Source organism: Amblyomma americanum, chromosome 1 (genome assembly GCF_052857255.1).
Source record: "Amblyomma americanum isolate KBUSLIRL-KWMA chromosome 1, ASM5285725v1, whole genome shotgun sequence".
NCBI lineage: Eukaryota > Metazoa > Arthropoda > Arachnida > Ixodida > Ixodidae > Amblyomma > Amblyomma americanum.
Window position 1 is genome coordinate 558,014,013 of NC_135497.1, and position 576,716 is coordinate 558,590,728.

At 46.7% G+C, this 576,716-nt stretch overlaps 8 protein-coding genes, 3 long non-coding RNA genes and 3 pseudogenes across 16 annotated transcripts; 7 read left to right on the plus strand and 7 right to left on the minus strand.

The window, feature by feature from the left end:
- Window positions 1-28,330: 28,330 nt before the first annotated feature.
- On the plus strand, window positions 28,331-32,934 carry LOC144108442 (uncharacterized). The gene is made up of 2 exons (XR_013309485.1): window positions 28,331-29,784; window positions 32,765-32,934. It is a non-coding gene; the product is annotated as an uncharacterized LOC144108442 (long non-coding RNA).
- Window positions 32,935-39,196: 6,262 nt separating this feature from the next.
- On the plus strand, window positions 39,197-40,609 carry LOC144108450 (uncharacterized). 5 transcript variants are annotated; one of them, XM_077641695.1, is made up of 4 exons: window positions 39,197-39,443; window positions 39,506-39,576; window positions 39,648-39,818; window positions 39,902-40,609. In XM_077641695.1, the coding sequence occupies exons 3-4, from the start codon at window positions 39,780-39,782 to the stop codon at window positions 40,118-40,120; spliced, it is 258 nt and encodes an 85-aa protein (XP_077497821.1). In that variant the 5' UTR covers window positions 39,197-39,443; window positions 39,506-39,576; window positions 39,648-39,779; the 3' UTR covers window positions 40,121-40,609. The 5 variants fall into 5 exon arrangements, with proteins under 5 accessions (XP_077497821.1, XP_077497827.1, XP_077497818.1 ...); XM_077641701.1 differs by having other exon boundaries at window positions 39,669-39,818; XM_077641692.1 differs by having other exon boundaries at window positions 39,197-39,576.
- A 39,070-nt stretch (window positions 40,610-79,679) lies between these two features.
- LOC144108487 (uncharacterized) lies at window positions 79,680-80,660 on the plus strand. Its single transcript, XR_013309486.1, has 2 exons — window positions 79,680-80,371; window positions 80,463-80,660. It is a non-coding gene; the product is annotated as an uncharacterized LOC144108487 (long non-coding RNA).
- A 14,525-nt stretch (window positions 80,661-95,185) lies between these two features.
- LOC144116364 (uncharacterized) lies at window positions 95,186-96,133 on the minus strand. The gene is made up of 3 exons (XM_077651141.1): window positions 95,934-96,133; window positions 95,683-95,862; window positions 95,186-95,599 (listed from the first exon to the last, which is right to left on the minus strand). The coding sequence occupies exons 1-3, from the start codon at window positions 96,000-96,002 to the stop codon at window positions 95,321-95,323; spliced, it is 528 nt and encodes a 175-aa protein (XP_077507267.1). The 5' UTR covers window positions 96,003-96,133; the 3' UTR covers window positions 95,186-95,320.
- A 2,698-nt stretch (window positions 96,134-98,831) lies between these two features.
- On the plus strand, window positions 98,832-458,684 carry ValRS (Valyl-tRNA synthetase). The gene is made up of 26 exons (XM_077651139.1): window positions 98,832-99,216; window positions 99,584-99,656; window positions 100,865-100,965; window positions 104,436-104,563; window positions 108,384-108,548; window positions 109,049-109,130; window positions 110,012-110,131; window positions 110,864-110,972; window positions 161,059-161,238; window positions 196,098-196,222; window positions 224,748-224,851; window positions 229,482-229,563; window positions 229,805-229,881; window positions 230,364-230,454; window positions 233,743-233,848; window positions 235,678-235,748; window positions 243,205-243,330; window positions 312,122-312,226; window positions 321,120-321,267; window positions 353,246-353,373; window positions 353,495-353,650; window positions 366,386-366,595; window positions 370,903-371,014; window positions 423,669-423,844; window positions 456,304-456,453; window positions 458,483-458,684. Exons 1-26 carry the CDS (start codon window positions 99,052-99,054, stop codon window positions 458,549-458,551), a joined length of 3,159 nt encoding a protein of 1,052 aa, XP_077507265.1. The 5' UTR covers window positions 98,832-99,051; the 3' UTR covers window positions 458,552-458,684.
- LOC144116363 (uncharacterized) lies at window positions 113,192-115,313 on the minus strand. Its single transcript, XM_077651140.1, has one exon. It carries the CDS (start codon window positions 115,169-115,171, stop codon window positions 113,330-113,332), a length of 1,842 nt encoding a protein of 613 aa, XP_077507266.1. The 5' UTR covers window positions 115,172-115,313; the 3' UTR covers window positions 113,192-113,329.
- LOC144113316 (uncharacterized) lies at window positions 128,458-145,473 on the minus strand. Its single transcript, XM_077646351.1, has 3 exons — window positions 145,367-145,473; window positions 145,136-145,250; window positions 128,458-129,766 (listed from the first exon to the last, which is right to left on the minus strand). The coding sequence occupies exons 1-3, from the start codon at window positions 145,471-145,473 to the stop codon at window positions 128,591-128,593; spliced, it is 1,398 nt and encodes a 465-aa protein (XP_077502477.1). The 3' UTR covers window positions 128,458-128,590.
- On the minus strand, window positions 150,788-152,429 carry LOC144116365 (uncharacterized). 2 transcript variants are annotated; one of them, XM_077651142.1, is made up of 2 exons: window positions 152,150-152,429; window positions 150,788-151,166 (listed from the first exon to the last, which is right to left on the minus strand). In XM_077651142.1, exons 1-2 carry the CDS (start codon window positions 152,336-152,338, stop codon window positions 150,900-150,902), a joined length of 456 nt encoding a protein of 151 aa, XP_077507268.1. In that variant the 5' UTR covers window positions 152,339-152,429; the 3' UTR covers window positions 150,788-150,899. The 2 variants fall into 2 exon arrangements, 1 of the variants encoding a protein (XP_077507268.1); XR_013311850.1 differs by lacking the exon at window positions 150,788-151,166 and adding an exon at window positions 151,938-152,076 and having other exon boundaries at window positions 152,150-152,232.
- On the plus strand, window positions 342,846-350,829 carry LOC144113372 (uncharacterized). The gene is made up of 3 exons (XM_077646443.1): window positions 342,846-342,886; window positions 350,094-350,266; window positions 350,380-350,829. The coding sequence occupies exons 1-3, from the start codon at window positions 342,846-342,848 to the stop codon at window positions 350,718-350,720; spliced, it is 555 nt and encodes a 184-aa protein (XP_077502569.1). The 3' UTR covers window positions 350,721-350,829.
- LOC144113441 (uncharacterized) lies at window positions 446,275-446,942 on the plus strand (annotated as a pseudogene).
- Window positions 458,685-477,562: 18,878 nt separating the features above from the next.
- On the plus strand, window positions 477,563-492,062 carry LOC144108492 (uncharacterized). Its single transcript, XR_013309487.1, has 3 exons — window positions 477,563-478,457; window positions 488,657-488,860; window positions 491,957-492,062. It is a non-coding gene; the product is annotated as an uncharacterized LOC144108492 (long non-coding RNA).
- Window positions 492,063-530,299: 38,237 nt separating this feature from the next.
- LOC144108502 (uncharacterized) lies at window positions 530,300-531,812 on the minus strand (annotated as a pseudogene).
- A 24,223-nt stretch (window positions 531,813-556,035) lies between these two features.
- LOC144108513 (uncharacterized) lies at window positions 556,036-557,544 on the minus strand. The gene has a single exon (XM_077641732.1). The coding sequence runs from the start codon at window positions 557,527-557,529 to the stop codon at window positions 556,036-556,038; it is 1,494 nt and encodes a 497-aa protein (XP_077497858.1). The 5' UTR covers window positions 557,530-557,544.
- A 15,582-nt stretch (window positions 557,545-573,126) lies between these two features.
- On the minus strand, window positions 573,127-574,636 carry LOC144108524 (uncharacterized; annotated as a pseudogene).
- Between the last annotated feature and the right edge of the window lie 2,080 nt (window positions 574,637-576,716).

The following is a 576,716-nucleotide window of genomic DNA, read 5'->3' on the forward strand; positions in this document are numbered from 1 at the left end:
CTCCGGTACCTCCTCAACTTCCTGGAGGCCTCCGGCCTCTCTGGCCGCCTATAGGCCACAGGGGACTGCGTATGTCATTCGACATTATCATTGCGGCTGCGCGCCTACCCTTTCCTTTCCTTTCAATCTTTTTCCCCTCCCCTCCTCTTTCTACGACACGCCGGCAGTGGGCGTGGAGGCTAGTCCTCCAGTAGACAAGCCCGTGTCTCCCTCCTTTTTATCCTTCCCAACAATCACTGAAGAAGAAGAAGAAGAAGAAGAAGAAGCCTTATACCCCTGTCACACGGGCATTTCGAGGGCCCTCGAACCGATAGTCTATCGACTCAGAGGCGATCGAGCGCTGCTACACGGGCAGTTTCAATGGCGATCGAGTCAATAGCCTATCGAGTCAACGGAGCAGCACGGAACTCCATCGAGATATGCAACGCATTCTTGGCTTAACCAAGCTAAGCCTGGCCATTTTTTTAAATAGATTTTAAGATAAGTTTAGTGGGCATTGCAAACCAGACGCTCCAAACGCACTCATGACCAAGGCACAAATAATGCCGTGTTTGAGATCGACAGCACGATACTGCTACTCCTATTGCTGATAGCATTTTACCGCTGCAGGCGTCATTGCGCTGAGCCTCCAAAGATGCGCAAAGCATTTGTGCTAAGGATGTAAAATTACCATCTGGATTTTGTTCCGCAACCTTTCTCTGCAAGTCGTTAGCTATTTCTTGACATCCCACATAATACTGATATTCAAAAAAAGGCATTCAATACAGACAAGGCCGGATAAAAGAACCGACTGAGATGAAATCAGCACGTTGCCAGCCTGCTAGTCATAGCAGGAGAATTTCGGAAATAACCGAAAGGCGGGGTTACTCTCTCTTATTTATCTAGCAAACTCAACTTCAGCGGGCGCTGCGAAGTCTGGCAACCAACATGGTACGAGCAGTGCGAGCATAGCGTTGGTAAAGTGTACTAGAAGAGGGCAGTGGGCTCACTGCCCGTCGTATCATGTCAAGCACGAAAGGTGGCGCCACCAGCAACTTCACTGCAGCTTCGTGCTGGTCGGCGCTGCTCGGTCGCTCACATATATGTACGCGCTGCTTTAATTCCTGAACCTACTTTTATGGGGGAAACGGCTGACGGACGCTCCGTACATGATCTGCAAAGGAATTCATTAGTTAGCGTTTTTATGCCGAAAGGCCGCGGCGCGGCGCTGATGTCAACTTCACTGTAGTTTTTCCAGTGACTCTACTTCACTGTATAGCGGGCCGTGTCGACCGTGTTGGAGCACGTGCGTGAAGCAAAAATCGTAAACATTTTGACATTTCCGGCGCGCCCGCCAGTGGGAGCTTGGCTGGAGAGTAAGCCCACTGCCCCCTTCTAGTACACTTTAGCGTTGGGGTAAAGTGCCTAGAATATTCTCTAGGCACTGTAGGTGTTGCGTTGGCTGCGTTGACCTGTCAACCACTGTCAATCGCTGTCAACCGCGCTTGGGCTTAGGACGCAGAGCGAGGCAGTCGCAGCGGTTGACGTGACGAAGAAGCGGCTTAAGTATGCCCTGCGTGGGTATGTGTCATGCTTACTAAGGAGAAGAAGAAGATTTATGATTGATAGCAGCAATGCGCAGTGGATGCTGATGGATTCCCTATTTACTGCTCGAAAGTTCTGACGCGATTTTTTTCCTTTGGTCCGCCGCAAGATCTACGCAGCATGAATGAATCGGTGTTCCTTGCTTGTGACTAAATTAGCGCAGTTGTGGGGGCTAATTACGCCTAGAATATCACATGGAATTTGGGGCGACGGCATGGCTGTGGATCCTCGCAAAATCGCATTGACTGACGAACGTCTTGAGGGAATGTACTGTGAAGGAGGCGAAGTGTTGTTGTGTCGGCGCCATGTGTGAAAAACCGAACCGTACTGGTACCGTGCTTATTCATTACTATAGGTAAAGACCTTGGTGACTCCATTATGTAGAGGGAAAGCAGGGCCGCGCTCGCCGGAGGTGACACCGGTTCATTCGCTCGCGCATCGAGCGCCTCGCGCAGAGAGGCTGTGCCGTGCGTGCACAGTGGGTGCCCGGTCACTGCGGCATCGCCGGCAACGAAGAAGCTGACGACCTCGCGACCGCTGCACACCAACTACCTGCCAGCGATCTGCCCCTTGCGCTGGAGGACGTGCGTGCGGTAATTCACGACCATCTCCGAAAGCAGCACCCCGACCCACGCATCGCGGGAGGTGAGCGCATCGACAGTGTCACCGGCTGTCGCGCACTTACACGGTCGCAACGTGCAATGATCCTCCGCGCGCGCATCGGCTGCGTGTGGCCCGGGGAACGACGGGTGCGTCACGGAATCGCGACGAGTGATGTGTGTGACGGATGCGGTGCAGTGGAAACACTAGAACATCTGCTCCTTCGCTGCTCCGCGTTCGCCGATGCTCGTCGCGATATGCTCGCGGCCTATAGGGCGCAGGGCATACTACCAGACTCCATCAAGACGCTATTGTGGCCGCAGGGCAGTGCGCGCACTCGTGAGCGAACTTTGGTGAGCCTCTGTGCATTCTTCGAACACACGGGCTTGACGTCCCGTCTGTTCTCCGTCAGGTAGTTACACGCAGTGACCGAACGCTCCGCGAGTTCTACCTTGAACGATTAATAACTGGACGCCCCACTCCAGTTGTAACCTACACAGTGCTGTGCGCGTGTGTGATTTAATTTCTCTAAACTGAACTAATCACGCGCACAACCTGGACACATTACTTATTGCGTAAATAGTTTGTACATATTACTTCTCCCCCTGTCCTCTACTCCTCTCCCCTCACCTCTTTCATTTCATTTCTCCACTCTGCCTGCTGTCCTTTATTTCCGCTGCCCCAGCTCAGGTGCCTCAGTATCGATGGCAGATGCCGGGGCTAGCAAAAATCTTTTCCTTCCTTTTTACTATTATTTTTAATAAAACCACTACCACCACCTCGCTTTTTATGTGCAGCGTTTGTGGAAGATAACTCCTTGGTAGCAATCAGCAATGAACACGTCTAGCCGACGGCATGTTGTGTTCTCAGTTGAGAATATGCAGCTATCTGTGGCGAGAATTAAGTGGCAGCAAAATAAGCCGAGATGTGAATCTGTGCAACGCGATCGCGCAAAGCTTTCGAAAAAATTCGCCCCTGTGGCTGAAGTAGTCCGACAAAATTTTGTATGATTGATCGTGTAGGTTGCCTCCCTCGATCGTTGTCGTGAGTTTGCCCGTGCTAACGCTACTACCTAGATGGCAGCACTCCAGAGAACGTTGAGAAAGCGGACGTGGCGGAGGGCAGTCCAGATCGCGCATGTATGTACATCAGCGCGTACCGTGATAACGAGAACGTCATAGGTAATAGTCGCCAAACGCCCGCGTGCTGCGTAGCCTTTTTTTGTTTGGGTATCATTCACAGCTTTCGGACGCCATAAAGTTGTGACATTCCGTGTGTGATACGAGGATCCACGTTCGACGGCGCGGCGTAGACGGGGAACCGTGACAGCGGCATCATCAATTGCCCAGCCATGCTCTTTGAGTGACGACCGGAAAAACCGGTCCCGCCGCCGCCCCGGGGAAACAGGCTTTGTCCTCCCCAATTTCCGGTTGCATTCCAGGACAGGGGAGCTGTCAGCGGGCCAGAGCGCGCCGTACCACAGCCGACGCTATGCGAAACCGCGAAGACGACATTCTTTCCCTCCCCCCCCTTTGTCGTGGGCTATCGCCGGGAAGGCACCCACAGCTTCCCAGAAGGGCCGCGACGGACACCTGTCATGGCGGACAGGCAGTACTCGCCAAGAATGTGGAAAGACAGGCGCTAGTGAATTAGCTCCGAAGAGAGAGCCTGTGTATACTCTCACTTGAGAGAGAGTGGTGGCGTTTTTGTTGTTTATTTAGTTTGTATTGTTAACAGACTCTGGGGTCGAGGCTAAGCCCAGCCCAAGGGGTGGTCCCCATCTCGCATGTTATTTTGGATTGGAGAATTGATGCTTTGGGCGGGCCACTGGAAATGACCGCCCTTAGTCCTTTGTTAATCAAGTGCTTAAAAGCGCATGTAAACGGATGCAGTTCAGTCTGAGCTGGGGCTCCATGCTTGGCATGTGATGTGATGCTGCTTAGGCACTGGCCTGCCCGGTCGATGAGTGAAGTGGTGCAAAGTTTGTTCTTTTGTAGATTCAGTTCTGCTTTTTTCCAGTTTGGCTCTCTGTATATGTATGGTGTAAAATTGTGCTCTGCTGTCATCATCTACAAGCTCGCCTCCTGTTCATCTTCCGGGCCGGGCGACACTGGAGGAAGGGTTTGTGAACCATCCTCGAAGAAACGGACGACTATTGAAATTCTACTGCAAGCACGCTCAGGACGACATCGTTCGCCAAGAGGGCCTTCAGCGCCGAAGCCCGTCGGCGTGCAGCTTCTGCCAGCAACCGCTCGAGCCCAACTCCGGAGCCACTCCATCGCCCCCATGAAGTCGTCGGCACGTAAGCTCGGACGCCCCAGCCTCTGATGTATAATCTTCATCATGTGTAATTATTGAATATACCTGTTTGTTTAAACTGAGCCATACGGTGTCTCTTTGCCTCTCCGTCCCGTGTGGACCTGCGCATTATGGGGGTCATCACACTGGTGTCAGAAGTGGGGTCTCAAAAGCAAATGTCCTCTGAATGCTGTGACATTCATGACTTCAAAATTGTAATCAAAAGGGAATCACGGGACTGATTGTGGGACTTTTACCCCCATTTGAGAGGCTTGAGGCACTGGAGGGCTTGAAAAAAAAAAAAAATGACTGTATCTGAGGGAGCTCCCACTCCACAGCCGTCGCTCGGAGAAAGCATGCTGGCATTAGGAAGCGTCATTCCGACGTTTACGGGAGATAAGACAGGGGTTCCAATCTGCGATTTCTTTTCCATGCTAGAAGAGATTGGGAAAATGGGGGGATGGTCCGATGCTCAAATGCTGGGAATGGCGAGGTGTAAGATGGCAGGAGCTGCTCATGATTTTGCATGGCGAGACGAAAAAGTAAAATCCACAAAATCATTTGCGGAATTTAAGAAGCTCGCGTTTGAGCATTTTGACACTGAACCACGTCACGTGCGAGTACAAAGGTTCCGTGACGCCGGACAGATGGTAGGGGAGGACGTGCGAACGTTTGCGTCGCGGCTTCAGCGATTAGCGCGCGATACGTTAAGCAGGGAGGAGGAAGGAGACCAGCTTAAGAAGAAATACGCGGAGGATATACTTAAAGAGGAAATGACCGCTTTGTTCGTGGCTGGTCTGCAAGACCCCGTGCGCCGGTTCGTGCTCTCGCGCAAGCCGAGCAATTTCGACCAAGCCGTGGAGGCCGCATTGGATGAGGAACAAAATGAGGCGTTAACGACAGCCGCAGCGAGAGTACGCGTCATAGAGAGAGCGGTGCTCAACCCTGAGGTTGCTCTCTTGACAGAGCGGTTAGATCGCTTAGAACAGCTGCTATCTCAGCAGGTAGAATGCCAGGTTGAAGCGCGCGCTCAACAGCGCCCATTCGCTGGAAACCGGAGACCGCCACAAAGCTACAGGCGCGGTATGCGAGATTTTGAAGAAATCGTATGCTTCGCTTGCCAGGGTCGCGGACACATCGCCAGGTTCTGCCAAAACGTGCGCCGTGGGGAGCCACAAAGAGAAGCAGGCGAGACACGCCCTAAGCAAGCCTACATCGGGGCTCCAGATACCGAGTCAAAAAACTAGTTAGTCCTCCCCAGCCTGAGGAGCGTGGGGAGGGAGCAGTAGATGATGAGGTGGTGGTAGTTTGTGTGGCCGACGAGGCATGCCCTGTTGTGCGTTGCAAGTTAAATGGTTGTTGTATGGAATTGTTGATAGATACGGGGTCAAAGGTGACATTGCTTAAGGAGAGCAGTTTTAACACGCTTCGAAGGAAGGGGGACCGCGAGGTGTTGGAAGCGTCTGGTGGTATGGCAACCAAATTTGTAGGCATAACGGGGGATCCTCTTGGCATAAGTGGACTCTACCGGTTACACTTTTCTCTCGGCGGAATTGCATTGGAGCACCCCTGCTACGTATGCCCGGACACGGTGTCTCTGCCAAACGGAGTGTCAGGTATATTAGGGCAGGATTTTTTGAGAAAAGGGAAGGTAGTAGTCTCATTCTCTGAGGAAGAGGTTAATGCGGGCGGCTCAAAAGTTCCGTTTTTGAACAGGAGAGGGGCTGAGATTCGCATTACCGATATTGACACCCGTCAAACAGTGGGATCATTGGAGAAGGTATATTCGCGGGTTGGCGTCCGGCTGGTCGAGGAGGCGGTCGTCCTTCCTTGGTCGGAGCACATTTTGTACGCGTTTGTGCCTTCAGATGTAGAGAGCGGCGCCGTGGGAGTGCTTGAGCCGGTCGACTCTCTCAGCAATGGCCTGAAGGCAGCCGCGTGCCTCGTGACAGTTAATGACGCCCACAGAGTGCCCCTACGGGTGGTTAACTGTAGCCAGCAGCCACTGAGCCTTCCCAAGAACAAAACATTGGCTTTCTTCACCTCTGCGATAGAGCACCGTGAGCCCACCGATACGGTACTCGCAACTGTAGAGCATGCTAGTCCTTCGGCTGCTCCAAAGGTGTCGTTCGATCTTTCTCACGTAAAATCCAGGGAGAGGGAGGCTCTGGCTGGTTTGCTGAACGACTACTCGGAGGTATTCGCCGCGTCCAACCTGGATTTGGGCTGCTGTGGCGTTATAAAGCACAGGATAGAAACCGGCACTTCATCGCCCGTTTACCAGCGTGCGTACAGGATTCCTTACTCCCAACGTGAGGAGATGGAGCGGCAGGTGCAGGACCTGATTGATCGCGGCATTGTCGAACACTCAAAGTCACCCTGGGGAGCACCAGCACTATTGGTGGAAAAGCCAGATGGCTCGTATCGATTGGTAGTGGACTACCGCAAACTAAATGCCGTAACTCGCATCGATCCATACCCCATCCCCAATATACAGGAGACGCTTTCTCAGCTGGGCTCTGCCAGGTACTTCACGGTAGTGGACATGGCGGCGGGATTCTGGCAGATAGCAATGGATCCGGCAGATGCCGAGAAAACGGCATTCAACACGCCCTCAGGGCACTATGAATGGAAAAGAATGCCGATGGGTCTGGCCAACAGCCCTGCTGTCTGGCAGAGAACCGCTGATGTTATCTTGGCAGGTCTTCTGGGGAGGCTGTGCTTCGTGTATATGGATGACATTATCATATACAGTGACAGTTTTGATAACCATTTGCGCGATATTGAGCAGGTTTTGGTGCGACTAAGAGCAGCGGGTCTCAAGCTGAAGCCCTCTAAGTGCCAATTCCTCAAAAACGAGGTGAAATACCTCGGGCACGTTGTTTCAGCTGACGGCGTGCGACCGGACCCTGAGAAACTAAGGTGTGTCTCGGATTTTCCATCCCCGACTAGCGTCCGCCAGGTCCGGCAGTTTCTCGGCCTGATCGGTAACTACCGAAGGCACATAGAGGAGTTCGCCAAGCTCGCTAAGCCGCTCACCGCCTTAACAGCCAAAAATGTCGCCTTTCGCTGGGACGAAAACGCGGAGAATGCTTTTGGGGCCCTGAAAAGGAAGCTAATGAGTGCACCGCTGTTGCGCCACCCGGATTTTAGTTTGCCCTTCGTTATGGCCACAGATGCGTCAAAGTTCGCAGTTGGTGCCGTGCTATCTCAGGTTATCGAGGGCAAAGAACATCCCGTTGCTTTTGCTAGCCGACAGTTGAGCCCCACAGAGCAAAAGTACGGAGCTACGGAAAGGGAGTGCCTCGCCGTTGTCTGGGCAGTAAAGCACTTCAGATGCTACCTTTACGGCCGCAAATTCAAGCTAGTCACAGACTGCCATCCTCTGAAATGGGTGATGAGTGTCAGGGACCCTAGCTCGCGACTCGCTAGATGGAATCTACACCTGCAGGAATACTGCTTTGAAGTTGAGCACAAGTCAGGAAAGACACATCTGAACGCTGATGCACTCAGCCGCACAGCTGCCGTGGCAGCTATAGAAGAGTTTGTCCCCGTAGTCGACCCCGCCGAATTACGCACAGAGCAGTGCAAAGATCCTGACCTGAAGCGAATAATCGAAAGCTTAGAGGGCGCACCGTCTCATCCCGAACAGCTAGGTTATTTCATTGACAAAGACGGCACCCTGTGTCGGCGCACGAGGCCAACCAGGAAAGGGAGACCAGAGAAAACCGCTTGGGAGAGAGTCGTCATACCTCGGTCGTGGACAGAAAGGGTTCTTCGCGCGTTTCACGATGCGCCATGCGCCGGTCATTTTGGCGTAGCGAAGACACGCAGGCGTGTGGAGCGTTTGTACTTTTGGAGTGGCATGCGACAGGATGTTAGAGACTACTGTGCGAAGTGTCATTCCTGTCTCGAAAGAAAAACACCCAAGGGACGAAGACCAGCTCCAATTCAGCCGTTCCCTGAGGTTTCGGCTCCCTTCGAGCGGACAGGTATGGACATAATGGGCCCATTGCCCACGACCACTTCCGGAAACAAGTACATTTTAGTATTTGTCGACCACCTTTCAAAATACGCGGAAGCGGTAGCACTCCCAGATCAGAAGGCAGACACGGTTGCAAGAGCATTTGTCGAACAGATCGTGCTCCGACATGGACCCCCGAGGCAACTCTTGACAGATCGGGGAACGAACTTCGTGTCGCAGCTAATGAGGAGAGTTTGCGAGCTGCTTAAGATCGCTAAGAAGCAGACAACACCGTACCATCCGGCTTGCAACGGCGCGGTGGAGCGACTGAACCAAACCGTGGCCGGGTTCCTGTCGCATTTTGTTTCGCGCGACCAGCGGGACTGGGACTTGTGGCTCCCGTATGCAATGTTTGCCTACAATTCCGCAGCACACGAGAGCACGGGCGAATCGCCATTCTTTCTTCTCTACGGCCGAGACCCGGACCAGCCTAGTGAAGTGCCAGAGGGCCCCCGTCGTGTCCCATACGCTTCACTGGACGACTATAAGGTTGAGCTAGAATCGCGCTTGCAAGTGGCGAGGGACATCGCAAAGGAGTCCTTAAAGAAAGCGGCGAAGCGCAGGAAGGAGGTGCACGATCGCAGTGCTAGAGACGCGCCGTTTGATGTGGGGGACAGCGTGTACATTGAAAACTGCCAAAGGCAGATTGGGCTAGCTCGTAAGTTCCAGACGAAGTGGAGAGGACCGTGCGAGGTTGTCGAGAAGCTTTCTCCGGTAAACTTCAGAGTCCGAGACGTGAACCGGCGCTTGATAAGGATACACGCAAATCGCCTCAAGTCGGCACCGGTTCAGTATTCACGAAATGAGGAAAGGGAAAGCGCGGATTTTGATGGGGACAGAAGTGAAGCGGAGCGCGCAGATAGTTCGCAAGAAACGCCCTCTCCTGCATTTGTTCGGCAGGCGCCAGAGGTGACGGCCGGAATGCCACCGGATTTACTTCATGCATTGCTAGAAGAAGAAGCGCGCGAGGTTGCCGCGCAGATAACGCCAGGAGAGGCTCCTGCCACGAGCCCTCGCAAGTCCCAAAGCAGACAAAGGGGCACAGACTTATTTAGTATGACTCATGAAGGCCGATATCCGCTGCGAAATCGGAAAGCTATGTCGGACTAATGGCGTAAACAGAGCGGAGTTGTGAACTGGTTAGAATTGTGTAATGCCGCAGCTCATAACATTGCTATGTGCTTATGTGTTAAGTTATCGGAGTTGGTAGTTAAACCTTTCTGTCATTAAGTAACACCGGCACAGGAGAGCATGCGGAGCGCATGCAGAACCTGCCCTACTTCCTTTCGTTATCTATATTTTTGTCTGTGCCGTGATCGTGCTAGAAGTGGGAGCTCCTTTGTAACTGTGGTAAATTTATTTTCGTCCAGTTTGGACTAGAAAGGAGAGGCTTGGGTGCTGAGTTTCATGTTTATCTGTAAAAGAAGATCAGTGCTGCCCCTGGAGACGCCAGTATTGACAGCGGAGGCATATGGTGTTGTGCAGTGGTGTTGAGTGCAGCGAAAAGTGTTTTGTCGGACGCACTGTGCGAGGCGATTCAGAAAGACAAGGGGAGCTGCGTGGACTCAAATGTTCGGAGAACATTCTTCTGGAGGGTGAGCGAGTGTGACATTCCGTGTGTGATACGAGGATCCACGTTCGACGGCGCGGCGTAGACGGGGAACCGTGACAGCGGCATCATCAATTGCCCAGCCATGCTCTTTGAGTGACGACCGGAAAAACCGGTCCCGCCGCCGCCCCGGGGAAACAGGCTTTGTCCTCCCCAATTTCCGGTTGCATTCCAGGACAGGGGAGCTGTCAGCGGGCCAGAGCGCGCCGTACCACAGCCGACGCTATGCGAAACCGCGAAGACGACATTCTTTCCCTCCCCCCCTTTGTCGTGGGCTATCGCCGGGAAGGCACCCACAGCTTCCCAGAAGGGCCGCGACGGACACCTGTCATGGCGGACAGGCAGTACTCGCCAAGAATGTGGAAAGACAGGCGCTAGTGAATTAGCTCCGAAGAGAGAGCCTGTGTATACTCTCACTTGAGAGAGAGTGGTGGCGTTTTTGTTGTTTATTTAGTTTGTATTGTTAACAGACTCTGGGGTCGAGGCTAAGCCCAGCCCAAGGGGTGGTCCCCATCTCGCATGTTATTTTGGATTGGAGAATTGATGCTTTGGGCGGGCCACTGGAAATGACCGCCCTTAGTCCTTTGTTAATCAAGTGCTTAAAAGCGCATGTAAACGGATGCAGTTCAGTCTGAGCTGGGGCTCCATGCTTGGCATGTGATGTGATGCTGCTTAGGCACTGGCCTGCCCGGTCGATGAGTGAAGTGGTGCAAAGTTTGTTCTTTTGTAGATTCAGTTCTGCTTTTTTCCAGTTTGGCTCTCTGTATATGTATGGTGTAAAATTGTGCTCTGCTGTCATCATCTACAAGCTCGCCTCCTGTTCATCTTCCGGGCCGGGCGACACTGGAGGAAGGGTTTGTGAACCATCCTCGAAGAAACGGACGACTATTGAAATTCTACTGCAAGCACGCTCAGGACGACATCGTTCGCCAAGAGGGCCTTCAGCGCCGAAGCCCGTCGGCGTGCAGCTTCTGCCAGCAACCGCTCGAGCCCAACTCCGGAGCCACTCCATCGCCCCCATGAAGTCGTCGGCACGTAAGCTCGGACGCCCCAGCCTCTGATGTATAATCTTCATCATGTGTAATTATTGAATATACCTGTTTGTTTAAACTGAGCCATACGGTGTCTCTTTGCCTCTCCGTCCCGTGTGGACCTGCGCATTATGGGGGTCATCACAAAGTCGTTCCCGTGCGAGGTCCTCGGGAGCTCTCGCTTACGCGGGCATTCTGCTCAGAAGCCCGGAAACAGGCCATCACATGCGACTCCAACGACATACGTTCAAACACAAGTACATGCCGACAGAGGCTTAGAGAAGCAGAAGTAGACTGTCTTGATCGTGGGCCTGCGGGTATAGTCTGTTGTTTTAGTTTCTTGAAAATTCACATATTTTTGCTAATGAAAGTAAAGAAGTAATTTTTCGCCGATTTCTTTTGCCAACCTTCTTGTGCAGTAATTGGATTTGTATGCACTTGATTTTTGCTGACAATGAAAGCAGACAGTTTACGCACCTTAATTGTCTGCCAAAAGTTTCTTCACCTATAATCTTATTTTTTGTGCAGTTTCTACAAACCCTTGTTCTCGTTCATATACACAGCTAACAATTTTTCTGTAGTGACCGTGATTTTTTCTTTCAAGAGTGTAGTTGAAGAGGCCTGTCATTCATGCCCATCTGATTCGCTGGAGGTGCCCAGGAACCAAGCTGAAGAGCTCGTGCAGCAAGCTGGAAGGCCTCCTCAATCATGCGTGTTGAAATATATAACGCACAAAGCGTGGTAAGGGACAAATTTAGCCTGTGACACGCAACATTCTCTAAAGTGGATCAGGTATCAAAAGGGCCCCTTCACTGCAAGTGCTCATACATGTGTAGTCTGTGAAAATACTCTTCGTGCAAAATTCACACCACGTATTTATCCATTCCTTACAAAAATCCCGAGAAGCAAACCTATCGGTACCCTTGCCATGGTTGCTTGAACCACTAAAGATAACAATGTGTCTGTGTCGTAGAATAATGGCAAATGGCAAGAAATAAGAGCCAACGGCTTGAGAAATGCAAGACACTCATCAATTCACACCAGTTCCCTTTCATAGGGTGCCCTCCTAATGGCATTTCCGTTTCTGATGTAAGTGCTATACGGGGCGTGCCCAACGAAGCCACAAAATGTCTTTAAAAATTATGAAGCACGACTTGAACAGCAGGCATGTAACGTAGCTCGCCTTAACACCAGACAAAAGAGGCCACTTCCCCTTTTCAGTTACGATTATTTTTGTTTTATCATTCTGCATTATGAGGCCACTGCATTCCGGGTATTGAAAGACTGGACTTAGGAAATGCGCATGGCTAAATCATGTCACAGTTCTTTGAGAAATATGTTGCTGGGAATTCCTAGCAGACAGTTTTTCACACAGGTAGTTCATAAACTATTAAATCGTCACAGCATCCTGCGGCTTAGTATAATGGCGAAAATAACGAAGCGCCGACCAAAAGGTGTTGTCAAGATGGAAGGACGTTTCGACTTCCACACGGAAGTCTTGTTCACTGATGGAAAAAATTTCGCACACAAAGCTTAAGTACGTTGTGCTAATCGTCGCAGGCATCTAGCGTACGAGGGCGGTAGATTGCCGATGTTACGGTTGAGCGTCTGATCTGTTGTCTGGATAAACAAAGACTCCAGATATTGGCGTGACATCCAGTTTTTCTCACGGCCGATAATTGCCGCTTCTTCCCAAGCGATATCATGCTTCGTGTTTTCAACGTGTTCAGCCAGTGCGTTGGAACAAGCCTTCTTTTTCTTGACATCATTCTTGTGCTCATTCAGCCGTCTTTCAAAGTTTCCGCTTTCATCTATGTAAATATTACATAAATTCGTAAATATTACATAAATTTCTCCTAATTTACACACATCGTAAATTGGGCCAGACTCTACATAAGAGCTGAATCTGAACAGCATGCAGTGGAATGCCTCCAGAATGATTCCTATTATCCGTTAAATATTTTCTGGAACCTCATGTAGACCACCCATTGTATCTAGTAGGCCTCGGTTTATTTTCATAACTTCAGAATGACTCGATCCAGAAAGGATAACAGTAGCGCCGAAAAAACACAGACACAGTAGAACGACGTAGTACAAGCGCTAACTTCATCTGACTTCATTCCTTGAAAAGCGAGCAAATACACAGAAAATCTTGGCAGGCGCAGACAGAAATCTCACGTGCGATCAACAAAACCGTTAAAGATATGAAATCTCAGCTTTAACAAGTCTCACAGATGAATCACCGACACACCCTTTCATCTTTTTCTGATGTAGTACTCCTCTAAAACCTCTCGTGCCTTACTATCACCGCTCCTGCCCAGAATCTTTATCTCATCAAGTCGTGGTTCACACTTTTTGCATTGTTTGAAATTTTCCCCCGCCGAATGTTCAGCCGCCCGGTGACACACCCTGCACTCTGCCCAGGGGCAGTGTTTGGGTAGATGTTCCCCTCCTACTTCTTTGAGCGAGCGCGCATGCTCTGCTGCACGGTCATTGATGCACCTGCCTGTTTGGCCCACATAGGCCTTCCCGCAGGTCAGTGGTATCTCATAGATTACACCGGTGCAGCACTTAACAGTGTTTTCTGTGTTTTTTTTACTGCAACCGCTCCTCTTTCCATCGCTCGATACGCGTGCGAAGAGCTGAGCAAACTTCCGTGGAGCCGAAACGACTGACACGCCATGCCTATTTGCCACCTTTTTTTACGTTGTGGGCGACCCTGTGCACATAACGGAACAACTTCAGGTTTCGCAGCTTGCTTCTTTCGGACCTTGCTTCTTTCGGAGCGAAGCAAGCTGGGAAACCGGATGAAATTAGCGCTCGTCCTACGTCGTTCTTCTGCTGTGTGTGTGTTTTTTCGGAGCTACTGTTTGTCTTTCTGGATCGAAATGAACCATCTAGCCCAAATAGAAGTTCTTCTAAACCATACGTCAGAATGACTAATCCTGTAAAGACGGCTTCATGCGGCATTATGAAAGCTCATATCACTTTACTGCGACCCATACTTCATATCTAATTTAGATATTTAGCTTATTGCTTTCAAACCAGTTGTTGTTTGTACTCTATACCTCTGCAAGGATTCACATTGACAATGTTTTTGTGGAGGTGATCTGTAATTCACTCGCTTGAGGTTTCACAGCGCGTGGATGGTCAGCAGTGTTGTGTAGATGCCAGAGGTGGGCAGATTCCCTCATTTTTACTTTTCCTCCGTCACTACCACTTTTGAATTCAAGGCCCATCACCCTAGCTCTCATTTTGAAAAATTATCCTGTCCTCTCTCACCCTCACTTCTTGAAACAGGCTCCTCACCCTCACTAATAGCTGTTATAAAGTTGAGTTATTCTTTCTATTGTGGCGATACACTTGGTAATAAGCATATGAGGCAACCCTTCAAGGCACTGCTCGGCGAGAAACTATATGCTTATTATACTGGTGTGTGTGTGTGTGTGTGTGTGTGTGTGTGTGTGTGTGTGTGTGTGTGTGTGTGTGTGTGTGTGTGTGTGTGTGTGTGTGTGTGCGTGTGTGTGTGCTTGTGTGCGTGTGTGTGTGCTTGTGTGTGTGTGTGTGTGTGTGTGTGTGTGTGTGTGTGTGTGTGTGTGTGTGTGTGTGTGTGTGTGTGTGTGTGTGTGTGTGTGTGTGTGTGTGTGTGTGTGTGTGTGTGTGTGTGTGTGTGTGTGTGTGTGTGTGTGAGAGAGAGAGAGACATTCGTGGCAGTGAAGGGGAACGTGATGACAGCTCTCCTTAAACAACGCTCTAAACTTTTCCGGTTAGCATCCAGAGCACTTGATTGGCACACCGAACGCTCCGCGAGTTCTACCTTGAACGATTAATAACTGGTCGCCCCACTCCAGTTGTAACCTACACAGTGCTGTGCGCGTGTGTGATTTAATTCCTCTAAACTGAACTAATCACGCGCACAACCTGGACACATTACTTGAAGGAGTGTACGATGGGGGGCTAGTTGGTAATCCATGAACTAAGAACGAAAACCACGCAAAGGACGATACACAGGGAAGAAGTAGACGTAGAAGAAGAAGTAGAAGTAGTAGGGTTTCCCTCGTCGCTTCTGCAGGCCGCTGCCGGGTCGCTGTTGAGAACCGTCATCCCAATTTCTAGTGCTCGAGAATCTGGCATTCGTGAGAGGCGGAAATTTGAAGTACTGCCCTATATACATAAGACCTCGCATGGCCTGAAGAGGGTAGCAGGAAAATTCGGTGTGGAAATCTTCTTTTCGGCGCCTTGTAAGCTGTCCCGTTTGTGTGCGCTAACTAACAATGAAACGAGAACAATAGCAGGCTGTGGTGTAAACCACAAAATCAAGTTTGTGTCCTGTCGAATGGGAGTAGTGTATGAAATCCCGCTTAGTTGCGGCTCAGTTTACGTGGGACAAACGGGACGCTGCATTAATAAGCGCCTACAAGAACACAAAAATTCGTTGGGCTCTCACAGCGGCATGCATTTGCCCAAACACTGTCTTTCTTGTGACAATAAATGCACGCCACTCTTTGAGCGTACAAAGATAATCGGAAGGGCCAAAGACCAGAAAACGCGTGAGGTCATCGAAGCCTGGCAGATTGATAGATATGGGCCCGAGAAGTGTGTAAGCGAGGCTTCGGTCTATCTGTACAAGAAGGAGCTGAAGTTCTTGAACTCGATAAGATAGAGTTTGCTCGTTGCGCATGCGTAGGGTTGGTGATGGAAGGAAGATGTGTTTCAATAAACAGTTGCAAGTCCGCGCTCGTCCTGTCTACTTCTTCCCTGTGTATCGTCCTTTGCGTGGTTTTCGTTCTTAGTTCACACATTACTTATTGTGTAAATAGTTTGTACATATTACTTCTCCCCCTGTCCTCTATTCCTGTCCCCTCACCTCTTTCATTTCATTTCTCCATTCTGCCTGCTGTCCTTTATTTCCGCTGCCCCAGCTCAGGTGCTTCAGTATCGATGGCAGATGCCGGGGCTAGCAAAAATCTTTTTCTTCCTTTTTACTATTATTTTTAATAAAACCACTACCACCACCACCACATCGCACCTGCTTCAGCCTACAGAGCCATATCAGAGGACTACCGGCGACGGTGTTGAAAGTGGAACAGAATTGCTTTATGAAAGCCGATGTGGTGACGCCGGCCTAAAGTCACGCCCGTGCAAGAATGCATGTAAGGGAGACCCAGAACGAAGCTGCGGACGTTCGTGGCAGTGATAGGGTACGCATTTTCATCTCTGCTTAAACGATGCTGTAAATTTTTGCAGGTCAGACTCTTTTTTTCCCTTTCGGCGCATTTTTTTTGCATTCCCTGTTGCTGGGAAAAGTCTGTGCTGTAAGCATGGGTGATGAATTAATAGGCTTGATATGTACAACAGAAGTAGATGAGGAGGATTCCTACCTGACGTGCAGTGAATTCAATTATGCATATCACTTAGGGAAGTGCCCTGGTGCCGCTGAAGCCCAGTTTGATACCATGAGGGAAACAAAAAATAAAACATGGCGATGCCAGACGTGTTGAGTAGGGTAATCTCAAGGTACAGCGAGAAAAACTAACGCGCCAGAGCCTCCTGCAATTGTGCCTCAAATTAGCCTTGCCCTTTCAGGTACACAGGGAAAACTTGCAAAGCTTCTGAGCCTGAAGGAGGCCGTTGAAAACATTGAACAAGCTTTGCAGCTGATTTCTGACAAGTGCGTTCAAAAGCCTGAAGGAGGCCGTTGAAAACATTGAACAAGCTTTGCAGCTGATTTCTGACAAGTGCGATCAAATTCTTGCTGACACTGCACGCCTGAAGGAGGCCGTTGAAAACATTGAACAAGCTTTGCAGCTGATTTCTGACAAGTGCGATCAAATTCTTGCTGACACTGCACGTCATGAGACGAAGATCAAAGAAATTAAGACTAATATACAAAAACATGAATGGCAGGACACAGTGGCAGTGCAAAGTATGAAAGAGCCGTTAAACGACCTTGAATGGAGGAACCGTAAGTAGAGGCTAGAGTTCCACTGAATCGCACAGACTGACAAGAAAAACTTGCTTGATAAAATCAATGCTCTAGAGAGAATAGACGTTCCTGAATTAGCCAAACATAAAGTTGTCTCCATTCATCACCTTCCGTCCAAGCCCGGCAAAATTCATGGCATTATACTCCGGTTTGCCAGCCAACTTACAGGAGAAGAATGGTTTGAGAAGAGGCGTGACCTAGGAACCCACTCTTCGCAGGTATATATTGAAGAAAACATGACGGAGCACTCTACTTTTTGAAGTAAAGAAATGGGCAAAGCTCACGATTTTCAATATGTGTACCACAGGAATGCTAGGATTTTTGTTCGACGCAGGGACGGAGAACGTGCATGGCGCGCATTCAAGCCTTTATGCATTCAAGCCAATACTATGCAGCTTAACAATTTTTTTCTTCAATAAATCACCCACCACACAATGCTGGGATTAGTATTTTAAATTATGAATGGTCATTTCAATGTCGCGGCATTTCTTCTTTTTTTTTTTTGGTGACATGCACTCACAATGTAGTAATACATTCCTTTTGAGGACACAGTGCTAACATAGAAAATGTACTACAATCTCAAATCCACTTGATTTGTATAGTTTTTTGCAGTTTACTGTGATTGTGAAGGTTTCAATTTCTTGTTTCTACCACAGGGCTTCATATTTTTGCTTGTATGTATACGCACAGCATGCATTGTACCATGACAACAATTTTGTGTTTCTGATGTATCCCTTTAATAACTTTCCGTCGTTACACATGCCGTCATTATGTAGGTGGCGAGGACCAGTCAGGTGGCAGCTTTTAGCCTTGTCTCCTTCCATCCTTAATGGAAAATAAAACCCTATCTTACTACCTAATACATCAGACAAAACCGGGCTGTTATGACTTGAGCCCCAAAATATCATTCTGCAGTTACTTTTTGTATTCGAGATGCTTGTTATTAGGCATAATAAGAAAGGGAGAGAAAGTTAGAGGGAGTGTAAACAAGCCTCGGTTAAAAAATGGCAAAGGTTCTTGATGAAGTGATTATCAAGACTACACTAGCGATAGGCCGTTACTTCTGGCACACGCTTCATGCATACCTTGCCCTGCACATATAACATTTCATTATTGTCTATATGCACTGCTAATATGAGCCAGCGCTTTGTTCTGTATGTGTAAATAAATTGATGCATGGCAAGAATATTTAGAAAACAAAGCGGTAGCATTTACGAAGACAATTACAGTAAGTGCTAAGCACGGAATAGACTAAGAACAGGGAAAGGTTATAGGTCGCTTAATTACCATTCCCTGATGATATTGCCATATAGCATTCTGTCTTCTAAGTGAAGTTCACTGCTTCTGATCTCCCATCATTTTGTGCGGCTTGCTGCATGCTAGTTGCTTGGTACTTCCACACGCACGTATGGAAGATGATGAGGACCACGTTGTCAGTGCTCTGCGCGAGAGACTGGCAGTTTAACACGTGTGAACACAGGTAGGTGCCGAAGACGACGGCATTGCAAGCACAGCTCGAGAGCCTGGCAGTTAGAACAGTACGAGTGCTTGTGGAGAGTACGAGTGCTGGTTGAAACGAAAATGAAGTGACAACTCGTGCGAGTGCAGCGCGTGTGTTTCGAAGAGCGGACAGCCGTTGGCTACCGAGAGACGTTCGTTCGTGTCAACGTTCGTGGGGTTTTTGCCAGGGTTCAGGGTAGCTGTGCTGACTCGGGTGATGTATGGTTGCCGGCGCGCTGTGTGTAGGCATGTCTTTCACCTCTCCGGGAGGAGGCTCGGCAGCCTGGCTCGCCATCCTGCCGGCCGAAAGCTTGCCTTTGAATTCATGTCTAAAAATGGTGTCGATTTAATTCCCGTGGTGCTTTTACCGATTGGAGATGGAATTCTCAAAATGAAGAATTCGAAACCAATACAGCAACAACTAAAACGTATATCCATCACTAAATTGACATCTTTGAAGGGCGAAGTTTTGGAAGGCGTGGCATTGTTTGTAAGTCGGCAAACATTGAGTGTGTGCCGTAACTTCTCCGGTGTAATACCTTGACTTCTTTGCCGGTTAAAGCCTTCATTCCTGAGCAGCTTGCGTGCACTAAGGGCATCGTCCGTGGAGTGTACCCGTCATCTTCAATTCAAGAAATTTTGGAGGAGTTCCAGGAAGCCGGGGCGGGAATAATTTCTGTATACCGCTGCTCTCGCGAGATGGCTGGAGTGCGTGTTGCAACGGAGTCAGTCGTAACAACTTTTGCTGGTCGCACATGCCCCTCGGAGTTGAAAATTTGGCCAATTGTCTACCGCGTGGACCCGCTGCATCCTCGACCCCTGCAATGTGCCAACTGTTGGAGATTTGGACATAGTGGTAGAGCCTATAAGTCGGCGACCAGATGCCGGGTGTGTGGCGAAGGTCACTCTTCCGACAGCTGCACCGCTGAACAACCAAGCTGTTGCCTGTGCAGTTACAGTCACAGCGCCGATGATGCCACTTGTGAAAGTCGGTCACAAGAGCAAAGTTTATTGGAACTAATTGAGCAGAATTGCTGCACACGGGCAGACGCTTATGCACTCCTTAACCACAAAAAACATTCATATGCCAGCCTTGTGCGTTCCTCTACTCCTGACCTCGAGACCCCATTGTCTGCCTCAATAGTGCCAAACGTCGAAAAAGCACTCTCAGTTGTGGTCGAGCGCATGCTCAGTAGCTTCACGCAGGCGTTGTCTGATATTGTTGCAAATCAGGCTATTTCTCAACCTCGGCATGTAGTTCCACCAGCATCAGCATAACAGCAAGCCTGTGCTCAAAGTTTCGTTGCCACGTCATCAACAGCAGCACCACAAGACAATGGCACAGAATCAGCACAGCCCCCTAGTTCTTCTGTCAATATCTTTTGGTGCTTCTTCTACCACAGATTGAATATTCTATATTCAGTACTTCTCATGAAAACTTGGTATCTTGCAAATACTTTAAAATAATCTATATTTAGAATGAACTTAAACACTTCTACCCATTCTTGAATTACTCTTAACATGCTTCATTTTTTTTTTTTCTGGGAAGAGGTGGGGGGGGGGGGGGGGGGTGAGGCGAGATGCTGGCAGAAAACTTCAAACATGTTTGCTATGTCCTTTTGCATACATTCCTCCCAGATATTTTTGGGGACACTGTGTTATCTGTTCTTATAAGTAAACAGGTTTTTTGTAATGCTCCTTTTATTATTCTCAATTTGCTGTTACCTATTGTTACAACCCTCCTAGGGACACGTTGGTTGACCCCTGGTTGACCTTACGAAAAAGAAAAAAAGATGTATAGGGGAAACTACCCGTGGAATCTCCCACGCACGCTCCCCTTGTGTCAGACCGTGAGACGCGACCGACGATGGACAAGATGACGAAAGGAAGCGGGCAGAAGCGCATTCCCGAGGACGAAGTAGCAGCGGACCTCCGTATCCTCCTCGCCCATTCCCGCAGGGCTCAGCGTGCTATGTGCAGCGACTCTTCCGATCTGTGAATCGTGTGGTGAAAGCGGCGGAGCCTCAGTGTATTTAACGAGTGTCCCGAGTACGAACGATCGCTCTGGGCCCTGACGACAAGGCTCATCCAGTTGCTCGACGCTATGAACTTTTAATTCTTGACTGTTTGCTCTTTCTCTTTCCTTTTAAATTATGTAATCAAGTTTCATGAAAAGTGCCAGTAAACCCGTTTGTTTTTCGTTTTCCCAAGCTTGAAGTTCCATATTTCTTCAACCCGAAGGCGCGGACACGTTACCCAACGGAGCCCGGGTTCGAGTGAACCCCTGCGCCACGACACTATGAATGATTTACTGTTCACTGTTCAGACATTTTTTACAGTTGAACATAGTCTCAGCAGATACTTTCTTGTTACACAGTACTCAGCACCATAAGTAACTGTTTTCATGAAAAGTATTTTCAACACATCTGTTTTGCGCTCATGTGCCCAAACTTTGGCCTACAGCAGGCAGATCTGAGAAAAACGCAAGACATAACGGCCACTCAATGTTATTTCACAATATCAGCATACGGTCATGCCAAGTTCAGCAATACATAGTACCACAACTTGTTTGGCAGACTTCGCTACAAATGTATTAGACTGTCTTGCCATGCTGTTGCCAAATACAAGGCATGTTAACCAGTTGTAGCATTTGTCATTATGAGCAGGCAGTGGTAGTGAAAAACACTCACAGTAAAAAAAGAGAGAGAGAAGAGGCTATCAAATACAGATGCTTTGATGAAGCATGTTGATGACCTCTGTTAACACTAGTTATGTCAATCTGAACTGGTAGCCGCGTTCACACTCATCTGAGGTGCTGAATCGAGCTGGACTGGTCAGAAACGTGCCTATGGAGTGTCTTTATACGGTTATGAAGGCATCAACTGTACAGCAATTGTAAACACTGTCATTTTGGCTCAGGAGGGCTAATATTTTAGTGTGAAAGTACTACTTCACGAGGTCTAACTGGCTCACAGAGTTAGTGTGAAGCTTGACCTTGAGGATGACCTTGGCAAACATAATAAAATAAATATTGCCGCAACTGGGATTCGAACCCGCGGTGGCGCGAGCAGACCAATTTCGCTGGCCTGTGCACGAGAGCACTATGCTGCTGCCGCAGACGACCTCGGCTCGCGTTAAACTGAAACACACGCTCGCGCTGTGCATTGCATGTCGTCGTCTTCCATCAACTAAAACTACTCTAGAACTAATCACGTCGCCAGAAGTGCCGACGACCTAGCAAAGCAAAACCATGAGACAACCAGGCTAAACACGTGCTTTCACACATACACTCGGTTTAACTACGTTAAAACCCTACCATTCCTCCTCCCCCCCACCCTCCCCCCCCCCCCCCCCTTGTGCGGTACCCGTTTACTATACAGGGTCACAGTGGCTGAGCTCGCGCACTGCGCTCAGTATTTCTAAAAAGATTAACTGTGTGAACTCGCTTAATTGAACAGGTCAGGCCTGAAGTGATCAATTTCGAATCACGTCACACGGAGGTACTATCGGCAGGCAACATTTACGAGGTGGGAGTGTACGGGGAAGAAGATTGGTTTTTGGGGAAAAGAAATGGCGCAGTATCTGTCTCGCATCTTGGCGGACAACTGAACCGTGCCGTAAGGGAAGGGGTAAAGGAGGGACTGAGAGAAGAAAGGAAGAAAGATGTGCCGTAATGTACGGCTTTGGAATAATTTCGACCACCTAGGGATGTATAACGTGCGCACTCACATCGCACAGCACACGGGCGTCTTTGCGTTTGGCCTCCATCGATAACGCGGCCGCCGCAGTCGGATTCAAACCCGGGAACTCCGGCACAGTAGCCAAGCGCCACCTAAGCCAATCGCTCGAAGTGTCTGAACGAGGGGACTTGCATTCGCCACACGCTGGTAGCATTTTTAAAGCACTAGGTCGCGAGGAAGCCCCACAATAACTTTTCTTCCCCGAGAACACGCACCCCAATAACTTTTGCTGCTGGTGGTACATACAGTGTTGTGCGTTTTTATCGTTGACATTTTCAAAAATTTCCCCGCCTCAACCGCTGGCTCGTTTGCGGTGAAACTGCACACAGAGCTTGCGTATTATGGTAACTTTTGTATCGTAGCAAGTTTGACAATGGTACTTACTTAGTTCAGGCGCACATGATGCGAAAACGTAAGCGTCTACGAGAGATCGGCGAGCCGAAACCCGTACACGCTTTTTCGCTGAGAACCGGCAGTGGCGCCATCTCTTTTCGGCAGCGGAAAGCGTCACGACTAGGCTTTCCGCCATGGAAGATATGGCGAAGCTATTATAATTATGCAGTCTCAACCCCTTTTCTCGAGGCGTCATATCTCGTTTCACAATTGGACGGGTAAAGATTGCAGGCTGAGATAAGCCGCCTTTACAAGAATACAGCAGTGCCGCACCCCATATTTCGCGGACGCGACACGCCACTATTCACATATGTACTATCGGACACAAAAGTTTGCGGGATGAGAGTTCTTGGAAAAACGTTTATTGCAGCTCCACCTCGCTAGTCAGTCGCCAAATAATGTATGAAGTATACTAAAGAGTGCTTGGCTAAGGTGGCCTAGCTTGGCCATTGTCTGAGGCCTTGGCAAGTTTCGACTTTATCATAATGGCCGTCCTTTTGACGTGGTCACCAACCACCACGCCCTATGCAGGCTTTCTTCGCTAAAAGATCCCTCCGGTCGCTTGCCATGGCTCGATGGACTCTCCATCTACAAGAATATAACATACGTGTCATATATCGGTCGGGCCGCAAGCACCATGATGCTGACGCCCTGTCGCGCTCGCCGCTACTGGCCGAGCTTGCCAGCCTCTCTGCCCTCGAATCCGCTGCGCCTTTGTTCAACACCTGCGACATGACTTCTGAGCAGCGTAAAGATCACTGGATTGCCTCTCTTCTTGACTTTCTCTCTGCCCCATCTACGGCACCAGCGTACCGCACGTGGAAAATTTGTAAATTGTAGGGTTTAACATCCAAAAACAACCCTCCGGCTACAAGGATCGCCTTAGTGGAGGGCTCCGGATTAATTTCAAGCATGTAAAGAAGACTGAAGAGACATACACTTAATGCAATGTGACCATGCTGCCTCGAGAACGTTTGCATAGGCTGTCAGAAGCAAAAGGCCAAGGGCTATCCCGAACTATTTCCTGCGTAGTGTCTCATGGTGTCAGAAGCTTCAAACCATTTAGGTAAAAAGAGCTAATTGATCAACAGCTCAGAGCGAGACTAACACCGTTCTTGCTTCAGGTTGTTGATCAATTTGACCTCACCATGACATCTGCTAGGCATCCTGGTTAGCTTAAATGTAGAGTGACTGCCCAGGCAAGCAGTGGTCTCTGGTTTTATCCCCAGACTAAGACGAATTTTCCTTCAGCTGCAAAGCTTCTGAGAAAGCTGTCTAGCTTTGCTCTGCAACCGTATAACTGTGATCGAGTAGAAACTCATGAGTAATTACAGCCTAATTTAAATGCATTTCACCTCTAGTGTTTCCCTTAAACACTTTGGACTACATTCTGAATGTGCATTCCAAGAGCATCTTCCATTCCCCAATATTATCCTTGCCCTAAAACAGTTAGCAATCTGAAACTCAAAACAAAACAAGAGGCTCCGTGCTGACACTGTCAACAGGAATTTTCTATTCAGTATTTAAGAATATATGCATCCTATTGTAACGATATTTCTGATACAGCATTGTGTACGCAGAATTGGGACAAAAATCAATCGCACTCTCACTTTACAGTTCCATTCAGTGCTTCTCACGATGAACCTTCATGTCTACTCTTTGGTTATAAGAGGGTTTTTGCTGCAGTGCTGCCTGCATTACCTACCCCTTTCCAATTTCCTATTCTTCTTTTGCCAAGGCTGTGGAGTCTGATTGCACCTGTTTCAGTTAATAGGTATATTTAGCAGGCTAGTAACTGCAGTCCACAGAGTGTTTGAAGTAACTTTCCTTGCAATGGTATAAAATGTAGCAGGAAGCTTTTAGACAACTGGATTCTTATGCTGCAAACCTGTTGGACCTAACATGTGCTTTCTAGCAGTTTCTCAGGGTCATCTTTCTGCATTTTTGGAGTACACTGAAACTTAGGATTAGAGACAATGTTAGATAATGCTTTGTGCAACATGCATGGAAGCAACTTCACATTTTTTTGCCGTGGCTGCAATCCTAGCAGGATGACCTAGAGCATGATTTAACACATGCTGACGTTTGAGTTTAGGTTCCCTGTTGGGCTTTCTAGAAACTATATGCTTGCTGCATGAAGTCGAGGGTTGGACGGAAACCTGTCTGGTCGGGGCTGTACGCAAAATTAAATGAACTCCTAAATGATGTTTCAGCTCCCACACGGGAGCCTTGTTCACAAACAGGTGCAGACGTGTAAGGCTGGCTATTTAAGCTTGAAAATGTGCCCTAGGCAGCGGGCGTATGCACTAGGAAGTGCCCCGTCAGTGCGATTAAGAGTGTGTTTGGTTGTCTGAATCATTAAGGATTCTAGATATAGACAGCTCTGGAGATTCTTTTCTGTTTTCAAAATGCACGCGTTGCTCAATCTATATGATGCTGCTTGCTTTCAGAATTTTCGACGAGTGCATTTGACGAAGCTTTCTTGTTTGCAACATCATTCTGGTGTTGTTTCAACCTTTGAACGAAGTTTCCACTTTCACCCACATGCACATGGTTTTACAGTCTCTGCACGGTATACTGTACACTACGCCCGGAAATTTTTTTTTTGGTGCGGACAACAGCTCTATACCTGGCTTGAAAAGTGATGATATTCTAGAGTTTCGTTTTTATTCATTGTTCTCAGCAATCACTGTCTGCAACTCTACCACATCATCTAGTACAGAAGCATCATTTCATAAAAGGTTGAAAAAGTGTATACTTTTTAATTACCTTCATTTGCCATGCCAATGAACCCTGTATTTATTGTGTATGGCTTTTATAGCTTGAGTGCTTTTGTATAGTATTGTGTTCTCTTTTTGCCATGTTCCTTAATGAGTTTGTAAAATTGAGCATGCTTAATCTAATTTTTTGTTGTGATTGTTAATTCCTGCTGCACCTGTTTTCCGATATGTAATTTCTATCTGCCATATGTTTAATATGTGTCATATATACAATTAATAACAGGAGGTCCCCCTGACAGTTTCTACTCAGGGCCTCCTCCTCTACTAATTTATTTACCTCATGCCTGCACTAGTTTTTGAATAAACAATAATGTATGTCAAACAAAACTTTGCAGTGGTTAATCGTCATCTGCATGCCGCCTTGCTCACATATTGTTAGATTCACACCGCCTGCTAAGCTAGATCGCATGCTGAAGGTCAGATTTTGAGTTAACGGGATTGGTATATTATTCCAAGCTGTTAATTAGGCCAAGGTATTTGGCCCTGATGATATTCCTCCAGTGTAATTCACAAATTGTGTATGATTCACCTACTTTGCTAAAAGCTTTGCAAACTGTTCACATCACCTTTACAAGAAAGTGTTGTAACCACTTCGATAGGTACAGAGTTAGTCTTATTACTTTAAGAACAAGCAAGAAATTTATGTTTAGGAGTGCTTTTTATCTCAGGCCTTGGATTAAGCATGTGAATTACATTTGGAACGAGGCAGCCATCAGCTCCGGGTTTATTACAGTAGAGATTCAGTCATTTTCAAAGTGATTTCAGAATACAGCTGATAGTCAAGTCTGACCTATACTTGAGTATGGATGTGTTTGTTGGGACTTGCATACATGGTCACTTATAAGTAAATTGAAAAAAATTCACAACAGTGCTGCTTGATTTCCACCGGGAAATTAAAGACAGCAACTCAGAATGACAGAGCAAATGCAAACTGAAATAGAAACAGCAGCACAACGACCACGGGGAAAATCTTTGATTAAAATCTTTCTACAACATTTACTTGCTAAAACCGCTGTAAACTGTGAGAAATATACTCAACCAACAACTTAATTACATATTCAAAAATTTCAAGGTAAAAGAGCTTTCCTTAAAGGGTGATGTTTTCCATTCTTCTGTTTTTTAGCTATCCTAGAGTAGAACAGCTTAGTGTCAAGTACTGTTCATATATTATCCAATGGTACTTTCTTCCATGATTTCAATGAGTAGACTGCTTTCTTTTTCAACATTTTTAACTCCTTGGATGCTGTAGGGTGGTGCAAGTAACTCTTAAAAAAATATATTGATGTTCAGAGAAGTAGCCACCTTTTTTTTTATTCTGAGGACACTAGAGAAGCTCCAAGCCATCAAAGGGGGGCTCACTACACAACATCAAAAGAGTCATTATGCATTGGATAAAAGGAGCAAGCACATAAACCACGCATGGAAAGCAGGTCTCTACGTGAGAGAAGCTTGCACTTTCAGAAGCAATGTCACTTATGTTTAGGACCTACCAGATCATAGATTGCAGAAGATATGTGGATGCCACATCGAGCTCAGATTAGACACAGAGCAGTGGATGCAATATTAATAATGACTACTGTTTGCACAGTTTATTTAGGGGAGGTTGTGCTTAGTGGGATTTTTCCCTTCCTGTGCCCAATGTTAAGATAAGACAAGTATATGCCATCATGAAACTGTTTCCAACAATGTCTAAATTAAGGAAATGATCTTACAGCCCAATACACTGTTCTAGGTTACCTGACACAATTGACACAAGCTCCTTTATTTCAGTTTCGCCTAATCAATCATGCGACAACGTCACCCGTAACCGCGCGCAGCTTTCATGAGAGGTGTGAGATAGATATGAACGTTTGACGATTCAGCAATTTGAAAAAAATGTGCCACAACCCAAGACGAAGAATGGGCAAAATGAGTATGGACCGTAGTGACAATTTTTGCAGTAAACCACGAAAATATACGCTGAAAACCTACACCATAACAAAAACCACTCCGGCAGGGACATTACAGCAGCCCCGCTACGAGAAAAGACTCAACAAAGCGACGGTTACGCAGAAAAATCACCGGCAATGAAACATAAGTGCCAGAAGGAATGTTGGCTTTCTTATTGTGAAAGGCCTGGAATTTTACACACTCCCTGTGACACTCACCTATTCGCACAAATGCAGGTCAGGCTAGCGTTACTACAATAGTATAGTGCCTAGAATATCCTATAGTGCCTAGAATATCCTATCAATAGTATATTCTAGGCACTATAACAATAACTTGCATTTGTCGGGAACGGACGTGGGCAACAGCTCTCTGCTGGCTTTTCCGTGTTGACAGGTAGGTGCACAGCCAGAAATATCGCTTAGCCCGTGAGTGAAGGCCGAAATGAAACTATGCGTTGGAGCCGTGTGAGCACTATTTACTTGGCATCTGCGGAAACGCACAATCAAGTTCTGAGGTGGATTACATTTATTTTTTATTCTTTGTATTATCGCCTGTCGGGACCATGGAGTGCTGTTCATTGAGAGGTGTGCATTAATTGCTTGTTTGTTGTACCCGCTCACTCGGTGCGCGTCGTGGGCAGCGACGTTTCACCAAATATGTTTTGTAACGCTATCGACTAGAGCTGGAGGCGTTTGTCAAAGTTTTAGTGAAGCGGCGGTGGAGGAATGCTAATAGAGTGACGGTTGAAAAAAAAAAGTTGTTGCCGGCGCAAATGGCGAGCGTGTACAAACACCGCGAAGAACCTACGGGCTGCATCCCGTCTCCCCTTTCGTTGCACACGTATGGATTCGTCCATCCCTGTTATCCGAGCCGTTGGACGCCGCTGCTGGCCTGCGGGCAATTGATTTCGAAAGCTGAGTAAAGGTCGCCTCGACAAGAGATGGCTTACATTTCGTTAGGCTCGTTCATGAACCCCGCTTACGCGTGCACAAATTTCTCCAGTACCAGTTGTGCGAGAGGCAGAGTATGCGTTTCTGATCTCAGACTGCTACATTACAAAAACGCCAATGTAACTTGGCGCTTATTTGCGCCGCGAATGCAATTCTGCTCGCGCTGTTATATTATGGCTGCGCCTTTTGATGAACACGTTAATTGTTTCAATGAAATAATTCTTACTTTGAGCGTGTTCTTTGCTCTCGTTGATTTTTCTATCTGCGTTAGGTTAGGGTACCTGCATGCAAGTGTCTCCTTTTTACTGCTCTGTCCGGGCTGCACTTGAAGTAAAAACTTAACTGAATTTGAGATGGTATTTCATACTTGCAATAATGAGCTTGTTGTCTGAAGCTCACGTATGGTTCTGAAATGGCGCTACTGCAGCCACTATGTGCTGTTTGAGTTTTTCTGGATAATAAGCACAGCATGGAAGTGCTGTAACCCGCTTGTTCCAAAGAGCGCACGCTGGTGTATGAGTATGCTGTTTCGTCTTAGTGTTTCAAGTTGTGGGCGCAAAACCGTGGTGAACTGGTTCGCAGTCTGCCTGGTAGGTTTTGCATGGCTTGTGCCCGTTTGAGTATCGGCATACGTACCAGGCTTCATGTAGGGTACTTTGAAGCGCTTGTTCAATAGCGGGTATAAGAATAAATGCTTGAATATTCTCCAGTTGGGATCCTTTTGCAAGAAGCACTGAATGTACATTTCATGGGGTAGCATTCTCAACAGCTCGTAGAGAGTCAATGATGATAAGTGGCACAAATTTTCTAAGTATTCTATTCAAATTAATGTAAAGGGAATGCATACAGAGGTCAGTATTTGCAGTAGGTATTTAGTGTAGAGGTTGAGTGCTGCACAGAATGTGGGTATTAGTTACAATGTTTTATGACAGCCACTTGGAATTTGTCATGCATATTTACTGAAATGATGAATCCGGCGTGATGGCTCAGTGGTTATTGTGTTCTTCAGGTGCTCATGTTATGCCAAGTCGTCAGTTATGTTATGTAAAGCTACGTCAAGTTATCGTCACCACTGCAAAGTAGCGACGATAACTGCAAGCATCACATAACCGTCTCTGCCTCTGTGCAGATTACCCACTGTGCAGCCGTACATCTCACTGGTCATCGCACGTGCCCTGAAGACGGATGGTAGTCTCGAGCAGCGGACCAGGAAGGCGTGGTGGTCGGTGTCACCCGGAAATCCAGCACAGCATCAACGGTTCACTGTGGGCTATAAAAGAAGATTCCTTCCACTGGGACCTCACCTGGCAGTGGTGACCGTAACTGCGAGCATCATTTAACTGTCTCTGCCTTTGTGCAGGTTTGTGCATAATTATGCATCACTCAATGTGACTTTGTTTTCCTTTTATGTCGTCGCTGCTGCTAAGTGGATGGGTTTTTTGTAAAAGTTCTGAGCGTACTATAGCTCGTTGTGCTTGCCGTCTTCCACTCACTGATAGCATCTTTGCAACAAGCTCAGAGTGCAAATTTAATTTTCATCGTGGTGCATGTGCGGGAATAACAGAAGAATCTTTCAATGCTAAGCGCGAAGCCAAAAAGAAAGCATGGAAATGTGACTCTTGTCGAGGCAACCACAAGGGCACAAGTACCACAAAAAATCCGCAGCATGATTCCAACGTGATACTCAGATTACTGCAGACTGAAACGAAGCTCTCTTTTGCCTTTGTCAAAAAAGTCTGATTCATTTGAGTCGCAAATGCAGTTGCTCTCTGATAAGTTTGACGACTTTCAGAACCACCTGACTGTTCAAGAAAAAACTACGAAACAACTAACGAAGCGAGTTGAAGGGCTGAAATCTAACAATGTAGGTAGTGATATAACTCAGCTGAAGCAGGACATAGATGATTTGTAGTGGACGTAGTCCTTTCTAACCCTAGAGCTTCATATATTGACTGAAACCCAGGATGAGGACTTGCTAAGCAAAGTAAATGAGATTGAAGAAAAGCTGCAAGTTAAGGCTATTACACAAGACGACATTACCGCTGTGCATTACCTACACAGAGTTGAACTTAAAAAACATTGCAAACCTTTTCAACATGCACTTTGTAGAAGTTGGTGCCTCAAATGATATTCATGGTACATTATCGTGTGAACAATACATGAATATTCAATGTCCTCAAGCTGTATTTCTCAATCCAACTTGCGCCGAAGAAGTCCTCAGCATAATCATGACGCTGAAGGACAACTGTGCATCAGCCTACGATGATGTGAAAGTTTCCCCCGTGAAAGCTGTAGCCGCACTGATAACTCCTTTCCTTACGCGTATATGCAACTGCATACTTCAAGTAGGTATATTTCCAAACCAAATGAAGCTTGCGCGTGTTCTAGCTATTCATAAAGGTGGTGCTTTTGAAGACTTGAACAGCTATAGACCAATGTCAGTGCTTTCAGCCTTTTCAAAAGTTGCTGAACACATAATGAACAAAAGAATTGTCGATTTCCTCACTCTGCATAACTTGATAGTAAACAAGCAGTTTGTATTCGGAAAGAATAAGGCAACTGAAACTGGTTTAGTTTATATTAAACAGAAAATTCTTGACAACATTAAGAAATGAAAGCTTACTTTGGGTTTATTTCTTGATTTCAGAAAAGCCTTTGATTCTGTCCATCATGATATATTATTAATAAAGCTACCGTTCTATGGAATCCAAGGTACAGCACATGCCCTGATGAAAAACTGTTTAATTTGTAGGGAGCAATACATTACAATAAAGAGCACCGAATCCGATCAAAGCACTATTAAATACGGAGTTCCATAGGGATCCATTCTAGGCCCCATATTATTCTTGATATATATGAGTGATATTATAAACACCCCAGGCTGCTTTGAAACGGTATTACATACAGATGACACTAATGTATTTTTTTCAGGTTGCAATGAAAGCTTCGTTTACAGGGAAGCAAATGAATGGCTTCACTATTTAGACTTTTGGTTAGCCTTTAATAAACTAGACCTAAAGATAAACAAGACGGAATACCTAATTTTCAAGCCTAAAGGTAGCAAAAAAGATAGTTCAAATTGAAGTTCCGGAATAACATTATCAACCAGTCTAAGAAGATTTGCTTTCTAGGTGTTATCTTTCATGAAATGTTTCTCTAGAATTCGCACACAGAAGCTCTCCAAATTGAACTTTCACGTGTTTTTGGCATATTAAACAGGTTGCCAGTGAAGCAACAAACTTACTATGCTCTCTTTCATTCACGTTTAACATATTGCTCCCTGGTATCATCAGACACAACACAAAGAAACCTTGATTAGCTTCACCTCTGCAAATGCACTCAATATGTGGTATTCGAAAATTCCAAAAATAGAACATTGCTTGCCATACTTTAAGGTCTATGACATACTAGAGATCAGTAAGCTGTTCAAATATGTTATTTCTGGAAATCGTGCACCAGTATATGTTACACCGTTCAAATTAGAAAGGTTCAATACAAAAAGAAACACGCTCCACATCTCCTTAGGGAAGATAAAATACAGGTGCCCCGACCTCGCACAAACTATGGTGGTGTGAGATTATGTATGCAAATAGCAAATTTATTGAATCAATATCCAGCCATCTTTGAATTATTACCAATCTACCCATCACTACCTAAAGAAAACACTAGGACATATGTACCTAATGGAATAATAAGTCAAAGAATTTCTTTTGTGTCATGGATGATATTTCGGTGTGTTGTCCGTGTAAATAGTATTCGGGAATCTGTAAACCTTTTTTTCATATGCAGAAGCATGCACACAGTCCTCAGGGTTGTCCATTTGTTTTGTTTTGTGTGCTTGCATACATACTGGTTGTTGTACAATGTACTGTACTGCAAATGTGTTCGAATATGCCTATAGTGGTTGCTACTGCTGTCAGGGGTGGGATGGCCTCATCAGGCAAAAATGCCTTTAGCCTTCTCACCCAGGACAAATTTTGTACATTTTTGTCCCAAATAAACTGTATTACTACTACAACCTGAATGATGCAGGTTCGATCCTGGTCTAGCCAGTCGCGTTTCGATAGAGGCAAAATGCTAGAGGCCTGTATTCTATGCAATGTCAGTGCACGGTAAGAAACCGCAGGTGGCCGAAATTACTACGCAACCTTTCACTACGGCACCTCTCATAGCCTGAGTCACCTTGGGTTTTTGGACCACATAAAACCAAACCAAAACATTGACTAGCTTTCTTGAATGGGATAGCCAGGATATATATGCCTTGTGTTGTAAGCACATTTGTAGAGATGGTGTGGGAATTTTTTTTCAGTTCCTCTTATTTTTTTCCTTCCACTGTACAGGTCAACATGCCCGGATGACTGACTGCAGACAACAGGTCACAAGATTGCTTCTGAGGAAACTATAGTCGGACCACTACTTTCAACATTTATTTTTATGTGGTGCATTCTTATGGTGCATGTATTGCATATTCCTTGCCTGCATAGCTTGGAAATAAACTAAATTGTAAGTATATTGAGCGTCATGTCATTTGTGAAGACCGTGTGGTGACCTTTTTCAACAGTTGCAGACGACTGTCTATAGGCAGTCTACAGACAATGGTCTATTAAGGTTTTTTAGACAGAGCTCTATAGACTGTCTATAGACAAATGTCTACAGCATTGCCAGGCCACATAACTGGAATGTCTATAGAGAGTCTATAGACATATGTCTACTGGACCAGTAGAATTTTGTCTATAGACAGAACTTGGAAGTGTATGGCCTAAGTCTATAGATCATCTATAGACTGCCTATAGACCTGTGTCTATTATCAGTAGACATTTGTCTATAGACGGTCTATGGACAGAAGTCTATAGGAATTTTATGGTCATAAATCTATAAATCTTCTATAGACTGTCTATGAACCTGTGTCTATAGACTGTCTATGGACCTATCTACTTTCAGTAGACGTGTCTATGGACTGTCTATAGACAACAGTCTACTAAAAGTGTAAGGCCATAAATCTATAGACTGTCTATAGACAGGTCTAAAGGATTTGTCAATAGACAGTCTATAGACTTCTTAGACTAAAGTCAATAGACAGTCTATGGACTGTCTAAATTTTTGTAAGGGAATAGAGAAACGTCCTATGGAAAAGTGGGATTATAATAAGTTCGAACTACTCATTAGTACAAAAATAAAGGAGAAGAAAGAGAAAACAACGAAGTAGATGGAATAAGGAAATTGGGGAGGCCATCGAACAACGATGGTTGGCATCACAGGAACACAGAGAAGCAAAGAGGGCGCAGTTATCTGAAAAGGAAATAGACCAAAAATGGGAATCTTATCGATAGAAAGAACGCAAGTGCAGGTCCTCGTTCAGGCTAAAATATAGCAGTCCTCTGATCGCTGCCTGGCTGAAGTTTGCGATGCAACTAAAGGGGGGTCAAGAAAATTCTGGAACCATAAAAACTGGCTGTTTAAAGCAGGAACAGATTCGCAATGCCGAGGGAAAATATTTAGAGGGAGGTGACGCTGTGAACTACGTTGCATTAGTTACAGTTTGAGTCATTTAGGAATGACGATCCGGTAATCGCCCCAAATGAGGGAGCAACACAGGACAGCACAATAGAAAACAGCTTAGAACTGAGCAATCTTAACTGGAAAAAGGCGGAAGCATATATATTCCAAAACGCATGTCCGCCGGGATAGACGAAATTCCAATCAGCTAAATAGTGGACTTCGCCCAAGAGGCAGGGAAACGCTGATATAGGCATTGAAGGCAGTCATTGCAAATTAGCAAATTAAGCGCAGCTGGTAGCAGAGTAAAATGAATTTGATTTATAAATGAAAAGGCGATAAGACGAAAATAATATCCTTCCGACCGATTACGATAGCATGTTATATGCATACTGGCGATGCAGGCGGTGAAATTATAAATGCAGTCATGTGTAGAATGTAATAGAATACTTGGAGAATTTCAGAACCGGTTCAGAAGTGGTAGACGCTAAGATGATAGCCTCTCCGGGCTTACCGAGCGCATAGAAATAGCTAAAGCGGAAAACAGACCTCTGTATTTAGGCTTCCTGGACATAAGCGGTGCATACAACAACGCGAACAGGGAACTCCTGTGGAACATATTAAGGTATCGCTCATGAGGTAATTGATTTTCTACTGAAAATATACCGAGAGAATAAAGTTCAAATAACATGGGAAGGAATTAAGAGTACGACAAGTGTCGAGATAAACAAAGGATTAAGAAAAAGTTGTCCTCTATCACCGCTGATGTTCATACTTTATATGATAAGTATGGGAAGAAGGCTACGAGGAAGTAATCTAGAATATAATCTTTCGTAGAGATTAGGCAGAAATGTCGTTGCGCAACGACTACCGGGTTTAATGAATGCGGACGATATTGTACTGTTAGTAGATAGACAGGAAGATTTGCAAACCTTGGTTAATTGCTGTGGAGAAAAAGGAGACAGTCTAGGTTTCAGTTTTAGCGCAACTAAGTCAGGTGTGATGATTTCAAATGGTGCAACTGATCAGGAGCTTACAATACCCGTCAGAAGTTCTACTTACAATACAAGGCCATGAAATACACTCAGTGGCCAATTACAAATATCTCGAGGTAAGGCTAAACGAAGGGCAGATGTACACGGAAAGCAAAAAGAGTCTCTCATAGGAAAAGAGCGAAGAGATTCTGGGATAATGAAACATAGGGCATTGCTGGGGTACAACAGGTATGAGGTACTGAAAGGTATTTGGAAAGGAATAATGATGCCGGGTCTTATACTTTCGGGAATGAGCTTTTGTGCTTAAAGGCAGAAGGTCAGTCGAGATTAGAAGTAAATCAGAGACTTGTTGGAAGATTAGCACTAGGTGCCCACGGGAAAACCAGAAACGAGGCAACACAGGGGGACGGGGGGCATCGCTCGCAGCACGGGAAGCTCAGATTAAAATAGTGTGGGAATCCGGGTTTCCCGCCGTTGCCTTTGCGCGGCTGTCGCCGGCATCGCGCGTTGCTCTCCTCTTTCCCTTTCTCCCGCCTCAGGCGGCGGAGGGGCGGCTTGCTGACTAATCACCGTCATTCGGCCGCAGCTCCGCCCCGGCTTCCCAAGAGCCTTTGCCATTTGTGCCTTTTGGCGGGAATTCGGGACCCGTTTGGGCAGCCGCGCGACCGTCCGAGCGGGGTCTGGAGAGAGGCTCTTCCGAGACAGCGTAAGGTGCGTACGCTACTGTTCGTCCGGGCCGGCCTTTGCCGTTCGGACCAGTGCATATATATTCGTGCTCGCCAGCGCGGGTGTCGTCGTGTTTGTTCCGTCCTCGTGTTTTTTCCGCGCTGTTTTACCATGGATAACAGTAACCAACTTGCTCAGCTTTCCGTTCTTCTAAATGTCCTCGACCCCTCGCGTCTCGATCCTGTCCAGGGGTCCAGCGACCTCCGACAGGCGCCCCTTGCGTTGACTGCCCACTCTCTCTCGCAGGCGGCCGACACGGAGAGATCACAGCACTGCCGCGGGGACAACCTCCTGCAGCGGCATGCTAGCGGCGCCCATTGGTCGCTGCGAGCTCGTAGCGGAGCCTTGCTCCTGAAGCTCCCCCGGGACGGGGTGACTGTTGAGTCTGTGTATCGCTGGAGGACGGCGTGAATGCACGTGTACTTCGGGAAATTGGAGGCCTATGTCTTTGCGGCGATTCGCTCTGCCCTCTACACAGGTTGAGTGCGCCGCAGCGGTGCCCCAGGATGCGTTTGGTGACGGCTGATTGGGGCCCTTGGCTCGCGCGAAGCCCGAACCTGCGGTGGTTAGTGGCCTGTGCCCACTGAGAAACCCACAAATGACTTCCAACGTGCTAAGTCACTGGCTTTTAAGCATTTGATGGTACATTAGCCGAGCAGATCACCTTGATGATCACGCTTGCGCACCATGTCTGCCACCCCCAGCGGGGCACTCGGCAGCTACGTGTCGGCTCCCTACGGAGTCGTAGCTTCCTTTGATCCTTTTGGTGCGGTTCGTTTGAATAGCCAAACACCGTGGTTGGGCGCGGCCCCCATTGGGGAATATAGCTGCTGTGTCAGTCAGTGCTGCAGGGATGATGTGTGCACGCACAAGCTAATCAGTCAGACCCATAGCTCTATGGTAATAGGCGAGGGACTCAAGGAAATGCCGGGCACTGAGGAGGTCATCATACCCGCTGTATGGCGGCATGGGCAACTTGACCGCGGGGTGAGACACCTTCTGCTTGGCCAAAAGCGCCTCAACAGGCTCTGACCGGGACTGAATCATCTGGGCAGCATTTTTTAGCATCAACTGCGCCCCGGCCTCAGAGGAGGCTTGGGCGGGCCGCACGAACGCCGGAGGCAAGGCTCCGAGTTCGATGAGCGGCGCGTTTCCACAGGAAGCCGGGCCAGCGCCTCATCGTTCCCAGAGCAGAACTGACTGCTAACGGGGCATGGCTGCTGTTGTGCGGGGCTGCCGGTTGTGGCAGTGTCGCACGCACCGCTTTCTCACTGGGCACAAAGCTCGCACAGCGGAGGCATGTGATTGACGGGTGCACCGCAGGGTGCTCCCGATAAAGCTCCAATGGGAGCTGCGTGATCGACGTTGGGGGTTGTATCGCCGTACGCCGTTGGAGAAGAGTGCTTTGTGTTGTAGTCTTCGATGGCATCCGATCATTGTGGAGTGCTACTTCACAAGCTCTGTATAATGGCGATATAACAACACCATACCAGTTTTGTATTTTTAGGTCTTCATTATACACACGCAAATATGATTCATAGGCAATACTGATTGTTGCTTCCCGGGCTGTTATAGGTGCTCAAAATGTGATTCCCTAGAGAACATTTGCTTCTTCGATGCTCAGCAAAAATTCCTGTAGTCGCCATATGTATCAACTGTCACGGATAAAGCAAGAGTGGTAGATTTCGTGTGCAGCTGTACCTTTCGAATACGCGCTTTGTATCACGCTCTCTTATGAGCAGTGGCTCACAATTGTTTTTTTTAGCCTTGGTTCGATTACAGTTAGGCTGTTGCTGCACTGGTTGGAATTAAATGAGATTGAGTAGCTCAGTTGTCTTATAGCTAGAATATGGTTTTCAAATCTTTGGCAGGGAGGCCATATTGCAGCATTTTGTTTAACTTTTGCATAGTTGTGGTGGCCCACTAATTGTGATCATGGCTCTAATTGACAAGTCATATGTACAGTCGCGCCTCAGTTATATGGACACTTTGGTTTCCGAGCAAAATTCTCGCAAAGTGATTCATCCATACTAACGAATCATGAATGAAAAAGTTTTGATACAAAACTTGTCGCCAAGGTCTCCTGCACATAGTGGTGGGCAATGAAGTGGAAGCTAGACAGTGTTGATAGCTCCAAGTACATTAGCCTGGTTACCATTATCTTTAAAAATCGGTCAGTGACATGCTTGAACCTTGCATTTCTTTGACTTTATGCTTGAAAAAATTGGGTTGAGCATGGTTTTTCTATGTAAAATTTCTCACTTTGAGGAGGGGAGACCACCCCCTCATGAATTCATCCCTAGGATACTGTAGTCATAATGTGCATTATACTGAAATCCTACAGTATTTTTTGCACTTCTAGAAGTGTTAGAAATGTCAGTGATATTTCGTTTTTAATTTTGCAGCACCAAGCACTTACAGCATGCCTCCTCACCTATCAAGGCGCAGTTTTCCTGTTCATTGGCCATCACCCTGCAGTGAAAACCTCATCACTTCCGTGGGGATTCTTCTGTTTGCAGCCTTCTGGGTGTTCCGTTTGGAAAATCTAAAGAAGGCACTCTGTCTGCAGCTGACCTTTATTGAGAGTGCTTTTAGATACTTGGCTTAAAATAAATCACGCTTCGATGGTTTTGAGCTCATCAGTTTTTAAAAAGCACTTTGTCTTTCCTTCACAGCTGTCTCTTCTATCTGCCTGTACATGTTTTACTGAAACTGGGGAGCGCTATAATCAAGACAAGGGGACAACACCACATAAGAACACCACAAGAACGCGCGTAAACTTTCAACTGAGTTTATTTTCGAGATGGCGCATATTTATACGCATCTAATCATGGGACACACCAACATAAAAGCGTTAGAGCCAGCCAAGATATCAAAACAATCACCTACACCATGCGAGATATAAGCTATCCTCGCAATTAAGTCATGCATTTCACAAATGACCGGCTAAAACAATTTTTGTTTTTTTGTTAAAACCACAGACGGGTCGCTAACGAACCCAACACCTTCCTTTTCCGAAGCCATGCAGAATGCTTCCCACAATTCTCTTGTGGTCTTGACCAAACGCATCCTGGGGCACCGCTGCGGCGCACTCAACCTGTGCAGAGGGCAGAGCGAATCGCCGCAAAGACATAGGCCTCCAATTTCCCGAAGTACACGTGCATTCACGCCGTCCTCCAGCGATACACAGACTCAACAGTCACCCCGTCCCGGGGGAGCTTCAGGAGCAAGGCTCCGCTACGAGCTCGCAGCGACCAATGGGCGCCGCTAGCATGCCGCTGCAGGAGGTTGTCCCCGCGGCAGTGCTGTGATCTCTCCGTGTCGGCCGCCTGCGAGAGAGAGTGGGCAGTCAACGCAAGGGGCGCCTGTCGGAGGTCGCTGGACCCCTGGACAGGATCGAGACGCGAGGGGTCGAGGACATTTAGAAGAACGGAAAGCTGAGCAAGTTGGTTACTGTTATCCATGGTAAAACAGCGCGGAAAAAACACGAGGACGGAACAAACACGACGACACCCGCGCTGGCGAGCACGAATATATATGCACTGGTCCGAACGCCAGAGAAGCGTTTCGGTGCAGGTGGGCTGGAAACGCTGATTGGTCGATGGGATGCGCTTCTCCGTGACGTTTTTCTGCTTCTCCCTCGTTCTCAACCGGACGTGGGTTCGCCGCGCCTCTCTCGGCCTGTCCCTAGAGTGCCTAGGGAATCGCTAGGGCCGGCTGGCCGGCCGCCGGGCGTGCGTGGTCTGCGGGCATTCTCTTCGTGAGCGTAGGCGGCGGCGCGCGCGTTTCGGAAGCTGTCCAGGTATGGCTTTTTTTTTTTGCGTGGTGCGCTCGTCGGCGCAGCCAGCTGAAATTTCTGTACAGTTCTTGCTTCCACGACATTGCGATGACCCCCAAAAGGCGCTGACCCGCGAGAAATCGCCAGCGACATAAAGGTACGCATTTTATCTCAAATTTCGCTTCATGAAGTGCTGTACCGCTTACCTACATGCCTTGCGCATTCCAGGACCTCGTTTTCTTGCTGCAGGAGCACGTCGTGCTGGTGTTCAAAATTTTGCAACTCCATTACGACGACCCACATAAGGTGCGGTTTGAGGACCGCCGGCGTCGCCATCTGAACCGCCGTCTGACAGCCACGATGAAGCGCTTGTCTGGCGTGCACGTTCTCAATCACGAGGTAAGGGTTGAACAACGTTTTCGCAAGTTTTCTCGTGCAGAACTCGCCAAATTGCGGCGCTTGTAACGTAACTTTTTTTGCAGCATCGTTTCCTGGACCGGGGCATCGACCAGATGTCAAAGATTATCGTCGCGGCCCTCGTCAAGATCTACGGACCAGGGATAGCGTCGGCTTCAAGGGCAAGACCAGGAGAGGTGTACGTCGTGCACCGGTGTCGTCGGTGCGGAGCCAAAGGGCACAAGACGGACCACTGCTGGGCCTACTGCTCACCGCGCCGCCACGCCGCTGCAGGTCGCGGTTGAAGTGCTCCTGCAAACGGCCCTTTTTAGGGCCACCCCATTGTTTCCTGGCAGATCGCGAGCGTCCCGTTTCGTGCCCGTATTCCCTCTCTGTCGAAATCGACGCCAGACATCAAAATCGCGCGGTGTGAGCTAGTAAATCGCTGGTAGAGACAAAAACTCGTGCTTGTATAGACTTACCCATCTCCAGTGCGCCTTTGTTTATTTCCGTAGGCACTACTCGCGCTTTGTAGAAATCGACGCCAGCCGCGAAATTTTACATGTTAGACCTCGCTACAGCATTAGCGCAGCGTGCCTTCGTTTCTTTACGTTCTAACTTTTATGCAGCGCACCTTTGTTTGCTCGTTACTTTTGTTCTTTTCAGTCGTTTCCTGAATCCGTCCAAAGAGCCGGGCTAAATGGATGATTATGGAACCACATGGCGATTGCACTGCATACAGCACGACTTTGGTCCCTGTGTTTTTAAATAAAAACATCAGATGTCGAAGGTCATGGTCGTGTCCGAGGATGGCTTCCACAGCTGGGGCCTAACCATAGGGAGCGCACACGCTTTGTCGTCGTTGCCGAGTGGAGAGGCCCAAGATGGCTGGCATCCTTAATAAAGATCCCTTCTCGGGGCCGCTTTAGTGTTTCCTGGCAGATCACGCGCTTTCCACCCTGTGCACATGCTCTCATTTCCAATTAAAAAGGTCCTTTAATAACAAGATGTTGCATGGTACTTGAACAATAGCGGCTACAATGACAAAGGTGAAGAAGTGCTGGAGTTACACGGAAATAAAAAAGGTTGGGGGTGCCCACATAACAACCTGAAATGGTTTTGGACAGGACTCCTAGTTAATTGCATTTGGAAGAGAAAGACAAGGTTTAATTTTGCAGTGTAAGCTTGCTTCTCTAGAATGAACAGAGAACGTTGCCTCGCACTGTTTGGGCCACCTTCCTTGACCCCATGAAAAAAAAAAGGATGCCTCTGGGAAACTATTTGCGGAATTTCCGCCCCCCCCCCCCCCGCCCCTCGATTCAGAAGGGGAAGGGGGGGGGGGGGGGTGACGGCCTTTTCTTTGTCGGGCTCGGCGCGACGCACGATGGACAAGACGGCGAAAGGAAGGGGGCTGTCAGTGACGCATGTTCCGCGCTCTTCGCTTAGCCAGCGTACAAGTCCCTTCGACAGCCTGAAATGCCTTCGGTGGGCATCGTCACGCATGTCGAAAGGATTGTCATGCACGTGCGACCGCCGATAACATTCCTTGCAAGCTTATTCATTGCCGTGAAAATCGGGCGGTGAGCATTTCTGGTGCGAAGTGAAGGAACTTAGTAAGGTCTGCAAGGAAAGACCTTACGCAACTTTACTGGGGCATAGCCGCCTTTCCGAAATTAACCGTGACAAGTGCCTAGCTGTCTTTGGATTCCAGCGAAGTTGCAGCTGTACCTCCGAATCCTCCTCGCCCGTTCCCACGCGGCTTCGCATGCCATGTGCGGTAAAAAGAACAGTTTGCAGAGTTTAAATGGTTCAAGTATGAAGCTATGCAATGAAGCCAATTACAGACTTCTGTACAACAGCTAGAGGAATTTCAAGAGCATGCTGTGTGATGGTAGTCAAAACTAATGCCGTCAACTATTATTTCGTATTTTTTTGACCAAACAGACATGAAATGTCTGAAGATGAATGTGTACCAAACACATCGGTGCATCAGTTAATTGTGATGCGTGAAAAAAATTGTACTAACATATAAATGCCCATATGTCGTCATAATCAGGAATACTGAAGAATTAAGGAAAATAAAAGGTTTTTTTTTTGTTCAGGCTCACACACCTGCTACAAACATCTTTATACGCGTACGTAACAATTTATGACTCTGTAAGAAGCATTTTGGGTAAAAAGTACAGTATGGCAGAAAGGAGTCTTTAGGAAATGCACTGTGTAGAAATAGCCATACCAATTTCATGTGATCGTTCGATAAATGTAACAAATACCGTGCAAACAAGCTCGCTGCATAGTATAGTTTTTTTGCAAGTTACTGGTTGCAGACCGCTCTGCAGTCACTGGACTGTGATTGTGTAAGTACTGCATGACAGTGCATGGATTGCACAGCAGTTGCTTGTTCATTTCGTTTACCACCATCATTTGTAAGAAGGGGCCATTTCTCATATACATGTGTTTCTCTGCGAGTGTCGTTCTGCGCAGCGAGCGTTCTTTTGTGCCCGCATGTGTGCTTTCGGTGCGGGAGTGCGTCCTTGGCGGCACCCTCCGTTCTGCGAACGGACCGATGGGCGCCCGCTTCGTTAGCTTATTGGTGTGGTCGTTAGGGCCGCGGGAAATGCCGCCGCTGCCAGAAGTACGAACCGGAGAGCCGTGCGGCGTCTCCTTTCAAGTGGACCCATGCACGTGTGCGCGTGAGAGTGTGTGTGTTTGTGTGTGTGCGCGCTTCCGGTGCACTGCAGGTGCGCGGTAGCCTGCAGCGCTTGGAGGCGACTCAGTCAAGTGACAGACGACAAGGAACCCGTGAGAGTGTGTGTGCGATGCTATTTTAGCTTGTAAATAAGTTTTCGTAAATATACCCTTTTGTATTTCCTTCACATGAGAGTTTAATCGTTTCATTTCTTCAGCGCGTATTTGTAACATTAATTTAATCTTAAGCCTCATTTCAAACACAATGAAACAGGACGTGTAACTTTTTGACATGTTCCTTTTTGGCAGCCTCTAAAAATATTTCCGCATGAATGGAATGGGCTAGCTTAATTGTTTTGCAGCAATATAACCACGGGACTGCTGTAACTTGCAACATTTTCAAATTGTGTGAGTATCACTGCATGTGAGGGGTCACAACCATATCCTAGCTGTTTCTTGAAGGTCCCGTTGCTTTGATGGCAATGCTTGGACAACCATGACCATCTTCCGCATTCATGCGCACAGGGTATGCCCATTACGTGCATGCCTTTCTACCTATTAATGCCTTACAATGCAAACAGACAACAAATAAAAGGAAGAGCACAAGTACAGACAGTGTTTGTAGCCCACACTCTTCTTCTTCACGTCAGTAAATATATATGGCACATACCCACGCGGGGGGATTTGCCAAGGTACAGTGGAGATTGCCAATGAAATATTTGCACGGGGGAAAAAAAAAGACGTGAGGCGGCGGCGTAGAAGACTGAATCAGAATAAAAATTGGAAAATTCAATAAAATTTAAGAAATATGAATTACCGAGAATAGAATCAAGCATTTTAGACATGCAACAGAATTTTGTATGCAGCTAACAAGGTTACCGATCAGTCGCACTTATGCGATCATGAAGGTAGCCACAAACACTGCTTAACGGGAATTCCTTGGCGCTCGCACCGAACGAGAGAAGAACTGGAAGAGATAGAGGGAGGCCTAACCTCGAAAGAGGGACCTCCAAATACTGCTTTCCTTGAACTGCGAACCGCCGGCAAGAGACGAGAAAATGACCTATTGTTTCAACTTGCCCACATGAGACACAAAGGTTTGTCGCAGCGAACCCGCATCGGCGCAAGTATAAATTTAAGTGAGGGATTTTGCATCGCAGAAGCGTCACTGACACCTCGCAACGCCTTGATTTACACCACTGGACATTCCATGGGTAATTTAAGTGGTGAAAATCCACGGTATTGAGCAACGGATCACTCAAGCTGGCTGAAATATGTTGGAACCGCTGGAAACGTGAAGTTTCCAACATAATGAGGTGAAGGACAGGAAAGATTACAGGAGCGCTGAGAGCTGACCTTGCCAATAAATCAGCCACCTCGTTAAAATAAACACCCGAATAGGCAGGTACTCACACCAAGTGGATCTCACGCACTGTGCACGGAACATAAAACCTAAGCGACCAATTCAATAACGATTTTCCGGAATTTTGGAGACTAGAACTGAAAGGCAGTCTGCAAGAATGAGAACTCAAGCTACATGCCTGGGAATTAAGAGAAGAGCCAAAATAACCAAAAAATCTACGAAGAATATAGGAGTATAATCAGGGATACAAACAGAATAGCTCCAAGCCAGATCCTGCGAATATATCCCAATTGTAATGTTTAGTAGCTTCTTCTGAATTTAAAAGTAATGCTACTACTTTGAACTTTAAACTTTGGGGGTTCGAATAATAGCTGATAAATCACAGGGGGACAAAAACTGAATAACGGTAACAGAAACTTTGGCTATATTCAAGAAACATTACAAATGTCTTCCTTCGACGACTCTTCTTCCCGCACTGCCCCGTCCACCCGTTTTCTTCAGCAACTCGTTGCAAGGAGATCAGATCAACTTGAAGCGGAGCTAACAAATTCTGCGTGAACCTAACTTGCGGAAGCTGATAGCGTGGCCAATGCCTCCCATGCCTACTACGGATGGAATCAATACAAAGTCGAAGAAAAAGTATACCGCAGCACACATGATTGGAAGTGAAAGACGAATTTTGTTGATGTTGTTAGCCTATCAAAAGATGGCACATACCTACACTGGGCGATCAGCCAAGAATCCGGTGGCTATTCACCTGTACTCAGTTAAAAAAAAGAAAGCCGCGCGGGAACGCAATACTGGTGGATGTGCTGAATTTCAGGAACAAACGTATCGTGCAACAAGTAACAAAAATATTCGTGAATCAGATTTTACATTGCATAATGAACCATGACTGCACCAAAGCAATGAGATATAAGTGAAGCATTTCGTTGCTTTCGTGACAGAAATGAGTTATGAGGTTTGTTGAATAAAAAAAAGTGATTTTTGATGGCAGCCAGCATGAGCCATTTAAAGTTATAGCTCAACATTAGTCACATCTGATATAGATGACACGCATGCTTTGAAAACAAGATAATGTTTTTCTTTTTTTTTTATGAGAAATGCACAGGCAGTTTCAAGGCTTGCTTCACAATTTCATTTCTGGCGTATACACAAAGGCATGCCTATAAATTTTTCGTGTGTTACACCAGAACCAACACTACTTAAGTTGGTAAATCATGTTCATTACCTGGGTGTCATTAATAGCAAACATATACTAATGCTGCTAATCCTATAGAAGAACAAACAGCGGTTTTATGAAGACGTTAAATAATACGTGACACTGCATGTGTCCATCAGGCAATGAACTGTGAGGCAGTTTCAGTTTCTCTTCTCTTATTTTCAGTTTCGGTTGTCTTACTTTCAGTTTCGCTTCTTCAGAGTTTCAGTCACATGCATGTCTCTTGACACCACGTATACGTGACGCAAGAAAAGTAGAGGGGGGGGGGGGGTTCGGCGGAAACTTGGCGTCATCATGACATCGGTCGCTCCGGTGTGTCGTTCGATCTTGCATCTACAATACAACAACGTGTCGACGAGGTAAACAGTTACTATGAGTTGCACGGGATCTTACGCCCCCTCGTACATTCCTGGAAACACCGGGCCAGTCACCAGTACCATGGAACCAGTGGAAGGCACTGTTTCTACCTACTTAGAGGCGTCTGGCCTGAGTTTGCTGCAACCCGGCGCAAAGCCATGCCTTTGCAGTCGCGCGGCGTCGAAGGTCAGCGTCGTTCCGCAATTAACGCCTCCTGCCACGAGCGCAAAATGAAGGAGCAGGGACCTAAATTAATGGCGATTTCCACTGGTCGTGCTGGAGCAGCTTTTCTTGCTCCGCGACGACGAATTCGAGTTCAACTGGTCGACCTGGACCGACCGCGCGAATTCCGCTGGTCGATTGGAGCAACTCCGTTCCAACGGAGCTCACAAGGTTGATACGCCGACCAGTGGCGGATCTGCTCCGAGGCGGTTTGGGGCGCTCTTTTGCGATTCGAGCGCCTCACTTCAGATCCACCAGTGGAATTCGCCATAAGTGAAGTTACGAAAGGCGAAGATACGTTTCAAACCGCGCTCAGCACTTGCAACCGTCTGTCCTCAGCCACGACGGAACGCTACCGCGGTTCAAGATATGTTTACAGAACCCTGGCGAGCCTGTCAGCTGCAGGTTTACATTGCTCAGTTACGCGAACCTGCGTAGAACTGCGACTTCGACAATTCCGTGAACACTGTTGTTCGTGATCAGCTCGTTTCTGGCGTTGCGTCGGACAACTTCATAGGATGAAATTGTTGCTCGAAGGTGCAGGGCGAACCGGGAAAAGGCGATTAATCGCTTGTACGAAGAGGCACTTTTTTTATTAAATTCAGTGGTCACTTTGGCGATGTAAAGTGCGCGAGGCGAAAGCCTTTCTGCGCCCACTGTGGCTGCTTCTTTTAATTTTTATTTAATTATTTTTAATTTTTCGCTTCTGAAACTGCATTGTCACATAAGTTAATTTTTCCTTTTTATTTTTGTTTCTTTAAAATTGTTATTTATTTTTATTTTTAACGTTTCGTTTTGAGCTATTAATTTACTTCACAAATTAATGTGTAATTACAAACTAATGCGCAATTTCTAATCACCAATTACTTCTTAATTGCTAAGACTATATGGGTTATATCAATTATTATACCATTGATGACGTCATAGTGTGACAGATTTCGCGGACGGATGGATAACGAGAGCCATTAAAGGCTTTCGCTTTAAATGTTTGCATGAAGTCGCCTATAGGCAGCTATTGGCTCTAGATTGCAGTTATTCGTTTCGGGCCCCTGATTATACACCTATATTCGCTGTTCATTTTCTAGGGGTTCAGTTGGCCCTATAGATAAGGTCTCTTGCATCGTTACTGATGTCATTATACTTGCTGACAGCCTTTCTGTCCTGACTCACTCGAAGGCTCGAAGGACGCTCTTCTGGGCCATTCTCTAAGATTTTTCATTCCACTACATGTTAAAGAAATGCGCTTTCACTGGATACCTGGACACAGCGGCATTGATGCTAACAAGACGGCCGATTTTTTAAACAAAATCTGCGCTTTGTGGGCCTGTGGTACCATTTACTCTAAACACTGTGCATTGACAACAGCCATGGGTACAAGGATGGCCCACACCTACGTCAACATCTTCATGCATAGTAATAAGTCTAAATTTTTGAAAGATTGTCCCATTAAGCCCACCCTATACAAACGCTACTTGGATGACATCTTTTTAATTTGGACTGACACACCTCGTCCACCCCAACATATCTTTCACTTACACGTGCGCCCACACCACAATTAACTTCCTAGATGTTGAGATTTTGGTAAACGAAAGCTCACTCACCACCAGTGTATATAGAAAACCGACGGACCGTCAACAATACGTACACTTCCAAAGCTGCCATCCTCGTCACTCTAAAACAAGCATCCCATACTCTCAGGCACATCGATCTAAAGGAATATGTTCCCAAGATGAAGACTTCGTAAAAAATTCCAAACGCATGCAAGAAGTCCTCATTAAGCAGCGATACCCGTCGCCATTGCCGACGATGCCATTCAAAGGACATCTAAACCCAACCGAGAGCAAATACTGGAGTGACGTTGATACAGCGAGCAAACAGACCATCAGGCAAATCTCGTACTTCCCTTCACCAGTAACCCAGCCGCCTAACGTACGTAAACAAAATCTTCAAAAAAACATTTCAACATTCTCAAACAAAGCGAGCTAGCGCCTCGCCAAAATTTTCACTGCTCTCCCTCATGCAGTCTACAGACGACCGAAAAACATTCGAAACATCCTAATACACTCAGTCACATAAAGAGCCGGTTTTGGGGTGTCGACCTTGTGGAAAAAGTAGATTCCAGGTCTGCAAACACATTACAAACATCAAGCTGTGAAATAAGCACAGCTTCAGGATTCAAATGGAAAGTTAATGACAACTCTGATTGGGATTTCTGCAACGTAATATACCTCCTAGGATGCAGTGTGTGCAGTACGCAGTACATTGGGCAGGCCGTTAACTTTATACGAATTCGCTTTAATAACCACCGCGCGCATATTTTATCCCTACCTCCCCTTGTTAAAACACATATATTAATGAGAAAAACGACCCATTTGATGCAATTAAGTTAACAGTCCTACAGGGTGGGTTCCACAACAAAGAGATCTCGAGCAACGCGAGTCGTACTTTATTTACAAATTTGTAACAATTGCTCACGGCATTAATGAAAGTCCGGGTTTATTGACCTCCATCGCCCCTTTCAGAGCCAGTGCTGACCTTAGGAGTGCCGGCGCGTCAAACCTCGGTCGTTTGCCGCCAGCGGCATCTTTTTCAAGCTTCGCTGCCCGTCCGCTTACACAAAGCTCATAATTCATCCCCCACCCCTGTCTTCCCAGTTCGACGTACCGCCTTGTCGAGCGGGGTGCAATTGAAGGACCAAGAACCCTTGATGGGCACAAAAGAAAAATACTAGAAAAAGGAGAAAGAAATAAAGAGAAAAAGAAAAACGCTTTGTCCCCTGCCGCCCAGCGAGCTTGCGCGGGAGGCCAGCTCGGGGGAAAAAAGGAATAACGAGGGGAGGGAGGGCATCCGGGCCCTCAAAGCAACAATGACAGACTTTGGCGGAGTCCCGGAGCAGATAAGAATCATAGATGCATGTGCTGCCCGTGCCGCCGGCCAAAACGAGCAAACAAATAAACAATAAATTCAGACAGGGCAGGAGACGTTCCAGGAGCGTCTTCGGTACGAATAGTGAAGGCGGAATCAGCGGCGCAGTTAGCTTAACTACACACACGTGCACTGTACATGAAACACACACACAAAAGAAAAAGAAAAAGAAAAAGGCGGCAAAACATACGAGTTCGCGAAAGTGTCCTGTGGGGGGGGGGGTAAAGGTGAATGGCAGGAGCATTTAATCAAGGGTTCTTGGTTCTTCAATTGCACCCCGCTCGACAAGGTGGTACGTCGAACTGGGAAGACAGGGGTGGGGATGAATTAAGAGCTTTGTGTAAGCGGACGGGCAGCGAAGCTTGAAAAAGATGCCGGCAAACGACCGAGGTTTGACGCGCCGGCACTCCTAAGGTCAGCACTGGCTCTGAAAGGGGCGATGGAGGTCAATAAACCCGGACTTTCATTAATGCCGTGAGCAATTGTTACAAATTTGTAAATAAAGTACGACTCCCGTTGCTCTCTTTGTTGTGGAACCCACCCTGTAGGACTGTGAACTTAATTGCATCAAATGGGTCGTTTTTCTCATTAATATATGTGTTCTGACAAAGGGATGATGGGTAGGAATAAGATATTTACTTATGCAAGAGTGACTAGCTATGCGCAAAAATTTCCGTGTTTCAATTTTCAAAACTGCGAACTTTGACCGCAGCGTCCCGGACAAATAATTCCAACTCCCGACCGCTTTTTTAAATTCATTCTAAACGGGGTACGTGTTTACTGGTACCTGCAGTGGTCGGCTGCGCAACTATATATATAAGCTATCGCGTGCAGCTGTCATATTATAAAAGAAAATCCGCACAAAACAAAAATTACGCAGCAACGGGCTGTGGCGAATGATTGCGCGCAATATTTTTTCGCGGGTTAGTGAAACGAACAGTTTTGTTTTAAATCACGAGAGTTGTATCAAAAGCCTTTATATGTCGTCATTAATTACGATAGGTACGACGACACAGTGAATAGGAGTTTATATAGACTGTCGTCCTTCAAAGACCCAATGCTTTTCTCCTCCAAAACGTCGTGTAGAACAAAACCGGACCGCCAAATTTTGACACGGTTGTACGAAATTTCTGCACTAACGAAAGCTATGAGTGTAGTCTCCTGCATGTAGAGAATGTAGAATACAAGGAAAAATTATAATATGTATGCTCTAGGTCAGGTGCATAGTCTTACAGCACTCGATTGTAAATGCAGGCACTCGACGGAACGCTGATAGACGGGCGTGGTCACCTGTAGGCGCATTTGCGTGGCTTTGCATGGATAGTACGTGTTTAACCTCTCAGGTCTGCAAAAGCTGTATCGGGTCCGCCAGGCAGTGGCGATTATAATAAATGCACAACGAAGCGCGCCGTTCGAGCGCACTAAAATAATACACCAGCAGTTCAAGGATATCATATATAATAAAAATATAGAAACGCGCATGCAGTGTGTGAAAGCGCGGCGCATCAGGTGCGCTTTTTGAACCCGCGCGCGCTGTCAAAAACGTGGGGAATTCCGAGAAAAACCTAGGGAAAATATGTCTCTTCCCAACCGGACACGACGTCATTAAAAGTCACGTGGCCATGACGTCACGTGACGTTTTAGACGTGACGTCACATTTTGTTTGACCAATCAGCGTTTCCAGCCCGCCTGCACCGAAACGCTTGTCGCGCGGCTGCCCAAACGGGTCCCGAATTCCCGCCAAAAGGCACAAATGGCAAAGGCTCTTGGGAAGCCGGGGCGGAGCTGCGGCCGAATGACGGTGATTAGTCAGCAAGCCGCCCCTCCGCCGCCTGAGGCGGGAGAAAGGGAAAGAGGAGAGCAACGCGCGATGCCGGCGACAGCCGCGCAAAGGCAACGGCGGGAAACCCGGATTCCCACACTATTTTACTCTGAGCTTCCCGTGCTGCGAGCGATGCCCCCCGTCCCCCTGTGTTGCCTCGTTTCTGGTTTTCCCGTGGGCACGTAGTGCTAATCTTCCAACAAGTCTCTGATTTACTTCTAATCTCGACTGACCTTCTGCCTTTAAGCACAAAAGCTCATTCCCGAAAGTATAAGACCCGACATCATTATTCCTTTCCAAATACCTTTCAGTACCTCATACCTGTTGTACCCCAGCTATGCCCTATGTTTCATTATCCCGGAATCTTTTCACTTTCACTTTCACTTTGTTTATTTCGCTTTTTGTCATTACAGAAAGCGTGGGTGACGAAATAAAAGCGGTTCACAATAACCGCTTGACGGGCTTCGTCACCCGAAAAAGTCGACGATGACAGCAGCGGCAGTTCTTGCGGCATACAAATAACAATTCACATCTCAAACAAAACAGATTGTGCTATAATGCAGGTAGGCGGTTAGATATATTAAACAATGACAAGGAAAGAAAAAACGGTCGACATATGTATTTCAGTACTAATACAACCTAATCAATAAAAGTTTCACGAAGTGGACGAAAAGACATTGTGTTTATATTGTTATAACGAGAAGATTGAAGAAGGAAACCAGCGCAAAAGACGAAGAGACAGGAACAAGGAATATTACTTGAGGAGAAGAAGAAGAAGAACACAGGACACCGCTGGACTAACGACTGTATTTATTCGAGAAACGATCACATTTATACCCTTCAGTTATCAAGCAAGCTTGCGCACACATGACAGATTAACAAGACAAGGTAAATAGCAGCATCACATACAACCGCGTGAGTTCATAAATCTAATTTCTTTATCAAATAGGCTAACCGTCGTGTCACTTACACATAGATGTCTTTGATTAACGATATGGTATGCATCTAGAATTTCACGTTGGCTCTTAGTTTTACCGCGTCCAAAAATCGTAGTCTTCTTGAAGAGCGGAATGCATTTGTGCTTTCTGCAATGTTTTGGCAAATTCGCCCCGTCATCTGTGGAAAGCAATCTTTCATGTTCTCTGAGCCGGGTGTTAAGACAGTGGCCAGTCTGCCCGATGTACACATTCCCGCAGGATAAAGGTAAGCAGTACACTACCTGGGTGGCACAGGTGACATATTTGAATTCATGCTTGATCGTGCACTGTGAAGTTGTACTTTTCCTTTCGTCAATCCTTCTGCACAAACTGGCCAGTTTTCGCGGGGCTGAGAAGACTACATCAACACCGTGCCTACTTGCGACCTTCTTTATATTGTGTGAAAGTGCGTGCAAGTAAGGCATCACTTCACACTTGCTTTTGTCCTTCCTTCCTTCTGTCAATTTAGGTTTGGCTTTCATTTTTTTGAGAAGCTTTTCAGAGACACCTTTCCTAACATGCGTAGGAAAGCCTGCTTCTATTAGTCTCTTCTGTTGTTGCAGAAAGCTTTCTTGTACTGTATGGAAGCAGCTTTTCTCCAGCGCGTTACTGAGGCATAGGGTTGCAATAGCCCTCTTGGTAAGTTTGGAGTGGCAGGAGCTGTAAGGGAGTAAGATTTTCTTAGTTCGTGGGGCATAGGTCCAGCAAAGGTGGTTATTGCACTTAAAAGTTAAAACAAGGTCTAAAAATCTAATACGATTGTCGTCCGGTAACTCATGGGTAAACGTCAATGAACTAGAGCACGAAATAAAGCGATCTAAAACACTAGCCACCACATCCTGCAGATTGTCATTAGGTAAAACTTTCAAAAGTACTAAAAAATCATCAACATAGCGGAACACCTTTGCCACATGGTTCATGTCCAGTTTTTCTTTCAGTAAGGAGTCAAACTTAGACAGGTAGATGTGGGTTAAGATTGGCGCCACACAACACCCAATACAAACTCCTTTTTTCTGGACGTACACTTCACCATTAAAATCAATCATTGTAGAGGACAGGTAGGTCGTGAGAAGTTCTAAAAAACCTTCAACTGAGCAACCACAGCAGTTCCGGAACTGAACCGTGCCGGATTCTTCTATTAGGTCGCGCACTGCCTGCAGCATCTGTTCATGGGGCACTGAGTAGTACAGCTCCTGGATGTCTATGGACACACCTGTATTGGCTCCGTGATCACCTCCCTTGAGCGCCGCTGTCAAATCCTGGGAACTCCCGACAGAGAATGGGTCAAGGGGCTCCAGAGTGGAAAGCTTGGATTTAAGGAACTGTCCGATCACTTTTTGCCAAGATCCTCGTTCCGTGATTACAGTCCTCAGTGGGCAATCAATTTTGTGGGTTTTAGCAGTGAAAAAGACGTGCAGTCTATCACCTTTTCACGAATTCACGGCTTTTTCAAGCCTGTCAAAGTTGAGATCGTGGAGAAGCTTCAGGACATCAGATTTGGCTCTTGTCGGTCTTTTCTTGGACTTCATGAAATTTTTGTTGATCGCATCCAAAGCTTTTTCATTGAAGGCATCTTTTGATAAAACAACGAAGCTTCCTTCCTTGTCGGACTGAAGTAAAGTCAAACCTTCAGCCCGAAAGTGGTCCACAATAGGCTGCAAGATGTTTCTTTTTGGTCCTTCTTTCTTGTTATTGTGCGTGGCCCTCAGAAGGCAATCAACTCCTTCGGAGATGCATCTTGTCCTCTCCTGCGATGGTGCTCTGTCAGCGATGTGGCGTATGGTGTCTAAGAGCTCATGACCAGCCACACGTGGTTCTATGCAGTACTTCGGTCCTTTACGGAGAATTTCGTCATAGGCACGTGGAATTGTCTTTCCTTGTAAGTATGTGACAGCGCTGTTATGCATCGGAGGCTTGTTCCTTCTCGGTAGATGCGGCCGTACTTGATTCCACCACCATTCTGTGACTTGGGCGGCTAATAGTTGGTGTTCCTGCAGACGTTTGAGGTTCATCTGCCCACTATTTCTGCATGTGCAGCATAACACCATCCAGTCTTGTAAAAGACGAACCTGTCTCCAATACTCCGATTTTAAAATCCTGCAAATACGTTTCCAATGTCCGATTGACGGCTCTACCAAACCAAATAGGCCTGCTACCTCTGGAGGGGCCACCACTTGCGTAAGTGCCATCGCCTTCGTTACGTGCAAAGCACGTGAAATGACCTACCGTTTGAAAAATGACTGCCCCCCTCCAGAGGTAGCAGGCCTATTTGGTTTGGCAGAGCCGTCAATCGGACATTGGAAACGTATTTGCAGGATTTTAAAATCGGAGTATTGGAGACAGGTTCGTCTTTTACAAGACTGGATGGTGTTATGCTGCACATGCAGAAATAGTGGGCAGATGAACCTCAAACGTCTGCAGGAACACCAACTATTAGCCGCCCAAGTCACAGAATGGTGGTGGAATCAAGTACGGCCGCATCTACCGAGAAGGAACAAGCCTCCGATGCATAACAGCGCTGTCACATACTTACAAGGAAAGACAATTCCACGTGCCTATGACGAAATTCTCCGTAAAGGACCGAAGTACTGCATAGAACCACGTGTGGCTGGTCATGAGCTCTTAGACACCATACGCCACATCGCTTACAGAGCACCATCGCAGGAGAGGACAAGATGCATCTCCGAAGGAGTTGATTGCCTTCTGAGGGCCACGCACAATAACAAGAAAGAAGGACCAAAAAGAAACATCTTGCAGCCTATTGTGGACCACTTTCGGGCTGAAGGTTTGACTTTACTTCAGTCCGACAAGGAAGGAAGCTTCGTTGTTTTATCAAAAGATGCCTTCAATGAAAAAGCTTTGGATGCGATCAACAAAAATTTCATGAAGTCCAAGAAAAGACCGACAAGAGCCAAATCTGATGTCCTGAAGCTTCTCCACGATCTCAACTTTGACAGGCTTGAAAAAGCCGTGAATTCGTGAAAAGGTGATAGACTGCACGTCTTTTTCACTGCTAAAACCCACAAAATTGATTGCCCACTGAGGACTGTAATCACGGAACGAGGATCTTGGCAAAAAGTGATCGGACAGTTCCTTAAATCCAAGCTTTCCACTCTGGAGCCCCTTGACCCATTCTCTGTCGGGAGTTCCCAGGATTTGACAGCGGCGCTCAAGGGAGGTGATCACGGAGCCAATACAGGTGTGTCCATAGACATCCAGGAGCTGTACTACTCAGTGCCCCATGAACAGATGCTGCAGGCAGTGCGCGACCTAATAGAAGAATCCGGCACGGTTCAGTTCCGGAACTGCTGTGGTTGCTCAGTTGAAGGTTTTTTAGAACTTCTCACGACCTACCTGTCCTCTACAATGATTGATTTTAATGGTGAAGTGTACGTCCAGAAAAAAGGAGTTTGTATTGGGTGTTGTGTGGCGCCAATCTTAACCCACATCTACCTGTCTAAGTTTGACTCCTTACTGAAAGAAAAACTGGACATGAACCATGTGGCAAAGGTGTTCCGCTATGTTGATGATTTTTTAGTACTTTTGAAAGTTTTACCTAATGACAATCTGCAGGATGTGGTGGCTAGTGTTTTAGATCGCTTTATTTCGTGCTCTAGTTCATTGACGTTTACCCATGAGTTACCGGACGACAATCGTATTAGATTTTTAGACCTTGTTTTAACTTTTAAGTGCAATAACCACCTTTGCTGGACCTAGGCCCCACGAACTAAGAAAATATTACTCCCTTACAGCTCCTGCCACTCCAAACTTACCAAGAGGGCTATTGCAACCTTATGCCTCAGTAACGCGCTGGAGAAAAGCTGCTTCCATACAGTACAAGAAAGCTTTCTGCAACAACAGAAGAGACTAATAGAAGCAGGCTTTCCTACGCATGTTATGAAAGGTGTCTCTGAAAAGCTTCTCAAAAAATGAAAGCCAAACCTAAATTGACAGAAGGAAGGAAGGACAAAAGCAAGTGTGAAGTGATGCCTTACTTGCACGCACTTTCACACAATATAAAGAAGGTCGCAAGTAGGCACGGTGTTGATGTAGTCTTCTCAGCCCCGCGAAAACTGGCCAGTTTGTGCAGAAGGATTGACGAAAGGAAAAGTACAACTTCACAGTGCACGATCAAGCATGAATTCAAATATGTCACCTGTGCCACCCAGGTAGTGTACTGCTTACCTTTATCCTGCGGGAATGTGTACATCGGGCAGACTGGCCGCTGTCTTAACACCCGGCTCAGAGAACATGAAAGATTGCTTTCCACAGATGACGGGGCGAATTTGCCAAAACATTGCAGAAAGCACAAATGCATTCCGCTCTTCAAGAAGACTACGATTTTTGGACGCGGTAAAACTAAGAGCCAACGTGAAATTCTAGAGGCATACCATATCGTTAATCAAAGACATCTATGTGTAGGTGACACGACGGTTAGCCTATTTGATAAAGAAATTAGATTTATGAACTCACGCGGTTGTATGTGATGCTGCTATTTACCTTGTCTTGTTAATCTGTCATGTGTGCGCAAGCTTGCTTGATAACTGAAGGGTATAAATGTGATCGTTTCTCGAATAAATACAGTCGTTAGTCCAGCGGTGTCCTGTGTTCCTTGTTCCTGTCTCTTCGTCTTTTGCGCTGGTTTCCTTCTTCAATCATGTACCGACTCGCCCAGCTCTCCACTCTACTAAATAAAGAGAAGAGTTCAAACATCTTGGTAGTATATATTTCAGCATAGCAAAAGCATAGCAAAGCATAGCTCTTTTCCTATGCGAGACTCTTTGTTTTCCGTGTACATCTGCCCTTCGTTTAGCCTTACCTTGAGATATTTGTAATTGGCCACTGAGTGTATTTCATGGCCTTGTATTGTAAGTAGAACTTCTGACGGGTATTGTAAGCTCCTGATCAGTTGCACCGTTTGAAATCATCACACCTGACTTAGCTGCGCTAAAACTGAAGCCTAGACTGTCTCCTTCTTCTCCACAGCAATTAACCAAGGTTCGCAAATCTTCCTGTCTATCTACTAATTCCTTTCACCTCTGTAGGGGAATTTGTTCGGATAGTTCTATGTACAAACGTTAGCGCGAAATAAGAGACAATCACAAGAAAGGTGGACAAGACAAGCGCGTTGTCTTGTCCACTTTTCTTGTGAATGTCTCTTATTTTGCGCTAACGTTTGTACATAGAACTATGTATTTTTTCATTGAGTTATGACTTTTGTTATGTTGTGTATGATATGTCATAGAGCATCGGAGTTATTGCATTGCTAGAGCGGAGGGCCGTAAGTAAACTGAGGAAGTCTGTGTAAATATTACTGTTTCTGAGGTTCCGATTTAGTATTTTTCTTATGGCTAGGCATACAGCGTAACACTCGGCTGTGAAAATAGATGCACACTGTGGAAGTCTTATTCCCCTTTCATGCCCTCGTACTACTGCACTTCCTACATAGCCATCCGTTTTGAAGCGGAAAGCCTCACTAGGCTCGTCAACACCGGGCTTTGCGTGAGCCACACTACAGATTTGCCACAGCTGCCCATGCGCGAAACCGAGTGACGTCACGCGGAGCGCAGGTGGTCGCTGCTGCCGCAGCCGTCGTCGCCGCAGCGCGCTGCCTCCACCGTCTGACCTTTCGCTATGGAAGGAATAGAAGACCCAGAAGTGGTAGCGTGGGAGTTGCCTCAAAAGAAGCGAAGATATGAAAAGTGCAAGGCTAGACAAGGGGCTAAAACGCCAGAATCCCGAGAGGCACGCCTTGCTAAGCAACGGCAAAAGGATCAAATACCAAACAAAACAAGTAAGCCGACGGCGTTCATAGAGTTCATTGGCGTTGACAACTTTGCAAACTCCGTTCATTTTCACGAAATGAAAGGCGCAAAACCGGCTCCGTGGCTCAGTGGAGATCCCACTCTCGCTTTTCGCTTTGTATATCATGGATTAGCTGGGCTAATCCATATTAATTTTTTTAACCATCAGTATAAATGTCCGTGAAAGCACTGTATATTTCCTCGAGTACTAGAAATTATTGCAGTATATGTTGTTGCAGAGTTGCTTTTTGCAAAACTGTGTAAGAGTGAAATCGCATATCACCGGAAAATTGTACCATGGAGGCAGTGGCTTTCGTCAGCGCAATGTTGGATAATGCACTGAGTACACCGAAATTCTGGAAAATGTCTTCAAAACGCAGGAGGAGTGCCTTGGTAGTTTGCGGTTTGTTATTAAAGAGTGCTTTAGGATGGCACTTTGTAACTATTTCATAACAGATATGTTTCAGTAGGGAACGTATTTTTCGAATGTATGAGCATGTGAAGCTTGCTTCTCATGTCTGTGAGTGATGGTGTGTTAGTTTCAACATAAAGACTGCTTATGGGCGACGTCCTGTAGGCACCAGTTTGAAAGACGCAAACCTAAATTATGCACCGGGTCGAGTCGTTTCAAGTAGGATGGCCTTGCTCATCTTTGCAACCATAGTCTAAAATGGAACGTACTGCAGAGCTATAAATTTACAGAAGGCATACCCAATCAGTACCATACTGTTTGCATGAAAGGACTTTCAGTAAGTTCAAAGACTGCGACGCTTTCTTTTTCAGTGCATTTATGTGAGGTAGGAAAGTAAATTTCTTGTCGAAAGTTATGCCTAGGAATTTGTCTTCATTTTCTAAAGGTAGTTTGGTTTGGTTTATGAGGTTTTAACGTCCCAAAGCGACTCAGGTCTAAAGGTAGTTCAGTTTCGTTTAGGTCTAATGTGGGATTTGCTTGTAAGCCCCGTTTTAGTGAGAAAAATAAGGCCACTGAATCCTGCGGGGAAAAACGGAACCATTTGTGTCTGCCCATGTTGCCAGATTTTTTTTATGTTAACTGTATTTGTCTTTCGCATGTAGAAATATTGGATGATGCCCATGATATCTGAAGATCGTCAACACAGACAGAATACATAATGGTCCTTGGAACTACTTTCCTAATAGAACTCATTTCTACAACGAACAATATTGTACTTAAAATACATCATTGAGGTACTCCATTCGCCTGAATAACATTCTTAGAAACAGCACAGCCTAGGCGTACCTGACACGAGCGGTTACACAAGAAGTCCTTTACGCAGTTCAACATCCTGCCGCAGATGCCAAGCTCGGCAAAGTCTTGAAGAATCCCGATCCTCCAGGTTGTGTCATATATCTTGTAAATCAAAAAAGACTGCAATGACAACGTTGTTTGTGTACAAAAGCTTGTCTAACAGTATTTTCTAGATGAACGAAGTGATCTGTATTGGAGCATTCCTTTTTAAAACCACACTGATTGATATCAAAAAGTTCACAATATTGAAGGACAAAAGTTAATCTTATATTGAGGACACTTTCAAAAGTGTTGTGGCAACTGGTAAGAGCTATGGGTCTATATATAACTGCTGGGAGAGGTTGGTTCTTTCCTGGGCTTAAGAAAAGGTACATTATGAGCTTTTTTCCTGGTAGTGGGATTTTCTTTGATACCCAAATTTTGATAAAGAATCTTAGAAGTGCCTCTACGGCAGACTGGAAAAGATGGGCCAGCATTTAATAGTGTATTTGGTCGGGTCCTGGAACTGTTATTTTGCCGGCAGAAAGTACCCTATTGTTTTCCTGGAGGGTAATTAATCCATCGTATTGTTCATTACTACCTCCATTTGTTGGGATTTTTTTCTTCTTCGGCCTGTTTTTGTATTTTAGAAATCACTGTGTGTACTGTGACAAGCTAGAAACTGCAGCGAAGCACTCCTTCCATATAGCTGACTGTTCCCTTATATTTGTTTGTGTAGCAGGTGTTGTCAACAGCCGAACTGTCATTTGATTTTCTTACCTGTTCCCACATTTTTGTTATGTGATTTGAATGTTTATGGATGATACGTAACTCTGCCATGACGCTTTCTCGGCACTACGACGGACATACCGAGATTTAGCTGTACTCTTTTTTAAATTTACTAGGTTCTCGTGTGTGGGGTACCGCCAAAAAATACCCCAAGCTCTATTCTGTCATATTATTGCATCCTTGCAATATTGTGTCCTCAACACTTTGTGATTTTGCCGTACCATTCCCGAAGACTTAGGAATAGCCAAGTGTGCGGCAGCAGAGATAGAATCAGTGAAGTGTTCATTTATTTCATTGATGTCAATATTTTGTAAAAATATTTTTTCTAACTTACCTTTGATCTAAAAAGTTGCTAGTCAGCTATATGGAGCTTCCAGCGTCACCGTTTTGTCGGGATGATTTTCGATGCAGACGTCAGACCGATTATTACGGGGAGGTGATCGCTACCATATGGGTTGTCTATAACATCCCATTTAGAATAGTTAAAATCAGACGGCGAACTTAAAGACATCTGTCAACAGCTCATTTTCCCTGAGGCTGGAGAGCAGTGTGTTGTTTTATCAGAATTCAGCAAAGAAATATTACTGCTGAGAATAAAATCCTCTATAATTTAACCTGTTATGTGTTTTTTTACTTCCCCAGAGGGAGGAATGTCCGTTAAAATCTATAACAACCAGATAAGGCTCAATGTGAGTAACTGAAAGTGGGTAACTTTCAGGTGCGGCTCTAGGTATACAGAACGCACTATAAGAGTTTTATGTGTAAGCAGAGTGGCAGCTACAGCCTGTAATTTAGTTGTAGTTATGCTTCACGGACTGCTATACCGTTCTGCACGATGATAGCTACCCCTCCCAATAGCCTGTTTGCATGGTCTCTGTCATGGCTGAATACCTTATATATATTTAGTACAGGTGTGTGGTGGGGACCTACGTTGGTTTCCTGCAAGCACAAATCCACAGGGTAGAATGAAGCTAAGATTTCCTTTATGTGACTGAAATTATTTAAGAGTCGCCTGCAATTCCAGTGTATTATAAGCACCATCTTGTTTTATGTACGCGCGTCTAGAAACTAGGTTTAGGTTGACCCCTTAATTGGGGGTTCTCTCTTTTTTTTTTGATCCAGGGAGTTCTGCCGTACCTTTGACGTCGACTGCCCGGAGCAATCATGTGCAACGCCTCCTCAGAGGCACTGGACGGTCGTTCAGACTGCACGTGGGTCTTTGTGTGAGACCTCAACTCGTGGGCAGAGGTCTTGAGGCCCGCTGCCTCCAGAGGCAGCATGACCTGCTTTGGAGGTTGTGGAATAGTGTTAGCTACTTCCACCTGGGCCGAGAATAGCCGTGCTGCAGCTTCACTACGTGAGGTCTGGGCAGGTGCCAGAGGCCGGTGTGATGGATCGCCCTGTCGCACCACATCGGCAAAGCTTGCGTGTAGATTTAAAGAAAAATTGTTTGGCATTCTAATACGTGTTCTCGCCTCTTAGAAGGAAATTATTTCTTTAGTTTTCAATATAACGACTTCTTTTTCCGTCTTCCACGATAATTAAGACCTGGAGAAGGCAGGGTGCTCGCCTTTACAATTAGCGCAGCAGAATGCTGCTTCGCAGTTTTCAGAGGCGTGTTTTTTTTAACCGTGTTTTGCGCACGTTTTGGAGCCTCGGCAACTCAGGGAACCATAGCTAAATCTTTGGCAAGTGAAACAGTGTCTCGGCTTGGGAATGTATGGTCTCACTGCAGTCTTTGTGTACCCCACTTCAATGGAGTAAGGCAGCTCCTATAAACTGTATGCAAAGTGTTCATGCCAAGTACTGCATGCTAAGTGCATGCCAGGTATTCGGATAGTCGGCTTTCGTGTGGTGGGTTGGTTGCCAATAGAAAGTTTAAAAGACCGCTTCTCCTCATGTTTGGTTATGGTGGACCGGCCACCGTGAATGACGACGAACTCAGTTTTATCTGGGGCAGTGTGTAAACCAGTCTCCGTGGCGTAGTTGTTAATGTTGTCAAGGGCTCTTTGTAAGGCATCCTCCTGCTCGCCGATGGGCCCTTGAAGGGTCCACGTGGTGACGTCATCAGCATAAACCGCGTGCTTCCTTCCCAGTATGTTCACAAGGCGTCTCGGTAGCTGGTGCATAGCTATATTAAACAGTGTTGGAGATATCACTAAATCCTGAGGGACGCCTACTAAGTTGGGGTAGATATAACTGGTGTCCTGACCAACTGGGACCCAGTAGCTTCATCGCTTTTGGAAACCAGCTATGAAGTTGTGTATATTTCCTCTCAGTCAAAGGCCAGGAGCTTTTGTCGTGATGGTGCGGTGTGGGACGCCACCAAAGGTCTTGCTTATGTCGACTCCAACAGCCCGTGGGTGCACCAAGTTAGGATTGAGGACGTCCTCCTTGAGGCGGACCAGTACATTTTGGGCAGGTAGTCCAGGGCAGAATCCATGCAATGTAGGGAACAAAAGGTCGTGATCTTCAAGGTGCTCATTAATCGTGTGATGACCATGCTCTCCATTACTTTGTAGATGTTGGTTTATAGTTTATGGGGGTTTAACGTACGTCCCAAAGCGACTCAGGCTATGAGGGACGCCATAGTGAAGGGCTCCGGAAATTTCGACCACCTGGGGTTCTTTTACGTGCACTGACATCGCACAGCACACGGGCATCTAGAACTTCGCCTCCATCGAAATTCGACCGCCGCGGCCGGGATCGAACCCGCATCTTTCGGGCCGGCAGCCGAGCGCCATAACCATTCAGCCACCGCGGCGGCTTACTTTGCAGATGCAAGAGATTAAAGAGATAGGAAAGAGGTTGGATAAGGTATGTGGTGGCTTGCGAGGCTTCGAAATGGGTTTGATTACCAACAACTAGTACTACTGGCTTTTCGCATTTATCTTCAAAGCGCAGTATTAGTGGCCTGATAAAATGTGTTTTTATAGTCTTTTAGATGGGCGCTTGGGGACAATGGGATGCTAGAAATGTTTAGGAAGAGAACGGGTTTTTAGGACGTATGTGCATGTCAGTGCGACTATTCTATCCTGCATTGCGGGCTCATTAGGTGCAACGTAAAGACTGTTTACCAGGGATGTTCAATATGCTCCACTTGATAGGCGCAGACCAAGATTACGAACATGGTTCAATCATTTAAAGTAGGATGCTCTCGCTGAGCCATATACTATCACCAGTAGTCCAGCTTGGAGCGCACCAGAGAGCGATAGATTTGTAATAGGCATGCTCTATCGGATCCCCACCGTTTTCGCGCGAGCACCTTTATTACATTGAGGGCTTGGGATTCTTTCGTTTTAAGGTTGTTAATGTGTAGTATAAAGTTGAGTTTCTTGCCAAATGTGACGCCTACAATTTTTTGTTCTTGTTTAATTGGTAGTGTGCTTTTGTTCGAGTATAGATTGAGATCGACCTGTAGGCCTCTTCGCAATGAGAGCAGCTACTCTTTTTTTGAGGAGAAAACTTGAATCCATTTCTCTCTGCCCAAACAGCAAGATTATTTAGAGTGATTTGTATTTGTCTCTCACATGTCGACATACTAGAGGAAGTGCATGCTATCTGTAGGTCATCTACATGAACCACAGACTTGGGTATTACTTTAGCTTAGGAATTCATTCTTACAAAAGAGAGTGTCGTGCTTAGAATACACCCCTGGGGTACGCCATTCACTTGGGTGAAAGTCATGGGCCGAGTTGTTCCTAGGTGGACTCGGAATACGCGGTTTGCCAGGAAGTCATTCAGGCAGTTCAGCATTCTGCCGCGGATACCTAGCTGTGCTAGGTCACGGAGGATGCCGGGCTTCACGTGGTATCATAGGCCTTCTCCAGGTTGAAGAAAATCCTGATACAGTGCTCCATGTTGACGAACTCCTCCCGGATAGTGTTTTCTAGCCCGACAAGGTGATCAGTGGTCGAACATGCTTTTTAAATCTACATCTATCTAACAGTTTCCGAGGTTCAAGTACGAAGGTCAGTCTAATGTTTATTACTCTTTCGAAATATTTAGCAATGCAGCTAGTGAGGGCTACCGCGCTGTAATTGCTAAGACTTGTTGGTGGTTTTCCAGGTTTCAAAAATGCTACTACCAGCAGTTTTTTTCCACTCCTCAGGTATTTGCCAACTTGTCCATATATTGTTAAAGAATTTCAACAATGCCTCGATGGCAGCCGCCGAGAGATGGGCAAGCATAATGTAGTGCACAATGTCTGGGCCTGTCACAGTTTCTTTTACAAGAAGATATTACGCTGTTTAATTCCTGCAGTGTGATGGGCTGTTTGTAGTCCTCACGCATGCCTCCTCCAAATGGAAGTTTTTCTTTTTCACCTATTGTTTCGTGTATCTGAAACGTGTTCGTGTATTTGGATGAGCTTGAAACTGCAGGAAAAAGCTAGCCCAATATTTGTCCTGCTCTTGTAATGATGTTTGTGTACCGGCTGTTGCCAACAGCGGAAGTTTGAAAGGGGTATGGCCGCCAGTGAATTTACTTTTTCGAACATTTTCTTTGACGGTATTGCACTGTTTGTTGAGGACACATGTTTCTGCAGGAGTTGTCCTCTGCATTCCTACGCACAAACCGTGCTCTGGCCTTGGCCCTCTTGAAGGTAAGTAAGAAGTCTCTGCAGTGGGGTACCAGAAGAGCAGGCCCCATGCTTTGTTTTGCTTTTTTTGCCAATGTGCATTCTTGTGTCCTCCATGCTTTGTGTTTCTTCTGTACGAGTCTTGTTGTATGCGGTATAGTGAGTGTTGCGGCCGATATTAAGCATGGAGTGAACCTTTCATTAATTTATTTCACGCTGAGAACTTCACAAAATTCTTTTTCCAGAGTGGAACTTGTAAAATCTGACCAGTCGGCGAGGTGGATTTTTGAGTGTTTTGGTCATGTGGGGATGAGTGTAGTAGACGGTGAGAGCCTGATTACATTAAGTAAGTGATCGCTTTCCAGGGTGTTATTCAAAACATACCATTTCAAATTTTAAAAAATAGAAGATGTGAAAGCTAGAGCAACGAAAATCATTTTTGCTGAGCTTGGGCAGCAATATGTGGATTTTCCTGCATTTAAACGACAGACATTACATGTGAGGATAAAATCTTCGATTGTTTCGCCCCTAGAGTCACAGTGTTCGCTACCCCAAAACGGGGAGTGAGCGTTAAAATCGCCGCCTACAAGATATGGCTCCAACAGTTCATCGGTCAGGCCTTCTAAATCTTGGATTGTTAATGTGAACTGTGGGAGAAGATATACAGGGCAAAATGTTATGGTTTTGGAGCTGACGACGCTAACCGCAACCGCTTCAAGTTTTGTGTTAAGTTTGATTTCGTGAGCAGAGACGGCGCTTTAAATGACAACTGCGACGCCTCCCGAGAGTGTTTGCCTGCCTGCTCGCGATTGTGTCGAAAAGTTTTACAATGCTTTAAAGTATCTACATGTTGCGGACCAAGATTGGTCTCCTGAAGACATAAAGCTAAAGACAAAGTTGACCCCAGATTATGTGTTATGTCACTGTAATTCTTCAACAATCCACAAAAGTGAAATTTTCATTTTTGAGTGGGAGTGAAATGGAAGGAATTTTCTTTTCTGGTCCAGTTATCAGGGCTCTGTCTTTTTCTTAGCACGATAGAGCTGTTCCGCCGCTTCGAAGTAGGCGGACTGGGAGTTACATCTATCACTTCACCAGAGGAGCTGGGCGACCATGAAGCCATGGATGTCCGAGTTCAAGGTCTCCCCTAGTGGGGGGAAGTACTGTGGGAGGCCGACCCATCGGCCGGCACTCCCTGCTTCGAAGATGGCAGAGAAGCCTTCACTGCCACTGCCTGGGGCGTAGATGACCCTGTCATAGACTAGGTGAACGTGGCCTTGGCAGATGCCGGAGAGCTGTCTGGTGCACCGCCCCTGCGCACAACATCAGCAAAGTTTATTTTCACGGAGAAGGTGAAAGTATTCTTCGCGTCGTACAGTCGTCTCGCTTCCTTGAAAATGTATTTAGTTTTGTCTTTATTGTAATTACCTCTTTCTCATTCTTCCATGAGGGATATGACCTTGAATATGCAGGGTGATCTCCTTCGCAGTTTTCTCAGTTAGATGCTGCTCCTTCACAGTAATCGGAAGCAAGGTCATTTGAGGTGCACTTAGCGCAAGTTTTGTGACCGCGGTAGCTCTGTAACCCACGTCCACATCTTCCAGAATTGAAAACCTTCGTAGATTTCGGATGTAACGACGGACATTTATTTTCAAGCAGCCTGCTTCTGTGGACTCTGGGAGTGTGCTGGAGTTGAGTGTCCGAACCAGATGTTTCGAAGAGATTTTTTTCATCTGTCCTGATCTTTATACGGCGTAAAATTATGACATTTTGATCCTTTAGCCCTTCTTCCATCTCTTCCTCAGTGAGGTCAATGAAATTTGTTTTAGAAATCACACCACGGACAGTGTTCAAAGATCGTTGCGCAATCATAGACACAATGCTGTCCCCAATGGGCAGTTGACTAAAAATTTTGAAGTATTGCAGGATGTCTTTTAGCAGTAGTAACAGATCACCATTGGGCATTTTTGACAGTTTGCATTCTGAACCGAAGGCGTGGGTTAGACATTTTGAGACTAGGCACAGGGACAGAGTTCTTGCAGATTTTCTGTTTCCTCTCTATCAAGGACACGAGATTTTGAAACTTATTCGTTCACTTTCCTTAAAACAGTGTGCAGTGATATCCTCGGTTCGCACCCTTTTCAAAGGAGGAGGAGGAAAGGCGGGAAGGTTAACCAGACGAATAGCCGGTTTGCTACCCTACACGGGGAAAGGGGTGAGGGGAGATAAAGATGAAGGAGAAAAGACAGTTGCAGGAAATTAAAGTCACCGTGTAAAGTCACAGCGTTCAGTAAAGTCACAGCCTCTCGTGCAGGCCACAAGTCTTCAAAAAGCGGAGCAGTGCCTTGGAGGCCTTCATCGCCGACAACCGCCGCAGCCAGTGGCCGAGAATCTTAGTTTCCGTCAGTGGGCGCAGGTCGAGATGCTGTAGGCAGGGCATTCACAAAGAATGTGAGCTATTTTCTTATCACACCCGCAGATGGCACATGCAGGGCTCTCAGCCATACCTATTAAGAAGGAGTAGTGCTTGGTGAAAGCTACACCGAGCCACAGGCGACACAACAAAGTTGCTTCACGTCGTGGTAGGCCGGATGGAAGCCGAAGCTTCAGATCTGGGTCTAAGGTTTTTAAACGCGAATGCGAGAATTGGCCTGAATTCCATGCGGCAAGCGTGATGTCCCGCGACAGTGGTCTAGGCCTCCCCGCTGCGTCGGCTATCGAGATGGGTATGGACACACAATCACCCTCATGGTGAGCAGTTCGCGCGGCCTCCTCCGCGCGGCGGTTGCCTGCGATGCCGCGGTGCCCTGGAAGCCATTGGTAATCAATATCGTGCCCTTTGTTGATGGATGTGTGGTGTAGCTCCCGGATTTCGGCGACAAGATGTTCATGGGACCCATGACGAAGAGCAGATTTTAACGCTTGGAGGTCTGCCTTTGAATCAGTGAAAACAGACCGTTGCTGGGGTGTTTCTTCACTGATATTCTCAATAGCGACACGAATAGCGGTAAGTTCTGCACCAGTCGATGAAGTCCGGTGTGATGTTTTCACTTTCTTAACTATGCTCCTTACGGGGATGACTACGGAGCCCGAGGAACTGGAAGGGGTCACTGAGCCATCGGTGTATACGTGCAGTCGGTCTCCGTGTTTCTCATGCAAATATTCTAGACTGGTCTGATTTAGTGCTGCCGTCGATAAATCAAGCTTCTTTCTGATGCCCGGTATGGAAAGAAACTCACGAGGTTGGTGCAGACTCCATAATGAAGAAGACGGTCTAGAGGCTGGCGTAAATTGGGTTGGTAGGAAGTCGCGATGGGCATCAATAATTTTCGCAAACGATGTACTCGGCCGGTTAGCAGGAAGACTGGCAAGATGGTGCGAAGGAATCCGAGAGAGGTGACGAATATGCGCTCTCAAGGCTTCGATTGTGACACAGGCAGTCACTGGATTCTCCTGAGCGATGAGTACTGTTGCGGCTGTAGACGCGCATTTTGGCAGTCCTAGGCACGTCTGCAGAGCTTGAGCCTGAACAGAATTTGCAGACACCGTATGTTCGTTTTCCTCAAGTTTCCTAGTGCAGGGATACTGCACCGAAGGAATCCCATGAATAATGCGGTGTACAGCTGGAGCATCCACTGCACTGATGCTCCCCACGACTTCCCTCCGAGAAAGGAGAGAACGTGAACGATCGATGTCAGTCGCCTTTTCATGTACGAGACATGTGGGCTCCATGTTAGATTACGATCGTTGATTACTCCGAGGAAGCCAAGGCTTCTTTCATAGAGTATTGTTGACCCATTTATGCGTACGGGGTAATGGGACATGCTCCTGCGTGTAAAGGCAACAACGGAACATTTTTCAGTAGAAATCTTCAGGCCTTGCAAGTGGAGGTAGGCCGCAAGAATGCTTGCCGCCTTTTGAAGTCTTGCTCGAACTTGTGGTCGCGTAACTCCTGATGCCAAGATAAAAATATCGTCTGCATAGACTGAGACTCTCGCCGACTGTGGTAATACATCGACAAGGCCGACAAGCGCAAGATTGAAAAGCGTTGGGCTGAGTACTCCACACTGTGGGACCCCTCAGGAAGTGTAATGTGAAGATGTTGGTCCGTCCTCAGTCTGCATAAATAGTGATCGGTTGGATAGATAACTGCGTATCCAGCAGAACATGCGACCACCAAGTTCTGTAGCTTCCAGAGAGTCCAAAATAGCTTGATGAGTGACGTTATCATACGCCCCTTTAACATCCAGAAACAACGCCCCGCGGTCAAGCGCTTCAGATGCTTCTGATGTTGAACTGATGAAGCCAGGTCAATCGCGCGCTATCAATAGAAGAACGTCCCCGCCGAAACCCGGACATTACATCTGGGTACATTTGATAGCGCTCCAAATACCACTCAATTCGCGTTAGTACTATCCTTTCCATGAGTTTGCCCACGCAACTAGCAAATGCGATTGGGCGGTACGATGCAAGGCCAAGCGGCGATTTTCTAGGTTTAAGGACTGAAACCAGACGACTTCATTTCCACACGTCCAGAACACTACCCGCGCACCATGATGAGTTGAAGTGGCTCAAGAATGCGAATCACCAGCATTTATAATGATTCCTTTGATTTGATTATGACCAGCGGTTTTGTATGTTTGAAACGGAACGTCCTTTCTATTGATTGGCAGCGACTCCATAGCGAGAGGTATATTTCGCACCTCGGTTTTCACCGCGTTAACAGCGAGCTGGTTGCTCTGTCTTAAGTTGCTGAACAAAATCTCTGGTATCGCATCTTCCTCAAAGAGACGGACAGGAGCCGCAATATGGCGCGTAATGAGTCTCTATCCGTGTAAAGTGCTCATCTAGGATTTGGCACGGTTCCTTACGACGAAGAATGATGGTGTATTATAGTATTTGCGTGGGGCCCTGTGGATCGATGTCAGCGCCTCTTTCGTAGAGTGGTTTCTTCGTTGATAAGTAACTTCTTTCCAGATGTCCGCTACACCCTAAGAAGTAACAGGAGTAGACAGTATTTGATTTGGGCCTGTTGCCTGCGGGTATTCCTCTATCATATTGCGGGTAGTGTACTGCCGGTATTTCGTCAACCAGAACGAGGATCGTGTTCGTTTCTGTCCGTTTGGCGTCGTAGAAATGAAGCGATCTTCATGCAAAGTCGGGCAACGACACGGTAAGGGCCGCGGTATCGGGGCAAGAGCTTTGCGGCACGGCCAGTCGCACGGATGGTGCGGCGAACGAGGACCAAGTCACCGGGCCGGAAGGGGGGATGTGGTGGTGCTGCCGCGTTGGCCGCTTGCACACGCGCGTGAGCCGTGAGGAGGTTGCGCTGGGCGTCGAGGCGGGCGGAATGAAGTCGTTGAGCAGATTCAGTTGGTGACGCAGTAGGATGGGGAAGGCCCAACTGCGCGTCGAGAGGGATGGAGGGCGTTCTGCCATAGACGACTGAGAACGGCGTCACATGCGTTGTTTCTTGCGCTGCAGTGTTGACTGCAAAAGCTGCAGCAGAAACAAAACGATCCCAGTTTGTGTGGGACGGAGCGACGTAGGATGCGAGTATATCCGTGAGGGTACGTTTAACACGCTCCACGAGGCCATTGCACTGCGGATGATTGACGGATGTAGTGGAATGCGCAATGCCGAAGGAGCGGAGGGCTCGCTCGAATTCATGGGACATAAAGCAGCTCCCACGGTCCGTGATGAGGCGCCGGGGAACACCGTGCCGAAGAACGAGATGCTGTTCCACAAACGCGACGGCATGAGCGGACGACGTGTCTGGAACGGGCAGTGCTTCGACCCACTTGGAGAAGTAGTCGATCGCAACCAGAACATACCGGTTGCCGGCACGCGTCTTCGGAAACGGGCCCAAATGATCCAGTCCAACCAGCTCGAAAGGTGAACTTGGTGGCGAAAAAGCCTGCGGGGGTGGCTTGGTTACACCTGTGGACGGTTTTCTGTACTGGCATGTCTGGCAGGACGCCACGTGTTCCTTGACATCTCTGGACATATTAGGCCACCAAAACCGCTCCGACACTCGTGCGTAGGTCTTGCCGCGACCAAGGTGACCAGCCGTGGGAGCGTCGTGTAAGCCGCGCAAGATTTGCGACCGCAGTGTTGCCGGCACAACTGGCAACCAGACGGGTGGTCGACCACGGAGCCGCTTCACATGACACAAGAGGTCGTCCTTCATTCGATAGACCCGGCGTAGTTGGCGGAGGCCTGCGCCGGCGGCGGTGCCAAGGGAGTGGATTATGGCAGCAATGGCGGGATCTTGCGTTTGTGCAGTCCTCAGGTCCGTCAAAGCCGTCACGGAACAAGGGTGGCGAGAAAGGAAATCGGCATCTTGATGGGCAGAGCCGCGCCGATGCACTATTGTGAAATTGTACTCTTGAAGTTGCAGGGACCAGCGTGCAATCTTGGCATTCAAATGTTTGGCGGACTGCAGCCAAGTGAGAGCGCTATTGTCCGTGACTATGGTGAAGTGACGGCCGTACAGGTAGGGACGGAACTTCTCGACGGCCCAGACAACGGCGAGGCACTCGAGTTCTGAAGAGTGGCGGCGGCGTTCAACGTCGGAAAGCTGGCGGCTGGCATAAGCTAGGACTTTGTGGTCACCAGACTCGTCTTCTTGCAGGAGGACAGCGCCGAGCCCATCTTGGCTGGCATCCGTGTGGAGGACGATGGGGGCCGATTCGTCGTAATGGGCCAATGTAGGAGGCTCGAGGAGGGCGTGCTTGACGTCAAGAAACGCGAGCTGTTGGGCCTGCGTCCAACTCCACGGTGCATTATTCTTCAGCAGGGCGGTCAATGGAGCGCTGCGCTTGGCAAAGTCCGGAATGAAACGACGGAAATACGAAGCAAATCCAAGGAAACTTTTGAGCTCCTTGGCGGTGGTGGGAGCTTCGTAAGCTGTAAGCGCTTTTAGCTTTTCAGGGTCGGGACGGATGCCATGCCGGCTCACAACGTGACCCAAGTACGTCACCTCCGCGAAACCGAAGAAACATTTTTTTGGTTTTAAGCGAAGCCCAGCAGAGGTAAGGGCTTCGAGGACGAGTTTGAGGCGTCTCTGGTGTTCTTCAAATGTAGCCGCGTAGACAATTACGTCATCCAGGTAGACCAACGCCATAGTCCACTTCAAATGGCCTAAGACTCGGTCCATGAGACGCTGGAAGGTGGCTGGAGCGTTCGAGAGACCGAAGGGCATACGGTTGAACTGGTAAAGGCCGTCGGGAGTCACGAAAGCCGTCTTTTCCGCATCATCGGGGTGAACAGGCACCTGCCAGTAGCCCGAGAGCAGATCTAGCGTGGAAAAATAACGGGCCCCCTTCAGGCGGTCAAGCGCATCGTCGAGGCGAGGCAGCGGGTACACGTCGCAATTAGTAATAGCATTTAGCTTCCGATAGTCAACGCAGAAGCGGAGTGTTCCATCCTTCTTGCGCACAAGGACGACAGGGGAGGACCAAGGGCTACAAGAAGGGGCAATGATTCCCTGGTCAAGCATGTCGCACACGTGCTGCTGGATGACTCTCCGTTCGGCTGGCGCTACACGGCGAGGTTGGTGATGAACGGGCCCGCGGTTTTCGGTGTTGATCCGGTGTTGAGCCCAGGAAGTGCACCCGAGTTCACCGGCGCTGAGAGCAAGGCAACTGCGATGCTCGAGCAGCAAGGTCTTCAGAGAGGCGAGCTCCGCGCAGGTCAGGCTGGGTCCAAAGTTAAATTCTTCCCATGATAGGATCGCCGGCGCTGGAGGGTGGCGAGGCGGGGCTTCAGGTTGCAGAGACGCCACTGGTGACCTGGGGTCCAAAACTGAGGCTGTACCCAATTGCGTGCCGGGAGTCAGCGCGAGAGGTACGCTGCTGATGTTGAGTATAAATACGTGGGCCTCTCCTTTGAGCACAGGCAGAAGGCTTCGAGGGGAGGTCATCTGACGGGCTGGAGCTGAACACCGGATGGGTTCGAACAGCACGTCTGCTGTGACCGGACTGTCAAGCTTGGCATACACCCACGTTGCCGCACCCGGTGGCAGGGTCACGGCGGACGCCACAGTCACGGTAGTGACGTCGAACGGCTTGACTCGACACGGCCACTTCGTCGCGAGGTCACGCAGAGATGCTGAGGCACGCTTGGTCGCCGACACCAGGGACTGCCACAGGGCGACACCGAGGCTGGACACCCGGCTAAGCCAGCCCGGCCCACAGAGAGTTCGGCTCGCCCGTGGTTTGGTTCTAGTAAAATTAAGGACGACTCCGGCTTGCTGGCACCACCCGCACCCGAGGACCACTGGCCAAATAGGGCTGTCTGCGACAACAAACTCGGTGGAGATGGTATTTCCGAGTGCTGTCAGGTTGACGACGACACGTCCGACTTGCTCCACAGGGGTGTCGTTAAAAGCTAAGAGCCGGGTTTTGGCGGCTGGCAGAAGCAGGTGGGGCGCGTTAGCAACAAGCGATTTGTGCAGTACATTGACAGCCGCTCCAGTGTCAACCAAGGCCTTTACGTGCCGGTCAAGCAGGGCGACGTCGACGAGCACGTAAGGAGCATCAGTGGTAATCGGAGCCGACGAAAGGAGGGGACGCGGAGAACGAAGGAGTGTGGGGACGGACTGGTTTGAGGCGGAACGGTGACAAGCGTTTCCGGGCAGGTGGGCTGGAAACGCTGATTGGTCAAACAAAATGTGACGTCACGCCTAAAACGTTACGTGACGTCATGGTCACGTGACTTTGAATGACGTCGTGTCCGGTTGGGAAGAGACATATTTTCCCTAGGTTTTTCTCGGAATTCCCCACGTTTTTGACAGCGCGCGCGGGTTCAAAAAGCGCACCTGATGCGCCGCGCTTTCACACACTGCATGCGCGTTTCTGTCCAGAATGGCGTCAGTGTTTCCAAACCAGAGTGAACGTCAACCTGAGCACGGTGATCATGATCGACGTTGCGGCGTCTGCGACAAAGTCTTCACTCAGCGGAAAAACATGCTGCAGCATATGAGGATGGTGCACAAGTTGGAGACGAAAGGAGCCTTTCTCCACTGCGACCAGTGCAGCAGCCTGCTATCAACACTCGAAAATTTGGTTCATCACTACAACGTGGCGCACAAATTCCCAGCCGAAAATCTGCAACTGTCCTTTGGGAACGACAAAGGTAAGGAGACATGTTTGCAACGCGACGTGCATGAATTTTCCTGCGCTGCCTCTTTTGCTTTTTTTTGTTTGTTTTGCTTTAACGTTCTTAGCAAGTCTGTGCGAATGCATCTATATATGTGCGCAGCGGGCGAATTTACAGCTTTTTGCAGCGAGCTAAATCCCGCATTTTATTTTTATTATATATGATATCCTTGAACTGCTGGTGTATTATTTTAGTGCGCTCGAACGGCGCGCTTCGTTGTGCATTTATTATAATCGCCACTGCCTGGCGGACCCGATACAGCTTTTGCAGACCTGAGAGGCTAAACACGTACTATCCATGCAAAGCCACGCAAATGCGCCTACGGGTGACCACGCCCGTCTATCAGCGCTCCGTCGAGTGCCTGCATTTACAATCGAGTGCTGTAGGACTATGAACCTGACCTAGAGCATACATATTATAATTTTTCCTTGTATTCTACATTCTCTACATGCAGGAGACTACACTCATAGCTTTCGTTAGTGCAGAAATTTCGTACAACCGTGTCAAAATTTGGCGGTCCGGTTTTGTTCTACACGACGTTTTGGAGGAGAAAAGCATTGGGTCTTTGAAGGACGACAGTCTATATAAACTCCTATTCACTGTGTCGTCGTACCTATCGTAATTAATGACGACATATAAAGGCTTTTGATACAACTCTCGTGATTTGAAACAAAACTGTTCGTTTCACTAACCCGCGAAAAAATATTGCGCGCAATCATTCGCCACAGCCCGTTGCTGCGTAATTTTTGTTTTGTGCGGATTTTCTTTTATAATATGACAGCTGCACGCGATAGCTTATATATATAGTTGCGCAGCCGACCACTGCAGGTACCAGTAAACACGTACCCCGTTTAGAATGAATTTAAAAACGCGGTCGGGAGTTGGAATTATTTGTCCGGGACGCTGCGGTCAAAGTTCGCAGTTTTGAAAATTGAAACACGGAAATTTTTGCGCATAGCTAGTCACTCTTGCATAAGTAAATATCTTATTCCTACCCATCATCCCCTTGTCAGAACACATATATTAATGAGAAAAACGACCCATTTGATGCAATTAAGTTCACAGTCCTACAGGGTGGGTTCCACAACAAAGAGAGCAACGGGAGTCGTACTTTATTTACAAATTTGTAACAATTCCTCACGGCATTAATGAAAGTCCGGGTTTATTGACCTCCATCGCCCCTTTCAGAGCCAGTGCTGACCTTAGGAGTGCCGGCGCGTCAAACCTCGGTCGTTTGTCGCCAGCGGCATCTTTTTCAAGCTTCGCTGCCCGTCCGCTTACACAAAGCTCTTAATTCATCCCCCACCCCTGTCTTCCCAGTTCGACGTACCACCTTGTCGAGCGGGGTGCAATTGAAGAACCAAGAACCCTTGATTAAATGCTCCTGCCATTCACCTTTACCCCCCCACAGGACACTTTCGCGAACTCGTATGTTTTGCCGCCTTTTTTCTTTTTCTTTTGTGTGTGTATTTCATGCACAGTGCACGTGTGTGTAGTTAAGCTAACTGCGCCGCTGATTCCGCCTTCACTATTCGTACCGAAGACGCTCCTGGAACGTCTCCTGCCCTGTCTGAATTTATTGTTTCTTTGTTTCCTCGTTTTGGCCGGCGGCACGGGCAGTACATGCATCTATGATTCTTATCTGCTCCGGGACTCCGCCAAAGTCTGTTATTGTTGCTTTGAGGGCCCGGATGCCCTCCCTCCCCTCGTTATTCCTTTTTTCCCCCGGGCTGGCCTCCCGCGCAAGCTCGCTGGGCGGCAGGGGACAAAGCGTTTTTCTTTTTCTCTTTATTTCTTTCTCCTTTTTCTAGTATTTTTCTTTTGTGTCCATCAAGGGTTCTTGGTTCTTCAATTGCACCCCGCTCGGCAAGGTGGTGCGTCGAACTGGCAAGACAGGGGTGGGGGATGAATTCAGAGCTTTGTGTAAGCGGGCAGCGAAGCTTGAAAAAGATGCCGCTGGCGACAAACGACCGAGGTTTGTCGCGCCAGCACTCCTAAGGTCAGCACTGGCTCTGCAAGGGGCGATGGAGGTCAATACACCCGGACTTTCATTAATGCCGTGAGGAATTGTTATTAAATTTGTAAATAAAGTACGACTCGCGTTGCTCGAGATCTCTTTGTTGTGGAACCCACCCTGTAGGACTGTTAACTTAATTGCATCAAATGGGTCGTTTTTCTCATTAATATATGTGTTTTAACAAGGGGAGGTAGGGATAAAATATGCGCGCGGTGGTTATTAAAGCGAATTCGTATAAAGTTAACGGTCTGCCCAATGTACTGCGTACTGCACACACTGCATCCTAGGAGGTATATTACGTTGCAGAAATCCCAATCAGAGTTGTCATTAATTTTCCATTTGAATCCTGAAGCTGTGCTTATTTCACAGCTTGATGTTTGTAATGTGTTTGCAGACCTGGAATCTACTTTTTCCACAAGGTCGACACCCCAAAACCGGCTCTTTATGTGACTGAGTGTATTAGAATGTTTCGAATGTTTTTCGGTCGTCTGTAGACTGCATGAGGGAGAGCAGTGAAAATTTTGCCGAGGCGCTAGCTCGCTTTGTTTGAGAATGTTGAAATGTTTTTTTGAAGATTTTGTTTACGTACGTTAGGCGGCTGGGTTACTGGTGAAGGGAAGTACGAGATTTGCCTGATGGTCTGTTTGCTCGCTGTATCGACGTCACTCCAGTATTTGCTCTCGGTTGGGTTTAGATGTCCTTTGAATGGCATCGTCGGCAATGGCGACGGGTATCGCTGCTTAATGAGGACTTCTTGCATGCGTTTGGAATTCTATACGAAGTCTTCATCTTGGGAACATATTCCTTTAGATCGATGTGCCTGAGAGTATGGGATGCTTGTTTTAGAGTGACGAGGATGGCAGCTTTGGAAGTGTACGTATTGTTGACGGTCCGTCGGTTTTCTATATACACTGGTGGTGAGTGAGCTTTCGTTTACCAAAATCTCAACATCTAGGAAGTTAATTGTGGTGTGGGCGCACGTGTAAGTGAAAGATATGTTGGGGTGGACGAGGTGTGTCAGTCCAAATTAAAAAGATGTCATCCAAGTAGCGTTTGTATAGGGTGGGCTTAATGGGACAATCTTTCAAAAATTTAGACTTATTACTATGCATGAAGATGTTGACGTAGGTGTGGGCCATCCTTGTACCCATGGCTGTGCCGTTAATTTGTGAATAGTGTTGATTGATGAATTCGAAGTTGTTATATTCGAGTACGATTTTCGACAGTATTTATAAAACACGTGGAGCAGGGGAGCATCAAATCACTGATCGAAGCGTATGAACAAAACAGAAAGGAGGAATCCCCTGCTGCACGTGTATTAGATATGTTGTTCACAGCAACATCTTGCATGAAGCTGCAGGGAAGAGAAAAGTCGATGAGACGTAGCCAGTTGTATTTGAGCCGTCTACATCGATGGAATCACCACCGATCCTCTCACCAGGTTTCGTGAAGCTTGCGCTTTATCGTGCCGGTTTACCACTGTCCTTCTTGCTAGTGAAGCGATTATTTTTTTAATGTTCTCTTTTTGCCCCATTTGCCATCTGCCATTTTTGATCGTGCCATCTTCTGGGCAAGTACTACGTTTGAGGTTCGAAAAAGGTGCATAAGCGATCACGACCTATGCAAACAATAACAAAGACGAAACACGCTACAAGAGCACCACTAGCTGCATATCTGCTATAAAAGTAAATATTTCCAACAATACATTATCTTTTAGTATGCACCGTTTACTTGCCATACATACACACACACAAGCAAAAAAAAACACGCCATAATGAAGAAAACCGCGAAAAACAACGATAAACAAACCGGCCTCCGAACTCCACTTGCCACTTTTACACGCCAGGGCGCGTGGCACATTTCGGCGCGACATCTGAACCGCGCTGTGTGTGTCTTGTATGTCCCTCCTGTGTCCGTGTCTTTTGCGCTGTTTAAAACAAGTATGCAGCACCAACTAGCCCGCACGTCTACCCTTGTAGCCTTCATTTAAACCGCTTTGAGCGGGCGCTCGAGGCCGCGCTTCCGCAGGACTGTTCCGCATAGTGTAGTCGATTTTTCTGTGCCAAAATTCCAAATTTGATTTTTGGTGGAGGGTTACCCTACCATACTCCCTTAAAAACGCACTGATATCATTGCCTTCAATACCTTTGATATTACTTTATTCATCGGGCGCACACCTCCACAAGACAATAACGATAACACGAGGGGATCGCATTCCAGGATTCCACCACGCAATTGCATGCTTCAGCGTTAAAGTGGGTATTACGAGATAGTAACTAGGGCCACATAGCAAACACGCGTGCAGATATTAAGCCAGGTGATGGCAACAGAAGCATATAGCGCAAGTATCGCAAACTTTCGTGATATTGTTGAATTGGGCATTTGAATGCTGTATTTTCTGCAAGGTACAAAGTTCCGCTTTTTGGTATGTACAGTGTATACATGAAATTATGGTGCACATAATCCTCCATGTTTTTCGAATATTTTTCAAGCATTGTTCATTCGTCACTGACATTGACAGTGCCTTCAGTTTTAACACCTTTCTACACAATATTTTCTAAAGTATTTTTTATGCATTTTACAGAGTTCCATGATTGGAAAGGACAGGAGGAAGCGACCCAGGTGTGCAAGTTCGTAATATCCACAGGTGAAAAAAGGCTCACCAACGGATGTACGAGGACCTACTACGCTTGCAACAGGTCAGGAGTGGCACGACCAGGTCGAGGCAACAAGACTCGTGCGATGAAAAGTCAGGGAAGCTGCAGGAGCGGCAGGACATGCCTTTCTTTTCTGATCGTTACTAGAGACGAGGGTACTGTCAAGGTATCGTACCAAAGGACGCATTATGGGCATGATGCAGATGTTGAACACCTGAGTATGACTGACCAGGAAAGGGCAAGCATTGCGGATGACCTTTCGAAAGGAGTGCCCATGAGGACAATATTGAAGAAAATAAGGGAATCGTTGACAAGCAAGCTAACTCCTCTGCATTTGACAAATCGCATGGACTTGCACAACATCAAGCGGCAATATAACCTCACAGTTCCTGAAAGATGTCATGATAATGATGCTGTGAGTGTAAGCATATGGGTGCAAAGCATGAGGAACAAGGGGCAACCTGTTGTTCGCTTGTACAAAGAGCAGGCAGTTGTTGACCCAACGAATACCTTTAGTACAAAAGACTTTGCTCTTGCCTTAATGACGGAGCCACAGGAAGAGCTGCTGAAAGTTCTAGGTACAGGAACAGTCTGTGTTGATTCCACACATGGAACAACGGGGTACCAATTTGAACTGGTGACTGTTCTGGTGCTGGATGAATATGGAGCAGGATTGCCTATGGCTTACTTCATCTGCAGCACGATTAATGAGAAAACCCTATCAGCATTCTTTGAATCCCTGAAGTCCTCCACAGGAGCCCTGTCAGCTAGAACTTTCATGACAGATGATGCATCCGAATACTTCAAGGCCTGGTCAACAGTCATGGGCCCACCTCAACATCGACTACTCTGCACATGGCATGTGGACAAAAACTGGAAGCGAAGGATTTCTGAGAAGATAAAAGGAAAAGAACTCGCAGTAGATGTTTACCATGCTGTTCGTACACTGCTAGAGTGCCCAAAAAAGGACGAAGTGGCTGAGCTTCTCGAGTCATTTCTTGCCAACAAAGATCCCAGGCTTCAGGAGTTTATTCAGTACTTCAGAGGAAATTATGCTCGCCGCCTGGAGATGTGGGCATACAGTTTTCGAACTGGACTTGGCATCAACACAAACATGTATCTTGAAAGGATGCACAGGACTTTAAAGCATAGTTTCCTGGAAGGTAAGAAGAATCATCGTTTTGACAGGCTCATCACTGCACTGATGGACATGACATACGAGTCTTTGATGAAGAGGGTACAACACATTGTGAAAGCAAAGAGAACGAGCAAGATGAGCCGGATCGAGAAGAACCACAGATCTGCTGTGGCAATTACTACGCCTGCCAAGAGGAATGAAGATGGAACATGGACTGTGCAATCCCAGTCCACAAGAGGCCTCACATACAGGATTTCAAAAGAGAAAGGTAGTGCCTGCTGCCCTCTGAAGTGCAGCGAGTGCATGGTGTGTGTGCATAGCTATTCATGTGATTGTGAGGAGCACCGAATGAGCTTGACGATCTGCAAACACATTCACTGTGTGGTCATCGCTGGCGCACCTGAAGGAAGAGATCACAAGATCCTGAAAGCTACTGAAGCAGTGTCATCCAATTCAAAGAAAAGCGAGGCTTTCCACATTTTGGAAAGTGTTCAAACAGCAGAAGCCTCTACAAGCATGACAAAATCTGACTTGGTCTTGGCCAAGATGGAATTGCTCAAAGAGTATGTCGCAGAGCAAGAAATTCCTCAAGAAGTGCACAACAAGGCCAGCAAGCTTTTGGACCCTGTACTGAAGATTTATGAAGGCACTAAGAAGCAAGAAATGCCCCACACATTAAGGGAGCCTGCAAACAAGAAAATCGAACACCAAGTCAGGTTTCATTCCACTAAGAAGCAGAGGCTGTCCAGCTCAGGTACAAGTTTTTCAAAGCCAACTGAGCTTCAGAAGGAGAACATAAAAAAACAAATCCTTAAGAGCAATGCTGAGGCAACTGTTATAATAACATCTCCAGGACACAACTACATATGAAAGATGATATCGACTCTATGGCACTCTCTTCTGGTTTACAACCCGTCTACAAGTTCATCTGTGTACTTATAGACCTCACCTATGAGGTGTGCAGCTGTCTCGAACCAGATGGATGGTGTGTGCGTTAGAGCGCGAGAGGCACCTCCATACTGGCCATATATGCTGCAGGTAAGTATATTTTCCTTTCAGCAGCAGCTTTGTGGTACCAGTAGGATGGTGTGTGCGTTAGAGCGCGAGAGGCACCTCCATACTGGCCATATATGCTGCAGGTAAGTATATTTTCCTTTCAGCTCAGTGTGTTGCACACTTAAACAACTGAAGCGAAACCTACAGCACAATGGTTTCTCTGCATCTGGCTTAGCCAGACCATTTTTTTCTCTCGGCAGAACCTGACTGCTAGAGAGCGCGTCTCCCAGGTGGCGGATAGGGAGGCTCTTACCAAGCACCTGAAGTGTGCAGCTTGCAAAAGGCACAATAAGTTTGATTAAATGAGGGAACCTTCTGGCATGGTGTGTCTTATAAGTACAGAGTGCTCGGTAAGAGTGGTGCGTGCACCCGCGGACCAACAGGGGTTTCACTGCCTTGACACATTCCCCACCTGTACATGCTTCCTTTTTCCTCAGGTCCATGGCTACACATTGCTGGCAATTCACAAAGTTGCTGTTAGGGTGCAACTTGATGCAGACATTTTCTGAACAACTCTGCTAAGTGGCACATGGTACTATTATGCGCTGTCAAATAAGAGTTCAGTGTGTGCAGAGCTAAAAGCGACGACTGTTCTAATTTGCGCTGTTGTGATTGTCTTTCAGGTGACAAACAACCAAAGAGACGTGAAGACAACATTGATGGCCTTTCATGATTGTACTGAAGATGTCATTAGCATCAGTTATTGAAATACTTGGAAGATCGCAACTTATACTATGCCTTACCTTTCCTTCAGATTCTAGTATATTGCAATCTGCCTGTCATAGCACAGAAATAAACCTATATTTATTTTGTTCCTGCAACTGCGTTGTCGTCCAATCTCTTTGCAGGTACATGCATCCAGAGATTTGAATTCATTACCAGCATTGTCTGGCGTGCAGTGCAGAAATAAACAAAGCTGCAACACTTTTTAAAGATGCATTGTCACCACAAGCAATCGTAAATTATTTTTCCAATAAAAACAATCTATACATTGTAGATTGTTTACATATTTTCTTAAGCACCCACATAAATTAAAGTAGATAAACTGAGGTGTGACAACTGAATAGATGTGTGAATTGAGATATGGTTAAGTGAGTGCACAAAATAGACTAAGGGACCACAATAACACTGTTCATAACACTGCTCAAAATGCTATACTGTTGCAGTACTGTAGAATCTGCAGAAAGGGCCACACAGCATTTCACTGAGTTAATAGGTAAGATAGATTAGCCTGCATTCATAGTGACAGTCATTAGAACAGCTGCATGGCAAACTCTTTAAGAATGCATCCAAGTCATCAGAGCCTTTTTTTATTAAATAATTATTGCATTAGCACTGCACAAATATTTACTGTTTACATTACAATAGACTACATTGGTAACAATAGCTTGGATTATCATCTCCTGATATGCGTATACAGTTGAGCTTAAAGTGGTATAGACACAAAATTTTTGCTTACATCTTCTTTGAAATGATGCATCAAACATTAGTATAGACGGGTCATCACTTGACATTTGCCTACGGCCGCTAAATAATTTGTAACAATGTCACTAATTAGGTTACATTGTTCACGATACAAAATGTGTGATGCATGTCCTAGGTTTGGGCTAGGATTAGTGTAATGTATGCAAGTCATTTTTCATTTACAGGAGCTTATTCTAGATGTTCAATAAAGCCCAGGAAGGTGTTAGCAGAACACACAGTTATTCTTTTGATTCCATGACAGGTATGACTTAAGATGAACACCAAGATATTTATATCTTGTGATAAGCACGCTAATAGGTGTTATCTGGAAACTATCTGGAGGATATTCGGGTACTCTGTGAATGATGAATTCAGCATTAGAGACATTAAGGAGCAAGAAATTGTTTCATCGAGATGTGACCTTTAATATTAGCAGTCCATATGAGCAATCACACTGAGGTAAATCAAAGCATCATCAGTGAATAATCTAGTCATGCAGACAATCTTATATTACGTGTCGATCAACGACTGGTTCCATGTGATGAGTATAGGGTAAACTGTGCTTGATGACCTGCTTCAATTCGAACTTCCTCCCCCATAAAAAGTAATGCTGATATTCATATGCCCATACACACGCCCATGCCAATATTCATATGCCCATACACAGAGTGTTTAGCGTGGGAGAGTTGAGATGCAAATATGCAGCAGTACGCAGGCCTCCATTACCTTTCTGCTAAAAAACAGCTGGAATGAGTTCTGCACCAATTGCGTGAATTAATTATCAACTCTTGCAGGAGAAAATATACAATTTAGATTTCAACAACATATATCATACAAATGCTCACACTGAATTCGAAAATTTTGCTGAGGCTCTTGAGTCTGTCATATCGAAATGCACATTATGCACTACCCGTAGGTACGAACAATTCTTTGTGCCTGTGGATGAATCAGAACATACTTGAGGCTATACAAGAGAAGGATCAATGGTATCGTAAGTGGAAACGTCAAAAAGAAAACATTTGTTATTCAAACAAGTTCAGATCCTCCAGAAATTATGGAGTGGCATTAATACAGATGAGAAAGATAGAATACAACTGTATGCTAATACAGAAACCAGAAGGAAACTCCTGAAAAATGTGGGATGTGGGAAATAGCGTAATCGGTAGACAGTTAAAACAGCGCGTAGTTCCTGAACACATTGATGAAAACACAGTTGATAGGTTTGATAATTCCTTCACAAACATTGGCCCTGAGTTTGTAGCTCATATCCCTAATCTACCATGCTCTGTTAATGACCCTTGTGTTCATGACACCTTCTTACCGCAAGCTGTTGCCGATTGTGACATCACAGCAATCAAGAAAACTCGTTGCAAACAAGGCAACCAGACATGACGGGATTACTTTGAGAGCATTAAAGAGAACATCCACCAACTTGCTCCACTCCTATCAATAATAATGGATCATGCAGTTTACGAAGGTATTTATGCAAATATTTTGAGGATCGCTGCAGCTATACCAGTTCACAAACAAGGATAGTAATGATTCAGGCAGTTACCGTCCAATCTCAGTTTTGAGTATCATTAACACTGTGTTCGAAAAACTTGTCGGAAAGCAACTAAATGACTACTTGGAGAGAACTAGAATCATATCTCACTGTCAATAAGGCTTCAGAAATAACAGGTCTACATCTACAGCAGTAATGGCATTGTCTCAAGAGTTATGTTCATCTTTGCATAATTATGAAATGTCTGCAGCCTTGTTCCTAGACTTAAAGAAAGCATTTGATACTGTTAATCATAACATTTTAATTCACAAGCTAATGAAATATCTGCAGCCTTGTTCCTAGGCTTAAAGAAAGCATTTGATACTGTTAATCATAACATTTTAATTCACAAGCTAGAGCACTATGGTTTTAGGGATTCCACTCTTGATTTTTTACAAGCTACATTACTAACAGAAAACAATTTTTCCACATAAAACACTTAAAATCATCTCGACAGCCTGTGTGTGCTGGAGTGCCTCCAGGGGTCAGTCTTAGGCCCTGTGCTGTTGAGTGTTGCTTGCTAATACTTTGTTCACTGATCATTTATAACCAAGTTTCATGTTGGCATCTTCTGTTGCTGTAATAACAAATGTGTACATTGGGCCTATACTAGCTTCGGCTATTGACCCAGCAGTTTTTGCAAACGTTTTGTAGTATCTGAAGTTAAAAGAAAGTACATGCTCTGAATTAAGCATCTGTGATCATGACCACTGGTAGAGCCGGATCAAACAAGTGCATTACGTCACAAGTTGAAAGTAGTTGATTCACTTCATGAAAGCTTTGAACTGCCTCAGAGTCCCAAGCGAAAGCAACGTAGTGTCACAAGAGCCTGCGCAGAGGCTCAACAACACCTGCATAGTGAGACCACAATTGGGACCACTTGTTAAAACCACTTGTTTTGAGGTGGCACCACTTGAAAACAAGTGGGACCGTTTGGAATCCCACTTCATATTTGGAATCATTGTCTATAAAGTGGTGACATTTGGAATCCCACTTCATAGACACCTCGAATTGCCATGAACTACTTAAGCGCACACTCCAAGGGAATGTTGAAAATCCACTGCAGCACGAAGAGGCTCATGACTGAAAAAATGCAGATGCAGGAACCATTGGAAGCAAGCTGTTGTCGATGCACAGTGGTTAGAGTAAATGGTACCACAGGCCCACAAAGCGCAGATTTTGTTGAAAAAATCGGCCGTTTTGTTAGCATCAATGCCGCAGTGTCCAGGTATCCAGTAAAAGCGCATTTCTTTAACATGTAGTGGAATGAAAAATCTTAGAGAATGGCCCAGAAGACCGTCCTTCGAGCCTTCGAGTGAGTCAGGACAGAAAGGCTGTCAGCAAGTATAATGACATCAGTAACGATGCAAGAGACCTTATCTATAGGGCCAACTGAACCCCTAGAAAATGAACAGCGAATATAGGTGTATAATCAGGGGCCCGAAACGAATAACTGCAATCTAGAGCCAATAGCTGCCTATAGGCGACTTCATGCAAACATTTAAAGCGAAAGCCTTTAATGGCTCTCGTTATCCATCCGTCCGCGAAATCTGTCACACTATAACGTCATCAATGGTATAATAATTGATATAACCCATATAGTCTTAGCAATTAAGAAGTAATTGGTGATTAGAAATTGCGCATTAGTTTGTAATTACACATTAATTTGTGAAGTAAATTAATAGCTCAAAACGAAACGTTAAAAATAAAAATAAATAACAATTTTAAAGAAACAAAAATAAAAAGGAAAAATTAACTTATGTGACAATGCAGTTTCAGAAGCGAAAAATTAAAAATAATTAAATAAAAATTAAAAGAAGCAGCCACAGTGGGCGCAGAAAGGCTTTCGCCTCGCGCACTTTAAATCGCCAAAGTGGCCACTGAATTTTAAAAAAAAGTGCCTCTTCGTACAAGCGATTAATCGCCTTTTCCCGGTTCGCCCTGCACCTTCGAGCAACAATTTCATCCTATGAAGTTGTCCGACGCAACGCCAGAAACGAGCTGATCACGAACAACAGTGTTCACGGAATTGTCGAAGTCGCAGTTCTACGCAGGTTCGCGTAACTGAGCAATGTAAACCTGCAGCTGACAGGCTCGCCAGGGTTCTGTAAACATATCTTGAACCGCGGTAGCGTTCCGTCGTGGCTGAGGACAGACGGTTGCAAGTGCTGAGCGCGGTTTGAAACGTATCTTCGCCTTTCGTAACTTCACTTATGGCGAATTCCACTGGTGGATCTGAAGTGAGGCGCTCGAATCGCAAAAGAGCGCCCCAAACCGCCTCGGAGCAGATCCGCCACTGGTCGGCGTATCAACCTTGTGAGCTCCGTTGGAACGGAGTTGCTCCAATCGACCAGCGGAATTCGCGCGGTCGGTCCAGGTCGACCAGTTGAACTCGAATTCGTCGTCGCGGAGCAAGAAAAGCTGCTCCAGCACGACCAGTGGAAATCGCCATTAATTTAGGTCCCTGCTCCTTCATTTTGCGCTCGTGGCAGGAGGCGTTAATTGCAGAACGACGCTGACCTTCGACGCCGCGCGACTGCAAAGGCATGGCTTTGCGCCGGGTTGCAGCAAACTCAGGCCAGACGCCTCTAAGTAGGTAGAAACAGTGCCTTCCACTGGTTCCATGGTACTGGTGACTGGCCCGGTGTTTCCAGGAATGTACGAGGGGGCGTAAGATCCGTGCAACTCATAGTAACTGTTTACCTCGTCGACACGTTGTTGTATTGTAGATGCAAGATCGAACGACACACCGGAGCGAGCGATGTCATGATGACGCCAAGTTTCCGCCGAACCCCCCCCCCCTCTACTTTCTTGCGTCACGTATACGTGGTGTCAAGAGACATGCATGTGACTGAAACTCTGAAGAAGCGAAACTGAAAGTAAGACAACCGAAACTGAAAATAAGAGAAGAGAAACTGAAACTGCCGCACAGTTCATTACCTGATGGACACAACACTATCACGTATTACTTAACGTCTTCATAAAACCGCGGTTTGTTCTTCTATAGGATTAGCAGCATTAGTATATGTTTGCTATTAATGACACCCAGGTAATGAACATGATTTACCAACTTAAGTAGTGTTGGTTCTGGTGTAACACACGAAAAATTTATAGGCATGCCTTTGTGTATACGCCAGAAATGAAATTGTGAAGCAAGCCTTGAAACTGCCTGTGCATTTCTCATAAAAAAAAGAAAAACATTATCTTGTTTTCAAAGCATGCGTGTCATCTATATCAGATGTGACTAATGTTGAGCTATAACTTTAAATGGCTCATGCTGGCTGCCATCAAAAATCACTTTTTTTTATTCAACAAACCTCATAACTCATTTCTGTCACGAAAGCAACGAAATGCTTCACTTATATCTCATTGCTTTGGTGCAGTCATGGTTCATTATGCAATGTAAAATCTGATTAACGAATATTTTTGTTACTTGTTGCACGATACGTTTGTTCCTGAAATTCAGCACATCCACCAGTATTGCGTTCCCGCGCGGCTTTCTTTTTTTTAACTGAGTACAGGTGAATAGCCACCGGATTCTTGGCTGATCGCCCAGTGTAGGTATGTGCCATCTTTTGATAGGCTAACAACATCAACAAAATTCGTCTTTCACTTCCAATCATGTGTGCTGCGGTATACTTTTTCTTCGACTTTGTATTGATTCCATCCGTAGTAGGCATGGGAGGCATTGGCCACGCTATCAGCTTCCGCACGTTAGGTTCACGCAGAATTTGTTAGCTCCCGCTTCAAGTTGATCTGATCTCCTTGCAACGAGTTGCTGAAGAAAACGGGTGGACGGGGCAGTGCGGGAAGAAGAGTCGTCGAAGGAAGACATTTGTAATGTTTCTTGAATATAGCCAAAGTTTCTGTTACCGTTATTCAATTTTTGTCCCCCTGTGATTTATCAGCTATTATTCGAACCCCCAAAGTTTAAAGTTCAAAGTAGTAGCATTACTTTTAAATTCAGAAGAAGCTACTAAACATTACAATTGGGATATATTCGCAAAATCTGGCTTGGAGCTATTCTGTTTGTATCCCTGATTATACTCCTATATTCTTCGTAGAGTTTTTGGTTATTTTGGCTCTTCTCTTAATTCCCAGGCATGTAGCTTGAGTTCTCATTCTTGCAGACTGCCTTTCAGTTCTAGTCTCCAAAATTCCGGAAAATCGTTATTGAATTGGTCGCTTAGGTTTTATGTTCCGTGCACAGTGCGTGAGATCCACTTGGTCTGAGTACCTGCCTATTCGGGTGTTTATTTTAACGAGGTGGCTGATTTATTGGCAAGGTCAGCTCTCAGCGCTCCTGTAATCTTTCCTGTCCTTCACCTCATTATGTTGGAAACTTCACGTTTCCAGCGGTTCCAACATATTTCAGCCAGCTTGAGTGATCCGTTGCTCAATACCGTGGATTTTCACCACTTAAATTACCCATGGAATGTCCAGTGGTGTAAATCAAGGTGTTGCGAGGTGTCAGTGACGCTTCTGCGATGCAAAATCCCTCACTTAAATTTATACTTGCGCCGATGCGGGTTCGCTGCGACAAACCTTTGTGTCTCATGTGGGCAAGTTGAAACAATAGGTCATTTTCTCCTCTCTCGCCGGCGGTTCGCAGTTCAAGGAAAGCAGTATTTGGAGGTCCCTCTTTCGAGGTTAGGACTCCCTCTGTCTCTTCCAGTTCTTCTCTCGTTCGGTGCGAGCGCCAAGGAATTTCCGTTAAGCAGTGTTTGTGGCTACCTTCATGATTACATAAGTGCGACTGATCGGTCACCTTGTTAGCTGCATACAAAATTCTGTTGCATGTCTAAAATGCTTGATTCTATTCTCGGTAATTCATATTTCTTAAATTTTATTGAATTTTCCAATTTTTATCCTGATTCAGTCTTCTACGCCGCCGCCTCACGTCTTTTTTTTCCCCCGTGCAAATATTTCATTGGCAATCTCCACTGTACCTTGGCAAATCCCCCCGCGTGGGTATGTGCCATATACGTTTACTGACGTGAAGAAGAGTGTGGGCTACAAACACTGTCTGTACTTGTGCTCTTCCTTTTATTTGTTGTCTGTTTGCATTGTAAGGCATTAATAGGTAGAAAGGCATGCACGTAATGGACATACCCTGTACGCATGAATGCGGAAGATGGTCATGGTTGTCCAAGCATTGCCATCAAAGCAACGGGACCTTCAAGAAACAGCTAGGATATGGTTGTGACCCCTCACATGCAGTGATACTCACACAATTTGAAAATGTTGCAAGTTACAGCAGTGCCGTGGTTATATTGCTGCAAAACAATTAAGCTAGCCTATTCATGCGGAAATATTTTTAGAGGCTGCCAAAAAGGAACATGTCAAAAAGTTACACGTCCTGTTTCATTGTGTTTGAAATGAGGCTTAAGATTAAATTAATGTTACAAATACGCGCTGAAGAAATGAAACGATTAAACTCTCATGTGAAGGAAATACAAAAGGGTATATTTACGAAAACTTATTTACAAGCTAAAATAGCATCGCACACACACTCTCACGGGTTCCTTGTCGTCTGTCACTTGACTGAGTCGCCTCCAAGCGCTGCAGGCTACCGCGCGCCTGCAGTGCACCGGAAGCGCACACACACACAAACACACACACTCTCACGCGCACACGTGCATGGGTCCACTTGAATGGAGACGCCGCACGGCTCTCCGGTTCGTACTTCGGGCAGCGGCGGCATTTCCCGCGGCCCTAACGACCACACCAATAAGCTAACGAAGCGGGCGCCCATCGGTCCGTTCGCAGAACGGAGGGTGCCGCCAAGGACGCCCTCTCGCACCGAAAGCACACATGCGGGCACAAAAGAACGCTCGCTGCGCAGAACGACACTCGCAGAGAAACACATGTATATGAGAAATGGCCCCTTCTTACAAATGATGGTGGTAAACGAAATGAACAAGCAACTGCTGTGCAATCCATGCACTGTCATGCAGTACTTACACAATCACAGTCCAGTGACTGCAGAGCGGTCTGCAACCAGTAACTTGCAAAAAAACTATACTATGCAGCGAGCTTGTTTGCACGGTATTTGTTACATTTATCGAACGATCACATGAAATTGGTATGGCTATTTCTACACAGTGCATTTCCTAAAGACTCCTTTCTGCCATACTGTACTTTTTACCCAAAATGCTTCTTACAGAGTCATAAATTGTTACGTACGCGTATAAAGATGTTTGTAGCAGGTGTGTGAGCCTGAACAAAAAAAAACTTTTTATTTTCCTTAATTCTTCAGTATTCCTGATTACGACGACATATGGGCATTTATATGTTAGAACAATTTTTTTCACGCATCACAATTAACTGATGCACCGATGTGTTTGGTGAACATTCATCTTCAGACGTTTCATGTCTGTTTGGTCAAAAAAATACGAAATAATAGTTGACTGCATTAGTTTTGACTAGCATCACACAGCATGCTCTTGAAATTCCTCTAGCTGTTGTACAGAAGTCTGTAATTGGCTTCATTGCATAGCTTCATACTTGAACCATTTAAACTCTGCAAACTGTTCTTTTTACCGCACATGGCGACATGGCATGCGAAGCCGCGTGGGAACGGGCGAGGAGGATTCGGAGGTACAGCTGCAACTTCGCTGGAATCCAAAGACAGCTAGGCACTTGTCACGGTTAATTTCGGAAAGGCGGCTATGCCCCAGTAAAGTTGCGTAAGGTCTTTCCTTGCAGACCTTACTAAGTTCCTTCACTTCGCACCAGAAATGCTCACCGCCCGATTTTCACGGCAATGAATAAGCTTGCAAGGAATGTTATCGGCGGTCGCACGTGCATGACAATCCTTTCGACATGCGTGACGATGCCCACCGAAGGCATTTCAGGCTGTCGAAGGGACTTGTACGCTGGCTAAGCGAAGAGCGCGGAACATGCGTCACTGACAGCCCCCTTCCTTTCGCCGTCTTGTCCATCGTGCGTCGCGCCGAGCCCGACAAAGAGGAGGCCGTCCCCCCCCCCCCCCACCCTTCCCTCCTGAATGGGGGGGGGGGGGGAGGGGGGCGGAGATTCCGCAAATAGTTTCCCAGAGGCATCCTGTTTTTTTTTTTTTTCATGGGGTCAAGGAAGGTTTTCCCAAGCAGTGTGAGGCAACGTTCTCTGTTCATTCTAGAGAAGCAAGCTTACACTGCAAAATTAAACCTTGTCTTTCTCTTCCAAATGCAATTAACTAGGAGTCCTGTCCAAAACCATTTCAGGTTGTTATGTGGGCACCCCCAACCTTTTTTTTTTCGTGTAACTCCAGCACTTCACCTTTGTCATTGTAGACGCTATTGTTCAAGTACCATGCAACATCCTGTTATTAGCACTTGCTAATTCATGCCTTCTGCAGGGTTTAAAGGACTTTAATTGGAAATGAGAGCATGTGCACAGGGTGGAAAGCGCGTGATCTGCCAGGAAACACTAAAGCGGCCCCGAGAAGGGATCTTTATTAAGGATGCCAGCCATCTTGGGCCTCTTCACTTGGCAACGACGACAAAGCGTTTGCGGTCCCTATGGTTAGGCCCCGCTGTGGAAGCCATCCTCGGACACGACCATGACCTTCGACATCTGATGTTTTTATTTAAAAACACAGGGACCGAAGTCGTGCTGTATGCAGTGCAATCGCCATGTGGTTCCATAATCATCCATTTAGCCCGGCTCTTTGGACGGATTCAGGAAACGACTGAAAAGAACAAAAGTAACGAGCAAACAAAGGTGCGCTGCATAAAAGTTAGAACGTAAAGAGACGCTGGCACGCTGATCATAACAGCGAGCGATCCAGGAGCGAGCGCATCGAGCAAGGCATAACTGCTTCTGCCCTTCTTTGCAGCTGTTGAAACTGCACGGACGCTGCTGCACAATCACCGGAGGACTACACGTGCTGCTGAGGGGAGCAATCGCTGCTGCTTCCGGGGGAGCCTGCCTTACCTGCGACCAAATCTCCAGCGGCAGATCCTGACTAAGCGCCGGCGCATTGCATCGACATCCCGTCCTTCAGCTATAAATTGGCGCACCAGCGCCAGACAAGCATCATAACAGCGAGCGATCCAGGAGCGAGCGCATCGAGCAAGGCATAACTGCTTCTGCCCTTCTTTGCAGCTGTTGAAACTGCACGGACGCTGCTGCACAATCACCGGAGGACTACACGTGCTGCTGAGGGGAGCAATCGCTGCTGCTTCCGGGGGAGCCTGCCTTACCTGCGACCAAATCTCCAGCGGCAGATCCTGACTAAGCGCCGGCGCATTGCATCGACATCCCGTCCTTCAGCTATAAATTGGCGCACCAGCGCCAGACAAGCATCATAACAGCGAGCGATCCAGGAGCGAGCGCATCGAGCAAGGCATAACTGCTTCTGCCCTTCTTTGCAGGTGTGTAGCATTGAATTATTCTTATTTAGAAAATTTGCTACCCGCTCGGCGCCTTGATCGCTCGCTGTTGAAAAATGGGTGACAAACCACCTGGTACAATCAAAGATCTGCTGAAGTATGTAAATGATCAGAATGCCGACCTTAGAAAGGAAGTAGAAGAACTGAAGCAAAGCATGACTTTCATGAACGATTCCTTCGAAGCCTTTCGCACGACAGGTGAAGAACTCGAGGCCTTGAAGAAAGAGCACGCAGCCCTAAAACTAGAGAAAGATGAACTAGCACAAACCTTAGCAAAAACGCAGAAGGAACTGATTGAACTAAAGCAATACTCCAGGCTTTCTAACGTGGAAATTAAGGGCATCCCGGAGACCGAGGACGAGTCACTGGTAGAAGTGGTCCAGAAAATAGGTGAAAAAATTGGAATGGACGTAGAAACAACCGACATAGACGTAGTACATCGTGTTCCCACAAAAGAAAAAACGAAAAAGAACGTCATTGTCAAGTTTGCTTCACGCGCAGCTCGGGACAAATTTTTGCAGTCTGCAAGGAAAAAGAGGCTATCCGCAAATGACATCGGTTTTTCCGAGACCACACCCGTGTACCTGAACGAGCACCTGTGCCCCGAATACAAAGCATTGCTTGGAATGGCAATTGCCCGAAAGAAAGCCAACAACTGGAAGTTCGTCTGGGTCTCTAACTCTAAAATACTGGCAAGGAAAGCAGAAAATTCCACTGTCATACACATAGCCACTCGCGACGACCTGTCTAAGATAGTATAGCCGTTTCCTTTTTTCTAAAGCATTGCGCTTACATAGCGACAAGCATAAAAATGCTGAACAACACAGCCAGAATACGTGGAAAAAACATATCTTTACTACACTGCAACATTAGAAGTCTGCATAAAAACTATGACTCACTCGCTGCCTTTCTTTCTCACCAGAAAATGCGATATGACGTCATAGCAATTTCAGAAACGTGGCTCAAAGGAGACGAATATCTGAATCTACCTGGTTATAAATTTGTGTCCTTGCCAAGAGCGGCTGGTTCTAGAGGCGGTGGTGTAGCTTTTTACCTGTCATCGGAAATCACTTACAAAAAATTACTGGACATTACAGAGACCAGTATGGGTAACTACGAAATGCTCTTTATAGAACTAGGGAACAACATGGTTATTGGTGTCATGTACCGTCCACCCATGTCTAGAACTCAGCCATTTTTGGACAAACTAGAAGAGGCACTGTACAGCCTCACAAATAAGGAAAAAAAGGCGGTTATTTGTGGCGACGTTAACATCAACACAGCTGTTTCATCTAGTAGTGAATACGTAAATCTTTTGTCATCCTACGGCTTTCAAAACCATATAGCAAGTCCAACCAGAATAACGCCAACATCATCATCTACAATAGATCACATATTATCAAATTTGGATGTCAGCCCCTTGAAATTTGGTGTGATAAAATATAACATTACAGACCATTTCCCGACCTTTCTTATCGCTCCTACAATAGCTGTACATCATTCCAAGGACAACACTCATATGTCACCTAGATGGGACTATGAGGCAACAAAAATTTCTATCCAAGAAAAAGACTTTTCAAGCATCGATTTTGATGACGCCAACAAAGCATATAATGCATTCAGCACGCTGCTTTCATCATGTTGCGTCCAAAAGCAATACAACTCTCGCAGAGCATGGCGCCTTCATTCACCTATTTGTCCTTGGATGAATGAAGAAATACTCTCCATAATCAGACTAAAAGAGCATTGGCATACTAAGTTGATGAAAAATCCAAACAACAATTATTACAAGGAAAAGTACAGAAGCATACGGAATATGTCACTTTCTATGATGCGAAGGCGAAAAAAACAGTATTATAGCAACCTGGTTAAGAAAGCCCAAGGTAACTCAAAAGAAATATGGCGGATAATCGCTTCCATTACTAGATCCCTCGAGAAATGTAGTATTTTGCCAGAGCTCAGTGCCTTCAACTCTGACCTAGCATGTCTTGCTTCAACGTTCAACCATTTTTTTCTTAACATAGGTAATAGTATAGCTGCCACCTTGCAAATCAACTCTTGTACTGTTTTGCCAACTCCGTGCTCTAATACTTTTGCTTACACAGAGATAACAGCTGCCGAAATTGTTGCTGTCGTCCGCCAGATGTCGCTTAATAAAGCTATGGGTCATGACGAAATATCAGTGAACATCATTAAGGACAACATTCATATTTTGTGCCTTCCACTGGAAAAAATATTTAATCAGGCTTTTTTATCGGGTATCTATCCTGAAACGCTCAAGATTGGGAGAGTTGTACCGATCTACAAAAACGGCAATCCCAATGATGTAGAAAATTACCGCCCAATCACCATACTGAGTTGCATTAATACGCTCTTCGAAAAACTAATAGCTAAGAGAATACAGGATTTTGTTGAAAAATATGGCATCTTAGCCAGAGAACAGCATGGTTTCCGCAGAGGTCATTCTACAGGCACAGCAGTACACTCAGCAACAGAAATAATTAACAGGGCTTTAAATTCAAACAAGATTATTGTAGGCATATTCCTTGACATTAGAAAAGCATTCGACACTGTTAAACATGACATTTTGTTACAGAAACTTGAAAGTTATGGATTTCGAGGACCAGCCAGCAATTTTTTCCGTAGCTACCTAACTAACCGCATGCAATTCGTGCAAATCTCAGATCAAAGATCTTCAATGGGGGAAGTTAGGACAGGAGTTCCGCAAGGGTCAGTACTTGGCCCCCTGCTTTTTTCCCTTTTTATAAATGATTTTCCTCGTTTCATTGAGCATGGACAAGCAGTCATGTACGCAGATGACACAGCTCTACTAATACCTCATCAGTCGGCAGAAAAGGCTGAATCACTTGCAAATGATAGCCTCCAAAAAGCAGCAAATTGGTTTAGCACTAACAAACTAGCGCTAAATGTTAAAAAAACAAAGTTCATTGCTTTCACCTCCCGTCGTAAATCTACCCCCGTAGAATGTAGTCTGCATCTCGATGGATTACCAATTGAACGGGTTCAAAGCTACAAATATTTAGGAGTAACTCTTGATGAGAATCTACACTGGGCACCTCATATAGAAAACTTATGCAAAAAGTTAACCTCTGGGTGCTATGCACTAATTAAAGCACAAAAACATTTTGACAAGAACACACTACGAATGATATATTTCAGCGTTTTCCATAACCATTTAATATACTGCATTGAATCCTGGGGTTTCACCTTCGCATCTTACTTAGCAAAAGTTAGCACTCTCCAGAAAAGGGCTGTCAGAATAATATCATATGCACCGAGAGCAATACCATCCAAACCTCTTTTTGATGAATTAAACATAATGCCCTTCACCAATGTACGTGAGTACAAAACGGCCATTTTAGTCCGCCAGATAATTAGCACGAACTCTCCACATCCTTCTTCCATATTCATCTCTCCCAAACGTGACACTAGGCAGGCACAGCACAATAATTTTAATTTACCCATAGCTCACAACATATACGGGCGGCGCTCAATTTCTTTTATCGGGGCTAAAATATGGAATACCGTGCCGTGTTACATGAAATACACGTCCAACTTTGTTTCTAAACTAAAACGCCACTACCTTAACAAGCAATCTGATGCACCAAGCTAAACACGTGTTGTTGCTCATAGCAATGCTCCATATAGTGATTGTTTAACTCTGACAATGTTTGTAATGGATCCATCACTAGCCATAGCGGCTAAGGATCCAGATGACTACACAGCATTTTGTGTATCAATTTCTGCGTGAATAAACGTTCTGATTCTGATTCTGAATGCTGTAGCGAGGTCTAACATGTAAAATTTCGCGGCTGGCGTCGATTTCTACAAAGCGCGAGTAGTGCCTACGGAAATAAACAAAGGCGCACTGGAGATGGGTAAGTCTGTATACAAGCACGAGTTTTTGTCTCTACCAGCGATTTACTAGCTCACACCGCGCTATTTAGATGTCTGGCGTCGATTTCGACAGAGAGGGAATACGGGCACGAAACGGGACGCTCGCGATCTGCCAGGAAACAATGAGGTGGCCCTAAAAAGGGCCGTTTGCAGGAGCACTTCAACCGCGACCTGCAGCGGCGTGGCGGCGCGGTGAGCAGTAGGCCCAGCAGTGGTCCGTCTTGTGCCCTTTGGCTCCGCACCGACGACACCGGTGCACGACGTACACCTCTCCTGGTCTTGCCCTTGAAGCCGGCGCTATCCCTGGTCCGTAGATCTTGACGAGGGCCGCGACGATAATCTTTGACATCTGGTCGATGCCCCGGTCTCTCGCCACGTGATATCGGTCTGAGGCAAACAAGGACAGCATCGGTTTGCCAGAAGCATCCAGGAAACGATGCTGCAAAAAAAGTTACGTTACAAGCGCCGCAATTTGGTGAGTTCTGCTCGAGAAAACTTGCGAAAATGTTGTTCAACCCTTACCTCGGGGTTGAGAATGTGCACGCCCGACAAGCGCTTCAGCGTGGCTGACAGACGGCGGTTCAGCTGGCGACGCCGGCGGTCCTCAAATTGCGCCTTACGTGGCTCATCGAAATGGCGTGGCAAGACTTTGAAGACCAGCACGACACTGGCCACGTTCTCCTGCAGCAGCAAAACGAGGTCCTGGAATGCGCAAGACATGTAGGTAAGCGGTACAGCACTTCATGAAGCGAAATTTGAGATAAAATGCGTACCTTTATGTGGCTGGCGATTTCTCGCGGGTCATCTCCTCTGTCGAGACAAAATCGGCGCGCCGAAAGCATGTCTCGGGAATTATTTCAGCTAGGCTGATTGCGTCGTGGCCGCTAAAGCTGAAAGTGCATGTTCTCACTACCGGCGAAAGCCGCAAGCGAGAACTGCACAAAAATTTCAGCTGCCTGTCGCCGACGAGCACACCACGCAAAACAGCCATAGCTGGACAGCTCCCGAAACAAGCGCTGCTGCCGAGCCCCACGAACCGAATGTCATGCTGCGCGGCGGCAGCGGCGGGGGCGCCTAGCGATTCCCTAGGTGCTCTAGGGACGCACGTCCGGTTGAGAACGAGGGAGAAGCAGAAAAACGTCACGGAGAAGCGCATTCCATCGACCAATCAGCGTTTCCAGCCCACCTGCACCGAAACGCTTCTTTCTGCGGTGCGTTTGGCCGGCCGCACCGCCGCCGTAACTTACATTTTAACTGTGAACAGCCGCACCCGCGAGGAGCGCATCGCGCTCTGAGGCATATGCGCGCAGTGGTGTTTTCCGTTTCTTTGTTCTTTTCTTGCTGTTTTCTTGTTGAAGCTTCCCCCCATAATAATTCTTGTCGGCGCCCCCCCCCCTATTTTCCATGCGGACAATTCACCCCTCTCGCGCTCGCTGTCTCTAACCTCTGCTTTCTATCCCCCCCCCCCCCCCCCCCCTTTTCTCGTCTGTTCCTTTGACCACCCTCCTCCTTTCCCTCAGTCGAAGAGAGGAGTCTGGTCGCTCGCTGTTTGTCTCTTGTGTGATCTGTTTGTTTGCTCGAAGGAGAGCGTTTTTCAAAGGAGAAAGAGAAATAATAATAATAATAATAATAATTGGTTTTTGGGGGAAAGGAAATGGCGCAGTATCTGTCTCATATATCGCTGGACACCTGAACCGCGCCGTAAGGGAAGGGATAAAGGAGGGAGTGAAAGAAGAAAGGAAGAAGAGGTGCCGTAGTGGAGGGCTCCGGAATAATTTCGACCGCCTGGGGATCTTTAACGTGCACTGACATCGCACAGCACACGGGCGCCTTAGCGTTTTTCCTCCATAAAAACGCAGCCGCCGCGGTCGGGTTCGAACCCGGGAACTCCGGATCAGTAGTCGAGCCCCCTAACCACTGAGCCACCGCGGCGGGGCAAAGAGAAATAAAGAGAAAAAGAAAAACGCGCTGTCGCCCCCTGTCCACCGAGCAGCCCCAGGGAGCGGGCAGAAAAAAAGATAAACAAAAAAGTAAAAAATAAACAGAATCAAACGCAGACAGGGCAGACTTCCCTGGAGCCTCTTCGGCAGGAATATTCAATGCGGAATCAGCGGCGCAGTTAGCTTAACTAGAGACACGTGCACACGTACAAGATGCGCTTTTTATCCCGCGCGCGTTGGAAAAACGTGGGGAATTCCGAGAAAAACCTAGGGGAAACGTGTCTGTCTCCAACCGGACATGACGTCATTAAAAGGTTCGTGACCATAACGTTACAAGCGTGACGTCACATTTTTTTGACCAATCAGCGTTTCCAGCCTACCGACCCGCAAACGCTTGTCTTAATAATAATAATTGGTTTTTGGGGGAAAGGAAATGGCGCAGTATCTGTCTCATATATCTTTGGACACCTGAACCGCGCCGTAAGGGAAGGGATAAAGGAAGGAGTGAAAGAAAGGAAGAATAGGTGCCGTAGTGGAGGGCTCCGGAATAATTTCGACCACCTGGGGATCTTTAACGTGCACTGACATCGCACAGCACTTGGGCCCCTTAGCGTTTTTCCTCCATAAAAACGCAGCCGGCGCGGTCGGGTTCGAACCCGGGACAAACGCTTGTCTTGGAAGTTCGTTTTGGGATGGTTCGGCAATTATAAATAAATAAATAAATATAATGTTACCATGTCCGAAACGCCTATGTCGAAATGGGTTGAGACAGAAAGAGAACGGGCTTAATAAAACAAAAAATTAAGCTCTAATGCGTGCACACGATATGTTCGCAGCATATGCGTGTCGACACATGCTATAACAGTTTTGAGGGAAGTGGTGTTATTCGCCAGGAGAGCGCCTACAATGTGCTGTGCGATGTCAGTGCACGTTAAAGATCCCAGGTGGTCGAAATTATTCCGGAGCCCTCCACTAAGGCACCTATTCTTCCTTTCTTCTTTCACTCCCTCCTTTATCCCTTCCCTTACGGCGCGGTTCAGGTGTCCAAAGATATATGAGACAGATACTGCGCCATTTCCTTTCCCCAAAAAACCAATTATATTTTCACATGCAGTGCACACAGTGCAATCGGAACGATGTTCGCCGATAAGCCAGCTTCCATCTAATTTCGCATTACGTTCATTTCTGCGCCTAATGACTGTGCAATGTGCTGAGCCGCAGCAGCATTTATTTCCTTCTCTACGTCCCTCCAAGCAGTAAAAAAACTTACCATTTGGTTTTAACCCACGACCAGTTCTGGCCAGTTGCTTGGCTCTCAACTAGGAATTTTGACATCCATTGGGCACCCTCTTTTCTAATTTTCTCATTAATCAAATAGGATGCTTCCTTTCTACACTTTATGAAGGTACCTCATTTTCTGTCTTCTTCAACTTCTGGTTCCCCCCCCCCCTGGACGCTTCCTGCGATGGGTGGATGGATGGGTAAGGCTGAACCCTTTAAATCGGGCGTTGGCTCAAGCCACCTAGCCATGACTTATGAAATTTTACTCTTGTCTAGATTTTAGCCACCAATCAGATAACCTTCGCTTGGTTACTTCTACCCGCTTAAAATCTACTTTCTCGTCACTGTCTTTAAATCCCAATACCTTGGATAAATCTGCCCCGCTGCGCCTGTGGAAGCGTAGCGCCCTCATGCGGTGGGGTTGGCACCTTCTCGCAGAACAGGACAACTGTACTTCGCACGTTGCTTCGAGTCACGTTGCGGGCAGCCATCGGGCGGCATCGTACGGTCTTGCATCAGCAAGGCTTCGTGGACGAGGATCATCTTTTGCTAGGCTTGAGCTTTGCGCATAGTTACGTGGTGGCCAACTGGACACTTATCACGCCTCGCACAAGCTCACGTTTGCGTTTAAACCGTAGCATAGCCGGCTAAAGGCCGCATATCGCGAACCATGCCGCAAGACGTGAACTCTGCTGCAAACGATAACGACGGCGTCGGTCAGGGCGGTGAACCAGGGCAGAAGAGCGCCGTCCAGCTTAAGAAAGAGGCCAAGAAGAAGGAGAAGTTGGAGAAGTTCAAGCAAAAGCAGGAGAAGCTGCAGCAGCCCAACACCGGCGTGAGTGGGTTCCCATATGCGAGCCGGTTTCATTCATTCTGTTGCCGCCGTGGAAGTGGAACGCGTGGCGACCTTAAAATCAAGGCTGCTCGTTTGCGTTGTGTCCGTATGGGTGCCTCAACTGAACGTGGAGGAAGCAGCTTGCACATTTTTGACTGTCTTGCTAAGTTCACCCGAATAGATCAGACATTGGCATGTTTGTATGATGCCATTTTTGCAACTGCAGAAAAATTCACTGTCTCGGATACGGCAGAGGTCTTTGCTGCCCTCTTAAGACCGTCCTGCGAAACCAAGACGCGCTGCGTCCAATTTTTTGGTTATTGGTGGTTGAGTACGCGACACAGTGATGTGTTGTTTCTCTTGGCAGAAAAAGCCCAAGGAGAAGAAAGAAAAACAAGTGATCACCTATGACAAGTCAACTGCACCGGGCGAAAAGAAAGGCAAGTAGTATTTTCCCGTGAGATTTTTACACGAAAGAAGGCAGAGCGTGTGTATCACTGCTTGGGGTGGTGATGCCAGCCAGGCACCCTGAGGAGGGAGATGCAGCTTCATACGCAGACACGCGTTGGAATGTTCAGCTGTGCTCTGTTACTTGTTGGTGCTTCTCTCAGTGTCTGGAAGTGTAAGCAGTAAAGCGTCACTGCTGTTGTCAGGTGCTGCTGCCAGCAGGAGTGACGACTGTGCGAAACTGCCACGTGCCCAGTGCAATATTCTTACGAGGGGTTAGCACTCTTCATTCGTATGGTGTTTTTGACCAGTGAAAAGTTTTACTTTGTGTGGTGCAACCAAAATAAGTTGTGCGCTTGGGAAGCAAAAGGGCTGTGTACCACGTGTGGCTTACTGCACTGCAAAACACATGCACCACGGATGCAAACGAGTGAACTGGCCTGCCCCGGAATAAAAATGGTCACCTCCTTGGCTCTGTTGATAGCAGGAAAGGGGTGTGGCAATAACTGTATGGTATGCACCACTTTTGCTTCCAATGGTGCACAGGAAAGAGCGGTCATCCATGATTGCGAGGGTGAGCTGTCTATCAGGAGAAGAAATGAGGACTGTGGTAGTCTTTTCGCCTTCCCGTTAATGAATGACAATCTGCTTATTGGGCTGTAAACGTTGCCATGGCAGTAGGAGGTAGGGAATTTTCTGACTGGAAAAATGCAATTTTATATTGCTAGGTTTACTTACGAAATTGCCCGCCTGTCTCTGTTTCATGAAATTTTATTTTTGCCCACATATCTTGATTTGACCTCTGGTTTAAGGTCACCATTTTCTGTTGCTGTACCAATGTTTCCGACATAACTGCACCAGCGAAAGTACGAACACAGCATTGTCCTGTGTTCTTCTCCTAGTGTTTTCGTACTTTCACTGGTGAAGTTGTGTCTGAAACACGCCAACTGGCCCACATGGTTACCTGGTTGTACCAGTGTTCTCTTTAACCCATTCATTCACAGTCTTTCAAGTCTGCACTTACTGGCTACTTTTGTAATAGCACTGTTATATTTGTTAACAAATGTTCGCTTTGTATGTGTTTTTCTTTTTGCTTTGCACCCACCCCTTGAGGGAATAAACATGGGCAGAGCAGAATATACTTCTCTCAAGATGTTCTTTTGGGGCTCTTTTCTGATGCTATGCAACCTGGCTTGCACAGACATATCAGGTCCAATGCCAGATGCTTACAGCCCACGGTATGTAGAGGCGGCCTGGTATGCCTGGTGGGAGAAAAGCCAGTTCTTCAAACCTGAATATGGGGTGAGCATTATTGCATGTACCTTTTGTTTTTAAGAAATGACGCATGTTGAGGCACTTGACCGTAACTCCTTGAGCAAGGTGTGGTGGTTTACCTGCTAGTGACAACTTTTGGTGCAGGCAACTGCAGCTTGTATCACAAATGCATTTAAGGGAGTTTGATTGAATGCATCTTTATTGACAGAATTTATGGAGCATGTGGGTGGGCAGCCCACTTGGCACCCCAACCAGCCAGTGCTGGTATCATTATGATCAGGCTCACTGCAGGGCAAAGACCTCTCCGATTAACCCTGTCTTGCACCAGCTACGGCCACCCTGTTCTCGCAAACTTCTTAATTGCATCCGTCCACCTAACTTTCTGCCACCCGCTGCTACGCTTGCGGTCTCCTGGAATCCAATCCGTTACCCGCAAGGACCATAGGCTATCTTGCCTTCGCTTGCTGTCTCCTGGAATCCAATCTGTTACCCGTAAGGACGATAGGTTATCGTGCCTTTGCTTGCGGTCTCCTGGAATCCAATCCGTTACCCATAAGGACCATAGGTTATCTTGCCTTCGCTTGCCGTCTCCTGGAATCCGTTACCCGTAAGGACCATAGGTTATCTTGCCTTCGCTTACATGTCCTGCCCAAGCCCATTTCTTCCTCTTGATTTGGACTGGGATACCGTTAACCAGCGTTTGTTCGCTGATCCACACTGCCCTCTTCCTGTCCCTTAATGTTGCTGCGTCGTCCTCAACTTAAGCTTAACCCTTTTCGTTAGCCTCCACGTTTCTTCCCCATAGGTGAGTACTAATGCGGTACAGCTGTTGTATACTTTTCTATTGAGGGATATTGGTACACTGCCATTCATAATCTGAGAGAACCAGCTGTTCCAGCTGGGCACAATTTCCGGTTCAGTAATCCACTTGGAAAACTGTTGTCATTCCAGCTGGAATTGAAGGTTTCCAGTAGGAAAGCTACGATTTCCATTACAGTATTCCAGCTGGAAATGTGAGCATTTTATCGGCGAACAGGTACATTTAATAATTCATTAATTTATTTGCAACCCACCTGTGGCTTAGAGACCAAGCAGAAGGGCCAAAACTTTTGTACTCTTAATTCTGTTTCTTGCATCGATTCAAAAATGCTTGAAAAATTATAGACCAATCAGCCTACTGTCCATTGCCTGTAAGGTATTTACTAAGGTAATCACTAATATAATCTGGACAACCTTTAGACTTTAATCAACCAAATGATCAGGCAGGCTTTCGTAAAGGATACTCCGCAATGGACCATATTCACACTATCAATCAGGTGATTGAGAAATGCGGAGAATATAACCAACCTCTATATATAGGTTTCATTGATTACAAGAAAGCATCGTTTCTTTTGTTTATGACGGATGTATCACTTGGTGGCATAATTCACACACGATGTAATGGCACTTCAATCAAGTGATAGAGCAATCCAGTCACTGAAGTGATAGAGAAATGCGCAGAGTATGACCAACCCCTATATATAGTCTTCATAGATTATGAGAAAACATTTGACTCAGTGGAAACATCAGCAGTCATGGAGGCATTGCGGAATCAGGGTGTAGAAGTCACGTGAAAATACTGGAAGACATCTATAGCAACTGCACAGCTACCATAGTCCTCCATAAAGCCTGCTATAAAATTCTAGTAAGGAATGGTGTCACACAGGGAGGCACGATCTCGCCAATGCTGTTCACCGCATGTTTACAGGAGGTATTCAGGTGCCTAGATTGGGGACAGTTGGGGATAAGAGTTATAGAGAATATGTTAGTAATCTGCCATTCGCTGATGACATTGTTTTGCCAAATCACTCGAGATGAACTGCAAGGCATGATCAATGAGCTAGACAGGTTGAGCGAAACAGTGGGCCTAAAAATTAATATGCAGAAAACTAATGCTCATTAGACTCTGAAGGGAACAGCAGTTTAGAATTAATAGCGAGGTGCTGGAAGTGGTAAAGGGATACTTAGGGCAGGTAGTGACTACAGATCTGAATCACGAGGGCGAAATAACGAATAAAAATGGGGTGGAGTGCATATGGCAGGTTCTTTCGGGTCATGAATGGCAGTTTACCAATATCCGTCAAAAGAAAAATACGTAACAGCTGTATGTTACCGGTACTCACCTTTGGGGCAGAAATGTGGAGGCTAACGAAAATGGTTCAGGTTAAGTTAAGGATAATGCAATGAGCTATGGGAAGAAAAATGATAGGTGCAATGTTAAGAGTTAATGCTATCCCGGTCACTCAAGAGGAAGAAATGAGCTTCACCAGGGCATGTAATGTGAATGCAAGATAACCGCTGGTCCTTAAGGGTAATGGAGTGCATTCCAAGAGAAGCCAAGCGTAGCAGGCGGTGGCAGAAGGTTAGGTGGGCAGATGAGATTAAGGATTTTGCAGACGTACGTTGGCCGCAGCTGGCACAAGACAGGGTTAATTGGAGACCCATGGGAGAGGCCTTTGCCCTGCAGTGGGCGTAGTCAGGCTGATGAGGATGGTGATGATGGTCCTGTATATCTGATTTCAGCCTTGTCGTGTCTATTTGCCTGCCCCATCTGGATGTGATTTTGCTACCACCTGTTTTATTGCATTATTACAGTGTGTGATACGCTACACACTTGAACGTGGCAGATGAGTAAACTTTACTGGCATAATAGGAGAGACTTGTTTAGCTTATGATGATATTGAAGAGGCTGCTTGTGTCAAACACTTGCTGCTTTGCTGGCTTAGCTTTTCTTTAGGTAGCTAGCATTTTGATACTGTTATTCATTAAAAGCAGGGTGGTTAGTAAATGCTGTTATGCAGTGGTAATTGTGTCAGCAGTGATCAGCTGGTGTTGTATTATGTGAGTATCGCAGTTTGTGTGTGGCTCTCGTGTTACCTGAAGTGTAGCTGCACAAATAGGTGATATCTTAGATAATTTTCTTGATACTTTCGAGTTGGCATGTTTTTTTGGATGGAACCCTGTGAATCGGAAAACTGACACCTGCAGAAGAATCTTGTGTTATAGTTTTGAAACTGTTTTGTCTCCTTTATTTAAGAAACGAGAGAGTTTTATATCATTTGTAAAAAAGAATGCATTGTTTCTAGCTACAGTTGACGCATGATTATTTGAACTCGAGATTAGTTTGAGACATGCATAGTAAGAGGAGCTTTTTTTAATGATGTGAATGAGGCCAAAGCATCAGTTTGAATAAACTCTGCTACACTCTTCAATAAAGTATGCCTGGGATTCGCTTCACTGATATCAACAATTTTTTGAATGCATCTTATAGAAGCTGAGTGTGCCCCTCAAAGGCTGCCGCACTGGGAATTCCCCAGTGGTAGGAGCTTCCTGATGTCTGGCTTATGCTCAAAGGGTGATACTGTTGGCTGCTGTATCAGCACACGATCATTTGGCGCTGGGTGGAGAAAATTGAGAGGCAGCTCTGCCTGTGTAGCTGATGTGTGGTGCCTCTGCAGGGAAGGGATCCCCTGGTGGAGAACCCCAAAGGGCGCTTTGTGATGGTGATCCCGCCACCCAATGTCACTGGCAGCCTGCATTTGGGGCATGCCCTCACCTCAGCTGTTGAAGATGCCATTACCCGCTGGTGAGTGCACTGCTGCACCTGTTTTCCTATATTGGGCTGCTGTGTGTGGCAACTGTATGTGTGTATGAGTCATATTGTTGCGGACTAGGCAGACGAAGCGGCCAGTGCCGTGGGCGGAGGAGCACTCATGCCAGGCCAACCTCTGTAAGTTGGTCCCCGTTGATTCTGATAAATCGGACTGCCTCTGGAGTTCCGCCAAACACCCATGCAAGTCTATGGCGCTGGAAGCTCGTTTATTCGGACACCGCGGGGCTCGCGTCGGTTAATTTGGATGGGTCCCTGAAGGGGCGCCGTGTCGAAGTATGGCGTGCTCGACAGGTGATTATCCATATGTGGTGCGCCGGCCTGAATTGCATATTACATCGCCTCCCACACTCCTCTGATGTGTGCGCAAAGGCAGATGTGTTGACGGTTAGCAGATTCCTGTCCGGCTGTATAGCTTCATTATGGAGCTTCGCCGCCAGCCCGCGGAGACGGCGGTTATCTGCTGCGCGTATCAGTGAGCCAGCCAAGCCGCACATAGTTTGGTATGATCATCTATTGTCTTGTTGCAGATCATTTTTTTTTTTTTTCGTAGGCATCTTGTTGCTCTGGTGCCAGTGCACGCTTCCCTTGCTTCCATCCGCATGGTATTTCTGTTCTTCCAGTGTGCTGAAACTTCGTGCTCGTCATGTGTTGTTCACCGTTTGTGTGGTTAAGCCTCCTCACATGCGATGTCACATGTGAATAAGCTCCAATGCTACTGTTTCGGACACTGAAAGAAGCCGCGGAGACACCTACCATTGTGTAGTAGTTTGCTTCTGCCACTCCCTATACCGTGCATGAATTGAAACATGGCGGAACTACAAGAAGTCGCTGTTGTCATGGAGTTTTCATCTTAAAAGTATATAACTGTTGCCTAGGCCTCCACCAAATAAATTTCGCTTTCATGCGAATGGTTTTGGGTAGTTATGGCAGGGGCCATTTCAACATTAGGATAACTTGGACGTTTTTTTCTGCTTCCTTCAAGTCTGACTTAACGAGATTTTACTGCAAATCATCTCATAGCCATCTGTCATCATACTCGTTCTTCTGCTTGCTGCTACATAACAATATTTGTATATTTTTGTATTTTGTGTTTATTTTCGTAAAATCTGTATACATCGTGAACAATAAAGATTAAAAGAGGAACATTCTACCAAGCTGGATGAGGCAAGAGGCGTTTCAAATACGCCTGACAAGGCCTCGCCTCCTGTTGAGAAACATTGCACTCCCAATGCTCTTTAAAAAAGCCATTGAAGAAATGAGTATGGAAATTACATTGTATCTTTCATCACATGCAGAAAACAAAGCAGTCAAGTAAACTGATCAGGGCATTATATAACTAAAATCAGAATGCTACGAATACAAGAGAATTTCTCTCTAAACAAAGATTACATCACACTGTCAGTTAAATTATTATGATGTCAAAAGGCAAGAAGAAGCAACAGTTGCATATATATATATATATATATATATATATATATATATATATATATATATATATATATATATATATATATATATATATATATATATATATATATATATATAAACACGGTAGTACGAACTTGTCATTACATTCAAAGCTCGTTATTTGAATTGCACTTTGAATTAACTGAAGTTCGAAATGACGAAAAGCAGTCGGGTAGTGAGATTACCCTATTTTATTATTTTAAAATATTCAGAATATTCAGTGATCACCTTTTGCTTTTTTTTTTCTAGAAGGCAACGGCCACCACGTTAATTTTGTTCAGCCACATCTATTCGAGGACTTGCCAATGTAGCATTGGCATCAGCTGAGGCTAAGGTCTTGATCATTCTTCCCTGCGCGAGCCCATCGCTTCTTCTTTACACGAATACGTTGCAGCCCAAACTTATTGGAAGGCCTCTTCTTCGCCTTCAAAACTGAAGAGGAGGGCCGCACTGGAGTCGCGAAGGGCATGCGGCTGGCCCATGACTGCCGCTTTTTGGCCAAAACAGCACAACCTCCGTGACTGGCAAGTGTGAATTCTTGAGTTGCGGAGGTCGAAACCAAAAGTTGCCAGGATGGCTGCATGCACGTTGTCTGATTTTCCAACCTTTTGGCCCCGAGCCAAACTGCTAAGTGAGCTTTTTGGCGATATTCTGTTTCGATAATACACTGCCGTCGACTTCACGCATGGTTTCAGTCTTCTCTTGAGGCATTTTCGCGCAAAAATTACTGCAGACGGACGACATTTCAAAATGTCACACCGCCTAGTTTGACCACAATGGCTGCAACCAATCACACAGAACGGAACACATTGCAGTTCCATGCACGACCGTGTGACATGGGATTTGGAGTGCCGGAGTGACCGGAGTTGCTGTGACATGCATTATTTTCTCCATCTTACCACTGGTCGCGTCATCCATGGCTCAACAACTGAAGCAATGTCACACCATGCAGCCTTTGAGATCGGTGAAACATAGTACAGGCATGTACAAATCTCAGAGGTACTTTCGTATTTGGAGTGCTGGAGACCCTGCGAGTCGCCTGCTTTTCTGTATTTCGATACTGACCGCGTCATCCATCGTGCAACAGCAAAAGCTAACACAGCAAGCTACTGACGTCTTCGAGATCAGCATTTACAAGGAACAACTGGCTACAAATCGCTGAGGTCATGCATAGGTATAACCATGCTGCCGCTAACACAGCCCCCATTTTCGTGGCCTTGCACCAATTTTACCCTCTCCACATCTGCCCCAAGAAGTTGCTCGGGTGAGCGTTGCCGCATACTCAGGCCAGCCCGGGCACGGCGGTCCTTAGTTTGAATTATTCACTCAAGGAAGGAAAACAGTAGCGCTGAAAAACAAACACACAGCAGAAGAACGACGTAGGACAAGCGCTTGTGCTATGTTGTTCTTCTGCTGTGTGTGTTTTTCGGTGCTACTGATTTCCTTCCTCGAGTGCAATGAACCATCTGTAGAGCCCAAATAGAAGTTCTTCCAAACTGCCCAGTCACGTTCAAATTAATGGGCTATATTTTACATAGACTCCAAAGGCGCGCGGATGGACCAAGTCGTAGAGTTGGAATTATCCTGGAATTTAAATTAATGAGGTTTTCATTGTACTCTTGCCATAGACTGGATGCAACGCCACCGGGCTGGAAGTGACAACTAAGCCATAAGTTCGCTGTGCTCAGGCGCCAAGTGGCGCTATGCTATCATATCAATCAACTTTAATCAATCAACTTTATTCAGCATTTTTTGTCCTGAAGAGCAGAAAAAAATGCTAGGGTAGGAGCAAAAAGCCACAAACTCAGTAAGTGTCTATTGTCATCTTACTGAAGACCAGTGATGCAGTGGCAAAGCGTGGCCAACTTAATGAATTATGCAGGGCCTTGTTGGGTAATCCTTGTAATGAACAGCAGCTGGCCCTTTTGAGTTTTAAGCTGCTCAAGTGTTGCGCTATTGGTGTAACACGACCATGCGTCAAGATCTTGGTATATATGGAAGCAGTAGCTGCCTAATTTAGCTTAATGGCTGTTCTTGCTCAAAGCATCATTTTAGAATGTCTGTTAATGATGACCCGGGAATGTGCTGGTAAAAGGAAGCCGTGCATGGCTGGAAGCTTGTTTGTAGCGTAACCAATGTCGAACCAGCGAGCGAGTGTTGTATGTAGTTGGTGATTTTGGGTGCCACTTCTCAGCAGGAAGGAACCAGTGGCCTGAGGCAAAAATACTTGCGTCTTTCTGGGGCCAGGAGACAAGCTGCTGCTCTCTGCATGCGTTGCGCAGCAGCTGTTGTCACCTGGGCATTGGATGCTTCTGCTCCCCCACAGGCACCGGATGAAGGGGCGCACAACACTGTGGAACCCTGGCTGCGACCACGCTGGCATAGCCACCCAGGTGGTGGTTGAAAAAAAGCTGTGGCGTGAAACGTCCAAGACTCGTCATGACATTGGCCGTGAGGCATTTGTGCAACAAGTCTGGAAGTGGAAGGAGGAGTATGTTTGTGTGTTTCTACTTCTGATGTGTGCGGTGGGGAAAGTGCTGGCAGTGGGGGGGTGACGCTTCAGATTGGTGATAAAGTTGGGGTTTTGTGACAGCTCTCTCTTTTGCCACTTGTGTAGCTTGTACAAACATTGGCTCCTGCTCTATTGGGGGTTGCTGTCGCATACCATGTGGAATGGACAAGTGCCCACACGGACAAGCGCTTACTGACAACTCATCTCGTATTGAGGGGAATATGCACAGTATATATGGGAGTGCAGTGGTGGTGCTAGGCAGAGGGCCATAAAAGCGATAAAAGACATGATTATGTGAATCTGCTAAAAAGGTGATGTACAGGGCCAAAGGAAAGTAAAACTAGCCTTACAAAAAGTTCTACTAGAATGCGAGGATGTTTCTAACTAATGCTTTTGGTTTTTCGAGAATCAGAAGAAGGAAATGTACCATGTCACCCCCGCCTCTTTTAGCGGGCAGTTGCACTGCATTTTTTTTTCAGAAAAGGGGATCGAATCTACCAGCAGCTGCGCATGATGGGATGCTCTGTGGACTTTGACCGTGCCACCTTCACCATGGAGCCTGTGAGTGGCAATAGTTGCATTCATTTTGTGTCGTGTACATACTGTAAAACCTCTTCAGAGGACCAGGTCCCTAATTTTTCCAAGGTTGAATTACTGAATGGCCCCAGGCTTTGAGATGGAAACAACTACACTTTGCAGTTCCAAGGAGGGCTGCGAAAGGTGGGCCTCCTCCTCACCACATGTGAGGAATCATCACTTCAGTGAAAGTCGTTTGTGCCAGCTATCTGTTGTTCTTCCAAGTGAAGCATCAGGAATCCTTCCATTTTTTTCTGTTGGCCACGACAGGAAGGGGCGTGTGAATGTCGAAATACGAGGAAGAAATGCCTTTGAACATCTGTTCAGAATGAAAAGCTTGGAAAAGATCAAATGTTGTTTCCTTTATATATTTTTCATTTCATCTATTTCTCCTCAAGGGCCTGAGGGCATTACGGGAGGGGAATTAACATGATGTATTTTTCTTGAACATGGGAAGAGAAAGATACAAAATACAACGGAAGCAAGCAAGAACAAGAAAAAACAAAAAATGCAATAAAAAATGCAGAAATACATCGAAGTGAAACAACAGCAAACAAACAAGAGCAAGAGAAACAAAGATTACACTAAGGCACAGAAATGCAACTAAGCGAGGTAACAAAAGAATACAAAGGGTGCAGTCTATTCAGGATGGCTCAAGTTTTAGCTTATTACGAAATTGAGTTCTATCTGTATTTTTTCACAATAGTATTGAAATAAACAAGCCTAGACTGACTCAGCAGCATACAAATGATAAGACAGTAGGCAACTTGTAATGTGGTTGTGCAGGATCAATGACATAATTGAATCCATGAATTCACACAACATGATGCGTAGTGATTCCTAATGGCTGCATTCCTTGTGCGCAGAAAATGAGCAAGGCGGTGACTGAGGCCTTTGTGCGCCTGCACGACCAAGGGCTCATCTATCGCTGCAACCGGCTAATCAACTGGTCCTGCACCCTGCGTTCGGCCATCTCCGACATTGAGGTTACTGCTGCTCCTCCTATGGTCGCTAGTGCAGTTTAACAGCCAAGGCACCTTTTCTGGAAGTCAGGGAATTGGGAAGAACAGCGCAATGTAAACAGTGTGTCGTGCCTTCTGAAGCAGTGGGGAAGATATGTTTACAGCATCAGAATAAATGCTTCTTAGCTGTGCTGCCATTGTAGGGGAGGCAATGAACTTAGTCCAAAGTTCAACAAACAATTGTCTGGCGAGGAGAGACCATTTTTCTTCCTTTTGGTGAGCACTAGCTTTAACAGGCATGCTAGGATTGTGGTGCAGTCACCACGTTGAACCTATTGTGAGTGAGATGAAGGAAGTGGTAAAGAAGCAGTAGCAGCACATATGCTTCAAAAGCTGTAGAAACGCGGGGACGTGTTTGAGGCCAAATTTCAAAGTACCCAAATCTTGTCGCAAAACCATTTTGGGATAAGCATTGCCAAATGCATGGTACCTATTGGAGTTAAATGTGCGGCATTGATGAAGGTTTGGCATAAAGGGTAAGCTCATTACAGAATTAAACTTTGGGCTACTGATCAGTGAACAAACTCGGCACTTGGCAAGTAATAAGAGTTGCAAGATGCATATGGCATAATGTGTGCTGCACAAATTCTGAATAATTGCTTGAGTCGCATGGTGCACTTATTGTAGACAGTGCTTGTTGCGGTAGTGCTTATTTTGGTGGCTGGAAAATGAGTTTTTTTTTTTTAAAACCATTAGGTTGACAAAAGAGAGCTTCCTGGCCGCACGCTGCTCCCCGTGCCAGGCTATAAGGACAAGGTGGAGTTTGGTGTACTCATCTCGTTCGCCTACAAGGTGGAAGGTTCAGGTCAGTGTGCCTTTTTTTTTTTTAAAGATGCTTTGCGCATTCTTGCTTGCAGTGCTGCAAATGTTTGGTAATGGATGGATGCACTGCATAGGGAGTGTGTCAACAGGACAAGAGTGCGGGACAAGAGTGCCGCAGAGGAATCAAATGAGGATGAAACTTCGGAGCCAGCACCCATAAGCGCGCCTGTAGCAGTGGTCTCAGAAGAACCAGTGCATAAAGACTACGGACAAGAAACAAAGAGGCCGACACAGACAGAAGCGCTGAACTTTCAACTTTATTTCGGAGGAATTATTACAACGTATTTATACAGTAACCTGTCGGAGGCAATGACACACAAGCAGAGCAAAACAATATTTTGATCTGACAATGACTCAGGAATTAAAAGAAGTGGCACTGGCAACTAGGAAGCAATAACCAACATAGCTCTCTACTGTAAAATATCAAGGAAAGAAATAAAGAAAGCAATAAAAGGAAATTTGAAGATGAATGGCCAACAAGGAACACGCCATAAACAAGCAGTGATTAAAACATGGTCATGAAGCTAAAAACGATAAAAGGTATGAAAGGTATAACGAGTTAAAAGGCCAAAAAGAAACACGGCAAAAAGATAAAGCTAAGCTATACATGGAGATAAACTATAAGATGTGGTCAAATGTGAAGAAAGTGCTAAAGAAACAGTAGACATGGTGGGAGGGTTGCACAACTAATGCCTTGAATTTTGTGTCAGATAGGCAAGTTCTTTTTCTGATAAACAGAAGGCTTGCTAATGCTGTTGTCATTTAATGATACTATGTTGACTGCTGCAATGATCTCACGGGGCATCTTGTTTCTGCTCCTTGCTATTAGTACTATAGTTTTTTCAAATTGGGGCAAGCAGCCTGTTTCCACAGCTTCACAATCGCGACAATGAATACCAATGTGGCGGCACTTTTGAACGCTTACATTGTAGTCATGCTCCTTTAGTCTTTCATTTAGGCATCGTCCAGCCTGACCAATATATTGCTTACCTCAATACAGTGGAATAGAATAAACATCCGAATCTGTGCACTGCACGAAACTCTGTTGGTGCTGAATACCGAACTTACTTGTCTTTTTCCGTGGTTCATTGACCCGTTTGCAAAGCCGGGAAAGTTTCTGAGGAGCACTAAAGATGACCTCAACACCAACTCGTTTTCCATTTTTTTTTTCATATTGTGCGAAATGCGATGCAAGTAGGGCATAACGACTACCTTCTTATTGGTGGTCTATGTGGGAGTAGGCTGTTTTGATTTTCTGAGCATTGCTTCTGCAACTGAGGCCAAAAGCTTGGTTGGGTAACCTGTTTATTGTTTGCATTAAAAAGCTCGTTTCCATTTCGTGATCATGAGATTTTATTAGCGCGTTTCTAAAAATTCCTTGGATCACATTTCTTTTTGCTAACTTGGAGTGAGCTGAGTCAAACTGAAGAATTGGTTTTTTGCCCCTTGGCTCATAAGACCAGCAAAGGTGATCCATCCTGCAATGAATGCTCAATTCCAAAAATCTTAAAAACCCATTTTCTGGCAGTTCATGCGTCAAAGTTAAAGGTGATAAACATTCTGAGAAAATGGCCAAAGCCTTTGCGAATTCAACTTGAAAGGTACCTTGATTGCAGTCAAGAAGCACAAGATAGTCAACAAAACGAAAACTTTTTTCACATTTGTGCCTTCAAAATGACTGTTCACTATTTTGTCTAGTTTAGCCAAATACAAGTCACTTAAGGGGGGATGCTACTCGGAAAACCTTTTCTTTAATTTGTCACATCTCAATGAAACTTGCACCATTTAAAGAGTTTGAGCTGCTCTTTTCGAATATGCTCTTAGTTTTTTGATAGCTCATTTGGTTCATTTCTTGCAAACCATACAATGCTAGAAACAATGCATGTTTGTGCACACTTGGGTGATTGCAGGAAGCACAGCAGAACACTAAAATTTAGCTCATATTGCCCCCAGTGAACAGTAGAATTCAATAAAGCATAAAAATACAGTCTTCCCTCGCTGTTCTCTTCTAGAAAAAATTTCAAATGTGAAGTTTCAGTTTTACCATTCCCAACAAGGAAACTTTTGAAATTATCTTACTGAATATGTTTGGTAAAAGCTCTGAAAGTAGTTTCTTTGAATTCAGGACATGCTAAAGCATAACCATGCCAATTTTTATTGTGATTGGACTACAAAAAGTGCTCAAAGTTTGGTGCACAAACTCTAAAAATGGGACAAAATGAGGAACAGAGAAAAACGCGTTTGAAAGTTAAAAAACATGTTTACTAGTGTACTATTCATTCAGTGTTGATGAAATTTGCACAGAGCATTAGCAAGACTGTCTCAGAAGAGGGCACAAAGCTAGAAGGCACCAGCCCCATACGTTGGCCCCTCACAGTCTCTGCGGGCTGGCTCCTCCAGACGGGCCTTCTTCGTTACGTTGCGGCGATGGGCCCTAGCCTCTGCAGTTGCCTTTGTGGACATGCTTGATATGCGCCTCTTGTCCACCTCCTTGCTTAGAGAAAGCAGTGCTTTTGATGGTAGAATGCCAAGCTCCTGTAGCACTTCCTCGAAGCCTGTGTGCCCTTTATTGAACCAAAGGACGGCAATTGCCGTCGCTGTCTCAACCACAGTTCGTGTTGCGAATTTCGTCTTGGGGCACAGCAGCCAAATTTTGCTATTGAGCGACTCGGCTGCATTTTGTGTTTGTCCTTTCACACAGCGCTGCAGCAGCTTCTCATCAGTCAACCTCTTATAGATTGGCAGCACAGCCTTCCCTTGGGAAACACTCAGGATGGGAGTGTGGACTGGTGCTGGCTGACCCAAAGCTAGTGCCTGCTTGTGCTTGCACCAAGACATCTCTCCATCTGGGCAAAATTTGTGGCTGCTGGCACCATCCCTTGAACAGGAATGGAAGTAGGACGCCCAGGCAGCACAGTACATATCCCTTACGTTTCCTCTGTTGCTGGTGATAGCAACTTGGAAATAGCCTTGCAGTTTGGCAATTGTTTTATCTTTGAGCTTCTCTCCTCCTGGGAACTTTGCCTTCCGGAGTGCAGTGCCAAGTTTCTTTGCGACGTGGTTTGTGCAGTCTTCTTTTTGCACAGGAACACTCCCGTAGATGTCCAGCTCTGCCACGGCAGCATAGGCTTTGCGGTCCCCGTCCGACAGGAACGTTGTATACTTGAGAGGTGTGGCATACAGGTCTGTCCTCTTCCAGATTCTTAGGGCAGCCTCAGTCTCCATCGCGTGTGCCGAGCAGGTTGCGTTTTTCTCACACACAGGTGTGTGAAAGGCCTGCCAGATTTGTTCTTCATCCTCTAGTGCCTTGTGCCTGCTACAGCTAAGGCAGTAGTTGGAAAGAACTTCAAAGTCTAGGCACAGCCCTGTCAGAAGAGAGATGGCTGTGCCCACACCATTGTGGCTTTTGTGGCCTCTTTTCTGCCACGTTCCGTCGAACATGACTGCGACGTTCGTGGATCCTGCCTCGGCTGCAGTCAGCTGTCTGGCTTGTTCAAGGTTTTCGGCGGCAGCTTTCGTGGCGGCAGCATGCAATTTTTTGCCAATAGCAGCAAAAGCCCTGTGGTGCACCGGTTTCGCAAAACCCATAATCGCACAAAACCGCAAAAGCTGTTCATGTCCGACGCCGATCGCGTGCGCAGCGACCACGGACTTCACGTTCACGGCGAAGGCATCCCGTGCACTGCCGCTGGCGGACGCCTCGTCACTGCCTTTGCACGATTGAGATATGCGGCTCGACGAATATGTTGATGAAAGAACAGCTGTCCGACACGCGTCATTTTGGCAGTAGAGTTCTAAGAATGCTGCGAGTCCTTTCCGTTTTGCGGCCGATTCTCTGACAGAGAGATCGCATCGTCCGCAGGCGGAGCACGCCGCGCCGCTGACGAGGTCATGCAACATGCCAATCTCACAGATAAATGTGCTTCCGCGCTCGTTTTCACCCTTGTTATGGTCGTCGAACATCTTTAACTTTCGCTCAGATGCACTCACAAAGTCATCGATGCTCCGCAAGAAGAGTGAATGATCCAAATCGGGTGCATCGCCGTTGCCGCGGTTAGGCCTAACAGCAGACGAACCTCCCGCCACCGGAGCTCTACGCTTGCGCTTGGGGCGTCTTCCTTTATATTGATGCCTCGTCAGGAACTTGCGTGAACGAAAATTTCGTTTTTCGACCACATCCATGGCGTATGAAGGAAAAAAACCCGGGCAGAAGCGTTGGTTCACGTCTTGGTGGCGGCAGAAAGAAGAGCTTCTGCGTCCGACTGCCGTGCGTTGAAATCTTCGCAGCCAATGGTAGGGCTCCGATCATGCCACGTGATTTAAAGGGCCAGTCGCGACGCTCGACTCGGGCGAGAAACGATCTTTTTTTTTCGTATTTCTATCAAGAATGTGCCGCTACCGAAGTGGCTTCTGGTAGAATAGGGTTGGGCCTACTTTCCCGCAAAAATTCAAGAGCGGGCGACGCTGTGGCGCGAAATGCCGCGTTCCCGAAATTCAGTCAAATTCGCACTTTCACGAGCCACCGCGAGTGCTTTAATTGCATTTTTTATTAACTTCCAATTGATTATCGGCGTTGATTTTTTTATACATAAAAGAAGAGGCTTGGAGGAATACAAAACACAAGAAAACACAAAATCGGCTTTTTCCAAAAAAGTCGCGGTTTTTTCAGTCGCATCTCCCCTTAATAACGGGGCGGTGACAGAGCCAATGCAGATACCTTGCTTTTGGAGGAAAATATTATCATCCCATGCTGCAAAAGTTGATTTTAGATAAGCTGTTAAAAGTTCCAGGAAACCTTCTACTGGTATGCTGCTGTCATTTTGAAAAGATACTGGACCAAACTTGTCGATGCATTTGTTGATACACTTCAGTATGTCGCCACGAGGAATGGAATAAAATAAGTCTTTTACGTCGACTGAAAATCCTAAAATCTGTTTATTGTGTTGAAGCTTTAAAAATTCAACTACTTGTCCAGCATGCTTGACTAAAAAAGGATCATCCAGAACTAATTTCATTAGCTGATGCTGCAAAAAGGTGCCAGCACATTTTTGTTTTGCCAAGTACCGGTTTCAGAAACTATGACCCTAACAAGGACCACCAGGCTTGTGCGTCTTGGCCATGAAAAACATGTTTAGAGAAAGCTTTTCGCTGTTTTTTATAGCATTGTCGAGTTTTAACAAATTCATGCTATTGCACAGTTTCTTCACTGGCTTTTTGGCTTTGGAAATCGAAGCTAAACGATGCCTGTCAAAAGAAGCGTTGATTGCCTCAGATTCTTTACAGTGGTAAACATGTCTAGGTAGAACACAGCATCCTCCTCCTTTTTTGGCAGCCAGTAACACTAAGTTCTTTTCTTTCAAAAAGTCTACAGTTCTTTGTAAAGGAAGCTTTGTGCCTTTACCTTCACACCATGCCAGCATGTCCGCTCCTTCAGATATGCGGGAAACACTCCTGACAGTAGGCAGCAGTTCCGGAGCGGATAGTCTTGGTTCGATGGCAAACTTCGGTCCTCGGCTAAGTAAGCGACGAACATCCTCAGGTAGAGAAACACCTTCAGCGAGATGAACTGGATTCTTTGCGGCCGGTTTTTTCTTGGGAACTTGTGCTCGAAGTTGGGGCAGAACCTCTTGCCACAGAAATTCCATACTCCTGCCGATGATGCCGGAGAACTGAAGCCAGCTGTCCCCTGAGCCTGACACTGGCGAGGACGGTTTCAACAGTAGTTGCAGGAAATCCTTGTGAAGACGTGCTTGGTGCTGCCACTCAGACCGGAGCATCTTACAAAGACGGATGCCATGGTTGGTACTAGAGGGAGCAATGCCTCCTAACAGGCGCAAAATTTCAGGTGGTAGGAACTTGTGCCTTATGCAAAAACAAAAGGGTCTTGCTTTGCAGGTGGCAACTGCTCACAGGGCTACTGCTTGAGAAGGATGAACAGCAAACGATGAAAAAGAGCCCATTGTAATAGAAATGTATTTCAGCAAAACTTGTTGGGCTAGTTTGCAGGCTATAATTTCAGAAGAACCAGTGCAAAAAGACAACAGACAAGAAACAAGGAGGCCGACACACAGAAGCACTGAACTTTCAACTTTATTTCGGAGGAATTATTACAACGTATTTATACAGTAACCTGTCAGAGGCAATGACGCACAAGCAGAGCAAAACAATATTTTGATCGGACAATGACTCGGGAATTAAAAGAAGAGGCTGTGGCAACAAGCAAGCAATAACCAACATAGCTCTTTTCTATAAAATATCAAGGAAAGAAATAAAGAAAGCAATAAAAGAAATTTGAAGATGAATGGCCAACATGGAACATTCCATAAACAAGCAGTGATAAAAACATGGTCATGAAGCTAAAAATGATAAAAGGTATAAAAGTATAACGAGTTAAAAGGCCAAAAAGAAACATGGCAAAAAGATAAAGCTAAGCTATACATGCAGGTCAACTATAAGATGTGGTCAAATGTGAAGAAAGTGCTAAAAACCAGTAGACATGGTGGGAGGGTTGCAGAGCTAATGCCTCGAATTTCATGTCAGATAGGCAAGTTCTTTTTCTGATAGAGAAACAGAAGGCTTGCTAATGCAGTTGTCATTGCAGTTGTCATTTAATGATACTATGTTGACTGCTTCAGTGATCTCACGGGGCGTCTTGTTTCTGTTCCTCGCTATTACTATAGTTTTTTCAAATTGGGGCAAACAGCCTGTTTCCACTGCTTCACAATCCCGACACCTTAGATCCTTGACAAAGAGTGCAGTGACGAAGCTACTGTTGCGCATGTGTGCGCAGAACGTACAGTTTGCATCCCCTTATGTAAACTGCTTGAGCAGAACATTTGGCTTCAAATCACCTTGCAGCAGCTGGTTGCTTTTTGATGCAACCTTTGCACGGAAGTACAGGTGCATAACCCTAGGAGCTAGGCGGGAACTAGCACTTTAACTGAAAACTATTGCTTACTGTCTGATTTAAGTTTCAACGCTCAGTGCGCACTGCTAGGCCGCTCTACGCAAACGTGATGGATACTGGACTCGGCTGTCTGAGCGCTGCCTGCATGCGGCCAAAGTGCAGAAGGCGGAGATACAATAGGGCAGGCGACGGCACACCTCGTGACTACTATTAAAACTTTTCAAATTGCTATCATTTGTTGATCGCCGGCCGTGTAGAGTAGTTTCAAGCAGCCTCTTTTTCGTGCTCACCACGCTTTGCTTCTACTTGTGATGCTTTGCCCTGCCGGCAGACACACCCGCACTGATTGAACTTGTAGCCTCTCAGGGCGCTTGGCTGGTGGTTAAGTGCCATTTCAGTGCCACTGTTGTTTTTTGGGGGTCGACACTATTTTTGAAGGGCTGGGACACGGTCAGTGCCCTAGGGGGTAAGCGCACGTTTTTAGTCTTCGGAGGTTAGTTTAAGGTGCCTATCCATGGTAAAACAGCACGGAAAAACACGAGGACGGAACAAACACGACGACACGAGCGCTGACTTTCAACTGGTGATTTATTACGCACGTTTGTACATATATTAATCCCGCCGAACACTAAACAGAACAATGTCTAACGTATCGTTTGTCTAACGTAACGTTTAACAGAAGGAAACACGCAATACCAAAATGAGGTGTCTATAGTAGTTCTTTAAAGGGCACTTATGTCTTTACCCAACCAGCAGTCTCCAACTTGTTGCAGCGTGGTGAAGCATACCATCTCGTGCGTCCTTCCCTGGAATAGGCATCAGTAATTTGGAATTTCTACCAAATCACCCTAACCAATCTACTTGAAGCTGTTCAGAATAAAGCAGCTCGGTTCATCTTCTTTTCCTACTCTCGATTCCAAAGTGTTTCTTCTCTGAAAGTAACGCTCAACATGGCGTCACTGGCAGTGCACAGGAAATTCGCTAGATTATCTTTTTATTCACACACACCATCACAGCAACACATCATTTGCCTGATCGCATATTTTGCCACCACCTAATCCCCCACAGCGCATCGATCATGCCTACAAAGTTCTGAACACTGAAATGCTGGCAGACGGCGGACAAAGGGAGGACGAGGATACCCGCCGGATACCCGCCGTCTCGGTGGCTGAAAAAAATGTAAAAAAAATGCAGTGTACACCCCCCCCCCCCCCCCCTCGTCGCATGCAAGGGAACGCAATAAGAAACCTGCCATTATTCCCTACGTACACCAGGTTTCTCACAACCTAAAAAGGATTGGACGAAAAGTAGGAGTGAACGTTGTTTTTTTCAGCCCCTCACCACCTCTCTAGACTCTGCAGGAGAGTGAACGGTACCGGCGAAAAAGTTTGCAAATGCACAGTTCGGCATCGTAATCCTTTCGTAAGTTGCAGCACAGGAGTTGTGTACTCGATCCTTTTGTCTTGTGGCAGGGAATACATTAGCCGGACTGGTTGATGTATTAATAACAGATTTCTCAGACACACCTCTAATTCTAGCAACTTAGCCGTCCACGTTCGTGACTGTAGTCCTTGTCGCAGGCACCCTCCGATGTATAAGGCAACAAAAATTCTGGCAAAGAGCAGCAACCAACTCACTCGAGAGATAATTGAGGCAGGTTTCATCAACAAGCAACAAGACGTCTGCGTCAGTACACCCTCAGTAGCCCTGTTGGAAAAAGATTCACTTTAAATTCTTGGCGCCGTGGTTTCATACGCGGCTCCTTTTCACAACCCATTCTTTTCGCCACTGCTGTCTTTAAATATTTTTGGGACGCTACGTCCATTCCTTTCTTCTAGTTTTCATCCCCCTCCTAGCTTTGGCCATCATTGCTCTTTTAGTTAGATTTTATGGTTAGCCCTCATCCCCCTTTTAGGCCGTGTTCATTGTTGGCTAGCATCGCATCATTTTAGCTGTGTTCTTCGTTGGCTTTTATCGCTTGCTTTTAGGTGGTCAATTGTTTTCCCATTCCAACCACCCTTTCACTTCTTTCTCATTATGCATGTCTTCACGCCGCTTTCCGACATTTTAATGTCCATTTTGCGTCATTGCCTTTTGCATTTTATTGTTTTTATCCTTTTATCCCTGTCATCGCCGGCCATACAGGACTGCCGGTGTGTGTAGATAGTCCTTTTTTGCCAAGAGTTGTGTTGCGTTCCTTCCTCTGCCCCTCTCCCCTTCACTGCCACGTCTTGATTTCGGTGTGATTGGGGGTGTGCCTGATGTTTGGCCAACTGGAGTGGATCGGACACCCTTGTGTCTTTTGTTTCTGCATGGTGTGGGTTCAAAATGCGCGCGCTTCCCTTGCTTTTTCTCTTTTTTTTTGCCTTGAATTGCGCATGTGCCCTGTAATCACTGGCTAATCTTGGGTTACTCTATAAAAACGTGCGGATTGCCCTCCTTTGATATTAAAGTTGTTATTTCAGCGCACTTGTGTCTCGTCCTCCCGTGTCCGTCGTCTGCCAGCGCTTCAGTGTTCAGAATGTCAAACCAACTCGCCCAGCAACACACCCTGCTACAAAGTTCCTATCTTCGCCCGGATGGAAATGTACAAGAATTCACCTTTAGTCTTATTAGTAAAAGAATGGAATGAATTACCCTCCAGGATTGGCATGATAACACAGTCTTCGTTATTTCATTCAGTTTTGCTAGCTTATTTGGAATCCTAGTTTTTCCAGCGGCATAATTACTGTGTTACACGACGCATCCACAATCGCTGTTCTTTGTCTTTTGTTTTCTGTTTGTGCATTTTGAAGAATATTTCTTTGTAACCATGTCTCTTGAGTTGTACTTGAGTGCTGCATTAACTACTTGCAGTGCTTTTTTTTTTGTGCATGTGTGAAAGATTCATGTTCTGCTTAATGCCCCCAGAGGGCCCTTAGGGTATTGGAATGAATATAAATAATGCACTGGTTCCCCAGTAGACTAAAGCCACATTAATTGGGACCTCAACGCACTGGAAAAAAGGTCCGAGTTATCTGAAGTTCTAATAGCGAAATGGTTACAACCTCACAGAAAAGTTTTGCACCACAGCAAATTTAACTGGTGAAAAAATAGGCAATGGTCGTCTGTTTTTACTGAAAAATGCGGGGCAGTGACGATTTTTTGCAATTCCGTCATGGCATGCCCAATGTTGGGAATACTAAAGCAGGGGTGCTCCAAAATAGTAAGGTGATCAGTAATCGGTATGGTAATCAGCAACATGGCAAAGTCTTGTTTTCCACTCCTAATAAACTTATCAAAATGGTCGAGCTTGTAAATTCGGCAAGATCACCGGAGGGTCATAGAAATGCTTGCCACGCCAGTCATCAAAACCCCTTTTTTTTTGTCCCATGTTCAAAACACGTAATCTGTTCTTTGCCCCTCACATGTGATGGCTTTTATGTTGGCCAGACGGGTAGGTGCTTGAATATACGTCTACTAGAACACAAAAACAAGGTAGATAGTACTTCCGCAGCCTCCTTCACAAGTGCGACGCAACAGCGGTGGAGCCTCCACACAACAAGCAGTTCATGATGACCGCAGATTGTCGGCACACACGACCTCGCAGAAGGCAGCATGCGGAATGCACATTTGCTCTGGAACAGCGCCATGTGCCAATCAGTCTCCGAAATGGCGCGCAGCTGGCCTTGGTGCGCGGCCGATAGCTGATATCGTCATGGGTTAGTAGCAAAGCTTGGAAAACGAAACTATGCAGTGACGGGCGACTCCAATCAACCCCCTTTGGACCACATCCGAGTTAACCATCTGGAGGGGCCGAATTTTCAGCTCACGTGATGCCGCAAAACTGACTTATCCGACCTCGGCTGCTGCTTTTTCGCGCGCTGGGAGTGCTGGAGCAAACCAAAAAGTTAGAATTAAGTGAATTTACGAGAATCCACGGTACAAACTAAACAGCTTTAAAATGCATTGAAAATATAGCTAGCCAACCAAAATTTTGAAATTTGTCTCAGTTAACCGAAAGTTCGAGTTATCAGAGTTTGAATTATTGCGAGTCTATTGTAGATGGTGCGGCTTGTCCAGGAGTGCCGACTTTGATTTTTGGCAGCCCGTTCAAAACATCGGTCATATATGGCTAATGACGTGGAAAAGGGGGCGTGGCCTTTCATCATAATCAAAATGGTACTGGTGCATTTGGTAAAATGTTTTGGTAATAGGTTGCAAACACCATAAAGCACCAAATAAAACTACTCTCTTCAATGCGCACTACATAGAATACAACATGAACTGTAAAACGAAACACGTGCAAGCATGCACTGTCCCTAGCCTCTTGAGACAGTCTCGCGATCGAAACAAATCTGACCATTTTCAAAAATTATATAAAGCGCACTTAGGACAACAGACAAGGGAGACGAAACATCACAAGCGCTTACTCGCAACTGCGCGTTTATTCGAGAAACACACAAAAGGAAGAACAATCACAAACAAAACAAAAGCCATCGCGCAGGCGTGACAGGAAAAGTGCTCATACAGGTGCGTCAAGATGCGTCTGTTGTCCTAAAAAATGAAAAACCAACTAGCTCAGATGTCAATTCTGCTTCAAATCTGACCATTCCATGTGACCATTCCTGGCACACTAGCAAATTTAATGTCATTCGAATCTAACTGCATTTGATGCATCATATGTCATTCGGTCTCTTTCGTTGCTGCACAGTAAAAATGTCATTTGCCAATGATAGCAGTGACGATCAGTAAAAAAAAATTAGGGCAATTGAGGGAGATCAGCACGCATAACAGGTGTTTGAAAATATTGTGTAGTATTTGAAATTATTGGGGGTGAGAACATTTTCGTGCAATATTATAGGCTCCAAGTCTTATATTCTGCATCACTGTAACCATCACAACCCCGCAGGGGGGCGCCTGCAGCTTGCAGGCGTCGCGACGGGGAGTGGCGACACCGCGGGTTCCCGAGCATCCGCAGGGACATCCCCGCAAGGGGATGATGGTGAACTGTGCATCACCACGGACTCGAGCACCCGCGCCTCGCCGTGCGTGGCATCGCCGTGTCCGGGGAAAAGGGGATCCTGGTGGTTGAGCCGATGCCGAGCGTTTGGACCCTTAAGGCCCCTTGGCGGAGGCAACACACCACTTTGGCCCCAGCTTCCTGCAGACGGCACCTCCGGCCTGACCCGACCCGGGGGAATCGGCAGTCGCCTTTTCCAATCCTCCTCTCCATCTTTCTCTTTCCTATCTCTGTCTCACAACTCTCCTATATCCTACTCACTTCTTGGTTTTTCCTGTTTTCCTGGCGGCGAGGGTTAACCTTGTGTGACCAACTACCCTTAGTTGAGTCATATTTGGTTATAGTTGAGGTGTACAGCTGGCGTGGGCAGGACTTGCTTTCAAGTTCCTGTCCCGTCCCCTTGTTGGACTCCGTGGTGGGTGGCTGGCACCATGACTGAAAAACTAAATTTTTTCATGGCTCCATCCTTATCCAAACCTGATCGCTCTATAAAAAGAGGGCGGAACGAAGCAGCTGATTTTTTTTAAAAAAGAGACAAACATTTTCAAAGTTCCACGTAATCCACAGTGAAAGTGACGGAATACAGGCAAGAATAATGTCCCCATTCCTTGTGTCAAAATGCTTAACCGATACCTTGGGCCCTGGCTACACGGTCTCAAAAATGTCCAGTGGCGACTTACTTCTTGAGCTGCGCGACAGCATCCAGTGTTCCAAACTCTCCAACATTGCGTCTATAGGGGACATCGCTGTCTCTGTAACCCCCACCGATCTCTAAACACAGTCCGAGGTGTAATCTCTGAATCAGACTTTTCATCACAGAAGCTGAAATGCTTGAAGGGCTTACCGACCAGAATGTAATCGACGTTCACCGAATCAAGATCCGCAGGGATAACAAAGAAATAGATACCAAACACATGGTCCTCACATTAGAAGACTAATATCAATACTAACTTCTATCAATATCAACACTAACTTTGGGTTGTTTGAATAAATTTTATACCTTGTTCCCCATTCTTGCACTGTGCAGAATGCACAACAGATTTTGGTGTGCCTTCTTCAATGTTGAAGTAGCTTGAGGCATCGTTATGAACATGAATATCGCACATGAATATCGAATTCCTTGGCATCTGGAGTAGTGGGTTGTACTTTTGAGGTGGAACATTCGAATTCACAGGTGTGTGAAGGCTTTTAAGCTAATATCCCAGACAGGTGACTTGGCAGTAGCGGCGCAGCTGCGAAGAACTGCTGCTGAAGACTTTTTACTTCTACTGCAGTTGCAGTACCGGCTGAGACAGACAAGCGCTCGTGTGAAGCCTGCAAGATAACCGGCTGTATCATCAACGGCTGCGCCTCAACCTGGCACCAGAGCTGCGCCTACGTCGCAATACGTCAGGGCCTGGACGCTACAAAAGGAGCCCCGCAACCTTGGCCAGTTTCACTTGGCAGTAGCGGCGAAGTTGCGAAGAACTGCTACTAAAGGCTTTTTGCTTCTGCTGCAGTTGCGGTACCGGCTGTGACAGACAAGCGCATGTGTGAAGCCTGCAAAGTAACCGGCTGTATCATCAACGGCTCCGCCTCAACCTGGCACCAGAGCTGCGCCTACGTCGCAATACGTCAGGGCCTGGACGCTACAAAAGGAGCCCCGCAACCTTGGCCAGTTTCACTTGGCAGTAGCGGCGAAGTTGCGAAGAACTGCTACTAAAGGCTTTTTGCTTCTGCTGCAGTTGCGGTACCGGCTGTGACAGACAAGCGCATGTGTGAAGCCTGCAAAGTAACCGGCTGTATCATCAACGGCTCCGCCTCAACCTGGCACCAGAGCTGCGCCTACGTCACAATACGTCAGGGCCTGGACGCTACAAAAGGAGCCCCGCAACCTTGGCCAGTTTCACTTGGCAGTAGCGGCGAAGTTGCGAAGAACTGCTACTAAAGGCTTTTTGCTTCTGCTGCAGTTGCGGTACCGGCTGTGACAGACAAGCGCATGTGTGAAGCCTGCAAAGTAACCGGCTGTATCATCAACGGCTCCGCCTCAACCTGGCACCAGAGCTGCGCCTACGTCGCAATACGTCAGGGCCTGGACGCTACAAAAGGAGCCCCGCAACCTCGGCCAGTTTCACTTGGCAGTAGCAGCGAAGTTGCGAAGAACTGCTGCTAAAGGCTTTTTGCTTCTACTGCAGGTTAGTTATGAATGAGGCGTACTCACATTTTGAAATTTTAATTTTACGCTTCGTCGCTGCTGCCACTTTTGACTTTGACTACTTACATATGTTCTCTGCATGAGATGCTCCTGAAGTGCTTTAGATTTTTCTTGTGATGCTGACTGTGCATTTTGCAAACTACCTTATAGCTTGCTATCTTTTGTCATCTAACAATGAGTAAGGAAGTGAAAGATTTAGCAAAAGCCTTTGATGATTTCAAGCGCAAAATTTTCTTTTATTTATTTATTGATACTGCAATCCCGTAGTTGGGATTTTAGCAGGGTGGGGATACAAACTAGGCAGTTTAACAAAACAGGCAAAGGTAAACAAAAATAACAGTGCAAGTTGAAGCTCTTCTGCACCATTGCAAATACAACAATTAAACATATACAACAGAACAGTGAAATAGCAAATGCAATAAAACTAGGTGATATGTTGCGAGAACAATGTCAGTGACGGCTGCAGCACTTCATTGTTAGTGAGGTTATTCCAATTGGAAATAGTTCGAGGAAGGAATGAGTATTTAAAGCAGTTATTTCGAACACGAAAAGGAGTTAAAGTGAGCTGAGCTGGTGTCGTTGCGTCGCATATCCGGACGAAAAAACAAGCAGATCGGTGAGTTCTGTTCTGTAGTGTCTTTTGATTAATTGATACATAAATTTGTTATCTAATGTTCAAGTCGGAACTATAAAAAGAATGCTGAAAATTCTAATGTTATGATAATAACATTAGAATTTTCAGCATTCTTTTTATAGTTCCGACTTGAACATTAGATAACATTTACAACACACTATTGATATAATGTTTAGATTGAAGGGTGGTAAACATTAAGTCGTGCACAACGATTTCGCTCTGTTATTGTCGGAAGGCCAGCTTGGATTAAAAGATGTTACTGATGTACGTCGGTAATTGTTATATATGTAGCGTGCCGCCCTCTTTTGAACCTTCTCTAATTTATTCATGTTAGTTTGGGTGAACGGGTCCCAAATGATAGCAGCATAATCTAAGGTAGGCAGAACAATACATTTGTAAGCAAGAAGGCGAACAGATGGGGTAGACAACCGCAATGCCCGTCTCAAAAAAAACAATTTACGAAAAGCGTTACACGTTATGAAGTCGATATGTTTATTTCAGCTAAGAGTGTTAGTGACCCAGAGCCCTAGATATTTATATTCTGTTACTTCTGGCAGTGTCATGCCGTTAATACAATAATCAAAGGGTAAGACTTTCTTTTTGTGAGTGATTCTCATTAGTACAGTTTTTTCAAAGTTAATGGACATTTGCCATGCTTCACACCACGCGAAAACTGTTTGCAACGCATTATTAAGTAATAGCTGATTGGAGACATTTCTTATTTCTGTGCAAATAACACAATCATCAGCGTAAAGTCTAATTTTCACAGGAATGTTAGTGACAATATCATTAATATATATTAAAAACAACAGAGGCCCAAGAAGGACGCCAGAGTGAACTGTAAGCCTGTCAGAAGAATGATCATTAAAAATAACGAATTGTTCTCTGTTTGAGAGGTAGGCTGAAATCCATTTATAACGAATTGTTCTCTGTTTGAGAGGTAGGCTGAAATCCATTTTACTAGTTGTTCGTTATGAAGTACTGTGTTTAATTTATAAAGTAACTTTTCGTGAGTAACCTTATCAAAAGCTTTCGAGAAGTCCATAAATACGGCATCAATCTGCGTTCCAGTGTTAATTGACGAGGCAAAATCATGTATAGTTTCGACTAGCTGTGTACAAGTTGAGTAACCCCTCCTGAATCCATGCTGACACTTAGTAAAAAAATTATTAGCTTCGAGGAAGTTTGATATGTGATTGTGAATTATGTGTTCAAGTAGTTTACAAGCAGTCGATGTGCGTGAAATAGGGCGGTAGTTCTTGATCCATCGCTTGTTTCCACTTTTATGAAGCGGTTTCACTCTAGCAGTCCCCCAGTCTCTCGGAATTTGACCTTCATTTAAGGACCTTGTAAATAAAACAAACAAATATTTAGATGTCCATTGTGCATATCTTTTCAAAAAGGCATTAGGTATGTTCTCTGGTCCAGGTGATTTCTTTATATCAAGGCTAAGTAACATGTTTAAAATTCCATGTTCACTAATTACAAGGTCATCCAGAGGCGGCAGTGAAGCTTCAAATTTTGGAAAGATATTATTGTCATCAGTAAATACGGACATAAAATGTTCATTGAATACATTAGATACTGTTTGTGCATCACTGACCAGAACACCATTGATTTCAAACTCATTATTGATCCTCGAGGTTGGAGAGACCAAACGCCAGAATTTCTTGGGATACTCTGATATAAAGTTGGGTAAAGATTCATTAAAGTAATGCTGTTTGTCAGTGACAGTGCTCTGTTTTAGTTGATAACTAAGCAAAAGGATTTTTTGTTCTAATTCTGGAGAGTAACTATTTGCTTCTTTTTTTTCATTCGTTTCAGTTTTCTTTTTAGCTGCAGTGTTGCCCGAGAAATCCATGGGTTTTTTGTTTTTTTTAACAATAACCGGCAGGTGGCATTCAATACATTCATGTATCATAGCTCTAAACCAGTCCCAAAGTTTGTGAACACTGTGAGTGTTGTTACAAAACATATCAAAATTGAAGGAAAGAATATCAGCAATGGAAACATCATCAGCTCGAGAGAAGTTTCTAAAATGGATTTCAGAGCAATTTTTATCAACAGTCGGGCCGGAAAGGGTTAGTAGAACAGCCTTGTGATCAGAGATACCGGGTATCACTACACATTTAGCTGTATCTATAATTGTGCCAGAAACAAAGAAAAGGTCTAGCATGGATTTTGAATTCCCTTGTATTCGGGTCGGGTGCTCTACAGTTTGTGTCAAGTCATATGAGAACGCTATATCAAGCATGGCCTCACTTGATTCATCGCTATGGGTTTTGATTGCGAAAGTTGGCCAGTCAATATCCGGTAAATTGAAATCGCCGGCTAAAATAATCCTATCATTTGGCTTAACAAAAGTTCTCATATAATCTCCTAGGTTATTTAAAACACTGACCGGTGATCCAGGCGGTCTATACAAAGCCCCTAAAATATACCGGAGATTGTTGTGGTATGCCTTACAGAAAATGCATTCAATATTAGGCACATCAGGCATGCTCAATATATTTAAATAATTTTTAAAGATTATGGCAACTCCTCCTCCTTTGCTACCACGGTCTTTCCTAAGTGCACTGTAGTCAGCTGGCGCAAATTCGCTATCGTAAACGGTTTCATTTAACCACGTCTCTGTTAAAACCGTGATATCTGGATCTTCGCAAAGTAAAATTCCTTCTAACTCACTAATTTTTTTTATTATGCTTCTGCAGTTTACATTTAATATTTTTAGTGATTTAGGAACATGCTTGTACTGTCAGTTATTTTTACTGTTTAACTTGAAACGGGCACCTTTCACTTCATCCCAGCCGTACATTACACTGTCAACAGACAATTTATTGTGCACCAATTTCACTTTGGCCCCATTATCTTTTTCCTGTGTGGCACTCTTCCACAGGTGCTTTCGTATTTCCCGCATTCTGGTAGAAGTCTTCAGAGATTGAAGTTGCGGAACCCTTTAGCTTGTAGGCTGATTTTAATGCCGAAACCTTTTCTCGGTAATCTATAAATTTCACTATCACGGGGCGTTTCTTATCTCCAATTTTGCGACCAAGTCTATGACACCTCTCAGTGCCAGTGACAGTTAACTCTAATTTGTCTTGAAAGACCTCAGTAATAAGTTTTCTTTCAAGATCAGCCACTGTCTCTTCATCCTCCTCAGCTAATCCGTATATAACTAAATTGTTTCTGCGACTCCTATTTTCCAAGTCATCGACTTTGGAGATGAGTGCTGATAACTGCTTGTCAACCTTCGCGACAGTGTCCTCTATTACATTCACACGGTTGTTCAAAGCGTGCAAACCTACCAGCTGTTTTTCAAGACCTTCTATGCGGTCGGTCAGAGCTGAAATGTTCCGCTCAATATCGGTTTGAGAGTAATGTAAAGCTTCCACAGCTGCGGTCAATTTTCCCTGGCCGTCCAGTAATTCTGAAAGCATTTCTTTTTCTGTAGGGCCCGGATTTGCCTCTACATCGCCACATACCAACAGGTCTCTTGGTATAGAAATGACATAGTCGAAAACATTCATCAAAGGTAGTGGGCTGGGCAGCAGCACTAAGAAGCGGTTATCACTTCGATAGCATTTAGTAGGTAAGTACCGACTAACCTGCAGCACAAAACAGAAAGGGTTCCTTAGCATGTTGCCGCTGAGGCTGCTGCCATGCCCACTGATGAGGCTCAGTGCTGTCTCTCCTTTTATAGCTGGGAATCGGGTCATGTGGTCCGACGTAACCGCTGTTGGCATAGGCGTGGCGATGATAACTGGCGCTGTTGGATCATCCACAAGGCAGATGTCACCGACACATGTAGACGATACTGGATACGCCCCAAGGCTTTCATTGTGGCGTAATGCAGCGCGGAAACTGCATGACAATAGCTCAGTTCGCAGCAGAAGCGCCACAACCTGCAGCACAAAACAGAAAGGGTTCCTTAGCATGTTGCCGCTGAGGCTGCTGCCATGCCAGGGCTGACCTGCGAAATTTGAAAGACAGCGTGAAGCAGCAGCAAGGGCAGCCCGACAAGACCATCTAAATCTTGTCCGCTATCATTGCAGCATCAAGAGCGTGGCCAGTATTTCATCGGTGTTGGAAGCAAGCGTCGGCAAGGAAGGCAGCCAGCGTGACGACAACAATACGCCGGTGACGTCACGTCCACCAGGGAAGCGCCTGCTACAAAAAGGGTCGCGTTTCCACCGAGGAATCACTTGGCAGCAGCAAGGGCAGCCCGACAAGACCATCTAAATCTTGTCCGCTATCATTGCAGCATCAAGAGCGTGGCCAGTATTTCATCGGTGTTGGAAGCAAGCGTCGGCAAGGAAGGCAGCCAGCGTGACGACAACAATACGCCGGTGACGTCACGTCCACCAGGGAAGCGCCTGCTACAAAAAGGGTCGCGTTTCCACCGAGGAATCACTTGGCAGCAGCAAGGGCAGCCCGACAAGACCATCTAAATCTTGTCCGCTATCATTGCAGGTTAGAACGTTTTGCATACAGTGAAATTCCATTTCTGTCCTTTCTGCCCAAACTGCTGCCAACGCCGTTGCTTGTGTGCACTGTTTTGTTGCATTTGAGATGGGTGAATGTACTGAACTTAGGAAGGAAATGCGCGAATTTCAAGCAAAACTTGAACGGGATCTAAGAAAAGAGCTAAGGGAAGTAAAAGCAAGTCTCGAATTTTTCAACAAAGAATTCGAGGACAGCAAGAAAGAACGTGATGAGCTCACAAAAGTAAACAAAGAGCTCCAAGCGGCTAATGAAAAGCTATTAAAAGACTGCGAAGCGCTCAAAACGCAAGTTTTACAGCTCGAGGATCGAGTGACTTTCTCGGAGCAGTATTCAAGGAATCGGAACCTTGAGATTAAAGGGATACCTTTCTCTGAAGATGAAAACCTTCCTGATGCTCTTGATAAAATAGGGGAGGTTTTAAAGGAGCCTATTGCGAAAGGCGACATTGAAATTTGTCATCGCGTTCCTACAAAAAACCCCCACACTGTACCGAATATCGTTGTGCAGTTCAAAAGCCGTCCCAAGCGAGACGCTGTGCTCCAAAAAGCACGTAAAATGCGCTTGTCAACTAAGGACCTGGGTTTTTCACCGAGCTCGCCCCTTTTCATCAACGAGCATCTTTGTCCAGCGCTAAAGCGAGTACTTGGCATGGCTATTGAACAAAAGAAAGTTAACGGGTGGAAATTTGTCTGGACAAGCAATGGTAGGGTTCTTGCTAGGAAGGAAGAGTCGTCATCGATTCTGTACCTTCGCAATGCTCAGGACGTGGAAAAAATGGTTTAAGCGTCTTCACTTGTTTACATTTGGCATCTCGCCTGTAAAATGGCAGAGTCTCCATTCGACATAAACACCACGTTTAATACATCGAGAAAAATTGGCTTGAGTTCCTTTCATCTGAACATAAGATCAGCAAGGCATAAAGAAGATGAGCTTACTATCCTTCTAAATGAATTTGTTTTTGACTTCGACGTAATAATGTTGACAGAAACATGGTATTCAACAGCTACAGAGGTTTACAGGCGTGATGGATATAATAGTTTCTTCCTAAACAGACCTAATAAACAAGGTGGGGGGATTGAAATCCTTAGCAAAAATAATCTAGAATGTGAAATAATTCCTGAACTGTCTCTGTTGACTGAAGATTTTGAATGCCTATGCTTGAAATCGAGAAACTACATTTACTGCGTGATCTACCGACCACCAAACGGTCATTTCAATAATTTCATTTCCCACATTGAATTGCTATTCAACTACGTGAATGTAAATGATTTGGAATTATTACTTGCGGGTGATTTCAACGTTGATGTGCTAAAATCTTGCCCTGCGCAGGAGACCTTTCTTTTGACAGTAGAAGCAAATGGTCATGCTATCTTTACTAAAACTGCAACACGTGTTACAATGTACACAGAAACTTTGATAGACCTTTTTATCACTAACATTGATGCAAAAAAAGTAATATCAGGAGTTGTATGTAACGACATGAGCGACCACTTTCCCATATACCTTTTTGTTGAATGTGAAGATAAAAGAACGCATGCGCAAACTTCGACGACAGTAATTGTCCAGAACATCACCCCTGTAACCTTGGAATCTTTCTACTCGAGTCTTGTGAATGAAAACTGGGATGTTGTATTCCACTGTGACACTGCAGATGAGGCGTATGAAACATTCATATGCATTTTTAAGCGAATTTACTGTGAACATTTTAGAGAAATTATTTTAAAGCCACATCATAACAACCGAAAGCCCTGGATCAGCCGTGAATGTTTAAGACGAATAAAAAAGAAGGCTAGATTATATAAAAAGTTTGTCAAAACGAGGTCACTTTTAGATTTAAAAATATTTAAGCAATATAGAAATAAGCTGAATTCCTTCCTGAGAAATGAAAAGAGGCGTTTCTTGCAGCATCAGTTCCAACAGGAATCCTGTAAAGATAGTGCAGACGTATGGAAAAAACTAAACAAGTTGCTAAACAGAACACCATCGTCGCCAGTTATCAAAGATCTCGTTTTTCAGGGCCGCCGCATACATGGTAGAGAACTTGCCGAAGAATTTAACAAATTTTTTAAAGATGTTGTCAGCAGTTCTCAAAACCCTCAATCTCTGAGCAGCACAATTCCTAGGAATAGCCGCAGCATTTATTTTGATCCGACAGATGAATGCGAGGTATGTAATATATACAACTCGTTGCAAAATAGCAAATCACGTGATATTGATGGCATACAAATTATTCCAGTTAAATATGTGCTGAACGTAATTGCCCCCCTAATGACTTATATATATAATCTGGCGTTATCAACAGGTTGCTTTCCCAAATTAATGCAGATCTCCAGAGTGATTGTACTTTTCAAGAGTGGCGATAAAAACGATATGTCCAACTATCGACCGATTTCTATTCTGCCGATTTTTTCTAAGGGCCTAGAAAGAGTAATTCATAAAAGACTCATGAACTTTTGCAATAAACTTAACCTCATTAATCCGTCACAGCATGGTTTCCGCCCAAACAGGTCTACTGAAACAGCCTTACTAATGCAAAAAGAGATAATCCTGGAGGCACTTGAAAATAGGGAGATGTGCATAGGTGTTTTTGTGGATTTCTCGAAGGCTTTTGATCGTCTAAACCATCAAATACTACTCAACAAGCTAGAAAAATATGGAATCCGTGGTACTGCAGCTTGTCTACTAAAGTCCTACCTACAGCATCGATATCAATGTGTAACAATAGATCAGCATGTTTCAACTCTTCAACCTATAACCACTGGAGTTCCACAAGGAAGCATTTTAGGACCGCTACTGTTTATTGTATACATAAACGACATAACAAATATCAGTAACCTTCCAAAATATGTTCTGTATGCAGACGATACCAGTCTCTTATTTAGTGGCAATAATATTCCATTGCTCATTTCAAACACAAACAGTGTGTTAGAAAAGTTGAAATCGTGGAGCACAGCAAATTCCTTGATAATAAATAGTAAAAAAACAAAAGCGGTACTTTTTCATTACCGGCAGAGTGCCGTTACATCAGATCTTAGGCTAAAAATAGACAACTCTATTATAGAGGTGGTTGACACAGTAAAAACACTAGGAATTTTCTTTAACAAGAACATGAGCTGGGACCCTCACATTAGCTTCTCTTTAACCAATTTATCAAAGTGCGTCGGAATTCTCGCGAAATTTCGCTCCTATCTACCCGTATCGATTAAATTAATAATATACAACACATTATTCATGTCGTATGTTAACTACTGTTTCCTTGTCTGGGGCTCTACTACTCAAACTAACCTGCACAAGATATACATGCTGCAAAAGAAAGCAGTACGTTATATAGCAAATGTTGACTACCTCGCACATACCGAAGAACTGTTTAAGAGATTCAAAATCATACCCGCTCATAAGCTATACGAATTTTTCTTAGCCATAAGATATAAAAAATCCATTTCTCACGGTGACAATTTCTTGACAGCATTGTCATCCCTCGAAACAAACTCAACACCATACTCGTTTCGAAAACACGAACGTTGGACCATTCCCTTTTGCCGTACAGAACATGGTCGACAGATGATGCGTCATGCAGTTCCAAGGTTACTAAACAAATTCATCTTTGAACGTTTTTCTCTTGAAACATCTAGTACACAAACTCTAAGAAATCATTTTTTGTAAGCCACTGTATTCCCTTTGTGTGAAAAGTGTGACACGAATGACTTTTGCATCTATGTTAACACCAATGTATTGCGTATTAATGAACATGTACCAAGAGTTTATATCGATTGTTCTGAATTTTTTGTATTATATTCTGTTAGGTAGCGTGTGTGGATTTTGTACTTAAAAAAAAAAAAAAAAATTTTGCCCTTGCTGTACGCCATGTAGGGGGGCTCGGGCTCCCTCAAGCGAAAATCGTTCGCTTTTTGCCTGAGCCTGCCCACATCATAATGATGTAAATAAAACTGACTTGACTTGACTTGACTCTAGTGACATATGTGACGGTGCCAACGAAATCAAATCTGAGGTGAAAGAGCTACGGAAAGAAGTTCAAAGACTGACTGAACAAAATGAAGAACTAACTGCTGAAAACCGAAAGCTGACCGAAAAGAATGAAGAACTCGAGCAGTATATGAGAGCGAGCAATTTGGAAATAAAAGGTGTACCTCATGAAGGCAATGCAGTAGACATAGTGAAAAGGATTGGAAGCCTGGTAGACGAGCCAATTGTTGATTCTGATATCGATGTGTGCCACCGCGTCAGTACCTTGAAATACGACGAGAAGAACATTGTCGCCCGTTTTGTGCAGTGCATAAAGCGCGACAAACTCTTGTTGAAATGTAAGAAGCAGAAAATTGACACCAAAGACCTTGACTATGGCGGCGAAGGCATTCCTGTGTACGTGAGCGAACACCTGACTGGCACAAGCAAAAAACTCGGTGCAGCCATTGAGGTCCAGATGGAAGTTTGTGTGGTTTGCTCACGGCCGAATTCTGGCTAGGAAGGACGAGGAGGCAGACATTGTGAGGATAGCAAATATGGCAGATATTGCGAAGATTTCAAGCTAAATGCCATTACCCGCATTTCTATGTGCTACAGAAACCCCTAAAATGGACAGGCAGGGAAATTGTTGTTCCTATTATGATAGCCCTACATTCAACAAAACGTACACAAATAGGAATGGACTGCTTGCTACGATGCATTGAATATGAGAAGTGTTAAAAACAAGATAGATGATTTCGAAATGTGGCTCGACTCACATATGGTAAAATTTGATGTAATTGTCCTTACTGAGACATGGTTGACGAATGCCGGTGTGCCGGCACACAATCAGGGTTATAAGAGCGTAACCATTAGTAGAGAAAATAGGAGAGGCGGCGGCATAGCCATATACTTCAGAAATTGTTACCCATATGTAATTTTTGATCATCTAACTAAGTTGAACGAAAATATCAAAAGCCTTTTTGTTAAAATATCTAATGTGGTGATCGGTGCACTGTACAGGCCGCCATCTGCCATTGTAGCGGAATTTATAATTTTTTTCGAAAACGCCCTGGAATCACTTGGGAATCTATCTGCCTCTTTTGTTCTCAGTGAAGTGAACATTGATACACTATCTGATGGTCCATGCGCAAAGGAGTTTCTAGATATTGTTCATGAGCATGCTTGCAAAAATATGATAATGCTACCAACCAGGATATTGTCGAACTTCAAATACAGCCACGTGTATTGATGTCTGCGTCACGAACATTGAAGTCGAGAATCTGTCTGGTGGTGTGATAACAAGCAATATCAGTGACCACATGCCAATCTTTTGCCTGGTCTCTGTCGCAGAGAAAAACTGTGGCAAAGGGAAGCGTAACAGGTTACTGGTTCGTACAATGAACGAAAACACGTTGGAAGACTTCCGTTCTCTTCTAGAGCAAGCAGACTGGGATCCCATATTTAAAGACACCATCCCAAAATCAGCCTATAAAAAGTTTCTTCTTCAGTATCTTTCGTGCTATAATGCAGCTTTTCCTCTGCGAGGAAGTAAGACAATAAACAGAAAAATAAGAAAACCTTGGGTAACAAAAGATCTATATAAAAGAATAAAAGAAGGGTATAAAATGTACCATGCTTTCATAAAGAATCGTGATCCTACTCTGCTTGCTGAGTATAAAAAGTTCAGGAATAGACTGAATTTGGACTTGGAAAAAGCAAAATCCGGTTTTTATCAGAAAAAGTTTACTCAGATTAATCGAGACCAGAGAAAAATGTGGGACGTGGTTAACCACCTTATGAGCAGAAAGCAGACACGAGATGGTGTGCAAGAGATACTGAGCGGCAACGAGCACGTCGATGCACAGGAACTGGCAGATAAAATGAATCGTCACTTTGTTAATATTGGCCACTATGATGGGCAAAATACGTGCACAGATAACCACCCGCAAGGACATAACCTGCCAGAATCGATCATGCTTTTGCCATCTACTCCTGCTGAAATTGAGAGAAAAATCGCGCAACTAATGAATGGTGCCGCAGCTGGTGACGACGAAATAAAAGCCCTGCCGCTGAAATACACCGCATCTATTATTAGTCCAATACTGGCACATATTATTAACACAATGCTTGAGTCTGGAGAGTATCCTGAAGAACTAAAAATTGCCAAAGTCACACCCGGATATAAAGGTGGTGGAGTACTAGACATTAATAACTATCGCCCGATTTCTGTCCTGCCAGTTTTTTCAAAAATATTTGAAGGTGTTATAAGTTACCGACTCGTGTCTTTTTTTGAAAAGCATCAGATTATAACCTCTGCTCAGTATGGGTTTCAAAGGAAAAAATGAAACGGAAATGGCCCTGATTCATATTAAAGAAAAGATTGTGGAAAATATTGAAAACAAACTTTTGACCCTAGGATTATTTTTAGACTTAAGAAAAGCTTTCGATACTGTACAGCACGACATTTTGTTTAAAAAGCTTCATGTGTACGGCGTACGAGGCGTAGCATTGAATTTATTAAAAAATTATCTAAGTGAACGCTGCCAGTATGTTGACATGAATGGCGTATCATCCAGTAAAATGAGAATTCTATACGGTGTGCCCCAGGGATTCATCTTAGATCCACTTATATTCTTAGTATACATAAATGATACGGTGTGCCCCAGGGATCCATCTTAGATCCACTTATATTCTTAGTATACATAAATGATATTACTTCAATAAATGGCTTTTCTGATATAGTTTTATATGCGGATGATACGAATGTTTTTTTCACAGGAGCAAGCAAAGAAAGCTTGGAAAAGGCTGCTAATGAATACCTAGGTAAATTATCACGGTGACTTTCAAACAACAAATTGAGGTTAAACACAGGCAAAACAAAGTACATAGTTTTCAAGCCGATAAGTAGGCGAGACTACACAACAATAAATATAACCTATGACGGAAATTTTATAGAGCAGGTAAAAGAACAAATTTTTGGGCATATGGTTCAGTGAAAAGCTTTCATGGACCACGCACGTTAATAAATTAACAGCTGAACTGGCGCAAATAACTGGCAGCATCTCCAAAATCCGGAACCTTATACCTACACCCTTAAAACAGATCCTATATTATTCCCTTTTTTACTCCAGATTGAGTTATGGAATATTAGTTTGGGGCACCACCACAATCTATAACTATAAGTTAATTGTTGCTCAAAAAAAGATACTACGCTTGTGTGAGAATTACAAAGGCGATAGACGAAACCTGCGAACCGGGCCTCTTTTCATTAAAAACAGTACGCTAAAAGCAAACCAACCCGCCGCGGTGGCTCAGTGGTTAGGGCGCTCGACTACTGATCCGGAGTTCCCGGGTTCGAACCCGACCTGTGTGCGATGTCAGTGCACGTTAAAGATCCCCAGGTGGTCGAAATTATTCCGGAGCCCTCCACTACGGCACCTAATTCTTCCTTTCTTCTTTCACTCCCTCTCTTATCCCTTCCCTTACGGCGCGGTTCAGGTGTCCAACGATATATGAGACAGATACTGATATGAGACAGATACTGCGCCATTTCCTTTCCCAAAAAAACCAATTATAATTATATAAAGCAAACCAGATCTATTATTTCAAACTACTGCAATGGATCTACCGAAATAAACTGCATGTCCCTCCGATAGAACATGTGAGCACATACCCGATCCGCGATCTTAAAAGGAGAGCGCCAAAGATACGAACCAATTACGGTAGGCAAACGATAATTTTTCAGTTCAGTAAATTGTTGAACCGCTCTGAAATAGACGTTAACTTCAACAAATCCTTTGCTATTATTAAAAGTGTATGTAGAAGCATCTTGGTTAACTCCGGAATTTCATACACGGCTCATTGACTTGCTTTAATGGTTGAATAACCATATTCTAGATTTTTTCGGGATGTGTACATGAAAATTGTATTGCCACTGTACATGTATTGCGGTTTACATTGTTCCAAAACCACATTATTTTGAGATTGCGGTTTACATTGTTCCAAAACCACATTATTTTGAGATTGTTTTTTCTCCTTTCGTGGTGTATATGGTTCTGACGTCTTATTGCGGGTTTCGCATTTGATGCATAATGTTGCCTTTGCTTTTTGTGTCGACTTGCAAGCGTAACCAGAAGTCTTGTTTTGTACTGCATGATTGAATTGTTTCGGACTGATATACAGGGTGGTACATTTTTTTTTTTTGCCTTTTGAAAACTTGTATTTTTTTTATTGCAATCATACTGACCCAAGTGTATCTGCGAGATTTGTTCATCGATGCAACCGCATGTACAAGGGGCCAAGGCTTCGTCAGGCTCTTAGCCTTTAGCCTTGGCCTCCTCTTAGGCATTTACTGAGAAAAAAAATAAAGGAAAAAAAAATTCAGCGTCACTTTCAGTGAGTGACACTACTTCAATATCATTCGTGAAGTACAACACGATGATCTTTATTGACTCGCGCTCTTCCCTGTTGTGTTAAGAGCTGTGGAGCATACGCGTGAATCAAGTTGAACGTGGCATTTCTCAAAGGTAGGCACTATTGCACCCTTTTGACAACTGCCCTTTACACTCAATCTTGAAAGCTGGTGGCAACCGTCGAGGCTTCAGGTTCACGCAAATTACGGGGTATTTTTCCTGTTTGTCACCTGTCTCGAAATTTAACGAGCGGCCTTTTTGTGACTACTAAATTTCGGGAAGCAGTTGTGATAGGTCCCTTACAGCTACTTTTTCTGAGGTTATTTGCAGGAAAAATATTTCGCAAGGTGTTTGTGATTCGTAAAAAACGTGAAAATTAGGTCCTCGTAGAAAGTAATCATTTACAGTACAGTCAAACCTCGATATATAACGAACACAGATATTTCGAGTTATTGGCTATATCGAACTCTCTGTAAATATTTTTGACAAACTCATGCAATTTCTATCATTATATATCAAATGCAGCTGGCCATGAAGCTGATATATATTGAACTCCTGAGTAGAGCACTGCATGTTCTCGGGCCGGCCCCGAAAGCCCGGGCCGGCCCCGAAAGCCCGGGCCGGGTCGAAAAATGTGCTCTTTGGCCAGGCCTGAGCCGGCCTCAGTCCCGTACATAGAGGGCTGCGTACGGCTTTCGATTGATTATTGTAGGGCGAAGTACAGGTGGGGTGTTCTAGTAGCGACACAGATGATATACGGCCGTGGTGTTCATGATGTCCATTGGCACTTATTTACTTATGTTTGGTGTCTGCTATAGGGGCATGTTCTTACTAGAGAAAAAGTACAAGTAATGCTAATTTTTGTTTTCGACTGCTCCCCGAAACATCTAGGAACTGAGAGAATCCCAGGGCTAAAATCTTTCTAGTGGTTTATTAATAAACCACTGCTATTACTTTATTTTACTCATTGCACAGTGAGTGATGATGAATAAAGCCAGTTTACAAATAAGCTTCTCTCACTCCGTGCGAGTAAAATAAACTGGCTTTATTCATCATCACTCACTGTGCAATGACCTTGTTCAAGGAAAAAGCAAATTACTTGGGAAGTAATTTCGGACGCGCATGCCTCGCCGCGTTGAATGACACAAGAGAAATTAAAAAGAAATTGCGCAAAGGGCTCCACTACAGCGGCTTTCTTAATGGAGCTTTGAAACATCTGACACAGCTCGTTTGCACGAGTGCGCTCGCCTACTAAGTACACCACACCACTGACTTGGCTGTTTCAGCTGTCAGCAGCACACGCCATCAGATCTGCCAGAATGCGCTCCGCATATGCTCATTTTTGTGGTATCGCTCGCGACTGGACATTTGGAGTTTCATAATAAGCGCTGGAGAAGGGCCTTTGTTTGAATTTTGATGGGCAGTGTTCTAATGTAGCATTTGACAGTGTGTCCTCGTCTCCCAATACGCATCTCGACGCTACGAGAAAGGCCATTGGAGAAGAGCATATTTGTTTCGGCCACATAGGGTCTTCGAAGACGTACTGCGCAACAAAGAGGCGCTTCTATTACTTTTCGCACCACAGGCACGCACCCCATGAGGCCGTAATTCAACCTGTGAAATAGTGCTCAATAAAAAATGAAATTCCATTGCCACGGCTTCAAGTACGTTTTAATATTTCGACATCACGCGTAGTTAAAAAATGACTGATTAAAGCGCAAAGTTTATTGCGTGTTCATGCAACTCTTTTCGTTTTGCTCTCGGAGAGGCTAGTCCCAGTCAAGATCACTACCCAAAACGCCAAGCCTTGTGTTCTCTTCCTTGTGTATTTATCGAGCCAGTTTTTTCCATTGTGATTTTAGCGCCTTTGCCGGCCACTTCTTTACTTGTGCAGCATGAGACTATTTGCACTCTGAACCATTTACCACTTGAGCTGTTACGGAAACGGGCCTGGTCCCGGGCTGGGCCTCACATCAAGCCTGGCGGGCCGGGCCCGGGCTCAGTAAAGTGATAATGTAGCGGGCCTGGGCTGGGCTCAGGCTTGAAACCGCGGCCCTGGGCCGGGCTCTGCTCTCGAGTATCAAATGGTGTCCACTCGGATGGCAGTTGGCAGGCTTCGCCGCACTTTTCCTTTCTGGAATCGCTGTGAATCGATTGTTGCCACCTGGCAGGACCAGGGAAGCTGTGTTTCTGTTCTTGCCGGTAGGATTTAGCAGCAGAATTTTTGTCTCGCAACTGGTTTTGTTTCATCTATAATGCCACCTCTTGAGAATTGGCACATTTTGCAGTGCTAGAATCGGCATGTTTTGCAGTGCTTATCATCACCATGAAAAGTAGTCTTTTATTTTTATAGAGTTTGATGTTTAATTTCTTTGTAGAGTTGATTTTTGTAACACCACATTACTAAATTAAGCCTCCACTGGTGGCAACAAAGAGCAGAATGCATTGCCATCATGTTTTGAAGTTTACATTCTTTAACCCCCAGAAAAAGTACTTACCCTCTTTGGGTTCGTTTCTGTGGATTGGGCTCAAGAGTGTTGCAGCATTATTCACACCAGCCTAGCAAAAAGGGAGACTAGACAAAGCAAGCTCTTGATAGCATGAACGTCCAGCGTTATCTCTTCCTCTGGCCAGAGGGTTTCTTTTGTATTGTACACGTGTGCATTTAATTTGCGCCTTGTATGATGGTTCCGTTTTTGTAAAATTCGTGATGTATATATTCTTCCCTTCCCGTAATAAATTTCAGTTGAAGTCGGCGCCTGCTTTGTCTCGTCTCCCTCTTGTCTGTGTTTGCTGTGCTGTAGGGAATCATCATGAACTCGCCCTTCACTCATCAGCACTCCTCGCAGTGCTGTCAGTTTGCTTTGCGCAAGCACGCTGAGGGGACTTTGCTCACACAAGGATGCTTCAGCTACCTTTGCAGTGGTGTGCTTTCCATGTTAAGTGGGCCTAGCGTCGTGTGCATATCATCCTCTGCAGATACCTTTGCGTCTGCACTCTTGTTTCTTCTCTGTGAAGGTTAGCCTGCTTGCATGGCACTTATCTGTAGAGCAGCTCCTCTGGTGGTGAGGCTTGTTTTGAGAGCACCAGGCACTACGAGCAGTGTTTTTCTCAAGGAAGCACCTTTTTGGTGCTTGTGGGGAGAAGACCCAGTATTTGGCAGGCCACTTTGGAGGTACTGGCGTTTGGTCACAGTGATAGCTGTTATATTCCTTGGAATTAATTGACGCGACATGGTCCATTGGGATGTTTTCAAAGGATGTGCAGGGAAGTGTCCTGGAATGAATGCACCAGCTTGCAGTCTTGTATTTGAGTTCGCAATCCATACGTGCAGTTCTGGACATTAGAAACATTGCAACTTCAGGCTACGTTGGACCCAGTAGCAAAACAAACTAATGGCAGACAATACGTGTTCAGTTCGTGCTCAAGGCTCATGCATTCCCGGAGACAGTCAAACTGTGATACAGCGAATTATTGGCTATATCGAACTCTTCTTAAATATTATAAACACATGCAATTTCTGCTCGCCCTGCTCGTATGCCCGGAGGCGCTACACAAGTGACTGATAGTGATGTGGCAAATGTTCGGTCCAAGGTTTGCACTTTTATCGCATTATTTCGCACTCTGCAACAGTGCCATGGAAAACACAGCGGCATGGAGGGTTGGTAGCCTGTTCATGTCTCTCGCACCTGTCGGCAGATCCCCGGAAGCATCTGCATGGACGTCTGTGGTGTTGCAGCTTTCGCTCTGACCTACCACTTTCCACACGACACGGCTGTAATGCGGGGAAGCCACCCTAGCTGGTGCTTAGTTTGCGATCGTTTTGTGCTGACAGTGCTGTATGTGGAAGTTGACTTTTTTTGTGGCCTCTGAAATGAAGCGAAAACTTGAGAAAAGGTTTCTCTAGTAAGGATTGCCTAAAACTGTGCTGCTCTTGTGACATTTGACTGTAGTATCAATGCATCGTTGAGTCCTTTTTTGTGCTATCACCATGGCCATTATTGTTGCAGTAGTTGCAGATGAGATTTTGTGGCTTGATGGCCTTTATTGCTCCCCTGTCCTGGAACGATGGATGAGGCAGTCATTTTTGGTGATTGAAGTATTCTTTGCATGACTGGTGGATCATTCTTGTGTGCATGACTCATAAATATTTCATCCCAAGCATCAACAATGAATGACAGCTTCTTTGGTGCTTCTAGCTATATGCGTTCTTGAATGTGTGTACACACAAAAGATGACTGCTCTTATGCATTTGCATACATTCAATGGAGGGAGACTTGAACCCACAGGAAGAATTTTCCATCTTGCCGTATGTTGGTTTTATCGAGGCATCATACTGTACTGTTGTGCGATGCACGAGCGGTGCTGTGACTAGTGGTAATAAATGTGTAGGCTGAGCTCGGTACTTTTTTATGCGACGGTCGGCCTTTTGATGGTGTTGCCATCTCGTGTTGCCGTGGGGTGTTAAATAAAAGAAAACAGAAGGGAACAGATGAGCTTCGCTGGCGGTCATTGCATTATACGCATCTGTGTGCAAGTCAGTCCAAAAGGAAGAGCAAAAAATAGGGGGGCTTGGAAGCTGCATCATGCAAGCATGCAGAAAATCGCACTGTGCTATTGCATTGTCACACATGATCAGGGATTAAGTTTGGTTTGGTTTGCTTTATGGGGTTTAAGGTCCCAAAGCGACTCAGGCTGTGAGGAACGCCGTAGTGGAGGGCGTCGGAAATTTTGACCACCTGGGGTTCTTTAACGTGCACTGACGTCACATAGTACACGGGCCTCTAGAATTTCGCCGCCATCGAAATTGGACCGCCGCGGCCGGGATCGAACCATTGTCTTTTGGGACAGCAGCTGAGTACCATAACCGCTGAGCCACCACAGCGGGTGATCAGGGAATAAGTGCCCGCCTGAATTTTTTTATTACCTTAAAGGTAAAAGTAATGACTACCAAGGCTGTGGTGCTTTGTGGTGTCTTCCCTCTTGTCCATGTTCGTCTTTGTTCTGTGTGAATGAAAGTACCAAGGCTGGTTAGGCATCTGGAAGAACTACATATTGGCGTGGTCCAGTTACGTAATACTTAGAAATACCACCCGAGCGAGCACCACTTCAACAAACTTTTCAAATTAACAAACTTTTGCAAAATATTGCACTGAAACATCAGTTGTGCCCAGTGCAAGTGACATTCAGTGAACTTAGTTCAGCACATTGAAACTCTCAGCGCAGCGAACATTTTAAAAAGAATGCATTGTTTTCATTTCTGAAACTCTGCAAGAGACCATCTGTGGGGTGGCGTACTTTCACTTGTGAAACTACGGGATGCTACATGTGCTTGAGGTTGCCATAATGGCTACACAGCAGACTTCCAGCCTGTGCACTAGTAGTAGAAGTAACTGAAAAGAAAATTCAAGCAAGAGAGCTACCATATTTAGTTGCGTAATTTGTGCAGTCCTAATTTATTACCTGGGTTTATAAAAAAAAAGAATCCTTTACTCACATATTTTACGCTGCCTGCCTGCCGTGCCAGACCACCAGCTTGCACACAGATGCACTCAAGGCAGGCTTGGGAAGATTGGTGCCATTGCATCGCTGTGTGTTGCTGTGAAATTTGAAACTGCCGAACCGTTTGCTGTTAGGTTTGTTGCTAGTCAGCTGGGTTGCACGGGAGGGTGCCGTTTTATTGCCTTTTATCTTTATTTGCCTCCCCTGCAAGGGCACCTTGAGCCTCAAGGTGATGGTGCTTGGTGCCACCACGGACCCTAGCTCCCATACCGAAGCTGTCATCCGCACCGTGACGATAGGTTTTAAGGTGAAGGGTAGAAACCATGAACGGTGGCGGTCGGGGCCCTGGTCAAGCCCCGGCCGACGGGCTCCCCATCTGTATACCAGGTGGGGGGCTCTGGGACCTTCTTGTGTCTATAAGGGTGAAGACAAGTGACAGAATAGGAACCCTTAATCCATACATGCCGCATGGATTCTCAATTTCCCCCCTCAAAAAAACGATCGGAACCGGAAACGGTACCACACCGAAGAAATCGCAGTTCCAACTGCAAAATCTACTGAAAATTTCCCACAGTTCCTGATAGTCCACGCTGTTGAACAAAACGCTCCAGTGGCAGCACTATCAGTGTTTGTAATACAAAAGTGGCTACTGGCTAACATAGGCGAGGAATATGAAGCAAAAAAATATCCTCAGGAGATCTTCTTGTACAAGTGAAATCCAAAAAGCAGAGTGATGCATTATGCAAGCAAGAGAAACTTGCCGATCTTGACATTACTGTAACACCCCACAGAAGCCTGAACAGCGTTCAGGGAGTAATTTCTGAGCGCTTGCTAATGGCAGAGGATGAAAAAGAGCTCCTCGAGAATTTGCGTAACCAAAACGTGACGTCCCTTTGCCGCATCACAATAAGGCGTAACGGAGAAGAAAAAACACCTCACATTGTTCTAACATTCGGCAGCACTCGTTTGCCCGAGTCTGTCCGAGTTGCATTCATCAGGTACCCAGTGCGCCCGTACATTCCTAACCCTAGGAGATGCTTCAAATGCCAAAGGTATGGCCATGGCAGCAAGACATGCAGAGGCAAGGAGACCTGTGGCAAATGTGCCGAAACCGAACATGAAACCGACAACTGCCAAGCAACTGAAACAAAATGTGCGAATTGCAAAGGTCCACACGCAGCCTACTCGCGAACCTGTGAAGTTTTCAAGAAAGAAAAACAAATCATCAATCTGAAAGTACGAGAAAATATATCTTACCCTGAGGCAAGGAAAAAGTTTAAGGAAGAGACAGCCAGGTCATATGTTGACGTCGTGCGCCGGGGGGCCGAGCGGCGTCTGGTGACAGTGGGCACACAGTACACCATCATTGATGTGTGCCTGCCCCGTCGCCCACTCGAACGGCACTCTGGTGTCGGCACCATTGACATTCCAGAGGTGCACCTGACGGCGGCCTCTGGCACAACCAAAGTTGGCGGGAGTGGTGATACACCACCCCAACTTCAGGCCACTGCCCAGGCAGGGCCATCCACATCTTTGACAGGTGCAGCCAAGGCTGCCCTGTCATCTCAAAAGAAAGGCTCGCTGGCCCCTGAGCCGGTAGGCCACACGGCTTCCCCCCGTAGGGAGAAGCCACAAATCCGTACCCCCGCGGGTTCTCCGCGGAAATCGATCGCCTCGCATGAGTCGATGGATATAAGCAGTAGCCCGTCTCCGCAGCAGCGGCGGCGGAACTCCCTTGAACACAAAAGGGGAGCGAAAACTTCAATAACAGGCCCCACAAAACCGGGAGCATAGGTTTTTTAAATATATCAAAAGTTATTAGATATGGCGTTTCTAATTCACTGGAACTGTCGAGCATACTAAAAAACTACAGTGACTTAACAGATTTTCTTGCTTTATATTCCCCGGTTGTTTTGTGTCTCCAGGAGACAAACTTGGGATCAAAGCATAAAAATATTTTAAGTAAGTATAAAGTCTTTTGCCACGACCGAGAGCAACCAAATAGGCTCTCTGGAGGTACCGCCATAGTCGTTCAAAGTAACATGGCCACTCGTGAAGTCAAGCTTCAAACTACATTTGAAGCCGTTGCAGTATCTGTAGTACATTTTAAAACAATTACAGTATGTTCCGTATACCTCCAACCACACCTGACAGTAACACTCCATGACTTAGAGGACCTTTTAAAACAATTACCAGAGCCATATCTGTTAGTCGGCGATTTGAATGCTCACTCCAAATTGTGGGGAAGCGAACAAACAGACACTAGAGGCCGTATTTTAGATGATTTTATTCTGTGCAATAATATAAGCCTGCTCAACAGGGGCAAACACACATATTGTTCTCCAAGCTCCGCAAAATGGAGCTGCATAGATTTGTCTCTTACATCACCGTCTGTTTTTACTGCTCTTAAATGGGATGTCTTGGACAACCCGTATGGTAGCGATCATCTACCCGTTCTTATAAGCCTAATGTCATCTCCGCAAATCATTCCTACAAAACCACGACGTTGGAAACTCCATTTGGCCAACTGGGCACTGTTTCAAGAAAATGCCAGCTTAGAAAAAATAGATCAAAATAACTTAAGTATAGATGAACTTCATGAAATTGTCACAAACTGCATTATCTCCGCTGCGCGCCTGGCTATACCTCAATCTTCCGGAGTGGTGAAACAAAACCACAAAACCTGGTATACAAAAGAATGTAGACTAGAAAAAAGAAACAGAACAAAGCATGGGGAAACTTTCGGAGGTACCCCACGCTTAAAAATCTCATAAACTTTAAAAAGGCAAGGGCAGAAGCCCGATATATCCGCCGTAATGCTGAAAAAACTTCTTGGCAAAGTTACGTGACATAAATAAATAGCTCAACCATATCAAAAGAAATGTGGGAGAAGGTACAAAAGCTAGATGGTAAATACTCCCCATTCACACTTCCACTTCTAACAGCTCCTGGTATACAGACAAACATCGAAGAACAGGCAGACATTTTAGGTGAATATTTTTCGGTATTTACCAGCTCATCACACTACACAGAATCATTTCTAAGGTACAAAAACACAGCCGAGAAACAAAGACTCCCTACAAGTGGATATACAAATGAACCATATAATAATTTATTTACAGTTCAAGAAATCGGCACAGTTTTGTCCGCTGGCAAACAGACAGCACGGGGCCCGGATGGAATACACTATCAAATGCTGTCCCACCTGTCACGAACCTGCCGTAGAGGCACTTTTAAGTTTTTTTAATAAGGTTTGGGTGTCGGGTTAACTACCAGAAACCTGGAAGAAGGCCATCATCGTTCCATTTTTAAAACCTGAAAAACCACCAACCTCTCCCAGTAGTTATAGGCCCATAGCCCTCACTAGCTGCCTTGCAAAATCATTTGAAAGCATCGTGAATATTAGATTAACCTTCGTGCTAGAAGCCCGTGAGCTTCTCGATGTCCATCAGTGCGGTTTCAAAAAGGCATGCTCCACAACAGACCACCTAGTTCGCCTTGAAAATACTGTCCGTGAGGCCTTCATACACAAACAACAATGTCTTGCTGTTTTTTTCGATTTAGAGAAAGCATATGACGCAACCTGGAGGTACGGAATTCTTCACGACTTGGCCGAACTTGGCATTCGTGGCAGGATGTTGAACTGCCTAAAAAATTTCCTGTCAAACCGTTCATTCAATGTACGCCTCGGTTCAACCCTCTCGACAATTTTCATTCAGGAAAATGGAGTGCCTCAAGGAAGTGTCTTAAGCACGACCCTCTTTGTTGTTAAAATGAATTCTATTAGCAAAATAATTCCAAGGTCTGTTATGTATTCGATCTATGTCGATGATCTGCAGATAGCCTGCACGTCCTCAAACATATCAACATGCGAAAGACAAGTCCAGTTAACAATAAATAAACTTTCAACATGGGCTGACCGAAATGGTTTCCGGTTCTCCCCACAGAAAACAGTGGCCATTCTTTTCTCACTCAAACGTGGCCTACAGACAGATCCTAGACTACACCTGAATGAAACCGAATTACCGATAAAAAGTGAACACAAACTTCTGGGCATAATGTTTGACAAAAAACTGTCCTTCTTGCCCCACATAAAGAACCTGAAGAAGAAAACTTCTCGGTCATTAAATATCTTAAAGGTGCTCTCACATAAATGCTGGGGGTCTGATAGAACCTGCCTTTTGCACATCTACCGCAGCATAGTTGGCTCTTGCCTAGATTATGGGTGTATAGTGTACAACTCAGCTCGACCATCCTACCTTAAGCAATTAGATCCAGTACATAATTCAGCTTTGCGCCTGGCAAATGGGGCATACAGGACATCACCAATAAACAGCCTATATGTCGAATGTAACGAACCAGCCCTTGCAGATAGAAGAGCGATGCTCACATGTGCATACGTCCTAAAAACCCGTTCACTACCAAAACATCTCTGCTACTCCATAGTTACGAAGTGCCCGTCTAAGCAGCTTTTTAGTAACAAACCGAATGCGACGAGACCCCTTATCCTCCGTTCTGAAGAAATTTGCCAGGAATTGGGTATTTTAGACACACTACCTGATGTCGCCCAGAGACCCAAACCACTGCCACCTTGGCACACCTTTCCCGCTGTAGGGGACTACACAATGACACAATTTCAGAAAAAGCAAACTCCACGTGAACACATCCTACAAGAATTTTTGGCACTAGAGGAAAAGTACAAAGAATGCACAGCATTTTATACAGACGTTTCTAAAACATCACTTTACGTAGGAAGTGCTGTGGTGCAAGACAAATAGGAAAAGGTAGTTCGGTTACCTCAGTGCGCGTCAATTTTCTCAGCTGAACGTTATGCCATTTCGGTGGCTGTATCAAAAATAGTCGAAAAGAACATTCAAAACAGCATTATCTACACGGACTCGCTGAGTGCAATCACAGCACTGAAAGCCAGAAACGTAAGGGAAACTTTAATAGGAAATATAATACATGACATAACTGCTGAAACACAAGGACATGAAATTAAGCTCTGTTGGATACCAAGCCATCTCGGAATTCGTGGCAACGAGAGTGCTGACATGTGCGCTGCTCAAGCTCGCCATAAGGAAGTCCGGACTGTAAATATACCCTTTGCAGATTGCATGAAGTGAGTAAAAAATAAACTTTCAGAAAAATGGCAGTGTACATGGAATAGTGAAGAAAATAACAAACTACATTTAGTAAAACCTATTCTGGGAGAATGGAGATCATGCAGGCATCAGGAACGTTTTATAGAAGTAATTTTATGCCGCCTGCGCATCGGACACACACACGTAACACACAACTTTCTACCAACAAAACAATACAAACCCTTATCTGAGAAATGTGGAGATGAGCTGACAGTTAATCACATTTTATTCTCGTGCTCACAACTTGAACGGCTAAGAAAAAAATATTTTACTGTATTTTACGATGAACGCATTACCTTCCACCCCAATTTACTTTTAGGAGATAATCCACTTGTAAGAACTTCATCTGTTTTTAATTTTCTGAAAGACGCGGCAAAATATGATATCAAATATCGCAGAACTATTAATTCTAAAATTTTATTACCCTGTGCTTTTGCGAATTTTATGACGCACCTCATCCATTTTCTCAGTCCTGAGAAGAAGGCTGAGGTCTGCATTCGATTTGATGGGCTCCTCGGAGTCCTTGTCCGGACAAGGACTTTCGTTCAGGACACCCAATTTTTGAAATAAATTATACCATGTGTTTGGCGCATGATAGCCTAAGTTGCTTATGCGCCATAAAACCCAATACAATCCAATCCTTTATTTGCCTCAGACTGCTGGCTTCGCGATTATATTGTTGCTCGTTTATTGCTGTGAGCTGCGCACACGCTGCCATGCCATCCATTGGGAAACTGCACAACGTGGGGCGAGGCGGGAGGGGGTTTGTGTCTCATATTTACAGTTGTAATTTTTTTGGGGTTCAACAAGGGGTGTGATTTAGGTGCTTGACATGCAGTATATAATGCGTGTTATGACCTCTGTAGAGTTTTTTTAGGATGTGTTCGCAAAATCCTAGCGTACTTTGTTCACCCCCTTTTTGAAGCCTTAATTTAAAGAGAAGGTCGCAAAATTGGTGAGTAAATGCGGTATTTTAGCAGTTGCTGTACCGGAAAAGGTACAGATGCATAAAGTGGCAGTAAAGTGGAAATTTTGAATACCAAAGCTAAGCTCAAATACTGCATTTTGTAACTGCATTTACTTTGTTTTTTTAAGTGTATTTACTTTGGTTAATTAAAATAAGCCACTGCTTGCTCATTTCAGTTAAGTAAGCTTTCAGCTTAGCGAACGTTTTCTTAATATCCTTTGAAGTTTGCGTAAGTGGTATTTTGCTGTCTTATCTCATCAGTTGCCATTTGGTGCAATTTGCAAATTTGAAAAGGAATTCTTCCAGTCATGGTGGCAGCATCTTGTAATTTGGCTGGGTACATACATTGATAGCCAGCCAGTGGGGTTGTACGAATTTTTGAACGTTTCAAGTATAGAGGCAAATAATGTGGTATTTGATTCTGTCTTCAAAGTGAATAGCAGCATTTGGAAACCTTGTAATATTCTTTAGGAAGGGAAATGCGCAAAAAAAGATAGGGACGAGAAGAGCACAAGGACCTTAACACCAGATCACGCATGTTGGATGTACTCGCCACGGGCCCGAAAAGACCTGCTGCTGATTGAATCTTCACATTCTAAGACGGTAAAATGTGCCATTGGCATGTTGTGTCTGAAGGAAGCTTTGTAAAAGCCGTGTGTTCACCTAGTGAATGACAGCCTCAACAGTCAGGTTGGCAGGTTACAGAGAGCTGATTTCCCTTTGCCAGTAGTGGACACTCTGGTAGAAGCTTCTGCAAAGACTGAAGGCTGGAACATCCCACGAAGGTGGCGGTCGACCAAAGACCAGACCGGCGGTTGTCCCCTATGTTCACAGGGTGTCCCACAACCTGAAGAATGTAGCCAATCGCAACGGTGTGGTGGTGGTTTTTTCTGGACCACGCAAGTTGGCCTCTTTGTGCCCCCGGGTAGTCTCCAGGAAAAGATGCCTGCGAGAATGCACAAAGGTCACGCCACTCAGTTTGGGGGCGGGTTGTGTATGAGATCCCCCTGACACGCGGAAAAGTACACATAGGGCCGTTGTATAACACTTTCCTGCCCGCGGGAAAAGTGGTGGTGTTTGGGTAATGTCATTAATATATATTTTTCTTTAACAAAACTTGCTTGATACAGGAATGTATAGTATCAAATTGTAGAGGAGGAAATTCTCTTCGCAATGGTATAAGTTTCAATCAACAGGTTTATTAAGTACGTGATGAAAAAAAGATTACCAGGAAAAAATTTGTATTCACAGAGAAAACGCACAAAAAGATCACAGTTTCTTCACAGAAACAAAACATAAAAAAATTTCAGAATATACGTTTTTTACAACAGGGACTGATGCAACACTGCAGCAAATTTCAGCTTTCCACATACAGTATTCGCTGAGGTAGGCAAAGACACAGTAGTCTACCGACTATCGTGGCAGCGCGTGAAACAGTTCCTTGTTGCTGTGAAAAAGAGGTTTTCCGCACGTCTCGCAAAGAGCATTTTTCTTTTGTTCGACCTTTATTTCTTCATAGCACAATTTGCAGTTTCGGTATTTTTCCATTTTTGGGGCTTGTGCTGTAGCACTTGAGGTTTGTCATCTCTTCTGGAGTGACCTCTCGCCAAGATCCATCTTTTTCGCTGTAGGACTATTTCTTCAAAATATGCATCCACGCATACTTGTTCGTGTTCCTGCATATCTCACTGATGATTTCACGGTGAAAAATAAGAGGAAGAAATCGACGGCTCTGAAGAAGCTCCGTGCAGCACTCCGGCGCGCAACGCCGAGGTCGACGCCTGGCTGTCTTCTAGCTGAAAACACGACTCTGTGCTTCCGGCGAAGAGCAATCCCGCCCGAAAGACGTTGACACCCTGCAGATAAGAGTTGTGACCTTCAGAACAATCTGATCTCTTCCGATCAGCGCGCAGCAAAAGCGGAACTTACCGAGCATGGCTGTTGACGTTCCGGGTCGGTTCGACGCAATTTCACTGTCCGTGCTAAGTCTGATGAACAGAAGTTGCCTTCTGAGTCATCACTGCTGCTGTTCTCGTGCAAAAACAAGCTCTCAGGTGTATCAATTTCCATGTAAACGCGCAGTTTCCGTGCAGCTGCGGCGCGCGACGTCGACGCCATGATGTAAACAAAGAGCGCCAGTCACGTGACTCCGAAGGGGCTTTAAAAATATACGCGTGACGGAAAAAACAAGACGCAAAGCAAAACTGAAATAAAGGTTCCTTTTTTACTCACTGGATGGCGCTAGCTGTCCAGAAACGCTTCCAAAGAGGGAAAATACTAATTTGAAACCATGGATAGCGGGCTATCGATGGGAATAGGCGCAGGCAGGAAAGTGATGCACCAACTTTCGATGAAGAATGGGAGAGGGTCCAATTTGCCCTTACATAGCGGCACATGCTCTTTCCTGGTACATGATGCCAGCCTAGAACCAAAATCTTGAGGTGCAGTCGGGAGTGACATTCGTGAGTGGCTTGTGAGTTGGCAGAGGCTTTTTTCATGGAGGGTTCAGATGATAACTCCGCAAGCGTTATATCAATCAAATTGTATAAGAAAGAAAAAAGTAGCTGGCATGTCTGCTTTAAGCAGACATAAAATTATGAATATGTGCTATTTCTGAATACAGTTAGTCGCCAGTATGCATCCGTCCTTCTGCTCTTCTCTTTTTTTTTTGCGCATTTCCCTTGCTTGAGTGTGCACTGTAGAAGCGTTTCTGGTGGGCTAGTTGGGGATTGAAGTTGTTTTTCGAACTGCACGAAGAACAACCACAGGGTAAAGGACACACACAACACAAGTGCAGACTTACAAGCGGTCCTTTCATACCATCTGCTAACACCACCAGGCAAAATCATACATTCAAAAACAATGGCAACTTGGCAACTATCTGCGTAGAATCACACCACTCACTGCACGATATCTTGCATGCGCTGGAGCAAGCCCAATGGCAAAGATAAAAAATTAGGCGCCCCATCCGGTGTCAAAAAGCAGGTCGCTACTTGACTCTCAGCCCAGCCACGAAGCTGAATCCCAAGCTGAAACAAAATAGAACGACGATGGAACCAAAAAAACAGTAAAAAGGGGAGGGTGCGACCATAGAACCGAACTTAAAACCAAAGACGTGAAAGAATGAAAACGAAGATGGTACCAACGAGAAACACTGTAAAAAAAGGCCGAGGGTTCAACAATAAAAATCAGGGAGTCCTAATAGCCACTGATTGCTCGTTACATTATTCGCTGGTAAACATTTCAAGCCCTTTGGAAATGGGCTGGCTTTGCTGCGATCAATCTTACCCTCGAGTTCTGATCGGAGTTTGTTATCGGTCTCCTAACCATGGCTCTTTATTTAGTGCTCTGCTTCATGACGCTTTGAACAGATTAACAACCCTCTATCCAAACACTCTGATTTTATTGTTCAGTGACTTCAATTTTCCTTCCATAATTTGGCCTGATCTTGCATCCACTCTCAAAAAATAATCATGATAGCGAATTTGTTCAGACCTGCCTTACTTTTGGGTTAGAACAAGTAATAGATCATCCAACTAGAATAACAAATCATTCTGCTAACATTTTGGACCTTGTGCTGACATCCCAACCTGGTAGTTTTTCACCTATAACTTATCTTGAAGGGCTTAGCGATCACCTGGCTATTCATGCTACTTTCTCATGTCATCTACAGAATAACAAAAAGAAAAAGAAAACGTACCCTATATGATAAAGGTGATTACAAAAGTTTTAACCGTGACCTCGCTGCTTTCCTCGATAACTTTACCCCTGATTTTCAAGTTCGTTCACTGGAATCGAACTTGTTACTTTTCAAGTACTTATCAGTATACGCATTCCTACTATCACAATAACAGAGCGACCTAGTTCCCCATGGTATAATAAAACACTAAAAAGATTAAACAACAAAAAGAAACGATTATTTCGTACAGCTAAAGCTACTAACATGGCGCACGCTTGGAACAAATATTTCACTGCCTCCGCTAACTATGACGCCGAAGTTGCCAAAGCTAAGGGTAACTTCTTTTCTTGCACCTTGCCTAATATGCTGCATAATAACCCAGAGCGCTTCTGGCAAACTATTACCGCTTCTACGTCTAGTGCAATTTCATTAACTGATCATTCTGGACTTAAATATTCTGATATAGATGTTCCAAATATCCTAAATGATCAGATTTGCTCTGTATTTACTGATGAACCTCTCGATAACCTCCCTGAAGTCCACTGTCTTAATAATTCTCCTATGGCAAACATTATCTTTGAGCCGAGTGGAATATTGAAAATCGTAGAATCATTACCAAATTCATCATATGCTGGTGTTGATGGCATCAACCCGAAAATCCTGAAAAAAACAAGTTCTTTGTAGTGTCATATTATCTCTTATTTTTCAGCAGTCGCTTTCTTCGTCCTCACTAGCACGTGATTAGCGGATCGGGAAGGTCATTCCAGTCTACAAAAAAGGTAGCCGATCATGACCACTTAATTACAGACCTATCTCGTTAACAAATGTTTGCTGTAAAATCATGGAACATGTAATATATTCCCATACTGCGAAGTTTCTATCATTGCATAATTTTTTTCATCCTAATCAACATGGCTTCCACAATGGTCGTTCCTGTGATACACAACTTGCTCTCTTCCTTAATGACATACATGCATGTCTAGATCATAATGTTCCTACGGATGTCATATTCATAGATTTTGAAAAAGCGTTTGATAAAGTCCCTCATGCGCGCTTCATTCTTAAACTTTCACGCCTAAACCTTCATCCTTTGGTTCTGGATTGGATCCGTGCTTTCTTAATGGACCGTTATTAATTCGTTCACGCTAATTCTCATTCGTCATCACTTTCCCCTGTTCTGTCTGGCGTTCCGCAGGGATCTGTCTTAGGCCCCCTTCTATTTCTTATCTATATAAATGATTTGCCCTCTAACGTCACTTCTAACATACGGCTATTTGCTGACGATTGTGTCATCTATCGCCCAATAGTCAACCAGTCCAACATTACCATCCTCCAAGAAGACCTGCTACGCGTACAAGAGTGGTGTAAAACCTGGCTAATGTCATTAAATTTTGCTAAAACTTCCCTTCTTTCATTCCACCGCTGGCGCAACCACCAGGATGAAATTTATAGAATTAACAACCTTCCCATTAAATCAGTAGATTCTTATAAATATCTTGGTATTCATTTAAGTAAAAATCTAACCTGGTCGGAGCAAGTTCACCATGTGACAAATTCAGCTAATCAAGTTTTAGGCTACCTGCGCCGTAACCTTGCCTTAGCACCGCGTTCCATAAAATTGCTTGCTCACTTAACATTTGTACGGTCGAAATTGGAGTTTTCATGCGCCGCCTATGATCCTAACTTTACTAACCTGATTGACACGCTCGAATCAGCCCAGAATCGTGCTGCAAGATTCGTTTGTTCTAATCTTTCATACCACACTAGCGTTTCTGCACTAAAGGTTCAGCTTAATCTCCCCACATTGGCTTGTCGTCGCAAGATCGCCCGTCTTTCCTTTTATTATAAATTTTTCCACACCTTTAACCACGAAGCTATTCCTATCACACGCGCTCATCGTATTTCCCGTAATTGTCACCCTAACGCCGTCTACCCTGTGAAAGCCCGCACCGAAACATATCACCAGTTTTTTTTCTGAAAACAGCCCGAGACTGGAATGACCTTCCATCCGAAGTGGCAGCCATCATCGACATAGCAGGTTCAAAACCGCTCTCGAACATCATCTGTATTCATGCTAATTGTCTTCTCAGACAACCCCTCATGTAATGTCCCTCGTGGACCTTTGAGGAACAAATAAATAAATAAAATAAAGACAAATTAAGTACGACTGACTCGCCCAACAACATGCACTCTTAAACCCTGAATATTTTCTAAATATTTCCAAGTTTGAGAGCTCAGGAAAATAAGCTGCTGGAAGAAGCAGTCGGTGATCTTATGCACTTCCGTGCCATCAGTGTTTCGACACGCATTGTGCGCACAGTACAGCGGCAGTGGCACATGATGATGTACAAAGCCTGGATGCAAAAGGGAATAGTGATGCACTCGCTGCACGGAAGGCCTCAAAGACTAAGATGACGAAAAAGATAAGAATGCACAACTACCAACCTGAAACTTTGAAGCTGGCGATACCTTAAATGGCTGAAATTAGTGAAAGGTGAAATGCCAGTTATATGCACCATGATGAGAAAGCGAGAACCATGAAGCGTTTCGTTGCGGGTGCACTGCCATTTTCTTGTTCCTCACGATTGTAGGGGGGCACACCTCCCCTGCGCTGCTGTGCTGCCTTTTCGCGTGTTTGGATGCGAGCACTTGCCTCAGAGGAGTTTTAGTTAAACCTGCTGCCCATGGATAGGTGCAAGAGAGCATGCACTGATGTTGGTCTACGAAAGGACCCATCCCACAAATCATGGGTGCCGCATTCTCTGAATGATGCCACTTCCTGTGCGTGTGTGGTGCTTTCATGGACATTTTGTGACTTGTGCGTAACGGAGGACTCGAGCCATAACTGCTTCCAGCACTGGTGTGAATCGTGCATGGGCAGTGTGGTCTCGTGACCGTACACCGCGCGAGTAGAGTTAGCGAAATTGTGGATTGAGTTTCGATGCGTCCAAAATTTCAGCCTCTGTTATACACTTAATCTGGATTGCGTGACTCGGTGCCATGCAAGTCCGAAATATCAGTGTCTGAAAAATCTGCCAACAACTTTTATATTTAAAATGAGCAGCATATCAAGAAGCACTTGGTAAGGGCTTAAGACTGTGATGCATAGTGCACTTTGGCTTCTGCTGATTGAATGTTGCCCAATGCAAATTTGAAAGCATTTAATGTCGTTTTATTTTTTCAGTTGCCGTGGTGATTTCCACAAACCATGTTTAGGTGTAATCTACTGAGCTATAACGAATAGCCCCTTTTTTTTTTCTCTACTATGTTTCCGGTCGCAAACTATTTTCTCCTATTGAAAAGTATTTCCTTCACTTTGTAACCAATCTAACAGATTAGTTATCGCTTCGAACTGAAAATTCGCTATTCGCACTTGCCTGATAGCCAGCTACCATAGCGAGAAAATGGTTGAATGCAAAGAGGTAATTTGTATTCTGAATTCAAGCTTTACAGAGTAACCTAAAGCTGTTTAGATTCTGCACTTGTAGCAGTGCTTGTCATCTGAATGGGAATGCTTGGTGCAACACTTGTGTACTGAACGGTGTTTTCTCCCAATATACACCAGTGACTTCGGGAGTTCCCCAGGGTTCTGTGTTGGGTCCACTGTTGTTTTTTTTATATATTAATGATACAGTCCAGCCCTCTTATAACAGCCGCAGATATAACGAACGCTCGCTTAGTACGAACGAGGGCGGTGCTACCGTCAAAATATATATTGGGGCAATGGCACAGTGTCTCACATAGAACGAACTGTTGTGGCCTCAACACTTGGTTAGAGCGAACGCGAAGCTGTCGGGCCCCTGTAGTTGACCGAGCCAGCGGTGTTTGGTGCGGTTTCGCTGGACTGCGAACCCGCGGCAGGCGAATTTCGCGCACTTTGTGTTCCCCTGACACGACGCGAACACAGAGCGCACAAAGCGTCCCCCGGCGCTCCTTTACGGGTAAAATAAAGTAAAAAAAGAAAAGGCACGCGTTGAAAAATGAAAACTAAAAAGCGCGCACGCGCGGTGACGAAAGAGAAAGTGCCGCCGCCCGCGTCGCTGTGATGCATCCACGTGATCTGCGTCGGCCAATCCGAAAAGTCGGGCATCTGCTCTACCGGCTCAAACCGGTTCTCCATTTGTTGCTCCGTTGCCACCCCGCGCTGAGGGCATTGCGCCGTCGATTCTTTCTGTGCGATGGCACTGCATTGACATCGTTGCCGCATCCGTGCCTTCCCCAGATCGGGGAGTTGAAGGCTGCCTCAGCGCGCGAGCCCAAGGGCTTGACTTGCGCCTGGTGCGATGGAGGACTGTACACCGACCTCTTCAGGTGCTAAAAGGAAAGCTGTCAACATCGCAATGAAGATGGCCATTTAATGAACTTGCTCAAGGTGCAAAAAACTGCGAACTGGTCAAGAAGTACGGACTGTCGAAATTGACCATTTCAACCATTGCTAAGGGCAAGGAAAAGATTCTTGGTGCTACCGTGAATGCCGACCCGACGACTAGAAAGCGCTTTCGGAAGGTGACCTACGCGGACGTTGAGGACGCACTGCTGAAGTGGTTCGCTGACGCGCGGTCTCGCAACGTTCCGATCAGTGGACCGCTGATGCTCTCCAAGGCTAAAGACTTCGCCTTCCTTTTGGACTTTCCCGATTTCAGCCCAGGCAATGGATGGCTCCACCGGTTTAAGGCTCGCCAAGGAATTGTTTTCAAGGCGGTCGTCGGCGAGGCCGTGTCTGTGAACAACGAGGACGTCGATGCGTGGCTTTCCGACAACCTCCCAACAATCACGAGCTATGCTCCACGGGACATTTACAATGCCGACGAGACTGCGTTGTTTTATCAGATGTTGCCATCTAAAACGCATGCCTTGAAAGGCGACAAGTGCGCAGGAGGGAAGAACAGCAAGTTGCGCATAACCGTTCTTCTGTGTGTCAATATGGACGGCAGTGACCGGCGGCTGCCTTTTGTCATTGGCAAGTCCCGTAAGCCGCGACGCTTTGGAAGCTAGGTGCCCGTACGCTACAGGAACAATACAAAAGCCTGGATGAGTCGTGACTTATTTGCCGAGTGGCTTGTCGAGTTCGACCGCGACATGGCACGAAAAAACAGGAAGGTCCTGCTCGTGCTGGATAACTGTGCGGCGCACCATGTGCAGCCTTCCTTGAGTGCGGTGACAGTGCTCTTCTTGCTTCCCAATGCAACCTGCAAAATTCAGCCGCTGGATATGGGCATCATTCATGCTTTCAAGGTGTGCTACCGGCGGCGCGTCATCCAACGCTTGTTGATCGCGATTGATGCTGCCATGCCAGTTCGCATCAGCTTGCTTGCCGCCGTGGACATGTTGAAAGCGGCGTGGATGGAACTCACCGCGGAGTGCATAGAAAATTGCTCCCGCAAGGCGGGTTTTATGGGCCCAGGCACCGAGGACGCCATAGATCACCCACCGGAAGGCTGGTCGCACGAAGACTTGTGGCAACGCGTCGTTGACACGCAGCTGGCCGGACCTGACGTTGCCTGGGACGATTTCGTTTCTGCTGATGACGACGCCGACATTGCGGAGCCATGCACTGACGAAGCTATTGTGCGTGAAGTGCGAGCCCTTCCTGACTGCCCAGAGACCGACGAGGACGGTGACGAGGATGCTGCTCTACCGCCGGTTGCTGTGAACGCTTCAACCACGATCGGTTACATTGCGTCGCTTAAGGAACTCGTGTGCAGCAGAGGCCTTGGCGATGAACATATTACCGCGCTGGAAAAATTAGAAACGGCAGTGATGCGATCAGCTTTGAAGAAGCAGACATGCATCACGGACTTTTTTCAAAAATAAAGTGAACTTTCGTCTCGCTTGCTCTTTTTTCCCGTATTATAGGTGGTCCACTTAGTACGAACTTTGGATACAACGAACAAATGCCACGTGACGATCAAGTTCGTTATATGTGGGCTGGACTGTATTTCAATTGGTATAAGGTCTTCATTTAGAATGTTTGCTGATGATTGTGTTGTTTAATTATAGAGTAATTAGTGGAAATTCTGATTCACAAGTCTTGCAAGATGATTTAGATACCATAGCAGGTTGGTGTGTGCGTTGGGATATGTAATTAAATATAAATAAAAGAAGTTTTACTGATAAATAAAACTGTTCACGTCACCTTTACAAGGAAACGCGCTTGCCATCCGTACAGGTATAGAATTGGTGACATTACCTTAGGCACAAGTAAGGAATTTAAATATCTGGGAGTGTTTTTTACATCTGGTTTACGGAGGAACAGGCACGTTAACTATATTGGAAATAGGGCGGAATCAGTTTTGGGTTTCTTGAGGAATTTCAGTCATCTTCCAAGTAACTTAAAAACCCAGCTCTACTTCAGTCATGTTCGACCAATACTTGAGTATGCGTGTGTTTGTTGGGATCCTCACACAGCTGAGCTTATAGACAAATTAGAAAAAATCCAGAACAGGGCAGTCAGATTTGTTCTTGGAAATTACATGTGGAAACTTAGCATGACAGAAAGCAAACATGAACTTCAATGGCAAGAGCTAAAGGATCGTAGAAGAAATGCTAGATTAAAATTTTTTCACATCTATTACTTTAAAACAGGCATCAACCGCGAAAAGCATATCCAGCACCAAATTATATATCGAAGCGACTGGACCACGATTTGAAGGTCAGGGAATTTTCTTGTAGGTGTGCGACGTCTTGCGTTACTCTTTTTTTGTTAGAACTGTGCGAGAATGGAACAGTTTGCCATCAAGCACTGTGTGTATTTCGATGAACAATGCTTTTTACCATGTGTTGAAATAATATGTTTAAGTGACAGTTAACGTTTGTAGCCCCCCTACTGTAATGCCCTACGGGCAATGCAGGTATCCAATAAATAAAATACTCACTGCAGTGGTGGACATACTACTACTGGCACAGAAGTAAGCATAGCTAAGCACTTGGCGCACCATGAGCAGTTTTTTGCATCTGTGGGAGTATCTGCTGCGCGTACAGCAACATGTCCTATATTTGGAGGTGCCAACCCCGGAGTAAACTTTATAAACTTTATGTTGTTGTTTTTTTTTGCGCAAAAACCATTCATGGCATTTGAAGTATCAGACTGGCTCGTGCTAATAGCTAAACGCATACCATGCCAAGGGCACCAAATTGGCATTCTCTCCCTTCCTGTCAGATGAGGAAGTGGTGGTGGCCACGACACGTATCGAGACCATGCTGGGTGACACTGCGGTGGCTGTGCATCCGGAGGACCCCCGGTACTTCCACCTGCACAGCAGTTATGTTGTGCACCCTTTCTGCGACCGGCGTCTGCCCATTGTCTGCGATGATTTCGTGGACATGCAGTTTGGCACAGGTTAGTGGGTGCGCTTTTTCTTTCTCGGGTATTGCACACAGTGACAGCTACAGCCAATTGCTGTGTTGGAATGCAAATGTGCATCGTTTGCTAGCCCCAGATGCTTTTTCTCGAGATTCTTGAGTCAGACTCAGTGCAAGCTCATTAATTCTAATTTTTGGATAATTCCAACTGTATGGCTTTGGCCGCTCATGCTCCATTGAAGACCATGTTGCGCGGTAGTAACTTCAACTAAACATATACATTACACATCGATTTTATTATCATTTGTTTCTGTACAGAAATGCAGCTAAACCTGGATATAAAGAAGTTGAAAAAAAGTCCAGGATTTTTCGTTACATCCAGGTTTTCATTACGTGCAGTTTTTGAATAAGACAAGTTGTCGGGCTAGTTGGTGCTGATTCATTGTTGTTGACAGCGTTTAAAAACAGACAGAAGACAAATAACATGGAAGACGACGTCACAGGTGCCCAACTTCAACTTTATTCCAGAACCACCGAAACACTGCATATATGCCCAAAACACAGGCGCCAACAAGCGGCGGAATTTTTATGCACTCGTGGCATCAGAAATGATATGGCCTTTACTGGAAATGGACAGAAATGATTTGTTGCCTTCACTTTTGTTGCTCATGCGTGTTTCTTACCCCGTTTTATTCTTTTAGTTATTCAGCGCACTTCATCTTCTGTGTTTAGCTGTGTTGTTAAATTTTCGTTTGCATACCCGATCACCATTGTGTCTTCATTGCATGTTTTTTTCTTGCCATGACGCCTTTCTCGTTTACACCACGTTTGATCTTTGTTTTTGTGTATGTTTTGGTTCAATGGTATCGAACCAGTTCTTGAAAATTCCTTTGGTCAAACCGTACCACTGTTTCATGTGTTGGATGTTTTTGAGAAATGACTTTGTAAAAATTTTTTTTTTCTCATCTTGTTCTGGTTTTATCCTGCCCTGTTCTATCCTTTGCTTTTTAGCCCTTGTTGTTTTACCACTACTTGTCATATCATTTCTGTTGCCACGAGTGCATCAAATTTTCGCAGCTTGTTGGCGCCTGTGTTTTGGGTATATATGCAGTGCTTCGGTGGTTCTGGAATAAAGTTGAGGTTCAGCGCCTATGACGTCGTCTTCCATGTTTTCTGTTTTCTTTCCATGTGTTAAGCGCTGTCAACAACAATGCAGTTTTTGCTAGAAGACCCGAAAGAACAATACATAACGGAAACCAAAATAAGAAATAAATGTAGGTGAAATTACCTTGAAAATGTTAACAGAAAACCACATTACTCAGTGATAAACATGGATACATGAATCAACGTTCCTCGATCGCGCTGCCGCCACCTCCGCTACGAGTGGGGTAGGGAGAGGTGGGGTCAGCGGCTGAGCTGGAGGAGAGCGCGCCACTGCTGTGTATACCGGCTGCAGAGGTGCACGCTTCTACATGCTTCTTCCCCCATGTTCCCTCACTCGGTCTGCCCACTTCTGTTGCCCCTGGAAACTGAGTCTTCGCCTTGTGTCGCTGGTGCTCTCCGCCGTCCCCTGCTCCAGAGTCCCGATGCGCGAGAGCTAGCGGCACCGGAATCACACAAGGGTCATTCCATGCCAAACGTCCCAGACGTTGCGCTCGACCATCTCAGATTTGTTCCAGAAAATTCAGGAAACTTACCCTAAGGAGCTTATTCAATGCCTGAAATATTTTTGCCGAAAAAAATTTATTCTTGAGGTGAGGGCATTTTTTGAATATTTAGGAAAGGCGAGAAACCAGGCTCTGGTGAATAATTAATCAAAATTAAATTTTTGCACAGATTCTGGCTTTCGATATAATTCGGAGAATGCAGCTCTATATGGCATAAATATTTTTAAAAAATTGAAAAAGGTATGGAAATGTAACATTTTTGTCGTTTTTTGTTTTAAATGTCAACTTGCTCTGTTTTGAGCCAAAAACGCTTGTTAATTTCACCCTCAGGTGGTCCAAGTAAAAATACAAACAAAAGAGGGTGACGTAGTACAGTTTATTTTTCATTTCTGAAATTTTTATCGAGGTAATTTTCGTTTAAAGCGAAAAAATAATTTTTGAAGTTGAGCTCTCACACCGCAAGTTGCGCTGTCTTTTAACCCTCTTCACTGCCGAGCGCGGCACTGCCGACACTGTAGCGACACGAAATGTAGAGCTCTTGTCCTTAAGTGAGGTTTGCACTGCAGCAAGCATGGGAACGTTGAGTTGTCAAACAGGTATTCATGGGAAAAAGATTTTCGTAACGCTGCCGGGACGGCACATTCCCAAGTGAGCTAGTTGTTCGGTGTGGTTCTGTCGCAGTCAGTCAATCTTGTCAGCGCCATGACAGACGTAAGCACCAGCATAAAAGCTTGTGAGACGCCGATCTGGAAATGGCCAGAACGATCCAGTGTTGAAACAATCCGCGACGCTGCAGCGCCACGTGGTACCTGATTGTGGCTGTCAGACGATTATGCCCGGTTGATTCTGATGTGATGTCTTGGCTGTATTTGATTTAATCAGTGAAATTTATGCATTAATACTCCAGCGACAACTGTAGACGAGTCACTATGCTCGCGAAGCAGCTTCATGCAAGCGACGCCCCTGCGTGCGAGCGGCCACATTCACCGCAACGGTGTGCACTTCGCACCCTCACGTGCACTCCGAGGCATGCGCTCTCTGCGATCTTATTCGGATACAAATAAATACCCGCCGCGGTGGCTCAGTGGTTAGGGTGCTCGGCTACTGATCCAGAGTTCCCGAGTTCGGACCCGACCGCAGCGGCCGTGTTTCGATGGAAGCGAAACGCTAAGGTGCCTGTGTGCTGTACGATGTCAGTGCACGTTAAAGATCCCCAGGTGGTCGAAATTATTCCGGAGTCCTCCACTACAGCACCTCTTTCTTCCTTTCTTCTTTCACTCCCTCCTTTATCCCTTAGATTATGGTGTGGTTCAGGTGTCCGCCCATATGTGAGACTATAGATATTGTCCCCATTTCCTTTCCCCAAAAACCAATTTTCAATATAAATAAAGCACTTGTGATACGCCTTCCATGTTAACTAGTTATCCCTCCTCGTGGTCCATGCAAGACAGCACGCTGCTGCATACCCTCGTTTTTCTTCTCTTGGCTGCCCCGCACCAAAGCGGGTCTGTTTGAACTTCGAAAGCGAAAACGATCTCGTTTATTGCATACCATCCGCCGAATGTCACTCGCTATCTTCATTAGCTCCAGCTCTAAAAATGCACGACAGCGAGCGACGGCAAACTGAAGTTATCTGGCCATAAGTGTCGTGCCTGCCAGGTGGAGTGTTCTGCGATGAAGAGGAGTTAAGAGACTACGCAACTTGCGGTGCGAGAACTCAATTTCAAAAATTCTTTTCTGGCTTTAGACAAAAATTACCTTGATAAAAATTTCAGAAATGAAAGGCAATAAACTGTACTACGTAACCCTCTTTTGTTTGTATTTTTACTTGGACCACCTCACTGTGAAATTAACGAGCGTTTTTGGCTCAGAACGTACTTTTTGCAACATTAGTATTTCTTTTTGCTTCCATGTAAGCAGTTTCATCACCTGTAACATTTCTTATAGGTACTAGACAGCTAGAGAAACAAAACGGCCATTTCCGAATTTCCGCAAGTTGACGTTTAAAACAAAAAACGACAAAAATGTTACATTTCCATTCCTTTTTCAACTTTTAAAAAATATTTATGCCATATATAGCTGCATTCTCCGAATTATATCGAAAGCCAGAATCTGTGCAAAAATTTAATTTTTATTAATTATTCACCACAGCCTGGTTTCTCGCCTTTCCTAAATATTCAAAATGCCCTCACCTCAAGAATAAATTTTTTTCGGCAAAAACATTTCAGGCATTGAATAAGCTCATTAGGGTAAGTTTCCATGAATTTTTTGGAACAAATCTGAGATGGTCGAGCGCAACGTCTGGGACGCAACGTCTGGGTGAGTGGCACTCCGTCCCGTCTTTCTACCTTTTGTTCTGTCTGTTTTCGCGCCTGTAACCAAAAAGATGAACGTCTGGGACGTTTGTACATCTTTGGTTAGAGGCGCAAAAACAGACACAAGGCAGAAAGACGGGACGGAGCGCCACTCTCAACTCATTTATTTGAAGGCAACACGGACAAATATATACCATCTTACACACAAGGAATACTATCATCTTCAAAATTGATATTGTCACTGAGAAACGGTTGGCGTAAGCAGGGCTGGTTTACTTGCTTTAATTAGACGCGCAAGACGTTGGAACGCGCAAGGCAGCCGGCAGCACGAGAGATGAAGAAGACGAAGCATTTAGCCCCGAGATGGCTCAAGGCTTGCCAACTGCCAGGAAATGCAGTTTAGCCGCTGTATGGCGCCACTAGAGTAGTTAGTAGCGTAGCATTGCTCCCCCCCTCTCTTGAAGACACCGACTCGGTGTGGTAGCAATTGCAGGCAGGACCACAAGGGTAGTCGCACGTGTCTGGCGTGTGGTGTAGACGCACGAGGGGCTAGCGGGCGTGGTACGGCTTCATCCGAGCGACGTGGACAACTTCGGAGGTCGGCCGTCTAGAAGAGCGAACTGTTCCTTGGGGGAGAACTTCGTAGGTAACTTGACTGAGCTGGCGGAGCACCTCGTAGGGGCCAAAGTATCTGCGTAGAAGCTTCTCAGAGCGTCCCCTCATGCGGATTGGGCTCCACACCCAGACTTGTTCGCCGGTCAGGTAACGCACATTTCGGTGGCGGAGGTTGTATCTCTGAGCGTCGTGAACTTGCTGGTGCCGGATGCGCTGTCGAGCGAGTTGGCAAGCGGCCTCAGCGTAACGAACAAATGGGGCAGCACCCATAACAGAGGGGGTAGCGCTAGCTGGAAGCAGCACTGCATCCACCATGGTTGTGGCTTCGCGACCATGTACTAAACGAAATGGAGTGAAGCGTGTCGTTTCCTGGACCGCAGTATTATAAGCAAAGGTGGCGTAGGGAAGTATGGCGTCCCAGTTCCGGTGGTCCGCGTCGACATACATAGAAATCATGTCGGCGATCGTCTTGTTGAGCCGTTCGGTGAGGCCGTTCGTTTGAGGGTGGTAAGTGGTTGTTTAGCGTGGACTGGTGCCGCTTAGGTGCATAACCTCCTGCGTAAGGGCCGAGGTGAACGCTGTTCCCCTGTCAGTTAAAACGATGGTGGGTGCACCGTGACGAAGCACAATGTTTTGAATGAAAAAGTTCGCAATTTCGTCAGCAGCACCACGGGGAAGAGCTTTAGTCTCACAGTATCGGCTGGGGTAGTCGGTGGCGACCACAATGTAGTGGTTACCCAGAGAGGACTCCGGAAATGGGCCGAGTATGTCCATGCCAACTTGGTGGAAGGGAACCTGAGGTGGATAAATAGGCTGGAGTAGGCCGGCTGGCTTAGTCGGCGGCGTCTTGCGACGCTGGCACTCGCGGCAAGTTCTTACGTAACGTTTCACAACTGCAGCAACCCTTGGCCAGTAGTATTTTTGCCATATTCATGCCAAAGTTCGACAAAAACCCAGGTGACCAGAAGATGGGTCATCATAGCTCGCCTGCAGGACTTCGTCGCGAAGGGCCGTAGGCACGACGAGTAGATAGACAGCTTCTGTTGGGCTGTAGTTTTTCTTATACAGGACGCCGTCACGTAAACAGAACGACGACAGCCCGCGCGAAAAGATTCGCGGGGGAGACTGAGCGCTTCCTTCTAGATACTCAATGAGGGGCCGTAGTTCGCTGTCGTCCCTTTGGTGTTGAATGAGGATGGACGTGGAGATGGCACCAAGAAAAACAGAATCGTCGTCGGGGTCAGCTCGGTTGTTCTCGATAGGAGCACGAGACAAACAGTCGGCATCACTGTGCTTCCTACCAGACTTAGACGATGGTGACATCGAATTCCTGAAGTCGAAGGCTCCAGCGTGCAAGTCGTCCCGAGGGATCTTTGAGGTTCGCCAGCCAACACAGCGAGTGGTGGTCGCAAACGACCCTGAAAGGGCGGCCATATAGGTACGGGCGAAATTTTGTTACTGCCCACACAATGGCCAGGCATTCTTTTTCGGTGGTGGAATAGTTCGCCTCAGATCGTGACAATGTGCGGCTCGCGTATGCGATTACGCATTCGAGACCATCCTGCCTCTGCACAAGGACCGCACCGAGGCCGATGTTGCTGGCGTCTGTGTGTAGTTCAGTGTCGGTTGACTCGTCGAAGTGTCCAAGGATGGGCGTACTTTGGAGACGAGTGCGGAGGTCTTCAAAGGCTTGCTGTTGCTCCAGGCCCCAGAAGAATGGTTCGGAATCTTTCGTGAGTCGCGTGAGCGGCTCAGCGATCTGGGACAAGTTCTGCACAAAACGCCGATAATAGGCACAGAGACCCAGAAAGCAGCACACACTGCGCTTACCGGTGGGCTCAGGAAAAGCAGCCATGGCAGCAGTCTTATCGGGGTCTGGGTACCCCTTTGGCGCTCACGATGTGGCCCAGAAACTTCAGCTCTTCGAAAGCGAAGTGACACTTTTCGGGCTTCAGGGAAAGACCGGCCGACCGAATTGCTTCGAACACAGCGTGCAGGCATCTCGGGTGCTCTTCGAACGTGTCTGAAAAGATGACGTCATCCAAGTACACGAGACAGGACTGCCATTTGAGATCGGCAAGAACGGTGTCCATCATCCTCTGGAAGGTTGCAGGAGCCGAGCACAGGCCGAAAGGGAGTACCCGGAATTCGTACAGTCCGTCCGGTGTAATAAAGGCGGTCTTTTCCCGGTAGCGTTCGTCCACCTCGATTTGCCAATAGCCGCTTCGTAAATCTAGCGATGAGAAGTACTTGGCGTGGTGCAGCCGGTCCAGGGAGTCATCAGTACGCGGGAGAGGATAAACATCCTTTTTAGTGACTTTGTTTAAACGTCTGTAATCAACGCAGAACTATAGGGTTCCATCTTTCTTTGCCACTAGAACAACAGGCGACGCCCACGGGCTCGTCAACGGCTGTATCACGTCGTCCTTGAGCATTTCTTGAACTTGGCGGCGAATGGCATCGCGCTCCTTCGAAGAGATGCGGTAGGGCGGCTGACATAACTGCCGTTGGTTGGCGTCAACTATAATTCGGTGCTTTGTGAGCGGTGTCTGCCTAACCTTGGAGGTCGAGGCAAAGCAGTCGCAGAAAGACTGGATAACACTTTCCAAGCAGCGTTTCTGGTTAGTTGGGAGGTTTGGGTTCACGTCAGTGTTTATGGGAGTGGTCGGTTCCTTCGCTGAGGCCGGGGCTCCGGACAAAGCATGCTGTCCCGCGAATTCGCTGAGTTCCTCGAAATACGCAATAGCTGTTCTGCCAGGCAAACACAGGTTCACAACCAAAATTGGTCACCAAGAGTTCGGTTCGGCCCTTGTCCAGTTCAACAATTCCTCGAGCAACACAGACTTGCCGACCAAGGAGCAGCGACATGTTGGTTTCAGCAATGCCACGAATTTTGGTGCTGTTATCGCACTCTACAGTAACAAACATGCTGGATCTTGATGGGATCAAAACGTGGTCGTCACAGATGCATAACTTAGCCCTGCGTGGCTCGGTATCGTCGTCGACAGGACCTTGGGTGGAAAACGACACGATTAGCTCCTGTAGGTTGATAACGGCACCGTACTCTTGAAGGAAATCCAAACCGAGTATGAGGTCTTTGGAGCACTCGGGTAACACAGCAAAGCAGTCAGGGAAAGTAACACCGCGGATCTGGATTCGCGAAGTGCAGACACCGATCGGAGTTACCACGTGGCCACCAGCTGTCCGGATCTGCGGCCCAGACCAAGGGGTCAGAACCTTCCTCAAGACCGTGGCTAACCGTCTGCTCATTACCGAAAAATCGGCGCCGGTATCCATGAGTGCGGTAACGTCATGGTTGTCGGCGGATACCGGAATTTCGGCGGAGGCCAGTCGGTCGCAGCGCGTCGTCGAGGTCGTCGGGTCAGGTCGTCGTCGGTCGGAGCGTCGCGGCGAATCGTTGGGTGGAGGCTCTTGACTCGGTCCAGTAGCGGCAGCCCTACCCCCGGAGGACGCCGTCTTCAGTTTTCCCGACGTGGAGACGTACCTCTGAACTGGCCAGAGGATGACGGGCGTCCGGGCGAAGAGAACCGCCTTGGGGATGGCGATTGGGACTGGCGTCGCTGCGAGGTCGAAGATTGCACGTTTTCAGCCAAGTACTGTTCGATATCCCGTGGTCTTTCACCGTAGCCTGGTCGAGGTGCGTCAGGTGAAAACCCCCTTAAACCCATCCTGCGGTAGGGGCAGTGGCGGAGGATGTGGCCAGGCTCTCCGCAGTGGTAACAGAGCGGCCGATTGCTTGGCGTACGCCAAACGTGCGCTTTGCTCACGGGGGGCCTGAACTCCTGCGGCACGGAGGGTGCTGTTGCGATTGGCTCCTGCAGGTATAGCACAGGAGCGATGGGAGAAAAGGCTCGCATCGCTGGCCCGGGACTTCGTAGCGCCTCACTGTACGTCATAACGGAGGGTGCCGGGTGTGGAGCGGGGGGTGGCTGCACAACTCGTCGGATTTCTTCGCGGACCATGTCTGTAACGGCAGCGACGCTGACCTGTGGAGCTTCAAAGCGAAGTTTCGCCAGTTCCTCGCGCACCAGGCTTCTTACAAGCTCCCGAAGGTCCTCGGCGGGCAGCGACATAGGCGTGTACTGGGACTGGGAAGCGGCCGTAGTGGGCGCCCCGCTCCTGTAAAGAGCGCTCGATACTCATTGCCTCCTTGGTGAAGTCGGACACTGTTCGTGGCGGGTCACGGACAAGTCCGGCAAACAGCTGCTCTTTTACGCCACGCATTAAGTGGCGTACCTTCTTGGCTTCGGGCATAGCAGGGTCGGCCCGATTGAACAGTCGGGTCATGTCCTCGATGAACATCGCAACGCCCTCGTTCGGCTGCTGTGATCTCGAGCGCAGGGCGATTTCAGCTTTCTCTTTTCTTTCGCTGCTGGTAAATGTCGCTAGCAGCTCTCGACGAAAAGCTTCCCAGGTGGTAAAGGAAGCTTCGTGGTTCTCAAACCACGTTTTGGCCGAGTCCTGCAGCGCAAAGTAGACGTTGCGCACCTTGCGCTAGCCATCCCACTCATTGAAACCCGCCACTCGGTCAAAGCTGGCCAACCAGTCTTCGACGTCCTCGAACCTGTCCCCGTGGAACGGTGGCGGCGATCGAGGTGCGTGAAGGACAAATGGCGGGGCATTCCCGGAGTGCTGACTTGTCTGGCTAGCCGCGGTGGATGTCATGGCCCTTACCGGCGCTGTCAGTTGGCCGAACTCGGGTTGTAGGCCTCGCAGGCGGTGGCTCGCCTTGTGGACTGGTGTTGTAGCCACGCGTTGAGAGCTGACGTCAAAGGTGTCCTCAAGGTCAGCGTACATGGGCCGTTACCCAGCACCTCCACCAAATATGTCACTGAAAAACGGTTGGCGTAAGCAGGGCTGGTTTACTTGCTTTAATTAGACGCGCAAGATGTTGGAACGCGCAAGGCAGCCGGCAGCACGAGAGATGAAGAAGACGAAGCATCTAGCCCTGAGATGGCTCAAGGCTTGCCAACTGCCAGGAAATGCAGTTTAGCCGCTGTATGGCGCCACTAGAGTAGTTAGTAGCGTAGCAATATGATAGCGAACGAGTGAAAAAGTTGTTCTCTGCCTTATACAAAGATATGGACGTGTAGCTGACGCACATGCTTCCTTTCTTTGCAATGTAAAAAGCCTATATTAATTCCCTGGCTCTTGTATCTTTGCTTTTTGATAGAATTCGCGCACCAGAAAAACGTGGCTCACACGTGTGTGACGGGCAGGACCTTATATGCTTAGGCATATTTGGGCCATCTTTATCTTGCTCAACATTTCTTTCGTGTTCCTGTTTGGCGTGGAATGACCCACAAGCAACGTACCGCACAGCGGCAGTGGGTTCGCACTGCCAGTGCCAGTTCGTTTTTGCTATGCCCTATCATTTTTCGCTGCTTTTGAGCATGAACTGGTGTAGTGCCACATGGTGTGGCGTTCCAAAAGCGAAAGCAACGGAGATGCGCCGGTGACACTGGAGCACGTGTCTCAACTGCGGTCGCTTGTTGTGATCGTTGTCATTCCTCTCATGTCAATTCACGCTTTATTGTGGTGAAACTTTTCTCCCAAATTTCATAACTCAGCACAAGCTAACACATGGCCGGCCTATACCTCTGCCACAGGGCAAACTTAATGTCATTCCACCCGAATGTCATTCAGTCTCCTTCGGTGCTACACGGTAAAAAATAATCTCATTCGAAAATGATGGCAGTGACGATCAGTGAAAAAAAAAAAAATTGAAAGACATCAGCGCGCATAAAAGATGTTTGGAATTGTTTTGTTGTATTTCAGAAGCGGTCGAGAACATTTCTGTACAATAATATAAGCTTAAAATATTATTTGCAGTGATTCTACAGCACTTTAGCCATAAAAAGCCAAGCCAAGTACAAAGTCAACCGCTAATCCGATAAATGTAAACAAACAAAATGGCTGACATGGTGGTGCGCGGAGCACGGAAATGACTTCCAAAAGGTGAAGAGCTCAGTTACATCTTTATGTAATTCCGAGCTAAACTAACATGGAACGCCAACTAGCAAGAAACACGCAACCCAAAATGATGGACGGTTGCAGGAAAGACCCTGCTTCACGGTTGGCCGCTGCCGTTAGCTTCTGCTGGGACCGAGAGTAACAGGTATCCACAACAGCTTCTAGTGCCATAAGGTTCGCACAAAAATTAATATTCCTTTAGCGGAACTAAATAAATACAATTTCTAACTTTGGCAGTGCGCATGCTATTTTTTTGCATTGCTTGTTCCTACTGCGTATCTGCTGTCCAGAGTACACATTCGGTTCGAGGTCGAATGCGAATGAGTTCCCCAAACTCATTCGATGGCGAATGTCATTCCAACCTAATGACATTAAATATTCCTGTGTAGCAGCCTATTAATGGCATTAGGTGCTAATGTCTTTCGACGGGAATGGCATTAAATTTGCTGTGTGGCAGGAGTATTAGTGAGTTTGTTATGTCAAGGTCAACCACCGCTGCACGTTTGTTATATGGAGGTCTCAGATACATGCGCTTCAATGGGGGCAACGTTGGGGAATTAAAAAAACTTTGTTACATCGAGGAATTCTCTATATAGAGGTTCGTTACGTCCAGGTTAAAATTGTAAATGCAAGGGTAGGAACAAAAAACTGCTTCGCAAGCAGGTTGACGAAGGTTCTTACCTCATTTTTTGGCAGCGGATAACCGAAGCGTACAATAAAACACAGCTGGGATTGAAGCTGTTACGAAGTCATGTGCATACATTAGACGTGGTAATTATATAGTAAAACAAGACATAGTAAAATGCGAGGCATTGAAAAGCAGTTTTTATACAGATTGCACGGAACAAACAGACATGTATTCATTAAGACCAGCACTATACAGTCGAGCTCACATATAACGGCCCCACTTAAGACGAACTTTCACTTATAACGAACGAGACCTGTGCAACCATCAAAATATACATTGTTTCAGTGGCACAAAATCACACATATAATGAATGTCATTAAGCCCTGCTGATCGGTTACAGTGGACGGCGTAAACCAGGCGCCTGGATGCGAGATAACCTGCCTCCGACCCCTTAGTGCGCTTAGCGCGCTCATCGAAGGTGAACTGCCCGCTCCGTTTCGTGCCGCTCTCAAGCGAGCTACCCTTTCCCCGTCCACACGCCTTTCAAGATTGCCCTCCCGCCCCTCCTCGCACCTCCTCTCTCCTCACTGTCTTGCAAATCTGCGCATGGCCTCCGCATGCCTCCGCGATCAACCACACCACCGCCGGTGCCGATCGCGGAGGCCACGCTCCATGAAGCAGGCCTTCTGTGGGAGCCAAGAGGTGGCTGCACTGATGCTCACAAACACCCCTAATTGGTCTCTCCGCTGGCGCTGTGCCTCTGTATCTTTAGCTTGATTGGCTTGATTGCCGTCTGTGGACGTTGTACGTCTACCCCATCGTGCGCTTTTGCCACTCTTGTTGCGGTGCGGGAGTTTCGTTGGCTTCGTTCAAATCTCGGGTCCTCGTTGTAATTCGGGATGGCGGACAGGAACACCGTGCCCATTTCCATTGCATTCTGCGGTAGAGATGATGAAAGTAGCCTGGGTGGAGGTGACGCCCACTGGGGAGCGGAACTGCTTTTGCAAGTCCGGCTTTGTCGTCAACACAGTGTCTGATGCCGAGCCTGATGCTTTGGAAGATGACCAGACCGGCGGTGATTTGTGGCAGCGCGTCGACTCCGACATTGGGGGGTCATGACATTGTTTGGAATGATTTTATTTCTGTCAGTGATGACGCCGACACCGGGGAACCATGCACGGACGAGGGCTTCGTTTCTGAAGTGCGGGACGAGAGTGACGCGGAGGAATCGGATGAGGATGAAACTTCGGAGCCAGCACCTATAAGCACGCCTGTAGCAATGGGCTACATAGATAGCCACAGACAACTTGTCTATGCCAAAAGCTTTGGCGAAGAGCACGCTTCTGCTTTAAATAAACTCGAAACCTCCCTCCTCGGATCTGCGCTGCAAAAACAGACGTCCATCACGGACTTTTTCGGAAAGAAAAAAATTTTGTGTTTTGACAAGCAACTGTCTTCAAAGCTGCGGTCGACTTACTACGAACTTCGGGATATAACGAACGGCTGCCGCGTGATGCTCATGTTCGTTATAAGCGAGCTCGACTGTACTGTAATCACTAACATCATGCACATTCAAGGAAATCGACAGATAAGTGTACATGTGGGTATGCAGGACTAACAAATTATTTATTTGATTGGTATACATAGAAGCACGGGCTGCATTGTAATACAAGCACACCGGACTGCAATAATGATAACTTAATAACCTTGATGTTGTCTTTATGCTATATGGTACCTTGGTTGCTTTTGATAAATTACATAAACGTAGAAAAGGCCGCATGATTATATTTCATCAGCGAATCATTTGCTGGTGACATTGCCTTGCTGAGTCACTCAGGAGATGAACTGCAAATCATAATCAATGAGTTAGAGAGGCAGAGCAGAACTGTGGGTCTAAAAATTAACATGCAGAAACCCAAAGTAATGTTCAACAGTCAACAGTAGAATCTCGTTACAACGAACTTCACGGGACTGCCGAATTTAAATCGTTATTTTGACATATCGTAGTACTGAAAAACCATTATTTTCATGTCAGTAATGCATCACAAGAACTAAAATTACATACCTTTGCAGCAGATTTACGTGTTGGTAAGTAAATAATAACGATAACGCTGGGCACAGTTTAACTACAATTTATTGCTTGAAGAAGTCTGTTATCTTCTTCTTGCGAGTAGACGACAAGCGCTGCAGGACGAACGCCTCCACATCCTCGACCTTCCTGTGCACGTCATCGGGGACATCTTCGCAGCGCCCGAGGAATGATCGGGTCTTCTCTAGAAAGACTAGGACATCCGAGCCGGAAACAATCTCTTCCTCTTCGTGCGCTGATCCAGTGTCGGCATCGTCTTCGTCGCTACTACATTCTTCTTGCTCACGCACTTGATTCACGATGTCTTCGGTGGTGAGCTCCGCGGATGTAGCCGCCGCGCTGTCGCTATCCACATAATTCGAAAGTCGCTGTCCACATAAGTCGCTGTCCATGGTAGTTGCCCAGCCGCAGACGTTTTCTTGAGGGAGCCAGCTGCGACTCTCGATGTAGTTTTATGATCTTGTCCCGATCTTTGAGCATCGTTGCCATTGTTGACGGTGTAATGTCAAGCTGCCTGCACAAGTCCGCTTGCTTTTTTCCAGCAGCTGCGACAGAATGTCCGCTTTTTCTTTAAGCGAAAACTGGCGTCGCTTCTTTTTAACGCGGGGGCCAGGAGAACTCATTGTCAGCAAAGCTAATGCACAACACAATCGCAGCGCCGATAACTTTGCAGATCCTAACGTTCACTGTCGACGTGGTGACACTGCGCTGAATAGGCTTAAGACTACTGCGCAGTATGTGACCACACGCTGGATGGATGATAATGGCCTTACCCTTTGTATCGGGCGGCAGCTTGCGCCGCCTAGCCTATATTCATTCAACGCGACACTCGCGTGATGGCGATACCGCTGGGGCTGTATCCGTTGCAACGAGTTCCCCAGTGCATAGCTGATGCTTCGGATGATGATGACAGGCGTCAGCTTCAGGGATTTGGTACGGAACTTCGTAATAACGAAGCGTCTTGCGACGAATGCGAGATTAAATTACATACGTTATTCTGAAATATTCGGTAATTTGAAATTCGTAGTACTGAAAGTTTTTTACATTGAAAGTATAGGCATTTTGGCGGGGATTTAAAAAAATTCGTAAATCTGAAAATTTCGGTAATCTGATGTTCGTAGTAACGAGATTTTACTGTAGCATGGGAACAGCAGTTTACAACTGGTAATGAGGTGCTGGAAGTGGTAAAGGAATACTTAGTGCAGGTAGTGACAGCAGATCCGGATAATGAGAGGGAGATAACTAGAAGGATAAGAATGGGGTGGAGCGCATATGGTAGGTTCTCTCAGATTATGAGTGGCAGTTTACCAATTTCCCTCAAGAGAAAAGTGTACAACAGCTGTATCTTACTGGTACTCACTTACGGAGCAGAAACGTGGAGGCTAACGAAAAGAGTTCAGCTTAAGTTAAGGACAACGCAGCGAGCCATGGAAAGAAAAATTATAGGTGTAACGTTAAGAGACCGGAAGCGGGCAGAGTGGGTGAGGGAACAGACATCCTAGTCGAAATCAAGAGGAAGAAGTGGGCTTTGGCAGGGTATGTACTGTAAAGGCAAGATAACTGCTGGTTCTTAAAGGGACTATGCAATGAATAAAAAGTCGCTTGTAAATGTTTTCAATGCTTAGAAATGATGCTAGAAGCATTCACACCAAGTACGAGTCTTCGGAACTGAGCTGGCAATTTATTATGAATTTTTAAAAACTGTGTTTTTTAAAATTCGTGGGCCGATTGGTGTGCTCGTAGTGACCGATTTTGAAACTAAAATCGTGAAAAAAGACGTCACTGTACCATGACGTCGCCAGGCCACCACACTCTCTCATTCGCTGGAGCCACAGCAGCCACGACGTCACGGGCACACTTCCGGTAGCCGTGAAAATCGTCTGCTCGTGCCGGTGCGCGACCCTCTCTGGCAAGCGTCAGCCAGGGCATTGCCTTCGCGCATGTGGTTTCAATTTTCCTCTGCCGCCTCCTTCTGTCGGGAGTTCCGGAGCCACTCGCAGTCGCTCGCCAAGTCACTACTGTAGTCGCTGGCGTTCAGCTGGTATGGCGTGAACGCATAGGGCTTGATGCCCATCGCGGCCGTAACAGCAAGCAGTCGCGCCTCGAGGTCCGGGTTCATTACTGCTAACTACAACAGACGACAAGCAAAGAAACCCAACGTGCGCCGCAATCACGCCACTGACGCTGCTGCTGGGGTGCTAGGAGCGACAACCGGAAGTTGCAAAACGAGCGTCAGCAGATGACGTATTCATGGGCGGGGCCCAGTCCCAGAGCTGTTTTCTTTATTTTTATCTGGTGCCCCGTGTGTACGAGCTCAGGGGGAGAGAGGAGCGTAATTTTTAATCGTCTATATCTTGGGCGTTATTGATGCTAGCTTAAAAATTCTTGCGTTGGGGTGATGAGTGATGAAATGCCTATCTCTCGTCTGCTTTATGTAATCTCAATTAATTTATTGCATAGTCCCTTTAAGGGTAACGGAGTGGTTTCCAAGAGAAGGCCCTGCATAGCAGGGGGCGGCAGACGGTTAGGTGGGCGGGTGAGATTAGGAAGTTTGCAGGCATAGGGTGGGTGCAGCCGACAAAGGACTGGGTTAATTGGAGAGACATGGGAGAGGCCGTTGCCCTGCAGTGGGTGTAGTCAGTCAGGCTGATGATGATGATGATGATGATGAGTATTGTGTGTGACAGGAAGGACACATAGTAAACAGTTCACTGGTGTGAGCGTCGTACGGTACATTTGCTATGTGGCAGAAGACTTCTTTTTTTTGTAAAAGAAAGAGCTTGTTTTATTTATTTATTTATAGAATATGCGGACATGTTACATGTCGAAGCAGGGGAGGAAAAAATACAGTGGGTGCTCCAGCTGTGCCATTTGCGACATTCTGATACATTTACATTTTGCCACACCAGTGTGCTCCAAAAGCGGAAAATTGTTCAGTATTGCGCTTTAGCTGCTCAAAAAAAAAGACACGGTCACGGGAAAACAACTATTTTTGCAACCATTCGGGCTTTTCAGATGGCAACCTACTAAAACGTTCCTGTAGTTGGCAACCTAGGGCGCTGGTGGGCTGGCTCGTGGTAGAATTTAGCAGCCAGTTTATTCGCGTGGATGCAGGAAGGAAATACCTCAGCAGAGGTAGTTACGTCACATTTTTTCAAACCCCCCCCCCCCCCCCCTGTTTCCTTCCTACTTGGCTGCCGTCTCGGCGTGCTTGCGCGTGCGCAGCAGGCATAGTGGCAGATGACAACGCTGCGCCCAGCGCTACTATTGGCTGCGCCATCGGCCAAAGACTCCCAGTAGTTCTTACAAAAGCGCGTGACTTCCGGCACACGTGCAGCTCGGATAGCGAGGGCCTCTCCTGTATTTTCCTCCCTCCATTATCGCGCATCAATAGGTTACATCATGTTGGTCAACTCTGAAGAGGACCGAAGATGTATCTTTGGGTGGAAGAACAAAAGCTTGGAGCAGGTCCAACGAGGTCAAGCTTTGTTGGAACAAGGGAATTTCGCCCTTGCTGATTTGCTTCGCGCGCTTGATGAATTCGTAAAAAAATTTCAAGAAGTGTTGAGATACAGTTAAACCTGAAGATAACAAACCTCCTTATAGCAAATTCCTCGATATTACAAAGTTTCTGAATTCCCCAGTGTCGCTCCCATTGAAGCGCATGTATTTCAGACCTATAGAGTAATAGAGTAAATTGCTGCTCTAGTTGGTTCGTAATGCACCTATGGTGATTAAGAAGCGTAAAGGATTGGGCGAGTTGGTCAGACATGCTTAACGTAATAATGGCGCAGATCAAGTGACAGGACAGCAGGAGAGCACACACACACACACAAGCGGCAACTTACAACTTTATTGTTTGGCTGCCCATATGCAGAATTTATACAAAGCAACACGCCCAAACTGTGAACAATAATCAAACAGTGACGCACATGGACGCGATGTGCGAAGCGAAAAATCATGATATCGCGCCTTGGACCCAAGTCCGCCGTGGAACCAAGAAAGAGTGCTCCGGAACGGGTGGCGGTTGTAAGAGAAGTGTCCAAACGGGCTTCGGACAATGGCGGTGATCTGTGCATTTCGCAAGGTGTAGACGTGTTAGCCCGCTGTCACCGATCACGACAACGTGTTCATTTGTCACGGATTTCCTCAGTTCTGAAGGAAAAGGGTGTTTGTCTTCTCCCAGCAGACAAAGAAGGTGGGTTTGCTGTGTTACCTTCACGTCTTTTCAAACAAAAAGCCTCTCGTGCGTTGGGGTCAGTTTTCAACCGGTGTTCTAATGTATCACTTGCCAAAGTAAAAACTAAAGCAAAAAAGCTTTGCAAGCGCCTTCAGCTCGACCATTTAGTGCAGAGTATTGGGAAAAGCAAATCAGGTTGTTTGGAAGTGTTTTTCTCTGCGAAAACACATAAGGCTGACTGCCCTTTACGTGTGATTGTTTCGGAGGTGGGGACGTGGCAGAAGTGTGTTGCGCAGTACCTACAAAGCAACCTGGGAATGTTAGCAATTGACCCTTTTCTGGCTAGGGATTCCTTGTCAGTCATTGGCACGGTTGCAGAAAGCTCTGGGCTTTATCGGTTGACATCAAAGATTTATATTATTCCTTGCCGCATCATGAAATTTTGTCGTGTGTAGAAGAGTGCATAGACCGCCACTGCCCGGTAAGATTTCAAAACGCCGCCGGTGTGAACATGTCTGCCTTTTTAGAACTTCTGCAATTCTATCTAACATCCACTTTCGTCTGTCACGACAAATCGATCCACTTGCAAAAGCAAGGCATCTGCATCGGTTCGTGTATTGCCCCGGTTCTCAGTGACCTGGTTTTGGCCCGCCAGGACGCGGCTCTGGTGAAGCAACCAACATTGCTCCGGCGTGACGAAAGTGTTTCGCTATGTAGATGATTACTTAGTTATACTGGACGCGCAAAATGAGGGTCTCATCGATAGAACACTGAGCAAGTTCACAACAGGCTTACAGCCTCTGCTACTAACTCATGAGCTTCCAAGTGAAGGTTCTATAAGGTTTTTGGACCTTCGTCTGACCTTCAAGGACAACCACATCTGTTGGTGCTATGAGCCCAGAGCGAAGAAAGGCCTCCTGCCATACCAGTCAGCCCACTCCAAACTAGTAAAGAGGGCCATTGTGCAACACTGTTTCACCGATGCTCTCAGAAAGTCGTGTCATCATGCAATGGACCGTATCTTCAGTATGGAGGTCACGCGCCTAAAGACAGCGGGCTATCCGGATCCCTTGTTGGTATCGGTTGCTGAAGGCCTGCACAGGAAACAAAAAGTAGAGGCCCGTCTGAGTGATGAAGAAAAGGATCGACTCAAGGCCAAGAAAAAGGAGGAGCAAAAGAAAAGCAAGGTTGCTTTGATACCATACCTTCATGCCGTTTCACACAACCTCAAAAAGATCGGAGCTCGTGCGAAAGTCAGAGTGGTATGTTCTGTTCCTGTCAAACTTTCTGCCCTTTTTAAGAAATCCTGTCATGTCAAGAAAGCGAAGCCGGGCTGCATAATCAACCATAAGAACAAATTCGTAGCCTGTTCTGAAGGAGTCGTTTACAAGATCCCTCTAACATGTGATGCCAGTTACATAGGCCAAACAGGAAGGCGCCTCAACGAGCGTCTGAAAGAACATCGCAGGAAGTTACGTCAATTGGCAATTGAAGGCCATTTAGCCGAACACTGCAGGTCCTGCAAGTGCAGGGTGCTACTGAAGAAATGCTCTGTTATTTATAAGCACAAAGATCAGTTTGCCCGCGAAAGTGTAGAAGCGCAAGAAATAGTGCAAGCTGAGAAGACTTTTTTCAGCGCGGCATCAGTCTGCCTAACGAAAAAAGAATTATAGGCTATAGTTGACACAATGTGCCGTGCTGCAGCGCCATCAGTGCATCTCCGGCGCTTTCTCTTTTGGAACATCATACCACGTGGCATTAAAACAGTTCATGCTCAAAAGGAGCGAAAAATAATAGCGCATAGCAAAAAAAGTTTGAAACAACACGAGCAGTGCGCGGCCATCGCTGCCGTGCGGTTGCTCGCGTGATTCCGGCGCCGCTAGCTCTCGTGCGTAGGGATGGCAGCGAGCGCCGGCGACGCAAGGTGAGGAGGTCCATTTCCTGGGGCGACTACGAGGGGAAGACCCCACTTTTAGCGGTGTTGCGTGAGCCACGGCGGAGGTGGCGGCGGCTGCCGCTGCAGATGCGCTATTAGCGCGATGGCGAAACTTTTCTGCTTTGATCACATCGAGCAATGCTGTTTTCTGAAACTGTTTGCAAGGTGATTGCACCTACATTTATTTCTTATTTTAGTTTCCGTTCTGTAGTGTCCTTTGGACTCTTCTTGCATAAACTGCATGTAGTGAAAACCTGAATGTAACGAAAAATCTCAATTTTTAAAATTTCGTTATGACCAAGTTTAACGAGAAAGAAAAAAAAGAATGGTTCCTGTGAACGTGTTCTTCGAACTGTTAGTCAAGCACTCTTGGGTGAACTTGGGTACAAAACAATGTCAGCATTAATAAAATGTTTTTTTTCTTCCTAGCTACGCATGCTGAACCTTATCTCGTTAGGAACAAACTCATCTGGGTGACTTTTTTATTCTATTCGTTCTGCTTCTGGGTTGCTCCAGGATTATCGTTCTGATACAAAAGTGCTCCAAAATGGATATTTTTCTGCTCCAAAAATTGCTCCAGAGCTTGAAATGGGTGGACCACCACTGAAATTACTTGAATGAATACCAGTGACGGCATTATAATAAACAAAACGGCAAGTGCATTTGTACAATCCTTACAGCCATACGGATGACATGAACTGGTGGGTGAGTTGGTCAGACATGGTTCTTGTAAACCAGCGCAAGGTTCGAAGCCAAACAGGGAAGGGACAAAACACAGCGCTGAACTAACAACAGAATGGTTTTATTCTGGACACCAGTGCTTAAATACATGCTGGTATCGCAGAAAAACAGAAAAATACAGACAAAAAACATTAAGTTTCACAGGCTAATCATTCTGAGCGTGCGAAAGCTTTGCTGATGCACGTAACCTATGACATCAAGTATTCGTGCTCTTTTTTCGAGATAGCAACAGAAGGGGTGGTTATGCATTCCGTACCTATCCTCATGATCCCTGATGCCTCAATTACCGTATTTACACGATTGTAAGTCGACCCTTTTTTTGAAATTTAAAATTCCGAAGTGGGGGATCGACTTACAATCGAAACGAAACCTTGAACCGCCAATAAAAGCAAGAAAAACAATCTATCAGGGACGCTACTGCGATGTTAGAAGTTTTTGTTTGCTCTACGGCTCCAAGCGTAGCATTCAGGCATTCCGCGGGCTTTTTGGCCAGGATTTTTCATTTATTTTTACTGCACACACCGTTACCCATTGCGATGGTTCAGTGCTACTGAACAGGATACCCGGGTTAGAACCCGACCGCGGCGGCAGCGTTTCGATGGAAGTGAAATGCAAAGGCGCCCGTCTGCTGTGCGATGTCAGTACAGCACGTTAAAGATCACCAGGTGGTCGAAATTATTCGGGAGCCCTTCACTACGGCACCTCGTTCTTCCTTTCTTCTTTCACTCCCTCCTTTATCTCTTCCCTTACAACTGGGTTTCCGCCGATATTTGACGCCACTTCCTTTCCCCCAAAACCAATTTCATTTCATTTCACTCGCGGGAAGGGCCACTGTCCCGCTGTTCCAATAGCGGAGTCTGCGCCAGCGCCCGGAGTGTCGCTAGCTGATGGAAGAGCTGCTATTTCAGTTGGTTGCGCAATACGTAACAGCGGCGCTTCTGAGGAATGCCGATGTTTGCTGGAAGAGCCGACGCCCCGACACCGATCACTCTTTGTTTGGTGGTGCTTGGAGTTGGTGCTTTTGACTCGACTGCCGGCCGCGTGCTTCACCATGAGCTCTCCAGGTTCGAAAAGCATTTGGCGCTCATTCACTGCAGCGTTGAAGAGGGAGGCGATCATTTATGCCGAAGAAACCAACAACTGTGCGACGGGCCACAAGTTCGACGTTTCTGAACGGTTGGTGCGGGAGTGGCAGAAGCAGACAAAATTTTCGATTGCGACTCCAAGCGAAGAGGTTTCCTCGGGCCGAAGTCGGGACGCATTCTGGAGCTGGAGGTCAAGCCTGCAGCGTATGTCACCTAAATACGTTATTGGTCCCTTCCAGTGACATGCAAAATGATCACGCAACAAGCCCGGGTCTTTGCTGCAGAAGCTGGAATACTCCGAACAGACTTCAAAGCCAGCAGGGCTTGGGCTTCGAAATTCATGAAGAGGGCTGGCTTCTCTCTTCGTCGGCGTACTAGTGTATGCCAGAAGCTGCCTGCTGCTTATGAGGAGAAAGTTCTCGCCTTCCATAGGCACTACCTCAAGCTCCGCGACTCGCGGCGATACCTGCTCGGCCAAATCGGCAATGCGGACCAGACTCCCGTCTACTTCGACATGACGAGCAACACAACAGTGAGCGTGAGGGGAGCTCGCAAGGTTAAGCTTCTCACGACAGGAAACGAGAAACTTCGGTTCACTGTTATGCTATTATGCTTGGCAGATGGCACAAAGCTCCGACCGTACATCGTCTTCAAAAGAAAAACTATGCCAAAGGAAATGTTCCCGAAAGGTGTGATTGTGCGAGTGAACGAAAAAGGCTTTATGACGGACGACTTAGTTACTGATTGGTACCGTCGGGTGTGGCTTTTGAGGTCAGGGGCATCCCTCAAAAATCGCAATCTGAACCTCCTCGGGCTGGACTCATTTCGCGGCCACCTTACCGCGAAAGTGAAGGCAGAGCTTCGAAAAGAAGATACAGATATGCTGGTGATTCCCGGCGGTCTGACGGGGCAGCTGCAGCCGCTAGACGTTGGCATTAACAAGCCATTCAAGAACTTGCTCCGGCGTTAGTACAACGAGTGGCTGGCGGCAGAAGGGCGGGAACTTACGCCAACGTGGTGCGTGAAGAGAGCCTCCCTGGCGGCTGAGTGCGGGTGGGTGATTTCCGCTTGGGCGGCCGTTCCACGTGATGTCGTGGTGCGGTCATTTAGGAAGTGCGGGCTTTCCATGGAGGACGATGTGCTGTGGGATCCCAGCGACGACGATGACGACGACAACAGCAGTACCACTGAAGATGACTCAAGTGAGGATGAATAGCCCATCTATGCAATAAATTTTCGTTTTTGAAGCGCTCCACCGGTGTTTTTTTTTTTTCGGACATGCGATTGGGGGGGTCAACTTACATTCGCATCAACTTTTTTTTTTTTTTTTCGGACATGCGATTTGGGGGGGTCGACTTACATTCGAGTCGACTTACAATCGTGTAAATACAGTATCTCCCTGGTGAGCTGGTTTTTGCTTTTTGCTTCAGTTTGGCTCTTCTCGATTATTGGGCGGCATGAACAATCACGACAATGAAACCCTTAAATGAATGACTTAAGGCGCACAACAATAATATGAAGAATGCCGTCCACCATATCGGGATTCATTGTCGTGAGTGTCCTTGTTTGCGCCGCCGTTCATTTCAACAGTATGTCTTCATCACTCAAAGCCGCTGCGCTGCAGTGGCTCAGTGGTTATGGCGCTCGGCTGCCGACCCGAAAGACGTGGGTTCAATCCCGGCTGCTGCGGTCTTATTTCGATGGGGGCGAAATTCTAAAGGCCCGTGTACTGTGTGATGTCAGTGCACGGTAAAGAATCCCAGGTGGCCGAAATTTCCGGAGTCCTTCACTATGGTGTCGCTCATTGCCTGAGCCGCTTTGGTATGTTAAACCCCCATAAACTAAACTAAGAGCTTGTGCGAGGTCATTTATATAAATATTAAACAGTACTGGGCCTAAAACCCATCCCTGAGGTACACCTAAGTAAACCTCTAAGTGAGAATGTGAATTGGCTCTATCGATGTCGACAAACTGCTTCTGTTTTGATCAATATGAAGTGACTCAATTACAGTCGATCCCGGATATATCGAACCCGGATATATTGAATTATTGCCTATATCGGACAGTTGAAAAATCCCCTTGGGAATCCCATGCAAAAGTATAGCGCTATTGTTCGCGTATATAGAACTCCCATGCACCGGCATACCGATTAACGAACTTCGTGATGAGCTGCGCCCCGGCAAGTGCGCTTCTCCCACCATACCCCACCCTCGCAAGTGCGCTTCTCCCATCGCATCCCACCCCCGCAAGTGCGCTTCTCCTCACGAAGCTCTCGCGATGTTCCCGCGATCTCACACATGCTGCCCCGCACTCTTAGAAAGGGATGTGTGGATAAAAGGCACGTGACGAGGAGCACTTGTTGGAGTGCGATTGGGTGTGAAAGGGAAGCGGGAGGGAGAGAAACCATGCTGACCGCAGGTGCCAGCTTGGGCTTGTGGTAGTGCGGAGACGCAGAGCGGTGCGTCTTTCGATTCGCTTTGTTCCTTTTATTCACGAGGCCAACGCGAAGGCTTGAGACTCGTGTGGTGCAGTTCGTTTTTCTTTCCGCTTTTGGCACGTGTTCCGGAGCCATTGCCACGAAAAAACGCAAGAATTTGGATTTTTCAACACAGGCAGACATCATTCGACGGGTGGAGGCTGGCGAGAAAAAGTCGTCGGTCGCCGCGGCGTTCGGAATTCCTCGCAACACCCTGAGTACGATCCTCAAGAACAAAGCTGATGTTTAGCTGAAGGCAGTGCAGTCCAGTCGCCCTGGAGCTTGTCGTGTGTGCGTCCCAACATTTGACAAGGTCGAGAGGGCATTGTACGTCTGGTTTTTGGAGACACGTGCCAAGAACATACCTGTTGATAGCCCATTGCTGATGGAGAAGGCCAAATGGTTTGCTGTGGCCTTCGGAGAAGAAAGCTTCACTGGTGGCACTGGTTGGCAGCAGCGATTTAAGGGTTGCTACAGCATCGTCGGAAAGACCCTTTCGGGCGAAAGCGAGGCGATTAGCACAAGTCACATAGAGAATTGGTTGTCCGAAGAGTGGCCAAATATTTCCAACAGCTTTTCGCTGTCACAAATATTTAACGCAGGTGAGACGGAACTGTTTTGGCAAATGCTGCCAAACAAGACTCTGCATGTAACGGGCACTGCATGCCATGGTGGAAAGAACAGCAAAGTTCGCATATCGATTTTGCTTGCTGCAAATATGGATGGGTCATGCAAACTACGGCCATTTGTTATCGGAAAGAGCAGGTCCCCACGCTGCTTTAAGAACGCGAAAGGCCTGCCAGTTCGATACGCGTCCAGTAAGAAAGCTTGGATGACACGCGATATTTTCGTTGAGCGGCTACAGGTATGGGATGCCGAACTGGAGAAGTCTGGCCGCAAAGTTTGTCTTCTTCTTGACAGTTGTTCGGCCCATCATGTCGTCTGCCCATTAAAGCAGATCACCCTCAAGTTTCTGCCGCCAAACACAACGGCAAAATTTCAGCCTCTCGACCAAGGCATTGTGAAAGCGTTTAAGGTTGGGCACATACGACGACTGGTGCAGAGGCTCCTAATCAACCTTCAATTAGGAATCAAACTCAAGGTGGACCTCCTCGGAGCCATTCAAATGCTGACTGGTGCTTGGAACGACGTGAAGAAAAGCACAATTGTGAACTGCTTCCGCAAAGCAGGCTTTGTGGTAGCTGCAGACGACGGATGTCTTGACAGTGAAGATGATGACGCTGGATGCCTGGACAGCAAATTTCACTAGGTTTTGGCATTCCCAGGCACCATCCCAGGCGGTGTTACCACACGTGATTTCATCAGCGCTGACGACAGTGTGCAAGCTGTAGCGGATAGCGCTGATGCGGAGATTGTGGCTGACATCATGGGTGACGAGGACGCAGACTCGAGCAGCGGCGAAGGTTCCGACGAAGAGGACCAACCACCATGGACTGCAGCTGAACTTGCATCAGCTTTTATTTCATTTCATTTCATTTCATTTTATTACCTTAAAGACCCCTCGCGGGGTATTACATAAGGGGTGGGATTAGCAGAAAAGGCACAAAACAATGCCATTAGTGATCATGAACAAAAAATGTTGTTTAGATTGCTTGCAAATGATGAAGGACAGGTGATGTCGACGATATGCTGGGAAAGGCCGTTCCAATCTTTAGCTGCACGTGGGAAGAAGGAGGCTGAAAAAGTAACAGTTCGGGCACGTGGGCGAAAAACTTGAAGCGTGTGGCTAGTGCGATGAGAAATGTATGATGCTGGCGTGATGTAAGGGGCACGGTTAAGTGATGAGTAAAAGAACTTGTGGTACAGTGATAGCGTGGCTATGCGACGACGAACGGAAAGAGGCGATAGTGCTGATTTGGTTTTTAAGGCTGAAACACTGACGTCGTAGGAGTAAGAAGAATGAATGAACCTTGAAGCGCGGTTTTGAACGGCTTCTAGATCGTGTACGAGGTTAATATGATGCGGGTCCCATATGGCGGATGCATATTCAAGTTTAGGTCTAATGAGTGACTTGTAGGCGAGCAATTTCACGTGATGTGAGGTGAGGCGAAGGTGACGTTTAAGAAATCCCAGAGTTTTGTTAGCCGATGATATCACGTTAGTAACATGTGCATTCCATGTTAGGTCATTAGATAATGTGACGCCTAAGTATTTGAAAGATGATACAGATTCTACGAACTCGTTAGCGATTTTGTATTGGAAGGCATGAGTCTTTTTGCGACGGGTGATGGAAAGAAGCTTGCATTTGCTAGGGTTGAGGGTCATAAGCCAATCTGCGCACCACTGTTCAATTTGGTTAAGGTCCTGCTGGAGGGCTTCATGATCAGTTATGTTTGTTACTTGGCGGTAAATTACGCAGTCGTCAGCGAACATTCGAATTTGGCAGGATACGTATTGAGGGAGATCATTAATATATATTAAAAACAATAGGGGTGCAAGAACAGAGCCTTGTGGGACGCCGGATGTTACAGGGAGAGGGTTGGAAGACTGGTTATTTACAATGACTGACTGAAAGCGATTTCTTAAGAAGGCCTTGATCCAGTTTAGCACGTTAGGATGAATGTTTAGAATAGAAAGTTTTTGTATTAAACGTTGATGTGGAACTTTATCAAATGCTTTAGCGTAATCCAGAAAGATGGCGTCAACTTGAATGTTAGCGTCCAGGTTAGTATGTAAGTCGTTGAGGAACATGGCTAGTTGTGTTTCGCATGAATACCCCTTGCGGAAACCGTGCTGGGATGGATGGAAGAAATTGTTAGCGTCTAAGAAGTCCATTACCTGAGAGTATATGACATGTTCCATGATCTTGCAAGGGACGCTAGTTAAAGAAATAGGACGGTAGCTCAGAGGGGAATTTTTGTCACCTGATTTGTAGAGTGGAACGACCTTCCCAACTTTCCAGTTTTCCGGAATGAGACCTGTAGAGAGTGATTGCGAAAACAATAATTCAAGATATACTGCACTGATACATTTTGTGTTTTTTAGTAGTTTAGTGTTTATCTCGTCGATGCCGGCTGACGAGGAAAGTTTCATTTTCTCGATTAAAGACGAGATGCCAGTTGAAGAAAAAGTTATTGCGTCCATCGGTGAGGTGGCATTAGTAGGAGGTATTCTTGGAGGCGGGTTGCGCTCCTGGGTGAAAATTGACGAGAACGCTGTATTGAAGATGTTAGCGCATTCTGTGTCGGAGGCTTGAATACCGGATGCATGAGTGAGAGTGACTGAGTGTGATGGTGCGGGATTGATAACGCGCCAAAATTTTTTGGGGTTATCGCATAGCATGCGCGGTAGGTCGCTGTTAAAAAATGAGTGTTTAGCGTTGGTGACGGAAGTCAAGTATTCTTTTTCGGCTGAAAAGTATTTCTCCCACGCTTCAGAATTGCTTTTAAATTTGGCAGCGCGAAAAAGCCGCTTCTTTTTATTCTCCAGTCTTTTTAGTGTCTTAGAAAACCAGGGTTTAGAGCGATTTTCACGAAAAGTTATTCTAGGGATAAATTTTTGTGTTAGTTCATGAAGTTTATTTTTAAATATTAGCCAATTCTCGTTAACAGATCTCTGGTTATAACCGGCTTCGAAGAGTGGGAAAAAAATGCTCAGTTCATGATTAATGGCATTGTAGTTACCCTTGTCATACAGGGTGATTGTTTTCTTTTGTGTTTCATGGCGCTCGGTGCGGAAGGAAAAATCGGCTTGAATGACTTTATGGTCGCTAATGGGCTCTAAGTATGTAATGGATGACAAACTGTCAGGATGAGAGCTTAGTATTAAGTCTAAAATGTTGCTCGAATCGCCTGCGGTGCGTGTTGGGCTGGTTACTAGTTGGTAAAGAATTAAGTTCAAACAAACATCTAGAAAATCCCTTGATTCTGCACTGATTGGCTGTGAATGAGAACGGTTGAGCCAGTTTATTCCTGGATAATTAAAATCACCAAACAGAAGAATATGCGCGTTCGGATAAGATATCATGAGCTGGTTTAGCATATTGTTAAGTTCACGAGAAAAGTTTGGGCTAGAATGCGGAGGCCTATAACACACGCCGATTATGACTGAATGCGGTGAAGTACGGCACAAAAGCCACAGTATCTCTAAGTTAGATGGGAGACGGATGGGTGAACAAGATAATTCTGGTCCAGCAGCGATCAGCACGCCACCCCCTCGAGAATCTGTGCGGTGCTTCCGATAAACAGAAAAATTCGGCAAATCGGACAGCAGAAGATGCATTACTGCTGCTATCCTGACTGCGAGACGCCGAAGATCGACATGTCAAGCATTTCAAGGCTTTTCTTAATTCAGCATTTTTTGCTTTGAAACTCCGCTCCCCAACCCCTGCACACTTCCCTATATGAAACCTTTGACAGCAATCCGCACAAGTCATAAATTCTTGACCATCTATAATGTCTTCATAGCATGCAGAACAAGGGTCAAACTTTTCAGATGACATTGCAAGCAAGACACTAGACCATGGGCAGCAGTGGCAGCAGTGGCGGCAGTATGCACTGGCAGCTTAACAACAGTAAGAAAAGGACACGATATCCGCGTAGGGTGTCTTTGCCGGCGTCTTCGACACACAGAGTGAGCGGATAGTAGCGTATAGTGGAAATTCTTCAAGCGCCAGCCAATCGTTAAAGAAAAAATGACGTTTCGGCCCCGGCTTACGGGGGCCTTGTTCAAGCGTTTGACTCAAGTGTTTCACTACTGCGAAAAAACAGAACACCAAGTTTTTGGAGCATTTATCTCTATCTCTATTGACATATAGTATGGTGGAGCTGCCATAAAAAGAATGTAAACCAATAAGCTCCTGCCTGCACCACTGACGTATAACAGGCTTAATCTCTATTGACAATGAATTCTAACATTTACAACACACGTCACAGAGAAACATGGTACGTTCCTAAAGCGCTCACTAACTACGGTCAACAAATGTTACGCCACACACTGCCATCTTTGTTAAACTCAATAGACACCTATCTCTCCTTTTAATGGGCTCATTGTGGATTTCTTTTTTTGGCTTTGCTGTAGTATACACTGATGCCATGAATGCTTAAGCAATTTTCTTTGCTTGTAAATAACTTATTATTTATACATGTGAATTTCAAGTCTATTTTATTTGTATCATTTTACAATATACGCTTTCTGTAATTAAATTCCTTGCAGCATTCTATCGGCAATTTTTTACCCGTATCTATTTCTGTTATAGAATGTTCAGCAATGGTTTTTTTTTTCGTGTATTCTTTATTGTATCTTTGTGTTGTCTTTATGTATAGGGCCATTTCTGTGAGGGGTACAGACCCCATTAAGCCAAATTCATTTGGCATTTTCCTGTACTCCCATCATCTGTACATGTATGGATGCAAATAAAAGGTCCGTTCGATTCGCCTGCACTACGAGAACTGGTTCTCGCGGTGCTGCACTTCGCCATTCGTTTCAGCGGTGCAAGATGGCGCCGGCTGCACGACGCCATTCGTTTAAAAAAAAAGTGCAGACGTTCTGCAGGTCTAGTTCAGGAAAGTGCAGAAAAACTGTGCACCTCCTCAATGGTCGGTGCCAAAATGGTGCAGCTGCAGCTGCCATGGAAGCAGACGACGGCTTGCGCGACGATGGTCGCGCTTTGCGATAAACGGCGGATATACTCAAATTATTGCGCTCGTTGATGATAACAGTGCCTCACACAGGCCCGCTGACTCTCATATGGAACGTGAGTGGCCACCCGAGAAGTCGGCGACGGAGGTTGGGACGGCGGCCCTCGCCGGCACCTTGCATCTTTCGACAATCGTGCTCTCGACGGACCCGTAACCGGCGTCTTTCCTTTCTGCTAATTAAGTTATGTTAGTACTCGAAGCCGGTTATGTTAACTAAAAAGCAAACACGTGCATGCAGCGCATGATGCACGCTGTTGCAATAACCGCTTAGCATGCAAGTCGGTGCGCGCACACCTCAGTCGTGTTCAATAAAAGAACACACGTGAGTTTCGCTTAGCTGCCGTGAGGTTGCATCGAGGCTGATTCATGGCAACACTTTGCTGCGATGTGCTGTTTGAAAATTCTTCACGCGGTTCGGGATGTTGGCCACGCTGCTGGCTGCAATTTGGTGGCGACGCCAAGGCTAGCAGACGACCATGCCTGCACTCGACCATTCGTTTTGGAAGTAGGCAGCACTTGAACTGCTGGAACTGGCGCTGCATGCTCGCGGCACCGCTGCGGAACTTTACAGAACTGGTGCAGGGAGTGGAGGCGAATCGCACGGACCTAAACTTGGATTGAAATAGAGCAAGAGGGAGCAACTGACGGCTGGGTGGCAGTGCCAAAGGGCGGTGCAGCCATGTTAACGGTGATGGCGATAACTCTAGCCATGGTTGCCCATCTGCCGACGCTACACCTACCGTCGCATTGAAGTTGCCCATCAGTACAGCGTACTGTGATTTTACTCTGCTCATTGCCAATTCCACGTCTTCATAGAAGCTTTGAACGATCTGGTCATCATGGCTGGATGTAGGCATGTAGGCCTGCACCACTTTCAGCTTGTACCTCTTATTAAGGGCACAGGGTAAGGTAAAATTAGAAAAAAATCGTTTTTTTTTCTTTTGGAATTTTAGAAGTTCAATTCTTTCTACACATGTTCCATGATCACACTTTCCTCAGAAAGCCATATTTACGGCTGAAAAACGCTTTTTCTGAAACCAAGTAGTGAGCGGCCACGCCCCTTTTCAGGATTAACGTCAATTTTTTCAACCAAAAAGTCCACCACCTGATTTCAAAACTTGTCTAAAATCAGCTACATATAAAAAATTGTCTGGCAACTATTGTACAGCTCCTCTTTTTTAGCCAAGACAATCCTGAGACGCTTTGCACGTTTTTTCCATGTTTCTGCAACCTTCATGCAGCTGCGTCAGAGTGCTATCCCTTTCGATCAGTATTGTAAATTGTGCCGGTGTTGGTTGCTGCTGATAAGTTGAGATGCCCAGGGCAAAGAAGGCCTTCGTCAGGCGTGAATTTCACGTCAACCGCTACGCTCATCGTGAAAAAGCAAAAGGATGTCCACGACCGAATGAGATCCCGAACGCCGAACGCGCCAGCTCCTCGACATCGAAGCTTTCAAGATTTTCTCTGTGCTTCCAGGAAGAGGATGTGCTACAGAGCAGCAGCCAATATGCCTTAATGGACATGGACGGCATTTGTGCCGATATTACACAGATTTGTGTGTGCAGAGAGTGCGGTGGAAGTGTTGAGCTCATCGAAATTGTGACAAAACGGGTAGGTGTTGCAAGCGTTTACAGTTTGAACTGTGAAGTGTGTAGTGCCGCACAACGATTTGAGACGTCGAAGAAAACTACTTCTGGCCTCTATGAAGCCAACCTCAGGTTAGTGCATGCCTTGAGGTCCATTGGTAAGGGAATGGCTGCAGGAAATATACTCTGTGCTATGCTAAACCTTCCTAAGCCGCCGACAAAGTTTGCGAAATACAATAAAGAGCTTCTAGGTCACATCGAAGCTGCGGCTCAGGAGTCGATGAAAAGGGCAGCTGACAAAGCTGTGCAGCTGAATGAGGGGGATAAAGACATCGCAGTTGCTCTTGATGGAAGCTGGCAGAAGCGAGGCCATACTTCCAATAACGGCATAGTCTCTGCGACCAGTGTAGACTCTGGGAAAGTGCTGGATGTGGAGGTTTTGTCTAAACGTTGTCCAAAGTGCAGCATCAAGGGTACAAACAGTGACCCCCCTTCATAGAGAGGTGTGCCAAAGCAACTACCAAGGCACCAGCGGTGGAATGGAAGTCGCAGGAGCACTGAAAATTTTCGGCAGGAGTGAGGAGCTTCACGGCGTTCGATACGTCAAATACCTTGGGGATGGTGACAGCAAGGCTTTTATGGCTGTGAAGGCACAAATGCCATATGGTGATTCCGTTGAAATATCCAAGGTTGAGTGCATAGGGCATGTGCAAAATAGGATGGGCACAAGGTTACGAAGGCTAAAAAAAAGGAAACAAAGCAGGAAAACTCTCTGATGGAAAGAGCCTCTCGGGCCGAGGCCGACTGACTGATGCAGTAATAGACAAGCTCCAGACGTACTATGGTTTGGCCATCAGAAGAAATGTAGGAAAACTGGATGAAATGCGATAGGCCGTTTGGGCAACCTTCTTCCACTTATCGGCCACAGACGATGACCCATGCCATGGACTTTGCCCAAAGGGACCTGATACGTGGTGTGCCTTCAACAGAAGTCAGTCAGAGGGCAAGCCATTTTTCCACAAGGAGAGTTTGCCTGCATCTGTCTTGGAGGCTATCAAACCCATTTATAAGGAGCTATCGAAGGCTGAGCTCCTAGAGAAGTGCCTGCATGGGCGAACTCAAAATGCAAATGAGTCGTTCAACCATGTTGTTTGGGAACGTGCGCCAAAGAATGTGTTTGTTAGGCTTCGGACCCTACGGATGGCAACACTGGATGCTGTTCCTTCATTTAATGATGGTAGCATCGCACGGGCCAACGTTTTGAAGGCGTGTGGATTGAACCCAGGGAGCAACACCATCAAGTGGCTGAGGGAAGCTGACCATAAGCGCATGTACTTTGCGGACCGAGCAACACGACAGCTTACACAAGAGGCCCGAAAGTCAAAACGACAAGCCGAAAAGCGAAAAAATGACGGCGACAGTGACTACGAAGCAGGGGGCTATTAAACCAATTACTATAGAGGCGTTTCTGCGAATAAAAAATCGTTTTTCACATCTTTTTTCTCTTTACGCTCTATTATCTCAAAACAGTGTTTTTTCTTACAAAGGTACCATTATTTCCAATGCCTTTCTAGACAGACGGCTGATTTTTTTTTTTGCAATCATCTACATAAGTGTTGCCAACTACTGAACTAGAATTAAGCAATTTCACTGAGCAGTTATTCTGTTATGAATTTTGAAATGCGCAAAGAAATGCCAGATTTGTGTACTACCGGAAAAATTTTTATTAAAAATTGAATTTTCAACACATTTCAAATATTCTAGTTCAGTAAAAAGAGCACAAAATTTGGCAAACAATGATATATGTATTATTAGCCTACTGTTAATAGTTAGTGAGAAACATGTACCTCAACATGGCCTAAAATGCATGGGAAGTATAGGGCTTACCCTGTGCCCTTAAGGCTAATTACTATAGCTGTCACCCTCTCATTAATACTATAGGATTCCTCTATGTTGCCAGCTATATCCTGATTAATAAGGAATCCCACACCTAGTTCTTGTCTGTCTGCTAATCCATGATAGCACTACATGCCCGCCCTTTAACAATGTATACTCCTCACCTGTCCTCCTAACTTCACTAAGCCCTATGATATCCCATTTAATTCCCGCTAGTTCCTCGAAAAGCACTGCTAGGCTAGCCTCGGTAGATAAGGTCCTAGTGTTGAGCGTCGCCAGGCTCAGATTCCAATGGCGGCCAGTCCGGAGCCAGAGATTCTTAGCACCCTCCGCTGCGTCACAAGTCTGACCGCCGCCTTAGTCAGTTGCTTCGCAACCGCTAGGGACTGAGGTCCGAGGGTTAATCGGTTTGTTCATGGAAGGTTGCGGCCAGGTACTGCGCCAGGGTGGCCAACTCCCGTTCTGGTAAGAGAGTGCATCGTCAGTTTTGGTCACCGAGATCGGGCCACACACCAGTCCTGCTTATGCAATTTCATCGACACATAAAGTTTTTGTTTCCAAACCCGGTGGAGGATTGCGCGGCACTGGGATTCGAACCCTGGTCCTCTTGCACGCGAGGTGGATGCTTTATCTCTACGCCATCGCTGCATCTCGGCAAAGTCATGCAGTGTTATTTCACAGAATGTTTGAATTTCCCCACTATTGGTCGACCAGAACCTTGCGAACACATTAGAACCACACCGAAGGCCACTCCAATCAAGCAGAAGGCGCATACTTGAGTGCAAATTCTAAAATAAGAAGCAGAAGAGTTATTTATAGCTCATCAGAATGAATGCAAATTTCATTTGAAGCTGTAAGAACATGTCTGCGTATGCTCTTCTGAAGCTCTCAGATCGCATTGGCCTTATTAAAAGTAACTGTGCGACAATTAAGTGTCCAGTAATTTCTACGTTCTTTGGAGTGAAGTGACTCTGAAAACAGGAACATTTCGAGGTTCGTCGTGTGAATAAGCTTCACTTTGTTCATTGTTTCGTCTTACTTTTTGTACTAGCAATAGGGTAGGCTGTATCGACCCGGAAGTTGAAAACAGTAGACGATTAGTTTTGTCCTATATCTAGCGCTCACTGCAGCCACGCTTTTACTTGCTGTCAACTAGGAGCAGAGAAGGAAGCCGATGTAGCGCTCTCCCTGAGAATTCCATCAGATGAACACCTCTCTGGGCATCAACAAAAGGCTGGTTTCTGTTGTCAGAAACTGATGTCAGAACCGAATCCCAATGAAAAGGCAGTGTCTTTAGCCCGCTGCTGCTTATGTTGTTGGTAAGATATATTGCTTCCAAAGCGAAATTTTATTTGTCTAATGACGCAGATGACACAGCGTGTCTCAAAAAACGCGGAAGGCTCCGAAGTCTAGTGGCGAAGTCATCGTTAGTGGGCAAGAAGCGTGGTACCGTGTGTTCAGGCCTATGCAGCACTAGAGGGACTCAATGCAGTGCCGCCTCGCGGGAGAAAGAAAAGGATATCAGAAACAAGACTTGGGTTCTTTGACTATAAATCCAGACGTGCCGCTTGCCCATAAGCAACGCGGAAAGTTCCGAAAATGATGCATGAAGTCATTGTTACCCCGGTAACGATGCTTTATGGCCGCGGTAAGGAAAGGATGTGCTTCCTGATCAGTGTGCTGTCTTTTTTTCGTTTATTTGAGATGTGGTTATTTCAAACTGCATTGACATGCAGTGAGCTTGCACATCACCCTGAAAGCATTGTTAAACTTGTCTACATTTTAGTACCCATCATTGCAACAAAAGAAGCATACCTACGACAGTTGCAGTTAAGGTGTTTATATCTTACAAGGTGTGGCACCTGTTTGTGTTGCAGTGATGACCTTGAATGTCTTAACTATTCATTTTTAGATTTTCCCTAACCTGACACTAACTTTCAGCTAGTGTGTCTGTGAAAATAAGGAAAAATGCTGCCGCGAATTGTGGTTCAACACTAATAACAGAGCTCAACTTGCCTTGCATTTTAGGTGCTGTGAAGATTACCCCAGCTCATGACCACAACGACTATGAGGTGGGCATGCGGCACGACCTTCCTTCCATCACCATAATTGATGACAATGGCAACATCTGCCCTGGCTGTGGAGATTTCTCGGTGAGCTTTGAATGCTTGCTCTACCCTGGGTTATGTTCACTGCCCTGACGTGTGGCCCTCGGGCTGCTTTTGCTCACTTGTTGCGAGTTGTGCATGCACCGAAAAGAAGTGTGCATTCTCCCTGGGTCCCCCTCCAACTAGCCACTTACCCTGTAGATAAAAGATGCCGTAAATTGTCTAGTATTGATGTGATCTTGATAAATGTTCCTTGCTAGCAATGTCTTTCAAGACTTATGTAACTGGCCTTTAGTAATAATTGAAAACCTCCTGTGACTGATTGTATTTCAGCATTTAGTTTAGGTTTATAAAGTATCTATTTGCATAAAATTTAAAGTAGCGATTGTGACGCCACACAAGCTTGATTTAAGCCATGAGAACCATTTCAATGGCCATTGGGATTTGCCGTGTAGCAGCGACACAACTCTTTAGAGCTCGGCAGCGATTGAGAATTTTGAAGGGTCTCGACTCTCGCTGGCTATTGGAAGTGAACGTGTGACGGGTATAAATGACAGTACTGTTCTCAGGTCTGTTTGTTGAAACGGTACCGAAGAGGTGTGATCCGCCTGTCCACTTGAGGCCATGCAGTTGTGCAGGTTGGGCAGTAAGCTTTTACTACTGTATAATGCTTCAACTCAATTCCAGGACATCCATGATGTTTGCATGCGGTTACTAGTGGTACTAGTAGTGCTAGTGTGGCAGTAAATATAGTGGTTTGGTTGAAGCACGGTGAGATCTTTTATTACCAGGTATGAAATAGGAAACAATTTCTCATTTTCAAAAGTGCAGAGGTGATAGGGAAGGACAGTAAGCATTGTAACATGTATACCTGTCCTGCAAGATTCACACCTAACTCGGGCAGCCTCGCAGTGTTTCCGAGATAGGGCTCGTGTGGAGGATTTCGTCCTGCTTTCCATCGCATACGTGTAACATCCATCATTTTCACTTTGTGCATGGAAAACGCTTGTTTACGCTTGAGGTAAACACCATGGCTGCGTGGTGCGTTCCCACGCATGGGCTTCTGGCACCTGAGTCTTTATCGCAGCAAAGCACTGCATCTGGGATGTTCATTCTCTCCGTGACTCACTGGCCTAGCTGTTGATGCCATCTGTCTTTGATGCCAGTGCTCGTTATAAATGGGCGCAACTGGTGTTGACGATTTGCCTTTCCCCATTTGGTGACCCTGGAGCTTTATCGTGCCCCACTAAACAACCCTCGTTAACTTGTACGACTCGAATTATAGACAATTCTTCTGGGGACCATACTTGTTCACCCTGAAGGGGCGTCTGTTAAAGCAGATTTTGTGTGTACAATGTGGACTCCGAGCACCCACACGCGTCAGAAAAGGGGATCCTTGGTGGTTGAGCTGATGCTGAGCATTGGGGCCTTTCGTCATCATCATCATCAGCCTTACTGCACCCACTGCAGGGCAAAGGCCTCTCCCATGTCTCTCCTATTAACCCTGTCCTTTGCCAGCTGCATCCACCCTTTGCCTGCAAACTTCTTAATCTCATCCGCTCACCTAACTTTCTGCCGCCCCCTGCTATGCTTACTTTCTCTTGGAATCCACTCCGTTACCCTTAAGGACCAGCGGTTATCTTGACTTCGCATTACATGCCCAGCCCAAGCCCATTTCTTTCTCTTGATTTCGACTAGGATGTCATTAACCCGCGTTTGTTCCCTCACTCACTTTGCCCGCTTCCGGTTTCTTACCGTTACACCTATCATTTTTCCTTCCATGGCTCGCTGCGTTGTCCTTAACTTAAGCTGAACTCTTTTCGTTAGCCTGCATGTTTCTGTCCCATAGGTGAGTACCGGTAAGATACAGCTGTTGTACACTTTTCTCTTGAGGGAAATTGGTAAACTGCCACTCATGATCTGAGAGAACCTGCCATATGCGCTCAACCCCATTCTTATCCTTCTAGTTATCTCCCTCTCATGATCCGGATCAGCTGTCACTACCTGCCCTAAGTAGACGTATTCCTTTACAACTTCCAGGCTCTCATTGCCAGTTGTCAACTGCTGTTGCCTTGCTAGACTGTTGAACGTTACTTTGGTTTTCTGCATGTTAATTTTTAGACCCAGCGTTCTGCTCTGCCTGTCTAACTCATTGACCATGATTTGCAGTTCACCTCCTAAGTGACTCAGCAAGGCAATGTCATCAGCAAATCGCAAATTATTTAGGTATTCTCCATTTACTCTTATTCCCAACTGCTCCCAATTCATGGCTCGGAATACCTCCTATAAACAGGCGGTGAATAGCATTGGTGAGATCGTGTCTCCTTGCCTGATGCCCTTCCTTATTGGAATTTTATTGCTGACTTTATGGAGGACTATAGTAGCTGTGCAGTTGCTTTATATATCTTCCAGTATTTTGACATAAGGCTCTTCTAAATCCTGATTACGCATGCCTGTATGACTGCTGAGGATTCCACTGAGTCGAATGCTTTCTCGTAATCAATGAAGGCTATATATAGAGGTTGGTTATATTCTGTGCATTTATCTATCACCTGATTGATAGTGTGAATATGATCTATTGGGGAATATCCTTTACGAAAGCCTGCCTGATCATTTGGTTGATTTGGTTGATTAAAGTCTAAGGTTGCCCTGACTCTATTAGCGATTACCTTAGTAAATACTTTGTAGGCAATGGATAGCAAGCTGATCGGTCTGTGATTTTTCAAGTCCTTGACGTCTCCCTTCTTATGAATTAAGATAATGTTTGCATTCTTCCAAGCCTCTGGTACAGTCGAGGTCATAAGGCATTGCGTATACAGGGTGGCTAGTTTTTCTAGCACGATGTCCCCTCCATCCTTCAACAGGTCTGCTGTTACCTGATCCTCCCCAGCTGCTTTTCCCCTTTCCATTGCTCCTAAGGCTTTCTTTACTTCATCTTTTGTTACTGGCGGGATGACGCATTGCTGTGCACTACTGTCTTTCTCATTAATGCTCTGATTACATTGGCTACTGTGGAGGTCTTTGTAGAACTCTTGGCTATGTTAACTATCTTATCCATATTGCTAATGATATTGCCCTACTTGTCTCTTAACGCATACATCTGATTTTTACCTATGCCTAGCTTCCTCTTCACCGCTTTTAGGCTACCTCCGTTCTTTAGAGCATGCTCGATTCTCTCCATATTAAAGTTCCTTATGTCGGCTACCTTGCGCTTATTTATTAACTTCGATAACTCTGTCAGTTCTATTCTGTCGGTAGGGTTAGATGCCCTCATGCTTTGGCGCTTCTTAATCGGATCATTCGTCACCTGAGATAGCTTTCCGGTATCCTGTCGAACTGTCCTACCGCCTACTTCTACTGCGCACTCCGTAATTATTGATGTCAGATTATCATTCATTGTATGAACATCAAGATCGTCTTCCTCAGTTAAAGCCGAATATCTGTTTTGCAGCGCTATCCTAAACTCCTGTGCTTTCCCTCTTACGGCTAACTCGTTAATGGTATTCTTCTTCACTAGCTTCTTCCGTTCCCTCTTCAAGTCTCAGCTAATTCGTGACCTTACCATTCTGTGGTCGCTACAACGCACCTTTCTGAGGACGGCCACTTCCTGAACGATGCCAGGTTTAGCACATAGTATGAAGTCGATTTCATTTTTAGAGTCACCATTGGGGCTCTTCCAGGTCCACTTCCTGTTTTCTCGTTTGCGGAAGAAGGTATTCATGATCCGTAAATTATTTCTATCTGCAAATTTGACTAATAACTCTCCCCTGCCATTCCTAGAACCTATCCCATAGTCACCTACCGCGTGGTCGTCAGCCGGCTTCTTGCGTACCTTCGCATTGAAGTCGCCCATCAGTACAGTGTACTGTGAGTTTACTTTATTCATTGCAGATTCTACGTCCTCATAGTAACTTTCAACGGTCTGGTCATCATGGCTGGATGTGGGCGCGTAGGCCTGCACCGCTTTCAGCTTGTACCTCCTATTCAGCCTAATTACTATAGCTGCTACCCTCTCGTTAATACTATAGAACTCCTATACGTTGCCAGCTATATCCTGATTAATAAGGAATCCCACACCTAGTTCTCGTCTACCCTCTAACCCGCGATAGCACAGTATGTGTCCGTCCTTTAGTACTGTATATGCCTCACCTGTCCTCCTAACTTCGCTAAGCCCTATCACATCCCATTGAATTCCCGCTAGTTCCTCGAACAGCTCTGCTAGGCTAGCCTCACTAGCTAAAGTTCTAGCGTTAAACGTTGCCAGGTTCAGATTCCAATGGCGGCCGGTCCGAAGCCAGAAATTCTTAGCACCCTCCGCTGTGTCACAGGTCTAACTGCCACCTTGGTCAGTTGCTCCGCAGCCGCTGGGGACTGAGGGCCGAGGGTTAATTAGTTTGTTCATAGAAGGTTGTGGCCAAGTATTGCACCAGGGGGCCATGTCCTGTTCTGGTGAGGGAGTGCGTTGTCGGTTCTGGTCACAGAGATTGGGCCGCACCCCAGGCCTGGTTATGCAATTCCATCGACACGCATTTTTTTTTTTAAAACCCGGTGGAGAATTGCGCGGCACGAGGATTTGAACCCCGGTCCTCTTGCACGCGAGGCGGTCTCTCTACTTCTACACCATCGCTGCTTTCTTTCGGGTCTTTAAGGCCCCTTTAAGGCGGAGGCAACACACGTCTTTGGCCCCAGCTTCCTGTAGATGGCACCTCCGGCCTAACCCAAGTGGGGAAATCGGCAGTTGATTGCTCTGTCCTCCCCTCCATCTTTTGCTTTCCGATCTTCTTTCTCACAACTGTCCTGTCTTCTTCTCTCTTAATGACTTTTTCCTTTTTCTAGGCGGCTAGGATTAATCTATTGTGGAGTAACTGCTCTGAGTTGTCCCATATGCGGTTATAGTTAGGGTGTACAGCTGGCATGGGCGTGACTTACTGGCGAGTTCCTGTCCCGTCCCCTAGTTGGTCTCTATGGTGGGCGGCTAGCACCATGACCGAAAAACTTGCGTTTTTTTATGGCTCACTTCTTTTCCAAAAATTATCACTCTCTGAAAAGAGGACAGAACTAAGCAGCAGGCTTTTTTCACAAAAGAAAGGTAACATTCCATAAATTTTATGTCATTCATAGTGGAGTAGATGAAAAAAAGTCAGAATCCTCTTCGCTTTCCTGGTATCAAAGTGCTTGACAGATGCCTTGGGCCCTGGCTACAAGGTATCAAAAATGGCCAGTGGCAACTTTCTGCTCAAACTGTGTCACAATCTTCAAAACTCAAAACTCTCGAACATTGTGTCCATATGGGACACTCCTGTCGCTGTCACTTCCTGTCGATCTCTAAATACTGTCCGAGGCGCCATCTCTGAAATTGATTTTGTCCACCTCGCAGAAAAAGAAATGCTTGAAGGTTTCACCGACCAAGAAGTCATAGATGTTCACTGGATAAAGATCCAAAAAGATCATCATCATCGTTTATTATCCCTTAAACGTCTCTAAGTGGGGTCCCATGAACTCGTTAACATATTTAGACATTTTTATTTTTTGGAAATCTCTGCTTATGAAGTTAAGATCAGTACGCTATATATTAAAAACCCCCTAAAAACAACCAGTGGGATTTCATTAGGTTTAGTGCTCTAGCTCTTACTCATCACGTTTCGCGATTCCGTGAGGTCTGCTACCACCCTGAGATCACACCGCCATCTGTGGCAGCAACTACTCATCACATTTCAAGATTTCGTGGTGTCCGCTATCACCTCGAGATTACAGCGCCATCTGTGGCAGCAACTAGAAAACAGCACATCTTGCATTGAAACTTGTAGTACTAGCTATGATGTATACTTTTGTTCCGCTATATATATTCCGGCAAGGGGCACCCACCCGGGGACAGTTGCGTACCTAATTTGGTAGGCAAATAAAACCCTATGGTGTTGGTATAGAAATAAAACTACAACTAAATAATAGGTAAACATTGTATACATGCAATTACTAATTGAAGCGTAACCATATCGCACCGCAAGCCGAATTCTAGGCCCACCTTGACCTCCCAAATGAAGCAAATTCCGTTTGAGACGTATCCTGAGGGGATGTAACTCGACAATGGGCATCGCATCGTAATTTCTCTGATAGATGGCGCTAGGCATTGATTGCTCCGCTAAGTGGAAAAGTTTTGTTACTTTTCCGAACCGCTCAGGGTTTTCTTCACTGGCCCCACTGGATGCGGAAAGACTTGCGTTTTACGCATGGCCAATAAAACTAACGCTCGTTACTTCGTCTTCCAGATGGCGGCGGCCCTTTTTTTTTTTTAGAACTGCAGATTTTGTTTGCTCAGATATGTTCAGTACAGTTCGAACTGCAGAGGGCGGGCAGCTGCCCTTGGCAGCATAAATACACACGCAAATGAGGCAAGAAAACCAGCTTCATCAGTCTCTGCCATAGTTTCATCACTTCATCAGTTTCTGCCAGCGGTGTGTGTGGAGCTTGAAGCCAGCATAGTCGTAGAAATTGTCTCGCACTCTACTACGTACGGTATGTCTGACGCGCAGTCTATATTGCTCTTATTACTCGTATTGTATACTAACTTCGAAGAAGAATGCTATTTGCAACGTTCGTTGCATGGACATTCCTGCTGCCCTAACAGCCGTGCGCAATTATCATATGTTAATTGGCGCTAAGTCATGTACATGACTAGCTCTGCCTTCACTAATCACCGAAATAAACGATGCCTAAAAATGCATATTGGACTTAGGTTCACTGCGGCGTTCGTTCACATCTACCGACTGTTTGTGTCAAGTACTTGGACATACATGCAAAGATATATTCGGAACACATTGCTGTTAAAAAACCTCTCTAAAACGTTCCCGAGTAAACTTCTCGTCAGAGGATTTTTAAAATGTTGCGTGGAAAACATATATTTAGAGAAGTTTTTAAAACGTTTGTGAGTAAACCTTTTTTGCCAGTATGATTTTAAAACATTTGTGAATAAGCCTCTTGTGCCAGTAGATTTTTAAAACGTTTGTGGATAAACCTCCACTGGTGAGATGTTTTTCAAACGTTTTAATCTAGAGTTAGACGTTGCTAGATGCTTGGAGTTGTTTGAAGACATTTTATAGAAGTTATGTGTTTCCTGGGGTGTTACATAAGGGGGGGAGAAGATCGATAACATATATATCAATGGTCAGTAATAGAAAAATGAGAAAAGGCACTGCAATACAATAATACAATACCAATATCAATGGTCAGTAATTGAAAAACGAGAACAGGCACTACAATACAATAATACAACAACAATACAAGGATACCATAAATTGTAACAAAGCAAAAATCAGAAACTCCTAAAACAGACTATGAACAGGATAAGTGCAATATTGCAACATGGACTACATCCCCGCAGGGGTCCGTCTGCAGCTTGCAGGCTTTGGTGAGTGGCGACACCATGGGTTCCCGAGCATCCGCAGGGACATCCCCGCAAGGGGATGATGGTGGACAGTGCATCACCACAGATCCGAGCACCCGCGCCTAGCCGTGCGTAGCATCGCCGTGCCCGAGGAAAAGGGGATCCTGGTGGTTGAGCCGATGCCGAGCGTTTGGACCCTTAAGGCCCCTCGGCGGAGGCAACACACCACTTTGGCCCTAGCTTCCTGTAGACGGCACCTCCGGCCTGACCCTCCCGGGGGAAATCTGCAGTCGCCTTTTCCTATCCTCCCTTCCATCTTTCACTTTCCTATCTCTTTCTTACAACCCTCCTATATCCTACTCACTTCTTGGTTTTTCCTTTTTTCCTGGTGGCTAGGGTTAACCTTGTGTGACCAACTATCCTGAGTTGCGTCATATTTGGTTATAGTTGAGGTGTACAGCTGGCGTGGGCAGGACTTGCTATCAAGTTCCTGTCCCGTCCTCTTGTTGGACTCCGTGGTGGGTGGCTGGCACCATGACCGAATAACTACATTTTTTTTATGGCTCCCCCCCTTTCAAAACCAGATCGTTCTCTCAAAAGAGGGTGGAACGAAGCAGCAGACTTTTTTGTCAAAAAGAAACTGACATTCACTAAGTTTCATGTAATGCACAGTCAAAGCGATGAAAAACAAGCAAGAATAATTTCTCCATTCCTTTTGTCTAGATGTTTAACTGATACCTTGGGCCCTGGCTACAAGGTCTCAAAAATTGCCAGCGGCGACCTTCTCCTTGACTTGCGCGAATGCATCCAGTGCTCGAAACTCTTAAACATTGCTTCTATAGGGGACATCCCGGTCTCCATAACAGCTCATCGATCACTTAACACTGTCCGTGGCGTCATCTCTGAAATGTATTCATACACCTAACTGAGAAAGAAATGCTGGAAGGCTTGTCCGACCAAACAGGTGTATACAAAATCAAAATCCAGAAAGACAACAAAGAAATAAATACAAAACACTTGGTTTTAACATTAAACTCAAGTACACTACCTGAAACCATAGAAGTAGGATACCTGAAAGTAAATGTGGGGCACTATATTCCAAACCCACGAAGATGCTTCAATTGTCAAAGGTTTGGCCACGGCTCACAGAGCTGCCGTGGCCGCAAAATTTGCGCAAAATGCGCTTCGAAGGATCACGTTTCTGAGGATTGTGACGCAGCCCTACGCTGCGCAAACTGTGAAGGAGACGATGCTGCATACTCCAGGGCGTGTCTGTCCTGGAAAAAGGAAAAGGAGATAATCACCATAAAGACCAAAGAAAACATTTCATTTAGAGAAGCGAGAAGGCGATTTGCCCTCACTAACCAATTGTCCTTCACAGCGAAATCCAGCTTCGCTGATGTGGTGCGCAGGGGCGTAGCACCACACAGCACTCTGGCACCTGCCGAGGCGGCTTCTACCGAGCCGATGGCAGGGCCATCCACGCCCCAGGCAGGGACAGTGAAGGCTGCTCTGTCACCCCGAAAGCAGGGAGCGCCGGACCATGGGTCAGCATCCCACGCGACTTCGCCTCGTTGGGGGAGGTCTGAAACGCAAACACCCGCGGTGACGCCGCGGTCCTCCAGCACCTCTTGTGAGATGATGGACACAACTCCTTCCTCGCCCCCGCTGCAGTGGCGGCAAAGCTCTCTTGAGCGCAAAAAAAGGGATAAAGTCCTTATAACAGGTCCTAAAGACCGACAAACCTAGTTTCTGAAACTTATCCTTAACTAGTCTACAATCATGGCTTTTCTAGTTCAGTGGAACTGTCGTGGACTTTTAAACAACTACACTGACGTAACAGATATTTTAAATTCATTCTCCCCGGTAGCACTATGTCTCCAGGGGACTAACCTAGGACCACAGAAAAAAAACATTCTTAAAAAGTATCAAGTCTTTCGCTGTGACCGAGAGACCTCAAGCAGGCTGTCTGGAGGCACTGCTATAGTTGTCCAGGGTGGTGTTGCTACTCGAAAAATTGACCTAAAAACCTCATATGAGGCAGTTGCTGTCACTGTCCTCGATTTTAAGACAACAACAATATGTTCCATATACATTCAACCTCACCTAACAGTCGCACTTCACGATTTAAGAAGTCTTTTAATACAACTTCCGGAACCGTATCTTTTAGTTGGGGATTTTAATGCTCACTCCACTTTTTGGGGAAGTGAACAAACGGATGTCAGAAGCCGGATTTTAGAAGATTTTATCCTCTGCAAAAATGTCTGCTTCCTGAACACAGGAAAGCAGTGGGAAAATGAGCTGCCTAGATTTATTTTTTTTTCACCACGTGTTTTTACTGATTTTAAATGGGATGTTCTTGACAACCTGTATGGGAGCGATCACCTTCCTGTCATAATAAGCCTGTCATCCTTACCAACAGTCATCCCGACAAAACCACGCCGTTGGAAACTTCATTTAGCTAACTGGGAATTGTTTAGAGAAGACGCCAGTTTAGAGAATATTGCTTTAGAAAATCTGGGCATAGACGAAATAAATGACGCACGCATTCACATCATGCATCCTTACTGCCACACACTTATCAATCCCAAAATCATCAGGAGTGGTCCATCAGAACCACAAAGTGTGGTACACACGTGAATTAATGCACGGAAGCAAAAAAACGGCAAAATAAAGTGTGGGGAGACTTTTGCAGATACCCGACACACGAGAACCTTATCCTTTTCAAAAAGGCCAGAGCACAAGCACGGTATATTCGGCACAGTGCTGAAAAAACATCCTGGAGAGCTCATGTGTCTTCTATAAATAGTTCAACCCCATCGAAGCGAAGAAAATGTGGGAGCAAGTTAGAAAATTAAATGGTAGCTACTCACCCTTCACAGTTCCTTTTTGACAACACCCGGTACACAAACAAATATAGGAGAACAGGCAGACATATTGGGGGAGCACTTTGCTGCAGTTTCAAGTTCATCACACCATAGCCAGTCATTTTCGAAATACAAAAACACAGCCAAAAAACGCAGGCTCCCAAAAAATGGAGGGGTAAGTGAAAAATACAATTGTCTAATTGCCCTCCAAGAAATAAATAAAGTACTGTATGCCGGCAAAAAAACTGCTCCAGGACACGACCAGATACTCTACGAAATGCTTGCCCATCTTTCCCAGCCTCCTGTAGAGGCACTCTTGCATTTTTTAAATAAAATATTCACAGAAGGAAAAATGCTTAAGGTGTGGAAGAATGCCGTCATAGTGCCACTCCTGAAACCTGGGAAACCACCAACTTCCCCAAGTAGCTATAGGCCGATAGCCCTCACAAGCTGTCTCGCGAAATCTTTTGAAAGTGTCCTTAATATAAGATCAACATTTGTCCTTGAATCTCGCGAACTTCTTGATGTCCATCAATGCGGTTATTAAAAGGGATGCTCAATGACAGACCATTTAGTTCGCCTCGAAAACACAATAACAGAACCTTTTATACACAAACAGCATTGTCTTGCCGTTTTCTTCGACATGGTGAAGGCGTACGATACAACCTGGAGGTTTGGGATCCTCCATGACCTAGCGGACCTAGGTATCCGTGGCAGGATGTTGAACTGCCTAAATGACTTCCTTTCCGGCCGCTCATTTCAAGTACGCCTGGGATCAACCCTTTCCAGGAACTTCGTTCAAGAGAACGGGGTTCCTCAGGGGTGTATTTTAAGCACAACACTGTTTATTGTAAAGATGAATTCCATAAGGACAATAATCCCAAAGTCCATGATGTACTCAGTCTCTGTCGAAGATCTCCAAATAGCCTGCAGATCCTCAAACATAACATGCGAGAGACAAATACAACTGACAGTAAACAAACTTAAGACATGGGCAGACAAAAATGGATTCCAGTTTTCCACACAGAAAACTGTGGGCGGGCTGTTCTCACTAATACGAGGTCTACAATCCAACCCCAGCTTACTTTTAAACAAAATCAAACTTCCTATAAAAAATGAAGTAATATTTCTGGGCATTATCTTTGACAAAAAGCTGACATTTCTACCACATATTAGTGCTCTAAAAAAGAAAGCCTCGCAGTCCTTGAACATACTTAAGGTACTTTCCCGGAAACACTGGGGTTCTGATAGGATGTGCCTTTTACAAATTTATATATCTGTTGTTCGTTCTACCTTAGACTACGGATCTGTATAGTTTACGGGTCAGCGAGACCTTTGTACCTAAAACGACTACATCCAATACATAATTTAGGTTTTCGTCTTTCCTCTGGTGCTCACAGGACGTCGGCCATAAATAGTCTTTATATAGAAATCAACGAACCGTCACTTACAGATAGAAGAACCATGCTCACATGCTCATACATTTTAAAAATCCGTTCACTGCCCAAACACCCATGTTACCCAATAGTCACAAAGTGCCCATCTAGAACATTGTTTAACGATAAACCGCTCGCTGTCAGGCCACTCCTCCTGCGTATTGAAGTGATGTGCCAAAACCTCGGTGTACTAGATATATTACCTGACATTGCACGGAGACGATATCCACTACCTCCATGGTACAATTTTCCTTCAATCTGTGATCTCACTCTTACTCAGTTCCATAAAAAACGAACTCCGCAACAACATATACTACGAGAATTCCTTGCACTCGAAGAAAAATTTTTACGCAGTTTTATACAGATGGTTCAAAAACAGACGCTTACGTAGGGAGCGCAGTGGTCCGAGGGAAGTCTGAGAAAACAGTACGACTTACTCAGTGCTCATCCATCTTGACTGCAGAATGTTACGCAGTCTGTGTGGCCGTAGAAAAAATAGAAAACGAGAACCTTACCAACAGTGTTATTTACACAGACTCCTTCAGTATACTTACAGCTTTGCACCCTAGAAATGCAGTTACTCCGATTCTTGGTGACATCATACACAAGATAGTAACAGCCACAGCTCGAGGACAAAACATAAAGCTCTGCTGGGTTCCCAGTCATGTCAGAATAAGAGGCAACGAGAGGGCAGATTTCTGCGCTGCTAGAGCTCGTGGAAACGAAATAAAGAAGTAAATATACCTTTTAAGGATTGCATAAACTTAGTACAGCGTAAATTAAAAGAAAAGTGGCAGTCGGAATGGAACGACGAAGTGAATAATAAACTACACTTGGTAAAGCCAGTTTTAGGTGAATTTAAACCATATGTGCACCAGGAACGTTTTAAGGAAGTGATTTTATGCCGTCTCCAGATAGGTCAGACGCACCTTACGCGCAACTTCTTGCTAACAAAACAAGACAAACCTATTTGCCAAGAATGCGGAGATGATCTTACTGTTAGTCACACTTTATTTTCATGTGTGAAACTTGAAACACTAAATAAAAAGTATTATACTCAATTTTGTAATGAATGCATTCCTTTTCATCCAGCACTGCTCTTAGATGATAATGCCATTGTTAACATACCTTCCATTTTTAGCTTTTTAAAAGAAGCAGCGGTACTTAAAAAACTGTAAATTTTGAACCACTGGTTCGCTTTATTCCATGGTAAACCTCAGCCACTTTTTCATTCCTGAGAAGGCTGAGGTTTTTTTATTTGATTGGTCGGAAGCCTCAGGATTCTTGCCCAGCCAAGGATAGCTGCTGAGGCTACCCGAGTTTCTCTGGGGCATTTACCAGTAGCTATTTCAAGATTTCTTCTTCTCTGTTTTTTACCAGGCAGTTAAATATTTTTAGGCCATCTACACCATCGACGATTTTTCATATTCCTAAACATCCTACAGAAAACCATTTCTATACCTTGAGCTTGGCGCATGATGGCCTTTGCTGCCTATGTGCCATAAAACCCAACACAGCAAAACACTCAATATGGACTACAATCACTTAAACTCGAAAAAAATAAAAATTACGCAAAAAGGAAATTGTTGTAGTTATTTGTTGAGATGGGCAGCTAGTTTAGTCCTAAATTTTAGTACGTCGCGCTCGGAGGCTATTGATTCGGGTAATTCATTCCATGCTGCAATTGTGCTGTGAAAAAAGGACGTGTTGAAAATGTTAGTGTGACCATGTAGACGCTGAACACTCATTGAATTAAAATGGCAGCGAGAAGTTCGTAGTGGCAGCTGTAAGAGAGAGTTTGGTCGATGAGGAAAGTTGTAGTATAGTTTATGAAACAAAGTTGTGCAATTTTTAGATGGATTTCCAGTGTCTGAAGGTCAAGGGAGGCTGAGGCGGGTGTCATACTGGGATGAGACGAAATGGGCCGCACGATTCTGAATGGACTCCAAAGTATTAATTAGATATGCTTAATGCGGGGCTCCAGATTGTCGATGCGTATTCGAGTTTGGTACAGATGAAAGTTTCATAGGCGAGTTTCGAGCGAAAGGAACGGAAGCGGAGAGGGATCTTCTGATGAAACCGAGTGATTTGGAAGCGTCTGCACTAAGTTTTTGAATGTGATCTGACCAGGTTAGTTTGTCGTTAGTAGTGACGCCGAGGTAACGATAGGAAACGGTTTCAGAGAGGGCTAATAAGAAAATAGACACAAAACATCTGGCCCTGATATTTAACACTAGCATGTTACCTGAAACAATCCAATTAGGCTACTAAGGGTAGACAGTTGAGCTAGTTGGTTGTTTGCATTATTATGGAACATGGTACCAGCGCAAGAGACAAGGACGAAGGCAGAAGACAGCACGAACGCCGGACTTCAACTGAAATTTACTGCACGCTTGCGGGACACTGATATACAGAGAAGCACTGCTATCGCCACCAACTGTTCAAAGCTATCAACACACGCCGGGCTACAGATGACGAATGCATCTAGACTAAACAAAATCAAATCATACCAACTGCGTACAGGAGCACATTGCAGACATTTTTTTTTCTTTTTACCTGCCTGAACCTGCAATCACATTTGCCTGTAAATAATCAATTTCCTTTTTTCCGAGCGCGACAGATGGGTCACTGACACACTTGTCTTTTTCATTCAAGGTACATAGGGCTTCTAAAATTTCCCGGCTTCGCTGTGTGCCGAACCTGTGCAGTACACGTGTATCCTTTAAAAACGCTTTGCATGCCGGCTTGTGCAAGCAACGACGAATGTGAGCAGCTAAATGGCCCCGCCACTTACCGAATCGATATTCTGGCAGTGCTCTAGCAAGCGCTCGTTGAGACAGTGCCCAGTTTGGCCGATGTAACTTTTCCCGCAGGCGAGGGGAATTCTATACACCATGCCAGCCTCACATTTAACAAGTGCTTGGTGTGCTTTATTCTGCAGACTGGCCTCTTCTTGTTGTCATTTACACGGCGGCACATCTGCCCCAGTTTTTCCGGGACCGAAAACACCACACGTGCTCCACACTTGTCGCTGACCTTTTTGATGCGATGTGAGAACTGATGTCAGTATGGCACCACGACAGGCCGCTGTTGGCGGAGTGATTTTTCTTCCAGCCTGCGCTGCCCACCAGACTCCTGAATCACCGAGGCTATAATTTCCTTGGGGAACGCGGCCTTCTCCAGACGCCTTGACTGGGCACCAACGCTGTCTTGATGTTCGCAAGACAGAGCGGATGCAGCCCAGAGGACCAAGAAGAGGACCAGGCCCAGAGGAAAAAGAAGGCATTGGCTCTTGCCTCGCACCTCTTTTAAGTGGCATATTGTTATCGACTTTTGACAAGCGCACTGAGGCGTCCCTTTACAACGCCTGCGTGCAGAAAGTTTTTAGGTACGTTGATGACTACCTCGTAGTAATGGATGCCTCTCAGGCTCAGGATAGAGGTATTGGGGTGGGCAGCATCCTGGACGTTTTTGTCAGCAATGCCTTTGGCTTGAGGTTTACGGATGAACTCCCGCAGGATGGTAGCATTTAATACCTTGATGTGTGCCTTATTTTCCATGAAACGCACGTGTGCTGGCAGTATAAGCCACGGTCGAAAAAAAAAAAATTCTTAACTATAATTCGGCTCATTCCAAGCTCGTAAAAAGAACTATTGCAAAAAATTGCATCCGCTCTGCTCTGGACAAGTCTTGCGAACATAAAGTTCGTGACAGCGTTGGTGCCCAGTTAAGGCGTCTGGAGAAGGCCGCTTTCCTGAAAGAAATTGTAGTCTCGGTAGTTGAAAGGCTTATTCATGAGGTAAAGTCTGGTGGGCAGCGCAGGCTGGAAGAAAAATCACACCCCCAACAATGCCCTGTCATGATGCCATACTGGCATCAGTTCTCCCATCGCATCAAAAAGGTCGGCGACAAGTGCGGAGCACGTGTGGTGTTTTCGGTCCCGGAAAAACTGGGGCAGATGTGCCGCCGTGTAAATGACAACAAGAAGAGGCCAGCCTGCAGAATAAAGCACACCAAGCACTTGTTAAATGTGAGGCTGGCGTGGTGTATAGAATTCCCCTCGCCTGCGGGAAAAGTTACATCGGCCAAACTGGGCACTGTCTCAACGAGCGCTTGCTAGAGCACTGCCGGAATATCGATTCGGTAAGTGGCGGGGCCATTTAGCTGCCCACATTCGTCGTTGCTTGCACAAGCTGGCATGCAAAGCGTTTTTGAAGGATACACGTGTACTGCACAGGTTCGGCACACAGCGAAGCCGGGAAATTTTAGAAGCCCTATGTACCTTGAATGAAAAAGACAAGTGTGTCAGTGCCCCATCTGTCGCGCTCGGAAAAAAAGGAAATTGATTATTTACAGGCAAATGTGATTGCAGGTTCAGGCAGGTAAAAAGAAAAAAAAAATGTCTGCAATGTGCTCCTGTACGCAGTTGGTATGATTTGATTTTGTTTAGTCTAGATGCATTCGTCATTTGTAGCCCGGCGTGTGTTGATAACTTTGAACGGTTGGTGGCGATAGCAGTGCTTCTCTGCCCGCAAGCGTGCAGTAAATTTCAGTTGAAGTCCGGCGTTCGTGCTGTCTTCTCCCTTCGTCCTTGTCTCTTGCGCTGGTACCATGCTCCTTAATAATGAAGTAGGCTAGTTTAAACTAAACGTAAGACCATATATACCCAACTCACGCAGATGTTTCAATTGCCAAAGGTTTGGCCATGGCTCACAGAGTTGTTACGGCCGCAAAACTTGTACGAAATGCTCTTCGAAGGACCACCAATCTGATGAATAAGTTGCTGCCCTGTGGTGCTCAAATTGTGAAGGAGACTATGCTGCATACTCCAGGGCGTGTCCGTCCTGGAAGAGAGAAAAAGAAATAATTACTCTGAAAACTACTGAAAACATTTCAATCAAAAAAGCAAGGTGATGCGCTCAAACAAACAGATTCTCCTTCACTGCAAAAGCAAGATCCACACCAGGCCTTGGTACCTGCCCAGGCCAGACGCAGTAAGCCTGTGGCAGGGCCGTCCGCGCCCCTGTGTGGAGTGTAGCAACACTACTCTGCCAACCCCAAAGGAGGCCACGCAGACCCCCAGGTCGAGGTCTAACTCTAAAGTCAGCGTGTCTTCTGCACGGATGTCCAGTGCCTCTGCAGAGGCAATGGACATGACCCAGGGCAGCCCCGTGCCGTGCATGTCGGACGGACGGCGGGGCTCCTTGGATCAATAAATAAATTTGAAGCTCTGTGTCATGGGCCCAATCCAAATTTGCACTTATTACGATGGCTTTCATAGTACAGTGGAACTGCAGAGGACTCACAGGTAACTATAATAACATAAGACATTTTAAATACAATTCCTCCTGTTGCTTTATGTGTACAGGAAACCAGTTTAGGTCCTCGGCACACAAAGGTGTTGGAAGAAATATACTGTCTTCCCCCGTGACCGAGAGGGGCCGAGCAGACTCCCTGAAGGCATAGCCATCATTGTGCAACCTGGAGTAGCAGCTCGCGGGCGTGAACTGAAAACTAGATTCGAAGCCGTAGCAGCCACTGTGCATGCTTGCGAAGCCGTTGCACTTTGTTTCATATATCTTGAACCACACATCGAAGTAACACAGCATGAATTGGAGAACCTTTTAGAACAGCTGCTCGAGCCATACTTGGTAGTTGGAGATTTTAATGCACACTCTTGTTTTTGGGGTTGTGAGAGAACCGATAGCAGAGGTCAGTTCATTGAGGATTTTACATATCCAACAATATTTGTTTATTGAACACCCGTAAACCTACTCATTTTTCCTGAACTAGGAGAGCAATGAGTGTTTTAGATTTGTCTTTTAGCTCCCCTTCGGTTTTTAGCGATTTTAAATGTGATGTTTTAGATAACCCCTGTTGAAATCTGCCTTCCATCCCCACCATCAGTCACCCCGGCAGAACCATGGCTTTGGAAGCTTCATTTAGCAGACTGGCAACTTTTTAGAGCAGAAGCCACTTTAAAAAAAATTATTTTAGAAAATCTTAATGTCAGTGAAATAAATGAAAAGTTCACAAATTTTATTCTAGCTGCCGTACACTTGGCTATCCCTCAGTCTTCAGGAGTAGTACGACAGAATCATAAAGTGTGGTGGACACAAGATTGCAAATAAGCAAAGCAAAAACAACAAAGTAAAGCTTGGGGTATATTTCGCTGATACCCCACGCAGGGGAACCTTATAAACTTCAAAAAAGCAAGAGCTAAAGTTCAGTACGTATGTCGCAATGCCGGAAAAACATCTTGGCAGAGTTTCATTTCGTTGATAAACAGCCAAGTCTGATCGAAAAAAATGTGGGAGGCAGTACACAAACTACGGTCGCTGACTCGCCATTCACAGTTCCTTTTTTGACAGCCCCTGGGGTACAGACAAATATAAAACACCAAGCGGATATATTTGGTGAGCATTTTTCCACTGTATCTAGTTCCTCTCATTATACAGACTAATTTCAAAAATATAAAAACACAGCCGAAAAACAAACTGCCGACAATGGGCAGTGCTCAAGAAGCACATAATAGCCCATTTACACAAGAAATTAACTGCATACTTTTTTCCAGTAAACAGACGGCACCAGGACCAGATGATAGTTGAGAGAAAACTGACGCCAACCAATATTTTTAACCTTACCCAACGTTTCGGGACCAACTCGGCCCCTTCAACAGGGGTGACTAAAGTGTGCCAGCAGCAGCGGGTTGCTGCCTTCGCTCTCCCTTTGTTAGCACGTGGCACAGTCCACTAACGTACGCTGAGGTGAGCGTTTCTGGAGTCCTATTCATCGCCGCCTTTGTGAGCCGGATGTGCCATGACTCCACATGTCACCTCTTGGAACAGGTTTGGCTCCACGGCCAAGACGCTGACCTCCTTGAAGGGTATTCGGTGGTTGGCGCGCTCGCAGTGTTCGGCGAGGGAGTTGTATTCTGAATTCATTATACGGATGTCATTTTTGCGTTGCCGTATTCTTTGGTGGAGGTTTTTTTGTTTCGCCGATGTATGAAGCCGTGCACTTTGAGCATGGGATTTTGTAGATGACACCCAGTTGTTTTTCTCTGGGGACGCGGTCTTTCGATCGTGGTAAGAAGCAGCTTATTGTCGGAACAGGTTTGTGAGCCACGTGGATTCCATGTTTTCCGAGAATGTGTGAGAGTGCCTTGCTGGTTCCCCTCACATATGGAAGCACAACGCACGTGCGTTTCATTGTTTCATTGTTGGCTGGTCCCCCTGTTTGCTGAGCTTGACGGCGACCAGCGCGTTGAATAAAACCATGTGTGTAGCCATTTTTCTGTACATAACGGTGGCTTCTTCTGCTTTTTTCTCCGCTTCGGAGGAGCAGATTGACTTTGCTTTTCTCAGGAGAGAGGAGACGATGGATCCCTTGTGGCTAGTAGGAGGGTTGGAATTAAAATTTAGGTTGCGGCCGGTATGGGTTTGGCTTCCTATAGACACGGAACTTTAGATGTGCCCCTGTTCTTCTGATGAAGACGTCCAGGAATGGAAAAACGTTCACTTCTCGTTCCATTGTGAACTGAATAGAAGTCTCGACTGAGTTTAGGTATGCAAGGAGGTGAGCAAGGAAAAGCAGCAGCAGCAGCAGCAGCAACCCGCTGCTGCTGCTGGCACACTTTAGTCACCCCTGAAGAAGGGACCGAGTTGGTCCCAAAACGTTGGGTAAACTTAGAAATATTTGTTGGCTTCAGTTTTCTCTCGACTATCTCAAGAACCCAACCAGACGGACTTCCGTCGAACATGTTTTCGTTCAGGACCAGATGATATTCACTCTGAAATGCTTGCCCATCTGTCCGAACCCGCTGTATACTCGCTCCTGAAATTTTTTAACAAGATATGGCTATCAGGAGAGATACCGCAGGCTTGCAAAAAAAGCCATTATTGTACCACTTTTGAAGCTGGGAAAGGTACCTACTTCCCCTGACCATTACAGGCCAATAGACCTGACAAGCGTACTTGTCTAATCCTTTGAAAGCGCCCTGGACATTAGGTTAATGTAGGTTAATGTTTGTATGTGAATCTCGTAAGCTTCTTGACATCCATCACTGTCAGTTTAAAAAGGCATGCTCTACAACAGACCATCTTGTCCGAGAAGCATTTATACACAGTCCGAGAAGCATTTATATACAGGCAACACTACCTTGTGGTATTTTTCGATTTAGAGAGAGCCTATGACACCACATGGAGGTTTGGCATTCTGCAGGACCTTGGAGACCTCGGCATCCGCGGTAGGATGCTGAAATGTTTGTGCGACTTATTGTCCAACCATTTATTTCAAGTACGCCTCTGTGCCACTCTTTCTAAAAACTTCATTCAAGAGAACGGTATGCCTCAGGGATGCATTTTAAGCACTACGCTCTTCATAGTAAAAATGAATTCCCTAGCGAAAATAATTTCAAAGTCCATCATGTATTCAATCTATGTCGACTATCTCTAAATCGCTTGCGCATCCTCTTGCGTTACATCATGTGAGAGGCAAATACAGCTGACAGTAAATAAACTAAGAACATGGGCAGATATAAATGGTTTCAAGTTCTCTATGCAAAAGTCAGTAGCCGTTCTGTTCTCGTTCAGAAGAGGACTGTACACCGATCCCAACCTTTATCTGAATGAAGTCACACTACCAGTGAAAGGTGAGCACAAATTTTTAGGAATAACTTTTGACAAAAAACTCACATTCTTGCCACACATAATCACCCTCAAAAAGAATGCTTCTCGATCCCTGAATGTACTAAAAATGCTCTCACGAAAACACTGGGGCTTAGAAAGGACTTGTCTTTTACAAATTTATCGCCCTATAGTATGCTCTACCTTAGATTATGGATGCATAGTTTATGGGTCAGCGAGACTGTAGCAGCAGTAGCGGCCTTAAGCAGCAGGAGCAGCGCGAGCCGCCGAAGATGATGACGCCGAAGTGCAGCCGAATTGAGCTCCTTCTTCCTGCCGGTGTCACGCACCGTTTGGCTTCATGCCATCATACGTTCTAGCACTTCAGCCAGTAAATCAATCATTGCCTTCATTGTGCCGGCCTCATACTGATTGATGTGGCAAACGGGTGGCTTTGGACATTTGCTGGAACACTCGCTCCCGCCATGGCCAATGCCAGCGACAATGCCTCCGCCATGCCCAGTGACGGACCCTCCAGCGCCGTCGCTGCGCTGTCCCTTCGCCTTCCCCAGTTCTCGTCGGCTGATCCTCAGCTCTGGCTGATCCTCAGCTCAGGTCAACAGCCAGTTCACTATTGGCTGCATTACCTGCCAGTTGCAGAAGTTTCATCACGTTGCTGCGTCACTGCCACCTGAGATTGCCACCGAAGTCCGCGGCCTCCGCCCGCCTCGGCCTCGTTTGACATGCTGGCTGCTGAGCTCGTCAAGCGAACAGCAGTCTCGGAAGATCGCCGCCTGCGGCAGCTCATCTCCTCCGAAGGACTGGGGGACTGCCAACCTACACAGTTGCTGTGGCAGCTCCAGCAGCTCCTGGGCGACAAGGCTGCCACCTTCGACCAAGCCTTCCTGCTTGAGTTTTTACTTCAGCGCTTGCCGTCGTCGGTCCGCATGGTGCTCGTGCCCGCCCAGGGGTTGTCTTTGGAGATGCTCACCGAGCTGGCAGACTGTCGTGGACATTTCCTACTCCACAATTTCTCTCAGCGCAGTCTCGCAGCCTCCTACCCCCATCATCTCTTCCCTCCTGCGCGGACCTTCAGAGCCTCTGTGACGACTACCACACCCAGATCACACGTCTCTCCGACCGAATCGTTGCACGGTTGACTTTTGATGCTCTTTCGCCTTTCTGTCACCAGAGCTCACCTCGCCGAAGTAGTGCTACACCACCTCTTCAGCAGCGAGTGCTGGTATCACCGCACCTTTGGTGAAGCAGCTTGTTGGTGTACCCCTCCCTGTCGCTTCCAGGGAAACTTCCCGTGACACCACTAGAAGTGGCGAGTGGTGTCACCCCCGAGACCAGCCGCTTATTCTTCATTCACAGCCACATCTCGGGCCTCTGTTTTCTCGTCGACACCGGAGCAGAGGTGAGTGTCCTCCCCTGCAGCATTACATTATCATCTTCTCACCGCCCTGACTCATCGCTAGAAGCCGCAAACCTCACCCCATCGCTACGTACGGCGAACATGCTCTCACACTCAATTTGGGCCTCCGACGTGTGTTCCGATGGGTTTTCCTCGTCGCAGACGTACGCTACCCAATCCTTGGAGTTGATTTCCTGCGCTACTACAACTGCTGGTCAACGTGCACAGCAAGTGTCTCGTGGACTCCGTGATGAACCTCTCTGTTCAGGGCCTCCGTCTTGAAGAACCGTTTGCCGGTATGCCCAGCTGACACCAGTCGGCCTGCGAGATCTTCCTGGATAATACTGTTCTTTGCTCCGTCCCACCAACTTCTTACTGCCCGTCAAGTGCCAGGTCACGCATCACATTGTGACCACTGGGCCGCCCACACATGCCCGAGCCCATCGCCTTGCTCCAGACTGTTTACAGATCGCCCGCAACTAGTTCGAACACATGCTGGAGCTCGGCATTATCTGACGTTCATCTAGCCCATGGGCACACCCTCTACACATAGTATCGAAGAAATCCCCAGTGGATTGGTGGTCGTGTGGCAATTACAGCGCCCTCAACAATGCTACCGTTCGGGGCTGTTATCCCCTACCTCATATCGTGGATTTTACCGCAGCTCTGAATGTCGCTACAATTTTCTCTAAAATAGATCTCGTCAAGGCCTACTGCCAAATTCTTGTAGAACCATCTGATGTACCCAAAACTGCAATCATTACACCATTCGACCTCTTCGAATACTTCCGCATGCCATTTGGCCTCTGTAACTCTGGCCAGACATTTCAACGCTTCGTGGACACAGTGACACGGGGTCTACATTTTGCATGGCCTACATCGATGACCTCCTCGTATTCTGCTGCAACATGAAGCAGCACTTGCAACACCTCTGGCAGCTTTTCCAACGTCTCTGTGATTACGGCCTGATCATGAACAGAGCAAAATGTGAATTCGGCAAGTTGGAGTTCGACTTCCTTGGTCACCGTGTCAACCGCTCTGGTATCCGGCCCTTCCATCAGAAGTCCAGGCTATTCAAGACTTTCCGCAGCCTGCCTCAATCCTCATGCTCAGTTAATTTCTCGGCCTTATAAATTTTTTTCGCCGTTTCATCCCCCACTGTGCAGATCTCCTTAAAGCATTGACAGACATGCTTCAAGGCAAGAAAACAAACTCCACACAACTGACATGGTCTTCAGCTGCTCTGGATTCTTTCCAGTGAAACTATCCGACCTCGCTCTCCTTGCCCATCTGCGTCCTGATGCACCCCTACGGCTCGTGACCGACGCCTCCTGCTCCGACGTTGGAGCCGTGCTACACCAGCTCATGGGTGGTGCTTGGGGCCCTCTATCTTTTTATCCTGCAAGTTTTCTGCTGTCGAAAGCCACTGCAGTACTTTTGGCCGTGAACTTTTTGCCATGTACATGTTTGTGTGGCATTTCAAGCTCCTCCTAGAAGGTCGGCAGTTCTACATCTTCACCAACCACAAACCATTCACTTTTGCCATCAAATCGGGGAGGTGTAAATTCTCGTCCTGTGAAATTCCTCACCTTTCGTGCATAGCAGAAATCACGACTGACATCAGACATGTGCAAGGTCTTGACAATGCCCCGGCAGATGCACTGTCACGTGTTACTGCTTCCCTCGCCTCTGCTGCTCCATCACTGAACCTCAACTTTGCCGCCCTTGCAAAAGCGCAGCAACATGCTTCAGAAGTTATGGACCTTAGCGAGGACCTTGGCTCGCTGGTTCTCTGTGAAAATCTGCTCCCTTCGTGACCCGTCCCCATCATCTGCGACACTTCGGCCAGCACTCTGCGCCCTTTGGTCCCATCTGACTTTCGTTGTTTTGTCTTCGATACCCTCCATGGCCTGTCCCATCCAGGAATTCGGGCCACGAAAGATGTACGTGCCTGGGCCCGTGCCTGCCTGGCTTGCCAGAAGTGTAAAACTCAATGACACACAACATTTTCCTTCGGCTCGTTCCCTCTGCCATCAGCCCGTTTTGACAATGTCCACATCGATATTTTGGGTCCCTGGCCACCTTGCGCTGGACATTCATATCTTCTTACTTGCATCGATAGGTTTACTCACTGGCCCGAAGTGTCCCCTCTTCCTAACGCCACCAGTGACACCACTGCCAGAATCTTCGTCGCTGGCTGGGTCTCCCGGTACAGGGTTCCCTCGACCATCATCACTGACCGTGGCTCCCAGTTTGAATCTTCACTTTTAACAACCTTATGACTTTACTTGGAACTTCTGAATTAAAAACTAAACATTTTGACAGATTTTCCTGTCTGGTTGGGTTTGAAGACATAATAAACTGCACAACTCCAACCATAAATTTTAACTTTAACCCAACGTTTCGAAGCCGACTCTGCTCCTTCATCAGGGGTGACTGAGGGCAGTAGCTAAGCGTCTTTAAGTATGGAGGGGAGTAGGGTTTAGGCTGTTAGTCACGCTGGCACACTGCAGGTAGGTATTGAATGGCGGCTTTTTTTCGTTGAGTTGAAGAGCGAAGTCCCTGGGCATATACTGGGGGCAGGTTTCCTTTTGTGCGGTTGATATTGTTCGGGGTGGTTTGGATATGCCAGGATTCCAGAAGGAGCCTCTTCTGGCAATTTGTTTCGGTTCCGAGGATGCGGATTTCTTCGAAGTTGATTCTAGGGTCAGAGTCCTCGGAATGTTCGGCTACTGGATTGCGTTCTCTTGTGAATTTGCGGACATCGTTTTTATGTTGCCGAATTCTTTCTTTGAAATTTTTGGTTTCGCCGATGTAGCTTGCATCGCAGTCGGCGCATGGAATTTCGTAGACAATGCCTTGGGCTCTTTCTCTCGGCAGCCGGTCTTTGGGAACAGGTAGGCAAAGCACAACACACACTCAGCGGGGTCCGTGCGCTGAGTGTAAATGATGTGTGCCGCCTCCTGGAGTTGTGCCTGTCAAACACATACTTCTCGTCAAACGGGGAATTTTACCGACAAGTTAAAGGAACACCAATGGGAGCATCTATCTCTGTCGTCATGGCCAATTGGTTTAACCATGGAACACATCGAACAACGAGCCCTCAGCTCATTCCACCCGAAACCAAAGATTTTCCTCAGGTATGTCGACGACTGCTTCGCCGTCATCAAAAGGTCTGAGACTCAAAATTTCCTTCGTCATTTAAACTCCGTAGAACCTGACATACAGTTCACGCTAGAGGTGGAACAAGAAAACTCTCTGCCGTTTTTGGACGTCCTCGTGTCCCGAAACCACAATACCCTTCAATTCTCCGTATACCGCAAACCAACCCACTCAGGCCGGTATCTCCACTTCTTTTCGAACCACCCGACAGTCCATAAAGCATCAGTGGTGAAGACGCTGTTCAGAAGAGTTGAGACACACTGCAACACAGAACTTTACAGAAAAAAAGAACAACGCATGATATTCAAAGAACTCATCAGGAACGGCTACCCAAAAGACTTTATTCATAAAACCATCCGACGTTAAAAACACAACATTCGTCAAGAAATCAACGCACAAAGACCAACGCCACCACCAAAATACGTCACTTTACCTTATGTCCGAGGTGTCAGCGAGACCATCGCCCGAATCCTGAAAAAAAAAAATCGGATCTCCAGGTTGCGCACAAGCCCACAAACACCGTTGCGCTTTGCCTACCTGTTCCCAAAGACCGGCCGCCGAGAGAAAGAGCCCAAGGCATTGTCTACGAAATTCCATGCGCCGACTGCGATGCAAGCTACATCGGCGAAACCAAAAATTTCAAAGAAAGAATTCGGCAACATAAAAACGATGTCCGCAAATTCGCAAGAGAACGCAATCTAGTAGCCGAACATTCCGAGGACTCTGACCATAGAATCAACTTCGAAGAAATCCGCATCCTCGGAACCGAAACAAATTGCCAGAAGAGGCTCCTTCTGGAATCCTGGCATATCCAAACCACCGCGAACAACATCAGCCGCACAAAAGGAAACCTGCCCCCAGTTGCCCAGGGACTTCGCTCTTCAACTCAACGAAAAAAAGCCGCCATTCAATACCTCCGTGCAGTGCGCCAGCGTGACTAACAGCCTAAACCCCCCTCCCCCGCGGCTTTTGCGTCACAGCTGTCGTTCCTTTGAGCCCCCCTCCTCCCCTCCATACTTAAAGACGCTTAGCTACTGCCCTCAGTCACCCCTGATGAAGGAGCCGAGTCGGCTTCGAAACGTTGGGTTAAAGTTAAAATTTTTGGTTGGAGATGTACAGTTTATTATATGCTGTCTCTGTAGCTATAAGCAGAATAATTGACAGTATTGAAAACAGCATAATCTACACGGATTCACTTAGTCTGCTCATAGCACTACATTCTAGAAATTCAATCCAACCCATAATAGGAAGCATAATACACAACATGGAAAAAAAAATCATAACATGGTCATAAAATTCTGCTGGGTGCCCAGCCATGTTGGAATATAGATGGAAATGGAAGTGCCGAGTTCTGTGCTGCCGAAGTCTGCACTCATGAAATCGAGAAAGTCTGTATGCCTCCATAGAGACGGCACGAAATTAATACACAGTAATTTGAAGGATAATGGCAGACATTTTGGGATAATGAGATAAACTGCAAGCTGCATTTTGTAAAGCTGATCCTCGGGGAATGGGAGACCTCTACCCGCGAGGAACGTTTTATAGAAGTAATTTTATTTCGTCTCTGCTTAAGACACACACACATACCTGACACATAACTTCCTGCTGACAAATCAAGACAAACCTCTTTGTGAAAGATGTGGAGACGAGTTCACACTCAACCATGTTTTGCTGTCATGTTGAAACGAGTGCACTCAACTATATTTTACTGTCATGCTCAAAACTAAAAATTTTACTAAGAAAAATGCCCTGCACAATTTTATAATGAACACATCTCTTTTCATCCATCGCTGCTCTTAGGTGATAATGCAATTGTTAACATCCCTTATGTTTTGAAGAGAAGCTGGTTTTCGTGGTAAACTAAGTTCCAACCCAGCACCTCACTTGTCCTTGATACACCTCATCCACTTTCTCATTCCTGATCAGGAGGCCTGAGGTGCCTCTTTCATTGGTTAGGAGCCTCGACATCCTGGCCCAGCCAAGGATGGCCTCTGACGTTACCTGACCTTCTTTAAAACCTTTACCATAAGCCATTTCTGAAATTTTTGCCCCGTATCAACACTAGGTAGTATGAAATAACTTTTTAGACCTTTACACCACCATTCTTTTATAGTTTTTATAACGTCCTACACAAAACAATTTTTTACACCTTGTGTTTGGCACATGATAGCCTTAGATGCTTATGTGCCACTAAACCCAACACAACCCGACCCGACCCAACCTGACCCTTCACAACACAACACAGATGCATTCTCTTTCACTCAGTGCTCCTCTTAATTGATAATACAGTTGTTAACATGTCCTATGTTTTTGGCTTTTTAAAAGAAGCCGGCTTTCTTGAGCAACTATAAATTTTGACCCACTGCTTCGCTTTACTATGCGGTACACCTCAGTCACAGTGTAATTCTTGAGAAAAAGGTTGAGGTCTTTATTTGATTTGTTGGGAACCTCCAGATCCTTCTCCAGCCAAGGATGGTCGCTGAAGTTACCCGACATTGTTTAAAGCTAGTACAGTTAGTCATTTCTAAAAATTTCTTCCCCTTGTAAACTAGTAGGCAGCACAAGTAACTTTTTAAGCCCTGTACATCACCATTCAGTCAAGTAAAGGAAACAGCACAAGGGACAAGGACGTGACACGACAGCACAGGCACCGAACTAACAACAGATTTATTGTCAGAGAAGAAGGGTCACACAGAACAGAAAAAAAGAAGTGTGCCAGTCAGGCTACTATCAGCTGATAAAGAGCATGAGGGGTATGAAAACGAAGTGAGCGAACATAAAGCTAACATTTATGGCCAAAATAGAGAGAGAGAAACAATGTGCATCATGTTGTACAGCAACGGAAAGGAATGAACGGAAGGGAATTCGGGGAACGAATGAACACTTAAATACATTTATGCAACACTGATATGACCTGATTTTTTTTGGTATTGTCTCATCTCTTGGACTGAGAATGAAGTTGTTTTAGATATGTTTTTGTCGATTTCCGTTTTATCGCTGTAAACATTATGTAAAAAACTTTAATCTTAACATCTTCCTACACTCTTTCAAGCTTATGCTACGTTCGAGGTCATAAGGCATTGCGTATACAGGGTGTCTAATTTTTCTAGCACAATCTCCCCTCTGTCCTTCAACAGATTTGCTGTTACCTGATCCTCACCAGCTGCTTTACCCCTTTGCATTACATTTAATTCCTCTTTCGTTACTGGCGGGATGACGCATTGCTGTGCACTACTGTCTCTCTCATTAACGTTCTGATTACATTGGCTACTGTACAGGTCTGTGTAGAACTCTTCAGCTACTTTAACTATCTTTTCCATTGCTAATGATGCTTACATCTGGTTTTTACCTATGCCTAGCTTCCCCTTCACCGCTTTTAGGCTACCTCTATTCTTTAGAGCATGCTTGATTGAACTTCCTTTTGTTGGCTACCTCGCGCCTATTGATTACCTTAGATAGGTCTTCTAGTTGTATTTTGTCTGTTATTTTTAACCCGGTGGGGAATTATGCAGCACCAGGATTCGAACCTCGGTCCTCTTGCACTCGACGTGGATGCGCTATGCCATTGCTATGTCCCCCCTTAAATAGTTGAGCATTCATATCATTAGTGTCTGTAGCATGTGGAAGCCCAGCTAGTTATAGTTGCTATGAGCCACTCTCACTTGGATTGTTTGTTGTAGGGCATGAAACGCTTCGATGCCCGCAGGGCTGTCTTGGAGGCCCTGAAGGAGAAAGGACTCTACCGAGACACCAAGGACAACCCCATGGTTGTGCCGATCTGCAGGTGGCTTCTTTTTTCTTGTTTATTCAAAAGGGATTAAGTGAGGCCTTCTTTGACTATTGAGGTCTTGGCTAATCGCATGCGCATTGCACTGTCTTTCCTGTCGTCATAAGTATGCACAGTTTTAAGTGACACATGCTTACATGCACACAGCGCGACAACGAATAAGGACAGCAGGGCTTCAACTAAGTTCATTGCCGCACGCTGTGCATACAGTCAAACCTTGATATAACAAACACAGATAGTACGAAATATTGGCTATACCGAACTATTCCTAAATATTTTTAACAAACATGAATTTCTTGCTTTATATATCGAATGCGGCTTGACGTAAAACAGATATATCGAACCGCCAAGCGCCAAGCTGTGCCCACACGGATGGCAGGCGGTATGCTTTGCCTCACTACACAGGTGACTGCTAGTGGTGCGGCAAGCGTTTGTGCCTCACTTAATTTCACATTTGCTTACAGTGCCAATCTTGAGTTTCTTGAGTTAGTGTGAGAACGCACACGGCTTCTCCTCCAAACATCCACTCTAATGCTGTCGTGTTAAAGGAGTATAGACACCTAATCTTGGTGGCATGTTTTCTTCTCTACAATGATGCGGAAGACACTACTACGCATGAATCACCATGTGATATTCGCCTACAACCACTAAATAATTTATAATCGAGTTTTTTCTGTCATGTCGTTTCGGTTTCAACAGCCGAACGATGGCTGTGACGTCAAAGAGTGGTTTTTTGTCACGTGAGGCATGGAAAAACATCCATATAATTGCTGCTTCATCATTTTAATTTACTGCAGTGCTGAAGCCAGCCTTCCTCAAGAGCTGGAATGACAATGAATGTGGAAGCAGCGATTATATTGTAGTTTTTTCATGTCTCACGTGACCTGTAAGTACATGTTGACGTCACAGTGCTCATTTGGCTATTGAAACCGAAACTGAAACAGCACGAGAAAGAAATGCGATTATAAATTATTTAGCGGTCGTATTAGAATACCAGGTGGTAATCCATGATAATGTCTTGGGCATCATTACAAACAAGAAAAACACACCTAAAATTTAGGTGTCTATACTCCTTTAAAATGTGGTCTTTTTGATGCCTTTGCCCTGTGGCCAAACCTATGTCAGCAAAAATGGCATATGTAGGAACGAAGGGGAACACAAGAGCAACATCGGCGACACCTGGGCACACACTGCTCTGATTGCAAGCAGTGCAGGGAACCCTTCTTGGGAAGAGATACAGCCTGTGCTGGTGAAATGGCGAAGTACGACTGGTGTCAGCACACCAATGATGCTTTTAAAGTGGCTCTAAAACACCTTCCGAGGAGAGCATGTCAACTCTCTCAATCACGGCATTGTGTTGTCATGAATACTGAGCCAAATAATACACTTCTACACGCAGCAAAGTACCCACAATCACACGCGAAAGTTGGCGAGCTCTTTCCAGTGATTTTTTCATGCTTGCACCCTCCTCCGTCGCTTGCACCTGCGATGGCTATTGGTTAGATTCTTTCAGATGTCAGGCTTTTGCCTTGGCCGCGGCCAGTAATCCGCATAGCTTTAGCGGGTCTGGAAGGTCTGCCTCCCGGAGGGGGAGGGGAGGAATGTCGACCTTCCAGCGTGCGAAAAGTGACGAGAGAAGAGGGAAAAGGCGCGAAGAAGCTGAAATTCAAATTGCGGCTACGGATAACTCAGCTTCTACAAAGCGCATTAAAGAAATTCTTGCTGGACAATATTCGTGAAGTGGCGTCCTTTAACATCCCAGGCATAACTTAACTCTATTACAGCCCCTTTAAGTGAGCAAGAGCGCCTTTTCTTAGAGATTGCAATTTAGCAGATGGATAAGGCAGTTTTTGGTTGGTGTTCACTGCATCCTTCTGCCTCCTTTTAATATTATTTTCCTTGTAGCAATAAAAGCTACCTATGTTCGCATGCAGGTTGTGGGTGCTGCCAGAGATAAATTGTGTGTTTCTTTACATCATGTGTATTTTGTCAGGTCTCCTTGTTGTCCATGTTCGTTGTTGCACTGTGTCAGTGTAAGCATGAGGTACCAACAAGCCCAGCAGTTCAATTTTATTAAGGGGCGCAGTTGGCTGTCTTGCATGATTATCACTCTCACTTGAGTCTGGATATATCGACCTCCCAGATGTACCGACTTATTGTATATATCGCACAGTAAGAACATTACCTTGAAGATCAGGTGTAAAAGTGTGCCACTACTTTTTGCATTTATTGAACTGCATTCATTGAGCAAAACGTTTGATACATTGAATGGCTGGCTGCACTCCTGCTAGTGGAGCTTCTCCTAATGGCACTCTTCGATACTTTTCGCGTGCGGTTGGCTGTGTTGTGAAACTCTGTGGCGAGGGTAACGGGGGGTGTGCTCGAGAGTGGTCTGTTATACTCGTTTTCCATGCCACATCACTGTCATGCAGTGCAGCCAACGTGCCCCAGTTTTAATCAGATATTTCTGTCTGCAATGTACTGGTAACGGGACTGAAAACTAATGAGACAATGGCTAGTTCCAAAGCATGGGTGGTACGTCACTGCAAGAAGCGTATCACTAGTGTAAATGCAATGTATCTGCTTCTAGGTTGCAGATGAGCTTATTTTGTGTATCGAATTACCAACATATCAAAACTATTTCACAATCCCATTTGAGTCCGATATACCGTATTTACTCGAATCTAGGCCGACCACCTAAAGTATGAAGCCGACAAAAAAGAAATTACCTCGAATGTAGGCCGAACAAAAAAAGCGAGGAGAGTGTTCACAAAATGCAAACAGCATTTATTGAATCTGAACGTGCAGAGCTCATTCAACATCGTCGTCGCTGCTAGACTCGTCGCTGTGTTCCTTGTCACCGTCACCTTCAAACAGCGCACTATCTTCGGTACCGTAAAGCGCATTAGATATGCTGCACTTTTTAAAGGCGCGCACGATCAAAGTGCCTGGGATGTCATCCCACGCTGCAGCTACCCAGCCCGCCAGCTGCGATAGCAATGCACGTTTGATGCAGCCCGTTGCCGTTAGCTTGTGTTCTTCGTCAGTCAACCAGTCTATGTAATATTTCCGCAGACGACCCTTGAAAGGTTTGTTGATGCAGACATCAAGTGGCTGCAACTGGCCCATCATGCCGCCCGGTATGATAGCGAGGTTCGTGTTCGCTTGGGCGAGCGCTGCCTTTACGTTGTTGGTCAGGTGCCGACGGTAAGGGCCGACGACAAGGAGCGAGCTCTTTGTCAAAAGGGCTCCTGGACGCTGTCGCCACACAATCTTAACCCACTCTTCCACCATCACACCCGTCATCCACCCGTTCTCATTTGCCCGCACAATGACATTTCTAGGGAAAGTTTCTCGAGCAGGCAGTGTCTTCCTTTTAAATATCATATAAGGAGGGAGTTTATGTCCATCAGCTGTGCAGCACAGCATCACAGTTGCACGCTGCTTCTCGTAGCCTGCAGAGCGCACCGTCACCTCCTTGGCACCGTTTTCATTCACAGTGTACGCCAGTGCATATCAAAATACACAGCCGCCTGATCGACGTTGCCGATTTGCCCAAGGTTGTAGCCTGCTGCTTCTCTCTTTTGCAGCATGTAGCGCTGAAAAGCTATCAGCTTTTCTTCGAAATCGCTTGGCAGCTTCTGGGTGATTGAAGTGCGATGTCGGAGGCTGAAGCCGTAGCGCTTCATGAATTTCTGAAGCCAGCCCCGGCTGGCTTTGAAATCCTTTGGCGTTAGGCCTCGCTCCCTCGAAAGTTCCCTCCTAGCTTTCGCTTGGAGCACTTATGTTGTCACTGGAAGGGCAGCTGCTCTCTGAGTCTGAACAAAGTCTGCCAAAACTGTCTCCACTTCGTAGTGACAGCCTTTCTTTGGTCCGCTAAATGCTATCCTCATTGCAGCGCACTCAAAAAGCTGCTGTCGTTGTCCCCTCCAACGACAGACGTTTTTCTCGTCGACACCGAAGTCCCGCCCGGCTTGAAGGTTCGACGATGCCTCTGCGGCTATCACAACATTTCGCTTGAAAGCGGCACTGTAGTGGCATCTCCTGCTTGGTGCCATCGCGATAAAACCACGCCGCACAATACGACCGACATAACAGAGGTCAAAATGGCGACCTCACTTGTGTACGGTTGGCTACTGGCACGGCTAGTAGCGGCTGCAATACTGACTTTTCTAGATGGCGCTAGCTATGCACCATATTTAACAGTTTCAATGAAAAACTGGCATGTTTTTTAAAATCCTCGAATCTAAGCCGACACTAGGGTTTGGAATATGATTATTTGAAAAGAACTATTGGCCTAGATTCGAATAAATACGGTATCTGAGTTAGCATTTTACTTGAAAAAGTCATATGTTTTCTGAGCCACTCATTATGTAAATTGTTTCAGTTAAAAATTGATATGAGAGTCACAAATGGCAGCAGCTGTGAAATGTACCTGAAATTGAGAGATGTTCTGAAGTTGTCTGGTACCCATGACTAAAGTCCTCTAATATGTACATTGGAGGTTTGTACGTCAAACATTTGGAAAGTACCTTGATTACTTTGAAGGAGTTTTTTAAGGAGGTGGGTAGTAGGGCTGTCATGAGTAACAGAGCCCAGCAGCTTACAAGCCTTCTTTCATACTCAGCCGGTCCAAGGACATTGTGGAGCCCCTGCCCAAGGTCCAGTGGTTCGTCAACCTCACTGACATGGCTGCCCAGGCCGTCAAGGTGGGGTACTCATGTGCCTGCTGCTGTGGCCATTGTTGCTTGCTAGCCTCATTTTGCTGAACTGTGATAGTGCTACGACATGTGAAATCTTTTTGGAGCGGTGCCTGAAAATAAATTGGCAAACAAAAACCTTACCTCAAGCCTTTTGCTGTCATGTCAGGCATAGGAAGTCGTGTGCATGATTTTTGTGCCTGCTCCGATTACGCTCAAAGTAAAGCGGTTGGCTTCTCCTGTGTGATAGGATGTGAAGGAAGGCAGCCTCAAGCTTGTCCCGGAACACCATGTCAAGATTTGGAACTACTTTCTGGAGAACATTCGGTGAGCTTTTGCAACGTTTGTGAACTGCCCTGACACATTGTGCAACCTGTGAGTGCTTCACTTGTACTGGGCTGGGCAGTTTCTTTCATTGCGCTTTGCGTTGCATTTGAGTTTCAGATTGAGAACTGATGAAAAGAAATCAACCAAATTTCAATATATAGATTGAGAAATACAAGTGGATTTTATTAATGCTGCACAGGTTAATTTAATTTTCTTAATTAGGCCATATTCACAGGTTGTGTGTGTGTGTGTTTTTATGAACAGAAAAAAAGCTGTTCAAAAGTTAGAAGTTACACATTCAGTAATTCTAACTTGAGCGAATCATTATTGAGATGATGGATTACAAGCGCTAACTCCTGTGCCTAATACTCTTGACATTGTTGGTTCTGGCCAAACTAAAGCAGGGCAAAGGGGCTTTTCTTTCCCCTCCTCGCATCGTGGCTGCAGGGTCTCTACACTGGTGCGTCTGCGCACATTTGCAGTGACTGGTGCATTTCGAGACAGCTGTGGTGGGGCCATCGAATCCCAGCCTACTTTGTCTCCATTGAAGGCAGACAGACTCCACTTGGAGCTGTGAGTGATTTTCTTCTTTTCCATGAATACAAGCTTTGTTATGCATTGTAAGGAAACCCAGAAAATTTTTTTGGTAGTGTTTTCACTCCAGGAGCGAGAAGGAAAATGAGCCTGCATGAGCAAGTAGATTATAACCTGGTACTAGTATGTCTAATTTTTTTCATGTATGGAATTTCTTTTTGATTATTAATGTTGCACATATTTTTCTCTCAAAATATTTAATTAACTCTCCAGACAATTGCTTTCGGTTGCGTATGGTATTGCTCTCTTTCTTTTAAGCATTGACCAGGCAAATGTGTCATGTTAAAAGAAGCTCATTGAGTCACCTCAAGGGGTTATTACTTGGTTACAGTGCAAATAAGTGTCACGAGAGCTACAGCTGTCATGTTTGTTCAGACACGGGGTTGAACTGCAATTGACATTGCAAGGTTGTGCCTGCAGTTGTGGCCATGCTCCAAAAGACCACTGTGAATTCTGGCAGTGGTGCTTCTTTTGGTTATTTTGCAATGTCTGTGATGGTGACTCGTTTTCATATTCAGGGGAAGCTGGGCCAAAATTAAGGTTTGCTGTCTGCCCTTCTCACAAGGTTCCACGGTGCACAACGAGGAAGGGACGACAAAGCTTGTGTGCTGTGTCCCTTCCTGGCTGTGCGCACCATGGAACCTCAGGTCGATTACCCTGTAGCCCTTCTTGCCCTCATATGAATAGGGGGCATTCTTTTTTGTAGCTGGGCGGATAAATAAGATAAAGTCAAATTTGTAGCTTGCAGACAAATGGCCGTGCTACTGATCAGATGCTGTGAAGTAGCTGTTTTAACGCCAGAATGTTAAGGGGCCTGTGTTGCAGAGAAGCCAGCTTCATTGACCGTGAGCGAAAGATCCATGAAAAACCCCAAGAGAAACAACTTAAGTGGGTCACCTAGGTGGCAGGTGTGCCTTGTAGGTCACATGACCTTGTGGCGTCATCGCAACTTGCCTGTGACGTCAGCCTGCAGATAAAACACGAGCACACTTCTTTGGCTGTCATCCCGCACTTATCACAAAAGTCATGTGACTAGCGCTTCTGTATATATTGCACTTCATCAGAATAAACGGGGAGTTCCCTTTATCACCGCCCTACGATGCGTGTGAGCAAACTGACCACCGTGCCAGGTGGCAGTTAAATAAATTAATGATTGGTCATGAGAGGTTGGTCAGGAAGAGCAGCCTGGTTTGCATAAGCCCCACCGGTGGCAGCACCTGCCATTGCAGGGCAGTGGCATACCGCTTAGCCACTGTGCCAGGAGGGGTACGAGGGCTCCTAGGGATCTTTGTGAATGAGAAGTGTCGCATATATTGGAATTAACCCATTGACGCTATGGCATCATACCCTTAAGGCGGACTGGAAGTGTCGCCTCCAGTTTTGGTATTTTAAAACTATTGTTACAGTTGGCATTGGTAAGGCTGACAGTAAGGAAGTTACTGCTTTGCTTAGGCTTGAACACATATTTCAGCTTGTGTGGAGCACTCGAGCAATGCACTGCCCTGCCAACAAAACAGCTCACAAAGGTGGCAGTCTGGGCTTGTTGGTGATTCATGATGGAAATGTACAGCGCAAATAAAGACGAGGACACAAGGAAGGCACATGGAACACACACGCGGAACACAGAGCCGTGGGGTATCCTACTCATGTTTACTTCAGCGTCGCGGAAACCCTTCTTAAGCGCCTGTGCTCAAAAGATAACTCGTACGTCTCTACCGCCTGCTACAAAACGGATTGCTGTGATCCCGTACATTCATGGCCTGTCTCATCGCCTAAGAAAGATCGGTGGACGGGAGAACGTAAAAGTTCTGTTCTCTGCCCCCGATAAGTTGCAAAAATTGTGCAGACTGTCCAGGCCCAGTGATTCAAAGAATCGGAACTGCAAAAAAGAGCACCGAACAAAGTTCGTAGAATGTACGCATTCGATTGTCTACGCATCCCTTTGAAATGTGGGAAGAGCTACGTAGGACAAACCGGTAGATGGTTTAGAAGAACTTTTTGTTGGGCTAGATGGTGCATACTGTAACAAAAGAACTGTAGCGCGACCAAGACGAACACAAGACAGAGGCACACAAGACTAGCGCTAAACTTCATCTAACTTTATTCACTGGCAGCACAGCAAATATAAGGAAAAAAAACCCGATCACGTGCAGATACCAGGTCACACACACCACTATCAACAGAACCGTTCAAGATATGCCATCTCCGATTTGTAGATTCACAGACGTATGCGGGAAGGTCTATGTGGGCCAAACAGGGCGGTGCATAAATGAAAGGGCAGGTGAGCACGCGCGCTTACTGAAAGACCTAAGTGGTGCGCATCTTCCTCAGCACTGCACTGAGTGTTCTGACTGCCTTCGAGCGGCAGAACATTTGCCGCAGGATAGATGCCAGTCCTGCAAAAAGTGTCAACCTGCAGGAAATGCAGGAAATGTAAGAAAAATGGTAAAGATGAAAATGATAGCGATTCTGATGAAGAGTTTGTGTGTCAGCCTGCTTACCAAGAATGCTCTGTTATCGCCAAAAACCGTTGCCAACTCACTTGAGAGATAATAGAGGCTGAAATGATAGACCTGTGGGGTGGGTCCTGTGTGGCCAAGCCAACTAATGCTCTTACTGGTAAGGAGCTGTTCTACTTGCGTCAACATATGAATGTGTCACCTACTGCGCATGCGGGATGTTTGCCTGGTTTTTTCAGCTTATATACTGGTCCGAGGTTCGAAATAAACTGTTGCAAGTCAGCGCTCGTGTGTTCCATGTGTCTTCCGTGTGTCCTCGTTTTTATTTGCGCTGTACATTTCCATCATAACAAAACAGCACCTGGCTACAGCTTCTAGGCTCTAGATGCAACAATGGTTGTGTGAAAATGGAGCCAAATAGAGTTGCCTGATGTCGTTTTTTACTCCTCCAGTGCTTGAGCACTCTTCACAGGGGCTGTGCTTTGCATGACATCTCACAGTTCACTTCCCTGAGGTTAGCTCGTGCTGTTGGCAGTTCCAATCTGGAGTGTTGCTACGGTTTCCAGGCCTGGGTACCTGTGACTGTAGAGCAGGCAGAGCCGCATCACATCAGCCTCTAGCAAGTACCATCTCGAAGCTTTTTTCTACCCAAGCTGTCACTGGGTTTGGGAAGTGGCAGAGGAGAATAATTTCGCAGCAAGTGTCTTTCCTGTGTTCCTGGTATAACGTAGGTAATGGAAATACCAGTATCTGTTGAGAGCAGCCAACTGAAATGCTTCATCCTTTATATTGATGTGTTTGTGCATAGGAGAGTGACAATGACTACTGGGTCAGTGGGCGCACCCAGGAAGAGGCTGCAGAGAAAGCAGCCAGAAAATATGGAGTGCCGATGGACAAGGTCAGGCTGAAGCAAGGTGGGCACATCTTCATCCTGTCTGCGATCAATGGGGAAAGCCGGGCTAGTTGGTGTGTCATCATTAAGTAAAAGACTAGCTCATAAAACTGGGACACAGACAGAGAAGACAGGATGTCCTGTCTTCTTCTCTGTCTACGTCCTGTCTTATGCGCTAGTCTTTTACTTAATCATCCTGTCTGCAATTGCCCACTTTTTCCCTTAGCCTTCCTGGCCTGTGGCTGGTTGGCAGTGATGATGCACCAAGGGTTCATGTGGAAAAAGCAACTGCATATCACGCGTCCTATTGATGCTAAGGTTGTGCATGTGGGCACTTGGGTGTTTGCGAGGAAGAACACAAGTGCATATTTCACGTGGGTGCACCAGCACTGCCTGAAATATACAGCGTGGAATGTAATCTTACCTTGAGTGGCAACTCTAGGCTTTTCTTTAGCACTGCTCCCCCATGGTGAACTTTGTGCTGGGAGTGTGCCGCATTGGTGCCTTGCATGATGCACCACAGTATGTTTTCAGGAAAGAGAAACAGAGTTGAGGCTTTTTGCTGGTCGAGTAAGGAGGAACCTCCTCAGCGGAAGGTGTGTGGCCGACAGAATCACCCAGATCAAGCCTTGGGAAGGACCAGGGCTCTGATTGGCCAGTGGCTGGTTATTCGCTTTGCAACCAAGCGTGGGAGGAGGACCAGACAGTGGCTTGCATCAGTTGCCAGAGTTAAGGAGAGGGAAGCCCATGAGTGGACAGGGCAGATTGGAAGCAAAACTTTTCATGGAGGCTGCTAGCCACAGCTTGCTGCAACAAGTTGTGCCTGGTGTATGTCCAGATTGGGCACCACTTTCCCTCACTTGATACTTCATTGTGGAGAATATAACACTGAGAGCTGTGAGGCATGCTGTAGTGGAGGACTTCAAATTAATCTCAGAATAAGGGAGAAGGCTTGGCTTTTGGATGCAGAAAGACAAACATACATGTGCATTTTTGTTTGCATTATGATATAAAAGCAAAGATTCATGGGCACAAGCAAGTTACTTCCCAGAAATGAGTGGAGAGGTTAGAAATTCGGCATACTTAATAGTGAGCAGGTACCGTATTCAAATAGACTAAATGAATCCTTCTAACAAGTATTTTTTTGTGTTGGTTTTGAATACCTTTGGGGGGGGGGGGGGGGGTTAAAAATTTGCCAGCTAGTGAAAGTTAACTTGTGTTTCCTGTAGACAGGTGATTTAGCGTGAACTGAAATTGCGAAACACTGGTTTGAATGTGAGAGCATTACTAGTCCCAATACAAGAAAAGCCGGCGGCTCGAGCGTGCATGTACCCTCCAGATGGTACAGAAAATTAGGGTGACGTCATCAAGTGGCTGTATGATGCGCACAGCAAGCGGAGCACTGCCATCCGTCCATATGGTGCCAGTTTTCCCACATATTGGTCATTTTCCCAGTTGGAGGCCACACACATGCACCTTCAATTGTATGCCTTCCCAGGCTTTCATATCTATCGAAATTGTGATGCAGCCGTTGATCGTACAATGTTCTGGCTTCCATTATGGCTGGTTGTGTGTGTGCTTCTGCAGTGAACAGTGAACCATCAGCGCTTTCGCGTTGTCACACATAAGCAGTCTGAACTGTTTCTGTCAAGTTTTTTCGCATTTTATCCCCATGAAAATATGGTCACTGTGGCAAGGGAACCCATGAGAGAAAGAGGTTTTCACATTTGGGCCATGTGAGAATGGTGGGAAAGAAACCGGCGCTGTGTGCGGTCTGAGCAGTGCAGTGCTTACAAATGCATTTGTGTGCGGTACCACGATGGCCCCATATATTGTGAGTTGCTTTTGCAGATGAAGATGTGCTGGACACGTGGTTCTCCTCTGGTCTGTTCCCCTTCTCCATCTTTGGATGGCCAGATCAGGTGAGGGCCTTTGCTCAACCAGCAGTCTCCAACTGGCTGCTATGCACTGGTTTCTCAGCAGAATTTAATTCAGGGGACTGGAAAAAAAGTCCGAGTTATCTGAAGTTCTAACGGGTCACAAGGGTGGAAACTTGGGCAGTCGGTAACGATGATCCATGGTATATGGGGAGCGCAAAAACGGCACAAGCGACAAAGAAAGACGGACAACACAGGCGCTAACTTCCGACTGAAGGAAACCTAAGCGACCAAAACGAACGTGGACCGTGAGGGGAACCAGGCGCATGCGCTCGGAAAGATAAAGAAAACCAGGTGAACGAGGAACAACGGACATGCACGACTCAGTTAATCTTTAAGAAGGCCAGCTCTCTTTTCGACAGGGAGATAGACGGCTTGCTGACACATTTGTCTTGCAAGGCAGCGATGCGAGCTGCTTCTATAATCTCGCGAGTTAACTGATCCCGGTGTCTGGCGACGATCGAGCACTTATCCAGATTCATGTATGAAGAAAAAGGAACGCCGACCAAAAGGTTGTTGTTTAAAACGAAGACGTTTCGGCTTCCATACGGAAGCCTTGATCAGACCAAAAGGTTGTTGTTTAAAACGAAGACGTTTCGGCTTCCATACGGAAGCCTTGATCACTCAGTGATCAAGGCTTCCGCTTTCTAGATATTAAATTTTCTCTCACCGACAACCACGTTTGCTGGAGCTACGAACCTCACGGCAATAAGCCCGTCTTAGCTTTTCGCTCCACCCACTCAAAACTGGTAGAGTGTGGAGTCATTGCGCCTTGTTTTAGAAACGCCTTGACACAATCTTGCCACCACTGCATGCCCCGCAGCTTCCACAAACAAGTCAAGCGGTTATCCGCCGCTGGCTACAGTGTTCCTCTTCAGGCCTCTGTAGCAGAACGCATCCTTAGGAACCTTAGCGCTCGTGAAAACATTGCACAGAAGTCTGGTGATAAGAAAAAGGTTGCAGTGCTCCCTTACGTGCACAGTGTCTCCCACAACTTGAAAAAGATCGCGCAGAAAGCAGATGTGAGAGCTGTGTTTACGGCCCCTCATAAGCTTAACAAGCATTGCAAGCTGACAAAGCCCTCCCTTGGTCAAACGAACACCAAAATGCATATGTGAACTGTATTGCTTGTGTCGTTTACTGCATCTCTCTGTCTTGTGGCAAAAAGTATGTTAGACAAACAGGCTATTGTCTCAACGACCGGCTATGGCAGCACAACAATAATGTTAGAAATTCATCCGGAAGCAACCTAGCCATTCACTGCAGTAAGTGCCGGAACTGTGCTCCATTGTTAAATCATCATCATCATCATCAGCCTGACTACACCCACTGCAGGGCAAAGGCCTCTCCCATGTCTCTCCAATTAACCCTGTCCTTTGCCAGCTGCATCCACCCTTTGCCTGCAAACTTCATAATCTCATCCACCCACCTAACCTTCTGCCTCCCCCTACTACGCTTGCCTTCTCTTGGAATCCACTCCGTTACCCTTAAGGACCAGCGGTTATCTTGCCTTCGCATTACATGCCCCGCCCAAGCCCATTTCTTCCTCTTGATTTCGACTGGGATGTCATTAACCCACATTTGTTCCCTCACCCACCCTGCCCACTTCTGGTCTCAACGTTACACCTATCATTTTTCTTTCCATGGCTTGCTGTGCTGCCCTTTACTTAGGCTGAAGCCTTTTCATTAGCCTCCGTGTTTCTGCCCAGTAGGTGAGTACTTTTCTCTTGAAGGATATTGGTAAACTGCCGTTCATGATCTGAGAGTTGACAATAAACAAACTAGAGACATGGGCAGACAAAAATGGATTCTAGTTTTCCAAATAGAAAACAGTGGGTGTTCTGTTCTCACCAAAATGGCGCCTACAATCTGATCCCACCTTACAACTAAACAAAACCGAACTACCTGTGAAAAAAGAAAGAAAATTTCTAGGAATTACTTTTGACAAAAAACTAATATTCCTACCTCCCATTAATGCTCTCAAAAAGAAAGCCTCTCGATCCTTGAACATACTTAAAGTACTGTCCCGAAATTTAACAAAGTATACTGTAGGGCCAGTTGGTCACACATTCTTAACAAAAACGTAGCGTAAAGACGTGATGAAGAAAGATGAGGACAGGACGGTGCTACACTTACAACTGAATAAAATTGAACAACAGAAAAATGTCCCATCACTCTGCAGCAACGCGTGCGCAAATCTTAAAAGAATGCTCCACACTGATAATCTAAAAAGAGGCAGTAAAAGAAAACTAAAAACATCCGAAAAAAAATATATATATATATATATCAATATTAAAAAAAAGGTTTGTGTAAGGTCTGCACCCAAACTTTCCATGCACACGCCGTGGCCTCCACGTTCTGCTCGTGTTGCGAGCAATGGTGCGCTTGATTGCAAAGGCCACGCACGCGCCTAGCTGGTCTGGAGAGGAGCGTGCGCGCCGCCGCCACTCCCCGAGCCCAGCTGTGCATGCTGCTACATTCGTCGACCGTCCGTCTGTATTAGCGGCGGCGTTTGCAAGGTTCACCTGCTGGAAACCAACACTAAGCTTCTTCGGGATGGTTCCGAGCCACGCGATAAGGATCGCTCCCACCTTCCTGACCAAGTACCCCGAAGAGCGTCGCCCGGGTGGATTCCGGGTGGAGCAGAGAGGCCACCGCAGTAAGCGAGCGGCAGCTAATCCCCAATGGTCGTGACTAAGTTGGGGGAACTAAGGCGGCCTCGGTCCCGGCAGAAGATGATCAGCGTGGGAATACGGCGGCGGGTTGGCCGTCGTTGTCCGATAACTTTGCCAGCCTCGCTAATGGCACAACCTTTTTGGCATTCAAGTAAGCTGACCTGGGGCTCCGGTCTTGCACGTCGGATTCTTCAAATGAAGAAACAGGTGTCAGCACCGTGTGGGAACTTTCGGCTGGCCAGAAAGCATCCCCTCCGCAGTCGACGTGGACCCGACGGCATCCTCCTCTCTGCCTGGCTCGACATGTGACGGGGGCAGGTCCCTATGTGCAGTGGGGCGTGTTTGTGCGCGAAAATTCAAGTTTGAGGCCACTTCCACCCTGGCGAGGGCGTCCTCAACCTGGGGAGTCTAGGGATGAAGAACTGTATAAAACTTGACGGCGAGTGCAGTGAATCATCCTCCTCGATTCTCCATTTGCATCCTCCATTATGATCCTACCTTAAGATCCTCTCTTCGGAGGGCAGCTCACTTCTGAACTCACATGCTTGTAAATATGTAATTAAAACCAAGTCTTCTTTCTCCACTAATGAGCCCCTTCACTCAGCGGCACTCCTGTCCGGCTCGGAATGGGTGTCATCTTGACTGAGGTTGCGTCGAGAAGCGACACCGATTCCCACCATCCAACAATGCGCATAGGAACTTCCAGGTGCTGCTTACGAATGACGCCTGAGGCCGCGAGTCATCATCACCATCGTCAACTTTTTCCCTCCGCTGCGAGCTCCCACTATCCATATCGCCGTCGGTATCACCAGCTCCAGCTTTTTGCCGCTGTCAAAGGCACGGGAGTTGCGGTAGCGTGTTAGTTCACCATAGTTGTGGCTTTCGTGTGCTGCTGTTGAGCGTCACAATTTTAGCACGGTGGGCAAGCACCTTATAGCTACACGGCTGGGAGTTTGCTGTCGAACATGGCAAGAGTGTGGCGGGCAGGCAATCCGACGTGGCCGAGAAGTGCATCCGACGATGGTGCAACCAAAAGGATGCACTGAGGAACACAGGCTGCAAAAAGCGTGCTTTCCAAAAGCAAGCCATGCGAGTTTCCCGAAATGGAAGAAGACCTGCTCCACTATGTGATTTAAGTGTGGAACAACGACTACGCGTTGACAGTGAACATGCAGCGCGACTTCTTGTGGATGAGCATGCAACAGAGCAGAGCACCAGCTTGGTGTCTGAAGGCTCCGCGAGTGACGATTGAGTGTAGAAAAAATGCCGCTCATTCCCTGATTGGTGTGTTTCTACTTTAAAAAATTTTTTTCGAACATTGCATGTATGGTTCTCACCCCAAAAATTGGCCCCCAATCTGGAAAAAAAAGTGCGGCCCTTACATGCGCTTATGCGATAATATAGGTTTGCGTCTTTCCACAGGATGTCACTCATAAACAGTCTTTATGTGGAAACCAATGAACCATGACTTCCAGACAGATGAGCCATGCTCACATGCTTTTCCATTCTAAATATCCACTCGCTGCAGAAACATCCATGTTACCCTATAGCTGCACAGTGCCCATCTAGAACACTCTTTAACAATAAACCCCAAGCTACCAGGCCACTGCTCTTGCGATTTGAAGAGATGTGCCAGACTTACTAAACACATTACCTGCTATTGCAGCAAGATGAGATCCACTACCTCTGTGGTACAATATTCCTGCTATCTGTGATTTTACTTTTACACAGTTCAACAAACTCCACAACAACATATAATACAAGAATTTCTGGCACTCTCAGGAAAGTACAGTACTTTCGCAGCTTTTTATACAGATGGTTCAAAAACAGATATTTATGTGGCACTATCGGGCCAGAATGAACACTGGAACGCGTGGCCTCTGGTTAATTTTGGTACAGCGTGCACCGTCTAGCAGCGTCCGCGATAAGCTGCTGACATGTGCACTGGGTTTGTGGCTCTCTCCCTAGCTGCCCTGTGTGGAGCCATCGCTCGATTTGCTGCCTGACATCTATGATGCACAAAATTAGTAACAGACATCACGCCCAAGCTGCCGTCCCTTGCATGCCGATAGCCGAGTGCATTCGGCAGTCGAAGCTTTGTCATCGCACAGCAAGATAACGCGGTCATTGAAAGGACAGAAACTACAATGCCACCCTGCTCGCCCGGACCGTGGACATGGGGAGCGTCGGTATCAAAGCGAGGCAGCTCACTTTGCGGAAAATCGAGCGATGGCTCCACATAGGGCGGCTAGGCACAGAGCCACAAACCTAGTGTACACGTCAGCAGCTTATCGCGGACGCTGCTAGATGACGCGCACTGTACCAAAATTAAGCAAAGGCCACGCATTCCTGTGTTCACGTTTCATTCCGGCCCGATAGTACAAGGGAATTGGAATGAAACAGTAAGGCTTCCACAGTGTGCATCCATCTTCATGCCATCTCTGTAGCCGTACAGAAAATAGTAAACGAGAACCTCGTAAACAATATTATGTACACAGACACCCTATGTGTGCTTACAGCCCTTCACTCAAGACATGCAATCACTCCGCTGCTTGGCGACATAATACACAACATAACAACAGCAATAGCTCAAGGGCAAAGCATAAGACTGCTGGGTACCAAGTCATATCGGAATTAAAGGCAATGAGAGAGCAGACTTGTGCGCTGCTGAAGCCCGTTGCAAGCAAATAAAGAAAGTAAACATAGCGTTTAAGGATTGTTTGCACTTGGTACACGGTAAATTAAGGAAAAAAAATGGAACTTAGCGTGGAACAATGAAGTAAATAACAAACTACTCTTGTTAAAGCCAGATTTAGATGAATGGAAGTCTTGCACACACCTGGAACGTTTCAAGGAAGTAAATTCTCTGCCAGCTTTGTATAGGCCACACACACCTTATTCATAACTTTATACCGAAAAAACAAGAGAAACCTCTTTGTGAAAACTATAGAGATGAATGAGCAGTTTATTATTGTACCCGAAAGTCTAAAAACTAAGGAAAAAATATTGTACCCAGTTTTGTAATGACCACATTCCTTTACACCCACTCTTGGGTGAAGATGCACATGTCTTGCATGTTTAGTATTTTAAGAGAAGCATGTTTTCTCGACAAACTGCCTGGCTTCATTTTTTGATGCACCTCAGCTGCCTTCTCACTCCCGAGGCTTTTCTTTGAGGCTCAACATGCTTGCCCAGCCAAGGATGGCTGCCTGGCCGTCTGTAAAGCTTTTTTTACTGGACATTTATAAAATTAATTTCCTCTATCATCACTAGGTGATACAAAGCAATTTTATAGGCCCTCTACACTACCGATGGTATTAATATTTCTATGAAACTGCATGAAACAATTTCCCTCTGCCTTGAGTTTGGCCCATGATGGCCTTAGTTGCCTATGTGCCATAAAATACAGCACACAACAACAGAGAGGACACGATAAGGACGAGGAAGGCGGGACAGATGCGCCCCGTCTTCCTCGTCCTTATTGTGTCCACTCTGTGCACAAAAAAAGAATTCTGGTGATGAAGGCGAGTGAGCGGCGTGAACAGTACCTCTTGCTCGGCTAGTTGGTGGAAAATTTTCTAACAAAGGTAAAAACAGCGCTAAATTTGACAGGACGGGCGGGGAAAAAATTCTGAAATTACTTTGTATGTCTGTAAAGAAAAGTCAGTTGCGTGCCATTTACTGGGCTCGTTCAGATTGGCAGTCGCTTTCCTGTACGAGTGGCTGCCAGGTGTTGCTGCTCAGCTGGGCTGCAAGCGAGGGAGCAGCCTTATCAACTTGTATCTGACTGCTGGCTTTGTGACTGCGTCATTCTGTGTTTATTGCTTTGCGGCGCTCATGCCATCACATAGCATGGGTCTGGGGGTGTATGCAGCGATTTATATTTGGAGTCAGCTTCTCTGTGGCCAACAAGGGGTGCAAGTTGAGGGGTCGACTTTACGCAGCAGTATACCGTTTACATTGCGCATTATGACCTTTGTAGAGTTTTTTAGGTTGCGTTCACGAAATCTCTTGTGTAATTTGCGCACCCCTTTCTTGAAGCCTTAATTTTAGGGAACAAAGTGTGGAAAATACTTGAGTAATTATTGTACCATTCTCCACAATACAAGACACGATGAACGCATGTTATGTGCTTTGTCGATGCGCAAATGATGGGTGTCATACATTAGGATATGCATTACCGTCATACTTGAACAGATACACATTCACTAATTTATCCATTTGCTCTGCTTCATATATCACAGCATCAGAAAAATGTTCTTACAAAATGATGGATAAATTCCGACCTTAAGAAATAAAAAAAGGCCCATCAGTGTGATCAAGTATCCTGTTGTGTGAGTAAACTGTCCTGTTGAGTTATTGTGATGATAGTGGCTTGCTTCTTACTTATTATTTTCTTTTACTGCAACCCACCATTGGAGTGTCGAACTGTGAGATTGGTGAAACGAAGCTCAGATTTGTTTCCTATCTCCTCAGCCGTTTATATGACTGGGATAAATGGTTTTTCAGTTCGTTCAAGTGTAGTTTTCTCCAATTTCGTGGGAAGGGTTGCCCTTTTTTGTGAATCACAGCAACATTGACTATAGTGACATCCTCATGGACCAAGCTGGTTCGGTTTAATTAAGTTGACTAGGCATGTGCATGGAGGTTTGGCCCTCTGAGCTTAAGTTTGCTTTAGGGTGGGTGTGAACTTTTTGGATTGGTCTTTCATGTTTCTGGGTGCATTGTGTAAAGCTTGACGGGCAGGATTCCTCTCACTTGTGCAGACTGCGGACCTGAAGGCCTTCTACCCAGGCACGCTCCTGGAGACCGGCCATGACATCCTGTTTTTCTGGGTGGCCAAAATGGTCATGCTGGGCACCAAGCTCATGGGCAAGCTGCCTTTCACCGAGGTGAGCAGTGGGTGCTCCCCACCTTAATTCAGACTATTTTGGTTTTGAAATGGGCTGCCCTGAGAAACTGGCCTGCGAAAGCATGGCTCAGCTCCACTTTGCTGAGAAAAGCTGGCTTGAAAAATGGTGTTTATCCTTTCCTGTGAGCAAAACTATCCTACTGGCATAGCCCGTTATACTTAGTGGCACGGGCAGGGACACTTTATTTTTCGTTGTTTTTATAGTCCCACAATAATTTTTTGTCCTACTAGCGTGAAGCAGTGCATGCTATCTGCTTCCCTGTCATGAAGCAGGGATTTCCCTTGCTGCTCCTCTCCCGTAACATAGGCTCTTGTTTAAAATTTAATAAATTTAGGGGTGTGCAAATATTGGATTCCTCGATTACGAATATGCAGAAAAAATGCCTTCGAATATTGAATATTCGCTTAGTGAGAAAAAAATGGAAAAAAAGCAAACGTTGTTGTTCTTGTTCATTTCAGAATTGCACTTGGCATTTGCAAACAAAATTAAACTAGAATTGCACAGACTAGTAAGCATGTGACCTCGCCCTGCCTAAATTACAGTCGCACTCAAGAAATGAACCAAGTTGATGTAGGATTGCTGCAGAACAACTGAATAAATGATGTGCACAACAACTCTGCACATCTGGCAGCAGGGTTAAACAGATCTGGCAAAAATTTGTTGAACCCTACATGACTTAAAAGGGCACTTTTCGGTGATAAAACTAATGCAAATTGTCGTGCAGAAAGATCAGCTGCTCAACATGTTCGGCAAGTAAGCGTTCCCTACACGCAAACACAACACCCCCTGGAGCTGAAAACGCTCTTTCGCTTGACATACAAGTAGCAGGTATAGCCAGGTACTGCATGCACAGTTTGCTCAAATGGGGGTACTTGGAGCGGCCAGTGGACTGCCACCATCCACAAGGGTCTTTGCTTGCCCCTTTCCAGTAGAACCTCCTCTCTATAAGCTGCTACTTCTTTGTTAGCAGCAGCTTTTGCCTACATCTGTTCCTTGTTCATAACCACAGAATCAAAAGCACTCCACACACAGGATGCCACCGAAGGGCACGACTTTGATGGTGCCTTGACTGTGTCTGCATTGGGTATCACTTCAAGTTCCATTGCCACGAGATCCTTGAGCCACATCAAATGGCCAGATGCATCATGAACTACTATTGCCTTGAATTGTGGATGCAAGAACGTAGCCATACTGGCAGCTTCATCAAAGAGATCCTTGGCAAAGTGAACCTTGACAGACTTGCAAGGTTTTTGGCAAAGCTATGGTTGCCACCAGTGGTTTCAAGGCAGTGCAGTATGCCAAAGATAACTGGAATCTGGCAGGAAAGTGAAGGGTACTTTTCAGTACTTGCAATCACAGTTGCCTCACATAATGGCTTTAGGCCCTCCACAAATTCAGTTGCATTTCTCCACTCTGGAGAGTCCAAACTATCAACAGCAGTGTCAGACGAAGCAAGCTCGAGTGTGATGGCTTCTTTGAGCGCAAGCAGCTGTGAAAGCAAGAGGTACTGACTATTCCACCTTGTTTCTACGTCCTGAACAACATGAAGCACTTCCATGTTCAGCTGCTTCTGCCGGTCCTCAAGTCTTTTCTCTGCTGCAGGGCTATGCTTATAGTGTCCAACAATTGTCCTTGCTTTCTTGCACAGCCTACTCATGGCTGGTGTACACGACCTGGCGTCACTGATGGCCAGCTGAAGCGTGTGAGCAAAGCATGCCCGCTCCAACCATGGCAACATTACATGGTTTACACAAAAAACGTACTGGCACTAAAAGACGAAGACTTGCTTAGTTGGAAGTTGGCGCCAGTCTTGTCTTGTGTGTGTCGTCTCCGTCTTTTAGCACCAGTACGCTTTTTGCGTAAACCATGTCATGCTACAACCAACTGGCTCAAATCAAAGGCTTGATGACAACCTTCTGGCAGCAGCTCGAATGTTACGGCCGTTGTCTGTTACAATGTACTTGACACAGTCGTTGGGTATCCCACTCGGCGCATAGCTGCTCCAATAAAGTCATCATCATCATCAGCCTTACTACACCCACTGCAGGGCAAAGGCCTCTCCCATGTCTCTGCAATTAACCCTGTCCTTTGCCAGCTGCATCCACCCTTTGCCTGCAAACTTCTTAATCTCATCCGCCCACCTAACCTTCTGCTGCCCCCTGCTACGCTTACTTTCTCTTGGAATCCACTCCGTCACCCTTAACACTTTCCTGCCCACGGGAAAAGTGGTGCTGTTTCGGTGGTGTCATTAATATATTTTTCTTTAACAAAACTTGCTTGATACAGGAGTGTATAGTATCAAATTGTAGAGGAGGAAATTCTCTTCGCAATGGTATAAGTTCTCAAGCAACAGGTTTATTGAGTACGTGTTGAAAAAAAAATTATCAGGAAAAAATTTTTCTTCACGAAGAGAAAACGCACAAAAACATGAAAGTTTCTTCACACGAACAAAACAAAAAATTTCAGGATATACGTTTTTTACAACAGGGACTGATGCAGCACTGCAGAAAATTTCAGCTTTTCGTGTACAGTATTCGCTGAGGTAGGCAAGGACACAGTAGTCTACCGACTATCATGCCACCGCGCGAAACAGTTCCTTGTTGCCGTGAAACAGAGGTTTTGCCGCACATGTCTCACATAAAACTTTGTCTTTTGTTCGACCTTTATTCCTTCATAGCACAATTTGCAGTTTCGGTATTTTTCCATTTTTGGGGCTTGTGCTGCAGCCCTTGAGGTTTGTCATCTCTTCCGGAGTGACCTCTCGCCAAGATCCATCTTTTTCGCTGTAGGAGGGTTTCTTCTAAACATGCATCCACGCATACTTGTTCGTGTTCCTGCATATCTCACTGATGATTTCCGCGGTGAAAAATGGGAGGAAGAAATCGACGGCTCTGAAGGAGTGCCTTGTGGCACTCCGGTGCGCAACGCCGAGGTTGACGCCTGGCTGTCTTCTGGCCGAAAACACGACTCTCTGCGCTGCCGGAGGCAAGTAATCCCGCCCAAAAGACGTTGACACCCTGCAGATAAGAGATGTGACCTTCAGAACACTCTGATCTCTTCAGATCAGCGCAGCAAAAGCGGAGCTTTTCGGAAGAGAAAGCGAAACTTACCGGGGCATGGCTGTTGACGTTCCATTCCGGGTCGGTTTGGTGCAGTTTTGCTGTCCGTGCTGAAGTCTGATGAACCAAAGTCGCCTTCTGAGTCGTCACTGCTGCTCTTGTCGTGCAAAAACGAGCTATCGATGGAAATATGTGCGGGCAGGAAAGTGTTGAGGACCAGCGGTTATCTTGCCTTCGCATTACATGCCCTGCTCAAGCCAATTTCTTCTTCTTGATTTCAACTAGGATGTCATTAACCCATGTTTGTTCCCTCACCCACTCTGCCCGCTTCCGGTCTCTTTAACGTTACACCTATCATTTTTCTTTCCATGGCTCGCTGCATTGTGTTTAACTTCAGCTGAACTCTTTTCGTTAGCCTGCATGTTTCTGCCCCGTAGGTGAGTACCGGTAAGATACAGCTGTTGTATACTTTTCTCTTGAGGGAAATTGGTAAACTGCCACTCATGATCTGAGAGAACCTGCCATATGCGCTCCACCCCATTCTTATCCTTCTAGTTATCTCCCTCTCGTGATCCGGATCTGCTGTCACTACCTGCCCTAAGTATTCCTTTACAACTTCCAGGCTCTCGCTGCCAATTGTGAACTGCTGTTCCCTTGCTAGACTGTTGGACATTACTTTGGTTTTCTGCATGTTAATTTCTAGACCCACCGTTCTGCTCTGCCTGTCTAACTCATTGATCATGATTTACAGTTCACCTCCTGAGTGACTCAGCAAGGCAATGTCATCAGCAAATCGCAGATTATTTAGGTATTCTCCATTTACTCTTATTCCCAACTGTTCCCAATTCAGGCCTCGGAATACCTCCTGTAAACATGCGGTGAATAGCATTGGCGAGATCGTGTCTCCTTGCCTGATGCCCTTCCTTATTGGAATTTTATTGCTGACTTTATGGAGCACTATTGTAGCTGTGCAGTTGCTATATATATCTTCCAGTATTTTGACATAAGGTTCTTCTACCCCCTGATTACGCAATGCCTGTATGACTGCTGAGGTTTCCACTGGGTCGAATGCTTTCTCGTAATCAACGAAGGCTCTATATAGAGGTTGGTTATATTCTTAGCATTTCTGTATCACCTGATTGATAGTGTGAATGTGATCTATTGTGGAATATCCTTTACGAAAGGCTGCCTGATCATTTGGTTGATTAAAGTCTCAGGTTGCCCTGACTCTATTAGTGATTGCCTTAGTAAATACCTTGTATGCAATGGATAGTAAGCTGATCGGTTTGTAAATTTTCATGTCCTTGGCGTCTCCTTTCTTATGAATTAAGATAATATTTACGTTCTTGATAATGTTTGCATTAATTGGAGAGACGTGGGAGAGGCCCTGCAGTGGGTGTAGTCAGGCTGATGATGATGATGTCTCCTTAAAAAACCCAAATATCGTACAGGCCCCAATTTTCCTACTGCGTAGTCTTTTCTTTCCTGCTGCATAAATTAAGCTCTGTTCTGGAGAGCTTTCAGTTCTTCCATCTATTTGCCATGTAGGACAGCTTTGGCAGGAAAGCTTGCAGTGCTGGCACAGGGACAAAACTATTTGTGCATTCTGGTGTAGACATGGCTTAAAGTGCTGTGGTTTCCAGCCATCAATCACCAGGTGGGTCCTCTTGTGGGAAGTGGGAAATGGCTGCCGTTCTTTGTACCATATTTTCTGGTGTATAAGTTGCGTTGCTTTTTAAACATTTCTCATCAGTGGGTCTTAAACAATGGTGTGGTTTGTACACTGAGATGACATGCCATGGAGAGCCATCTTTTGCCGTGCCCAGTGCCCAGTAACTAGGTTTGAAAAGGAAATTTATGTGTAAAAGATTTAAAAATTGAGTTATTAGGCTTAGCACAGCGTGATCCGTGTTCCATTACTGCAGAGAGCCAGCTGTGCCCTCCTCGGGGCCATCTGTGCATGTGCAGTGGAAGAAGATCGCTCTGGCAGAATATATTTTTAAACTGCTGTCGCATGGGTCGAATCGCGTAATCTTCCTACAGGCGGACTGAAAGTAGCCGCCACCCCATCAAGTCCAGCCGGGCCATCCATATTCTTGAAATTTCGATTTCGGGGTCGCATATGTATGGCGTTGTGCGCGTTGCGTGTTCTTGCTCAACGTGATGCCACCTGAAAGGCAAAGAAGGTGCGATGCAAAATTCACATTGTGTTTCGTTGAATATGCACTGCAGATCGGGAATGCGACAGCAGGGAGACAGTTCAACGTGAGTGATGAAATGGTCTGAGACTGGCACAAATAAACCCACAAAGGGCACTGGGCTGAACGAGGCAAAAAAAAAAAGGCAGGCTGAGGTGAAGTACTGTGCCAAAGTACTGGGGCCAAGCAGGACCCAATACAAACTCTCTGTTTTTGAATATGAGGAGCGCTTTGCCAATTTATGAAGGCAGAGCGGAGATAAAACAGTGGAGCAGAGATAACCTACCTACTCAGTATTGTTGAAGAATCCGTCCATCATTACAGTGCGGTCGCTTTTAAAAATGAATCTAGCTTGTCTGTCGACAGATTTTTAGAATTGCTCCTGTTTTATCTCCGTTCTACCTTCATAAATTGGCAAGGCACTCCTCATATTCAAAACAGGGAGTGTGTATTGGGTCCTGCTTGGCCCCAGTACTCAGCGACCTATGGACCTCCTTCACCCGGCGACGTCACGAAGATGCGGTGGCGCTCATGTCAGCAGCGACTTTCGCATGGTAGGCAAAACAGCTACGGCCAGCCGGTGCCTACCGCAGCTGCTGCAGCTACCGGCGGCTGCATATCATGCCTGCGCACTGCAGAACCCGCATGTATTGATCAGCTGCGTCACTGTTCGATCCACGTAGTAGCATAAAAGGAAATATAAATTAGCCCCGATAGGCTCCTCGCGATAAATACCGCATTAGTAAACTGGCTAACGGGGAATGGGCCGCGGTACTAAAGCGCGAAGCTGGGAGTTGATCGGCACTGCCACTCAATGTGCTTAATAGCATGTAAGTTACTGCGTTCATTCGCCTGCACATCAGCATAGTACGCTTATAACTGCGCAATGAAAAAAAACACGTATGTAGCTGCGCACGCATTTATCACCTTGAGCCGGTGTGCACGGGGCCCCCGCCGGCAGGTTCACTCGCTCCCAAGGAATGCGTTCTTTTGTTAACAGCACAGCATGTTTTAATGACACGTTTTATGGCATTTGATATTTACTAGAAAGTGTTTCTTAATATGACAGACGTAATTATTTGATTCGAGTAGAAAGAAGTCTGGTAAGTTCATGCGCGGTCACGTTGGCTTGCTTAGAATAGCGTACCTTAAGTGTGCTAAAAGCCATATGCTTTTTCATTGCATCATGCATGTGTCATGTTTCATGATGCAGTCCATGACCGCGAAGCTTGTTTGGAAAGAAGCAGCTGCAGGCGTGCTACTAACAGACGTGTCGAGATTGAGAGGGGGTGCGGCAATGAAAAGTATTTTCGTTATTTATGCACGCGATATGAAACTAAATTTGGTGCAAATATGAAATTGCTACGCTAGTTTCGGTAATGCCTTTTATTTGTAGCTATACCTGGTGCAGTTCTTGGGTAATTATAATTAACACCCTCGTCAAGTCACCTCAAGGTCCTAACTAATGTTTATACAAAGCCTTGTTCTGTATATGACGCTATTACTTCTTTTTTAGATGATCATGTACTTATTCATGCATAGTTATGTGAAAACGTTTCTTACAAAAATAACGGACATAATACTGCACCTGTAGGAAAAAAAATCGAGAGATAAATTACATTCCTCAACGTCTCGGGAATCGTTTGGGACAAATAGAATCATTCTATTTTCATGCGTTACGAGATTACGAAGGTGTGAGTGATACCAATCGCAGAAAATGTGAAAGGTCAGAAAACGAACCTTATAATTAACGTTTATTTCCTCGTTTTTGGCCTCTTTGCTTGCGCTTTGGTCAAAGAAATGCGGCCCTGAACACAATGAAAGCCTCAAAGGAATTACCTCACAATTTTCGACGACACCGCATCTCGAAAGAGTACTTTATAAATTTCTACTGAATATTTTGCTATAATTTTTCGTCACGAAACAGAACACCCCAGGGCTAAGAAAAAAAATAATTCCAGAAATCAAAAATTTTCACCAAATCGACCAATTTAACAAGGGGAGAAGTCGGCCTGGCTGGTGCGTGATCCTGCGGATAAAAACAGCGCTTAAGCGGGACAGCCAGAGGAGAATAAGTACACTACGCTGTCCCCACTTTTCGCACAGCACGACACCTACGTATGTCAGCAGACGGTGAGCGCACGTCTGCTCCGCCGAAAGATCGCCAGCACATCCTCTCACTACTGTCCCGAAGCAAAATCATTCTGGCTAGAGCAGAGTGCCAAAAACTTCCTATTTTATTCAATGCCTAGCGTAGAAATCAACGGCAGAAACACTTTGTTTACTACTAACCATATATACAATACACAATGGCGAACTATTTCTCTGAATACACCGCACGTGGCCAACGCGAGCTCGTGTACTTCAAGAAATTACTAAGCTGTAAACATCAACCATTGCTGTGATTCGCAGAAGCTGAAAGCGCGCCTACAAGCCTTGAAAACCCGCGCTCAACACCTCTCCGCGACAACACTCCCTGGTCTTTTGCCTACCACGAGCTCGCTAGCGACTGCAGCGCCACCTCGTTTGTTTACAAACATGCAGGAGGTCCATACTTTTGCACACTTGGACAGGATTCTTCAGGATCAACTTGCCACCTCTTGCAAAATTTTTAGACATGTTGATGATTTTCTCTTCCTCATTGACTGCACACCTTTGCTCCTTGAGCAAGTTACATTGGACATTTTTTCATTATACAAGGGTGCTTTCTCCCACTAACGTTGGCTAGTGAAATGCCCACTGATTCAGAGATCCAGTTTCTCGATATCTGTCTTATGTTCATGGACAACCACGTTTGTTGGTGCTATTCACATCGCGCTAAGCACAAGCCCCTTCTGCCATACAAGTCAGCTCATTCTAAACTCGTGAAACGAGGCATCATTAAAGGGACACTGAGGAGAACCCTATCAAAATTTTTTTGTTAGCAATATCTGATAGTTCGGCATTTCATGGCTTTGTTAACGCTTGTCCGGGAGCGAAAGATGCATTTATTTCAAGGAAATTTGGATTCGAAGTTGAAAATTTTTTTCCCGCCGCTCCGATTCAAGCTCGAGAACTCTTATGACGACACGGAGAACTCTTATGACGACACAGAACGGAGTGACGTGAAACTTGACGTAAACGGAGACTCCGTGATTTCTGGCCGCTAGCGGTGCGGTCTAGAAGCTGCCGAAATGAAAGCTACCGCCGCCGCACGTTGAAGGCATCTATCGGGGGTCGCCACCGTCACTTCGTTTACGTTTGCACCGGCATCTTGCCAGCGTTACGATGGATCCAGTTCCCGAACCCGACGACATAGTTCTCGCAAAAACTCTGGCCTGCATTTCAGCGACCTCAGCCCCACAGAGCGTGCGATGCTTTTGAGGGAGCACGGTTAGGTTAGGCGCCGGCGGGTGGTTTCCCCCTTCCTCAGAGAGCAGCCGTTGCAAAATAAATATCATAACCCCAGTGCGGGGAGTCGCGAGGGGTGCGTTGCGCCCATCGGAGGCTGGCCGGGGCTTTGGGGCCAACGGATTGTGATTCCTTGAACGGAGTGATTGCACGGCGCAGCAGGCAGCGTCGAGGTCTCCCACGGTTGCAAGGGCCAAGTTATTTATTTATTTTTGCCACAAAAAACAAATGGGTGCTCGAGGGCGGTCGCGTTTAAAGTTGGCGGCTTGAAACCAAAGCTGGCGCACGACGCTTCAACGGCTTCCGCTAGATCCAACGGGTCCACTGCATGTACCTTCAGATATGTACTGTGAATGGATTAAAATAGCTGAGCTCGAAAAGAACAGCTCTGCCGAACTGCCGCAGCTATTGAATATAACGCGCACCTCGCCGCGGAGCCAAATCAGTCTGGCCGGGCCGGCGGCGGCTGGTGCACTCGGCGCGAAATAGATACATGCTCCAATCTCCCCGCCAATGTGGTCAGAGTGCGCCGAAGCCGCCGAACGCGTCGGCGGTCAAGCGCAGTTGGAGTATATATAGAGGGTGTCGCTTTGACCGACGTGACTTCGCCGTGCAGGGCGCGCGCGCTGCGCGCGCCTTGCCGCAGCATAAACGCGCCTTAACAGAGCCTGCGCTTTACCGCTAACCAACGTATTCAGCGGCGGCATCCATGGGAGCCACTAAAACCCCCCGCCCACTCACTAAATAAAAGAAGCCCGGTGCCGAGGTTCGGAATCGAACGAAGGCCTTTGGCGTTTGAGGCGGAAACGCTACCGCTCCGCTACGACGGCTCAAGTTACAGCCGTCAATAAGGGCGCATCTAGTGAATGCACTCTTCAGATGCAGAAATCTCCGCGCTTTCGCTACGTATATCCTGGCCTAACAGAGCTAGGCCATCAGCAATTTTTCTGAACTGCCTTGTACCTTGTCTCCCGTCCCTAATAAACGATTTTCGTTAAGTAGTTTGAAGTTGACTGGCACAGCCGGGAATGTTTCGCCGGGTGAGGGTGCGAATACACAAGTGTTGCCTTGTTCGATCACCGACCATCGTGCCATCATAGCTTTTCATCGACCGTGGCGATCAACTGACAAGCCTTAACAGGCTCCTTCAAAGGTTAACTAGCACTTGAAGCGGCACTTGGAGTTCCTCTGCTGTTCGGCGCTTGTAAATCGAAGCGCGTCAAAAACAAAACCACGGGGCACGCAAAGCTCATAGACGCGAAGCGCCATAACAAATCGAAACTCTCCTGGCCGCCTGTGGCGCCGCCAAGCATCCGTTTTCTTTGCCTCCAACATTCAGGTTGTCTTTTGCCTGCCTTCCTTGTGTGATAAAAGTGCACCATTGGTTTTAAAACAAAACTTACTTCAATATTGATCTGCGCAACCTACCTTTGTCGGCCTCAGAGATTCGCGAACCAAGTAGGATGGAAAATTCCTCCAAGGTGGCGTCTCTTGTCCTATGGCTTGTACTTGCGAGATTGTACCACGCTTGTACTTGCGAGATTGGCCTGTGGTGGCGATACCTGTATTTTGGTTCTTGCTATTTTCTACCTTACAAGAGCTTTGTTTTCAGTAAGAGCGGTGTTTTTGTGATCAGGAGCTGGTATTCTATCGATACGAGCCAACTTCAATTTCTCCTCAGTGTCCCTTTAACCTATATGCTTGCAAAATGCCCTCGAAACATCATGCCCCCACCTTAGCAGCTTCAGCTTTAAAGTACAACTTCGAAGATTCTTCGAAGCAGGATATCCTAAGGATATCAGTGGTTCCGGTGAGCTGAAAGCTTAATCAAAAAGAAAGTTCAGAAAAAAGGAACGGTTACAGATAAAACGCAAGGCAAGACAGTTGTCATCTCTTATATCCATGGTCTGTCACACAATCTAAAGAAAATAGGAAAGAAGGCAACTGTTCAGTAGTTCTTTCGCCTGAGATAAACTAAGTACCGTATACAAAAGAACCGTGATTGAAGCTCATATTTTTTCTGTGCATCGGCACACAGCCAAAGATAGGAGGAATTAAGAGGAGAAGGACGAACGCAGCGCTGACTGACAACTGCTTATTCAGACGCACACACAGCTTAAATACTCTCAGACCAGCGCAGGCGCACACCGTGAAAGAGAAAAAAAGAAAAATAGAAAAAAAAAAGGATCTCATCACATCTATATCGCAAAAACTTCGGAATGCACGCCCCTTCTGCCTTGTACAAAATGACCTAAGTATCGCTGACACATTCTGGCCCAGCTCTTTGAATATAGTATGCCTCTATCGTTTCACAGGTTGTTTTTAACTCACTTCTGCTCAGAATCATCACTCTGGAAAACATCGGTGTGCAATCCTTGCAAGTTGCGCAGTGCTCGACAAGGTTAGCACCCTCTCTATTCCTTAGGTCTCTTGCGTGCTCCCTGAGCCGGTCGTTGACGCAGCGCCCGTTTGCCCGATGTAGAACCTGCCACATGTCAAGGGGATTTCGTGCACAATGCCTGTGGCGCATACCGCAAAGCGGTTCCCGTGCCTCTTTTTACTGCCAGGTTTTTTGGTTTCACCTGTGATGCGTCGGGCCAACTGGCCAAGCTTCCGAGGGGCCGAAAAGACCAACGGCACATTGTGCCAGTTTTCCACCTTTTTGAGGCCATGGGATAATTTGTGCACGTAGGGCATCACTTCAGGCCTCACTTTGGCCTGCGGAGGGGTTATTGCCTCCTTACGAGTTCGGGGCTTCAACTTCTTCAAGAGCGCTTCTGCAACAGCGGGAACAACCGACCCAGGGAAACCGGCGGCCTCAAGCCTAGCCAATTGATTCTCAAAACTATCTTGCATATCATGCACACACGATTTTCAGAGTGCAGACTCTAAGCAGAGTTTAGCGATCCCTCTCTTCACAATTTTTGAATGGCATGAATTATAAGGCAATAGCTTTTTTGGCGCTCTGGGCGAGTAAGACCAGCAAACGTGCTTATTCATGAACCTAAATCTTACATCCAGAACTGCAAGCTGTCTTCAACTGGGAGCTCTTACGTGAAGGTGAGCCCCCTGCCATGCTTTTCGAAGTTATGCAGTATTCTCATTGGGAATGGCACAATGTTTGTTTAAAACAATTAAAAAGTCATCCACGTAACGAAACACTTTTCGAACACAGTCAGATTGCTTAAAATTATCGCTCAAATGGTGACCAGTGGGGCAACACATGACTCAATGCATATCTTCTTTTGCAGATAAAACTCCTTGTCAAAGGCGATAAATGTACTACACAGATAAAATTCTAAAAGCGCTAAAAAGTTTTCTACATTAATCCCCCACGCATTTTGAAACTGAAGGGGTCCCTTATCATCAATACTTTCCTTGACAGCAGTGAACAGTTCTTGATGCCCAACAGAATAAAAAAGGAGGTCAACATGAACCAAAAAGGCATATCTTTTATCCTGGTTGTCATTTAGGAACTGATAACGATAAGGGTTCAGTTTCAAAATGCGTGGGGGATGAATGTAGAAAACTTTTTAGTGCTTTTAGAATTTTATCTGTGTAGTACATTTATCGCCTTTGACAAGGAGTTTTATCTGCAAAAGAAGGGGATATGCATTGGGTCATGTGTTGCCCCATTGATCACCGTTTGAGCGATAATTTTAAGCAATCTGACTGTGTTCGAAAAGTGTTTCGTTACGTGGATGACTTTTTAATTGTTTTAAACAAACATTGTGCCATTCCCAATGAGGATACTGCATAACTTCGAAAAGCATGGCAGGGGGCTCACCTTCACGTAAGAGCTCCCGGTTGAAGACAGCTTGCAGTTCTGGATGTAAGATTTAGGTTCATGAATAAGCACGTTTGCTGGTCTTACTCGCCCAGAGCGCCAAAAAAGCTATTGCCTTATAATTCATGCCATTCAAAAATTGTGAAGAGAGGGATCGCTAAACTCTGCTTAGAGTCTGCACTCTGAAAATCGTGTGTGCATGATATGCAAGATAGTTTTGAGAATCAATTGGCTAGGCTTGAGGCCGCCGGTTTCCCTGGGTCGGTTGTTCCCGCTGTTGCAGAAGCGCTCTTGAAGAAGTTGAAGCCCCGAACTCGTAAGGAGGCAATAACCCCTCCGCAGGCCAAAGTGAGGCCTGAAGTGATGCCCTACGTGCACAAATTATCCCATGGCCTCAAAAAGGTGGAAAACTGGCACAATGTGCCGTTGGTCTTTTCGGCCCCTCGGAAGCTTGGCCAGTTGGCCCGACGCATCACAGGTGAAACCAAAAAACCTGGCAGTAAAAAGAGGCACGGGAACCGCTTTGCGGTATGCGCCACAGGCGTTGTGCACGAAATCCCCTTGACATGTGGCAGGTTCTACATCGGGCAAACGGGCGCTGCGTCAACGACCGGCTCAGGGAGCACGCAAGAGACCTAAGGAATAGAGAGGGTGCTAACCTTGTCGAGCACTGCGCAACTTGCAAGGATTGCACACCGATGTTTTCCAGAGTGATGATTCTGAGCAGAAGTGAGTTAAAAACAACCTGTGAAACGATAGAGGCATACTATATTCAAAGAGCTGGGCCAGAATGTGTCAGCGATACTTAGGTCATTTTGTACAAGGCAGAAGGGGCGTGCATTCCGAAGTTTTTGCGATATAGATGTGATGAGATCCTTTTTTTTCTATTTTTCTTTTTTTCTCTTTCACGGTGTGCGCCTGCGCTGGTCTGATAGTATTTAAGCTGTGTGTGCGTCTCTGAATAAGCAGTTGTCAGTCAGCGCTGCGTTCGTCCTTCTCCTCTTCCTTCCTCCTTTCTTTGGCTGTGTGCCGATGCGCAGAAAAAATATGAGCTTCAATCAAGAATACCAACTGGCCCAAGAACTAACTCTACCAAAAGAACCCTGCCCTCTGAACAGCGACCCCAAAAGCCGCAAACACCCGCCACTGGAAAAGATTTGCTAAATGCACAGAGGGCATCATGTACAGCGTCCCGCTGTCTTGTGATAGTTATTAAAAAACTATCGCAGTCAGTTGGCTTTCACTCAAGATCTCAATCTGAGTTTCCCGCACGCTTAAAACTAGACTAACAATGTATCATGCGTTATGTCACTCTTATTTAATTTACTGCCATCTGGTGTGGTCGGGACACAAACATCATTAGAAGAACAGGCCAACATACTGGGTGAGCATTTTGCTGAAGTTTCCAGTTCGTCCAATTACACAAACACGTTCCAGAAGCACAAAGCAATAGCAGAAAAACAAAAACTTCCATTTGCAGCAGGTATGCACGAGGACTACAATCAACCCATCACACTCCAGGAATTGATCAGGGCATTATCTTGTGGTAAAAAGACAGCACCAGGCCCAGATAATGTACATTACACAATGCTCGCCCATCTCTCTGAGGCTGCCGTGCAGGCATTGTTGAAATTCTGTAACAAAATATGGACAACTGGGAATATACCTGAGGAGTGGAAGAAAGCAACAGTAGTACCTTTCCTGAAACCCAGAAAACCACCAAGTCCTAACAATTACAGACCGATAGCCCTCACCAGCTGCATCGCTAAATCTTTCGAAAGCATAGTAAACATTAGACTGACCTTCACACTTGAATCTCGTCGACTCTTAGATTTACATCAATGTGGATTTAAGAAAGCATGCTCGACCACTGATCACCTTGTCCGCCTAGAAAACACCATCCGAGAGGCGTTCATCCACAAACAGCACTGTATCGGTGTCTTCTTCGATTTGGAGAAGGCATATGATACCGCGTGGAAGTTCGGCATCCTCCATGACCTAGCAGAGCTAGGGATCCGCGGCAGGATGCTGAACTGCTTGAACAGCTTCCTGACTAACCGCACATTCAGAGTCCGTCTGGGAGCAACTCTATCAATGACATTCACCCAAGAGAATGGCGTACCCCAGGGATGCATTTTAAGTACGACACTCTTTATAGTAAAAATGAATTCTTTGGCCAATGTAATACCTAAGTCCGTAATGTATTCAGTTTATGTAGATGACATACAGATAGCATACACTTCTTCCAACATACTGTCCTGCGAGAGACAAATACAAATCACACTAAATAAACTGGCTGCTTGGGCAGAGAAAAATGGATTCAAGTTCTCCCCTCAAAAAACAGTAGCTGTTTTATTCTCATTACGACGAGGCCTACAGGTCGATCCCAATCTGTGCTTGAATCAAACCACACTGCCAGTCAAACAGGAACATAAATTTTTAGGCGTCACTTTTGACAAGAAACTTACATTTCTGTCACACATTAACAACCTGAAAAAGAAAGCATCCCAAGCCCTCAATGTATTAAAGGTACTCTCGCGAAAACGGTGGGGGTCCGATAGAGCATGCCTACTGCAAATATATCGCTCTTTGGTGCGCTCCAAGCTGGACTACGGGTGTGTGGTATATGGTTCGGCAAGAGCATCCTACTTGAAACGACTGGACCCTGTTCATAATCTTGGTTTGCGCCTATCAACTGGAGCTTATAGAACATCCCCGGTAAAGAGTCTTTACGTTGAAGCTAATGAGCCCACACTAGAGGATAGAAGAGTCACACTAACATGCACGTACATCCTAAAAACCCGCTCTCTCCCTAAACATCTCTGCTATCCCATTGTTACCAAGTGCCCATCTAGGAGATTATTCCATAATAAACCACATTTTATCAGGCCACTAATAATGCGCTTTGAAGATAAATGTGAAGACTTAGCAGTGCTGGACGCCCTAACTAATATTGCACAAAGACATGAATATCTACCACCATGGTACAGCCTTCCTTCAGTGTGTGACTTCACATTGACACACGTAAACAAAGAGAAAATACCACACGAGCACATACTGCAAGAGTTCTTTGCACTACAAGAAAAATATGACACTTACACCGAATTTTACACTGATGGCTCAAAAACAGAAAGTCATGTCGGAAGTGCAGTAATTCAAGGAACAAATGAAAAAATGATACGATTGCCACAGTATGCATCGGTATTTACTGCGGAGTGTTATGCCATCTTTGTAGCTGTAGAACAAATAGTAAAACAAAACATAAAAAATAGCATCATTTACACCGATTCACTCAGTATGCTAAAAGCGCTGCATTCTACAAACGCTGCTGAACCCATAATAGGAAAAATCATACATAACATAGTTAAAATTACAAAGCAAAAACATAACATTGTATTCTGCTGGGTCCCTAGCCATGTTGGAATTTTAGGTAATGAGAGAGCAGATGCTTGCGCAGCACAAGCTAGAATTGGCCATATAAAACAAGTTAACATACCACAGAGGGATTTTTCTAAATTACTGCACAGTAAACTCAGGAATAAGTGGCAGATTGCATGGGACGAACAAACAAACAACAAACTACATTCTATAAAACCTGTTTTGGGAGAATGGAGATCATGTACACATCAGGAGCGTTTCATAGAAGTAATTTTGTGTCGACTACGCATTGGACACACACACCTTACTCACAACTTCTTACTGACAAAAAAAGGCAAACCTCTCTGCGAAACGTGTGGCGATGAACTCACGGTAAACCACATTTTAATTGTATGCAAAAAACTGGAACAACTGAGGAAAAAATATTTCACAACATTGTACAATGAATACATCCCACTACACCCCATGTTACTTTTAGGAGATCAAGCACTGGTTGATTTTTCTAGCATTTTTAAATTTCTCAGAGAAGCCAATGTTTTATACAAACTTTAGATATAAAAAGCGTAACCTTTAACAAAAGCTCTAACCGTGTGTTTGGCGCATCATAGCCTAAGTTGCTTTTGCGCCATTAAAATCAATATAACTAACTAACTAACTAACTAACTAACTAACTAACTAACTAGCCATCTGGTGTGGGGAAAAACCTCAAACAAACCTCAATAAATTGTGTTACAAAAAAAGGCAAAATAAGGCATATTGCTGGAATTAATTTCACAGCTCACATCCACCCTTTCTTCCTTGAGTACAGAATTATATCAGTCAGTATTATATACGAATACAGACTAATGAAGCATCTTAGGTTTTCACCCCCTGTCATGACTTCATTTCTGAAATCCCTTGCCGAACCTAGATTGAAGGAAAAAGTTGGGGCCACAAGATCTAGGGAACAATGGGCTGTCACCCATAATAGAATAAACTATGGAAATCTGACACGAAACTTCCTCATGCCGGCCATTTTAAACAAATATAACCTACGCAATACACGTTCACAGCTTGCACCCTAAAGAGTTTAAAATGCATTTTGTTTAGGCGAACATGTAGAAGTTTACATTTCTGGATTTAAACCATTGTTGAGTGCAAGCGCACTCATTTTTTGTCATTTTGTTGAATTGCCTGTAGCTGTTTCTGTCTCGCCCTGTGGCTGTGCTTATGTTGCGTGCCTGACCACGTGGTCTATACCATGTCTATGTGTGGGGCCTCAGACACTCTCAAGCTGCTGCTTTATCTGCTATCCCTTTTCCTTGTATTAGAATGGGAATTAAGACTTTATTATTATTATTATTATTATTATTATTATTAATATTATTATTATTATTATTATTATTATTATTGCGGGAAGCAGTATGTGGGACAGTCTGGTAGGTGCCTCAACGAAACGCTTCGTGAACACAACAGCATGAACTTTTTAATGGGCAGTAATCTAGCTTTGTGTTGTGAGGGGTGTGGGTGCATGTCCTTTCTGGAGAAATGCTCTATCATTGCCAGAAGCAGAGATAAACTGACTCGAGAAATCGTTGAAGCGACACGGATAGCTACTTTGCACGCTTAATTGATGTTATCTTTGTACACCAATGCACCAATGAAAGGCTGAAGGATAACAAAAGTAATGTCGATCAAGCGTGCAGGCATTTCGGAATTCACATTAGAGATTGCCCATCCAAAACTTGTGCCGATGTAAAGTGCTGAAAAAACACAGCGAACAACTGGTCCGTGAGAATATTCAGGCAGCTGAGATAATCAGACTGCAAGTACAATGCATCAGCACATCGTCTCTACTGCTTACAAAAAAGGGAACTTGAGTTGTTAAATGTGCAAGGATTTTCATGAGTATGCAGAAGTGCATGTGCCGCATGGTGTGCTAGTCATGTGTCTGTGGAATATGTGGTGACATTATGCATTTGTATATTAAGTTATGTGTTTCTCAAAATAAATAATGAAAGTCAGTGCTCCGTGAGTCGCCTTCTCGTGTTGTGCTGCCGTCTACATTCTGCGCTGCTATTTGAGGATGTGATAGCATTTAACACCAGGTATATAAAAGTAACTAACCTGCGAAATAATGAAGACATGCTTGCTTAGCATGGTTGCAGTCGCGCTGTCACTTTGACCACTGGAGTTCCAAGCAGTAGCTGTTGAGTATTTAAGCACATTGGTTGATGACGTCACCATGTAGATGGCGTAGAGGTCGATGGAAGGGCTCAGTGGGGTTACTCATTGTCACTCATTGTTCCGTCTTATTGGTATATCACCAGCTGGCAGCGGTGGGAATGCTGCGCTAATTGCGCCAACCTGCGCTATATTATTAAGCCTGATACATGCTGCTATAAATAGATGGTTTTTGATGAAATTGCGCCAATCCTGCTCCAAAATGCCATTTCAGCAACCAAGAACTGCGGCGAATTCGAGGTGGCACAGTTAACCGCTAAAAATGCACAGGCACAAGTTTGGTTTCTTCTCTCAGTGTATAATGAGAGAGGTGAACTACAGAGTCCAAATTTGCCCCTTTTCACTTGTTAGTCCTTTACCGCCTACTGTTAGTACATGGCATGAATGTATTTTGCATATCTGCCTCGACTGCAGAGCCAACATTGTCCAAAATGAACACTGGGCGTGCACGTGCCAAAAAAAAAAAGTGCTTTGAGCCTTACATAGTGCTTGAACAGCACCATCCCCTGTCACATTTGTCCACAAGTAAGGTTTCACACTTGTTACAGCTGATACCTCTATTTTGCAGACCTCATTGAGCAGCTTGCTGTAACCCCGGACCAGGGCGAATTTTTCCAACTGCGAGGTTTCTGTGAAATCTGTTTGGCTTTCCTTTGTAGCTATGTGGCTGTGCTTGGGTGGAGGCTAATGAGCAATTACTTGGGTCTGTTTGCACTGTAGAACGACATAATTAAAACTTTTGGTGTAAAAAGTCTGTTTGCATAAATAGTTCATGCTTACTGTGATGGGGCTGGCATACCCTGACGTATTGAGCTTGTGAATTATAAACCCACCATGATGGCTCAGTGATGTGAAACGCATTCAGTGCACGTTAAAAACCTCAGGCAATCTAAATTATTCTGGAGCCCTGCACTGTGGCATCCCTCATGGCGTATATGTCTTTGGGATGTTAAACCCACAATTAGCCGTTTGAATTATAGTCTCAGTGCAAGGAAACATCCGAACCGAGTCTCTTTGTCAGAAACACTTACATTTTTTTATTGCAGTAAAAAGCTTGAATCTCGTTTTGGGTGTGTTGATGCTCGTCCAACAGCAGAACACATGTTGATTGCCCTGGAAATCGTATTTAAATGTTTTTCTGCCATTCGATTCAGACTTGTCCTGTATACTCCAAAATAACTTACTGTTGAGCCCACATATAATGGCCCCACTTAAGACAAACTTTCGCTTATAACGAACGAGACCAGCGCGACCATCAAAATATACATTATTTCAGTAGCACAAAATCGCATGTATAACAAATGTAATTAAGCCCTGCTGATTGGTTGCAGCTAACGGACGGTGTAAACCCGGCGCCCCGATGCGAGATAACTTGCCTACGGCCCCTTTGCGCGCCCGGCGCGCGGTATGTTTTCCTGAGCCTCATCTCAGGCGAACTGCCCGCCCCATTTCGTGCCTCTCTCAAGCGAGCTACCCTTTCCCTGTCGACGCGCCTTCTAAGATTGCCCTCCCGCCTCTCTTCAGAACTCCGCTCCCCTCTCCTCACTCTCTTGCAAATCCATGCATGGCCTCCGCGCCGAAGCGCTGATCTCGGAGGCCACACTCGGTGACGTAAGCCTTCCGTGGGAGCCAAGAGGTAGCTGCACTGATGCTCACGGACCCCCCTCATTGGCCTCTCAGCTGGCGCTGTGTGTCTGTATACCTTTAGCTTGATTGCCGCTTGCGCACGTTGCAAGTCTGCCCTGTCGCGCGCCTTTGTCACTCTTGTTGCGGTGTGGACGTTGAACTCTCAGGCCCTGGTTGTAATTCGGGATGGTGGGCGGGAACACCATGCCCATTTCCATTGTATTCAGCGGTAGAGATGATGAAAGCGGCCTGGGCGGAGGTGACGGCTATTTGCGTGCTGAACTGCTTCCGCAAGGCCGGCTTCGTCGACACAGTATCTGATGCTGAGCCTGATGCTTCGGAAGGTGACCGGCCCGGCGGCGATTTGTGGCAGTGCGTCGTCGACTCCGACACGAGGGTTCATGACATTGGTTGGAATGATTTTATTTCTGTCGATGACGACGGCGAGAGCGAGGAACCATGCCCGGACGAGGGCATCGTTTCTGAAGTGCGGGATGAGAGTGACGCAGAGGAATCAGATGAGGATGAAACTTTGGAGCCAGCACCCATAAGCGCGCCTGTAGCAATGGGCTACATAGAGAGCCTCAGATAAATTGTCTATGCCAGGGGCCTCGGCGAAGAGCATGCTTCTGCTTTAAACAAACTGCAAACCTCCCTGATAGCATTTGCGCTGCAAAATGAGACGTCCGTCACAAACTTTTTCGCAAGAAAATTTTATGTTTTGACAAGCAACTGTCTTTAAAGCTGTGGTCTACTTACTACGACTTCGGGATTTAACGAACGGATGCCGCGTGATGCTCATGTTCGTTATAAGTGGGCTCGACTGTATCTCTATTTTTAAGGGAATGGCGGTGTAGGCGAACCTCTGGGATCGGCACCCAAAAAAACTGGTGATGCACTGTTTAGTTTCGCAATCTGCTAGTGATGGCTACACATGCCTGTTTTTAATTTTTTTTTGCCTTTTCTAGCTTATTAGAGCTCCTTTCTCAGTGAAAGCCTTTTTTGTGCAAATAAGATAATCTGTTGATACTGGCCAACTTCTCAATCCTCAGTGTCCCTTTAATTAAATATTTTAGGAAAATCGACCATGAGAGGAAGAAAATGACTGTTCTCAGAGGCCATGCTTGTGCAACAAAATGCTTCTTAGCGAGAGAGTGCAGAAACTGGTTGTGCTATACGGCGTGGTATGGGTGGCTTTGGCGGCTACCATAGTGCAAGCACTCCTCTGCAGCATTGTAATGCTACCAAACAAAGCAAAGTGCCCCTGCTCATCCTGGAAGGATCACTGCCACTCATGCATGACTGGTGATGGCCTATTTATTACTGTGGCCTTCCATAACTGATCTCCCTCAGTCAGAGCAGGTTGAAGGTGCCGGTTAAAATTGCGACGCGGGAGTGAACATTGACGTGAAACTTTTCAAATCTCGCAGGCATTATTTTAAGCTTATGTAAAGAAAATCCTAAATTAAAATCGAAGAAAACCGAAATTGGCATTTCTCAACTTTCTCCAGCTTTCGCAAATAAAGTTTTGCGCCAGCGTTAATGATACAAAGGTTAGCTAATTTTTCTTTGTCGAGTAGTTGGCAAGTTTGCATTGAAAAATATGTGGACCTGGTCAAGACAACTGCCTACAACCCTGCACTACTGATACAGATCTGCAGGCAGTACGTTGTCGTTTCTTAAACATTGCCACCAGTTAGGGAAAACAGCGTATATAATTGCATTTCTGCCTTAGTTCTCAGTGTCGGGCTGCTGCTACAAAACACAGTGAAGCTGCCCCAAATCGAATTTCCACGTGTTAGAGTTTGCGGAAAAATGTTCTTGGCAATTCCCGCCACTGAGCTTGAAATGGGGGTCCAAGAACATTGCCAAGTTTGCAGCATGGTCAAGTTTGTAGTTGGGAAATCTTGGAATATGGCACTTAGCCAGATTAGTGGAAAATACAGATGTTTTAAACTGTTGAGTCGCAGCAGTGTTTGGGTGTGTGAGCAAACAGCAAAGAATTAGTATGAGAGCTGAGAGTGTTGGCCAGCTGTCAGCTCCAGCTGTAGTTGTTCCTTGTTCAAGCGGTTTCAGAGCAGCAACATACTCGCTCCATTCCTCCATTCTGTCGCTGAAAAGTTCTACATTTGTTCTTCACATGAAAGATCTATGGTTATTGCCTCTAACTCCACAAGCCTGGAAAACATTGTAACTTCGCTATTCCACCTTGTTTCAACATTTTTTGCAACTCGAAGTGGCGGCTTTAGTTTTTTTTTTTGGCAACAATTCAGTCTGTCATGTCATGGCTGTCATGGCTGTGCTTGTAATGCCCAACAATGGCCTTTGCTTTCTTACAAGGCACAGAAAGGCCTGGAGTCATTTCCTTAGCGTCGTTGATAGCCAGCTGCAAGGTGTGGGCAAAACAAGTTCTTTCAAAACAACAAAGAGCATGTGTGGCTGCCGTGGTATTGCGTGCATTGTCAGTCACACCTCATAAATTGGAAAGCTGTTCTCTGGAATGTCCCATTCAGCAACAAAATCTTCAAGAATTGAAGCAGTTCGAGTTGCCCTGTGCTTTCCCGGGAAGTGATGGGCATCAGCTTGAACAGAGGGTCCAGGAAGTGGCATGTCAGACTGATGTAGCTTTCGTTTGCCCTTGATGTCCAAATGTCAGAGGTGAATGCAAGTGATGCCACTTCATCCTCGAATGCTTCGTGCAGCTTCAAACGAACCTGCTCCCTAGTTTCATCGTACAACTTGGGCACCAGTGTACGAGACAGCGTTGTTCTTGATGGTGGCTGATAACCGGGAACTGCCTTATTCAACAAGTTCTTGAAACTACGATCTTCATAGATTGCATACGGCTGCAAGTAGAGTGCTGTTATACTGGCAATCTTTAGGCCCAAAGTCTGCCGCTTCGATTCCAGCAACATTGTCCTTCTACTCAAAACATCAGTGACGCTTGGTTGACTGGTGTCCACCTTTGCTTCAACAGTAGCTTGAAACTCCACGTACAATTTTTTGTGCCGCGTCAAATGTTTAATGAGAGTGGTAGTCGTTGCCGTTGGCGTTTTCAGCGTTTTTTTGCATGAGGGGCAGACTGCTTCAGATTGGGAAGCTCTTCAGAAAAGTTCTAAATCACGCTTCTTGTGCTTGCGGCCAGGCGCGGACTTGGGCGAGGCTGTTCCTGCATTTATATTGCAACATTGAGGCGAACGCGCGCAACCTAAGGTGTGAAAACGCAAGTACGGCCCATGACAATGCACAGCATTTCACACTGCACTCTGTACACCTAGCGTGCACACAAAAATCACGAGCACGAAAATACGTCACGTGACGGCAAGCACGGGTGCGCTCGTAAAGCTAGCCCGCACAGTCAAAGGCGTGAAAATGAAAGTGCATTCGATTTCCGTGGGACTCGGCCAGCATGCACAGCCAGACACATGAAGACGAAAGTATGCTTCTCATGACAGTATGCACGGGTGCACTCGTGAAGCTAGCCCGCACAGTCAAAGGCGTGAAAACGAAAGTGCGTTCGCTTTCCGTGGGACTCCCAGGGCCAGCATGCACGGCCAGGCACATGAAGACGAAAGTATGCGTCTCATGACGGTACGCACGGGTGCGCTCGTGAAGCTAGCCTGCACAGCCAAAGGCGTGAAAACGAAAGTGCGTTCGCTTCCCGTGGGACTCCCAGGGCCAGCATGCACAGCCAGACACATGAAGACGAAAGTATGCATCTCATGACGGTACGCAAGGGTGCGCTCGTGACGCTAGCCTGCACAGTCAAAGGCGTGAAAACGAAAGTGCGTTCGCTTTCCGTGGGACTCCCAGGGACAGCATGCACAGCCAGACACATGAAGACGAAAGTATGCGTCTCATGACAGTATGCACGGGTGCACTCGTGAAGCTAGCCCGCACAGTCAAAGGCGTGAAAACGAAAGTGCGTTCGCTTTCCGTGGGACTCCCAGGGACAGCATGCACAGCCAGACACATGAAGACGAAAGTATGCGTCTCATGACGGTACGCACGGGTGCGCTCGTGAAGCTAGCCTGCACAGCCAAAGGCGTGAAAACGAAAGTGCGTTCGCTTTCCGTGGGACTCCCAGGGACAGCATGCACAGCCAGACAAATGAAGACGAAAGTATGCATCTCATGACGGTACGCAAGGGTGCGCTCGTGAAGCTAGCCTGCACAGTCAAATGCATGAAAACGAAAGTGCGTTCGCTTTCCGTGGGACTCCCAGGGACAGCATGCACAGCCAGACACATGAAGACGAAAGTATGCGTCTCATGACGGTACGCACGGGTGCGCTCGTGAAGCTAGCCTGCACAGCCAAAGGCGTGAAAACGAAAGTGCGTTCGCTTTCCGTGGGACTCCCAGGGCCAGCATGCACAGCCAGACACATGAAGACGAAAGTATGCATCTCATGACGGTACGCAAGGGTGCGCTCGTGAAGCTAGCCTGCACAGTCAAAGGCGTGAAAACGATAGTGCGTTCGCTTTCCGTGGGACTCCCAGGGACAGCATGCACAGCCAGACACATGAAGACGAAAGTATGCGTCTCATGACAGTATGCACGGGTGCACTCGTGAAGCTAGCCCGCACAGTCAAAGGCGTGAAAACGAAAGTGCGTTCGCTTTCCGTGGGACTCCCAGGGACAGCATGCACAGCCAGACACATGAAGACGAAAGTATGCGTCTCATGACGGTACGCACGGGTGCGCTCGTGAAGCTAGCCTGCACAGCCAAAGGCGTGAAAACGAAAGTGCGTTCGCTTTCCGTGGGACTCCCAGGGACAGCATGCACAGCCAGACAAATGAAGACGAAAGTATGCATCTCATGACGGTACGCAAGGGTGCGCTCGTGAAGCTAGCCTGCACAGTCAAATGCATGAAAACGAAAGTGCGTTCGCTTTCCGTGGGACTCCCAGGGACAGCATGCACAGCCAGACACATGAAGACGAAAGTATGCGTCTCATGACGGTACGCACGGGTGCGCTCGTGAAGCTAGCCTGCACAGCCAAAGGCGTGAAAACGAAAGTGCGTTCGCTTTCCGTGGGACTCCCAGGGCCAGCATGCACAGCCAGACACATGAAGACGAAAGTATGCATCTCATGACGGTACGCAAGGGTGCGCTCGTGAAGCTAGCCTGCACAGTCAAAGGCGTGAAAACGATAGTGCGTTCGCTTTCCGTGGGACTCCCAGGGACAGCATGCACAGCCAGACAAATGAAGACGAAAGTATGCATCTCATGACGGTACGCAAGGGTGCGCTCGTGAAGCTAGCCTGCACAGTCAAATGCATGAAAACGAAAGTGCGTTCGCTTTCCGTGGGACTCCCAGGGACAGCATGCACAGCCAGACACATGAAGACGAAAGTATGCGTCTCATGACGGTACGCACGGGTGCGCTCGTGAAGCTAGCCTGCACAGCCAAAGGCGTGAAAACGAAAGTGCGTTCGCTTTCCGTGGGACTCCCAGGGCCAGCATGCACAGCCAGACACATGAAGACGAAAGTATGCATCTCATGACGGTACGCAAGGGTGCGCTCGTGAAGCTAGCCTGCACAGTCAAAGGCGTGAAAACGATAGTGCGTTCGCTTTCCGTGGGACTCCTAGGGCCAGCATGCACAGCCAGACACATGAAGACGAAAGCATGCGTCTCATGAGGGTACGCACGGGTGCGCTCGTGAAGCTAGCCCGCACAGTCAAAGGCGTGAAAACGAAAGTGCGTTCGCTTTCCGTCGGACTCCCAGGGCCAGCATGCACAGCCCGACACATGAAGATGAGGGTATGCGTCTCATGACGGTACGCACGGGTGCGCTCGTGAAGCTAGCCCGCACAGTCAAAGGCGTGGAAACGAAAGTGCGTTCGCTTTCCGTGGGACTCCCACGGCCAGCATGCACAGCCAGACACATGAAGACGAAAGTATGCGTCTCATGACGGTACGCACGGGTGCGCTCGCGAAGCTAGCCTGCACAGTCAAAGGCGTGAAAACGAAAGTGCGTTCGCTTTCCGTGGGACTCCCAGGGACAGCATGCACAGCCAGACACATGAAGACGAAAGCATGCGTCTCATGAGGGTACGCACGGGTGCGCTCGTGAAGCTAGCCCGCACACTCAAAGGCGTGAAAACGAAAGTGCGTTCGCTTTCCGTCGGACTCCCAGGGCCAGCACGCACAGCCCGACACATGAAGATGAGGGTATGCGTCTCATGACGGTACTCACGGGTGCGCTCGTGAAGCTAGCCCGCACAGTCAAAGGCGTGAAAACGAAATTGCATGCCCTTTCCGTGGAAGTCTCAGGGCAAGCATGCACAGCCAGACACATAAAGACGAAAGTATGCGTCTCATGACGGTACGCACGGGTGCGCTCGTGAAGCTAGCCCGCACAGTCAAAGGTGTGAAAACGAAAGTGCGTTCGCTTTCCGTGGGACTCCCAGGGCAAGCATGCACAGCCAGACTCATGAAGACGAAAGTGTGCGTCTCAAGACGGTACGCACGGGTGCGCTCGTGTAGCTAGCCCCCACAGTCAAAGGTGTGGAAACGAAAGTGCGTTCGCTTTCCGTAGGACTCCCAGGGCCAGCATGCACAGCCAGACACATGAAGACGAAAGCATGCGTCTCATGACGGTACGTACGGGTGCACTCGTGAAGCTAGCCCGCACAGTCAAAGGCATGAAAACGAAAGTGCGTTCGCTTTCCGTGGGACTCCCAGGGCCAGCATGCACAGCCAGACACATGAAAACGAAAGCATGCGTCTCATGACGGTACGCACGGGTGCACTCGTGAAGCTAGCCCGCACAGTCAAAGGCATGAAAACGAAAGTGCGTTCGCTTTCCGTGGGACTCCCAGGGCCAGCATGCACAGCCAGACACATGAAGACGAAAGCATGCGTCTCATGACGGTACGCACGGGTGCACTCGTGAAGCTAGCCCGCACAGTCAAAGGCATGAAAACGAAAGTGCGTTCGCTTTCCGTGGGACTCCCAGGGACAGCATGCACAGCCAGACACATGAAGACGAAAGTATGCGTCTCATGACGGTACGCACGGGTGCGCTCGTGAAGCTAGCCTGCACAGCCAAAGGCGTGAAAACGAAAGTGCGTTCGCTTTCCGTGGGACTCCCAGGGACAGCATGCACAGCCAGACAAATGAAGACGAAAGTATGCATCTCATGACGGTACGCAAGGGTGCGCTCGTGAAGCTAGCCTGCACAGTCAAATGCATGAAAACGAAAGTGCGTTCGCTTTCCGTGGGACTCCCAGGGACAGCATGCACAGCCAGACACATGAAGACGAAAGTATGCGTCTCATGACGGTACGCACGGGTGCGCTCGTGAAGCTAGCCTGCACAGCCAAAGGCGTGAAAACGAAAGTGCGTTCGCTTTCCGTGGGACTCCCAGGGCCAGCATGCACAGCCAGACACATGAAGACGAAAGCATGCGTCTCATGAGGGTACGCACGGGTGCGCTCGTGAAGCTAGCCCGCACAGTCAAAGGCGTGAAAACGAAAGTGCGTTCGCTTTCCGTCGGACTCCCAGGGCCAGCATGCACAGCCCGACACATGAAGATGAGGGTATGCGTCTCATGACGGTACTCACGGGTGCGCTCGTGAAGCTAGCCCGCACAGTCAAAGGCGTGAAAACGAAATTGCATGCCCTTTCCGTGGAAGTCACAGGGCAAGCATGCACAGCCAGACACATAAAGACCAAAGTATGCGTCTCATGACGGTACGCACGGGTGCACTCGTGAAGCTAGCCCGCACAGTCAAAGGTGTGAAAACGAAAGTGCGTTCGCTTTCCGTGGGACTCCCAGGGCAAGCATGCACAGCCAGACTCATGAAGACGAAAGTGTGCGTCTCAAGACGGTACGCACGGGTGCGCTCGTGTAGCTAGCCCCCACAGTCAAAGGTGTGGAAACGAAAGTGCGTTCGCTTTCCGTAGGACTCCCAGGGCCAGCATGCACAGCCAGACACATGAAGACGAAAGCATGCGTCTCATGACGGTACGTACGGGTGCACTCGTGAAGCTAGCCCGCACAGTCAAAGGCATGAAAACGAAAGTGCGTTCGCTTTCCGTGGGACTCCCAGGGCCAGCATGCACAGCCAGACACATGAAGACGAAAGCATGCGTCTCATGACGGTACGCACGGGTGCACTCGTGAAGCTAGCCCGCACAGTCAAAGGCATGAAAACGAAAGTGCGTTCGCTTTCCGTGGGACTCCCAGGGCCAGCATGCACAGCCAGACACATGAAGACGAAAGCATGCGTCTCATGACGGTACGCACGGGTGCACTCGTGAAGCTAGCCCGCACAGTCAAAGGCATGAAAACGAAAGTGCGTTCGCTTTCCGTGGGACTCCCAGGGCCAGCATGCACAGCCAGACACATGAAGACGAAAGCATGCGTCTCATGACGGTACGCACGGGTGCACTCGTGAAGCTAGCCCGCACAGTCAAAGGCATGAAAACGAAAGTGCGTTCGCTTTCCGTGGGACTCCCAGGGCCAGCATGCACAGCCAGACACATGAAGACGAAAGCATGCGTCTCATGACGGTACGCACGGGTGCGCTCGTGAAGCTAGCCCGCACAGTCAAAGGCATGAAAACGAAAGTGCGTTCGCTTTCCGTGGGACTCCCAGGGCCAGCTTGCACAGCCAGACACATGAAGTCGAAAGTATGCATCTCATGACGGTACGCAAGGGTGCGCTCGTGAAGCTAGCCCCCACAGTCAAAGGTGTGGAAACGAAAGTGCGTTCGCTTTCTGTGGGACTCCCAGGGCCAGCTTGCACAGCCAGACACATGAAGTCGAAAGTATGCATCTCATGACGGTACGCAAGGGTGCGCTCGTGAAGCTAGCCCCCACAGTCAAAGGTGTGGAAACGAAAGTGCGTTCGCTTTCCGTGGGACTCCCAGGGCCAGCTTGCACAGCCAGACACATGAAGACGAAAGTATGCATCTCATGACGGTACGCAAGGGTGCGCTCGTGAAGCTAGCCCGCACAGTCAAAGGCGTGGAAACGAAAGTGCGTTCGCTTTCCGTGGGACTCCTAGGGCCAGCATGCACAGCCAGACACATGAAGACGAAAGTATGCATCTCATGACGGTACGCAAGGGTGCGCTCGTGAAGCTAGCCCGCACAGTCAAAGGCGTGGAAACGAAAGTGCGTTCGCTTTCCGTGGGACTCCCAGGGCCAGCATGCACAGCCAGACACATGAAGACGAAAGCATGCATCTCATGACGGTACGCAAGGGTGCGCTCGTGAAGCTAGCCCCCACAGTCAAATGCATGAAAACGAAAGTGCGTTCACTTTCCGTGGGACTCCTAGGGCCAGCATGCACAGCCAGACACATGAAGACGAAAGTATGCATCTCATGACGGTACGCAAGGGTGCGCTCGTGAAGCTAGCCCGCACAGTCAAAGGCGTGGAAACGAAAGTGCGTTCGCTTTCCGTGGGACTCCCAGGGCCAGCATGCACAGCCAGACACATGAAGACGAAAGCATGCGTCTCATGACGGTACGCACGGGTGCGCTCGTGAAGCTAGCCCCCACAGTCAAAGGTGTGGAAACGAAAGTGCGTTCGCTTTCTGTGGGACTCCCAGGGCAGCATGCACAGCCAGACACATGAAGACGAAAGCATGCGTCTCATGACGGTACGCACGGGTGCGCTCGTGAAGCTAGCCCCCACAGTCAAAGGTGTGGAAACGAAAGTGCGTTCGCTTTCCGTGGGACTCCCAGGGCCAGCTTGCACAGCCAGACACATGAAGTCGAAAGTATGCATCTCATGACGGTACGCAAGGGTGCGCTCGTGAAGCTAGCCCGCACAGTCAAAGGCGTGGAAACGAAAGTGCGTTCGCTTTCCGTGGGACTCCCACGGCCAGCATGCACAGCCAGACACATGAAGACGAAAGTATGCGTCTCATGACGGTACGCACGGGTGCGCTCGCGAAGCTAGCCTGCACAGTCAAAGGCGTGAAAACGAAAGTGCGTTCGCTTTCCGTGGGACTCCCAGGGACAGCATGCACAGCCAGACACATGAAGACGAAAGCATGCGTCTCATGACGGTACGCACGGGTGCGCTCGTGAAGCTAGCCCCCACAGTCAAAGGTGTGGAAACGAAAGTGCGTTCGCTTTCCGTGGGACTCCCAGGGCCAGCTTGCACAGCCAGACACATGAAGTCGAAAGTATGCATCTCATGACGGTACGCAAGGGTGCGCTCGTGAAGCTAGCCCGCACAGTCAAAGGCGTGGAAACGAAAGTGCGTTCGCTTTCCGTGGGACTCCCACGGCCAGCATGCACAGCCAGACACATGAAGACGAAAGTATGCGTCTCATGACGGTACGCACGGGTGCGCTCGCGAAGCTAGCCTGCACAGTCAAAGGCGTGAAAACGAAAGTGCGTTCGCTTTCCGTGGGACTCCCAGGGACAGCATGCACAGCCAGACACATGAAGACGAAAGTATGCATCTCATGACGGTACGCACGGGTGCGCTCGTGAAGCTAGCCCCCACAGTCAAAGGTGTGGAAACGAAAGTGCGTTCGCTTTCCGTGGGACTCCCAGGGCCAGCTTGCACAGCCAGACACATGAAGTCGAAAGTATGCATCTCATGACGGTACGCAAGGGTGCGCTCGTGAAGCTAGCCCGCACAGTCAAAGGCGTGGAAACGAAAGTGCGTTCGCTTTCCGTGGGACTCCCACGGCCAGCATGCACAGCCAGACACATGAAGACGAAAGTATGCGTCTCATGACGGTACGCACGGGTGCGCTCGCGAAGCTAGCCTGCACAGTCAAAGGCGTGAAAACGAAAGTGCGTTCGCTTTCCGTGGGACTCCCAGGGACAGCATGCACAGCCAGACACATGAAGACGAAAGCATGCGTCTCATGAGGGTACGCACGGGTGCGCTCGTGAAGCTAGCCCGCACACTCAAAGGCGTGAAAACGAAAGTGCGTTCGCTTTCCGTCGGACTCCCAGGGCCAGCACGCACAGCCCGACACATGAAGATGAGGGTATGCGTCTCATGACGGTACTCACGGGTGCGCTCGTGAAGCTAGCCCGCACAGTCAAAGGCGTGAAAACGAAATTGCATGCCCTTTCCGTGGAAGTCTCAGGGCAAGCATGCACAGCCAGACACATAAAGACGAAAGTATGCGTCTCATGACGGTACGCACGGGTGCGCTCGTGAAGCTAGCCCGCACAGTCAAAGGTGTGAAAACGAAAGTGCGTTCGCTTTCCGTGGGACTCCCAGGGCAAGCATGCACAGCCAGACTCATGAAGACGAAAGTGTGCGTCTCAAGACGGTACGCACGGGTGCGCTCGTGTAGCTAGCCCCCACAGTCAAAGGTGTGGAAACGAAAGTGCGTTCGCTTTCCGTAGGACTCCCAGGGCCAGCATGCACAGCCAGACACATGAAGACGAAAGCATGCGTCTCATGACGGTACGTACGGGTGCACTCGTGAAGCTAGCCCGCACAGTCAAAGGCATGAAAACGAAAGTGCGTTCGCTTTCCGTGGGACTCCCAGGGCCAGCATGCACAGCCAGACACATGAAAACGAAAGCATGCGTCTCATGACGGTACGCACGGGTGCACTCGTGAAGCTAGCCCGCACAGTCAAAGGCATGAAAACGAAAGTGCGTTCGCTTTCCGTGGGACTCCCAGGGCCAGCATGCACAGCCAGACACATGAAGACGAAAGCATGCGTCTCATGACGGTACGCACGGGTGCACTCGTGAAGCTAGCCCGCACAGTCAAAGGCATGAAAACGAAAGTGCGTTCGCTTTCCGTGGGACTCCCAGGGCCAGCATGCACAGCCAGACACATGAAGACGAAAGCATGCGTCTCATGACGGTACGCACGGGTGCGCTCGTGAAGCTAGCCCGCACAGTCAAAGGCATGAAAACGAAAGTGCGTTCGCTTTCCGTGGGACTCCCAGGGCCAGCATGCACAGCCAGACACATGAAGACGAAAGCATGCGTCTCATGACGGTACGCACGGGTGCACTCGTGAAGCTAGCCCGCTCAGTCAAAGGTGTGAAAACGAAAGTGCGTTCACTTTCCGTGGGACTCCTAGGGCCAGCATGCACAGCCAGACACATGAAGACGAAAGTATGCATCTCATGACGGTACGCACGGGTGCGCTCGTGAAGCTAGCCCCCACAGTCAAAGGTGTGGAAACGAAAGTGCGTTCGCTTTCCGTGGGACTCCCAGGGCAGCATGCACAGCCAGACACATGAAGACGAAAGCATGCATCTCATGACGGTACGCACGGGTGCGCTCGTGAAGCTAGCCCCCACAGTCAAAGGTGTGGAAACGAAAGTGCGTTCGCTTTCCGTGGGACTCCCAGGGCCAGCTTGCACAGCCAGACACATGAAGTCGAAAGTATGCATCTCATGACGGTACGCAAGGGTGCGCTCGTGAAGCTAGCCCGCACAGTCAAAGGCGTGGAAACGAAAGTGCGTTCGCTTTCCGTGGGACTCCCACGGCCAGCATGCACAGCCAGACACATGAAGACGAAAGTATGCGTCTCATGACGGTACGCACGGGTGCGCTCGCGAAGCTAGCCTGCACAGTCAAAGGCGTGAAAACGAAAGTGCGTTCGCTTTCCGTGGGACTCCCAGGGACAGCATGCACAGCCAGACACATGAAGACGAAAGCATGCGTCTCATGAGGGTACGCACGGGTGCGCTCGTGAAGCTAGCCCGCACAGTCAAAGGCGTGAAAACGAAAGTGCGTTCGCTTTCCGTCGGACTCCCAGGGCCAGCATGCACAGCCCGACACATGAAGATGAGGGTATGCGTCTCATGACGGTACTCACGGGTGCGCTCGTGAAGCTAGCCCGCACAGTCAAAGGCGTGAAAACGAAATTGCATGCCCTTTCCGTGGAAGTCTCAGGGCAAGCATGCACAGCCAGACACATAAAGACGAAAGTATGCGTCTCATGACGGTACGCACGGGTGCGCTCGTGAAGCTAGCCCGCACAGTCAAAGGTGTGAAAACGAAAGTGCGTTCGCTTTCCGTGGGACTCCCAGGGCAAGCATGCACAGCCAGACTCATGAAGACGAAAGTGTGCGTCTCAAGACGGTACGCACGGGTGCGCTCGTGAAGCTAGCCCCCCACAGTCAAAGGTGTGGAAACGAAAGTGCGTTCGCTTTCCGTGGGACTCCCAGGGCCAGCATGCACAGCCAGACACATGAAGATGAGGGTATGCGTCTCATGACGGTACTCACGGGTGCGCTCGTGAAGCTAGCCCGCACAGTCAAAGGCGTGAAAACGAAATTGCATGCCCTTTCCGTGGAAGTCTCAGGGCAAGCATGCACAGCCAGACACATAAAGACGAAAGCATGCATCTCATGACGGTACGCACGGGTGCGCTCGTGAAGCTAGCCCGCACAGTCAAAGGTGTGAAAACGAAAGTGCGTTCGCTTTCCGTGGGACTCCCAGGGCAAGCATGCACAGCCAGACTCATGAAGACGAAAGTGTGCGTCTCAAGACGGTACGCACGGGTGCGCTCGTGAAGCTAGCCCCCCACAGTCAAAGGTGTGGAAACGAAAGTGCGTTCGCTTTCCGTGGGACTCCCAGGGCCAGCATGCACAGCCAGACACATGAAGACGAAAGCATGCGTCTCATGACGGTACGTACGGGTGCACTCGTGAAGCTAGCCCGCACAGTCAAAGGCATGAAAACGAAAGTGCGTTCGCTTTCCGTGGGACTCCCAGGGCCAGCATGCACAGCCAGACACATGAAGACGAAAGCATGCGTCTCATGACGGTACGCACGGGTGCACTCGTGAAGCTAGCCCGCACAGTCAAAGGCATGAAAACGAAAGTGCGTTCGCTTTCCGTGGGACTCCCAGGGCCAGCATGGACAGCCAGACACATGAAGACGAAAGCATGCGTCTCATGACGGTACGCACGGGTGCACTCGTGAAGCTAGCCCGCTCAGTCAAAGGTGTGAAAACGAAAGTGCGTTCACTTTCCGTGGGACTCCTAGGGCCAGCATGCACAGCCAGACACATGAAGACGAAAGTATGCATCTCATGACGGTACGCACGGGCGCGCTCGTGAAGCTAGCCCCCACAGTCAAAGGTGTGGAAACGAAAGTGCGTTCGCTTTCCGTGGGACTCCCAGGGCCAGCATGCACAGCCAGACACATGAAGACGAAAGCATGCGTCTCATGACGGTACGCACGGGTGCACTCGTGAAGCTAGCCTGCTCAGTCAAAGGTGTGAAAACGAAAGTGCGTTCACTTTCCGTGGGACTCCTAGGGCCAGCATGCACAGCCAGACACATGAAGACGAAAGTATGCATCTCATGACGGTACGCACGGGTGCGCTCGTGAAGCTAGCCTGCTCAGTCAAAGGTGTGAAAACGAAAGTGCGTTCACTTTCCGTGGGACTCCTAGGGCCAGCATGCACAGCCAGACACATGAAGACGAAAGTATGCATCTCATGACGGTACGCACGGGTGCGCTCGTGAAGCTAGCCCCCACAGTCAAAGGTGTGGAAACGAAAGTGCGTTCGCTTTCCGTGGGACTCCTAGGGCCAGCATGCACAGCCAGACACATGAAGACGAAAGTATGCATCTCATGACGGTACGCACGGGTGCGCTCATGAAGCTAGCCTGCACAGTCAAAGGCGTGAAAACGAAAGTGTGTTCGCTTTCCGTGGGACTCCCAGGGACAGCATGCACAGCCAGACACATGAAGACGAAAGTATGCGTCTCATGACGGTACGCACGGGTGCGCTCGTGAAGCTAGCCCGGGCAGTCAAAGGCGTGAAAACGAAAGTGCGTTCACTTTCCGTGGGACTCCCAGGGCCAGGATGCACAGCCAGACACATGAAGACGAAAGCATGCGTCTCATGAGGGTACGCACGGGTGCGCTCGTGAAGCTAGCCCGCACAGTCAAAGGCGTGAAAACGAAAGTGCGTTCGCTTTCCGTCGGACTCCCAGTGCCAGCATGCACAGCCCGACACATGAAGATCAGGGTATGCGTCTCATGACGGTACGCACGGGTGCGCTCGTGAAGCTAGCCCGCACAGTCAAAGGCGTGAAAACGAAATTGCATGCCCTTTTCGTGGAAGTCTCAGGGCAAGCATGCACAGCCAGACACATGAAGACGAAGGTATGCGTCTCATGACGGTACGTACGGGTGCGCTCGTGAAGCTAGCCCGCACAGTCAAAGGCGTGAAAACGAAAGTGCGTTCGCTTTTGCGTGGGACACCTAGGGCCAGCATGCACAGCCAGACACATGAATACGAAAGTGTGCGTGTCATGACGGTACTCACGGGTGCGCTCGTGAAGCTAGCCCGCACAGTCAAAGGCATGAAAACGAAAGTGCGTTCGCTTTCCGTGGGACTCCCAGGGCAGGCATGCACAGCCAGACTCATGAAGACGAAAGTGTGCGTCTCATGACGGTACGCACGGGTGCGCTCGTGAAGCTGCCCGCACAGTCAAAGGCATGAAAACGAAAGTGCGTTCGCTTTCCGTAGGACTCCCAGGGCCAGCATGCACAGCCGGACACTTGAAGATAAAAGTATGCATCTGATGACGGTACGCACGGGTGCGCTCTTAAAGCTAGCTTGCACAGTCAAAGGCATGAAAACAAAAGTGCGTTCGTTTTCCGTGGGACTCCCAGGGCCAGCATGCACAGCCAGACACATGAAGACGAAAGTATGCGTCTCATGACGGTACGTACGGGTGCGCTCGTGAAGCTAGCCTGCATAGTGAGAGGGGTGAAAACGAAAGTGCATCCGCACAACGCATAGTGTTTCACGTGGGGCTCCTGCGGCTAGCTCGCACAGCCAGACACATGAAGACGAAAGCATACGTCTCGTGGGGCATGTTTGGGTGTGCTCGTAAAGCTAGCCTGCGAAGTCGAAGGCATGAAAACGAAAGTACGTTCCCACAGCACATAGCATTTCGCATGGGACCTCCAGGGCTAACACGCACAGCCAAACACATGAAGGCCAAAAGTATGCGTCCCGTGGCATTACGCATGGGTGTGCTCGTAAAGCTAGCCTGTGAAGTCAAAGGCATGAAAACGAAAGTACGTTCCCACAGCACATTGCATTTCATATGGGACCTCCAGGGCTAACACGCACATCCAGACACATGAAGGCCAAAAGTATGCATCGCGTGGCGGCACGCATGGGTGTGCTCGTAAAGCTAGCCTGCGAAGTTGAAGGCATGAAAACGAAAGTACATTCCCACAGCACATAGCATTTCACATGGGACCTCCAGGGCTAACACGCACAGCCAGACACATGAAGGCCAAAAGTATGCGTCCCGTGGCGGCACGCATGGGTGTGCTCGTAAAGCTAGCCTGCGAAGTCAAAGGCGTGAAAACGAAAGTACGTTCCCACAGCACATAGCATTTCGCATATGACCTCCGGAGCTAGTGCGCACAGCCACACACATGAAGACGAAAGTATGCGTCCCGTGCCGGCGTGCATGGGTGTGTGCGTAAAACTATTTATTAAGGCAGAAACTTGGGCTAGTTGGAAAGTGTTTGAAATAATTTTTCTAGCGCTTAGTGAGCACACGAGACAAAGAACACAAATACACAGGACAGATGATAGTCTTCAATTCCCGTTTATTCGAAGAACATTCAATATAAGACATTTCAAAATGCTGACACTCACACACTCGCAGTAGAAACGCCATTCTTCAGGAACAACATTTTTTTTTTGATAGCTTGACAGACGGAGTGCTGACGCATTTCGAACCTTCTTTATGAATGCACATAGCTTCGAAAATTTCGCGTTACGATTGGATTTTAATTGTACCTACAATGCTTGTATCTTGAAAGATTGGTGCGCAAGGTACAGGGTCAGGGTCACCAGGGTACCGTTCAATAAGACAGCGTTTGCAGTGTGCAGCAGATTCCCCACCGCCGATATGGATTCCGTTGCCAAGTGGTGCTCTCTGAGCCGTTCATTTAGTCATCTTCCTGATTGCCCAATATAAGTCTTGCCACAAGTGAGCGGGACTTTATAGACAACACCGATTCTGCATGGTACGAACTTGTTTTGGTGGTTCATAATTCCCATTGGCTTCCTTGCATCGCTGTTTACGAGCGGGCACAATCGCACAAGTTTCTTCGGGGCAGTCCATACAAGATCGACGCCACACTTTTTCGCCACCGTTTTTAGACGGTGCGACATGCTGTGCACATGATGCAGATTGCTGGTCACTGGCCAAAGTCAAAAGATGAAAAGACGTTTCGATGTTGTGCACATACGGCATAGCCACAAGTCGAGTCCGCCGTTGGGGATCTTCACGGTTTTGTTTCCTCCCAGTTCTCACTTGTTTCAGCAGCTTTTCCGCAACAGATGTCATAGTTTCCTCTGGAAACACGGCGTTCTCTAAGCGAAGCTTTTGCAGTGTCACACTTTCAGTGATGCAATGCTCGCACGACTTATTGAGGGCGGCGCGGAGGGCATTCGTGGCAATACCCCTTTTCACAAGTTTAGAGTGCGCCGATTGATAACTGAGAATTCCTTTTTTTGTCCTCGGCTGATACATCCAGCAAACACATGCCTTTTTAGCCCTAATGCATATGTCAAGAAACTGTAGCCTATCGTCGTTTGGGATTTCTGTTGTAACAGTTAGACCCAGGCTACAAAAATCCAGCACAATTTTCACCACATCGTCCGGTTTGTCAGACTTTGTTAGATTCATTATTACAAGGTAGTCGTCAACATATCTAAAAATGCGTTTAACTTTGTCGGTGTTAATCTGCGCGACAATGCGTTGGTCAATGTATGCTAAAAAGGCAGAACTAAGAACGGGGGCGATGCAAGACCCAATGCATATGCCATCCTTCTGTACATATTAAGCACCTTAAAGGGAAGCTGAAGCACTTTTCGAAAAAGTTGAGTTCCAACCGGCATTTTATAGTTTTTAGTCCGCTGAAAAAGTATATCGCATTTGAAAAGGGCGGAAATGAACGCAAAAAGCTGTTTTTTGGAAGAAAACGGACCCCAGCGTCTCAGGGCGGCGAACGAACGCCGCGAATGGCCGGGATCGTCGTGACGTCATCTACGGGGATCTCTGCCCAGCACTGACTGTGGTGCTGCGTAGCGCGTTGATTCAGCTGGCTTGAGAACTGCGTTTTGCAAATTATGGATCCGTCGTTCACCAAAGCGCGGGCCGAAAAGCAGCAAGCAAAGCAGTACGGCCGGCAGACTACCCGTGAATGGCGTCACTTCCGCCAGTTCCGTCCCCCCATTCGGCGCTTCCGGAAGCGAAGAGGGCGTGTCGGCGGCGGGTTTTTAACAAGCGATTGCGGCTCATTTTGCGAACAGAATCGAGAAAAAATTTACACACATGATTTTCGAAGTCCCCTTTTCCCAACCACAGCGTTTCATGGAATTTGAAAACTGTTTCAGTTTCCCTTTAATGCTTTATGACTGTTGATAACAGGTAAAATGACACAAGGTTTAAAAAGCTTTCAATTGACATGCCAATAGAATTCTTAAATGACAATGGGGTTCTGCTTTCAATACCGTCACACAACGCAGTCATGATTTCCCCCTGTGGCATCGAGTAAAAAAGCTCTTTTACATCTACTGAAAAGGCAAAATTAAGGTGGGGAGAATCTTAGTGGTTCTTAAGACAGTTCACTACCTCATTGGTAGTGGACTAATCTTGAACGTCAAGAAGGCTAAGTATATTATTTTCAAGCCACATAACGCCTGTGACACTGAGCTAGTTTTAAATTTTCAAGGTACAGCTTTGCAGCGTGTCACATCAGAAAAATTTTTAGGCATCTGGTTCGAAGAAACGATGTCGTGGAACACGCATGTTAGCAAGCTAGCGATAGAATTAAGTAGAACAGTTGGCTGCCTCTATAAGCTGAGAGAATTACTTCCAGTGAGGCTCAAAAAAGCAATATATTTTACTAATTTCTTCTCTTGTCTTTCATATTGCATTTTAGTTTGGGGGAGTTACAACCATCAATAATTACAATAAACTGGAGCGAATACAAAAGAGGGTGTTACGAATTCTTGATAACTTTTATGGAAACTCTAGCCAGCTTTCTACTGATCCCTTGTTTACTAAACATAATATGCTTAAAGCAACTAAATTATATGATTACAGACTGTCTCTTTATATGCATAAACATGACCTTCCAAATAATACACACCCTCCTTTGCATGCTTACAGCTTACATAGGGAACTAAAACCAGTGCCGCATACATGAACAAATTATGGCCAGTCCACTCTTGACTACCGCATACCATCACTGTATAATAAACTTAAAAACCACATTGACTTTACTGCCCTGCTTAACACATTTAGACACAAATGAACAAATTTTCTGATGAGGCAATGGATATTACTGCAATCCAAATAATTCGCACTGACAATAAGAACTGACACCACTACTCGACCGACGGACAACTGAATGGTTTTTAATCGATTATCTTTTGTTTGCATCATAATTTTCTAGCGTGTTTTGGTTTTTAAATGTATTGAAATTAAATATATTATATTGAAATATTACTTTATAACTCTTCAGGAAGTGTAAACACTGCATTTGCTATTTGTATAAGCTTCCTGTTCATATTCATTTTTGACATCTGCTGTGTGTATCATTCTTTAGGAAGTGTAAGCACTGCATTTGCTCTAGGTATAAGCTTCATCTTCATAATATTTTATTGTGCTGTGAAGTGCACTGCGTGATGCTGCCTGTAGGCCCCCAGGGCCCAGTCAAGCTGTCTGTGACAGCTTTCTGCCTGGGGGACCCCCAACTTGTAGGTTGGAAATGAAGTGGATTTGGATTTGGGTAACTCATGTAGCCTGGGTCTAGCCTTTACAACAGAAATCCCAACTGACGATAGGCTACAGTTCTTTGATATATGCATTAGGTTTGAAAAGGCACGTGTTTGCTGGATGTATCAGCCGAGGACAAAAAAAGAAATTCTCAGTTATCAATCGGCGCACTCTAAACTTGTAAAAAGGGGTATTGCCATGAACGCCTTCTGTGCTGCTCTCAATAAGTCGTGCGGGCATTTCATCCCCGAAAGTGTGAGACTGCAAAAGGTTCGCTTAGAGAACGCCGGGTTTCCAGAGGAAGCTCTGACATCTGTTGCGGAAAAGCTGCTGAAGGAAGTGAGAACTGGGAGGCAACAAAACCGTGACGATCCCCAGCGGCGGACTCAGCTTGTGCCTATGCCGTATGTTCACAACATGTCGCACCGTCTAAAAATGGTGGAGAAAGAGTGTGGCGTCGATCTTGTATTGACTGCCCCGAAGAAACTTGTGCCCGCTCGTAAATGGCGAGGCAAGGAAGCCAATGTGCACTGCGAACCACCAAAATAAGTTCGTGCCATGCGGAATCAGTGTTGTCTATAAAATCCCACTCACTTGTGGCAAGACTTATATTAGGCAATCAGGAAGATGCATAAATGCACTCCTTTAATGATTTTTTCAGTTCGGTATTTCAGCCCAGCACAACTTGTGACATCCCTTATCAACCAGTACAGCTTAATCCTATGGTGCCCACAGAAATAGATGAAAGGGGAATTATTGCATTACTTCAACGACTAGACGTGTCCAAGTCTGGAGGCCCTGATGGTTTGTCCAATGGCCTTTTAAAAATGTGTGCCGAATCTGTATCTCCTTTTTTAGCTCTCCTCTTCAAGAAATCTTTGCTCACCAGTTCTCTTCCTACAGACCAGCGTGGGTCCCTATTCACAAGACTGGGCCATTAGTCTCTATTTACAGTCCTGTATCCTTAATAAGCAATGCCTGTAAAACTCTAGAGCACATCCTACATACGAACATAATGAATCATCTCAGTCCCCTATAAAATCCAAATCCGCAGGGAACATCCTGTGTTACACAACTAACCCAGTTTGTTCATGAGGTATGCGAAGCTTTGGATCGTTGTAGCACCCCGCAGGGGGGCGTCTGCAGCTTGCAGGTGTTGGTGAGTGGCGACACCACGGGCTCCCGAGCATCCGCAGGGACATCCCCGCAGGGGGATGATGGTGAACGGTGCACCAACACGGACCCAAGCAACTGCGCCTAGCCGTGCGTGGCATCGCCATTTCCCGGGGAAAAGGGGATCCTGGTGGTTGAGCCTATGCCGAGCGTTTGGACCTTTAAGGCCCTTCAGTGGAGGCAACACACCACTTTGGCCCTAGCTTCCTGTAGACGGCACCTCCGGCCTGACCCGACCGGGGGAAATCGGCAGTCGCCTTTTCCTATCCTCCCCTCCATCTTTCACTTTCCTATCTTCTTTCTCACAACTCTCCTATCCCCTACTCACTTCTTGGTTTCTTTTTTTTTCCTGGCGGCGAGGGTTAACCTTGTGTGACGAACTACCCTGAGTTGCGTCATATTCGGTTATAGTGTTGGTGTGCAGCTGACGCAGGCAGGCCTTGCTTGCTACCTGCTGTCCCGTCCCCATGTTGGGCTCCGTAGTGGGTGGCTGCCACCGCATCCGAAAAACAACTTTTTTTTTATGGATTCCTTTCCTTCAACAAGTGATTGCCCTCATAAACGAGGGCGGACCAATGCCACTACGCAGTTCCTGCAAAAAACAAAAGAAGTTTTCCCTAGGTACCATGCCGTACATAGTGAAAATCCAGATCAACCAGCTAGGAAAATGTCCCCATTCATTGTTTCCAAATCTCTTACCAACGCCCTGGGCCTTGGCTACAAGGTGACGAAGCTAGCCAGTGGTGACCTACTCCTCCAAATCCGAGACAAAGTGCAATTTTCCAAATTCCCTACTATAGTGTCCTTCGGAGGCATTCCTGTATCCATTACTGCACATTGATCACTAAACACAGTGAAAGGAGTCATATCTGAACACGATTTCCTGAACCTTTCTGAAGAAGAGATGTTGGAGGGTCTGAAAGACCAGAACGTCACCGAAGTCCATTGTATCAAAATCCGAAAAGATGACAAGGAAATAGAAACAAAACACATAGTCCTGACCTTTGCCTCCAGCCAACTTCCCGAAACCATAGAAGTAGGATATCTTAAAATAAATGTAAGACCGTACATCCCAAACCTTAGACGCTGCTTCAAATGTCAAAGATTTGGCCATGGCTCACAGAGCTGTCGTGGCCGCCAAACATGTGCCAAATGCTCGTCAAACAATCATGAATCCGTGGGCTGCAATGCTTCACCACTGTGCGCGAACTGCGAAGGGGATCACCCCGCGTACTCGAGGTCATGTCCTGCCTGGAAGAGAGAGAAGGAAATAATAACCATAAAGACAAAGGAAAACATAACTTATCAAGAAGCATGAAAAAGACTCCCATCAGCCTTCCAGTTCACGGCAAAAACAAATTTCGCCGATGTGGTGCGCAGGGGCGGCACACCATACCAGGCTTCGGCCACTGCCCAGGCAAAGCCTGAGGCAGGGCCACCCCCACCCCCGGCAGACGCAGCGAAGGCTGCCCTGCCATTTCTGAGCAAGGGCCCGCCGTCCCCTCAGTCGGCCGCCCGTAAGGCTTCCCCCATTCGGGAGAAGCCCACAAACCGTACACCTGCGGGTTCACCGCTGAAGTCCAGAGCCTTTAGTGAGGCGATGGACACAACTCAGAACTCGCCTTTGCTGCAGCAGAGGCACAGCTCCCTGGAGCGAAAAAGAAAAAAGACCCCAGCATTGGCACCCCCCAAACCGGTACCTTAAGTTTTAACTACACTCGTCAAATATGGCGTTCGTTATACAGTGGAACTGCCGAGGACTAATGAGTAACTATTCTGACACAAAAGAGCTTTTAAACACAATGTCCCCGGTGGCTTTATGCTTACAGGAGACCAACTTAGGTCCAAAACAAAGAAATATTTTAAACAAGTACAATATCTCTCGGTGTGACCTAGAGCAAGCAAGCAAACTGTCTGGAGGTGTTGCAATTGTCATCCATTATGGTGTGGCAACCCGCGAGATCAAACTTAAAACCAAATACGAAGCTGTCGCAGTCACCATCCTTCATTTTAAAACACACAATATGCACTGTATATCTTGAACCATACCTAACAGTAACACTTCATGATTTAGAATCCCTTTTAGAACAGCTACCGGAGCCATATCTGCTAGTTGGTGATTTTAATGCCCACTCCGGTTTCTGGGGCAGTGCACACATTGATGCAAGAGGTCATATTTTAGAAGATTTTATTCTAAGTAATAATGTTTGCCTTCTTAACACCGGGAAAGATACATACTGCTCTCCGAGCACGGGAAAAATGAGTTCCATAGATTTGTCTTTTACTTCACCCTCTCTCTTTTGTGATTTTAAATGGGATGTCATCGATAACCCATACGGCAGCGATCACCTCCCTGTATTAATAAGCCTAACATCCCCACTGCAAGTCACCCCAACGAAAGCACGACGGTGGAAGATACATTTAGCCGACTGGGCACTTTTTAGAGAAAGGGCCAGCTTAGATAAAATAGTTTCAGATGATCTCAGCATAGACGAACTGAATGAAGCTATCACAAACTGTATTTTAACCGTTGCACGCCTAGAAATTTCTCGGTCATCTGGAGTAGTAAAGCCGAATCACTAAATTTGGTATACACAGGAATGCAGAGATTCAAAAAAGAAACAAAACAAAGCTTGGGGAATTTTTCGTAGGTACCCAACGCAGGAGAATTTAATAAGCTTTAAAAAGGCAAGAGCGAAAGCTCGATATATTCGCCGTAATGCAGAAAAAACTTCATGGCAAGGTTACGTGTCTTCAATAAACAGCTCAATTACATCAAAACAAATGTGGGAGATGGTAAAAAAGATAAATCGCAGCTACTCCCCATTCACAGTTCCGTTTCTGTCAACCCCTGGCATACAGACAAATTTAAAAGAACAGGCAGATATTTTGGGTGAATATTTTTCTACAGTTTCCAGTTCATCTCACTACAGAGAATCATTCCTCAAATACAAAAACATAGCTGAAAAACAGACTGCCGACAAGTGGCAGTTCAAATGAGCCCTATAATAACCTACTTACTATCGAAGAAATTAATAGAGTACTGACCGCTGGTAAGAAAACTGCACCTGGTCCAGATGAAATACATTATCAAATGCTGCCTCATCTCTCTGAACCAGCTGTGGAGGCACTTTTAAATTTTTTTAACAAAGTTTGGGTATCGGGGAAAGTTCCCGAAGCCTGGAAGATGGTCGTTATTGTTCCTCTATTAAAGCCCGGAAAGCCCTCTACCCTTCCTAGCAGCTATAGGCCCATAGCTCTGACTAGCTGTCTAGCGAAATCTTTTGAAAGTGTATTGAATATCAGACTATCATTTGTGTTAGAAGACCGGGAGCTTCTGGACGTCTATCAATGCGGTTTTAAAAAGGCTTGCTCCACCACTGACCACTTGGTTCGTCTTGAAAACACTGTTTGTGAGGCTTTTATACACAGACAGCATTGTCTCACTGTCTTCTTCGATTTAGAGAAGGTGTATGACGCAACGTGGAGGTTTGGGATTATTCATGACCTGGCTGAACTGGGCATCCGCGGCAGGATGTTGAACTGCCTTAAAGACTTTTTGTCTAACCGTACATTTCACGTCCGCCTAGGCTCAACCCTTTCAAGGAAGTTTATCCAAGAAAACGGAGTACCTCAAGGATGTATTTTGAGCACAACACTCATTATTGTAAAAATGAATTCTATCAGGAAAATAATCCGAAGGTTCGTAATGTATTCTGTCTATGTAGATGATCTCCAGATAGCTTACACATCCTCGAATATATCAACATGGGAACGACAGATACAGCTAACAATAAATAAACTGGCAATATGGGCAGACCAAAATGGCTTCCGTTTTTCTCCACAGAAATCGGTGGCCATTCTTTTTTCACTCAGACGAGGCATGCAGATAGATCCCACCCTACACCTGAACGAAATAGACTTAGCCATGAAAAAAGAACATAAATTTCTAGGTATAACATTCGATAGAAAGCTCACCTTCATGCCTCACATAAATGCGCTGAAAGAGGAGGCTTCTCGATCCCTGAACATACTCAAAGTGCTGTCGAGAAAACACTGGGGAGCCGATAGGACATGTCTCTTACAAATATATCGCTCTGTAGTACGCTCTACCCTGGATTACGGATGCATAGTGTATGGGTCAGCGAGACCATCGTACCTCAAATGGCTAGATCCAGTACATAATTTAGGTTTACGTCTCTCCACTGGTGCATATAGGACATCACCCATAAACAGTCTTCATGTAGAGGCCAATGAACCATCGCTTACAGGTGGAAGAGCCATACTCACATGCTCATACATTCTAAAAACCCGTTCACTGCATAAACATCTATGTTACCCTATCGCCACAAAGTGCCTTTCTAGAACACTTCAACAGCAAGCCGCAAGCTACTCGGCCTTTCCTCTTGCGATTTGAAGAGATGTGCCGGAACCTTAGCATATTAGATGTATTGTCAAACATTGCCCGAAAGCGAGGTCCACTGCCGCCATGGCACAATTTCTCTGAAATCTGTGATTTCACTCTTGCACAGTTCCGTAAGAAACAAATTCCGCAACAACATATAATACAAGAATCCCGCACACTCGAGGAAAAGTACACTACTTTCACAGCATTTTGTACTGACGGTTCAAAAACAGATGCATATGTTGGAAGCGCAGTTGTATAGGGAAATTGGAATAAAATAGTAAGACTTCCACAGTACGCTTCCATCTTCACTGCGGAATGTTACGCCATCTGTGTTGCCATAGGAAAAATAGTAAATGAGAATTTCCCCGAACAGTATTATATACACAGACTCGCAAAGTGTGCTCACAGCCCTTAATTCTAGAAACGCAATAACCCCGCTGCTTGGTGACCTCATACACAACATTACAACAGCCATAGCTCAAGGACAAAACATAAGACTCTGCTGGGTACCAAGTCATGTCGGCATAAAGGACAATGAAAGAGCAGGTTTGTGCGCTGCTCAAGTTTGTGACAAGCAAATTAAAAACATAAATATGCCCTATAGAGATTGCATGAGCTTACTACATAGAAATGCAAGGAAAAAATGGCAGTCCACTTGGAACAATGAAATAAATAACAAACTACGGTTTATAAAACCAGTCCTAGGTGAATGGAAGTCATGTGTGCACCAGAAATTTTTCAGAGGTCATTATCTGCCGTCTCCGGATAGGTCACACACACTTTACACACATCATCATCATCATCATCATCATCAGCCTTACTACACCCACTGCAGGGCAAAGGCCTCTCCCATGTCTCTCCAAATAACCCTATCCTTTGCCAGCTGCATCCACCCTTTGCCTGCAAACTTCTTAATCTCATCCGCCCACCTAATCTTCTGCCGCCCCCTGCTACGCTTACTTTCTCTTGGAATCCACTCCGTTACCCTTAAGGACCAGCGGTTATCTTGCCTTCTCATTACATGCCCTGCCCAAGCCCATTTCTTTCTCTTGATTTCGACTAGGATGTCATTAACCCGTGTTTGTTCCCTCACCCACTCTGCCCGCTTCCGATCTCTCAACGTTACACCTATCATTTTTCTTTCCATGGCTCGCTGCGTTGTCCTTAACTTAAGCTGAACTCTTTTCGTTAGCCTCCACGTTTCTGCCCCGTAGGTGAGTACCGGTAAGATTATGCTGTTGTACACTTTCCTCTTTAGGGAAATTGGTAAACTGCCACTTATGATCTGCGAGAATTTGCCATATGCGCTCCGCCCTATTCTTATCCTTCTAGTTATCTCCCTCTCATGATCCGGATCAGCTGTCACTACCTGCCCTAAGTAGACGTATTCCGTCACAATTTCTAGGCTCTCGCTGCCAATTGTGAACTGTTGTTCCCTTGCTAGGCTGTTGAACATTACCTTGGTTTTCTGCATGTTAATTTTTAGACCCATCGATCTGCTCTGCCTGTCTAACTCATTGGTCATGATTTGCAGTTCACCTCCTGAGTGACTCAGCAAGGCAATGTCATCAGCGAATCGCAGATTATTTAAGTATTCGCCATTTATTCTTATTCCCAACTGTTCCCCTCGAAATACCTCCTGTAAACATGCGGTGAACAGCATTGGCAAGATCGTGTCTCCTTGCCTGACGCCCTTCCTTATTGGAATTTTATTGCTGATTTATGGAGGACTATAGTAGCTGTGTAGTTGCTATATATATCTTCCAGTATTTTGACATAAGGCTCTTCTACCCCCTGATTACGCAATGCCTGTATGACTGCTGAGGTTTCCACTGAGTCGAATGCTTTCTCGTAATCGATGAAGGCTATATATAGAGGTTGGTTATATTCTGCATTTCTCTATCACCTGATTGATAGTGTGAATATGATCTATTGTGGAATATCCTTTACGAAAGCCTGCCTGATCATTTGGTTGATTAAAGTCTAACGTTGTCCTAAATCTGTTAGCGATTACCTTAGTAAATACCGTAAAAACCGGAATATAGGTCGAACTTTTTTTCAAAAAACCATGGTGAAAAGTCGACCCCCGTCTTATATACCGGTCATTGGCGGAAAAAATACGGAAGTCTTGCAACAATGGGTGGCTGAAGTCAACAGCCTCCATCACCATCGCCATCAGCAGCAGTGCCACCATTTTGCGTTTCAGTAGACGCAAAGCGGAAGCTAACGGCAATTTACCGTCGCCTCCAAGAAAAACACGATTGAGTACGGGGAAGCTCACGGGAACCTGGCGGCACAGCGCGAATTTGGAGTATCCGAAAAGAGCATTCAGTACTGGCGGAGGCAGAAGCTGCGTATTACAACTTGCAGCAACCAGAAGAAAACATCATTTCGTGGGCAGACCGTAGTGTATCGAGCGCTGCGAGCAAGATCGCTGCCTGTGACTGCCGAATGCATCCGCGTGAAAGCGGCAGAGATCGCGCGTGCCTCTAGACTCACGAGGGCGCAATTCAAAGGCTCGTCATCCTGGTTGCGGCGATTCATGAAGAGGAGGGCTTTGCTCTACGGCGCCGTACTTGCCTGTGCCAGAAACAAACACGCGGGCCGATTGGTGCGCGATATTGTTAAAAAATTTGCCGGGTGTACATACAAGCACCATTTAAATGAAATTAAATACTGTCACCATTGTGCAACCTCTCGAGTCGCATTTGTTTCAAAGTAAGGATGTCTTTCGGTACTTTTCCCATTGAAAAAAGATCTTTTTCATTTTTAGAATTGGTTAGTTAGGGGGTCGACCTATATTCCGGTCCGACCTATAGTCCGGTTTTTACGGTACTTTGTAAGCAACGGATAGTAAGCTGATCGGCCTGTAATTTTTCAAGTCCTTGGCGTCTCCCTTCTTATGAATTAAGATAATGTTTGCATTCTTCCAAGCTTCTGGTACAGTCGAGGTCATAAGGCATTGCGTGTACAGGGTGGCTAGTTTTTCTAGCACGATGTCCCCTCCATCCTTCAACAGATCTGCTGTTACCTGATCCTCCCCAGCTGCTTTTCCCCTTTTCATTGCTTCTAAGGCTTTCTTTACTTCATCTTTCGTTACTGGCGGGATGACGCATTGCTGTGCACTGCTGTCTTTCTCATTAACGCTCTGATTACATTGGCTACTGTACAGGTCTGTGTAGAACTCTTCGGCTACGTTAACTATCTTATCCATATTTCTAATGACATTGCCCTGCTTGTCTCTTAATGCATACATCTGGTTTTTACCTATGCCTAGTTTCCTCTTCACTGTTTTTAGGCTACCTCCATTCTTTATAGCATGCTCGATTCTCTCCATATTAAACTTCCTTATGTCGGCTACCTCGCGCTTATTTATTAACTTTGATAGCTCCGTTAGTTCTATTTTATCGGTAGGGTTAGATGCCCTCATGTTTTGGCGCTTCTTAACCAGATCTTTCGTCACCTGAGATAGCTTCCCGGTATCTTTTCGAACTGTCCTACCGCCTACTTCTACTGCGCACTTTGTAATTATTGATGTCAGATCATCGTGCATGGAATAAACATCAAGATCATTTTCCTCAGTTAAAGCCGAATATCTATTTTGCAGCGCTATCCTAAACTCCTGTGCTTTCCCTCTTACGGCTAACTCGTTAATGGGCTTCTTCTTCACTAGCTTCTTCCGTTCCCTCTTCAAGTCTAAGCTAATTCTAGACCTTACCATTCTGCGGTCGCTACAACGCACCTTTCCAAGGACGGCTACATCCTGAATGATGCCAGGTTTAGCGCATAGTATGAAGTCGATTTCATTTTTAATCTCACCATTGGGGCTCTTCCAGGTCCACTTCCTGTTTTCTCGTTTGCGGAAGAAGGTATTCATGATCCGTAAATTATTTCTATCCGCGAATTCGACTAATAACTCTCCCCTGCTATTTCTAGAGCCTATCCCATAGTCACCTACCGGTGGTCGTCAGCCTGCTTCTTGCCCACCTTCGCATTGAAGTCTCCCATCAGTACAGTGTACTGCGATTTTACTTTATTCATTGCCGGTTCTACGTCCTCATAGAAACTTTCAACGGTCTGGTCATCATGGCTGGATGTGGGTGCGTAGGCCTGCACCATTTTCAGCTTGTGCCTCCTATTCAGCCTAATTACTATAGCTGCTACCCTCTCGTTAATACTTATAACTCCTCTACGTTGCCAGCTATATCCTTATTAATGAGGAATCCCACACCTAGTTCTCGTCTATCCTCTAACCCGCGATAGCACAGTATGTGTCCGTCCTTTAGTACTGTATACGCCTCACCTGTCCTCCTAACTTCGCTAAGCCCTATCACATCCCATTTAATTTCCGCTAGTTCCTCAAACAGCTCTGCTAGGCTAGCCTCACTAGCTAAAGTTTTAGTGTTAAACGTTGCCAGGTTCAGATTCCAATGGCGGCCTGTCCGGAGCCAGAGATTCTTAGCACCCTCCGCTGCGTCACAGGTCTGACCGCCGCCGTGGTCAGTTGCTCTGCAGCCGCTGGGGACTGAGGGCCGATGGTTAATTGGTTTGATCATAGAAGGTTGTGGCCAAGTACTACACCAGGGTGGCCAAATCCTGCTCTGGTGAGAGAGTGTGTTGTCGGTTCTGGTCACCGAGATCAGGCCGCACTCGAGGCCTGGTTATGCAATTCCATCGACACGTGGATTTTTTTTTTTTTAAACCCAGTGGAGAATTGCGCGGCACCAGGATTTGAACCCCGGTCCTCTTGCACGCGAGGCGGATGTTCTACCTCTACGCCATCGCTGCATCTTCGATCAATCAGCTTCGGTCAAAAGCGAATCGCCACTCAAGCTAAAAGCAGCATCGCGCGCGGGACATCGCGATTTCGCCGTGCTGTACCAAACGGAGAGGGCGGCGCGGGGACAGCCTACGGTCGTGACGTCATTCTAAGCCATCTAGTCAGACGGGGCTGCTCGAAAGGCAGCGATTCGGATGGCGTCCCATGGCCTCCGCGATAGGTTCCGGAGGCGCTGTACGCTCTATCACGGAGGCCACTGCGGGCCATGGAAAGCGCTCCGCGATAGGCTCCGGTGCCGGGCGCGCTCTATACCAGTTTGTACATTCCAGTTTGTACATGCGGAGATGAACTTACAGTCAATCAAATTTTAATTTCATGCTCTAAACTGGAAAGGCTACGGAAAAAGTGTTTTTCTCCGTTTTATAACCAATGCATCCCTTTTCATCCAGCATTGCTCTTGAGTGATAATGCAATTGTGGACATGTCTTGTGTTTTTAGATTTTTAACAGAAGCTGGTTTTCTTAAAAATATTTAAATCATGACCCAGTACTTCGCCTGATATACCTCAGCCATTTCTCATTCCTGAGAAAAAGGGTGAGGTCTGTATTTGATTGGTTGGAAGCCTCGAGATCCTTATCCTGGTAAGGATGGCCGCTGAGGTGACCCGACCCCCTTTTAAAGTTTTTAATAGTACCCATTTCTAGCACCATTTTCCTTCATCATCATGAGCTAATTTTAACTATTTAAGCACTCTGCACCACCGACGATTTTCACATTTCTATAAAATCATCCAGAGATTTCTCCTATACCTCAAGCTTGGCGCATGATGGCCTTAGTTGCCTATGCGCCATAAAACCCAACACAACAACAAACAACAAACGAGGATCATTGTAGCATCATTGACTGCATATTCATTGATTTTAAAAAGGCTTTTGACGTAGTAGATCATGGTCTCTTAGTCCACAAGTTGCGGCATTTAAATGTGAATGAGAAGGTTGTTGAATGGATTAGGGAATATTTAAGTTTAAGGTGTCAGTATGTCTGAATAAATGGAGCCAAATCAAATGTAACATCCATCACGTGAGGCGTCCCACAAGGGTCAATTTTGGGACAGTTGCTTTTTCTTGTGTTCATTAATGACATATCGGAGAATATTACTTCCTACATGCGACTCTTCGCTGATTACTGTGTAGTCTACAGAGAAGTGAAAAATTCTCAGGATCCACTTGCTTTGCAGGAAGACCTAAATGCATTGCACTGGTAGTGCGAACAGTGGCACATGAATATAAATTTTCAAAAAATAGTACACATGTGTTTCACGAGGAAAAAGAATGTACCTAATTACGTCTATAATATAAACGGCCACTTATTGGAAACTGTTCTCGAATATAAGTATTTAGGTGTGTACATCACCTCAAAACTATGTTGGCATCGACATGTTGATTATGTTGCTGGGAAAGCTTGCAAAATGTTGGTTTTTTTGCGCCGTAACACGAGAATGTTTCCGCAAGACTAGGGATTTACTATTTAAAATGTATATTAGGTCCATGCTGGAATATGCTTGTACTGTATGGGACCAGCCGATAAAGACCGACAGACAAAAATTAGAGTCCAGAACTTAGCGACCTGCTATGTTTCTGGGAATTATAGTAAATACATTAGTGTGTCTGGCATAAAACAGGAATCAGAATGGGAACCCCTTGAAGTAAGAAGGAGAAAGCTAAGGCCTAAATTTTTTAACAATATATATTACAATAGGATTGCCATTCCTAGGGAGAAGCACATTTTTTATCCACAGTACACATCCGAGCTAGTTGATGATAACCATAAAGTGCGCGAATTCAGGTCAAGAACAGTTATGTTCAAGATGTCATTTTTTCCTCACACTGTTCGAGAATGGAATGCTTTGTCTTCATTTCTTGTTAATATTACTGACAATGAAGTGTTTGCATTGTCATTGTGACTGCCCTTTTAATAATTCTTTTTTTGCTTTGTACAACCTACCCCCCCCCCCCCCCCCCCCCCCCCCACTGTAATGCCACTGTAGTGCTGTGGGTAAAAAAATAAATAAATAAATGAATGGCTGAGAAAGCACCGCTTGGCAACGGAATCCATATCTGCGGGGGGGAAAATCTCGCTGCGCACTGCAAACGCTGTCTTATCGAACAGTACCCTGGTGTCCCTGACCATGTACCTTGCACACCAATCTTTCAAGGCACAAGCATTCTGGGTGCAATAAAACCGCAATCGGAATGCGAAATTTTCGAAGCTATCTGCATTGATAAAGAAGGTTCGAAATGCGTCAGTACTCTGTCTGTCAATCTATCAAAAAAAGAAATGTTATTCCTGAAGCGTGGCATTTCTACTGCGCGTGTGAGTGTCAGCATTTTGAGATGTCTTCTATTGAATGTTTTTCGAATAAATGAGAGTTGAAGACTATCATCTGTCCTGTGTATTTGTGTTCTTTGTCTTGTGTGTTCACTAAGCGCTAGAAAAAATGATTTCAAACTCGTAAAGCTAGCCTGTGAAGTCAAAGGCATGAAAACGAAAGTGTTCCCACAGCGCATAGAATTTCACATGGGACCTCCAGGGCTAGCGCACACAGCCAGACACATGAAGACAAAAGTATGCGTCCCGTGCTGGCATGCATGGGTGTGCTCATAAATCTAGCCTGCGAAGTCAAAGGCATGAAAACGAAAGCACGTTCCCACAGCACATAGCATTTCACATTGGACATCCAGGGCTAGCGTGCACAGCCAGACACATGAAGACAAAAGTATGCGTCCCGTGCTGGCATGCATGGGTGTGCTCATAAAGCTAGCCTGCAAAGTCAAAGGCATGAAAATGAAAGTACGTTCCCAAAGCACATAGCATTTAGCATGGAACCTCCAGGGCTAGCACGCACAACCAGACACATGAAGACAAAAGTATGCGTCCCGTTCTGGCATGCATGGGTGTGCTCATAAAGCTAGCCTGCGAAGTCAGAGGCATGAAAACAAAAGTACGTTCCCACAGCACATAGCATTTCGCATGGGACCTCCAGGGCTAGCGTGCACAGCCAGACACATGAAGACAAAAGTATGCGTCCCGTGCTGGCATGCATGGGTGTGCTCATAAAGCTAGCCTGCGAAGTCAAATGCATGAAAACGAAAGTACGTTCCCAAAGCACATAGCATTTCGCATGGAACCTCCAGGGCTAGCACGCACAGCCAGACACATGAAGACAAAAGTATGCGTCCCGTGCTGGCATGCATGGGTGTGCGCATAAAGCTAGCCTGCGAAGTCAGAGGCATGAAAACGAAAGTACGTTCCCACAGCACATAGCATTTCGCATGGGACCTCCAGGGCTAGCACGCACAGCCAGACACATGAAGACAAAAGTATGCGTCCCGTGCTGGCATGCATGGGTGTGCTCATAAAGCTAGCCTGCGAAGTCAGAGGCATGAAAACGAAAGTACGTTCCCACTGCACATGGCATTTCGCATGGGACCTCCAGGGCTAGCGTGCACAGCCAGACACTTGAAGACAAAAGTATGCGTCCCGCGCTGGCATGCATGGGTGTGATCATAAAGCTAGCCTGCGAAGTCAAAGGCATGAAAACGAAAGTACGTTCCCACAGCACATAGCATTTCGCATGGGACCTCCAGGGCTAGCGTGCACAGCCAGACACGTGAAGATGAAAGTATGCGTCCCGTGCTGGCATGCATGGGTGTGCTCATAAAGCTAGCCTGCGAAGTCAAAGGCATGAAAACGAAAGTACGTTCCCACAGCACATAGCATTTCACATGGGACCTCCAGGGCTAACGTGCACAGCCAGACACATGAAGACAAAAGTATGCATCCCATGCTGGCATGCACGGGTGTGCTCATAAAGCTAACCTGCGAAGTAAAAGGCATGAAAACGAAAGTACGTTCCCACAGCACATAGCATTTCACATTGGACATCCAGGGCTAGCGTGCACAGCCAGACACATGAAGACGAAAGTATGCGTCCCGTGCTGGCATGCATGGGTGTGCTCGTAAAGCTAGCCTGCGAAGTCAAAGGCATGGAAACGAAAGTACGTTCCCACAGCACATAGCATTTCACATGGGACATCCAGGGCTAGCGTGCACAGCCAGACACATGAAGATAAAAGTATGCGTCCCATGCTGGCATGCACGGGTGTGCTCATAAAGCTAGCCTGCGAAGTCAAAGGCATGGAAACGAAAGTACGTTCCCACAGCACATAGCATTTCACATGGGACATCCAGGGCTAGCGTGCACAGCCAGACACATGAAGACGAAAGTATGCGTCCCGTGCTGGCATGCATGGGTGTGCTCGTAAAGCTAGCCTGCAAAGTCAAAGGCATGGAAACGAAAGTACGTTCCCACAGCACATAGCATTTCACATGGGACCTCCAGGGCTAGCGTGCACAGCCAGACACATGAAGACGAAAGTATGCGTCCCGTGCTGGCATGCATGGGTGTGCTCGTAAAGCTAGCCTGCGAAGTCAAAGGCATGGAAACGAAAGTACGTTCCCACAGCACATAGCATTTCACATGGGACCTCCAGGGCTAGCGTGCACAGCCAGACACATGAAGATGAAAGTATGCGTCCCATGCTGGCATGCATGGGTGTGCTCATAAAGCTAGCCTGCGAAGTCAAAGGCATGGAAACGAAAGTACGTTCCCACAGCACATAGCATTTCACATGGGACATCCAGGGCTAGCGTGCACAGCCAGACACATGAAGACGAAAGTATGCGTCCTATGCTGGCATGCATGGGTGTGCTCATAAAGCTAGCCTGCGAAGTCAAAGGCATGGAAACGAAAGTACGTTCCCACAGCACATAGCATTTCACATGGGACCTCCAGGGCTAACGTGCACAGCCAGACACATGAAGACAAAAGTATGCGTCCCATGCTGGCATGCACGGGTGTGCTCATAAAGCTAACCTGCGAAGTAAAAGGCATGAAAACGAAAGTACGTTCCCACAGCACATAGCATTTCACATTGGACATCCAGGGCTAGCGTGCACAGCCAGACACACGAAGGCAAAAGTATGCCTCCCGTGCTGGCATGCATGGGTGTGCTCATAAAGCTAGCCTGCGAAGTCAAAGGCATGAAAACGAAAGTACGTTCCCACAGCACATAGCATTTCACATGGGACATCCAGGGCTAGCGTGCACAGCCAGACACATGAAGACGAAAGTATGCGTCCTATGCTGGCATGCATGGGTGTGCTCATAAAGCTAGCCTGCGAAGTCAAAGGCATGGAAACGAAAGTACGTTCCCACAGCACATAGCATTTCACATGGGACCTCCAGGGCTAACGTGCACAGCCAGACACATGAAGACAAAAGTATGCGTCCCATGCTGGCATGCACGGGTGTGCTCATAAAGCTAACCTGCGAAGTAAAAGGCATGAAAACGAAAGTACGTTCCCACAGCACATAGCATTTCACATTGGACATCCAGGGCTAGCGTGCACAGCCAGACACACGAAGGCAAAAGTATGCCTCCCATGCTGGCATGCACGGGTGTGCTCATAAAGCTAACCTGCGAAGTAAAAGGCATGAAAACGAAAGTACGTTCCCACAGCACATAGCATTTCACATTGGACATCCAGGGCTAGCGTGCACAGCCAGACACACGAAGGCAAAAGTATGCCTCCCATGCTGGCATGCATGGGTGTGCTCATAAAGCTAGCCTGCGAAGTCAAAGGCATGGAAACGAAAGTACGTTCCCACAGCACATAGCATTTCACATGGGACCTCCAGGGCTAGCGTGCACAGCCAGACACATGAAGACGAAAGTATGCGTCCCGTGCTGGCATGCATGGGTGTGCTCATAAAGCTAGCCTGCGAAGTCAAAGGCATGGAAACGAAAGTACGTTCCCACAGCACATAGCATTTCACATTGGACCTCCAGTGCTAGTGTGCACAGCCAGACACATGAAGACGAAAGTATGCGTCCCGTGCTGGCATGCATGGGTGTGCTCATAAAGCTAGCCTGCGAAGTCAAAGGCATGGAAACGAAAGTACGTTCCCACAGCACATAGCATTTCACATGGGACCTCCAGGGCTAGCGTGCACAGCCAGACACATGAAGACGAAAGTATGCGTCCCATGCTGGCATGCATGGGTGTGCTCATAAAGCTAGCCTGCGAAGTCAAAGGCATGGAAACGAAAGTACGTTCCCACAGCACATAGCATTTCACATTGGACCTCCAGGGCTAGCGTGCACAGCCAGACACACGAAGGCAAAAGTATGCCTCCCGTGCTGGCATGCATGGGTGTGCTCATAAAGCTAGCCTGCGAAGTCAAAGGCATGAAAACGAAAGTACGTTCCCACAGCACATAGCATTTCACATGGGACCTCCAGGGCTAGCGTACACAGCCAGACACATGAATACGAAAGTATGCGTCCCGTGCTGGCATGCATGGGTGTGCTCATAAAGCTAGCCTGCGAAGTCAAAGGCATGGAAACGAAAGTACGTTCCCACAGCACATAGCATTTCACATTGGACATCCAGGGCTAGCGTGCACAGCCAGACACACGAAGGCAAAAGTATGCCTCCCGTGCTGGCATGCATGGGTGTGCTCATAAAGCTAGCCTGCGAAGTCAAAGGCATGAAAACGAAAGTACGTTCCCACAGCACATAGCATTTCACATGGGACCTCCAGGGCTAGCGTGCACAGCCAAACACATGAAGACGAAAGTATGCGTCCCATGCTGGCATGCATGGGTGTGCTCATAAAGCTAGCCTGCGAAGTCAAAGGCATGGAAACGAAAGTACGTTCCCACAGCACATAGCATTTCACATGGGACCTCCAGGGCTAGCGTGCACAGCCAGACACACGAAGGCAAAAGTATGCGTCCCATGCTGGCATGCATGGGTGTGCTCATAAAGCTAGCCTGCGAAGTCAAAGGCATGGAAACGAAAGTACGTTCCCACAGCACATAGCATTTCACATGGGACCTCCAGGGCTAGCGTGCACAGCCAGACACATGAAGACGAAAGTATGCGTCCCATGCTGGCATGCATGGGTGTGCTCATAAAGCTAGCCTGTGAAGTCAAAGGCATGAAAACGAAAGTACGTTCCCACAGCACATAGCATTTCACATGGGACCTCCAGGGCTAGCGTGCACAGCCAGACACACGAAGGCAAAAGTATGCCTCCCGTGCTGGCATGCATGGGTGTGCTCATAAAGCTAGCCTGCGAAGTCAAAGGCATGGAAACGAAAGTACGTTCCCACAGCACATAGCATTTCACATGGGACCTCCAGGGCTAGCGTGCACAGCCAGACACATGAAGACGAAAGTATGCGTCCCATGCTGGCAAGCATGGGTGTGCTCATAAATCTAGCCTGCGAAGTCAAAGGCATGGAAACGAAAGTACGTTCCCACAGCACATAGCATTTCACATGAGACCTCCAGGGCTAGCGTGCACAGCCAGACACACGAAGGCAAAAGTATGCGTCCCGTGCTGGCATGCATGGGTGTGCTCATAAAGCTAGCCTGCGAAGTCAAAGGCATGGAAACGAAAGTACATTCCCACAGCACATAGCATTTCACATAGGACCTCCAGGGCTAGCGTGCACAGCCAGACACATGGAGACAAAAGAATGCGTCCCGTGCTGGCATGCATGGGTGGTTCATAAAGCTAGCCTGCGAAGTCAAAGGCATGAAAACGAAAGTACGTTCCCACAGCTCATAGCATTTCACATGAAGACATCCAGGGCTAGCGTGCACAGCCAGACACATGAAGACAAAAGAATGCGTCCCGTGCTGGCATGCATGGGTGTGCTCATAAAGCTAGCCTGCGAAGTCAAAGGCATGAAAACGAAAGTACGTTCCCACAGCACATAGCATTTCACATTGGACCTCCAGGGCTAGCGTGCACAGCCAGACACACGAAGACAAAAGTATGCTATGTCACATGATACAGCAAAGTATTCGCGCTTGACTCCCTGAAGCCGTCTGCAGCACAGGCCATGGCATGACAACGAAAGTGTGTAGCTAGCTGCCGTGCAGTGGCGCAGTATTAGGCGCGAGAATATGGAACTTCGATATTCGGCCGTTTTTAGGATGATGCTAACGATATTTTATTTTACCGGCTGATTTTGCGGCTTCACCTACGTTATTTTGAAAGGCGTTTTTTTTTTTAATATCGTAAGCCGTGACATTTTTCTTCAGCTGGAAATTTAGTTCCGCATGCAGCGTAGAAAACCACTTCAGCCTTGTGAAACGAAAGGGCATCTTCAACTAGACAGTTGTTGTCACCACCCTACTCGGGACTTGGTAAAAAATTTGGAAGTAGGCTCCGTGACCTCCTGCAACTTTTATTTCGTTAGCGCATTTCGTTCTTGCAAATTACAGATTAAGCAAACCTGTGTTTAGTACCGTATAAACGCGTGTAAGGGCCGCACTTTTTTTCCCAGATTCGGGGGGGCAAATTTCGGGGTGCAGCCCATACACGCGATTTTCGAAAAAAATTTTTTTTTTCAAGTAAAAGCAAATTAATCTGGAATGCGCGGCATTTATTTATCGTTCAGGCATCACTCACGGAGCCTTCAGACTCCGAGCTGGTGCTGTGTTCAGGTAAATGTTCAGCCCACAGAAACTCGTCTTCGGTCCCGTATAAACTGCTTGAAATTCCGGTCACTTTGAAACTCCGGGTTACAATGTCGGTCGACACAGAATTCCACGCGGACAAAATCCATCCAAGCACAGTCGCGAGCGGTGCCCTCTTAAGCCGCCCTGTCGGCGTCTCGTCGTGATTGCCATTGGCCATCCATTCCGAATACTGCCTTCGAAATTCAACCTTAAAAGGCCGATTGACGCTTACATCCAGGGGTTGCAGCATGCCGGTGAGGCCGCCCGGTATCACGGCCATGTCTGTGCGGATACCGCGCAGGCGTTCCTTAACCCTACCCGTCAAGTGACCGCGGAAGCTGTCCAAGACGAGGAGCGATCGTCGGGCCAGCATGGCGCCTGGGCGCTTCTCCCAAACGCTTTTTACCCAGTCGAGCACAAGTTCATCGTCCATCCAGCCCTTTTCTTGGGCGCGAACTACAATTTCCTTGGGGAAAACGCCTTTAGGAATCGTTTTTCTTTTCAGGATGACATAGGGGGGCAGCTTCCGCCCGTCCGCGGTGACGCACAGCATAACGGTACATCGTTGGCGCTCCACGCCAGTTGTCCTCACGAAAACACTCTTCTTTCCTTTCAGTTCAACTGTGCAGCTCTCGGGACAGTCGAACCACACGGGGGTCTGGTCGGCGTTCGCTATCTGCGAAAATATATAGTTGTGCTCACGACGCAGACCGATGACATATTTCTGAAAGCTGAGCACCTTGTCGGTGTAGTCGAGGGGCAGCCGCTGGCACAGCGTGGTCCTTCGCCGAAATGATAGGCCCTTCCTCTTCAGAAATCTTCGTACCCAGCCGGCACTAGCCTTGAAGTCCTCGTGCGGTATGCTTTTAGCATGCGCCAAGGCTTGTGCCCTCACGCGCAGCATGTCCGTTGTCAACGCGTAGCCGTTGTTCCGCACTTCCATTGAATAGCATAGCAGCTCTTCTTCTAGCTCAGGAAATTTGCATGGCTTGCCTCGGAAAGCGCGCTTTTTGGAGCTGGTATTCTTCAACGCATCCCTTTGTCCGCACCACCGTCGGACACACTTCTCGTCCACGTCAAATTTTCTGCCCGCGGCACGCTTGCCGTGTTCGAGAGCGAACTCCACTACTTTCAGTTTAAAGCCCGCCGTGTAGCTGTCTTGCCCATCGTGCAACAGTGACAATGCTCGGAGGCAGTTCATGAAAAAGTGAAGAACGACAGCGCTTGAGAGCAACAACTATGCCGAGCGACCACGCTAACGCAACCATCAAAAAACACATGCTTTGACAGCCAGAACAGAACAAAGTTAGACCTGGCGATACCGATGCCGATACGGATAGCGGAAGTACAGTAGCAGAAGCTCGCAGCAGAAGAAAAGATGATGATGATGACCCGCGACCTCGGGCGCCATCCATGGGCGGCACCTCGAAGCTCCTGTGCGCATGTATTTCGAAGGCTATTCTTGCGTGTTTCCTGGAAAGTTTGGGTGCGGCCCTTACACCGATTTTTTTTTTTTTTTTCAAATATTTCCTTTGGGAATACGGGGTGCGGCCCGTACACGGGTGCAGCCCTTACACGTGTTTATATTAACAAGAAGTGATAGCCGTGCAATAAATTTGACTGTGATGCGTGCTTGCTCATGCTTTCGCTGGCGTACAGTGGCTCTACCAGCGTAGCAATAACAGCCAAAAGTCTGCAAGAAAATGTTTCTACACATTGCATCTTTTTGGGCTGGTCAAAAACGATGTATGGCTTCGTATTTGTGCCCACGTGTCTTCTATGCCGCTGTGCTTGCGTTGAGGCACCCTCAAACTACAGACGCATCCTGCGCCTCTCTCTAATCTGCATAGCTTCAAACCAGCGCGCGCTGAGCTGCCGCACCCAAACCAGCGTCGACTTACGGTGGCGGCTGTCAACCTTTTCACTAAATGAGGCCCGACAAGGTTCGTGACGAGGCTAGTGCGTGCAATCTAGAAGTGCTGTGATTTTATTCCTGTTTGAGTAGTGTTTGAATAGTTCGAATGGTAAATGTGCAGCGCGAATAGGATAACAAACGCTATTTCAAAAGTATTCAAAAGTTTGAATATTCGCACACTCGTAGTTTTAAGTAGGAAAATAATTTTACTAGTTGAGTCCTTGCATTCAATTTTGGTGTTGTATGATGCTTGCGCTTCACTGCAGTGCACGCTAGAGATGTCATCAAGGATATAAATAAGCAATGCTGCATGGTGTTCCTAGTGGATGTTCCTGGTATTTCGGTTGTCATTCTCGTTTTGTCACTTCAAACTCTTGGGTCACTTAGTATGACTCAAGTGTAACATGCACCGTTAAAAGAGAGATAAAGGCTTGATGTGGTGAGAGTTCTTGCAAATTGCCCAGTGAGTTCAGCTTCATTTTCTTAATTTCTTTTCTGTGCCCATGTAAACAGGTCAAGAGGGGGGGGGGGGCAGTATGAATACTTGCTCTCTGCCAAGTGCCTTGCCATGTGAGGTGGTGACCATTCCATTCCGCAATGCTGCATGTTCTGTCGGTGTGGTTTCAACTGATAGCTCGAGTGGCCCAAGGGAAGCTCTGTACTGTTTCTGTTGAGGAACAATACCCATTCTGCATTTGATAGCACTCTTCGCAGCTGCGGGATCAGGAGTGTGGCTGCAGCAGTCTCAATCGGCATCTCCGGTTTTTGTGCAGCATATCCTGATCCTCCTGCCACATGGCCGCTTCATTTTTAGTTTTTGTAACTTCCCTTCAGCAGATTTTTGTATTGCCAAAGCTGGCAACGTCCAAGCTGAGCGCACCATTGTATTCGAGCAGTGGAGTACTGGCATCATGGTGAGGTGCATTGCAAAGGAACAAGGACAACAAGACACAAAGGTTCCTTTGCACTGACACTGACCGACTGACAAAAGAGCTACAACTGGAGCTAGTTAAAAATGCATCCTTGAAGGTATTGGTGAGCGCTGTCAAAATATGGAAAGGGACGAACACAGCGCTTTGTGTTCGTCCCTTTCCATATTTTGGTAGCACTCACCAATACCTTCACCGACTGACCCCCACACAAGGGTATACTAGTGGAGTACTGGTTCTGTGTGCACAGTTGAACCTGCGTATTTTGAACTCTAAAAAAAACGCCCACTAAGGTGCTTTGTGCAGCGTGATCTTTTCCATTTCTCTAGGTTTAACATGTTCTCTCGTGTGCTGCTGAGGCTGCGCATTACATATTTGTAATGGTATCTTCTTTTTTCTTGAGCTGTTGCTGTTGAGTATTGTCAACCTGTCAGTATCTGCGGTGTCTGCAAACATATTGTTTATGTATTTATGTGCAAGTTACTCTTGCTGATTCCCTTTTTGTGTACATCCTTCCCTCCTACAATAATGCCTGTCCAAATGCTGAAGGTATAATAAATAAATAAATAAATAAATAAATAAATAATTATAGAAGTAGCAGTAAGCAACGTTTGTTTGTTTATTTATTTATATATACTGTAGCCCCTTTATGGGGCTATTGCAGGAGTGGGTAAACAAATCTATAGCAAACTTGATACAAAGTAATAAGAGGACCTTGGTGTGGGCTAGTTGGTTCATACTGCTACGACACAGACTGACAAAGCGCAACGGAACTAGGACGAGCGCCTGTCCTGTGTTTCGTGTTTCTTCCACTCGTCCTAGTTCCGTTGCGCTTTGTCAGTCTGTGTCGTAACAAAGTAATAAATAACGAAAGCAAAAATTGACAGGAAATAAGGCAGAGGACTAAAACAGTAAAACAAAATAACATAATAGCAACATAATGGTGTAGTACTAAAAAGTAAATGCAGCAATACACTAGAACTAGCATGCAAAACATAAAATCAGATGGAATTAATTTCGAACAGGAAGGTGTTCAATGGTTGGATTCCATGGATTGAGTTTGAAATTTGAAATTATATTTGACATTATGAGTGCGAGCAAAATAAGGCTTAATGTTAAAGTTATGGTGACTCGTAGTCGACCGGGGAATATCTGGAGGAATATAGACGTGTGATGTGAGACACGATAATAAAAATTCACAATGCAATGGAGAAACTTCAATGACTCGATGTGACTGCGTACAGTTAGAGATTAGATTCATTGAAGCCAAGGCGCGAGAAGGTCAGAAATGTTGATCGTAGAGACAATATATAAACCCGATTGATTTTCGTTGTATGCTCTCAATGATGTTAATGTCGCAGTGCTTATGGGGGTTTCATAATAGGGGAGGCATAATCTAGTACTGAACGAATTAAAAATTTATACATTTTTAACTTAGCCTCTTTTGGAGCATTAGTGAAACTGTGCCTCAAATACCCAAGCTTACTAATTGCTTTAGTACAAATGAAATTAATATATTTGGACCAGGACATGTTAGCGGCAAATATGATGCCAAGATACTTATAGTTCAAAGCCCTATGCAAGGATCAATTATTAAAAGTGTAATTGAACAGTGAGGGAGATGTACTATTAGAAAATGACATTACTAAACTTTTACTAAAATTAATTTTCATTTGCCAGGTGTTACATCAGGTACAGAAACTGGTAAATGAGGCATTTAGTTGCAGATGATCTTCTAGTGTGCTACTCTTGTGATATAATACACAGTCATCTGCATAAATGCGTATGTGTGAGGTGACATGGTGAGGTAAGTCATTAATGTATAATAAGAACAATAAAGGACTAAGTACCGAACCTTGAGGTACACCAGATGGCACGTCAACACAGCAAGAGTTAGTTTAATTATTACATATGAACTGTGATCAATGCAAAAGAAAACTAGCAATCCATCTAACCAGGTGTGAATTTTTCAAGATCATGTTAAGTTTTACTAAGAGATTAGAATGTAGTACAGTATCAAAAGCCTTAGAAAAATCTATGAATACAACGTTGACCTGGGTGTCGATATCAAGTGCACAGGAAATGTCGTGCGAAAATTCAACTAATTGTCTTAAGGGGCTGAAACCTTTTCTAAAACCGTGCTGAAAGTTAGAAAGCATGTTATTAGATTCCAGAAATTCTATTATATGGTTGTGATTTATGTGCTCCAGCATCTTGCATGAGTATGATGTTAATGAAATAGGTCTGTAATTAGATAAAAGTTTTGTTACCAGATTTGATTAATGGAATATTGAGAGACTTTTGAAAGGTGACTGATCCGCTGCAGCAGAGTCCTTCAGCAGCACATGCATTCCATAAACGAAGATTGGATTGCATAATTTTGCCCACTCAGTTGTTTGGTTGCTGATGCAATTGGCTCAAGGGCATGACCACTCCAAGCACTGCTGCTGTGTCAGGTTGGTTAGCAACTGTCTCAGAGAGGGCCCTGCTGGAAACGTGAGAGCATGTCATGCTTGCTTGTCTGCCTGGTGTGGCAGGGCTTTAGTCTTGCTCCAGCTTGGACACTGTGCTTGTAGTAGCCCACCATTTCTTAAGGCACCCCTGCAGTTTCTTCCAAGGGCTGCATGGGGATTTTGAGCATTGTCTTGCAGTGGCACCTCCCATTAAGAGGTTGCAGGCAGTCACCTGCCCAAAGCGAACCCCTCGGGCTAATAATGGATAGCTCTGGTTTGACCTCGATGCACTTGGGAATGGAAAGGACTGTCCTGAAGTTACTTTTATAGTGGCTCCATATCCTTAATTCCGTCATGGTAGTTTCTGTTCTCCAGTGCTGCGACAACTCCTTTGACTTACATTTGGTGCAACTCTGTGATGCCTTTCTGACCTTGTTTGCTTCTCACTTTCCTCTAAAAACAAAGTGTGCAAAGTAGAAGCTTGTTCTCCAGGTAGTTTACCAGCAGTGTTGTTGTGCCTGACGGTGTCTCAAGTTTGGCTTTGCTGGTCTTGCATGTTGCTTCTTGAGACTTGCCTTTGCAAAATGCTTCCAGGTGGCACTTTTCGTACACTCAGCCATGTTTCTGAGACAAGCACTGTACACATAAACCGCTGAGCCAAACATATGAAGCGCTTAAAACGGAGCCATGGTGACAGGCCAATGAAACGAATGCCAGAAAAACTACGCAGAAAGAAGAGGCAGAAAGACGCACACACACAGCGCAGATTGTCCCGTCGTCTTCTGTGGCATTGACCATGAGCCCAACATCATGTCTTACTTCAGGTCACTGAAGTTGAGAGCCAGCATTGGGGAACTTGTTGCACTCGACAGGTGGCGATACGTGTGCTCATCATTATCAGCATGTTTTTGTCCTATTTGTAAAGTAAACATTTCATAAGAATTGCTTGTCTTCTGTGCAATGTGGTTGCTATCCCTCGTGACCTGTGCCGTACAGCAATGTTCCAGCTGTGTCAAGTGGGGATTTTTTTGGCTCTTGGTGATTTGGTTACATCATGACAGTGCTGCCAGGATTGTGAATTTATTTCCACATTCTTGGAGGCGGTTGTAGGTTAAAAATTTGCATTGCACCATCAGAAAACCAATGATTCCACGATTGGCACAACTCTCATGGCCCTTGCGCAGGTGCCAACCCTGTCACAAAATGTAGAGAATATTTGGCCGCCAAAATACAGGGTGTAGCCGGAGAACTTGGCAGAATTAAAGGGTCTGAATTTTGCTGATTCAGAGCGTGATGCTACCCTTGCAGAAATTAACGAAAAGCTGTCCAAACTAGACGAAGTCCTCACGATATCTAAGGCAAACGAAGAAAAGATACTACAGCTCGAAGAAACAGTACAGCGCTTACAGAATGTTCTGGCTGCACAGAAAAAACAACTGATAGATTTTGAGGACCGCAGCCGTAGGAATAACTTAGTAGTCTTCGGAATAAAGGAAGATGCTAGTGAAACCCGGTCTGATCTTGAAAAAAAATTTTTGAAGACATCTGCATTGGCAAACTAGGAGTGAATATTGATTCTCTAGAATGTATACACTGAATTGGCAAAAAATGCGATAATCAACCAAGGCCTGTTATTCTTCAGCTCTACAACTATAACAAAAAAATAGCTATACTTACGAATGGCCTCAAACTGAAAGATTCCGGAGTGTCAATATCTGACGACTCCCAGGCAGCATTAAATATAAGGAAACTGCTTTGGCAATCCTATAAGCACGAAAAACGCCCCGGTGAAAACATAAAGCTTGTCTACAACAAACTGCACGTAAATGGTAACATTTATGCGTGGGACAAGCAGAACAACTGCAGGGCATTGCTGCACAAAGCAGCCCACACGTCCCAAGATTGACCAACAGATACCACCACACGCGTTGCGAAAATATCACTTCGACTAATATGTTTGAATGCGCAAAGTTTGTGCAACAAGCAAGACTGACTCGAACACTTATTACTCTTCTATGATCCACACGTGGCGATTATATCTGAAACTTGGCTTCATGCCGACATTCCTGATAGCTGCGCCATAACCGCCTTCACACACATGGTACAGAAAAAAACCGCGCCACGAGGGGGGGGCGGAATAGCGATTCTCGTGAAAGCTGGATTGTCTTCTATATTTTTGCTCGATGTTTCCACTTATCATGAAAGCGTTTCTTGTAGGCTGATGTTCTCAGGCTACCAAATAACTATTGTTGGAATCTATAGGCCTTCTGGGGCAGGACCAGAATATCTACTGGATTTATATGATTACCTAGAAAAGTATTTAAATCATAATATTGTAATTGCAGGGGACTTCAATCTTCCCCACATTGATTGGGGCACCATGAAGTTTAGTCCCCCCGGTGCGCATAGTTCAGAAGTATTATTTGATATATTGTTGCCGTATAATCTAGTCCAGACTGTACTCACCTACACACGTAACTAGTTCAGCTTCTTCAATTCTAGACCTCATTTTATGTTCCGCAGGCATAAAAAATTGCATTACTGAAGTTTACGAGGGCATTTCTGATCACAAACTAGTCTATTTTACCTGCATGCTCCCATGCCAACTGGGAACATGCATGCCAAAATTACAAACAGTGAAGCATTTTGATGCCGCAGACAACCCACGTATTATGCATTTTCTGGAAAATGCCCTGTCATCGTTTTGTGAGGACCTCGTAAATGCGTTGTGGGCGAGGTTTAAATACCTCTGCGATTACTTCATACAAAACTTTGTACCGGAAAAAATAAAGAAACTAGGGAGAACAAACCCTTGGTTAATCTGAGAAGTAATACAATTAAAACAAAAAATCAAGTGCTGCAGGAAGAAAAAGAATAAAAATGCATCACTAATTGCAGAATTTAGCGCCTCCCTCAAGCATCGGTTGAAAAAAGCAAGAGACAGGTATGGTGTGGGCTAGTTGGTTCATACTTTCTACGACGCAGATTTGCAATGTCCACTGGCTAACAGTGCATCACGTGGTCGAGGTGAATGGCATTAATTGTGCTGGTTTTTTATGATGCAATAAAGAGTCAGCGCCCTTCCTGTGTTTCTTCTTCTTGTCCTCGTTCCATTGCACTGTGTTAATCCGTGTCATAGAAAGTATCTCTCGCCTCTGTTCCTTGCGAATTAATCGAGCATATTATACTTAAATACCTTAACAGTTTTTTAGACACGAATGAAATAATTAGCAACAGGCAACATGGCTTCCGGCAACGGTTTTCCACTACTACACAACTAATTGTTACCGTACATAATCTAACATAAACTCTCGACAGTGGCGGTCAGGTAGGTATAATTTTTATGGATTTCTCCAAGGCGTTTGATAGGGTTCCTCACTCTAAATTAATAAATAAAATGAAAGAAATAGGTATCCCTTCCCATATCAGCGCTTGGGTGATGTCATATTTACAAAATAGAAAACGATATGTGGAAATTGATGGCAACTGCTCCCGCTTCCTAGATGTTCATTCAGGTGTTCCTCAGGGTTCAGTCTTGGGGCCTGTTTTATTTAGTATTTACATTAACGACCTGTTAGGCGTTCTGGAACTAAACACGTCGGCCAGGTTATTCGCCGATGACTGCAATATTTTCAAAAGCATTCATTCTGTATCCGATCAACTTGTCCTAAATTCGAACTTGCAGGTTCTTGCAGACTGGTGTAACAAGTGGGATATGACAATTAATTATGACGAAACCGTTTATTTATGTGCTACGAACAAGGTCAACAAAATGAAATTTACGTATGGCATTGGGGACAACATAATTAGTCAAGTGGAAGAATACAGATACCTGGGCGTGACTAACATCCGATCTTAAATGGTCATCTCTTATCTCCAACATCTGTTCCTCTGCAAGGAAAAAGCTAGGCTCCTTAAAACATAAATAAGGCAATTCTTCAAGCACACTTAGACTTCAATCGTACAAATCAATCGTTAGACCTACTCTTGAACACGGCAGCGCAGTATGGGACCCACACACCACAATCAACATTGAAAAATGAGAAAAAATCCAGAGATTAGCAATAAGGTTCATATATAACCGGTATAAGCGAAGGGACTCTCCGTTCGCCATGTTACGTCAGGCAGCCCTTGAGCCATTGGCTGGAAGAAGAAAGGCTGCCCGGCTGCGTTTTTTTTTCACTCTTTGTATTTTCAAAAACTAGGCATTCAGCCGCAGGACTACTTCGAAAGGGAGGACACAATCAGACCTTGACGACATAAACATAGTCATGGCATCAAGCTAGTATTTGCCCACATGAATTTCTACAAATATTCATTTTTCCCCAAAACAATATTTGACTGGAATTCCGTGCCTCATGATTCACCTCTCCTTTCTTCAACCTTTCGAGAGCCTACCTATCTGACTGTATGGTTAGAAATGATGATTATTTATTAACAGTGCATAGTGTGCTTCTTTGTCTATGTGCCTGTGATTGGGGCATCCACTCTCACAAAGTGTATTTGCTTTGTAGCCTTGTTTATTTTTGTTATTATATTTTCTTGTTGTAAATTGTAACTTCACCATTGTTGCTGATCCTAAGGCATGGTGCTTACTAACAAATGTATGCACCCTCTCCTGCTTGGACCGATTCAGTCTGCAGTATTCTGTAAATAGAATAAAAAATAAACTTGCTACTATTCAATCTGTCTGTGAGTATTCGCACACCCCCATTGAATACAGTATGCCTGGCGTGCTGTGCCACACGTGCTAGGGGCCAGACACTTGGCGCAGCCTGACCCAGATGTTACTGTATGCAGAATCTTAAAAGCAGTGCAGTTGCACTTGGCTGTTCCTGTACACTTGAATGTGGCTTTCAGGCAGTGGGTCATGTTCAGTAATTGGGAGGCAGCTGTGAAGTCTCCTTGAAAGCATTCCAAAGAATGAAATAGAGGGGCTGCCCGGCCCATTTGGCACAAGTGTGCTGCCTCAATGCGAGTCTTTGGTCAGAGGCTGCTTCAAGACGACGTGTTTGCATCGACTGGTGGGGAGATTTTTAAATGCAAGTTTCTTGCCGATAAATGTGTGCTGATCAAGACAAATGACCCTTTGCCTCTTTTACTGACACTGCAGGTGCTGCTGCACTCCATCGTGCGTGATGCCCACGGTCGCAAGATGAGCAAGTCGCTGGGCAATGTCATTGACCCCGTTGATGTCATCCAGGGCATCTCACTAGAGGTGCGTTCACTTGTCTGTTTGGTGTGCTCTTTTGTAGCGCTTGACAACATCCTTTTCTTCTAAAACATGACATTGAAGATGCCGACCACAACAAATTAAAGAACACACAAAAGACGTTTCGGCTCCCATACGGGAGCCTTGTTCAGAGTAAAAAACGAGAAGCGGGTGCAGGAGCTTATGTATGCTTGAAAAGGGGGCGCAGAGAGCGTGCGTAAGCAGTCGTCAGATTTCCGCAGTTTCGGTTCAAGGTGTGACAGGTCGTTTGCATAATCAAAGATTCCAGGTGAAGTCGAGGGAATCTTCTCTTTTCTGCCGTAAGAACTTGTGCCTTGTCGATAATGTGCTGTTTCGATATGCAGTGTTCGGCGATAGCACTGGAATCCACTTTCCTGTTTTTAACGTTGTTTTTGTGATCTTTTAGGCGCCTTTTAAATTTACCAGTTTAGTCAATGTAGACGCAGTCGCAGTCAGAGCAGGGATTGCTGTAAACCACGCTGGGATATTTTTCTTTTGGAAGAACGTCCTTTACGTTGACCAAAGCATGTCGCAGTTTTCTGGTCGGAACGTGGCCAATGTCAACGTTGAAGGTGCGCAGATTGCGTGCCAGCGCCTCGCTGATTCCAGGGGTGTCGGGAACAGCGTCACGTTTCAGGGAAGAAGACACAGCAGTTTCATGTTCTGGCCGACACAGCTGTTTTTCGACCGATGCCACGAAAGATATTGGGTAGTCATTGCGTGAAAGTTCTTATGTTACCCTGTCGTTTGCCCTGTCTTCGAGAGAACTGCAAATGCGTTGGCTCCTTTTTAATAAGGTGGCAGTAACTGATCTCTTATGTGAGGCCGGATGGAGGGATCTAAAGTTGAGATAACGTCCCGTGTGGGTAGGTTTCCTAAAAACCCTGAATGATAGCTTGCCACTATCGCGTTTTACCAGGACGTCTAGAAAGGGCAATGCACCGTTCGCCCTGACCTCGGTGGTGAACTCAATGGCGTCCTCTATGGAGTTAAAATGTGATGAAAAGGCAGGCAAAGCGTCTTTTTGAATCATGCAGAAACAGTCGTCAACATATCTGAGGAAAAATTTTGGCGGGTGAGCAAATGTTGCAAGGGCCCAGCGTTCGACAGACTGCATATTGAGGTTTGCGACAGTAACGGAGATAGAGGCACCCATAGGAATGCCTTAAAGTTGACGGTAAAACAGGCCTTGGAATATAAAATACGTGTTGCTGAGGCAGAACTGTAGGAGCCTGCAGAGGTCAGGAACGTTCTGCCTCAGCAACACGAAACAATGAATAACTGCGCAAAAAGGACAGGACAAGAGAGAAGAACCACATGAGACTGCGCTTGTCTCATGTGGTTCTTCTTTCTTGTCCCGTCCTTTTTGCGCAGTTATTCATTGTTTCCATAATGTCGTACCAACTAGCCCCTCACCGCACTCTTCTAGATTTCTGGCCGCACATAGGTTGGCCAAGAGTACAACCACATCACACGTCACGCTGGTGTGCTTTGAATCGTCTCCTGAAGTCCTCTGTTTCGCCTATATAGGCTGCACCGCATTCTTTGCAAGGAATTTTGTAAACTACCCCAGGGTAGCTGGTCTTTTCAAGCGGGTCCTTTACTCGTACCAAATAGTTTCTGAGCTTGCTGGATGGGACATGGGCAACTTGGATGTCGTAGTCAGCCAGTATCCGGCATAACGTCTCGCTGACACCAGGGGCATATGGGATGGCTGCACGTGTTTTCTTTTTGGCTGCTCTTGCTTCGGCTTGAGGGGCCGCAGCATGTCGTTCTTGTGATTGCAGCACTTGACGCGGGTATCCGTTCTTTGAAAGCTCCTTTCTTATGCGGCGGACTTCACGAGTTCTTTTGCATGGGCTTGAACAAAGCTTGAAGGCATGATTGTAAAGCGCCGCGGCAACGGAGCGTTTCTGCCCTATTGGGTGCGCAGAATGAAAATTCAGGTACTTCCCTGTGTGGGTAGGCTTCCTGTACACGCTCGTCGTGATGCCGTTTGCTGTTCGCTCGATGAGGACGTCGAGGAAAGGGAGGCGCCCATTGCTCTCTTCTTCCATCGTGAACTGAACGCTCTCTTGAAATGAGTTCAGGTTCCGTAGAAATTTTTCCGCATCCTGTCGTCGGATGATGCAGAAACAGTCGTCGACGTACCGCAGGCAAAACCTAGGTCGCAGGTCGAACGACGCAAGCACACGACTCTGTCGTTTCTAGGGCCGGGTTGGAGCAGACTACTGAAATGGAGGCTCCCATTGCTGTCCCGGAGATCTGCTTGTACATCGTCTTGTTGAACACAAAGTATGTGTTTGACAAGCAGAATTTTAGGAGCCGGCACAAGTCGTCTGTCTCTATGGGTGTACGTTCTGGCAGAGACAAGTCGTTCGTCAGGGCATTCCTGCAACACTCGACTGCGAAGTCCACCGGCACGCAAATAAACATGGACCTCACGTCGAATGACACCATAATGTGATCATCGCCAAAAGTCGCAGTCTTCAGTTTGTCAATGAAATGTGCCGAGTCTTTGACGTGCGTAGGCGTGTTTCCTGCCAAAGGCGCCAGTACCCGGTCGAGGTATCCCGACAACTTGTTCAGTGGTGACCGTGTGAAGTCAACAATCAGGCGAAGTGGTACCTCCTTCTTGTGTATCTTGGGCACCCCGTACACCCCGTATATAACTGGTGCCGAGCCGTTATGACAAAGTAGGCGATTGTAAAGATAGCCTCTGTTGGGGGGGGGGGGGACGAACTTGAAAACATCAGTAAGAAGTTTTTGCAGCTCGGACTCGATTTTCTTTGTAGGGTCTCGCGCCAGCTTGGCGTACGTCGTTGTGTCCTCCAGAAGGGCGTCCATTTTTCGCACATAGTCGGTGCGGCCTGAACGACAGTGGCGTTACCCTTGTCAGCAGGCAAGATGACGACGTCTTTGTTCTTCTGCAGCCTGGTCAATGCTGTTTGCTCTGCGGGTGTAATAGTGCGAGTCTTGCTTTTAGCAAGCTTAGAAAGTGCTCCAATGGCCCTTGAGCGTGCTTCGCTTTGTAATCTGGGGGCGACCTTGAGTATAGCCTCTTCAACAGCGCAGGTCATGTTAACAGCATTTGGAGGAGCGTCAGTATTGAAGTTGAGGCCTCGGAGAAGTAGGCTGCGTTCATGCGGATCAAGCGTGTGCGAAGACGGGTTGCATATACTCGCTGTCACCCCGGCCTCCGGCGGACTGGCCAACAGCTGCTTGAACTTGGCATTTTGTGCCATATGTTTCAATTCTTGATTCTTGGCGCCCTCGCTGTTGGCCTGTTGGCCCTCTCTTGCCAGTTAATGTAACTGACAAGGGAACGCGTTCATCCTCGGGGTGACTGCTGCTGCACGGTGCCTCGCGGGAAAGCAAACCCAGGGGGCTGCAGGGCAGGTCCTCACATCCCCCCAACCTTAAATAGACCCACGCGCCTGAAAGTACATGCTATGGAGGAGTCTCCTGGTCTTCGTGTCTTGAGGCACGTCTTGCAGCGGAGGTCACGCCGACAGCGTCCACGCAGACTTCCGCGGTATTGGCGTGAAGGTCTCCGCTGGGACGACTCGTATGGCCCGCGGACTACCGTGTCCGCAGGCCCGCGAATCGAAGGCCGGTGGGAAAACTGCAGGCCAGGATCCTGCAGTAGTCGCCAGGGTAGCAGCAGCTGGAGGTGACTGCTGACTGGTCTCGCCACAGCTGCCCCGGATGGATACGGCGAACAGGATACAGGCCGCTCCGTCGCAGCAGGTGGCAGCGAGACGATGTGCACCGGTCAGCAAGCCTGGGTGGCTCCACCGGATCTGCAAAATTGCCGAAACGCTCTTGGCGTGCCTTTAACGTAGGTCACGGGAGGGGAAACGGCATCCGCAAGGGCCTCGTGGCACAATGCCTAACTCGCTAGCAAAACGTGTTGGCGGCTGTGCAAACGCAAAGTTCGAGTGAACAAAGCCCTTTCTTGAGTTGAACGAGACTGCTCAGTTCGTGCGAGGTTACAAACAAACAAAACAAAAAAAACGGGCGGGCAGCAAAGTGCGCCCCCTCTCAACGACACGGTCCGGTGGTCGCGTCTCTTTTAACGTGGTGCAGGCAGCTCTGAAAAGCCTCAGGCCTAACGACCACTCCGACAACGACCGTGACCACAACAAAGACCCGAAACGGGTTATGTGCGCGCAGCCGCGAGGAGACGTCAGCTTTGTGGGGTGGTCCTGCCCCGCTCACTGCACAAAGCAGCTTCTGAGCGGTCGGCGCCCACCGTATCGGACGGTGTCGGAGCGCCAGGTGCCGACCTGCAATACCAGCGAGCTCGTAGCGGCACCCGTGGCCCCAGGCCACCCGGCTCCCGGAGCCGCGACTCCCAGAGTCGAAAAAGAGAAAGAGAAAATATATACAGAAACTCGGACTACCCACGCGGCTTCCGTACTCACTCGCTTCGGGCTCGGCGACTCCGCGGGCGCTAGGCCTCGCGCTCCCTCGATGCGGACCAAGTGATTCTCGCGAAGAAACTCCAGGGAAAAATGTGCTGAGCATGTCGAAAAGTTCAAACATGCTGCAGCGCAATACTCGCACTCAAGAAAGCATGCCACAGGTCCTAGCGATCAAATTCACTCTAGGCCTAGCACTTGTCAAGTCCGGACAAAGAGCGTTCCTCGAACCGAACCGACAATCGTCCAATGTTCCAAGAGTAGGCCCCACGTTGGGCTGCCAGATGTGGAGTTGAATTGGGGAGGTAAATAGGTTCTCCCCACTCAATCGCGGCTGACACGGTTCAAAGCCGCCCGGACCCCACCCCGTGATCGCGTACGCTACCAAGCGCTCGCCGACCACGGCGGGCCTTGCTCTGGGGGAACAAAGGAACGACACATTGGCTGACACAAACAGGCATTTATTGCTACAAAAACAATAATGCCAGCTAGCAACAAGGTACGCTAATGAATCGAGGTCGTCCGACTCACCAGCAAGGTTCCGAGCGAATGTTCGCCCGCGCTAGGGCAAGGGATATAAACTCCGCAGGCCGGACGGGACGAGTACGGGAGCCTGTCTCCTCGTCGCTTCTTCGCCCCGCCAGCGAAGAGCGGAGCCGCGAGCGACACGTCCGCCCGGTGCCGACGATCCCAGCCGAAGCCCCCATCTCTCGCGGGCGGGCTTCAGCAGTCTGCCGCGCAGCGACGCTGGCGCCCTCTCTTGCCAGTTAATGTAACTGACAAGGGAACGCGTTCATCCTCGGGGTGACTGCTGCTGCACGGTGCCTCGCGGGAAAGCAAACCCAGGGGGCTGCAGGGCAGGTCCCCACAAAGAAGAGAGCAATGGGCGCCTCCCTCCTTTCCTCGACGTCCTCATCGAGCGAACAGCAAACGGCATCACGACGAGCGTGTACAGGAAGCCTACCCACACAGGGAAGTACCTGAATTTTCATTCTGCGCACCCAATTGGGCAGAAACGCTCCGTTGCCGCGGCGCTTTACAATCGTGCCTTCAAGCTTTGTTCAAGCCCATGCAAAAGAACTCGTGAAGTCCGCCGCATAAGAAAGGAGCTTTCAAAGAACGAATACCCGCGTCAAGTGCTGCAATCACAAGAACGACATGCTGCGGCCCCTCAAGCCGAAACAAAAGCAGCCAATAAGAAAACACGTGCAGCCATCCCATATGCCCCTGGTGTCAGCGAGACGTTATGCCGTATACTGGCTGACTACGACATCCAAGTTGCCCATGTCCCATCCAGCAAGCTCAGAAACCATTTGGTACGAGTAAAGGACCCACTTGAAAAGACCAGCTACCCTGGGGTAGTTTACAAAATTCCTTGCAAAGAATGCGGAGCAGCCTATATAGGCGAAACAGGGGACTTCAGGAGACGATTCAAAGAACACCAGCGTGACGTCAAAAACAAAAAAGTTACTTCTAACGCTCTCGCCGAACACCAGCAAAACACGGGCCACTTGATTGACTGGGATTCCGCGCGCATACTTGAAAAAGAAAAATCATTATCTACTCGTCTGCTCAAGGAATCCCTTCACATACAAATGACAAGCCAAGCGATTAACAGGACACAGGGCAATCTACCCGAGATATACATCCACACGATACGCAACTTTTTCCCTACATAAGCAGCAGCCCGTCTCGTTTTTCATCCCATTGTGAACAAGGCACCCGTAGTGGTGCCGAAACGTCAATTCTCTTACGTTTTTTTTTTCCTTTATGACTTTGGCGAGTGTTCGTTTAAAAGGATATGCTGAATTTCCCTCGCCAGACGGGTTTCCGTCGAACCCTTAACTGTGCAGTAGAAGGCTAATGCCAAGTAGCCCACATCCAGGCTTTTCTGAATATGAATTCAAGAGCACACAGACACATAGGGTTGAGATGTATAAGTGAGCACTGCTGTAAGGTCAGTCTTTTACCACCATATTGATATAAATGATGTGCTATGATTGCCTACACAACACAAGCGCTGTCAGGTGCATTTTACCTTGGTTTCTTCGACAGGAAATGCTATGTATTTCAACAATGCAATATGTGTCCTGTGCTTCTGCTGCAATTATAATTAGCAAGAGGGTGGAAATACACTGTATCATACTGTAACGTGTCTGCATTGGTGTAACTAGCCAGACTCATTCTTGTAGCTTCAGCAGATCCGGGCAAATGCATAGCGCTGCAGCTCAATATATGTGACTGAGGTTGCCCGACGGTTGGCACGGCTCTTTTACTGCTTACCCAGAAAAAGCTCACCATCGTCCAGCAGGCCTTCCTCCGCCTTGGAGTGCCGCCAGACGAATGCGTCGTGGAAGGATTCGGGTCAGTGTGTGTCCATGGCCAGATTGCGCATGTTCGTGCCACAGGTCTGAGAAAAAACACGCACAGCACGAACTTACTCTAGCTGCCGAGGCCTGCACTTGTAGCTGAACTCATGCGGTCAAAAACAGTGGCCGAGGTATACTCACTATCACGTTTGCAGTGTAGAACCGCTTGCGGCTTGTTCGCAGCACTGCCCCCAGGTTCCTTGATAGTGATGAGTGCCCAATCGACACACCCGACGCCACCGGGGATGCTGCCGTGGCGAAAGTTTAGGCAAAGGAAGCCCTCCTTCGCTGCTGCCTTCTCCTCGAGTCCCCTCGGAAAGTGAACACACCCCTTCTGCCCCAACGTTGACATTGGTCTCTACTACCCGCCGCAAAGACTTGTTCACAGTCAGTTGTGCTGCTCTGACGTTTTCTTCATTTCCTACGGTGCCTCGGCACCCACCGGAGGCGAAGAAGTGCAGCGCGCACAGCACCGGCCGCTCCACTGACAGCGCACTCACCCGCGCACCTGCCAGTTCAATGGCGAGTTCGTCGCACAGCCACTACGCAGTCTCCTTGTTAAGTCGAAGCGTCGAAATAACTCGTCCCGTGCGTCAAAGTCGTCTTCATGCACCCTCCTGCACCGTTGCTCGCGCAGTCGCCATTTTCTGTCTCAAATGCTTTGAGACTACATTTTCCAGTCTCAAAAAATCGCCTCAATCTGCCCGCATAATTAGGTGGACAACGTCAACACTTCTGGGCCGTTTACGATGTCAGTCAGTGACGCAAAAACTCAAAATGGCCGCCGCCCACGGCCGACCAATAGGAGAGGGGCAAATGAGACTGTTTTTGAGACAGTTTCGATTGAGAGCGATCCATAATTCTGCCCCAGCTTTCTTAGGCGCCCACATGCATTTCTATGCAAGAGACGCCGGCTTGAAAGCAGCAAAAAAGTTGCCATTGCAAATAAAAAGGCTCACCTTCTGTACCAATTCCTTTTGTTTCTGGCTGAGTGTGGCTGCACTCTTTTTCTTCATGTGCACTGGAACAAATTCTCTATGTGAACATGCAAAGCCTTGCTCTCATCTGTGCAGAATTTCGTGAACCTTCTAGAAACAGAATGAAACGTGAAAAGGGAAAAGTGAGCCATCTGTGCCACATTTGGATAAAGAGACCCGGTTTTTGATCAACCTGTGACGCATGTGATATCGCGCTTTTCTGTGCAGTTTTGGTGGTTATCTCGCCCACTTTTGACATAAGATCATCGTGGCTTGTTCATTTTTTCTTTGTGATGCGCAGATACCTCTTTTGCTGCTACGAGGGTTTTTCGAATAAACCTTAGTTGCAATTACCACTTGTCCTGTGCAGTTCTCATCTTTGTCCTGTATTAAGGCGCTGTTTTTTCCCCACAAGTTGTGTTTGGGAGCTAGTATTCTATTGGTGCAAGCCAACTTCATTTTTCTCTCAGTATCCCTTTAAGCAGAGCGGTGTTCATATATGTGCACTACGTTTAGCTAATGATTTGTGTTTCAAGGGATTCCCCTTTTACATAGACATTCTCAATGACAGTTCTGTTGACCATCAGTGTGAACTGAACGACAGTTAAAAGTGTTGCATGGCAGCGTTAACTTCATTTGAAGTCTGAATGGCAGTTTAGTTCGACTGAGGTCGGGAGCCGCAGTTGAGTGGGTCAGCTGACAAGGTGGCGGTCAACGACATGCCGGGTTGGCCGAGTCTGCAGCATTTCCCACTGCCATATTTTATCAGACCACACTAAAGGTCATTGCCTTCGCTAGTATATGTCCCAATCTACAGCTGCCACTAATGAAATGAATGTGAACAAGCAAACCCGCTAAGAAGCATCGGGAAAACAACAGCTGAGCAATGAGGCCAGATGCGCTTGCACTTGATTGTCTTGGCTGTGTGGTGTTCAATTGCAGCATACTCAAAGCACCAAGCTTGTGCAAAAATGGAAGAAGAAATGAAATCTTAAAGTTGACATTCATTGCAGTCGAAACGGCCCATGTAACAGAGGTGGCATGTGCACATTGCAGTAGAAAAGCCAGAAGCTGGCTTTAAAAAGAAACCTTGAATGGATGCATGCAGGAGCTGAACAAGAAGCTGCACGACTCCAACCTGGACCCTGCTGAGATTGAGCGAGCCAAGCTGGGCCAGAAGGCTGACTACCCTCAAGGCATCCCTGAGTGCGGCACTGATGCCATGCGCTTTGCCCTCTGCGCCTACATGTCTCAGGGTGGGTTGTGCTCTTTGAGATGCTGCATGCTGTGCTTCGTCATCTAACAAACATCAAGTGTAATTAACGGGTGGTGAAGCCAAGAGATTAATTGCCTCCTCAAAGATGATGTTGAACTGGGCCAAGATTTACTCAGGGTCCGTATTCAGAGTTTGTGTCAGTCAAAAGCATCACAATCTGCCACAGCAGCCGCACCGATTGGTCGAAACGCTGGAAGTGCATGTGTTGGTTTGGATGCAGTGAAAAGGGTCGAAGAAACCAGACGGTGACCTCAAACACATGGCGTACACTCCATAGCAGCAGTTGCTTAAGGACAGCCAACATGGCGGTGTCCTCTGAAGCAAAGCCTCTCGCTTCTAAGTGAAATTGTTGGTGTTACTGCAGCACGTGAACTGGCTATAAACTGGGTACGGGGCTTTCGCTTTATCTTGCCTATAACAAATTGGATGGATAATAAATGTGGCCCGTTTTTTATTTCGTTGGACAATTCGGTAGCTTTTAGACCTAACAAGCACTGGTTTGTTATAGAAATTGTTCTCTTCATCCAAACTGGATGAAGGTAGTGCTCGGTGCTGTTTATTGTAGTGATAGCTTCACTACGCCAGCCACTTCGTGAGGTCAGCGTGGCTGCGCGCTGGGCCGTGGCACCACCGCTCCGCCAGCTGTGTGCATGCACGAAGTGACGTCATAGCCCGCAGCTGGTGTGCGCGCCGCACGCTTTGTTGCTGCGCCGACGGCGGAGCCTCGTCAGTTGTGTGCATGTGCGGAGTGACGTCAGAGCACACAGCTGTTGTGCGCTGCGCACCCACATTACGCTAGCATTTCGAGCCTTCAGCGCGGCGGCGCTGTGGCCACCGTGGCAGCTGCTGGCGGCACGGCACGCCGGCGAAACCGAATGGGGGAGTAGTGGAGAGGGGGAGAGAGTGAATCCACGTCCAGGGACGAAAGTGAAGAAGGAACGCATAGCAAAACGCAGCGGTGAAAGACCGACTTTGCAACTTGACTGAGTGAGTTCCACTAGGCCAGCTGTAGCTATCGCGTCACTCCAGGTTTAACCAGACCTAAACCACAGCCATTTTTTCTGCCCACGTATATATACACACAAGAATCTAACCCAAGGGTAGTGCCCTCTGGTAGTCAGTTAGTGATGCTTAGCACTCTTAATAGCGCCATCACACCACTACATTCCCCTTTCCCGGAAAGCAACGCCGTCCCCAAAGTTACAAGTTCAGTCAGTTTGGTTGGACGACCTGCCTTCCAGAACTCGTGATTTTCACAGGGATGTTGCTTGCAGCACCTCTCTCTGCATCAGCCATTGAAGGTTGCTCATGACTCCTAGAAATTGCAGGAGGCACTTGGCTTGGCAAACCAGGAGATAACTGCAACCTGGAAGTAACCTGGCCCCATGAAACCGGAGATGATGACTTGGAACAGGGCGGGGTTCCTCGGTCTTGAAAGGCACCAGATGCTGCTGGCTGCGCTGTATAACACCCCTTGGCATCTCCACAATGTATGATTGTGTCCGCTGCTCTTTTCTGAGAAATTGCACTTGGCATTTGGCATCTGTTACCTCCTGTCCCAGAGCTGTCGTAGGCCATTGCCATGGTTGAAGTCCTTAGCTTGGCGGCATTGCCCTTTTGGGCGAAAGCACTAGGTGGCGGAAGTTCCGGCTACAGAGCCCTGGGTACATGCGATTGCAACCACTGCCCCACGGGCAGGTGGGAGGGGCTATAGCCAGAGATGCCTGGTGGGTTGTGGTACAGGATCAGTGCCAGGAAGCGGTCATAACACTTGCGGAAGAGGTCTTTCACCGTCTCCACCACACGCTCGTCTGCACCCTTTGACAAAGAGAACCCGGAGCTGCTGACGACATGGTCAAAATCCCTAGTGCTTGGCAAAGCTTGTGAACACGTGGCTAACACAATCAGCCGCTATGTCGGACACGATGTCAGAGTACTTCTGGTATGCCGAACTGAGCTGAGACTGTTGACAGCAGAAATCATTGCCTTCCCTTATTCACTTTATGTTTGCCTGTGTGGAAGTACTGTGTAGCATGATAACTTGCAAGTATCTTGAATAGTAGTCCACAAGCAGAGGAAAGTCTTTCCTTTCAAGGTGGAACAAATCTACTCGAACTTATAGCCATGGACGTTTAATAGAAGGTGTCGGAAGCAAAGGCTTCGCCGACTGGGTTCTTTTGGTCGCGCAGCTCTGGCAAGACTGCACCATCGTAATCTGCCTTTTTGTGCCTTGCAACGGTTCACGCCATGGCGACACTCGTCCACTAGGACGAGACGGCCTCCCTTCAGAAGCAGGCCATTGCACACTGTCAGCTCCCCAGGATACTTCCAGGGCTTCATGACGCTTATGGGAAGTTTTGTCTTTTCTGGCCAGCTGTGTTGGCAGTACTGTGTAGACCGCTTATTACGTATGTTGCGGGGGCCGTGAGAATCCGCACTATAACAAAAACATTTGTCTTTTTAACATCAAAATAAATGCCAGATGGGTAGTTTCCTTTTCAAAAATGCTTTATTTATCACTGAACAAAAAGCAACTCACTAAATCTGTCATGCTTAGATTAGTTTTAGCATACTGAACGCAGTGTGACCGTGGAGGAGTGCGATAGAAGTGGCTTCATTCCAGGGTGGGGTGAGGGGTAGACAGACACTTGGTGCCGACAATGTGATGACTGCCGTTCCTTCAAGAAGTGGCAGCATAATCGGTTGGGTGATTACGGAAGACAACATGCTTAAAGTAGTGCCTTCGACCGGTGAAAGCAGAGTCTGTGTGTAAATCGCAAAGCGAAATCGGAAAAGCGTACTAACCTAAGCAGTGAAGTGTCAGCAATCACGGAAACAATTCATGTTCTCGAGTTTCTGTCGGATCGACCATCGATCACTGTGTAATTTTTTTCTTGTTTGCTTCGTGGAATAAGTGGTTTCATTGAGCTGGCGGAGCACCTCATAGGGGCCAAAGTATCGGCGTAGAAGCTTCTCAGAGCGCCCTCGCATGCGGATTGGGCTCCACACCCAGACTTGTTTGCCGGGCTGGTAACGCACATTTCGGCGGCGGAGGTTATAGCGCCGAGCGTCGAGAACTTGCTGGTGCTGGATGTGCCCTCGAGCAAGTTGGCGGGCGGCCTCAGTGTAACGAACGAATTGGGCAGCACCCATAACAGAGGAGGTAGTGTTAGCTAGAAGCAGCACTGCATCCAGCATGGTTGTGGCTTCGCGACCATGTACTAAACGAAATGGAGTGAAGCGTGTCGTTTCCTGGACTGCAGTATTGTAGGCAAATGTGATGTGAGGGAGTATGGCGTCCCAGTTCCGGTGGTCCGCATCGACATACATGGAAATCATGTTGGCGATCGTCTTGTTGAGCCGTTCGGTGAGGCCTTTTGTTTGAAGGTGGTAAGCAGTTGTCTTGCGGTGACTGGTGCCGCTCAGGCGCATAACCTCCTGCGTAAGGGCCGAGGTGAACGCTTTCCCCTGTCAATTAAAACGATGGTGGGTGCACCGTGACGAAGCACAATGTTTTGGATAAAAAAGTTTGCAATTTTGTCAGCGGTATCATGGGGAAGAGGTTTAGTTTCACAGTATCGGCTGAGGTAGTCAGTGGCGACCACAATGTAGCGGTAACCCAGCGAGGACTCCGGAAATGGCCCGAGTAAGTCCATGCCGACTTGAAGGAAGGGGACCTGAGGCGGATCAATAGACTGCAGTAGGCCGGCTGGCTTAATCGGCGGCGTCTTGCAATGCTGGCACTCGCAGCAAGTTCTTATGTAATGCTTCACAACTGCAGCAACCCTGGGCCAGTAGTACTTTTGCTGTATTCGTGCCAAAGTTCGACAAAAACCCAGGTGACCAGAAGATGGGTCATCATGGCACTCCTGCAGGACTTCGTCGCGAAGAGCCGTAGGCATGACAAGCAGATAAACAGCTTCCGCCGGGCTGTAGTTTTTCTTATGCAGGATGCCGTCGCGTAAACAGAACGAGGACAGTCCGCGTGAGAAGATTCGCGGGGGAGACTGAGCGATTCCTTCTAGGTACTTAATGAGGGGCTGAAGTTCGCTGTCATCCCTTTGGTGTTGTCGCTGTGGGTCGCTGTCGTCCCTTTGGCTAATTAGGTGAGGGCATGACTTTTACAGGACTTTTACAGGGCATACAAGACCCAGTGCATATTCCCTGTTTCTGAATGTGAGGGACGCCTTGCCATTCTGTGAAAGTGGATCGGAGATAAAGGTGTAACAATTCTATAAAAACTACTGACAGACAAACTGGATTCGTTCTGAAAGGAGGCTTCGCCGAAATGATGAATGGAATCAAACCAAGTAGGCTTTTGTCTGAAAGCGATTGAACAACATTGACCACTTCATCTGAACTACGTACTAGATATGGGTCATTGATCGATAGCAAATTTAGTTTATCTTTTAGAAACACAGCGATTGACTTTTGCCAACTGTCTTGTTCGGTAATGATTACTCTATAAAGGATACGTCAGCCTTATGAGTTTTTGCACTTACTATTTGGGAAGAGAGAGGCACTTACTATTTGCAGTGCTATTGGCTAATCTTTTGAGATTTACCTCGGAACTCAGTTTTTTATCCTGACGCTTAAGTTTGGGAAGGGAAACACTTATTTCACATTTAAAAGCTTCTGAAACGGCATTATGGGCTTTCTCATTGATAAAACTGCCCGCAAAACCGCCCTGTTTATCAAGTGACTGCTCAGTTAGAGGCAGGGAGAGTGCTACAGTAGGAGAGGACTACGACGCCTTTGGAGGGGCCAGAGCCTTTTTTTGAGCTAAGTGCGAAACTCGTCGCTCTGTGGAGAGCAGTTCAAGCGGAGCCCTGGAAGTCTTCCTTGCAAACTTGGGTCCTAGGATGACGTGGTTTACGCAAAAAGCGTACAGGCGCTAAAAGACGGAGACAACGCACACACACAAGACAGGACTGGTCCTCGGGATAGCACCCACTTGACATCCTGAAGAAAGAAGACTCCGTCAAGGAAGTATACGTTGTTGCCCCAAGATCTTAGGAGGGCAGAGGGCTTCTGTTGTTTGGTCGGCTAGTAGCAGATACGCTCGTAGTTGACGCTTAGCGGCGTTTGGTTCAAGTGCCTGTTGGCGTTTCACGGCTAAGCACCCTCTCAGAAGACGGGCAAAACGATGACAGCTGATTTTATAATCTTGCAAATTCTATAGCCATACCCTGAGCACGGGTTGAGACCAATGAAAAGATGTCTAACGTCAACGGTTAGAATCCAGGAGTGGATGTAGAGAGCAGTGGAACATGCTCTGCAAGCAGTAGCGGCGATGAGGAACGCCTAGAGATCTCTTTTCTGGATACAGTTAAACCTTTTTAAAACGAAATTGAAAAAAGTATGAGTTTTTTTGTTACATCCAGGTTTTCATGACGTGCAGTTTTTGTGAGAAGAGTCTAAAGGACACTGTAGAACGAAAAACAAAATAACAAATAAATGTAGGTGAGATCACCTTCACTGTGTACAGAAAACAGCGTTACTCATCATCATCATCATCATCATCATTTATTTACTCTTAAAGACCCCTGGGTAGCGGGGCATTACATAAGGGGGGGGGGGGGGGGGGGTTACATCGCAGGAATACAACAGGTCATAATCAGTGCCATATACATACACTGGCAGGATATAAGGAGGAAATGTACACAAACCCATCAGAGAGAGTGGCCAAACATATATAGAATGGTGGTAAAATGCAAAGGGATGAATAATCAAGCATCAGGTTTTTAAGTGTGACAGCAGAAATTTTCGGAACTTACACGGATCACGTTCGAAGACAATTCATTCGGGTAATGAATTCCATTCTTCAATGGCAACAGGCAGAAATGACTTGTTAAATGCGTTAGTAGAGCCGTGTACGCGTAAAATGCTAATGGAGTTGAAGGGACGGCGCGATGTTGTGAGGGGCGGAAGCAGAGTGGAGTCCCGAAGTGAAGGAAAACAATGGCATAGTTTGTGGAATAAATACAAACAGGCAATTTTCTGCCTGTGCTCCAGAGGCTCTATGCCGAGAGATTTTATTTATTTATTTATTTACACAGTACTGCTAGCCTCTAGGTGAGGCTGTAAGCAGGAGCGGGAGAAGAAAAAAAAAAACATAAGTGACATGCGCAAAACGAATCAAGGCACAACACGCTGCCTTCAACAAATGAGATGCACTCACAAGCAAAAATAGATGAAGGAAAGTTGCGTGTAGAAACCCAAAAAAAAAAAAATCGCAAGAACACTCCGTAATCATCAATTACTATCTGACCGCATTCTGACAGCATTCATAAATGCTTCAGTAGTAGGGCATTCTACAATGCTGGCCGGAAGCCGGTTCCACTCACGGACAGTTTTCGGAAAAAAAGAGTTAGCGAAGGTTTGAGTGTGGCAGGAATAATCTTTAAGTTTTTTGCTATGATGCGATCGGGTGGTTCGTCGGTGTACAGGCTCTATGTAATCGTGTTTTCTCATACCTAGTTTATCATGAAACAGCAAGTGCATGTATTTTAATCGATCATACTGACGCCGTTTTTGTAAATTGTCTAAACCTGCCTTTTTTACTAGAGTACTCGCGGAAGTACGCCAGCTATATGATCGGTATATAAACCTAGCTGCTTTCTTTTGTACAGATTCGAGCTTGTCTATGTTGCCACGAGTGTGCGGGTCCCAAACAATTGATCCATATTCTAGAACTGGTCGAACTAAGGTTTTATATGCTATTAGTTTAACTTCGTTTGTACATTGTCGCAGAGTTCTTCTTAAATAACCTAATTTCCGCATGGCCCTCTTCACAATATCCGATATATGTTCATTCCACCTTAGATCCGATGTTATGATTATGCCTAGGTATTTATAGTTTTTTACCACTGCGAGAGTGCTGCTGCCTATGGAATATGAGAAATTTAATGGCTGCCTTTTGCGTGTTACGGTCATCGCAACAGATTTTTTTGTGTTTATTGACATCTGCCAGTCTGAGCACCAGGTTGCAATCCTTGCTAAGGCACTATTAAGTAGAGCCTGATCGCTGGAGTTGTGAATTTCGTGATAGATTATGCAGTCATCGGCGTATAGCTTGATTTTAACGGGTAGGTTATGAACTATGTCGTTAATAAATATTAAAAAGAATAAGGGCCCGAGAACAGATCCCTGCGGTATACCGGACTTGACAGGCGCAGGAGCAGAGCACACGTGATCTATTCTGACGCATTGGGATCGGCCACATAGGTAAGCTTCGATCCACGCAAGAAGAGAATTGTTTTTCAGCAGCGGTTCTAGTTTTGAAAGAAGTTTAGGGTGAGAGACGCGATCAAAAGCCTTTTCAAAATCAAGAAATATAATGTCGATTTGGCTTTGAATGTCAATGGCTGTTGCGAAATCGTGAGTTAGCTCCAGGAGTGCTGTTACTGTGGAGAGTCCTTTTCGGAACCCATGTTGCCTGCTGTCGATTAGATTATTATGTTCAACAAATGTCGAGATATGATTAAAAATAATGTGCTCAAGAACCTTGGAACATGTACACAATAATGATATTGGCCTATAAGACGAAAGTAATGATGAATTATCTGCTTTGGGTATCGGCACGATTTTACTGCATTTCCAATCAAAGCGAATTTCTGCTTTAGTCAAAGAAAGATTGAACATAATACATAAATATTTACTGCACCACTCGGCATACCTAACAAGGAAAGCATTGGGTATACCATCAGCACCTGGTGACTTTTTGTTGTCGATATTCAGCAGTAACGACAGAAGGCCCTGTTCAGAAACAATAACATTATTAATTGGCAGACAATGTAACACTAAGTCGGGATGTGGTTTCTTACCATCATCGTTTGTGAATACTGAACAGAAAAATTGATTAAAAGCAGATGCCACTTGCGGTTGTGACGTTATTGTTTCGCCATTTGTACACAATTTGTATGTTATTTTCTTTTTAGGAGACAAATGCCGATAGAACTTTTCTGGCGCGGTGAGCAGAAAGCTCTTCATGGTGACGTTGAAATAGTAGTCCTTGTTCCTTTTTATGCATTCCTTTACCTGCGTACGTAGCACACAGAGCTTATTTTTGTTGGCCGCTGAAGGAGAAAGCCGGGTTTGCTTTCTTAACTTTTTTGTTTTTCGCTCTAGCCGAATAACTTCTTTAGTCATCCAAGGACTAGTATTTCGTACTCGTTTCGTCAAAGCCGGCACAAAATCATTCACGCACTTCATAACAAGACTCTTGAAAAAACACCACAGAGCATCAACAGAGCAATCGGTAGATTCACTTAAAGCAACAAAATCTGAGAACGAACTGTCCAACAAATCTAAGATAGCAACGTCGTTGGCACGTGCAAATTGCGGGACTACGCGTATGTCTTTGTTTTTCTTAGCAGCAGGAGCGCATGCGATATTCAGCGATACCATCTTATGGTCAGATATGCCATCGTAGACATGCGTAACCGGATTTCGACAAAGCAGGCTGCTGCTCACGAGGAAAAGATCTAAAATTGATTTAGCGTCTTTTTGTATGCGGGTGGGTTCTTTAACTAGTTGAGTAAAGTTGTGAAAAAAGATTAAATCTACAAATGGCTCAGAAATGACAGATAGTGGTTCAGGAAATTCACTGTCCCACTTGATGGAAGGCATATTAAAATCTCCAGCAAGTACTGTGTTGCAAGTAGCAATGCTACTAGAGCATAGGAATTCATTCAGTGCTTCAAAAAATGTGCTGTTGCTATCTGGCGGCCGGTAGAATGTACCTACAATCAAGGTAAATTCGGTTAAAGAAACCTTTAGCAGTATGCATTCGATATCGGGTATGTCGGGAAAACTGGTTACATGCAATGACTCTCGGAAAATAATTGCTACGCCACCGCCCCGAGAGTTCCTATCTTTGCGAAGCATTCGGTAGCCTACGGGTACTATTTCAGCGCTCTCGATATCCGTGTGCAACCAGGTTTCTGTTAGGCATACGATATGTGGCCTGTGTGTGAGCACGATACTTTCTAGGTCAACTGTTTTATTAACGATGCTTCGCGCATTTAGCTGAATACACACAAACGACCTATCCTCGGGGGCTACGGTTCATGTACTCTGTTTATCTTTCCGGCTAACTGGAACTCGGATCTTTCGTTCCTCGTCCCATTCGAACAAGTCGTTGTCTATCTTAAGCTTGTCGTATATGAGCTTGACTTTTTGACCATTCTTTTTGTTAGAAGCGGCACTGTCCCACAGTTGCTTTCTTTTCATTCTTGTGGCTGCGGAAAAATCCTCCGAGACAGACACACTTCCGTTCTTTAGCTTAAAGCAATTCTTTAGGATATTCATTTTCTCACGGTGGTCGTAGAACTTTATGATTACCGGTCGTACTTTGTCGGGTTGTTTCCGACCAATTCTATGTATTCGTTCGACCGAACTGACGTGTGCACCTAGAATTTCTGTGAAGACATCCTTGAGGACGGATTCCTCGAGATCTTCATGCGTCTCATTTTCCTTTTCCTTTACACCAAACACCAGAAGATTATTACGCCTACTGCGGTCCTCCAAATCGGTAAGCTTGAGTTCTAAGCCCTGAACCTTCTTCTCTAAGCTCCGAGCTATTGAACATACTTTGGAAATAGCTGAAACCGAGTCTTCATACGTTTTAAGGCGCGATTCAATGTCGTCTAGCCGGTTTTTTATTTGTTTCTGTCCCTCTAAAAGTTCGCCCAGTAGTTGCTTAGTTGACGGGCCCGGGTTCGGCTCGACATCACCACAAAGCATAAGCACTGAAAAAACGAAGTCGGAGGCAACAGCACACATTGTGCATATACACTCGGGGCACTTCAGCTGGAACAAGTAAGGATTGCTAGACTTAAAGGTACAGGAAGATTTACTGACCTGTATGAAAAACATGAACGGATTTGAGACGGTGTTGACCGAAGGCCAGCTGACGTGCCCACTGAGGAACCGTGGTGGTGGCAGGCTATTTAAGCTCCAGCTGTCTGATGACGTCGACCAGCTTGCACGTGATGCCGCCCAATAATTTTCACAAAAGATTGCCTCAGGTGCGTGATCGGCTTAAAATGTCGGTGTGTCGATGGTGAAGCATGCCGTGTCTTGATCTGCGCTGACCTTCGCCGCCAAGCCGAGGAAGCAAATCTGTATGAAAAACATGAACGGATTTGAGACGGTGTTGACCGAAGGCCAGCTGACGTGCCCACTGAGGAACCGTGGTGGTGGCAGGCTATTTAAGCTCCAGCTGTCTGATGACGTCGACCAGCTTGCACGTGATGCCGCCCACTTATCTTCACAAAAGATTGCCTCAGGTGCGTGATCGGCTTGAAATGTCGGTGTGTCGATGGTGAAGCATGCCGTGTCTTGATCTGCGCTGACCTTCGCCGCCAAGCCGAGGAAGCAAATCTGTATGAAAAACATGAACGGATTTGAGACGGTGTTGACCGAAGGCCAGCTGACGTGCCCACTGAGGAACCGTGGTGGTGGCAGGCTATTTAAGCTCCAGCTGTCTGATGACGTCGACCAGCTTGCACGTGATGCCGCCCACTTATTTTCACAAAAGATTGCCTTAGGTGCGTGATCGGCTTAAAATGTCGGTGTGTCGATGGTGAAGCATGCCGTGTCTTGATCTGCGCTGACCTTCGCCGCCAAGCCGAGGAAGCAAATCTGTATGAAAAACATGAACGGATTTGAGACGGTGTTGACCGAAGGCCAGCTGACGTGCCCACTGAGGAACCGTGGTGGTGGCAGGCTATTTAAGCTCCAGCTGTCTGATGACGTCGACCAGCTTGCACGTGATGCCGCCCACTTATCTTCACAAAAGATTGCCTCAGGTGCGTGATCGGCTTGAAATGTCGGTGTGTCGATGGTGAAGCATGCCGTGTCTTGATCTGCGCTGACCTTCGCCGCCAAGCCGAGGAAGCAAATCTGTATGAAAAACATGAACGGATTTGAGACGGTGTTGACCGAAGGCCAGCTGACGTGCCCACTGAGGAACCGTGGTGGTGGCAGGCTATTTAAGCTCCAGCTGTCTGATGACGTCGACCAGCTTGCACGTGATGCCGCCCACTTATTTTCACAAAAGATTGCCTCAGGTGCGTGATCGGCTTAAAATGTCGGTGTGTCGATGGTGAAGCATGCCGTGTCTTGATCTGCGCTGACCTTCGCCGCCAAGCCGAGGAAGCAAATCTGTATGAAAAACATGAACGGATTTGAGACGGTGTTGACCGAAGGCCAGCTGACGTGCCCACTGAGGAACCGTGGTGGTGGCAGGCTATTTAAGCTCCAGCTGTCTGATGACGTCGACCAGCTTGCACGTGATGCCGCCCACTTATCTTCACAAAAGATTGCCTCAGGTGCGTGATCGGCTTGAAATGTCGGTGTGTCGATGGTGAAGCATGCCGTGTCTTGATCTGCGCTGACCTTCGCCGCCAAGCCGAGGAAGCAAATCTGTATGAAAAACATGAACGGATTTGAGACGGTGTTGACCGAAGGCCAGCTGACGTGCCCACTGAGGAACCGTGGTGGTGGCAGGCTATTTAAGCTCCAGCTGTCTGATGACGTCGACCAGCTTGCACGTGATGCCGCCCAATAATTTTCACAAAAGATTGCCTCAGGTGCGTGATCGGCTTAAAATGTCGGTGTGTCGATGGTGAAGCATGCCGTGTCTTGATCTGCGCTGACCTTCGCCGCCAAGCCGAGGAAGCAAATCTGTATGAAAAACATGAACGGATTTGAGACGGTGTTGACCGAAGGCCAGCTGACGTGCCCACTGAGGAACCGTGGTGGTGGCAGGCTATTTAAGCTCCAGCTGTCTGATGACGTCGACCAGCTTGCACGTGATGCCGCCCACTTATCTTCACAAAAGATTGCCTCAGGTGCGTGATCGGCTTGAAATGTCGGTGTGTCGATGGTGAAGCATGCCGTGTCTTGATCTGCGCTGACCTTCGCCGCCAAGCCGAGGAAGCAAATCTGTATGAAAAACATGAACGGATTTGAGACGGTGTTGACCGAAGGCCAGCTGACGTGCCCACTGAGGAACCGTGGTGGTGGCAGGCTATTTAAGCTCCAGCTGTCTGATGACGTCGACCAGCTTGCACGTGATGCCGCCCACTTATTTTCACAAAAGATTGCCTTAGGTGCGTGATCGGCTTAAAATGTCGGTGTGTCGATGGTGAAGCATGCCGTGTCTTGATCTGCGCTGACCTTCGCCGCCAAGCCGAGGAAGCAAATCTGTATGAAAAACATGAACGGATTTGAGACGGTGTTGACCGAAGGCCAGCTGACGTGCCCACTGAGGAACCGTGGTGGTGGCAGGCTATTTAAGCTCCAGCTGTCTGATGACGTCGACCAGCTTGCACGTGATGCCGCCCACTTATCTTCACAAAAGATTGCCTCAGGTGCGTGATCGGCTTGAAATGTCGGTGTGTCGATGGTGAAGCATGCCGTGTCTTGATCTGCGCTGACCTTCGCCGCCAAGCCGAGGAAGCAAATCTGTATGAAAAACATGAACGGATTTGAGACGGTGTTGACCGAAGGCCAGCTGACGTGCCCACTGAGGAACCGTGGTGGTGGCAGGCTATTTAAGCTCCAGCTGTCTGATGACGTCGACCAGCTTGCACGTGATGCCGCCCACTTATTTTCACAAAAGATTGCCTCAGGTGCGTGATCGGCTTAAAATGTCGGTGTGTCGATGGTGAAGCATGCCGTGTCTTGATCTGCGCTGACCTTCGCCGCCAAGCCGAGGAAGCAAATCTGTATGAAAAACATGAACGGATTTGAGACGGTGTTGACCGAAGGCCAGCTGACGTGCCCACTGAGGAACCGTGGTGGTGGCAGGCTATTTAAGCTCCAGCTGTCTGATGACGTCGACCAGCTTGCACGTGATGCCGCCCACTTATCTTCACAAAAGATTGCCTCAGGTGCGTGATCGGCTTGAAATGTCGGTGTGTCGATGGTGAAGCATGCCGTGTCTTGATCTGCGCTGACCTTCGCCGCCAAGCCGAGGAAGCAAATCTGTATGAAAAACATGAACGGATTTGAGACGGTGTTGACCGAAGGCCAGCTGACGTGCCCACTGAGGAACCGTGGTGGTGGCAGGCTATTTAAGCTCCAGCTGTCTGATGACGTCGACCAGCTTGCACGTGATGCCGCCCACTTATTTTCACAAATGATTGCCTTAGGTGCGTGATCGGCTTAAAATGTCGGTGTGTCGATGGTGAAGCATGCCGTGTCTTGATCTGCGCTGACCTTCGCCGCCAAGCCGAGGAAGCAAATCTGTATGAAAAACATGAACGGATTTGAGACGGTGTTGACCGAAGGCCAGCTGACGTGCCCACTGAGGAACCGTGGTGGTGGCAGGCTATTTAAGCTCCAGCTGTCTGATGACGTCGACCAGCTTGCACGTGATGCCGCCCACTTATCTTCACAAAAGATTGCCTCAGGTGCGTGATCGGCTTGAAATGTCGGTGTGTCGATGGTGAAGCATGCCGTGTCTTGATCTGCGCTGACCTTCGCCGCCAAGCCGAGGAAGCAAATCTGTATGAAAAACATGAACGGATTTGAGACGGTGTTGACCGAAGGCCAGCTGACGTGCCCACTGAGGAACCGTGGTGGTGGCAGGCTATTTAAGCTCCAGCTGTCTGATGACGTTGACCAGCTTGCACGTGATGCCGCCCACTTATTTTCACAAAAGATTGCCTTAGGTGCGTGATCGGCTTAAAATGTCGGTGTGTCGATGGTGAAGCATGCCGTGTCTTGATCTGCGCTGACCTTCGCCGCCAAGCCGAGGAAGCAAATCTGTATGAAAAACATGAACGGATTTGAGACGGTGTTGACCGAAGGCCAGCTGACGTGCCCACTGAGGAACCGTGGTGGTGGCAGGCTATTTAAGCTCCAGCTGTCTGATGACGTCGACCAGCTTGCACGTGATGCCGCCCACTTATTTTCACAAAAGATTGCCTTAGGTGCGTGATCGGCTTAAAATGTCGGTGTGTCGATGGTGAAGCATGCCGTGTCTTGATCTGCGCTGACCTTCGCCGCCAAGCCGAGGAAGCAAATCTGTATGAAAAACATGAACGGATTTGAGACGGTGTTGACCGAAGGCCAGCTGACGTGCCCACTGAGGAACCGTGGTGGTGGCAGGCTATTTAAGCTCCAGCTGTCTGATGACGTCGACCAGCTTGCACGTGATGCCGCCCACTTATTTTCACAAAAGATTGCCTTAGGTGCGTGATCGGCTTAAAATGTCGGTGTGTCGATGGTGAAGCATGCCGTGTCTTGATCTGCGCTGACCTTCGCCGCCAAGCCGAAGAAGCAAATCTGTATGAAAAACATGAACGGATTTGAGACGGTGTTGACCGAAGGCCAGCTGACGTGCCCACTGAGGAACCGTGGTGGTGGCAGGCTATTTAAGCTCCAGCTGTCTGATGACGTCGACCAGCTTGCACGTGATGCCGCCCACTTATTTTCCCAAAAGATTGCCTTAGGTGCGTGATCGGCTTAAAATGTCGGTGTGTCGATGGTGAAGCATGCCGTGTCTTGATCTGCGCTGACCTTCGCCGCCAAGCCGAGGAAGCAAATCTGTATGAAAAACATGAACGGATTTGAGACGGTGTTGACCGAAGGCCAGCTGACGTGCCCACTGAGGAACCGTGGTGGTGGCAGGCTATTTAAGCTCCAGCTGTCTGATGACGTCGACCAGCTTGCACGTGATGCCGCCCACTTATTTTCACAAAAGATTGCCTTAGGTGCGTGATCGGCTTAAAATGTCGGTGTGTCGATGGTGAAGCATGCCGTGTCTTGATCTGCGCTGACCTTCGCCGCCAAGCCGAGGAAGCAAATCTGTATGAAAAACATGAACGGATTTGAGACGGTGTTGACCGAAGGCCAGCTGACGTGCCCACTGAGGAACCGTGGTGGTGGCAGGCTATTTAAGCTCCAGCTGTCTGATGACGTCGACCAGCTTGCACGTGATGCCGCCCACTTATTTTCACAAAAGATTGCCTTAGGTGCGTGATCGGCTTAAAATGTCGGTGTGTCGATGGTGAAGCATGCCGTGTCTTGATCTGCGCTGACCTTCGCCGCCAAGCCGAGGAAGCAAATCTGTATGAAAAACATGAACGGATTTGAGACGGTGTTGACCGAAGGCCAGCTGACGTGCCCACTGAGGAACCGTGGTGGTGGCAGGCTATTTAAGCTCCAGCTGTCTGATGACGTCGACCAGCTTGCACGTGATGCCGCCCACTTATTTTCACAAAAGATTGCCTTAGGTGCGTGATCGGCTTAAAATGTCGGTGTGTCGATGGTGAAGCATGCCGTGTCTTGATCTGCGCTGACCTTCGCCGCCAAGCCGAGGAAGCAAATCTGTATGAAAAACATGAACGGATTTGAGACGGTGTTGACCGAAGGCCAGCTGACGTGCCCACTGAGGAACCGTGGTGGTGGCAGGCTATTTAAGCTCCAGCTGTCTGATGACGTCGACCAGCTTGCACGTGATGCCGCCCACTTATTTTCACAAAAGATTGCCTTAGGTGCGTGATCGGCTTAAAATGTCGGTGTGTCGATGGTGAAGCATGCCGTGTCTTGATCTGCGCTGACCTTCGCCGCCAAGCCGAAGAAGCAAATCTGTATGAAAAACATGAACGGATTTGAGACGGTGTTGACCGAAGGCCAGCTGACGTGCCCACTGAGGAACCGTGGTGGTGGCAGGCTATTTAAGCTCCAGCTGTCTGATGACGTCGACCAGCTTGCACGTGATGCCGCCCACTTATTTTCACAAAAGATTGCCTTAGGTGCGTGATCGGCTTAAAATGTCGGTGTGTCGATGGTGAAGCATGCCGTGTCTTGATCTGCGCTGACCTTCGCCGCCAAGCCGAGGAAGCAAATCTGTATGAAAAACATGAACGGATTTGAGACGGTGTTGACCGAAGGCCAGCTGACGTGCCCACTGAGGAACCGTGGTGGTGGCAGGCTATTTAAGCTCCAGCTGTCTGATGACGTCGACCAGCTTGCACGTGATGCCGCCCACTTATCTTCACAAAAGATTGCCTCAGGTGCGTGATCGGCTTGAAATGTCGGTGTGTCGATGGTGAAGCATGCCGTGTCTTGATCTGCGCTGACCTTCGCCGCCAAGCCGAGGAAGCAAATCTGTATGAAAAACATGAACGGATTTGAGACGGTGTTGACCGAAGGCCAGCTGACGTGCCCACTGAGGAACCGTGGTGGTGGCAGGCTATTTAAGCTCCAGCTGTCTGATGACGTCGACCAGCTTGCACGTGATGCCGCCCACTTATCTTCACAAAAGATTGCCTCAGGTGCGTGATCGGCTTGAAATGTCGGTGTGTCGATGGTGAAGCATGCCGTGTCTTGATCTGCGCTGACCTTCGCCGCCAAGCCGAGGAAGCAAATCTGTATGAAAAACATGAACGGATTTGAGACGGTGTTGACCGAAGGCCAGCCGACATGCCCACTATTGCCAGCTGACGTGCCCACTATTGCCAAGATAATTTTATATTTGTAACGCCCTGACAGTCGGATAAAATAAAGCGAACTGCACGGTTTTGAACATCTTCTAGGGTGTCAATTAAGGAAGCTTGGTGTGGGTTCCAAATAGGGGAGGCATATTCTAGTTTAGTGCTGACGAAAGTATTGTAGGCTAGTTTTTGGATAAAAGGTGGGGAAGAACCGAGGTGCCATCTGATAAACCCGAGTTATTTCGAAGCATCAGCTGCCAGCTTCGTAATGTGCTCGGACCACGTGAGGTTGTTGGTGATAAGAATTCCGAGATACTGGTATGAAACGACTTGGGAAAATGTGGTTGAGTTTAATGAATACGCATAGTTGACGTTAGTGCGCTTGCGTGTTACCTGCATATATTTACACTTGGAAACTTTGAGGTGCATTAGCCATGTGGAACACCAGTCTTCAACTCTGCTTAAAGGGACTATGCAATAAATTAATTGACGTAGTCTAACGTTCGACGGAATACCGTCTGGTCAGGATGAAGCATAATAACAGGGTGAAGTTTGGGTCACTGACCCAAACTGTCTGGCTAACACCTATTTCATTTACAACGGTACGCTGTACAAGCAGATTTTTGGTACTGCTATGGGAGCGTCAATTTCAGTGACGGCTGCCAACCTTACAATGGAAGCCATTGAAAGCAAAGCCCTGAACTCATTCAAGCCACGTCCAAAGGTGTTCCTGATGTACGTGGATGACTGCTTTTGCATTCTGAACAAGCAGAATCTACAAAGCTTCCTTGACCATCTCAATGCCACGGAGCCATCTATAAATTTTACCATGGAAGAGGAAATGAATGGCAGCATCCCGTTTTTGGACATCAACGTCAAGCGTGCCGCGTGCTGCTTAAGTTTTAGAGTGTTCCGAAAGCCGACGCACTCCGGACGATATATCAACTTTGAATCGTCCCACCCCTTGGCTCACAAGCGATCAGTTATCTCGTCACTACTGAACCGTGCAAGAAATGTCTGCGCAGACCCGGAAAGCTTCAGCAACGAACTTAAGGTGATAAAAAGGGATCTCGAGCAAAACGGTTACCCCAGGAACCTTGTGAACAATATGTCTAAAAACTTGCAAGGCACGAGGGGACAGCGAGATGGAAGCGCAAAAACCATGAAGCGTGCTGCAGTTCCTTATGTGCCTGGAGTCAGTGAAACCCTTTCCCAAATCTTCAGGAAGCACGGAGTGCACATCGCCCACGTGCCAACAAGCAAGCTATGTGCCGAACTTGTGAACGTAAAGGACCCCCTGCCACGCGCCAAATTTCCTGGTGTGGTTTACAAAGTTCCATGCAATGACTGCACATCCGTCGATATCGGCGAAACCGGAAACTTCCAGCGACGAATGAAAGATCATCAAGGCGACGTAAGGAACCATCGCGCATCAAAGAACGCTATCGCCAAGCACGTGCAGACCACTGGCCACGAGATAGCCTGGGACGAGGAGGAGATTGTAGCCACAGAAAGGAATAGTTTGAAAAGACTGCATCTAGAATCATTAGTCATCCAGACGACGAAAGATACTTTGAACAGGAATCAAGGCTCTCTTCATCATATCTACGCAAAAAGATTAGGAACAATCCTGAAGTCTATATAATCCCGCCTTCTTCTTTGACAGTCTTATTGTGAACAAGGGTCCCGTACGGGACCCGAAACGTCATTTTCGTTTGTTTTTAACTTGGTCAGTGACCCAAACTTCACCCTGTTATTAATAAATTAATCGAGATTACGTAAAGCAGACGAGAGATAGTCATTCGATCACTCGTCACCCCAGTGCAAGAATTTTTGAGCTGGCATCAACAACAGCGAAGATATAGACGATTAAAAATCATGCTCCTCTTCTCTCCCTCAACTGGTACACGTGGGGCACCAGACAAAAATAAAGAAAACAGGTCTGGAACTGGGCCCCGCCCATGAATACGTCATCCGCTGACGTTTATTTTGCAACTTCCGGTTATCGCTCCTAGCCCCCAGCAGCAGCGTCGGCGGCGTAGCGGCATCTCTCCGGTCTCTTCGCCTTCCTGGATTGCGGCGCACGTCGGGTTTCTTTGCCTGTCATCTGTGGTAATTAGCAGTAATATACCCGGACCTCGAGGTGCGACTGTTCGCTTTTACAGCTGCGATGGGCATCGAGTTCTATGCGTGCGCACAAAGAGCCGTGCGAGTGGCTCCGGAACTCCCGACAGAAGGAGGCAGCAGAGGAAATTTGAAACCATATGTGCGAAGGCAATGCCCTGGCTCTCTGCCCGAGAGGGTCGCGCGGCGGCACGAGCAGACGATTTTCACGGCTACCGGAAGTGTGCCCGTGACGTCGTGGCTGCCGTGGCTCCAGCGAATGAGAGAGTGTGGTGGCCTGGCGACGTCATGGGTAGTGTGACGTCGTTCTTCCACGATTTTAGTTCCAAAATCGGTCACTATGAGCACACCAATCGGCCCGCGAATTTTAAAAAACACGGTTTTTAAAAGTTCATAATAAATTGCCGGCTGAGTTCTGAAGACTCGTACTTGGTGTGAATGCTTCTTAGCATCATTTCTAAGCATTGAAAACATTTACAAGTGACTTTTTATTCATTGCATAGTCTCTTTAAGTCATTTTGAAGGATTAGCTGGTCTTTTTTCGTGGTTATGCGACGGTACAAGATGCAGTCGTCTGCGAAAAGATGAATGGTAGAAAGTTTGGCTAGAAGGCGCTGATGGGGTGGGGTACACGATCTAAAGCTTTCGAGGTGTCCAGGTATATGACATGAGTCTGAAATGACGAATCTAAATTTAGGCTGAGATTGGTAGTGAAATGAAAAAGCTGGGTTTCGCATGACTAATCGAATCTGAAACCATGCTGATTGGGGGAAAAGAAGCAGTTGTAATCTAGATGAGAGGTCGCGTGTGAATATATAATGTGCTCTAGTAGCTTGCAGGCAATGCATGTTCAAGAAATCGGACGGTAGCTGGAAGGATCGGACCAGTTACCTGCTTTAAAAACCGGAACTACCCGACTCATTTTCCAGTCATCAGGAATTGAACCTGTAGCAATTGATTGCTCAAATATTATTTGCAAAAACTGGCTTGAGCTATCCTTGGTGCATTTCACTATCTTTGAAGGTTTATCATCTGGTCCTGGGGCGCTTGAAACCTTAAAGGGAAGCTGAAGCACATTTAGAAAAAAATGAGTTCTCTACGTCATTTTATAACTTTTAGTCCACTGAAAAAGGATATCTCATTCAAAAAGAGCGGAAATAAACACAAAAAGTTGTTTTTTAGAAGAAAACGTGCCCCATCGCCTCAGGGCACCGAGCGAACGCCACTCTTGCCCGCGATTGGCCGGGACTGTTGTGACGTCATCCACGGAGATCTCCGGCCGGCACCGACGGTGTTGCTACGTAGCACGTTGCTTCAGCTGGCTTTTAAGGACTACGTTTTAGAAATTATGGATAATTCAAGCAGTGTTGAACAGTTTGAACTTTCACCATGCACGTTTGAGCCTTCAGCAGTTTCAGAAAACGGCGCAACCAACGACGCCGCGGAGTGCGCCGGCAACGAAAGTCAAGTCGCGACATTCTCACGTGTTGGCAATCTCAACTGGATGGATGGATGACAGGTTTATTTCCACCAGAAATGGAGACCCCTTACTACTCACCGCCACCGCCACGTACGCAGGCCTGGAGGGCAGATGCCTGAGCCTCCGTGACTAAAGGCTAACAAAAAGATTTTATCTCTTCGCGGCCTCAGCCGCCAGGCGGATTGGCTTGTTTCTGCCGAGCGGGTTATTCGCTGCGCAGCAGGTCTTCCCAGCTTTCTCTGCTCTCAGTATCTTCGTCGACTCCGGGGTAGTCAGCGCATTCCCTTATTCTTTCCTTCCGGGTAACCGCGGAACTGTCGGAACCTGGATGAGCGCGCGCAAGCTTTTTCCGAAATCGTTGAGAACTACAGACTGAACAGAAAACTGGTGTCATCGCCGGATAAGAAGCTAAGTAATACAGAAGCGACCGCATGGCGGCACCTGCAAGTCGGAAATTTCGTTAAACCAGTATGGGCCTTTCACCTCCTACCAGGGTAACACAAAAACCAACTCTCGACTGATACGTATGTTTTGCGTAGGTGCATGCGCGTGCATATCTTTTGTGTAGGCGCATGTGCAAGTGGCAATAAAAAAAAAGGAAATTGCGCCGAAACATTGTTGTGTACCGCTGCTGCATTAAAGCCTGGCCACCAACTTCTTTCCGGCGATAGTCTGTGTGTGTCTTCTCCTGGTGCTGCGTATTTTTTTCGCCGTTTTTTGTTCTTGACGAACTTTTTGTGACGTCTGTAAATATGGTCTAAATCAGATCAACGGCATGCTTACAAGAGTCGCGCGAGGTAAAGCATTTGTTTGTTCATTTATTTAAAGTTACTTGCCTAATTGCTCCCGAAGGCCTTTTAGAACTACGAAAGACTGCCAAATTGGATGAGTTGGAGTGGATTCACTGCTGTACTTCAGCGCGAAGAGACGAGGCGAACGGGAGGAAGCTTCCATGTGCGCTTTCCTTTTTTCGCATGTTCGGGCTACTGGTTTATCCCCGTGCGTTCTTTTTTTTTTTTGCATGCTGAACACGCTTTTGAAGAATAATTATGGCTGTGTTCCGGAGCTCGCAGTGTTGCTCATCAAAACTAGTGTGCTGCGAGATATAGTTGCTGCTGTTGCGTATCGAGATAACCAGCAGAATTACTTGTGGATGATATACATGTATGCGTAACGCGGCTCGACAACTTTGCCGTTCTGACTCAAGGACAAATTGGCATGAATTCTGGCGCCATTGTCGATCGTCAGCCATGACCAAGTGCTCATGAATGCAAATGTTTGCTTTGCTCAAGTATACTAGGCTTATGTAATCACCCTTTTTTGTTCAGTTAGGTGCAGCTGCGTTTGCTGTGCGCTGATGAAAGATTAAGAGAATTGCTAGTGCTACCATGAGTTGCAAGCAATCAGGAAGAAGCAAAAACGCACACAGTGTGTAACGAGCTCATAAGAGCTCAAGACTCTGTGCCTTAAAGACAGTGCTGGAAGTGGCCTTAGCTCAGCATGGATATGAACCAGCAGGAAAAGGCAGAGTTTACAAACAGGTAAGAAAGTAATATAACGAAAAGAGAAATATTGATGCACATATTTTGTGCAGGCAGTTTCGGCATGCTGCGTACCACCAGATTGTCTGGTTAATGTGGAAGAGGCTGGGAGAGAACAGCCGACGGATTCTACCAAGCTGTGTGCTGAGCGTTGTTCGAAAGAAGTACCATGCCAAAACTGCTTTATATACAGGCTTCAAGCATTACACGGAACGCCCGAACGAGAGAAAGTAAACGGCACTGGCAGAAGATTACGTTGATCTGTGGTTCGCCACAGCGCGGGCCGCAGCGAAGCAAGCGCAGCCGGTCGGCCGGCCGACTCTCCGTGAATGGCGTCACTTCCGCCAGTTCTCCCGCTCTGCTGTCCCCCCAGCCGGCGCTTCCGGAAGCGACAAGGGCGTGTCGCCGGCGGGTTTATTCTGTTTGCGGACAGAACCGGGAAAAAATTCACACACATGATTTTCAACATTCTTTCTTCCCAACCACACCGTTTCATGCGATTTGAAAACCGTTTCAGCTTCCCTTTAAGCTTATCAGTGAAATTTGCAATACTGTTGGCAGTGACAGTAACAGGCGGCATCTGAGGAAATGGAAGGTTTTGTAAGGGAGGGATATTTAAGGAGGTTCATTGGGGGTAAAAAAAGAGGAAAAGTACGAGTTCTTTACCACACTGCGTTGGTCTGATGGAACCTCAGAACCATCATTGTCAACCTATGAGATATTGCGTGTTGACCTGCCACCTGGAGTTAGAAGTTTCCAGAATGTTTTTGGGGTTGGAGTGAATGATGCTTTGCAGATCTCGATAAAATTTCTTTTTTGATTGTCGAAGAAGTTTCGTGTATTCGCGAAGACACGAGAAATACCTTTCCCACTGTTGTGGGCTGCCCGAGTGCTTTGCTACACGGAAGAGGCGTTTCTTTTTCCTTAAAAGTTTTCTGAGTGAATTAGAAAACCATGGTCTGCTTGCGTCGCCTCAAATGCATGAAATGGGAACCTATATATCGATTAGTGATAATAATTTTCTTTTGAATAGCAACCAATTATCATTAACTGTTCTTGCTATGGAGCACATACAGAAGTGATGAGGAAGTTGTCTAACTGTGAGATAATACTTGCAGTGTTGACCTTGTTATAGTCTCGACTATACTTCACTGATGGTTGACGAATAGTGATGGGCACAGATAAGTTGAACAATAAGGTGCAATGATTGCTGAAGCCAGCAGTGCATGATAATGACTGGATAAATTCGGAGTTAGAAGCAAGAACAAGGTCAAGAGTATTGTCGTGCTGAGTTGGTACATCAACTTTTTGAGTAAGGTTGAGAGTAAGCACTATATCCAAAAACTGCTTCAATTGGGCACTATGTGCAGGTAAGTCTGCCCAGTAAATGTCAGAGAAGTTGAAGTCACCACGAAGTAAATAACTTGCGTGGGGAAAACGGGCCTTGAGGTCCAGTAGTATTTAATTCAGTTCGCCAAGGAATAAAGTGCCGCAGTCAGGAGGACGGTAGCATGCAATTAAAATGATTGTATTAGAAGGAAGCGATAACTTAATAGCAGCAATCTCATGATTGCTGGTCGGAAAAAGGGAGAAAGATGGCACATTCGATTTCACAAAAACAAATACACGGAATCGCATCTTCCAAACTGGCCGGTGTGTTAACGAAAGATTGAAGGAGCACGAATATAATGTCTCTCATGTCGCCATTGCAGGCCACGTAGCAAAACATTGCAGACACTGAAAAGAAGACGAAGAAGACGATGACAATGCTAAAGGCTGTATTCCACTCTACAATAAATGCTCTGTGATAGCAAACAACCGTGGCTCGCTAGCTAGGGAAATAATAGAAACTCACCTGATATCTAGGACCTCAAACCAATATATCAGTATTCCCTCTGTAGCACTGTTGGATAAGGAAAACCGTTACCTTCATTGTGAATGCTAACTTGTGAATGCAAACTTGTGCCTGCTGTAGCGGTGATACTTCCCACGTATGACTCTTACCAGTTGACACATGCCTGACGAACTGGCGATTTTAAATGTCACGCAAGTCAAGCATGCTATATCCTTCCCGGCCACCAGGGCAGTATTTATACTGGCTGACGGCCAATAAACATTTTAGTTGTGAGTCAGCACTCTGTGTTGTGTCCTCTCTTCTCTGTCCCGTCTGTCGCGCTGTTATGGATCCTTGTAGAAAGGCCCTGTTGTCCCACGTAACGACAGTAGATGAGAGATATGATGGAAAAAGCTCAAGTGGAGTATGTACCACATAAATGGCCGTAAGAACTGCCTTTGCAGAAGAAAGTAGTACAGTCATAACAAAAAGTAAAAATGCCAAAATTAAATGATTGGGATGTGAGACAGAAACAGGATGTAAATCAAAATCTTTATTTCCACCATGTATGCTACAGGTGGAGGGTAATGGAGAAAAATGACTGTCGATTTGTATAGTTAGGCCAGGTGTGAAACAGGTGCTAGCACTTCGGTTTTCATTTTGGTTCCGGTGTTTGGATTCATTGTTCATGGATGGAAGTGTTTGGGTAACAATAATGGGTTGGTGGCCATATATGCAGAATTGGTCATTCTCCACTTCACCTTCATCGATCCTTTGGAGCCCTCATACCGCTCCTGGCACAGTGGTGCAGCAGTTAAGCGACGTGTCACTGCTCTTTGATGGCAAGTGCTGCCATTGGCGGGTCTTGTGCGACCCAGGTTGCTCTTCCGGAGCAACCTCTCGTGACCAATCATTACTTTAAATGCCACCTGCCACGGTGGGCAGTTTGCTTACCATCCAATGGGCAGGTTCTCAGGTGAATATAGACCAGAATCCTTGTAGTTGTCGCCGCCTTGTGCTTGTTTGAGTTGTCACGCAATGGCGCTAGGAACAAGGGGGCTGTGCCCCTCAGTCTGTATATATTCTGCCTGCGGGCATGAATAAAGGCTTCTTGTTCGTGCTTCCCACGTTGGGGGCATGGTAATCACTCGTCTCGTCACTCGGTGGAGCAGAACATGGTGTCAGAAGTGGGATCCGGGTAACGCGGCGGTTATGGACACGGCAGTCGGTACAGACGCCGAGCACTCCAAGGTCAACGTCGTGCGTGTCGGTATGCCCGGACTTCAACCCCTTCCAGCATTCACCCTCGCAAGCCCAGGACAGTGGCCAACATGGGTAGTGATGTACGAAAACTACGCCTTCGCCGCCGGCCTGAATTCAGCCACCGACTAGGTGCAGGTGCGCACGCTTCTGTATTGTATGGGGCCTCAAGCACGCAGCGTCTTGTCATCTTTGGGAACTTCAACTCCGGAAAACCTCTTGTTTTCGGTTGTCAAGGGTAAGCTAGCCTCACATGTCGTGCACCCCATCAACGAGATTTACGAAACCCATTGGTTCCATCGCCAAACACAGCAGCAGGGTAAGTTAGTCGACGACTTCTTCGCGGTGCTTCGCAATCTCATAATATGTTGCGGATACAAAAGCCCCGAAGTGGAAGACCGCCATATTTGGGACAAGTTTGTCGTGGGATTGCGGGATGAAAATCTATCTGACCAGTTGTGCCGCTGCACGAAACTCAGGGCGGAAGAAGCACTGTGTCAAGCATGTCTGCATGAGGATGCTGAAAAAGAGCGTCTCTCCCGCGCAAGCTCACGCGACAGTACTGCTTTCGATAGTCTGAACGTCGACGTGGTGCTACGCAAAACAAAAAGATAACTGCAGACTCATCGTCACGCAGTGGCAAGCCGGCACTGCTAAATGGGTCATCTTGCGGTTATTGCTGCCGTAGTATCCACCCGCGAAATGAATGCCTCGCACGCAAGGCTACGTGCCATTTTTGCAGAAAGCAGGGTTATCTTGCAGAAGTTTGCAAGACAAAGCGGTGGAAAGAGCTGTTGGGTTCTATCGAACTTTACGCGCTCAGTACGCACCGGGCAAGGTACACCGACCTACGTGTGGAATGCCAACTTGCAAGGTTCAAAATAGACTCGTGAGCAGAGGTAACGGTAGTTTCGCCTTCTTTCCCGGGATTGCCTCACGTGTTGGATGAAGCAGAAGCAGAGGTATCATGTCCCGGAAATCATCAGTTGCGCGTGCTGGGAACTTTCCCTGCTACCCTGGAGTGGCACAACAGAGTGACTGTCCAGATATTGTATGTCGTCAAGAATCAGACTACCCACCTTCTTGGACTACCGGCAATTGGAGACTTGGGCGTCGTTCAGTTTTTGGACTCAGTCGAGAGCGTTCTTTCAACCCAGGTCAATATCTTTCGTGGACTGGGGGAGTGCAAGAGGAATACCACATCTGCCTCTGTCCTGATGCTCATCCCTTTTCACTGAGCGTCCCAAGGCGAATACCCCTCCCTCTGCTCGAGAGCCTGAAGAAAGATCTAGACAACATGGAAACCCAAGGGGTTATCCGGAAAGTGGACACGCCAACCGCATGGTGTTCGGGCCTTGTCATAGCGCCGAAGCCGTTTGGGGGGTACAGGCTCTGTGTTGACCTGACGAAGCTTAACAAGGTCATCCAGCGGGAGCGCTACGTCTTGCCAACAGTGGAAGACATCTTAGGCCGGCTTGGTGGAGCGCAACTCTTTTCCAAGCTCGACACAAGGTCCAGCTTGCACCAAATCAAATTAAAGCTTGAGATTGAAGATCTGACATCGTTTATCACTCGCTTTGACCGCTACTGTTACAGGCGTCTTCCCTTCGGCCTAACGACAGTGCTTGAATACTTCCAGTGCTTCATGTCAAGACTGCTCGATGGCATTTCCGGAGTTGTTAATATGATCGACGATATACTAGTCTTCAGTAGGGACCAGCATGAGCACGACCGACACCTAGCTGGCGTTTTGGCTCGCCTAAATCAAGCTGGGGTAACTCTCAATGAAAAGCAGTGTCAGTTCCAAGTGTCGTCTGTCAAGTTCCTTGGAGTCGTTGTGGATGCGCAAGTAATTTCGCCGGACCCAGATAAGGCCAAGGCTGTCGAGAATCTCCCGGCGCCAGTCAATGTCAGTGGAGTTCGCCGGTTGTTTGGAATGGTCAGTCATGTGGCCCATTTCATTCCAAATCTGTCTGATGTCACGACACTCATTCGTTCTCTCTTGAACAAGAGCACCTGGATTTGGGGTCACAGCCAAGAGGAAGCTTTGACTTGCATCAAGTCGTTGCTCAGCTTGGAAACGTGTATGGCAAAGTACCACCCGCATTACCAGACTGTAGTATCAGCTGGTGCAAGCTCTCACGGTCTGGGGGCCGTCTTGTTCCAAGATCAGCCTTCAGGACTTCGACGTGCTGTGGCCTACGCTTCTAGATCCCTCACTCCTACAGAGGAACGCTACAGTTAAGGCAGAAACTTGGGCTAGTTGGAAATCTTAATAGGGTGGAACTTTGGGCTTGTTGGTGCATCACTTTTGAATAAGACATAGCGCATGAAGACTGGACAGTGCAGAGACAACACAGGAGGAGCGCTCGTCCTGTGTTGTCTCTGCACTGTCCTGTCTTCATGTGCTGTGTCTTATTCAAAAGTATTCAGTAGTTGGAAATCGTTTGGACTCATATTTTCTAGCGCTTAGTGAACATAAGGGACAAGAACACAAATACACTGCAGCCCCCAGTGTTTGCTCTCCCGCGAGGCACCGTGCAGCAGCAGCCTCACCTCGAGGAGGAATGCATTCCCTTGTCAGTTACATTAACTGGCAGGGGAGGGCGCCAGCGTCGCTGCACGTGAGACTGCTTGAAGCCCGCGTGCAGGAGAGGGGGCATGAGGCTTCGGCTGGGATCATCGGCGCGAGCAACACGTCTGCTTGCAGCTCCGCTCTTCGCCGGCGGGGCGAGGAAGCGGCGGGAAGACTGGCTCCCGTACGTATCTCGTCCCGTCCAGGCCTTGGGAGTATCGCTTGCCCTAGCGTGGGCGAACATTCGCTCGGAACCTTGCTGGTGAGTCGCACAACCTTGATTCATTAGCGTACCTTGTTGCTAGCTGGCGTTATTGTTGCTGTAGCAATAAATGCCTGTTTGTGTCGGCCAATGTGTTGTGTCGTTCTTTTGTTCCCTCAGAGCAAGGCCCGCCGTGGTTGGCGTGCGCTCGGTAGCGTACACGATCACGGGGTGGGGTCCAGGCAGCTTTGAACCGTGTCAGCCGCGATTGAGTGGGGAGAACGTACTTATCTCCCCAAGTCAACCCCACAAGTCAGACGGAAAAGGAGTCTCTGGCAGTCACGTGGGCCGTGGCTAGGTTTGACCAGTATCTTCGCGGTCTAAGCTTTGAGGTCGAGACGGATCATCTTCCTCTCGTATCCCTCCTTGCAAGCAATTCTCTTGAAATCTTGCCACCTCGAGTCCAGCCAATGCGGATCAAGTTGATGCGCTATCAAAACACTGTCAAGTATTTACAATCAGAACATTGTCAAGTATGTGCCGGGGAAACTCATAGCTACGGCCGACACTCGAGCACCTTGTGACTGGCCAGTCTCAAAAGCCGTTAACAGCTTGAAAATCTTCATCGGTGAGGTCCTATAGCGTCTACCTCCTCGGGTGACAAGTCGGCTAGATGATGTTCGCCGACAGCAAGCTCAAGATGGGGAGTGTTCCTCAGTCATGACTTACTGTAAGACAGGCTGGCCTTCCAAGAACAGAGTACCAACCCACATAGCACTGTACTGGAAGGAGAGAGACAGACTGAGTGTGTACGAGGGCCTGCTTCTGTTGGATCGCCGTATCGTCATCCCGTCTGCTCAACGCCAGGACATTTTTGCACTGCTGCACGAAGGGCATCAAAGGGTGCGCCGCTGTCAAGAACGCGCCCGAGAGTGCTTTTGGTGGCCTAATTGCAACCTGCATATTGAACACCTTGTGGCCCAATGTCTCAAGTGTGCCAAAACTCGAATCGTACGTTCAGAGCCACTGATGCCAACTCCCACACCGGAGAGGCTATGGCAACACCTTGGTATCGACCTGTTTCAGTTTAAAGGACGTGACTATGTTCTGAATGTTGATTACTACTTTAGATTCCGTGAAGTGGTCACACTGGGGACTACAACCGCTACGGCGGTTATTGCTGCTGTGAAGAGTTGCTTTGCTTGCTTCGGGATTCCCGACGTCGTGCGGACAGACAACGGACCTCAGTTCGTATCCAACGATTTCGCCGAGTTCGCCTGACCTTATGGATTCCGTCATGAGACAAGCAGCCCTCGATACCCCCAGAGTAATGGAGGGGCCGAGCGTATGGTGTGGACAGTGAAGTGAAGGACCTGCTTGAGAAAAGCTCCGATCCGTACCTGGCCCTTCTCACTTACCGAGACACACCTGGTGTTTCGGGCGTATCTCCAGCACAATTATCGATAGGACGAAAACTGCAAACACGCCTTCCAAGAACAGAGCACCAACCCTGAACATCTCGTGACTTGGCAATGCTGGCAGAAGTCGGAATGACGATACGGCGATCCAACAGCAGCAGACCCTCTGTTGGATCGCCTTATCGTCATTCCGACTTCTGCCAGCATTGCCAAGTCACGAGATGTTCAGGGCACAGGATTCTGCAACCAATGTGCAACTGGGAAAGAACTACACTTGCCGTCACAGTGCAGGCCCTCCGAGTCCTCTGAAACCAGGGGACGACGTATGGGTCAAGGACATTGGTTGTAGCGGTCAGGTCCTCAGCCCTGCTCAGCGACCTCGGTCGTACGTGGTTGAGACTCCTGGCAGCATTCTGCAGAGAAATCGTCGCCATCTGGTGCGTTTCTCAACTGGCCAGAACATCCTAGAACAGGTAGCAGCCTCGCCATCAAAACCTGAAAGGTCGCAACAAAGTTCTTCCTGCTCATTGCCGGTGGGACCTTAGCACGTACCTTCTTCGCTTGAGATCCAGCTAGAGGTCGCCTGTAGAAGTGAGTTTGCCTCAACCTCAAGAACAGGTTCGAACGCAATACGGTCGTGCAGTGAGACCACCACGCAGGTTGAACTTGTAACAATCTCAGGAGGGAAGATGTAGTGGTCGCCGCCTTGTGCTTGTTTGAGTTGTCACGCGATGGTGCTAGGAGCAAGGGGGTGGTGCCCCTCAGTGTGTATATATTCTGCCTGCAGGCATGAATAAAGGCTTCTTGTTTGGGCTTCCCATGTTGGGGGCGTGGTAGTCACTCATCTCATCACTCGGTGGAGCAGAACAATCCTGAGCCGTTCTCCGGCGCCGCCATTTTCCACCGACTGCCGCGCCGCGGTGCGGCCATTTCTTTGTTGGCTGCGAGGCTGCGGCAGCTCCACGGCCGTGCCTGCATATAGCCGGGATTTACTGCCCTTTGGGTGCCAAAAAAAGCACTGCCGAGCATACTTCACAGCTCTGTTGTGTTTCAGGAAGTTTTTGCATTATCAAAGGGACAAAATTGATGTGTTAGGTAATCATATTTCGTTTGGCATTCACATTAATTGTGCTGGCACTTAGCATGTGCTCATGCTTAATTATATCGCTGCCGTCTTTGTGCTTCATTGCAGAGAAAACTTTTTTGGTCAATGTCAAGCATTAGGTATATGGCTAGCAAGCAGTTCCAGTTCCAATGCGCTCTAATTCTTTCCTGCCAGCTGTAAAAGCATCCTCCGCAAATAGGGCTTTGTTGTCGCCTGAGTAGTGGTGCGTCATTTACATCAACAAATAATCGCTGTGAGCTCCACTGAGTCCCAGGGCTAACAGAAAACAAATGGTTCTGTTATCTGGCGCATAAAAACTTCTTGTTAATTTATCAAAGCTTGAATAAGTATTAGGAGAAAAGCCAGCTTTCACAAATGCTGCGGCCTGAAGTCCCGTTTAATTTATTCGGAAGCTTTCGGTGCAGGTGACAGCGTCACCTAGCCATTTGGCCAAGTGTCAGAATGTAATAAAATCTTGCATATTTTTGCTGTGATTCAGGCAGATACCAACAGCGGAAAGATACTATCAAACAGCCCTTTACCCCGCCCATCCCTCTGACATACATGCAGAAATAGCAACTTAAACTGGTAGCGGTCGTGCTTACATTCCCGTGCAGGAAATGTATTTAATGGGAACAATAGCAAGATCAGCGTGAGAATGCCGAAGACGCATTGGTAATTGAAAGCATGCGCTTCGCACACAACGTTGAGCCTGCAGCTGGCCGATCCGGTTACCCCTTGCACATCACTGGGCCATTGAGTGAAATCATAAATTATCGTGACGACAAAATTATGACAAAATTATCATAGATGGTAGTGCATGTAAAACACGGCAACAAACAATAGGCCAGCACAGAACTCTGCTTATAAGTACCGGTTTCCAGTCTGCATCCTACTTGGTCGAATACGCTCGGAGGTCACCTTAGCGAGTCACAATGAGTCTCCGATAACCGCAGTACGGTCTGGCAGAGGGAAAATGTGAGTAGTGATGCGCGGCACCGGCGCAACTCGCAGTCCACCGTGCTTGTGTCGAGAGTAGGAGCCCGGCCGCTGCTTGCGTGCGAGGGTAAAAGAATATGGTCTATAGAAACCTGGTGGCTAGGTGGGCAGCCTGCCACAAAGCAGGCTTGAGACAAACAAGCAAATAAAGGGCTGCTAAATTGCTGCTATCAGGGCTAGTAGGCGGCTTGACAAGTCGGCAGCCCCAGAGTGGTCGGTAATGGGAAATTTGAGCGCAGCTCTTCACCTGCCACTGGGACAGCCACTTAAGACGGACCCAAGAGCTGTGCTCTAAAGAGAAAATATGTTGAATGAAATCAGTTTGGATGGTCTGCAAACATGAGTCTAAGTTGAGCAGTGGAACAGATAAATGAATCAAAATTAGCAGATTGAAAGTTGAGAATAACCAATTCTGCATGTATGAGCATGTAGGAGAGCGCTTGCATTGAACTCTCAGGGGCACGTTAAGCATTATGGGATGTTGAACAAAAGAACTGTGTCCATGTCTACGGAGTGGACGCTAGGCACCCTGAAGGCAGAGCTTAATTGAATTTATTTAAATTTTATTTCTCAGGTGGCAGTAATCCTATCTCCACTTTTAAGGGAAGAGGAAGGAGGTGGCTGCCATATCAAGTTATGACCTGAAGTTATGAACGCAGAGCTGTGTGGCTAAACTATAGCTATGACAGCCTTCTCTGATTCATGTGCTAAGCCTATAGCTGTACAAATCTTTAGTTGTCAATCGTGTAACAATGAATGGATTTTGTTTGTTTACTCATTTTGCATGACCGTCCAGCAGGCTAATCAGTTCTGTGCATGCCAGTTTTTTAAGCATGGTTCTTAGTCAACCTAGTGTCAGGCTGAGCAGAGTTGAAACAAGTTGTTGTGGTAAGATACAGCACAGGGATGATGCACTGCACAATGTACAGTCACCTTGCTGCATGTCAAGCACTCCTTCCCACCCAGGTCGAGACATCAACCTGGACATCAACCGTGTGGAAGGCTACCGACATTTCTGCAACAAGATCTGGAATGCCACACGCTTTGCACTCATGTCCTTGGGCGAGGCCTTTAAGCCAGAGGCTGTGTTTCCGGTCAGTGTCGATAACTGCCATGTAGCATGGCACTGAGAATAAGATAGTCAGGTGGGCATATTGTAGGCCTGTGGCTCAGTTGACAGTAATCTGTCTTGTTTGTTTGTTTTTTACCGAGCAGGCTCCCAAGGAAGAAGCCCTCATGGATCGGTGGATTCTGTCTCGACTGTCTGCTGCCACTGAGCTCTGCAACACAGGATTCGAATCCTACAACTTCCCTCAGATCACTACAGCCATCTACAACTTCTGGTTGTATGAGCTCTGTGATGTCTACCTGGTAAGGAGTACAGACACCAGATTTTGGTTGCTCGTTTTTTTCTTTGTAATGATAATAAAGCCTCAAGGACTTGACGGGCCGCAGCCCATACATGTAAAAAGGCATCAGGGTAACATTGGGTACATATCAGGTGCCAACGTCACAGTAACGTCAAAAGACTGTTACAAAAGGTACCGCAGCGATGGCCTACTGGTTTGAGCATCCGCCTCACATGCGGGGAATGCTGGGTTCGATCCCCAGTGCCGCCGGGTACCCACCGGTGGTACAATGCGTACACGCTTTCCCCTGCCTGGTGCTCGGCTTCTTTAGGGTGAAATGCTTGGGAGATGGGTCTTTGACCCCACCTCGTGAAATGAAAACTACCTTGCGCCGAGGTGCTGCTTGGCCAAAGCTGCCCTTGCACCATAAAAATTCATCATCTTCATCGACGGTCACTAAAACTTGTGATGCACACATTGCAATAATAAAAAATGAATGTACAGTAAAAGCTAATTAATTTGACACTTACAGTAGTGCAAAAAATTTCCGAATTGTCTGAATGTTAAAATATCTAATGGACAGAAAAAAAAAAAGAAATATGTCCCAGCGTGACGTCCCTTTGTTTGCCAAAGAAGTTTGTAATCATCATCTGTTTTTTGGGGGCAAATTTGAGTGGTAACAATAGTGCTAATCGTCAAGTTGATGCAGTCAGGACTGAAAAATGTTCCATGTCATCCATGCTTTCCTCTTAGCCTGTTAGCCTGTTAATCAACAGGAAGGTACCTCGCGTTCTTGAACCACCTCGGCTTCTGCGCCTTCCCAATCACCCAGAGTGGCAAACACTCTGTTTTCGTCATGTTGGTGGGAAGTAGAACGGTAACTCTTTCCTCGCTGTGTTTTTCCTGCTGTGCAAGGGTCACTTTCAATGTGATCATTTTGTCCGGGAGTGCTTCCTAGCGTCATACTCATACACAGCCTGGTGTTCATGAAGCCTGATGGTCTGCCACTCCTTGATCACATCTTCGTACAGGGAGGCTCTTTAGCCGCACACATTCTTAAAACTGTGCTGGCTTCTGAAACGAGCGAGCCAACCTTCAGAAGCTTTAAAACCTTCAATTTTCATTTTTGCGGCGAACCTTTCAGCCTGGGCACTAATTGGTGGCCCACTCACAGGGAGATAGGCCTTACTTGCCTTTGTGATCCGTCGTAGTGCGGCCTCTTGGTGTCCCAGGTCACAGTCGCTTTCTTTTGGAATTGAAGGTTTCACTATCGAATGCCTCCAAGATGCTTTTTTCATTTTTGATTTACGTGGCCAAGGTTGTTCTTTTCACTTCGTATTTGCTCATCATTTCTGTGGCAGCCACTAGATGGCACTACATGTAAAAAAAAATACATTGTCACTAGTCATCTGCGCATTCTACTGTGAGCGAATGTGGAGAGATAGACGTCCACCTTGAACAGCCTGTAAACATAAAATTCTGTGTGACGCTTGGCAAGACAGCCACACGGGCGTATGAGCTCCTTCGTGACGCTTACGGCAACGAGACATTATCGCGGGCGCGGGTTTTCATGTGGCAGAAGGGGTTCATTTCGGAAGGGGTTCACGTCGGTGGAAGACGACACAAAGCTGAATGCCAGACTTGTGCCACACTCCCTCACACAGGACCAGAAGGACATGCGGGCATCAGTGAGCGCTGATTTGCTCTCCGAGGCAGAGAAGGATGCTGCATTCATCGACAGCATAATTGCTGAAGACGAAAAATGGTGTTTTCAATACGATCCTCAAACAAAGAGGCAGAGCGCCGAATGGCGGTCCACAAGCTCTCCGGCGTCGAGAAAGGTGTGGCGACAGAAGACCAAAACAAAGACGATGCTGATAGATGTTTTTTTCGATTCCAGAGGTGTCATACACCACGAGTTCGTCTCACAAGGGCAGAAGGTGAATCAGGAATTTTATATCCGCGTGCACCAACACATGCGTGAAGTACTGCGACGCCATCGCCCTGACTTATGGGCATCTGAACAATGGAGCCTCCTCCACGATAAGACAAGGCCGCAAACTGCTCTCAGCGTGACAAAATTTCTCGCCAAGCACAGCATTACTGTACTTCCCCATCCACCATACTCGCCTGACCTCTCCCCATGTGATTTTTTCCTGTTTCCTCGTGTGAAGAGAGCCCTAAAAGGTCGCTGGATGGGGAGCGTGGAGGCCATTCAAGATGCCACGACAAAAGAGCTGACAGCCCTGAAGCGTTTTCCAACTTTTTCCAAGACCTCAAGAAGCGTTGAAAGCTGTGTATTGACTGCAAGGGAGACTATTTCGAAGCGATGCTGCATGCATGAATTCAATGTTAAACGCTTTTTTTTAATGGACTCAGTCACGGAACTTTAGGACAAAGGTTGCATTTCCACTTTCGTGGCTAGGCCTTTCTCCTGGTACTTTGGCCTCATTGCCGGTGTCACCGTTGCAGCAGCATGCGACACGGTAGCAGGACATGCAGGCACAGCAAGCTACGCATTCAAAAACAGCACGGTAAACACGGTGGCAAAGTGCGCAGTAACCAAGAAAGGTGACTTAGGGTTTAGCAGTGATGATTGTAGTGGCAAAAAGCACGCGGCGGTGACGCACGCCAAAGCGAGACTTGTTGAAGATTGGATTAATATGACTAGACACGACTACGCAAAGGTAGGGCTGGCAAAGTCAACAAAAGATTCGGCCGCTGCCGACCCGTTTGCCTTGCGATCACCTCCTCTACCCTCGTCCTCCTTCTCACTGTAGCCGCCGTGGTGGTTGAGTTGTTATGGCGCTCGGCTGCTGGCCCAAAAGATGCGGGTTCGTTCCCGGCCACGGCGGTTGAATGTCGATGGAGGCGAAATTTTAGAGGCCCATGTACTGTGCGATGTCAGTGCACGTTAAAGAACCCCAGGTGGTCGAAATTTCCGGAGCCCTTCACTAAGGCGTCTCTCATAGCCTGAGTCGCTTTGGGACGTTAAACCCCCATAAGCCATAAACCTTCTCACTGCTGATGACGATGATCGTATGGATGGCTTACGCTCCATTTTTTTTATTAAACTGCATCCAATTAACCGATGCGTGGTAAAATTTGTTCGAATTAACGAGTGTTTCGGCCTATAGTCTTCTTTATATTTTTGCAGGGACCAGGCTTGCAGGTTGAATTTTCTGACTTTCCAAATTAACGGGTCAAATTAACGAGCTTTCACTGTACAACCAGACTGTTCGTTGAAATGCAGGAAATACTGTGAAAATATCACGAATCTACATATTAATTACATCAATATTTTTATAATGTAGTGTATTTAGGTGTTTCGGTAGCTGGTAAGTGAGCATTTGTTGTCCATAATTTCATTTGTCCAAGGAGTTTTAATCTGCCATGGGGAGTGTTGTGGTGTATATAGGCATGTGCAAATATTCAATAATTTCGATTATTCGGAATTCATAGTGAAGTATTCAATAATCGATTCGATCTGAATGTCTGGTATTCGAAATCTCGAAGTAGTCGTCTCGAGCGAATAACATTTCTGGATCTCTTGTTGTGGGTGCTTTTGGTTCAGCTACTTCCTCTGGTATGGCACCACGGCGCGTGCACAAACAAACACCCAACTCCCCGTCGCGTGCGTGTACGTATGCCAGAGCCAGTCTGTGCATGCTCCTGGCAATAGGCATGAGTAGGCGGAATCGCGGTACCCAGATCTGTATCTGCCGTGTGTCTGCGGTCATGCTACTTGGGGTGCGCACGCGTCGACACGGCCGCGTGCATGAATACAGAGATTTAGCAGCATAGCACGATGTGCTTCCGCATGCTGCAGCAATAGAGAGATTTAGCAGCATAGCGCGATCTGCTTCCACACGCCACCAGTGTACGGAAACGGATCACACTATGTTATATCTCTTTAATTGTAGGACGTGCGGCTCCCTTGACTTCTACGGAACAAGTCTTAACTAACTGCAGCTGCGACAGTCGCTTCATGCGAAGTCCACTGAGCAGGTGCAACGGCGCGAGCATAAAGGGGAGCTAGCAGGAGTCACGTGGATATTGATACGGGAATAAAAGAAGAGGCGGAGAGCGAGCGCGAGCGGCGAGCGCGCGGCTCTAGCACGAGGGAGATAGAACGGGAAAGCTTGGCCGCCGCCGGTCGTGCTTCGCCGGCTCTCCTCCGTACTGCTGCTATATTTCTCTGGGCGGGCCCGTGGCCACCCCGTGGCATCCCACACCGTAACATTTTGGTGGCAGCGGTGGGATCATGCCGCTCACCCGCTCCCAGAATCAAGCACCCGAAGGAGTCCACCACCAGCCGATAGCGCCGACGACGCGGCGGCCGGCGCCGCTAGACCTAGGCGCTCGGAGAGGCTCGGCTCTTCGCAGCAGCCGGACGCCGGTGTTGAGCGCCTCCTGGATACAGTCACCCAACGGATGGACGCATGGGAGGCCCGTCTGACTGCCCAGGCTGGGGAGATGGAAGCTCTCCGGCGCGAACTCCGTCGCCTGGTGCCAGCCGAGCCGAGCACAGGTCAGGTGCCTTTGGGCGTCCCCGCCGCCGCTGTTTACGGCTCTGCCGTCGCTGGGCCTGCGGTCGTGGCCGCCAATGGCGTGCTCGGCGCGGGTGCGTCCTCGCCGCAGTGTTCGTTGGACGTTGTGGAATTGCCCACATTTGACGGCACCATCTCGTGGGATGCTTACCGCATCCAGCTGGACGGTATTGCGGCGGCGAGAGGCTGGGACGAGCAAATGAAGGCATGGATGCTCGTTGCAAAACTGAGGGGCCGCGCCACCGAGTTGCTGCAGAACGTGCCGCCCGACCAGCTGGGCTCTTACACTGTTCTGGCGGGCCTCCTCGCCGACCACTATGGTGCCTCAGGTCAACCCCGTGTGCAGTACCACCGCCTGCGAGCCCGCCGTCAAGAGCCCGGGGAGACGTACCAGGACCTCGCCGCCGCCATTGAGCGCCTGGCTCTGCAGTCGCTGCCGGGAGCGCCTCAGAACGCCGTGGCCCTGGTCGGCACCGAGGCGTTTGTCGACGCCATCCGACTCCCCGAGGTGCAGCGCTTGGTCCGCTCTGGCCGTCCTGATTCCGTCCGCGCCGCCATGGCGCTCGCCATCGAGGCAGAATTGACTTTGCTGGCCACGCAGGGGTCGCCACCGTCTGCCGAGCGCAGCGTCCGGGTGCAGGCTCCTCGGTCCGCAGCCCCAACTGCGGCCTCTATCCGACGCCTGCGTAACGACGTCCGCATGACCTGCTTCCGCTGCGGCCTGCGGGGACACTACGCGAGGGACTGTGCCGGCCCTCCAACGTCGGGAAACGATTTGGCGGAACTCCGGGGGCACCGTTCCGCCGAATCCACGTCCACGTCCACGGCCACGTCCGTCCCCACACTCCTTCGTTCTCCGCGTCCCCTCCTTTCGTCGGCTCCGATTACCACTGATGCTCCTTACGTGCTCGTCGACGTCGCCCTGCTTGACCGGCACGTAAAGGCCTTGGTTGACACTGGAGCGGCTGTCAATGTACTGCACAAATCGTTTGTTGCTAACGCGTCCCACCTGCTTCTGCCAGCCGCCAAAACCCGGCTCTTAGCTTTTAACGGCACCCCTGTGGAGCAAGTCGGACGTGTCGTCGTCAACCTGACAGCACTCGGAAATACCATCTCCACCGAGTTTGTTGTCGCAGACAGCCCTATTTGGCCAGTGGTCCTCGGGTGCGGGTGGTGCCAGCAAGCCGGAGTCGTCCTTAATTTTACTAGAACCAAACCACGGGCGAGCCGAACTCTCTGTGGGCCGGGCTGGCTTAGCCGGGTTTCCAGCCTCGGTGTCGCCCTGTGGCAGTCCCTGGTGTCGGCGACCAAGCGTGCCTCAGCATCTCTGCGTGACCTCGCGACGAAGTGGCCGTGTCGAGTCAAGCCGTTCGACGTCACTACCGTGACTGTGGCGTCCGCCGTGACCCTGCCACCGGGTGCGGCAACGTGGGTGTATGCCAAGCTTGACAGTCCGGTCACAGCAGACGTGCTGTTCGAACCCATCCGGTGTTCAGCTCCAGCCCGTCAGATGACCTCCCCTCGAAGCCTTCTGCCTGTGCTCAAAGGAGAGGCCCACGTATTTATACTCAACATCAGCAGCGTACCTCTCGCGCTGACTCCCGGCACGCAATTGGGTACAGCCTCAGTTTTGGACCCCAGGTCACCAGTGGCGTCTCTGCAACCTGAAGCCCCGCCTCGCCACCCTCCAGCGCCGGCGATCCTATCATGGGAAGAATTTAACTTTGGACCCAGCCTGACCTGCGCGGAGCTCGCCTCTCTGAAGACCTTGCTGCTCGAGCATCGCAGTTGCCTTGCTCTCAGCGCCGGTGAACTCGGGTGCACTTCCTGGGCTCAACACCGGATCAACACCGAAAACCGCGGGCCCGTTCATCACCAACCTCGCCGTGTAGCGCCAGCCAAACGGAGAGTCATCCAGCAGCACGTGTGCGACATGCTTGACCAGGGAATCATTGCCCCTTCTTGTAGCCCTTGGTCCTCCCCTGTCGTCCTTGTGCGCAAGAAGGATGGAACATTCCGCTTCTGCGTTGACTATCGGAAGCTAAATGCTATTACTAGTTGCGACGTGTACCCGCTGCCTCGCCTCGACGATGCGCTTGACCGCCTGAAGGGGGCCCGTTATTTTTCCACGCTAGATCTGCTCTCGGGCTACTGGCAGGTGCCTGTTCACCCCGATGATGCGGAAAAGACGGCTTTCGTGACTCCCGACGGCCTTTACCAGTTCAACCGTATGCCCTTCGGTCTCTCGAACGCTCCAGCCACCTTCCAGCATCTCATGGACCGAGTCTTAGGCCATTTGAAGTGGACTATGGCGTTGGTCTACCTGGATGACGTAATTGTCTACGCGGCTACATTTGAAGAACACCAGAGACGCCTCAAACTCGTCCTCGAAGCCCTTACCTCTGCTGGGCTTCGCTTAAAACCAAAAAAATGTTTCTTCGGTTTCGCGGAGGTGACGTACTTGGGTCACGTTGTGAGCCGGCATGGCATCCGTCCCGACCCTGAAAAGCTAAAAGCGCTTACAGCTTACGAAGCTCCCACCACCGCCAAGGAGCTCAAAAGTTTCCTTGGATTTGCTTCGTATTTCCGTCGTTTCATTCCGGACTTTGCCAAGCGCAGCGCTCCATTGACCGCCCTGCTGAAGAAGAATGCACCGTGGAGTTGGACACAGGCCCAACAGCTCGCGTTTCTTGACGTCAAGCACGCCCTCCTCGAGCCTCCTACATTGGCCCATTACGACGAATCGGCCCCCATTGTCCTCCACACGGATGCCAGCCAAGATGGGCTCGGCGCTGTCCTCCTGCAAGAAGACGAGTCTGGTGACCACAAAGTCCTAGCTTATGCCAGCCGCCAGCTTTCCGACGTTGAGCGCCGCCGCCACTCTTCAGAACTCGAGTGCCTCGCCGTTGTCTGGGCCGTCGAGAAGTTCCGTCCCTACCTGTACGGCCGTCACTTCACCATAGTCACGGACAATAGCGCTCTCACTTGGCTGCAGTCCGCCAAACATTTGAATGCCAAGATTGCACGCTGGTCCCTGCAACTTCAAGAGTACAATTTCACAATAGTGCATCGGCGCGGCTCTGCCCATCAAGATGCCGATTTCCTTTCTCGCCACCCTTGTTCCGTGACGGCTTTGACGGACCTGAGGACTGCACAAACGCAAGATCCCGCCATTGCTGCCATAATCCACTCCCTTGGCACCGCCGCCGGCGCAGGCCTCCGCCAACTACGCCGGGTCTATCGAATGAAGGACGACCTCTTGTGTCATGTGAAGCGGCTCCGTGGTCGACCACCCGTCTGGTTGCCAGTTGTGCCGGCAACACTGCGGCCGCAAATCTTGCGCGGCTTACACGACGCTCCCACGGCTGGTCACCTTGGTCGCGGCAAGACCTACGCACGAGTGTCGGAGCGGTTTTGGTGGCCTAATATGTCCAGAGATGTCAAGGAACACGTGGCGTCCTGCCAGACATGCCAGTACAGAAAACCGTCCACAGGTGTAACCAAGCCACCCCCGCAGGCTTTTTCGCCACCAAGTTCACCTTTCGAGCTGGTTGGACTGGATCATTTGGGCCCGTTTCCGAAGACGCGTGCCGGCAACCGGTATGTTCTGGTTGCGATCGACTACTTCTCCAAGTGGGTCGAAGCACTGCCCGTTCCAGACACGTCGTCCGCTCATGCCGTCGCGTTTGTGGAACAGCATCTCGTTCTTCGGCACGGTGTTCCCCGGCGCCTCATCACGGACCGTGGGAGCTGCTTTATGTCCCATGAATTCGAGCGAGCCCTCCGCTCCTTCGGCATTGCGCATTCCACTACATCTGTCAATCATCCGCAGTGCAATGGCCTCGTGGAGCGTGTTAACCGTACCATCACGGATATACTCGCATCCTACGTCGCTCCGTCCCACACAAACTGGGATCGTTTTGTTTCTGCTGCAGCTTTTGCAGTCAACACTGCAGCGCAAGAAACAACGCATGTGACGCCGTTCTCAGTCGTCTATGGCAGAACGCCCTCCATCCCTCTCGACGCGCAGTTGGGCCTTCCCCATCCTACTGCGTCACCAGCTGAATCTGCTCAACGACTTCATTCCGCCCGCCTCGACGCCCAGCGCAACCTCCTCACGGCTCACGCGCGTGTGCAAGCGGCCAATGCGGCAGCACCACCACATCCCCCCTTCCGGCCCGGTGACTTGGTCCTCGTTCGCCGCACCATCCGTGCGACTGGCCGTGCCGCAAAGCTCTTGCCCCGATACCGCGGCCCTTACCGTGTCGTTGCCCGACTCGGCACCGTGACATACCGCCTCGAAGACCTGCCAGAGCATCGACCATGCGGTGTGCACCACATTTTCCCAGAACATGTTTCAAACATGAAGCGATATGTCTACGGCGCCTGCGGTGACTCCGACTTAGCTACCGGGTCCTCATCAGTGCCGTCGTCGCCTGCTGGCTCCATGCCTTCCCCACGCAATGCAGTCCCATAAACGGATCGCCGCTCAATATGCATAAAACTCCCTGAAGTTAGCCTAACCGGTGTGGGACCTTCTTCGGCGACTGCAGACACCTTCGCCCAGCTCACACACTTCGAATTCAACGAAGAGTGTGACCGTTTCCTATCTGCGAGCCCACATTTCATCGCCCCAGGAAACCCTGCATCAAAGCACGGCCTGACTTCTCCGCCCCCTCCCCCGGTGGAAAGGTGATACGGGAATAAAAGAAGAGGCGAGCGGCGAGCGCGCGGCTCTAGCACGAGGGAGATAGAACGGGAAAGCTTGGCCGCCTCCGGTCGGTCATGCTTCGCCGGCTCTCCTCCGTACTGCTGCTTTATTTCTCTGGGCGGGCCCGTGGTCACCCCGTGGCATCCCACACCGTAACAATATGGGGGCCCCTTTCTGACTTGTGATGTGGGGTGGCGCTGGGCATGCATATGCCTAGCAGGTGTCATGGAGTTGCTGCTTAAAAGCAACAGCTGCGCAGTGAGCAGTTGCAATGAAAAGCAACAGTTGGAAGCAGGGCAGAATGGTGGGCCTGTTGGTATTTTCTTCTTTAACAGTTGGAAGGCCCACATAAGTCTCACACCCCAAAGATACGTCGGCACCGCATGGAAGTCAGCCCCCCCAATTTCTGATGGCCATTTCTGCAGAAAGTCGACACAGCTTCAATGAATAGGGGCAAAGCTTGAATGCATTCTTTTTTTTTCTTCGTGTAATGGCCTTGTGTGTTAAAAAAAATACATGGTTTTGAAGATGCCTTTTGTGCCATTCAGCCTTTCTTGTGTACCAGAAGTATTCAAAATTTTTGCTTTGAAATTATTTGAAGAACATTATTATGAAGACTGCAGTGCTCGGAAACATGGACAACGCGAAGGAGGCACCACATGCGCTGTCCGTGTTCCCGACCACTGCAGTCTTCATAGTGAATGACCAACTTGCCCAATCAGCTACCCTATTCGAAGAAAACTACTATTCACTTCGGACCAAAAGATCACTATTCGTACGTGCCTGCTCATGTGAAGCAGTTTTTCACTCAGGCCAATTTTCTTTAAGTAATCACGAATTTGCTCCTTTCTGTACCAGGAAACCAATTATAGAAAATTATAGAAATTATAGAAATCAAAAAGCTTTATAATGCATGTGTCCTCAAAGTACTGTTTTGTACTCTGGTTAAATGTAAGCAGGATCATGCTTCTTATGATTTTCTTTTGTAGCAGGCAAATTCTTTCAAAATTGCTTAGAGTACTCAAACCCCAGGCAAGGTGGCAACAGTTAAGATGGAAGGACAGCGACAATTTATACACAAGGTCTTTAATCTTTGCTGGAAGTGTTGTTCTGAGGTGATATAAGACGGCCTACAACTTGAGCGAGTTTTGTCAATACATTATCAGCATGATGATTCCATGACATTGCTTCATTGGAGACAACTCCCAAGCATTTTAAATTTGTCAGCTATCTCAATTTCTTCTGCATTTATTAGTAATTTTTTCTTGGTATGCAGAAGTTTGTTCTTTGGTCAGAAAATAACAGCCTTTGCTTTTGTGTGCATTTATTTTTTAACCCATCTTGTGTTTTGTCCAGGTGTTTAAAGCAATATTTCCTTTGTTTATCAGGGTAAGGAAAATGCTTGTGTTGTCATAAATAAAAAATGATGCTTGGTCAGGGATGTCATTAATGTAGAGGCTAAAGGGCAGAGGTCCCAATATGCTGCCCTGTTGTGACACTTCACATTCAACTGAAAGTAGTTATTGCTTGTATTCGAAAGATGGTAATTTAAAAGCCTCTAATTTTGTACATTTCTAACTTTCTAATCAAAAAATTACCAAGTATGATGGGCTTCTTTTCGAAACTGTTTAAGATGTACTTTTTTTCCAGTTCCAGAAGTGCCAGTTCAGTTGATTTATTCTTCCGGAACCGAGATTGCCTTCTTGTTTATTATGTCATTTTTGTCTGAATTTCTATGAATGGTGTTTAAGACATTTCATGTGGTATTTTTATTTTTTTCTTTCATGCTGTTGCAACAGTCGAATAAAGGCTTTGATGTCAAAGTTCATTGCAGGCTGTGTGAGGCATGAAGAACTGCAGTTTAGTTGCTCTTTTTCCATCTTCTGGCTCTTGCAAAGTAGCCTATATCCCAGTTTTTTCATGACTCGCATCTGATGCATGAGAGAAGAAATTACTATTTAATGGTCACAAGTGAATCTAAACACCCAGTAAAAACACCCAACTAAAAATTTGGTGTCTTTACTACCTTATTTACTAACGTAATTTTCGCACTCTCTACTTTTTACCTGGATTTAAAAAAAAAACTTTTACTCACATATTTTGCATTCCCTGTTGGGGAAACACACCAGCAAGCATGCGAGTACGCGCAGGGCAGGTTTAGGAAGATCGGCGCGGCCGCATCGCCGCGTACTGCTGTGAAAGGTGAGTGAGTGGTGTCAAAAAAACCTAGTAATTCATTTGAAAATTGCTTCCGGTAAGAAAAAGCCAATTGCGCACTGTTTACCCGGCTTACTTGCGCTGGCGGTCGCTTTCCTGTACGAATGACTACGAGAGTAAATTTTCAGTAACCTCTGGAGCGTATGCTGCGTATATCGCAGCATAATTTAAAACTACCGAATCATTGGCTGTTCTGTTTGCTTCTACGTGGCTGGGCCACATGCGAGGAGGTCGCTGTTTTGTCTCCTTCATTTTATTAATTGAATTATTCATTCATTCATTTATACATACTGCAGCCCTCTCTGGGCTATGTCAGGAGTGGGTATGCAGGTATAAGGTGCCAGTCCACCTACAAGGCAACACCAAAAAATATAAATAAACACACCTTCATTTACTTCCAAGTGCTGGCTTTGCGATTACATTGTTTATTGCTTCGAGCTGCACACGCGCCATCATGCCATCACGCGGGGTGCTACATATCGTGGGTGTGGGGCGGGCGTGGCGAGGAGGGCGGTATGTGTGTTATTATTTTTTTTTTTGGCCAGCGAGGGCTGCGAGTTGCGGGGTGAACTTATACGCAGCAATATACCGTATAAATTGCACGTTATGATCTTTGTAGAGTTTCTTAAGATGTGTTTGCAAAATCTCCACGTAATTTGTGCATTCTCTTCTTCATGCCTTAATTTTGGGAAAAAAAAGTGGGCAAATTACATGAGTAAATACGATATGTAACCTGCATTTTTTGGTGTGTATACATTTGTGTATGCATGCGTAGTATTGCACTCAACATGAGCCGCAATGCGCAAGGCGTGGAGTTCTCAAACCAGTGTGAACCCAGTGGGAATGGTGTAGTTGGCCATCATGCAAAGTATCTGGTGCAAAGTGAAGTTGAAACCATTGTTGGTTCATTCCAGACATGTTGCAAGTCATGTTGAGCGCGATAGTACATGTATGCATATGTATGTTCGCTTGGAAGAAATAATCCCAAGAGTGCAGACCTGTGTAATTATCTTCTTTTTCGCTCACAGCGCAACACGAATGGGACACAAGACGAAGGACTAGCACAAACAGGCGCTGTTTTGTGCCTGTTTGTGCTAGTCCTTTGTCTTGTGTCCCGTTCGTGTTGCGCTGTGAGCGAAAATGAACACTTACCAACTCGCCCAAATTTCCGCCTTGCTGTATAATTATCCTCTTTAGAGGCTGGTGCCAAAATGGAAGCTGCCTGGTTACTCTGGATGGTGCCCAGTGCACAGTTGTGCCACCTTCATTGTGCATGCAGGAATCTCTGAAGCCCGTGTTTCAAGGGAAGGATGCTGAGGCTAAGCATAGCTCGTCGGAAGTCCTGCTGACGTGCTTGCACACAGCCTTGCGGCTGCTGCACCCATTCATGCCTTTCCTGACGGAAGAGCTGTACCAGCGGCTTCCCCAAAGGCCCCGGGCTCAGCTTCCGCCTAGTATCTGCGTGGACGCTTACCCAGAAGTGGACGAGGCAAGTTAACAGTTATTTTCTATAGGTGTATGAATACAAATCGAATATCGGTTCAGCAAGAAAAATATTTCACAAACAGGCAAATGTTATTGCCTTTTTTTTTTTAAATAGTGTATGGCGTTTGAAACTGAAATAAGAACTAGACGGACTCGGCACTGTATCAAAAAACATGATGTGCACAGAAATGTATACTACTTGATTAGAGAGCTTAACAATATGCAACCTGTGATCTGGTCATGCAAAATGAAATTCATGACGTGATACGTGACTGGCATCTAAAGATAATATCACTGCTAGTATAACCTCATTAATTAGGATTTCAAGGGACTGGTAGAGAAGTCGGGTTATCCGAAGGTCGATACATAAAAACCTGCCAAAAATGCAAAGACGGTGACAGAGGCTCTCCTGTTGTCGCCATCATGCCTGCCATTGTGTGCGTTTAAGAGATGCGCGGATTACAGTGCACCATTCAGTAGGTTGGATTTCTGCATGATCATTTGCCCTGCTGTGACACCTCGACTCGCCCTTTTGGTAGCCTCATGCAAAGTTTTGCAAGCGAGTTTTCAAAACGAGATGGCAGAGCTCGCGTTAGGAGAGCACAGGAGGCGACAAGAAGAATGCCATGGGTGTGGGCGTAAAGTATGTAACACAATATGGAAGGATCGAGGAAAAAAAACAGCACACTTTCTCGCTTTGGTTGTCTGAAGCTAGTGGTCGGCCATTTTGTTCACACCAGATGTCATGTGGCAAAAACCCACTTGTGGAATTTTGCGTCAAGTCAAGGCTAGCAGCGGCCGAATGTGATCGGCCACGCAATAAATGCTGGAGAGGAAAGCAAAGAGGACGCATTTGTATCGTTTTTCTTAAACCTTCTGTCTGGGTGAGTTGGTGCATTCTGAACCTAAGAAATCAAACTGCACTAACATATGCAGCCACAGAACAGACAAGCGCTTGTGTCTCGTAAACCTTGTCTGTTCTATGGCTACATGTTTTAACGCTGTTATATTTCTTACTGTTTTTTTGGTGCTTCAAGTTCAATTGTCAGACAATTTCCACAGACATTGTGGTTTTGTCGTGGTCGAATTGCTTATGCTACTACTCTTTAGTGGTATGCATTGGCTGACAGTGTATGCATTAAGCTTTCGAATTATGTCTTTATTGTGCTGTGTGAAAAAAACAATGCACAGGATACTTGCGCAACATAGCCTGCCGGAGTGGGACCACCACTTTAACCTTCTCCTTCTAACGCTTCCCTCTCTTGGCAATCTTGCCTTCACATTACATGCCCTGCCCAGGCCCATCTCTTCCTCTTGATTTACCCGAGTGTGATCCCTGACCCCCTGCGCTGTCCTCAGTTTCAGTTAGGCCCTTTTCTTGAACCTCCACAGTACTAGTAAGATATGCAGCTGTTCAAGAGACCAGAATACTTGTTTGTCTTATCAGAAATTCACCTTCTTAACACAAGTGCCCCCCCCCCCGAAAAGATGAAAAATGCAGTGAAAGGACAATTGCAAATAGAGCATTTATTGCACTCTGCATCAATTGAGCTCAAGACTGAGAGCATGAAATAGGCTCATGTTATCCTACTCAAAATGGAAGTGGTCTGGTTTTCTTTTTTTCCTCACTCTATCCCATAGTGGTTGCTATTTGTGTGTTTTCTGATTTATGCTTTCTACCCTGCTCCAAAGTTGTCTAGTGGGATAGCCGTGCATCTCGCTTCTTCTGCAGCATAGTTGCTACCAAATTCCACGGACTTTTCTGTGGCAATGGCACCGCAGGAGACAAGTCTGTATGTCGTGTCCTTGCTTACAGCAGAACGTGCAGTATGGTTGGTTCGGCCGACTACAGCAGTCCGACGCTTTATGCCCAGTTTTGTTGCACAAGAAGCACTGGAGCCTGGGTTTGGATCCTGAAGTATTGTCCTTCGTTCTCGGCATACTCAACTCCCCCTTGTCTTTGAAATTTAAGAGGTTCGTCTAGCGCTGCGCCTCAAGAAAACAATCCGCAGCATCTGCAATCTCGTCGAGTGTCTTGCAGTCGCGCTCGCGAATAAAGGACGCTAAACACGCATGGCAGTTATTCAGAAACTCTTTGGCAACAGTCATGTCACGAACCTCTTCTAATGTTTTATCTCATACCCTCATTTCGATCCACCGATCAAAAAGACTTTGGAGTCTTGAGGCGTACTGCCTACCCATCTCGCCATCGTGGGGTTTACTGTGGCGAAATTTCTCTCTGTACCCCTCTGCCGTGAACTGGAACCGTTGCAAGAGAGCGAACTTAGCCCTTTCGTAGTTGAGAGAGTCCTCGGGCGACAGCCTTCCGAAAACTCGGAAGAGCCTCTCCTCCTAAACATAAACTCAACGCTGTGGCCCACTTATCTGTTGGCCACCCTTGACCAGTAGCCACGTGCTCGAATCGCTTGAGGTACGCTTCCAGATCATCGCGACCTTCATTAAAAATGGGAATGAGCCCATGAGGGTTGATAGACCGAAATGGTTTGTTCTTGGGAGGAGCACTTGGGTCAACACCTGCACGTCGCTCCCCACCCTCGATTCGTCTCACTCGTAACTGAAAATTCTGTACATCCTTCTTCAAGCATTGCTTGGATGCTTCGCGCTCAGCTGCCCTCTCATCTTGCGCTTCCTTAAGTTCCTCCTCTACCCAAGCACGTAACTCCGCACCTTGGAGCCCCATGCACTCTCCTGCCGAAACCGAATCGGATGCACTCATTGTGTCTACAACAACTGGTAACAAATCAAAGCGAAAAAGCCAACCTTGTCCTGTCGTAGCAGACGCCAAATTTGGGATGTAGTTTTCGATTGCAGGTATCGTGTCACATTTCTAACATGAAAAAAAGGAAAATACGAGGCGGCATTTGGGAGAAACGAAACATTCAACAACAACAAAAGAAACCATCTAAGGATAATGGACAAGACGAGAGAAAGGAAAGAAAGACACAAACGCAACAACGTGATTTAGGTATGAGAGAGAAAAGAAGTTAGGAAGAAGGCGTAGGGCGGAGAGATGGAGATCACCACCGCAGGCGACAATGCTGCGGCACAGGACCTACGACGTCCGCTGTCTGGAGCTCAATTATTTTAAGCTTCGATAGCAAATGCTGTGGCTAGCAACGTCTTTCCTTCAGTTTTATTTTGTTTTTGAATAAATCACTTATAATAACAATAATTTAGGGTTGGTTTCATTTGGTTAGCGATTACTTTAGTAAGTGACAAACAGTGGCCTGAGTGGGCCATAATTTTTCAAATCCTTGATGTCCTCTTTCTTATCGGTTAAAGTGATGTTATTGTTTTTCCAAGATTCTGGTATGCTTGAGGTCGTGAAGCACTGTGTATACAGGGTGGCCGTGGCCACTTTTTCTAGCACAATGTCTCCATCGTCCTTCAACAAATCTGCAGTTACTGGATCTTTACCTGCCACTTTATCCTTATGCATTGCTTGCAAAGCTTTCTTTACTTCCCCTTTCATTACCTGTGGGATGTCCTATTCCTCCACACCGTTGGATTCATCATTAGCATCCTGACTATTCCGGCTGCTGTCGAGATCAGTATAGAATTCTTTGAACGTTTTAACTACCTTGTCCGTATTGGTAATGACATTGCACTCCTGGTTTCTTATGGCATACATTTGATTTTTGCCATTGACGAATTTCCTCCTGATTAGTTTTAGGCTACTTCCCTTCTTTACGATATCCTAGTCTAAATCAAGAAGGAAATATGGGCAGAGTAAAGGGGAGATAACTGATATAGTCTGCTGAACGTAAAAGCGCAAGAAACAAGGACATAGAAAAAGACAGACAACACGAAGTTCTGCTCTCACAAAAAGAGATGTCCTATCTTTTATCGTTCAAGTGTGATGCTCGATGACTGTTATCTATCTTCCACCACTCTGTGGTAATGCCTTGCAGGCATTATCAAGAGTATAAAATTTTGTTTCGTGCATGTAATAAAATCAGTTGGAAGTGAGCGCTCGTGTTGTCTGTCTTATTCTATGTCCTTGTTTCTTGCGCTTTTACGTTCAGCATGGAAAACCAACTCGCCCAAACGCGGCCTTTATTGATATAGTCTCTTAGTAAGTCCCAAGAGAAGTCAAACATAGCAGTGGTCGGCAGAGAATCGGGAGAGCAGATGAGATGAGGAACAGTGTTTTATTTCGGATATGGCCTTTTCCTGCTGTGGGCATATAATATGCCATTTTACAATGGAGAGGTCCATTCAAAGGCCAACAACCCAATCAGGCTGTGTAACTTATGGTTTCATGAGGCTTTTTTCATCATCCTCTTGCAGCTTCCAGCGAGGGATGACTCCTTGGAGAGGAAGGTAGCATTCATGCAGGACCTTGTGCACAAAGTGCGCTCTCTACGGGCCGACTACAACCTCACTAAGGCCAAGGTTCATTGTGAGTTGTGGACAACAAATTAACCTATTTTAATTATTGCAAATCGGTGCCGAACATACATCTACAGTATTTACACGATTGTAAGTCGACCTATTTTTATAAATTTGAAAATCCGAAGTGGGGGGTCGACTTACAATCGAAACGAAAGCATCGCACTGTAAGTAAAGGCGAGACAAACGAGAAATTGGGCATGCTACAGCGTGGTTGCATTTTTGCTGCGCAGCTCCGTCGCATCGCTCTTGGCGCTGGCCTTGAGCAGCTGCTATGTCGACGCGCAGAACTAGCATATCCCTTCCCTGTGCGCGCGAGCAGCGGCCGATGGCGCCTATCGATGAACAGCAAACTGGGCACCCCACACTCCCCACACGTGGCTGCTGACTGCGGTTGCTGATAAGTGGCGGCGGCCAGATAACGCAGTCGCGTTCTAAGGGAAGCTCCAGTGTCCATCAAGTTTTCTTTTTTACTTTCAAATGCACGCTCGGTGCTCAAGGGAGCGTTGACGTTGATGGAAGGGCCTCTGTTCTGCTCTGTAAGTAAAGGCGAGGCAAACGAGATATTGGGCATGCTACAGTGTGGCTGCATTTTTGCTGCGCAGCTCCGTCGCATCGCTCTTGGCGCTGGCCTTGAGCAGCTGCTATGTCGACGCGCAGAACTAGCATATCCCTTCCCTGTGCGCGCGAGCAGCGGCCGATGGCGCCTATCGATGAACAGCAAACTGGGCACCCCACACTCCCCACACGTGGCTGCTGACTGCGGTTGCTGATAAGTGGCAGCGGCCAGATAACGCAGTCGCGTTCTAAGGGAAGCTCCAGTGTCCATCAAGTTTTCTTTTTTACTTTCAAATGCACGCTCGGTGCTCAAGGGAGCGTTGACGTTGATGGAAGGGCCTCTGTTCTGCTCTGTAAGTAAAGGCGAGACAAACGAGAAATTGGGCATGCTACAGTGTGGCTGCATTTTTGCTGCGCAGCTCCGTCGCATCGCTCTTGGCGCTGGCCTTGAGCAGCTGCTATGTCGACGCGCAGAACTAGCATATCCCTTCCCTGTGCGCGCGAGCAGCGGCCGATGGCGCCTATCGATGAACAGCAAACTGGGCACCCCACACTCCCCACACGTGGCTGCTGACTGCGGTTGCTGATAAGTGGCGGCGGCCAGATAACGCAGTCGCGTTCTAAGGGAAGCTCCAGTGTCCATCAAGTTTTCTTTTTTACTTTCAAATGCACGCTCGGTGCTCAAGGGAGCGTTGACGTTGATGGAAGGGCCTCTGTTCTGCTCTGTAAGTAAAGGCGAGGCAAACGAGATATTGGGCATGCTACAGTGTGGCTGCATTTTTGCTGCGCAGCTCCGTCGCATCGCTCTTGGCGCTGGCCTTGAGCAGCTGCTATGTCGACGCGCAGAAGTAGCATATCCCTTCCCTGTGCGCGCGAGCAGCGGCCGATGGCGCCTATCGATGAACAGCAAACTGGGCACCCACACTCCCCACACGTGGCTGCTGACTGCGGTTGCTGATAAGTGGCGGCGGCCAGATAACGCAGTCGCGTTCTAAGGGAAGCTCCAGTGTCCATCAAGTTTTCTTTTTTACTTTCAAATGCACGCTCGGTGCTCAAGGGAGCGTTGACGTTGATGGAAGGGCCTCTGTTCTGCTCTGTAAGTAAAGGCGAGGCAAACGAGATATTGGGCATGCTACAGTGTGGCTGCATTTTTGCTGCGCAGCTCCGTCGCATCACTCTTGGCGCTGGCCTTGAGCAGCTGCTATGTCGACGCGCAGAACTAGCATATCCCTTCCCTGTGCGCGCGAGCAGCGGCCGATGGCGCCTATCGATGAACAGCAAACTGGGCACCCCACACTCCCCACACGTGGCTGCTGACTGCGGTTGCTGATAAGTGGCGGCAGCCAGATAACGCAGTCGCGTTCTAAGGGAAGCTCCAGTGTCCATCAAGTTTTCTTTTTTACTTTCAAATGCACGCTCGGTGCTCAAGGGAGCGTTGACGTTGATGGAAGGGCCTCTGTTCTGCTCTGTAAGTAAAGGCGAGACAAACGAGAAATTGGGCATGCTACAGTGTGGCTGCATTTTTGCTGCGCAGCTCCGTCGCATCGCTCTTGGCGCTGGCCTTGAGCAGCTGCTATGTCGACGCGCAGAACTAGCATATCCCTTCCCTGTGCGCGCGAGCAGCGGCCGATGGCGCCTATCGATGAACAGCAAACTGGGCACCCCACACTCCCCACACGTGGCTGCTGACTGCGGTTGCTGATAAGTGGCGGCGGCCAGATAACGCAGTCGCGTTCTAAGGGAAGCTCCAGTGTCCATCAAGTTTTCTTTTTTACTTTCAAATGCACGCTCGGTGCTCAAGGGAGCGTTGACGTTGATGGAAGGGCCTCTGTTCTGCTCTGTAAGTAAAGGCGAGACAAACGAGAAATTGGGCATGCTACAGTGTGGCTGCATTTTTGCTGCGCAGCTCCGTCGCATCGCTCTTGGCGCTGGCCTTGAGCAGCTGCTATGTCGACGCGCAGAACTAGCATATCCCTTCCCTGTGCGCGCGAGCAGCGGCCGATGGCGCCTATCGATGAACAGCAAACTGGGCACCCCACACTCCCCACACGTGGCTGCTGACTGCGGTTGCTGATAAGTGGCGGCGGCCAGATAACGCAGTCGCGTTCTAAGGGAAGCTCCAGTGTCCATCAAGTTTTCTTTTTTACTTTCAAATGCACGCTCGGTGCTCAAGGGAGCGTTGACGTTGATGGAAGGGCCTCTGTTCTGCTCTGTAAGTAAAGGCGAGGCAAACGAGATATTGGGCATGCTACAGTGTGGCTGCATTTTTGCTGCGCAGCTCCGTCGCATCGCTCTTGGCGCTAGCCTTGAGCAGCTGCTATGTCGACGCGCAGAACTAGCATATCCCTTCCCTGTGCGCGCGAGCAGCGACCGATGGCGCCTATCGATGAACAGCAAACTGGGCACCCCACACTCCCCACACGTGGCTGCTGACTGCGGTTGCTCATAAGTAGCGGCGGTCAGATAATGCAATCGCGTTCTACGGGAAGCTCAAGCGTCCAACAAGTTTTCTTTTTACTTTCAAATGCGCGCTCGGCACTCAAGGGAGCATTGATAGTTGATGGAAGGGCCGCTGTTCCAATCGAGGCGGCACCCCCACTCGGAACGGCAGCGGTGCCGAGGAGTGTCGGTAGCCAATGCCATTCACGCGTAGTTTCTCTTTGTCTCTGACTCATTTGACTACTGCCGGCCGCGTTTCGCAAGTTTTTAATGTAGTGCTTTGTCAGTCATTTGTGCTCCAGGTCTGGCAAGCGACTGGTGCTCGTTCACGGCTACACTCAAGATGGCTGCCATTTTTTGCGTTGAAGAAACGAACAGCCGCACACCAGGCCGAGAGTTCGACGTTCGCAACGGGTGATACAGGCGTGCACGCGATTTCGTGATGTATCTGTTTGCGAAGTGCGGGATTTCGCTGGACGACGACGTTAGAACGACGTGCTGTGGGACCGCAGCAGCGATCTTGACGGCAGCGTTAGTGAGGACGATGGCGCAAGTTAAGCGTGGGCGAGTAGTCCAGTGACTAATACATTTTCGTTTTGGAATGTGCCCGCGGGCACGCTCGCGCGCGGCAGCCGATAGCGGCTGGCGATAAACGGCAGCCACTGGATAATGCTATTGCGTTCAACTATTCAAGGCAAGCTTGAACAACCTTGGAAGTTTTTTTTTACTTTTCGGAAATGTGATTTGGGGGGGGGGGTGTCAACTTACATCCGAGTCGACTTACAATCGTGTAAATACGGTAGATAAAGCAAACTTAGTCAAGTATTGGACATATCGATAAGCAGTTGCAACGAGCAAGAAACTCTAGACCTACACGGTGTCAACAGTCTGGCTGTGAAGCATTTGCCAGGCTGGCGCCCACATTCCTCGGAGATTCTTTCAGAGTTATCGCACTGCGTAAACAAGTAAAGGTACAAGCGACACAAAAATAAAGATATTCATTCCAAATAATATGCAGCTTGCATTTCATGCTGAACAAACACGCAGTTTCTGCCTGTGTGCATAAAGCTATATAAACATGAGTAGCACTGAGGTGCAGTCTTTGTCATGGGCGCATTACTGAGGGAATTACATACTCATCGATAAATGCCGAATTCTGTAGAATATCTTAAAACATTCATTTAGCGAATATGCGAACTGTTTGCTAAACAAGCAGCAGGAAAAAAGCGAGTGGAAGATATATCAAATTAGCAGCCACCAGCTCGTGGTGCGGCTGCACGAGCGAAATTAAGTGAAGACAGCGACGGTTATTGGTCGGTAGAGACAGTGAGGCATCGGGTCGTCGTAATGTCACCAGAGGATCAGCCAGCTGATGGCTACGGGCCACTGACACAGACGTCCGCCGAGCATTGTTGCTGGCATACTGTGGCAAAGCTAAATACAACGCAAAAACTCCTACTGATATCAGCCCAGGCGAGCCGCTTGGTTTCAGAACTCGGTGTCGTCCCTTACTCGCTTAGCTTTTCATAGCATATCACAGTACCGACCAAGTTTGCTGCCGTTTCGAAAGGCGCTGGTATGCACAGCATGTGTACGAGAGCAGATGACGCTGCAGTCCGTATGTCGCAACTTTTATGGCCCACGTGACCAGAGTTGCTGCTCTTCCCTAGGTGTGACGTCACAGCACACCCCGGCACCCAGAAACCGAGACTGAAATCACTCGGTATTAATAATGTATTAATAAATTATTTACCAAGCATATATGGATTACAGAGCATGTACCGCACGTCCTGGGGCAATATGCAGCGTTTGAAAGAAAGAACAGGGCAGCGAAAAATTTGGTATCTCCACCGGTTTAATTGAAGGTAGAGCGAGAGAGGTGGATTGAGCTAGAGACTCAGGTCACAGTGATGTGATTGCTGTGCCAATTGCACGAAACTGTGCCAAAAGGCAAAGCCTGCTAGCTGCATGCTGCTACATTATGATGACTTACGAGTAGGCATGTGCGAATAGTGGTGTTTTGGTTCGAAGTGAATTTATATTGAATAGTAATTTTCTCCGAATAATTTTGAAGCGAATATTTCGAATACTTCTAGGGCACAAAACAAGTTGAATGCCAGAATAGGCATTTTAAAAATCATGTAGTTTTTCAAACACTCAAGGCCATACCAGAAAAAAAAAAAAATAGAATGCATTCAACTTCATCACACTCACTGAAGCGTGCCGACGTCCTGCAAAACGGGCCATCAAAAATTGGGGTGTTGACCTACATGCGGAGCCGGCACATTTGAGGTGGTATGAGACCTGCTATAAGACCCCCGAGTGCTGGTCTTAATTGCGATTGCAGCTATTGCTTTTAAGCTCCATGGACACCTGCTAGCGAGCGTGCAGGGTTCTCCATTAGGGGTAGCCAAGTTTCACAGCAGCGCTCTTTCCCACCTTCCCAACCCTCTCCCAGCCAGGCCTCTATGGTCAAAACGCAGTGCAAAGATGACATATGGTTTTTGCAAACAGGAGGGAGGACACGATCAACAGATGGTTTATTGAATTCCAGTGGTTTTGTGTACATACTACAGAGTTTGGCTCTCAGCCAAAGTTTGTTGCTTTAACCTATGTGGTGGTAGTTTAGAAGAGCGAGTTGACGGGCTAGTTGGTATTGCATGGTGAAGTTGACGGGCTAGTTGGTATTGCATGGTGAAGAAACAGCGGGACAGGAGACAAACATGGAAGCACAAGGACGGGTGCGTGGTGGTAGTGACAGATGTGCCCTGATTGCCTTGGCATTTACAATGTTGTAGCAGAAATGCGGCACTGAAGCTATAGACTGTAGGTGTCATTGCCATTGGCATTGAGAATGTTCTAGACTGGATGATTTTGAGGAAAGGAGGGCTCACAACTGGAGCAAGCCTTACACCCAAAAAAACAGTTATACCTACTCGTAGTACTGAATTATGGCATATTCCGCATTTCCGCACAATCTACAAATTTCAGTCATTGCAGCACAACCTCCCACAAATACTAAATCAGCATCAATATGCCAAGATAATTTCATTTAAACAGCTTCAAGAATCCTTTTCCAAACTATAAGTAGTCACGTTTCTGATATATGTTTGCTTCACTGACCTATTATTTCTCGTACCTGTATGCTATCTTGATTTCAGTTATGATTGTACAAATCTACAGTTTTATTCAAATATGTATGTATGATGTATTCTTGGGTTATTTCTGATAATATTTAGAAACTAAGCTTGTTTGTGTTTTGAATACTACTCAAAGTTAATATTGTATAGTATCTGCCATTCTATATCTTTCCATTGTTTCTCTTAACTATTGTTAATAACTATGTCGGCACTGTCTTGTAGAGGTTGTCTGGGCCATGCCAAGCTGTGATTGCACAGCTTTTAGCCCAAACTTCTTTAGTCCAAACTTCTGGTAAAATAAATGAATTGACACTTTGAGGTAGGTGAGGGTGGTGAGAGAGAGATGTGGTGTGTATGCGTTAGTGCTGACAAGGTTGTGGCAGACATGGGGCGCTGCAGCAATAGGCCATAGCAGCTGAGGTGTCCCAGGGAGCAAGTTATGCTTTGCTTTCAAGCTTTGGAAGAAAATCCAAGATTGGTTTTGAGGAAAGGAGATGGTGCAGTAACTGTCTCACATATATCAGTGGACACCCGAACCATGCCTGGCAGTGCACATATATCGGTGGACACTCTAACCATGCCTGGCAGTGGGGAGGGCACGTGGCAGAATACCTGTGGCTTGGCTGAATTCATTGGGTGACAAACCTCTGGTGATCTACCATTCATTTAACCGCTACCTGCAAGGGTGGGCACACTGCCTATCCGTTGTGGGGAACGGAACTCAACTCAACCTTACAGATGCCAAGTGGCGTCTAGTTGCCTGATACACCACAGCTTTCGCTCTCTAACCAGGTTTAGCAGTAGCTGAACCGCAGGTAATTTTTTCTTGTCGCACGGAATAAGTACATGCGGGTGTAGCGTGCAGCATTGTGCCCGGCTCCAGAAGAAGACGACATACCCCAACACGCTCAGCGGGTGTGCGCAGATCAGAATTCAACGGCTGCACGATCGGTTGTGCCCGGTTCTGTCGAATTCTGATCGGCGCACGCCTGCTGAATATGCTGGGGCATGTCATCTTCTTCTGGAGCTGAGCACAATGCTGCACGCTACACGGACAAGTGATAAGCACCCAGAAACTGACTCATCATGTACAGCAGGCAAAAAAAAAAAAACACTGTGATAATCCGGGCTGGGAACATTTCCCGGCCACGTGTGAAAGACGACACGCCAGTCGAGGGCATACCACGCACTGACTAGTCCAGTCATGCGTGCCTTTTTATTTACCGATGTGGTGGCGCCCTCCAGTGACCATTAACGTCACATCCCTCCCACCCTAAGTTAATAAAAAACCCAAACAATTATAAGGTGATTAAGTGTAACAATGGCAGCACTTCAGTTATGGGTAGTAGCACTGTACAGGCCGACGAACCCTGGTGCCCCATCGGGGAGGCGTGGTGACAGGTGTTTGACGAGGGGACGCTGTACCTTCTGCAGCCGTTGGCTGCCTTGGTTCCTCAGTTGATACCCCTGGACAGGAGATTTCAGAACTCTAATCTGACAAGTCAGGTGCCACAACTTGCCCTGCCGGCTTGAATATGTCAGGACTGGGCCCAGGAACGTCAGGGTCCGTGACTGTGCTGGACGGTTGGTTATGCTCAACCTGGGGTAGCGGGCTTGCCTGCTGGAGATGATCATGATGCCGCGTCCTAACGTTGTCCGTTTGCCAGTTGGAGGTCCGATGAAAACGCTCCCTGAGCTGTGACTACAGCCGGCACGCATGCAGGCCCTGGCCGAAAGTTTCTGTGGAAATACCTGATCCCCAGGCAGTCCCTGAATCCGAGGTTTCGTTCGCTGGTCGCATCTGATCTTCTGCTTGCGCTGTTTTTGCTGTACGGTGGTCCTTAGATCCTGTTGGAGCAGGTCCATAGCAGTCTTCATTTTTCATCCCAGCAGTAGCTCTGCAGGACTGCATCCCGTGACTTCATGTGGTGTCGATCGATAAGTCAGCAAGAAGCGTGCAATTTGTGCCCGAAGGTCCCCAGGACCAGCCTTCTGCAACTTCCGCTTTACGGTCTGAACGGCACGTCCTGTAGCGTCATTAGGCGCCGGATGGTACGGCGGTACCAGCATCCGTCTCACCCCATTCTTCTTCTCAAGAATGTTGCATACACGTCACTAACAAACGCTGGACCATTGTCGGACACCACAATGTCGGGTAACCCCTGGTTCGTTAACATGACACTCAAGCACGTAATGGTGGCTTCTGCAGATGGCAAAGAAACTGGGAACACCTCAATCCATTTAGAAAATGCATCCACTGCAATAAAAAAAGTGTTCCGGTAAGGCCCAGCATAGTCCTCATGAAGTCTTGACCAGGCTCTGTCCGGGAATGGCCAGGGCATGACGGGTATTGGCCGTGACACTCGCTGCTGCTCCTGGCATGTGGGGCACCCCTGGATGGCAGCAACGATATCGTCACCCATTGCAGGCCGCCATACGTGGCTCTGCACTACAGCTTTCATCTTGGATATCCCTGGATGGCCCTCATGAAGCAGCCTTAAGACATTGCCCTGGTGGGACGCAGGGACCAACACACGGTTGCCCCAGAGCATGCAGTTTCCTTGCACACTCATCTCAGAGAAATCTAGAAGAGTGCGGTGAAGGGCTAGTTGGTACGGCATAATGGAAACAATGAATAACTGTGCAAAAAGGACAGGACAAGAGCGAAGAATCACACGAGACAAGCGCAGACTAACAACTGGTTTATTGCACCAACGCCTCCTTCCTTCGACAACAGAGCGCATGCGCAACAACCCCAAACCACAAAACAGGGATGCTGACGAAATGGGCACTGGGAACATACAGGATCTTTAAGCAGGAAATTGCCAAAGAAAATATCTATGATAATTATAGGGGAAGCTCTTTGTTGTTTCGGGCCAGGACGGGAGTTTTCCGGACTAAGACGTTTAGAGTCAGGTATCACGAGATAGACACGTTGTGCGTTGCGTGCGGAGAGGAGGAGGAAACGGCTGAACACTTGATACTTTTCTGTAAAGGGCTTCACCCTACAGTGGAAAGCAGTGGGGCTGATTTATCCAAGGCATTGGGGTTTAAGGACAGTGAAGGGAAAGTAGATTTTAAGTGGGTAGAAGTAACCAAGCAAAGGTTATCTGATTGGTGGCTAAAATCAAGACAAGAGTAAAATTTCACAAGTCATGGCTAGGTGATTGAACCACCATCCATCGTCAAATTTTTCCTCCGCCACGAGCTCCCGCCAGTTCTATCTGTTCATATCGGCATCAGCATCGCCAGCTCTAGCGTTTCGTTGCTTTCAAAGGCAGGGGTGTTAGTTGTGGCTTTCGCGTGCTGCCGCAGAGTGTTGTAGTTTTAGCAGTTTTAGCACGATAAGGCAAGCACCTTAAAAACTTGAAAAGGCACATAAAGCATTCCCCTATGTTGTTATTTTTTCTTTTTTTTTTCTGTTTTTAGGCGCCTTTAAACGCCGCTTTATGTGCCTTTTTAAGTTTTATAATTTACATTTCCGTCGTGTTGTTCCTTACGCTTTCTCTGCCCATGTTGTTGTACATCATATCAACCGTTATCGCTCTTTGGTCACATGTTGTTACATCCCGCTTTTTGGACTGCATGATAAGCCATGTTACGCCACGTGTTTTCTTTTGCTGAAGTTGTTTCCCTCTATTAATCATATCATACACCCTCACACCCCAGCAGCTATAAAAGAGTGTCTGGCATCTTTTTCATGTTATTAAAGTTGGAAGTTGCGCTTCTTTCGTCTTCTCCAAGTTTCCTGTGTTCATCTTGTTAGCGCACGCTATTCAATCTTCATAAGGGGTGACAGAGGGCAGTAGCTATTAAAGTTTTTGCTTGGAGATGTGCAGTTTATTACAGAAATAGTCTGAAATGGGAGGAAATTGAAGAGCAGCTAAGGCAGGAGGAATTAATTGTATACGGGTTAGCGAAAACACATATTAGGGACATGGAGCAACCACCCTGTAACCCAGACTACGCATGGGAATATTGCAATAGAACAGAGGGCAGCAGAAAGGGGGGTGGAATTGGGGCATTCATTCATAAAAGTATGAATTTCCAAAGGTTAAACTGGGATGCAAGAAACATTTATGGCTAAAAGGAAAAGTGGCAGGCAAGCAAACACTCCTTGGCTTGGTATACCTGTGGACAGGAGCTAACGCCAAAGAGGAAAACAGGAAAATGTTAGAACGTATTGCAAACGACATTGATGAGCTAGGAGGACAGGGCGAGATAATTATATTAGGCGACATGAACGCCCATATAGAAGACCTGGATGGGTACACAGATTCGACAGGAAGCATTTGTTGGGATATGTGTGACAGGCACGATTTAGTTGTACAGTGGAACCATGTTCATACGTTTTTCACCGGACCGCGAAAAAAAAACGTAACAGCCGGGAAAACACAACAGTGAGGAAAGGTCTGAAAATTAATGAAAACAGTGCAGCTTTCCCTTGAAACAATTTATTTCGACATCAAGTGAGCTTAGGTCTTAAAAAAATCGAGAATGGTCGATTGCCGTTTTTTCCGCTCGCTGGAAAACACCACGCGTTTCTCGATGGCCTGGAAAGCCGCATTGCTCTCAGTGTCGCTTTGAGGTGCGACGTACCTGCGGAGGAGGTCCAGAGCCGCGACGGCTTCTCCAAAGCTCGGGTCCGCCAACTCCCCGGAATCATGCGGCTCGCGCTCCTCGTCGTCATCACAGTCTGAGGCTTCACTCGCGACCGAGTCTGCAACGATCTCGGCGATACTCTGACACTCGGACGTCACGACAAGCAGCATCCACGGCGACGTAGTCGTCATACGTGACTCCCGTGGCACCCAGCGCATTCAAAGCTTCACTCAGCTCTTGATCATGAGAGGCTGCTTCCGTCTCTTCAGCTTCCGTGGCAGTTTTCTCTCCGCCGTCCATGCAAAAGCCGCACCGCGCGAAGCAGTGCTGTGCAGTTGACGCGCTCACTGCAGTCCACGCTGAAGCGACGTAGTGCATAGCGTCCAGTATTGAAACGATCGTAGGCTGCTGTCCGCGATCAATACGCGCCAGACAGCGCTTTACGATGGACTTCCTGTACGAGTGCTTTAAGTTCTTTATGTCGCCGGCATCCAACGGCTGCAAGTGGCTTGTAGTGTTTGCAGGAAAAAAAACAAGCTTAACGTTCCGAAGAAACGACGGGTCTCTCGGGTGGGCAGCACAATTGTCCAGAAAAAGGACAACACTCCTGCACTGGGAGTCCATCTTGTTGTCGAAGTAACCAAGAAATTCTTCGAACAAAGAACCCATCATTCATGCACGACTGTTGCTTCTATAGTGACATGGCAGCAGGCGAATGTTCTTTAAGCACCGTGGGTTTCGGTATTTTCCGATTACCCATGGCTTCAGCTTGTCCGAGCCATCCATGTTGCAGCAAAGGAGCACCGTCAATCGTTCTTTGCTGCATTTGCCTCCGTGGCATGCTTCGCGCTTCAGGCTTAACGACTTGGATGGCTGCACCCTAAAGAAAAGACCCGTTTCGTCGGCATTGTAAATGTCACGAGGCTCATACCCCTCAATTATGGCAGATAGTGTGGCCTTCCAATCGTCGACTGTTTCCAAGTTTACACTTGCTGCTTCCCCAGATACCGTCTTTTACGCGATGCCGTGCCTCTTCCGGAAACGGTCGATCCAGCCATTTGACGCCTCTAAGTCACTGATGCCCAGTCGGTCGGCTATTTCCATTGCCTTCTCGCGCAAAATGCTGCCGTCGAAGTTAACACCGGCAGCGCGAGCTTGTTTAAACCAAGTAAGAAGCGACTCATTGAGGTTTCCATACTTGGTGCCACGAGCCTGCTTAGCTTTTGGGCCGAAGAGCGCGGCATTCTCTTGTATCTCGGCACGCTTCGAGACGATGCTGTTAAGCGTCGAGGATGGCAGACCAAGATCCTTGGCGATGTCGACTCTTTTCCGCGCTGGCTGCCTGTCGACTGCGTTGAGAACATCCAGCTTTTCCTCGAGGGAAAGCGCTTTGCGCTTGCGCGACGCCATCAAAGGACGACAAATCGCTCACGGTGTTAGCGAGGCCCGACGAGGCGTAGGCAGCGTAGGTGTCGACGGGAGGACACGGACAACTCGGATGGGTTGAACCGCACAAACAAGAAAGACTGGATTGCTGTGGGCCCGCGGGCACCGGGGGGTTTTACTCGCTTCGGCTGACGAGGCAGTGGCCATCTAGTGGCAATCTCTCCAACTCGCATGCGGCTTTTTATGGCCTCCGAGATTGCCCACGCACGTGCAAGGGGGTGATCTCGGAGGCCATGATCTTGTAGCCGATTCCGTAGACAAGCCTGGCCAAGACTCGTCAAAATGGCGGTTGGCGCGCGTTGCCCGGCCGGGTTCGGGGTGCCAGGTTGCGACTTATTATGCGGGAATGTTTTCACAGCTACAGCATAACAGCGGGGTGCCCAATACATTGGATCCTATTTGAGCTATGCCGGGACCGGACAAAAACAACGTAACAGCCGGGAAAACGCAGCAGTGAGGAACGTAACAGCGGGGTTCTACTGTATGCAACAGTACCGAGAAGTGTGAAGGGCTCATGACATGGGAGGTAGGGAGTCTGCACTTGACGATAGATTATGCACCTATGTCACAGAGGATGTATAATAGTTAGGGGTAATGAGCATAGATGACCATGGCTCCAGAAGTAGTGACCACAAACCTATCAAGTTGAGTTTCAGAAGAGAAACCAATGTAGGGCTGAAGCGAGATGAACAATCATAGGGGAACTTTTGCTCAGAAAAGCAGCAGCAACACTTCTGCAATTGGAAGCAGCAGGCAAGCAAAATGAGAAAGTAGTGTTTGAAGACAATGAAACAGAATGGACTTATGCCATATTAACTTGTTTACTTGAGTTAGAGCTAGCTCAAGTGCGAGTCAGGCAAGGTGCGAGTAAAGACAAAAGGGAAAAGAAAATGCAAACCCAACGGTTGGTGGGATGAGGAGGTCAAGAAGGCCATAGAGAAACGTCGGGAAGCGCCCAGGGAACACAGATATTCCAAGAAGTGGGGGGAACCAGAAGCTGAAGCAGACAGAAAATGGGATACCTTCATAAAGTGTAGAAGGGAAGCACCCTATTTGATCAATGGGAAAATCAGAAGAAAGGGTGCCCAATGGATGTCAAAAGTAAATAAAAAGGATAGAAAAGCAGCCCAAAAATTCTGGAAACACCTAAATGCAATAAGCAATAAGACTAGTCTATTTATTTATTTATTTATTGAAAATACCTCCAAAGGCCCTCATTCGAGGTACAACATGGGGGGGGTGCGGGTACAAGGCATTGGTTACAGGTTATAATAATCAACTAAAATAAAACATAGAAATCACAAATATTAAAGAAAAATAGGCATCCACAAAAAGAGTCGGTGCAATGCACATTGCAGGAAAATTTTAGGAATAAATAACAGCACCGCAAGAAAAAGACAATGCCGGAAAAAGTGTGCTGAAGTACAAATGAAAAAAATAAATAAAAAGAACACAAGGCGGAAGAAAGTATGCTGGATAAAGAAAAGCCCTTTTTTGCTGTTGAAACGTGAGTGAATAAGGTGTTGGAACTTATTTAGGTCAAATTCTGTGGCAATGGCTGATTGTAAGTCATTCCACTGGGTTATTCTGCGCAGTAAAAAAGAATATGCCTAATGGGATGACTGCAGTTAAGGATGATCATGAAGGATCATCAGATGACTGATGGTGGCTGAAAATTCACCATGAAGGTAAGGATGGTGATAAAGCTTATGGAAAAGTGATAGGCGGGAAATTTTCCAAGTGCCAAGTTTTCTAACTCAGTTTTAGATTTCAATGACGGGACGCTGGTGTAACATGAGTAATCGGAAAAGATGAATCGTGCAGCATGGTTTTGCAAGGCGTTGACGTTACTGATGATGTAAGTCTGATGAGGATTTCAAATCGCAGACACGTATTTGAATTTCGGATGGATTAATGTGCTATACACTAGTTTTTTTTGCATGTGTTGCGGCCTCTCTTAAATTATCTTTAAGAAGTCCGAAAGTACGATTAGTGGAAGCAAAAGTGAGATTAATATGAGATTAATATGATGAGCTCAGGCTTCTAGTTACAGAACAAGGTATTTGGCTAGAAGGGGATGAGGCAATGGAACATGTACGAACAATGATGGCAGCAAAAGTTAAACAAAGAAATGTTGCGTGTACCTTATTGGAGGGGGTAGACCGGTTACTGCAATGGACAGAGAGAGTGGAAAAGGGCAGAGAAGAACGTCACTGGTAACATGGCAACAGGACCAGATGGTATTCCGATTACGTTAATAATGAAATTGGGCCCAAATCTAAGCAAACATTAACCCTTTGCGGTCTGCAATTTATACCGAATGCGCTGCCGTGCCGGCCCAAAACTATTCCTCCCCGTTTTCTGCACCGCGGATGAAAATCACAACTGTGCAAAAACACTTCAGTGAATGTTTATTTTTGAGGTTTCTGTACCTGCCGAAGCGTTCAGTGGTACAGTAATCCCTCGTTATAACGAAGGCAGTGGGATGGCGAAAAAATTCGTTATATGTGGTAATTCGATATAAGTGACCACCCGAGAAAAACTAAAGTAGTCGAGCTTTAATTGCACCCCTACTATGAGGATGTCAAAATACGATCTATTCAGGGAAGCAAAACTTTATTCAAGTGCAAACAAGGCAGTGAGCTTTGGCTGTTTCAAGTTCTTACTGGGTTCAAGTTCTTACGAATCTGACCAAGCATTGCACGAGGCTGTGGTCGCTGCCAATGCATTCAACCATTGGGTATTTCGAATCACGAAGGGAGTGGCCGCTTTTATGGGGGGGGTCACGGAAGGCTACAAGAGTATCACGCTGGAAAGCCTTGCAAATGCCGTGGTTTGAGTCTGGGGCTGTGTTTGTTGTATGCAAAAAACGATGAGTTATGGGTACGCAGTGCAATCGTGAAAACTGCACGGTTTTGCAGTAGGGACTTTGCATGATTACTGGGCAATTTTTTCCCGAGGTTTGCAGCCATGAAGTTTGCAAAGCGAGAGTTTTTCGGCGCACCGTTGTTGATTACACTATGCCAATTCTACGGTTCAAGTATTGGTGTTCACGTTGCGTCGCATCCGCGCCGTTGACAAATGCCTAGGAAGAAAATTCAATGACCCTACGACGCATTTACACTGTTTGTCTAGTCGGATGGCGCGTATCAAGCATAGCCGGCTCGAGAAAATCGCTGGGGAAACACCATGGTTGCATTGACCCACCATGCTGACAGCCTGACTCGACACTGGCGACCCTCGGATTTTTCGTGTTTTTGGCAAGTTATCAGTCAATTTGCACCGTCAAAAGTGCAACGCAGCTAGGGGCGGTGCTTTATTGCTATGCAGGCCAATTATGGTGAGCGGCGAGCAAATTTCTAGACCGGCTTCCCAAAGTCGTCTTCCCGATTTGTTAACCTAGCTCCTCTCGTCGAGCACGACAAAAGGCATGCGACCAGCAGTCGCTTGCAACCAGCCAGCAGCTCGACAAACGCCGTTTCACACTTGCAAGTGCGACCTGCGCATTGCCTCTTTGTTTGAAGTGAAAACTCTCTGGAATGACATTGTTCGTGTGCTTTCGAGAGTTTCATCTGCTTTGGCAGATGTGAAACGGTTAGGCTTAGCTACAACTACGGCAGCCAGGGAGCAGCTCAGTTCGTTGGCGGGCGTGTGCATGGTCGGTGTCATTGCCGAAAGCTCGGCTCGCTCGTCGATTGATTCAGCGGTTTGCAGCTCACATTTGTAATGTTGGAAATCGAGCACCGAGCGACTGGGCTGCCACTGTCACTTCGACCAGTGCGACCATTTGCGACTGTCGCTTTTCAACCAAAACATTTGCACAACCTCTGCAACTCGCAAGCGTGAATGGGTCCATAATCGGAGGGGCTCTTCTTTTGTGCTTTTTGGCACGTTTCAGCACCAGAAGTGCTCATAGAGCGGTAAAACTTTGGTCACCGAGCGCATCCTATGGAATGCTATGGCGCAAGTTGGCCCGCGGTCTTTAGGTCACTTTTCGGCATCCAAGAGACCGCGGTTTTCTGGCATTGCAAAGCATCAGGAAAACCATTTTCGTGTGGATTCTATCACAGGTGACACGACCGATGCAATTGCGACCGCGATTAACGGTTCGGGCACGCTGCACCATGTAATTTGACAGCTTCCGTTCGCTCTGCTGTAAAGAGCTGGAGGCACTTGGCACTCGCTTGGTACCCGTTCCTAGGCAGGCCATCAGTCGTAGGTTTGATATTTTTGTGGCCTCTTCTGTACCTTCATGAGACTAATTCGTCAGCGGTATTAATTTGACAGTGCATGTGCTAAGCGGTCGCCGCCGCTCGGCGATGTCTCTGCTTGCTACTTCGCTCTAAGCGGGTCAAGCTTTTCGCGCGCTTCGGGTAATGTGGCTTAAAATGCATGCGTTTGGGTCGGGACTGGAGGAGGAGGAGGAGGAACAACTTTATTTACGTCATGGCCTAATGGCATCATGACCTAATGGCGCCGTGACGGGGGCCCAGGTGGCAACTCAGCGGAGGATCTGAGGCCTTTGTCGCTCAAGAGCCGCCGAGACCTGCTGGACGGCCCAGGCTTGCACGTCACGGTCAGAGCATTCCGCCGCAGCCGCGAGTCGCGGCGGAATCGTTATGCTTTTAGAAGCCTCGTCGGGGAATTTTGTGCAGTCTGATAGGATGTGCGTCAGAGTTGCCCTCTCCCGCTGGCACACGCGACACACATCACTTTCATATAAGTTTGGGTATAGATGAGTCATTAACACCGGGGTTGGTAAAGAACCTTAAAACATAGTGACTGGCTAGTTGGTTCTGCATACTGGAAAAATTGCAGCGCAGCAGTAACAAATACGAGACGAGAAGGACGCAAACACAAGCGCTGACTAACAACTGTGTTTTATTGCTCTGAGCCAGCCTATATAAGAACTGGGTACAAAACAACAAAACAGAAACCAACACATCACCTCACGCATTCGTGGCACGATTATCGGAATTGTCTCCCGTTCCTCCAATCTTTCGTCCTATCATTGGTGTTCAGAAATGACATTTCTTTTTCACTAAGGCACACGGAGGGGTTGCTGACACACTTATCTGCGCATTTTGATATCGCCAGAGCTTCTGCTATCAACCTCGTGGTGGTGTCCCGACACTTACGAAGAATAACTGTGCTTTCAAGGGCAGGGGTGCAGCCTTTGCACTGGCTACAGTGTAAGGCGAGTTCCCCTGAGTTTGGGTTCCTTAGGTTCCTTTTGTGCTCTTGTAGCCTTGTGTTCAGACATCTCCCTGTTTGGCCTATATAGATGCTGCCGCACGACAGGGGAATTCAATTCCCCTCTCGTGCGGCAGCATCTATATAGGCCAAACAGGGAGATGTCTGCACACAAGGCTACAAGAGCACAAAAGGAACCTAAGGAACCCAAACTCAGGGGAACTCGCCTTACACTGTAGCCAGTGCAAAGGCTGCACCCCTGCCCTTGAAAGCACAGTTATTCTTCGTAAGTGTCGGGACACCACCACGAGGTTGATAGCAGAAGCTCTGGCGATATCAAAATGCGCAGATAAGTGTGTCAGCAACCCCTCCGTGTGCCTTAGTGAAAAAGAAATGTCATTTCTGAACACCAATGATAGGACGAAAGATTGGAGGAACGGGAGACAATTCCGATAATCGTGCCACGAATGCGTGAGGTGATGTGTTGGTTTCTGTTTTGTTGTTTTGTACCCAGTTCTTATATAGGCTGGCTCAGAGCAATAAAACACAGTTGTTAGTCAGCGCTTGTGTTTGCGTCCTTCTCGTCTCGTATTTGTTACTGCTGCGCTGCAATTTTTCCAGTATGGTAAAGAACCAGTTTGTAGTTGTCTAAACAGCACCGCCTCCTCTCGGCTCAGTCCCGGGTGTGGGGGTGGGAAAGTCCTTCGAGCGAGGCGGTAAAACTGCGTAAGTTCATTGAATGTTGTCATGTGGTCTTTGGCACTGCACCACGTTGGACGGTCGGTTGCAGCGGCGCGGTTGGTTAGCGCTCGCGCCACTGCATGTGCCGTCTCGTTGTGGTTAGCGTGCTTCTCCGACGCATCGTTGCCCGCATGCGCCGGGAACCACCTGAGTCTGACATACCTTTCTTCCCGTTGTAGGTCAGTCGAGCACAGAACGTGCACAGCCTCACCGCACACTTTGCCCGTGGCATAATTCCGCACTGCACTTCGGGAATCACACAGCACCGTTTGGCATCCGGGGTCGGCAATGGCCAAGGCAATGGCTACCTCCTCCGCCTGACATGCCTCTGGGACCCATAAGCTTGCCGCTGCCCTCGTGGCGCCTGATGACGCATCGATGACAGTAGCTACGAACGCCGTGTGGCCTCCCTGGTATTCAGCCGCATCCACGAACCTGGCGTGCGCATCCTTGGCATGAAAGTCGATGAGGAATTTGGCCCTCGCCGCTCTTCGCTCCTTATTAAACTCAGGGTTCATGTTTCTCGGGATGAGGTCTACCCGAATCCGGCATCGGGTCCCGTCAGGAACAGGAACGTCACTAGTGGCCTTTTTCAACCTGGGCGTGAAGCCCAAGTAATGAAGTATACGCCTACCGGCCTCGGTCATAGAGAGCCGCTCCAGCTGGGCAGTCTGTTGCGCTTCCGCAAGTTCCTCAAGGGTATTGTGGACCCCGAGTTTCAGGAGCTTGTTGGTGTCCGTACATTCGAAAAGGCCGAGCGCCGCCTTGTAAGCTCGGCGTATGAGGCCGTTGATCTTATTCTTTTCACACTGCATCCAGTTGTGAAAGGCTGCAACGTAGGTGACGTGGCTAACTACGAAGGAGTGCACAAGCCGAATCAAACTTTCTTCTTTCATACCGGCCTTGCGGTTGGCGAATCGTCGGATGAGGCGTATTGCGTTGGTAATCTTGGCTGTAAGACGGGAAATGGTCTCGCCGTTGCCCCGTCGCTTGTCTATAATCATGCCAAGCACCCGGATTTTGTCGACCTCAGGGATCACTTGACCGTTCCTCGTGACGATCTTGATGGCCTCGTAATCCCTCGGTTCGCTTTTGTTGCGTCTGACGTACTTTGGTGGTAACACGAGGAGTTCTGACTTGGCCGGTGAGCAGATCAATCCGGATCCGTTTAGCTGGTCTTCGATCGTGTCGACGGCTTCTTGCAGGGTGGTCTCAATGTGACCATCGCTGCCTCCCGAAACCCACAGCGTGATTTCATCGGCATAGATAGTGTGCCGGACCCCCTCAATTCGAGAGAGTCGCTTGGCCACCCCGATCATAACGAGGTTGAATAACAACGGGGAGATGACCGAGCCCTGGGGGGTCCCGACACTGCCGAGCCTTTTCGGTTGGAGCCGTAGATCTCCGGCATAGAGCTCGGTAGTCCGCCCCGTCAGAAAGTTCCTGATGTAATTGTACGTTCTTGTGCCCATGTTGAGTGTGGACACCTGGGCTAGGATCGCAGAGTGTTTCACTTTGTCGAAGGCGCTCTGCAGGTCCAGCCCTAGGATAGCCTTGTTATCTTTCGTTCAGGTATCAGCGTCAATGATATCGTTTTTCAAGAGAATCATCGCATCTTGGGTGCTGAGGGAACGGCGAAACCCGATGATCGTGGTGGGATAAAGTCCCGACTCCTCCAGGTAATCCTGCCACCTACACATGAGGACGTGCTCCAACACCTTGCCCACGCAGGACGTGAGCGAGATGGGCCGGAGGTTGTCCGTGTTTGGTGGCCTGCCTGGTTTGGGAATAAGGATTGTTTTGGCAGTCTTCCACTGCTGGGGCAGTGATCCCGCCCTCCAGCACTTATTGTAATAACCGGTGAGGTTCTTGATCGCCACATCGCTGAGGTTCTTGAGTGCTCTGTTCGAGATGTTATCTGGGCCGACCGCTGACCTGCTGTTTAGTTGGTGCAGGGCCGCTCGAACCTCCTCGACGCTGATGTCGCGGTCCAGCTTCTCGTTAGCTTGACCGCTGTACTCGGGATGGCTATCCGTGGGTGTAATTGGGAGGTACTTGCTGTCTATACGTCTGATTACTTCGGGTTCCCCGTATTCTTTGACTAATCTGTAAATGATCTTTGCGAGGTGGTCGCGTTGGTGGGATTTTGTTTTAGTCTCGTCGAGCAGATGCCGCAATAAGTTCCAGGTCCTACCGCAATGCATTTGGCCGTCTGCGGCGCTACAGATTTCGTTCCACTGTTGCGTGCAGAGCACCCGACAATGGGCTTCGATGGCGCGATTCAGCTCCGCCACCTTCTTCCTGAGGCGCCAGTGGAGTCGTTGCTTCTTCCATCTATTTAGGATAGAGTGCTTTGCCGCGATTAAATGCGCCAGGCGGCTGTCAACCTTGTCAACCTTTTCATCCGTTTCTATGACCTTGGTCGCCTCCTTGATCTTCCCCGCGATATGGGCTGACCATTCTGCTATGTTCTCGATTTCCTCCACCTCCGTTGGTAATAGGCTACGGAAGGCATCCCAATCCGTAAAATTATGTTTTCTGGTGTCCTGCGAGGCCTTGATCTCCTCTGGTATGATGACCTCTACGATGTAGTGGTCGCTACCGAGCTCACACCTCGTGTTGTGCCAGGAGATACTGCCCTTCTCGTCGTTCTTCACAAACGTGAGGTCCGGCGTCGTGTCTCTGGACACAGAGTTCCCAATCCTCGTAGGATCAGTCGGGTCTGTGATGAGGGTGAAGCCCAGGTCTATTGTGTCTTGGAACAGGTCGCGCCCCTTGGCCAATTGCTTGTTATATCCCCATGCCGGGTGCGCCGCGTTGAAGTCCCCGCAGGCGACGAGCCTGTGATTCCCCGCCACTGTGCTTGCTATGTGAAGGAGCGTCTTGAATTTCTGTTTCTTGTGTAAAGGGCTGCTGTAGACGTTGAGCAGAAAAGTGCTGTTCTTTTGTTTCTTGCCCATAACGACCTCGATGAGAGTGTATTCAATTTTACTGTTTTGCAACTCATGCTCAATGAAGGTGAGTCCCTTGCGAACCAATGTGCATATCCCTCTACCACCGGTGACCTTCGGAGACTTGGCGTATACCCGATAACCAGGTAGTGATACCGCATCAATGCGAGTCTCTTGTATCAGGATGATGTCGGGCTTGCGTGCTACTTGTGTTATGTGTTGCTGCAAGACTGCCTTCTTACTAGCGAAACCGTTACAGTTCCAGTGCCAGGTCACGAGACCCTTCACTGTTGTTGTAGTTGGTGCTGCTGCTGAAGCGGCCATGATTGTTGCGGATTGTACTGCTGTGTTATTTGCTGTATTGCGTTTGTTAACTGCTGACACATCAGCTCAATGGCGGCGAACTTGTCGTTAATCATCTTGGTAAAGGTTGTTTTAATATAATTTGTCGAGCCCGTCGAGATGTTCCTCGATGTGGTCAACCTTATCTTTCAGGTTGTCCACCCGGTCATTAAGCTTCCTCTTCTTCGGGTTCTCGATTGCCCGTCTCTTGGGTGCCGGTTCCTTCTCGGCGGATGTTGGTGGTACAGCACTGTGATTACTCGGTGTGATGTCACATAATACTGACTGGGGTGTTTCGTTGCTGGTGAAATGAGTAGTCAGAAGGCTCTTGATTGTCGCGATCTCGTTTGCCATCTTGCTAATAGTGGCCTCGTGCCTACTCACTTTCATCATGAGCTCGTTGTTTTCGCGCCGGAGGGCCTCGTTGGCTTCCTTCAACGTCCTCATCACCTCGTCTTCCCTCGACTTGCTGTTGTTGCCGTCGGCGTTCTTGATGGTGCTAACGGTCTTACAGGTTGCGGTGCTATTAGAGGTGGTGGTGGTGGTGGTACCCCCCTGTGCTTTCTTGGCATCGTGCCTTGCTGCATCGGCCCAGCTCACGCGGTCACGTGACTGTGATCGCTTACGGCTAACGCTACGCTGTCTATTCTTGCTGACCCTGCTCTTTGAGACGGACGCGTGGCCACCAGCTGGGCCGGCAGGTGTTACAGGTCTTGACATCAGCGATGGAAATTCCTCAGCTCTGAGAGAAGCTAGTTGTGGCTGCTGCGCTTGTAGTTCGGCCATCTTGCGCTCCCATTGCCTCTTTTTAACTACGTATGGGGTCTTGTACCTATTCTTACAAACCTTGGCACCGGTCAGATGTTGCCCTCTGCACAATTTGCAAGTGGGAGTGCATCTATGATCTTTTTTGGGGTCAGCGGCCCCGCAAGCGAAGCAAGCTTTCACGTGGGGGTTTGGACAAACATCGCAGCGGTGACCCACCGTTCCGCACTGCTTACATACTTCGAATTGTTTTCGATATAGGCTGCACCTGGTAAGAACGGGGCCATAGCACACGTAATTCGGGACCTTCAGGCCCCTGAAAGCCACGATGACTGTGGTCGAGCTGCCAATCCTCTTTGCGCCAAGTGCCAAGGGATTTCTCGAAGTGATAATGTTCCGGTCGATTGTGGCCGGTGAGTCCTCTATTGGGATACCTCTAATAACGCCTTTAACGGTGCCGTATGGCGCGGTTTGATATGCGCCAACCACGTGTTCTGTGCCACCAATGCAGATCGATTTTATCTCAGCGTAACGTGAAGCACGTGTATCATCGGGGGTACTCACCACCATAATGTTTAGTTGTAAGTTGGGCAGAAAGTATCCGCTGCCCCGTCGTCCCTTGAAACGTTCGTCGCCGTCATGATGGCCGATGCCACGGTGGCAATCTGAGTCCTCGCGATGTTAAGGCCTCCCCGAGGCCGCACTATCACCTTGGTCTCCTCTCGTGGTAGGGCGTCCGGCATCCTTGCTGCCCTCGTCATCGAAGCTTTCACGTTCCTGGCAAAGTTCTTCGTCGTAGGTGTTGACTGGCGAGCGGCAAACCCTTCGCCGGCCAAGGTCTTTATACGCCGGCCAACGTGCGACCAGTCTGCACCGTTGTTGAATTCCTCTGAAGAAATTTCTTCCCCTTGTACCTCAACACACATCTGGCTAACGCCGGAAATCGCCGGGTCCAGAACAATGGACGTTGCCATCTCGGTTTGTACAGCCGCCGCTTGAGACGATAGTCTTCCCACACCAAGGTTAGGCCTCGCTATGGGCAGTTCCAAGCTCTTCGTTTAGGCTTAAAGGAACGGCGCCGACCTCCACAGAATATCCCGGAAAATTGGCGAAACTTCGTACCTTGTGGTAGCCGCCGGTACTGGTTGATAACCCGCACCTTCACGGATACAATGGTAATAGTTATACCGCAGTAACAAATAATTAACACTGCAAAATTGATCATAAAAGCCGGAGCCAATGTCTTCGTTTCGCTGGCATGTCTTCTTCATCTTCGTTCAAGAGACTGCACCCAGGTTGGAGAACGGGTGCGAAAACGCCCGTGTACTGTACGGGTACACGTACAAAGGGAAGTCTTCCGCAGGTCTCTGCTGCGGAAACAGCACATCTGCAAAACAATACAAATAAAAACTAATGCTCTAACTGTAACAATATAAAATATAATAATCCAAGTGTAAAATAACTTATCATATGTAAAATAAGAATTAATAATACTGCAAGTGTAAAATAAAGTGTCGGGACTGGAAGAAATTTTGAATAATCCGATATTACTGTATTTTAGCAGGATGTGGAACAGCTCAAAGCATTCTTCTGGGTGCAGTCTGGGATTTTGACTGCATGTTTGGCAAAAAAACATCATCTCTTTTCTACTTTCTTTGTTTGGTTTTTCAGTCACTGCAAACGGCGCAATCTTTGCTGCTTTGGCCGGCGAGCTTATATATGAAGTGAGGACTGCCATACCGCCTTTCATCGCTGTCCAAACGTGCACATAGGCCTCGCTTTTATTGCACGTCTGACCGGCTGTTTGATGAGGCTTCAAGGCGTTGCTGCTCCTTAAGGCCCTGTCTGAGAGCTGCTGCATTCTCGTGAAATGAAGTCATTTATGGTAGAAGCTTCTAGAAGCCAGAAGAAAAGCTTCCTTTACCATTTCATGCCCACGTGTCACCATAGCCGCCATCTCTAGCGCAGTTGTCGACATCACTGCCGCCACTTGATTCTGTGGAATTGCTGTCTGCATCATCTGATGGAGGCAAGATCCATAACAGCACAACAGACAGGACAGAGAAGAAGGACACAATACAGAGTGCTGTGTTGTGTCCCTTCTTCTCTGTTCCGTCTGTCGCGCTGTTATGGATCACCGTGAACACCAACTCGTCCAATAACTGGTATTGTCGATCCTCACTGAAATCGTCACTTTCGCTGAAAGCTTGGCAATTTTTGCCGTAGACAGCGCTCTGCGAGAACAGAGCCATGCTGTGGTGCCTGCGGCATGTAAACAGAAGTTCAGTAATACTTTCTGCTGGGCTAGTTGGTTCATATCGCTATTGTAAATGTATGTAGCACGACAGAAAAGATGAGGGACAGAGACGACAAGGACAAGCGCTACTCTAAACTGGTTTTATTGAAGGATGAACACACATTTATATGTTTTTTTTTCTATGAGTATACACCGCAGGCATTCGTGCAAATTACCATGCAAACACTGAAGGACCGCTTCAGGTAAGTCTACTAAAGCTTCACTAAAGGAGTGCTGACGCAATCCGACCCTTTCCTTTGGATGTGAAACGCCTCTATCAACTGACGCGATTGTGCGTCATTGCCTCTTCCAATCACCTGAGCCCTTTTCAGGTGACTGGAAGAGGCAGCGACGCCCTGTCGCGTCGTTGCCTGGACCTCCTCTCTCTGCGACAAACTCTTCCTCCATCGCCATGTATGGTCTGCGGTCTCTCGCTCTCAACATTGGCCTGCGGTGCACTTCCTGGTGGGTCTTCATCGTAGCCACCGTCTATCAGCCCATCCTCAGCTCTGACTTTCTGGCCCATTTCGACCTGGATGCAACCATTGACCGCCTCTCATCAACAGCGAGATACACTTTTCTGTCACTGGCATTATGTCGGCTGTCGCTCCCACTGGCATCCGCACGTCGAATCCGATATGCCCGTACGCTAAAGTCCTGGAAGATTTACATAAGGTCATGAAGCCTGCAATCTAAACCAGCCACCCAGGCACAGCGTAACCTTATGTGTGGTCCACCCATCGCAGCACAACCATGCCGAATTCCCTTCGGTGAGCGCCTGGCGCTCACCGAAGGGAATTCGAGCACGTGCTCCAGCTGGGTATAATATGACCTTCGTCCAGCACTTAGGCCTCACCACTCCATCTGGTGCGCAAGAACGAACCAAAAGACTGGTGGCCGTGTGGAGACCACCGGGTGCTCGGCGCTCACACGGTCCATGATAGCTATCCCCTTCACCACATCCAAGATTTCACCATCAACTTGGAAGGATGCAAGATATTCAGCAAAATGGACCTTGTAAAGGCATATGACAACATCCCCGTCGAGCCAGCCGTTATACTGATGACGGCCATCCCTACACCTTTCGGCTTGTTTGAGTACGTGTGCATGCCCTTTGGGCTCCGCAACACAGATCAGACTTTTCAGCGATTTATTGCCAAGGTGATGCATGGACTCCCGGCTGTATTTGCCTACATTGATGACATCCTCGTCGCGAGTTGCACATTGCGAGACCACGAGCGTTACCTCCGAGAACTCTTTCATCGCCTTCAACAATTTGGCCTGGTAGTAGTCAGTGCCCAGAAATGACTTCAGGTCTCCCGAGCTTGAGCTTCTGGGCCACCACATCTCGGCATTGGGGATTCGTCCGTTGCCTTCCCATGTCAAGACTGAAAGACTTCCCAGTGCCCACTACCCTGCTTAAGCTGTGGGAGTTGCTAGGCCTCATGAATTTCTTATGCCACTTTATTCCGCTCTGCGCCGAGCTTGTACATCCCCTGACCGACCTTCTCCACACAACCAAGAGCTCTTCATCCACAATTTCCTGATCACCCGAGGCTCAGTCTGCTTTCATGGCTGCTAAGCAAGCTGTTGCTAATTCGGTGCTTCTCAATGACCCGAGGGCTAATGTGCTCACTTGCATCATGGTGGATGTTTCCTTTGTGGCCATCGGCGCTGTTCTCCAGCAGCAAATGACTCCGAATGGCCCCCACTGGGTTTCTTCTCTCCGATCCTCAAACCTGCTGAGACCCGCTACAGCGTTTTTGGCCGTGAGCTGCTGGCCATCTACTCCACCGCCCAGCACTTGCCACATTTCTTGGAGGGCCAGCATTTTTACGTCCTGACGGATCAAAAGCATCTGGCATATGTGTTCCGTACAAACTCTTCCAAGTACATCGCACGACAACTCCGTCACCTGTCCTATATATCGGAGCATAAATATGGGTTGCGCAAAAGGGACATTCACATGAGAGAAGACAGAACAAGCGCAAACGACTGATTTATTCAAAGAACGGACATTTAATTATGTCAGCGCAGGCACAAAAGGGTATCACAAGCACACAGCACAGCTGGCAAAGGACAGGGTTAATGGAGAGGCCCTGCAGTGGGTATAGTCAGTTTGATGGTGATGATGCTCTCAAGGAAGCGTGCCTCTTTCTTATATAGTCTGATTGATGCATCACTTATGCATTGTTGTCCTTTCTGTTTGATTAAAAACGCTTGTAGAAGTTCCCGTGCTTTCTCATTTTTGCGCTTGTGCAGAGTCTTATCTTGTTTGAGCAGAGGCATGCATTTGTGATCAAGGCAATGCATTGCCAGGTGACGCTGCCCCTTGTTTTCAGTGGACCGCTCATATTCACAAGTGCGAATATTGATACAGTAGCCTGTCCTCCCTATTCTGACCTTGCCACATGTAAGGGGAATCAGATAAACTATGCCAACTTGGCAGGCTGTATAGGGGTTCCCGTGCTTTACGCCGCAGCCAAGTTTCTTCTTTTCTGTGGTGTGCCTTCTAATGCAGGCGCACAGGTGACTCGGCTTGCGGGCTGCCAAAAAAACCAGTGGGACGCCGTGCTTGTTTCCTACTTTCTTAAGATTGTGAGCAGTCCCGTGGACATACGGAATTACGATTGGCCTGTTGGCTTTTATAGCTACACCAATTTTTACATTCTGAGTAAATATTAACTTCTTCGCCAACGTTTCAACTACTGCCAGGGCAGTCACATCAGGAAAACCAGCCTCTTTCAACCTTGAAATCTGCGTGTCCAAGTTGGTATGCATGGCATGCGTACAGGACTTTTTTAGAGCCTTCTCGAGGATCTGTTTAGCAATAGCCCCTTTAGTGGTTTTAGAATGTGTGGAATCACAAGGTAATAGTTGTTTCCTTATGCGGGGGCAGAAACACAAACACACTTGTTCATGAGAGAGGGTAAGCGTACTGTCCAGGAAATGGAGAATGTTATTGACTGAGAGCTTATGGGTAAAGGTTAAATCTGAGGCGTTAGTCTTAATGAGATTTAAAATTTCCACAATGGCATCATCACACATAAAATCACTCTGTTTCTTCATGAGTACAAGAAAATCGTCAGCGTATCTGAATACATAAATATGGAATGCAAGTGCGTTAGTCACGTGGTTTCTTTTGTATTTCGCGGGCTTTATTTGTTTATTTGTTTATTTATTTATTTATTTATTTACTCTCATTTCCTGCAGCGCCGTGAAGCCCTAATTGCAGGGGGGATACAAACATACAATTTTCAGAGATACATCTTACAGCATGCGACATGGGCTCAACCTCTGGTACAAAAAAAGTTACTTAAAATGAAAAGGATTGTCAATGTGAAATCACATTAGTCAAAGTAAGGAAATGGAGAAAGCGAAATATGAAGAGCGGGAAAGAGTATCAAAGTGCATAAAGCACATCGGAGGTCCGACAACATTGCACGAAACTTGCCTCGTACTGGCATTCGATCACAGAGTGAGGCAGTTTGTTGCATTCATTGATGGCATGTGGGAAAAAAGAGCGTTTGTAGGCATCAGTACGACACGTCATTTCATGTCTCTTCCATTCATGGTCGCTTCTTCTTGATACAAAATGTAGTGGGAGCAAGTAAGTTTTAGAGTTAATGGCAGTTTTATTGCAGTAAATCCGGTATAGAAGTTCTAACGTATTTCGCAAATGGCGCTTTTCTAGTGAATCCCATTTCAACCCCTGCTTGATGCAGCAACTACGGACATTAAAAAGAATATTTGTTTGTGACAAGTCGCGCTGCACGATTCTGTACATGCTCCAGCATAGCACAGTGGGTCCCGATTTGAGGATCCCAGACTGCGCAGCCGTGCTCCATAACAGGTCTGATGTTTGTGAAATACAAAATTTCCTTAACCTTCTGGGGAGCATCTCGGAAATTCCTCTGTAAGAAGTTCAACATTCTTCCTGCCTTTGACGATATATATTTAGTTTGTTTTTTCCAAGTCAGGTCAGCAGAAAAATAAACATCAAGATAATTATAATCGGTTATTTTAGTTAAAGGTTCGGTGTTTAAAAGGTAGTCAGACAAAATGGAGTGCGCCTGCACGTAAAAGAAATACAGTAGCATTTTGCAGTATTCAAACACATCTTCCATTTATCGCACCAGAGTTGAATACGGTCCAAGTTTTGCTGAAGATTATCTGAGTCACATTGTGCTTTAATAGAACGATACAAAACACAGTTGTCCGCGTATAGCCTCACCTGGTAAGTCACACTTTCCACTATGTCATTGACATAGATTAAGAACAATAAAGGCCCCAACACAGATCCGTGCGGGACACCAGAAGTGACCGCTGCAGTGTTTGATAAGCACCCATTTACTAAGACGCGTTGCTTTCGCCCTTGCAGATAATCTTTAATCCATTGAAACAATTTGCTTTGTATGCCAAGAAACGATAGTTTACGGAATAACAGGACATGGGAAGCTGTGTTGAAGGCCTTTTTATAGTCTTAAAAATACGCAGTCTACCTGCTCGCGGCTGTCGAAAGCAGAGAAAATGTAATGACTGAATTCGGTTAATTGGGTTATGCATGAGCGTCCAGACCTGAAACCATGTTGAGAGTCAGAGAGGAATTTATTGCTTTCGAGGTGTTTCATCATGGAACTGTAAATGATGTGCTCTATTAATTTGCAACAAATACAAGTAAGGGAGATAGGCCTGTAATTAGCGACACTTTTCTTTGAGCCACCTTTGTGAATAGGAACTACATTAGCCATTTTCCACTCGTCAGAAAGAAAGCTGGTTTTAAGCGATTTGTTGAACAAAATTGCTAAATAGTGAGCAATCACATCAGAGCAGGCCCGCAGGACATACGAAAGAAGACCATCGGGCCCACCTGCAGAACCAGCTTTAATATCTTGAAGTAATTTTGCTACACCATTGTGTGTAATATCCAGGTCAGCCGTATCTCAGGTTAGTACCTCAGACACTGGAGGGAGATTGCCAGAATTAGGCGGAGTGAAAACAGACTGGAAATAAGTGTTGAATGAGCAGGCCTTCTTATAATCATCATCCACCGGTACATCGTTACAATGTACTAAGTTTGGGATTCCTGCGGGCTGTCTTCCATTCGATTTTAAAAACTTCCACATTTCCTTAGAATTAGTTTGCAGCTTATCTCCCAAAGCATAACAATAGTCACGCCTGGCTACCGTATTCTTAATTTTTATTTCATTCCCAAGACGCTTTAAGGAGTCATAGACAGAGCGATCATTGCTTCTTTTGTACTTTCATGGGAGGCGGAGTCTTTTTTTGATAAGCAAATGAGTCTCGTGAGTCAAGCATGGCTTATCAGCTCGCCTTTTACAAGACATATCTTTACTAGGGATATACTGAGCAATTAATTTTCAAATATATGTTTAAACATTAACCACATCCCATTACAATCTAAATTTTCTCTGGCCGCAGTGAATTCAGGTAAGAAAGATTTAGCTGAGTGTAGGTGGAAGTATAATCACCTTTTCATAGAAATAAACCTTTCTGGTTCCCGCATGTGCTATTCGAGCGCTAACAGGCATAAGCTGCGCAACAACGCAGTCATGGTCACTTATTCCTGGAACGACCATAAAGTCACTAATGATGGACGGTCTGTTAGTAAAATTTAAGTCGAGGATAGAAGCACCGTTACTTCCTTGTCTTGTTGGTTCTGCAACAAACTGGTACAGGTCATTAGCTAAAATAAACTCAAAAAAGCCTACTGATAAGGCACTCGAGCCTGTCATATTGCATTTATCATTGTCCCACTGGACAGTGGGCATATTAAATCACCACCTAAAACAAAATCTTGGTTGAGCGAAGATAAAAAATTTGATAGGTATCTAAAAACGTCAGGATTAGTACATGCAGGAGAACGGTAGAACGAGCCAACAGCTAAGTGACGACCATTATCTAACTGCACATTGCACCAAACTGATTCGCCGCACTCCAGAGGAGAGGACAAAGCAGCAGATCGCAGGCAAGCATCGACAAGCAGGAACACACCCCCTCCGTGGGCAGTCCTGTCACGACGATATATTTCGAAACCAGTTGGGAAAACTTCAGTGTCCAGAATAGAATCATGAAGCCCCCTGCCGACTCCATCTTCGGCCTGGCCATCAACCACGACTTACTCTTTACCGTCAAAGACTTCGTGCAGGATGAGGGGTCCTGCCAACACCCGTCACTGCCTGTCCTCAGTCCTGAGATCTGGTTGCTGATGCACATCGTAGTCTTCGGCTCCCGTGGCTCCCCAGGTCGGTCTCCTCCCAATCCAGTCCGCCCCTGTTGCTGCCCCATTGAGCTACGGTCCTCCAGTTGCCGTGCCGCCTGCCCCTGCATCCGTGCCTCTCATGTATGCCGAAGCTGTCACATGACCACCGCGGCCGCAGGTCTATGCATACGTTCCACAGCGGTGCCTGCGCCTGTTGCTTCCCGACACCGCTTCACGCCTGCTACCTACAACCCTTGGCCAGCGCCTCCTCTATTTTTACAATGCCTGCCGAGTAGGGCGATCCGACCGTTCAACACCCGCTCCTATCCTCCTTTCCTGCTCTCCCCCCTCGGCTAGCCTTCGCGCCTGCTTTACGTCTGTGAGGGAGAGTGCCATCTGAGTGGTGCCTGACAACGGAAAGCGGACGAAGACAATCTTTTAAATGTTCTCTTTCTTCGTGAGGCAGCGCTCTGCATCTCTCATAGTAATCAGGCTGCCTGTCAGGTGTTGACGCGTCATAGAGCGCGCCGTTCATGGCGCTGCTCACCGTAGAGCCGCTGTAGGCGCTGGTTTTAAAAGGAGCCACAGAGAGTGCGGTGCAGCGGCGTTGGCATTGTAACGATAGGCTGTGGTGACTTGTTCGAATCATGTTTGTCTTTTAGCTACGACGCTGAAACATTCCAGGGGAGGTACTGAAACTGCTTGGCAGAAATATGAACTCAGAGGGTGAAGGTAGTTAGTAATACATTTTACTCTTGATTTGCAATTCAATCATGTTGTGTAAGGAAAATGGGAGAATGAACTAAAGAAGGAATAAAACATCAAAGTCAAAGTCAACTTTATTTTCGGCATCCAACGTCCACTGGACAGGAGTGATGTTGAGGGGGGCAAGCAAAAAGACTTAAAGAAAGGCTTGACGAGGCCCGCACCCCGTGCAGATGACAGCGACGCAGTGCTGACATAAAAATGTGTATGCAAATTAAAGGGAAAAAAAAGAAAATGAAACAAAATGCACATGCCAGAAAAAAATTAAACTCACAGCGAGTACAATTACACTTCATGCAGGAAAAAGAAACGATATATGGAGACAAGGGTTTACACTACAAAAACTTAGGACAAACTCGTTCTTTTTTTGCACACTGTAGTAACAAACAAAGAAAAATGATTTAACAAGGTGATGGTTCAGGCTAGTGGGTATGCATTATGATCCATAGCGCTAAACTTCCACAACGGCTTTATTTGGTGCACACAGAATTTATACATGAAGAAAAAAACAATAATACCTGTCAGATTAGACAAGATAACTTGTGAACAAAAGCTTAAAAAGCACATGCCACACATTTCACTGGTTGGCATACTGCTCCGAGGCCAAAAATCCCATATCTTTCTTTGTCAGCGACAGTGACTGACTGCTGACGCAGCTTTCAGGTCCAGCTCTTTCGATTGCGGCAGCCTCGATAATTTCCCTTGTTAATCTATCCGCATTTCTGCCAATCACCTGGCATTCTTTAAAACCAGGCTTGCATTTATGAGCACGACAGTGCCGTGCCAAATTGCTGGAACCGCCATCCCTAACTTCCCTATGGTGCTCACTTAACCGCTCTTTAAGGCATCTGCCTGACTGCCCAATGTACGCCTTGCAATGTACGCCTTGCCGCATGAAAGCGGGATACTGTACACTATTTCCTCAGTGCACTGCACGAAAGGGTTCCTATGCCGAATCGTGCAACTATTCTGAAGCCTGCTGTCGGGACAGATGGCCTTGCAAATGCGGGACAATTTTTCTGGTGCAGACATATACACCTTCACTCCCACTTTTTGTGCTACCTTCTTGAGGGAGTGTGACAGATTGTGGATATATGGCACCACCACTAACTTGCTGCCCTCTTCGCCATCAGTTCCAGTCTTCTTGGCCTTTTCCTGCTGATGCAAGCTTTCAGCGACCGAAAATAATAAGTGTCTCGGGAATCCTGCTGCTCGGAGGCGGTCCACCTGCTTATAAAAACTACTTTTCATCAAGCATGCGCAGGACTGGCTAACTGCATTAGAAAAGCACGTCTTCACGACCCCTCGCTTGACCAGCCTCGTATGCGCAGACAAAAGGGGTAATAGGGGCTTCTCAGCTCTGGGCTCATACATCCAACAAACCTGCTGTCCAGTAACCAGCTTTAGGCCAAGAAACCAAATAGTGCCCTCAACCGGAAGCTCAGGGGTGATCTTCAGAGGGTGCTGACACTCAGAGAAGGTAGAAATAGCGGTTGCGGCTGGATCCTGTACATAATTTATAGGTTTGCGTCTTTCCATTGGCGCATACAGGATGTCACCCATGAACAGTCCTTATGCAGAAACCAATGAACCATCACTTCCAGACAGAGGAGCCATGCTTACATGCTCGTCCATTCTAAAAATCCGCTCGCTGCAGAAGCATCTATGTTACCCTATATCTACACAGTGCCCATCTAGAACACTCTTTAACAACAAACCGCAAGCTACCAGGCCGCTGCTCTTGCGGTTTTAAGATATGTGCCAAAACCTCGGCGCACTAGGTACATTACCTGACATTGCTCAAAGACGAGATCCACTGCCGCCATGGTAGAGTTTCCCTGAAATCTGTGATTTCACTCTTTACACAGTTCCGTAACAAGCAAACTCCACAACAACATATAATACAAGAATTTCTTGCACTCGAGGAAAAATACAGTACTTTCACAGCTTTTTACACAGATGGTTCAAAAACAGATGTTTACGTTGGAAGCGCAGGGGTAAAAGGGAATTGGAATGAAATAGTAAGGCTTCCACAGTGTGCACCTATCCTCACTGCCGAATGTTACGCCATCTGTGTAGCTGTTCAAAAAATAGTAAACGAGAACCTCTCAAACAGCAATATTTACACTATTATTTTTATATGGGAGCGCTTGACTTCAGAACGGATTAAACAACACCGGACACCAAGCGCATCTTTCAGAGACACAAAACACCAGACACCGAGACTGCGCTCGGTGTGTGCTCGGTGTCTCATGCTCTTTTCGTCTGTTTTGTCCGTCCTGAAGCACTCCCCCATAATAATGAATGACCAATTAGCCCTTTTTAAAGCAGTGCTGATTATTTACACAGACTAGCTAAGTGTACTTACAGCCATTCATCCTAAAAATGCAATCACTCCACTGCTCGGTGACATCACTCGTAACATAACCACCATAGTTCAAGGACAAAACATAAAACTCTGATGGGTACCAAGTCATGTCGGAAATAAAGGCAATGAGAGAGCAGACTTGTGCATTGCTGAAGGTGATGGAAAGCTGATCAAGAAAGTAAATGTACCTTTTAAGGATTGTATGAATTTCGTATGCCGTAAGTTAAGAAAAAATGGCAGTCAGCTTGGAGCAACCAAGTAAACAAGAGACTACACTTTATAAAGCCAGGTTTGAGGTGAATGAAAGTCATATTTGCACCAGGAGCATTTCATTCAAGTTATTTTATGTCTTCTCCGTATAGGCCACACACACCTTATACAACTTTCTATTGACAAGTGAAGGCAAACCTGTTTGTGAAAAATGTGGAGATGAACTAACAGTTAATCACATTTTATTATGGTGCACTAAAGTCGAAAAACTAAAGAAAATGTATTGTACAGCATTTTATAATAAACACATTCCTTTGCACCCAATGTTACCCTTGGCAGAAAATGCAATTGTCAACATGTCTTTTTAAAAGAAGCAGGTTTCCTTTAATTTTTACCCACTGGTTCGCTTCCTTTCTTTTTTATACACCTCAGCCGCCTTCTCATCCCTGGGAAGAAGGCTGAGGTTTTCTCGTATTGGTTGGAAACCTCAACATCCTTGCCCAGCCAAGGATGGCTGCTGAGGCTACCCGACCTTCTTGAAAGCTTTTAATATTAGCCATTCATAAAATTTCTTTCTTCCTTCTCACAAGGTAATAAAAACTAATGTTTTAAGCCCTCTACACCACCGATAATTAATATTTCTAAAAAATTCTGCAGAAAACATTTTCCCTATGCAGTGAATGCTCGTTAATTCACAACTCGTTAATTCGAAATTTTGGATAATTCGAAATAGTCATCGTGGTCCGGTCTGCAGTGCATAGAAGTCTATGTGCGTAACAGCTCGTTAATTCACTCAAAAACTGGCGCCGCCGCCCATAATTCGAACCGCGCGCCGCCAAGCGCTGCTGTTGAAAACCATCGTTGGAAGCTTTCACGGCAGAACCATAGATGGCACAACTATCGGGGCGCTGCTAGGGTGCTGGAACAAGTACTAACCAGTCTTTCCTGCCGCGACTGCTTCGAGCAACGACGTTTTAGTGTTTTAGCCCTTGTTTTGCACGCCGCTTGCTGTGAGCTTGTGTCCGCGAGATGTGTTCGCGTGGGAAATACTGGTCCAAGACGGTGAAGGAGAAAGTGGCGATTTTACGCAAGGTGGACGAACGGAAGGCCAGCAAAGTGGAAATCGCGAAAAATCACGGGATTCCACCAAGCACGTTGTCGACATACGTCCGAAATAGGAAGGCCATCGAGGATGCCTACGAAGCCGAAGATTTCGCCAGCAACAGAAAAAGGCTCCGATTAGCGAAGTATCCGGAAATTGAGACCGCTGTGATCACGTGGGTGAAGGAAATGAGAAGCGCAGACATTCCACTGAGCGTCCCAATTATCATGGCGAAGGCGGCCGATTTCGCCCTGCGCATGAATGTGGAAGATTTTGTCGCCTCCGAAGGATGGTTTCACCGCTTTCGAGACAGACATAATCTTGTCTTCTAGAAGACCGAGTGACTACGGTAGCCCTCAGAGAGAAAAAGCAGAAGATAACAGATTGTTTTGCTAAATAAATATTTTTCGTGCCCTCCGGGCATCAAACGCGTCCATTTTTGCTCACTTTCATTAGTTCGAATTTTGGTTAATTCGAACTGGCCTGGCGGCCCCGTGGAATTCGAATTAACGAGCTTTTACTGTACCTTGAGTTTTGTTCATGATGGCCTGAGTTGCCTATGTGCTATAAAAGCCAACACAACACGCATTCCATCATCATCACAGTGCCTTTTAGGCGAATGCAGTTAGTATCTTAAAGGTAGGTGTCTGGCACAGGCGGAACTTGATATCCAGAAGACAAAGAAATGTTCATAATTATAGAGCACCGTGTAACAAGACAGGACAAAAGGAGGAACACAGAAATACACGAGCGCTAACTGTCAACTGTTTATTTCTTGCCGTTGCCATATGTAAATACATGAACCACAGCATGAAATTGGGAAAGAGCGATCAGGTCAGCTGATACAAGCTTTACAACTCAGCCTTTTGGTGGTTGCCATCGATTTAGAAAAGCGAGCTCTTTGGCTGATAGTTCTAGTGATGCCACGCTCACACACTTGTTGCCTGCACGTGAAATATTCAGAGCCTCAATAATCTCTTTAACACGCTTATCATTGTGGCGGTTGATAATTTGGCTCCTTTTAAACGGGCATGCACGGCTTTGGATGGCCCCGTTTCTTAGAATGGATCTTGCAGTGGCGGCAGTGCTGGCTTAGGTGGCCCCATTTGCTCTCATTAACGTTGTAGTCATGTTCTTTTAACCTGCTTTTTACACATCTCCCTGTCTGTCCAGTATACTCATGGCCACTAGGCAATGGTACACGGTAGAAAACACCCTCTTCGCAGGTGACAAATTGTTTCTGATGGTCAATTACACATCTTTTTTTGTCTTGGTTACTGCACGGATTTGTCTTTTTGCAAAGCATATTCAGTTTTACCACCTCGACCAACACGCAACACTTCTGAAAGGTGATGATTATGGATTTTTATGGCGCTAGGGCATCTATCGAAAAATAATTTTTACCAGCCGAAAAAAGACGAGCGACAAGAGGAGAACCTATACTGGACTAGGCTGTATTAACAGTTGACATCTTTTTTGTGCACATTGTACAAGAAACACTGCAACACCATAGAACAGTGCATGCCAAGTGCAAAACAGAAGTCATATACAAGATCCCGCTGACGTGTAGAAAGTGTTTATATAAGACAGACTGGTGATTGTATTAATGAAAGGCTGCGCAAGCACCGAACAAAATTGGATAGTGGTAAAGATGACAATTTTGCTTTGCATTGTAGTAGACGCCCCGGGAAGTGTTCCCCTCGTTTGAATCATGTAACCATTTTAGGCCACGGAAAAACAAGAAAGGCACGTGAAATTCTTGAGGCCTACCTGATAGATAAGCATGGTGATGCTTGCGTTAGTTCCCCATCGATTGGGCTGACAATGAAAGAGATTGACTTCTTGAGTGATTAAACATAGGTTGTGTTTTGGACATGTCATACCAACTGGCCCACCATTCAGCCTTGCTTATGGGCATCCATGGCCAAAGAGCGTCATGGCGCAAGGTATTTTTGACTTCTCAATGTGGGGTCAGAGACCCATTTCCCAAGAACTTCACCCTAAATAAGCTGTGCACCAGACCAGGGGAAAGCTTGCACCCATTGTATCACCGGTGGGTACCCGGCGGCACTGGGGATCGAACCTCGCACCTCCCACATGCGAGGCGGATGCTCAACCACTTGGCCACCGCCGCGGTTACTCCTGAAAGAAATGTTGTTAGTAACGTGGGAATTGGGTGACCGTGTGAAAAAGGCTTTGGATGTTGACAATTTTTTAAATCATCTCTGGTGTTAGTGGCACAATGGATCGTGCACAGCCACATTAGGAAGACATAAGGTAAAGCTATCTACTTGGAAAAGCAATGCACACAGCGTGGGAGCATTGTATTCCGCCTGCATTTTGCCGATTGGACTGTCATGCTTCCTGACGAGGTTCGGACATACCTCTGGCAAAAGAAGTAAGTATCAATATTTACACATATGGTCAGAACGAGGAAATCTATGAACAGTTTCACCATTGTTAGTGACAACTTGAGCCACGACTCCACTCATGCCTGCTTGGCTGTAAAGAAAGTGAGAGAATGGATGGGCGACAACCTGCTGGTGACATATGTCAACGATGGAGCCGCATGCCATTTCAAAAATAAGCACCGCCTTTTTGAACTCGGAAAAAAATTATAATTTCAATGCCCAATGGATATTCTCAGCAACTGGACAAAGGACAATGCTCAACAACCTGAGCACAAACTCTGGAAGCGCAATACTATGTTGGGGAGATCGAAAATATGCCTCTGGTTGCACCGAAATCAAGAGTTGGACGAAAACTCGTCTGGTTGGGTTGTATCATAAAACATGACATTGAAGACGTATGGGAGCCAAAACGTCTTTCGTGTGTTCTTTTTTTTTTTGTGGTCAACGTCTTCAATTTCACGTTTTATGTCTGCACCGCTATTCATAACAAGCTTAATTCAATGGTAAAATTAATGAACTGGTCCCTAGGGAGAAAGGTTTGTTTGGCTTACCCCCAGACGTAAAATGGGAAAATAAAAGGGGGGCAGGGGGGGTTGCTACAGTGGCGATTCCACAGCCGAGGCACTCCCTTTGTCTCCTTTTTGGGGGGGTGGTTAGCCGGAAGGGATGGGAACAGGGAATGGATAGAGTGTTGATGGGAAGGGGTTGTGGGACAGCGTTGGTTTTTGCTCAATGATCCTTATCGAGTTGAGGCCTGCTTGGGGGGCAAGCACTTAGCCAAATATGCAGCCCTCGACCTTCAAGCGGACCCCCAGCACTACTAGGTGCTTACCGGGTGTGGAGTTCGCTGACCGTTCTTCGAACGAAGACTGAGAAAGGCCGCGCCAGTGTCGGCGCCGCGTGCTGCATCAAAGGGAGCCATCTGGTCCCTACTTCCTCCGTCTTGCAGCGGACGTCCTTGTTTACCCGCGCCGCCTCTGGCATAATCCGCCTTGAAAAAGCTTAACCAGATACAGCTGTCGACATGTGTGCGTCGTCAAGGGGTGACGAGACTTCGGCAATGCGGGAGAGATACAGCTGGGTGGGGACCGAGTGCTGGGTGACCAGGAAACGGATTATTCCCTTAACGACTGTGTTCTCTTTGTTGCTGTCAACAACCTGAGTCATCGCCTCATCGGCACATGTTTCTAGCATCTGTGGTGCCGTGGGTAGCGTGGGGAACGGAAGTCGCATTTGTGTTGTTTGTGTGGTTATTTGAAACCTCCTTCCCAAATGTTTTAATCAGAACTTTTTCCCCAATCTCTGATGAGTGGGCGGGCCTTATTTTCCTTTCCCTAACCACTGATTGGCGAGATGGGTCGTTTGTTATCTTATTGGTTGCTGTCCCCGTTAAGGGCGGAGACAGAGGGTTTAAAACCAAGCGCTCTGGGTTGAGCGGGGGCTGAATTCGTCTGATCCACGATTTAGTCATGTAAATAGTTTTCTCCTTGCTTTATTTCTTCTCGTTTTTTTACCTATGTTGTAAATAAATAGTTAACCTTCTCCTTTCCTTGAGTAATGTGAATGTTTGCGAGTAGAACCACCGGGTCATCAAGAAACCCCGATTTCATCATCAAGTAGTTTCCTCTCATCGCCACCGGAAGGGGAAACTCAACAGGCGGAGTCGACACAGGATCGCAACTTCTTTCTACTCAAGGCATTGGACGGAAGGTGAGAAGAACAAGTCGGTGGACAAGCTGTTTGTCCTAAAGGAGAAAACGTGAAGCTGCGTCGAAAGACGACGTCGAGAGCTTCAGGTCACGGGTCGAGTTCGAGAGGACGTCGGAGGCTCAAGTCAGCGAGGAGCTGAAGGAGCCGGGCAACGACAAGCCATCGGGGGTCGAGTCAGCGAGCAGCTGAAAAGAACCCAGCGTCCACATCGAAAAGGTTGAGAACCAAGCGACCAAGTCAAGCGAGGTCCGAGGCAGTGAGCTGCTGAGGGACCAGGATCAACTCGTGGGCGTCTATACTTTCCCGGGAGCCCGCTGTCACCACGCTGAGATTGACAACGCTGCGGTCGTCGGAGCATCGAAAGAGGTAGGACACCTGTTTGCTTTCTCCGAAACTGCCATGTCTGTGTAGTAGTCGTTCGCTATAGGGTAGCGCTATAATGACTGATGCCGAGATGGATGCTGCAGGGGGGAATGGTCTAGAGCCTGTTGAGCAACTCGGGTCATCAGAGTCGGTGCTAACGACAGAGCGGGCACTGGGAAATATGACGCAAGCTTTGCTAATGGAAAAAGAGCAGAAGGTTCAAATGTCCGAAATTGAAAAATTGAAGCTCCAAATTGAACTGGAAAAAATAAAATTGACGCAAAGGCAACTTCCACCGCAACTGGATGCGCAGCATGGACAGCGGTCAGGTCCAAAGTTGGGCGAGTACGCAAAAGAACTGAGAGCGGTGCTGGCTCCTATGCCAGAAAAGGACCCATTAGTGCCCGCATGGTTCAGAAGTGTAGACACAATGATAGAGACCCTTAAGATTCCTAAAGAAAGTTGCGGGGCTATCCTATTGCCATTTCTGACTGAGAAAATGAGGGCATTTGTAGCTAGCAAGTCCAACGGAACGGTAATGCCATACGAGGAGCTTAAGGAAAGGGTTCTAAAAGAGCTCAAAATGACTCCGAATGAGTACAAACGGTTGTTCATGGCGGTACGTAAGGAGCAAGGTGACTCGTGGCATCAGGTAGTGACCAAGCTCGAGACAATGTTCATGTACTATGTGAATAGCCGAGAGGTTGAAAGTCTGGAGGATTTGAAAGACTTAATGATAGCAGATCATTTCAAACAAGTGCTGCCAGACGAAGTGAGGACATATGTCATGCAAAATGAGAACCGGAACTGGCTTACGGCCGATGAGATTGCCGGATTAGCGGAGACGTTCGAGGAAAGTCGACGGGTAGGCAAACCGAGGGAGCGGTTCGAAGGTGTTAAACCACCACATCAAGGTGGGGAGAAACGGGAAAAACAGACGCCAATCCTAAGCCCTAACTCCGGAGGTAAAAATCGACACGCAGGGGCGAAGTGCTTTCGCTGCAAGAAATATGGGCACATCTCTATTCACTGCCCAAGTGCACAGCAAAGACAGGACGCAAGAGTCTAAGAAGGACGCGAGCAAGCTAGTAGCACGAGCTCAAATGTTGGTTCCTGATAAGCTAGAATCCGAACTGGAAAGGACGGCTAAACTTGAGCAATTGAGTAAATCTCACTCTCTTACCAGGGTAAGGTTACAAATCGGAGATAACCAGGCAGAAGCTTGTGTAGATTCAGGGCCGGAGATTACAGTGTTAAGGGCAGCGACGGTGCCTCTATCGTGTCGAAATATCTGTTCCGGTAAAATAAAACTGAGGGGTGCTTTTGGACGGATCGTGGAGGCAGACTTAATATATGCGCCTATGTCTTTAGTACCGAAAGGAGAAACAGTCAATCAGCAGTTGCCAGTACTATGTGCAGTCACCGCAGAACTAGCTGAAGGTGTAGGTGCGTTGTTCACACCCGAAACGCATGCAATGCCAGAAGAGATGGAAAAGCAGCAGGTGGCAGTGGCTGAAGAGAGAGCTGTTCTTGAACGAGAGGTAAACACGGCACATGGATTGGAAGAGGACAAAACAGAGATTACACTCGAGTTCGAGGAAAACGAGAATGCGGAGCCAATAGTTGTGCCAGCTTTTGCAGTAGGTCAGGAAGAAGTAGTGGCAGAAACTACGTCGAGGGTTCGAGACTTCAAACTGGAGCAGCGAGACGATCTATCGTTGAGAGAAGCGTGGAGACAGGCAAGAGAAGGTAGTCATGGGATGGTAGTGCAGGAGGAGATGCTTTTCCATGAAGAAAAGATTGATGGAAGGTTATACAGACAGCTAGTGCTGCCAGAACCGGGAAGATGTGAAGTGCTCAAACTGGCGCACGACAGACCAAGTGGAGGGCATTTTTCAGAAAAGAAAACCAAGCAGAGGCTTAGAAGTGCGTTCTTTTGGCCAACGATGGTAATTGACGTGAAGGAGCACTGCCGCAGCTGTCATACGTGCTAAGTGTTTTCATGTACGACTGTTCGAGATCGAGTGCCGATAACACCGCTAACTAGACCAGAGACACCTTTTCAGGTAGTGTTCCTCGATTGTATAGGACCACTTGAGCCCGGGTCAGCACGGGGACACCGCTATGCGCTGAGCGTCGTTGATTTGTGTACGAGATGGGCAGAAGTGATACCACTCAAAAATCTGACAGCCAAGGCTACATGCCAGGCACTAATAGAGGTTTTCACTAGGTATGGGACTCCTGAACTTATTTGCTGTGACCAAGGAACCAACTTTGTGTCCAAATTAACTCAAGAATTCATGCAGAGGCTGGGGGTGCAGATGCGGTTTTCCACTCCGGAACACCCTCAGAGTAACGGGATTGTGGAAAGGTGGAACGGAATGTTTAAGGCTATGCTTCGACATGTCGTACATGATCATCAGAGAGAATGGGACCGGCACATTCCATGCATGCTTTGGGCATACAGGGAGGTACCGCATGACGTAACGGGCAAATCACCATTTGAACTAATGTTCGGGCGGGCGCCACATGGACCACTCAATATCTTCCACAAAACGTGGATTGGTGAGTTGACTCCGCCGACGGGACTGAATAAACCAGCCGCTCAATATCTGCTCGAGCTGAGGGAACGGATGAATGACGCCGCAAAAAGGGTTGACGAAAGGGCAGAGGCCATACAGAGGTCGTATGTAGCCAAATACAACCTTAGGGCCAGACCAAAAGAGTTCAGAGAAGGGGATAAAGTCATCATACTAGAAAGCGGCCAGGTGGGTAAACTACAGCCGAAGTGGCGCGGACCAGCTGTTATAAAGGAAAGGAAGAGAGATAACAGCTATATTCTTGACACTGACGAGGGAAACAGATGGGTGCATGCAAATAGGCTGCGACCCTACGTAGCACGAACCCAGAATGTGGGAGTTGTCTTCGACTCGGACAGCGAGTTTGGTGAGGTGTATGAGACTCCACATCGCCGAATGCGGAACCAATCCCTAAAGTTCGAGATTTCAGATAAAGCGTTGACGCAGCAACAAAGACTTGAGCTTTGTGAAGTCATAACGGGGGCATCTGAAGTTTTTTCCGAGCGCCCAGGTCGATGCAAAGTGGGCTGCCACAAAATAACGCTGCTTCCCAACACCAAGCAAGAAAGGTCACACCTGTATAAGGTACCTTTCGCATTCAGAAAGGAGATAGAGCGTCAGGTAGCACAACTACTAGAATGGGACTTCGTCTATCCAGTTGACAGCTCGTACGCACATCCAGTTGTATGCGTAGCGAAAAAGGATGGGTCAGTAAGGATGTGTATTGATTTCCGAAAATTGAATGCAGTTACTGAATCAGACAGCTTCCCTATGGCTAATATGACTGAGATGCTCTACGAAGTGGCAAGTGCCAGCTACATATCGGTATTGGACATGACTCGCGGATACTGGCAGATCGCCTTAGACAAACAGTCGCAGCGTCTTACCGCGTTTGCAACACCTCAAGGACTCTATGCATGGAAGGTAATGCCGTACGGGTTGCGAAACTCGGCAGCAACTTTTCAGAGGATTATGAACGAAATCCTACAAGAACATTCCTCCTATGCAATGGCATACATTGACGACATCGCCATCTTTTCGGCAACCTGGGAGGAGCACATCAAACACCTACAGGCAGTACTTGAGACTCTGAGAGAAGTAGGCTTAACGGCAAACGCTGCGAAATGCAAGTTTGCGCAGAGAACGGTAAAATACCTAGGTCATGTAGTAGGATCAGGCAAGCATGCTCCCGACCCAGAGAGAGTAAGCGCGATCACAAAACTGAAAGCACCCAAAACAAAGAAGGAGCTGCGTAGCGTATTGGGCCTCTTTAACTACTACCAAGAATATGTACTGGAGTATTCAAAGGAAGTTCGCCCATTGACGGACCTCACCAACAGGCGGGTCCCGAATGTCATTCCCTGGAATGAGAAGGCCGAGGAAGCGTTTGGTGAGGTGAAAAGGGTACTGGCGTTGTTGCCGGAGCTGGTCGCACCTGATCAAAACCAGGAGTTCCTTCTCACAACGGATGCCTCAGAGGTGGCGATAGGAGCATGTCTGTCGCAGTCTGTTAAGGGGGAACAGAAGCCGATTGCATTTCTGAGCAAGAAATTGACCCCTGCTCAGACCAAATGGTCGGCAATTGAAAGAGAAGTTTTTGCAGTCGTGTGGGCACTGGGGAAACTGGATACTTGGTTATTTGGGGTTAAAGTGAAGGTCGCAACAGACCACAACCCGCTCACGTACCTGACCCGTTCAGCGCCCACTACTGCGCGGTTGATGCGTTGGTCGCTTGCATTACAAAAGTATGACCTAGAGGTCGTGCATATTAAAGGGTCACTAAACAAGTGCGCTGATGGGCCCTCTCGTCTAGAATGCCAGGAACAATGACATTAGGATAATTCTTTGATGTGTGTTTGCGTCAGTTTCCTCTGCTATAGCCGCAAACGAGTGATTAAATAGTAGGTGTAATTTTTTTTAGGGTAACTAGTCAGCTTACTGCGGTAGTCACGGGGGGGAAGTGAAGGCTAGTTTGGCAGTAGCCTTCAGAGAACGGACATGGCAAGTTCTGGAATGTGCAGACTGGTGTTTTACCCCTGTGTGCGGATTGAATTAACCACAATATGCGTGTGTGTGTGCACAGTTGTGTGATTTTTTTTTGTGTTCCGGCAAATTGTGACTGAACTTTTATGTCACACTGACAGCAAGTGTCCGCGTGACATTCTTGGTTGGGAGGTGTGGAGTTCGCTGACCGTTCTTCGAACGAAGACTGAGAAAGGCCGCGCCAGTGTCGGCGCCGCGTGCCGCATCAAAGGGAGCCGTCTGGTCCCTACTTCCTCCGTCTTGCAGCGGACGTCCTTGTTTACCCGCGCCGCCTCGGGCATAATCCGCCTTGAAAAAGCCTAACCAGATACAGCTGTCGACATGTGTGCGTCGTCAAGGGGTGACGAGACTTCGGCGATGCGGGAGAGATACAGCTGGGTGGGGACCGAGTGCTGGGTGACCAGGAAACGGATTATTCCCTTAACGACTGTGTTCTCTTTGTTGCTGTCAACAACCTGAGTCATCGCCTCGTCGGCACATGTTTCTAGCATCTGTGGTGCCGTGGGTGGCGTGGGGAACGGAAGTCGCATTTGTGTTGTTTGTGTGGTTATTTGAAACCTCCTTCCCAAATGTTTTAATCAGAACTTTTTCCCCAATCTCTGATCAGTGGGCGGACCTTATTTTCCTTTCCCTAACCACTGATTGGCGAGATGGGTCGTTTGTTATCTTATTGGTTGCTGTCCCCGCTAAGGGCGGAGACAGAGGGTTTAAAACCAAGCGCTCTGGGTTGAGCGGGGGCTGAATTCGTCTGATCCACGATTTAGTCATGTAAATAGTTTTCTCCTTGCTTTATTTCTTCTCGTTTTTTTACCTATGTTGTAAATAAATAGTTAACCTTCTCCTTTCCTTGAGTAATGTGAATGTTTGCGAGCAGAACCACCGGGTCATCAAGAAACCCCGATTTCATCATCAAGTAGTTTCCTCTCATCGCCACCGGAAGGGGAAACTCAACTCCGGGTTTCTGACCTTCTGAGACAGGGATTCCTAACAGAGGCATGGCCAGGGGTCCCTGTCCACCAAGCCTGGTTCTGCCACTCAGACCATACGTAGTACCAGGGGAACCAATTTTTTTCTCAGAATGTACCTCAACCAACTCTCCCAGCAACACACCTTGCATGCCACACAATGGGAAACCTTTCTTGCGGTGTTCATCTGCGACCAAGTATGTGCGAACCATTACCAACCAAGCCCACCTGAATGTCTGACAGTGTTGCTGTTATGTCCGCAGACCCCCTCGTTCCCTCGCCTATGAATGTGCAGCTACCCTCATGTCTGGGTGCCAGGGCCTTCTCTCTGAGACATCTCTGTTTTCATCGGAGCTACTAACTGGTACTTGGTATAGCATCCGGTCTTCCTCGAGATTCGAAGCTTACTGGCCACTCCCTTTGGCTACTTTGTCATTCCTTTTCCTTTTTGGGCCCAAAGGGCTGCTTCCCCAAAACCAGAGCTTCGTTCGTCCCACCCATGCTGCCTCCGCAGGACTCAAGCTCCCTGGAATCAGAAACCACATGCAGCAGCTGCGTGGTGCGCTTGTCACATTGAGATGATTGAGCGGCTTGTCAGTTTTAACTTTCCAATTTTTGTCACCTTTTTCTGACTGGATTCCACGTCCCCAGTCCGGACCCTTCCAGACCTTCTGCCGCATCTGGCAACGTGGGCTGCGGAATGCTCACAGTTCCGCGGCGAGTACGCTGACAAGTCACCTGGGGTTTTGCATTCCCCAGGTTTGGCCCCAGCATATCCCATCCTAACCGCTGGTGTTGCAACTGGACAAAGCTTGGTGCAATTCGGGCAGTCAGAGACCTTGTAACTGTTTTATCGAAGAAACTGAAAGGTGTGCATTTAATCAGTCTGGAAGAAAAGAGTGTCAGTTTTAATTTGGCTAAACTGACAACATTGCGAAAGCACAGGCCAGAAGCCACGAAGCAGTATTAATGGATGAAGACGATGGTGTTTAATGCACAGCCCAGGAGTAGGTTGCAGTTTATACAAGGCATGTACGGCTGTGGCGACAGCCTAGTGCTCTCACGCAGCAGCCTGCGAAGCTGATCTGTTCGTGCTGTCAGAGGTTCAACTCCCAGTCATGGATATTGATTTCATTCCTTTTTTAACTTAACGTGTCGTTGCTGTTGCTAGGAAATGGCACAAGATCCAAAGATGACAAGATTCCTGGTCGGTGTTGGCGAGCGTTTGAGCGTTTTCACTCTAAAAGAAGTTGCTGCCTTCCGTGAGCCAAAAAATGAAGAGTGGATGACATAGCACACCTTCCATGGCATTCAATTTTGGCATGCTGGCAGGTACCCAGGTCATCAACAGAAGCATCTTCTGAAGTGTACAGGAATGAAAGCATTATGCGTTGTTAAATCATTCGAATAAATGATTGCAGCCCAGAAACAAATTGTAATGAAGCGGTTCTCCCTGATCAGAGTGGCTGTTCGGGCGAGCTGGTTTGCCATGACGGAACATATAGTGCTAAGACACCAGGACGGCACCATGGACGACCTTCGGAACACAAGCTCCGAGATAATTTCAGTGTTCGAAGAATGTTTGAACCCGCTTCAGCTAACATATGAAATGCCAGCTAACAATGAAATTCGTTTTTTGGACATCAAGTTAACATTTGCAGAAAATCGCACATGTTGGAGCTATGCACCTAGGACTAACAAACCATTGCTTCCGTACACTTCAGCTCATTCGAAACTAATCAAGCGGAGCATAATCAAAACCACTTTTAAGAAAGCGCTGGACAAGTCATGCCAGCACATGACGAGCAATAGTTTCTGCCAGCAGGTTGAACGGTTGCAAGAAGCAGGTTATCCGAGTGCACTCCTGGTAGCAGTAGCCGAAAACTTGATCGGAAAAAAACAGTCAACAGGTCAAAGCTTGCCCGAGAAATATAAACGAGTAGCGGTGCTTCCGTATATTTACAAGACTTCGCATAATCTCAAGAAAATCGGGCAGTGTGCAGGAGTTAAAGTAGTGTTTTCAGCACCCGATAAACTGGCCAAACTTTGTAGGATGACCGATCCCTTTGCTGTTAAAAAAGAAACTGCATGATAAGGCACCAAAAGAAACATGTAGAATGTGCAGAAGGCATCGTATATTCCCTGCCCTTGTCATGTGGAAAATATTACATTGGTCAGACCGGTAGGTGTGTTAATGAAAGACTTCGTGAACATAATAGGAACTTGGAGAATGGCAAAGGAAACCTTGCAAGCCGGTGGGGTGCCATCCAGTTTTCAAAGAATGCCAAATCATTAGTAAAAATAAACAGCAACTAACACGTGACATTGTAGAAGCCACACAGATACGAAAACTGAAAGATAAATGTGTTAGTGCAGCATCTATCTCGCTCTCAAAGAAAGAAATTTAATTCCTTGATGATGTAAATAAAATGTAATTGCGTGTTATGTGGTGACTCACGGCGTGATAGCCTGGTAGTATTTCTGCGATATTCAGCCTGTATGAGAACTTCACATGCAATGAATAAACTTCAGTTGAAAGTTAGCACTCGTGTTGTCTCTTTCTTTGTTCGTCCTGGTGTCTTAGCGCTATATGTTCCGTCATGGTTCTCCATGACTTTCCAATTTATGCATGTAACAAAAAATTATATGAAATATGTTGCAGGCTCATTTAACTTTCACATCTTTTTGTGTAATCTAAGCTAGCGTCGAATCCTGACTGCATTTTTGTGAAGGAAATTGAATTGTTTCTTTTTTTAGGAAATGGAATGGCGCAGTTATTGTCTCACATCTCGGTGGTGAAGGTGAAATGCAAAAAACATCCGTGTGCTGTACATGCTGTGGACGAAACTAATCCCGAGTCCTTCATACAGCTGATTTGCCGCTCATGACGTAAAAGACTACGTACAGTATCCTGCCAAAATTGAAAAATTGTATGCGATTCGCAAATGTCATAGACGTGTGAGAGAGAAAGCATTTAATGAAAGGAAAGGTGGAGAGGTCGGCCAGCGGTAATTGTGTGGTGTGCTGAGCCTTGCACAAGGGTGTCACTGTAGAGGCCGTAACTGTTGGAGCAACAAAACTGTGCAACATGTTTTTAATGATTGTGAAAGCTGATATAGAGGAGAATATGTGGACAAAGTTTAAAAATATCAAAGCTTTTTTTTTATTGTCACCAAAAAGTTTGGCATGATCGTATCTCTTTATTGAAAAGTCATAAATATAAACTTAAGCAGTTTGATAAGTTTGCATAGAACATAATGCATAATTATTGCCACTCTGCCACAAGCCTTTCTGAGATAAAGACCTGCAAAGTAGACAAATAAAATGTGTCCTGGGCCGACTTTGACAAACTTTATAATAAAATTTATGCCTTTCAGAGCGGCAAAAATTACTGAGAACAAATAAAAGCATCCATATATTGTGGGGTTAAACTGAGGGGATAAATATGTTTCCCCTGAGCAACCGCAGCTGACAGTCCAAACCGCCGGTCCCCGCTCCGTGGTAACGTGCATTACCAAGCTCACGCTGACCACGGCGGGCCTAGGGAACAAAGTAATGACGACATTCTGGCTGAAGTGAAAAGGCATTTATTGCTACAGCAATGATAACGCCAGCTAGCAACAAGATGCACTGAGGAATCGAGGTCATCTGACTAACCAGCAAGGTTACGAGCGAATGTTTGCCCACTCTAGGGCAGGTGAGAAGCTCTGAGGCAGGACTGGGCAAGATCGCGTGAAAATGTTCTCACTAGTGCCTCGCCGACACGTGTGCATGCGATGAGTTCCCGGGCCGAAGAGAGAGTAGTCTCCTGCGCACGGGCAGCAGTCACGCCATTGGTGGCGCACTTGTCACTGCAACACAGGCGCCCTTCCTTACTACCCAAGGTAACCAGAGGGGAGGACACTGCGCAGAAGCAAAGCAAGGGGATGGAGCAGAGTGAACTTAAGTAGACCCACATGCCTGCAAGTACATGCTATGGAGGTAGCTGCTGTTCATGGCAGGCCTTGGAATGGAGGACGTGTCGATGGTGTCCACGCAGACTTCTGCCACCAGGGTGCAGGTCTCCCCAGGGATGCTTTGCATTGTCCATGGACTGCATGTCTGCAGGCCTGCAAGTAGAAGGCCGGTTAAAAACTGCAGGCCAGGATTCTGCTCGAGGTGACTACTGACTGGTCTCGCCTCAGCTGCTCCAGATCGATGTGCCAAACAGGATACAGGCAGCAAGACGATGTGCACTGGACAGTAAGCCTGGGTGGCTCTGCTGGATCTGCATGATTGCTGTCCACATGCCTGCAACTTGGGTCACAGGAGGGGAAATGGCGTCCGCAAGGGCCTCATCGCGCAATGCTCAACTCACTAGCAAAACGTGTCTGGTGGCTATGTTCTGGCGGCTTTGTAAATGATGCCCTTTAATTGAGCTAGACTGCTCAGTTGGTGCGAGGGTACATAATGCGTGGCCAGCAATGTGCACACCCTCTCAATACCACGGTCTGTGGGGACGCTCCCTACCGTCTCTTTTGGTTTGCTTTGCCACGATGCACCCTGCAGCAACCTCGCCTCGAGAAGGGGCGCGCTCCGTGACTTCCCTAGTTACCACAACTAGCAAGGGCAGCTGCGCAGCATCACGAGTGCCACGAATGGCGTGACTGCATGCAATGTTTTGTTCTGCTAAAAACAAAAAGAACCTCAAAGTACCCTAGATGACACGTGATATGACACGTGGTGACACGTGACACGTGGCCATGTTGGACGCCTCATGCACATGAAGCGCTTATCAGACCCTGGTAGTGCTATCAAGTTTCGTAGGGCAAAGGAAGAACTGCGAGTAATGACGAAATCGGCAAAAGATCATTTTTTCAATGTCCAGTTAGGAAATCTTGTAAAAACTAATCCTCACAAATTTTGGCGCTCTGTCTTGCCAACAGAGTCTACATCGGCATCTATAATCGTCAATGATGAAACAACTAATGATCCATTAATAATAGCTGAAGCTTTTAATGCCTACTTTAAATCTCTCTTTTTCATCAGACACCCATGAAGTTCTATCCTTTGACCCTCCCAATGTGGCAACCCCGATCACTGATATCATGATTAATGAGCATGGTGTACTGAACCTAATACTACAGTTAGGCACAAAAAATCGACCGGTCCCGATGAGATACCCTATTCTTTTCTCGTTCGTTATTCATTGTGGTCTGCTCGTTATTTAACCATCATTTTTCAAAAGTCCCTCAATACCGGCATTGTTCCATCCTCATGGAAGCTGGCCAAAGTATACATCCATTAAACTCCTGTAATAAACAGCTCTTATCTAATAGACCTTTTTCATTAACATCGTATTCATGTAAGATGCTGGAGCACATAAATCACAAACATAGAATGGAATTTCTGGAATCTAATAACGTGCTTTGTAACTTGCAGCATTGTTTTAAGAAACGTTTCAGCACCTTAGCACAACTAGTTGAATTCTCACCCGACATTCTCTGCGCTCTTGATATCGGCACCCAGGCCGTCGCTATATTTATAGATTTTTCCAAGGCTTTCTATACTGTACTGCATTCTAATCTCTTCATAAAGCTTAACATGATCTTGAAAAATTCTCACTTGGTTAGCTGGATTGCCAGTTCCCTTTCTCATCGGTCACAGTTTGTATGTTATAATTAAACTAACTCTTCTTCTGCTGATGTGTTATTGGTGTACCCTAAGGGTCGGTTCTTGGTCCTTTACTATTTCTACTATACATTAATGACTTACCTCGAAACGTCACTTCACACATACACCTTTATGCGGACGACTGTGTTTTGTATCGTGTGATTAACACATCAGAAGATCAGCTTGAACTAAATTCTCATTTGTCAGCTTCTGTTCCTGGTGCAACACCTGGCAAATGAAAATAAATTTTACTAAAACCGTGATAATCTAATTTTCTAATAGTGTATCTATTTCACTGATTAATTACACTTTCAACGACTTGTCCTTGCACAGGGTTTCGGAATACAGGTGTCTTGGCATCATATTTACTATTAACATGTCCTGGCCAAAACTTATTAATTTCATTTGCACTAAAGCAATCAGTAAGCTCGGGTATTTGAGGCGCAATTTCAACAATTCTCCAAAGGAAACTAAGTTACTAATGTATAAAACCTTAATTCGCCCAATCTTAGATTATGCTTCTCCTGTCTGGAACTCTCACAAACAGTGCGAACATTAACTCCATGAGAGCACACAACGAAAATCTATTAGGTTCGTATATCATCGCTATGATCACCATTTTTCGCCCTATCATGCCTTATCTTCTCTGAACCTAACCCTTTTATCCGTACACCATCACATTGAGTCATTGAAGTTTCTGCATGGCATCGCCAATTTTTCTTATCGTGTCTCACATCCCCTATATATTCCTGCAGATATTCCTCCTTCAATTAGGAGTCACCATAGCCTTAATATTAAGCCTTACTTTGCTCGATGTAATAAATTTAATGTAGCTTTTTCTCACGTACTATTGAATTCTTGAACTTAATACCCGGAACAATTAGGTCACTGCCATTAAACGATTTTCTGTTGAAACTACACCTGATTTTATGTACTTTCTTGTTGTTACAGTGTATTGACTCATTCTTGTTTCTGTACTGTATCTAAGTGTTCCTGTTATTTTTAGTTTCATTTGTGTCATCTGCCTTCCTTCTCGTGAATATTTAAAATGTTATTGTTCTTTCTTGCTTTTTGTATGACTTCTTTTTGTCTAACCCACTCCTGCAATAGCCTCATAAAGGGGCTGCAGTATGTGTAAATGAAATAAAAAATTATTTTTTATGATCGTCTTGCTGACAATAATCGAGCGTCAACGACACGGGTACTCTCTTGTCACATCATTGTAAAGCCTGCAGAGAAAAAGAAGAGAAAAAATGCCAGGCGAAGCTGAAGGAAACAAAAATCATAAGCAGGGACAAAGATACCACAGCCTGTGAACTTACAGAGGCGTTTCACAAAGGCGGAAGCGATTGTGTATGCACGCTCACAATTTACAAAAAAGGAAGTGTCTTTTTAGATATGTACGGAGGCAAGTTTTTTGCTATAGAAAATTGTTATCTTTTTGTTTCTACTCTCGTCTGTCTTCCTGCTGTTTTGTCTGTTTTACACATCGTCTTTCTTGCATTCTGTTCGTGTTTTTTGGTTAGTTTGGAGTCCATTCGTTACTATTGTGGTTGCATTACACTTGGGTAAATACAATAATTTAACGACTTTCCATGGCTTGCTAGGGGGAAATCAGAAAAACCTTGTTGTAATGGGTTTGATTGTGCATACCTGAGTGCTTTAAATTAAAAAGGTTGCCTGCACATTTGTAGTAGTTTGAAATGTCAAGCAAGTTGCTTGCTTTTTACTGCAGTGCTGAATTCCACTGGAGTGCCATGCTTGCGTATGTAGTGTTTTCTTTTTTGCTTCCTGATGCAGTGTATGTGCAGTGCAGCAGCCCCGGCAGCCAAGAGGTGGTGCGCTCGCTGGCAGCGGTAATTGCTGCCCTCACTGCGTCATCACAGGTGGAGCTGCTGGCCAAGGGGGCTGCCGTGCCTCTCGGATGTGCGGTCACCACAGTCTCGGACACTTGTCAGGCGTACCTCATGCTCAAGGTATGGCTTCAAGGGTTGGCCCAGAAACTGCTTTGTTAGGTGCCTACCATGCATACTGCTGATGCCTTGGAGCAGACATTACTTTGCTTGTGCCTTTCCTTTTGCCGTGTGCTTTTTTGAGGAGAGCCTGCTTGCAATTCATTGCTTTGGCATGCAGCAGAGCTGTCAGTTCATAAACAAGGATGCAGTATTTGCATTAATATGGCGTAACTTTTTTCTGGGAATAATATCCTTCAGAGTACGCCTCCTCGTGCTATATTTAGAACCAGAGTATGAATGCTACACTGAACACTAATTGAGACTGTATGGGTGATGCCAACACAGTTCAAATGAATGCAAGTTCAGCTAACAGAAGGGAACGAGAAAGACTGAGATTACTGAACGTAACGGTCTGTGATTGTGATCACCTGCTGTTTTCCTCAAAATCAAAGGCTAACACCTTCGGTTCTAAAGCCCAGCATGACAGCAGACCTCCTAAAAGTCGCCTTTTTAACTAAAGAGGCGGGCAGCATTCAGTGCAACCATAACTGGCGCACCGGAGAGCTGCACCATAGTCAAGAAGGGCTTGTTGTGATTTTTGACCAAGGAGTGCCTGTGTTGACAATAACTCGCTGGTTTTGTTCAGGGTATCAGGGCTGGAAAAGCGAGCAGTGGGCTACTGTCCTGCAACTAGTGTTTTTCGACTGAAGTGGTCGCAAAATCTTAGGACAAGAGTGTTACTTCGATTTCCTTCCTGTTTTTAAGTTAAGCTGAATTTGGTGTTACCGCCGCAACAGAATCGCAGCGCTGAGGGCTATGAAAAGCCAAGACAAAAAAATTACAGATGATCACTGTGACTGAGTATGCCATTAGTGTTCTCCATGGATGGAGCCAGGTTCAGACATGATGCAGTCCCCTTTCCTCTCTCTCAGCCTTTTGCACTTGCCAACCGAGGCTTTAAAGGAATATTTTTCCAGCATGGGGGTTCTAATGCTAACACATATCAGTGAGAGCTGTTCTTTTCGAGAGTGCCTGCAACACTGCGCCACTATAGGACAACCCTTTTCCTAGTGCCATCCATTCCTCATCATCAGCAACCTTACTACTGCAGGACAAAGGCCATGGCCTCTTCCAAGGCCAAGAACCAAAAGATGTCATGTTTTTAATGTCCATAGCAGGACAGTAACTTGAAGTAAAGACACCCCATTCCAGGCAGTGGGTAGACACATGGGCAAAGCAGTGGGGTGCGACTCGCACTATATATGCAGTTGTGTCAGCCATAATTTGCCCTGTTACGAAAACACACAGTCCCATCTCTGGTACCGAATCTACGAGCACGAGAAAATTTTGTGACAAACACTGAAGAAAATGTGCTGGGTCCGTCCGGCGTACGTTTAGCCACCTCCTTCTTCACGTCTCCTCTCCCTCCGCCACCGAAAGCAACTGCATTGAACTATTCGTGTTGCCATCCAGTGAACATATGGTACAGCTTCTGTGAAATGATTTGCCCCTACTATGAGGTTTGGCTGCTGCGTCCAAGGTCATGAGACCGAATCACCTGTGTATTTGATGGAGGCGAAATGCAAGAACATACCAAAGCACGTTAAGGAACCCCAGGCGATCGAAATGAATTGAGACTACACGGTCATCATCATCATCATCATCAGCCTGACTACACCCACGGCAGGACAAAGGCCTCTCCCATGTCTCTCCAATTAACCCTGTTCTTTGCTAGCTGCACCCACCCTATGCCTGCAAACTTCCTCCTAATCTCATCCGCCCACCTAACTTTCTGCTGCTCCCTGCTTGCCTTCTCTTGGAATCCACTCCGTTACCCTTGAGGACCAGCGGTTATCTTTCCATCGCATTACATGACCTGCCCAAGCCCATTTCTTCCTCTTGATTACGACTGGATGTCATTAACACGCGTTTGTTCCCTAACCCACTCATCCCGCTTCCGTTCTCTTAACGTTACACCTATCATTTTCCTTTCCATGGCTCGCTGTGCTGTCCTTAACTTAGGCTGAAGCCTTTTCATTAGCCTCCACGTTTCTGCCCCGTAGGTGAGTACCGGTAAGATACAGCTGTTGTACACTTTTCTTTTGAGGGATATTGGTGAACTGCCACTCATGACCTGAGAGAACCTGCCATATGCACTCCACCCCATTCTTATCCTTCTAGTTATTTCACTCGTGATTGGGATCAGTGGCCACTACCTGCCCTAAGTCTACTTTACCACTTCCAGGCCCTCGCTGCCAATTGTGAACTGCTGTTCCCTTGCTAGGCTGTTGAACATTACTTTGGGTTTCTGCATGTTAGTTTTTAGACCCACGGTTCTGCTCTGCCTGCCTAACTCATTGATCATGCCTTAACTTTTATCCCCAATTGTTCCAAATTTAGGCCTTGTATTACATTCTGTAAATACGGAGAAAATAGCACTGGTGAGATCGTGTCTCCCTGCCTGATCCCCTTCCTTATTTGTTGGAATTTTATTGCTGTCTTTATAGAGGACTGTAGTGGCTGTGTATATGTTATATCCAGTATTTCATGCAAGATTCAGTAAAGCAGAAATTTTGGGCAAGTTGACTGAATTAAGCACAATGTGTAAACAGGTCGTGCAGAGGCAAGAGAGAAAGAAGGATGCGTGTCAGGTGCGTCACGTATCGCCGTCTATTCATTGTGAGGTAGAGGTGGTTTATAAGGTCCCCTTCTCATGCGGCGCCATGTGCATTGGACAAACTGGAACATATGTTAATAAGCAACTTTTTGAGCGCAAAAATGACACCCTCCTATACGCAGCTATCCACTGCAGGACTTGCACATGTAGCATGAAAAGGATTATGAAGAAATGAGAGCAAAAGGTGACCCTGATGCTCAGTCCACATTTCGATGCAAATAGCCTGAGTCGCTTTGGGACGTTAAACCCCCCCATAAACATTTCGATGCAAGAAGTGTAAGTGCGTCCCAGATTACCAGATCATGCGCATTCTGTTCCGCCGCAGCAATAAGGCAACACTCAAGATTATGGAGCCCTTCTACATTCATCACAAGGGCAAGATGTGTATCAGCAGCCCTTCCCTTGCATAATCTGAGAAGGAATTGAGATATTTGTCCTTCGATGTGTCTTTTAGATAACTTTCCAGTTGTGATAATTTCTTTCAAAGCCTATATATGTGTCTCGTTCTCCAGTAAACCCAGTTGGTACAGTAAAAGCTCGTTAATTCGAACTCGAACGGGACCGGAAAATTTTTTGAATTAAGCGAATGGGCGCTAGAATAAGCAGTCATAGCACCCCGCCATGCGGTTAGAACTCGAAGCAGTCACATCTTGACTCGTTATTGCGAGCTAGGCACGGAAGGTGCTAAGAATTTCTGGCTCCGAACAGGCCGCCATTAGAATCTGAACCTGGCAATGTTTAACGCTAGAACTTTATCTAGTGAGGCTAGCCTAGCAGTGCTGTTCGAGGAACTAGCGGGAATTAAACGGGATGTCATAGGGCTTAGTGAGGTGAGGACAGATGAGGCATATACAGTACTATTGGGTAGGCACATACTCTGCTATCTTGGATTAGCGGGCAGATGAGAACTAGATGTGGGATTCCTCATTAATCAAGATATAGCTGGCAACGTAGAGGAGCTCTATAGTATTAACGAGAGGGTAGCAGCTATTGTAATTAGGCTCAATAGGAGGTACATGTTGAAAGTGCTGCAGGCCTACGTGCCTACATCAAGCCATGATGACCAGACCGCTGAAAGCTTCTATGAAGACGTGGAATCGGCAATGAATAAATTAAAATCACACTACACTGTACTGATGGGCGACTTCAATGCGAAGGTGGGCAAGAAGCAGGTTGGGAGTCCAGGCAGTAGGCGGCTATGGCATAGATTCTAGGAATAGCAGGGGAGAGTTATTAGTAGAGTTCACAGATAGAAATAATTTACGGATCATGAATACCTTTTTCCGGAAACAAAAGAACAGGAAGTGGACCTGGAAGATCCCATATGGCGACTCTAAAAATGAAATCGTCTTCATACTATGTGCTCAACCTGGCATCGTTCAGGATGTGGCCGTCCTCGGAAAGGTGCGCTGTAGTGACCACAGAATGGTATGGTCTCGAATTAGCTTAGACTTGAAGAGGGAACCGAAGAAGCTACTGAATAGGAATTCCATTAACGAGTTAGCGGTAAGAGGGAAAATACAGGATTTCAGGATATTGCTGCAAAACAGATATTCGGCTTTAACTGAGGAAGATGATCTTAATGTTCATTCAATGAATGCTATTCTGACAGCCATCGTTACGGAATGCGCAGTAGAAGTAAACGGTAGGACAGTTCGACAGGATACCGGAAAGCTATCTCAGGTGACGAAAGATCTCATTAAGAAACGTCAAAGCATGGGGGCGTCTAACCCAGGATATAACTGGCAGAGCTATCGAAGTTAATAAATAAATAAATACCTTGCGCTTAATAAAAAAGCGCAAGGTAGCCGACATAAGGAAGTTTAATATGAAGAGAATCGAGCATGCTCTAAGAAACGGAGGTAGCCTAAAAGCGGTGAAGAGGAAACTAGGCATAAGCAAAAACCAGATGTATGCGTTAAGAGACAAGGAGGGCAATGTCATTAGCAATATGGAGAAGATAGTTAAAGTAGCCGAAGAGTTCTACACAAATCTGTAGAGGAGCCAAAGTTATTGGAGCGTTATTGAGAGAGGTAGTAGAGCATAGGGATGGAACATCCCGCCAGTAACGAAAGATGAAGTAAAGAAAGCCTTAGGAGCAATGGAAAGGGGAAAAGCAGCTGGGGAGGATCAGTTAACAGCAGACATCTTGAAGGACGGAGGGGAGATTTTGCTATAAAATCTAGCCACTCTGTGCACGTAACACCCTATGACCTTGAGCATACCAGAAGCTTGGAAGAACATTGACATTATCTAAATTCATAAGAAAGGAGATGTCAAGGACTTGAAAAATTGGCCCAATCAGCTTACTGTCTGTTGCCTACGAGGTATTTACTAAGGTAATCGCAAATAGAATCAGGATGACCTGAGACTTCAGTCAACCAAATGATTAGGCAGGCTTTCGTAAAGGATATTCCACAATAGACCATATTCACTCTGTCAGTCAGGTGATACAGAAATGCACAGAATATATCTAACCCCTATATGTAGCCTACACTGATTATGAAGACGCATTCGACTCAAGCGGAAACCTCAGCAGTCATGCAGGCATTGTGGAATCAAGGTGTAGAAGAGCCCTATGTCAGAATACTGGAAGATATCTGTAGCAACTGCACAGCTACAATAGTGCTCCATAAAGTCAGCTATAAAATTCGAATAAGAAAGGGTGTCAGGCAGGGAGACAATCCCGCCAATGCTATTCAGTGCCTCTTTACAGAAGGTATTCCGAGGCCTGGATTGAGAACAGTTGGGGATAAGAGTTAATGGAGGACATGTATGTAATTTGCAATTCGCTGATGACATTGCCTTGCTGAGTCACTCAGGAGATGACTGATGCAACAGTAGCTCTGTTTGGACTAGTTGGTAAGAGGTTTCTGAAAACATAACATAAAAAAGATGGACACCACAGACAACAACAGACCCTATTCACACTATCACTATTGAGATCAGCTAAAAGAAAAACTGAGCATGAAGTCATAGAGGCGTGTTTTATAAGATGAATGAGCAAGGCAAGGGAAGTAAACGCTAATAGAAATTAGGCTGAAAACAAACAGGAGGTGTAAAACAATATGTAGTAAAAATAAAAAGAAAAACAAAAAAGAAGAAAGAGAAGGAAAGAAAGACAAAAACTTATAAACAGGAGAGCCCTGAGAGCCCCTAGTTTCACATCCGACACAAACTCAAATGCCTAAAAACCATGTTGAAGCAAAGTCATGTGAAGTCACATTAACAGTTTCCTGTTAATGTGTGTGAATGTGTTTTAACAGACTAATATCCTGATGTCCAATAAACTGATCTAGTCCGACTCCTCAGTGTTTTTAGAATTTTTGGTTACAAGAGACCTTGGTTACAAGTGACATTTTTCTTGGGTCCCTTGAGTGTCTCTTGTAATGAGGTTTTACTGTATATTCGACGTGATGGCTTTTCTAGGATAAAGTTGCAAGTTAGCGCCTGTCCCATCCACATCTGTGTCGTCCGTGCCTTTTTTGCCCTATGTTTTAAAAAATCGGGAGATGAGCTTCATTAATTGAGTTAGACAGGCAGAGCAGAACGGTAGGTCATAAAATTAACATGCAGAAAACGAAAGTAATGTTCAACAGTCTAGCAAGGGAACAGCAGTTCACAATTGGCAGCGAGGTGCTGGAAGTGATGAGATAATACGTCTACTTAGGGCAGGTAGTGACAGCTGATCCGGATCATGAGAGGGAGATAACTAGAAGGATAAGAATGGGGTGGAGTGCATATGGCAGGTTCTCTCAGGTCATGAGTGGCAGTTCACCAATATCCCTCAAGATAAAAGTGTACAACAGCTGCATCTTACCGGGACCCACCTACGGGGCAGAAACTTGCAGGCTAACGAAAAGGTATTGCAGTAGAACATGTTCTGGGGCAAGGTGGCGCATAGCTTGAGTACACGAAGCACACAAAACACAGCACACAGACATAGAGTAACACTAGACAGGTGCTACTTTTAACTGTTTATTGAATCCAGGATTGGCCTATTTATAGCGAAGTACTTGCTGTTGGACTAGTTGGTTCATCATAAAGTTGAATGGCGCAAGGGAACGAACACAGGAAGACACAGAAAGAGGCGCTCTTTCTGCCTCTGTGTCTTCCTGTGTTTGTCCCCTTGCGCCATTCAACTTTATAGCCAGAGGAAGGCGTGGTGGAAAGGGCTAGGGTGCCTCGATGCCAGCGCCGCCGGTCAAGGTGGTGCCATCCTTGACCGCACCCACGCCACCTTTTTCTCGCTGCGACGCAATTTTGAGTCACGGCGGGCGCCCGCAGTAGCTCGGTGCAAGCAGCTGTACTTGTGTTGTTCAAGGCACACTGGCTGCGGATGACTCACTGGTGGTTCTAATTGTTTGAGAGTGTTCGACCGTATGACTGATGAGTTTGGCAAGTCCACCGAGCCATCACGCTGGGCTGTTGTGGGCCAATGGGCTTGGGACTCGGAGCACATGAAGCTCCGCGACTCGGAGCAGTAACGAAGCTGAAGCAGTAATGAAGCTCAATTTTTAGCTAGCAGTCATTTTTCCAAAAGCCTAACCCACCAGTACCCAATTTTGCAGGCAAAATAGGAATTGCACGCATATGCATCGTTAAAGAACTAAACCATTTCTCGTCGATTCTTTTTCACGAAGCATGACTTTATAAATTCAGTTACAGTAATGCCTCATTAATACGGACACTTTGGCTCCCGAGCAAAACTGTCTATAAAGCAAGTCGTCCGTAGTAACGAATCACGAAGAAAAAAAACAATATGTTGTGATTAAGGCCTGCTTCTGTGCATATTGGCGTCCAGTGAACTAAGACATAATTTTCGGAGCTGCAAACCGACCCATTATCCTAGTCGTCATTGTGCTTGAAATAATGTGCAGCTTTACGCGCCTAGTGGCGTATGATATTCTTGAAGGTGTCTCGTGGCTAAATGACCCGACTACTGACATCTCACGAACCACTAATATATGTATATCAGTGCTGCTGAATGCAGCTTTCTGCGTGGCACAAGCTGGGGAGAGTTAGTCGTTCGTGCAATATGGAAAATAGTGAGGCGCATTAATTGGGCAAATGTAAAGTATGAAATCACCAAAGAAAAGGGCCGTACCTCAGCCATTTGTACTTTTTCTTTTCATTGCATTTCTCTGATGTCCTACGCTCAAAATGCAGAAATCGAAACACTGCGTCAGGGCAGCAGAGATTTTGTTCTCATCTCCGTACATAATACCGAGACAAAAATACATGGGCCCTATTAGGCACTGTGCATCCCCCCCCCCCCCCCCCCCCCCCGTCCATTGTCCGGGCAGTGAGTTTCCATATTAACGAGGCGGAAATACATCGAAAAGGTTAGGTCCCCAGAAGAACTGCACATATTTCGAGTCGTCCATTTTAGCAGGAGTTGTATTAGTAAGGCACGACTGTACTTTTATTTCCGATTTAAAATTTTAAGAAAATGTTTACTGCAGGTATTTAATGACCTAAAATTCACCCTTTTTTGTGTAGGTTTATATGGGTGGTTTATTAATGAGTACAGATGGGCTCGAATAAAATAAATACAATTTAAAAGTATATGCAGAAATGGGTTTCACAAACTGATGAATTGTAGCAGAGCAATCGGTGGGCATGATGAGGATTGCTGGTCACTAGCCAAAGTCAAAAAATGTTTTGTCTTTGTCAAAACATCTTCACTGGCCAAAGTCACTGGCCAAAGTCAAAGATCTTTTGACTTTGGCCAGTGACCAGCAATCCTCATCACCTTGATTCCTGACTAGACGGTATGCCATCGAACCCTCGACTACACTAAACCGGTGGGCATGTTCATGGCGCAAGCGAAGCCTGCGTATGAGCGCACGCAAGAGCACTAGCTCGGTGTTTGTGCACCTGCCAGAAAAATGAAACGAGTGAAAAACTCACAGTAATCTTTCACCCTATCGCCAACGAAGGGCAATCAGTTTTCGTGGGCCTCGAGTAAGAAAACTCGAGCACAGTGGCAATGTTGGTATACAGTGGCATCGTTTTTATATACCAGCGCCCGCCTGTAAACGAATGTAATTGCACCCCTGTGGCCAATAAGCAGATGAACAACTCGCAGTTACACTTTGAAAGATTAAAAAGCAGACAGACGTCAGTCTTTGCGAGCACAACAAATGGAAACAGCCCTCACAATAAAAGCGAAACCAACCGCAGCGCACGAGCGGCTGATGACGCGTGGTTGTTATCAAAGTGCAGGGCTTGAAAAGCCAGAAAGCACATAGAAAAAGAAAGAAAACAATTTCTTCTACTCGCACGGAGCGGGAGCACCTCCTTGGTAAGGGATCCTTAAAATAATAGCGCTTTTTTCAAACCAATGGACGGCACACTAATTGTTCAACTTCGACCACTCTGGGCCCTAAAATTAAGTCGTACAATTGCCTTTTCAACCCTGAGATGTTAAAATGGCTATTATGAGTAAAAAGATGCACAGTGCGATACTGATGAAAAAGACAGCTCAAGTCAAAGCACACTGAAGTGTGCCGAAGGATGAACGGCATCGTAACGAACGCTAGCGCAGCTGATCCCATGTGATTCAATATGGCGGCGCCGTTGAAGTTGTCTCCACCCTGAACGATAGCGCTGGCATCAAGGCACCCTAGGAAGGGCGACAAAAATGATATAACAAACAACAGGTAAATGTCATGTGCGAGGGCAAGGATACTACGTTGACGACAAGGTACGTTGACGATTTACGCTGACTTACTCACAAACTGTGCAGGATATTTTATCGGATTTTAAGCAACATTCCAAGGGTTTGGATTTTACTTATGAACTCACGAAAGAAAACAAGCTATTTTTAGATATTGACATAACCATTACTGACAAAGGTGTTTGCTGGATGTATCGTCCTCGTGCCCGCACAGAATTGTTGCCGTACGATTCGACACACTCGAAAACTATGAAACGTGCCATTGCCATCATGTGCCTTGAATCCGCACTAAAGGAATTGTGCTGTCATAAAGTACAGGAAAGCTTTGACGTGCAGATCCAAAATCTTAAACTGGCAGGCTTTCCTTCCCTGATAATTAGTTCTGTCACGGAAGCATTGCTGAAAAAGGTGAAAAAAGAAAGAAAGAGCGAGGACGGTGAAGTATCTGGAAAGAAAATCAAACCGGTTTTGATTCCATACCCCCACAAAGTGGCTCATAATCTTAAGCATGTTGCTGTGAAATACAAAGTCCTGGTGGTCTTCTTTAAACCCAGAAAACTTGCATCGCTGTGCCGGAAGACTGGAACTGATAATGCCAAGTCAACAGAATGCAAAACTAAGCATAGAAACCCTTTTGTGAAATGTGCTGTGGGTGTAGTTTATAGCATCCCGCTGCCTTGTGGAAAGAAAGGTGTACATCGGCAGATAGGTCGATGTATTAATGAACGTCTAATGGAGCATCAACTTTCGCTAAGAACTGGTACCTGGTACCGGGTCAAATTTGCCACATCATTGCAAGGACTGCGGCAATGAAGAGCAGAAAACTTGTGAAGCAAAGCTCCAAGACACTCAGATTTTGAAGAACCACGTTGCGCATTCAAAAGAGACAAACACAGGAAAAGGCAAAGGAGACAAAAAGAGCGCAAACTATCAACTGAGCTTACGTGTGTGAAGGTGTCTTATATGTGCAGAATCACAGCAAAAGGACAAGGGGAATGAGAGAGGGGGTAAAGCCGGTCATCTCCTGATCAACAACAGGTGCGCAGAAAATTCTTCTCCTCCTTGTACAATTTGACAGTAATGTCGCTTTTACATTTATCGCCGTTTTCTTTTATGTGGTATATAGCCTCCAAAATCTCACCCGCTGTTTTGTTTTTACTTTTTCCTTGAAGTTTTATCTCCTTAAGCAGAGGCTCGCGTCCACTGCAAGCAAAGCAATGAGCGGGCAGATTCGCTCCTTCTTTATTTCGAATTGACCGGGCATGTTCCCTTGCGCTTTCATTCACGCAACGGCCTGTTTGTCCCACGTAGGTGCCTCCACACTTGAGCGAGATTTCATAAACCATGCCCATGGCACATTTCACAAACGTTTCAGCATGTTTTATGCCGCATCCACTGCCTCTAGCTCCTTGGTTACCGATTCTCGGGCACAAGCCTGCGAGTTTCTGTGGGGCAGAAAATACGACAGAGACACCACGCCTCTTGGCCACTTTTTTTACATTGCACGCCACTTTGTGTATATATGGCACCACCACGATCTTCTTTTTTGGCAGTGGCTCGTTTGCTCTACCTTGATTTCTTCTTTTTATCTTCCTAAGAAGATTTTCGGCCAGAGCTGTTATGACATCGCAGGGGAAACCGGCTGAAAGCAACCTTTCAATTTGGTTATTAAAGCTGATATGCATTGCATGCGGGCATGACTTGGTAAGAGCAGATTCCAGGCACGAGCTTGCAATTGCTCTCTTGACTACCTTCGAATGCGCCTTCGAATGCGCGGAATCATACGGCAGTAGCTCTTTCTTTGCTCATGGAGCGTAGTGTCAGCAGGCATGTTGTAAGCCGAAGTTCAGGTTAATATCTAAAAACTGCAACGACCCATTAGAAGGAAGTTGATGCGTAAAGGTCAAGCCTCGCCCATAGTGTCTAAAGACACTATTCACTGAATTAGTGAATTCTACTCACTGAATCAGTGTGGGTCAATGTTATTTGTTTGGATAAAACAATAAAAAAATCGTCAACATATCTAAAACACTTCAGTACCCCCAGATTAGCAAACTGGTCATTTAGGGAGCGGTCAATGGCGGCTAAAAATATGTTACTAAGAACAGGGGCGACGCAAGAACCGATACAAATTCCTTGCCGTTGAATGTAAAAGTTGTCTTTAAAAGATATGAAGGTGGCTTTCAAATAAAATTCGAGCAAAGACATGAAGCCATCTGCTGATACCCCAAAGAAGGATGGAAAATTGGGCGAGTTGGTAACTGTTCATGGTGGGTGGAACAGCGCGAACAGACGATAGACGAGAATAGAAAGACACAGACAGGCACTGACTCACAACTAATGTTTTTACTGAGAAGAACATACATTTTATACCCAAAAAACATGTGACATATCAGTAACATAGCAATCGCACTGGCACTTTCAATGGTTACATCGCTACACACTTATCAGCCACGTGGTGCACTCTCATCAACAACGAGCCTCCCCCCCCCCCCTACCTTGAGTTCGTGAATTATCTAAAAACGAAGCCTCCTTATCAACCAGACACAAGGAAGGCTGGCTAACACACTCTGCTTGTCTTTTCTGAATGAAATATGCCTCCATTATTTCCCTGGCTGTTTTATCCCTGTGGAAAAACAAAATGTTTGTTTTGGTGACCAAGGGGCAGCATTTTTTGGTGTCCAAGGGGCGGAAAACAGGAAAAGAAAAGGAAAAAATGCCGCCCCTTGGTGACCAAAACAAAGATTTTGTTTCGCCATAGAGAAAAAACAGCCAGGGAAATAATGGAGGCATATTTCATTCAGAAAAGACAAGCAGAGTGTGTTAGCCAGCCTTCCTTGTGTCTGGTTGATAAGGAGGCTTCGTTTTTAGATAATTCACGAACTCAAGGTAGGGGGGGGGGGAGGCTCGTTGTTGATGAGAGTGCACCACGTGGCTGATAAGTGTGTAGCGATGTAACCATTGAAAGTGCCAGTGCGATTGCTATGTTACTGATATGTCACATGTTTTTTGGGTATAAAATATAGGTTCGTCTCAATAAAAACATTAGTTGTGAGTCAGCGCTTGTCTTTGTCTTTCTCTTCTCGTCTCTCGTCTGTTCGCGCTGTCCCAGCCGCTATGAACCACCATGTGCTGATACCCCAGCTAAATTTTGAAAGCCTATTAACCCACTTTTTTCAATGCAATCTCGGACAGCTACAAACAGCCCTTGATGCGGCAATGAATAAAACAAGTCCTCAACATCTACAGAAAAGGCGTAGCCGATATGGTCATTGAAGAAGGTTACAACATCAGCCGAGTTCTTGAGTATAAAAAGGGTCTTCAAGTTGTCAAGCATTGAGGTGCTTCAGTAAATACTGGCTTGTCAGGAGCTGCCATGATCCCTTCTTTCTAACGATTGTTCTAAACGGCATTGAGTCCTTGTGCGTTTTTGCAGCGAAGAATACAGACAGCGCTTTCGTTTTACATGCAGTTATTGAGCTAGCGAGCCTCGACAGTTCAAGGTCACTGCACAAAGCAGCAGCTCTGCTCTTGTTCCCTGTAGTGCTAGGTTTCACATAGACGAAGTTCTTTGCGATGGCTTGGATCGCCTTCTCGTTGAAAACTTTATCATGTATTGCGAGAAATCCTCCGTTCTTGTCTGCCTGAAGCGAGCGCAACTCGTTTTGTTTGAAGAATGAGACCACCCTTTTGGTTGGGTCTTTGGCATGCTTGATAGATGCCGTGTTGACCGTCTTGGTCAAAGCTTGTACACCTTCCAGCAGGCATCTTTCTTGGTCTTCTTGGTCAGCCTGGCTTGAGATCCTCCGGTTGATTGCTAGCAGGTCGTGGGCTGGCAATCAACCGACGGATCTCAAGCTGGGCTGAACAAGAAGATTATTACACACGTGCACGATGGAGCGTCTCCATAAGATGCAGATGTTGAGATTTTTCAGAAAAAACAGCGCAAAAAAAAAACGTGAGCAAAGACGAGATGACAAGGACGAGCGCTGACGTTTTTTTTTTGCGCTGCTTTTTCTGAAAAATATATACCAACACGCCCAACTCTCCGCATTAATCAGATGTTGAGATATTTTTTAATATGTGGGTGGTCGCAACGTTTGTGATGACTCGCTGTGGCATCAGTACCTCCGCTTACAGCAGCGACTGGCCTTGAGGTCAGTGTTAAGTCGGGTTCATCACGACTTTATTAAAAGCTTGGACACGGCCCCAGCTGCGCCAAAAGCAGAGTGAAAAGTGACTCTGCAAGCATGCACACACTGGTGTCGCTCCTGCTCGCCTATGCGCCACCACACAGAGTGGCACACAAAAAAATCCAGGACACAACACCCCTTACTTCAAACTCAGCAGTCAGCCAGTGCCAACACAAAGTCTTGCAGACGGCATGGGGCCCTCCGAGCGTAGGTTTAGTGGTTGAGTATGCCCATCTTGATCCCCTGCTGACACCGGCTGAGGTGTAGCCGTCGGCATGGTTTGTGGTGTGTCTGCATCATCTGAGGCTGGCTCAATGGCTGGCTGCTCGCCCAATGAGCAGTCCGTGGATGGCTCACTGCTCACTTGTTCCGATGGTGTCCCTTGCATAAAATTGCCCGCGTCCCCCTGAAAAAAAAAAAAAAATGTTGCCGAAAATGTTGAAGATGCAGTAAGGCCTTATGAGGCGGCTCCATTGCGCTAACACCTGTAAGCCCGTGACGAGCCACCCCTTTTCGAGTGCTGGAAGAACAACACAAATGCAAGCAAAGGGCCGGGGAACACACGCTGGCGTCGGAGCGGCGAGGCGGTTTCTAAAAAGAAATAAGCCGCGCGGAGCTGGGATTGGACTATCGGCGAATGCGCGGGCCGACATTTGAAGTTGCCGCGGGGCAGTGGTGAAGCTCAGAAACCGACACTATGCAGCCAGGCTATTTTTTTGCCCTAGCGACAGAGGCCTTCCGATTGTTGCCACGCCTGCCATTACACCCGCTAAAGAGGTGTGCAGGTTACAGTGCACTATGCAATAGGCGAGATTTTAACAGGATCACTTGCCCTATTGTGACTACTCGACGCACCCCTTCAGGAGGCTCCCGCGGCATTCCGCAAGCCGGCTTTCCCGCACAGCGTAGTCTATAAAACGGGATGGCGGAAGTCACGCTCGGGGAGTTATGAAGGCGACAGGACGCATTCTTCGGATGTGGGCATTAAATATGTAACGTATTACCGAAAGATTTAAAAAAAAAGCGCGATTTCGCGTTGCGATTGCTCGAAGCGGGCCGTCGGCCATCTTGTTCGCAGCACGGATGATGTCTGTGGGAAAGCCCACTTGGGTAAATGCTCGCGAGGTGAAGACTTGCGGCGTGGGGGTGCGGACGGTCCGCGTGATAAACGGCGGAGAAGGAAGGGGAAAGGACCTCTGTATTGTTTTCCTGGAATTTTTATCTCGATTATCGGCTAATTTGCCCAGATAGTGTGATTTTGCCACGGTCAAATTTGTGAAAGTGTGCGCAGTATATGATCGCTGGCGAGTATTCGGGAATTTTCGAATATCCGGAAATTCACGAATATCAATATCAAACATATTCGATTCGTATTCGAAATTTCGAATATTCGCACACCCCTAGTTGTAACATGAACTCTGCTAGCTTCCGCGTGCAAAGCTCTTGAATGATGTGGAACAGTGCCTCCTTGGTGGTTTGCACCATCCTTTCTGCCTGACCGTTAATGGCCGTATGAAACGGTGCAGAGGTCACCTGGCGAATCAGGTTGGCATTGAGGAATCCCCAGAACTGAGCCGAAATAAACTGAAGCCCATTGTCAGACATAATAGTGGCTGGGAGGCCATGAGTGGCGAACAGCTTCCGCAAAGCGTTGATCACTGTGAGCAACGTCATTGATGACTCTGGATTGACCTCCAGCCACTTCGAATACGAGTCCACTGCAATCAATAATGTCTGCCCTTGGAACGGCCCAGCGACATCAATATTTTTTCATGGCAACCAGCCGAAAAATGAGCAGATATGAATGATGACAGTGAGATGATTTTAATGGCTGCTGGCCTAGCGCGAGCGCTCCGTCCCACGCCACTGCCAGCTTCGTCGTTTTCGTGACACTACCCGGGGCTGCCGAGCGATCGTCTCGATCGTGAATAGAAGAAGGCACTGATGAAGGGATGCGCTTGATGGTGATGGGTTCAGAGGATGGTACAACAGAAGTGGCATGGGGAGAAGTGCTGGCCACCGCTTCCGGGCCGCAGGTCGCCAGGAGCCGACGGCCGAAGCCCTTGGACGCACCGAACGGCAGGGACGGGGGGGCTGTGTCCTCACGCATGGGTAGCGTCTCGGGTCGATCGGATTGTGGGGTCGGGTCGCGGCAGCGTCATCATGTCTTGTATTCAAGGCGGAGGACGGAGCTCGGGTGAGCGGCGAGGTTGGTTCGGTCTTGTCGGGCTGGGGCACGGCCGGGCAGCGTGGCCGGATCAGGAACTTATGACCACAGCTGACGGAGGATGCCGAAGCTCCAGAACCAGAATGGGGATGATACTCCGCACCTCACACCAAATGTTACATGGCAACCAGCCAAAGAATGAGGCGTGATGGACGATGGCATTGAGATGATTTTAATGGCTGCTGGCCTACCACATCACTGCCAGCTTCGTCGTCTTCGTGACAATATGTAGGCGAGACCATGGTGTTCGGGTTGTCTGCCATGGATGGACTGCTGCTCTGGCCGCACCTTCTGACACGAAGAGGATCGCCGTACCCAGTCCTCAATAGCTGCATCAATTCCCGGCCAACTGCGGGCGCCTTCATCCAAACAAAACCTGGATGCAAGGCTTCAAGGATTCTGGGACGTAGCTTCTCTGGAATCACCACACGGTCTGCCACGGGCTGACAGTTCATGTTGCCTGGATACAAATTGTGTGAACTCCGAACTCATGCTGCTCCTTGGTGGCCACCCCTTCCATGCCCAATTGAGTACACGGGACATGGTACGGTCCTTGGCAGAGTGCGTGACAATGTCAGCTGCATGGAGGGGGGGTTCTGGAATCATGTCCAAGAGGTAATCCAGAGTTTGCCGAAACGCCGTCTGGTCAGGTAGTAGCATGGTTGAACAAGTCTTGGGTCACTGACAAATTGTCAAAAACAGTTAGTTATGGGTTCCTTGTTCACAGACTGTGAACAAGGAACCCATCAGGGTAGTGACACAAGACATGTCCAGAGCATAATGATCTCTGCTGAAAAGGGGTCATCGGGGTGCTGGTGTACTAAGGGGATTCTGCTGAGGCTATCTGTGTGGCTCAGCTGCTTCCCAGGCAGAGAGAATACTGATACCCATTAAAAAAAATGGACCAGCGCAGCATCCGTGGTGATAACATTTGTGGAGTCTGACAGTCTGGAGTGAACAGCCCAAGAAGTGGCTTGTGGTCCATGTGGATCTGGAACGGGCGTCCAAATACGTAGTCATGGAACTTCTTTACACCTGCAATGACTGCAAGTGCCTCTTTATCAATCTGAGCATAATTTCACTCAGTCCTTGAATAGAAGGCAATTGGTGCTTCTTTGCCATTAGTCATTTTGTGTCTCAGCACAGCTCCTATTCTATATGGAGAGGCGTCACAACCCAGGATCAGCGGTGTTCTCTCATCGAAAACCTGGTTGGATGATAGGAGTTGCTTCACGTTATCAAATGCCCTCGATGCAGCAGTTCTCCAACAGTTGCGTTATGGGGCAGAAACTCATGGTAAAAGTTAAGGAGCCCCAGGAAGGCCTATAGCTCAGTCTTGTTTGCAGGACAAGGTGCATTCATAATCGCTTGAGTGTTTTCAGGTGTTTGACGAATTCTCTTGGTGTCTAATTGAAATCCTAAAAACTCTACTTGAGCCATCCCGAGTTGGCATTTCTCTTTCTTGATCTTGAGCCCCACAGCTTGGAACCATCTTAGAACTTCACGTAGGCGACTGAGAAGCTCTTCATGAGAGTTCCCAGCATTAATGACATCATCAAAGTAAGCAATGACCCCTGTTACTCCCTGAAGGAAATTTTCAAGGAGAATCTGGAAAATGCCAGGTGCGATGCTGACCCCAAATTGAAGTCTGTGGACAAGGAAACTCCCCGGTGAGTTATTGTGGTCTGAGCCTCTGCCACTTCTTTGGTCACTGGCAGCTGTTGATAAGCCTGGACCAAATCCAGTTTCGCAAAGCCTGTTCCACCAGAGAAGGATGCCAGTAGATGGCTGACCACTGGTATTGGATATGCATGTTGCTGCAACGCTTTGTTTATTGTGCACTTGTAGTCTGCACAAATACGGATGGCCTCATTAGCCTTCACGGGGGTGACGATAGGGGTCTCCCATTTAGCATTGTCAATGGGCTCCAGGACCCCTTGGTGTATGAGGTGTATGAGTTTATTAGGTTCTGCATCGATTTTTGGACGAAGTGCTAAAGCCAGTCTTCGTGCCTTCAATCTGATTGGTACAACTTTGGGATTAAGTGCAAACTGCACAGGTGGTCCAGTGCAACACCCCAATGTCTCATCAAACACTGAATTCCTGGAATATGTCAGCAGTCGGGTTGGAAGGCTGGTTTATGTGCTGCACTCTTGTGATGTTGATACCAAGGGCTGGAAACCAGTCCAGTCCAAGGAGGCTTGGGTGCTCATCCCTGACAATGACGACGTAAAAGATCATCAAAGTCCTTGAACTTCACCCTGAACATGCCATATCTGTGCACAGCTATACGACTGGCCTGATAATCCTTCATCATGATGTCGAGCAGTTCCAGGGTGGGTAAACGACCATTTGGAAAAATCCACCTGGCTGTGGCATCAGAGAAGAGTGAAAATGTTGACCCCGTATCCACCTCCATTGGGCATGTCTTGCCTTCAAGTTGGACCACCACATGTATCTTCCTCCGAGCGGGTGTTAGCACATTAAAGATAGCTAATGACTTCAATCTGTATTTTCAATCGGTTTTCACGCTTGATGACAATTCTGGGCCTCACGCAGATTCCCAAATAAGTGACTGTAGCCTAGACCTGCCCGAACTAACACTAAACGAATCAGGAATTTTTGCTCTTTTACTTAATCTTGACGAGAAGAAATCTACTGGCCCAGATAGTATTCCGAATACGTTCCTCAAAAGATACGCAGAGTGGGCATCGAAATATTTGCTCCTTGTTTATAAGAAATCCCTAGAAAACGCAGAAGTCCCGAAAGATTGGAAAATCGCTAAGGTTGTTCCTGTTCATAAATCTGGAGACACTACAAATGTGTCTAACTACCGCCCTGTTTCACTCACGTGTGTTGCATCCAAGACATTTGAACATATCATTCTTAAACACATCGTAAAATTTCTTGAAGAAAATAATCTACTGAGTCTTAACCAGCATGGCTTTAGGAAAGGGCTATCAACTACAACTCAACTGCTGAAAACGATCCACGATCTCGCATCCGCACTGGACAAACGCAGCCAAGTTGATGTCTTATTTTTAGACTTCTCGAAAGCGTTCGATCGTGTATCACACCCAAAATTGATGTTTAAACTTCAACACTTCCTTGGCTGTAATAAAATAACAAACTGGACACAAAATTACCTTTCAGACCGCTACCAGTATGTGCAATATGACGGCCACGCATCGCACCATGTCAAAGTAATGTCTGGCGTACCTCAAGGAACGGTATTAGCACCCATATTGTTTCTACTTTACATAAACGATCTAGCGTTCAATCTTAACGTAACAGTCCGAATGTTCGCAGACGATTGCATTATTTATAAAGAAATTAAGTCACACGATGATCAAGTCACATTAAACAATGCAATTGGTCGAATTGAAAAATGGTGTCAAGAGTGGCAGATGACCCTTAATCTCCAGAAATCAGTGTGCATGACTGTATCAAAAAAAAAAGAACCCGCTCATTTTCTCGTATGAAGTCGAAAATAAACCTTTAAAATCAGTTCAAAAATACAAATACCTAGGTGTTGTCATCGCCTCTGACCTGAAATGGGATAATCGTGTAGAATATATATCGTCAAAAGCACTTTCCGCACTCTTTTCTCTTAAGCGATCTATACCATCTGCATCTCCCGACACCAAGCTACTGGCATACCGTTCTCTCGTCCTTCCTGTGCTTGAGTACAACATCCTCTGTTGGTCCCCGCACACACAGAAATGCATAAATAAGGTAGAAAGCATGCAGCGGGAAGCAGTAAGGTTTATTTTTAACAAATATCAACGTAACGACTCCCCAACTGAACTCTCAAACAAGGCAAATCTCTCCACTATTAGTAACCGTGCCCGAATCTCACGCCTTAAATTCATCTTTCTCCTCTTAAACGGTGCCCTAAAAATAGATCCTGACCTCTACTTAGTTCCTTCACCAAAATGCAACACCAGAACGAAACATTCACTGCACTTAACAGAGTATAAGTTTAATACTGACACCTTTCGTTATTCATTTTTTCCGCAAGCGATCAGGGAATGGAATATGTTACCTGGAAATGTTGTTAATTCTGAATCTTTGAGCAGTTTTCTTTGCAACCTGTCATAATGGTTTATTTGAACTTTTATTGAAGCATTGCACGTGCTTTGTGTTGCTTAATATTACATCATGTATTTTGAAGCTGTCTCCCATGATTATCCATTTTACAATGTTATATCAGTTGTTTGAACCTTCTTTGTGATTTTTTTCTTTTGTGACGTACCTAAAAAGAAAACAAACCTGTTCCCATTCCTGCAACAGCCTCAAAAGAGGCTAGCAGTATGTTCCAAATAAATAAATAAAATAAAAAATTGTGGATAGCAGTTGCAGCTCGGGCATCACAGTTGGAAATGTTCACGCAGGCCGCGGGTCCACTGTGAGGCATCCTGTTGTTGGTTTTGGAATTCTGACGGTAGTCGCGCGGCCTTCAATACCAGCAGACTCTCAATATGTGTCCAGTTTTTCCGCAGCCCCTGCACTAGGCATCACGGAAACGGCATAGACGCCGTTCATGGGGGCCACCGCAGCCAGCACAGAAGATGCCCCCTGTTCCTTCCGGATTCCCTCGCTGCTCCGGGACTGTCCGCAACTGCAGGACATCTTCAGTGGACTCTTGCTTGCTGTCACACCTGCGCTCGTTCCTTGATGCACCGTCTCGATGCGGTGTGGTTACGCTTGGACGGCCGTCACGGCTGGTTTCCCGGTCGATGGCCTCGGCAGCGGTTGCCTCCTCAACAGCACTGGCGAGGGTTACTTCTTTCGTAGCCAACAGTTGTCGCTTCACCTTGTGGTTTCACAACCCAAACACAAAACGTTCACGAAGCACGTGTCGAGGGCAGTGAAATTGCAATGTTGCGCCGCGGTTCGAAGGGTGGCAAGATATGCGGCTGCCGGCTCTCCCTGTGCCTGGTCGCGGCAATGGAACTCGCATTGCCTCGCGATATCTGGCTGCAATGGCTAAGGAACGTGGACCGTTTCTTACCGGTGTCTGTGATACCTTGCGCCTGCAAGAAAAATCTGAACCGCTGTGCATTATCTTCACAGTCCTCGGGGCGGGAGAAGTCGAAAGCCTCGATGTATGCATCGGTGGAGCCGGCGGCCATGATGCGCCGGTCGGTGAGGTAGGCACCAGCTATGTCGAACCTTCCCTGAGGCTGCAGTGTTGACGTCGAACAAGAATCCCATCCTCGTCGCCATTTTAAGTTGGGTTCATCATAACTTTATTACAAGCTTGGACACGGCCCCAGCCGCGCCAAAAGCACAGTGAAAAGTGACTCAGCAAGCATGCACACACTGGTGTCAGTCCTGTGCGCCATACGCCACCACACGGACTTGAAGAGCAACTGGCACACGCGAAAATCCAGGACACAACAGTCAGCTCACACCATCGCCTGCCAGTTAGTCTCTGATAGTCACTCCAGTGTCACTGTTTGCCAAAAGTGAATGGGAGTTGTTGAGTTGAAATATAGTCCAAGTTATCAGGCAACTCTTTTCTTCTGTAATTGGCAGACAACTGCAGTCACTTTTCAATAGAGCGGCAACAGCGTGAATCACGCTTATGAACTGTAAAAAGTTGTCTTGAGCGGAAGTCTGAGTAGCCTCTTGAATTCAAAGTTTGTTGCCTCTTCAAAGTACCCGTTAAATTGGTGACGGTCGACCGGCCTGTGCCACTTTGCACAACGCAATGGAAAGGACAATATCAAATTCTTCACCACTTTTGAAATTAACAAATTTCATTGCGTATTCACGAGATGCGCCTTTTTGAACAAATGCACAGTGTTCAATACAGCTAGCACAATATCCCGCGCATATCTCGAACGACGTGACAAGCACCAACACACGGTTGCAGCAGACGAACATTTCTGCAATTTTTCACTCGGTTTGGCCACTGCACCGGGAGCACTAGTGTCAGGCTGCACTTATGCCGCAAGAACTGGCGCTGCACTAGCACGGCACATTTGTGAACTAGTGCAGAAAGTGCAACCAAATCGAGGAGACCTGCTGTTGCAGGTCATGCACTGGGCCCATAGTACGCGACATGGCGTCAGAAGTGGCCACAAGTTGGGCTACTACTGCACGAGGCGGATTTAGGGTAGCTAAACGGCGGAACTTATCTCTGATCCGTCCAGGCAACAGTTTGGTCCAAGACCCTTTGCCCAAGCATCTCAATCTAGAAGAGCCGAGCACCAGGCCGGGGGAAATCTTGTACCCACTGAAAAACCGGTGGGTACCCAGCGGCACTGGGGATCGAACCCAGCACTTCCTGAAAGCGAGGTGGATGCTCTGCCACTAGGTCACGCTTCGGTCCACGAGGCAGATTTAGGGTTGCTTGATGGCGGAACAAATCACTGACCCGTCAACGCACCGGTTTGATGCAAGACCCTTTTCCCAAGCATCTCACCCCAGAAGAGCCGAGCACCAAGCCGGGGGAAATCTTGTACCCATTAGAAAACCGGTGGGTACCTGGCAGCACTGGGGATCGAACCCAGCACCTCCCGATTGCGAGGCAGTTGCTCTACCACGTGGCCACCGCGTGACGAAGTGCTTGGTCTCAGTAACAGACGACGCCCCTTCTGCCTGCAACTGCAAGGCCTCATCTTCCAGACTGCAACTGCGTAGTTGCTCACATCTGGCTCGCCAATGCTCGTCATTGCCAGCTACACGCAAGTCATTTGCCTAAATGTCATAGCTGCAGCACTCAGCAGTTGCCATGCCCTTCGAAAAGGATACACAGCAACAAGCCGCTACGCTTGCACCGGCTGCGCTCGCTCCGGCAACCGCATCACGGGCAGGCCTTTCCTTGCGCCAACAGATCGGTTCGACTTCAAAAATGCTGGTTCCTGGTCGACATGGTTAAGCCTATTCGAGGACTACGTATTCACTTCAGGCCTTCACCAAGCGCTGGGAGATGTTGAAGTTTGGACTCTTCTGTATTGCATGGGCCCGGAAGCCAGTCTGCTTCTTGCGGCTTTCGGCCTAGACACATCTCTGAACAACTACATGGCCGTAGTTCAAGGTGCATTTCGTTCACCCCATCAATGAAGTTTACGAGTCGGCGCAGTTTCATTGATGAGTACAGCAACCGGGTAAAACCATGGACAGCTACTACGCAGAACTGTGCAAACTGTAAAAGGTGCAACTACCCTTTCGCTGAAGTCGAAGAACGTGTTGTCCGTGACCACTTCATAGTGGGACTGTGAGATTCCTCGCGCACAGATAAGTTCTGCAGGAACCCTCAGCTGAGCCTCAAGGAGGTGTGGATTCAAGCAAGGCAAGCGGAAGGCACCAAAAATGGAAGAGCAAGCTAGGGACACAGGCTACAGTGCCAGGAGCTCTAAACCTTGATGCGGCCAACTACTGTCAGTACCAGCCGAGACGTGGCAAACACGCCGAGAGGACGGCAGCAAGGCAGAAAGCCACCAGCCAGAATTCGTGCGATTTCTGCCATCGCTCCCCACTACCCGCTCCGAGTGCCTAGCGCACAACTCGCAGTGCAGCTACTGCAAAAAAAGGCCATTTTGCAGATGTTTGTCGTTCTCGAAAGGCAAGACAGGTCAGGATGTCAGCAACTCAGCTGGATACAGTTCACCGTTCGGGCAACGCCAAGTACGTCGAAATCACAGTTGACAGCTACACTGAGGTCTTCAGAGTTGACTTGGGTGCAGAAGTTTCTGCCATATTGTATACCTTCTCAAACCTTCCACAAGCCTTAGACAGAGTCTACAGCATCCTCTCGAGTTCGGGAGAACAGCCTCTTAATGTCCTGGGATCCTTCACAGCGTCTTTGCTATGGAAAGGCAAGTCAGTCATTCAATGCTTGTATGTTGTCAAGGCCCTGTCGGTACCACTATTGGGCTTTCCAGCACTGGAAGCTCTGGGAGTCTTGAAGTTTGTCAACAAAGTCTCTATCAAGCCATCTAATAATCTGTTCAAAGGACTCGGCACTCTTTCCCAAGAGTAAAATACAAGGTATTTCAGTAGAACACGTTCTTGGGCAAGTTGGTTCATAGCTAGAGTAGATGAAGTGCACAAGAACACAGCACACAGGAAAAGAAAGACACAAAACAGGCGCTACTGCAAGACTGTTTTTGACGCCAAACGGATCTTCCACAACCAGGTTATTGAGCTGTTTTATAAGGAAGCGGCTAACTTGATTTTGCCAGGCACCTCTTTCGCTCACTATGCACCTGAAAGGTACACGTTCCTTGTGTGTCTTCGCAGTGAAGAACACATCCAAACTATTGGGCTTGCTGTCCTGAATACCTTTTGCGAGCTTCTGTAATCTGAGTTGTTCACATAAGGAAATTGCCGAGACATTCTTCCTTTCCAAGTTTCTGTTTAGTGGTCTTGGAGTTCTTCTGGATAGCCTGGGCTGCTTTTTCGTTGAACATGGGTGACGGCAAGACGACGAAGCCTCTTTCTTTGTCGGCCTGCATGAGTCGTAGGTCATTGTCCTTGAAAAAATCTACATGTTTCATTGGAGATCGTTGGAGAGGCCCGTTAGTAGGCACCGTCCTGATGAGGCTGTCAACACCGTCGAGCAAGCACCTTTCTTCGTCCTCCACATCGGTTTTGTTGGAAATCCGTCGATTCAGGGAGAGGAGCTCATGTTCCGGAATCCTCGGCTCAAGGCTGTAGTACACTTCGGACCCTTCTTGAGAACTTCAACGATGTCTTCTGGAATGTATGCTCCCCCCAGAATCTGAGGAGCCGTGCCGCCGTCTTGGACTTCTTTGCTTTCTTTGGGTAGGAAAATCAGTATTTTTCCACAAGAATTCTGTGGTCTGCGCTGCTAGTTTCCGCAGAGACTGTAGCTTCATGCCGGCGATGGTCATAGGTTCCAGGGAAAAGCACATTAAATGAAGTCAATCCGAAGATCAGTTTGGCGTCAGGAATGATCTTGCAGAAGCGCCTGTCTCATGTCTTTCTTATCCTGTGTGCTGTGTTTTTATGCGCTTCATCTACTCAAGTAAAATACAAGATATGCCTTCAGCTGGGTGTGGTGCCCTATTTCCTCACTGTGCCACAACGCATTCCTATTTTACTTCGAGAAGTTGTTAAGGCAGAGTTTCAGAAGTTTCAGAAGAAAACAGCATCCGGATTATCACCCTTATCGCTCCGCCGTCGTATTGCCAGCCTGTCTTTATTTCACAAATTCTTCCACAGCCGTATGCACATCGCACCTTATATTTTTCCCCCAGCACGCATATCTCATCGCACCAGCCATCACCTACAAGTTGCCCGTCCACGCTCACGCACCATCACTTTCTCTAATTCCTTCTTTCCTCGTGCAGCCGCAGACTGGAACGGCCTTCCAAACAATGTTGCCATCATCACTTGCCCAAGTCTTTTCGCTGAACATGTAAAAACTTTCCTGTTATTGTGAATCTGTGCTTTCAATTGGTGCCACCCCTTATGTGACACCCCTCTTTTGGGGCCTTTAAGGTAATAAAATGAAATGAAATAAGGAGTGATAGGCAAAGTGGACAAGCCAACGCAGTGGCGCGCAGGTCTTGTGGTCGTCCCTGAAGCTTTCAGGGTCCACAGGCTGTGTGTCGACCTCACAAAGTTGAACAAAGTTATCTTGCGGGAATACTACGACCTACCAACTGTAGGCCAATTTCTTGGCCTTCTGGGAGATGCGAAAATACTCACAAAACTAGATGCAATGTCTGGTTGTTGTAATATCAAGCTTGCAGAAGAATCGCAGGAGTTCACAACCTTCGTCGCGTCTTTCGGGTTTTACTGCTTTTGTCGGATGCCCTTTGGCATCACATCACCACCACAATATTTTCAAAAGCAGATGTCTGCAATTCTGGAAGATCTTGAAGGCACTGTCTGCAGGATTGATGATGTCCTGGTTTTCAGCCTTTCTTTGAAAGAGTATGACGCTCGCCTTCAGCTAGTTTTCACAAGGCTTTCTCAAGCTGGAATCTCCTTGAATAAGGAAAAATGCTGCTTTTGCCACACAGAAGTTTCCTTCTTTGGGGTTAATGTGTCGGCACAAGGCATCCGCTTGGACCTCAGCAAATTCAAGGCAGTGAAGGACATGAGTCCGCCCACAGATGTAGCTAATGTGCTGCGACTCCCACATGCTTCAAAAGCCACAGCCCCTATCAGGGGACTTTTGGGAAGAATGCTGCATGGACATGGTCTCATGAACAAGAATCTGCATTTGCTGCAGTGAAAGACATGCTCACCTCTGACCATTTCATGGCAAAGTGTCATGCTGCTTACCCAATGACCGTCTCTGCAGATACAGGCTCCTTCGGCTTGGATGCTATCCTTCTACAAATGCAACCTTCAGGAGACAGGCGTCCTGTTTAATTCGGTTCATGGCCCTTGATAACAACATAGCAAAGGTGCAGCCAAACCGAAAAGGAGGCTTTAGCTGTTGTGTGGGCCAATGAGAGATTTGACGAGGCCTGTTTTTTGAAGTTAAAACGCATCATCAACCACTAGTCTCACAGTTTGGAAAACTAGACCTAGACGCATTGCCACCTCGCATCCAGTGTTTGCGATTCAAAGTGATGGCATATCAGTTTAACATACGGTACGTCCCAGAACAGATGCTTGCCACAGCTGACACATTGTCATGTGTCCCTACAGAGCTAGCCGATACTGCTCATCCTGTGGACACAATCGAAGTGTTTGCCACAGAGGTCTTGCAAGAGGCTGCAGCAGTAGCAGCTCTACAGACAGAAGATGTCAAGAGGGCGCAAGCACAGGACGGTGAGTGCACCGCATTGATGCCTCTCTGCCAGAGTAGCTTCCCAAGGAAAGACAAGCTTCCATTGCAGCTTGCAAAGTATGCAGCTATCATTGAAGAGCTCTTGGTCTGCAATGGCCTTTTTCTGGAAGGTGCTGGCATGGTTGCACCAGCTGCCTTACGGCCAAGTGTGTTTGCGCTGATTCATGAAGGTCATCAAGGCGTCAACAGATGCAGGTCCCAAGTCCATGGATGTTGTTCTGCCTTGAGTGGTATTCTAGATCAGCCACTTTTCACTCTAGACTGCATACAGTGTTCTCGAGGCCAGAAATTTTTGTGTTCGTCTCCTTGAAGGCTGTCATTTCTACTTTTTCCAGTTTTGATTTTATTTGATCTAGGCGTTCTTGCATGTTTTTTTGACCGTCGAGTATTTCTGTTAGCATTTCTTCAGTTGTAGGCCCGAATGCTCTCTATCACCACAACACATTAAACAAGGAGCAGCGTATAATAACTATGTAGGCACGTTAGCTGCATGAAACGCCGGTCGCTTGTTTTGACTGTAGAAATTCTGACTAGATTGTATTCAATTGGAATGTACCAACTAGCCCGCCAGAAAGTTCTACTATGACTGTAGAAACTGTCACTAACCTGCATGAAAAATACCAGTGGGTTTGACATGATGCTGACAGGTGGCCAGCTGACGTGGCCACTGAAGGAACCTGAAGGTGGTGTGCTTATTATAGCCAGAGTTGCTGATGTCATTGATGCTGACCGTGATAGCATCCAGTGGTCGTCGTTAAGTGCTGGTTTCTGTGTGCAGTCTCCGTGAGAGAACGGTGCCTTGATGACCGGGTGCACAGAAGCTTGAAATTCTCTGTAGGGGGATGGCGTGTCGATGGCTAAGCACGCTGATACTTTACTGTCGCTGCTGACCACTGTGATAAAGATGAAGTGTGGCAAGTGCGCTGCACGCACTCGCGCGCATGGGGGGAGAGAAGACGACGAAGTAGGAGAATACAGATCGGCTCGACCGTATGCTACGTGTACTGTTTCATTGCTAATTATCATTACTACGATACAACATATTTTGGCGACGAGGATGCTGTTTTGATTCGGGACCTTCACGTGGCCTGCTCACCATCCGTCATGAGCTTTTCTGGGCTTCAGCCACCACCACCCTTCCTGCCGACTCCTGGTCGTCCTGCCCTTCCATGGGAGCAATGGGAGCTGGCGTTCCGGAATTACATGCTGGCCTCTGGTGCCTCGACTCTGGGCGCGGACAGGCGGAAGGCCATCCTGCTGAATTGCCTCGGACTGGAAGGTCAGCGCATTTTTTATACATTGGCGCCGCCGTCGTCCACTGCAGCGCCTACAGCTGCGGCTTGCCCCGCCTTGACGAATTTGATGCGGCGATATCCATCCTGTCGGAGCATTACAAATCTTCCGTGAATGTAATCGCCGCACGTCATCGCTTTCGCCGTCGAGTTCAGGCTCCAGGAGAGACAACCGATGAGTACGTCGCTGTCCTTCGCAGCCTTGTCGGCGACTGCGGGTTTGGGACCATGGCGGACGATATGATCAGGGACCAGCTGGTGGAGAAGACCTCGAGTTGCCATCTGCGTGAGCGCCTACTCATGGAAGGCTCCTCCTTGACTCTGTCGCGCGCCATGCTCCTTGCTCGACAGTGTGAGCAAGCTTCCCGGGAAGCCAGGGAATTGGCTGAGGAGGACGCTCCAGTACATCGTGTGAGATGCGAGCGTGGATCGAGACAAACACCACCTCAGGCCCATTGCTGCAAGTCCCAAAGTCAACCATCACAACCTGCTGCTGCAATGCCAGAGCGCATGTGCTACCGCTGCGGTTCTACAACTCACCTAGCGAACAACCCTGCATGCCGAGCCCGCAACCGCAAGTGTCGTCGGTGCGGCAAGGTGGGCCATTTCGACTCTCTCTGCAAGTCGTCCGACCGTCCTGTTCAAGTTCAGCAAGTTGCAGATACTGCTGACACATCGTCGATGCCGGATGGCTCCAGCAGTGCGTCTATTCTCGATGTTGAAAGTAAAAAAAACGGAATTTTCGCCTCAGTCCTGATTGAAGGCAATTTCATCCGCTTCCTGATTGACACCGGCTCATCTGTGTCAATTATTTCTGAAGATCTATACCACCGATTCTTCGCTAAATGTTTCCCGCTTCAATCAACTGCAGTTCAACTATTGGACTATTCTAAGTCTCGGATTATAGTCCAAGGGTGTTTTGTTGCCACAGCAAAGTTACACGACCGTACCGCCTGCATCCTGTTGTACGTTGTCTCGGGAGGCACAACGCTGCTGGGCCTGGATTCCATTGCCGCTCTACAAATGAAGATCAAAGGTGCATCGTTGGAATGTCTTTCCATGACACCTGATACGCCTCTGTTACCTCCTGAGCTACGTCCACACTTCGAACATCTCTTCTCCAAGGAACTCGGAGTTGCTCGTGGCTACGTGCACAAAGTCAGAGTGCAGGATTCCGTTTCTCCTGTTGCTTGCAAGCTCCGACGGCTGCCGTTTGCCATTCGTCAGCAGGTGTCCGAGGAACTCCAGAAGCTTGAAGCTCAAGACATCATTGAACGGGTCGACGCTTCCAAGTGGATTTCACCCATAGTCGTGGCTCGGAAAAAAGGTGGCTCCATCCGAATGTGCGTCGATTTGCGTGAGCCGAACAAGGCTATTGTGGTCGACAGTTTTCCTTTGCCTCAAACGGAAGAACTTCTACATAGCTTGGCCGGGTCACAGCGTTTTTCGAAGTTGGACCTTGCCTCGGCTTACCATCAAGTACCACTTAGCCCTGAGAGTCGGGAATTGACCACATTCATTACCCATGATGGCCTCTTCCGCTTCAAACGAGTGTGTTTCGGCCTTGCTTCGGCGCCTTCGGCTTTTCAGAAGATGATGCACTTAATTTTAAAAGGGTGCAAAGGTGTCCTCTTCTACATCGACGACATCATAGTCCATGGCACCTCCCGACAGGAGCACCTGACCAACCTTCGTGCTGTTCTCGAGCGCCTGTCCCAAGCCGGACTCAAGCTCAACCACAAATGTGTCTTCGATGTTCCGAAGCTCACTTTCTTGGGGCATGTTGTCAGCGGTGAAGGACTGTTTCCGCTTTCTTCTGCCATCGAGGCGATTACGAAGGCTCCGACTCCATCTAACATCAGCGAGCTTCGCTCCCTCCTTGGACTTGCGGGTTTCTACTCCAAGTTTATCCCGCATTACTCCGACGGCGTTGAGCCTATGCGCGCCCTACTTCGAGGCAGCGACTCTGCCTTCACTTGAACTGCTGCTGCGGATTCAAGCTTCAAACTACTGAAGTCCATGTTGACGTCATGTGACGTGTTGCATTTTTTTTATCCTGCCCTTCCCGTGGTCGTAACGACTGACACTTCCGGATATGGCCTTGGGGCAGTGCTTCAGCAAGACAACGGCCATTCCCTGCAAACTGTTGTGTTTGCCTCCCGTACCTTGACACCCCAAGAAAGAAAGTACTCTGTTGGTGAACGTGAGGCCCTAGCTTGCGTTTGGGCGTGCGAACGGTGGCACGTGTATTTGTGGGGCCGGCCTTTTGTTCTACGCACCGACCACAGTGCACTTGTCATTTTGCTGTCGACGAAAGGAACGGGCCATCGGCCGTTGCGAATTTCACGTTGGTCGGCTCGCCTGTTGTGCTACAACTACACTGTAGAGTACCGCAAAGGCAATGACAACTCTGTTGCGGATGCTCTGTCTCGCCTTCCCTTACCGACCACATCGTGCAGTGAGCCCAGTGAGTTCGACGCCAGTGACGACGACTTCATCTGCCTGCTATCGCCAGCCGTGACTCTACAAGAGCTTCAAGAGGCAACCATCAGCGACGCGGCAGTTGCTCAAGCCATTCAGTTTACATCGGCGACATGGCTGGACAAGAAATCCCTACCGGAGAACCTTAGGCCATACTATCTCCTGCGCTCGGAGCTGTCCGTCGTGCAAGGCGTCTTGTACCGAGGTGACAGGCTCGTCGTTCCCGAAAGTTTGCGACGACGCCTCATGGACATCGCGCACGAGTCACACCCCGGGATCAGCCGCACGAAAAGTCGACTGCGAGAGCTCTACTGGTGGCCGCGAATGGACGAGCACGTCGAAGAAATGGTACGGACATGCGTCGTGTGCCAGTCCTGTGACAAATCGGCTCGTCCGGTGGCAGCTCCTCTGCAACCTGTCGCCTTCCCAGGGAAACCTTGGGATAAGGTTGCCATTGATATCGTGGGGCCTTTCGACCAAGCTCCCAGTGGCTGCCGCTTCGCGATTACTCTCATGGATTATTACAGTAAGTGGCCAGAAGTTGTCTTCGCTGATGCCATCACAACTCAAACCGTTCAAGAATTCCTGCTTGGCCTCTTCGCTCGTGAGGGTTACCCTCAAGAGATTGTCTCTGACCACGGACCTCAATTTTCATCGATGGCCATGCAAACTTTCCTCCGCGAACGGGGGACACGCCATTGCTACTCTTCAGTGTACCATCCCCAAGCTAATGGACTCGTTGAACGATTCAATCGAGTGCTTAAGTCCTACATTCAGCTAGCTCTGTGCGAGCGACGCGACCTACGTACAGCGATTGTGGACTACCTCGGTGTCTACCGCTGTACGCCCCATGCCACGACAGGAATTGCACCAGCTGTCCTACTTCATGGCCGGTTGCCCCGCACAAGACTTAACGTCGTAGGACTGCCGGATCAGTCCTTCTCAATGGATCCGACAAAAGCGCTTAAGCTTTTGCGGCAGAGGCTTGACGAGAAACAAGCGCAATACAATTGAGTAAAGCAGAAATTTGGGCAAGTTGGTACGTATCCATTTTGAAACAGCGCAACAAAGACGGGACGTGGAAACTGAGGTGTAAAGACAAACAAGCGCGTCTTTACACCTCAGTTTCCACGTCCCGTCTTTGTTGCGCTGTTTCAAAATGGAAGCGCAATACAAGCTTTATGCGGACCAGCGGAGTGGCGCCCAGTGTCGTGACTTTCAGATTGGCCAGTACGTGCGTGTCCGCAAACCAAATGTGCGAGGCAAACTGTCAGCTCGGTTTTCGGAGCCTCGGAAGGTTGTGGAGCAGCGTGGACCTGCATCTTATCTGCTGGATTATGGGCGAGTGTGGCACTCGTCCAAGTTTTCTGCGGTTCGCCCAGAAGTAGTTCAGCAGCAACTGTCCTCCTCAGCTCCAGCGGCCCTTTTCGCTGATATTTCGCCGCCTATCGACGGCAACCGAATGCCGCCGCCCAGTCCACAGTCCGGAACCGTGGTCCAGGGTCCTTCTTCGGACGCGCCTTCAATCCATATGATGCCAGCCGTTCCGCCCGCTCTGGAATCGGCAGCCGCTCCTCAACCCTCGTGTAGTAAATCCACAGCGGCAACTGCGGCTTCACCTCCTGCGCCCCCTCGCCGAAGTACTCGCAAAAAGAAGCGGCCCGCATGGTTCAAAGACTATGACATCCGCTAGACATTTTTTTTTTTTAAGTGCGGCGGAAATGTGATAAAGATGAAGTGTGGCAAGTGCGCTGCACGCACTCGCGCGCATGGGGGGAGAGAAGACGACGAAGTAGGAGAATACAGATCGGCTCGACCGTATGCTACGTGTACTGTTTCATTGCTAATTATCATTACTACGATACAACAACCACCACTTTGTAGTCAAGCAGGAAGATCTGCATGAAAAATACCAGTGGGTTTGACGTGATACTGACAGGTGGCCAGCTGACGTGCCCACTCCTTTCTTCCTCTTGTTGTATTCGTTCCTCATGTGGTATTTGTACGGCATAACGCAGGATGTCACAGACATGAATTGTTTTAGAGTACTGAGACTGCAGCAAGTATGAATCCCTTTTTGTTGTTGTTGCCATTACTGCATTACGGTGGGTTTTTGAGTCTGCTGCCGTTTGTATGCTTGTGCAGGGTGTGGTGGACCCAGCAAAGGAGACTGAGCGCCTGTCACTGAAGCAGGAAAAGCTGGAAGCGCAGGTTTCCAAATTGAAGGCTGCCATGTGTGCCTCTGACTATGCAACCAAGGTACCGACCGAGGTGCAAGCTGTGAATCTTGACAAGGTGAGTCATGGAAGCAACAGTGCATGTGCTCCCTCTGAGGTGTTGATCTCCTCCGAGACTGTGGGTTTTTAAACCAGGGAAATAGAGGTAAATCAGAAGGTCAGTTGACGATTACAGTCCGCCTGGCATTTGCGTCTCCTGTATCCGGCTTCAGCTGCCAGTTGTCTTCACTCTCCTGTTGTGCTGATCCTTTCTAAGCCACTGAACCTCATACTGGTTTAAACTGGCATTGTTCACTGGACTTGGCAACGGCAAATCAGTCAATTTTTGCTCAAGGACCTGAAGACTCTGGAAATAGAAGACCCCTTTGGAACTAAGAACTCTGATGATGTGATAGCCTTCCTTCAGACTAATAGGAACATTAGGTCTGGTTTTTCCATTGATGTAGAAGATCTTTTTTACTCGGTTTCGCATCGACATCTCTTTTCTGCAGTGCGTGATTGCATTGATAGGAATGGAGCCACGACTTTTCAAAACGCTTCTGGTTTGAATGTGGACAACTTCATGTCATTACTTGAGTTTTATCTGAAGGCCACTTTTATTGATTTCAATGACCAAACGTATCTACAAAAAAAAGGGCATTTGCATTGGCTCGTGTGTCGCCCCGGTACTTTGTAATATATTTTTATCTGAAATTGACCGCTCCTTGAGTGAAGCACTTGACACGGATTGTATAGTCCACGTTTTTAGATATGTAGACGATTACCTGGTCTTGTTGGCAGATAGCGATTTTAGTTTTGACGAAGTAGTAGCTGATGTTTTAGGTACGTTTGGTCGAAACAGCATGGGCCTCACCTTCACTCATGAACTGCCTAGCAGTAATAACCAATTGCAGTTTTTAGACCTCATCCTAACCTTTCACCCTTCACATGTTTGCTGGTGATACTGTCCACGTGCCAAGAAAGATTTGTTGCCATTTCATTCAAACCATTCTAAGACCGTTAAGAGGGCTATCACTTCCCAGTGCCTAGCGTCCGCACTAAAGAAGTCCTGCCACCATGCCATGCACGCCAGCTTTGCATCTCAGGTGTCCAGGTTGCAGAATGCAGGCTTCCCGGCTCCCCTGGTCCTCTCCGTGACGCAGACCTTGCTGAAAACGCTGAAGGGCAGCAATGAAAACAACAGACCTCAAGAAAAAAGGCTGGAAAGGCCGGAAGTTGTACTGTACGTACACCACACCTCTCATAATCTCAAGAAGGTGGCCAATAAGTACGGCGTCAACGTGGTATTTTCAGCGCCGCGAAAACTAGCCGGAATGTGCTCACGTATTGGGAGAAAGGAAATGCAAGAGTGCGCCATCAGACACGGAACGCCACTTGTTGGCTGCAAGAAAGGAGTGGTGTACGAGTTCCCGCTTACATGCGGGAAGGTGTACGTTGGACAGACCGGCCGGTGTCTTAATGAGCGCCTGCTTGAACACAAGAATTCATTGAATAAGAAAGGAGCCCATCTTCCAGACCACTGCCAAGCATGCTCGAAAGAGAAACATATAGTCTGCAAGCCCCGACTGCCTGAATGCAAAGTGCTACTGAAAAGCCGAGATAAGACCGAACGTGAGCTCGTGGAAGCCTTTTATATCAAGAAACGAGGTGACAATTGCATCAGTGATACCTCGGTTATTATCCGGCACAGTGAAATGATGTTTCTTGAGGCATATCTGTGAAAGGTAGATGTTTGTCAAATTGAGATTAAGAGCATGGATAAGGTCAGAGGCTATATATATGCTCTTCCCTGAATAAACCCTGTTGAAAGTGTAGCGTTCGTCCTGTTCCCTTCCTCGTCCGTGTTGGCAGTTTGCGCTCTTATGTCTTTCACTTCCGTAGAGTCTCTTAATGATTGATTGGCTCCACGTAGGTACAGCTGGAGAAAGACAGGACACTGCACATAGTATAGGTGCATGGCTAAAAGAAAGCGGGCATAAAGACCAAGCAGACCAATTTTTATAGGTGGATGATGACCCAAGACAAGAGCTCTCCTGGGGCATTCCTGCATTTTACATTGACATGCTTTTTTTGCTTTATTATTTCAGGTGCACCAGATTGAAGGGGAGCTTGTGAGGATTGCCGAATCGATCTCTGCACTGAAGCTGATGAATTGATAGTTTTCATAGCTGGCTTGCTAAAATAAGGAAATTCCTAGCCTTAATGGCGTTGCCGTTGCCTGTGTTACGAGTGCTCTCGCAGAGCTGGATTTTGGTACTATTTAAATAAAACCTTCTTTTCTGGAAAGTAGTGCTCATTGTGTGCTTGATTTTTTCTGCTTTGTCCTCAGCTCTAAATGTAAAGGAAGTTTAGTCATGTTCCTCACTCTATGTAGTCTCCACAGTCTGGTATTTAGGGCTGCACAGGTGCTTAAGGTTCTGACTACAAATCAGATTTTTTTCTTTGATAGCTTATCTCATGGTTGAAGAAGGAAACCAGCGCAAAAGACGAAGACACAGGAACAAGGAACACAGGACACCGCTGGACTATCGACTGTATTTATTTCAGAAACGATCACATTTATACCCTTCAGTTATCAAGCAAGCTTGCGCACACATGACAGATTAACAAGACAAGGTAAATAGCAGCATCACATACAACCGCGTGAGTTCATAAATCTAATTTCTTTATCAAATAGGCTAACCGTCGTGTCACTTACACATAGATGTCTTTGATTAACGATATGGTATGCCTCTAGAATTTCACGTTGGCTCTTAGTTTTACCGCGTCCAAAAATCGTAGTCTTCTTGAAGAGCGGAATGCATTTGTGCTTTCTGCAATGTTTTGGCAAATTCGCCCCGTCATCATGGGCTTATCTCAGCATTGTGCTTCATATGCTGACAATATCACTATTTCATTATGTGATAAATTCACTGCGGACCTAAGCGACAAACTGAGTGCCTTGCTCAGAAAAGTAGTGGAATGGTGTTGCAATAACAATTAAATCATTAATCCTTCAAAAACTGAGCTCATGGCTTTTAGGTCCAGTAAACAAAAAAAATCTTACCTCTAACTCCTGTTTTACACCTTGATTCCCACCTTATTCTCCTTGTGACCAGGTATCTTTTCCAGGTATTCAATTCGACACACACCTGAAGTTTAACTTGAGCATTGCTCATCTAAAAAAAATGCATTTGACTTAACAGCACTTATTTTTTACACCTGGCACATTGCTATCTCTCTGCTTCTGACCGTGGCGCTGGCCGAGTGGTTGAGCATTCGTCTCGCATGCGGGAGGTGCGGGGGACAAGCTTTCCCCTGGACTGGTGCTCAGCTTAGCATGGGTGAAATGCTTGGGAAATGGGTCTTTGACCCCACCTTGAGTAATCGAAAATAAATTGTGCCATGGCGCTCTTTGGCCATAGATGTCCTTGCGCCATAAAAATCCATACTCATCATCATCATCTCCCTGCTTCCACTGAGTGAATTCTTATCCCACATATGACATTTTTGCCTGTCACATATCTTCTCCGCCAAAATGAGTTACTGCACCCAGGTAATATTCATAAAATATAACTCACAATTAAGTTTTGCAAAATACGCAGTGTGAGAAATATTTCTACAACATATATTAATGTGCAAAAGGAAAACTGATTTGTGAAGACTGCAGGGCATAGAGTTTCTTACTATTAACTAGAGGGAAAGCTGGCGCCCCCCCCGCCTATGGGAGTTTGCATGGAGCTTCCTCGAGACCACCTCAGCCACCATGGGCGCTCTAGGGTTCATGGGGCGGAGAGCTATCGACTGCAGAATCACAACTTTTGGCCAAAAAATAATGAAAAAACAAACGTCCGATAATCAAGAATGTCTTAACATTCAATATCCCGTCTATAAATTGCAACAAACGAGCATAAAAGCATGTAAATGTAAAGTTTGCCCAAAATAAGCGATGGCTTGCTCTCCTGTTGGCCAAGTACTGCACACCACAAAAACCAATATTTCGTGTTAACAGATGCATCTTAAAAAAAATAAGTTTACAAAAAAAATATCGTTTGAACACTTTAAAGGTTTTTTAATGGGACTTCGAAAACCAAAAACCTTTGATTAGCGTCGTGTGCTGTTGCATTTTCGCTACTATGGCTTTTGCGCACTGTGTTTGCGCCAAAGTCGTCTGCGCAGTGAATGGAATGGAACATCTCAGCAACGCTGTGGTGTCGTGTCTTTCTTCGTCCTTGTCTCTGTTCGCACTGTATCGCATAAGGAATTACCAACTAGCCCGATCTGCCACTCTTGCAAGCCACTCTGTGTTCCTGAAAAAAAAAACAAAAAACAACTGTCCCGAACCAAGTAGCTCATCACCCCATGATCCTTTGAGTGCCCATGGTGGCTGAGGTGCAGCGCCGCCAGCTTTCCCTCTAGTTAGTAATAAGAAACTCTATGTTGCAGGGGGACACTGTGCCTGGTGCCAATCAACGGTTTTGTTGTGGAATTGAAATCATTTATGGAAATCAATGCCAACAGACACACATACATCAGACACGAGAAACGTTACAAATTCAGACTAGCGCAATATGTACATACATCCAGAGAACACACTTCTGCTCCAACTTATATAACCCCTTTATGGGGCTCTCATGCTGGGGCCAGAGGCGCTTGTTCACTGAGCGCAGTTATTTAATTTAATTTTGACCGCAGTGGTGATGGAGATGATGAAAACACTTTAGTAGGATAACACCTGTTTTTGGGCTAGTTGGTGCATACTTGAATTAGAGAAAACCTAGCGCCGAAACCATGCCCCAGAGTTTAACTTTTTAGATTCAGTTATCATGTAATTTTTCTTTTTCTTGTGTAATTTTTGGCTGTCTGCCCGCTTCTGCGAAGCGATGTTGCCTTTATTCATTTTCTCCTCCTTGTCACCTTTCTCTCCCCTTGAAGCTTCACTCTATATAAGCAGCATCCTGACTTCAATAAAATTGAGTTGTCAGTATAGCGCTTGTGTCTCGTCGTCGTTCGTCCTTGTGGTTTGCATGGTTCTGGCGCTACGTCTTCTCTAATTCAATGCCATATTACGTACCGCTCTCATTACTAAAACGCGACCAAAAAGCTCACAATGCTGCCATATTGCCCCGCTCCTATTGGTCGGCGTTGGCCGGCGCACATATTACATTTACTAAATTTTTGCGTCACCGCGGCGGCTGCTATTTACGTAGTGAACACGGCTGAAGTGATGACGTTGCGCACCTAATTATGCGGGCTGGAACTTGACAGCGAAAAAGGTAGCACCTAAACCGCCCACAATCTTTGTGAGCGAAAATGGCGGCTGTTTACAGCGTCTAATACGTGGGTGGCCGTGCGAGCAACGGTCTAGGAGGGTGCATGAAGACGATTTTGACGCGCGGGATGAGTTATTTCGACACTTCGACTTAGGAAGGAGACTTAGCAGTGGCTGTGCGATGAACTCGCTGTTGAACTCTGAGGTGTGTGGGTAAGCGCGCTGTCAGTGGAGCTGCAGGTGCTGTGCACGCTGCGCTTCTTCGCCACTGGTGGGTGTCAAGGCACCGTAGGAAATGAAGCAAACGTCGGCGTAGTCCTATTGACTGTTAGCAAGTGTTTGCGGTGGGTGCGGGGCCCAATGTCAACGTTGGGTCACAGAAGGGGTGTGTTCACTTTCCGGGGAGACCCGAAGAGAAGGCGGTGGCTAAGGAGGGCTTCCTTTGCTTAACCTTTTGCCGCGGCAGCATCGCCGGCGTTGCCGGGTGTGTCGATTGCACACTCATCGCCATCAGCGAGGCAGTGCTATGAACAAGCCACAAAGGGTTCGCAACGTAGTGAGTAGACCTCGGCCACTCGTTTTGACCGCATGAGTTCGGCTGCAAGTGCGGACCTCGGCAACGGGAGTAAGTTCGTGCTGTGCATGTTTTTTCTCAGATCTGTGGCGTGAACATGTGCATTCTGGCCGCGGACATGCGCTGACCCAGATCTGGCGGCACTCTAAGGCTGAGGCAGGCCTGCTGGACAATGGCGAGTTTTTTTCTGGGTAATGGGTAACAGAAAAAAAAGCCGCGTCAACCTTCGGGCCACCTCCGTCGCATATATTGAGCTTTAGCACTATGCTTTTACCCGGATCTGCTAAAGCTACAAGAATCAGTCTGGCTAGTTACACCTATGCAATCAGATTACAGTATGATAGTGTATTGTCACCCTTTTTGTTTATAATTATAGCAGAAACACAGGACACATATAACATTTTTTAAATACATGGTATTTCCTGTCTAAGAAACCAAGACAAAATGCACCTGACGGCCCTTGTGTCGTGCAGGCAGTCATAGCACATCATTTATAACAGTATAATGGTAAAGGTCTCGCCTTACAGCAGTGCTCACTTATACACCTCAATCATGCGTTGTTTGGCTGTGGGCTACTTAGCACGAATCTCTATTTTATAGTTGAGCTTCCTGTAATGCTGTTGAGATCACCGAGAAAGGACAGCTTAGCTGCGTCATTTTTTGTTATGCAGGAAACAATTTCTACCCACTGGAGCCATGGCTGCCTGCACCAGTGGTGTGGCATCACAGACCCAGCTCAGCAGAAGGCCTGTGCAACACGCCACATGCTTTCAAGCAGTTTGTGGTTGAGTGTTGCGTCAGTGCGCCGAAGAGCCCTGCCAGTGGGAGTGGATAGTTGGCATCATCACCGCACGTGCTGCACTTCATAGCCTCTGTCTGGATGCCCCCATGTCAGCAGAGGGACTCGCTCCGCACCTCCCGAGCAGCCTGCGCTCTACACACCATCTCATACATAGCTACTTGGTGCGACCAACTCCACCATGATGTCCGCGGCGTGACTCACCAACTCCCAGAGGACTGCCGTGCAGATGCGATGGATTCCCATCTCCTGCACCTATGGGAGGCCAAGGCGGGTCTCGAATGGAGGTGGCGGCATCAGCGCTGGAATAGGCATCAGCGCAGGAACTCCTCGAGGAGCTTCGTGATATCTACTTCCCCGCATATCCCTCCGCAGACCACCCTGACTACACAGATTCCCCCAACGACCTTTTCGACCAACCAATCACCGAGGCAGAAGTGAGGGCAGAATTTCAGCGCCTCAACGCGTCCTCAGCTCCTGGCCCTGACGAAGTGCACAACAAGGCACTCTGCAACCTCGATTCCCCCTCCGTCAAAGCCCTAACCAACTACTTCAATGAATCCTGGCTACGCGGCGCCCTCCCACCTCAGTGGAAAGACGCCAAAGTAGTCTTTATTCCCAAATCCGGCAAACCACTTCTCCCCGCTAACCCCGCTAACCTCCGTCCCATCTCTCTTACGTCGCGTGTGGGCAAGCTCATGGAGCGCGTTCTCCAGACCCTGCTCAGCCGGTATTTGGAGAACAACAACCTTATGCTTTCGTGCATGTTTGGTTTCCGCCCAGGCTTGTCCACCCAGGACGTCTTTCTACAACTCAAGCACCACATCCTTGACTCCCCCGCGCGCGACACCAAGGCTATCCTCGGCGTCGACCTAACAAAAGCTTTCGATAACGTTACCCACGCAGCCATCCTAGGCCTCCACGCCCTAGGCGTAGGACCGTGGATGTACAATTACGTCCGCGATTTCCTCTCCGAACGAACATCCACACTCACCATGGGCGACCACCGGCTGTCCGGTGTCTCACTGGGAGCGCAGGAAACCCCTCGGTGCTGTACTGTCTCCTATTCTCTTTAATATAACCCTTCTCCAACTCCCCCACCAACTCGCCATAATATACATTTCAGCCCCTATGCTGACGACATCACTATCTGGGCTAATCGAGGCAGTGATGCCAACATGGAACACAACCTACAGTCGGCCCTCAACATCATCGACTCATACACTCGCACGCGTGGCCTAGCCTGCTCCCCTTCCAAATCAGAACTCTTCTTCGACCGCCCCAGGCCGCACGACCCCGCCAACCCTCCCATCTCACTCACTCTAGGAAACCAACCACCCCATTCTCCAAGATTAGCATCCTGGGCCTCGTCCTTCACTCCCATGGCGCGCGTGGCAGCGCTCCTCAGGAGCTGCACGAAGGTTGCCCTCCGCCTACCCCCCAGCACCTCTACTTCCCGGCTCCTCAACCTCGGTACCCACAACACGTTTGAGGAGCTGGCAGAAGCCACCCCAACAGCACAGCTGACTCACCTGTCGGGTACCGCAGCAGGCCGCACTCTACTCTGTCAGCTAGGCATCACCCCGATTACCCATGTTTACACATCTTTGTCTATCAGTGAAGATGTTCTAGTCATTCAGCAGTCATTGTAGGCACTGCACCTTACTATATTTCTTATGCATTGTTGTACAGTGGTCTCCTTGCAGTAGGCACAGCTTTTAGCACAGAGTGAAACCCCTAGTCACATACCATGAAGCTAAAAGCTTAACTTTGGTATTTAGAAATCTATATGTGTCAAAATGTTTTCTAGCCCTGAAAATGCATTATGTAAACTGTACCATGCAGTAATTATTGTACAAGTAGCCTCTTTATGAAAGAAAACGGGCACTTTGAACTCAATTTTTAAAAATTCTTTTTCTTAACTGCACTTGGAGATGCCATGTAGTAATGTATATCAAGTTAAAGTATGCTTGTGTGTACACTGCCTTTTCTGCAGTAGAAACACTCGTGTCAAATGCTGTGCCTAAAAAAAATAAATGCACTTATTGAATGTATGATGCAATAAAAAAAAGCTTTGGTGGTGCTTTTTGATTGCAACAAGCATCACAAATATTTCGTGCCTTACTCCAGCACTAAATTTTTTGTTTATGCATGTTCGTCACGTGGGTAATGACCACAGGCACTCCACCAAGCTGGAGTGATAGCATGGAATGGGCAGGTGGGCTGAATTAGGCATTGGCAAAAGTGAGTGCACAATGACGCTTTTCATATAATGAGGAGCTGTTTCAACACCTTTTCCGCCTTCAGCAAGAGAGTGTGCAACACGCTGCTGAGTGACTGGGAGGTATACTGGCAAACAGACCGTCAATGAAGTGGCAGCCGATAGGGGCGCTTGTCACTGCAGGCTTCTGGCCGCACATAGGTTGGCCAAGGGCACAACCACATCACACACTTGCAAACGTGTGTTGTGCACTGACATGGGGCAATGGCAGTGGCAACAGGATTAGTGACTGATATGACTCGCCACGCTAGCGTGGTGAGTCGTTGCTAGATGCTAGAGTTTCCACTGCAACTGTCGCTACACCATCCCTAGGTACGCCTGCCTCTGGAGACTGGGTCCTACAGAGGCTGAAAATACAGTAGCGCATTGCTCATCCCAGGAGGTAGGTGAGGAGGGATCCTGTCTCTATGAGATAGCCACCATTTAGAGGTAGCCGTTGTTATCGGGGTCAGTGGCAGTGTCGCCTGCACCCTCTGCTGACATGGGGGCATCCAGACAGAGGCTGTGAAGTGCAGCACGTGTGGTGATGATGCCAACTATCCACTCCCACTGGCAGGGCTCTTCGGCGCACTGACGCAACGCTCAACCACAAACTGCTTGAAAGCATGTGGCGTGTTGCACAGGCCTTCTGCTGAGCTGGGTCTGTGATGCCACACCACTGGTGCAGGCAGCCATGGCTCCAGTGGGCAGAAATTGTCTCCTGCATAACAAAAAATGACGCAGTTAAGCATGTCCTTTCTCTGTGATCTCAACCGAATTACAGGAAGCTCTACAATAAAATAGAGATCCATGCTAAGTAGATCACATCCGGACAATGCATGATTGAGGTGTATAAGTGAGCACTGCTGTAAGGTCAGGCCTTTACCATTATACTGATATAAATGATGTGCTGTGACTGCCTGCACGACACAAGGGCCGTCAGGTGCATTTTGCCTTGGTTTCTTAGACAGGAAATGCCATGTGTTTCAACAATGTTAAAAGGGTGACCATACACTGTATCATACTGTAACGTGATTGCATAGGTGTAACTAGCCAGACTGATTCTTGTAGTTTTAGCAGATCGGGGTAAATGCAACTGTAGTGCTGGAGCTCAATATATGCAACAAATGTGGCCCGAAGGTTGGCGTGGCTTTTTTTTTCTGTTGCCGAGAAAAACTCACCGTCATCCAGTAGGCTTTCCTCAGCCTCGGAGTGCCGCCGGACGAACGTGTCGTGGAAGATCCCGGTCAGCGCATGTCCGTGGCCAGAATGCACATGTTCACGCCACAGATCTGAGAAAAAACACGCACAGCACGAACTTACTCCCATTGCCGAGGCCCGCACTTACAGCCGAACTCGTGCGATCAAAAACAGTGGCCGAGGTCTACTCACTATCATGTTCGCAGCGAAAAACCCCTTGCAGCTTGTTCGCAGCACTGCCTTGTGTCTCCTTGATGGCAATGAGTGTGCAATCAACACACCCGATGCTGCCAGGGATGCTGCCGCGGCGAAAGGTTAAGTGATGGAAGCCCTCCTTCGGCGCCACCTTCTCTTCGGCTCTCCCCAGAAAGCGCACACCCCTTCTGCGACCCAACGTTGACAATGGTCGGTTGGACTACGCCGACGTTTGCTTCATTTCCTACGTTGCCTTGACACCCACCGGTGGCGAAGAAGTGCACCGTGCACAGCATCTGCCGCTCCACTGACAGCGCACTAACCTGCGCACCTCCCAATTCAGCAGCGAGTTCGTCGCACAGCCACTATGCAGTCTCCTTCCTATGTCGAAGCGTCGAAATAACTCGTCCCACGTGTCAAAGTCGTCTTCATGCACCCTCCTACACCGTTCCACGAAACACAAGAAGGGCTACGCAACAAACGTCTACAAAAGTATACGGTAATGTCTAGACGAAATCTATTTTCAGATGTTCTGCAGGCAATGACGCAAAAAGAGGTGTTATATGCCTGCTAATGCTCCACCAAAATAAGATCTAGAAAACTTCTTTGCAAGAACTTAAGAACATATTTAGACGTTTTTATTTTTTGGAAATGGCTGCTTATATGAAGCCTATACACTCACGATGAGTATGCTGTATCCTCTAAAAACAACCAGTGGGATCTTATTAGGTTTAGTGCTTATGCTTTTAAGAGAGTTAGCTACTCATCACATTTTGAGATTTCATACGTGGGGTCTGCTACCACCCTGAGATCACACTGCCATGATGATTAATCCAGGCGCTCACAAACGACACAGAGGGGACACAACGCTTTCTCGCAACTACAAGAATTTTTATTCAGAAGCTTCTATATATATATACTACAAAACCAAAACAAACCCAGAGTAATCGCACGCCACATGCTGACCGATGAGCAGGGAAAAAATTAACACGCGGTTTTCAGTCTCTCTTTCAAAAAAACTTATCTCCCCATCAGACAAGCCAACTGAAGGGTCACTAACACATGTATGCTCCATTTCCGCGATATGATAGGCTTCAACTATCTCCCGCATTACACGATCTCGGTGACGAAAAAGAACACATTTTGGAAAAAAGGGGAGAACATTTCTTTTTGCGCTTTCTGCAGTCACGACAATGAAGAACCATATTGTTTGAAGTGTTACCTTTTTGCAAATCTCCGGCATGCTCCATCAGCCGCACATTCAAACAACGACCACTCTGGCCTAGGTGCACTTTTCTGCACGACATGGGGATCTTGTACACTGTGCCCACTTTGCCTGCGACAGGGTGATACATGTCTGACAGCACATCCTTTTCTTTTCTTTGCGCCCAGCTCCGCCTTAGCTTGAATCGCAGGGCATAACGTTGAGCATTGTGTTGTGCATAACGTTGTGCATTGCATGGGTCTAGGGTAGCTCCTGCTCTTAGTAGCATGTTCATAGGCTTTGTTGACAAAAAGGTAGGTATGAATTCAGCTGGCTTGTTTTGGAAGGCCTTTCGTTACGTTGATGACTACTTAATCATTGTCAACAAATGTGACAGCTTCATACGGAGGGTAATAGACATAGTGAAATTGTTTAAGGATAGTGGTATGGGCCTCCAGTTCACGCACGAGGTTCCAAATGAAGGAGAGTTGCAGTTTCTGGACCTTTGAATGATAAAGAAACCCGACCATCTTTGTTGGAGTTACCATCCGTGTTCCATGAAAAGCCTGTTAAATTTTGCGTCGGCACACTCGAAGCTCATCAAGGATGGAATCGCGGTATCGTGTTTAAAGTCAGCTGCATCAAAGTCTTGCCACCATCGCATCAAGGAAAGTGTCGATTATCAGGTGGAAAGACTGATTAACAGCGGGTATCCAGATCATGTGATCGGCACAGCCAGCGAAAAGGTTATTCGCTGGGTAAAGGGCCGGGGAAAAAAACGACAAAAAAGAACACAGCAAACCTGTGGTAGTACCGTATGTGCACCGACTTTCACACGGGATTAAGAAAGTTGCTGGCAGGTATGGAATTCGTGTCATGTTTTAGGCTCCTAAGAAACTGTCAACGTTATGCCCTGTGATTCAAGCTAAGGCAGAGCTGGGAGCGAAGAAAAGAAAAGGAGGATGTGCTGTCAGATATGTATCACCCTATGTCGCATGCAAAGTGGGTACAGTGTATAAGATCCCCATGTCGTGCGGAAAAGTGTACATAGGCCAGAGTGGTCGTTGTTTGAATGTGCGGCTGATGGAGCATGCCGGAGATTTGCAAAAAGGTAACACTTCAAACAATATGGTTCTTCATTGTCGTGACTGCAGCAAGCGCAAGAAAAAATGTTCTCCCCTTTTTTCCAAAACATGTCTTCTTTTTCGTCACCGAGATCGTGTAACGCGGGAGATAGTTGAAGCCTATCATATCGCGGAAACGGGGCATAAATGTGTTAGTGACCCTTCAGTTGGCTTGACTGATGGGGAGATAAGAGCGACTGAAAACCGCGTGTTAATTTTTTCTCTGCTCATTGGTCGGCATGTGGCGTGCGATTACTCTGGGTTTGTTTTAGTTTTTGTAGTATATATATATATATATATTGAAGCCTCTGAATAAAAATTCTTGTAGTTGCAAGAAAGCGCTGTGTCCCCTCTGTGTCGTTGTTTGTGAGCGCCTGGATTTATCATCATGAACGTATTCGAACTAGCTCAGTTTTGTGCCCTATCACACTGCCATCTGTGGCAGCAACTGCTCGTCACGTAATGAAGTTTCATGGAGTCCGCTATGCCTGACATTCGCCGGTGCGCGATCTTGTGTTCTGCGCATGCGCGAGGAGAAAGATGAAGGCAAGGAGGAATTTTTTTTTTTTTGTGAGCGGAAGTCACGTGGTTGTTTTGTGCCTACTCTCGAACTCTACTTTTGCTCGCCTGGCAGCTGCGCAGTGGCGGTTTCAAAGATCGATGGTTTGGTGGGTTTGGCATGATGACCGGGCTCGCCGAAGCACGTTTTCACGGTATCCCTCGCTGCTGCTTTCTCCGGACTTCCGTGAGTTCTACAAAAAGGGAGCATCGTGCACGCAAAGGCTTCGAAGTGAAGGTGTATTTAGAGTATGGATGGGTATGGTGAGTTCGTTTCCCTGCGCTTGAAAGCCCTGTCATGCAGTTGCTTACCATGCTTCATCGGTTTATGCTTCCCTTCCTAGCATTCAGGTGGGGGCTCAGGTTTTGTGCGAACTCCAGTCTTTGTGCGGTTAGTGTTTGCTTTTTGTGGTATTTGTGTCTGTAACATTACTTATGAGTAAAATATTGAGCGGGCGGTAGCGTAAGCGCAGGTGGCTTATTAACGTAGATGGCTCATTTCACGCGTTATTGCCTGGCGTTCATGAATAGCGCGTTCTTGACATGATTAGTCAAGGCATTCTTGCACTGCTGAGTACTTGTGCATTTTTTTTCTGGAAGCTGTCATGCAGACAAGTTTCCGCTTTACTCTCATGCCACCAAATGGCCACCTGGTTTTGCTTTAAAACAACCTCGTAAAAATGATTTGAGTCTGCATAATGTACAGGTTTAATGCTCATTTTAAATTTAAAAATTTCATTTCTGCATATTGCTCAAATATACCTAACCTGTTGTGATCATTGCTCCACATGATTCTGGTTTTGAGATGAATTAGCTGGAGCAATGACCCATACCAAAAATGTTTGCCTTGTATTCATCATGTTCTTACCTAATGTCATTGTTTATGCCTTGTATTCATCATGCTCACAAACTAGGTTGTGCAATCAAGGGAAAAGCCCAGTTTACTGCATGAGTTCTGCCTTTGTCTTGTGCGGTAGTTTGCCATGACATTTACAAAACACATCACCACTTACCCAGGAGTGACCTTCTGCTATCTGATAGTGGAGGGGAGGATGTCACAGCCTTTCATGCATTGTTACAGTGCTCCCTAAGTGTACCATTGATCTTCTAGATTTGCCCGTAGTGTTTACTGCATATAAAATGTAGACATAACACCTTCCACTCAAGAAAATGATTGTCGCGTACATTTGTGCAGGTGGGCTGCTTTTGAGAGTCGAAGTTGACTTAAAACACAGCCCTAACAGTCCTCAGGAATAGAAATCAAATTTAATGTAAATTGCAAAATTATATGATGAAATTTATATGTGTGTTTTTTCATGCTTTTGAGGCTATTGGAGACACCCAGCCAGTGCGGCAAAATTTTTTCCTTTTCTGGTTTCTGTAATTTAGCTTTTTTTGTGTTTACAGACATGAGAACCAAGATGAAATTCTCCTGCCAGTTGCCTGTAATTGGCAGTAAAAAAAACATGCTACAATTTGTTTTCTTTTGGCATAAAAACTGACTGATTTTTCGTGCTGCCACAGCCATCTTTTGCAAAAGAAAGGGCATTGGACATCCCAACCAGGCCTGCTGCGTTAGGAATTTTTATCAGTAGAAAGTTTACCACTGATTGGGGTCATAGCTGCTGACTGCAAGCAGGGATGTATAAGCAACATTTTTGAGAGGTAGTGCCATACATCTTATGAGGCACAAAAACACCATGACGAAAAGCGCAGTGTAAGATTTCACTAATTAATAGCACACCATACAGCTTGTGTTCTCTTCCTAACCGCTGCTTGATGTTAATTCCGCTTAGCTTGATGCGCATAGAGGCGGTGTCACCTAATTAGTGTCCCAGGTTACCACCGGCTACAACTTGGCAAGTAAGCCACCTCGTGAGCAGTGGCACCCTGCAGGTGCTATGGAAGTTGTTGCCATCAGTGGGACTGCAGTTGCTTGGCCTGGGTTGCGACCCAGGTTGCTTTTCCTGAGCAGCCTCTCTTGATTGAATGAGTTGCCACCTGACATCGTGGGCAGGTTGTCCACCAAGCAGATGGGTATCCTGCCATAAAACCAGCTTCGACAGACACAGATAAACCGACAAACACAATGCCCAAAAGCGAGGAATGGGTACTATAAGTGCCAGCACAGTAAAAAATGAAAAAGGAAAGCAAGAATAAACAAGGATAGGAAACATACATAATGGACAGGTTTTATTAGCAAGCTTGAGACTTAGAGCACCTGTGTCCGGCCTGTGGACATTTTGATGAAAGCAAAATTCTAGAGGCTTATGAACTGTGTGATGTCAGTGCACATACGAACCACAGGTGGTCGAAATTTCTAGAGCCCTTCACTATGGCGTCTCTCATACCTGCATCTGCAGCGCGAAACACAGGACGTCGAGGAAAAAACACGAGACGACATGAGCGCTGTTTAACAACTGAACTTTTATTTTAGAAAGGTTAGTTATATAGGCACCAAAAGCAAGAACCGAAAAAACAAAAAACTAAAATCATAAAACCACGATAGTCCGTAAAACCATACATGCACGCAGTGGGAGGTTAATCGCCTCATTATAACAAAGCACACCAGCAATCTTAACACATGATATGCACCTGCTATCAACCTGTCGCCACGCATTCCCCGAGAGCGTGAATCTCTTTTTCCACGAGATTGATACAGGCGAAGCGACACATGTTTCATGGCGCGTTCACACTTGGACATTCGGCGGCGAGAGCGAGCGGAATCCGCTGCCGCGGCAGAGATTCCGCCGAAATACCCAGCGGAAAGGCCGATCGGTCCAGGACCGAATTCTGCCGCCGGAAAAATCTGCCGAATCTCGTCAGCCAATAGGAAGGCGACAAACATGGCGGCGCCCTTCGATGCAGGACGCTTCGCTTCGGACTGAATTCGTCACTGTTACTGCCTTTTTCAGCGCGTTCAGTGGCCATAAAAGAGCCAGCGGTTTTTCGCTTTGTCTCATCTCGCCCATAAGAAAACGTTTGAGTGGTAAATTTGCTTTAATTTTTATTTCGGATGACGATTCTTCCCCTTTTAGGCCTAAGAGGGGCAACAGTTTGTTGACAACAATGGTTCCTCTCATAACCACCAGATGGCGCCACTAGGTGTTTAAAAAGTGAGAATGTTAGAAATGGCGTAACGTCCGACAAAATAGCTGCATTTAGCACACGCAAGCGTGCATACGGTTTTGGTATGTAGACAGCATCGATTAACCTCTTGCCACATCTGTGTACGCCGTGAGCAGATGACACACAGACGATGATCGGCGACGCGGTGGCCGGGAAGTGTGAACGAGACAGCATTTCGGCGGCCGCGGATTCCACTCGCTCGAGCTGCCGAATGTCCAAATGTGAACGCGCCATCCGACTCCTGCCTTATCAGAAACGCCTCAACTAACTCCCTGCAGGTTCGATCTGTGTGACTAAACAAGATATTTATCCTGTCCAAATGGGGGAAACAATCTTTACACATCCGGCAGTGCACGACAAGTTTTGACGAAACTGCCCCGTTTACTGATCTTCCACGTTCAAACAGCCGCTTGTTTATACAGCGGCCTGTCTGGCCGATGTACGTCTTGCCGCAGGAAAGCGGGATAGAATAAACCACTCCAGTGTCACAGTCGACAAGCGGTTTTTTATGTGAAGCTGTGCATCTGTTCCTCCCTCGGTCATTTCGGCCCTCGAGCTTCTTTCTTACTGCACTGCAGACTCTGCTCGGCTTATTCTTAGCTGTGAAAACTACTTTTACCCCGTATCTTGCCCCTACCTTCTTCAACCGGTGTGACATTCCATGTACGTACGGAATCCCGACTATTCTTGTTAGCGCGCTGTGTTTTTCTTTTTCTTTTGTGAGCCTATCGCCCCTAGTCAATATCCTTTCTGATATTTGAACCAGAGCCACATCTGGAAAACTAGCGTCCCTAAGCCTCTGAACCTGCCCCTGGTAGCTAGTCTCAAACCTGCGGGAGCACGATTTACGCAATGAATCCTTGAGACACGAAGTCACTATACCCGCCTTGAGTAGATTTGAGTGCTCTGAATTGTAACTTAGGAGCGGCTTAGCTGTTCTAGGGTTATATTCCCAACACGTTCCTGTTTCATGGCAGATGACTTTTAAGTCAAGGAACCGAATAGAACCCGAGTATGGTAATTCAAACGTGAAACCCAGACCCTGGCTCTTCTCTTTGAAAATCTTAAGGACATTGGTAACACTCCTGGGAGACCCATAATTCAGAAACACAAAAAAATCATCTACACAGCGAAACACTTTCACAGCTAAGTCCTTCAGATCTTCTTCCAGTCTCATGTCCATTGTGCTAAGCAAAATGTCACTCAACACCGGGGCGACCCGAGACCCAATACACACACCAGACCGTTGGACGAAAACTTTTTCACCCCAACGAAGGTCGAACGTAAGTAAAAGGACACAAGTTCAAGAAAACTTTCCACGAAAGTGCCACAGTTGGCAATGAAGCCCGTTTCATCGTTATCGTTGACAATCCAGTCCTTGACGTTCTTCAATAGCTGAGCGTGGGGTAGGGAGTAAAATAGATCCTCCACATCCATGCTAAAGGCATAATGTTTCTTGTCCTCCATCCGCGACAGGAAATCAACTACCTCAGTAGAGTTCTTCACCATAAAAGGGTCGGACAGCTTAAGGGAGCCTAAATGCCGCTGCAATTAGCCTGAAACAGCATGCTGCCAAATGTCATGCTCCGATACTACTGCCCGAAAAGGGACATCGCGTTTGTGGGTCTTGACCGTAAAAAAAGGTCCAACACCGTACCTTTTGTGTTGTTGAGGGTGGCATATAGTCCATCCAAGCTCATTCCTTGTAACATACTCAAGGCTTGCTTCTTGACGGCAGCAGGCCTCAACTCCACTTGTATGAAATTCTTTTTCATAGCTTCCTCTGCCTTCTTGGTGAACACATCCTCTGGTGCGAGAACAAAGAATCCCTCTTTGTCTGAAAGGAGCGGCCTCAAGCCTTCAGCTGCCAAGTAGTTAACCAATCCCTTCATACGTCTTGACGCCTTTTTGCCCTTGTAGTTGCAGACGACTTCTGAGCACTCACTGACAAACCTCTGTTTGTCTCCTTCGGGTACGCCCTGGGACACTGTCCGCGTGGGCGCTACCTTCTCGAGAGGTCGTAAGGCTGGCTCAAAGCAGAACTTTGGACCAAGCTCTAGAGTACGTCGGTGACGATCTTCAATCTCCCCATTGCCAAGAAGACAAACCCTTCCTCTCGTTGCTGAAGCTTTCTTCCTAGTGGGTAACGTAGGCCGCACGATATTCCACAAAAACTCGGTTACGCGGTCCGTAGTCTTGGACTAGCCCGCGTAAACCTGATCTGATTGGTGGCTAAAATCAAGAGAAGAGTAAAATGTTATAAGTCATGGCTAGGTAGCTTGAGCCACCGCCCGATTTAAAGGGTTCAGCCGTATCCATCCATCCAGAACCGTTTGCTTCGCTTATTGAAACAATACAGTTCTAAAAGCATAAGTGTTATCATTATATGTTCAGCGGAAGGTGGACCGAGGACCCTTCAGACACTTTTGTATCCGTGTCACCACAGAGCCCGTGCAGGTTGGCTTACCGGGGTTGAATCTCAGGTCTCCGCAGACCCCTCAGAAGTGCTCGGTGTTCAGAAGTCTTCCGCGGCGCTGCGGGTCCGATGGCGGGGCTGTTGGCGCTGGTAGGAGCAGCCAGTATTCCCGGCAAAACGCGTCCATGGTCTTCTCATCGTTGAGCATACAGGCAAAAGTAAAGATGTCAGGGTCCACCCTAACTGCAGCGGTAGCCATGTTGCTCTGGACAACTCGCACTACCGGCTCGCTTAAATACGGTAGCGTCGATTACTCTCAGATCTTGAGACGGAGAGAGAGAAGGTATCTTCCAATCAAAAACCCTCAATCACAGACCGCGTTTTCACTTTCTGCTTTGCTGACTGAAGCTAGGGGTTAGCACAAGGGGAGATGAGTCAAATGCCACTGTATGCTTCTTCGAAAAGGGAGTGGTTGCCCCGTGATGAACCTGAATCCCCCATGGCCACCACCATGCAGCTTTCCAGATACAGCTTAGGGGAAGTTGTCAAAAGGTTACAATGACACATTTCCTTGACCAGCGCCTGTCTCGACTCACTCTTCACATTCACACCCCTTCTCTATTGTGTCCTTTCAACAGATTCCTTCTCATACAGATGAATGAACATCTCCCCACTCCCTTTTTGAAGAAGACTGCGAGATTTCTGTCTGCGAATGCCCGTTTTCGGTTGGAAATGATATTCTGTAAGACAATTCGTAAAATTCCAGGAACGCTAACTTACAGGAAGATGTTTTCCAACCAAAAACCTTTTTTCACAGACCCTGTTTTCACTTCCTGCTCTGCTGACTGAAGGAGTTAGCATGAGAGGCGATGAGTCAAATGCCACTGTATGCTTCTTCGAAAAGGGAGTGGCTGCCCCCTAAATAACCTGAATCCCCGACGGCCACCGCCATACAGCTTTCAAGATACAGCTTAGAGGAATTTGTCAAAAGGTTACAATGACACATTTTCTTGACCAGCACCTGTCTGAACCCATTTTTCGCGTTCACAGCCCTTATTATAAACAAGAACGTAGCATATGGACGGGACGAAGAAGGGCGAAGACAGGGCGGTTGGTACAAACACGCCTGTAGCAACCGTCCTGTCTTCGCCCTTCTTCGTCCCGTCCATATGCTACGTTTTTGCTTATAATAGGTCTGACCAACTGGCCCCTCAGTATACTCTGTTAAATTTCACACCCCTTCTCTATTGTGTCCTTTCAACAGATTCCTTCTCATACAGATAAAGGGACATCTCCCCACTATCTTTTCGAAGAGGAATGTGAGATCTCTGGCTGCAAACGCGCATTTTCATTTGGAAAATTTTAGAGGGCCCTCTAATTCTAATTCTGCCGTAAAACGCTCGCTAGGGCCATGCACCGGAAAATTACGCCAGGTGTACCCGCCTGCGCGAGACATCATTTTAACGTTTTTATTTAAGTATAGCACGCGATTAACAAGCTGTAACATGCTCGCTATAGGGCCATGCGCCGGCAAATTAGGCCAGGTGTACCCACCTGCTCGAGACATAATTTTAACGTGTTTATTTCAAGTACAGCACGCGATTAACACGAGGTAACATGCTCGTTATATAGCCATGCACCGGCAGATTACGCGTCAGGTGTACCCGCCTGCGTGAGACATCACACGCCAACTGAGTTGCATGAATGCGCGCATATCGAGTCTATTTCAAGTATAGCACGGTACCTGCCTGCACGAGACATCATTTTCTAGCATGACAACTGAGTTTCGCGATTTTCTTTCCTCAGAAGAAACGAATTAGACAACCGTCATGGACATGCTCTCTCGCTTGGCGAACAGGCGACGGCCGCTCCAAACTGCGCTGCTCTAACGCGTTTGGCGGTTTCGGCGCCATGTCACGAGAGCGAGGCAAGATCGTAAGAGAGGGAGGGTATGGGGCAGTCTGGCCACACTGGGTTTGACCTCATAGCATGGCAACACTGGCAGTTTTGTAGTCTGGCAACACTGGAATAGCAGACGACGTGTACATCTCACGAAACCCTACTGCTCTTGTCACAACCCGTATCTGTGTGGCTCAAAATCCATTCCAGAGCCCGGAAAACTGGACAGAGCAATGTAGTGTTTGCTGTGGAACGCGAACTGACGCTTCGTGCAATCAAAGACCGCACGGAGCTGTTGGTGGGTTACTTCCTCCAAGAAGACCGAGCCAACCTTCGGAAGTAAGTATCATATTATGTATGTATACTGGGCATATGTATTCCCACGCCAACACTGTCGCAACAGCTGCCGCGCATTTTTTTTTCTCGCGTGCACCGCGCATTTATTTCATATCAGACCCGCAACGGAGAAGTACAAGAAGGAGCAGCGCTCCAGGAAATCTCGGATATGGCCCGGATATGGCAGCGACGGCAGCTCGAGCAACACGTCCGTAACGCCGCTCTTCTGCACATGCAGGTTGATCGGTGCCAGCCGGAAATTCTTGCGGCTGCCTACCCACCTTCGTGCTTTTGCAAGCCTTTTCTGCCGAAGACTGGACAGTGATTTTGTTTGCCAGCCACCGTTCTCAACGTTCCGGACCATTCCGGACCATTCGGCGGCGCGTCTGCGACCGCTCCTGGCAACCATTTCGCCACCAGCAGAGACATCTGTGTTCCGGACTGCTACAGGGGGGCGTGTTTCGTCACGCATTTTGGCAGCGACGGCAGCTCGAGCAACACGTCCGTAACGCCGCTCTTCTGCACATGCAGGTTGATCGGTGCCAGCCGGATATTCTTGCGGCTGCCTACCCACCTTCGTGCTGTTGCAAGCCTTTTCTGCCGAAGACTGGACAGTGATTTTGTTTGCCAGCCACCGTTCTCAACGTTCCGGACCATTCCGGACCATTCGGCGGCGCGTCTGCGACCGCTCCTGGCAACCATTTCGCCACCAGCAGAGACATCTGTGTTCCGGACTGCTACAGGGGGGCGTGTTTCGTCACGCATTTTGGCAGCGACGGCAGCTCGAGCAACACGTCCGTAACGCCGCTCTTCTGCACATGCAGGTTGATCGGTGCCAGCCGGAAATTCTTGCGGCTGCCTACCCACCTTCGTGCTTTTGCAAGCCTTTTCTGCCGAAGACTGGACAGTGATTTTGCTTGCCAGCCACCGTTCTCAACGTTCCGGACCATTCCGGACCATTCGGCGGCGCGTCTGCGACCGCTCCTGGCAACCATTTCGCCACCAGCAGAGACATCTGTGTTCCGGACTGCTACAGGGGGGCGTGTTTCGTCACGCATTTTGGCAGCGACGGCAGCTCGAGCAACACGTCCGTAACGCCGCTCTTCTGCACATGCAGGTTGGTGACCGTCACTTATCTTTACCACGCGGTTATCACGCGCTTTTGCTGCCGTTGCTGCCAACTTGCTACAGTGTTCAGTGCTTTAATTGCGAGCCATGCCTCGGTGCTGTACTTGTCGCGTGGCGCTTCGTGATGACGAGCCTTCAATAGTTTGCTGTGACTGCAAATTTCATTTTCATGCTGTTGAGTGTTCTGGTATGACTGAAGAAGTGTTCAACTCTAAAAAAAGCAAAAAGTCCTGGAAATGTGCAATGTGCAGGCCAAGTGGCGCTCGGGACGACAGTCCCGTGGCTTTTGGGAAGGAGGACGCTGAACTAAAGTCCCTCGTATTAGAGATCAACCGGAAATTGTCATCCCTTCTCCCACTAACAGACAAAGTAGATGGCATTGAACAATCGATCCAGATGTTATCGAACCAGTTCGATGCAGTGCAAGAAAAGTTAAAGCAACAGGGAAAGGAAATAAAAGACATTAAGGCACGAATTGACCGAATTGAGAGAGAGGAAGACATTGAGGGCCTGGCGCGACTGCAAATGGATGTTGATGAGCTTGAGTGGCGGAGTAGGCGGTTAAACATTGAAATACATGGTCTAGCGGAATCTCAAGATGAAGACCTCCTTGCTAAAGTCAATGAACTTGCGGACGAGTTGAACATGCATCAACTCGTAAAGGAGGACGTTCTGGCTGTTCATAGGCTGCCCGCGAAGCCCGGGTACACAAAAGCCGTGATCGTGAGGTTTGCGCGCCAGGACCTAAGAGATGCATGGTTGGAAAAAAGAAAAGCTCTGAGGGATTCCGAAGGAAAGAGGTGTATCACAGAAAACATGACAAAGCGTTCAAAAGCGCTCCTGGTAGCTGTCAAGGCATGGGCTAAATCGCATGACTATGACTTTGCCTGGCACTCAAACGGAAAGGTCCTGGTGCGCAGAAGGCCTGGGGACTCCGCCGTAGTCATCAAATGTGAAAGTGATCTCTCAAACCTGGTCACCTGAGTCTTGTGTCTGTGCTGTGTTGCCTTTGTACTGTCTAAATTCCAAGTTCAATGGCGCATTTGGGATACATATCTTTGGATGAGCTAACCAAAGAATATGGAAATAGAGACACTCTCCTGCGTTGTTTCCATTTAAACGTTCAGTCTCTACAAAACAAAACTGCTGAACTTGAGTGCTTATATTGTCACGTGCTGCGCATGGGCTCTGAGGAATAAAGAAGACGTGCGGCGGCTGGAAGTAGAAGAGAAAGTCAAGTATCCTGCCGCCGGCGCACCAGGCTCCTCTCGACCTGCCTTGTAAATATTATTTGTAAATAGAACCTGTAACAGTGTGGTGGAGGTGCTGGGTCGATCACCACGGACCCTTCTCGCAAACGCTGCAGCCGAAGAATCGCCGGATTGCCACCGTTGCCCGTGCAAATGCCCAAGGAAGCCGACGCACGTCCGACCGGCGCCGCAACGCCCGCTTGGCAGCACTACCGTGAGCCGCGGACGTTTTCCGGGAAGGCTGGCGAAGACGTGGATGATTGGCTCACCAATTACAAGCGGGTGAGCAAATACAACGGCTGGGATGCCACTCTTCAGCTGGCCAATGTCGTCTTCTTTCTCGATGGCACCGCGCTAACTTGGTTCGAAAACCATGAGGCATCAATAACAAGTTGGGACCGCTTCATGGAAGAGCTCCGCAGCTGCTTCGGGGATACTGTTGCCAAACGAAAATGCGCTGAGCAGTCTTTGCTTCAGAGAGCGCAAGTGCCTGGAGAGACCTGCACGACTTACATAGAAGAGGTCTTGAAGCTGTGCACAGTCGTTAATCCCAGTATGTCCGACGAGGATCGCGTTGGTCATCTCCTCAAGGGCATCGCAGAGGACGTCTACAGCTTTCTTATTAGTAAAGAAAATTTAGACTCGCCCACGGATATCATCAAGCACTGCCGCACCTTTGAAGCTCTAAAACTGCGTCGAATTACTCCCAAGTTCGGTCGCCTGCCTAACGTTACCACCGTCGCCAGCGTGGATTTCCACGAGCCTGTGAATGCGGCGACTCTCCCTGACGTCATTCGTCAAATCGTGCGTGACGAACTCTCCCGGCATCAAGATCTTGCGCGCCGCAGTGAGGTCCCGTATGGGAGCTGTTCTCTGCAGGCGGCTCCCGCCTACCGCTCCTCCCCTTGGAGTTTGTCTGCCCAGGCCCCTACCAGTGCTACTCGCATTGATTACAGCGACGCTCCCCGGATCACCCGCCCCGGCCCCAGGGCGCCAGCTCATCCGCAACGCCACCTGCGGCAGCCGGAGTACGATGGTCGTTTCGACACTGGCTACGAGGAGTGTTATCCCGAGTGCCCCCCCGACCCACCACTTTGTTACCGCTGTGGTATGATCGGTCACATCTCTAGATTCTGCCGTCGCCGGGGCCAGTTTTCCCGCTCCCAGCGCCAATGGTCGAACCCTCGCCTGAGTTTCAATGCGCCTGTTCATGACCGTGTCTTCACATCGTCTCAGCGCGCATCCAGTTACGCGCCACCACGGAACGACTCCCCTGCCTCTGACCGAAGTCTGACTCCACCTCCGCACCGCTCTCGCCGCTCGCCTTCTCCCCAACGTCGTTCCCCACCGTCCCCGGGAAACTAGCGTGTGCGGCCGATGGAGGTGCGGTCGCCGGATCATCGATAGTGCCAATTCCTCTGCCCATTGTTATGTTAAGGAACCGCCTTGAAGTTTTAGTGGACGGTATTTGCGTCATGGCCTTAGTGGACACTGGTGCCACGGTGTCAGTGATGAGTTCAACTTTCAAGAACCGTCTGGGTCGTAAAATAATGTTCGCTTGGGATCGTGCTGTTATATTCCGGGGTGTAGGGGGAGAATCATTGGTTCCGATTGGTATTTGTTTTGTGAATGTAGTGATCGCTGGCCACATGTTCCGAACTGAATTCACGGTGCTCCCTCGTTCTACGCATGACATCATCCTCGGTATTGACTTTTTGCACCAGTGCGGCGCTACTCTCGACTTCCGCAGTGGTGGCATATCGTTAAGTCCTGGCCTTCGGTCAGCTCTCATAGAAGACTCGCCAGTGGTTGCCCAAGTGTTTTCTGTCTCTGAAGATACCGTCGCTCCAGCAATGTCTGCCATATTCGTTCCCGTTGTGTCCTCGAGCACGATTTCTGATGCCTTCGATGCTGTGGTGGAACCTTGTTCCCTTAACTGTGCAAAGAAAAGTGTGCTAGTACCCCGCAGCGTCGTCCATGTGACCAAGGGCCATGCCACTCTTTGGACTGTCAATCATTCCAACGAACCTGCAGTATTGCCATGTGGTTTAAAACTTGCTGGCTTTGAAGAACGTTTTTCTGTACCAGTTGCCGCGATCACTGACAACGTGTCTCGTCCAACTAGACGCCGCGATCTGAGCGACTCTCAATTCCTAGCCATGGTCAACAAATCCCTACCCACTAGCGACCGCCAGGTACTAGTGGCCGTTCTTATGAAGCATGCGGACGTGTTTGACTTTGGTCGCGACCAACCACCGCCGATTCCAGCTTCCCGTACCCATCACATGATCAATACTGGATCTGCACAGCCGATTCGCCAGAAGCCATACCGCGTCTCGCCTTCCGAACGTCAGATAATCGATGAACAAGTCCGTGACATGTTGCACCGCGGCATCATTCAGGAATCTTCAAGCCCGTGGGCTGCTCCAGTGATCCTTGTCAAAAAGAAAGATGGCACTTGGCGATTTTGTGTCGACTACCGCCGGCTTAACACTGTCACAAAGAAGGATGTTTACCCGCTCCCGCGCGTTGATGATGCCATTGACTGCCTCCACTCAGCCTCCTACTTTTCCTCGGTGGATCTACGGTCCGGGTACTGGCAGATCCCGATGCACCCGCAAGACAAAGAGAAGACAGCATTCGTGACACCTGATGGGTTGTATGAATTTAATGTTATGCCTTTCGACCTTTGCAACGCTCCTGCCACTTTTGAACGATTTATGGATACGCTTTTACGTGGCCTGAAGTGGCAAGTTTGCATGTGTTATCTGGACGATGTTGTTATTTTTGGTAGGACCTTCGCCGAACATAACAGCCGCTTAGCCATTGTCCTAGACTGCATAGAGAGAGCGGGCCTCGTGCTGAACTCGAAGAAGTGTCGCTTCGGTGAACGCCAAATTACTGTGCTTGGTCATCTCGTTGACAAGGATGGCCTCAGACCCGACCCGCAGAAGGTTGAAGCTGTAAGCAGTGTCAAAGAACCCAAATCAGTGAAAGAGCTCAGGAGTTTCCTAGGACTTTGCTCATATTTTCGGCGTTTCGTTCCCAAGTTTTCTGATTTAGCCTACCCGCTTACAAGTCTCCTGCAGAAAGACACCCCTTTCCACTGGACTCCCGAATGCGACTCCGCGTTTCGGCAGCTCAAGTTTCTCCTCACCTCGCGGCCAATATTGCGTCATTTCTGCCCGACAGCACCGACTGAACTCCACACTGACGCCAGCGGCATCGGCGTGGGTGCTGTGTTTATCCAACGCCATGAGGGCAATCAACACGTTGTCGCTTATGCAAGTCGCACCCTCAGCAAGTCGGAACGCAATTACACTGTAACAGAGCAAGAGTGTCTCGCCGTTGTTTTCGGCGTACAACGGTTTCGTTCGTACCTTTATGGACGTGCTTTTACAGTCGTCACAGACCATCACTCTCTGTGCTGGCTGGTCAATCTACGCGACCCCTGCGGTCGGTTGGCCCGCTGGGCGTTACGCCTCCAAGAGTTTAACTTCAAAGTGTCTTACAAAAGTGGCCGCCAACACGCCGACGCAGATTGCCTCTCGCGGCTGCCGCTCACGGTTACTACTTCCGATGATGAAAACTTCGATGACTATCTCGCTGCCGTTTCCCAAGAGTTTCCAGATCTTGGCACTTTTCAGATGGAACAACGCAAGGATCAGCACTTGGCGCCGCTTTTTGCCGAAGCCCGTGACCCGACATCCGCAAGCCCTTTCTGCGTTCGCGACGGTTTACTCTACAGAACGAATTACTCGCCTGGAGGTGCGCGCTTTCTCCTCGTCGTTCCGGCTACTCTGTACTCCTCTGTTCTGCAGGCAATGCACGATGACGTCACGGCTGGGCACTTGGGGTTTGCCAGGACCCTTAACCGCATCAAAGAACGTTTTTACTGGCCAAAAATGCGTCACATGGTTCAGCGCTACGTGGCCACCTGCGTGCAGTGTCAGCGGTTCAAGCTTCCCACGACTTCTCCGCCTGGACGCCTGCATCCTTTGCCACCTCCAAGCACGCCATATGAACAAGTTGAACTCGATCTGCTCGGCCCATTTCCCCGCTCGTCCAACGGTAACCGCTGGATTATAGTGTGCGTTGATCACCACACCCGTTACTGTGAGACCGCCGCCCTACCTTGCGCCACCGCTGCTGAGGTCTCGCTCTTCCTTCTTCGTGCTGTCATCCTCCGGCATGGACCTCCTCGAGTTGTTATCAGTGACCGCGGTCGCCAGTTTACGGCAGACGTTGTGGAAGAGCTTCTGCGTCTTAGTTCATGCCATTTTCGCCACTCGACGCCGTACCACCCCCAAGACTAATGGACTGGTTGAACGTACCAATCGGACACTCACGACCATGCTGGCCATGCATGTCGATTCCCGCCATAAGAACTGGGACGACGTGCTTCCCTTCATTACATACGCCTATAACACGTCGAGGCATGAAATAACTGGTTACAGCCCATTCTTCCTTCTTTATGCCCGTCCGCCTCGAAGCTCCCTCGACAGCATCTTACCTTTCTCTCTCGACACCGAGCCTTCTATTGCCAACACTCTATGTCGCGCTGAAGAAGCCCGTCGGATTGCCCGGATACGCACCTTGGCATCACAGCATCGCTCTAAGCAGCGTTATGACCGCCGGCGCAAGGATGTCTCCTACCTGCCCGGTGACGTTGTATGGTTGTGAACGCCCCTACGCAAGCGTGGCTTATCAGAAAAGCTGCTATCCCACTACACAGGCCCGTTCATCGTTGTTGCTCGCCTCAATGACCTCAACTATGTCATCTCTCCCCAATCAACGCAAGGACGCCGCTCAAGGACAACCCAGGTCGTGCATGTCGCACGGCTGAAGCCATTCCACTCTCGGGACCCCGATTGATTGACTGGCCCAGAGGGCTTCGTCTGCGAACGGGGAAATGTCACGTGCTGCGCATGGGCTCTGAGGAATAAAGAAGACGTGCGGCGGCTGGGAGTAGAAGAGAAAGTCAAGTATTTTGCCGCCGGCGCACCAGGCTCCTCTCGACCTGCCTTGTAAATATTATTTGTAAATAGAACCTGTAACAATATAATAGAATACAGAATTGCTTTAATGTACTTATGTTTACCGAGACCTGGCAAGCTCATGAAACGGATGCGTTTTACCTTCCTACCATGAAAACATTTTATGTTCATAGAACCAAGCGCCGTGGGGGGGGGGGGGGGGGGCGTATCTCTTCTTGTAGAAAACTCCTTACAAGCCCGTTCATTGGCAGACTTCTCTGCTGTTACAGATAGTTATGAAATTGTGTGTGTGCAGGCAAAAGATATCGTTATTGCAGCATGCTACCGTCCTCCAGATGGCAATGTGTGGGATTTTTTTGAGTTCCTAGACAATATGTTAACATTTGTAAATGAAAATCATTATAATGTCATTATTGGCGGTGACTTTAATATTGACATGTCATGTAATACCTCCAGAAAAGTTGAATTTGAAAATCTGCTTAGTAGCAATGCCTGCTCTAACCTTATAAATATGGCTACTCGGTTGACACCTACTTCAGAAACTACTATAGATTTGTTCCTAGCTAATTATGATATAGGGTCCATCACTACAGCTATTCTTCCCTGTTCTATTAGTGACCATATGGCAATATGTTGTAAGGTTGACACTAATCCGTTTAATACAACAGAGAGCCCTGCGATGTTTTCTCAGTTGATTTCACAGAAAACACTAGACTCTTTCCGTACAGAGTTAGAAACTACAAGCTGGGACTACATCCGGAACATTGCTGATGCAAATGCTGCATATGAAGCGTTTATGGGTCGTTTCTTATGTATCTATAAAAAGCATTTCATTCGTAAGGAACGTGTAACAAAAATTATTAAAAACCTTGGATGACCCGTGAACTTCATAAAAAAATCCATAAAAAAGATCGACTTTTCAAAAAATTTATGAATTCCCGTAATGATGCGGACCTTCTAGCTTTTAAACGTTTCCGTAATGTTTTAAATAAAGAACTGAAAAAGTGCAGGGACGCCTACTACTTTCGTTACTTTTCTATGTGCTCAGGTCGAATGAGTGAATTATGGAGTAAAATGAATGCTCTTATGGGACGTGGGCAGGAAAAAGATTCCGTAGTAGAGATTATACATGACGGAAAAACGCTGAGAGGGGACGCAATGGTTAATGCTATTAACGAGTTCTTTGTTAACAGGAATGTGACTGCACGCCCTTCAGGAAACAACACAATGCAAAGTACAGCTAACACCAATACTTTTTTCTTAGAACCAACCGACATTCAAGAAGTTTGCTCTGTGTTTGCAAATTTGAAAAATTCGCGTAGCTGCGACGCTGACTATGTGCAAATTAGTCCAGTGAAATATGTCCTTGACGTTATAAGTCCCATACTAACCTACATATATAATCTTTGCCTTTCAACTGCAGTTTATCCAACAAAAATGCAAGTGGCTCGAGTGATTCCGCTATACAAAAAAAGAGTGATAACCGAGATGTTTCGAACTACCGCCCCATATCAATATTGCCTGTGTTTTCTAAAGGTCTGGAAAAAATCCTATTTAAACAACTTTCACGTTTCTGCCACAAATATGATATAATCACAAAATCGCAGTATGGCTTCCAAAAACATCGGTCCACAGAACTGGCACTTCTTGATCAAAAAGAATACATTTTGCAAAACTTCGAGGATAAAAACTACGTTCTGGGGATTTTTGTTGACTTTACGCAGGCTTTTGACAACATTAATCACTCTATTCTTTTTGATAAATTACATCACTACGGTATCAGAGGACATGCACTTAATATGTTAATTAGTTATCTCTCTCACAGAAAACAATTTGTTCAAGTAAGCCATTTAATATCTAATCAGAAAGCAATAGTCGCAGGCGTACCTCAAGGAAGTATTCTTGGTCCCTTACTCTTTAATTTATACATTAATGATATAGTATGTATATCATCTGACCTGAAGTTTGTTATATATGCAGACGACACTAGTATATTTGTGCCTTCATCCTCTTGTGCTGACGCGTTCGTTAAAGGAAACATAGCCTTAAAAAAGTTGGAAGCTTGGACAGACAGTAATCAACTGAATATTAATACAAAAAAACAAAAGCAGTAATTTTTCACCCTAAGGGTAAGCAGCTATCTACCGATTACGATCTTCTGTTTAGAGGTACAAGGATTGAGGTCGTCGAAATAATAAAGGTATTGGGCGTTTTCTTTTCCAAGACGTTGCAATGGGATGACCACGTAAACCATATTTTGCAGAAATTATGTTCCATAACAGGTATACTCAGTCGAAATCGTTATGTCTTTCCAATGTCTGCAAAACTAGCCATTTATTATGCCTTATTTTCTTCTTACATGAACTATTCTCATTTAGTCTGGGGCACAACGACCGACAAAAACCTTAGTAGTCTTTTAAGGATGCAAAAAAAGGTTTTACGGATCATTAATAATTTGCCTAAGTTTTACTCAAGTAAATTTATCTTCAGAAATCTTAAGGTCATTCCAATAACTAAAATGCATCATTATAAACTCCTACGCGAATATAAACTCAGCATCAAAGAAAATCAAAGGCTGTTTTTGGACATATCGAACTTAGAATTAATAGGCAAAGCGGCCTACAATACGAGGACAACAGACCGTTGGAAAGTGCCAAAATGCCGTACGAACTATGGGTTTCAGAGTCTTAGGAATAACCTGCCTCGATTACTAAATGAACATATTAAAGCGGGAACAGATATTTTAGGACTAAATTTCCGGAACCTGAAGGCGTTGTTTTATTAATTTGCATGTCCCTAATACACACCACACATTTCATAAACAAAACACCTTGTACAGATATTTAGCCACTGTTTCATTATGACTGCATGTCTTTATTTCCCGACCGTTCCATGAGCTTGTCGCCATACCTTTCATAAAAATGCCAAGTTATAATTTTGTTTGTCTCTGTATATTTCTGTATATTTTTTTCTGTACATTTGTTTCTGGATTGTGTTGCTTCGTTGCCGTCAATGCCAGGGGGGACCAAGATTTTTTTTTCAAGCCGTAAAGGAACGGCTTTTCTTCTTGGCCCCTTTCACAATGTGTACGTCATGTTGTGAAGAACAAATAAAAATGAATGAAATGAATAAAAAATGATGTGGGCTACATACTCAGGACGGAGCCGAGAAAGGCCAGTTCCACGCTGGCAGCGAAAGGAAGCTTCCCACTGGTATAAATAGCCAAGCACAACGAAACCGGCTCGCAGGGTGCAAAAATGTTATCGATGATGAGCCAGAAGAAAACAGCCAGTTTACGGATAGTAAGCATTTGTCATTATAAACAAACAAACGCGCCAAGTGTCTGCAATTTTGTAAGCTTCTATGTACTATTAATCTTATTAGATTTTGCTAGCATTTATGCTTGCAGATCTCTATGGGTGCATGTATTAGAGCTTAAAATAGTTTTGTAATACATACTGTCCTAATTAACGGGCATTGTGTAACCTTCACGTGCCACACACTGAAGTGCAACTCCCCACAATATTATACGCTTATCACATTGAAAGCACCTGCGACAAAAAGAGTCATGTTGTGTCAGTGACATCACCTGTAATTGGAAGCATCCGCCAAAGTTGCGCTTGCACTTCATGAATATATAGCCAAATCTTCATCATCTTAGTGAAAGCATGGCACTTGCCCTCGAGGGGAAGTAACCAAATCGAAACTTTTGTTTTTACAAAGCTATGAGATAATTGGAAATAACTCTGACATGTTTGAACTTGAATGAATATTAACGAAGCTAATATTGCTGATTAGAAAAAAATGAAACAAAACTGAAAATAAGGTACTTGAGAATTATATGAGTTGCTCAAATGAAATCATACAAATATTCACAATATCTTGTACAGGAATATTAATGTTGCTCTGACAAATACACTTGTCTGTTTCATTTCCGAAAGCTCAACAAGAGTCATCGGCATCCGAGCAGCTGCTGCTGGCAATATACGATGGGGAGGAAGCAGTATCCCCCTCTGATTCTGCTGCTGTCACGCAGCAAGAGCCAACAGACACCATCGAAGGTGCTGGCAACGTGCTCACTCAGCCAGAACAACGGCCCAGGCAGCGACCAGCGAAAGGACGCTTGGGGAAAAATACTCCAAAAGGTAAAACAAGAAACAGACATCACAGAACCTATCAACAAATCGGTTTATTGAACTGTCAAATTTCCATCTTCAGTACCTGCTCCAAGTACCTGACCAACGAATTGTGAAGTTGAGCATAGGAGAAGACAACACAACTAGACAGGACAGGCACTATACTCTGGGCCTTTTTTTTGGTAATGCAGCAGAGGTTAGTCAGGAAAGGGGAAACGAGCATTTGTCCCTGTACCATTGGAGGTGGGCCTCTGTTGCTCAGGCTAGGAGTGCAGAGGGGGGGTGGAGCTTGGACATTTATTGGAATATAAAAAGCTCTGCGCTGTCAGAGCATGACCACGTACCCGATATTTTTCGCATATCGTAACATGTTTCTAGGTTTGAGACCTGGTTCTATCTCAAAAGCAACTTGGCTCCATCCCGTTGCAGTAAGTACTGGTGAGAAGTTGGATAAAGAAGTAGGCCTTGAGAAGCTATGGCAGCAAGTTCAGGCAGTCCACCGCAGCAGTGGCGAAGTGGTTGAGCATCCGCGACGCATGCGAAAGGTGCGGGGTTCAATCCCCAGTGCCGCTGGGTACCCGCCGGTGACACAATGGGTACAAGCTTTCCTCTGATCTGGTGCTCAGCTTATTTAGGGTAAAACGCTTGGGAAATGGGCCTTTGACCCCACCTTGAGAAGTCGAAATTAACTTGTGCCATGGCACTCTTCGGCCATAGATGCCCTTGCGCCATAAAAAAAATACATAATCATCATCAGTCCACTTCAAACTGCAAATGTTGTGGGGATGATAAAAACTAAAGTGCACATGTTCTGGAGACTTCAAACACATATTAACTTCTATTCTCACTGTGCACTTTCCGCAATTTTAAACTCAAAACTTTTGGATTTGCGGTGCAATATGCCTACTGGTATTTAAGGTCAAAACAGTGATCATGCTACAGTGATGTCAAACAGTAGGTTTCCACTGGTTTTGGTAAGAGCGAGACCTAATTACAAGGTGAAACAAAAGTAGAACTCAAGTGTTGAATGGTATGATTGAGCTAAAAGAAGGGTGTCACGCAATAGAAAGCCAGCACAATTACACCAGCTGACTTAACAACAGCAGTCACTGGAGACACCAAACTGTCTCTCCCGCACAGAATGCTGAGTTTCCCCTCCAGAATGCGCCAGTTATAATCCCCTCAGGTGGTGACTGATGAAATCGGGGTTTCTTGATGACCCGGTGGTTCTAACTCGCAAACATTCACGTTACTCGAGGAAAGGAGAAGGTTGACTATTTATTTACAGCATAAATAAAACAAGAAGAAACAAGCAAGGAGAAAACTATTTACCACGACTAAACCATTGATCAGACGAATTCAACCCTGGTTCAACCCAGAGCGCTTACTTTTAAACCCTCTGTCTCCGCCCTTAGCGGGGACAGCAACCAATAAGGTAACAAGTGACCCTCCTCAGCAACCAGTGGTTAGGGAAAGGAAAATAAGGTTTCCGTCAACTAATCACAGATTGGGGAAAGAATATTGACTAAACAATCGTCGGGGAAAGGAAAGGCGAAGCTCTGCAATACCCTCCACTAGACAAACACTTGGGAAAGGAGATGTTGCAAACACACAAACAGCACATACACGACTACCATTTCCCACGACACCCACGGCACAACAGTTACCACATTATTAACATTCTCATCTGTTTTCTCTTTCGCACACATGCATGCGAGACAAACATATGCCAGAGACGATCACTCAAATTTTTTACAGAAAAAAAAAGACAGTCGTCAAGGGAAGAATGCACTTCTTGGTCACTTAATCCTAGTATCTCTTGCATTCCCTCACGTATCCTCGCACATCTCTGCATTCCCTAAGTCTCGGCAACACCTTGACTTCGTGCACACATGGCGACCACTGTACATGCCTAAGCTTCTTCAAGACAGGTTATGCCCGCGACTGCGGGAAGAAAACAAAGACACCCGCTGCACGAAGGAGAGGCAGGTGAAGGGGAGGCAGGTACGGGACGGGTCCCTTTGCTGGCAACGCGCTGGTCACAATACAGCCGCCGCCGAGTCCTCGTCGGGCATCCTTCTGAGTCTATGTGACTCCACAGGTGCGGCATTCCTCGCGAACCCAAGACCGACTGGTGCCAAGAAAAGTTAATCGAACTTCACAAGCACCCAGCCACATTCCTTTGCAACGGTGTACTATTACAGTAATCATATTCAATTCTGCGTCTTCACACACTTTGCAACAATCATGGCGTTGATGACAGTTTGACATGTGCCCATGAGGACTGCAGATGCTCACCTTTGAACCACTTCCTTTCTATATGGCATACTGAACTACACTCGAAGGCAGGATTCTCACACAATGACGCTATTATGTTGTTAATGACATAGGACTTGGCATGTACCCATGAGGAGGCTGCAGCAAAACACCGCTGAACCACTTTCCTTTTATGTTGCACACAATGACTCTATCACCATGTTCAAAAGCACGTCTTCACACACTGAAGGGATCATAATATTGGCCACATTAGAGTTCCACGTCCTCAAAAGGGATTGGACAGAGTCAGGAAAGAACAAACGTTTTAGTCTGCCCTCCTTGCAATTCCTCCTCAAGTCATACATTGAATGGTCATATTCTATTTTGTTTTACTATTAATCTTGGTCCAGCACAATGCTGTAGAAGACCCGGCATTAAACTAAATTTAGTGCCCACCATAGATATTTTCTTCCTCCGCTAGCCTTAGACACTGGAAAGACAGTGTCTAAGTGTTTTTTTTTTTCCATGCACAATCGAACAATGGAATCGGCTGTCTGCTTGGGTTGTTGAATGTACTAACATTAATACCTTTGAGCATTCTTTGCAAGCTTACCTTTTGTAACCCTCTCCTGCCAGGGCAGCACTGCTGCCTGCAATATCTTGAAATAAATAAATAAATAAAATAAATAAAGCTGTAACCTTTTTTTGTGGTTTGTGCAAAGCAGAGTTCATGTTATCCACACGTAATGAACACCTTGAATGCTAGCGCTCATGACAGTGTTCGATATGTGTACAACTCCTAGAACCAGTGTCTAACTGGTTTTTGTGATTATTTTGCCATTTTCATAGGGAATAGTGAACTTCAATACCTTGGAATGGAGCTGTTGACGAGGCGAGAAGACAGCGAGTTCAAAATAAAAATGAAGGAGCTAGAGAGAGAGCGCCTTGAACAAGAAACAGAGTGCCTCGCCTTAGAAGAACGAAAAATAAAGCTTCAGGAGGACAGGCTTGCTCATGAAGCACTATACAGGCTTCATCGTTACGCTTCGCTTTTTCGTTACGCAGTTCACCCCACTTTCCTGGCCCCGTCTGCTCGCTGTTCTCGGAGTGCTGTCCGCCTGCACATCATCGACAGTCGTCCTGTTGCCTGTGCTTAATTCCCTCTGCGCATACCCATACCGACATGGAACAACCGCTGCAAGATCAAGCTTGGACAGCCAAGTGTGAGCCGCTGCCCACAACTACGGATACTTTGCTTCCGCTGCATTATCTTCATAGCCCCTGGCCACCGTCATCGCTATCTGCGACAATTACCGCGCCCTCCCCTGGATGCGGCTACATAAGGCCCGACCAAACCATCACAGCACTTAGTGGGCTCGACGGTGCTACAGAAATGGATCGCCCTAACTTCCTTCGCTTCTTCGTTACGCAGGTAATGAATTATCACAGCCTTTACGCCAAGCGGTTCAGTAACCGCTGTCTGTTTGTGCTGCTGGGCCCACGGCGATCTATTGCTATGTTTTACAAGTGTTCCCACATGTTGCTAAAACTATTATTGCTGGCTGGGGATGTGGAAACAAATCACAGGCCTCCCCCTCCTCTGCTGCTGGCAATTGCAATGATATACTTGCCGCACTTACAGTTTTACAATCCGGGCGGTCAACAATCCTTGAGCAGCTAGGCTCTATCAAGTCCACCCTTGAAGAGCATGAGAAAACATTTGTGCACCTAAACACTATGCGTGCGAAGATTGAGACAGATTTCCACTCTATTTCAGATATAAGGTCTCAAATTGACAGTATACAAAGCATTACCGCCAACTGCTCAGCTCTAGTGTCTACTTTGACTGCCCGAATGTATGACCTTGAAAACATGTCTCGCCGAAGCAATTTGGTATTCTATGGGCTCAAAGATGCGGAAAATGAAAGCTGCAGTGATTCTGAAAAATTAATAATTGATCACTGCCAGGAGAACCTGAATATAACCATTGAAAGCAATAATATGGAGCGAGCGCGTCGTCTGGGCACATTCAAAAGAGAAAAGCATTGCCGAATCATAGTTAAATTTCTGCAGTTCAAGGACAAAGAACGCGTTTTATCATCAGCTTATAAGCTTAAATCGACTGATTACGCAATCAGCGAAGACTCCCCTAACATAACACGTTGTGGGGCTAGTTGGTGAAGCATAGTTTTTCGAAGTTCTTTATAGTGCTACAAAAAAAAAACAAGGACACAGGAAGAAGGCATGAAGCACGCAAAGCCGTACGTGCAGTGTGCCACGGGTGGGGTATATGGAATCCCCCTTAAATGTGGCAAAGTATATGTCGGGCAAACCGGCCGCTGTGTGAACGAATGTGCCAGGGAACATGAACGTTCACTTGGTAACGTTTCCAAATCGTTTGAAAATCTACCCGCCCACTGCCGGTCGTGCAAAGATGAGAACGACCAAAACTGTGAGCCACGACTTGAGCATATCAAAATTCTAAGCAGAAGTAAGGATTGATTAGCACGCGAATTGGCCGAAGCATTTCTTATAAAACAAAGGGGCGACACGTGTGTCAGCATCACATCAGTTTTCCTGCGAGACAGCGAATACAGGTTATTAAATAGATGATAGCATGCAGTCTGCGCTCCCTAATCTACCAGAAATATTTCACCCGCATGCGCTGTGGTCCTTCGTTGTGTATAAATGCAGGTTGTGGAAGCCTCACTAAAGTTAGTTGGAGTCAGCGCCCGTCCTGTGTACGTCTTCGTGTGTGTCCTTGTTTTTTTTTGTAGTGCTACGAAGAACTTCGAGAAACTCCTTTAACACCCGACTCGCCCGTAAACGCCTCATTGAATTTGCGAAAGCTAACCACATCTACCAGCTCCGTCACAACAGGCTAGTCTCTAATGGTAAAACGTACATCTTTGAAGGTTTTGGTGAGCTCTACCAAAATACGGAAAGGGACGAACACACCAGACAAGCGCTTTCTAACAAATGTTTATTCTCTGAAGAAGCATGACTATATACACATATTAACGCCAAATCATACACAGAAGAGGGAAGAGCACACGGCGCTGACAAGAGCGATATGAAGAAAAAAATATATAGTAATAAAATATTGTTACGGGGATGTTACGGCGGTAAGTCTATATGGCGGCTGCTCTGAGAAGGCCAGCACTCAGCTCAGAACAGAGCGCCCAGCTACCAACTGTCAACGTCGTCGTCGTTCCGCGCACCGCCACTTCTTCGTTCATGATTCGTCCACTTGTAACAATATCAACACGTGCCTTTACAACAGCCGAAGATTACTATTCCTGAGGTAGTTTAATTCAGTTCTCCTTAGCATCACCGAAGGGGAGCTGACACATTGGTTATCTGGAGCAACATGCATAGCGAAAGCTTCGATAATTTTGCGTTCCCGTCTGTTTCTGGCCCGACCTATTACCTTGGTGTTTTTTAGCATCGGGGTGCATTTGCAGTGTGTGCAATGTGGTGCCAGATTTCCGGATTTTTCTACTTGCTCGCATAATCTTTCGTGCTCTCTGAGCCTCTTGTTCAGGCATCTACCTGTTTGCCCTACGTAGGTTCGTTGACAGCTAAGCGGAATGCTGTAAATGATCTTTTCTTCACACTCTACATAGGTGATGTGTTTGACGTTGCACCCAGGTTTCTTTTTGTGGTCTTCATTCTCGTTGACCTTTTTGCACATTCCAATGAGCTTATTGGGAGCTAAAAAAACCACCTCAACTCCGTACTTGTTCGCTGTCTTCCTTATTCTGTGAGAGATGTTATGAATGTACGGCATCACAACGGGGCGTCGCTCATAGCTCGGTTTCTTATTCTTATCGGACCCAGTAACTTCCCTTAGTAAGCATTCTGCAATGCCGCCAAGTAACTGCTCCGGATAGCCACTAGCCCTCAATCAGGAAACCTGTTGAACAATGCTGTGGATAATGGAGTGGGGGCATGATTTTTATAACTAGTTTTAGGCAAGAAGTTGCTACAGCTCGTTTAACAATTTTAGAATGACCAGAATCAAATCGCAACAGCGGTTGTCCATAAAGAGGAAAACTAGCGCGTGCATTAGCCAACCCTCTATCACATTATTTGACGCGGAGATAAGGTTCTTGAACAACATCTGATTTACATTTTCTGAAGCTTAGAAAGCATACACCTTGGCGCAAATAAATTCACAGAGACCAAACAAAAGAGAGAAAAGGACAACGGACAGGCGCTAAATTCAGAAAATGCTAAACCAACTAGCTCAGACATGCCTTACTGATTTGCCATTGGTCATAAAATTAAGGGTGCCCCACTCTCTTTTCAGATTTTCTTTTTTCCTTGTGTTGATTGCCTCATGTAATTGCTGACTTCGCCGTTTTTTCGGTCGCTTTTATATCTGTTTTCCTCCTGAGACAGCGCTTTTGTTGTGCACCTCTTCGTCCGTCGTCTCTCTTCGCGCTGTATTTTTCCTGTAAAAAGAGCATAGTTTTCTATAGTTTCTCTAACATAGCCCCTCGAGCTTGGATTGTCTCCAGCATGGAGTTTCTCTAACATGCAGTTTCACGGGCATGGAGTTTCGAGCATGGACTTTTTACAAGTTGGAGTTTCTCCAACATGGAGTTTTTCCTGTATGGATTCTCCAACATGGAGATTTTCCAACATACAGTTTTTGCAACTTGGAGCTCCTCCAGTATGGAGCTTCTCCAAGGAATTTCTCCAACATGGACTTTCTCCAATGTAGATTTTCTCCAGCATGAAGTTTCTCTAGCATAGAGTTTCTCTAGCATAGAGTTTCTCCAGCATGGAGTTTCTCCAGCATGGAGTTTCTGCAACATGAGTTTCTCAGACATTGAGTTTCCAACATGGAGTTTCTCCAAGATGGAATTTCTGCCATATAGAGTTTCTCCAGCATGGAGTTTCTCTAGCATGCAGTTTTAGAGCATATATGTTCTCCAACATGAAGTTTCGCCAACACAGGTTCTTCAACGTGAAGTTTACCCAACATAGAATCTCCTGAAAATAGTTTCGCCAACATAATGTTTCTCCAGCATGCAGTTTCTCCAGCATGGAGTTTCGCCAACATGCCGTCTCTCCAGCATGAAGTTTCGCCAACATGCAGTCTTTCGAGCAGCACGGAGTTTCTGCAAGTTGGAGTTTCTCCTACATGAAGTTTCTCCTGCATGGATTCTCCAACATGGAGATTTTCCAACATAGAGTTTCTCCAAAATAGAGTATCTCCAGCATGATGTTTCTAACGTGGAGTATCTAACATGGAGTTTCTCGATTATGGAGTTTGTTCAACATGGAGTTTCTTCAACATGAAGTCTTCCAGCATACATTTTCTCCACTGTAGAGTTTCTCATGCGTAGAGTTTCTTCAGCATGTAGTTTCTCAAACATGGAGTTTCTCTGACATGGAGTCTCTCTTACATAGAATTTCTCCAAATTGGACTCTCTCCAGTGTGTAGTTTCTCTAACATGGAGTTTCTCTTAGATGGAGTTTCTCTAGTGTAAAATATCATAACATGGACTTTCTTCAATGCAGTTTCTCCAGCATAGAGTTTCTAGGCATGGTGTTTCTCCAGCATGGAGTTTGTCCAACATGCAGTTTCTTCAACGTGAGTTTCTCCAACATGGAATTTATCCAGATTGGAGTCTCCACAATTTAGTTTCTCTAAGATGGAATTTCTGCAACATAGAGTTTCTCCAGCATCGAGGTTCCAACATGGTGTTTCTCCAACATGGAGTTGGAGTTTCCAACATGACGTTTCTCTAACATGTAGTTTCTCCAGTTTCTCCAGCATTGAGTTTCACCAGCACGGAATTTCACCAGCATAGTTTCCCCACATTAGAGTTTCTCCATCATTAAGTTTATGCAGTGTGGAGTTTCTCGAGCATGGAGGTTCTCCAGCTTGGAGTTTCTGTAACATGTAGTTTCTGCAACACAAAGTTTCGCGTGCGTGGAGTCTCCAACATCGGGATTCCCCAACATGAAGTTTCTCCAACATGCAGTATCTCCAGCATGAAGTTTCTACAGCATGGGGTTTCTGCAGCATGGAGATTCTACAGCATGGAGTCTCCAACATAGAGATTCTGCAACATAGAGATTCTGCATTATTTAGTTTCTCTGAGATGAAGTTTCTCCAGCATGGAGTATTTCATTATGGAGCTTCTCCAACATGCATTCCAACATGGTGTTTGCAACATATTTTCTCCAACATGTAGTTTCCCCAGCGTGGAGTTTCTCCAGTGTATCGTTTCTCCAGCATGGAGTTTCCTCAGCATGGAGTCTCTCCAACAGGGAGTCCCTACGACATATAGTTTCAACATGAAGATTAACAAACATGAAGTTTCTCCAGAATGAAGTTTCGCCAAGAAAGCATTTCTTCATCAGAGTTTCTCTAGCATGGAGTTTCTCCAGCATGGAGTTTCCAACATGAAGTTTTCAATGCGGAGTTTCTGCAAAATGGTATTTCTCCTACATGAACATTGTCCTGCATAGATTCCCCTACATGGAGATTCTCCAACATGGAGTTTCTCCTACATGGAGTATCTAACATGGAGTTTCTCTATTATGGAGTTTCTCGAACATGGAGTTTCTTCAGCATATAGTTTCTTCAACATGGAGTTCTCCAACATGGAGTTTCTCCAGTCCAGAGTGGAGTTTCTCCAGCATGGTTTCTCAAACATTTAGTTTCTCCGACATGGAGTTTCTCTAACACATATTTTCTCCAAATTGGACGCTCTCCAGTGTGAAGTTTCTCTAACATGGACTTTTTCCAACATGGTGTTTCTCCTACATGGAGTTTCTCCAGTGTGGAGTAACTCCAACATGGACCTTTTACAATGTAGTTTCTCCAGCATAGAGTTTCTCTACCATGGAGTTTTTTTGCATGCAGTTTCTCCAACATAGAGTTTCCCCAACGTGAGTTTCTCCAACATGGAGTTTCTCCAGCATGGAGGTTCCAACATGGAGTTTCCAACATTAAGTTTCTCCAAATTGTAGTTTCTCCAACATGGAGTTTCTCCAGCATGGAGTTTCACCAGGATGGAATTTCACCAGCATAGCTTCTGCAGCTTAGTTTCTCCAACATGGAGTTTCTCCAGCTTAAACTTTCTGCAACATGTAGTTTCTCCAACATGTATCTCCAACATGAAGTTTCTTCAGCGTGAAGTTTCAGCAGGATGGAATTTCATCAGCAGAGTTTCTCCAGCATAGTTTCTCCAACATTGAGTTTATCCAGTGTGGAGTTTCTCAAGCATGGAGTTTCACCAGCATGGAGCCACCAGCATGGAGTTTCTAGAGCATATAGGATCTCCAACATGAAGTTTCTCCAACACAGAGTTTCTCCAACAGAAAGTTTACCCAACATGGAATCTCCTGAACTTAGTTTCCCCGACATGGTGTTTCTCCAGCAAGCAGTTTCGCCAGGATGAAGTTTCTCCAACATGCAGTCTCTCGAGCATCGAGTCTCTAACAGTTTCCAACACGGAATTTCTACACGTAGGTGTTTCTCCTACATGGTAGTTTCTGCTGCATGGATTCTCCAACATGGAGATTCTCCAACTTGGAGTTTCTCCAAAATGGAGTATCTCCAGCATAAAGTTTCTAACGTGGAGTATCTAACAGTTTCTTGATTATGGAGTTTCTTAGACATGGAGTTTCTTCAACATAGAGTTCTCCAGCATAGAGTTCCTCTAGTGTGGAGTTCCTCATGCATAGAGTTTCGCCAGCATGGAGTTTCTGCAGCATAAAGGTTTTCCAACATAGTTTCTCCAGCATGCAGTATCTTCAGCATGGTGTCTCTCCAGCATGGAGATTCTCCAGCCTGGAGTCTCCAACATGGACATTCTCCAGCATAGTTTCAGAAATATGGAGTTTCACCAAGAATCAGTTTCCAACATAGTTTCTCCAATATTTAGTTTCTTTCACATAGAGTTTCTACAACCCGGAGTCTCGCCAACATTAAATTTCTCCAACAAAGTGTCTTTCCAGCATACAGTTTCTCCAACAGAATTTCTCCAACAGTGTTTTTCCAGCATAGAGTTTCTCCAACAAGTAGATTCTCTAACATGGAGTTCCTCAAGAATAGTTTCACCAGAGTGGAGTTTCACCAGCATGGGGTTTCACCAGCAGAGCTTCTCCAGCATTGAGTTTCTTCAACATGAATTTTCTTCAGCATGGAGTTTCTCCAGTGTGGAGTTTCTCCAGCATGGAGTTTCTCCAGCTTGGAGTTTCTAGAACAACTTGTTTCTGCAACATGTAACTTTCTCTTGCATGGAGTATCCAACATCAAGATTCTCCAACATGAAGTTTCTGCTACATGGAGTATCTCCAGGATAGTTTCGAACATGAAGTTTCCAACATGGAGTTTTCCAGAATGGAGTTTCTCCAGCATGGAGCTTGTCCAACAGAATTTCTCCAACGTGGAATGTCCTTAACATGGTTTTTTACCAGCATGAAGTTTCGGACGTGAAGTTTCTCTAACATAGATTTACCCAACATGCACTTTCTCCCACATGAACTTTCTCCCCATGGAGTTTCTCCAACATGGACTTTCTCCAGCATGCAGTTTCAACATGAAGTTTCCAACATGGAGTTTTTTCAGAATGGAGTTTCTCCAGCATGGAGCTTGTCCAACAGAATTTGTCCAACATGGAATGTCTTTAACACGGTTTTTTACCAGCATGAAGTGTAGGACGTGAAGTTTCTCCAACATAGATTTACCCAACATGCACTTTCTCTCACATGGACTTTCAACCCATTGAGTTTCTCCAACATGGAGTTTCTCCAGCATGCAGTTTCTTCATTATGGTGTTTCTCCAGCATGAGGTTTCTGCAGCATGAAGATTCTCCAGCATGGTGTCTTCAACATGGAGATTTTGCAGCATGGAGTTTCTCCAGCATGGAGTTTCCATTATGAAGTTTCTTCAACATGGAGTTTTCAACATGGAGATTCCAACATAATTTCCTGAACATGTAATTTCTCCAACATGGATTTTCTCCAGTGTGTCGTTTCTCCAGCATGGATTTTTTGCCTGCATGGAGTCTCTACGACATGGAGGTCTTCCGAGATGGAGTTTCTCCAACATGAAGTTTCACAAACACGACGTTTCTCCAACATAGAATTTCACCATCAGAGTTTCTCCAGCATGTAGTTTCTCCAACATGGAGTTTCTCCAAACTGAAGTTTCACCTATGTTGAATTTATACTGAAAAACAGCGCACACAATACAGGGACGAAGAAAAGAAACAACACGAGCACTCACTTTCAACTGATCTTCATTGAGCAACGGGGCACAATATATAGGAAGGAATGAAGTAGCAGATGCAATGAGAAGCAGTCAACGTCAGGTGTAAATGGCCATAAAGGCGAAAAAACATAAAAGGGTGGTAAGAATAAAACAAGATGAAATCATAAAAGAGATGGTAACGGTGACCAAGCACTATGGTTGACCACGTAGCGAATAAGGTTATAAGGTGTAAAGAGCCATAAAAACGAAAAATGAATAACAAAAAAGTCGAAAAATCTAACAAGAAGATGGCAAATGAAGGTGACAAAGTTATGCCGACAACTGCACTACGTATTGAAACGTCCGTACCACTGACGAGCTGGGAAGGGTGATACGTCGATGATTATCTCGTGGTCATAATTAGTCACAGGCAGCTATTCCACTCAGCTTGACAGAATATTATGAATAATTTTACTTCGTCCATGTCGCCTCTAGTCTTAACACACTACATCCCAGACAATAGCACTATCAGGTTTCTAGACATCAAGCTGGAATTCCAAGGCCACCACATTTGTTGCACATATGAACCCCGTAATAAGAAACCTGTGATTCCGTACCACTCAGCTCATTTCAGATTAGTGAAGACAGCCATTGCTAGTCTTTGTATGTCAAATGCGCTCAAAAAATCATGTCCCCACCGCATGTTGTCCAGCTTTGAAAAACAATGCAATAGGTTATCAGAAGCAGGCTACCCCAATCATCTTTCAATTTCCGTCTCCCAGAAGCTTCAAAAGCAGATGAAAAGAAAAGGCAGGCAAATTGAAGAAGCTAGAGAGAACAAAGACCGAAAGAAACGATAAGTCGCAGTCATTCCTACTGCCACGCTCTGTCCCATAATCTCAAAAACATTATGAATCATGGAAAAGTAAAGGTAGTTTTTTCAGCAGCCGAAAAGTTGGCTAATATATGCAATCGTGTTAACTCTTCTTCCATGGCAGCAAGAACATGCAGGATCAAACATCAAAAACAGTTCGTTCCTTGTGGTAAGGAAGTTATTTATTCAATCCCCTTAACATGTGGTGACAAATACATTGGGCAGACAGGTATATGCATTAATGACCGGTTACGTGAACATGACAAAGATGTCGAAAAAGGGGGAAATTACATATAGCAGCCCACGTAGAAAACTGCAGTGCATGTCATACCAGAATTCAAACATCGCAATATCATAGGACGCCACGCTGATCAACTAACCAGGGAAGTGATTGAAGAAGGGTTGAAATGCGAGCCAGTTGGTTCATAATAACTTGAAAATAACCAGTCACAAAAGGCAATGGACAAGGGAAGGAGTGTACACGCCACAACGACTGGAAGCCTTCAACATAAAATCTAATAAATATACCTGTGTCAGTGCGCCGTCTATAATCTTATCAAAGAAATGAGGTTCCTTTCGAAAAAAGAAACAAGAAAAAGATAAAAATGTGGGAACATGTGCTTATTAATTCGTTATGCAAGCGTGTCAGTGTGCATGTAACATGTCAAAAACTGGTGAACGAGAGTGAACTTGCCTTCTAGAGAATTTTTTTAATTTATTCGCGCACGCCTAATTCAAGCATGTTATCTTTTTAGTCTTTTAAGGTAGTGCAGTAGTCAGCATAACCATGTCACCTTCATTTGCCATCCTCTTGTTAGATTTTTCGACTTTATTGTTATTCATTTTTTCGTTTTTATGGCTCATTACATCTTATGACTTTATTCGCTACGTAGTCAACCACAGTGCTTGGTCACCGTTACCATCTCTTTTTTTATTTCACCTCGTTTTATAATTACCACACTTTTACGTTTTTACCGCTTTTACGGCCATTTACATCTGGCGTTGACTGCTTCTGATTGCATCTGCTACTTCATTCATTCCTATCTTATGTGCACATGTTGCTCAATAAAGATCAGTTGTAAGTCAAGGCTCGTGTTGTTTCTTTTCTTCGTCCCTGTATTGTGTGCGCTGTTTTTCAGTATGAGTACATACAACTCGCCTAGTCTTCTACTTTGGCATTGAATTTATCCCATCTGGAGCTTCTCAAATGGAGCGTTTATGCAATGTGGAGTTTCAACAGCATAGTGTGGAGTTTCAACAGCATGCAGTTTCTCCAACATGCTGTTTTTCCAACATGAAGTTTCTCCAGCATGGAGTTTCACCAGCTTATAATTTCACCAGCATAGTTTCTCCAGCATAGACTTTCTCCAACATGGAGTTTCTCTAGTGTGAAGTTTCTGCAGCAAGAAGTTTCGCCATCATTGAGTCGCCAGCATGGAGTTTTTAGAGCATATAGGATCTGCAATATGAAGTTTCTCCAACACAGTTTCTCCGACGTGGAGTTTTTGCCCGACAGGGAATCTCCTGAACGTAGTTTCCCCAACGTGGTGTTTCTGGAGCATGGAGTTCCTCCAACATGCAGTCTCTCGAGCATGGAGTCTCCAACATGAAGTTTCCAACACGAAATTTCTCCAAGTTGGAGTTTATCCTACATGAAGTTTCTCCTGCATGGATTCTCCAACATGGAGATTATCCAACTTGGAGTTTCTTCATAATGGAGTATCTCCAGCATGAAGTTTCCAAAGTGCAGTGTCTAACATGGAGTTTCTCGATTATGGAGTTTCTTCAACATGGCATTTCTTCAAAATGGAGTTCTCCAGCATATAGTTTCTCCACTGTGTTGTTTCTCATGCGTGTAGTTTCTCCAGCATGCGGTTTCTCAAACATGGAGTATCTCTCACATGGAGTCTCTCTAACATAAAATTTCTCCAACTTGAACTCTCTCCAGAGTGGAGTTTCTCAAACATGGAGTTTCTTAAACGTGAGCTTCTCGAACATAGAGTTTATCCAAAAAGGTGTCTTCAACATACAGTTTCTCCAAATTTTAGCTTCTCTAAGATAGAAGTTCTGCAAAATAGAGTTTCTGCAACATAGTTTCTCCAGCATGGAGGTCCCAACATGGTATTTCTCTAACATGGAGTTTCCAACATAAAGTTTCTCCAACATGAAGTTTCTTCAACATTAAGTTTCTCCAGCATAGAGTTTCTCTAAAATGGAGTTTACCCTGTGTGGAGGTTGTCGAGCATGGAGTTTCTCCAGCTTGGAGTTTCTGCGACTTGTAGTTTCTTCAACACGAACTTTCTCCTGCGTGGAGTCTCCAACATCGGGATTCTCCAACATGAAGTTCCTCCAACATTGAATATCTCAAGCATGAAGTTTCCAACATGGACTACAACAAAGAGTTTCTCCAACATGGAGATTCTTCAACATGGAGTTTCTGCAACATGGAGTTTCTCCAGCATGAAGTTTTTCCAGTGTGGAGTTTCTCCAGTGTGGTTTCTTCAGCATGGAATTTTTCCAAAATAGAGTATCTCCACCATGGAGTTTCTTCAAGGCGGAGTTTTCCACCACGGTGTTTCCAGCAATGAGTTTCCGACGTGGAGTTCCTTCAACATGTAGTTTCAGCAACATGGAATTTCACCAGCATAGTTTCCGACATGAAAATTCGCCAACATAGAGTTTCCCCAACATGTAGATTCTCTCACATTGAATTTCTCCCACATAGAATTTCTGCAGTATGGAGTTTCTCCAAAATAGTTTCTCCAGCATGCAGTTTCTCCAGCATGGTGTTTCTCCAAAATGGGGTTTCTGCAGCATGGAGATTCTAGAGCATAGTCTCCAACATGGAGATTCTGCAACATAGAGTTTCTCCATCATTATTTCTTTAAGATGAAGTTTCTCCAGCATGGAGTTTTCATTACAGAGCTTCTCCAAATTGGAGTTTTCAACATGGAGTTTTCAACATATTTTCTCCAACATGTAGTTTCTCAAGCGTGGAGTTTCTGTAGTGGATCGTTTCTTCAGCATGGAGTTTCTTCAGCATGGAGTCTCTCCAACAGGGAGTTCCTACGACATATGGTTTCGTGAATATGAAGATTAACAAACATGAAGTTTCTCCAGCATGAAGTTTCGCCAACATAACATTTCTCCATCAGAGTTTGTCTAGCATGGAGTTTCTCCAGCATGAATTTTCACCAGCATGGAGTTTCATCACCAAAGAGTTTCTCCAGCATTTAGTTTCTTCAACATGAAATTTCTCCGACATGGAGTTTCTCAATATGGAGTCACCAGCATGGAGTTTGTCTCGCATATAGTTTCTCCAACATGAAGTTTCTCCAGCGTGAAGTTTCTCCAACATTGAGTATATCCAACGGGGAGTTTGTCCAATGTCGAGTTTATGGAATGTAGAGTTTCTCCAGCTTGAAGTTTCTAAACAATGGAGTTTCTCCAACATAGTTTCTCGAACATGGAGTTTCTCCAGCACAGAGTTTTTCCAAAATAGTTTTTCCAACAAAGTTTCTCGAATGCAGTTTCTCCAGCACGGAGTTTCCAAGATGGAGTTTCTAACATGGAGTTCCTCCAAAATGGAGTTTCTTCAATATGGAGATTCTCGTACGCAGATTTGCTCCAGCATATAATCTCCAACATGGAGTCTTTATTGTGGACTTCCACCAGCATAGAGTTTCTCCAAAACAGAGAGTCCAACATTGACTTTGCAAAATGAAGTTTCTCCAAAATGGAGTTTCCCAATATGGATTTTTCCGAACAGAGTTGCCCCAACATGGAGTTTCTCCTACTTAGAGTTTCTTTAGCTTGGAGTTTCTCCAGCGTGGTGTTTCCCAGCACGGAGTTTGTCCAGCAGGCACTTTCTCCAAAATGGAGTTCCACCAAAGTGGTGTTTCTCCAACATGGTATTTCCCCACCATAGATCTTCCCCAACATGGAGCCTCTCCAACATAGACTTTCTCCCACAGAGAGTTTCTCCAACATGAAGTTCCTCCAACATGTAGTTTTCAACATGTAGTTTCTCCAAGATAGTTTCCAACAGAGTTTTTCCAACATTTAGTTTCTTTGACATGGAGTTTCTCCATCACGGAGTTTCGCCACTATGCAGTTTGCCCAACAAGGTTTCTCCAGCCAACATTGTGTTTCTCCAGCATGCAGTTTCTCCAGCATGGAGTTTCTCCAACATGCTGTCTCTCGAGCATGGAATTTCCAACATGAAGTTTTCACCGCGGAGTTTTGTGAAAGTTGGAGTTTCTCCTACATGAAGTTTCTCCTGCATGGATTCCCCAACATGGAGATTCTCCAGCAGGGAGTTTCTTCGAAATGGAGTATCTCCAGCATGAAGTTTCTAATGTGGAGTATCTAACAAGGAGTTTCTCGATTATGGAGTTTCTCCAGCATGGAGTTTCTCAAACATGGTGTTTCTCCAACGTAAAGTCTCTCCAACATGAAGTTTTTCTAACATGGAGTTTTTCCAGCATGGAGTTTCTCAAACAGATTTTCTCTAACGTAGTTTCTCTAAAATGAAGTTTTTTAAGCATGGAGTTTGTACAGCATGGGGTTTAAACAGCATTGAGTTTCTCCAGCTTTTAGTTTCTCAAACATGGAGCTTCTCCAACATGGAGTTTCTCCATCATTGAGTTTCTAACGTAGTTTCTCACCAACATGATGTTTCTCCAGCACAGAGTTTCACCAAAATGGAGTTTCTCCAACACAGACGTTTTCGAACACAAAGTTTCTCCAGCATGGAGTTTCTCCAACATGGAAATTCTCCAACAAGAACTTTATCTAATGTAGAGTTTCTCCAGCGTGAAGTTTCCCTCTCATGGAATTTATCCACGATGCAGTTTCTCCAACACGGAGTTTCTTCAATGTGGAATTTCTCCAACATGAGTTTCTCCAAGGCGAAGTTTTTCCAGCATGGAGGTTAGAATATAGTGTTTCTTCAAGGTGAAGTTTCCAGCATGCAGTTACTTCAACGTGAAGTTTCTCCAACATGGAGTTTCTCCAACATGGAGCTTCTCCAGCGTGTCGTTTCTCTAGCATGGACGTTGTCCAACATGGAGTATCTCCAACATAGAAATTCGCCAATCTGGAGCTTTGCCAATATGGAGCTTCCCCAACATCGAGATTCTCCAACATTGAGTTCCCCAACATGGAGTTTCGCCTACATGGACTTTCTCCAACATGGACTTTTCCAACATAGAGTTTCTCCAGCATGGAGATTCACCGGCATGAAGTTTCTCCAGAACAGTTTGCAACATGAACTTTCTCCAACATAGAGTTTCTTCAATGTGGAGTTTCCCCAACATGTAATTTCCCTAACATAGTTTCCCCAACATAGAGTTTCTCCAGCGTGGAGTTTCTCAAGCATATAGTTTCTCCAATATATTGTTTCTCTAACAAATAGTTTCCCTATCAGCTTCTCGACCATGGAGTTTCTCTAACATGCAGTTTCTGGAGCATGGAGTTTTCAACGTGGAGTTTCTTCAAGTTGGAGTTTTTTCAACATGAAGTTTCTCCTGCATGGAGTCTCCAACATGGAGTCTCCAACATGGGGCACGACGCCGTATTGGCAATGGAGCACTTACCTTTCACACTGTTCCAGGCTGCCCTACTCCTTGGCTCATCGCTACCTTGTTTGGCATCGGACGTGGTCTTCACCTGCCCAGTTGAGATCGCGAATCAACCCGCGGATTGGACGCAACAGCCTTGCCTACAGATCCATCTGGAAGGAAACCTGTTCTTCGGCTGGCAACCGCGGTCGTTCATCACCAGCGATACCACTATCAGCGCCGGCCACACGGAATATAAGCTGCTGCCCGTGAACGCCCCTCTGGGGCACGACGCCGTATTGGCAATGGAGCACTTACCTTTCACACTGTTCCAGGCTGCCCTACTCCTTGGCTCATCGCTACCTTGTTTGGCATCGGACGTGGTCTTCACCTGCCCAGTTGAGAACGCGAATCAACCCGCGGATTGGACGCAACAGCCTTGCCTACAGATCCATCTGGAAGGAAACCTGTTCTTCGGCTGGCAACCGCGGTCGTTCATCACCAGCGATACCACTATCAGCGCCGGCCACACGGAATATAAGCTGCTGCCCGTGAACGCCCCTCTGGGGCACGACGCCGTATTGGCAATGGAGCACTTACCTTTCACACTGTTCCAGGTGAGTTACCTTGATCATTGCACTTGCCTAAGAAGCAAGAATCGCTGCTTGTTTTTGGTGTCGTGCCCCAGAGAGTGGTTATTTGCCCTTGAAGCATGCGAGGCTACTGTGCAACATTGCTTAAGTAGTTTATTCTTAATTCTTTCCGGGGATGTGGAAACAAACCCCGGACCTGATTCTAATGACATCCTGGCTACTGTGCTGAAGACTGTACAAAGGATCGAATCCGGCCAAGATGGAATTCGAAGTGATTTGAGAGAGTTGAAGCAGTGGCAAGCGTCAGTAGACATTGAACTGAAGCAGTTGTCTTCTAGACTTCGCAGTGTCGAAGTGGACGTTTCAGATCTAAAAAACAATCCCGCTGCGTCTTCGGCTGATTCTCCTGGTGCAGTTTCCAGCGTCATCTCTGACCAGCTCAGAATTATTGAATCGCGTTGTAATGACGCGGAAAACAGGATGAGACGCTGCAACTTGCTTTTTTTCGGCCTTTCCGATGACATATCTGAGACATGGTCAAGTGCTGAAACAAAAGTGATTGACCTGTGCAAGAATGAATTGGACATTACAGTAGATTCATCGCAAATAGAACGGGCACACCGCATTGGTAAATACGACCCGGAAAAGTGCAGGCCAGTGATGGTAAAATTCACATTGTTTAAGGACAAACAACAGATCATTGGGAACGGCATCAAGCTGAAAGGAACTAACTACGCTGTGCGCGAAGATTTCTCCTTTCAGACACGACTGGCTAGAAAGAAGTTGATCGAATTTGCCAAACCACAAAAAGTTCCGTACAAGCTAAATGTCGATAAGCTGAGAATAAACGATAGTGTTTACGTGTACGACGCCGCTACTGACACCGTAAAACTATCTTCCGCATAGGTAAGGTGTTGCTCGGCTACACGTGTCATCAGGAAAGAACAAACATCTTACCGCAATAACACCGCGCAATCGCAGCTCTCCTTACTTTTCACTAACATACGCAGCATTCTTCCTAAGCGCATCGAACTTTGTTCATACCTTGACAATTGTGAATGCGACATTTTAATACTAACCGAAACGTGGCTCCATAAAGATATTAGGAACGACGAAGTCTTGCCTGATATGGACAGTTTCACTATCTACAGAAACGATAGGAGCGACAGAAGGGGAGGAGGGGTGTTGATTGCTGCTAAAAAGCATATAACTTCTTTTCCCGTTGATATTCCTAGTAACTTAGAAATTTTGTGGGTTTGCATCACATCGCCATCTTCCAAGCATCTTCTTGGAGTTTGTTACAGACCACCAGATAGTCCGCAATCATTCGTCTCTGATCTACATGATAACCTAACTGAAGCAAAAGCTAAATTTCCAAAAGCAAGTATCTGTCTACTTGGTGACTTCAACTTTCCCGAAATTGACTGGCCGAGCTTAAGTTCGAGAACACGTGATGGCACTAATTTTGTTCAACTAACTCTCGATTTCTCTTTGGTTCAATTAGTCGAAAAACCTACCCGAGGAAACAATAAGCTTGACCTCGTCTTCTCGTCAGTCCCAGACAATATAAGCCCTATCTCTTATTCTGATGGCTTCAGTGATCACGAACTGCTTAATTTCACGATTTCCATGCCTTCATGCGCACGTGCACAAACACATAAACGTATTTTTGATTATAACCGCGCTGACTACAATGCCATTAATATAGGGTTACAATCCTTTTGTGACACATATCTTCCGACTTTTTCTCAGCGTTCGGCCAACGAGAACTGGGTTTTGTTCAAAAATAGTTTACTGGAATTAGTACACCGTCATATACCACTGCTCACCCTCCGCACGAACGCGTCTAAACCATGGTTCAACAGGATGTTACATGCATTAAAAAACAAGAAAAAGCGACTATTCAAAGCTGCCAAACGCCTTGGCACACCGGCTTCATGGCAGAAACACAAAACCGCCGAAAAAACATATTGTAGTGCCATCCGCAAAGCAAAGCTTAAATATTATTCCCATGACCTTCAATCCCTTATGACACACAACCCTAAAAAATTTTGGAAAACGATATCACCTATTGACACTCCGGTTCTTGTTTCGTTGTTGGATAACACTGGTGCTCCAGTTATAGAAGAAGAATGCCCACTTATATTTAATAATTATTTTTCTTCAGTGTTCACACAGGAAGACCATTCCACTACTCCACCATTAGTAGATGCCGATTACCAGTACATGAGTCCCATAGAAATAAGTGTCTCCGGTATTGCAGCATTAATAAACAATCTTAAGATTTCGACTTCTGCTGGCATTGATGATATTAATACAAAAATTCTCAAAAGCACAGTGATCCGTTCAAGCAATATTCTCTTCCATATATTTCGTCAGTCGCTATCAACTGGTGAAATTCCATGGGATTGGAAAATTGGTAAAATTATCCCCATCTTCAAATCAGGTGATAAAACGAACGCGCAAAATTATCGCCCCATATCATTGACATCTGTCCCATGTAAGATCCTCGAACACATCATCGTATCAGCAGTGGCGCAGCATCTAGATAGTAATAATTTCTTTTTTTCTAACCAGCACGGGTTCAGGAAAGGCTTCTCTTGTGAGACTCAACTACTGGAATTTACTAACGAGCTACTACACAACATGAACGAGAACTTCCAAACAGACTGCATATTCTTAGATTTCTCAAAAGCATTCGACCGCGTTGCGCACTCACGCTTAATAGGTAAAATTACTTCCCTCAACCTAGACTCACTAACAACCTCATGGCTAAGGAATTTCTTGTCTTTTCGTAAACAGTTCACGGTTGTTAACGGCCACTCATCTCCGTTTAGCGATGTTCTATCTGGTGTTCCTCAAGGAAGCGTCCTGGGCCCGTTGCTGTTCCTGATTTACATTAATGATCTGCCATCTAACATTACATCAACCATTCGCTTGTTCGCAGATGACTGCATAATTTACCGCAAAATCCGATCACCTGCAGACCTTCTTGCACTTCAAAGGGACCTCGATCATGTAACCGCTTGGTGTTCATCATGGCAAATGTCACTTAACACTGAAAAATGCAAGTTAATGACATTCAGCCGCAAAAAATCTAACTCTTCGTTCAATTACATGCTCGATAACAGCTTAGTCTCTCAGGTGTCTTCTTACAAATACCTCGGTGTCCATTTTTCATGTAACTTGTCCTGGTCCACTCATATACAGAAAATAACAGCTAAAGCATCCCGGACCTTAGGATACCTAAAACGGAATCTTCATGGAACTCCTGCTACTACCCGTAAGCTCGCCTATCAAACATTTGTTCGTCCGCAACTCGAGTATGCATCATCCATTTGGTCACCTCACCAGGCTTATTTAATTAACTCCCTTGAATCAGTCCAAAATCGTGCTGCGCGTTTCATCTCCAGAAACTATGACCGTCACTCAAGCGTCACAAACATTAAATTATGGCTCTCTCTTTGTACCTTGCAATCACGAAGATTAATTGCCCTAATCTGCTTATTTCACAAGATAGTCTATAGCACTAATCTTTCGACTATCCCTCTTGCCCAACCTCACCGCACCTCGCGCCGTTTAAACAACCATCTCAGCTTCAAACGCCTTTCAGGTAAAACCGTTGCATTCAATTCATCCGCTTTGCCGCAGGCTATTGTTCACTGGAATGGTCTTCCGGAACACATCGTCAATATTCGTGATCCAGCTTCTTTTAGGACCGAAATAACAGCCATTTTTTCTAATTACTGACGCGTCAATAACTATTGTATAATGATGTTCTTACTGTTTAATAAGTACTAACAGTCAATCAGCATTATATAATCGTGTCATTCATGCTCCTGTTATTACCCCTATTTATGTAATCCCCCCCTCACACAATACTCCATGCTTGGAGCCTGTGAGGCAACGTGAATAAATAAATAAATAAATAAACATGCAGTATCTCCAGCATACAGTTTCCGAAATATTGTTTCTAACATGGAGTTTCTCAAACGTGGAGTTTCTTCAACGTTGAGTTTCTTCAACATGGATTTTCTCCAGCATGTAGTTTCTCCAACACAGAGTTTATCCAAAGTGAAGTTTCCCAAGGTTGAATTTATCCAATGTGGAGCTTCACAAATGTGGCGTTTATGCAACGTGAAGTTTCAACAGCATGGAATTTCTAACATGGAGTTTCTCTAACATAGAGTTTCATCAGCATAAAGTTTAACCAGAATGGAGGTTCCAACATGAAGTTTCTCCAACACAGTTTCTGCAACGTGAAGTTTCCCCATCATGTAATTTCCTGTACCTAGTTTCCCCAACATGGAGTTTCTCCAGCATGCAGTTTCTCCCGCATATAGTTTCTCCAACATAGTTTCTCTAACATATACTTTCTCAAACATAGCTTCTCGAGGATGGAGTTTCTCCAGCATCGAGTTCCTCCAACTCATGGAGTTTCTCAAGCATGGAGATTCCAACACGGGGTTTCTCTACGTTGGAGTTTCTCTGACATGGAGTTTCTCCTGCATCTATTCTCCAACATATAGTATCTACAGCATGGAGTTTCCAACATGGAGTATCTAACGTGGAGATTCCTGATTATGGAGTTTCTTCAACAATGAGTTTCTTCAACATGAAGTTTCTTCATCATGGAATTTCTCCAAATTGAACTCTCTCCAACATGGAGTTTATCTAACATCGAGTTTATCTTACATGGAGTTTTTCAGTGTGGAGTATATCCAACATGAAACTTCTCGAACATGGACCTTCTGCAATGTACTTTCCCCAACATGAGTTTCTCCAACATCGAGTTTCTAAAGCATAGAGTTTGTCCAACATAGTTTGTAAAAATTGGAGCTTCTCCAAGATGGAATTTCTGAAATATAGAGTTTCTCCAGCATGGAGTTTCTCTAGGATGGAGTTTTTAGAGCATATATGTTCTCCAACCTGGTTTCTCCAAGAGTTTCTTCAACATGAAGTTTACCCAACATGGAATCTCTTGAACATAGTTTCGCCAACATTGTGTTTCTCCAGCATGCAGTTTCTCCAGCATGGAAGTTCCAACATGGTGTTTCTCCAACTTGGAGTTTCCAACATGACGTTTCTCCAACATCTAGTTTCTCCAGTTTCTCCAGCCTTGAGTTTCACTAGCTTGGAATTTCACCAGCTTAGATTCTCCAGCATAAATTTTCTTAAACATGGTGGTTATGCAGTGTGGACTTCCTCGAGCATGGAGTTTCTCCAGCTTGGAGCTTATGCAACATGCAGTTTCTCCAACACAAACTTTCGCCTGCGTGGAGTCTCCGACATCTGGATTCTTCAACATGAATTTTCTCGAACATGCAGTATCTCCAGCATGAAATTTCTCCAGCAGGGTGTTTCTCCAGCATAAGGTGTCTGCAGCATGGAGATTCTACAGCATGGAGTCTCCAACATAGAGATTCTCCATCATGTAGTTTCTCTAAGATGATGTTTCTCCTGCATGGAGTATTTCATATTGGAGCTTCTCCAACATTAACTTTCCAACACGCTGTTTGCAACATCTTTTCTCCAACATGTAGTTTCCCCAGCGTGATGTTTCTCCAGTGTATCGTTTCTTCAGCATGGAGTTTCTTTCAGCAATGAGGCTCTCCAACAGCGAGTTTCTACGACATAGTTTTTTCAACATGAAGATTAACAAACATGAAGTTTCTCCAGCTTGAAGATTCGCCAACATATCTTTTCTTCATCAGAGTTTCTCTAGCACAGTGTTTCTCCAGCATAAAGTTTTACCAGCATGGAGTTTCATCACAATGGAGTTTATTCAGCATTTAGTTTCTCCAACATGGAGTTTCTCCAACAGAGTTTCTCCAACGTGGAGTTTACCCAATATGTAATCTCCTGACCATAGTTTCGCCAACATGGTGTTTCTCCAGCATGTAGTTTGCAACATGAAGTTTCCAACACGGAGTTTCTGCAAGATGGTGTTTCTCCTACATAAAATTTCTCCTGCTATTCTCCAACATGGAGCTTCTCCAACATGGAGTATCTAACATGGAGTTTCTCGATTATGGAGTTTCTTCAACATGGAGTTCTCCAGCATGAAGTTTCTCCAGTGTGAAGTGTAGTTTCTCCAGCATGGAGTTTGTTAAACATGGAGTAGCTCCGACATGGAATCTCTCTAACATATAGCTTCTCCAAATTGGACTCCCTCCAGCGTGAAGTTTCTCTAGCATGGAGTTTCTCCAACATGAAGTTTCTCCTACATGGAATTTGTCCAGTGTGGAGTAACTCTAACATGGACTTTTTCTAATGTAGTTTCTCCAGCATAGCGTTTCTCTAGCATGGAGTTTCTCCAACATAGAGATTCTCCAACGTCAGTTACTTCAACGTGGAGTTTCTCCAGGCTGGAGGTTCCTACATGGTGTTTCTCCAACATGGAGTTTCCAACATTAAGTTTCTCCAACAGGTAGTTTCTCCAACATGGAGTTTCTCCAGCATAGAGTTTCACCAAGATGGAATTTCTCCAGCTTGGACATTCTGCAACATGTAGTTTCTCCAACTCGTATCTCCAAAATGAAGTTTCTCCAGCATGGAGTTTCACCATGATGAAATTTCATCAGCATAGTTTCTCCAGCATAGAGTTTCTCCAACATGGATTTTGTCCAGTGTCGAGTTTCTCCAGCATGCAGTTCTCCAACATTTATCCAATATTTAGTTACCTCAAAGAGGAGTGTGTCCAACATGAAATTTCCCTAACATGGAGATTCCCCAACATGCAGCTTCTCCAAAAAGAGTTACTCCAAAGTGGACTTTCTCCAACATTGACTGTCTCCAACACAGAGTTTCTCCAGCATGGAGGATCTCCAGAATAGTTTCCAAGAAGTTTCTCTAATGTGGAGTTTCCCAGACATGAAATTTCGGAACATTGTTTCCCCAACATAGAGTTCCTCCAGCATGCAGTTTCTCTAGCGTGGAGTTTCTCTGGCATATATTTTCTCCAATATATATCTCTATCCTAGTTTCTCTAGCATATCTTCTCGAGCATGGAGTTTCTCCAACATGCAGGTTCACGAGCATAAAGTTTCCAACATAGAGTTTCTCCAATTTACAGTTTCTCCAACATGGAGTTTCTCCTGCATGGAATCTTCAACAAGGAGATTCTGCAACATCTAGTTTCCCCAACATGGAGTACCTCCGGCATGAAGTTTCCAATATAGAGTTTCTAACATGGAGTTCTCATACATGAAGTTTCTTCAACATGAAGTGTCTCCTGCAAGGATATTCTCCAATGTGGAGTTTCTCATGTGTGGAGTTTCTCCAGTAGAGATTCCCCAACATGAAGTTTCTCCGGCATGGATTTTCTCCAACATAGAATTTCTCCAAATTGGACTTTCTCCAGCATGAAGTTTCTGTAACATGGAGTTTCTCTAGCATAGTTTCTCCAACATAGTTTCTCCATTATGGAGTATCTCCAACATGGAATTTCTTCAACATGGACTTTCTCCAATGTAGTTTTCCAACATGGAGTTTTTCAAAAATGGAGTTTCTCCAGCATAGAGTTTGTCCAAGAGAGTTTCTTCAACATGAAGTTTCTTCAGCATGAAGTTTCCGACATGAAGTTTCTCCAAAATAGATTTACCCAACATGGAGTTTCTCCCACATGGAGTTTCTCCCCATAGAGTTTCTCCAACATGGAGTTTCTCCAGCACAGAGTTTCTCCAATATACTTTCTCCAGCAAGCAGTTTCTCCAGCATAGAGTTTCTGCAGCATGAAGATTCTCCAGCATGGAGTCTCTAACATTGAGATTCTGCAAAATGGAAGTTCTCCAGCAAGGAGTTTTCATTATGAAGTTTCTCCAACATGGAGTTTCCAACATGAAGTTTCCAACATAATTTCTTCAACATGTAGTTTCTCCAACATAGAGTTTTCTCCTGCATGGAGTCTCTCCAACATGGAGTTCCTCCGACATTTTTTTGTCAACATGAAGTTTCACAAACATGAAGTTTCTCCAACAGAGTTTCTCCAGCATGAAGTTTCTCCAACATAGAATTTCTCCAACAGAGTTTCTCCAGCAAGTAGTTTCTCCAACATAGAATTTGTCCAAAATGTAGTTGTTGAATGTTGAATATATTCAATCTGGAGCTTCTCAAATGTGGCGTTTATGCAATGTGGAGTTTCAGCAGCATGGAGTTTCCAACATGGAGTTTCTCTAACATAGAGTTTCATCAGCATAAAGTTTAACCAGAATGGAGGTTCCAACATGAAGTTTCTCCAACACAGTTTCTGCAACGTGAAGTTCCCCACCATGGAATTTCCTGTACCTAGTTTCCCAAATATGGAGTTTCTCCAGCAAGCAGTTTCTCCAGCATATAGTTTCTCCAACATAGATTCTCTAACATATACTTTCTCAAACAGCTTCTCGAGAATGGAGTTTCTCCAGCATCGAGTTCCTCCAACTCATGGAGTTTCTCAAGCATGGAGTTTCCAACACGGGGTTTATCTACGTTGGAGTTTCTCCGACATGGAGTTTCTCCTGCATCTATTATCCAACATATAGTATCTACAGCATGGAGTTTCCAACATGGAGTATCTAACATGGAGATTCTCGATTATGGAGTGCCTTCAACAATGAGTTTCTCCAACATGAAGTTTCTTCATCATGGAATTTCTCCAAATTGAACTCTCTCCAGCTTGGAGTTTATCTAACATAGAGTTTCTCTTACATGGAAATTTTCAGTGTGGAGTATATCCAACAAGAAACTTCTCGAACATGGACCTTCTGCAATGTAGTTTCCCCAACATGAGTTTCTCCAACATCGAATTTCTACAGCATAGAGTTTGTCCAACATCGTTAGTAAAACCTGGAACTTCTCCATGATGGAATTTCTGCAATATAGAATTTCTCCAGCATGGAGTTTCTCTAGGATGAAGTTTTTAGAGCATATATGTTCTCCAACCTGGTTTCTCCAACAGAGTTTCTTCAACATCAAGTTTACCCAACATGGAATCTCCTGAACATAGTTTTGCCAACATTGTGTTTCTCCACCATGGAGTTTCGCCAACATGCAGTCTCTCGAGCATGGATTTCCGACATGAAGTTTTCAACATGGAGTTTCTGCAAGTTGGAGTTTCTGCTACATGAAGTTTCTCCTGCATGGATTCTCCAACATGGAGATTCTCCTGCATGGATTCTTCAACATGGAGATTCTCCAACATGGAGTTTCTCCAACATGCAGTATCTAACATGGATTTTCTCAATTATGGAGTTTGTTCAACGTGGAGTTTCTTCAACATGAAGTTCTCCAGCATACATTTTCTCCAGTGTAGAGTTTCTCATGCGTGGAGTTTCTCCAGCATGGAGTTTTTCAAACATGGAGTTTCTCTGGCATGGAGTCTCGCTCGCATAGAATTTCTCCAAATTGGACTCTCTCCAGTGTACTTTCTCTTACATGGAGTTTCTCCAACATGGAGTGTCTCTTAGATGGAGTTTCTCTAGTGTAAAATATTGTCACGTAGTGGTACACGGCAGTCGAAGCAGCGATGAAGACGGACGAAAGGGTCTTGTAAAAGAACTGTTTATTGGGCTGACTTTCACCCAAAATGGACTTAATCACTCGGCGGCGGCGAAGCGACAAGCGTGCTCGGCGGTCGTCGAACAGAATGCCCGCCGCTGTCGGCAGTGCTCAATTTAAAGCTGATAGCGAACATTCGAGAGAAAGGGCGCAAAGTTACTAGAACATTCCGGAACAACGTAGAATCAGCTTTGCCTGGCTGCGATCAATCAAGATAAATCTAGTCGCGTCTTGCGTCGCAAACAAAGCGATAAAGTGGTGTCGCGGCAGATTTGAAAAACGAACAAACACTGCAAATATTCGCGGCATTACTCCCCTCTCAAAGAAGCATCGACCCGATGCATTAAAACAAATAATGCGACTAGTAAGGGAAAAAACGGATCTTGCGAAAATAGGGCATGGAAACGCAGCGGCCTTTAGCGCGCATAATACGACTTCAGACGGACTACATGGACAACTTCTGGTCGTACGCGGCGTCGCTGGGATGCAGTCATTGCGTCAGGGATGACTTCATAATCCAGTTCACCCAGCCGACGAAGAACCTTGTACGGGCCGAAATAGCGGCGCAAAAGCTTTTCACTCAATCCACGGCGGCGAATGGGCGTCCACACCCAGACTTGGTCTCCTGGCTTGTATTCCGCGTTGCGTCTTCGTAGGTTGTAGTGTCTGGCGTCGGACCGCTGCTGATCTTTGATCCGTAATCGGGCAAGCCTTCGAGCTTCTGCGCGTTGAAGGTAGGCGGCAACGTCGACGTTCTCTTCTGTAACGTTGGGCAGCATGGCGTCTAGCGTGGTCGTGGCATCCCTGCCATGGACGAGCCTAAAAGGCGTCATCTGGGTGGTCTCCTGCACTGCGGTGTTGTAGGCGAAGACGACGTAAGGCAGGATGACATCCCAGGTTTTGTGTTCGGCATCGACATACATAGCGAGCATATCGGCGATGGTTTTGTTCAGGCGCTCGGTCAGTCCGTTGGTCTGCGGATGGTATGCAGTTGTCCTCCGGTGGCTGGTTTGGCTGTAGCGCAGGATGGCTTGCGTGAGTTTCGCCGTAAATGCTTTCCTCTGTCCGTGATGAGCACATCGGGGGCACCGTGTCGAAGAATGCACTCCACGAAAAATTTGGCCACTTCTGCTGCTGTTCCGTTCGGTAGGGCTTTCGCCTCGGCGTAGCGGGTCAGGTAGTCGGTCGCTATGATGATCCACTTATTTCCAGATGTTGACGTTGGAAAAGGGCCAAGCAAGTCCATGCCAATCTGCTGAAAGGGCCTTGAGGGAGGTTCGATGGGGTTCAGAAATCCTGCTGGTCGTGTGGGAGGAGTCTTTCGTCGCTGACAATCTCGGCATGTTTTCACATAGTGTCCGACATCGGCAGACAGTCGGGGCCAGTAATACTTGTCTTGAATGCGGCGGAGGGTGCGAGTAAACCCGAGATGTCCAGCTGTCGGCTCGTCGTGTGAAGCCTGTAGAACTTCTTCGCGGAGACAAGTAGGTACAACAAGGAGGTAGGCTGTTTTGTTCGCTGTAAAGTTCTTCTTCACAAGGACCTCATTCTGCAAACAGAAGGAAGACAGTCCTCGCTTGAATGAAGCAGGGGGTGAAGAAACCTTGCCTTCCAGGTACTCGATGAGGCCTTTTAGTTTGGGGTCCGAGCGTTGCTGCTGAGCAAAAGAGCTTGCGCTGATGGGTCCCAGGAAGGCGTCCTCATCGTCGTCCAGCGGCGGTGCATCTACAGGGGCTCGTGAGAGGCAATCGGCGTCAGTGTGCTTGCGTCCGGACTTGTAAACGACAGTGACGTCAAACTCCTGGAGACGCAGACTCCATCGAGCGAGTCGGCCAGAGGGATCCTTCAAATTGGCAAGCCAGCAGAGCGCGTGGTGGTCGCTGACCACCTTGAACGGCCGTCCGTAGAGGTAGGGACGTAATTTCGACGTAGCCCAGATGATGGCAAGGCACTCCTTCTCAGTGGTCGAATAGTTAGCCTCGGCCTTGGAAAGGGAACGGCTAGCGTATGCGATGACCTTCTCCAGCCCGTCACATTTTTGAACGAGAACGGCGCCTAGTCCCACGCTGCTTGCGTCGGTATGAACTTCAGTATCGTCGTTTTCATCAAAATGCGCAAGGATCGGTGGGGACTGTAAACGACGCTGAAGTTCCTTGAAGGCTTCTGCTTGCTGCGCTTCCCATTTAAACGGCACGTCTGCCTTCGTCAGTTGGGTCAGGGGCTCGGCGATGCGCGAAAAGTTTTTCACAAATCGTCGGTAATATGCGCATAGTCCGAGAAATCTGCGCACTGCTTTCTTATCGGCCGGCGGTTGAAACTGTTCAATGGCAGCTGTTTTCTGCGGGTCTGGGCGTACTCCTTCCTTGCTAGCGATGTGGCCTAGAAACAGCAGCTCTTCCTAGGCAAAGTGGCATTTCTCTGCTTTCAAGGTTAGGCCAGACGACTTGATTGCGTCTAGTAATGTTCGAAGTCTTTTGAGGTGCTCTTCAAAGTTCGAGGCGAAGACAACGACGTCATCTAAATATACCAGACAAATTTGCCACTTCAGGCCTCCCAGCACTGTGTCCATTACTCGCTGAAACGTCGCTGGTGCGGAACAGAGACCAAATGGCATCACCTTGAACTCGGAAGTCGGAAGTCCTCCAGGCGTCGCATTTCCTGGGGCTTGAGCGTCGGTCATAGGCTGGGCGGGCGGGGGCTGGGAGGCGGCGTTGTGGAATGATTGGCTCATCTCGGGGAGGACGTGGGGGTTGTCGCTGGGGCTGAGCAGTACTTACTGCAGCGGCGTAGGTCATGGCCTGGGGTTCTGTGGCCGTCGGGGTGCCAAGTGCCTGTTGCACTTTTTCCCGTACCACATCCATCAGAGTCGCTTCTTGTGGCCGTGGGGAAGATGGCAGTAATCGGCGTAGCTCCTCTCGGACGATTTCGCGGATAAGTTCCCACAAGCTGTCGCTGGTGGTGGCCGGCGTGTCCGAACGGATTGCACAGGCAGAGGAAGGGCGATTGTACTGCCGAGCTCGAACGTCGAGGGTCTTCTCAATCGTGCAGGCTTCTTGCATAAACTCCTCGACTCTTTTTGGCGACTGGCGGACGAGGCTTGCAAAGAGTTGTTCTTTTACGCCGCGCATTAAAAACTGAACTTTCTTTTCCTTGGTCATCCCGGGATCGGCGCGGCGAAATAGGCGCTTCATCTCCTCGACGTACCTGCGGACGGGCTCATTCGGAAGCTGGATCCTGGACTCGAGGAGTCGTTCGGCTCTTTCTTTCCGCACGACACTGGTGAATACCTTCAATAGTTCTCTCTTGAATAGCTCCCATGTCGTAAGGGACGACTCGTAGTTTTCGTACCACGTGCGTGCGGAGCCATCCAATGAGAAAAAACGTGTCCAATCTTAGCCGCATCATCCCACTTGTTGAATGACGCCACGCGCTCAAATTGGTCCAACCATTCTTCAGGGTCTTCGACTAGGGATCCACTGAAAGTTGGCGGTACCCGCGGCTGCTGCAGTATGATCGGTGTCGACATCTTCGGCGAGGTTGCGGTGCTCGTAGCAGCGTCTTTTCGCTGTCTGGTGCGGTCCGGCAGTTTCCCAAACTCAGGCTCCTCTCCCTGGAGACGTCGGCTGGCTCGCTGAGCTGCTGGTTCGTCCTCGGGTACGAAGCGCTCAGGGCTGGCTTCACGACTTGAAGGGGGCGTCCGGAACATGGAAGGCTACCCAGCACCTCCACCAGATGTCACGTAGTGGTGACGGCAGTCGAAGCAGCAATGAAGACGGACGAAAGGGTCTTGTAAAAGAACTGTTTATTGGGCTGACTTTCACCCAAAATGGACTGAATCACTCGGCGGCGGCGAAGCGACAAGCGTGCTCGGCGGTCGTCGAACAGAATGCCCGCCGCTACGGCCGTGCTCAATTTAAAGCTGATAGCGAACATTCGAGATAAAGGGCGCAAAGTTACTAGAACTTTCCGGAACAACGTAGAATCAGCTTTGCCTGGCTGCGATCAATCGAGATAAATCTAGTCGCGTCTTGCGTCGCAAACAAAGCGATAAAGTGGTGTCGCGGCAGATTTGAAAAACGAACAAACACTGCAAATATTCGCGGCAATATCTATAACATGGACTTTCTTCAATGCAGTTTCTCCATCATAGAGTTTCTCTAGCATGGAGTTTCTCCAGCATGGAGTTTGTCCAACATGCAGTTTCTGCATCGTGAGTTTCTCCAACATGGAGTTTATCCAGAATGGAGTCTCCAACTTGGAGTTTCTCCAAAATTTAGTTTCTCTAAGATGGAATTTCTGCAACATAGAGTTTCTCCAGCATGGAGGTTCCAACATGGTGTTCCTCCAACATGGAGTTTCCAACATGACGTTTCTCCAACATGTAGTTTCTCCAGTTTCTCCAGCATTGAGTTTCACCAGCATGGAATTTCACCAGCTTAGTTTCTCCAGCATAGATTTTCTTAAACATGGAGTTTATGCAGTGTGGAGTTCCTCGGGCATGGAGTTTCTCCAGCTTGGAGCATATGCAACATGCAGTTTCTCCAACACAAACTTTCGTCTGCGTGGAGTCTCCGACGTCTGTATTCTTCAACATAAAGTTTCTCGAACATGCAGTATCTCCAGCATGTTTCTCCAGCATGGTGTTCCTCCAGCATGGGGTTTCTGCAGCATAGAGATTCTACAGCATGGAGTCTCCAACATAGAGATTCTCCATCATGTAGTTTCTCTAAGATGAAGTTTTTCCTGCATGGAGTATTTCATTATGGAGCTTCTCCAACATTAACTTTCCAACACGCTGTTTGCAACATCTTTTCTCGAACATGTAGTTTCCCAAGCATGGTGTTTCTCCAGTGTATCGTTTATTCAGCATGGAGTTTCTTTCAGCACTGAGCCTCTACAACAGGGAGTTCCTACGACATATAGTTTTTTCAACATGAAGATTAACAAACAAGAAGTTTCTCCAGCATGAAGATTCGCCAACATAACATTTCTTCATCAGAGTTTTTCTGGCATGGTGTTTCACCAGCATAAAGTTTCACCAGCATGGAGTTTTATCAGAATGGAGTTTATTCAGCATTTAGTTTCTCCAACATGGAGTTTCTCCAGCGTGGAGTTTACCCAACATGTAATCTCCTGACCATAGTTTCGCCAACATGGTGTTTCTCCAGCATGCAGTTTCTCCAGCATGGAGTTTCACCAGCATGGAATATCATCAGCATGACGGTTATCCAGCATTTAGTTTCTCTAACATGAATTTTCCCCAACAGAGTTTCTCCAATGTGCAGTTTACCCAACATGTAATCTCCTGACAATAGTTTCGCCAACATGGTGTTTCTCCAGCATGCAGTTTTTCCAGCATGGAGTTTCCAAAATGAAGTTTCCAACACGGAGTTTCTGCAAGATGGTGTTTCTTCTGCATAAAATTTCTCCTGCTATTCTCCAACATGCATATTCTCCATCATGAAGCTTCTCCAACATGGAGTTTCTCGATTATGGAGTTTCTTTAACATATTCTTTCTTCATCATGGAGTTCTCCAGCATGAGGTTTCTCCATGGTGAAGTGTAGTTACTCCAGCATGGGGTTTGTTAAACATGGAGTTGCTCCGACATGGAGTCCCTCTAACACATAGTTTCTCCAAATTGGACTCTCTCCAGCGTGGAGTAATTTGTCCAGTGTGGAGTAACTCCAACATGGATTTTTTCCAATGTAGTTTCTCCAGCATAGCGTTTCTCTAGCATGCAGTTTTTCCAGCATGGAGTTTCTCCAACATATAGATTCTCCAATGTCAGTTTCTCCAACATGGAGTTTCTCCAGGTTGGAGGTTCCTACATGGTGTTTCTCCAACATGGAGTTTCATCACGATAGAATTTCTCCACCTTGGACTTTCTGCAACATGGAGTTTCTCCAACTCGTTGTATCTCGAACATGAATTTTCTCCAGCATGGAGTTTCACCAATATGAAATTTCACCAGCATATCTCCAGCATAAAGTTTCTCCAGTGTGGAGTTTCTCCAGTATGGGGTTTCACAAGCATGGAGCTACCAGCATGGAGTGTTCAGAGCATATAGTATCTCCAACATGAAGTTTATCCAACACAGAGTTTCTCGAACACAGAGTTTACCCAACATGGAATCTCCCGAACTTAGTTTCCCCAAGATGGTGTTTCTCCAGCAAGCAGTTTCTCCAGCATGGAGTTTCTCCAACATGCAGTCTCTCTAGCATGGAGTCTCTAACATAGTTTCCTTCACGGAATTTCTCCAAGTTGGTGTTTCTCCTACATGAACTTTCTCCAGCATGGATTCTCCAACATGAAGAATCTCCAACGAGGAGTTTCTCCAAAATGGTGTATCTCCAGCATGAAGTTTCTAACGTGGAGTATCTAACATGGAGTTTCCCGATTATGCAATTTCTACAACGTGGAGTTCTACAACATAGAGTCTCTCGAGTGTGGAGTTTCTGATGCATACAGTTTGTCCAGGATTGAGTTTCGCCAGCACGGAATTTCACCAGCATAGTTTCTCCACAATAGAGTTTCTCCAACATGAAGTTTATGCAGTGTGCAGTTTCTCGAGCATCGAGATTCTCCAGCTTGGAGCTTCTGCAACATGCAGTTTCTCCAACACAAACTTTCGCGTGCGTGGAGTCTCCAACATCAGGATTCCCCAACATGAAATTTCTCCAACATGCAGTATCTCCAGCATGAAGTTTCTCCAGCATGGTGTTTCTCCAGCAAGGAGATTCTACAGCATGGAGTCTCCAACATAGAGATTCTGCGACATAGAGATTCTGCATTATTTAATTTCTCTGAGATGATGTTTCTCCTGCATGGAGTTTTTCATTATGGAGCTTCTCCATGAACTTTCCAACATGGTGTTTGCAACATATTTTCTCCAAGATGTAGTTTCCCCTGCGTGGAGTTTCTCCAGTGTATCGTTTCTCCAGCATGAAGTTTCTTAAGCGTGGAGTCTCTCCAACAGGGAGTCCCTACGACATATTGTTTCAACATGAAGGTTAACAAACATTAATTTTCTCCAGCACGAAGTTTCAACAACATGAAATATCATCAGCATGACGTTTACCTAGCATTTAGTTTCTTCAACATGAATTTTCTCCAACAGAGTTTCTCCAACGTGGAGTTTACCCAACATGTAATCTCCCGACCGTAGTTTCGCCAACATGGTGTTTCTCCAGCATGCAGTTTCTCCAGCATGGAGTTTCCAACATGAAGTTTCCAATACCGAGTTTCTGCAAGATAGTGTTTCTCCTACATGAACTTTCTCCTGCCTGGGTTCTCCGACATGGAGATTCTCCGACATGGAGTTTCTCCGACATGGAGTATCTAACATGGAGTTTCTCGATTATGGAGTTTGTTCAACATGGAGTTTCTTCAACATGAAGTTCTCCAGCATACATTTTCTCCAGTGTAGTGTTTTTCATGCGTGGAGTTTCTCCAGCATGGAGTTTCTCAATCATCGAGTTTCTCTGACATGGAGTCTCTCTCACATAAAATATCTCCAAATTTGACTCTCTCTTGCGTGTACTTTCACTTACATGGAGTTTCTCCAACAAGGAGTGTCTCTTTCAAAGAGTTTCTCTAGTGTAAAATATCTATAACATGGACTTTCTTCAATGCAGTTTCTCCAGCATAGAGTTTCTCCAGCATGGAGTTTGTCCAACATGCAGTTTCTGCATCGTGAGTTTCTCCAACATGGAGTTTATCCTGAATGGAGTCTCCAACATGGAGTTTCTCCAAAATTTAGTTTCTCTAAGATGGAATTTCTGCAACATAGAGTTTCTCCAGCATGGAGGTTCCGACATGGTGTTCCTCCAACATGGAGTTCCTCCAACGATGAGCATTCAGTTTCACAAGCATGGAATTTCACCAGCTTAGTTTCTCCAGCATAGATTTTCTTAAACATGGAGTTTATGCAGTGTGGAGTTCCTCGAGCATGGAGTTTCTTCAGCTTGGAGCTTATGCAACATGCAGTTTCTCCAACACAAACTTTCGCCTGCGTGGAGTCTCCGATATCTCGATTCTTCAACATGAAGTTTCTCGAACATGCAGTATCTCCAGCATGAAATTTCTCCAGCATGGTGTTCCTCCAGCATGGGGTTTCTGCAGCATAGAGATTCTACAGCATGGAGTCTCCAATATAGAGATTCTCCATCATGTAGTTTCTCTAAGATGAAGTTTCTCCTGCATGGAGTATTTCATTATGGAGCTTCTCCAACATTAACTTTACAACACGCTGTTTCCAACATCTTTTCTCCAACATGTAGTTTCCCCAGCGTGGTGTTTCTCCAGTGTATCGTGTTTCTTTCAGCAATGAGGCTCTCCATCATGGAGTTCCTGCGACATATAGTTTCTTCTACATGAACATTAACAAACATGAAGTTTCTCCAGCATGAAGATTCGCCAACATAACATTTCTTCATCAGAGTTTCTCTAGTATGGTGTTTCTCCAGCATAAAGTTTCACCAGCATGGAGTTTCATCAGAATGGAGTTTATTCAGCATTTAGTTTCTCCAACAGAGTTTCTCCAACGTTTAGTTTACCAAACATGTAAATCTCCTGACCATAGTTTCGCCAACATGGTGTTTGTCCAGCTTGCAGTTTCTCCAGCATGGAGTTTCACCAGCATTCAATATCATCAGCATGATGTTTATCCAGAATTTAGTTTCTCCAACATGAATTTTCCCCAACAGAGTTTCTCCAACGTGGAGTTTACCCAACACGTAATCTCCTGACCATAATTTCGCCAACATGGTGTTTCTCCAGCATGGAGTTTCCAACGTAAAGTTTCCAACACGGAGTTTCTGCAAGATGGTGTTTCTTCTACATAAAATTTCTCCTGCCATTCTCCAACATGCATATTCTCCAACATCAAGCTTCTCCAACATGGAGTATCTAACATGAAGTTTCTCAATTATGGAGTTTCTTCAACATATAATTTCTTCAACATAGAGTTCTCCAGCATGAAGTTTCTCCAGTGTGAAGTGTAGTTTCTCCAGCATGGAGTTTGTTAAACATGGAGTTGCTCCGACATGGAGTCTCTCTAACATATAGTTTCTCTAAATTGAACTCTCTCCAGCGTGAAGTTTCTCTAACATGGAGTTTCTCCAACATGAAATTTCTCCTACATGGAATTTGTCCAGTGTGGAGTAACTCCAACATGGACTTTTTCCAATATAGTTTCTCCAGCATAGCGTTTCTCTAGCATGGAGGTTTTCCAGCATGGAGTTTCTCCAACATAGAGATTCTCCAACATCAGTTTCTCCAACATGGAGTTTCTCCAGGCTGGTGGTTCCTACATGGTGTTTCTCCAACATGGAGTTTTCGATATTAAGTTTCTCCAACAGGTGGTTTCTCCAACATGGAGTTTCTCCAGCATGGAGTTTCACCACGATGGAATTTCTCCAGCTTGGACTTTCTGCAACATGTAGTTTCTCAAACTCGTATCTCCAACATGAAGTTTCTCCAGCATGGAGTTTCACCAGGATGAAATTTCCCCAGCATAGATTCTCCAGCATAGAGTTTCTCCAACATTTCTCCAGTGTGGAGTTTCTCCAGCATGGAGTTTCACAAGCTTGGAGCTACAGCATGGAGTTTTAAGAGTATATAGGATCACATACATGAAGTTTATCCAACACAGAGTTTCTCGAACACAGAGTTTACCCAACATGGAATCTCCCGAACTTATTTTCGCCAAGATGGTGTTTCTCCAGCATGCAGTTTCTCCAGCATGGAGTTTTTCCAACATGCAGTCTCTCTAGCATGGAGTCTCTAACATAGTTTTCACCACGGAATTTCTCCAAGTTGGTGTTTCTCCTACATGAAGTTTCTCCTGCATGGATTCTCCAACATGAAGATTCTCCAACGAGGAGTTCCTCCAAAATGGTGTATCTCCAGCATGAAGTTTCTAACGTGGAGTATCTAACATGGAGTTTCCCGATTATGGAGTTTCTACAACGTGGAGTTCTCCAACATAGAGTTTCTCTAGTGTGGAGTTTCTGATGCATAGAGTTTGTCCAGGATTGAGTTTCGCCAGCACGGAATTTCACCAGCATAGTTTCTCCACAATAGAGTTTCTCCAACCTGAAGTTTATGCAGTGTGCAGTTTCTCGAGCATCGAGATTCTCCAGCTTGGAGCTTCTGCAACGTGCAGTTTCTCCAACACAAACTTTCGCGTGCGTGGAGTCTCTAACATCAGGATTCCCCAACATGAAATTTCTCTAACATGCAGTATCTCCAGCATGAAGTTTCTCCAGCATGGTGTTTCTCCAGCATAAAGATTCTACAGCATGGAGTCTCCAACATAGATATTCTGTAACATAGAGATTCTGCATTATTTAATTTCTCTGAGATGACGTTTCTCCAGCATGGAGTTTTTCATTATGGAGCTTCTCCATGAACTTTCCAACATGGTGTTTGCAACATATTTTCTCCAAGAATTAGTTCAGTTCAGTTCAGTTTTATTCCTTAAAGGCCCCCATTTCAGGGGGTGTTAGATAAGGGGTGGGATTACATTTGTAGTGAGGAAAACAAACAGCGTTGGTAATTTAACATTGAATGTAATCTGTTACGCTTTCTTGAAAAGCAGATGTTGAAGCGATGGCGACGATGTCATGGGGTAGGCCGTTCCAGTCCGTGGCTGCTCGTAGAAATAACGAAGCTGAAAACGTAGTAGTGCGTGATAGTGGGCGGGCAACTTGAAGGGGATGACGGGTGCGGTGAGATATGCGTGATGCGGCGGCGATATACGGTGCTTGATTGAGAGAAGAATAAAAGAATTTGTGATAAAGGGTGAGGCTAGCAATGCGACGACGAAAAGAGAGGGGTGGCAGTCCGGATGTAGCTTTCAAGGATGAGACACTGACGTCATATGAGTATGAGGAATGAATGAATCGGGCAGCACGATTCTGCACAGCTTCCAATGCGGTGATTAGATATGCTTGTTGTGGGCTCCAGATGGGGGATGCATATTCTAATTTGGGTCTTATAAGTGATTTATACGCGAGCAATTCAACATTTGGTGAGGTGACGTTTCAGAAAACCGAGTGTTTTGTTTGATGCTGAAATGATGTTACCAATATGAACCTGCCATGATAGATTAGAAGAGAGTGTGACTCCTAGATATTTATATGATTGTACTTGCTCAATCTGTGTGTTAGAAATTGAATAATGAAAGAGATATGGATTGTGACGACGAGTGAAAGACATGAGTTTACATTTAGTAGGATTGAGGGACATTAGCGAGTTATCACACCAATTTAGTACGTTGTTAAGCTCTGTCTGAAGAGTGTATTGATCGTGACAGTTATTGATGGTGCGGTAAATAACACAATCATCTGCGAAAATTCGAATACTACAGGAAACATGCAGGGGCAAGTCGTTAATATGTATTAAGAATAGGAGGGGACCAAGGACAGAACCTTGTGGGACCCCTGAAATAACCGGGAGAGATGTAGACAGATGGCCGTTAAGATAGACTGACTGAGAACGGTTAGTTAGGAATTCTTCAATCCATTTGAGAGTATTAGGGGGTAGGTTCAGCTTTGAGAGTTTTAGTAATAGCCGGCGGTGGGGAACCTTGTCAAAAGCTTTGGCGAAATCAAGAAAGAGGGTGTCTGTCTGCATATTACGGTCTAGATTAGTGTGCAAGTCGTGAAGGAAAAGCGTTAGTTGTGTTTCGCAAGAGAGGCCCTTACGAAACCCATGTTGTGAGGGGTGAAAGAAATGGTTTCGGTCCAAGAAGTTTACGATTTGTGAGTAGATGACATGTTCCATGATTTTACAAGGCACACTAGTCAATGAAATGGGGTGGTAATTCAAGGGCGAGTCTCTGTTACCTGATTTGTAGACTGGAACGACCTTCCCCGTTTTCCAATCAAGAGGAAAAATTCCTGAGGAGAGTGACTGTGAGAAAATGAGACATAAATATGATGCACAAATTGATTCCACGTTTTTCAATATTTTTTAATTAATCAGGTCCATACCAGCTGATGATGAAAGTTTCATATTACGAATTATGGATGAAATGCCTTCTTCGACGAACGTGACTGCCGGCATGGGGGTTTCTAAGTTAAAGGGTGGTAATTGTGAAAGTGCGTTGGGTTCGGTAGTGAACACAGATGTGAATGCATGGTTAAATATTTCTGCGCAATCATGGTCAGTCACTGCTTCATGTGAATCATTCGTCAGTTTAATATTGGGAGGATGTGTTGGGTTTAAAACTTGCCAGAATTGCTTGGGGTTTCTTATAAGTTTGGTAAGTCATTGTGATAAAATGAGTACTTGGCGTTACGAACAGAAAGTAGGTATGATTTTTCGGCCTCGAAGTATTTTCCCCATGCGGCAGGCGTGTCGTTTCGTTTGGCGGTACGAAACAATCGTTTCTTTATGTTTTCGAGTCGTTTTAAGTGCTGGGTAAACCATGGTTTATTGCGATTAGTATGAAAGGTTGGTTATCCTTGGTACGAACATATTAGTGAGATGATTTAATTTGTTCTTGAATATCAGCCAGTTTTTATGAATTGAGCGAGTGTGAAATGCGGATACGTATTCAGGAAAAAAGGTGTTAAGTTCTTCAGTTATTGCATTATAGTTACCCTTATCGTAGAGGTGTATCGTTTTATCAGATGTCTGTTTTTGAGTCGAGGTAAATGAGAATAAAGCGTGCATGACTTTGTGATCGCTCATTTCAGGAAGGTAACTGATGGATGATACATTCTCGGGGCTGCTTGTTAGTATCAGGTCGAGTGTGTTTGCTGATTCTCGTGAGACACGGGTTGCTTGGGAAATTAATTGAGTGAGTTTAAAATTTAAACAGACATCGATGAAGTTCTTCGCCTCTGCATGACACGTTATTGTGGAACTAGCTATGTTCTGCCAATCAATATCCGGGTAGTTAAAATCACCAAAAAGAAGAATACGGGCATTTGGATATGTGAAAACAAGTTTATGAAGGATGTTGTTCAGATGACGTGGGAAGTCTGGACTAGTCTGGGGGGGCCTGTAGCAAACGCCAAGCAGAACTGTTACGGGGGGGAGCGCGACAGATGAGCCATATGGCTTCAATGTCGGATGCGACGTCAACAACAGAGCTTGATATGCCTCGATGAATGGCAACGAGAACACCGCCCCCCCCCCCCGTTTGCCTTTCCGATCGTTTCGATACACTTCGAAGTGGGGTAAATCGGCCAAAATTTCCGCATTCGTTACGTCACTATTTAGCCAAGTTTCTGTTAGTATTAGTATGTTGCTTCCGGATGACGACATGATGTTTGATATGAGTTCGCGCTTTGGAAGAAGACTACGGATGTTAGTGAATATTATCGAAAACGAGAGAACATTGTGCGGTGGAGCGGGTCGACGATTTGTTAAAGTTTTGTGACGGGGCAATTGCTATGCGATTTCCTTAACGGTTTGGGATGATGCGTCAAATACATAGCGTTTTGAGCCGATGTGCAGGGTTTTGAAGCGCAAGGAGTACTTGTTAGAATTGGCTTTGGCAAACACTAGTAACTGTTTACGCGCGTGTCGAACGGTGCGGGAAAAGTCCTCTCCAATACTGTAGTTTGTGTCTTTTAATTTACGGCCATTTTATAACAGTGCGTCTTTGGTTTTATGAGATAGGAATTTTACGATTACGGGACGAGTTCGGTCGGCTGAATGATTTCCGAGGCGATGCGCTCTTTCAATGTCGTTAGGTTCCAAGGTTATATCAAGATTATTGCGGCAAACATCAATGACTAGTTTTTCTGACTCAGCCCACGTTTCAGCGCTAGCAGGGTCAGGGATGCCATAGAAAATGAGGTTATTCCGACGTGATTGGTTTTTCGCGTCATCCAGGCGTGTTTCTAGTTCTTCAATCTTTTTAGCTTGGTTGATTGTGGTTGACTGCATTATTTCAATATCGTTTCTGAGGTGAAGAAGTGTTTGGTAATGCGCTTCGAGATCGGCCATTCGTTTGTCTAGGCTTGCTATAGTTTGATCTGTTGTGTTCAGCTGTGTTTTGAGGCCCTGTATTTTTGTAATCAACAGGGTCTGTCCCGCGTTTAGCTTCTGTAGTTCAGCGAGTACAGCAGCGTTTCCCTCAGGACCAGGGTTAGTCTCAACGTCACTTGATAGCATGAGCAAGGAATGAATTACGTGAGCACACTCAACGGCAATGGCGACACAGCAGTGCGGGCTCGGAAACTGCACCAAAATATAATTACTGGATTTTTTTAGCGAAGAGGGCATACGATGTACTGCCCTGCATCGCAAAGGTAAGCGGATTAGGTGGCTGCGCTGTGGTGCAGTCACCGAGCCCACGAAGCGGTGTCAGCGGGTGAAGCTCTTTTATACATGTTGGCATTGTTGCTGATGTCGATGTGGCCACCCATGGTACTGTGATTTCCGGTGTGTGCAGCTCCTCTGGCGGCACATCCAGTAGGGACCAGCACTCGTCGGGCGGTAGATGGCAGGAGCCCGGGTCATCCCCAGTGTACGGCAGTGCGCACACCGATGACGCCCCCGTAGACAGGCCTGCCAGGGACGGCAGCAGCAGCCTGGCAAATGCGAGGACGGTCGTCTGCATCGCAAATGTAAGCGGATTAGGTGGCTGCGCTGTGGTGCAGTCACCGAGCCCACGAAGCGGTGTCAGCGAGTGAAGCTCTTTTTTTATACATGTTGGCATTGTTGCTGATGTCGATGAGGCCACCCATGGTACTGTGATTTCCGGTGTGTGCAGCTCCTCTGGCGGCACATCCAGTAGGGACGAGCACTCGTCGGGCGGTAGATGGCAGGAGCCCGGGTCATCCCCAGTGTACGGCAGTGCGCACACCGATGACGCCCCCGTAGACAAGCCTGCCAGGGACGGCAGCAGCAGGCTGGCAAATGCGAGGACGGTCGTCTGCATCGCAAAGGTAAGCGAATTAGGTGGCTGAGCTGTGGTGCAGTCACCGAGCCCACCCTGCGTGGAGTTTCTCCAGTGTATCGTTTCTCCAGCATGGAGTTTCTTAAGCGTGGAGTCTCTCCAAGGAAGTCCCTACGACATATTGTTTGAACATGAAGATTAACAAACATTAAGTTTCTCCAGCATGAAGTTTCACCAACAAAGCATTTCATCAGTTTCTCTAGCATGCAGTTTCTCCAGCATGGAGTTTCACCAGCATGGAATATCTTCATGACGTTTATCCAGCATTTAGTTTCTCCAACAAGAATTTTCCCCAACAGAGTTTCTCCAATGTGGAGTTTACCCAACATGTATAATCTCCTGACCATAGTTTCGCCAACATGGTGTTTCTCCAGCATGCAGTTTCTCCAGCATGAATTTTCCAACATGAAGTTTCTAACGTGGAGTATCTAACATGGAGTTTCCCGATTATGGAGTTTCTACAACGTGGAGTTCTCCAACATAGAGTTTCTCTAGTGTGGAGTTTCTGATGCATAGAGTTTGTCCAGGATTGAGTTTCGCCAGCACGGAATTTCACCAGCATAGTTTCTCCACAATAGAGTTTCTCCAACATGAAGTTTATGCAGTGTGCAGTTTCCCGAGCATCGAGATTCTCCACCTTGGAGCTTCTGCAACATGCAGTTACTCCAACACAAACTTTCGCGTGCGTGGAGTCTCCAACATCAGGATTCCCCAACATGAAATTTCTCCAACATGCAGTATCTCCAGCATGAAGTTTCCCCAGCATGGTGTTTCTCCAGCATGGAGATTCTACAGCATGGAGTCTCCAACATAGAGATTCTGCAACATAGAGATTCTGCATTATTTAATTTCTCTGAGATGAAGTTTCTCCAGCATGTAGTTTTTCATTATGGAGCTTCTCCATGAACTTTCCAACATGGTGTTTGCAACATATTTTCTCCAAGATGTAGTTTCCCCTGCGTGGAGTTTCTCCAGTGTATCGTTTCTCCAGCTTGAAGTTTCTTAAGCGTAGAGTCTCTCCAACAGGAATTCCCTACGACATATTGTTTCAACATGAAGGTTAACAAACATTAAGTTTCTCCAGCATGAAGTTTCACCAACAAAGCATTTCATCAGAGTTTCTCTAGCATGCAGTTTCTCCAGCATGGAGTTTCACCAGCATGGAATATCTTCATGACGTTTATCCAGCATTTAGTTCTCCAACATGAATTTTTTCCAACAGAGTTTCTCCAATGTGGAGTTTACCCAACTTGTATAATCTCCTGACCATAGTTTTGCCAACATGGTGTTTCTCCAGCATGCAGTTACTCCAGCATGGATTTTCCAACATGACGTTTCCAACACGGAGCTTCTGCAAGATGGCGTTTCTTCGTAAAATTTCTCTTGCTATTCTCCAACATGCATATTCTCCAACATGGAGCTTCTCAAAAATGGTGTATCTAACATGGAGTTTCTCGATTATGGAGTTTCTTCAACATATAGTTTCTTCAACATGGAATTCTCCAGCATGAAGTTTCTCCAGAGTGAAGTGTAGTTTCTCCAGCATGGAGTTTGTTAAATATGGAGTTGCTCCGACATGGAGTCTCTCTAACATATAGTGTCTCCAAATTGGACTCTCTCCAGCGTGAAGTTTCTCTAACATGGAGTTTGTATAACATGAAGTCTCTCCTACATGGAATTTGTCCAGTGTGGAGTAACTCCAGCATGGACTTTTTCCAATGTAGTTTCTCCAGCATAGCGTTTCTCTAGCATGCAGTTTTTCCAGCATGGAGTTTCTCCAACATATAGATTCTCCAATGTCAGTTTCTCCAACATGGAGTTTCTCCAGGCTGGAGGTTCCTACATGGTGTTTCTCCAACATGGAGTTTCCAACATTAAGTTTCCCTAACAGGTAGTTTCTCCAACATAGAGTTTGTCCAGCATGGAGTTTCACCACGATGGAATTTCTCCACCTTGGACTTTCTGCAACATGGAGTTTCTCCAACTCGTTGTATCTCCAACATGAATTTTTTCCAGCATGGAGTTTCACCAATATGAAATTTCACGAGCATATCTCCAGCATAAAGTTTCTCCAGTGTGGAGTTTCTCCAGAATGGGGTTTCACAAGCATGGAGCTACCAGCATGGAGTGTTTAGAGCATATAGTATCTCCAACATGAAGTTTATCCAACACAGAGTTTCTCGAACACAGAGTTTACCCAACATGGAATCTCCCGAACTTAGTTTCCCCAAGATGGTGTTTCTCCAGCAAGCAGTTTCTCCAGCATGGAGTTTCTCCAACATGCAGTCTCTCTAGCATGGAGTCTCTAACATAGTTTCCTCCACGGAATTTCTCCAAGTTGGTGTTTCTCCTACATGAACTTTCTCCAGCATGGATTCTCCAACATGAAGAATCTCCAACGAGGAGTTCCTCCAAAATGGTGTATCTCCAGCATGAAGTTTCTAACGTGGAGTATCTAACATGGAGTTTCCCGATTATGCAATTTCTACAACGTGGAGTTCTACAACATAGAGTCTCGAGTGTGGAGTTTCTGATGCATAGAGTTTGTCCAGGATTGAGTTTCGCCAGCACGGAATTTCACCAGCGTAGTTTCTCCACAATAGAGTTTCTCCAACATGAAGTTTATGCAGTGTGCAGTTTCTCGAGCATCGATATTCTCCAGCTTGGAGCTTCTGCAACATGCAGTTTCTCCAACACAAACTTTCGCGTGCGTGGAGTCTCCAACATCAGGATTCCCCAACATGAAATTTCTCCAACATGCAGTATCTCCAGCATGAAGTTTCTCCAGCATGGTGTTTCTCCAGCAAGGAGATTCTACAGCATGGAGTCTCCAACATAGAGATTCTGCGACATAGAGATTCTGCATTATTTAATTTCTCTGAGATGAAGTTTCTCCTGCATGGAGTTTTTCATTATGGAGCTTCTCCATGAACTTTCCAACATGGTGTTTGCAACATATTTTCTCCAAGATGTAGTTTCCCCTGCGTGGAGTTTCTCCAGTGTATCGTTTCACCAGCATGGAATATCATCAGCATGACGTTTATCCAGCATTTAGTTTCTCCAACATGAATTTTCCCCAACCGAGTTTCTCCAATGTGGAGTTTATACCCAACATGTATAATCTCCTGACCATAGTTTCGCCAACAAGGTGTTTCTCCAGCATGCAGTTTCTCCAGCATGGATTTTCCAACTTGAAGTTTCCAACACGGAGCTCCTGCAAGATGATGTTTCTTCTACGTAAAATTTCTCTTGCTATTTTCCAACATGCATATTCTCCAACATGGAGCTTCACCAAAATGGTGTATCTAACATGGAGTTTCTCGATTATGGAGTTTCTTCAACATATAGTTTCTTCAACATGGATTTCTCCAGCATGAAGTTTCTCCAGAGTGAAGTGTAGTTTCTCCAGCATGGAGTTTGTTAAATATGGAGTTGCTCCGACATGGAGTCTCTCTAACATATAGTTTCTCCAAATTGGACTCTCTCCAGCGTGAAGTTTCTGTAACATGGAGTTTCTATAACATGAAGTTTCTCCTACATGGAATTTGTCCAGTGTGGAGTAACTCCAACATGGACTTTTTCAATGTAGTTTCTCCAGCATAGCGTTTCCCTAGCATGCAGTTTTTCCAGCATGGAGTTTCTCCAACATAGAAGTTCTCCAACGTCAGCTTCTCCAACATGGAGTTTCTCCAGACTGGAGGTTCCTACATGGTGTTTCTCCAACATAGAGTTTTCAATATTAAGTTTCTCCAACAGGTGGTTTCTCCAACATGAAGTTTCTCCGGCATGGAGTTTCACCACGATGGAATTTCTCGAGCTTGAACTTTCTGCAACATGTAGTTTCTCAAACTCGTATCTCCAACATGAAGTTTCTCCAGCATGGAGTTTCACCATGATGAAATTTCCCCAGCATAGATTCTCCAGCATAGAGTTTCTCCAACATTTCTCCAGTGTGGAGTTTCTCCAGCATGGAGTTTCACAAGCATGGAGCTACAGCATGGAGTTTTAAGAGTATATAGGATCACATACATGAAGTTTATCCAACACAGAGTTTCTCGAACACAGAGTTTACCCAACATGGAATCTCCCGAACTTATTTTCGCCAAGATGGTGTTTCTCCAGCATGCAGTTTCTCCAGCATGGAGTTTTTCCAACATGCAGTCTCTCTAGCATGGAGTCTCTAACATAGTTTTCACCACGGAATTTCTCCAAGTTGGTGTTTCTCCTACATGAAGTTTCTCCTGCATGGATTCTCCAACATGAAGATTCTCCAACGAGGAGTTCCTCCAAAATGGTGTATCTCCAGCATGAAGTTTCTAACGTGGAGTATCTAACATGGAGTTTCCCGATTATGGAGTTTCTACAACGTGGAGTTCTCCAACATAGAGCTTCTCTAGTGTGGAATTTCTGATGCATAGAGTTTGTCCAGGATTGAGTTTCGCCAGCACGGAATTTCACCAGCATAGTTTCTCCACAATGGAGTTTCTCCAACCTGAAGTTTATGCAGTGTGCAGTTTCTCGAGCATCGAGATTCTCCAGCTTGGAGCTTCTGCAACATGCAGTTTCTCCAACACAAACTTTCGCGTGCGTGGAGTCTCCAACATCAAGATTCCCCAACATGAAATTTCTCCAACATGCAGTATCTCCAGCATGAAGTTTCTCCAGCATGGTGTTTCTCCAGCATGGAGTCTCCAACATAGAGATTCTGCAACATAGAGATTCTGCATTATTTAATTTCTCTGAGATAAAGTTTCTCCAGCATGTAGTTTTTCATTATGGAGCTTCTCCATGAACTTTCAAACATGGTGTTTGCAACATATTTTCTCCAAGTGGTAGTTTCCCCTGCGTGGAGTTTCTCCAGTGTATCGTTTCTCAAACATGAAGTTTCTTAAGCGTGGAGTCTCTCCAACAGGGAGTCCCTACGACATATTGTTTCAACATGAAGGTTAACAAACATTAAGTTTCTCCAGCATGAAGTTTCACCAACAAAGCATTTCATCAGAGTTTCTCTAGCATGCAGTTTCTCCAGCATGGAGTTTCACCAGCATGGAATATCTTCATGACGTTTATCCAGCATTTAGTTTCTCCAACATGAATTTTCCCCAACAGAGTTTCTCCAATGTGGAGTTTACCCAACATTTATAATCTCCTGACCATAGTTTCGCCAACATGGTGTTTCTCCAGCATACAGTTACTCCAGCATGAATTTTTCCAACATGAAGTTTCCAACACGGAGCTTCTGCAAGATGGCGTTTCTTCGTAAAATTTCTCTTGCTATTCTCCAACATGCATATTCTCCAACATGGAGCTTCACCAAAATGGTGTATCTAACATGGAGTTTCTCGATTATGGAGTTTCTTCAACATATAGTTTCTTCAACATGGAATTCTCCAGCATGAAGTTTCTCCAGAGTGAAGTGTAGTTTCTCCAGCATGGAGTTTGTTAAATATGGAGTTGCTCCGACATGGAGTCTCTCTAACATATAGTTTCTCCAAATTGGACTCTCTCCAGCGTGAAGTTTCTCTAACATGGTGTTTGTATAACATGAAGTCTCTCCTACATGGAATTTGTCCAGTGTGGAGTAACTCCAGCATGGACTTTTTCCAATATAGTTTCTCCAGCATAGCGTTTCTCTGGCATGCAGTTTTTCCAGCATGGAGTTTCTCCAACATATAGATTCTCCAATGTCAGTTTCTCCAACATGGAGTTTCTCCAGGCTGGAGGTTCCTACATGGTGTTTCTCCAACATGGAGTTTCCAACATTAAGTTTGCCTAACAGGTAGTTTCTCCAACATAGAGTTTGTCCAGCATGGAGTTTCACCACCGTGGAATTTCTCCACCTTGGACTTTCTGCAACATGGAGTTTCTCCAACTCGTTGTATCTCCAACATGAATTTTCTCCAGCATGGAGTTTCACCAATATGAAATTTCACCAGCATATCTCCAGCATAAAGTTTCTCCAGTGTGGAGTTTCTCCAGAATGGGGTTTCACAAGCATGGAGCTACCAGCATGGAGTGTTTAGAGCATATAGTATCTCCAACATGAAGTTTATCCAACACAGAGTTTCTCGAACACAGAGTTTACCCAGCATGGAATCTCCCGAACTTAGTTTCCCCAAGATGGTGTTTCTCCAGCAAGCAGTTTCTCCAGCATGGAGTTTCTCCAACATGCAGTCTCTCTAGCATGGAGTCTCTAACATAGTTTCCTCCACGGAATTTCTCCAAGTTGGTGTTTCTCCTACATGAACTTTCTCCAGCATGGATTCTCCAACATGAAGAATCTCCAACGAGGAGTTCCTCCAAAATGGTGTATCTCCAGCATGAAGTTTCTAACGTGGAGTATCTAACATGGAGTTTCCCGATTATGCAATTTCTACAACGTGGAGTTCTACAACATAGAGTCTCGAGTGTGGAGTTTCTGATGCATAGAGTTTGTCCAGGATTGAGTTTCGCCAGCACGGAATTTCACCAGCATAGTTTCTCCACAATAGAGTTTCTCCAACATGAAGTTTATGCAGTGTGCAGTTTCTCGAGCATCGATATTCTCCAGCTTGGAGCTTCTGCACATGCAGTTTCTCCAACACAAACTTTCGCGTGCGTGGAGTCTCCAACATCAGGATTCCCCAACATGAAATTTCTCCAACATGCAGATCTCCAGCATGAAGTTTCTCCAGCATGGTGTTTCTCCAGCAAGGAGATTCTACAGCATGGAGTCTCCAACATAGAGATTCTGCGACATAGAGATTCTGCATTATTTAATTTCTCTGAGATGAAGTTTCTCCTGCATGGAGTTTTTCATTATGGAGCTTCTCCATGAACTTTCCAACATGGTGTTTGCAACATATTTTCTCCAAGATGTAGTTTCCCCTGCGTGGAGTTTCTCCAGTGTATCGTTTCACCAGCATGGAATATCATCAGCATGACGTTTATCCAGCATTTAGTTTCTCCAACATGAATTTTCCCCAACAGAGTTTCTGCAATGTGGAGTTTATACCCAACATGTATAATCTCCTGACCATAGTTTCGCCAACATGGTGTTTCTCCAGCATGCAGTTTCTCCAGCATGGATTTTCCAACTTGAAGTTTCCAACACGGAGCTCCTGCAAGATGATGTTTCTTCTATGTAAAATTTCTCTTGCTATTTTCCAACATGCATATTCTCCAACATGGAGCTTCACCAAAATGGTGTATCTAACATGGAGTTTCTCGATTATGGAGTTTCTTCAACATATAGTTTCTTCAACATGGAGTTCTCCAGCATGAAGTTTGTTAAATATGGAGTTGCTCCGACATGGAGTCTCTCTAACATATAGTTTCTCCAAATTGGACTCTCTCCAGCGTGAAGTTTCTGTAACATGGAGTTTCTATAACATGAAGTTTCTCCTACATGGAATTTGTCCAGTGTGGAGTAACTCCAACATGGACTTTTTCCAATGTAGTTTCTCCAGCATAGCGTTTCCCTAGCATGCAGTTTTTCCAGCATGGAGTTTCTCCAACATAGAGATTCTCCAACGTCAGCTTCTCCAACATGGAGTTTCTCCAGACTGGAGGTTCCTACATGGTGTTTCTCCAACATAGAGTTTTCAATATTAAGTTTCTCCAAAAGGTGGTTTCTCCAACATGAAGTTTCTCCAGCATGGAGTTTCACCACGATGGAATTTCTCGAGCTTGAACTTTCTGCAACATGTAGTTTCTCAAACTCGTATCTCCAACATGAAGTTTCTCCAGCATGGAGTTTCACCATGATGAAATTTCCCCAGCATAGATTCTCCAGCATAGAGTTTCTCCAACATTTCTCCAGTGTGGAGTTTCTCCAGCATGGAGTTTCACAAGCATGGAGCTACAGCATGGAGTTTTTAGAGTATATAGGATCACATACATGAAGTTTATCCAACACAGAGTTTCTCGAACACAGAGTTTACCCAACATGGAATCTCCCGAACTTAGTTTCCCCAAGATGGTGTTTCTCCAGCAAGCAGTTTCTCCAGCATGGAGTTTCTCCAACATGCAGTCTCTCTAGCATGGAGTCTCTAACATAGTTTCCTCCACGGAATTACTCCAAGTTGGTGTTTCTCCTACATGAACTTTCTCCAGCATGGATTCTCCAACATGAAGAATCTCCAACGAGGAGTTCCTCCAAAATGGTGTATCTCCAGCATGAAGTTTCTAACGTGGAGTATCTAACATGGAGTTTCCCGATTATGGAGTTTCTACAACGTGGAGTTCTCCAACATAGAGTTTCTCTAGTGTGGAGTTTCTGATGCATAGAGTTTGTCCAGGATTGAGTTTCGCCAGCACGGAATTTCAAGAGCATAGTTTCTCCACAATAGAGTTTCTCCAACATGAAGTTTATGCAGTGTGCAGTTTCCCGAGCATCGATATTCTCCACCTTGGAGCTTCTGCAACATGCAGTTACTCCAACACAAGCTTTCGCGTGCGTGGAGTCTCCAACATCAGGATTCCCCAACATGAAATTTCTCCAACATGCAGTATCTCCAGCATGAAGTTTTTCCAGCATGGTGTTTCTCCAGCATGGAGATTCTACAGCATGGAGTCTCCAACATAGAGATTCTGCAACATAGAGATTCTGCATTATTTAATTTCTCTGAGATGAAGTTTCTCCAGCATGTAGTTTTTCATTATGGAGCTTCTCCATGAACTTTCCAACATGGTGTTTGCAACATATTTTCTCCAAGATGTAGTTTCCCCTGCGTGGAGTTTCTCCAGTGTATCTTTTCTCCAGCATGAAGTTTCTTAAGCGTAGAGTCTCTCCAACAGGGAGTCCCTACGACATATTGTTTCAACATGAAGGTTAACAAACATTAAGTTTCTCCAGCATGAAGTATCACCAACAAAGCATTTCATCAGTTTCTCTAGCATGCAGTTTCTCCAGCATGGAGTTTCACCAGCATGGAATATCTTCATGACGTTTATCCAGCATTTAGTTCTCCAACATGAATTTTTTCCAACAGAGTTTCTCCAATGTGGAGTTTACCCAACATGTATAATCTCCTGACCATAGTTTCGCCAACATGGTGTTTCTCCAGCATGCAGTTACTCCAGCATGGATTTTCCAACATGAAGTTTCCAACACGGAGCTTCTGCAAGATGGCGTTTCTTCGTAAAATTTTTCTTGCTATTCTCCAACATGCATATTCTCCAACATGGAGCTTCTCGAAAATGGTGTATCTAACATGGAGTTTCTCGATTATGGAGTTTCTTCAACATATATTTTCTTCAACATGGAATTCTCCAGCATGAAGTTTCTCCAGAGTGAAGTGTAGTTTCTCCAGCATGGAGTTTGTTAAATATGGAGTTGCTCCGATATGGAGTCTCTCTAACATATAGTTTCTCCAAATTGGACTCTCTCCAGCGTGAAGTTTCTCTAACATGGAGTTTGTATAACATGAAGTTTCTCCTACATGGAATTTGTCCAGTGTGGAGTAACTCTAACATGGACTTTTTCCAATGTAGTTTCTCCAGCATAGCGTTTCTCTAGAATGCAGTTTTTCCAGCATGGAGTTTCTCCAACATATAGATTCTCCAATGTCAGTTTCTCCAACATGGAGTTTCTCCAGGCTGGAGGTTCCTACATGGTGTTTCTCCAACATGGAGTTTCCAACATTAAGTTTCCCTAACAGGTAGTTTCTCCAACATAGAGTTTGTCCAGCATGGAGTTTCACCACGATGGAATTTCTCAAGCTTGGACTTTCTGCAACATGGAGTTTCTCCAACTCTTTGTATCTCCAACATGAAGTTTCTCCAGCATGGAGTTTCACCAGGATGAAATTTCACCAGCATGAATTCTCCAGCATAGAGTTTCTACAACATGGAGTTACTCCAGTGTGGAGTTTCTCCAGCATGGAGTTTCACAAGCATGGAGCTACCAGCAAGGAGTTTTTAGAGCATATTGGATCTCCAACATGAAGTTTATCCAACACAGAGTTTCTCGAACACAGTTTACCCAACATGGAATCTCCCGAACTTAGTTTCCCCAAAATGGTGTTTCTCCAGCATGCAGTTTCTCCGGCATGGAGTTTCTCCAACATGCAGACCCTCTAGCATGGAGTGTCTAACATAGTTTCCACCACGGAATTTCTCCAATTTGGTGTTTCTCCTACATGAAGTTTCTCCTGCATGGATTCTCCATTATGAAGATTCTCCAACTTGGAGTTTCTCCAAAATTGAGTATCTCCAGCATGAAGTTTCTAACGTGGAGTATCTAACATGGAGTTTCCTCGATTATGAAGTTTCTTCAACGTGGAGTTCTCCAGCGTAGAGTTTCTCTAGTGTGGAGTTTCTCATGTGTAGAGTTTCTCCAGCATTGAGTTTCGCCAGCACGGAATTTCACCAGCATAGTTTCTCCACATTAGAGTTTCTCCAACATGAAGTTTATGCAGTGTGCAGTTTCTCAAGCATGGAGATTCTCCAGCTTGGATCTTCTGCAACATGTGGTTTCTCCAACACAAAATTTATCCTGCGTGGAGTCTCCAACATCGGGATTCCCCAACATGAAGTTTCTCCAACATGCAGTATCTCCAGCATGAAGTTTCTCCAGCATGAGGTTTCTGCAGCATGGAGATTCTACAGCATGGAGTCCCCAACATAGAGATTCTGCTACATAGAGATTCTGCATCATTTAGTTTCTCTGAGATGAAGTTTCTCCAGCATGGAGTATTTCATTATGGAGCTTGTCCAACATGCTTTCCAACAAGGTGTTTGCAACATATTTTCTCCAACATGTAGTTTCCGCAGCGTGGACATTCTCCAGTGTATCGTTTCTCCAGCATGGAGTTTCTTCAGCATAGAGTCTCTCCAAGAGGGAGTCCCTACAACATTAGTTTCAACATGAAGATTAACAAACATGAAGTTTCACCAGCATGGAGTATCATCAGCATGACGCTTATTCAGCATTTAGTTTCTTCAACATGAATTTTCTCCAACAGAGTTTCTCCAACGTGGAGTTTACCCAACATGTAATCTCCCGCCCATAGTTTCGCCAACATGGTGTTTCTCCAGCATGCAGTTTCTCCAGCATGGAGTTTCCAACATGAAGTTTCCAATACCGAGTTTCTGCAAGATAGTGTTTCTCCTACATGAACTTTCTCCTGCCTGGGTTCTCCGACATGGAGATTCTCCAACATGGAGTTTCTCCGACATGGAGTATCTAACATGGAGTTTCTCGATTATGAAGTTTGTTCAACATGGAGTTTCTTCAACATGAAGTTCTCCAGCATACATTTTCTCCAGTGTAGTGTTTCTCATGCGTGGAGTTTCTCCAGCATGGAGTTTCCCAATCATGGAGTTTCTCTGACATGGAGTCTCTCTCACAAAAAATATCTCCAAATTTGACTCTCTCTTGCGTGTACTTTCACTTACATGGAGTTTCTCCAACAAGGAGTGTCTCTTTCATGGAGTTTCTCTAGTGTAAAATATCTATAACATGGACTTTCTTCAATGCAGTTTCTCCAGATAGAGTTTCTCTAGCATGGAGTTTCTCCAGCATGGAGTTCATCCAACATGCAGTTTCTGCATCGTGAGTTTCTCCAACATGGAGTTTATCCAGAATGGGGTCTCCAACTTGGAGTGTCTCCAAAATTAAGTTTCTCTAAGATGGAAGTTTTGCAACATAGAGTTTCGCCAGCATGGAGGTTCCAACATGGTGTTCCTCCAACATGGAGTTTCCAACATGACGTTTCTCCAACATGTAGTTTCTCCAGTTTCTCCAGCATTCAGTTTCACCAGCATGGAATTTCACCAGCTTAGTTTCTCCAGCATAGATTTTCTTAAACATGGAGTTTATGCAGTGTGGAGTTCCTCGAGCATGGAGTTTCTCCAGCTTGGAGCTTATGCAACATGCAGTTTCTCCAACACAAACTTTCGCCTGCGTGAAGTCTCCGAGATCTCGATTCTTCTACATGAAGTTTCTCGAACATGCAGTATCTCCAGCATGAAATTTCTCCAGCATGGTGTTCCTCTAGCATGGGGTTTCTGCAGCATAGAGATTCTACAGCATGGAGTCTCCAACATAGAGATTCTCCATCATGTAGTTTCTCTAAGATGAAGTTTCTCCTGCATGGAGTATTTCATTATGGAGCTTCTCCAACATTAACTTTACAACACGCTGTTTGCAACATCTTTTCTCCAACATGTAGTTTCCCCAGCGTGGTGTTTCTCCAGTGTATCGTGTTTCTTTCAGCAATGAGTCTCTCCATCATGGAGTTCCTGCGACATATAGTTTCTTCAACATGAACATTAACAAACATGAAGTTTCTCCAGCATGAAGATTCGCCAACATATCATTTCTTCATCAGAGTTTCTCTAGTATGGTGTTTCTCCAGCATAAAGTTTCACCGGCATGGAGTTTCATCAGAATGGAGTTTATTCAGCATTTAGTTTCTCCAACAGAGTTTCTCCAACGTTTAGTTTACCAAACATGTAATCTCCTGACCATAGTTTCGCCAACATGGTGTTTCTCCAGCTTGCAGTTTCTCCAGCATGGAGTTTCACCAGCATGGAATATCATCAGCATGATGTTTATCCAGAATTTAGTTTCTCCAACATGAATTTTCCCCAACAGAGTTTCTCCAACGTGGAGTTTACCCAACACGTAATCTCCTGACCATAATTTCGCCAACATGGTGTTTCTCCAGCATGGGGTTTCCAACGTAAAGTTTCCAACACGGAGTTTCTGCAAGATGGTGTTTCTTCTACATAAAATTTCTCCTGCTATTCTCCAACATGCATATTCTCCAACATCAAACTTCTCCAATATGGAGTATCTAACATGAAGTTTCTCAATTATGGAGTTTCTTCAACATATAATTTCTTCAACATGGAGTTCTCCAGCATGAAGTTTCTCCAGTGTGAAGTGTAGTTTCTCCAGCATGGAGTTTGTTAAACATAGAGTTGCTCCGACATGGAGTCTCTCTAACATATAGTTTCTCTAAATTGAGCTTTCTCCAGCGTGAAGTTTCTCTAACATGGAGTTTCTCCAACATGAAATTTCTTCTACATGGAATTTGACCAGTGTGGAGTAACTCCAACATGGACTTTTTCCAATATAGTTTTGTGATGACCCCCATAATGCGCAGGTCCACACGGGACGGAGAGGCAAAGAGACACCGTATGGCTCAGTTTAAACAAACAGGTATATTCAATAATTACACATGATTAAGATTATACATCAGAGGCTGGGGCGTCCGAGCTTACGTGCCGACGACTTCATGGGGGCGATGGAGTGGCTCCGGAGTTGGGCTCGAGCGGTTGCTGGCAGAAGCTGCACGCCGTCGGGCTTCGGCGCTGAAGGCCCTCTTGGCGAACGATGTCGTCCTGAGCGTGCTTCTTCCGTACTGCTTCTCGATTTTTATATCCTCTTCTCCACACTCCCTAGTGTGAGGACGCCCACGCCGGAGGGGAAGGAGGGGGGCTAGGGCTTTCACTTGGGCGCACAAACATACCACCGCACTTATTGTCTCGCCCCCCTCACGTGTTGAGTCCGAGGGAAAGAAGGTTGTCTTCGAGGTAGCGCATAGCGTCGGCTGTGGTAAGGCGCGCTCTGGCCCGCTGACAGTTCCCGCGGGTCACCGGCCTCCATTCTCCATCCATCAACTGACACTCGCTCCTCAAGGTAAGGCGCGCTCCGGCCCGCTGACAGTTCCCTTGTCCTGGAATGTGCTCGGAAGGGCCGCCCCTGGAACCGCCACGCCAATTGGGGAGGATAAGCCCGTTTCCCCGCGGCGGTGGGTCCGGTTGGGCTTAAACCCCTTCGTTCTGGTTGTCACTCTCAACGAGCATGGCTGGGTAATTGATGATGCTGCTGTCATCTGGGTCTCCGTCTACGCCGCGCCGTCGAACTCGGAACCTCGTAGCACACACATGGAATGTACCTCGTAGCACACACAAGGAATGTACCTCGTAGCACACACAAGGAATGTATCTCGTAGCACACAAGGAATGTCACACTCGCTCACCCTCCAGAAGAATGTTCTCCGAACATTTGAGTTCCTGCAGCTCCCCTTGTCTTTCTGAATCGCCTCGCACAGTGCGTCCGACAAAACACTTTTCGCTGCGTTCAACACCACTGCACAACACCATATGCCTCCGCTGTCATAACTGGCGTCTCCAGGGGCAGCACTGATCTTTTACAGATAAACATGAAACTCAGCACCCAAGCCTCTCCTTTCTAGTCCAAACTGGACGAAATAAATTTACCACAGTTACAAAGGAGCTCCCACATCTAGCACGATCTCGGCACAGGCAAAAATATAGATAACGAAAGGAAGTAGGGCAGGTTCTGCATGCGCTCCGCATGCTCTCCTGTGAAGGTGTTACTTAATGACAGAAAGGTTTAACTACCAACTCCGATAACTTAACACATAAGCACATAGCAATGTTATGAGCTGTGGCATTACACAATTCTAACCAGTTCAAAACTCCGCTCTGTTTACGCCATTAGTCCGACTTAGCTTTCCGATTTCGCAGCGGATATCGGCCTTCATGAGTCATACTAAGTAAGTCTGTGACCCTTTGTCTGCTTTGGGACTCGCGAGGGCTCGTGGCAGGAGCCTCTCCTGGCGTTATCTGCGCGGCAACCTCGCGCGCTTCTTCTTCTAGCAATGCATGAAGTAAATCCGGTGGCATTCCGGCCGTCACCTCTGGCGCCTGCCGAACAAATGCAGGAGAGGGCGTTTCTTGCGAACTATCTGCGCGCTCCGCTTCACTTCTGTCCCCATCAAAATCCGCGCTTTCCCTTTCCTCATTTCGTGAATACTGAACCGGTGCCGACTTGAGGCGATTTGCGTGTATCCTTATCAAGCGCCGGTTTACGTCTCGGACTCTGAAGTTTACCGGAGAAAGCTTCTCGACAACCTCGCACGGTCCTCTCCACTTCGTCTGGAACTTACGAGCTAGCCCAATCTGCCTTTGGCAGTTTTCAATGTACACGCTGTCCCCCACATTAAACGGCGCGTCTCTAGCACTGTGATCGTGCACCTCCTTCCTGCGCTTCGCCGCTTTCTTTAAGGCCTCCTTTGCGATGTCCCTCGCCACTTGCAAGCGCGATTCTAGCTCAACCTTATAGTCGTCCAGTGAAGCGTATGGGACACGACGGGGGCCCTCTGGCACTTCACTAGGCTGGTCCGGGTCTCGGCCGTAGAGAAGAAAGAATGGCGATTCGCCCGTGCTCTCGTGTGCTGCGGAATTGTAGGCAAACATTGCATACGGGAGCCACAAGTCCCAGTCCCGCTGGTCGCGCGAAACAAAATGCGACAGGAACCCGGCCACGGTTTGGTTCAGTCGCTCCACCGCGCCGTTGCAAGCCGGATGGTACGGTGTTGTCTGCTTCTTAGCGATCTTAAGCAGCTCGCAAACTCTCGTCATTAGCTGCGACACGAAGTTCGTTCCCCGATCTGTCAAGAGTTGCCTCGGGGGTCCATGTCGGAGCACGATCTGTTCGACAAATGCTCTTGCAACCGTGTCTGCCTTCTGATCTGGGAGTGCTACCGCTTCCGCGTATTTTGAAAGGTGATCGACAAATACTAAAATGTACTTGTTTCCGGAAGTGGTCGTGGGCAATGGGCCCATTATGTCCATACCTGTCCGCTCGAAGGGAGCCGAAACCTCAGGGAACGGCTGAATTGGAGCTGGTCTTCGTCCCTTGGGTGTTTTTCTTTCGAGACAGGAATGACACTTCGCACAGTAGTCTCTAACATCCTGTCGCATGCCACTCCAAAAGTACAAACGCTCCACACGCCTGCGTGTCTTCGCTACGCCAAAATGACCGGCGCATGGCGCATCGTGAAACGCGCGAAGAACCCTTTCTGTCCACGACCGAGGTATGACGACTCTCTCCCAAGCGGTTTTCTCTGGTCTCCCTTTCCTGGTTGGCCTCGTGCGCCGACACAGGGTGCCGTCTTTGCCAATGAAATAACCTAGCTGTTCGGGGTGAGACGGTGCGCCCTCTGAGCTTTCGATTATTCGCTTCAGGTCAGGATCTTAGCACTGCTCTGTGCGTAATTCGGCGGGGTCGACTACGGGGACAAACTCATCTATAGCTGCCACGGCAGCTGTGCGGCTGAGTGCATCAGCATTCAGATGCGTCTTTCCTGACTTGTGCTCAACTTCAAAGCAGTATTCCTGCAGGTGTAGATTCCATCTAGCGAGTCGCGAGCTAGGGTCCCTGACACTCATCACCCATTTCAGAGGATGGCAGCCTGTGACTAGCTTGAATTTGCGGCCGTAAAGGTAGCATCTGAAGTGCTTTACTGCCCAGACAACGGCGAGGCACTCCCTTTCCGTAGCTCCGTACTTTTGCTCTGTGGGGCTCAGCTGTCGGCTAGCAAAAGCAACGGGATGTTCTTTGCCCTCGATAACCTGAGATAGCACGGCACCAACTGCGAACTTTGACGCATCTGTGGCCATAACGAAGGGCAAATTAAAATCCGGGTGGCGCAACAGCGGTGCACTCATTAGCTTCCTTTTCAGGGCCCCAAAAGCATTCTCCGCGTTTTCGTCCCAGCGAAAGGCGACATTTTTGGCTGTTAAGGCGGTGAGCGGCTTAGCGAGCTTGGCGAACTCCTCTATGTGCCTTCGGTAGTAACCGATCAGGCCGAGAAACTGCCGGACCTGGCGGACGCTAGTCGGGGATGGAAAATCTGAGACACACCTTAGTTTCTCAAGGTCCGGTCGCACGCCGTCAGCTGAAACAACGTGCCCGAGGTATTTCACCTCGTTTTTGAGGAATTGGCACTTAGAGGGCTTCAGCTTGAGACCCGCTCCTCTTAGTCGCACCAAAACCTGCTCAATATCGCGCAAATGGTTCTCAAAACTGTCACTGTATATGATAATGTCATCCATATACACGAAGCACAGCCTCCCCAGAAGACCTGCCAGGATAACATCAGCGGTTCTCTGCCAGACAGCAGGGCTGTTGGCCAGACCCATCGGCATTCTTTTCCATTCATAGTGCCCTGAGGGCGTGTTGAATGCCGTTTTCTCGGCATCTGCCGGATCCATTGCTATCTGCCAGAATCCCGCCGCCATGTCCACTACCGTGAAGTACCTGGCAGAGCCCAGCTGAGAAAGCGTCTCCTGTATATTGGGGATGGGGTATGGATCGATGCGAGTTACGGCATTTAGTTTCCGGTAGTCCACTACCAATCGATACGAGCCATCTGGCTTTTCCACCAATAGTGCTGGTGCTCCCCAGGGTGACTTTGAGTGTTCGACAATGCCGCGATCAATCAGGTCCTGCACCTGCCGCTCTATCTCCTCACGTTGGGAGTAAGGAATCCTGTACGCACGCTGGTAAACGGGCGATGAAGTGCCGGCTTCTATCCTGTGCTTTATAACGCCACAGCAGCCCAAATCCAGGTTGGACGCGGCGAATACTTCCGAGTAGTCGTTCAGCAAACCAGCCAGAGCCTCTCTCTCCCTGGATTTTACGTGAGAAAGATCGAACAACACCTTTGGAGCAGCCGAAGGACTAGCATGCTCTACAGTTGCGAGTACCGTATCGGTGGGCTCACGTTTCTCTATCGCAGAGGTGAAGAAAGCCAATGTTTTGTTCTTGGGAAGGCTCAGTGGCTGCTGGCTACAGTTAACCACCCGTAGGGGCACTCTGTGGGCGTCATTATCTGTCACGAGGCACGCGGCTGCCTTCAGGCCATTGCTGAGAGAGTCGACCGGCTCAAGCACTCCCACGGCGCCGCTCTCTACATCTGAAGGCACAAACGCGTACAAAATGTGCTCCGACCAAGGAAGGACGACCGCCTCATCGACCAGCCTGACGGCAACCCGCGAATATACCTTCTCCAATGATCCCACTGTTTGACGGGTGTCAATATCGGTAATGCGAATCTCAGCCCCTCTCCTGTTCAAAAACGGAACTTTTGATCCGCCCGCATTCACCTCTTCCTCAGAGAATGAGACTACTACTTTCCCTTTTCTCAAAAAATCCTGCCCTAATATACCTGACACTCCGGTTGGCAGAGACACCGTGTCCGAGAATACGTAGCAGGGGTGCTCCAATGCAATTCCGCCGAGAGAGAAGTGTAACCGGTAGAGTCCACTTATGCCAAGAGGATCCCCCGTTATGCCTACTAATTTGGTTGCCATACCACCAGACGCTTCCAACACCTCGCAGTCCCCCTTCCTTCGAAGCGTGTTAAAACTGCTCTCCTTAAGCAATGTCACCTTTGACCCCGTATCTATCAACAATTCCATGCAACAACCATTTAACTTGCAACGCACAACAGGGCATGCCTCGTCGGCCACACAAACTACCACCACCTCATCATCCACTGCTCCCTCCCCACGCTCCTCAGGCTGGGGAGGACTATCTAGTTTTTTGTCTCGGTATCTGGAGCCCCGCTGTAGGCTTGCTTAGGGCGTGTCTCGCCTGCTTCTCTTTGTGGCTCCCCACGGCGCACGTTTTGGCAGAACCTGGCGATGTGTCCGCGACCCTGGCAAGCGAAGCATACGATTTCTTCAAACTCTCGCATACCGCGCCTGTAGCTTTGTGGCGGTCTCCGGTTTCCAGCGAATGGGCGCTGTTGAGCGCGCGCTTCAACCTGGCGTTCTACCTGCTGAGATAGCAGCTGTTCTAAGCGATCTAACCGCTCTGTCAAGAGAGCAACCTCAGGGTTGAGCACCGCTCTCTCTATGACGCGTACTCTCGCTGCGGCTGTCGTTAACGCCTCATTTTGTTCCTCATCCAATGCGGCCTCCACGGCTTGGTCGAAATTGCTCGGCTTGCGCGAGAGCACGAACCGGCGCACGGGGTCTTGCAGACCAGCCACGAACAAAGCGGTCATTTCCTCTTTAAGTATATCCTCCGCGTATTTCTTCTTATGCTGGTCTACTTCCTCCTCCCTGCTTAACGTATCGCGCGCTAAGCGCTGAAGCCGCGACGCAAACGTTCGCACGTCCTCCCCTACCATCTGTCCGGCGTCACGGAACCTCTGTACTCGCACGTGACGTGGATCAGTGTCAAAATGCTCAAACGCGAGCTTCTTAAATTCCGCAAATGATTTTGTGGATTTTACTTTTTCTTCTCGCCATGCAAAATCATGAGCAGCTCCTGCCATCTTACACCTCGCCATTCCCAGCATTTGAGCATCGGACCATCCCCCCATTTTCCCAATCTCTTCTAGCATGGAAAAGAAATCGCAGATTGGAACCCCTGTCTTATCTCCCGTAAACGTCGGAATTACGCTTCCTAATGCCAGCATGCTTGCTCCGAGCGACGGCTGTGGAGTGGGAGCTCCCTCAGATAAAGACATTTTTTTTTCTCAAGCCCTCCAGTGCCTCAAGCCTCTCAAATGGGGGTAAAAGTCCCACAATCAGTCCCGTGATTCCCTTTTGATTACAATTTTGAAGTCATGAATGTCACAGCATTCAGAGGACATTTGCTTTTGAGACCCCACTTAGGAGGGGGGGCTAGGGCTTTCACTTGGGCGCACAAACATACCACCGCACTTATTGTCTCGCCCCCCTCACGTGTTGAGTCCGAGGGAAAGAAGGTTGTCTTCGAGGTAGCGCATAGCGTCGGCTGTGGTAAGGCGCGCTCTGGCCCGCTGACAGTTCCCGCGGGTCACCGGCCTCCATTCTCCATCCATCAACTGACACTCGCTCCTCAAGGTAAGGCGCGCTCTGGCCCGCTGACAGTTCCCTTGTCCTGGAATGTGCTCGGAAGGGCCGCCCCTGGAACCGCCACGCCAATTGGGGAGGATAAGCCCGTTTCCCCGCGGCGGCGGGTCCGGTTGGGCTTAAACCCCTTCGTTCTGGTTGTCACTCTCAACGAGCATGGCTGGGTAATTGATGATGCTGCTGTCATCTGGGTCTCCGTCTACGCCGCGCCGTCGAACTCGGAACCTCGTAGCACACACAAGGAATGTACCACGTAGCACACACAAGGAATGTACCTCGTAGCACACACAAGGAATGTACCTCGTAGCACACACAAGGAATGTACCTCGTAGCACACAAGGAATGTCACAGTTTCTCCAGCATAGCGTTTCTCTAGCATGGACGTTTTCCAGCATGGAGTTTCTCCAACATAGAGATTCTCCAACATCAGTTTCTCCAACATGGAGTTTCTCCAGGCTGGTGGTTCCTACATGGTGTTTCTCCAACATGGAGTTTTCAATATTAAGTTTCTCCAACAGGTGGTTTCTCCAACATGGAGTTTCTCCAGCATGGAGTTTCACCACGATGGAATTTCTCCAGCTTGGACTTTCTGCAACATGTAGTTTCTCAAACTCGTATCTCCAACATGAAGTTTCTCGAGCATGGAGTTTCACCAGGATGAAATTTCCCCAGCATAGATTCTCCAGCATAGAGTTTCTCCAACATTTCTCCAGTGTGGAGTTTCTCCAGCATGGAGTTTCACAAGCATGGAGCTACAGCATGGAGTTTTAAGAGTATATAGGATCACATACATGAAGTTTATCCAACACAGAGTTTCTCGAACAGAGAGTTTACCCAACATGGAATCTCCCGAACTTATTTTCGCCAAGATGGTGTTTCTCCAGCATGCAGTTTCTCCAGCATGGAGTTTTTCCAACATGCAGTCTCTCTAGCATGGAGACTCTAACATAGTTTTCACCACGGAATTTCTCCAAGTTGGTGTTTCTCCTACATGAAGTTTCTTCTGCATGGATTCTCCAACATGAAGATTCTCCAACGAGGAGTTCCTCCAAAATGGTGTATCTCCAGCATGAAGTTTCTAACGTGGAGTATCTAACATGGAGTTTCCCGATTATGGAGTTTCTACAACGTGGAGTTCTCCAACATAGAGCTTCTCTAGTGTGGAGTTTCTGATGCATAGAGTTTTTCCAGGATTGAGTTTCGCCAGCACGGAATTTCACCAGCATAGTTTCTCCACAATAGAGTTTCTCCAACCTGAAGTTTATGCAGTGTGCAGTTTCTCGAGCATCGAGATTCTCCAGCTTGGAGCTTCTGCAACATGCAGTTTCTCCAACACAAACTTTCGCGTGCGTGGAGTCTCCAACATCAGGATTCCCCAACATGAAATTTCTCCAACATGCAGTATCTCCAGCATGAAGTTTCTCCAGCATGGTGTTTCTCCAGCATAGAGATTCTACAGCATGGAGTCTCCAACATAGATATTCTGCAACATAGAGATTCTGCATTATTTAATTTCTCTGAGATGAAGTTTCTCCAGCATGGAGTTTTTCATTATGGAGCTTCTCCATGAACTTTCCAACATGGTGTTTGCAACATATTTTCTCCAAGATGTAGTTCAGTTCAGTTCAGTTTTGTTCCTTAAAGGCCCCATTTCAGGGGGTGTTACATAAGGGGTGGGATTACATTTGTAGGGAGAAAAACAAACAGCGTTGGTAATTTAACATTGAATGTGATCTGTTACGCTTTCTTGAAAAGCAGATGTTGAAGCGATGGCGACGATGTCATGGGGTAGGCCGTTCCAGTCCGTGGCTGCTCGTAGAAATAACGAAGCTGAAAACGTAGTAGTGCGTGATAGTGGGCGGGCAACTTGAAGGGGATGACGGGTGCGGTGAGATATGCGTGATGCGGCGGCGATATACGGTGCTTGATTGAGAGAAGAATAAAAGAATTTGTGATAAAGGGTGAGGCTAGCAATGCGACGACGAAAAGAGAGGGGTGGCAGTCCGGATGTAGCTTTCAAGGATGAGACACTGACGTCATATGAGTATGAGGAATGAATAAATCGGGCAGCACGATTCTGCACAGCTTCCAATGCGGTAATTAGATATGCTTGTTGTGGGCTCCAGATGGGGGATGCATATTCTAATTTGGGTCTTATAAGTGATTTATACGCGAGCAATTTAACATTTGGTGGGGCAAGACGAAGGTGACGTTTCAGAAAACCGAGTGTTTTGTTTGATGCTGAAATGATGTTACCAATATGAACCTGCCATGATAGATTAGAAGAGAGTGTGACTCCTAGATATTTATATGATTGTACTTGCTCAATCTGTGTGTTAGAAATTGAATAATGAAAGAGATATGGATTGTAACGACGAGTGAAGGACATGAGTTTACATTTAGTAGGATTGAGGGACATTAGCCAGTTATCACACCAATTTAGTACGTTGTTAAGCTCTGTCTGAAGAGTGTATTGATCGTGACAGTTATTAATGGTGCGGTAAATAACACAATCATCTGCGAAAATTCGAATACTACAGGAAACATGCAGGGGCAAGTCGTTAATATATATTAAGAATAGGAGGGGACCGAGGACAGAACCTTGTGGGACCCCTGAAATAACCGGGAGAGATGTAGACAGATGGCCGTTAAGATAGACTGACTGAGAACGGTTAGTTAGGAATTCTTCAATCCATTTGAGAGTATTAGGGGGTAGGTTCAGCTTTGAGAGTTTTAGTAATAGCCGGCGGTGGGGAACCTTGTCAAAAGCTTTGGCGAAATCAAGAAAGAGGGTGTCTGTCTGCATATTACGGTCTAGATTAGTGTGCAAGTCGTGAAGGAAAAGCGCTAGTTGTGTTTCGCAAGAGAGGCCCTTACGAAACCCATGTTGTGAGGGGTGAAAGAAGTGGTTTCCGTCCAAGAAGTTTACGATTTGTGAGTAGATGACATGTTCCATGATTTTACAAGGCACACTAGTCAATGAAATGGGGTTGTAATTCAAGGGCGAGTCTCTGTTACCTGATTTGTAGACTGCAACGACCTTCCCCATTTTCCAATCAAGAGGAAAAATTCCTGAGGAGAGTGACTGTGAGAAAATGAGACATAAATATGATGCACAAATTGATTCCACGTTTTTCAATAGTTTTGAATTAATCAGGTCCATACCAGCTGATGATGAAAGTTTCATATTACGAATTATGGATGAAATGCCTTCTTCGACGAACGTGACTGCCGGCATGGGGGTTTCTAAGTTAAAGGGTGGTAATTGTGAAAGTGCGTTGGGTTCGGTAGTGAACACAGATGTGAATGCATGGTTAAATATTTCTGCGCAATCATGGTCAGTCACTGCTTCATGTGAATCATTCGTCAGTTTAATATTGGGAGGATGTGTTGGGTTTAAAACTTGCCAGAATTGCTTGGGGTTTCTTATAAGTAAGTTTGGTAAGTCATTGTGATAAAATGAGTACTTTGCGTTACGAACAGAAAGTAGGTATGATTTCTCGGCCTCGAAGTATTTTCCCCATGCGGCAGGCGTGTCGTTTCGTTTGGCGGTACGAAACAATCGTTTCTTTTTGTTTTGGAGTCGTTTTAAGTGCGGGGTAAACCATGGTTTATTGCGATTAGTATGAAAGGTAATCCTTGGTACGAACATATTAGTGAGATGATTTAATTTGTTCTTGAATATCAGCCAGTTTTCAAGAATTGAGCGAGTGTGAAATGCGGATACGTATTCAGGAAAAAAGATGTTAAGTTCTTCAGTTATTGCATTATAGTTACCCTTATCGTAGAGGTGTATCGTTTTATCGGATGTCAGTTTTTGAGTCGAGGTAAATGAGAATAAAGCGTGCATGACTTTGTGATCGCTCATTTCAGGAAGGTAACTGATGGATGATACATTCTCGGGGCTGCTTGTTAGTATCAGGTCGAGTGTGTTTGCTGATTCTCGTGAGACACGGGTTGGTTGGGAAATTAATTGAGTGAGGTTAAAATTTAAACAGACATCGATGAAGTTCTTCGACTCTGCATGACACGTTATTGTGGAACTAGCTATGTTCTGCCAATCAATATCCGGGTAGTTAAAATCACCAAAAAGAAGAATACGGGCATTTGGATATGTGAAAACAAGTTTATGAAGGATGTTGTTCAGATGACGTGGGAAGTCTGGACTAGTCTGGGGGGGGGGCCTGTAGCAAACGCCAAGCAGAACTGTTACGGGGGGAGCGCGACAGATGAGCCATATGGCTTCAATGTCGGATGCGACGTCAACAACAGAGCATGATATGCCTCGATGAATGGCAACGAGAACACCGCCCCCCCGTTTGCCTTTCAGATCGTTTCGATACACTTCGAAGTGGGGTAAATCGGCCAAAATTTCCGCATCCGTTACGTCACTATTTAGCCAAGTTTCTGTTAGTATGAGTATGTTGCTTCCGGATGACGACATGATGTTTGATATGAGTTCGCGCTTTGGAAGAAGACTACGGATGTTAGTGAATATTATCGAAAACGAGAGAACATTGTGCGGTGGAGCGGGTCGACGATTTGTTAAAGTTTTGTGACGGGGCAATTGCTATGCGATTTCCTTAACGGTTTGGGATGATGCGTCAAATACATAGCGTTTTGAGCCGATGTGCAGGGTTTTGAAGCGCAAGGAGTACTTGTTAGAATTGGCTTTGGCAAACACTAGTAACTGTTTACGCGCGTGTCGAACGGTGCGGGAAAAGTCCTCCCCAATACTGTAGTTTGTGTCTTTTAATTTACGGCCATTTGATAACAGTGCGTCTTTGGTTTTATGAGATAGGAATTTTGCGATTACGGGACGAGTTCGGTCGGCTGAATGATTTCCGAGGCGATTCGCTCTTTCAATGTCGTTAGGTTCCAAGGTTATATCAAGATTATTGCGGCAAACATCAATGACTAGTTTTTCTGACTCAGCCCACGTTTCAGCGCTAGCAGGGTCAAGGATGCCATAGAAAATGAGGTTATTCCGACGTGATTGGTTTTCCGCGTCATCCAGGCGTGTTTCTAGTTCTTCAGTCTTTTTAGCTTGGTTGATTGTGGTTGACTGCATTATTTCAATATCGTTTCTGAGGTGAAGAAGTGTTTGGTAATGCGCTTCGAGATCGGCCATTCGTTTGTATAGGCTTGCTATGGTTTGATTATTTGTGTTCAGCTGTGTTTTGAGGCCCTGTATTTTTGTAATCAACAGGGTCTGTCCCGCGTTTAGCTTCTGTTTTTCAGCGAGTACAGCAGCGTTTCCCCCAGGACCAGGGTTAGTCTCAAAGTCACCTGATAGCATGAGCAAGGAATGAATTACGTGAGCACACTCAACGGCAATGGCGACACAGCAGTGCAGGCTCGGAAACTGCACCAAAATATAATTACTGGATTTTTTAGCGAAGAGGGCATACGATGTACTCACCTGCATCGCAAAGGTAAGCGGATTAGGTGGCTGCGCTGTGGTGCAGTCACCGAGCCCACGAAGCGGTGTCAGCGGGTGAAGCTCTTTTATACATGTTGGCATTGTTGCTGATGTCGATGTGGCCACACATGGTACTGTGATTTCCGGTGTGTGCAGCTCCTCTGGCGGCACATCCAGTAGGGACGAGCACTCGTCGGGCGGTAGATGGCAGGAGCCCGGGTCATCCCCAGTGTACGGCAGTGCGCACACCGATGACGCCCCCGTAGACAGGCCTGCCAGGGACGGCAGCAGCAGGCTGGCAAATGCGAGGACGGTCGTCTGCATCGCAAATGTAAGCGGATTAGGTGGCTGCGCTGTGGTGCAGTCACCGAGCCCACGAAGCGGTGTCAGCGGGTGAAGCTCTTTTATACATGTTGGCATTGTTGCTGATGTCGATGTGGCCACCCATGGTACTATGATTTCCGGTGTGTGCAGCTCCTCTGGCGGCACATTAAGTAGGGACGAGCACTCGTCGGGCGGTAGATGGCAGGAGCCCGGGTCATCCCCAGTGTACGGCAGTGCGCACACCGATGACGCCCCCGTAGACAGGCCTGCCAGGGACGGCAGCAGCAGGCTGGCAAATGCGAGGACGGTCGTCGGCATCGCAAAGGTAAGCGAATAAGGTGGCTGAGCTGTGGTGCAGTCACCGAGCCCACCCTGCGTGGAGTTTCTCCAGTGTATCGTTTCTCCAACATGGAGTTTCTTAAGCGTGGAGTCTCTCCAAGGAAGTCCCTACGACATATTGTTTCAACATGAAGATTAACAAACAATAAGTTTCTCCAGCATGAAGTTTCACCAACAAAGCATTTCATCAGAGTTTCTCTAGCATGCAGTTTCTCCAGCATGGAATATCTTCATGACGTTTATCCAGCATTTAGTTTCTCCAACATGAATTTTCCCCAACAGAGTTTCTCCAATGTGGAGTTTACCCAACATTTATAATCTCCTGACCATAGTTTCGCCAACATGGTGTTTCTCCAGCATACAGTTACTCCAGCATGGATTTTTCCAACATGAAGTTTCCAACACGGAGCTTCTGCAAGATGGCGTTTCTTCGTAAAATTTCTCTTGCTATTCTCCAACATGCATATTCTCCAACATGGAGCTTCTCCAAAATGGTGTATCTAACATGGAGTTTCTCGATTATGGAGTTTCTTCAACATATAGTTTCTTCAACATGGAATTCTCCAGCATGAAGTTTCTCCAGAGTGAAGTGTAGTTTCTCCAGCATGGAGTTTGTGAAATATAGAGTTGCTCCGACATGGAGTCTCTCTAACATATAGTTTCTCCAAATTGGACTCTCTCCAGCGTGAAGTTTCTCTAACATGGAGTTTGTATAACATGAAGTCTCTCCTACATGGAATTTGTCCAGTGTGGAGTAACTCCAGCATGGACTTTTTCCAATGTAGTTTCTCCAGCATAGCGTTTCTCTAGCATGCAGTTTTTCCAGCATGGAGTTTCTCCAACATATAGATTCTCCAATGTCAGTTTCTCCAACATGGAGTTTCTCCAGGCTGGAGGTTCCTACATGGTGTTTCTCCAACATGGAGTTTCCAACATTAAGTTTCCCTAACAGGTAGTTTCTCCAACATAGAGTTTGTCCAGCATGGAGTTTCACCACGATGGAATTTCTCCACCTTGGACTTTCTGCAACATGGAGTTTCTCCAACTCGTTGTATCTCCAACATGAATTTTCTCCAGCATGGAGTTTCACCAATATGAAATTTCACCAGCATATCTCCAGCATAAAGTTTCTCCAGTGTGGAGTTTCTCCAGAATGGGGTTTCACAAGCATGGAGCTACCAGCATGGAGTGTTTAGAGCATATAGTATCTCCAACATGAAGTTTATCCAACACAGAGTTTCTCGAACACAGAGTTTACCCAACATGGAATCTCCCGAACTTAGTTTCAACAAGATGGTGTTTCTCCAGCAAGCAGTTTCTCCAGCATGGAGTTTCTCACACATGCAGTCTCTCTAGCATGGAGTCTCTAACATAGTTTCCTCCACGGAATTTCTCCAAGTTGGTGTTTCTCCTGCATGAACTTTCTCCAGCATGGATTCTCCAACATGAAGAATCTCCAACGAGGAGTTCCTCCAAAATGGTGTATCTCCAGCATGAAGTTTCTAACGTGGAGTATCTAACATGGAGTTTCCCGATTATGCAATTTCTACAACGTGGAGTTCTACAACATAGAGTCTCGAGTGTGGAGTTTCTGATGCATAGAGTTTGTCCAGGATTGAGTTTCGCCAGCACGGAATTTCACCAGCATAGTTTCTCCACAATAGAGTTTCTCCAACATGAAGTTTATGCAGTGTGCAGTTTCTCGAGCATCGATATTCTCCAGCTTGGAGCTTCTGCAACATGCAGTTTCTCCAACACAAACTTTCGCGTGCGTGGAGTCTCCAACATCAGGATTCCCCAACATGAAATTTCTCCAACATGCAGTATCTCCAGCATGAAGTTTCTTCAGCATGGTGTTTCTCCAGCAAGGAGATTCTACAGCATGGAGTCTCCAACATAGAGATTCTGCGACATAGAGATTCTGCATTATTTACTTTCTCTGAGATGAAGTTTCTCCTGCATGGAGTTTTTCATTATGGAGCTTCTCCATGAACTTTCCAACATGGTGTTTGCAACATATTTTCTCCAAGATGTAGTTTCCCCTGCGTGGAGTTTCTCCAGTGTATCGTTTCACCAGCATGGAATATCATCAGCATGACGTTTATCCAGCATTTAGTTCTCCAACATGAATTTTCCCCAACAGAGTTTCTCCAATGTGGAGTTTACCCAACATGTATAATCTCCTGACCATAGTTTCGCCAACATGGTGTTTCTCCAGCATGCAGTTTCTCCAGCATGGATTTTCCAACTTGAAGTTTCCAACACGGAGCTCCTGCAAGATGATGTTTCTTCTACGTAAAATTTCTCTTGCTATTTTCCAACATGCATATCCTCCAACATGGAGCTTCACCAAAATGGTGTATCGAACATGGAGTTTCTCGATTATGGAGTTTCTTCAACATATAGTTTCTTCAACATGGAGTTCTCCAGCATGAAGTTTCTCCAGAGTGAAATGTAGTTTCTCCAGCATGGAGTTTGTTAAATATGGAGTTGCTCCGACATGGAGTCTCTCTAACATATAGTTTCTCCAAATTGGACTCTCTCCAGCGTGAAGTTTCTGTAACATGGAGTTTCTATAACATGAAGTTTCTCCTACATGGAATTTGTCCAGTGTGGAGTAACTCCAACATGGACTTTTTCTAATGTAGTTTCTCCAGCATAGCGTTTCCCTAGCATGCAGTTTTTCCAGCATGGAGTTCCTCCAACATATTCTCCAACGTCAGCTTCTCCAACATGGAGTTTCTCCAGACTGGAGGTTCCTACATGGTGTTTCTCCAACATAGAGTTTTCAATATTAAGTTTCTCCAACAGGTGGTTTCTCCAACATGAAGTTTCTCCAGCATGGAGTTTCACCACGATGGAATTTCTCGAGCTTGAACTTTCTGCAACATGTAGTTTCTCAAACTCGTATCTCCAACATGGTTTCTCCAGCATGGAGTTTCACCATGATGAAATTTCCCCAGCATAGATTCTCCAGCATAGAGTTTCTCCAACATTTCTCCAGTGTGGAGTTTCTCCAGCATGGAGTTTCACAAGCATGGAGCTACAGCATGGAGTTTTAAGAGTATATAGGATCACATACATGAAGTTTATCCAACACAGAGTTTCTCGAACACAGTTTACCCAGCATGGAATCTCCCGAACTTATTTTCGCCAAGATGGTGTTTCTCCAGCATGCAGTTTCTCCAGCATGGAGTTTTTCCTACATGCAGTCTCTCTAGCATGGAGACTCTAACATAGTTTTCACCACGGAATTTCTCCAAGTTGGTGTTCCTCCTACATGAAGTTTCTCCTGCATGGATTCTCCAACATGAAGATTCTCCAACGAGGAGTTCCTCCAAAATGGTGTATCTCCAGCATGAAGTTTCTAAAGTGGAGTATCGAACATGGAGTTTCCCGATTATGGAGTTTCTACAACGTGGAGTTCTCCAACATAGAGTTTCTCTAGTGTGGAGTTTCTGATGCATAGAGTTTGTCCAGGATTGAGTTTCGCCAGCACGGAATTTCACCAGCATAGTTTCTCCACAATAGAGTTTCTCCAACATGAAGTTTATGCAGTGTGCAGTTTCTCGAGCATCGATATTCTCCAGCTTGGAGCTTCTGCAACATGCAGTTTCTCCAACACAAACTTTCGCGTGCGTGGAGTCTCCAACATCAGGATTCCCCAACATGAAATTTCTCCAACATGCAGTATCTCCAGCATGAAGTTTCTTCAGCATGGTGTTTCTCCAGCAAGGAGATTCTACAGCATGGAGTCTCCAACATAGAGATTCTGCGACATAGAGATTCTGCATTATTTACTTTCTCTGAGATGAAGTTTCTCCTGCATGGAGTTTTTCATTATGGAGCTTCTCCATGAACTTTCCAACATGGTGTTTGCAACATATTTTCTCCAAGATGTAGTTTCCCCTGCGTGGAGTTTCTCCAGTGTATCGTTTCACCAGCATGGAATATCATCAGCATGACGTTTATCCAGCATTTAGTTCTCCAACATGAATTTTCCCCAACAGAGTTTCTCCAATGTGGAGTTTACCCAACATGTATAATCTCCTGACCATAGTTTCGCCAACATGGTGTTTCTCCAGCATGCAGTTTCTCCAGCATGGATTTTTCAACTTGAAGTTTCCAACACGGAGCTCCTGCAAGATGATGTTTCTTCTACGTAAAATTTCTCTTGCTATTTTCCAACATGCATATCCTCCAACATGGAGCTTCACCAAAATGGTGTATCGAACATGGAGTTTCTTCAACATATAGTTTCTTCAACATGGAGTTCTCCAGCATGAAGTTTCTCCAGAGTGAAATGTAGTTTCTCCAGCATGGAGTTTGTTAAATATGGAGTTGCTCCGACATGGAGTCTCTCTAACATATAGTTTCTCCAAATTGGACTCTCTCCAGCGTGAAGTTTCTGTAACATGGAGTTTCTATAACATGAAGTTTCTCCTACATGGAATTTGTCCAGTGTGGAGTAACTCCAACATGGACTTTTTCCAATATAGTTTCTCCAGCATAGCGTTTCTCTAGCATGGAGGTTTTCCAGCATGGAGTTTCTCCAACATAGAGATTCTCCAACGTCAGCTTCTCCAACATGGAGTTTCTCCAGACTGGAGGTTCCTACATGGTGTTTCTCCAACATAGAGTTTTCAATATTAAGTTTCTCCAACAGGTGGTTTCTCCAACATGAAGTTTCTCCAGCATGGAGTTTCACCACGATGGAATTTCTCGAGCTTGAACTTTCTGCAACATGTAGTTTCTCAAACTCGTATCTCCAACATGGTTTCTCCAGCATGGAGTTTCACCATGATGAAATTTCCCCAGCATAGATTCTCCAGCATAGAGTTTCTCCAACATTTCTCCAGTGTGGAGTTTCTCCAGCATGGAGTTTCACAAGCATGGAGCTACAGCATGGAGTTTTAAGAGTATATTGGATCACATACATGAAGTTTATCCAACACAGAGTTTCTCGAACACAGTTTACCCAGCATGGAATCTCCCAAACTTATTTTCGCCAAGATGGTGTTTCTCCAGCATGCAGTTTCTCCAGCATGGAGTTTTTCCTACATGCAGTCTCTCTAGCATGGAGACTCTAACATAGTTTTCACCACGGAATTTCTCCAAGTTGGTGTTTCTCCTACATGAAGTTTCTCCTGCATGGATTCTCCAACATGAAGATTCTCCAACGAGGAGTTCCTCCAAAATGGTGTATCTCCAGCATGAAGTTTCTAAAGTGGATTATCGAACATGGAGTTTCCCGATTATGGAGTTTCTACAACGTGGAGTTCTCCAACATACAGTTTCTCTAGTGTGGAGTTTCTGATGCATAGAGTTTGTCCAGGATTGAGTTTCGCCAGCACGGAATTTCACCAGCATAGTTTCTCCACAATAGAGTTTCTCCAACATGAAGTTTATGCAGTGTGCAGTTTCCCGAGCATTGAGATTCTCCACCTTGGAGCTTCTGCAACATGCAGTTACTCCAACACAAACTTTCGCGTGCGTGGAGTCTCCAACATCAGGATTCCCCAACATGAAATTTCTCCAACATGCAGTATCTCCAGCATGAAGTTTCTCCAGCATGGAGATTCTACAGCATGGAGTCTCCAACATAGAGATTCTGCATTATTTAATTTCTCTGAGATGAAATTTCTCCAGCATGTAGTTTTTCATTATGGAGCTTCTCCATGAACTTTCCAACATGGTGTTTGCAACATATTTTCTCCAAGATGTAGTTTCCCCTGCGTGGAGTTTCTCCAGTGTATCGTTTCTCCAGCATGAAGTTTCTTAAGCGTGGAGTCTCTCCAACAGGGAGTCCCTACGACATATTGTTTCAACATGAAGGTTAACAAACATTAAGTTTCTCCAGCATGAAGTTTCACCAACAAAGCATTTCATCAGAGTTTCTCTAGCATGCAGTTTCTCCAGCATGGAGTTTCACCAGCATGGAATATCTTCATGACGTTTATCCAGCATTTAGTTCTCCAACATGAATTTTTTCCAACAGAGTTTCTCCAATGTGGAGTTTACCCAACATGTATAATCTCCTGACCATAGTTTCGCCAACATGGTGTTTCTCCAGCATGCAGTTACTCCAGCATGGATTTTCCAGCATGAAGTTTCCAACACGGAGCTTCTGCAAGATGGCGTTTCTTCGTAAAATTTCTCTTGCTATTCTCCAACATGCATATTCTCCAACATGGAGCTTCTCCAAAATGGTGTATCTAACATGGAGTTTCTCGATTATGGAGTTTCTTCAACATATATTTGCTTCAACATGGAATTCTCCAGCATGAAGTTTCTCCAGAGTGAAGTGTAGTTTCTCCAGCATGGAGTTTGTTAAATATGGAGTTGCTCCGATATGGAGTCTCTCTAACATATAGTTTCTCCAAATTGGACTCTCTCAAGCGTGAAGTTTCTCTAACATGGAGTTTGTATAACATGAAGTTTCTCCTACATGGAATTTGTCCAGTGTGGAGTAACTCCAACATGGACTTTTTCCAATGTAGTTTCTCCAGCATAGCGTTTCTCTAGCATGAAGTTTTTCCAGCATTGAGTTTCTCCAACATATAGATTCTCCAATGTCAGTTTCTCCAACATATAGTTTCTCCAGGCTGGAGGTTCCTACATGGTGTTTCTCCAACATGGAGTTTCCAACATTAAGTTTCCCTAACAGGTACTTTCTCCAACATAGAGTTTGTCCAGCATGGAGTTTCACCATGATGGAATTTCTCAAGCTTGGACTTTCTGCAACATGGAGTTTCTCCAACTCTTTTTATCTCCAACATGAAGTTTCTCCAGCATGGAGTTTCACCAGGATGAAATTTCACCAGCATGGATTCTCCAGCATAGAGTTCTACATCATGGAGTTACTCCAGTGTGGAGTTTCTCCAGCATGGAGTTTCACAAGCATGGAGCTACCAGCAAGGAGTTTTTAGAGCATATTGGATCTCCAACATGAAGTTTATCCAACACAGAGTTTCTCGAACACAGAGTTTACCCAACATGGAATCTCCCGAACTTAGTTTCCCCAAAATGGTGTTTCTCCAGCATGCAGCTTCTCCGGCATGGAGTTTCTCCAACATGCAGACCCTCTAGCATGGAGTGTCTAACATAGTTTCCACCACGGAATTTCTCCAAGTTGGTGTTTCTCCTACATGAAGTTTCTCCTGCATGGATTCTCCATTATGAAGATTCTCCAACTTGGAGTTTCTCCAAAATGGAGTATCTCCAGCATGAAGTTTCTAACGTGGAGTATCTAACATGGAGTTTCCTCGATTATGGAGTTTCTTCAACGTGGAGTTCTCCAGCGTAGAGTTTCTCTAGTGTGGAGTTTCTCATGTGTAGAGTTTGTCCAGGATTGAGTTTCGCCAGCACGGAATTTCACCAGCATAGTTTCTCCACAATAGAGTTTCTCCAACCTGAAGTTTAAGCAGTGTGCAGTTTCTCGAGCATCGAGATTCTCCAGCTTGGAGCTTCTGCAACATGCAGTTTCTCCAACACAAACTTTCGCGTGCGTGGAGTCTCCAACATCAGGATTCCCCAACATGAAATTTCTCCAACATGCAGTATCTCCAGCATGAAGTTTCTCCAGCATGTTGTTTCTCCAGCATAGAGATTCTACAGCATGGAGTCTCCAACATAGATATTCTGCAACATAGAGATTCTGCATTATTTAATTTCTCTGAGATGAAGTTTCTCCAGCATGGAGTTTTTCATTATGGAGCTTCTCCATGAACTTTTCAACATGGTGTTTGCAACATATTTTCTCCAAGATGTAGTTCAGTTCAGTTCAGTTTTATTCCTTAAAGGCCCCATTTCAGGGGGTGTTACATAAGGGGTGGGATTACATTTGTAGTGAGGAAAACAAACAGCGTTGGTAATTTAACATTGAATGTGATCTGTTACGCTTTCTTGAAAAGCAGATGCTGAAGCGATGGCGACGATGTCATGGGGTAGGCCGTTCCAGTCCGTGGCTGCTCGTAGAAATAACGAAGCTGAAAACGTAGTAGTGCGTGATAGTGGGCGGGCAACTTGAAGGGGATGACGGGTGCGGTGAGATATGCGTGATGCGGCGGCGATATACGGTGCTTGATTGAGAGAAGAATAAAAGAATTTGTGATAAAGGGTGAGGCTAGCAATGCGACGACGAAAAGAGAGGGGTGGCAGTCCGGATGTAGCTTTCAAGGATTAGACACTGACGTCATATGAGTATGAGGAATGAATGAATCGGGCAGCACGATTCTGCACAGCTTCCAATGCGGTGATTAGATATGCTTGTTGTGGGGCTCCAGATGGGGGATGCATATTCTAATTTGGGTCTTATAAGTGATTTATACGCGAGCAATTTAACATTTGGTGGGGCAAGACGAAGGTGACGTTTCAGAAAACCGAGTGTTTTGTTTGATGCTGAAATGATGTTACCAATATGAACCTGCCATGATAGATTAGAAGAGAGTGTGACTCCTAGATATTTATATTGTAACGTGAAGATGTGCACACCAAAAGGGAAAAATATATTTACAGGGAAACAGCTTACAGCCACGCAGCCGAACAACCGGGCACGCGAAGCCCAGCAACAGAAACGCACTTCGTCCTCTTCGCGTTCCAAGCGCGAGCGCACCAAGCACGAGCGTTCCAAGCACAAGCACAACCGTAGCATAACTCCCGGCGGCAAAAGCACCGTCCCGGTGCTAAGTGGATGATGTAGCAGGCGTGTGGTACGGTTTGAGACGGACTACATGAACGACGTCAGTCAAAGGGCTAGTGGACGACGTCGGAGCATGAAGAGGTGTAATCTCGTAGGTCACGTCGGTCGCCTGACGGAGAACTCGATAAGGGCCACTGTACTGACGTAGAAGTTTCTCAGAGAGACCGACATGGCGAGAAGGAGACCAAAGGAGGACGAGTGAGCCCGGCGGATAGTGTACTGGGCGATGCCGGCGGTCGTAAACTGACTTCTGGTAGGTCTGAGATGCGGTGAGCCGGTCTCGGGCGATTTCACGGGCCATAGTTGCTCGGGAGATGGCGTCACGTGCATACTCTGTGGTCGAGGCAGTAGAACTCGGTAGTAATGTATCCAATGGCAGCGCAGGATGCCGACCAAACAGAAGGTAGAAAGGAGAATAGCCGGTGGTATCATGCCGCGACGAATTATAAGCAAATGTTACATAAGGCAAGGCAACGTCCCAATCGCGGTGGTCGGGCGAGACATACATGGATAGCATATCGGTCAGAGTCCTGTTGAGGCGCTCGGTAAGCCCGTTCGTCTGGGGATGGTAAGCTGTAGTGAGCTTATGCTGCGTGCCACAGGACCGGAGGATATCGTCAACTACTCGGGACAAAAAGTAGCGGCCGCGGTCCGTCAGCAATTGGTGTGGAGCGCCGTGGTGAAGGATTACGTTCTGCAATAGGAAGTCGGCGACATCGGTTGCGCAACTTGTTGGTAACGCACGCATGATAGCGTACCGGGTCGCATAGTCGGTCGCGACAGCAATCCAACGGTTGCCGGAGCAGGACGTCGGGAAAGGTCCGAGAAGGTCGAGTCCAACACGGTAGAATGGTTCGAGAGGTACGTCAATAGGCTGTAGAAGGCCAGCAGGCAACGTTGATGGTCTCTTCCTGCGTTGACAGAGGTCGCAGGAGGCAACGTAACGCCGAACAGAGCGGTACAGACCAGGCCAAAAGAAGCGGCGTCGGACCCGATCGTATGTGCGGGAGACGCCGAGGTGGCCTGCGGTCGGTAGGTCGTGTAGTTCCGCTAGGACAGAGGAACGAGACGCTGGGGAACGACTAGCAGGAGCGGAGGTCCGTCAGGACGAAGGTTGCGGCGGTATAGGAAGCCATCCTGAATGACGAACAGTTGCAATGAAGGATCTCGGCTGGCACAGTTGAGGCGATCAATGAGAATACGCAAGGAAGAGTCTTGTCGCTGCTCGTCCGCGATGTTAACCAGATCGGAGATAGCGAAGAGGCACGGGCCGAGGTCGTTGTCTCCAGGATCAGGCGGCTCTACAGGGTGCCGAGACAGGCAGTCGGCGTCTTGATGGAGACGCCCTGACTTGTAATGAACAGTGTAAGAATACTCTTGGAGGCGCAACGTCCAACGTCCGAGCCGGCCTGTGGGGTCTTTCAGTGAAGACAGCCAACAAAGGGCGTGGTGATCGGTCACTACGGAGAAAGGACGGCCAAACAGGTACGGTCGGAACTTAGCTACGGCCCAGACAAGAGCTAGACACTCGCGCTCTGTAATTGAGTAATTTCGCTCAGCTGTAGAAAGGAGGCGGCTGGCATATGCAATAACGCGTTCTTGCCCTTTGTGACGTTGGGCTAGCACGGCGCCAATCCCATAACCGCAGGCGTCTGTGCGAACTTCAGTCGGAGCCGACGGATCAAAATGGGCCAGAATAGGTGGGGAGGTGAGTAAGTCGACTAGCGAAGAAAAGGCCTCCTCACCTCCTCCTCATTGGTGGAGGTGCGGGGTACAGCCACAGCAAGCACGGAACTTCGCAGCGGTCGTCAGCTCGCTGGCTCTTCAACCATGACCAGCGAAGGGGCCGCTCCGTCGGCGTCCGCCAACCCGGCGTTCATCATTGCCCATCCGAGAGATCCTGGGACCTTCAACGGAACGGACGGCGTCGACGTGGAGGACTGGCTCGCAATGTACGAGCGCGTGAGCACACACAACAGGTGGGACCCGACCCTAAAGTTGGCCAACGTCATCTTCTACCTGACGGGCACTGCCAGGGTATGGTTCGAGACCCACGAGGATGAACTCATCAGCTGGGATCTCTGCAAGCGCAAGCTTTGTGACCTGTTTGGTAAGCCATTCGGGCGTCAGCTCGCTGCGAAGAAGGAGCTCGCATGCCGTGCACAAACGTCCACAGAGTCCTATGTATCATACATTCAGGACATATTAGCTCTCTGCATGAAAGTCGACGCCACTATGTCAGAGTGCGACAAAGTAGGTCACGTGCTCAAAGGCATCGCAGATGACGCCTTTAACCTTCTTGTATACAAGGACTGCGGAACGGTTGACGCAATCATCAAGGAATGCCGCCGGTTCGAACAAGCGAAGAGCCGCCGAATTTCTCCGCAGTTCACGCGGTTGCCGAATACGATTGCGACGTCGTCCTGTGTAGACTCGACTCCACCGAGCCGTCTGCCGACATCTGAGAGCCTGACACGACTTGTGCGCCAAGAAGTAGAAGCAATGTTCCCCGTTGCGTTTCATCCACCCGCAACAGACAGTACTCCAGCAGTATCCCTTATACAGGCTGTCGTTCGCAAAGAATTTGCCAATCTTGGGATTCAACCTGTTTGCTCAGTTAGTGCCCCATATGCTCGCCGCATGTCCCCGGAGCTCGGTTCTGAACGTGCATACTACCCTCGACGCAGCCGCAATCCAGATGAATGGAGAACACCTGATGACAGGCCCATCTGCTTTAACTGCTCCCGAGTTGGCCACATATCTCGACACTGCCGAAGCCGTCCGTCCTCGACCTACAGCCGCTACCCGCCGGGTTCTGCATATTCCCGCCGCTCTCCCTCGCCCTCGGAAACGACCTCTTCTGGCCACAACGCTCAGACCCCGCTTACCAACCGTTCGTCGTCACCTCAGCGCCGTCGATCTCCATCGCCCCGACCTCGCCGCCCTTCGTCGCCGGCCCCATATGCCCGCTCCCGGTCGGAAAACTGATGGCTGCAGCGTCTGGGGGTGATGCTGCTCTGACGACCCGACCAGAAAACCCTCCTTTAACTCTTCATGCTCATCGGAACATCCTTAACGTCGACGTGGACGGGGTCCCTGTTACCGCTCTGATCGACACTGGAGCGCACGTCTCAGTCATGAATGCTCGTCTTCGCCGTCGCCTAAGGAAAGTGCTCACTCCTGCCCCCTCAACTGTGGTCCGTGTTGCAGATGGCGGTATGTCTATTGTCGTCGGAATGTGTACTGCTCGTGTTTCAATAGCCGGCCGCCATACTTCTGTGCTCTTCACTGTCCTCGAACACTGCCCTCATGACATCATTCTCGGCCTTGACTTTCTCACCGACCATTCCGCCCTTATAGATTGCGCCACAAGCATCGTTCAACTCGTTCTACCTGTTCCTTCAGAGCCACCGGATCCAATTGTTCACCGACTGTGCACCGCCGACTTTGTCCGCCTGGACCCCGATGCCGCCACTTATGTCCGTTTCTCCTCGGTCCCGCCAGTTCCCGATGGTGACTACATCATTACTCCGGTTCCTGATGTGCCCTTTACACGCAGTGTTGCCCTTGCGCATACAGTTCTCACCATGTCGGCAAATCAAGCGTCCCTTCCGGTTCTCAACTTTGCCTCTTACGTTCAGCCGCTCCCACAAGGTATGTCGCTCGCCACGCTGTGCCCTGCTGCCGAATGCGTCGTATCGGCGGTGAGAAGCGTCCCACCCTCGTCGAACTGCCGCGACTCTGACGTCCCACCACCTGATGAATATGCAAAAATGATTGCTGCTGACCTCTTACCAGGGCAAGCTCACGACCTTCGGTATCTTCTGTCGTCTTTTCGCGACATCTTTGACTTCGATGACCGCCCTTTGGCTCGAACATCGGTGGTCACGCATCGCATCAACACCGGTGACGCAGCTCCTATTCACAGACGACCCTACAGAGTGTCCAGTACAGAACGCACCATCATACAGCAAGAGGTGGACAAGATGCTCAGTAAAGACATCATAGAGCCCTCGTCGAGCCCTTGGGCCTCACCAGTTGTGCTGGTTAAAAAGAAGGACGGCAGCTGGCGCTTTTGCGTTGATTACCGGCACCTAAACAACATAACAAAAAAAGACGTCTATCCACTCCCAAGAATAGACGATGCTTTGGACTGCCTTCACGGAGCCAAATTTTTCTCTTCAATTGACCTTCGGTCCGGGTATTGGCAAATCTCTGTTGATGACAGTGACCGCGAAAAGACGGCATTCGTCACACCGGACGGCTTATATCAGTTTAAAGTTATGCCCTTCGGTCTCTGTAATGCGCCAGCTACCTTCGAAAGAATGATGGACTCCTTGCTTCGCGGCTTTAAATGGTCCACATGTCTATGTTACCTCGACGATGTTGTGGTTTTTTCGCCCACGTTTACCCCGCACCTCCACCAATAATGTAACGTGAAGATGTGCACACCAAAAGGGAAAAATATATTTACAGGGAAACAGCTTACAGCCACGCAGCCGAACAACCGGGCACGCGAAGCCCAGCAACAGAAACGCACTTCGTCCTCTTCGCGTTCCAAGCGCGAGCGCACCAAGCACGAGCGTTCCAAGCACAAGCACAACCGTAGCAATATGATTGTACTTGCTCAATCTGTGTGTTAGAAATTGAATAATGAAAGAGATATGGATTGTGACGACGAGTGAAGGACATGAGTTTACATTTAGTAGGATTGAGGGACATTAGCCAGTTATCACACCAATTTAGTACGTTGTTAAGCTCTGTCTGAAGAGTGTATTGATCGTGACAGTTATTAATGGTGCGGTAAATAACACATTCATCTGCGAAAATTCGAATACTACAGGAAACATGCAGGGGCAAGTCGTTAATATATATTAAGAATAGGAGGGGACCGAGGACAGAACCTTGTGGGACCCCTGAAATAACCGGGAGAGATGTAGACAGATGGCCGTTAAGATAGACTGACTGAGAACGGTTAGTTAGGAATTCTTCAATCCATTTGAGAGTATTAGGGGGGTAGGTTCAGCTTTGAGAGTTTTAGTAATAGCCGGCGGTGGGGAACCTTGTCAAAAGCTTTGGCGAAATCAAGAAAGAGGGTGTCTGTCTGCATATTACGGTCTAGATTAGTGTGCAAGTCGTGAAGGAAAAGCGCTAGTTGTGTTTCGCAAGAGAGGCCCTTACGAAACCCATGTTGTGAGGGGTGAAAGAAATGGTTTCCGTCCAAGAAGTTTACGATTTGTGAGTAGATGACATGTTCCATGATTTTACAAGGCACACTAGTCAATGAAATGGGGTTGTAATTCAAGGGCGAGTCTCTGTTACCTGATTTGTAGACTGGAACGACCTTCCCCGTTTTCCAATCAAGAGGAAAAATTTCTGAGGAGAGTGACTGTGAGAAAATGAGACATAAATATGATGCACAAATTGATTCCACGTTTTTCAATATTTTTTAATTAATCAGGTCCATACCAGCTGATGATGAAAGTTTCATATTACGAATTATGGATGAAATGCCTTCTTCGACGAACGTGACTGCCGGCATGGGGGTTTCTAAGTTAAAGGGTGGTAATTGTGAAAGTGCGTTGGGTTCGGTAGTGCACACAGATGTGAATGCATGGTTAAATATTTCTGCGCAATCATGGTCAGTCACTGCTTCATGTGAATCATTCGTCAGTTTAATATTGGGAGGATGTGTTGGGTTTAAAACTTGCCAGAATTGCTTGGGGTTTCTTATAAGTAAGTTTGGTAAATCATTGTGATAAAATGAGTACTTTGCGTTACGAACAGAAAGTAGGTATGATTTCTCGGCCTCGAAGTATTTTCCCCATGCGGCAGGCGTGTCGTTTCGTTTGGCGGTACGAAACAATCGTTTCTTTTTGTTTTCGAGTCGTTTTAAGTGCTGGGTAAACCATGGTTTATTGCGATTAGTATGAAAGGTAATCCTTGGTACGAACATATTAGTGAGATGATTTAATTTGTTGTTGAATATCAGCCAGTTTTCAAGAATTGAGCGAGTGTGAAATGCGGATACGTATTCAGGAAAAAAGGTGTTAAGTTCTTCAGTTATTGCATTATAGTTACCCTTATCGTAGAGGTGTATCGTTTTATCGGATGTCTGTTTTTGAGTCGAGGTAAATGAGAATAAAGCGTGCATGACTTTGTGATCGCTCATTTCAGGAAGGTAACTGATGGATGATACATTCTCGGGGCTGCTTGTTAGTTAGTATCAGGTCGAGTGTGTTTGCTGATTCTCGTGAGACACGGGTTGGTTGGGAAATTAATTGAGTGAGGTTAAAATTTAAACAGACATCGATGAAGTTCTTCGCCTCTGCATGACACGTTATTGTGGAACTAGCTATGTTCTGCCAATCAATATCCGGGTAGTTAAAATCACCAAAAAGAAGAATACGGGCATTTGGATATGTGAAAACAAGTTTATGAAGGATGTTGTTCAGATGACGTGGGAAGTCTGGACTAGTCTGGGGGGGCCTGTAGCAAACGCCAAGCAGAACTGTTACGGGGGGAGCGCGACAGATGAGCCATATGGCTTCAATGTCGGATGCGACGTCAACAACAGAGCATGATATGCCTCGATGAATGGCAACGAGAACACCGCCCCCCCGTTTGCCTTTCCGATCGTTTCGATACACTTCGAAGTGGGGTAAATCGGCCGAAATTTCCGCATCCGTTACGTCACCATTTAGCCAAGTTTCTGTTAGTATTAGTATGTTGCTTCCGGATGACGACATGATGTTTGATATGAGTTCGCGCTTTGGAAGAAGACTACGGATGTTAGTGAATATTATCGAAAACGAGAGAACATTGTGCGGTGGAGCGGGTCGACGATTTGTTAAAGTTTTGTGACGGGGCAATTGCTATGCGATTTCCTTAACGGTTTGGGATGATGCGTCAAATACATAGCGTTTTGAGCCGATGTGCAGGGTTTTGAAGCGCAAGGAGTACTTGTTAGAATTGGCTTTGGCAAACACTAGTAACTGTTTACGCGCGTGTCGAACGGTGCGGGAAAAGTCCTTATCCAATACTGTAGTTTGTGTCTTTTAATTTACGGCCATTTGATAACAGTGCGTCTTTGGTTTTATGAGATAGGAATTTTACGATTACGGGACGAATTCGGTCGGCTGAATGATTTCCGAGGCGATTCGCTCTTTCAATGTCGTTAGGTTTCAAGGTTATATCAAGATTATTGCGGCAAACATCAATGAATAGTTTTTCTGACTCAGCCCACGTTTCAGCGCTAGCAGGGCCAGGGATGCCATAGAAAATGAGGTTATTCCGACGTGATTGGTTTTCCGCGTCATCCAGGCGTGTTTCTAGTTCTTCAGTCTTTTTAGCTTGGTTGATTGTGGTTGGCTGCATTATTTCAATATCGTTTCTGAGGCGAAGAAGTGTTTGGTAATGCGCTTCGAGATCGGCCATTCGTTTGTCTAGGCTTGCTATGGTTTGATCTGTTGTGTTCAGCTGTGTTTTGAGGCCGTGTATTTTTGTAATCAACAGGGTCTGTCCCGCGTTTAGCTTCTGTTGTTCAGCGAGTACAGCAGCGTTTCCCTCAGGACCAGGGTTAGTCTCAAAGTCACCTGATAGCATGAGCAAGGAATGAATTACGTGAGCACACTCAACGGCAATGGCGACACAGCAGTGCGGGCTCGGAAACTGCACCAAAATATAATTACTGGATTTTTTAGCGAAGAGGGCATACGATGTACTGACCTGCATCGCAAAGGTAAGCGGATTAGGTGGCTGCGCTGTGGTGCACTCACCGAGCCCACGAAGCGGTGCCAGCGGGTGAAGCTCTTTTATACATGTTGGCATTGTTGCTGATGTCGATGTGGCCACCCATGGTACTGTGATTTCCGGTGTGTGCAGCTCCTCTGGCGGCACATCCAGTAGGGACGAGCACTCGTAGGGCGGTAGATGGCAGGAGCCCGGGTCATCCCCAGTGTACGGCAGTGCGCACACCGATGACGCCCCCGTAGACAGGCCTGCCAGGGACGGCAGCAGCAGGCTGGCAAATGCGAGGACGGTCGTCTGCATCGCAAATGTAAGCGGATTAGGTGGCTGCGCTGTGGTGCAGTCACCGAGCCCACGAAGCGGTGTCAGCGGGTGAAGCTCTTTTATACATTTTGGCATTGTTGCTGATGTCGATGTGGCCACCCATGGTACTGTGATTTCCGGTGTGTGCAGCTCCTCTGGCGGCACATTCAGTAGGGACGAGCACTCCTCGGGCGGTAGATGGCAGGAGCCCGGGTCATCCCCAGTGTACGGCAGTGCGCACACCGATGACGCCCCCGTAGATAGGCCTGCCAGGGACGGCAGCAGCAGGCTGGCAAATGCGAGGACGGTCGTCTGCATCGCAAAGGTAAGAGAATTAGGTGGCTGAGCTGTGGTGCAGTCACCGAGCCCACCCTGCGTGGAGTTTCTCCAGTGTATCGTTTCTCCAGCATGGAGTTTCTTAAGCGTGGAGTCTCTCCAAGGAAGTCCCTACGACATATTGTTTCAACATGAAGATTAACAAACATTAAGTTTCTCCAGCATGAAGTTTCACCAACAAAGCATTTCATCAGAGTTTCTCTAGCATGCAGTTTCTCCAGCATGGAGTTTCATCAGCATGGAATATCTTAATGACGTTTATCCATAATTTAGTTTCTCCAACATGAATTTTCCCCAACAGAGTTTCTCCAATGTGGAGTTTACCCAACATGTATAATCTCCTGACCATTGTTTCGCCAACATGGTGTTTCTCCAGCATGCAGTTTCTCCAGCATGGATTTTCCAACATGAAGTTTCTAACGTGGAGTATCTAACATGGAGTTTCCCGATTATGGAGTTTCTACAACGTGGAGTTCTCCAACATAGAGTTTCTCTAGTGTGGAGTTTCTGATGCATAGAGTTTGTCCAGGATTGAGTTTCGCCAGCACGGAATTTCACCAGCATAGTTTCTCCACAATAGAGTTTCTCCAACATGAAGTTTATGCAGTGTGCAGTTTCTCGAGCATCGAGATTCTCCAGCTTGGAGCTTCTGCAACATGCAGTTTCTCCAACACAAACTTTCGCGTGCGTGGAGTCTCCAACATCAGGATTCCCCAACATGAAATTTCTCCAACATGCAGTATCTCCAGCATGAAGTTTCTCCAGCATGGTGTTTCTCCAGCATGGAGATTCTACAGCATGGAGTCTCCAACATAGAGATTCTGCAACATAGAGATTCTGCATTATTTATGTATCTGAGATGAAGTTTCTCCAGCATGTAGTTTTTCATTATGGAGCTTCTTCATGAACGTTCCAACATGGTGTTTGCAACATATTTTCTCCAAGATGCAGTTTCCCCTGCGTGGAGTTTCTCCAGTGTATCGTTTCTGCAGCATGAAGTTTCTTAAGCGTGGAGTCTCTCCAACAGGGAGTCCCTACGACATATTGTTTCAACATGAAGGTTAACAAACATTAAGTTTCTCCAGCATGAAGTTTCACCAACAAAGCATTTCATCAGAGTTTCTCTAGCATGCAGTTTCTCCAGCATGGAGTTTCATCAGCATGGAATATCTTCATGACGTTTATCCAGCATTTAGTTTCTCCAACATGAATTTTCGCCAACAGAGTTACTCCAATGTGGAGTTTACCCAACATTTATAATCTCCTGACCATAGTTTCGCCAACATGGTGTTTCTCCAGCATACAGTTACTCCAGCATGGATTTTCCAACATAAAGTTTCCAACACGGAGCTTCTGCAAGATGGCGTTTCTTCGTAAAATTTCTCTTGCTATTCTCCAACATGCATATTCTCCAACATGGAGCTTCTCCAAAATGGTGTATCTAACATGGAGTTTCTCGATTATGGAGTTTCTTCAACATATAATTTCTTCAACATGGAATTATCCAGCATGAAGTTTCTCCAGAGTGAAGTGTAGTTTCTCCAGCATGGAGTTTGTTAAATATGGAGTTGCTCCGACATGGAGTCTCTCTAACTTATAGTTTCTCCAAATTGGACTCTCTCCAGCGTGAAGTTTCTCTAACATAGAGTTTGTATAACATGAAGCTTCTCCTACATGGAATTTGTCCAGTGTGGTGTAACTCCAACATGGACTTTTTCCAATGTAGTTTCTCCAGCATAGCGTTTCTCTAGCATGCAATTTTTCCAGCATAGCGTTTCTCTAGCATGCAGTTTTTCCAGCATGGAGTTTCTCCAACATATAGATTCTCCAATGTCTTTTTCTCCAACATGGAGTTTCTCCAGGCTGGAGGTTCCTACATAGTGTTTCTCCAACATGGAGTTTCCAAGATTAAGTTTCCCCAACAGGTAGTTTCTCCAACATAGAGTTTGTCCAGCATGGAGTTTCACCACGATGGAATTTCTCCAGCTTGGACTTTCTGCAACATGGAGTTTCTCCAACTCTTTGTATCTCCAACATGAAGTTTCTCCAGCATGGAGTTTCACCAGGATGAAATTTC

Coding starts and splice junctions, on each gene's coding strand:
- LOC144108450 (XM_077641685.1), top strand. CDS start 39,630: ATGCCTTGCGCATTCCAGGACCTCGTTTTCTTGCTGCAGGAGCACGTC. Junction 39,819..39,901: donor TGCACGTTCTCAATCACGAG/GTAAGGGTTGAA, acceptor CTTTTTTTGCAG/CATCGTTTCCTGGACCGGGG.
- LOC144116364 (XM_077651141.1), bottom strand. CDS start 96,002: ATGCTTTCGGCGCGCCGATTTTGTCTCGACAGAGGAGATGACCCGCGA. Junction 95,863..95,933: donor AAATCGCCAGCCACATAAAG/GTACGCATTTTA, acceptor TGCGCATTCCAG/GACCTCGTTTTGCTGCTGCA. Junction 95,600..95,682: donor TGCACATTCTCAACCCCGAG/GTAAGGGTTGAA, acceptor CTTTTTTTGCAG/CATCGTTTCCTGGATGCTTC.
- ValRS (XM_077651139.1), top strand. CDS start 99,052: ATGCCGCAAGACGTGAACTCTGCTGCAAACGATAACGACGGCGTCGGT. Junction 110,973..161,058: donor CTACAAGGTGGAAGGTTCAG/GTCAGTGTGCCT, acceptor CCTTCCTGTCAG/ATGAGGAAGTGGTGGTGGCC. Junction 230,455..233,742: donor GACAGACTCCACTTGGAGCT/GTGAGTGATTTT, acceptor GTTTGTGCATAG/GAGAGTGACAATGACTACTG.
- LOC144116363 (XM_077651140.1), bottom strand. CDS start 115,171: ATGGATGTGGTCGAAAAACGAAATTTTCGTTCACGCAAGTTCCTGACG.
- LOC144113316 (XM_077646351.1), bottom strand. CDS start 145,473: ATGGTGTACTGTGTGCCCACTGTCACCAGACGCCGCTCGGCCCCCCGG. Junction 145,251..145,366: donor AACTTTTTCCTTGCCTCAGG/GTAAGATATATT, acceptor ATTTTGTTTCAG/TTGCTTGGCAGTTGTCGGTT. Junction 129,767..145,135: donor CATTTGAAGCATCTCCTAGG/GTTAGGAATGTA, acceptor CTGCAATGATAG/CGGACAAGATTTAGATGGTC.
- LOC144116365 (XM_077651142.1), bottom strand. CDS start 152,338: ATGGCGTCGACGTCGCGCGCCGCAGCTGCACGGAAACTGCGCGTTTAC. Junction 151,167..152,149: donor AACGTCAACAGCCATGCTCG/GTAAGTTCCGCT, acceptor GCATTCTCGCAG/GCATCTTTTCCTGGAGACTA.
- LOC144113372 (XM_077646443.1), top strand. CDS start 342,846: ATGGATATGAACCAGCAGGAAAAGGCAGAGTTTACAAACAG. Junction 342,887..350,093: donor AAGGCAGAGTTTACAAACAG/GTAAGAAAGTAA, acceptor AGAGTAATGGAG/GGGCCGAGCGTATGGTGTGG. Junction 350,267..350,379: donor TCCAAGAACAGAGCACCAAC/CCTGAACATCTC, acceptor GACTTCTGCCAG/CATTGCCAAGTCACGAGATG.
- LOC144108513 (XM_077641732.1), bottom strand. CDS start 557,529: ATGCCGACGACCGTCCTCGCATTTGCCAGCCTGCTGCTGCCGTCCCTG.